A 576716-nucleotide genomic window follows, 5' to 3' on the forward strand; every position below is an offset into this window, starting at 1 on the left:
CCAATCTCCCTTTCACTCATTAAGCTCCAGAGATATCAGCCTTGTCTCCATTTTTCAAACATCAAGCATGTTCCCAATTTATCGTCATAGACCATGCTCTGTCTTTACTAAAATGCTACCTCTCCGTGCCCACCACATTTTCCTACTGGCACTCATTCATCTATCAGGTCTCAACACACAATTATTTCCCCAAGGACATATTGTGTTATATTCTGGGCTAGGTTAAGATTTACTTTTTCTTACAAATTTCTGTTTTGTTTTGTCCGTTGTATCCTCACAAACTAATTACTTAAACACAATTTTTACTAAATGGTTTTTGTATAATTAATTATCCAATGACTGGCTTCCTTTGCATTTGTTTCTTGTCAAGTTTCCATGAGAACAGGGGTTACATATCAGTTTTGATAACTATTTTATCAGCATTGTATAGCACACTCGTGGACACCAAGATCCATATTTGCAAACTAGACATGGTTATTAATTCTATCCTGTATTTGGCAATAATAGGAGATTGAGCTTCAAATGTGAATTCTATAAATTCTGTGCAACACTTGCCTCACTGTGCGAGAAAGCTATGTGTTCTATCTAAAAGTAAAAACAGTTTAAATGTCAGAATAAAACTACCAAGTTTTCACACATGAACTCTCTGCCCTACTTGTATTTGCAGTTAAATGTTGAAAACTGGTTACAAACTATGAAAATCATATTAGTATAGCTGGATGGACTGAATAGGAGAAAGTGCTTCAGACTATCAATTGCTATGTCTGCTATTAATGATTATTTTTTTTAAATCTTCCAAATGTAATTAAAATCATATTGTATAACAGAAGGCCCATGACCCAAAGGAAAATAAAGTGGTGACATGGACTATTTACAGATGATGTTACAATGCGGTAAGAAATATCATATAAATTAAGAACAATAAATATCTAGTTTTCCAAAAGTTAAAGTTTTAAAGAGCTAATGTTTTCTTAGGTCTGAAAAATATGTATGCATGAGAAACAGGAAGGTTTGCTCTTGAAATTATTATTCCTCCCCTCATTTATTGCCTGTTCTAAAATGGCACCAGGTCAAAACAATGAGACACTTTGCTGATAGTATCGCTATAAATACATAGATTTATTGATGGAATTATGACACTGCAGAAGCTTTTCAATTAGTATTAGAGTCATTAACTAGGCAGGAAATATATGGATAGTGGCACTTTTTTCAATTATACTTATAAACATGTATTACTGCACATAAGAAGAAGTAATAGAAACACTTGTATATAACAGTGTTTAAATGAAATACCAATAAAATGCTGTTTTTTTTTCTCTCAAACAATGTAGCTGATAGCACTTTGCTACTCCCACAACTTTAAATCTTGAGGATTGGATCTGTTCCCTGAGTGTTCTTGGCTTCCTGCAAGTCATTGAGTTTAGTGGTATTAACAAAGTCATGTAAAATTCTTTGTGCCAGCTTTTCATAGCTTGTTATTTCATATTATTCAAATATCTGCTCAAATATCAGTTCATCAAAGAAACTTCCTCTTACTAGCCTAGCCTACCAAAAATGTCCACAACTTTATGAATACTACTTACTCACTGTTCCGCTGTTTGAACTCTTAGGGGTAAACGTATCCAGGTTTGTGGAATTTAGCAACTCTTACCTTTGACACATTGTGAGGTAAGCGTTACACAGAATTCAAATTACTTGCTTTCATTATAGCATGCTAACTATAATGGGGTGACTCAATAGCCCACATATATTGCTTATTAACAACTGGTAATAAAAGAAATCTCAGTAAAATCAGCAGAGTGTTTTTTCATATACAAAGAATATAATAATAGTGGTAATAATAAAGATATATAAACAGACACAATAAAACGAAAAACTAAAACCAAATGTCCCCAGACCTTGGCAAATAAAACCGTAAATACAGGCAGAGTGTAAAGATCCAAAAGGTATTCCAATAAATTAGGCAATGCTGGGCTACCACAACTCATAGACTCAAGTACATAGTGGTTCAACATAATAGAAGAGTAGATCATCTAACAGTCCAGGGTAATTGGTGAGGGGATGAGAGCATATTTTCCACAGTCATTCAGGGACCCATGCTGAGGACCACTGTGCCATCTTCAATTGTAAGGCTAGTCCAGACCACCAGGTGATTATTCTGTTGCCAGAATCAACCAGAGGAGGAAAAGGACAGGCCTAGAAGAAGCATGCATTATTTTTGTTCTCCTTCCATTGACCTGAATTCAGTCATATTATCACAGCTAAATGTAAAGAATTCTAACAAATTTGGCTCAGTTGTCTTCCCAGGGAAAAGAAACAGAGATTTTTATGGTCAATGAGCAGACTCTGCCACAGTAGCACAGATTGTTGGTATGTTGGTGATAGTTTGTACAAAATCTTCCGTAACTCAGAATATGTTCTGCAAAACTCCATATTCTCTAAAATTAGTAGGATGAATACCTATTCCAGGTTGTTTGAGGTAGTACTAAACATGCTTTCCCCAGAAACTATCCAGTTATTATCCCCTTTCCCTTTAAAAAATGCTCAGGTTAATTTTGTGAATTACATGGGCAAACTTACTTATGAGAAAATAATAGAATTAGCACAGCCCACTCAAAATCTCGGCCCTGATAAACAAGAACAGTCATTAAAAAAAAAAAAATGCCAGCACAGTTACATTTCCACTAACATTAGTAGCCAGCATTATAATCAGTCTATCCATTGAAGCCTTAGTCCTTGGGTCTCATGTTTCTCTTTTAGTTAATATTTGGCTTCACGTAATCTGATATACACTCTTTCTGTGTGGTTATTTAATAATTCAAAACTAAAATTAAAAATTTACCCTCAAGCTATGATTATCAAAATACTTTAGCTATACTTACTGCCATCTATACCAAGGATTTATTAAATAGTATAACGGACATTTGTAAATATTTTTCACTTCTAGGATGAGTAATAAGTTAGATGTGAATCAGTAAAAGTATTGGGAAGTCACTTCCATGATTATGCAAAGTAGAGAAAACAAAGGATCCCAGGTAAATAGGTCCTCATGCCTGTAATTCCTATGGGTTATGCGCTGACACTGATTAGAAGGTTCATCAAATTTTGCTGCTAGAGTATTGTTACTTGTGACTCATATCAACCTTCAAGATTTGGGGAAGACACAACACTTGGAATTCATTGAGCCTCTATAATCGTTTTATAATTTTTTTTTTGCCTAAATGACAATAACATTTCCCAGGACAGCAGAATTTATTCTGAGAGTTGTTTTCATTATAACATATCATCTGACAGTAGGGAGACTGATAACGCTTGCACATGTCCTACAACTGAAGAATTACTACAAAAAGACATCTAATGATTGTGGATGACCATACTTACATCAGTTTCCAATAGAAAGTTCATCAGTATCGGGCCAGGCATGGTGGCTCACGCCTGTAATCCCAGCACTTTGGGAGGCAGAGGTGGGTGGATCACCTGAGGACAGAAGTTCAAGACCAGCCTGCTCAACATGGTGAAACCTCGTCTCTAATAAATGTATAAAAATTAGCCAGGCGTGGTGGCAGGCACCTGTAGTCCCAGCTACTCAGGAGGCTGAGGCAGGGGAATGGCGTGAACCCGGGAGGTGGAGCTTGCAGTGAGCCGAGATCAGGCCACTGCACTCCAGCCTGGGCAACAGAGGGAGACTCTGTCTCAAAAAAAAGAGAAAGTTTGTCAGTATCTTGTTTTGACAAAATTTATAGTGTAAGTTTGGCAGTAAGTGGCTGAGCCCATTTGAGAGAAAAAGCATTTTTTTTTAACCTTGATGTTGAACTTCTCAAGGATGCTGTCAGCAAATGGTCAGTCAACAAATAAAGTACGTCAGACACAAAAACCTTTAATGTATGAGTACATACTAGAAAGAGAAAGGTAATTGTGTAAGTGAAAATATAAATATTAAGGTGGTGGAGGTTTTGTTTGTTTTCTCCATGAAAGCTGCGCTTAATTGAAAGAAAAGTAGAAGAAATTTAAAAGATACAAATCCTATCACCTAACCCTATGAATGGTGGAGTATAAGAAAATTAAGAGGTATCATAAAAGAACACCTTTTGAGGCTAGGGCACAAAATGTGTATATTTCAAAGGGATTTTGCTGCAATAAGTGAATATGCTGAGCACAGTGTTGTATCTTGTGGCACACAGTGGTATTTAACGGTGAGTGTGTGGAAAAGAGATGAGATCTGGGTCACAGCCAAGGGAACATAAAGTAATAGTAAGTAAAGTGCAGCACAGCCATGATAGAAAGTAGTATGCATTCAATTGACTATATGCATGATTATAGGTGTTATCTAGGCACTGTGTTTAAAATGATAATTTAAAATGTTTGTTTTAAATTGCAGTACAAGAGGAATATGTAATACTTCAATATATCGTCAAGGTAATTATTGCGTAAAATAATGATAGTAAAATGGATTTATTTAACATATGAATTAAATAAGATAATAGTGAGGCAGTAAAATAGGTTCTGGGGGCAGGGGACATGAGGCCAATTCACACTTCAGCGGTAACAGGAAATATCCTCTCCATAGGGCATACACCGTAAATAACTTTGTAAATTTACTTCATCCTCTCCATTTGCATAGGGTGTACCAGAAGTAACCAATGGAATCCTCTAGGAGGTATTAAAACTCCCAAAAATTCTGTAACGGGACTTTGAACCCATATGTTCAGGCCCACTCGCACATTGTGGAGTGTACTTTCATTTTCAATAAAACTCTTCATTCCTTCCTCACTTTGTTTGTGCGTTTTGTCCAAGTCTTTGTTCAAGACGCCAAGAACCTGGACACCCTTCATTATTAACAATAGTACAAGATGAAAGCTATATTTAACTGATCTTAAAGGAGGTATTCCAATGAATCAAGTTAGGGCAACACTCGAGTCAGAACAAATATCCAGGGTATTCTTTTGGTGAATGATTAATAAGTGTAGTTTGGATGTATTTAAGCTGAAGGATCTTGTTGAGGATGGTGGGTAATGAATTTAGCAAAATAAGTGTGACTTATTTGCCTGACAGTGGTTTTCACAATAAGTTTTGGGCAGAATGTGGAAATGAATTTTTCCTTCAGCAATATCAAAATGGTATATTTCCAGGTATTTATAATCTTCTTTAGGGGCAGGAGTGGAACACTTTTACTCCTGTAGACTCCATGCTCTTCTTCTTTTTTAAATATTTATTTAATTTTAAAAATAATTGACACAATAATTGCACATATTTATCAGGTACAATGTGATATTTCAATGCATGTATATATTATATAATGGTTAAATTAGGGTGATCACCATATCCATCACTTTTAAAATGTATCTTTCTTTGTAATGACAACATTCAAAATCTTTACTAAACCAATTTTATTTTGCTTGTGTAGACACAACGTGAAAATGATACATTATCTCTTTTTATGTGTTTCTGTACTCAACTTGCTAGTATTTTTTTTAGATTTCTAGAATCTATATTTGTGAATGAGATTAACCTGTGATTTTCTTTCCTCATACTGTACCTGGCTTGTTTTGTTATCAAAACATAAAATGTGTTGGTAGTTTTTCCTATTGTTAATCTGCCGGCCAGTGTAATTATTCATATAAGATTAGTGTTTGGATTTATTTGAAACACTATCATAAGTGCCTTAGCCTATTTTTATTTTAGTAAAAACATTTTAATTTACATTTAAGGACATGTTCATGTCACGTTATTTCTTTTGCAGTTTGAGTAGGTAATAAATATTTTCTATGTATGTATAGAGAGACGACATAACAAGTTAAATATATATGTATGATTTACTCCAAAATATCAAGCTTATTAAAAGTTTTTACAAATATTATATCTTATTACTGTTTAGTATCTTCAGACTCTATGTCTATATTCTTTTACAATATCTAATATTGTTTATTAAGCCATATATACACACACACATATGTATGTCAATCATGGTGATTTATTTCCCTATGTGTTTCACAATATGTATGTGTGTGTGTGTATATATGCATATGTGTTTGTCTATATATGTATAAGATGTATAGCTCAGCCAAAACAGTACTTAAAAGGAGCATTTATATTTGAAATTATATTTTTAAATAAAAGCTAATAAAATATATCTACATAGCTATATTAATAAAATATATTAAATAATATATATAAATATATACACACAAATATATCTTTTTTTTAATATTGACAAATATTTGTATAGTTTATTCATCTTTTAGGAACCACTGTTTTAACTTGCTTGCTCTTCTAATATAAAATTATTCTGGCATGATTTTCAGCTCTTTATTTTTATTATTTTCGTTATTGTATTATTTTTGGTTTTATTATACTGTTCTTTCTAACTTCCTGTTAAATATTTGGCTCATTTAGTGTGAGCCACTCTAATTTTCTTTTATATCATTTCAAATATAAGTGCTCCTTTAAATGCTCCTTTAGTACTGTTTTGGCTGAGCTATGTATTTTATACTTATATAGATGAACACACATATATACGCACACACATATATACATACACATATACATATACATACACACATACACATATATACACATGTATATAAACACATATATACATGTGTGTATCCTTAACAGGCCAAGATATTTCTATTCTATACACTAAGATTTCTAAAGTAATCGGTTGCTTAAAATGTGTTTTCGATGTATGTTTATGTTCATATACTTTTCAAGCTATATGTAATTGATTCTAATTTAATTGTACTGTGATAAAAATGGCATATATAGCACTGTTCCTTTTATTTATTTTTTGAGGCTAGATCATGTTCACTTTTCGTAAGTCATCAAAATGTTTTTGAAAATGCCATCTATTTCCCAATGTCATGATGCAATGTACCATATATTTTTATTAAATCAAACTTACTCGCTTTTTATCATTCAGGTCATCTAGATACTTTTGAGAGGTGACAACGTGCTAGCAGCCCTTGCTCGCTCTCTGCTCCTCCTCGGCCTCGGCGTCCGCTCTGGCCGCGCTGGAGGAGCCCTTCAGCCCGCCGCTGCGCTGTGGGGGCCTCTCTCTGGGGCTGGCAGAGGCCGCAGCCACCGGCTATCTCTGCTGGCGGGGAGGTGTGGAGGAGGAGGCGCGGGCGGGAGCCGAGGCTGCGCCGGTGGCGCTCCCGCCGGCGCGGGTTCCTGGTGGGCGCAGGCTCAGCGGGCCCCCTACTCTGCGCGGCCAGCCAGCGCCTGCTCAGGGGAGGAGCTCACTCTGGGCTGCTGGAGTGCCCTGGGCTAGGTGCCGCGAAGTCCAGCAGGGAGTGCCATTGAGAGGTGAAGCCGGCTGGGTCCGGTGGTGACTTGCAGAACTTTTCTGTCTAGCTAAAGGATTGTAAACGCAGCACTCTGTGTCTAGCTAGAGGTTTGTAAACACACCAATCAGCACTCTGTCAAAACGCACCAATCAGCTCTCTGTAAAATGGACCAGTCAGCTCTCCGTAACATGGACAATCAGCAGGATGTGGGTGGGGCCAGATAAGGGAAGCAGGCCTCCGAAGCCAGCAGTGGCAACCCACTTGGGTCCCTTTCAATGCTGTGGAAGCGTTGTTCTTTCACTCTTCTCAATAAATCTTGCTGCTGCTCACTCTTTGGGTCTGCCCCGCTGTTATGAGCTGTAACACTCACAGCCAGTGTCTGCAGTTTCACTCCTGAAGCCAGCAAGACCACAAACCCACAGGGCGGGACAAACAACTCCGGACAGGAGGAATGAACAACTCTGGACGCGCCACTTCTATGAACTTTTATGAACTGTAACACTCACCGCAAAGGTCTGCAGCTTCACCCCTGAGGCCAGGGAGACCACGAACCCACCGGAAGGAATGAACAACTCCAGACGCACTGCCTTTAAGAGCTGTAACACTTACCACGGATGTCTGCAGCTTCACTCCTGAAGTCAGCGAGACCACAAACCCAACAGAAGGAAGAAACTCCCGACACATCTGAACATCTGAAGGAACAAACTCTGGACACACCATCTTTAAGAACTGTAACACTCACCGTGAGGGTCAACCGCTTCATTCTTGAAGTCAGCCAGACCAAGAACCCACCAATTCCGGTACGTAAAAAAAGCTTGTGCCAGACTGTAAATTAAACCACTGCCTCTTTCATGGAGAATGTCTTAAAATTAACCAAAAGAAAAAAATTGTAACAGATAAAAGTGTGCTTAGTGAGAGAGAGAGTTCGTTTACATTGTAGCCGAAGCTCCAGAACTTGTTGCAGATTTATAAAGGTTTGGAGAAAGCATTGGGCGTGGTCCACTCAGTACAGATCATACTTTGAGGATTACTTGGGCAAGTTAGATTTTGCTAACAAACATCCCCAACCTGATGTCTACAACAAGGACATGAAGTAATTTAGGGAATAGTAGCATCCATTTCGTGTCATCCTCACTCAGGGATCCAACTTTGGAAGATTTCACTATGGGAAACAATGAGATGGGAAAAATAGAAAGTAGTGAGTCATGCATTGGGCCATGAAGGCTTTTCTTCAGCAGGGACTCTGCTCTTTTCATGGACTTGCAGTAAATAACACCAACGTGTTTAACTTCAAGGAAGCAGGAGAGAGAAGTATAGATATTTAGTGACTAACATGAATTACCTTCATGAATGTCATGTTTTTGTAATAGCCAATGGCTATGTATTTTTTATCTTTCCATTATTGAAGAATATTAAAATCTCCCAATGTTAGTACAGTTCTCTATCCAAAACTGTGGGTTTTGAATGTATACATTTTTCGGACCCTGTATTTGGTGCATCCAAACATAGAATCTGGATAGTTATAAGTGCATACTATGTAGTAAACCTATTTAATTCAAGCATAAATTTTGCTTTAAAATAATGCGTATTGACATGACAACTCCAGAATTATTATGGTTATTATTTGTCTGCTACATATTTTATATTGTTCTCATATTGTTCCATAAGACTTTGAATTTTGCTGAGGTTTCACATTTTAAGTGTAAAAGTAAATTTAGATGGATTCATTTATTAATAAATAAATGGATTGGATTAATACATCCATTGGATTATTAATAAATCCATTGGATTAATAAATAAATAGATGGATTCAATTTAGATGGATTCATTTATTAATAAAATGTAATGTCACAAGACTTTCTTTTAGTTTGTGTAGTTAGTACTTTTTCATTTTTACTAATTTCCCGTTTTTAATTTATTTCTGATATCTTATTTTACAACTTGTATATTTTAAACATCTTTACATTTGCATTCCCCTTATCTTTTAAAATATTTTTCCGATTTTAATTCCTTCTCTTACTTGAAACATTAACAATTTCAATATTAATTAACCAACGTCTTACACTCCTCTTGGCCAGATATCAGAATAATTTAGATAACCTACTAAACATTACAAGTTTTCCTAGTCTAGTACTTTAGTTTAAACTTTGTCCTATTAGATATATTATTATGTTAGGCAGTTATTGTTTATTTAGATTTACCAATGTCATTACTCTTTGTTAAAGCACAGCTTTTCTATTTGAAATCTTTTCCCTCTTCACCCAGAAACTACTTCAGAAAATGTTCTCTTTTAAATGGGTCTTGCGTATGTATCTGTGTAGTAGGCTTTTACACTTTGTGTAAAAGATGTCTTTCATTCACATTATGTTTTTTTGTAGGTATTTTCATACTTTTTTTATTTTCTACGTGTTTACTATTTAAGACTATATTTAAACTTCTTAACTCATTTCTTTTCCTGAACCTGATAATTATTGTTTTCCAACAGTTGTAGAGAATTATCAGAGAATTATCATCAGTTGTCTCCTCAAACAATGCCTCTCATTTTCTAATAATTTCTAATAATTTTATTATATATATGTGTGTGTGTGTGTGTGTGTGTGTGTGTGCGCGCGCCTCATCTTTTTTTACCTGTGTCTCCTATGTCATGTTTTAAATATTTCATCTAGGTTTTTTTTTCCATAAACATTATGCGTGAATTTTTCAGTTCTAATTTCTAGTTTGCTTATTTTTTATTAAAATATGCTTAATTCCTTAATCAGATCTTCATTGTTATTTGTTTTTGTAATTTATAAATCATACTTTTCTATTTTGGAAGTTTTTTTTTAATATTCATTTTACAAGTCTGATACCTGAAATATCTATGTTATGCTTTTGCCATTTCTTGTTTCTGCTGCTTCTCAATCATGGTGACTTATTTCCCTATGTGTTTCACAATTTCTGTTTTCTATCTGCTTACATCATTTAACCTGAGTTTTTCCGTATAAGTTTTGCTTAATGTCTGCAAGTTTTTTGTGGTTGCTATCAAATTGGATAAATTTTTAACTGTGTTTCTCACTTAAGATTTTTGATAATACTCAGACACCAAGAAATTGGATTGAAAGTTTGCATTTGGGAAAGATTATGATAACCAGTTCTTAGAGACAACTCTTTTTTTCTACTCAGTTTCCTTGCAGAGTGATGTTTATTTCTTGTTCCAAGTTATGATGCAGTCCAGCTCTTTGTGGAACCATCTGTGTGCTGCTATATTGTTTTGGATTCCTTAATGCAAAGCCATCCTGGCCTTATTACTTTCTCTATATTTCATGAGTTCCTTGATAGGAAAACTCCAAGTGTCCAGCATTTTACAGCGACCCTTAGGATAAGGTTCATTGAAGGCGTTATTCATAACCTCTGAGTTTCTCATTTTATTTTAAAGCTCAGCATATTCATCATTTTCAAGGAAGCTTGTATTTGTGTTTTAAAATACGTTTTAGTCAGCACATTAATTATTTTTGCTGACGGAGTCATTCAGCTCATTTCATTTTTGTTTGCTATTAAATCCATGTCTGTGAATATCTACTGTTACACCAATGAGGTCATAAGATATTTGAAGGAATGGGTAGATCTTACATATCCTTTTACCTGTAAACAACATTAGATTTAGCTTTTCTCTCCAACCAATACCAATCCAATTCCTGTTACTCCCTCTCCCCAAATAACAATGTAACTACTTGTAGTTTTAAACAAGAGCCATGTTTTCCTTCATTATCTTGCATGTGTTTCTGTCAACATGTCCATTGTTTTATCTAGAATACTATTCTTCCTTTGTTAAATATAAAAATATACACATATATTTATATGTGTGTATATGTATATTTATATATTTACTGGATTCTTTGTGCCTAGTACTATCTAATTTATGAGATTACTATACAAATCTTAAACACATACAAAAAGACTTTGCCTTTCATTCTTCTAAGACTATGTTGAAAGAGATGGACATTTGGAAACAATCACACCGGTACCAAGAAGAGTATTAAAAAAGGAAAATGATTTTATATTGTGGGATGTAAGAAACTGTTGCAACAATCAATTTGTTGTTTCCCAGATCGAGATCAACCCTTCTATGTCCTGACTTTAATACAAGAGAAGGACCTTGTAAATATTTCTTCTTTGCCAACTGGTGCAACGTTAGGTCTTGGAAATGGAGAGCACCAGAAGAACACTGAACGAGGAAGGAACTTCTCTTTGTGGTTGTGATCATTTATTTTATGCTCCCATGGCAAAGTTGGCAGCAGCAGAGTATTCAAGTCAGGCTCCAGATTCCATGGAAGTTTTCTGTAGGAGACTTAAGGGCACCCAAATTGAAGAAAGTTTTAGCAGTGGCCTTGGAAGAGGATTCCCAGTGTGTTTCATCAGTGCGCAGCAGGCAGATTCTCTGAGAGATTTTCCATCACCCAGCAGGTGCCTTTCTAGGGAGGCTCATTGTCAACTTACTCAGTGGTTTCCTAGAGTTTTCCTTGTACCTGAGTGGGAAGTTTTCTACTTCTCTGTTTCAATCTATGACATCTCAGTAAACATCTTTGATATCTAGTAGGCCACACCATACCTTGTTTAATAAAGTTTGAATCTCATTTTTTTAAGTTTGTCTCTTTAGCATTTGTCCTTGATCCTAGAGGTTATAGATTATTCCTTACACTTGTTATGTCTGTATTCTTTAGCTTTGTCTATGCAGTTTTAGTAGTTAATTAGGTATAGCTAGTTAATAATTCTTCATATTAGATGCTTCTTATTCCATTTGCTGATACAATTTCTATCTCCTTGATGAAACTGCCCAATACAAAAAGGCACATGACAGCAGAGAGCTCTATTATGCTCTGGATATGAAGCATAAATTAGAAAGATTACTCAATTGATCTTGTAGGATTTTGATTTTGGAGTAACAACATCCTACTTATCCTTATACCTGAAATTAATAAAATATGAGGATATAGAAATATATATGTATATATATATGAAGTAATATATTTCAGCATATTAGGCATCGATCAATGGAAAACAGCAATCCTTGAAACACTGGGAACAAATCACACTCTACCTTAATCCCAGGTCACTTCAAAGCTATAGCACATGGAAGGGAAAACAAAGTGGAGCTTATTAGCTGCCCTGAGTTCACGTGATAACTCTGAGAACTCAGAGAAAGCCAAGTGGGTAGAATATGCAGGGCAAAGTATCAAAGAGAAGAGAGGTGCACAGAGAAAAAAACTGAAAAATAGTTCTCCCCCTCTTTTCTCCTCTTTCTCCTCCTTCTCATCCTCCTTCATCTTTTCGTCATCCTCATCTTCTTCTTTTACTTTGTCCTTTTCTTCTTCAAAAGAAGATACAATCGTCCCAGTATCATTTGCTGAAAAGATTATCCACACATTACTGAGTTGCCTTTGTACATTTGCAAAAAATGATATGTGAACACAAATGTGGATCTATTTCTGAACTCTGTATTCATCCTACTTGATCTATCTTATGGCCAGCACCACAAGCTCTCAGTCACTGCAGCTTTATAACAAGTCTGTCTAAAGCTTTCTTCTTTCTCAAAGTTACTTTGGCTAATGAATGTCCTTTCCATTCCATGTGAATTTTATAATCAGCCATTTGTCAGGGCATAAGGTGTTAATTGGTCAATTAGGGCAATGAGCCAAATGGAAAGTAACAAAACTTTATTCACTTACTACAATAGTACAGGAAAGAAAGAGACAAAGAGAAAAAAAGGATTGTTTCTTTTTTTTCTTTTTAATTTTTATTTTACATTTGGGGGTACATGTGAAGGTGTGTTGCATATATAAACATGTGTCATGGGAGTTTGTTGTGCTTATTATTACATCACACAGGTATTAAGCTCAGTACCCAATAGTTATCTTTTCAGCTTCTCTCCCGTCACCCGCTAGTGTCAAGTAGACCCCAGTGTCTGTTGAATCTTTCTTTGTATTCATAAGTTCCTATTATTTAGGTCTCATTTATAAATGAGAACATTCAATATTTGGATTTCTGTTTCTGTGTGAGTTTGCTAAGGATAATAATCTCCAGCTTCATCCATGTTTCTACAAAAGACAAGATCTTATTCTTTTTTATGGCTGCATAATATTCCATGGTGTGTATGTACCACATTTTCTTTATCCAGTGTGGGCAGTTAAGTCGATTCCATGTCTTTGCTATTGTGAATATTGCTGCAATTAACATGCGTGTGCGTGTGTCTTTATGGTAAAATGTTTTATATTCTTCTCGTTATATACCCAGTAATGGGATTGCTGAGTTAAATGGTAATTCTGCTTTTATCTCTTTGAGGATTTGCCATACTGCTTTCCACAATGGTTGAATTAATTTACACTCCCACCAACAGTATGTAAGGGTTCCCTTTTCTCTGCAACCTTGCCAGCATCTGTTGTTTCTTGGCTTTTTAATAATTGCCATGCTGACCGGTGTGAGATGATATATCTCATTGTGGTTTTGATTTGCATTTCTCTAATGATCAGTGATGCTGAGCTTTTTTTCATGTTTTTTTGCCACATACATGTCTTCTTTTAGGAAGTGTCTGTTCATGTGTTTTGTCCACTTTTTAATGGGGTTGTTTTTCTCTTGTAAATTTGTTTATGTTCCTTACAGATGCTGGGTATTAGACCTTTGTCAGATGCATAGTTTGCAAAAATTTTCTCCCATCCTGTAGGTTTTCTGCTTACTCTGTTGATAGTTTCTTTTGCTGTGCAAAAACTCTCAAGTTTAATTAGATCCCATTTGTCAAATTTGCTTTTGTTGATTGCTTTTTTTATCTTTGCCAAATCTTTGCCTGTTCCTAGGTCCTGGATGGGATTGCCTATGCTGTCTTCTGGGGTTTTTATAGTTTTGTGATTTATATTTAAGTCTTTAATCCATCTCGAGTTAATTTTTACTTATGGTGTAAGGAAGGAGTCTAGCTTCAATTTTCTGCATATGGCTAGCCAATTATCCCAGCACCATTTATTGAATATGGAGTCTTTTCCCCATTGTTGTTTTTGTCAGCTTTGTCAAAGATCAGATGGTAGTAGATGTATGGCCTTATTTCTGGGCTCTCTATTATGTTCCATTGGTCTATGTGCCTGTTTTTTTTTTATATATTTTTTTAACAGTACCATGCTGTTGATTGTTTCCCTAATGCTTCATTTTTCCCAATAGAATGACACTGGACAAGGTTCTGTCAGATGACATGAAGCCCAGGAGCGGGGAATAGAATCATCTCCCTGCTGAAAAGCCCTACATACAAGGCTCCTTCTGCATTATGAATCCAGGAATAGGACAGGTGAGGGAGAGGAAGAAGGGCTAGGAGTGGAAAAGTACTGACTAAGATTGGAGGAAAAAAGTATCTTAGTCAAGTCTACAATCACCCCTCAACAAGACCTTCTTTGAGGTTCTTGAAAAGCCTTCAGCCAAAGATTCACAACAAGGAGACCTCCAACAGGAATCTCCTAGGCTAAGAATGCAGAAATACATATGAGCATGGCTGTACTGGTGGATGCCTTAGTGCTTGACTGTAACTCTCTCCAGAAAAGTAAAATGCACTGGCTGTGCACCAAGTCTGATGAGGAGGGCAACTTTCCCTATGAGGCCTACCAGTAAAGTCTTTGAAATTGCCTAATTGCAAAGGTCAGGCCTAAAGTATCACACATAGGATTCTGCCCCAGAACCAGACTCTTCAACTCTGCCACTTGATTCTTCAGAGCCTGAGCCTGAAGCATAGGCTACCTCATAGGAATCAAAACAGTTCAATTTAAGGGACTATAATTACACTAGTTAATTTTTCTCAGACAACAGTTAATGACCAGAATGATGACTAAACTTTAAGTAGGGTAATCAGACATGCCATGGAAGAGTGAATATAGCCATAAGTTCCAGTCATTATTAAGTCAGAAAAAGATGTCCCAAAGCCCAATAGAATCTATTCTAGAGATCCAAGAGACCAATTGATATGCTTCGGTTCTGTGTCCCCACCCAAATCTCATCTTGAATTATATTCCTATAACTCTCGTGTTATGGGAGGGACCTGGTGGAAGATAATTGAATCATGGAGGCAGTTCCCCCATACTGTTGTCATCGTAGTGAATCTCACAAGGTCTGATGGTTTTATCAAGGGTTTCTGCTTTTGCATCATCCTATTCTCTTTTTGCCTGCTGCCATCCATGTAAAACAGGGCTTGCAGCAATTCCCTAAAAAAGGCACTTCTCATTTGCTACTTATATTTGACCATGCTGCCACCCCCTTTTCAATGTTGTACCTTTTTTTAATATAATTATTGATATGTAATTCTCCATGCGTGACCCTATCACGGCCTTTCATTCTCAGCCATGTGGAACTGTAAGTTCATGTGGAACTGTAAGTCCATGTGGAACTGTAAGTCCAATTAAACTTCTTTCTTTTGTAAATTGCCCAGTCTCAGGTATGTCTTTATCAGCAGCATGAAAATGGACCAATACACCAATCTTCTTATGTTTTTATATGATTATTTTTAAAATCTGGCCTGAGACATTAATCAGTCATAGCACAGCTCTGGCCAGTAAGTTAAAGCTGCCCTAAATGCTTTCTAGGATTGACGCTGTGTCATGATGGTCAGGGTATAAACATAAAGTACAATCCCAGCGGGCATACATGGTGCCACTGTAAATAAATAGTTTACACTGTTAGGGCATCCTGATCAGGATATACATTATTTAGTCAGTCAGGTTAACAGCACCCCCATGATGTTCTTTCACCATGGGGTTTTTTGTCCACTCAGAAGAATTTAATTTAGTCCTTGCTTTCAAAAGGACTAACTGAGACAGTCAGTTGTGAACAGTTTTATTTGTTCATGACATTAGTTTATCAACCTCAGGAGTGTGAATGACATCTGGAGGTGTTCTCCGTGGAAAATCCAAGAGCTGAGGTCACCCCCTGCTGTCTCATAATCAGCATTATCAGGTGTGATCCTAGTCGCAGCAGTCACTTTGAACTTGATGTGTTCACAGCAGTTTAGAAAGGTAGTGCAGGGAGGTGGTGATGGTGGTGTGTGTGTGTGTGTGTGTGTGTGTGTGTGTTTATGTGTGTCTTTCCCCAGAATGAACAGAAAACTGTCAGAAGCTGATCTGGAAAATAAAGATCATTAATGTCTTGGCCTGACCCTACCTTCACCCCACCACACACATCTCCCCAGGTGTCAGCTGGGGCTTTGTTTGTTTGTTTGCCCACTGCCACTTTGTTGCTTCATTCAATAATCAAAATTTCTTACTTTCTTAATTTTCTGCTATTCTCACCAGACTTTTTATTCAAAAGAGTTACAAGCAAGATGTAAAATAAAAGCAGTTTAACATAAGTAGTTTTTATACAATATATCCAGAAAGACACAATATGTTTAAGAATTGATTGGGACAAAATTCTGAAAAATTTAAAATGGGTTTGCATAACCTCTTTCAGTCCTTCCTGTTTAAAGCCATTCTGGTCTGCTATCAATTTGAGCCTTCATAAAAGGGTAGAAGAGAATGAAAGGCCATGATAGGGTCACGCATGGAGAATTACATATCAATAATTATAAAAGAAAGGTATAACATTGAAAAGGGGGTGGCAGCATGGTCAAATATAAGTAGCAAATGAGAAGTGCCTTTTTTAGGGAATTGCTGCAATGAGACCCTACATTGCTTCCCCATGATGTACAGTCTAGGCTGGTTTTCTTGTTTCCTCCCAGTCATCAATTAAGTCTATCATTTAATTATGAATTGAAAGGTTAACCACCCCTGCATGTTGGGATTGTTGTGGAACATGGAGATTCTATCATAGGATCCATGAGCTCAGTGATATGCAGCTTTGGCTGCAAATATGGGGCTATTAACAGATGCATTGTGCTGAGGGAACATAAACAGAAAACAAATGTGGACTTGCCAGGACTGGATAGTGTGGCTTGAGTTAATGGAAAACATCGGAATCCAAAAAAAGTGTTGATTCAGTGGAACCCTGTAGATGGGATGGGAAGCCTGGTGTGATCTATTTGCCAAGAAGTCCCTTCCTCACTGGCTCAAGAGATATATCCCTTTGACCAGGATGTGGCAGGTAGGGCAGTTTTGTTTTGGTGGTGTTGATATGGTTTGGATACTTGTCCCTTCCAAACTACATGTTAATATATGATTTCCAATGTTGGAGGTGAGGCCTGGTAGGAGGTGTTTGGGTCATGAAAGAGGATTTCTCCTGAATGCCTTGGTACACTCCCCACCATAATGAGTTCACATGAGATCTGATTTTGTAAAAAAAGCCTGGCATCTACACTCCTCTTGCTGTCTCTCACACCATGTGACACACCTGCTTCCCCTTCACCTTCTGCCATGATTGTAAGCTTTCTGTGGCCCTCACCAGAAACAGATGTTGGCACCATGCTTCCTGAATGCCCTGCAGAACCGTGAGCCATTAAAACATTTTGGTTTCTAAGAAACAGAAAACAAACAAAACACCCCACAATTTTTCTTTATAAATTGCCCAATCTCTGGCATTCTTTCTTAGTAGTGCAAATAGACTAAACAGATTGTCTTCTGATAGAGTAGCAGTTTGTGTCTCTAGGTTCAAGGTAGGATGGTGTCTGAATTTCCATGGGCTGTTCTCTTACAGATCCAGAAGGCTATCAATTCTACATGTGCTTGTTCTGGGAGAATAATTCAGTCTCATGTTCAGCTGATGAGGTTGGGTTTGCTACCATTTATCAGCATAGGTTTTGTTTGTTTGTTTGTTTGTTTGTTTTTGACAGTCTTGCTCTGTCTCCCAGGCTATAGTGCAGTGGTACTATCTCTGCTCACTGCAACTTCTGCCTCCTGAGTTCAAGCTATTCTCCTGCCTCAGCCTCCTGAGTAGTTGGGAGTACAGGCATCTGCCACCGCGCCTGGTTTATTTTTGTATTTTTAGTAGAGATGCGATTTCACCATCTTGGCCAGGCGGTTCTTAAACTCTTCACCTCGTGATTCACCTGACTCAGCCTCCCAAAGTGGTGGGATTACAGGCTTGAGCCACCGCGCCTGGCCTAGCATAGGGTTCTTTTTTTTTTTTTTTTTTTTTTGAGACAAAGTCTCGTTCTGTCGCCCAGGCTGGAGGGCAGTGCCGTGATCTCGGCTCACTGCAAGCTCCGCCTCCCAGGTTCATGCCATTCTCCTGCCTCAGTCTCCCGAGTAGCTGAGACTACAGGCGCCCTCCACCACGCCCGGCTAAGTGTTTTTTTTTTTTTTTTGTATTTTCAGTAGAGACGGGGTTTCACCATGTTAGCCAGGATGGTCTCAATCTCCTGACCTCGTGATCCGCCCTCCTTGGCCTCCCAAAGTGGTGGGATTACAGGCATGAGCCACCACGCCTGGCCTAGCATAGGGTTCTTTGTAGTGATCATCCACATAAGTAACAATGAGTTTATAAGTAGCAGATCTGATTTTTGCACAAATGTCTTGTTTCCACAGGGAACTTTATTTTATATCCTAGTCTAAGGCTTGCCAGTGGCCTGATCAAATACTCAGGCCATGGTGTGACAAAAACCAAGAGTCAAATGAAATATGCTATATTAGTATGTTTAAGAGTTGGTCATGACAAATGGGCCTGGACCATTGATGTGGCCTGAATAGCCATTCCTAACACATGATGCTCTGCCCATTGTTTATGGGAGACAACAACCCTAGACGCTGATAATCAGGTCTATGTTTTATTTTGAACAGCGTGTATTTATTTTAATGCTTCTTTGCATGTCTGCTAATTTCAATTGAATGCTATATATTGTGATTTTTGCCTTTCAGGATGCTGTATACATTTATATTTGTATTAATGTCTTTTAGCTTTGTTCTATCATACAGATAAGTTATTGGGAAATAATTTCATTTTTTAAGGACTTACTTTGAAGATTTGTAAGATGAGACAACAGCAGCATTTTGTCTACGGGTAATTATCACGTACTACTGAGGCAAAACTCTTTGACTATTATCACCAATCCCTTTGAATCATCAGGTTTTGTGTATTACCTGGAGAAAGCTGTCAGTCTCCTGGCCTGTGTAATCTCTTGGTACTGTTTTCACTAATTCTTATTGGGACTGTGTAATCCCTTGGTGCTGTTTTCACTAATTCTTATTGGTGATTTGTTGCCTAACTTCTGGTAGTTTCTTCACATACATTCTTGACAACTCCTGACTACCTTAGGAGGATCTAGGTCCATCTATTTAGGACAAATGGCTCATAAAACTAAATATAAATTGAAAATTTATACAACATCTAAGAGGAAACTCAAGAAAAAATCTTAAAGACATTTGCTTAAGTAAACATTGTTTTATTTCATTTAAGATGAAATGAAACCACCAAAAATATACATAAAAGAAAAATTTTGATAAGTTCTACTTCATTAACATGAGAATCTTCTTCTTTTTAAATATACAAGTAATAGAATTAAAAAAGCAAGCTACGGGCCGGGTGTGGTGGCTCACGCCTGTAATCTCAGCACTTTGGGAGGCTGAGGCAGGTGGATCACTTGAGGTCAGGAAATCGAGACCATCCTTGCCAACATGGTGAAACCCCATCCCTACTAAAAATACAAACATTAGCTGGGCATGGTGGTGTGCATCTGTAGTCCCAGCTACTTGGGAGGCTGAGACAGGAGAGAATTGCTTGAACGTGGGAGGCGGAGGCTGCAGTGAGCCAAGATCACACCACTGCACTCCATCCTGGCAACAGAGCGAGATTCCATTTAAAAAAAAAAGCTACAGCCTGGAGGAGAAAAGATTTACAAGTAATGTAAGTAACAAAGGTTTTGCATTAATAATTCATAAAGAACTTTCAAAACTCAATAGAAACCATAAAAAAATTTAAAAATCTATAGCTAAATGCGAAAAATTTGCAGCTATGTCACAAGATTATATATATTTGTGTGTGTAAATATGACCACAGAAACATTTTCAACATCATTTTAAACATTTTCCACATCATTTTAATTAATGTAATTAAAACCACAATGAGATACAACTATACAACTGCTACAATAGCTCAAAGTTAAAAATATATTTAACAGTGTTGCAAGTGTTGGCAAGGCTACTATGAAACTTGAGCTCATACACTCCTTGTAGCAATGTAACATGGCAGCCACTTTAGAAATCACTTTGGCAGATTGTTTAAAAATTATATGCATCTAGCTTATAGCCTAGCTATTTCATTCCTAGGTATGTGTACAAGACAAAAGCATGTATCCATGCAAGGACTTGTATATGACTGTTTATAACTGATTTCTTGTGATAATCAAAATATGAAAACAAACCAAATGTCCACACACATGAATGTATGAACAAATTGTGGCATCTCCATACAATGAAATTCATCTCAGCAATGTAAATGAAAAGTACTGTTAGTACCTGTACCCACATTTTTAAGATAACTCTTTAAATTATCATATTGAGTGAAATGCACCATGTAAAAGAGTACATATTGAAAGATTCCACTTCTGTAAAGTGGTAAAAAACAAACTAATTTATAATGACAGAAATTTGAGCATGTGCCTAGGTTCTCATAATTAGGACATGAACATCATTGGGGGAAGGAGAGGGAGACATCATATGATGTACACAAATGTTCAACAATCATGTGAAAGAAACAATTGTAAAAATTTCAAGACTATATTTAAACTATTTTTTAAATTTATTTTTATTTGTATAAATTTAAGGGACACAAGGACAGTTTTGTTACATCGATATATTAAATAGTGATGAAGACTGGGCTTTTAGTATATCCATCTAAATGGATATACTATAAAGATAATAATGATATGATGTATGTTTTACTCATTATTTTCTCATACCCCACCCCCTCCCACCATCCCACCTTTCTTGAGTCTCAAATGTCTATCATTACACACTCTATGTTCATGTGTACCCATTATTTGGCTCCCACTTAGAACTGAGAACATGTGATATTTGACTTTCTATTTCTGGGTTCTACTTAAGATAATGGCTGCCAGTTGCATCCATATTGTGGCAAAAAACATGATTTCATTATTTTTTATTGATGAACACTATTCCATCATGTATATATACCACATTTTCTTTATCCAATCATCCATTTATGGACATTTAGGTTGATTCCAAAGCTTATTGCTGCAATAAGCATAGGAGTGCAGATATCTCTGCTATATACTGATTTAAATTCCTTTGGATATACACTCACTAGTGGGATTGCTGGATCATATGGTAGTTCTTTTTTTTTTATTATTGTACTTTAAGTCCTAGGGTACATGTGCACAACGTGGAAGTTTGTTACATATGTATACATGTGCCATGTTGGTGTGCTGCACCCATTAACTTGTCATTTGCATTAGGTATATCTCCTAATGCTATCCCTCCCCTCTCCCCCCACCCCACAACAGGCCCCAGTGTGTGATGTTCCCCTTCCTGTGTCCAAGTGTTCCCATTGTTCAATTCCCACCTATGAGTGCGAACATGCGGTGTTTGGTTTTTTGTCCTTGCGATAGTTTGCTGAGAATGATGGTTTTTTGATCAAAATAAATTTCTTTGAGAAAGGCATAATTTCAGAAATAGTATCATTGCCATTAGATATTAACTAATAAAAGAAAAATGACTACTGTTTATTCTGTCATATTTTCTCTGAGTTCTGATTTTATGATTTATGACAGCATTTGGGTTTCTTTTGTTTTTCAGATTTTCACTTTATCTGGAGTGGGGTGAATAGGTAACTGAAATATTAAAAACAGTTCAAAACAATAGTAAATAATGACACTTATACATTCCAAAGAACATGGAATTATTACTATTCTTAAATGATACACTCTTATAATAGGTTTTCCAGTTTTCACAGACAAGCCAATATGAGCAATTTATTGTTATGAAATCATGTGTTTTTAACGTTTGAATGCTGAAATTTGTAAATGATATTTCTGTTCACTCCAATAACCTGCTATAGATCAAATTTATCTCCTTCAGAGTTTATTCAGAAGGACTAGAGAAAGCCTTCAAGACATAAAACCATAATAAATAAATTACTTGTACTTAGCAGGTTTAAATGTTTTTATGTTCCATTTGTAGTCATATATAAAAACATATAATATAGAAGATCTTTGACATTTTGTAGGTCTTTTGTATCAATACAAAAGTCAACTTAATTCCAATCTTTAAAGCACACTGAATTTGTATTTTAACTTTTTATTAGTTTTCTTTTGAAAAGAGTTAAAAGATTTTCTGAATCCTTTTTGGAATAGGCTAACATGATTTATGCTTTCTTTTCCTATTTTCCTTAAAGCTCTCCCCACCCTTTAACACAGGCTTCCAAACATTATCTTTCTAAAGGTAACTCTGGAGGAAGGGTTATGATTAAGTATCTGAAACATAGCAATGTTCACCTTATAATGTAATAATTTTTGTATGCATGATAAACCATATTTAATTTTAAAACTAAATAGAAAATTGAGAATTATTCAGAAATAAGAGTAATCATTATGCAATTGCTATCATTAAGCATGGTAGCAATTAGAATTAGAAAGGGGAAATAATTCAGTCTCTGTATGTTGCATAATTGAGGAGGTTAGTACTCCTGATTATGGTTGTCAAATCTAAGAGCAGGGTATATTTTTCACAAAGTGTCCTCTGAGGAGTTACACACCAGAAAAACTTTAGGCTGATAATTAGAAATGAATATACCAAGGCGTCAAGGACTCACTCATACCCACTAATCAGGTGTTACCTGAGCAGGACAATAAAACTGCATTTACATAGAAATTCATCAGTTGGTTGTTAATTATATCATTATTTAAAAATACAAAATTATTGCATATTTTCAAGTGGATTACCTTTAAAACTTTATTTATGTTCTTTGGTCTTGAAAGAGCAGTTGTATACTGTATTGGAATTTAATAATTCTTTCTCTGTTATAACACCATTTAGTTATCTATAGCCATTCTCAAGAGTAGAGGTAGTCCCAGCCCTGGCTTCAAATTGGGGCTTCTAAACCAAAAATGAAATTCTTAACCCCCTGAGTCCCTCAAGGTCTGATAAGAGACATTTACCATCTACTATCTCTGAAGCCTACTACTTAGAGGCTTCATCTATGTAACAAGAACCTTGGCTTTCACAACCCTATTTATCTTAACTGTAGCATTTCTTTATGCTGCCTTCAGCTCTTCAAGCAAAGTTTAAGTCTTTCAACCAATTGCCAATCAGAAAATCTTTGAATCCACCTATGACCTGCAAGACCCTACTCTCCATCCTTCAGTGTGTCTCATCTTTCCAGGCTGAACCAATGTTATTGCTTTATGTATTTGCCTGTAACTTCTGACTCCCTGAAATGTATAAAACCAAGCTGTAACCCAACCACCTTGGGCACATGTTCCCAGGACCTCCTGAGGCTGTTTCATGGGCCGCCCTCTTATTTACACTTGCAGAATAAACCTCTTCAAATATTGTACAGAGTTTGGCTTTTCTCATCAACAGGCTTAAAGCTAAACCTCCCATCTTTCATAGGAACCAATTTCTTAAACTCCACTACACAGTTTTATTGCCTGAATTTCTATAGGTCTTCAGTTTTATTTAGCTATGCTCAGTGTTTTGTTTTACTATTACATTTCTGGTTAACAAATATGACTATCTTGTATTTGAATCTTAATTCTATTTTCTTTTTTCTTGCTTATATCTATTATTCAGTGTATCTGTTGAAGTCAGTGTCATTCAGAGTTGACTCTCCACATTTCTTGATCTAGAAATTGCAAATACTTCTCAACTGAAATTGCAAAAATTTCAGTCCTCAGGAACACACATAGAGTATGTTTTTGTTGAGTGGAACAGGTTTAGAGCAGCAGAAAGCAATGTTGCTTAATTTTGAACTTGTGAGGAAAGATCTTAAAGCACACACAACAAACACAACAAAGTATAAATCATAAAGAAAACTACCGATATATTTTATTAAATATATTTTCCTTTGAAAAGAGTTAAAAAAATTTATATTTATATATCTGTAGATAGATATATATATATCTGTAGATATAGAGATATAAATATCTGTAGAGAAAATAATTATCTATAACATACACAAGTTAAAATCTGGAAGAAGGTGTCTTAAATGTATAAATATTTAAAAGGATAGATATTTAAAATATACAAAGAGTATTTGAAATAAATAAAAGAACCAATAGAAAATAGTGATCATAATGTTTGATTGTTGACTTTAAGAAGAATAAACTCAAATGGCCAGTAAACTATATAAAAATATTTTCAACTTTTTAATAAATTCATATTAAAAGAAGGTAGCATATCATACCTATCAGATGTCATATACATCGATGGTGATATTATTATACATGTTGGTCCAGATATGGAGCAAAAAGAACTCTATGCTATTCTAGTGAAGAGCAAATTTGTCAAACACTTTTCAGGCTTTGCAGTGTCTCACTTGAAGATTATTTTGAAATGCTATAGAAATCTAACTTTTGTTCATATTGTAAATGCCTCATAGAAATTCCTGTGTACAAAGGAACTTCCATAAAAATATTTATTGGACTATTGTGTGTTACATGAAAATGTTTAAACAATCTAAAATTTCATGAAGAGAGCAATTAAAGCTTATTTACAAGATGAGGTTTTTATAGAAAAAACTAAAACTACATATATCAACAAGTATAAATCTATAAAAAAATCAAAAAAGTATATTACAGAATATTCATACATGTTGATGCCACTTTATATATATTCATATATGTTGATACCATTTATAAACAATTAAAAACCTGTTCATGGGTGAATATATTCTAAAAACATGGAAAAGAATGATATATCCTGATTTAATGGTAGTGGTTATCTCTGAAACGGAGTGCGGAGAATGTTGTCAAGGAGATTATCACAGTGGTCTCAAGTACATATGTAGCATTTTATTTTTCATAAAAACAAGAACTGATATGACACAATATTAAGACTTTTTAAAGTTTGTATGTAAATGACTACTGATTGTATTGACTTGTATGCTTATTTATATACTTTAATGTTCACTATTATTTTAAATTTATAATACATGCAATAATTATAAATTCATATATTTAGTATTTAAAATACATTTGTCTTGCAGAATCTTGAGTAATCACTAAGTTTTTTTTTTTTATTTTACTTTAAGTTCTGGGATACATGTGCAGAACGTACAGGTTTATTTCATAAATATACATGTGCCATGGTGGTCTGCTGCACCCATCAACCCATAGTCTACCTTAAGTATTTCTCCTAATGCTATCCTTCCCCATCCCCCAACCCCTGATAAGCTCCAGTGTGCAATGTTCCCCTTCCTGTGCCCATATGTTCTCATTGTTGAACTCCCACTTATGAATGAGAACATGCGGTGTTTGATCTTCTGTTCCTGTGTTAGTTTGCTAAGAATGATGGTTTCCAGCTTCATCCATGTCCCTGCAAAGGACATGAACTCATTATTTTTTATGGCTGTATAGTATTCCACTGTGTATATGTGCCACATTTTCTTTATCTGATCTGTCATTGATGGGCATTTGGGTTGGTTCCAAGTCTTTGTTATTTTGAATAGTGCTGCAATAAACATACGTGTGCATGTGTCTTTATAGTAGACTGATTTATAATCCTGCTGGGACAAATTTCTACTTCGAGATCCTTGAGGAATAGCCATACTGTCTTCCACAATGATTGAACTAATTTACACTCCCACCAACAGTGTAAAAGCATTCCTATTTCTCCACATCCTCTCCAGCATCTGTTGTTTCCTGACTTTTTAGTGATCGCCATTCTAACTGGCATGAGATGGTATCTCATTGTGGTTTTGATTTGCATTTCTCTAATGACCAGTAATGACGAGTTTTTCTCATACCTTTCTTGGCCTCATAAATGTCATCTTTTGAAAATTGTCTATTCATATCCTTTGCACACTTTTTGATGGGGTTGTTTGTTTTTTTCTTGTAAATTTAAGTTCCTTGTAGATTCTGTCTATTAGCCCTTTGTCAGATAGATATATTGCAAAAATTTTCTCCCATTCTGTAGATTGCCTGTTCACTCTGATGATAGTTTCTTTTGCTCTGCAGAAGCTCTTTAGTTTAATTAGATCCCATTTGTCAATTTTGGCTTTTGTTGCAATTGTTTTTGGTATTTTAGCCATGAAGTCTTTGCCCATGCCTATATCCTGAATGGATTTGTTTCAGTTTTCTTCTCAGGTATCCATGGTTTTAGGTCTTATATTTAAGCCTTTCATCCATCTTGAGTTAATTTTTGTATAAGGTGTAAGGAACGGGTCCAGTTTCAGTTTTCTGCATATGGCTAAGCAGTTTTCTCAGTACCATTTATTAAATAGGGAATCCTTTCCCCATTGCTTGTTTTTGTCAGGTTTGTCAAAGATCAGATGGTTGTAGATGTGTGGTGTTATTTCTGAGGCCTCTGTTCTGTTCCATTGGTCTATATATCTGTTTTGGTAACAGTACCATGCTGTTTTGGTTACTGTAGCCTTGTAGTATAATTTGAAGTCAGGTAGCATGCTGCCTCCAGCTTTGTTCTTTTGGCTTAGAATTTTCTTGGCTATATGGGCTCCTTTTTGGTTCCACATCAAATTTAAAGTAGTTTTTTTCTAGTTCTGTGAAGAAAGTCAATGGTAGCTTAATGGGAATAGCATTGAATCTATCAGTTACTTTGGGCAGTATGGCCATTTTCATGATACTTATTCTTCCTATCCGTGAGCATGGAATGTTTTTCCATTTGTTTGTGTCCTCTCTTATTTCCTTGAGGAGTGATTTGTAGCTGTCCTTGAAGAGTTCCTTCACATCCCTTTTAAGTTGTATTCCTAGGTATTGTAGCAATTTTAGCAATTGTGAATGGGAGTTCATTCATGATTTGGCTCTCTGTTTGTCTATTATTGGTGTATGGGAATGCTTGTGATATTTGCACAATGATTTTGTATCCCGAGATTTTGCTGAAGTTGCTTATCAGCTTTAGATTTTGGGCTAAGACGATGGGATATTCTAAATATACAATCATCTTATCTGCAAACAGAGACAATTTGACTTCCTCTCTTTCTATTTGAATACCTTTATTTCTTTCTCTTGCTTGATTGCCCTGGTCAGAACTTCCAGTATTATTTTCAATAGGAGTGGTGAGAGAGGCCATCTTTGTCTTGTGCCAGTTTTGAAAGGGAATGCTTTCAGATTTTGCCATCCAGTGTGATATTGGCTGTGGATTTGTCATAAATATCTCTTATCATTTTGAGATACCCTCCATCAATACCTAGTTTATTGAGTGTTTTTAGCATGAATGGGTGTTGAATTTTATCGAAGGCTTTTTCTGCATCTATTGAGTTAATCATGTGGTTTTTGTCTTTGGTTCTGTTTATGTTATGGATTATGTTTATCCATTTGTGTATGTTGAAACAACCTTGCATCCCAGGGATGAAGCCGACTTGATTGTGATGGAAAAGCTTTATAATGTGCTGCTGGATTTGGTTTCCCAGTATTTTATTGAGAATTTTTGCATCAATGTTCATCAGGCATATTGGCCTGAAATTTTCTTTGTTTGTTGTGTCACTGACAGATTTTGGTATCAGGATGATGCTGGCCTCATAAAATGAGTTAGGGAGAAGTCCCTCTTTTTCTGTTGTTTGAAATAGTTTCAGATGGAATGGTACCAGCTCCTCTTTGTACCTTTGGTAGAATTCAGCTATGAATCCTTCTGGTCCTGGGCTTGTTTTTGGTTGGCAGGCTATTAATTACTGCCTCAATTTCAGAAATTGTTATTGATTTATTCACGGATTCTACTTCTTTCTGGTTTATTCTTGGGAGGGTGTATGTGTCCAGGAATCTATCCATTTCTTCTAGATTTTCTAGTTTATTTGCATAGAGGTGTTTATAATGTTCTTAGATGGAAGTTTGTATTTCTGTGGGATCAGTGATGATATTCCCTTTATCATTTTTTATTTGTCCATTTTATTATTCTCTCTTTTCTTCTTCATTTTTCTGGCTAGCGGTCTATCTATCTTGTTGATCTTTTCACAAAAACAAGCTCCTGGATTCATTGAATTTTTGGAAGGGTTTTTTGTGTCTCTATCTTCTTCAGTTCTGCTCTGATCTTAGTTATTTCTTGTCTTCTGCTAGCTTTTGAATTTGTTTGTTTTCCCTTCACTAGTTCTTCTAATTGTAATGTTAGGGCATCGATTTTAGATCTTTCCCACTTTCTCAGGTGGGCATTTAGTGCTATAAATTTTTCTGTAAACACTGCTTTAGCTGTGTCCCAGAGATTCTGGTACATTATGTTTTTGTTGTCATTGGTTTCAAAAAACTTATTTATTTCTACCTTAATTTTGTTATTTACCCAGTCAATCAGAAGCAGGTTGTTCAGTTTCCATGTAGTTTTGCTGTTTTCAGTGAGTTTCTTAATCCTGAGTTCTAGTTTGATTGCACTGTGGTCTGAGAGACTGTTTGTTATGATTTCTGTTCTTTTGCATTTGCTGTGGAGTGTTTTAATTCCAATTATGTGGTCAATTTTAGAATAAGTGCTAAGTGTTGCTGAGGAGAATGTATATTCTGTTGATTTAGGATGGAGAGTTCTGTGGATGCCTATTAGGTTTGCTTGGTCCAGAGCTTAGTTTAAGTCCTGAATATCCTTGTTAATTTTCTGTCTCATTGTTCTGTCTAATATTGACAGTGGGGTGTTAAAGTCTCTTACTATTATTGCGTGGGAGTCTAAATCTCTGTGTAGGTCTCTAAGAACTTGTTTTATCTATCTGGGTGCTCCTATATTGGGTGCATACATATTTAGGATGCTTAGCTCTTCCTGTTGCATTGATCCCTTTACTCTTGTGTAATGCCCTTCTTTGTCTTTTTTGATCTTCATTGGTTTAAAGTCTGTTTCATCAGAGACTAGGATGGCAACCTCAGCTTTATTTTTGCTTTTCATTTTCTTGGTAAATACTCCTTCATCCCTTTATTTTGAGGCTATGTTTGTCTTTACACGTGAGATGAGTCTCCTGAATACAGCACACCAATGGGTCTTGACTCTGTATCCAGTTTGCTAGTCTGTGTCTTTTAATTGGGGAGTTTAGCCCATTTACATTTAAGGCTAAGATTGTTATGTGTGAATCTGATTTTGTCATTATAATGCTAGCTGGTTATTTTGCCCATTAGTTGATGCAGTTTCTTCATAGTGTCAATGATCTTTACATTTTGGTATGTTTTTGCAGTGGCTGGTACCAGTTTTTCCTTTCCATATTTAGTGCTTCCTTCATGAGCTCTCGTAAGGCAGGCCTGGTGGTGACAAAATCTCTCAGCATTTGCTTGTCTGTAAAGGATTTTATTTCTCCTTCACTTACAAAGTTTAGTTTGGCTGGATATGAAATTCTGGGTTAAAAATTCTTTTCTGGCTTGTAGGGTTTCTGCAATGAGTTCTGTTGTTAGTGTGGTGGGCTTTCCTTTGTGGGTAACCCAACATTTTTCTGTGGCTGCCCTTAACATTTTTTCCTTCATTTCAACCTTGATGAATCTGATGATTATATGTCTTAGAGTTGCTCTTCTCAAGAACTATCTTTGTCATGTTCTCTGTATTTCCTGAATTCGGTTGTTGGCCTGCCTTGCTAGGTTGGGGAAGTTCCCCTAGATAATGTGCTGAAGAGTGTTTCCCAACTTGGTTCCATTCTCCCCATCACTTTCAGGTACACCAATCAAATGTAGATTTAGTCTTTTCACATAGCTCCATATTTCTTGGAGGCTTTGTTCATTACTTTTCATCCTTTTTTCTCTAATCTTGTCTTCACACTTTATTTCATTAAGTTGATCTTCAATCTCTGATATCCTTTATTCCACTTGACAGATTTGACTATTGATACTTGTGTATGCTTCATGAACTTCTCGTGCTGTGTTTTTCGGCTCAATCAGGTTACTTATCTTCTTCTCTAAACTGGTTATTCTAGTTAGCAGTTCCTGTAACCTTTTATCAAGGTTCTTAGCTTCCTTGCAATGGATTAGAGCATGCTCCTTTAGCTCAGAGGAGCTTGTTATTACTTAACTTCTGAAGCCTACTTCTGTCAATTAGTCAAACTCATTCTTCACCCAGTTTTGTGCCCTTGCTGGCGAGAAGTTGTGATCCTTTGGAGGAGAAGAGGCATTCTGGTTTTTGGAATTTTCAGCATTTTTGCTCTGTTTTTTTCTCATATTTGTGGATTTATCTACCTTTGATCTTTGATGCTGATGATCTTTGGATGGGGTTTTTGCTTGGGTGTCCTTTTTGTTGATGTTGATGTCATTGCTTTCTGTTTCTTAGTTTTCCGTCTAACAGTCAGGGCCCTCTTTTGCAGGTCTGCTGGCGTTTTCTGGAGGCCCACTCTAGATTCTGTTTGCCTGGGTATCACCATTGGAGGCTGCAGAAGAGCAAAGATTGCTGCCTGCTCCTTCCTCTGGAAGTTTCACCCCAGAGGGGCACCTGCCAGATGCCAGCCAGAGCTCTACTGTATGAGGTGTCTGTTGACCCCTGCTGGGAGGTGTCTCCCTGTCAGGAGTCATGGGGATCAGCAACCCCCTTGAGGAGGCAGTCTGTCCCTTAGCAGAGCTTGAGCACTGTGCTGGGAGATCCTCTGCTCTCTTCAGACCTGGCAGGCAAGAATGTTTAAGTCTGCTGAAGCTGTGCCCACAGCAACCCCTTCCCTCAGGTGCTCTGTCCCAGGGAAATAGGAGTTTTATCTGTAAGCCCCTGACTAGGACTGTACCTTTCTTTCAGAGATGCCCTGCCCAGAGGGCTGGAATCTAGAGAGGCAGTGTGGCTACAGCGGCTTTGCTGTGCTGTAGTGGGCTTCGTCTAGTCCAAACTTCCTGGAGACTTTGTTTACACTGTGAGGGGAAAACCACCTACTCAAGCCTCAGTAATGGTGGATGCCCCTCCCCCCACAAAGCTCCAGTGTCCCAGGTCAACTTTGGACTGCTGTGCTGTCAGTGCGAATTTCAAGCCAGTGGATCTTAGCTTGTTTGGTTTCATGGGGGTGGGATCCACTGAGCAAGACCACTTGGCTCCCTGGCTTCAGCCCCCTTTCCAGGGGAGTGAACTGTTCTGTCTTGCTGGCATTCCAGGCAACAATAGGAAAAAAAAAAAAATCCTGCAGCTAGCTCAATGTCTGCCCAAATGGCCGCCCAGCCCCAGTGACATGTAGGCACCCAAGAGAATCTCCTGGTCTGAGGTTGTGAAGACCATGGGAAAAGTGTAGTATTTTAACCTGATAGCACCACCCCTCATGGCTTCTGTTGGCTAGGGGAGGGAGTTCCCTGACTCCTTGAGCTTCCTGGGTGAGGCAATGCCCTACCCTACTTCTACTCGCCCTCTGTGGGCTGCACCCACTGTCTAACCAGTCCCAATGAGATGAATCAGATATCTCAGTTGGAAATGCAATAATCACCTGCCTTCTGCGTTGGTCTCACTGGGAGCTGCAGATCGGAGCTGTTCCTATTAGGTCATCTTGCCCAGGCCCCAAGTTTCTGTTTTTAAAGGGCTGAGAATGTTAGTCAGCAACACATAATAATTAATTAAAATTCCATGATAGAAAGGAAAAAGTTTGAAATCCGATTGCTCTGTCATCAAATACTAACTCTACATTTAACTTATTTATGACATTCATGACATGAGCATTCATAAGTATGCCCATTCATAAGTAAACCACTTTTTTTTATTTATTTGTATTTTTATTTTTTTGAGACAAGAGTTTAGCTCTCTCACCCAGGTTACAGTGTGGTTAGCATGATTATGACTCACTACAGCCTTAATCGCAGGGGCTCAAGTGATCCTCCCACTTCAGCCCCCCACCCCAAGTGGCTGGAAATGCAAGCAAGCACCACCATGCCCAGCTAATTTTTCAATTTTTGGTGGAGACAGGATCTCACTCTGTTGCCAAGGTTGGTCATGAACTCTTGGCTTCAAGCAATGCTCCCTCTTTGGCCTCTCACAGGGCTGCTATTACAGATGTAAGCTACCATGCCTGTCAGATTTTTAGACTAAGGTCTTTTTGTTTTGTTTTAGAGATAGATGGAGTCTTGCTGTGTCGCTCAGGTTGGAGTGCAGTGGCCCAATCATAGCTCACCACAGCCTCGAACTACCAGGCTCAAGTGATCCTCCTGACTTAGCCTCCTGAGTAGCTGGGACTACAGGCATGTGCCATTGTGCCTGAGTAAAGCCACATTAAAAAAATGTCTTCAGTAGAGCCCCCATAATGCTAATAAAACAGGGATAAGAAGATAACAGTATATTGTCAATGAAAAATCAGAGATTTCAGGATTAAGATGTTTGTCTATGCAAGATCTTTATATCAAGGATAGATTCATGTTTTGTATCATTTCTTAAGCATTTAATTCATTTAAAAATATGTACTAAGTGCTATTATACCTCTCTGGACTTTTGCAGGCAAGATATATTGAAGAAATATTATTCTTTATTTATAATGTAGGATTAATCTATCATATCTGATACAAGTAAAATTAACAAAGCAGCAATAAAGTGATAGAGAAAACACTTGTTTTAATAGTCAATGAGCTAGTTAAATCAGGAATCTTGATTCTCTGTGCCAGCCCTGATCACTTCACAGAACATAAGTGAGAAGGAATTAGCATTACAGTTTTTAAGACATTGTATTTTTGTGACTTTTCTTTATAGTGTGTTAACCTCAATTCTACCTAATAAAATATTTGGATTCAAGCAGTGAAATGCTATCATAAAATAGCCCAAGAAAGGCATTTTTTATCAGTTGAGAAAGAAACAGCAAATACACAGATGCTATAAATTAGAAAGCTGTAACTTTTAGTAGTCTATGATAATATTTGGTAGTATTATCACCTACTTTACTTTGGAAAACATACCACATGCAAACTGAGTTTAGCTTTGGGGCACTATTGAAGGTCAGAATTTTGGCATATAAGGCTACCTCCTGTTTCTTTTAATAAAGCCTGATTGAATTCCTCATTAACAAGCTGAAATGAATGTGAGTTTATTTCTGTCAAGAAAACATTTTTCTTTCTAGTTCCCCAAATCTAAATTATCTGATGATCTATTCATTTGAGTCTTCATAAGATTAAAAAAAGCTAATTATTTCTGCATTTCAAACTGAAGATCTTCTATGATGTGGCTTTAAAAATTAAGCCTCATCAAAAGATAAGCCAATGGATGCAAAACTTTCTCAAAAATGTCAGAATAAATGCTTTCTTTTAGGCACTATGAAACGCTTCAGAGAATAAGATCAGATTAACAATCTTTCATTTATAACTAAAGTTCTTTAAAGAAAAGTTCTCAATATAGCCTCCATTAAACTGACAGAAGAAAGATGAGATCACAGAATGCTATAAATACAAGATCAGAGTTTTTGAAACTAAGATGTATGTCTATACATGATCTTTGGCTATGTCAGAGGTGAATACAAGTTTTGTGAGGAGTCAAATGTATGCAGTATGTAGCTAATAGGCTGCTGAAAAGAATAATACAAAATTATGAACACAAAATTAGGTTCAGAGTCTTGTATGGAGTCTGTGGAAGCGAGGGGTCTTGACACTTAAACTTTATTAGCTTCATGGTAAATTCTTTCCTTGAAGCAGTTAATTTTGCATGGAGTTCATTATAAGTAAATAAGTAAACAGTGCATCTCAAATAACTATTAAACAGAGGTTACAACAACCTGTGATAGTATGAAAATAAGGCCAAAATCTGTACAGCTGCAGGACACTTTGAAGTACGTCAGAGGACAATGGATAAGGAGTACATTAAAATCTCCCACTATAACTGTAGGCTTGCTTCCTTTTTGCTACTAGTTACTCTAATTTTTTATTTATATATTGTAAGATTATCATATTAGGGTCATGCAAATTGATATTTTTACCTTTTAATTGCATTAGCTTTTTGCTTCATGATAATGTTATTTTTACCCATTTTCTCTTTTAAGTATTGCTCTGTCTTTGTCTCTTCTTATTCTGGGATTCTAATTACGCATTTCTTAAAACCCCTCACTGTATCCCCATGTCTTTTACAGTCTCTTTTATATATATATATTTTGTTTCTTTACATTTTATTTTACATAATCTCTTCTTTCTCTAGTGAACTAATTATTCAGATGTATTGGATTTTTTGGTAAGTTAATTTACTGAATTTTTGATTTTTTCAATATTTTGTTGTTTTGGAGATAATTTTTGTTTAGTTCTTTGCTTGCAGTTTCTACTTTTTTGCCAAATTTGCATGTTTTCTGAAACATACGAGTATACTTATTTTAACAACTGATTCTAATAACTTCATGTCTGAATTTCTTGTGGCACTGATTGTATTTTTTTCTTAAATTTCAATCATCTGATGTTGACTCCTTGTGATTGTATTTATTTTTACTTGTGTGCTGAAACTTATATAAAATTAATTGTAGAAATAATGTCAGACTTTTAATGAAAGTGTCTTCTTTATGTCATGAGGTATGTTTGTTGCTGTCTGCAGTCCCTGATTGGGCTGGTCTATATTCAACTTACCTTTCTTAAACAATGTAGCCCTCTGACGTCCAATCAAAAGTATTTTATCCTGATTCTGTCCCTTTCCTGCTGACAATGACTAAAAAGGCTGGAAAAGAACTAGAAAATGTCAAGACAGCTACTGAGGGAATGAATAATAATGAGATCAGTATTCAGAATTAAGAAAAAAAAATTTAAACGACAGTGAAGTGTTTTTATGGAGTTTGGGCCAGTTTTCTCTTAGGATTCAATTCTACATGGCACGGCAAAACTGAGGAGCGGAATAGCATTTTTACGATTTACACATAATTTAAAATATTTTAATTTGACTCCATATTACAGTGTGGGCAAGTAAAGAAACCTAATCCATTTTAAGAATAAGTCTGCAGGTGGCAATTTTATAGCCCTTTCGTAACACATAAAGACAGGAAACAACGGTAACCATATTGAGACCATATGTCAGCAGGAAGGACATGAGCTCATAGTTATGAGTCCACTTTAATATGAAATCTTAACATGCAAATTGTCTTTCTGTTATTTATCCTTGAAGTAGACAGATCACTGTCTAACATATACTCTTCTACAAATACAAGGACAAAGAAGTAGCACACATATTCTGATTTGCTGTTTTTTTATTCAAGTTGTCTCAGATAACATAGTGAGAATGATTTGCTACATTAAATTATTCTGCTTTTGCTATTTGGTATGTGTGTTTTAGCATTGAATCCTGGCAATAGTGATTACAAAGGAACTTTATTCTGTTTGAAAAAATGTTTATTAAACTGTTGATTTTTATTACAGTAAATCTGCTTTTTGATCCCAACCTATTAAGCTCTGATTTATCTTTCACCCTTTAAACAATAACACTTATTTGAAGCACCATTTTCCTCCTCAGAGCTCAAATTAACTTTTATTCCACAAATGATGGTGATTTTTAAAAATTTTAGTGAAATTTTATTTCTAAATGTATTTGATAGTAAAACACTCACAGTAAACACAATGTCAGACAACATGTCTGCATAAGCAAACAGGTTAATACATGTTACCTTCTTTAACTCAGCTATATAAAGATAAGGATGTGTCCTAATCATGGTACCAATATGTCACTGAAAAATCAAAACCCGTTAGTATGTAGTTGATTTTGGTATATACACAGGCATTTGCCTTCTAGTTCTGGACATGTGGTAATGAAATGGGAAATGTTCCCTTGTCCCTCTAGCAGGGCATGCGATGGGGCTGTGGCTGGCTTCTTCATTCAGTGCCCCGATGCTCACACCTCGAGGGGGAGCATTCAGATGGGCAGACTGTGGGGCTCTGACCCCATAGCAGCGGCTAGGGATGAATGTTTACAGCTGCAGTACCCGTGGTTGTGTGTTACAGTGTCTTATTTCAGTTTAGCTTCTTCAGTTTTAGTTTAGGTGGCTTGTGTTAGTTTAATTAGACCCCTTGCCTAATCGCAAGGACAGGAGACTTTCTGTATCCCACGGTTTCTTGCCTTGGTGTACCAAAAGAATCGGATCACACGTGGGCTTGGAGAATGAGTTCAAGGTTCTATTGAGTAGTGGTAGCTCTCAGCAGATGGATAGAGAACCAAACCAGAAAGGGGATGGAGTGGAAGGTGGTTTTCACCTGGAGTCGGGCTGACCAGCAGCTGGGCTCTCCTCCCACTACCCTGGCCAACAACTCTGTGTCATTCTGCCGGTCAGCCTGCCAGAATCTGCTGGTGTCTCAGTGTGTTCTGCCAGCATGCTCCTCTCGACATCCAGTTGCTTGTGTTTTCCTCTGCTGGTGTGTTCCTCTCGATGTCTAGCTGCTTGTGTCTCTGCCTGCTAGAGTCTCAGGGTTTTTATAGGCACAGAGTGGGAGTGTGGCAGGTCAGGGTGGTCTTAGAAAATGCAACATTTGAGCACAAAAACGGGAGTGCCTGTCCTCACCTAGGTATGTGGGCACAGGCCCAGGAGTGGAGATCTCTCCAGGGACCCCACTCTTCTCCTCCCAGCACTTCCCTACCCCTTTCTAGTATCAGTAATATTGTTCCTTCCCACCCCTGTGAAATTGGGTATTGCCCTGTGGTGTTTTAGATGCTGAAGAATTTGATGGAATGGTTATTGTCATTTCAGAGCAAAAGCTTTAAAGGATGTTATACTATGTGTTATAATGCTTTCCCCACCAAAATGATAGTGTTAGGATGCATGAGGATGGCCTGCATCAGCCTGGATCTTTAAAGGACAATCGCAAGCATTTTCCCCAAATCCATTGCAGACATATCACATGGATAAGAAATAAACATTACTTATTTTAAGACAGTTATTTTAGAATTGTCGTAACTGCAGCAAATCTAGTCTATTTTGAATTATGTATTACCAAAGGCTCCCCATCTTCCACATCTAAAAGCATGTAGCTATAGATCTAGTTTATTTGGGAACTATAATATTATTCTTCAACAGTTTTCTTTCATATGACCACAAATTTTTAAAGATGCATGAACACACAAAAGTCATATTTATGTATTTTAATCCAGCCTGAACAGTAATACTAATAGAATTTACTATAATGAAGACCAATGAAGAAGCAAAATAACGGTATGTGAACAAGAGTTAGTTCTGAATTGGAGAAAATGAAAGTTAGGTATGATTTTAGAATTATGTATTTATAATAGCTTAAAGCTCAGACATACCACAGATATCAGTTTTTTTCCTCTTCTTTATTTTGTAAATTGACACATTGGATCCATTGAGTTTACTAAAGATATATCAGGAGTGGGAGAGCTAGATCTAGAACTGTGTTTTCAGTATTCCCAATCCAGTGCCCTCTTCAGACAGAAAAGTGAAGTCAGTTTAACTGCTTTTAACATTTAACTGCTTGGTTTTTTAATGGGCCTTAATTTACTCAAAATATGTGAGTAGATGAAAGAATTGAAATCATTTTCTATAACTTTCTCTCATTAGTTCCAGGTCATTCTAAATGACAAATGTTTTATATGAGAAAAAAAGTAAGTCCTGTCTGAATTTTACACCCAATGGAGGCCGAACAAAACCATTACCGCCTAAAACATACATAAGTAATGGATAAATTATGAAAAGAGAAGTGTAGGTGAGCTCAAGAGCAAGAACATGATCTGCCATAAACAAAGAGGTATCCCAAAGGCAGAGTAAGAAATAGGGGCTATCAAGATTGCAAGTCTCAAGCCCCACAGATGGTTAAGTAGCAGGACGTTATTCTCTACATAAAGCAAAGAAAACTGTCAGGATAAAGCTATCTCTCATTCATGAATTAGGATTAGAAAAATTCTATTCATCATCCTAGAGATATATTCTAGAAATTGGTTGCCCATTCTGGATGTAAATGGAATAACACACAAGATTTATGAAGCCTTAGACGCTATTCTGCATGAGTGTGGTAACAAAATTTGCTGTGTGCATGTGTACTGAGACTCCAGGTTAAGGAACAAACCCCAAAATTGGTCTTGACCCAATAAATGACACACAGTACAGACTGAGATGAATGGGAAATTACCCCACAATATTTTATTTACAAACAAGATCACGTGAATGACTTTTATGTCTGTTACCAAAACACCAGGGGTTTGGTCTAGGTCCTGCTCCTCACCACACAGAAAGCCAATCACTGAGACAATGAATATTCCCAGGAAAGAAGGTTTTAATCCAGTGCTGTCGCCGACGAGATCAATCTCAAATCCATCTCCCTGACTGACTTAAGTTAAGGGTTTTTACAGCAAGGAAAGAATGCAGCTGTGTGAGGAAACAGGAACTAGGGAAGGGTGAGGAAGAATAGTTGGTTAACAACAAGCAGGTGGTCAGTTAGGAAAATATGAACTGAGAGGAGTAAGGAAGCAATCATGACAAATGAGAGTCCTGGTATCTCATTGTCTGGGTGCTGTGATATAGTGAGTTTTATTTCTGTGATACTTTTGAAGAGGCTGAGGGTCTTCTGATAAAGGAACTCAGATAAAACAAATGAAAGTTTCAAGCCTTAAGACCAGAAAGATCAATTTCTATGTTTATCAAAAAAAAATGTCAATGGGACTATTGGATTGGTTTCAGATCTTGCTAATGTTCTGTTAAACACACACATGGACATTCATACACATACATACATACAGATATGAGTAAATCCTCTAAGGTTCCATTTAGTCAGTGGATAAAAGAAGAAGCACAATTATACTAGAGTAAATGAAAATAATATTAAAAATACAGAGGGCATTATAAAACTAGGTTAAGTTTTTTTAAAGACTAGAGCAAATAGAATGCAAAAAATAAATCATTAAAAGATAATGACAATAACAGATGATTAATAGATAATATTAATAAATAATAATAAAACTACAAATCATCTAGACAGAAAATTAAATGTGTGAAAATTAAAATAATCATTAAAATAAGATAAACATTCAATAAATAGGTTAAAATAGACTAGTAATACATAAAAAGAAAAGTAAGAAATTGAAAATCATATCTAATTCTGAGGAATCTGTGTCCTGACCAAAAAAACCACGTGTGATTTTTCAGGCTGAATTATGGCTAATTACAAAGGCTTGATGCACAGTCAACACTGACAGTCTCAGAGGGGAGCTGCAGTCAAGGACTCAGGCTTCTCTTGCCAGCCATGCTGTTATACACATTTACATTCCTAGCCAGGCACCTTTATCTCTAGGTCTCTTTACCTGAGGCTTTGCCACCACTGATAAGACCTTTCTATGGAAGAGGAAGAGTAGAACCTTTAAGACACTGTTTCCCAATCTTACATAGTACTCAGAGCTTTCTACTCCTAGCCCTTCCCCCCATTTTTCTTGCCCTTATCCCCCCTCCCCACCCTATAACCCACAAAACTTCAGGAGCCTTTTGTTCAAGGTTCTCGTGGCAGTGGGATGAACCTCACATCTGTGTTGGAGGGTCAAGCTTCACTTGACCCTCACTTGACCCTCCACTGGTATGCTGTTCGGTGGGGGAAAAATAAAACAAGGAAGAGTCTAAATTTTCTCTGGTTTAGCCTCTTGCTTATACTATTATAATAAGTAATTAAAAACTTTACCATTACTTCCATTTTTAATCTGCTAATCTGACACCTGGCAGCTCAGCTATCCCTCTCCAGGTGGTTCAACTCCTGTCAAAGTCAATAGGACAAGGTGCTACATAATAATGTATTAAAATGACAAATACAAAAAAATTAAGAGATGTGAAGGGTGAGATAAAAAAAATCATACATCTAATGAGTCTTACGAGGTAGCACTAGAGTGATAAATAACAACAAATACTAGTTATTTGAAAAGGCAAATAAATATATCATTGGCAAAACTGAGCAGAATTTTAAAGAGTAAAAAATAAATGATGAAAATATAAGAAAGGACAGCAGTAGATTATTTATAGTATTAAAAAGTTTTCAAAACTAAGAATAATTTTATGCCAATAATTTTGACAATATAGATGAAAGAGATGCAGAATATCTAAGTTATTCATAATAACCCAAATGATAGAAATAGATAAATGGCCTAAGCAAAATTTTAAGATGGCCCCACACTCATTGGTGTGGAAGTCCTCAAGGGAGTCCTTTTAAAGAGTATTTAGAGTACAGAGGTGAAAGAAGTCACAGAGACTTAAAGCTGCAGCAGCTTCTCTTGTTAACCTTGAAGAAGCAAACAGCCTTGTAAAGAGGTGCAGAATCCTGTGGGCAGCTTCTGAAGGGTGAGGATAGTCCTCCATTGACAACCAGTCAAAAAATTGTAACCTCAGTCCTACAACCTCAAGAAACTAAATTTTACTAACAGCTTTAATGAGGTTGAAAGAAGACTTCAAGCCTCTGGAGATGCTACTGTTCTGGCCAACACTTGATTTTAGGCTGGTGTGGGACCCAGCTAACCCCTACCTGAATTCCTGACCCACAGAAATGAACATAAAAAATGGGGGATATTTTCCATTACTTAACTTCATGGTAATTTGTTATGGATTAAGAGAAAACCAATAAAATAAACAACTCACCAATTCATTCTATAAAGTTACAACCTTGTTAAAAATATGTAAATATTTTGAAGGAAAAAGAAATGAAAGATAAATATATGACAATAATTTAAAATATTAGCAAAGTAGCAATACAAGAGGGCCTCTCTCAAGAAACATATGTTTAATAGTATATATAAAAGAGTCATATATACAAAACATTTATACTAATAAATCTTTAAAAATATTTGCCTTCCATGTAATCATTTATATTTTTATTTTAGGGTAAATGAGTTCCCAAAGTGCAAATTATGTCAATTTAACATAAAGACAATTTTGCCAATTATTTTTAAAGTTAGTATTCTTTTGTTTCTTAGTCAAAACTTCCAATAATGTTGTGCAATATTTTTAATTCACAGTTCTACCCCATCTATAATTTAATACTGATTAAGTATTTACATATGTAATATGTTTTTTATCAATTGTTGGAAAAAAATAATAAAATATTTTCTCATTTTAAAATAATTTATTGATAAATTAAGTAACAACTAAGGTATGTGCCAATCATTGCCTTATACTCCTTTAAACAACAAATGTAATCTCTAAACAAAAAAAACTTAAGTAAAACATTGTAACAAATTTAATATTTACAACTGTTTTATGACATTGGAGTATTATCTTCACAAAGAGATGAGTATCTTTTCCAGTGTTGTGTAGCTGCTAAGTGGTAGAGCTGGGATTTGAACTAAAGCACTCAGATTTTAATACGACATCATTAATCATTATGTTACTGCTCTATGCTAAAAATAGTAGGGTAGAGAAAAAGGTAACTCTTATCTATATCTCCATATATTAGTATTGGAAAGATGAGTCACAATGATAAGTATTAACACATTTTTCAGTGCAGGAGTTTATTTAAAAATAATCTGTAGGGTAACAGTTTTCAAATGGAATCAACAAAATCAAAACATATGTGACAGACTTGAAGAAAATATTACCAAAATATGAATAGAGATGTGAATAATTCATAAGTTCTAGACAAGCAAAACAAGCACAATAAATCGATACACAAAAAGATGAACATTTCACGGAAAAGAAATGTTAGAGGAGAAATAAATGTATACAATTATTTTTATCCTAGCTGGGAGAGAAGTGACAGTTAATACAATAAGATAAATCTTACAACTATCATATTGTAAAAAATAAAACAAAATTTTCTAAGATCCAGGATTGTTGAAGGTATAGAAAAAATAATAATTTTATATTTTGTTTATCTGACAGTGAATTGAACCCGCCTTTTTCAAACAGAGTTTAGCATTCTTTAAAAATAATTTCTGGGAAGTGGCTAAGATAGCCGACTGAAAGCAGCTAGCGTGCATGGCTCTCACGGAGAGAGACGAAAGGGGCAAGGGAACACAGCACCTTCAACTGAAACATCCATATACTTGCGTTAGGACTAATCAAGAAAACAACTTGACCCATGGAGAATGGAGAAAAGCAAGGCAGGATGATCATCCACCAGGCAGCAATACGGAACCAAGGGGACCTCCCCTGCCCTAGGAAGTGGTGAGTGAATGTGCAACCCTGGGAACCCACACTAGTCCCACTGATCTTTGCAACTCTCGGGTCAGGAGCCCGCCGACATGAACCCACTCCACTAAGGCCTTCAATCTGAGTGGAGTCTTGGCAGAACAGCCACTCAGGCACACGTAGAGACCCAGGAGCTTTAGATACTCTGGCTGTCTGGCAAAAGTAGCTGCAACTCCAGCAAAGTGGGAGTTTAGACCCCGTGCATACCCCTAGAAAAGAGTTTGAATTTAGGGGGATGAGCAGTGATAGTTTGCAGGCCCCGCTTCCACGGTGCCTCACAGGATAAGACTTAAAATTCCAGCCAGGCACTGGTAGCAGCATTGCACCTCCCTGGGACATGGCTAGACTAACTTTTTAAGTGGGTCCTCAATCTTGTTCCTACTGACTGGGTGAGAATTCTGAACAGGGGTGTTTAGCCAGCATTCTGGCTGGCAACAGGCCTGTACTTTCCTGGGACAGAGCTGCCAGAGGGAGGTGCAGGCTGCCATCTTTGCTGTTTGGCAGCCTTCACTGGTGTTACTTCCAGGTACTGGAAAATCCGAGTTGACTAGGGACTGAAGTGGACCCCCAGCATACTGCAGCTGCCCTACAGAAAAGTGGACAGAATTTTAAATGGGTGCCCATTCCCATATTTCCCAACTGAATAGTTCCTCCAGGCCTGAGCCTCTAGCCACCCCCTACTAAAGCTACTGAGCCAGTAGCAGCTCAGCAACTCCCTGGACAGACCCTCCAGGGGCAACTGAAAGACACTCTAATGCTGCCTCTACAATTGAACTGCCCTTGCCACCTTTTGACTAATGAAGGAGCAAATACCCTGAGTGCCTTATCCACACTTCCAACAAGCTGCAGTCAACCCAAGGAGAGGAAGACAGTCTGTCTCCCATGGGTCCCACATATCCCCCACTGCTTATCACCAGACAGGGAACCCCTAGCTTGCTTTTACAGCACAGACCCTACATCCAGGGATAATTGCACTAAGCAGTTGCTAACTCACATCTCTCTGGTGTGGAGCAACCAATAGACAAGCAAAGTGGGTTAGCAGCAAGCCAGCTGATGTGGAGCCCACAGAGTTTGGTGCAGGAGCATCTGTAGCAGAGCATGTCCAGGGCCAGCCATCTTTCTAAGCCCGACTTGCTCCCATAAGAGACTTAGCCCTAGGAAATTGTCAGACCTGATCTCTGCAGGGCAGTCTTGCACATCAGATGGGACTGGTCAGACCTGAGCACTCCTTGGTGTGCTGGCCTCTCCTGGGAACCCAGCCTAGTCTCATGCGCTTACAGGGCAGTTGTGGGTTCCCTGAGGGCCCATACCATAGCTTCTGTGCTGGTGCATTGTGCCTGACTGGTGGAGATCTCCACTGAGGCGGCTCCTACACTCACACACCAGCCCACATATTTTCTCCCCATACTGCAGCTTCCCCCATGTGCAGCAACTCTGCACATCAATTTGCTGGTACATGTCTGCACAGAAAATTTTTGCTTCACTTGCCAGCACACAGGAGTGCAGCACATCCCCTACCCCCACTGACCACCATTGCAGACTGACCCTTGGTGGGTTCAGAGTCAGCAAGCCCCACATCTGCCAGCACCCCGCTCTTGCACTAACGCTGTGCAAAGAACAGGAGATCTTCCCACACCCTGAGTGATGGCTTCTGCCTGCAGGGCACAGAGAAGGCACCTAGACCTGAGCTGGCCAGCAGCCTGCTCCAAATAATGAAATTAAGGCAAAAATTCACGAAGTTATTTGACACTAATGAGAACAAAACTACAACATACTAGAATCTCTGGGACACAGCCGAGGCAGCATTAAGAGGGAAATTTATAGCACTAAATGCCCACAAAAAGTTAAAAAGATCTCAAGTTAACAACCTAACATCACATCTGAAAGAATGAGAGAACCAAGAGCAAACAAATTGCAAAGCCAGCAGAAGACAAAAGAATACCCAAAATCAGAGCTAAATTGAAGAAGACTGAGACACAACATATCATTCAAATTCAGGAGCTGTTTTTTGAAAAAATTAATAAAATGGGTAGTTTGCTAGGTAGACTAATAAGTAAGAAAATAGAGAAGATTCAAATAAACAGAATCAAAAATGACAAGGAAGATATTACCACTCACCTCAAAGAAATACAAACAACCATCAGAGAACATTATGAATAATATTATGAATATTATTTCCAGTTTATATTATGCACATAAACCAAAAAAAATCTAGAAGATGTGATAAATTCTTGGACACATACACCCTCCCAAGACTGAACCAGGAAGAATTTGAATCCCTAACCAGACCAATAAAGAGCTCTGAAATTTAGTCAGTCATAAATAGCCTACCAAGAAAGAAAAAGCACAGAACCAAATGGATTCATAGCTGAATTATAACAGATGCACAAAGAAGAGCTGGTTCCATTCCTACTGAAACTTTTCAAAAAAAAATTTAAGAGGAAGGACTCCTCCCTTACACATTTTATGAGGCCAGCGTCATTTTGATACCAAAACCTGGCAGAGATATAACAAGAAGAGAAAACTTCAGGCCAACATGTTTGATGAACATCAATACAAAAATCTTCTGTAAAATACTGGCAAAATGAATCCAGAAGCACATCAAAAAGCTTATCCACCACAATCAAGTAGGCTTCATCCCCAGGATGCAAGGTTGGTTCAACATATGCTAATCAATAAATGTGATTCATCACATAAATATAACTAAAAAGAAAATATTACATGATTATCTCAATAGGTGCAGAAAAAGCTTTAAATAAAATTCAACATATCTTCATGTGAAAAACTCTGAATAAACTAGGTAATGAAGAAACATACCTCAAATAATAAGAGCCATATGTGACAAACCCACAGCCAATATTATGCTGAATGGGCAAAAGCTGGAAGCATTCCCCTTGACAACTGGCACAAAAAAAAGAGTGTTCTTTCTCACCACTCCTATTCAACATAGTATTGGAAGTTCTGGCAATAGAAAGAAATAAAGAACATCCAAATAGGAAGAGAGGAAGTCAAACTATATTTGTTTGCAGATGGCATAATCCTACATCTAGAAAACCATCACATAGTCTCAGCCTAAAAGCTTCGTAAGCTGATAAACAACTTCAGGAAAGTTTCAGGATACAAAATCAATGTGCAAAAGTCACTAGTATTTCTATACACCAAATAAAGTCAAGCTGAGAGCCAAACCAGGAAGAAACTCATTCACTATTACCACAAAAAAATGAAATACCTAGGAATACAGCTAACTAGATAGGTAAAAGATCTCTACAAGAAGAACATCAAACCATGCTCAAAGAAAGCAGGGATGACAAAAACAAGTAAAAAACATCCATTCTCATGGATGGGAAGAATAAATTTCATGAAAATGGCCATATTGCAACAAGTAATTTATAGATTCAGTGCGATTTCTATTAGACTACCATTGACATTCTTCACAAAACTAGAGAAAACTATTTTAAAATCCATGTGGAACCAAAAGAGAGCCTGAATAGCCAAGACAATCCTAAGCAAAAAGAACAAAGCTGGAGGCATTATACTACCTGACTTCAAACTATACTACAAGGGTACAGTAACCAAAACAGCATGGTACTAGTACAAGAACAGATACATAGACCAATGCAACATAATAAAGAACCCAGAAATAAGAACACACACCTACAACCATTTGATCTTTGACAAACCTGCAAAAAACAAGCAATGGGGAAAGAATTCCCTATTTAATAAATGGTGCTGTGATAACTGGCTAGACATATGCAGAAGATTAAAACTGGACTCCTTCTTTACAATCTATGCAGAAATTAACTCAGGATGGATTAAAGATTTAAATGCAAAAGCCAAAATTATAAAAACCCTGAAAGACAACCTAGGCAATACCATTCAGAACATAGGCATGGTCAGAAGTTTCATGATGAAGATGCCAGAGCAATTGCAAAAAAAGAAAAAATTGACAGATGCGATATAACTAAACTTAAGAGCTTCTGCACAGCAAAAGAAACTATCAACAGAGTGCACAGACAACCTACAGAATAGGAGAAAATTTTTGCAAACTGTGCATCAGACAAAGGTCTAATATCCAGCATCTATAAGGAACTCAAACAAACTTACAAGAAAAAAAAAACCCTATTTAAAAGTGGGCAAAGGATATAAACAGACACTTCAAGAGTAGACATACATGTGGCCAATAATCACATGAAAACAAGTTCAACATCACTGGTCATTAGAGAAATGCAAATTAAAACCATAATGAGATACAATCTCACACCAGTCAGAATGGCTATTAATAAAAAGTAAAACAACAACAACAACAACAACAAAACAGAGCTGGCGAGGTTGTGGAGAAAAAGGAATGTTTATACACTGCTTTGGGAAATGTAAATTATTTCAATTATTGTGAAACACAGAGTGGCGATTCCTCAAACACATAAAGACAGAAAAACCTTTATGCCAGACAGAAATACTTCAAAGACATAAAGACAGAAATATTTATTTGACCCAGAACCCCCATTACTGGGTATAGACCCAAGGGAATATAAATCATTCTATTATAAAAATGCATGCATGTGTATGTTTGTGCAACACTATTCACAATAGCAAAGAAAATGGATCAACCTAAATGCCCATCAATGGTAGACTGCATTAAGAAAACGTTGTACATACATACCATGGAATCCTATGCAGCCAATAAAAAGAATCAGATCATTTACTTTGGAGGGACAGTTGGAGCTGGAGGCCATTATCTTTAGCAAACTAAGGAATAGAATACCAAATACCACATGTGCTCACTTATAAATGAGCGCTAAATGTGAGAGAACACGTGGGCACATAGATGGGAAAACACTCTGGGGCCTATGGGAGGGTAAAAGGTGGGAGGGGGAGAGGATCATGAAAAACAACTGATGAGTACTAGGCTTAATACCTGGGTGGTGAAATAATCTGCACAACAGACCCTCATGACACAAGTTTACCTGTGTAACAAACCTGCACATGTACCCCTCAACTTAAATAAATGTTAAAAAAAAAAAAAGTAAACTCAACTGTAAAAAAATTAAAATTAAAAAAAAGTGTAAATGTGATTGCCTTTTGACTTTTAAAATGATGCATGCCAATGAAAATAAACGTTATTTTCAAGGCTAGGATGTTAATGTCCTAAGATTATCAAGTTGCAACCTACTTCTAAGAGATCACTGAAGAAAGTATAAAATGATATACAGTTATTTTTAAAAGTTGTCAAATAAGTGGTATGGTTAGCTCCAAGAGTTCTAAAGCAAACATAAAAATACATTTTTACATCAAATATATTTATTTCTATCTGCACATACTTAAAATTTAATGTACTAGCAACCATTGTATATCAAATTTGAAAGTTTACTAATTTACATGTGGACTAACATGAGAAAAATTTTATTTTAAAAAAAGTCAGGAAAAGAAGAATTGAATGGGAGGAAGGGAAGATGAGAATTTAAAAAGACTACCAAGGTCCACTTGGTGCAGAGCTGAGTTCAATTCCTGGGTATCCTTGTTAACTTTCTGTCTCGTTGATCTGTCTAATGTTGACAGTGGGGTGTTAAAGTCTCCCATTATTGTTGTGTGGGAGTCTAAGTCTCTTTGTAGGTCACTCAGGACTTGTTTTATGAATCTGGGTGCTCCTGTATTAGGTGCATATATATTTAGGATAGTTAGCTCTTCTTGTTGAATTGATCCCTTTACCATTATGTAATGGCCTTCTTTGTCTCTTTTGATCTTTGTTGGTTTAAAGTCTGTTTTATCAGAGACTAGGATTGCAACCCCTGCCTTTTTTTGTTTTCTATTTGCTTGGTAGATCTTCCTCCATCCTTTTATTTTGAGCCTATATGTGTCTCTGCACGTGAGATGGGTTTCCTGAATACAGCACACTGATGGGTCTTGACTCTTTATCCAATTTGCCAGTCTGTGTCTTTTAATTGGAGCATTTAGTCCATTTACATTTAAAGTTAATATTGTTATGTGTGAATTTGATCCTGTTATTATGATGTTAGCTGGCTATTTTGCTCCTTAGTTGATGCAGTTTCTTCCTAGCCTCGATGGTCTTTACAATTTGGCATGATTTTGCAGTGGCTGGTACCAGTTGTTCCTTTCCGTGTTTAGGGCTTCCTTCAGGAGCTCTTTTAGGGCAGACCTGGTGGTGACAAAATCTCTCAGCATTTGCTTGTCTGTAAAGGATTTTATTTCTCCTTCACTTATGAAGCTTAATTTGGCTGGATATGAAATTCTGGGTTGAAAATTCTTTTCTGTAAGAATGTTGAATATTGGCCCCCACTCTCTTCTGGCTTGTAGAGTTTCTGCCGAGAGATCCGCTGGTAGTCTGTTTGGCTTCCCTTTGTTGGTAACCTGACCTTTCTCTCTGGCTGCCCTTAACATTTTTTCCTTCATATCAACTTTGGTGAATCTGATAATTATGTGTCTTGGAGTTTCTCTACTCCAGGAGTATCTTTGTGGCATTCTCTGTATTTCCTGAATCTGAATGTTGGCCTGCCTTGCTAGATTGGGGAAGTTCTCCTGGATAATATCCTTCAGAGTGTTTTCCAACTTGGTTCCATTCTCCCCATCACTTTCAGGTACACCAATCAGACGTCGATTTGGTCTTTTCACATAGTCCCATATTTCTTGGAGGCTTTGTTCCTTTCTTTTTATTCTTTTTTCTCTAAAGTTCCCTTCTCACTTCATTTCATTCATTTCATCTTTCATCACTGATACCCTTTCTTCTGGTTGATCGCATCAGCTCCTGAGTCTTCTGCATTCTTCACATAGTTCTCGAGCCTTGGCTTTCAGCTCCATCAGCTCCTTTAAGCACTTCTGTGTATTGGTTATTCTAGTTATACATTCATCTAAATTTTTTTCAAAGTTTTCAACTTCTTTGCCTTTGGTTTGAATTTCCTCCTGTAGCTCGGAGTAGTTTGATCGTCTGAAGCCTTCTTCTCTCATCTCGTCAAAGTCATTCTCCATCCAGCTTTGTTCCATTGCTGGTGAGGAGCTGCGTTCCTTTGGAGGAGGAGAGGCTACAGACATCTACAGAACTCTCCACCCCAAATCAACAGAATATACATTTTTTTCAGCACCACACCATACCTATTCCAAAATTGACCACATAGTTGGAAGTAAAGCTCTCCTCAGAAAATATAAAAGATCAGAAATTATAACAAACTGTCTCTCAGACCACAGTGCAATCAAACTAGAACTCAGGATTAAGAAACTCACTCAAAACCGCTCAACTACATGGAAACTGAACAACCAGCTCCTGAATGATTACTGGGTACATAATGAAATAAAGGCAGATATAGAGATGTTCTTTGAAACCAATGAGAACAAAGACACAACATACCAGAATCGTTGGGACACATTCAAAGCAGTGTGTAGAGGGAAATTTATAGCACTAAATGCCCACAAGAGAAAGCAGGAAAGATCCAAAATTGACACCCTAACATCACAATTAAAAGAACTAGAAAAGCAAGAGGAAACACATTCAAAAGCTAGCAGAAGGCAAGAAATAACTAAAATCAGAGCAGAAATGAAGGAAATAGAGACACACAAAACCCTTCAAAAAAGTAATGAATCCAGGAGCTGGTTTTTTGAAAGGATCAACAAAATTGATAGACCGCTAGCAAGACTAATAAAGAAGAAAAGAGAGAAGAATCAAATAGACTCAATAAAAAATGATAAAGGGGATATCACCACCGATCCCACAGAAATACAAACTACCATCAGAGAATACTACAAAGACCTCTATGCAAATAAACTAGAAAATCTAGAAGAAATGGATAAATTCCTCAACACATACACCCTCCCAAGACTAAACCAGGAAGAAGTTGACTCTCTGAATAGACCAATAACAGGAGCTGAAATTCTGGCAATAATCAATAGCTTACTTACCAACCAAAAAGAGTCCAGAACCAGATGGTTTCACAGCTGAATTCTACCAGAGGTACAAGGAGGAACTGGTACCATTCCTTCTGAAACTATTCCAATCAATAGAAAAAGAGGGAAACCTCCCTAACTCATTTTATGAGGCCAGCATCATCCTGATCCTGAAGCCGGGCAGAGACACAACCAAAAAAGAGAATTGTAGAGCAATATCCTGGATGAACATTGATGCAAAAATCCTCAATAAAATACTGGCAAACCGAATCCAGCAGCACATCAAAAAGCTTCTCCACCATGATCAAGTGGGCTTCATCCCTGGGATGCAAGGCTGGTTCAATATACACAAATCAATAAATGTAATCCAGCATATAAACAGAACCAAAGACAAAAACCACATGATTATCTCAATAGATGCAGAAAAGGCCTTTGACAAAATTCAACAACCCTTCATGCTAAAAACTCTCAATAAATTAAGTATTGATGGGACATATCTCAAAATAATAGGAGCTATCTATGACAACCCACAGCCAATATCATACTGAATGAGCAAAAACTGGAAGCATTCCCTTTGAAAACTGGCATAAGACAGGGATGCCCTCTCTCACCACTCCTATTCAACATAGTGTTGGAAGTTCTGGCCAGGGCAATTAGGCAGGAGAAGGAAATAAAGGGTATTCAATTAGGAAAAGAGGAAGTCAAATTGTCCCTGATTGCAGATGACATGATTGTATATCTAGAAAACCCCATTGTCTCAGCCCAAACTCTCCTTAAGCTGATAAGCAACTTCAGCAAAGTCTCAGGATACAAAATCAATGTACAAAAATCACAAGCATTCTTATACACCAATAACAGACAAACAGAGAGCCAAATCATGAGTGAACTCCCATTCACAATTGCTTCAAAGAGAATAAAATACCTAGGAATCCACCTTACAAGGGACGTGAAGGACCTCTTCAAGGAGAACTACAAACCACTGCTCAAGGAAATAAAAGAGGATACAAACAAATGGAAGAACATTCCATGCTCATGGGTAGGAAGAAACAATATCGTGAAAATGGCCATACTGCCCAAGGTAATTTATAGATTCAATGCCATCCCCATCAAGCTACCAATGACTTTCTTCACAGAATTGGAAAAAACTACTTTAAAGTTCATATGGAACCAAAAAAGAGCCCGCATCACCAAGTCAATCCTAAGCCAAAAGAACAAAGCTGGAGGCATCACGCTACCTGACTTCAAACTATACTACAAGGCTACAGTAACTAAAACAGCATGGTACTGGTACCAAAACAGAGATATAGATCAATGGAACAGAACAGAGCCCTCAGAAATAACGCCGCATATCTACAACTATCTGATCTTTGACAAACCTGAGAAAAACAAGAAATGGAGAAAGGATTCCCTATATAATAAATAGTGCTGGGAAAACTGGCTAGCCATATGTAGAAAGCTTAAACTGGATCCCTTCCTTACACCTTATACAAAAATTAATTCAAGATGGATTAAAGACTTAAACATTAGACCTAAAACCATAAAAACCCTAGAAGAAAACCTAGGCATTACCATTCAAGACATAGGCATGGGCAAGGACTTCATGTCTAAAACACCAAAAGCAATGGCAACCAAAGCCAAAATTGACAAATGGGATCTCTTTAAACTCAAGAGCTTCCGCACAGCAAAAGAAACTACCATCAGAGTGAACAAGCAACCCACAAAATGGGAGAAAATTTTCGCAACCTACTCATCTGACAAAGGGCTAATATCCAGAATCTACAATGAACTCAAACAAATTTACAAGAAAAAAACAAACAACCCCATCAAAAAATGGGCGAAGGACATGAACAGACACTTCTCAAAAGAAGCCATTTACGCAGCCAAAAAAAACATGAAAAAATGCTCACCATCACTGGCCATCAGAGAAATGCAAATCAAAACCACAATGAGATATCATCTCACACCAGTTAGAATGGCAATCATTAAAAAGTCAGGAAACAACAGGTGCTGGAGAGGATGTGGAGAAATAGGAACACTTTGACACTGTTGGTGGGACTGTAAACTAGTTCAACCATTGTGCAAGTCATTGTGGCAATTCCTCAGGGATCTAGAACTAGAAATACCATTTGACCCAGCCGTCCCATTACTGGGTATATGCCCAAAGGACTATAAATCATGCTGCTATAAAGACACATGCACACGTATGTTTATTGCGGCACTATTCACAATAGCAAAGACTTGGAACCAACCCAAATGTCCAACAATGAGGGACTGGATTAAGAAAATGTGGCACATATACACCATGGAATACTATGCAGCCATAAAAAATGATGAGTTCATGTCCTTTGTAGGGACATGGATGAAATTGGAAATCATCATTCTTGGTAAACTATCTCAAGAACAAAAAGCCAAACACCGCATATTCTCACTCATAGGTGGGAAATGAACAATGAGAACACATGGACACAGGAAGAGGAACATCACACTCTGGGGACTGTTGTGGGGTAGGGTGAGGGGAGAGGGATAGCTTTAGGAGATATACCTAATGCTAAATGACAAGTTAATGGGTGCAGCACACCAGCATGGCACATGTATACATATGTAACTAACCTGCACATTGTGCACATGTACCCTAAAACTTAAAGTATAATAATAATTTAAAAAAAAAAGACTACCAAGGAATTAGGGGAAGGAGGAAAATTGGAGAAAGGGTTAAAGAATAAAAACAATGAAAGCATTAAATGTGCAATTAAAATAGAATCTATGGTATGAATTAAGGAAGGAACAAATAAAGACAACTTAATAAACACTACAAGACCTTTACTTGTCAAATTTTAGAAAAAAACATACTTAGAAAAATTTTTATTAAAGTCTCATAATTAGTAAATAACTGTGTAGGAAAATGAAAATGGCTATACATACTTATAAATCAGGAAAAGCTTAGAGCACAGTATTGTTGTCAATTCTTATCTTTAGTTGGTATAAAAAATTTAAAAAGAAAATATGAAAATATAAAAGGTTTTACAGATGTTGTCATTTCCCTCACATATATATTAGGACTCATATATAATTATTCTCGAGACCATGAAGTGAATTAAGGAGTTGTGTTCTGGTAAAACAGATCCTGACAAATTCAAAGTTATAGGTATATGGGACCATAGAATGTATAGTATGGTTTCCTTTTCTGCATATATTCAAAATTTCCTTTATAGATTTTTCTTTTAATCCCCATGTCCCTGGTTTACAGATTTCAAGATATATTACACCAATGGGAAGGGATTAGCATACTGCCTGGCATTCAATGAGCATAGAAGTAATCATCCATATTATTGTGTCTGATTTAAAAATTGCCTTTGATAAGATGGACAAAATTACTTAAGATTAAGTTCATCTATGTTATTAAGAGGACCTTTTACCTCTCCATGAAAGAGAGAAAGAAAGAAGGAGAGTAAAAAGAAAGAAAGAACAAAAGAACGAAAGAAAGAAAGGAAGGAAGGAAAAAGAAAAAAGAGAAAGAAAGGAAGGATGGAGGGAAGGGAAGGGAAGGGAGAAGGAAGGAGAGAGAGAGAGAGAAAGAAAGGAAGGAAGGAAGGATGGAAGGAAAGAAGGAAAAAAAAAAGGAAGGATGGAGGGAAGGGAGAAGGAAGGAGAGAAAGAAAGAGAGAAGGAAAGAGAGAGAAAGAAGAGAGAGAAGGAAGGAGAGAAAGAGAAAGAGAGAAGGAAAGAGAAAGAAGAGAGAGAAGGAAGGAAGAAAAGGAAGGAGAAAGAAGGACGGAAGGAAGGAAGGAAAGGAAGGAGAAGAAAGGAAGGAATGAAGGAGAAAATAAGGAAGGAAAGAAAAAAGGAAGAAATGAAGGAAGGAAAGAGAGAAAAAAGGAAGGAAAGAAGGAAAGATGGAAGGAAGGAGCGAGAGAGAGAGAGGAAGGAAGGAAGGAAAAAAGAAAGGAGGACAAAAAAAGAAAGAAAAAATGAACAAACAGATTTGGGCAGAGGCTTAAATTAGGGTTTCCTTGAGCTCTCCAGAGCTCCAGTTATTTTGAGTAAATCTACTTCCCCTTTGCATACCCACACCACCCACTCACCAGATTATTGTCTCCATCATGACTAAAAACTGCCTATGCAACCAGTTCCCCAAAATAGATTGTGTTGTAATGGAGGTTTCCCTGACCCAATCAATCATTCAGGCACCACCAGTAGGTAAAGCCTCCAGGTTGTACATCATCACCAGGGCTTGCCTCCATCAGTCTGGTCTGATCCAAAAATCACCATCCCCAACCAAGCGATGTACTGTACCTTCTGGAATTTCCAGCCTGATCTAAGCAAGATTCTACAGTTTTCAATATTTTAAAGAATATTTTTGTTTCACTTGCAATTGATTGTTTCCATCTGTAACATATTCTTTGCTAACTGGGTTAACAAATATAGGCATATTTTTCTCACATAATCTGAAGTCCACATATAGGCAGTTCCTAGCTTTGGTTCGGTCTCTGTTCAGGCTCTGCAATTCTCAGAATGTTGGTTTGTTGTCTTCATAATTTTGCCTTGCCTCTTAGTCATAAGAAGGCTGATGTATCTCAAATCATCTGGCCATATTTGAATCTGATAAGATTTTAAAAAATGGAATTTGTCCTGTTGTGTCTGCTGCTTGAGCAAGAAAACAAAAGCTCTCCAATGACTCATTCTTACCACTTACTGGTTAAATACAGGTTGTGTGACCTCCTGTAGTTGTAAGAGATACTGTTTTAATTATGGAAAATGGGCTTCCTGAGAAAGAGAAAGGCAGCCTGTGTCATTCAAAGCTAGCCCGCTACTATCGGCTATGCTTTGGTGGTGACAGAAGCTGGCCTGCTGCTCACAGTGAGGCCTTGGTGTTTTCTGTTGAACATAAGGACTTTTTTGGAATATTAGTGGAATATTAACATCAGACAAGGCAAATCTGCAACTGTGATTAATCAATGAAAAACAAGTTAGTAACATAAACTTGTATGATCACAGTATAAAATATATTTTTCTAACCACAAAAATGTCTAAATGTCTGCTGATTTTTTGAAACAGAGTCTCACTTTGTTGCCTAAGCTAGAGTGCAGCGTCGTGATCAAGGCTCACTGCAGCCTCAACATCCTGATCCCCAGTGTTCCTCCCACCTCAACCTCCCAAGTAGCTGGGACCACAGGTATGTGCCACCACAATGAGCTAATTTTTATTTTTGTAGAGTCCTAGAGAAGTCTCCCTATGTTGGCTGGTCTCTAACTTCTGGGCTCAAATGAAACCCCCACTTCAGCCTCCCAAAGTGTTGGGATTAAAGGCATGAACGGCATCTGGCCCCCTTATCTTAACTAATAGGAACAACTGCCTCTTCTTTAACAGTTACTAGTTTATCCTTGGCCTAGTCTTTCCTTCTTATAGGTAAGATGAATTAAAATGATCATAGATTGCCCCCTGCCTCTTGATAGCATCCCATCTAGAGCAAAGCCTTGCTACCCAAAGTCCATTTCAATCTCAACCAAAGTCCAAAAATATAATAATTCCTTTGTAACATCTTACTAAAATGCCCCACATTTCCCCATGGTGTGTGTCTCACCTCCTCACAATGTGTTGGTCAAGTACAAGTGTGCTCCCAGGGGTCTTTACCTGGAAAGCAGTGGTGAATACCTCCACTCTTTGACTTCTCTAGTTCCAATAGCCTGTTGCTCCAAGTCACTCAGTCAGAAACTCCCATTGTTATATTCTAAGCTTCGTGATTGTCAGTAGCTGTAGAACTATAAAAAAATCTCAGTTTCAAGCATCCCACTTTAATCAACACTTACCTTTTTCCAACACTTTCTAATTTGTCTTTTTTTAGTGCCTACATTCCAAAAATATTTTTACTTCCTTAAAGTCTGTAATGAATTGACTTGACCCATTTTTTTCTATCTCATTAGCCATTTCTGTGCTGATCTTTTCTAGATATTATTCATGCTTGGTCCATTTTGTACTCTTCATTGCCCTTGGCCATTTATACATTTATACACAGTCCTTGCTCCAATTTTTCTATTAAACATATTTCATATAACTGCAACCTTGATAGAAACTAAATTCTCTATCTGTTCTGTTCCTTTCCTGGAAGAGCAGAATGTGCACATACATGAAAGATAACTGATCCATTCATCCATATAAAAAATAACTTTTCTGACTTAAATATGTATCTACAAAATTTGTGTTTCATACTTTCTTACTCTCCCCCAAAAATATTTCACATGTCTTTGTCTCTTTTGAACATCCCATACATATTCTATCTTCCTATCCTCAGCTGATAATTTCCTTCTATTCTGCAAGGGACTGAATATTTATGCCCGCCCCGCATCGTGGCTCCCACCAAATTTAGATGTTGAAATTGTAACCTCCCAATGTGATAGCATTACAAGATGGTGCCTTTAAAGGATAATTAGGTCATGAAGGTAGAGCCCTCATGAATGAGATTAGTGCCCTTATAAAAGGAACCCAACTTCTTTTTGCCAGGTGAGAATACAGTCCTGTTGTGCAACCCCAAAGAGGGCTCTCACTGGAATCAAACCAGGCTGGCACCCTGATCACCCTGATCATGGGACTTACGGCCTCCAGAACTGTGAGAAATACATTTTTGTTGTTTGAAAGTGACTCAGACTGTGGCAGTTACAGCAACCTGAATTAGTGAAGTACTATTCCAATGAGATAATTTGAAGCATTTGGAAGAGTCTAATTTTCCGGGCATCAAATTTAGCAATGAAACTGTACCTTTACCAATATATTCTATAGTCCATTCTGATGTCACAAGTTTTTATTTTTATTCAAAGCCCCCTCTTTAGAGCTGTATCCTGGGTCATTATTTTTTTCATCTTTTCTCAAATACTTTTTTCCGGAAATTACGTCTTCTCCCTCTGGTATAATTGTCTTTTTATTTAATCATCCCATCAGATTAAATACATGTTGTAATATCTTCCATCTTTAAAAAAAAATTTCTCTGATCACACATGCCACTATTTATCCAATGTCATTCCTTTTTATAGCAAGTATCCTTGCAAGTGTTGTTTTTATTTGCTGTTTCAATATTTTACTTCTGACTCTCCATTAAAACATTTTATTATGAAATACGTTATATAATCAAAATGACAATACATACACTATTTCAAGAAATTGAAGATGACCTTAATTGTAGGACGTATCACTGTTTTATCTATCAATAAGAGAGCATCAACAGTAGCAGATACAACTATAATAACAACATGGATTGGCAGATACATTGCAATGGTGATAATGTGAAAAATGAACATTTTAGAAATGCAGTACCATATTATTTTTATTAATATAGTAGAAGAATTTAGCAAATAATATTCTTGTGCACATATAATAATAAAAAGAAGGACTCTGGTTTGGGGTTATACTGCTGACTCCTTTCAAGTCCCTACCCCTTCTCTTTACTTTATGCTTCACATCTGGGCAATCTGTGGTGGAAGGTGGCACAGGCTCTTAATTCCAATCAAACTAGGCCAACCTCAGCTGTAGGGGGCAAGCTCCACTATGGTATTCTGGTCATTTTGCACATATCTAAATAGGCCACGTGGGCATAGGCTTGACCCGCACCTAGTCTGAGTTTTCACTGGAGCATGGTGTTATCTGATCTCCCTGGGACATGAGTGGGATCCTTGTAAGAAGCTGTTCTGAGATAATCTCCCACTCGCCTCTTTGTCTTACTTGGGAGGCTGGGGGAAGGCAGTATTTCTGAATCTATCAGTTTCTGAGGTATGGGAATATTGGCCTTGCTTTCCCCCTCAGAGTAGAGCTATAAAATTTAGACTCCTCAGTAATGAGATATTCTACTACTCATGTTGTAATTAAGCACTTGTTGTGATGCCAGCCTTCTTGGTATATGGGACCAGGATCACAGGGTTCCATCATTTTTTCCCTTGTTCTTTTTTTGCTATCTATGCACATAATAAACTATGCTAATGTAGATATTACTGAGGCGATGCATCAGTCCTTGGCTTTTCCTGTCTTCTGCATCTGTAAGCTTGACACCAGCCTCACCAGCTCCACCTTCTGACCAACATAAAAGCCCAATACCACCTGCATCCTCTTGCTTTTCTTTCACTTTAGACTTAATGTGGGCCCTTCTACTTCTGTCAAAGACAAAATTAAAACAAATTTAGTTTAAAGATCTCAGTCAGCATTATTGTAAATTGGGCAACGCTCCATTCTATGAAATAAAATAAGTGTTCCAATGAGCTGCGTGGAGGGGGGTGGTTTTATGAAAAAAGTAGCCAAAGAAAGCAGAAACAAAGATCAAAGTGCAGATTGGTCATTTCAAAACTTATTTTCCTTGGAAGGTGGGGTCAGGGACACAGAATAATAGAAAAATAACTGGTTACCATCAGGTCACTTCAGGTTTCATTTTGTTGTAAGGATTAAAATGAAGGAAATTTTGTTATGCCAATCGAAACTGGCCTGCTTAGGAAACTAGAAAGTTTTCTCTCTCTCCTGATCTCCTGGAAGGCCAGACTACAACTCAGTTTCAGTTTGGTGATGTGGAGCCACAGCATGAGTGACTTTATTTTGATTTTTAGTGTAGCCTATTGGGGCTTAGTGGAGGAGCTTAGTCTGCAACAATGACGTCTTACAATTTTTATTCAACACCTCAAATCTATTAATGCCCATGTATCATTCATCTTAAGATTCATAAATTTCCAGGCAGTAGGGGATGCCTGGAATTTCCTAGCAGGGAATGGTAGGACCTCAAATAGCACAGCAGGTATACTTCTGTAGAGCATGATTGTTATTTTTAAAAATATAGCTGGGAGCTGTGATCATGCCACTGCACTCCTGTGTAATAGAGTGAGGACCAGTCTCAAAAAAAAAAAAAAGACTAAAGAAAAGAAATAGAACTGGGAATGTTATTATTTTGTCATAGTGAATGCTTGTTAAAATATAACTAACCACTAGTAGGTAGTTTGTGTGAATTCCCATTATTCTATATCTTTTTTCAAGCTTTGGAAGAGTCTTCTTTCTTTTGATTTTAAAATGCTTAAACATATTCTTGATATTCTCTCCTGGACATTATAAAGTATTATTTTTCATATTTAAATTATTATTTATACTAGAATTGTATAATTAGTGAAAACAATATTTCGTGGTATATAAATGCATCCAATTTTTTTGACACTGATACCCAATTATTCCAATAAAATCTATTAATACTCTTCTTGCTTTGCTGATCCATAATGCCATCTTTGTAATGACATATGCCTTTTCTTTCGTATCTGATTGAGTTTCTTTCTGGGACCAAAATTCTGTTCCACTGGTTTATTTCATTATTCAATATACTAAGGGGGTATTAAATTACTTAGCAAAAGTTTATTTAAAACAAATTTATTTAAAACAAAATCACCACATTTGAATAAGTACTATCTCTAGTCTCATTATTGGTCATAAACATTTTTAATTTTGTTTTTGTTTTTCCCCCTGCCATAAACACAGCCTCCACATACCAGTATACCCATGTGTATGCATATATAAATATTTATATAATTGAGAAAATTGTATATATTGTACTGTGTTGAATAATTTACTTTTTATCAAAATAACATTTAAAAATATTGAATGTATTTGTTAACCATTTGTAAATTTAGAAGAAATATTTTTAAAAAATATTTCACCAGCAAAAATGAACTTATTATGAAAGAAAGGGATATAAACCTAGAGAGAGAATGACTGTGGTGTGGCAGATGGTGTAGATCCCCATCACCTATCTTCTTGGCCAACCTCTCCTTTCAGCTCCGCCTTCTTTTTATCTTCTTTTTAGCTGTGAGAGATCATACTGACTTTGATAGCTCCATGCCCCAAGTACCTGACCCTCTATTTCTCTCCCTGAGAGCTTTAACTATGTATCCCAAGCTTGCTCAATAAAAGACAACTGCAACCAAGAAATGTGAGAAAACTGACACTTCCCAAGAGCAAACTCTAAAGCCATGGGGGCTCAAAGCCAGCCAAATAATGTCCCAACCTCTCTATATTCTGGTGGACAATTCTGGGAGGTGTTCTATATCACATCTTAGAGGCAGTCAATGAGATTAACCCTCAGTTGCCCACAGTGAAAACTTACTTCTTCAGGCAATTTTCATTGTCTTTAAAATGTCTCGTTTTTACTCTCTTCATACTCTCAATTGTGAGTCCTGGCATCATGTACTAACACCCTTCTCTTAGTTCTTATTTTAGAATCTGCTTTTGTGGGAATTAAAATTAGGACACATGCCATCATAAAATGTACAATAGCTTCAAAGAAATAATATAGTCAGGTGTATATCAGATGTAATAAGACAGATTTATTAACAAATAGTTCATTAGAGAAGATAAATATGATAACATAACTAGTTCATTCATAAATAATACAGCTAAAATGGGAATTTTTACTAAAAGAGGGAGCAGAGATTCTGACTATATATACACATGCATATGTGTGTACACACACATCTTTCACTTAGTGTGTATACATATATACACAATATGCATGTGTATACACATACACACATAAAAATGAAGAGTATCTATATAAGTATTATATATCCTTAATGAGAAAAAGCTTGTTGATTTTGTATAAAGTTTTAGTTGTGCAAGATGAATAAGTTCTAGAGATCTACTGTACAACACAGTACTTATACTTAACAATACTGAATCATGCACTTAGAAAATTTGTTAACAGCCCTGTTAACACCAGCCCTGTTAACTCTCCCTTTTTGTGGTTAGTGTTTTTACCACTAATAGGAATAAAGGCCCAACAAACCTTTGGAGATGATGGATACATTTATTATCTTGGTTGTGGTGATGGTCTCATGGTTATATGCATATGTCCAAACTCATTAACATGTATACATTGAATATGTGCAGTGTTTTGTATCAATTATACTTCTGCTATAATAAAACTGTTGAAAAGAAACAAATTGAAAGGTTAAATTATTACAAACCTAAAAATACAAAATGCCATATAAATAAGAATAAAAAATTTAAAAGTTAATGTACTACAAAGAATTTTCTTCATTCATAGACTTTATTTTTAGAACTGTTTTAGGTTTACAGAAAAATAAGCAGAATACATTACATAGCATTTTCATACTGGTTTCTTTAACTTAACAATACATATTTAAGGTTCCTCTATGTCTTTTTATGTTTTTAGAGTTGATTGCTTTTTATCTTTGGGTAATATTCTACTGTATGGATATATCACAGATTGTTTAGCCATTCACCTATTGAAAGATGTCCTGGTTGCTCCCAGATTCTGGCAATTATGTATAAAGCTTCTACAAATGTTTGTATGCATGTTTTTATTTTGACATTAGTTTTCAACTTACCAAATTTTCAATTTGGGTAAACAGGAAGAAACATGATTGCTGGGTTCAATTAGTAAGAACAGGTTTAGATTTATAAGAAATAACCAACCTGTATTCCAAAGTGGCTGTATCATTTTGCATTCCCAGTGGTAGCAAATGAGAGTTCCTGTTACCGTACATCTTCGCCAGCATTTGCTGTTGATAGTATTTTGGATTTTAACATTTCTAAACATATGTAGTGGAATCTCATTTTTGTTTAAATTTGCAATTTCCTATAACATAAGAAGTTGAACATCTTTTTGTATGTTTATTTTTTATCCTTACATCTTCTTTAGCAAGATATATGTTCAGCTCATTTTTAATTAGTTTTTTTTGTACTTTTTAATTTTAAGTTCAGGAGTACATGTGCAGGACGTGCAGGTTTGTTACATAGGAAAATGTGTTCCATGGTGATTTGCTGCGCAAATCATCCTATCACCTAGGTATTAAACCCAGCATCTTTTAGCTATTCTTCCTGATGTTCTCCCTCCTCTCCCCGCTGACCCTCTGACAGGCTCCAGTGTGTGTTGTCCCCCACATTATGTGTCCATGTGCTTTCATCATTCAGCTCCCACTTATAAGTGAGAGCACGTAGCATTTGGTTTTCTGTTCCTGTGTTAGTTTGCTAAGGATAATGGCTTCCAGCTCCATCCATATTCCTGCAAAGGACATGATCTTGTTCCTTTTTATGACTGCATAGTATTCCATCGTGTATATGTACCCCATTTTCTTTATCCTGTCTATCATTGAAGGGCATTTAAGTTGGTTAAATGTCTTTGCTACTGTAAATAGTGCTTCAGTGAACATAAATGTGCATTTATCTTTATAATATTTTATGCTCCTTTGGGTATAGCAAGTAATGGGATTGCTGGGTCAAATGGTATTTCTGCCTCTAGGTCTTTGAGGAATCACCACACTGTCTTCCACAATAGTTGAAGTAATTTACAACTCCTACCAACAGTGTAAAAGCATTCCTTTTTCTCCACAACCTTGCCAGTATCTGTTCTTTTCTGACTTTTTAATATTATCCATTCTGACTGGTTTGAGATGGTATCTGTATGAGTCCATTCTCACATTGATATAAAGAACTACCTGAGACCAGGTAATTTATAAAGAAAAGGGGTTTAATTTATTTATAGTTTGACATGGCTGGGAGGCCTCAGCAAATTTACAGTCATGGTGGAAGGGAAAGCAGGCACATCTTACATGGCCGCAGGTGAGAGAGAAGTGAGTACACAGGAAAAAAACTGCTACTTTTAAATCCATCAGATCTCATGAGAATTCACCCACTATCGCAAGAATAGCATGGGGAAAACAGCTCCCATGATCCAATCACCCCCCTTCCTCTACAAGGGGAAATTACAGGTCCCTCCCTTGACATGTGGGAATTACAATTTGACATGAGATTTGAGTGGGGACACAGAGACAAACCATATTCCTATCTCATTGTGGTTTTAATTTGCATTGCTCTAATGACCAGTGATTTTGTTGGGCTTTTTTTCATATGTTTGTTGTCTGCATGTATGTCTTCTTTTGAGAAGTGTCTGTTCATGTCTTTTGTCTAATTTTTAATGGTTTTTTTTTTTGCAAATTTGTGTAACTTCCTTGTAGATGCTAGATATTAGACCTTTTTCAGATGGATAGATTGCAAAAATTTTCTCTCATTCTGTAGGTTGTCTATTCACTCTGCTGATAGTTTATTGTGCTGTGCAAAATTTTTTTAGTTTAATTAGATCCCATTCATCAATTTTTGCTTTTGTTGAAATTGCATATGGTGTCTTCAACCTGAAATCTTTGCGGGTGCCTATGTCCTAAATGGTATCGACTAGATAGTCTTCTAGGGTTTTATATTTAATTATTTAATCCATCTTGAGTTGATTTTTGTATACAGTGTAAGGAAGGGGTCCAGTTTCAATCTTCTGTTTATGGCTAGCCAGTTCTCCCAGCACCATTTATCGAATAGGGGATCATTTCCCCACTGCTTGTTTTTGTCAGGTTCGTGGAAGATCAGATGATTGTAGGTGTGCAGTCTTATGGCTTGGTTCTCTATTCTGTTCCGTTGGTCTACGTGTCTGTTCTTGTACCAGTACCATGTTGTTTTGGTTACTGCAGGTTTGTAGTATAATTTGAGGTTGGGTAGCATGATGCCTCCAGCTTTGTTCTTTTTCCTTAGGATTGTCTTGGCTATTTGGGCTCTTTTTTTGGTTCCATATAAATTTTAAAATAGTTTTATTCTAATTCTGTAAAGAATGTCAATGGTAGTTTAATGGGAATAGCATTGAATCTATAAATTGCTTTGGGCAATTTTTGCTCTTGTTGCAATTGCATATGGTGTCTTCAACATGGCCATTTTCACAATGTTGATTCTTCATGCTGCTATAAAGATACATGCACACGTATGTTTATTGTGGCACTATTCACAATAGCAAAGACTTGGAACCAACCCAAATGTCCATCAATGATAGACTGGATTAAGAAAATGTGGCACATATACACCATGGAATACTATGCAGCCACAAAAAAAGGATGAGTTCATGTCCTTTGTAGGGACATGGATGAAGCTGGAAACCATCATTCTCAGCAAACTATCGCAAGGACAAAAAACCAAACACCGCATGTTCTCACTCATAGGTGGGAATTGAACAATGAAAACACTTGGACACAGGAAGGGGAACATCACACACTGGGGCCTGTTGTGGGGTGAGGGGAGGGGGGAGGGATAGTATAAGAGATGTACCTAATGTAAATGATGAGTTAATGGGTGCAGCACACCAACATGGCACATGTATACCTATGTAACAAACCTGCACGTTGCGCACATGTACCCTAGAACTTAAAGTATAATTAAAAAAAGAAAAAAAAATTGATTCTTCCCATCCAAGAGCATAGAATGTGTTTTCATTTGTTTGTGTCATCTCTGATTTCTTTGAGCAGTGGTTTGTAGCTCTCCTTGAAGAGATACTTCATTTTCCTTGTTAGCTATATTCATAGGTATTTTATTATTTTTGTGGCAATTGTGAATGGGAGTTTTTTCATGATTTGACTCTTGGCTTGCCCATTGTTGGTGTATAGGAATAATAGCAATTTTTGCACATTGATTATGTATCCTGAGACTTTGTTGAAGTTGCTTATCAGCTTAAGAAGTTTTTGGGCTGAAACTATGTGGTATTCTAGATATGAGATCATGTTATCTGCAAACAAAGATTGTTTGCGTTTCTCTCTTCCTATTTGAATTCCAGTATTTCTTTCTCTTGCCTGATTGCCCTGGACTACATTGAATACGAGTGGTGAAAAACAGCATCCTTGTCTTGTGCTGGTTTCCAGGGGAATGCTTCCAGCTTTTGCCCATTCAGTAGGATATTGTCTGTGGGTTTGTCATAGATGTCTCTTATTATTTTGATGGATGTTCCTTCAATATTTAGTTTATTGAGACTTTTTAACATGAAGGGATGTTGAATTTCATCAAAGGCCTTTTCTGCATCTCTTGAGATAATCATGTGGTTTTTCTCTTTAGATCAGTTTATGTGATGAATCACATTTATTTATTTGCATATGTTGAATCAACCTTGCATCCTGGGGATGAAGCCTACTTGATTGTGGAGATAAGCTTTTTGATGTGCTGCTGAATTTGGTTTGCCAGCATTTTGTTCAGGAATTTTGCATTGATGTTCATCAGGGATATTGGCCTGAAGTTTTGTATGTGTGCATGTGTAGTATCTCTGCCAGGTTTTGGTATCAGGATGATGCTGGCCTCATAGAATGAGTTAGGGAGGAGTCCCTCCTTTTCAATTTTTTGCAATAGTTTCAATAGAAATGGTATCAACTCTTTCTTATAACAATAGTAGAATTCAGCTGTGAATCCTTCTCGTCCTGAGCTTTTTTTGGTTGGTAGGCTATATTACTGACTCAATTTCAGAATTCATTATTGGTCAATTCAGGGATTCAATTTCTTTCGGATTCAGTCTTAGAAAGATGAATGTGTCCAGAAAATTGTTCCTTTCTTCCAGATTTTCCAGTTTGTCTTCATAGAAGTGTTTGTGGTATTCTCTGATGACTGTTTGTATTTCTGTGGGATCAGTGGTGATATCTCCTTTTTCATTTCTGATTGTGTTTATTTGAATCTTCTCTTTTATTATTTTTATTCTAGCTAGAAGCCTATCTGTTTTCTTAATTTTTTCAAAAATCTAGCTCCTGGCTTTGTTGATTTTTTTGAATTGTTTTTCATGTTTCTATCTCCTTCAGTTCAGCAATAATCCTAATTATTTTTTGTCTCCTGCTAGCTTCAGGGTTTGTTTGCTCTTGGTTTTCTAGTTCTTTTAGTTGTAATGTTAGGTTGTTAACTTGAGATCTTTCTAGCCTTTCGATGTGAGAATTTAGTGCTATTAATTTTCCTCTTAATACTGCTTTAGTTGTGTCCCAGAGATTCTGGTATGTTATCTCTGTTCTCATTAGTTTGAAAGGACCACTTGATTTCTGCCTTAATTTTATTATTTACCCAGGAGTCTTTCAGGAGCAGATTGTTCAGTTTTTATGTAGTTGTGTGGTTTGGAGTGAATTTTTAAGTCCTGAATTCTAATTTGATTGTGCTGTGGTCTGAGAGACTGTTTGTTATGATTTCAGTTCTTTTGCATTTTCTGAGGAGTATTTTACTTCCAATTATGTGATCAATTTTAGAGTACGTGCCATGTGGTGATGAGGAGAATGCATATTCTGTTGTTTTGGGGTGGAGAGTTCTGTAGATATCTATCAGGTCCACTTGATCCAGAGCTGAGTTCAAGTCCTGAATGTCTTTGTTAATTTTCTGTCTTGATAATCTCACTTATATTGTCAGTGGGTGTTAAAGTCTCCCACAGTTATTGTGTGGGAGTCTAAGTCTCTTTGAACTTTTCTGGTAACTTGCTTTATAAATCTGGGTGCTTCTGTATTGGGTGCATATATATTTAGGATAGTTAGCTCTTCTTGTTGAATTGAAGTCTTTACCCTTATGTAATGTCCTTTTTTTGTCTTTTTTTATCCTTGTTGGTTTAAAGTCTGTTTTGCCAGAAAGTAGGATTGCAACCCCTGCTTTTTCTACTTGCCATTTGCTTGGTAAATTTTCCTCCATCCCTTTCTTTTGAGCCTATGTGTGTCACTGCATATGAGATGGGTTCTCTTAAAGACAGCATACCAATGAGTCTTGGTTCTTTATTCAGCTTGCCAGTCTGTGTCTTTTAATTGGGGCATTTAGCCCATTCCATTTAAAGTTAGTATTGTTATGTGTGAATTTGGTTCTGTCATCATGATGCTAGCTGATTATTTTTCAGACTTGTTTATGTGGTTGTTTCATAATGTCACTGGTCTGTATACTTAAATGTGTTTTTGTAGTGGCTGCCAATGGTTTTTCCTTTCCATATTTAGTGCTTCCTTCAGGAGCTCTTGCAAGACAGGTTTGGTGGTAATAAATTCCCTCAGCATTTATTTGTGTGAAAAGCATCTTATTTCTCTTTTGCTTATGAAGATTAGTTTGGCCCAATATGAAATTTGGGATGGAATTTCTTTTCTTTAAGAATGTTAAATATTGGCCCCCAATCTCTTCTAGCTTATAGGGTTTCTGCTGAAAAGTTCACTGTTAGTCTGATGGGTTTCCCTTTGTAGGTTACCTGGCCTTTCTCTGTGGCTGGCCTTGACATTTTTCTTTCATTTTGCCTTTGGAGAATCTAATATTGTGTGTCTTGGTGATGATTTTCTCGTGGAGCATCTTACTGGGGTTCTCTGCATTTCCTGAATTTGAATGTTGGCCTGTATTGCTAGGTTGGGGAAGTTTTTCTGGATGATATCCTAAAATATGTTTTCCAGCTTGGTTCTATTCTCCCCATCTCTTTCAGGTACCCCAAATCAGTCATAGATGCAGACTCTTTGCATAATACTGTATGTCTCAGAGGTTTTGTTCATTCTTTTTCATTCTTTTGTCTCTATTCTTGTCTGCTTGTCTTATTTCAGAAAGATGGCCTTCAAGTCCTCTGCTCAGTCCTTTCTGCTATTAATACTTGTGATTGTGAAGTTCTTATAGTGTGTTTTTTAGATCTAACAGGTCAATTATATTCCACTCTGAACTGGCTATTTTGGCTGTCAGCTCCTGTATTGTTTTATCATGATTCTTAGCTTATTTGCATTGGGTTACAACATGCTCCTTTAGCTTAGTGAAGTTTGTTATTATTCATCTTCTGAAGCCTACTTCTGTCATTTCAGCAACCTCAGCCTCATCTCAGGTCTGAGCTCTTGATGAAGAGGTGTTGCGGTCATTTGCAGGAAAAGGGGCACTCTGATTTTTTAAGTTTTCAGTGTTCTTTGCATTGATTCTTTCCCATCTTTGTTGGCTTATCTACCTTCCATCTTAAAGATTTCTGCTCTTTGAATGGGGTTTTTGTGGTTTGTTGTTGTTGTTTTCTGTTTGTTTTTCTTTTAACTGTCTGGCCATTCTTCTGTAGGGCTGCACAGTTTACTAGGGCTCCATTCCAGACTCTAGTTGCCTCAGTTTTTTTCTGTACCTGGTGATCTCACCAGTAAAGTCTGTGACACAGCAAAGATGACAGTCTGCAACTTCCTCTGGAAACTTTATCCCAGGGGGATACTGACCTATTGCCAGGCCAAACATGACTGTTGTAGGTGGCTGGAGACCCCTGTTCTGAGGTCTCACCTAGTCAGGAGGAATGGGATCAGGGACTCGCTTAAAGAAGCAGTCCAGCTGGTTTTTGGTAGAGCATCTGTGCTGTGTTGGGAATCCCTTGAGCCCCTTATCCATTTGGACTTTCCAAGGCCCACAGCCTGGACCAACTGAGAAGCCCGAAAGGCCAAAGTGGTGGCCTGCCCTACCCCTCAGTCACTCTGTCCCAGGAAGAACACAGTCATGAGTGGCCAGATGCCCTGGCTGGGAGGACCTACCCTGTGAGGAGGAGTGGAATGGTGTCCCACTAAAAGAAGCAATCTGGCCACTCCTTGACAAACCAGCTGTGTCATGGTGGGGATCACTTCTGCCCCTATCAGCTTGAACTCTCCAAAGCCCACAGGCTAAATGGCTGAGTTGTCCAACCAACCCGGTGGACAACTCCCCTTCCCTGGCAACTCCATCCCAGAGGAAGATCAGAGCTCTGTCACTAATACATGCTGGTGGGCATGGCCGGAGGGTCTGGTTGGGACATCCTCCCCAGTGACCAGAAATGGATCAGGTCCCACTTAAAGAAGCATTCTGGCCGCTATCTGCCAAAGCCACTGTGTTGTGTTGCTCAGGGGACCCCTCTTCATCCAGATGTTTGGACTCTCCAAAGCCCGCAGACTGGAACAGCTGAGTTGACCAAACAGCAGTGATGGCACCTGCCCCACCCCCTAGGGCTTTGCTGAGTCTCAGACAGGTTTCACCCTGTTGCCTGTGGCTGGCTGGAATTCCAAGCCAGTGCATCTTATCTTGTGAGGTGTCCTGGAAGTGGGGCCCACGGAATGACACTGCTCAGTTCCCTGGATTCTGCCCCATTCCTAAGGGTACGTGCGGACCTCCCGCCTTGCCTGAATTGCAGACACCTTTGTGGGGGATCCTAAGGAAGGAATTTGTAAAGCTCTTGAGTCTCTGTGCTTGGCTGAGCAGCTGCTCTGTCAAGATTTCACACTGTTCTGTGTGTCAGACCCATGGCTTTTGTAGCATGGGCTCAGAAGGGGATCTCCTGATCTGCAGGTTGCAAAGATCTCTGAGAGAAATGTGGTTACCAGGGGTTGCAGTCACTTATCGCTTCCCTTGGCTGGGAGTGGGGGTTCCTTTGGCTCTGTGTCACTCCTGCATGGGTCATTGTCCCACCCACCCTACTTTTCTTTGTTCTCCATGTGTCCAGTTTTTTCCTAATCAGTCCCAATCCAAGAACCTGGATATTTCAGTTGAAGGTGCTGTATTCACTTGCCCTTTCCGTTCGTCTCTGTGACGATTTTCAAAAAATAGAGCAATTTGCTCTATTTTTTGAAAATCCACAATTTGTATTAATATGTGTAGGTTATAAAGAAAAAAATAAAGAAAAGTTAAATGAGAATTGTAGCATATTATTTTCAAATTATGAATATTGATTTGAAATGAAAAAAAGTCTTATAACCATACTCTAAATGTATTATTAGTTAGATTAATAATTACTTAAAAAAGAATATGTAGGCAGATTTTTTTAAATACTTTAACTTTTCCAATGCATATATACTTTATCAAAAAACAGGTTTAACACAGTGAAAGGCACAATATGTATCCCTTCGTTTTTCCCACCAATATATCAATAAATAAGTGGCCTTAGAATTCTTAATATTAGAAATTTATTGTACTATATGAACTGAAATGACACCCATTTTTGTAAGTTAGATATATATGGGTAAATCCCCCATTTATCTGCCAGATATTTACATCTCTCTAAATATAGTGAATAGTGGATATGTTTCTCACATGACTTTAATTTTTCTAAAATTATGCATCAAATTAGTATAATTATTATAATGTCCTCAATTTGTATTCTATTACAGCTATAAGAAATATTTGTATTTTACTTTAGGGTTGTGATAATTATTAGCATTAAGATTTTTCATTAACTTTGAGGTTTTCTTGTGGTTGAAGGCAAACATGATTTATCTAGTAGTGATCTAGAAGGAATGGAGGCTGGTCTATTTCCAATAACTGTGTCTATGGAGATGGTGATAATCCCATCTGCACCATTACAAAGACTAAATGTTCACATTCAAAGTTCTAGAATTATGTTACAGATGTCTTTATCTCATTACGTGGTTACTAGGGGGTTGTTTCATCTGGTGTACTTTGATACTGTGTGTACCTTAACAAGCAATCTGGAATAAGCCTTCTGTTTATAGCACTAGAAAACAGAGCATTGTTATATATCATGGCTACTGTTAATTACACTGTGGTGCAAGACATCATTAAAGCTTGAAATGCTCAAGGCATGTCAGCAGAATTTGTTTTACTTAAGTTAAATTACTTTTAAGACTCAGATTTAAATAAACAATATATGTGACAATTAAGTATATCACTATATATCATTGCTTTTGCAGCTTTGGTTGAGACTAATCTGTTGGCAAGTTCAGGTTTTTGGTCAAATTTAACTCTTTGTAGTCAGAAAAAATTTCCATTATTTCAATTAATTTCTGACAATTCCATTTCACTTTAATTGAATACACACACATTTAATGTTCACTACATACACGATTTGAATTAAGTGCAATGCATAGTAGACACAACTTCTGCCACAAAATTCTTTACAATTTGTGTTACCTACACATATTAAAAACTATAGTGCAAAGAATACTAAAATAATTTGGAAAATAATTGCTGAATATTTGCATTGTATGTCTCTATTTAAATAGTGATAAAATGAAAGGTGATGAAGTTTGCACTGTGTATTGCTTATTTGATATATATGTATATATAAAATGACATTGAGCCAGGCATGGTGGCTCATGCCTTTAATCTCAGCACTTTGGGAGGCCGAGGCAGGCACATCACATGAGGTCAGGTGTTTGAGACCAGCCTGGCCAACATGGTGAAACCCTGTCTCTACTAAAAATACAAAAATTAGGCGGGGATGGTGGCAGGCACCGGTAATCCCAGCTACTCGGAAGGCTGAGGCAGGAGAATTGCTTGAACTTGGGAGAAGGAGGTTGCAGTAACCCGAGATGGAGCCACTGCACTCCAGCCTCGGTGACAGAGTGAGACTCCATCTCAAAATAATAATAATAATAAAATAAAATTTAAAGAAAAAAATTGCAAGAAATCATCAAACTTAAAACTTTTTATTCAAAGAGAATAATTAAAAGGAAAACATTAAGTTGGCATATTTGGCTATAAATGAGAAAAAAAATGTTACATATGATTTTTTTTTTTTTTTTTTGAGACGGAGTCTCGCTGTATCGCCCAGGCTGGAGTGCAGTGGCTAGCTCTCGGCTCACTGCAAGCTCCACCTCCCGGGTTCAAGCCACTCTCCTGCTTCAGCCTCCCAAGTAGCTGGGACTACAGGCACCTGCCACCACGCCCGGCTAATTTTTTGTATTTTTAGTAGAGACGGGGTTTCATCATGTTAGCCGGATGGTCTCAATCTCCTGACCTCATGATCCGCTCACCTTGGCCTCCCAAAGTGCTGGGATTACAGGCGTGAGCCACCGCGCCTGGCCTACATGTGATTATTAAGAGAATGATGTATCACTCTCATATAGAACAGTGTGTGTATGTATATATAGATGCATATCAGTTCTGTTACGTGTTAGCTGTTTAGTCTTAGACTAAATATGCAGTTTTGCAAAATCTTGTTTTCTTCATTTTAACACTTAGCTTCCTAGCTTCTTTCAACCCAGTATCATCACAGGTTAAAGAAAGCAGTCTTTTTGTCTACTTCCCTGAGTTGTTCTGAAACCTCAATAAAGCATTATGTTATATAAAATGTTTAATAAAGGCTCGGTTATAAGGAAGCACTCAACTGCTCATCATCATTATATTTTGACTTATAATAGTGGTCTAAACAAAATAGAATATGTACTCTAGGCAAAGCCCAAAAGCTTTTAGTGTAGAGATTTCTTCATAACCAAATATGGTAATTAAGTTTCATCAAATTCTCGTAAGTACATTTGCCTTTTAAAATTTGTAATAACCAAAAGTGTATTTTAACTTTAAAAATCTATCTGTAATTGTTATACATTTATATTTAAGAATGCAACTAAGTTTACATTTGATGAATTTGAAAGAATAGTAACACATTTATGAATATTCATTAACAATGCTATCTTGATTTTTTTGTCAGTGATACTGATTGTAATCAATATGAATTCCAAATGAGAATTTGAACACAAAAATAAAATAATTTTCCATTTTAATAGAAATTGAATGGAAGAGTTTAGGATAAAGCTCTGGAGCGAGACTTACTGCATTTGAATTCAGGTTCTGCCTCTTATTAACATGATAACCTTTGGCAATTTACACCCTTATGGTGTGTTAATGTCTCTTCTTTAGAACAGAGAAAATAGCATACCTACCTCAAGGGTTATTGTAAGGAATAGGTAAATTAATATATGTAAAGCACTGCTGTTGGCTGAATGTTAATGCCCCTGCCAAAAAATTTATATGTTGAAATCTTCCCCAGTGTGATGGTACTAGGAAGAAGGGGGGTCTTGAAAGTGGGCAAGTAGGGACACCTTGCAAGGTGATTAATGCCTTTATTTTATTATTATTATTGTTATTTTTTGGAGACAGAGTCTCGCTCTGTCAGCCAGGCTGGAGTGCAGTGGCACAATCTCGGCTCACTGCAACCTCTGCCTCCCAGGCTCAAGCAATTCTCCTGCCTCAGCCTTCTGAGTAGCTGGGATTACAGGCAGGTGCCACCATGCCCAGCTAATTTTTGTATTTTTCATAGAGACAGGGTTTGACAATGTTGGCCAGGCTGGTCTCGAACTCCCAACCTCAGGTAATTCACCCACCTCAGCCTCCCAAAGTGCTGGGATCACAGGCGTGAGCCAGCGCAACTGGCCAATTAGTGCTTTTATAAGGGAGACTTGAGAGAGACCCATAGCCAGTTCTGCCATGTGAATTTACAGTGAGAAGATTGTTGTCTATGAGGAAGTAGGTCTTTACCAGACACTAACTATGTCAGCACCTTGATCTTGGACTTCACAACCTCCAAAACTGTGAGAGACAAATTTCTGTTGTTTATGTCACCCAGTCTCTGGTACTTTGTTATAGCAATTAGTGATGGCTAAAGCTGATTCCTGTCAGTTCTCCATGTAGCCTGGTATATTTTCATGTGGTAGACCATTACAGCAAAAAACCCTGTCTGTATTAATTTAATCCAGTGTATCTCAAAAATATTCATTAACAAAGTATCATTTCTCAAAAAATTTTGCACAATTCATATTAATGCCTCAAACAACTGTGAAACTAATATTTTAGATAACAATTTAGTACAACATACTATTTTTTTGTTTTACATAAATTTTAAAAAATACCCCAAGACCAAAGATATATAGAGATTATTCTAAATTTTTTAGGTATTGTTTAAATATGACTTAGGAATTGTATTACTGACATGCAATCAGATACTGCTTGCCCACTCTCAATGTCATTCCTGGTGGGCAAATAATTATATCTATGTGAGTTCCATTCCCCTCTTTTAGTAAAGAATGATGGCACATGAATAATATTTTAAAGTAAATAAAAGTTAAGAGAATTATTCAGTCATTATAAAACCTATATTGAACATGTGTTATGTACCTGGTAACATACCAGGTGTAGGAGATTTACAAAGAAGGGACCTAAAGCTAAATGGAGATGGGGACAGCTAAGGAATTATGGTACTTTAGCTGTGTCTTAAGTGACACATAAGGTGTCAATGATACAGGAAGCATTTTGTGCAAATATACAGGGCCCAAATATTCTGAAAATATTTTTTCCCAACCATGTGACATCTGAGATCTATGTAATAACAGTTCAGAATACAAAACCCATAAATTTATAGTAAATTTTAAAAGCTGTACAACCTTCAAACAACTGTGAAACAAAATATTGTTATGACATTATAAAATAACAGCTTTATAAAATGAAATGGGTTATATTATGAGAACTCTACCATCAAAATCTGGAGCCATGAGTTGAATCTAATTTTACTTTAGTTAAATTTTTTATTTTCTCTTTACTTACACAAAAATAGAAACTTCTTAGAATTATAAAATTTAGGAGAAAATGGCAAGTGTTTTCTATCTGTGTCACACAGATTTGTAAATGTAGGTGCTATGGGTTCCAGAAATTAGGGAGAGTTCTAACTAGAAAAACAAAAGACAAAACAAAACAGAAAAATGACTTGTCTTCCATGAGAAGATGTCATATACCATTACTCAAAAAATGTATGTGGTTTCCATGTCTTATGGAATTTCAAGATTCATATATTTTGTTTACCTAATGCCTCTATCACAGGTTACTATGAGCCCAGAATTTCCAATCTCCTTCACATGACTCTGTTGCAGCAGTTGTTACTCAGTGCTTCGCTCTCAATCTGAAGCACATCTTACGTTCTGTATAGCAGATATCATCACATATAGTTTATGTAAAAATAATTTATTAACAAAAAGAAAATTGTAAGATGGATTAAATAACTATTTTTGTAATTAATAATACCAAAGAGAAATGGAAAAGCATAGAGAAAATCTTTAGGTTTGATGCATTCTAGAAGATAATGGAAATCTTGAAAAATTAATAAATATGAAAAACATTTTCCAGTTATAACTTCATTAACTGTAATGCAGCTTATAAATCAATTTTTCATTGATTAATTAATGCAACATATTTGATAAATATGCACTATGTGCAGGCATAGTACTAAATGAACAGATAACCATTCTTGCGATAAAATAATCAATAGTCTGCCAAGAATTCTAAGAGAATTTTTAAAATGAGGATGTAGAGTTAAATTATCAAATATTTTGGTAAAATTATAAAGAAGCTGAAAGAAGCACTTTTAAAATAAGTTTAGAATTGTTGCTGTATATAAGAGGTAATAGAAAATAATTGCCTCAAATGCTATTAAAGTGAAACATTTATTAATTTTAACGATTGGATAAATGATTAGAATATTCATAGAGTAAAAGACAGTTTTTTCTATTTTCAATTAGGAAACAAAAAACTGAGTTGATGCTGTCAAATTGATGATTTTCTTTAATTTTTAATATATCATTGAGGATAAAATTTAAATTATAATTATGTGTATGCTAAAATTCATTATTCTTGAAGTGAGATTACTAGAAATTCTATGTATCACTTTTGATAGACAAAAAAGTATAATTTTGCATTGCTGTGTATTTAACATTGGCAAAGTAATATATTCATAAAAACAAAAATATTGATGTTTAAAAAATTCACCATAATCATAATTATATAAAGCATTTTGTCACTTATAGTGCTCCATTGTTTTCAAAGAGACAATATTATTAGAAAATGTATGTCTCTACATTAGGAAATAGATTGAATTATATGCAAATGGTGTGGATAGGAATGATAAAGCAACTATTAAGATCTATATAAAAACATTCTGATTTTTAAACTTATGAATAACAAAAATTGTTTTTAAATCTACATTATCTTTACCTTAATATTGTATGAGATACATGTCTATTCAAAATAATCTTAGGCCTCTTATTCATTGTGCTTCAATCATTTATTTTTCTATTCCATTGAGATCAGCAAGAAGTATGCCTATACTGTGTGTGCACGTGTGAGTGTGTGCGTGCACGTGTGTGTGTATGTGTGTATATATTCCAAAGCTGATACATTTTTGAGGTAATAAATGCAAAATGTTTTGGAGCTGACATCGTATGTTAAGCTCACACATTAAACGAGCTCTTCTTTCTTCACTCTTTCTTTAGCTCAGCATAAATTAGGACTTGCTTAAAATACAGCTTATTTAACGTGGGAACATGGGTATGTAGACACAATACTACCTTGAAAATGTAGGTACAAAACAACTTTAGCATTGAGACAAACTGCATAAAACAGATTTTAACAAACATGAGTCATCTCTGCTCATCAGCAGAAAGTAAAAGAGGAATCTACTTCCAGAAGAGGCATCTTATGAAATTAGAAAACATTTACACTTAATCTGAAAAATAATGTGACACATTCATGACTTTGATGAAATATATGAGAATTCATAGTTAGGTAATTCACTTCCAGCAAATTGGAATGAAATAGAAGTATTTAACTGGAGACCTTTCAAATCCAGCTTTTTCATTTTTATAATTAATAGTAAATAATAAGTTGTTTTCTGTGCATTTTTCCCATTGTTTTAACTGTATTTAATCTTCAGTAAATTGTATATGTGAAGTTTCAGGATGAAATTGTTCTTTGATAAACTTTTGTTAGAATCTACTGCAGTAATATGCTAAAATCCCATATCGATTCTATTTTCAAGTATTTTCTAACTTAGCAGATTGTTAAATATTATTCATATTAATTTAATAACAATTTGAGAAATTGTACAAAAGGATGTGTAGTATTGAAGGTAAGTATAGAATACTAAATGACTATACTCTGTATATATATTTTTTTTCAATAGGCTTTATTTTTAGAAATAGTTTTAGTACACAGAATTTAGAAGATAGTAAATGGTACCCATTTATCTTGTACTCAATTTCCCTTATTATTAATACCTTTTATTAGTCAGATATATTTGTTACAATTAATGAACCAATATTGATACATGATATAATCAGATTATCTTAAATTCTATCTAATACAATTTGTTGTTTGTTGTTATTGTTGCAGGATCTCATTCAGACACAACATTTCATTTTGTTGTCATGTTTCTCTTTGGCTGTTCTTGGCTGAGACAGTTTCTAAGATTTTCCTGGTTTTTGATAACGTGAATACTTTTGAGGAGTATTGGTTAGGTATTCTATAGGATAAGCCTCCGTTGAAATTTGCCTGATGTTTTTCTTATGATTCGACTTGAGGTTATATATTTTTGAAAGGAAAATCACAGAGGTAATGGTTCATTTTCCTCCAGCATGTTAAGGATATATATTATCAACATGATGTATAATTGTTGATACTGACATCTGGCTCAGGTAGTGTTTGTCAGGTTTCTCTACATTTTCTCTTCATTTTCTTCCATCCTTTCTAGAAGGAAGTCACTATATGCATTCCACACTTAAATAGTGGGGAGTAATTTGCCCCTTCCTGAAGGTAATAGTCCCCCTTATCCATGGTTTCACTTTTCATAGTTTCAGTTACCTGTAGTCAACTATAGTCCAAAAACATTACATGGAAAGTTCCAGAAATAAACAACTCATACAGTTTAAATTGTGTCCTGTTTTGAGTAACAGTGATTAAATTTTGCACCACCCCACTCTATCCCATCTAGGACATGAATGATCCTTTTGTCCAGCATGTCCATGCTGTAATGCTGCCTGCTCAGCAGTCACTTAGTAGCCCCCTGGGTTATCAGATTGACTGTCATGGTATTGTAAAGCATGTGTTCTATTAACCATTATTTTATTTAACAGTGGTCACAAGTCCAAGAGTAGTGAGGTTGGCAATTTAGATATGCCATAGAGAAACTATAAAGTGCTTCCTTGAAGTAAAAAGGTGGATGTTTTTGACTTAATAAGGAGAGAAAAAGTATCCTATGCTGAGATTGTTAAGATCTAAGGTAAGAACAAATTACTACCTGTAAAATTGTGAAGGAGAAAAAGAAAATTTGTGCTAGTTTTGCTGTTGTGCCTCAAACTGCAAAAGTCGTGGTCACAGTGCATGATAAGTACTTAGTTAGGTGGAAAAGGCATTAATTTATGGGCAAAAGAGATGAACAGAAAAGTGTTCCAACTGGTAAAAACAAATTGGGTTTTGTAGTACCTGTGGTTTCAGGCATCCACTGGAGGTCTTGGAATGTATCCTCCGTAGATAAGGGAAGACTACTGTACATAGATTATTTGGAATTCTACTGCATGAGTGATTTATCTACTATTTCCTAATGGTTAATATATTCAACCATTTATTTATATGAGTATGGAATCACACATATTTATTTTATTTTACACTATGGACCTTATCAAATACTATTTTATTAATTTTATTGCTTAAATTATTCTAGCATTGACCAACAGGAACTCCTTCAGTGGGCTGGTTCCTGTGCCACTTTGATATATTTCTATCAATGTCCGTTTGTGGGTGTGAGTGTTCCAGGATTATCTTGTTTATTTTTTGCTTCAGTCCTACAACCAGACTTTCTTCAAGGAGTCCTGGCTCCTTTTATTGAAGAATAATATTAGAAACCAAAATCTGAGTGGTAGCTATGCTCTTTACTAGCAAAGTGTCCCTACATGTTTTGATTTATTTTAACCAGGGAAAAGATACCAAGCTCTGTGTTTATGGTTATGCTCTGAAAAAAAAAAAAAAAAACTGAAAGTGAAAATAACACCAGTTTACGGAGCACCCCTACAGCTTCCCAGTGCTCTGTTTAATAATTTAGGAAATAAATGATTTTGTAGTATAAGATAGTGTTATAGGCAAAGATGAATTAATCAAAAATTGAATTGATTTGAAAATTTTAAAGAACACTCAAGAGAAAGAAAGTTCTTACTAAACCTATAGAAACTATGACTAGCAGATGAAAAGAAGGTCTAGATCAATGAAAAACAACTGACAAAATGAAAGTGATGGTGACAGGAAGGTGACTGGAAATGTCTAAAGAATTACTGTTGTTTGAAGTATATGGTAGGCTTTAATTGTGTTAAGTCTCTATTATATGCCTCTGTAGCATACATCTTTGAATACTGTTATTATTATTCCTAATTTGTCCAAGTTGTTGGCTTGTACAAAATTGTTCAATTCTAAGAAGCAGAACCAGTAATCCTTGCGTTTTAGCTATTGGGGTCACAGCTATTTAATGAGCATTGCTTTAAAATATGTATCTCATGTAGAAAGGCAATGCTCCAACTATGAAGAATACTGCTCTTATTAATTTGTTTCTTTAGCGGCACCTTAAAAAATGTTTCAACATGTTTTTCAGCTTCTAGGTGACTAGCGTATGGCAGGATAAGTCCCCATTGTCCCACCTCCTTGAAATAGTATGCATACCTTGGGCCAAGAGATGTTACACAAACATCTGTGATGACAAATTAGACAACCTGTGAGCCAAAGGACAAAGGCATTGACCAAGGCATTGAAGCCAGAGAAAGAAAATCTCTATTTAGGATCCATATTGTTCTTAACACAACAATGAAAATAGAAAATTTATCACCCAAACTTTTTCTTTTTGCCACTTTGCAGTGAATCCCTATTCTACGTGCCCTGGACTTTGGCAAACACTAATCTAATTTTCATGACCATGGTTTTGCTTTTTCCTGTAATTTCAAATACCTGAAACTATATGTATAATAGATAACATATGTAGTCATATTTTTCTCATTGCATTAAGCATAACTCTTTGGAGATGCCTCTATATTGTTCCTCTATCAAGAGTTCACTTCTTCTCTTTGCTATGTAGTGTCCCATTATCTATATTTAGCACAAATGACTTTCCCATTTTTGCCTACCAGTGTTTTTCAGATTTTGTCAATTATGTATAAAGCTATGGTAAACATTCTAGTGCAGGTTTTTGCATGAATATGTTTTCATTTGTCTTGAACATGTGAGTGTGGGTGGGTGGATATGCGGATGTGGAATGCCCAGGTTAAATAGTATGTGTTTAACCATATAAGAGACTTCCAACTCATTTCCATTATGACTCTTCCCTCTCCCTAAAACAGCCTCCCAAACACTCAAGAAAATGAGCCTTTCCAACATAAGACATCAAATAGTAGGCCTATGTAGTGGTTTTCATGTAGCAGATATCCAAAGACTATAGCTTCAAAACGAATATGTTCTTTTGTAGTCTACAATAAAATTATTACTGTATACAATGTTTTCTTTTAAATCAGTGTGAGGCTTAAATGAGTTATTCTTTTAAAAATATTTTCTGTCCTTTCTCTATCTGCATATGTATATTTCATTGAGGTAATAAATCTACAAGATATGTTGTCTCTCTTACTTTAAATGATCATGATTTAGTAATAAATCAAGAGGAGTGCTGAGATTTGACCTTAGGGCATCTGCACATTTTAAGATGTTACTTAGGTGAACCTGAAAGATTCTAAGCACAGCACTATCAGAGAGAGAAGAATGACAGGTACAACTCTGTTTATCATTTTTCTAGTAACTATAAGATCATTCCTGAAGTTCCTAGCCCTCATTAGATAAATTCTGATGTTTTATACAGAACAAATTAGTGGCTTTAAACTCCTTGGTATTGGTAATATTTATGAACATAATTAATCCCAATGAAGCTGATGCTTCCAAAAGATGTTTGACAAACTATGACACTTTGATCATTTTCAGTAACTACTACCCTAAACTTTGTTATTTTGTTTTTGTGATGACAAGAAGTCATTTAGTAACAAAAATAGGCCTTTAAAGGCTATTTGTTATCATACCACCAGAAAAAAATAAGTCAATGTAGATCATCAAATAGTTTAGCCATTCACATTTATCTTGTTATTCTAAGTTTAAAAGGTATCTATCAACTAATATATTATTAAGCTGCTATATTAACATAGAAAATTTAGGGAAAGATTTAGAGAAAATTAAACTGGTAAGATTCTGTTTCTAAGACTGTGTAAGAAAGCTCACGAATACTTACCAAGGGGGTCTTAAAGTTCCCCTCACCTTGACTAAACTTTAGACAGGCTTCTTCCTAACTTGAAGCCCCTGAACTCCCTTTTCTTAGAATATTTATTTTAGAGAACTTACAAATTATTTATCTAAAAATTTGAGATGTAAATCTTTTTAATAGCCTCTTACAAGCTTGACAACCTGATGATGTTTTTTTTTCAAGGACCTTGGAGCCATCCTTTTGAAATGTAATCATGAAAAAAAGAATGCTCTTGTCTTCCAATTTCTGTGAGAAAGTGGGAGCCTAACTTTGGAGGGCACGTATCTCCAACTTTAAAACTACCTCTGGACTTGAAGATACAAGAAAGTTTACTTTTCCTTTTGGTAAAGCCAATTAGCAAACACAAATAACCTAAATTCTTTATTTAGCATGCCATGTCTTAAAAGTTGCTGTCTTTTGAGAATCTTTAAATAAATAATTAAAACAAAATAACATGAGATTCTAAAGAATGAAAGAGGTTTTGTTAAGTATACAGAATATATTTTATTGATGTCAGAAATTGTCTGTAAGGTGTTTTTCTTCTAATCTATTTCTAATGACTACTATCAGAAAGCTCTAGGGTATAATAAAAAATATGATACTAAATCCAAGGATACACTGCCTTATAGTCTATTAAACATCTTGAGTAGTATTGTTGACAGCACAAAATTGAGGCATTTCTCCTCAGCGGCATGCAAATTGCAATTGGTTTTGCAATCAATTGGTGCAGTTTCTTCCCTTCTAGTCTACCATAGTTCAAATTTTTATACACAGTCTTCTTCCAGCATGAATAAGAAAATATTACAGGCATAAACTATTGTGATACTTACATAAATAAATACATTTTAACTTTATACCGATTATGTAAAGACACCAAAATTTTTAGAAATGTACTGGGATTTGTAAACTATTTAATTCAATCCTGTTTTGTAATATATGAGGAAACTAAGTATAAATAATATAGCAAAGGTCAAAACTGTTGATTAATGGCAGATTTAGTATTCTCATCTAGAATCCAGCTTATAGTACAGTTCCGTTTTCATTTTTACATGCCGAATATAATACTTTATAAACCTTTATCAATCTCTTTTGAAATCAATATATTTCATTCAGTATTATGTACTATATATATGTAGGGTTAAATGGAAAGGAAACAAAAACAGTGGCCCACATTGCTAATGTTGGGGCTTTCTTCGTATCTCATTCACGAATAAAACAGTGATTATTATTATCATTATCATGGAAAGTTTTGGCACACATATTAATGACTCTACATTACTTATTTCATTTAATTTCAAATAACATAGCTCATTTTAAGCTTAGTAAGAATTCTTAGAAAGTGGAGCTGACTCAGATATGCTCATAAAATGGACATATATGTATATATGCCTATATTTGTATGCATGCGTGGATAATATTTCTAAATTTATGTAAGTATATATGTTTATGTATGTATGAGTATATAATATTTCCTAAATTATATTATATAAAATATATATGCATGCATATACAGTATTTCAGAATTTATTTGTTTGGCTCTAAGAGTATTTATTGCCTGTTTCACTTATAAGTTTTTTATGTACTACAAGAACTTTCGGCAGAATAATTATCTCTGTTTGTATATCTCCTTCATTTGTTTTGTTTCAATTTCTATCTGATAAAGGCAACTTTTTCCCCAGAAGCATAAGACAAAACAATCAATAAAGAATTTTCAGATGGGTAGATTGCAAAAATTTTATCACATTCTGTAGGTTGCCTGTTCACTCTGATGATAGTTTCTTCTGCTGTGCAGAAGGTCTTTAGTTTAATTAGATTCCATTTGTCTATTTTGGCTTTTGTTGCCATTGCTTTTGGTGTTTTAGTCATGAAGTCCTTGACCATGCCTCTGTCCTGAATTGTATTGCTTAGGTTTTCTTCTTGTGTTTTTATAGTTTTAGGTCTAATATTTAAGTCTTTAATCCATCTTGAATTAATTTGTGTATAAGATGTAAGGAAGGAATCCAGTTTCAGCTTTCTACATATGGCTAGCCAGTTTTCCCAGCACCAGTTATTAAATAGGAAATCCTTTCCCATTTATTGTTTTTGTCAGGTTTGTCAAATATCAGATGGTTATGGATGTGTGGCGTTATTTCTGAGGCCTCTGTTCTGCTCCATTGGTTTATATATCTGTTTTGGTACCAGTGCCATGCTGTTCTGGTTATTGTAACCTTGTAGTATATTTTGAAGTCAGGTAGCTTGATGCCTCCAGCTTTGCTCTTTTGCTTAGGATTGTCTTGGCAATGCAGGCTCTTTTTTGGTTCCATATGAACTTTAAAGTAGTTTTTTTTTCAATTCTGTGAAGAAAGTCATTGGTAGCTTGATGGGGATGACATTGAATCTATAAATTACCTTGGGCAGTATGGCCATTTTCACGATATTGATTCTTCCTATCCATGAGCATGGAATGATCTTCCATTTGTTTGAGTCCTCTTTTATTTCGTTGAGCAGTGGTTTGTAGTTCTCCTTGAAGAGGTCCTTCACATCCTTTGTGAGTTGGATTCCTAGGTATTTTATTCTCTTTGAAGCAATTGTGAATAGGAGTTCACTCATGATTTTTGTCTGTTTGTTATTGATGTATAGGAATGCTGGTGATTTTCGCACATTGATTTTGTACCCTGAGACTTTGCTGAAGTTGCTTATCAGCTTAAGGAGATTTGGGGCTCAGACGATGGGGTTTTCTAAATATACAATCATGTCATCTGCAAACAGGGACAATTTGAATTCCTCTTTTCCTAACTGAATACCCATAATTTCTTTCCTTTGCCTGATTGCCCTGGCCAGAACTTCCAACACTGTGTTGAATAGGAGTGGTGAGAGAGGGCATCCCTGTCTTGTGCCTGTTTTCAAAGGGAATGCTTCCAGTTTTTGCCCATTCAGTATGATATTGGCTGTGGGTTTGTCACAGATAGTACTTGTTATTTTGAGATACGTTCCATCAATACCTAGTTTATTGAGAGTTTTTAGCATGAAGGGCTGTTGAATTTTGTCAAAGGCCTTTTCTGCATCTATTGAGATAATCATATGGTTTTTGTCATTGGTTCTGTTTATGTGATAGATTACATATATTGATTTGTGTATGTTGAACCAGCCTTGCATTCCAGGGATGAAGCCAACTTGATCATGGTGGATAAGCTTTTTGATGTGCTGCTGGATTTGGTTTGCCAACATTTTATTGAGGATTTTTGCATCGATGTTCATCAGGGATGTTGGTATACAATTCTCCTTTTTTGTTGTGTCTCTGCCAGGCTTTGGTATCAGGATGATGCTGGCCTCATAAAATGAGTTAGGGAGGATTCCCTCTTTTTCTGTTGATTGGAATAGTTTCAAAAGGAATGGTAGCAGCTCCTCTTTGTACTTCTGGTAGAATTTGGCTGTGAATCCATCTGACAAAGAGCTAATATCCAGAATCTACAAAAAACTTAAACAAATTTACAAGAAAAAACCCACCAAAAGTGGGCAAAGGATATGAACAGACATTTCTCAAAAGAAGACATTTATTCAGCCGACAGACACATGAAAAAATGCTCATCATCACTGGTCATCAGAGAAATGCAAATCAAAACCACAATGAGATACCATCTCACACTAGTTAGAATGGCAATCATTAAAAAGTCAGGAAACAACAGATGCTGGAGAGGATGTGGAGAAATAGGAATGCTTTTACACTGTTGGTGGGAGTGTAAACTAGTTCCATCATTGTGGAAGACAGTGTGGCGATTTCTCAAGGATCTAGAACTAGAAATACCATTTGCAGTGATCCCATTACTGTGTATATACTCAAAGGATTATAAATCATGCTACTATAAAGACACATGCACACATATGTTTATTGCAGCACTATTCACAATAGCAATGACTTGGAACCAACCCACATATCCATCAATGATAGACTGGATTAAGAAAATGTAACACGTATACACCATGGAATACTATGCAGCCATAAAAACAGATGAGTTCATGTCCTTTGCAGGGACATGGATCAAGCTGGAGACTATCATTCTGAGCAAACTATCACAAGGACAGAAAACCAAACACCACATATTCTCACTCATAGGTGAGAGTTGAACAGTGAGAACACTTGGACACAGGGCAGGGAACGTCACACACAGGGGCCTGTCATGGAGTCGGGGGCAGGGGAAAGGTTAGCATTAGGAGAAATACCTAATGTAAATGACAAGTTAATGGATGCAGCAAACCAGCAAGGCACATGTATACCTATGTAACAAACTTGAACATTGTGCACATATACCCTAGAACTTAATAATAATAATAATAATAATAAAAGAATTTTCCTTCTCTCTCAAACTGCTCCCTTATTTCTTTCTTCCTACTTTTCTCCTTTCATGAAATAATTTTCATTCCTTCTTAAATGTTATCAGTTTTCTTTGCATTTTGTCTAAAATATGTTATGACTTTTATCCAGAATAAAGTGGAAGTCTCCTAAATATCTGTCAGTGATAGGGATGAACTACTGTCAGAATGTTTTGTCCAGTGGGCATGAAACAGGAAAAAAAAAACACATAACATATAGGGAAATAAAGAATTTGGGTAAGCAGCTTTTTTCTCCCATTTTTTGTCATCTCTAAAATCTCTCTAGCCAATCTTTTACAAAATATCCCATCAACTTTATGCACACCAAGACTAACGAACTTACTTTTCTTTAAGATTAATTTAACAGTATCTATGATCAATTGAAAGTTGTCATGGTTCTTGCAGCATGCCACGTAGAAAAGTAGACATTTTGTGGTGAAGACAACAAATGTTTATGAAAACTAACCCAGAACAAGTGGTCCTATTGCAAACCACAACAAAACACATGGGATATTCTATTTTCTTCCCCTTATGAAGAAAAGTGTATTTACTTCCTTAAACTTTGTTGTCTCTTTAATCCAGTAGACGTTTATTGACTGTTTCAGTTTTGCACTGTGTTATGTAGAGGAAACAATGTAAGCAGGATGGCATGTGCTCTGATAAGGAAAAGAGATACTATATATACAAAAGATAGTGAAAGGTAGCTAATGACAAGTAGTGGGGTAGAGGGGACAATACACAGAAAAAGAGAGAGAGGAAAATGCATGACTGAGGAACTTCAAAAGTTTCATGCTTTTAATGTGGGCATTGGGAACTAGAAGTTCTTCAAGGCATAAATAAGAGACAAGCATTTCAAAGAGTGTAAAACTGTGAATAAGAGCAAGGTTACACATACTATTTTTAATGATTATAAGAACCGTCATGTCTCAAAAAAAAAGAGCCATCTTTTTTACCTGGAGTCTTTTGAGATAATTGTGTTACTTATTTTTTAAAAAGATCTAAAATATAATTGAATTTAATGCTAGTTTAGGGTATAATCCTTTGTCCACATGTAACTTCCAATTAGGTTGTTAAGTGGCTCTTTTTATTTATCTATCTATCTATCTATCTATCTATCTATCTATCTATCTATCTCTCTCTCTAGTTACTATTATCTGTTTATCCTTAATAACTTATCTACCTATTCAGTCATCCATGCATCTGTCCATCTGTCATTTTGTCTTCTCTCGCTACCCATTATTTTTGCATAAGACATATAAACAATAATACTGTAATGTCTAAAGGAGTTATTGAATTATACAGTGGTACTATAATCTGATAATGCTTCAGAGTGGATCTGACATTTATGATTAGAAAAAGATTTCAGTGAGTGATGTGATTTAGCAAAGAGGAAGAAGATGATTACTTTTAATCATCTGAGAAAAAAGTATAGACCCAGAACAAAGGCTGACTACTTACCTCATTTGTTTGAAATTTGTGGTTTTTCTAAGATTATAGTAGTTAGATAGAAGTTCAAAGAGCAGGTAACAACTACATTTAGAAAACTAAAAAATATTTTCAAATTAACTGCTCAGTGACAACAAGCTTTTTTATCTGTTAAAATACATATTATGGGTGAAATTATAATTTCTCCACCTAAATAGTTGTAGGAAAATGAAGAGTTATATGTTAATACAATTTCTCACTTTCTACTTTTCAAAATAAATTTTAAATTAATCTTTTAAATTTTAAAATAATTTATTAGAATAAAATTAGTGTCACTCTGTTTTTTCATATATACATGTTGATCAGGTTAATTAGGCATTAATCCCACAAAGGAAGTATATATAATATAATATACAACTATTTGGATCTTATTATTAATTTTAAAATACAGTTCATAACTGTGCTTATTAAAATAGTGAAATATTTTTCTTTTGAAAAACGTGTAACTTGATATCTAAATACTGTCATTGTGATTCTGTTGAAAATTCTCTGTGTTTTAAAGTAGTGATAAAAATCCACTTTGAATACAATTTCATGAAAAGGTGAGCATCTATTACTGTGGCTTGCTGACTATCTCCTGTAAGTTCAAAGGCTATAGAATTTCTAAGATATCAACATACTATTGAGGTAGTAGATCAGCAGGGCTTGTTTTCCAAGCACTGGTGATGACCCCAGTCTCCACACTGCTGATCAGAGCAGGATGTGGTTGAAACAGTGTGCAGTGAAGAAGCCTGCTGAAACCAGCCCATGGTGACAGAGAAAAGCGATCTCTGGTTTTCCTCGCTGCTTTTTAGCACGAAGACACTCCTACTGGTGCCATGAAAATTTACAAATGACATAGCAACAGGTCATGATAATGGCCCAGAAGTTACCTTATATGGTTCTGGAAACTCCCTGCCCCTTTTCCAGAAATTTCTGAATAACCCAGCTCTTAATTAGCATATACTTAAAAGAGGGTATAAATACCACTGCCAACAGCCCATACACTGCTACTCTGGGCACACTGCCACTGGGGTAGCCCTGTTCCACAAGGGGCAGTACCTCTGCTACTGCTGCTGCTACTGATGATGATGTTCATTGCTGCTTCAGTAAAAGTTGCTGACACCACAGGCTTGCCCTTGAATTTCTTCCTGAGTGAAGCCAAGAGGTCTCTGGGGCTAAGCTTCAGTTTTGGGGCTTGTCTTCCCTGCATCTCTATGAACGTGTAAATGTAGCATCTTACTTTCAAGACAAATTCAATAATCATTTCATTTGCAAGGCTTTCCATGGCACACTTAGTACCAGAGTCAGCAAACTTTTTCTATAAGGAGCCAGATGGCAAATATTTTCTGCTTTGTGGGCAGTACATATGGTCTCTGTCACAACTACACAACCCTACTGTTGTAGTGTGAAATATAATCCTCAGGGACAAGATCGGTAATAGCAGAAGCCACAAATAGTAAGAAAACTCACAGAGAATACAGGACTCAAGAAACAGTATCGGTATCAGCTGCCCCTTGTTACTTTAAGATTTTCTTTCCCCATATCCTTACCTGTGAATTTTTTTTTAGCTTAATAAGGATGGTGTTCTACTTAAAAATCTCCTTTCATTTTCCCTTGCTTAGAGTATACTCGACCCCTTTTTACCACCTTAGTAAGCAGGTTAATTAAGTGAGCACTTTCTGGTAGTGGTCAAAAAACATCCCTGACTCACACCTTTAGTTTTCCTATTGATTGCACCTGCAATCTGTGTTACAACTAATACTAAGAAGATAAATCCCTTTTGTTCTGATAGTCTCAACTTCTTTCTCTAAGACAGGCAATACATTTACTAGTGAAAAAAATAAAATTTAAACCCCCTCATATAAATATTGCATTTGATTCCATTCTTTTTACATGTAATATGCTCTATCAAAATGTGAAGCAAAAAGATCCTCTTTATTTTCTAAAATTTTCAGAAGGATGTTTTCAGAAGGATGAGTCAAAATCGGCCCCCTCCAAAGAATTTAGACTGCCAACACTTAGACATTTATTTAATGCTTCCCCACTTCTTCATATACATATATGTATGTATATATATCAATGTTAAAAATTATATAGAGGGGTTATTATACAATATTCAACTAGTTAGATTATACATTTGATTCCATATTCTCTGGTGTGTATAAAATTTGGAGAGTGGAGGGACATTAAGACTCATCTGGCCAGTGGGAGAGTCGTAGATTTAAGTTTGGCAAATAAATCACCTTTTATTTAGAATTCCAAAGTGCAGTCTCAGTAAATAAAGCACACTGAGTTGAATGCAGAGTGAGGCATAATCATTATACTTATTATTATGTAGTCATTGTTTAGCTCTCGTATTGTCTTTATAGATATGCTGTGGCTTCCAAAGAGCAGTGAACTATTTTATTTTATCTTTATATCCCAGTATCTGGCACAAAGCTTGGTACACCTAATGCATTAAAAATGTTGAGTAAAAGTGTGAAAAATTCTGCAGGCCATTGAATGATCTGTCCCTAAGTCTACTTAGGTAGAATTGTGTGACAAAAACAAGAGTCTGCAAACATTTTCTGGATGTCTGCACATGTGAATAAGTGAATGATGCATTAAATATAATACACACTAACACATATCTAATTAATTTAGCTTTTTATGCCTGATAAAAGAATAATGAGAAACTCTAAAAGATATTGCTTTGAGATATTTCCCTCTGGACTCATTTACAAGCTAACAGAAGGATGTAAATCTGGTAATCGGTAAAATTTGCATATTTGTGAAAGAAAGATCTGTGAGATGATAGAGCACTAGGAACTTTGCTCTATTTGATATTTTATAAGTTCATGCCATCAGATGGTGAATCCATTTGGGGAAAAAAAAATTCCTCCTAGAAAATTTGACGCTAAACACTGAAATGTAATAATATCCAATGTGAGAATGTCTCCTTTGACTTTGTATTTGCATTTCCCTGTACATCACAAAGAGGCTTGCACATCACTCATGAGTAAATTAATATGGTAATAATGGTAATAAAATACAAAACTATTTGAAGATCCTTGAAAAATTAAAAAATCCATCCCTCAGATTATATGAATAGCCTTCTATTATCTGTGTTAATATCTTAAAATTAAATGTTCTCCCCCAAAATCAAATACAAACCTAAAACGTTTCTGTTTCCATTGAGTAAGTGTTTCTGACTTAGGGAATACAGCTAGCAGTCAGTGATCTGACAATATACCCTAGATACTGTAAGAGGAATAACACGTAAGTGAACACTCTACAGAGGAGAAGCCATAGATAAAATGGGAGTTTTAAGAGCCTGTAATCAAAGATGTGTAAGAAGCAGAGTGGCACATAAAAGGATCAAGAACCTTAATTTTTGACAAAATATGGGTAAAAAAACTTATAGATGCATACTATTTAATATTAATATTATTAATATTTTCTTTTAAACAGATTTTGTAATGTTTAAAAAAGAACCAGCCCTTTGTGCTTGTTATGCTCTCTATCGGTTAGATAGATCTTCACTTAATTTACTGTCTTATCACTATGTACTCATCAATTACTTTTGGGTCTTTTTTTAAACATCTTCTTTGACCACCTTATCTACAATAATTACTTTTGCCATTCTTTGCTACCTCTTTATTCTACTGTGGTAATAGTGTCATATACTATCATATATAGAAATTATAGCACTTTACAAAGGCACACATTGTGATGTTAGTGATACTGTGTCATTTTTGCTACTGTGTTCTCAGCTATTGGAATACATCACAGGTGCTCAATAAATAATTTTTGAATGCTGAATGTTGAATGAATGAATGGAGAAAATTCCCTGTTCAATCTAGTATTGATATTAAATCTCAACATATTCAACTTAACCAACACCTTTCATGTTGTACGTTCATAATTTTAATGAATAAATGCATTAACCATGTAATTTTTAAATTGAATATGTATCTTTGTTAAGATATTCCTACATATATAATTGCAGAATATATTCAACAAATATATTTGAATCTATTATGAATAATGCATGGTTTTCTGTTTTTAATTGTTAAACTACAAGTGTTTTAATGCCAATGGACTTACTTGCTGACAAATTTTATTTTAACTAACAAAAACGAGGTTAAAATAAAAATGACTTACAGTTAAAAATGGCAAAAAATGCAAACTACAAAAGTATAATTATGGTCAATAGTAAAGAGCATGAATGTTTTAAAATAAAAATACCAGGCTATTTTTCAAATTTTCTTGCATATTTTCATGTTGATTTGGTTCTCAAAATGAAATAAAATAAATATCTGAAGACTATTTTGGCAACTATAGAGATAAGTCAATAGATATATAACATAATCATGCTCAATAAGAAATTGCTATTTTGATCATTTCTTTCATTTCTGTTGTCAGTAACTGTGAAAATAACCTAAGAATATAGATGACACTCTACTCAGGAATGAAACCATTGCTTGCCCTCCAAAAGAAAAAAGATTATGAAAACAAAATAAAGAAAAAAGTCAGTTTTGACAGAAAACATAGCATGGAAAAATAAACTAAATTAAAACACAAATTATCTTATATATATGATATTGCTAAATGTGTTAAAATGATTATTTTCTGCACTATGATTTTTATTTTTGTTTAATATGTTATTAAGACAAAAACATTTCTTAGAAATTAGGTTGAAAGTTATTTACTTTGTAGTGAGCTAGATATTTGAAAGAAATTAGCTGCTATGATTTCTTTTTTATTTTTTTAAATTTTATTTTATAAGAGCACTAAGCATGAGATCTACACTCAACACGTTTTTTAAATTTTTTATTTATAATTATAATGGGTACATAATAAGTGTATATATTATTGGGGTGCATGCAATATTTGGATACAGGCATGCAATGTGTAATAATCAGATCAGGGTAAATAGGGTATTCCTTTATCATTTATTTTTGTTAGAAACATTCCAATTTTACTCTTGTAGTTATTTTGAAATAATAAATTATTGTTGACTATAGTCACTGTTGTGTTATCAAATACTAGATAATATTCATTCCAACTATATTTTTGCACTCGTTAACCACTCCTACTTTATGTCTCATCACCACTACCATTCCCAGCATTTAGTAACCATAAATCTAGTCTCCATGAGTTCAGTTGTTTTAACTTTCATTTTTCACATGTAAGTGAGAACACGCAAAGTTTACTCAACAAATTTTAAGTGTTAAATATAATATTGTTATCTATAGGTGCAAGGTTGTATATCAGAGCTCTAGAACTAATTTCTCTTGCATAATTGGAATTGCGTATGTGTTGACTAGTAACTCCCCATTCACCTCCCCCAGTCCCTGATAAACATTATTCTATTCTTTGCACCTATGTTTTTGTATATTTTAGATATTTTATATAAGTGGAATCATGCAATATATGTATTTCTGTGATTGGCTTATTTCACTTAACATAATGCCCTCTGGGTTCATTTATGTTGTTCACATGTTGTAGGATTTCCTTCTTTTAAGGCTGAATAATATTCCATTATATATATGTATACCACATTTTCTTCATTCATCTGTTGGTGGATATTTAGATTGTTTACACATGTTGGCTACTGTGAATAGAGCTGCAGTTAGTGTGGGAGTTGTTATATCTCTTAAGGATTTCAATTATATTGGAGTAATATTAAAAGTGGGTATGGTAGCTTTATTTTTTTAATTTTTATTACATTATTTTATTTCATTTTATTTTATTTTATTTTTGAGATGAAGCCTCGCTCTGTCACCCAGCTGGAGTGCAATGGCACAATCTCAGCTTACTGCAACCTCCGCCTCCCGGATTCCAGCAGTTCTCCCACCTCAGCCTCCTGAGTAGCTGGGACCAGAGGCACTCCCCACCATGCCCGGATTTTTTTTGTATGTTTAGTAGAGATGGGGTTTCACCATGTTGGCCAGGTTGGTCTTGAACTTCTAACCTCAAGTGATCCACCCCCTTGGCCTCCCAAAGTGCTGTGATTACAGGCATAAGCCACCACACTCTTCTGAGTAGCTTTATTTTATTTTTAATTTTTGATGAATCTTCATTCTGTTTTCCACAATGGAAAAAGCTAGATAGATATCCAATTTCCCCCACACCGTCTGTTGAAGAAACTATCCTTTCCTTATTGTGTAACGTGGCACCTTTATAGAATGTGATGGTTAATACTGAGTGTCAACTTGATTGGATTGAATGATACAAATTATTGATTCTTGTGTCTGTGAGGGTGTTGCCAAAGGAGATTAACATTTGAGTCAGTGGGCTTGGAAAGGCACAACCACCCTTAATCTGGGTGGGGCCAATCTAATTAGCTGTCAGCATGGCTGGAATACAAGTAGGCAGAAAAATGTGAAAAGAGACTGGCCTAGCCTCCCAGCCTACATCTTTCTCCCATGCCGGATGCTTCCTGCCCTCTAACATCAGACTCCAGATTTGTGAGTTTTGTAACTGGGACTGGTTCTCCTTGCTCCTCAGACTACAGACAGCATATTGTGGGACCTTGTGATGGTGTGAGTTAATACTTAATAAACTCCCCTTTATATATATATATATTTATATATATAATATGTTTTATTATATATGAAATACATATATATGAAATACATAAAATTATATCTAATTATATATTTATTAATATATTAATATCCAATTATATATAATTATATGTAAATATATATAATTATATAAAAATATATATAATTTTATATATATTTCATTAATTCTGTGTCTCTAGAGAACCCTGACTAATACATTGAAGATCAATTGAATATCTACGTGTGAATTTATTTCTGAGCTCTCTATTCTGTTCCATTGGTCTGTAGTTCTGTCTTTGTTCTAGTACCATACTGTTCTAACTACTGTACTTTTGTGATGCTTTTTATTGTCAATCAAGAAGTGCAATGTCTCCACCTTTAGTCTTTTTTTTCAAAATCGATTTGGCTATTGAGTTTTTTTGTGGTTCCTTATGAATTTTAGAATTGTTTTTTTCTGTTCTTATAAGAAAGGTTATTGAGATTTCAATAGGGATTCCATTAAAAGTTTAGGTCTCTTTGTTTAGTATGGACATCTTAACAATATTGAATCTTCCAATCCATAAATATTAAATGTCCTTCCATTGTTGTGTGCCTCACTTAATTTCCTTCATCAATATTTTGTAGTTTTCAAAGTACACATCTTTCACTTTGTTAGTTAAATTAAGGCTAAGTATCTGATCATTTATAAATGCCCCACTTTGTTGATATGTTTCAAGTAACATAATTTTCATAACAGCCCTTTTATTAATTATATGTATTTAAAAGTAATGGATATATCCTTCTATATATTCTTCAAAAATTAACTGATTTTCTTTAGGAGATGGTTTTAAAACAGTGTTTTGCTAGTCAAGTAATATGTATTAATTTATATTCTAAACTAGACATTCTGCTGAAGTTCAGATATTAAAGTATGAACAAGACAAATGTATTTATTATTTTTAAATCTGTGGTCTTTATGGGGAAGATAATTAAAAATATAACTAATTATTAAGAAGTAATATTTTTAAGTTAAAGGAAATAAAGATGCTGTGAGAGAGGCATTATATTTAATTGTATGTATATATAATCCAAACGATCTTATATCTAAGTGCTAAATTTTTGCTATGTTTTAAATTTTTTTTTGTGCTCAAATTTTGTGAAACTTGCCCAAAGTAAAAATTCTGAAAAAGCCATCTTTGAAATGCTTTATTTTCGTTCCTCATGTGGGCTAGTCATGCCCCCAAAAAAATTCTCCCAAAGGATACGCAGTTGATTTAAATTATTCATACTTTTAAATAATAAAAAGTAAATTACTTTTATATTTTAATTAAGTTCACTCTACTACATATCTTTAAATGTAACTAATGTAATGTAAGAAAACTAAGCTTACACTTTGTCTTTAAGTCTTCAACCATACCTTAAACCCTACACAACATATTTAAATTTAAGAAATTATAAGAAATAGTGGCTAGAGAATGTTAAGTCAGAAGAAAAACTAGACTTTGAAAACCTTGTTTTTCTTCAAAATGCAATGTCCTCTCTGTGCCTCTGGATGTCATAAGTATCAAAAGAAATAATTTATGACCAAGCTATTGTGTTTTGTATTTTTTACCTGCTACATACATACCTAATAAATAATCATTTCACAACTTCTCTTTAAACCATACTATGGTCAATGAATCATGTAACATTTGTGATTGTCATCAGGTGAAACTGGGTCTTACAGAGCTCAGATAAGCCTTCGGTGATGACAGAATGTGAACCCTTCAGTATCAACACCAACTGACTTCCATCTATAGATTATGTTAAAAAATAAAATAATCTTTAGCACATGATCTAAGCCTAGAAGGCACAGAAATTGGCATCTTTATAGTATCTTAATAGTTATGGTTTGAAATTGCATAGTCCTCTCTCAACACTATAATTATCTTCTTTGAAAAATTTTTTGAAGGTAAGTATTTTTCATCATTTTATTGCACAATAGTATAACAGATTATACTTGGTTTTGGTGAGATATTAAGTTATACTCGTTGAGAAGAAGAAATATTTTGACAAGTGCCAAAATAAGCAACATTCTCTCTTCAAGATACATGCTGTTTTATACTGTAAGAATAGGCTTTTTTAAATATGTTTTTGAAAGATAATATACATCTATTAAATTTCTAAAATATGTGGTTGTAATTTTTCACTATTATTATTTAATTTCATTGGATATACAATATAAATTTTTGAGGAATAAATTATTGTAACAATGTAGAGAATGATAAATAAACTCCTAAAATGGCCATTCTGTTAAATGTGGTGAGTTACATGTTTACTGTTCCTGTGACTATATTTAAACATTGAAATGTCATCTTTCCATCCATTTAACTTATAATCTGGTATGGTTTGGCTGTGTTCCGACCCAAATCTTAACTTGAATTGTATCTCCCAGAATTCCCATGTGTTGTGAGAGGGACCCAGGGGGAGGTAATTGAATTATGAGGGCTGGTCTTTTCCATGCTATTCTCGTGATAGTGAATAAGTTTCATGAGATCTGATGAGTTTCTCAGGGGTTTCCACTTTTGTTTCTTCCTCGTTTTCTTTTGCTGCCACCATGTAATAAGTGCCTTTTGCCTCCCTCCATGATTCTCCCCCGCCACATGGAACTGTTAAGTCCAATTAAACCTCTTTTTCTTCCCAGCCTCAGTTATATCTTTATCAGCAGCATGAAAACGGACTAATACAGTAAATTGGTACTGAGGGTGGGATGTTGCTGAAAAGATACTCAAAAATGTGGAAGCAACTTTGGAACTGGAAAACAGGCAGATGTTGGAAGAGTTTGGAGGGCTCAGAAGAAGACAGGAAAATGTGGGAAAGTTTGGAACTTCCTAGAGACTTCTTTAATGGCTTTGCCCAAAATGCTGATACCAATACGAACAATAAAATCCAAGCTGAGCTGGTCTCAAATGGAGATGAGAAACTTACTGGGAAGTGGAGCAAAGGTGATTCTTGTTATGGTTTAGCAAAGAGACTGGTAGCATTTTGCCCCCGCCCTAGAGATTTGTGAAACTTTAAACTTGAGAGAATTGATTTAGGGTATCTGGCAAAAGAAATTTCTAAGCAGCAAACATTCAAGAGGTACCTTGGGTACTGTTAAAGGCATTCAGTTTTATAAAGGAAGCAAAGCATAAAAGTTTGGAAAATTTGCAGGATGGTTATGTGATAGAAAAGAAAAACCCGTTTTTCTGGGGATAAATGTAAGCCAGATGCAGAAGTTTGCACAAGTAGCAAGAAGCCTAACGTTAATTCTCAAGACCAAAGAGAAAATGTCTCCAGGCCATGTCAGAGACCTTCACAGCAGCCCCTCCCATCACAGGCCCGGAGGCCCAGAAGGAAAATACGGTTTCATGGGCCAGGCCCAGGGCCCCTGTGCTGTGTGCAGCCTAGGGACTTAGTGCCCTGTGTCCAAGCTGCTTCAGCTGTGGCTGAAAGAAGCCAATGTACAGTTCGGACTGTGGCATCAGAGGGTGGAAGCCTCAAGCCTTGGCAGATTCCATGTAGTCTTGAGCCTGCAGGTGCACAAAAGTCAAGAATTGACATTTGGGAACCTCTACCTAGATTTCAGAAGATGCATGGAAATGCCTGGATGCCCAGGCGGAAGTTTCCTGCAGGGGCTGGGCCCTTATGGAGAATCTTTGTTAGAGCAGTGCAGAAGGGAAATGTGGAGTCAGAGCCCCCACACAGAGTCCCTACTGGGGCACTGCCTAGCAGAGGTGTGAGAAAAGGACCGCTGTCATCCAGACCCCAGAATGGGGTCCACCGACAGCTTGCACCGTGAGCCTGGAAAAGCCGCTGACACTCAACACCAGCCCATGAAATCAGCTGGGAGGGATGCTATACCCTGCAAAGCCAGAGGGGCTGAGCTGCCCAAGACCATGGGAACCCACCTCTTGCATTAGCGTGACCTGAATGTGAGACCTGGAGTCAAAGGACATTATTTTGGAGCTTTAATATTTGACTGCCTTGCTGGATTTTGGACTTGTATCGGCCCTATAACCCCTTCATTTTGGCCAATTTCTCCCATTTGGAATGGCTGTATTTATCCAATTATCTGTACCCTCATTTTATCTAGGAAGTAACTAGCTTGCTTTTGATTTTACAGGCTCATAGGCAGAAGGGACTTTCCTTGTCTCAGATGAGAATTTGGACTGTGGACTTCTGCTGAAAGTCATTTAATGCTGAAGTGAGTTAAGACTTTGGGGGACTGTTGGGAAGGCATGATTGGTTTTGAAATGTGAGAACATGAGATCTGGAGGGGCCAGGGGCTGTATGATATGATTTGGCTGTGTCCCCACCCAAATCTCAACTTAAATTATATCTCCCAGAATTCCCATGTGTTGTGGAAGGGACTCAGGGGGAGCTAATTGAATCATGGGGGGCATTATTTCCCATGCTTTTCTCGTGATAGTGAATAAGTCTCACAAGATCTGATAGGTTTATCAGGGGTTTCCACTTTTACTTTCTCATTTTCTCTTGCTACCACCATGTAAGTAGTGCCTTTTGCCTCCTTCCATGATTCTGAGGCCTCCCTAGTCTTGTGGAACTGTAAGTTCAATTAAACCTCTTTTCTTCCCAGCCTGGGGTATTTATTTATCAGCAGGATGAAAATGGACTGATCCATAATCATAGAATCTTGCTCCATTTAAGCAAGAGTGGCATTATACATTTTACATAAACGTGTGTGTGTATGTGCACCTGCTTGGAATATTTTAAGATCTTAAATAGTCAATTTCTTAAATTTCATCTTTTTCAAATCTTTTATTTTTTAAATACAGAAGGTTACAATCATATTTTCGTAAGGTAATTTTGGTACATTTCACATTTAATGGCTTATTTCTGATAATATTATTGATAGCAAAAAAACCTTTTTAGATAATGTTTTGTTATAAAAAATTATGCTTGTGTATTTGGTTGAGTATCTGGCCTTCATTGTATTTATACATGCAGATTTAAAAATTCTGGATTAACACCAATTCACCTCATAATTATTGCTTAAAAAATAGCAGGTATATAGGTCTTATGAGTAGGTAATAATTAAATACTGCTAAATCATTATAGGCACAATTATATCCAAGAAACAACATTGATGGACTATAATGGCTGAGATCTTAATTAAGCATGAGTCAGCAAATTCTAAACAAAGGTTCTATGACTACCACCTTTTCCTAAGTCTTTATACAGATCATTAGGCTGTATCTTTTTTTTTGAACATGAATTTCAACATAAAATTTAAGTGCATTATTTAAGAAGACAGAATATAAAAATCTCAGTTGAATATTAAAAGAATGGAACTGCTATAGTTTAAAATGTACTCCTTCCAAAATTCATGTAGATGCTTTATCTCCACTGTGGCAGTATTAAGAGATGAAGCATTTGGGGAAGTGATTAAGTCATGAGGGTTCAGTCATCATGAATGAGGTTATTGTCTTATAAAAGAGCTGAAGGGAACCATGTTAGGCCCTTTTTGCACTTCTACTTTCTGATATGTGAGAAAACAGTATTTGACTCCTCAGGAGGATGCAACGAGACATCACATTGGAAAGAGAAAACAAGGCCCTCATCAAACATCAAGCCTACCAGCACCTTGATCTTGAACTTCTCAGCCTCCACAGCTATGAGAAATAAATGTCTTCCTTTATAAACAACCCATTCTTAGGTATTTTATTCGAGCAGTAGAAAAAGACAAAGACAGGTATTAAATCACCTTTTGAAAAATCTGCCAGAATATTTTTAATGATCCAAACTCATCATCAATTGTACAAAATAAGAATTATCTCCCTGGAATGTGCAAATTAGGATATTGGTTTAGTTCTTTATTGAATTTATTTTAGTCCAGGTCATCTTGATCATTTTTTACAAACTCTAATTAAAATAACTTAATTTAATTTATTTATAATTTAATTTATAAAATGATATTATTATAAAATATGTAGCTCTCAGCTCTCAATTCAGAAATCTGCTCATTTTTCTGTGTGGCTGTCTAACCCAACACTGGTATAGTTCACTCTTCATAACTCAGAAGGCTACAGGTCTGTCTGGAAGTTTGCTGGGCCACTGAGTAGCATAATTATTTATGCTCATCTTGTAATTGCTTCCTCAATTTCACAATAATTGGGGAAAATGAGTTAAGGATAAAGGCAAAGTGCTTAGGTACTATACAAAGAAAATGATGAATTTTATTATATTCTGACTAACTTAGTTTTAAGCTACCTCAGAGAAAAAAAAAATGTCTAATTATTTAGTCGTCTCCAATATAGTACATTATCCAGTATCTATATAGTATGCTTCTAAATTTAATGCATGATTGAAAGGAATAATTTGGTGTTTTCTGATATGTAAACATGGCTTAAAATTACAATTTGACAGCAGTAGAAATTTCTACTCAATCTATCCAATACTTTATTTAAGTAATAAAAATTAATATATAGTAAAATCTCCTTATGTTATAGATTACTAACAGTTTTTTTTATTTTTAGTGAATCTTTTTGGTTTCTTTAAAAGTATATATTTTCAAATACTGGCCCTTTTCTTCCTCCTGTCTAACTGAAACACTGCACCCTTTGACCAGTCTCCCTATTCCTCCACTCTCTAGCCTCCTGTAGCCACAGTTCTGTTCTCTGCTTCTGTGTGTTCATTTTTTAAATAGCTTATTTTAAATAACTGTAAAGTATCACAGTAAAGGTAGAATATGACTTGAAATTTTGACATATAAAAGGCCAAATGCAGAAGGGTAGTGTCAAGTTTGATGTAGTTAAACTATGTACTGTATGGGATCTGCGTAAGTTCGCTAGAGGTGCTCTAGCAAAGAACAACTGGTGGCTAAAAACAAACAAAACAACAACAATAACGAACATATAATTTATTTTCTTCATGGTTCTTGAGACTAGAAGTCCAAACTCATGTTGTCATCAACTTTCGTTTCCTCTGAGACCTCTCTTCTTGGCTTATAGATGGCTTTCTTCTCTCCATGTCTTCATATCATCTTTCCTCTGCAGATGTTCATGTCCAAATGTTCTCTTACTATAACAACATTGGGGCCCACCTTAATGACCTCATTTCCACTAAATTACCTTTTTAAAGGCCCTATCTTTAAATATAGTCACACTCTGAAGTATCGGGGATTAGAACATCAACATATCAATTTTGGTGGGACACAATTCAACCCAAAATAGAATGACAAATATTAAGGCTGGCAAGGAGGAATGGTTATAAATATTTTTCCAATGTTACTACTTTTTCTGTGATAGTAAAGAAGAATGGTACATTATAATACCGTAACCAAATGTGGTCCTCACAATATAAATTATTATTTATCTATTATTTTCTTATAGAAAGCTTCAGAACACAATATCACAAAATTAGTAGCTTAAAAGCATACGTAGTTATGATCTCCCCATTCTCTGAGTTTGAATTCTGGGCACAAAATTAGCACGCATTGTGCTTAGGGTCTCACAAGCCTGAAATCTAACTCTTGGCCAGGGCTTGTTCCCATTTAAGGCTTGGGCCCTATCCCTAGAACATGTGGTTGTTGACAGAATTCAGTTTCTTACAATTGTAGGACTAAAATCTCTACTTTCCTACTAGCTTTTGGCCCAGGGATCAAAATTGGCTTCTAGTGCTAACCCTTGAGTCCTACCTACTTGGTGCTTTCACAGCATGGCAACTTAATTTCATCAAGACCGGCAGTATAATCTATCTCACACTCTAAATCTCTGATTTCAGAAAGAAGATAAACCCACCAAAAGTGATAATTTCAAGTTATAAGAAAAGAAAAATATAATCTTGTGACATAAGTTGCCTAGGATAGACAAAAATTACATTGTTCTCTCTAATTTTAGTAGCAAATATGACCAGACTTAGTGAAGTATATTTATGTTTTATATTATATTTTCAAGATTGCATTTCCAAGGATTGGAGCTTCCCAAGGAGGCAAATTTCCAACTTTTTTGTAAAAGCTGCTCTTAACAAATTATTCCAAAGCCCATTTTTTCTCAACTGAAGTTTAATCATTGTAAATAATTTGTCAACTATTAAATATATATTTATTGAGAATTAACACTTATCTTCCTGAGATCACATTAGGTGTTGTATTAACGTGCTTAGATAAAACATTCTTCTTTTTTATTATTATAATACTTTAAGTTCTGGGATACATGGCAGAACGTGCAGGTTTGTTACATAGGTAAACATGTGCCATGGTGGTTTGCTGTACCCATCAACCCATCATCTACATTAGATATTTCTCCTAATGCTGTCCCTCCTCCTGCCCCCAACTCCCTGATAGGCCCCAGTGTGTGATGTTCCCTTCTCTGTCCATGTATCCTCATTGTTCAACTCCACTTATGAGTGAGAACATGTGGTGTTTGGTTTTCTGTTCCTGTGTTAGTTTGCTGAGAATGATGGCTTCGAACTTCATCCAGGTCCCTGCAAAGGATAGAAACTCATGCTTTTTTATGGCTGCATAGTATTCCATGGTGTATATGTGCCACATTTTCTTTATCCAGTCTATCATTGATGGGCATTTGGGTTGGTTCCAAGTCTTTGCTATTATGAATAGTGCTGCAGTAAACATACGTGTGCATGTGTCTTTATAGTAGAATGATTTATAATCCCTTGGGTATATACCCAGTAATGGTATTGCTGGGTCAAATGGTATTTCTAGTTCTAGATGCTTGAGGAATTGCCACACTGTCTTCCACAGTGGTTGAACTAATTTATACTCCCACCAACAGTGTAAAAGTGTTCATATTTCTCCACATCCTCTCCAGCATCTGTTGTTTCCTGACTTTTTAATGATTGCAATTCTAACTGGCGTGAGATGGTATCTCATTGTGGTTTTGATTTGCATTTCTCTAATAACCAGTGATTATGAGCTTTTTATCCTTTGTAGGCCGCATAAATGTCTTCTTTTGAGAAGTGTCTGTTCATATCCTTCCCTCACTTTTTGATTGGGTTGTTTGTTTTTTCTTCTAAATTGCTTTAAGTTCCTTGTAGATTCCTCATATTAGCCCTTTTTCAGATGGGTAGATTGCAAAAATTTTCTCTCATTCTGTAGGTTGCCTGTTCACTCTGATGATAGTTTCTTTTGCTGTGCAGAAGCTACTTAGTTTAATTAGATCTCATTTGTCAATTTCGGCCTTTGTTGACATTGCTTTTGGTGTTTTAGTCATGAACTCTTTGCCCATGCCTGTGTCCTGCATGGTACTGCCTAGGTTTTCTTCTAGGGTTTTTGTGGTTTTAGGTTCACATTTAAGTCTTTAATCCATCATGAGTTAATTTTTGTATAAGATGTAAGGAAGGGGTCCAGTTTCAGTTCTCTGCATATGGCTAGCCAGTTTTTCCAGTACCATATTAAATAGGAAATCCTTTCTCCATTTCTTGTTTTTGTCAGGTTTGTTGAAAATCAGATGCTTGTAGATGTGTGGCGTTATTTCTCAGGCCTCTGTTCTGTTCCATTGGTCTGTATATCTGTTTTGGTACCAGTGCCATGCTGCTTTGGTTACTGTAGTCTTGTAGTATATTTTGAAGTCAGGTAGCGTGATGCCTCCAGGTTTGTTCTTTTTGCTTAGTATTGTCTTGGCTATATGTGCTCTTTTTTGGTTCCATATGAAATTAAAAGTAGTTTTTTCTTATTCTGTGAAGATATTCAATGGTACTAGCAAAACTAAGCTTCATAAGCAAAGGAGAAATGAAATCCTTTACAGACAAGCAAATGATGAGAGATTTTGTCACCAACAGGTCTTCCTTACAAGAACTCCTGAAGGAAGTATTAAATATGGAAAGGAAAAACTGGTACCAACCACTGCAAAAACATACCAACTTGTGAAGACCCACAACACTATGAAGAAACTGCATCAACTAATGGACAAAATAAAGAGCTAGCATCAAAAAGACAGGATCAAATTCACACATAACAATATTAATCTTAAATGTAAATGGGCTAATGCCCCAATTAAAAGACACAGACAGGCAAATTGGATAAAGAGTCAAGACCCATCAGTGTGCTATATTCAGGAGACCCATCTCCCATGCAAAGACACACAGAGGCTCAAAATTAAGGGATAGAGGAATATTTACCAAGCAAATAGAAAGCAAGAAAAGCAGGGGTTGCAATCCTAGTCTCTGATAAAACAGACTTTAAATAAACAAAGATCAAAAAAGACAAAGAAGGGCATTACATAATGGTAAAGGGACGAATGCAAGAAGAAGAGATAACTATCTTAAATATATCTTGGGCACTCAATACAAGAATACCCAGATTCATTAAGCAAGTTCTTAGAGATGTACAAAGAGACTTAGACTGCCACACAATAATAGTGGGAGACTTTAACACACCACTGTCAATATTAGACAGTTCAACAAGACAGAAAATTAACAAGGATATTCAGGACTTGAACTCAGCTCTGGACAAAGCAGATGTAATAGACACCCACAAAACTCTCCACCTCAAATCAACAGAATATACATTCTTCTCAGCACCACGTCACACTTATTCTAAAATTGACCACATAATTGGAAGTAAAACACTCCTCAGCCAATGTAAAAAATGGAAATCATAACAAACAGTCTCTCAGAACACAGGGACACTGAACAACCTGCTCCTGAATGACTACTGGGTAAATAACGAAATTAAAGCAGAAATGAATAAGTTCTTTGAAACCAATGAGAACAAAGACACAACGTACCAGAAACTCTGGGACGCAGCTAAAGGAATGTTGACAGGGAAATTTATAGCACTAAATGCCCACATGAAGAAGCGGGAGGATCTAAAATCAACACCCTAACATCACAGTTAAAGAACTAGAGAAACAAGAGCAAACAAATTCAAAAGCTAGCAGAAAACAAGAAATAATTAAGATGAGAGCAGAACTGAAGGAGATAGAGACACAAAAAATCCTTCAAAAAAATCAGTGAATCCAGGAGCTGGTTTTTTGAAAAGATTAACAAAATAGATAGACCGCTAGCTATAGTAATAAAGAAGAAAAGAGAGAAAAATCAAATAGATGTAATAAGAAATGATAAAGGGGATATCACCACTGATCCCACAGAAATACAAACTGCCATCAGAGAATACTATAAACACCTCTATGCAAATAAACTAGAAAATCTAGAAGAAATGGATAAATTCCTGGACACATACACCCTCCCATGACTAAACCAGGAAGAAGTCGAATCCCTAAATAGATCAATAACAAGTTCTGAAATTGAGGTAGTAATTAACAGCCTACCAACCAAGAAAAGCCCAGGACCAGACAGATTCACAGCCGATTTCTATCAGAGGTACAAAAAGGAGCTGGTACCATTTCTCCTGAAACTATTCCAAACAACAGGAAAAGAGAGACTCTTCCCTAACTCATTTTATGAGGCCAGCATCATCCTGATACAGAAACCTGGCAGAGATACAACAGTAAAGGAACATTTCAGGCAAATAATGCTGATAAACATCGATGCAAAAACCCTCAATATAATACTGGCAAACTGAATCCAAGAGCACATCAAAAGCTTATCCACCATGATCAAGTCAGCTTCATCCATGGGATGCAAGGCTGGCTCAACATATACAAATTAATGAACATAATCCATCATATAAACAGAACCAATGACAAAAGCCACATGATTATCGCAAGAGATGCAGAAAAGGCCTCCGATAAAATTCAACACATCTTCATGCTAAAAACTCTCAATAAACTAGATATTGATGGAACGTATCTCAAAATAATAAGAGCTATTTAAGACAAACCCACAGCCAATATCACACTGAATGGACAAAAGCTGGAAGCATTCTCTTTGAAAACCGGCACAAGACAAGGATGCCCTCTCTCACCACTCCTATTCAACATAGTGTTGGAAGTTCTGGCCAGGGCAATCAGGCAAGAGAAAGAAAGAAGGGTATTTAAATAGGAACAGAGGAAGTCAAATTGTCTCTGTTTGCAGATGACATGATTGTATATCTAGAAAACCCCATCGTCTCAGCCCAAAATCTCCTTTAGCTGATAAGCAAGTTCAGCAAAGTCTCAGGATACAAAATCAATGTACAAAAATCACAGGCATTCCTATACACCAATAATAGACAGATAGCCAAATTGTGAGTGAACTCCCATTCACAATTGCTACCAAGAGAATAAAATACCCAGGAATACAACTTACAAGGGATGTGAAGGACCTCTTCGTGGAGAATGACGAACTACTGCTCAAGGAAATAGGAGAGGACACAAACAAATGAAAAAATTTTCATGGTTATGGATAGGAAGAATCAATGTCGTGAAAATGGCCATACTGCTCAAAGTAATTTATATATTCAACAACAATATTCTTTAAGTGATTTTTGTATGATAGGGAGACTGCCTTCCATCAATTGATGCACTTATAATTTAATATTTAAAAGTTCCAGGAAATTTTTGGCAGTGAGAAACAAAACAAAATGAAAGTGCTTGAAACCTGGGGACCTGGAGCCATCACTTACAATATAGACAGGCGCCAACAGCCTTTTTTGCTTGTGGAAGTACCTCAGTCTTTTTATACTGATATGAGTATTGAAAATGCTCAGTAAATATTTGTTGAATAATAAGTGATCAGTCATTTATATCAGAAGTATACTTAAACTAGAAAGAGGAAACATAGAATCAGGCCTGAAACTGAAGCTGGAAGTCGATGCAGAGTGAACGGATATATCAGAATCCAAAGTCTCAGCAATGTGATAGGTGCAAAGATAACTATCCGTTCTGGAAGACACAACGCAAGCAAATTAAGCCTTGAAAGGCAAATGACTTGACATCACATGTTAGGCAACCTTTTCTATTGTTCTTCGCCTCAGAGAATAAATGTTTGAGTAAGACTTTCCAAACTGCTTGCATGTTTTGTCTGTAAGTAGAAAGCATTTGCTGTACTTTAAAGGTACATTTCTAGTGTTTAGGGAGAATGTAAATTCAACCTCTCTGGCACTCTATAGTTACCTTACTGTAATGTAATTTTCTACAACACCCTGAAAGCTTTTCCTTCGATACTTCTTGAAACTCCTACTGTTCAAGTATAGTTCTGTAGAAATTGCTTCATTTCTCATCCTTCATTGAAGGACGAAATTTGTAGTGCCCACAGTTGGCTGTTTATGTCTCCAAACACCAGACTGGCTTGATGGCCAAGACCAAACATCAATCCTCTTTGGCTTTCATATCTGGAAAAACATTCCTGATCGCTGGTTCCTCCACCTAGTGACCAGTTTCACCTTCCGTTCCCAAATATTTCAATTCACTAAAAACTCTTAGTCATAAATAAAAACTCCTAACTGATCACCTGAAAACTCCTTTTTTTGTAAGTCCACAGTCAATCTGTCAATGATTTCTATTAATTCTAAGTAAGATCAATCAGTTTTCTTTAAAAAAAAATTAATTCCTAATGCACAAGGGCAAAGTGTAATAATGCGGTTCTTGATAGAACACATTTGTTTCCTTATAGGTCTCTGTTCTTCTGTGTATGACCTCTTCCAGTATATATTTTTTGTTGGTCAGATAAACTCATCATTTTAAAATGCGAATCAGATAGCTCCACTCCATGCTTAAAAACAAGGGGTGCTTGCTTTTTAACATGTACCATAAAAGGCCCTGTTTGATCCTATCCCATCAAGTTTCTCTAGATTTTATACCAGCTATTCCTTTGCCTTTTATCATTTTTTTTCTTACATCTACCTGACTAACTTGATGGGTAGATCACTTCTAAGAAAGTATTTTCCTGATTATTCTCTCAAAATTATCATCCGCTGACCTCCTGCCTTCACTTTATAGTCTCTCTCACAGAAGCCATCTCTTTTGTGTCATGAAAATTATCACCATTTGAATTTGGTATTGATCAATATGCTTATTTTTAATGACTTTTTCTGGAGTAAACTACAAGCTTAATGAGGGCAAAAATTATTTCTTACTTGTTTATTCCTACTTACCCAGAGTCTGAAACAATAATTTGCACAGGGATAATGTCCACAAAATGTAAATTAGTGAAATAATGATTCCTTTTTGTTAACACTTTTAGGAAGAAAGGGACAGTTATTAAAGGTATACTACAAAGCATCGCCAAACATTATTATACATTATGGCTTAAGCTCTGTTGTGAGTATGTAGATGTTAGTTAATTTTTACCTGACATAAATGTTTGTATGCCCAAATATTATATTAAATGTAGGGAAAAATAATTTTATCTACCTGAATTTGCTAAACATACCCATCATTTTCTATGCATGCTCTCTCAGTGTGATGAACTGGGTCATGATGTAAAGAAGTCAAAGTAATGGTATTTCTTTAATAAATGCAAATATGTATATTTCTTCATTGTAATATACAGTGGGAATAATTATCAGTTCAGAATTACATAGAGAAACTGAGTTGTAAGCACAGTGAGGACAGTTATCATGTCTTATTTAATTTTCGTAATGTGTATTATCTATACAATATATCAACACTCAATAAGTGTTTGGTAAATCAATAGATGGATGGATGAATCAAAGAACAGATAGATGAATAGATGGAGAGATAATCACATTTCATATGTAGAAATTTAAGACAAGGGTTACAGATTATGCATTAAATGGTTTCACAATTTTATCCTCTGAAAGTATTGTGATGAATTAACTTTTAGAAACCTGCAACTCATGAATGTTTTTCATTATTTTCCTGTACACATCTTTTGAAAATGCAAATCTTTACATGTGACCAAAGTATCCTAAATTTAAAAGTATTCGTTATTGTATTTACTTCAATATACATTTTTATTTGTTCATTTTACATTACTGTTTTGTTTAAAATATTATCTAAGGTTACAAAGTATAAAATAAGCTCTTGGTGCTTCTGCACAGCAAAAGAAACTACTAACTTATTGAATAGTAAGTGATCATCAGAGTGAACAGGAAACCTACAGAGTGGGAGAAAATTTTTGCAATCTACCCATCTGACAAAGGGCTAATATCCAGAATCTACAAAGAACTTAAACAAATTTACAAGAAAAAAATCAAACAACCCCATCAAAAAGTGGACAAAGGGTATGAACAGACACTTCTCAAAAGAAGACATTTATGCAGCCAACAGACATGAAAAAATGCTCATCATCACTGGCCATCAGAGAAATGCAAATCAAAACTACAATGAGATACCATGTCACACCAGTTAGAATGGCAATCATTAAAAAGTCAGGAAACAACAGGTGCTGGAGAGGATGTGGAGAAATAGGAACACTTTTACACTGTTGATGGGACTGTAAACTAGTTCAACCATTGTGGAAGACAGCATGGTGATTTGTCAAGGATCTAGAACTAGAAATACCATTTGACCCAGCCATCCCATTATTGGGCATATACCCAAAGGATTATAAATCATGCTGCTATAAAGACAGATGCACATAGATGTTTATTGTGGCACTATTCACAATAGCAAAGACTTGGAACCAACCCAAATGTCAACAATGATAGACTGGATTAAGAAAATGTGGCATATATACACCATGGAATACTATGCAGCCATAAAAAAGGATGAGTTCATGTCCTTTGCAGGGACCTGGATGAAGCTCGAAGCCATCATTCTCAGCAAACTAACACAGGAACAGAAAACCAAACACCACGTGTTTTCACTTATAGGTGGGAATTGAACGGTGAGAATACTTGGACACAGGGTGGGGAATATCACACACTGGGCCCTGTCGTGGGGTCGGGGGAGGGAGGAGGGATAGCATTAGGAGATATACCTAATGTAAATGATGAGTTAACAGGTGCAACACACCAACATGACACATGTATGCATATGTAACAAACCTGCACATTGTGCACATGTAACCTAGAACTTAAAGTATAATTTAAAAAATATAATAATAAGCTCTTGGTGTTGACTTCTTTTTGTTTTCTTTTTTTTTTTTTTTTTTTTTTTGAGACAGAGTCTTGCTCTTATTGCCCAGGCTGCAGTGCAGTGGTGGGATCTTGGCTCACTCAAACTCCACCTTCCAGTTTCAAGCAATTCTCCTGCCTCAGCCTTCTGAGTAGCTGGATTACAGGCGCCTGCCACCCACCCTGCTAATTTTTGTATTTTTAGTAGAGACAAAATTTCATCATGTTGGCCAGGCTGGTCTCAAACTCCTCGTGATCTGCCTGCTTCGGCCTCTCAAAGTGCTGGGATTACAGGTGTGAGCCACAGCGCCTGGCCTTAGTGTTGACTTCTAATAAACAATGGTTTCAGTGACATTCTGTGGCATACCTCTCTATAGAGATCATATAAAACTCAGCTCAGTGGCTCATGCCTATAACCCCAGCACTTTAGGAGGCCAGGCAGGAAGATTGCTTGAAGCCAGGAGTTTGAGACCAGCCTGGGCAACATGATGAGACCTCAAAAAAAAAAAAAAAGTCGATGGGGTGGCACTTGCCTCCTGTAGTTCTAACTACTTGGAAGGCTGAAGCAGGAGGATCACTTGAGCACAGGAACTCAAGGCTGAAATGAGCTATGATCAGGCCACCACACACGAGCCTGGGCAACACAGTAAGACCCTGTCCCTAAAGAATATAATTTAAAATTATACATATATATAATTTAAAATTAATTTAAAATTATGTATATATAATTTTTATTTGTTTTTATTTATATATATATAAAATATTGACAAAGAAGAAGTTTCAAAATTCATCTCAAATTAGTGAATCACTCATTTCCTTGTCAAACTTAAATGACACTAGACAATATAAAATTTAAATAAGTTGGTTAGCCAGGGATAATGTTTGAAGATACTTACTTAATACATTTTCACTGATGACTATAAAATAGTACTTTAAACTCAAATGCTGGCTGCTGATGGAGGGCAAGTCAACTTCAATTGTTCTGCATGTGAAATATATGAAGAAATAATCACAATAAATATATTCACAGAAATAGTAACTGAAGATAGACTAATGAGGTCTGAAAATATAAGCACTGGGGAATAGCAGTACACAAAGAACAGATCAACACGATGTTACAGCGACAAAAGCAACTACAAGAAACAAATCAATACAATATTCAACTTTTAAAACAAGTACAAACCAAAATAGAGGCTTAAGAGACAGACAATCATCGTCAAGCATTCAAGTAGTAAATATTTATGCGTATAATTGAATATATGTGTGTATTTATATAATTATGGGAAATTAGAGAAAGAAATGGAAGCATCAAGTTTCTGAAATATTATTTCACGTTAAAAATTGTTATTTCTCTAGGTAAGATTATGAGTGAAAATTTAATCTTTCTTCGTTCTTATGCATTTTCTTCTTAAGTTTTCAAAAAATAATTATAACATTTGTAATTAGAATATAATTAAAATGTATTATTTAGAAATAGTTGACAAGACAAAAAAATCTTAAGTTTGTGATAATGAATGAAATAAAGCAAATTTAGATATCTAAAAGACTAATAAACCCCCAAAATATTGGTACAAAGCATTTGTTAGTTTGTCATTGGTTATTTCTAGTTAAAATATATAGAATTAATATGCCAATAAATATACATTAAATTTTAAATGGCTTTCATTAATATATTTTTAATTTAGTGATATCATTTATATCAATTCATAAATCAACTTAAATGTTTGTTGGTAGTATTTCCTAGATAGCCAGAGTTCAAAAACTAACAAAATGTTTCCTTTTTTACTTTTTCCCTGTTTTTATCATTTCTCCTTTTTTTACTTATGCACAACATATTATTTTGTTCTTCAAATCCTTCGTATCCTACATTTCCCAAAATCATAAATACATTCAGATAATTTTATAGTATTTATTCAATTTAGTCAGTTCAAAATGTATCTAAATTTTAACTATGTTTCTATACTTATCACTGAGGATACAATGTTTGTGTTTTTAAACAGCTGTAACAAACTTGTAAGGGAAATGAAAGTCTTTTCCAAATTATTCAGTTACTTGTTCAGTACTCTATCACTCATCTAACAATAAATTTACATATCTATCTATGGAGGATATAATCTATCAAAAATGCTTTACCTGTGTTTAGGTCCTGTATAGAAAGTTGAAGATACCATGTTATTTTCATATTTTTTATAAAAAAGACCACTCTGCGTATTTCTTTGTTTTTTTGGGAAATACAATGGAATAATAATAAAGTAGAGAGAAAAATTACCACATAATTTAAGTTTCTATGTGGATCAGAAATTTAAAAACCTCTTATATAATAACATTTTTATGTCTTTTATTCTGTCTACAATGAAATTGTAAGATGAATTATATTGAATTATCTATTTTCAATTTTTTACATCTAGTTTGAAGCCTTTTTATTTATTTATTTTTAGAGAGAGGGTCTTGCTCTGTCACCCAGGCTGGAGTGCAATTGCACAATCTTGGCTCACTGCAGCCTCAAACTCCTGGGCTTAAGGGATCCTCCTGCCTCAGCCTCTCGAGTAGGTAGGACTACAGTCATGTTCTACCATGCTCAGCTAATTTAATTTTTTTTTTCTGTTTGTTTGTTTGTTTTTTCATAGCGACAGGATCTTTCTTTGTTGCCTAGGCTAGTCTCAAATTCCTGGCCTCTAGTAATCCTCCCACCTTGTACTCTCAAACCTGAGGCCTTTTTAGTTCTTTTACGAAGTAATTCATCAATAATTTTAAAAATTGTATCATAAGATAAATTCTTACTCATAACAGAAAGGTATCTGCATATCAATAAGTTACAACTTACGCTTTGTTGCAATTGTAATTCAAAGCAGGTTAATCTTTACCTTGAATTATTATTCCTGGATAAACCATGTGGAATTCTTAATTAATTCTATAATTTGTCTTCTCATCATTTTAGCAGTGTCATTCATAAAGCAAAAGTTTTTACTTTTGGGATTTATTTTTTGTTGTTACTTTTTCTTTTTAGCGATTATACTTTTGGTATTAAGAATAAGAACTGTTCACCTAGTGTGGCTTCCTAAAGGTGATTTGGGTTTTTTTAACCCCTGAAATTTTGTTTTTACATTTTACATTGAAATCTGTGATCTATTTAGGGTTAATGCTAGTATAAGATGTGAGATATAGTTACTTTGTGTATTAGTTTGTTCTCACACTTCTAATAAAGACATAACCAAGACTGGGTAATTTATAAAGGAAAGAGGTTTAATTGACTCACAGTTCCACAGGGCTGAGGAGGCCTCAAGAAACTTAAAAAATTATGTCAGAAGAGGAAGCAAACACGTCCTTCTTCACATAGCAGCAGCAAAGGGAAGTGTAAAGTGAGGTGGGGCGAAAGCCCCTCATAAAACCACCAGGTCTCATGAGAACTCACTCACTGTCATGAACTCACTGTCATGAGAACTGCGTGGAGGTAACTGCCCCCATGATTCAATTACCTCCCACCGAGTCCCTCCCACGACATGTGGGGAATATGGAAACTACAGTTCAAGATGAGATTTGAGTGGAGACACAGGCCAACTATATCACTTTGTTTGTTTTTGCCTGTGGATATCCAAATATTTCCATATGATTTCCTCAAAAGGCTATCTTTCTTCCATTGCATAGAATTCCATTTGCCTCTTTGACAAAAATCAATTAAGAATATTTGTGTGGGTCTATTTCTCTGTTTTCGATTCTGTTCCATTTATCTAAATGTCTATCTGTTGTTTAAGACTTAAAATGAAGGTTAATTATAATGTTTATCTTGAAATCTGGGGAAAACCAGAGGCCCTCTTTTCCAGAGTACAACCCACTGTGGCATTGCACAATATGCATTGTCTTCCTTCTTTGGGCTGTGAATATATGTTACTAACAAACTACTATGAAGCTCATCTGTACAGTGTTGGGTGCTGTGTGTTTGACCTGTAGCATAACTTTATGATAGTAAGCTCAAAAACCTAACCATGGGATAAAGAGGTTGAGATCAAAACACTATATCTCTGACAATACAACACATTTTTTAATTTTGTAGCTATAAAAGTCTTGAAATTGAGTAGACCAATATATCCCACTTTATTATTCTGCTTCAAAATTATTTTAGCTATTCTAGTTCCTTTGTTTTTGCACCTACATTTTAGAATAATATTGTCAATAACTAAGAATTCTTGCTGGAACTTTGATAGACAAATTGTTAAACCCACATACCAGTAGGAGGATAATTGATAGTTTTGCTATATTGAGTCTTCCAATCCATGAACAGGCTATTTATCTCCATTTGGTTAGGTCTTATTTTATTTCTTTCATTACCAACTGCATAGTTTCTGCATATAAGTTCTGTTAATGTATTCTTAGTTTTATACCTAAGTATTTTGTTGCTTTGATCTTTTTTAAGCAGTTTTAAATGATACTGCATTTTTAATTTTAACATCAATGTGCTCATTGCTAGTTATAGAAATGCAATTCATTTTTGTAGGTTGGTCTTGTATTCTGTCACCTTTCCAAATAAACCTGCTAGTTCTAGGAACATTTTTTAAAAAGAGAATTATTGGAATTTTCTAGGTAGAAAATTGTGTCATCTGTAAATAGTTTTTCTTATTTGTTTTTGATTTGTATCCCTTCTATTGGTCTTTCTTGACAGATTTCACTGACTAGAATTACCAGTACTATGTCAAATAAGAGTGACTAGTTTGGACATATTTTTTCACAATCCTGGTAGAATAAAAGCATTCATTTTTTCATGGTTAAGTATATGACTGGTAGGTTTTATTGAGTTTATTTGTTTTGCTTTGTTTTTTGTAAATCCTCTTTATATAGGAAATTCTACTCTATTTCTATTTTTCTGACATTTCTTAACAAAAATTATGAATGAGTGTTGAATTTTGTCAAATGCTTTTTCTATACCAATTGATATAATCTTGAGATTTTTTTTTCTTTCTTATAGTGTTAATATAGTGGGTTACATTTATTGAATTTTGAATATTGATTTAGCCTTCCATGACTGGAATAAACCCCATTTGGTGATGGTATATAATTCATTTTTTTCTTTTTTTTTATAAATTTTAATTTCTTTATTAAAAAAATAGAGATCTCACTAAAATGAGGCCTCACTGTGTTGCCCAGGCTGGTCTCAAATGCCTGAGTTCAAGTGATTTGCCTGCATCGGCTTCTTAAAGTGCTGAGATTACAAGTGTGAGCCACTGCTCCCAGCCTATAACTCTTTGTGTATAATAATTTTGCATCTATATTAATGAAGAACATTGATCTATAGATTTTTTGTTTGTACTCTCTATCCCTTGCTTTAGAAGTAGGGTAATATTAACTTCATAAAATGAGTTTGAATTTGTCCCCCTACTTTTGTTTCTGCATGAAATTGTGTAGAATTAGTTATTCCTTCTTAAAATATTTATATAATGCTTTTCTGAAACTATCTGGGCCTTGGAATTTTTAGTGCAAGGAATTTTTAAATTACAAATTTAATATCTCAAGTAGTTACAGGACTATTAACTTTATCTATTTCATATTGAGTGAATTGTGATAGGGTATGCTTTTTGAAGAACTGGTCCAGTTCATCTTAATTGTCAAATTTATACATCGATTTGTTTGTAGTATTCCCTTATTATTCATCAATGATGGTATGATAGTCCCTGTTTCCTTCCTGATAGTGATAATTTGTTTTGACTTTTTGTCTTTGTCACTCTTGTTAGATATATGTCCGTTGTATTGATTTTCCTCAAGGACCAGCTACTTGTTCGATCATTTTTCTTACTTGCTTTTTTGTTTTTGTTTTTGTTGCATTATTTCTGGTCCTATTATTTTCTTCCTTCTGCTTGACTTGTTTTGATATTCTTCTTGGTTCTTGATGTGGAAATTAGATGATTGTTGAAGACAGTTCCTCCTTTTCTAATGTTAATTCTCTTATATTTCTTTTCAGCACTGATTTAGCTGCCTCCCACATATTTTGATGTATTACATTTTCACTTTTATTTAGTTCAATTAATTTTTAATTTATAGATGTTTCAAAGAAGTGTTTAGTTTCTAAGTGTTTGGAGACTTCTTATCTTTCCATTATTGATGTTTGGATTGATTCAGTTGCATTCATAGATTATATTCTCTATGATATGCTATATCCAGATATGCTTTGTGAGTGTTTGAAAAAAATGTGTCATCTGCTACTGTGGGATTAGGAGTTCTGTAAGTGTAAATTGAACCCTGTTGGTTGATAATTTTATTGATTTTTTTTCTATATTCTTGCTAATTTTCTAATTATTATATCAATTGCTGAGAGAGGGGTGTTGAAATTTCCAACAGTAATTGTGGATTTATCTATTCCTTTTATCAGTGTTTGCTTGATATACTTTACATGTCTGTTGTTTGGTGCATAAACATTAGGACTGAGGTCCTGTGTGTGGAATGACCCTTTTACGACCTTATCTAGTGTCCCTTTTAGACTGGTCATTTTCTATGCTCTGAAATCTACTTTACCTGACATTAATATAGCCTGTTTAGCTTTCTTTTGGTTAATGTAACACATTAATCAAATTAATACATACAAAGTGCAATCAGCCCTCTATCAGTGGTTCTGCATCCATGGATTCAACCAACCTCAGAAAATATTTTAGACAACAATAAAATGGGGCTGGGTGCAGTGGCTCATGCCTGTAATCCCAGCCCTTTGGGTGGCTGAGGCAGGTGAATCACCTGAGGTCAGGAGTTCGAGACCAGGCTGGCCAACATGGTGAAACCCCATCTTTACTAAAAATACAAAAATTAGCTTGGCGTAGTAGCAGGTGGCTGTAATCCCAGCTACTTGGGGGGCTGAGACAGGAGAATAGCTTGAGCCCAGGAGGCAGAGGTGGCAATGAGCAGAAATGGTGCCATTGCACTCCAGTGTGGGCGACAAAGCAAGACTCCATCTCAAAAAAAATAAATAAATAAAGGAAAACAATAAAATGACAATACAACAATAAAATAATACAAATAAAAAACACATTATAATACAAATATGAACTGTCTACCTAGCTTTTCATTGTATTTGGTATTATAAGCAATCTGGTGATGACTTAAAATACATGGAAGAAATTTATGTTGGTTATCTGCAAACACTCTACCACTTTATAAGGAATTTGTGCTTCCAACAGATTTTGGTATCCAGGAAGTCCCAGAACCAATCTCTCATAGGTACCACGAGATAACAGTATATCTCTATATAGGTATTTTAGTGTTTTCTCTAGGTATTAATTTATACATGTGTAACATTGCAGTCTACTCGTGTTGGCATTTTACCAATTTGAATGAAATATAGAGACCTTACACTTTATATCCTATTGTTTTTCTCTATTAAATAATTGTGAAAACTATATTCCACATACATTCAGAAGCACATCAGACAGTGTTATAATGTTTGCTGGAACTGTCAAACATAATTTAGAAGACTGAGAAAAGGAGGAAAATATGATGTCTTCATTTATATTTTTACTCTTTCTCTTTGTTCATTCTTCCTTGTATGTTCCAAGGTCCCTTATAACAGTTACTTTTTCTGTTTAGAGAACTTCCTTTAACCATTCTTTTAAGTAGTTGACTGTTCTTTTCTTTTAGCACTTGAGAAAAACTGTTACGTCACTTCCTTTGGCCTGTTGTTTTCTGATGAGAAATTCACCATAATCTGAACTGTTTTTCCCTATATGTAATTTGTTGCTTTTATCTTACTGTGGTCAAAAGCATTTTTTTTTTCGTCTTTCAAAAGCTTGACTATGTCTTAGCATAGATTTGTTTAGATTTATTGTGGTTTTGATTCACTCAGCTTCTTGACTGTAGTTTTCTTTTACCAAGTTTGGGGGGTTTTCAGCAATAATCTCTTGGAATTTATTTTCAGCTCCCCTGTTCTTTCTCCTTGTTTCTTTAACTCTGATGCCACAAATGTTCAAATTTTTGTTATAATTTCCCCTGTCCCTGAGGGTTTTCTTCAGTCTATTTTATCTCTGTTTTTGATTTGGGGTAATTTGTGGGGAATTTGCACTATTCTGTGTTCCAGGTAACTTTCTTTTGTCTTTTTCATTCTGCTGTTGAGCCATTCCATTGAGTTTTATTGTAGATTAGTTATTACATTTTTTAGAGCTAAAGTTTTTATGTGGTTCTATACCTCTTCCAATTCTTCATTTAAAATCTGTTTTTTTCATATATTTCATTTGTGTTTATAAATATGCTTATTGAAACATTATTGTGACTACTGCTATCTTTGATAACTCTGACATGTCTTTTATTTAGGTGTTGGCAAATAGTCAATGTCTTTTTTCATTCAAGCTGAGATTTTTCTGGATGTTTGTATAGCAAGTAATTTTCAACTGACGGCTGACGTTTTGTCTAATGTGGTATGAGGGTCTGTATCTTCGTTAAACCTACTGCTTTAGCTGACTTTCTCTGACACAGCAATAACAGGGGAAGGGAATACACAGGCTCCTTATTGCTAAGTGGGGGTAGATGTTTACATTCTGCCCTCAGCCTGTGTTGACATCTGAGAAGGATATTTATGACTACTGCTGAGCTACGGTGGGATTTAGGGCTCCCAGTTTGGCCTCCACTGATACACCTTGGTTGGGATGGTTAGAAGTGCCTCTTTACTACACCCCATGTGGCCACTGCAAAGGCTGTAAGAGTTAGGGAGGTTAGTGAAAGACCCGATTTCCCCAGTAGGCCTTTTTGATCTACTCCAGTATTTTGGGAGAGAGGTGCCTCATTATTGTGAAGTGGGATTGGAAATATGAGCCTTTTACCATGTTGTTTCCATTGACCCCATGCAGGACTGGGCCTTTGTTAGTGCCTGACAGGTATGAAAGTCTCAGCTATCTGTTCTGTATTCTAGGGCTTTATCCCAGCAGATGTGTCACTCATTACAAGATTTTTTTGTGTGTGTGGAATATACTTGTAGTAGAGTAGTTGTTTCAAAATATTTTGTCTTGCTAGGATGCTACTATCTTGCTCCATAAGATAGAGATAACTGGCTTTTTAGGGTGGCTTTTTGTTTGTTTTATGTGTGTCGGGGGGTGGAGGGGCTGTTAGGGCCTCTTGGCTTTTCTAGGTTGCCTGATATTTTAGCTCCAAGTCTATGATTAAAAGGCAAAAGCAAACCCAAATATTTCACCATTATTTCATTCCTTGATTTCCAAAGCACCTAGCCAGTTTGCTTTCTTCTCTCCACATTTTAGAGTCTGTTTTATATATAACGCCCAGGGTTTTCCAGTTGTACTTGAAGGAAATAAAAGGTAGAAGATTATTCACTTCGTATTCCCTGAAAAAAGTGAGGCTAAATGTTGCCTTGTTGTTAATCATAAAAAAAAGAAAAAACACTAAAATATATATCAATAAGAAATGAATGAATGAACATTGGTATATGTACACAATGACTTATATTTCTACAGTGATAATAAATGAGCTTCACACATAAAAACACAAATTAATTTATAAAATGTTAATTAGTAACAGGTTGTTTATGCTGTAATGTTTGAATGTTCAAAAATAAGCCAGAAAATCAAATATGTTTGTTTAAAGATACATGCATATTTGGTACCCGTGTATGCAATTACATATGTAGGTAATTCTTATTATGGAAGTAGAAAAATGAAGAGAAAGAAAGATAGTGGAAAAGAGAGAGAATGAGAAAAAGCCTATGAGAAAAATAATTCAGTATGGGCTTTGTCTCTGAGAGGATCAAAAAGACGGAATCCATGAAAAATACAAGGAACTTTAATAGTTCTAGTAATATTTCATTTCTTTAGTTGGGTACTATAATCATAATTTTGTTAATATTACTATTAATTATAACATGCATACGTGCATTATAAATTTATTTTTATATATTACCCATTAAATAATAAAAATAACAACTTCACGTATGACTGGAATTAATTTTATAAACATGGTGTAATGAATTTTGGATTTACAGAATACTTAGAGTATAAACCAATTATAAAATTTTAAAAATATGCAAGAAATATGTCATTAGGAGAAATTTATAGTATAAATATAAGCATGAAGTATAAATGTAATTTAATATGGATAGTTAACACTATATTAAAGATGATTACTAATTATAGACATAAGGAGAGAGGTTATAATTTGGAGATAATTCACAAGGGAATTTCAGTGTTTTGCTGGTGTTTGCAATTACTGAGGTCAATGTTTTTTTCTATTACCTTTGTATATTTCTGTACATCTAAAATATCTAAAAATGCAATCTTTGCTGCAAGTTAAAAAAATAAATTTCTGAATTCACTGCACTGGCAAAATATACTTGTTCTTAGTCACATGGTACCCTGAATATACTTACTTTATGGAAAATGTATCTTACAAAGCTATTCTTCATTTTTTACATGATAATTTATTATGTAACTTGATGTTGAAGAGTTCAGTATAAATTTAGATCCAGCTTAAATACAAGTACTCCAGAAAATACCTTCTAAGTGAATCTATAAAGATAACTTGGTGATGTGTTGGTTTGATTCGCTAGACTTTTCTAATTGTCAGCTCTCACTAAATGTCACTGAAGCAGCTAAGTCTTGAGTCTTGATTTGCAGAATCTTCATTTTGGGAAAAAGAATTATAACCAGCTTTTGGTTTAACAGGTGAAACCTCACAAAAATGTTATTTATATTGATCTCTACTGATTACAATATATTCAGGATCTGTCTTCTACCAAGTTTTATTTTCTCTTGAACGAGATGGAATTTATATTCCTTAAACATCTACCAAATGGTTCCTTTAATAAAAGAAGATTCACAAGGTCATGGACTTCAACTTGATCATTACTAGCTGTATTATTATATTAGCTGTATTATCATACTAACTGTATTATTTTGCAAAACATGCAATGTTTATAAATATCTCAACTTCTCCGATTATCCACATCTTCAAAAAAATTGTTACTATCACAAGATTGTTGTTAAATTTAATTTAGGAAAGGCATGTGAAGTCCTCCTTAATAAATTGTTCCTAAATAACTATTCCTATATATAACTGTTTCTATATATAAATATAAACAATATAAATTTTTCCTATATATAACTGCTATAGTTATATAAAATTGTAATTAAGTTATTCTGACAAATTCTGAAATAAATATATAGGCCTATAGAGTTAAACATTTAGAAAAGTTTTATAACATTAATGTAAAACTTTAAAAATACGTAATTACTTTCATTGTATTTGAATGAGGACTTTATTGATATGAACTTCTCTGTGTTTCTATTTCAAGGCAGAGTACGTGGTTGCCTGCATAACTGTTATGTACTGGTGTTATGTACTGGTGTTAAATAGATTTCTGCGAGGTGTAGTTCTAACTCTAAATATGTATAGCCTATTAAAATTTCTTTTATTTAGTTAGAAAGACATTATGTGTATGTTGATGAAAATTAGGAGAAGGAATCATAATGAGTCACAAATGTACTGAGAAAAGACAGAACAGCATTAAGTCTGCAGTGAAAAGGAGCACATATAGTTATAAGTAACAGAACTAATGTGAGCTTAGTGTCCAGAACAAGATAACTTTCAAATAAATTGTTTGAAAGACAAAAGTAGAATATTAGCTATTTCAGCAGTAAGGCAGAGAAGTACAGGATATCTCTGTGCAGCTCTGGGATTTTATGAAATTCTGGTTATCTGGATCAGCACATAGCGTAAGGTTTCACTTGCATTAAAATGCTGTTTTCTCTCCTCTATTCTATAAAACCATTGGCTTTGAAGACTCTATTTTCAAATCCATTTCTTTCTGTTAAGCTTTCTATTCCATCTGATTTGTTCTTTCAAAGGAATGACTTGCATGTGTCATAGTTATAGGCATTGGACACCAAACAAATGAGATGGGAGCCAAATAATAATTTTTACAGTTTATGGTATTAAGTATGATGTGGCTCATTCCCCAAAAAATAGATGGTTATTATTATTGCTGGTGAAATTATAGCTCCTGTTGGTTAAATTTGTTAATGTAAATTGCACAGAAATATGCAATATAACATAACTTTATTAACTAACCTAAATATACAATATAAACTGGAATATAAAGTCAATAGATGGCATACATTTATTATTAATTCATGTCCTGAACATTGTTTTTACTTTAAGTCTATTTTTCTATAGTTAATAGAGTATAGTAAACCAATTTTGTCTTTGTTATTTGTCAGTAAAATATTTCTACCCTAATACTTTATTTATAAAATAGGGACAATATATTTACCTAACTGAAAGTATTATTTTGAAATTAAATCTGTAAATATGTATAAAATGCTTCAAATATCTTCATTTTTCGATGTATAGGTATTTTTATATTTTAGGTGTGTTTCTTGCTAAATTAATTTAGATGTATTTAAATTTATCTGGCTGATTATTCTAATGCTTTATGGGTATTTCTGTCTTTATTAAATTATTTTGCATTTATTATTAATATTGGTATTTTGATTATTTTTACAATCTTATATTTGCTACTTACCATTTTTTTTTTTTTTACTATTTGAATTCCATGCACCTCGCTGCTCTTCTTTTTTTTTTTTTTTTTTTTTTTGAGATGGAGTTTCACTCTTGTTGCCCAGGCTGGAGTGCAACAACGCAATCTCAGCTCACCACAACTTCCACCTCCTGGGTTCAAGCAATTATCCTGCCTCAGCTTCCCGAGTAGCTGGGATTATAGGCATGTGCCACCATGTCTGGCTAATTTTGTATTTTTAGTAGATATGGGGTTTCTCTATGTTTGTCAAGCTGGTCTCAAACTCCCAATCTCAGGTGATTTGCCTGCCTCGGTCTCCCAAAGTGCTGGGATTTCAGGCGTGAGCCATTGTGCCTGACCGTTTTTGCCTTCTTTAAATGGTCATATTTCTTAATTTCTTTTTTTCTTCTAATGTGACTTTAAAATTGACATTCTATTGTTTAAATTATTTCATTTATTTTTCTCAACTATAGTTGACTTAAGATACGTATTAGTCTGTTCTCACATTTCTATAAAGAAATACCCAAGACTGGGTAATTTATAAAGGAAAAAAGCTTAATTGACTCACAAAAGCAATAAGGCCCTGGGCCTGGCCCAGGAAACCATTTTTTTCTCCTAGGCCTCTGGGCCTGTGTTGGGGGGTGCTGCTGTGAAGACCTCTGACATGCCCTGGAGACATTTTTTCCTATTGTCTTGTCAGTTAACATTTGGCTCTTTGTTACTTATGCAAATTTCTGTAGCTGGCCTGAATTTCTCCCCAGAAAATGGGTTTTTCTTTTCTATTAAATTCCCAGGCTGCAAATATTTCAAACTCTTATTCTCCTCTTCCCTTTGTTTCTTTTGTTTGTTTGTTTGAGATGGGGTCTTGCTCTGTCACCCAAGCTGGAGTGCCATGGCGCAATCTCGGCTTACTGCAACCTCCACCTCCTGCGTTCAAGCAATTCTCCTTCCTCGGCCTCCTGAGCAGCTGTGATTACAAATGTGTGCCACCATGCCCCGTTAATTTTTGTATTTTTAATAGGGACAGGGTTTCACCATGTCGGCCAGGCTGGTTTTGAACCCTGACCTCAGGTGATTCCCCTGCCTTGGCCTCCCAAAATGCCAGGATTACTGGCATGAGCCACCACACCCAGCCTTTGCTTTCCTTTTAAACATATGTTCTAATTTCAAACCATCTCTTTGTGAATGCATAAAATTGAAGACTTTCAAAATCAACCAGGCCACCTCTTTAATGATTTGCTGCTTAGAAATTTCTTCTGCCAGATACCTTAAATCATCTCTCTCAAGTTCAAATTTCCACAGATCTCTAGGGCAGGGGGAAAATGGCACCAGTCTCTTTGCTAAAGTATAGTGAGTCACCTTTATTCCAGTTTCCAACAAGTTTCTCATCCCTTTCTGAGACAACCTGAGCCTGGACTTTATTGTCCATATCACTATCACCATTTTGATCAATGCAATTCAACAAGTCTCTAGGAAGTTTTAAACTTTCCCACATCTTCCTGTCTTCTTCTGAGCCCTCCAAACTGTGTTTCAACCCTTGCCCGTCATACAGTTCCAAAGTCACTTCCACATTTTTGGGTATCTTTACAGCAGTACCCCACTCTCTGCAGTACCAAGCACTGTATTAGTCTGTCCTCAGAATGCAATAAAGAAATACCCAAGACTAGGTAATTTATAGAGGAAAAAATCTTAATGGACTCACAGTTCCACATGGCATGGGGTGAGCCTCAGGAAACTTACAATTGTGACAGAAGGTGAAGGGGAAGCAGGGATGTTCTTCACATGGTGGCAGGAGAGAGAAAAGTGAGGAGTAAAGGGGAAATAACCCCTTATATATCCAGCAGATCTCATGAGAAATCACTCACTATGACTAGAACAACATGGGGGAAAACTCCTCCATGATCCAATCGCCTCCCACCAGGTCTCTCCCTAGACACATGGGGATTATGAGGATTACAACCCAAGATGAGATTTGGGTGGGCATACACCAAACTATATCAAGGTGTTTAAGTATAATTGATTTTTCTATCCCCTTCCAGAGTAGGACAATGTGTTTAGAATGCTTAAACTCTAATATTCACACCTCCAGTGTTACATATTCTATACTACATTAGCTAACATTTAATTTCATCTAAATTTCAAAACAAATCATTTAATATTTATTTTTGTAGTTAATGATAATTTAAATTAAATAGTCAGTTTATATCGGGGGAACCAGCCCCCAATATTTCAACGTAGGTTGTTTTCTATTTTCCCTAAGTGTCAGCCAGTCTGAGAAATAAAGAAAAAGAGTACAAAGAGAGAAATTTTACAGCTGGGCCTCCGGGAGTGACATCACATATCGGCAGGTTCCATGATGCCCCTTGAGCTGCAAAACCAGCAAGTTTTTATTAGGGATTTCAAAAGGGGAGGGGGGTATGAACAGGGAGTAAGTCACAAAGGTCACATGCATCAAAGGGCAATAAAAGATCACAAGGGCAGAAGGGCAGAGAAAGATCACAAGGCCAGGGTGAAATTAGAATTACGGATGAGGTTCCATGTCCTGCTGGGCACGTATTGTCTTGATAAACATCTTAACAGGAAACAGAGTTCGAGAGCAGACAACGGGTTTGACTAGAATTCACCAGGCTGGAATTTCCCAATCCTGGTAAGCCTGAGGGCACTGCAGGAGACCAGGGCATATTTCATCCCTTATCTTCAACTGCATAAGGCAGACACTCCCAGAGTGGTCATCCATAGGCCTGGGAATGCATTCCTTCCCCAGGGTCATTCCTTGCTGGGAAAACAATTCAGCGATATTTCTCCTATTTACTTTCTGCAAGAAGAAAAATATGACTCTATTCTGCCCGACCCCACAGGAAGTCAGACCTTAAGGTTATCTTCCCTTGTTCCCTGAAGATTGCTGTTCTGTTCTTTTTTAGGGTGCCCTGATTTCATATTGTTCACACATTTTACAAACAATTTGTACAGTTAATGCAATCATCACAGGGTCCTGAGGCAACATACATCCTCATCTCATGAAGATGACGGGATTAAGAGATTAAAGTAAAGACAGGCATAGGAAATTATAAGAGTATTGATTGGGGAAGTGATAAATGTCCATGAAATCTTCACAACTTATGTTCAGAGATTTCAGTAAAGACAGATGTAAGAAATTATAAAAGTATTAATTTTGGAAACTGATAAATGTCCATGAAATTTTCACAATTTATGTTCTTCTGCCATAGCTTCAGCCAATCCCTACATTCAGAGTCCCTGACTTCCTGCAACAAGTTTATAAGTAACATGCCTTAACAACTGTGAATTCATTTTATTGTAATATACAGAGTACATTTTCTTTTCTGTTGTAATATATTTTCTCCATGTATTATTTGAAAGCCTCAGAATAATAAAATCCCAGATTTTGAATCTGTTGAAACTATCCTTAGACTCATTCTCAGCCATTCTTATAGATAAACTAGGTTTATTGGTAATTTAGATATATAATATTTTAATCATTAATTCATATTTTTCTCTCTGATATCTCCTAAAATGTTCTCTGTATTTGAGGTTCTGCAGTATCTCTATAAAACATCTAGGTGTAGATTTGTTTTATTGTTTAACTGGTGTGGGCCTCCATGTAATCCTATATTGAGAAGTCTCCTGCTTTTTTTTTTAAATTTCTGCATTGTTTTCTAGTGATTTTAAAAAATATTATTGATTCTTTTAAATTCTCCTTTTTAAAATCAGTCTGAAACATTTGTAAGATAGATATTGTAACAATTCATTCTGTCCCCAATGTTTACTTACCTTTCATTTCTAAACAAAGTACACCTTTTTTGCCTCACTTTTGAAACTCTAGATTTAAAAAAAAAGAACTATCAAGCAAAAATTTAACCCCGACTGAGTAGCTCCAGAGGCTTGAGGTTTAACCATTATGCTCTTGAGAGTAAAATATGAATCTCACATGAATTCTTGGTTAACTCTTGTATTAATTTGCAAAACAGCCTTGCCATTTTTCTAATTTACACAGTGAAAACAATATTCAGAGGGATTATTGAAATTGTTCTAGGTCATATGACTAGTAATTGACTTTTACTCAGGTCTACTTTGAACAATAGCCTGAATTCTTTTTACTACTCCACGTTTTGTGCACTTCATATTCTTTAGGGTCTTACTTTCAATTATAGATGAAAAAGGAAGCACCGTTCCATATTTATGAGAAAGACCTGTGGAGATACGTAAGACTATGAGAATGTGTTTGCATGTTTTAATGCTTTCCATTAGGTGAAAAGAACAGGAGTAAGACCTGTGTCACTCCCAAACCTCTAAAAAGCTGTGACATTTTCTGCCACTTGTAACATGATTATGAAAATTAGGAAAAGAAACATTATTACAATAATGATCTCTACGATTAGAAAAATGATTAATTAATAATAAATTTAATTTAAAAGTGATTATATATTAGAAATGCAGCTTCTAAGTAAGAAAAGTTTTAATTACTAAGTAGTCTGAGATTTAACTTAAGTATGTGATTAAACGCCTGAGTATAAATTCTATGGATGTGACAATCCACCTAAGAAGTTGTAAGAAATAGTGAAATTGAGAAAAACATGATAGAAAGGCAAGCATTCATTATTTTGAAGTTGTGTTAAAAAAGCAGAACAGTATAGATTTACCAGAAAGTTTGTATCCTTTACCATAAATGTATTTACTCAATTTATAATACAACTTTTAGAATACATGAAAATACTAGCTAGTAAGTGGGGCCACTTGTGAAAATATTTGTTGTTAAAAACATACTCCTGATTAAAAAGAAAATACAGAAAACAATAAATGATGTTTTCATTCCATTTAGGCTTTATTCATCATTATTCTATTCTCCTTTAATAACATATAAGATCAGAAATTCACACTAAATTTAACAAGATTTTTTTAATATTAAAAAATCTATAAATATAACTGAAAGGATCTGTATGCCTTTATCATTCTAGAACAAATAGAATACAGCTAGAATTTTATAGTGTCTGAATGTTCTTCTTTGAGTAAAAGTACAATTTAATTATTTATTAAATAAATATATATTAAGTTCTACCTTCATCTCAGTTTTCAAGGTATTGTCAATGTATTTGTTTACAAAATAGGGAAATATAACCGCTTTTAGGATTCTTACATTCAATTGTGTGGAGACAGACAATACAACAATAAACACATACAATTCAAGACTGTGACAGGTGCTGTGAGCAAAAATAAAGCTGAAGGGTCTGTGGTTTTACTTTTTTTATTTTTTATTTTTTTGAGACATAATGTCTCTCTGTTGCCCAGGCTGGAGTGCAGTGGCACAATCTTGACTCACTGCAACCTCCGTCCCCCGCCGGTTCAGGCGATTCTCCTGCCTTGGCCTCCCGAGTAGCTGGGATTACAGCTGCACACCACCATGCCTGGCTAATTGTTGTATTTTTAGTACAGATGGGGTTTCACAATGTTGGCCTGGCTTGTCTCCAACTCCTGACCTCAGATGATCCACCCACCTCGGATTTCCAAAGGGCTGTGGTTTTAAATATTTGGTCAAAGAATGTCTCAGGGAGACATTATTATTTATATACAGTGTAAGAGCCAAGAATACAAGCATCTGAGGCAATATAGGACATAGAGACAAATAAATAGAAAGGCCTCAAAGGAGTTGTGTGCATGAGTGTGTACTCCAAGAATAGCACAGATGACATATGGCTGGAATGGAGTGTCATGATTATATGACAGAAGTAGTGGGTAGCCCAGTATTATGTAAATATCTACCCACTACTTCTATCATACAATCATGACACTCCATTCCAACCATATGTCATCTGTGCTATTCTTGGAGTACACACCCTTATCGCCCTCCCAGGGCATGGGACAGGGTTGTGACTCACTGCTTCACTGCCCTGCTGCTCAAACTCCTAGGGGGAGCATGCAGATGGGCAGGTCATGGGAAGCGTTTTTGGGCTCCGACCCCTCGGCAGCATCTAGGGTTGAGTGTTTACAGCTCCTGAGGCCCCAGTGGGCATGTGTTACAGCGTGTTCTTTCAGCTTTGCTGTCTGCAGCCTACTTGTGTTGGCTCAATAAGACCCTCTGCCTTATCGCAAGGACAGAGGGCTTTCTGTATCCTGGGTTCTTGCCCTAGTATGCTGGAAAAGTCGATCACATGTGGCCCTGGAGTATGGGTGCAAGATTTCATTAGGTAGTGGAGGTGGCTCCCAATGAGATGGCTAGGGAGCCAGAAAGGGGTGGAGTGGGAAGGTGGTCTTTCCCTGGAGTCAGGCCACCTTGTGACCAGACTCTCTTCTGACCGCCTCCAGCTGAATTTCCCTCAGCGTCTGCATAGCTCCGCCGTCAATTGCCTGTTGATGTCTTTCGATGTGTTCTGCTCCTCTCAACGTCCAGCTGGTTTTGTGTGTGCTTGCTACATCTCAGGTTTTTATGGGCACTGGATGGGGGGGTGGGGGGTGGGGGGCCAGAGTGGCCTTGGAAAATGCAGCATTTGGGTGTGAAAACATAAATGCCTGTTCTCACTTAGGTCCGTGGGCACAAGCCCGAGGGTGGATCCCTCGCCAGGGACCCCACCCTTCTCTACCCAGCACTTCCCTGCCCCTTCCTGTATCAGAAGCAGATAGGCCCATTTGGAGGCTCTTTGCAATAATCCGTGTTGTCACGATGCATCCTTAGACTCGGTGGTGATGAAGGTAGTAAAGGAGGTAATAAAATCAACAAGGGTTTCTAATACCATGTATATGTGTTATGACAGAAAGATTTATGAAATGACTCCAAGATTTAATGTATGAGTATATATAAGGATGGAGTTGCCATTTATTTATGAGACTAAAAGCAGTAGAGAAAGAAAGATAGTGGGTAGAGATCAGTCTTTGTTTATATATATTCAATTTGAGAAGTCATGTAGAATTTAAATGGAGATGTTGAATAAATTTTTCATATACCACTTCTAGTTTTAGCTCCTCCTCAGCTTGGAGGCTGTCACTCTAGCCGTACAACAGGAAAAAGCCAAACAAACTGAAAATCAATAATCTTATTGGTTTTATCAGAGAATTGAGATCACAGGGCAAACTGTCACCCCAACATCTGGACAGACAGATGAATCCAGAAAGTTATAGCCAAGATGTGATTACATGGAATGGAAACCAACAAAGCCAAACATTGAAAGAAACATTTAAATGGTGATTTTGATGAATTAATGGAGGCTTGTGTGGCCTATGGTGAGAAAGAGAAATTCGGGGTTAAAATCTTACATGGGTCAACAGAATTTGATGAGTTTACCTCCAGGAACACACAGTTTCTCACTGAAAGAGACAAGAAATATCTCCCAGTGGTTTGGGCAGAGAGAGAAGAAAAGTACCATAATGGTACATGCCCAGAATGTTCTCCATAAAAAAGGCTTACTCTTTAGGGAAAAATGCTTTACCAGAGACTCATTCCACCTGAGGGAAGGGAATTTATTCCACACCAGCTCCCTGTGCCTTTCCTGTCTCACCTGAGGAGAAGGGGAATGCTAAGAAATGGTTATAAAGGTCACAGGCCAGGGACACAGGCCAACTAAAAGACCTAATTATTGAACTACAGAATGTGTCACCTCCCTGATACCTTACCATAATATTAACAGAACTCTAGTATTCAGTATAATGACAGTGGATTACAGCTAAAAGAATTGTAGTGCACAGATTCTATTTAAGGGGGAATGCTTCAGGAAGCCAAAAGAGAACAAAGTGGGGAGGGGACAAGAATACTAGCTCTAGCCCTTAGAGCTATAGCAAAAATTAAACACTTCCCAACTACTAGCCAGATTAACATGAACCTCATATTAAAGGGCCATATACCTCATTTTCTATCATCTGACACATTGTGTCTAGTTTCAACAACAACAAAAATTACGAGGCACAGTTAAATTCAGGAAAATAATTTGTCTGAAGATACAAAAAGCAACCATTAGAACCAGACTCGGATATGAGACAGATTTAGGAATTATCAGACAAGAAATTTACATGGTGGATATACAAGGAAAAATACTTCATTGGAAGTAATACTTTGTCAGTTTATAGGTGGTGTTTAAAAGTCATAAGACTGGTTTAGAACACACTTAGTTAGCAAATGATGGACAAGAGGTGTGAGGATTTAGTGCTGTGACTCTCCAATGCTTAGAAATACTGGAAGAGGTCGGGCACGGTGGCTCACACCTGTAATCCCAGCACTTTGGGAGGCCGAGGCAGGTGGATCACCTGAGGTCAGGAGTTCAAGACCAGCTGGCCAACATGGTGAAACTCTGTCTCTATTAAAAATACAAAAATTAGCTGGGCACGGTGGTGGGCGCCTGAAATCCCAGCTACTCAAGAGGCTGAGACAGGAGAATCGCTTGAACTAGGGAGGCAGAGGTTACAGTGAGCTGAGATCATGCCACTGAACTCCAGCCTGGGTGACAGAGTGAGACTCCATCGCAAAAAAAAAAAAAAAAAATGCTAGAACAACTAGTAAGAAAAGACTACTAGTGATGTAAAAGAAAAATCAGAAAAAAATAGGTTCTGAGATCTAAGTTAAAAAAAGTATTTCAAGTAGGTGAGCATATTCTGCTTTAGTAATTCATGCTGATATATCAGGAAAGAAAAGAAACATCGATAGGATCATTGATTAATTTACAAGAAGATTCAGTAAGTGAGGGTGGTGACAAGCAAACTGAAGTACATAGAAGAAAATAGACAAGAAGAATTAGAAACAGAGAATAAAATGTATTCTGGAATATTTTTTTCCTTGTAAAGAGAAAATTAAAAATAAAGTTTAATAGTTGAGAAAGGTGGACTGAGGAGACTTTATTTTTAATTCTAGAGACATAATAATTTTATGTTTTTGTAAATGAGAAAAGAGAAAGGATGATTAGTAATGCAAGAATGAAAGGAGATCAAGTGCACAGGAAGAAGATTTCACCTTAGAGAGACATAGTTATCACCACATCCATCCAGATATTGTGATAATTCAATATATACATTTTCACTTCTCTGTCTAATCCTTCCTTGAATTTTACATCAGAATATACTTCATCCTTGGTTTCTGTACTGAGTTCAGGTTATATTGTACCAGATTGCAGCTATATATTTTTAGAAGTTAAGATAAGAGAATCTATCTAATTGGGTTGCAGCATCTTCCTATAATAAATACAATACAATTAAACTTGATTACACATCCCAAACAAAAATATATAAACAAAAAATTAAGTGCAGCAAGAAATCACCACCATGAAAATCTTAAACAAAATGTTCAAATTTTAGCTCATATCATCATCTGCAAGTGTGTTTTTTTTTTTTTCTTTTCTCTTGCTCCAGCTCTTACTATTTGTATTAGACCTAGGCCAGGCCTACTGACTAACACCCTTAAATAAGTGTAACATTGCTGTGAAAAGTGAAGAGCAGAATTTACCACGTTCTGTAACAGGCAGAGCAGATAATCACTTACCAGTAATTCAGATATTCACTCCAGATTGCATGCCCTAAAAATTCTTCTCTCTTTTGATCCCACTGGTCTCTAAAGGGTTGTATACGGCAGAGAACCTAAGATTCTGAGTTGTATGGGCAGGTTTCACACTGCAAATAGAGCTCTTCAGGACACTGGATTAGGGTTTGCCTCTGTGGGAAATAAGAGAGGCACCTGGGTGCAGAAACCACTCACACCGTGGTGTAATGTTGTAAATCGACAAACTTGGTCAAGCTCCTTTTTTTTTTTTGAGACGAAGTCTTGCTCTGTCGCCCAGGCTGGAGTGCTGTGGCACGATCTCGGCTCACTGCAACCTTCGCCGTCTGGGTTCAAGCGATTCTCCTGCCGAAGCCTCCCGAGTAGCTGGGATTACAGGCACCCGCCACCATGCCCAACTAATTTTTGTATTTTTAGTAGAGATGGTGTATCACCACCTTGGCCAGGCTGGTCTCAAACTTCTGACCTCATGATCCACCCGCCTTGGCTTCCCAAAGTGCTTCTGTCTCTGGAATGAAGAAAATAGGAGAAAGGAATAGATATTTTTGTAGATATTCTTTAAATGGAAGTATTAAGCACAAAAATGATTTTTTTTGGTCTTTAGATATTCTCGCTCTCTACCATCTTTTCCAAAAAACTCTCTCCCCCTATTTCCATCTGCAGAACATATTTTTATAAAGATGCTTTATGAAAATAATTTTTGAAAATTGGAAATTCAAGCAAAATGAGGAACATCTGCGTTTTATACACTTCCAGAGATTCATGATGCACATAAGAAACACAGAGGCTCTGAGGATTCTTCCTCTGTTGAGCCTAATGTAGTTTTACGTATTTCCCAAATTTGTCTTTTCAAAAGATGTCTTTTTGATATGAAGTTTTAATAAACCATGAAACTATTTTCCAGCTAAAACATTTAGAAAAGTGCTGACTGCTTTTTTTCTAGAATGAGCTGGATAAATTTTGGTAATACTGTGTGTATCTAGAAACTAATAAGAAGAATTTTAGAGATAAGACTATAGAGGAGCTTGCTTTTTGAGCCGGTTAAGAACAGGTTTCTGACTGAAAAAAAAAATTGTGTTGGATATTACTGAAATACATTTTGGAGTTAAAATTAAATCTCTCTTTTAATAAGAAAAGAAAGAGTCAAAAAGGGCATAAATTTGTGACTAAACAAATTGTAAAAGAATCTTGACACTTTGTTAGTTTTTATTCTGTCTTCTGCATGATATATTGCTTGATTCAACTTTGTGGTTCAGAGAGCTATGTATGGCAAGTGATTGAAAGTATTTTCTAAATTTTAAAAATGATAAATGGTTAAGAAACACAACCGAGGGTACCATACTTACACAAACTAGTGATTAGACTATTATGGCTTTCAATCACAGAATGTTTCACATTATCTGCTTTGCCAACTCATTGTGATTTTATGATAACTTGAACGTAAGTAACAATAAAAGGAAACAGTTCTGATTGATGGTGATGGTACTATGAAATTCATTAGGGATTAAAAAGACTTCAAATTGAGAGTTCAATTCAAAATTCAGCCATCAGAGTCAATGCACTCTGTGAACTCATGAAATTACAATAAAATGCATGTGCACTTTTTAGATGAAACTGTTCCTAAAATACATATAAAGATCAATGGATTATATGATTTTTATTCATCAAATAGAGAAGCCATGGCTCTCAAATCCTGTTATGCTGATGCTAGTAAAATTAAGCTTATATTTATGGATTATATATATATATACTTCCTAAATATTAGTCTTCCAGAGAAATAGGATATTATCAAATAAAACTTTAAATTCTGTTTTAGAGCCATGTTCCACACTTAGTGAACAAGTCCTATGACTTTATTTAAAATTAACCAAATGGAAAAAGATACTAGGATATTCTGTCTTTAAAATAAAAATAGCTTGCCTATTTTTACTGACATTAACCAATATATTACTACATTTTTATTCTGAAAAATATTATAAACTCTGTAAAGATAAAAACATATTTAATATTTGTATTTACTATTATGGAACTGTGATAACAAATATAGTTTTATAGCACAAAAGTCATTGCCAGGAATTCATGTTAACAACTTGGAAGAGATTTTTTTTTTCACTCAAAATTCTGAAGTCTCTAAAGAATGACCTTCTGTAAGCCATTTAATTCGTAACAAAGTCCCTGAATAGCAACAAAATCACAAATCATAATAATAAATACAATAAAGCAGTTTTATGTAAGTGCACAAACCTGATAATCTATGCTGATAGGTTAGAAAATAATTACTTGCTTCCCTAAAGAAAGGCAGCTGTAAATTATTCAGGGTTACTCCAGCACTGATGGAAATATTTCCTTTGTTTTGTATTTGTAGCTTAAATAATTCCCTATCAAGAATTAGAAAGTCTTATTATTTCTGTACAGTTATGAATAGACTGGTTATCCTTTAGTTTTCACATCCATATTTATTTTCTTTTAAGGATCTTTTTTATTCTGAATGTTTCTTTTCTTGTTTCCTTAACTTATATTACTTATACACCCCGTTAAGCCTTTCCTTGAATAAAAAGACCAATTTTTGAATAGTGAAAGAATTGGTTGCTTGAGTGTTAGGGAGGCATAAGTATATACATATATGTATGTATATATGCATTATATATACACACACACACATATGTACCTATCTTCCACATCTATGTATCTATGTATCTATTATCTATCTATCTACCTATCTACCTATCTAGCTAGCATCTATCTGTCTAATCTATCATCTATCTGAATTGATGAATATATCCTGGGTTTAATTCAGCTTTATTTTTCATGTACCTGCTGTATCCCATCACTCTGATAGACCTTTTCATATTTCTGTTATCTTATTTATTGTTCCCAGTGTGCGAGTGATCAATTATTATCTCCATGAACTAGTGTGTGTGTGTTTGTGTGTATGTTTGTATGTGTAATGTTTGTGGATTTTTTTTCTATAATGCTACTTGGTTCTTTAGTCTCATGGATACTTATGATAATAAAAGCCAATATTTATTTAGCACTTATTCTATGCCCTCAAAGATTTAAATATTTTATACACATTTTCTCACTTATGCATTTCAACATTGCTCTGAAGTAGATAATATTTATTGTAATTTATAAATCAGAATGTTATTATAAAACTCAAAGTAATAATTAGCTTTTATATTCTTCCGGTTTATGTTCATCTTTATGTCCTGCTACATAAATCCTTTTGTATTGAAAAAAATATTTGACAAATGATAAGAAACAATGATGTCATAAAACCCTGAGTTTGAGTATTGATCTGTTAATTATTAATTCCATGAACATGAAGAAGTGATGATTCTGTCAGAAATTTACTCTACATATCCATGTAATAGGGATAACAACACATACCTTGCAGGTTTGGTTTGAGGACAAATAAAAATGCATGTAAAGCCTATAGCATTCTGTGTAGCAGACTTTAACCATGAATATTACTAGGTAGCAAGGTTATCACTGAGGTAAGCAGAGTTGAATTTTTTTTTTAATTTGTATAAGTTGGAGGCAGATGGAGTCTGGCCACATGAATTGTTTTCTCATTACTCTAAATGGCAGATTGCTTAACTGTCATATGAACATGATAATATCACCTACCCCATATTATTTTAAGAGTTATTTGAGAACACTTAGAGCATCAGGCACATAAGTATTCAATATCTATTAGTTATATGTTCATTAATTATTATTTTTTAATATTTTTTGTTAAGAAACATACTTATTTTGATATATTTAATGCTAGAACTTCTATCTGATAATGTATATACAGTGTTTATTTTTATATTTTCCTAAATGGCAAATGAACATTCAAATCTTTCTGTTTGATCTGTCAGAACATGGTTCTGTTAGTTGGCATTTTCTTTCAAATTTCGCTTGGACTACCTGAATTACATTACTTGTTTCATTCTTTATAATCTAATCAATTCTTTTATTTAATTCTTGTATTGTGACTTGTCAACCCAACTAAGACATAGATAATATGATTAGAGAATCAAAAGAAACCTGATTAACTCCCTCATTTTACCTATGTGTAAACTGAATACATATGTATAGAATAAATGTGTTGCAAAAACTTGTATTGTCAATGAATTATTGAGTTAGATCGAATTCTTGACAGCTCCGTTAGCCAAACAAGATCATTTGCACTGATATTTAAATTAATATAATAATATTACTGAACATCAGTAAAAAGTCCTATAAGTGATAAAATATATAAACTGTTTTGGGACCATTATTTTCTGGCAGTTATTTCTTATATTAACAGATTTACTAGTAAATTGCAACAAAAAATCACTACCTAAAGACAATACCTTTGAGGCTAACGAAGTAAAAAAATGTATTTTTTGTACATTTCAGAAATGTCATGATTTCAGTATCAGCACAGTAATATAATTTTACTGTGTTCTGTCACACCAAAGGGTTTCAAAGGAGATAATGCATGAAGAAACGACATTTTACTTCAGAGTGATAATTATCAGCTATATTCCAGAACAGACAGATCACTGCAAAGCAATAATAGTACCTATTATGATTCAAGAAAACTTTTATGTGAAGTTATTCATATTTGAAGAGTGATTGTATTGATGACAATGATAAAATAATAGCACTTAGTAATAATAGCATGTTCCATTTTTTATTTTCTCCTGAAAGATCCTAAGGTTACATATTAAAAAGTATCTATTTGTGCAATCATGGAAGGCAAGTAAAATATCAAATTATTTTCAGAAAAAGGAAACGGAATCCTTTTAACAGCAAGCCAGTGTGATTTGAAAAATGAAACACAAAATTTGATAGTAATATACAGGAATGACATAGTGAAATTATAAAATTGCATTAAAATGCATACCACAATTTAAATGTAATAACATAAAAACATGTCTAAGAATATGGTCATTAAGAATTCAGGTGATAAACATATACATTTTGACATGTTGAATGTATAAATGTCAATTCTTACGTAATTTTGTATGGTTTAGATTATGTGTGAATATAAAGAAAATAATGTTAAAGTGTATATACAAAACAAGTTCCCTGGAATAAAAAAAAAACATGATCATTAATGGGAATTTATCTTACAGTATATAAGAATGACTTATAAAGCTATTCTGATTACATCAGTAAAGTACTGACATAGGAATAGACAAAAACACAATTAAAACAAAATATCTGAGGCCAGTTAAAAATATAATTCAAACTGAAACTGTAATACATTTGCTTTACAGGATTTTTATTGTCTTCCCTCTATATCTCTACTTTCCTTTTTATGCAACCAATAGTCCACAGTCATTCACTGTGCTTAAATTTTGTATAAGTTTTTAATCCAGGAATTCTCATCCTTGGCAATTTGGGTCAAATAATTGTTGTGAGAGGGAATGTCTTGTTTTCGTTTAGCAGGATCTCTGGCTTCCATAACTAGATATCTATAGCACACCTCACTTACCAGTGTAATGAATAAACATGTTTCCAGACATTGCCAAATGTCACTAGACCTGGTGAGGGAATCATCCCTTATTGAAAACCACTGTCTTATTCCATTATTCAAAATAATGTATTTCATACTGGTTCAAAAAAGTGTCAAATAAATATTTGTTAAAGATGTATCTGATAAAGAGTTTATCTTCCTGGTGTTTAAATATATTCAAATGAATCAAGAAAAGACAAATAGCCAATTGAGTAAAAAAAACATGAACAGATAAATCACTAACAAGAAAAATCCCAAATATTAATACACATAGGAAAAATAACTTCAGTGATAGGTATAAAATGAAAATAAAAAACAATAATATATATTCTTGTTGATCACTTAAATCTAAAAATATTAGGACAATTAGATTCTATTAGGACCACTGCCAATGATAGGAGGTATAGACAAGCTATCATACGTCATTGTTGGTGTTTGCCAAAGATTTTTGGAAAATGATTTTAAGCAATACTACACATAGAAATCTGTCATACAGAAATATTCTCATACTATGTAAAGATATATTGAATGATTTCAAATGCAGGCAGAAAAATGTAAACCACTTGGATGTCCATATATATGGAAATGAATGTACCAAAGTTTTTTAGAGAACTCAAATCTATTTCTTGGTGATAAATTGCTCCAATCACCTTCATCTTTATGTAGGACATCATAGATATTTTCACCTACACTCAACTCTGCCAAGATCAGGGTTCTAAAGCCCTTGGCTCCCACGGTGCTTCTCATAAAGAGAATGTAGCAGAGACTTGTCATTTCCACGAATTCTTCATATAAGACTTTAATTATTCCCTTTTCTAAAGGCTAAATGTTGCCTTTCCTCTTCAGTGCTTTGCAATAGGGCTCTTGGTTACCATTCTTTTAGGATGAGGATGTTGAAGAAATTTAAAACTTGTTTGGCTCCTAGCAACCCAGAAAAATTACATTCCTTGTCAATGACGTCTAAGTTTCATAGTTTTCAGCAATGAATAGAGCCAAACTTACATATGGTACACAGTAAATCCAGCAATTAGGCAATATGGTCTTTTGTCAGCCAATTGGATAAGAAAATGGGATTGATGTCAAGATACATCTCTGTTCATTAAGTTCTGACGATTATAAGATGTTTGTGAAAATAAATATTCAGGCTGATAGGTTTTGTTAGTCTGGCTACCTTCCATAGTAATCAATATTTTGATAGTAGACAAAAAATTGAGATTAGTTCCTGAGGAGTATCTTGATAAATGTTTCTTAAGCATTATTTTTTTATCTATACTTTGTCAATGTATTTTCTTAGTGTTATTAATTCTGTTATTTCTCTATCAATGAGTTGTTATATTATTTTCCTTCTCCCTAGATAGTCATTAAATAGATATTATAAATGAGGGAGCAATTGAAGCAAATAGTCTTATTTAATTTTTTAATGGATGTAGTAGCGTTTCTTTCTATTTCCTGTCTATTGGATTATCCATAATGATACTAGAGCTATTTTGCTGCTGTAGAATCTGTCATTTTATGAAAAGAAGAAAAATAATATTCCTATAATTCTCTCTACCTTCTGCAACCTCCGTGTACACTTTATCATACAAAGGCTATTTCTATTATATTCCTCTTGTATTTACTTTACTTGTAACATCTTCCTTTAAGTTATCTTTTGTACTATGGTCAGCCCAATTTGCCTAAATCATTTGTGTGATTGGGATACATTCTTATTTGGAACACATAGAATACTTCATAGAAGAAAAGTTGATATTTTTAGTCCTGTCTTTAAATGACTCTGTAGATTGGCTCCAGTTTACGTTTTCAGATTAATTGATTTAGTCAATTCATTCAACACATATTTTCTGGTGCTCACAGACATTGATCTTAATTCTATCGAAGTAAGGAGCCGACATTCCTTGAATAGGAATTACAGTTTTGTATAACTATAGGTGGAATATGTCTAGAATACTACTCGTTGTTTTCCTTGCTTAATTTACTATAAAAACCACCTCAAAGATTACTGTCTCTTAATTATTTTCTGATTACCTTAATTTCAGAACATCTCTCCCACCTCCAGACTTTTATAGCAGTCCCCTAGTACCAATTTTATGGCTTGTACTACTTTGCATTTTAATAATTGATATTTATGTCTTAGCTTTCTAGTGTTAGCTACTGATAATCAAGAAGGGTGTTATACATCTGTTTCATATATATCAGATATTCATGAAGCATTTGTTCAAAGAATTAATGAAAAAACCCTTCCTCTTGGTTGATGAAAGCCTAGTCTTTATTACGACTGAGAAGGAAAAACATTGTTTCCTTGGTTTTATATTCCAGTTTTCTGTCATATCTACTTTATTCAGAGTAGCTTTAATAACTTTTATCTTGTTCCATATTTTCCCCTTATATCTTTGAAAAAAGATGTTTCATTATGTTATAATAAGAAACCATAATCATGATGTCTAATATTGTGATGGATTAAGAAGTTTGTATAAGTACTAATAAACAGTTTCTACCACTTTGGTATTCCCTTATGTATTGGGTAAATTTTATTGCATATTGTGTTGAATGCATTATGTATTGAGTGCCTTTGCTTAGAGGGTTTTTTTAATTAATGACTCTTTTTTTCTTCTGTGAAACAGTAGAAAAGTTTATTTTAAAATAAAAAAAAACTTTTTTTTAACTTTTTAACTCAGGTGAAAATTTCTTAAATATATGTGTATGTGGATGTTTATATTACAAATAATTAAGAAGCATGAACTGACATATCTTTATTAGTTTTGAAAAATGCTAAAATAAGATAGACTACTACCATGTAAGGACTAGAACTAAACTAAAGCAAAATTAAATTTTCATGTTACCAAAAACATAATCCCTTAACCTATATGTAAAATTAGATACACCCTTCCTATCAACTAGAAGCAAGGTGTGGAGAAACATTACGACCTGAAAGGAATTCGAGCTTCTTTTAGACATAGTATGTTAAAAATCATAAAGAAGATAAAGAATTATCTGACTTAGTGAAAGCTTGGAGTTTGTTATGTGATGCCTGATAGCATCACAAACAGAAAGGAAGTTTCTAGTTCAAATGAGCAGTTTCGATTTTAAAAATGCTTAAGGCTCAAAAACTCCATATATTCCTGAAATATTTTGCAATGTTATGCTACGTCCTTATAATGATCTTAATTTTAAAAATATCAAAAGAATCAGCATTGCCTACCCTCCCTGGTTAGACTTATTGGCAGTGGCATCAACTTGTCTTCTAATAAGCAAGTTGTTCTCATGATCCCATGTTTTGGCTACAATTACGTGAGTGAGCTTTTCTAAGTACTACAGCAGGCTAACTTTAACTCCTGGCCAATTTTATCAGAAACTCTGGAATAAGTCACAAACATCATCATCATCATTATTTACTTGAATGATTATAATATAGTTGTCAAGGTTGTAGAGCCAAATGACAAATATTCTGAAATAGTGAGACAAATTATTCTTAATCATAAATAGTAAAATATTGTCAGATGGATTTTTACATTTTGCTATTGTTAGTAACCAATAGATTCCCCCTAATGTCAAGTGTCAGTATATAAAACACTCTTCAAATCAAATAAATTCTACATATCAAGTAGAGAAAAATTTTACATATCAAGTAGTGATCAAGAAACATTATAAAATAGCAGAAACTATAGTTTTTCAACAGGTAGTTTTAATTCATGAGTGAGGAAATTCAGACTGATTTCTGGATGTTGCATATTTAATCATGACATCAGCATGGAAGGACATATTAACCCAAAACAAATTTTATTCAGTGCTTAAATAATACATACACACACACACACACACACACACACACACACACACCCTCAAACTCTCTTCTATCTGAGGCTAAGGCTGTGTGTATTAGAAAACCTCCTTTGTATCACAAGCTTAAGTGCATGTATAGAGACTGAAAAGTAAAAAATAAAAGGCAAACTAAGACCAAATAAGGACATAATAACAAAGCATGAAAACAAAACAAACAAAAAACTAGTCAATGTGACAGTGTTATTTTAGATAGAGTGATCAGGTAAGATATTTTTGAATAGTTGTAACCTAAATGATGAGCAGTAATAGTCACTTCAAGCTCTGGGAGAAGTGCTGCCCCAGAAAAAATTTGGCGAAGTCTCTAGCACAAAAATTTGATGTTTTTAAACAATGGAAATAAAGTAAATGTGAGAGGAGAAGAGTAAGACATGGTAAGATCAAACAGTGAAGCAGCAGCCAGTAGAGAAATGGTTTCTCAAACAACTCTATTTTCATACGTATTCTACTTGTAAGGCAGAAAAAATAAATTTGTTACATACTAGAAAGTGACCTCAGACCTCTGTCTTTTAAATGTATATCAATGAGGGTTTTCTTAATCCAATGAAAGTTGTACCAGGAGATAATTATTTTTTCTAGTATTAACTGTTTCCATATAATTCCATATACTTTTCATTATAAATCCATAAACTCATGATTATAAACTGCATTTGAAGACTGTATCTGGTTTTTTGTTTAGTTTACACACAGCTGAATTACATCTTACAAAAAGAATTAAGTACTTGGCAAAATTTAAAATTAGAAGATTCCATATAAATGTATATAGTTTTATTACTTAAATAAAAAGGGGACTATCTGGTGATATGATTAGGCTTTGTGTCCTCACCCAAATATCATCTTGAATTGTAATCCCCATAATCCCCACATGTCAAGAGAGAGACGAGGTGGAGCTAATTGAATCATGGGGTGCAGTGTCGTCCATGCTGTTCTCGTGGTAGTGAGTGAGCTCTCACGAGATTTGATGGTTTTATAAGGAGCTCTTTCCCCTTTGCTCAGCACTTCTCCTTCCTGCCACCTTATGAAGAAGGTGCCTTGCTTCTCCTTTGCATTCTGCAATGATTATAAGTTTCCTGAGGCCTCCCCAGCGATGCTAAACTGTGAATCAATTAAACCTCTTTCCTTTAGAAATTACCCAGTCTCAGGTAGTTCTTTATAGCAGCGTGAAAATGAACTAGTACATCTGGTGACACGGAATCCTTATTTCTTCATTTCTATAAAAACTAAACAAGAAACAGTTTTTGGAACTAAATAGCTGGAATCCCATTGAGCTGGCATTTCAATTTTCCAATTTACCACACTTTTTCATTATTCATGTATATGTATATCCTTCCTGGCTGTTATTGGCACTGATTTTCAGATGCTTTTTTGAAAAATGCCATGAGAAAGACCAGATAACAATATCCCTGAAAAAATATTTAAACTGAAATCATATATATCAAAGAAGCAATCTCAAATAGGCAGATAGATTACTATCATATTTTGCTTAAGCAGTGTACTTTCTTTTCAAGAAGAAGGTTTTGTTCACAGAATTCTATTTTGCATTGTTCCATTTTTGCTTTAGTGCTATTGTAGGTAATATTGCTAGGTACTAATGAGCTTGTCACTATAACTGAATTCAATCAGTCTTTTTATCCCTTGTTCTAAGATTCTATTGTGAAAATCTAGTAAGTTGTGTGATGTCATAGGTGTAACACTTTGTGCAAGTAATAGCCAGGATTTTTCAACACAGGCCATCCATTTCATTAACTATATGGGACAGATAATATAAATAAGGAAGGAAGAATCTTTCTACCATTTTCTCTCTGAACTGGCGTACAACACACTAGACCATGTGTACAGAGTTTCTAGCAGCTAAAATGATTGTGTAACTACGTATTAAAATGATTATCATTCTTGCTGGGAGTGAAATCATTTTTCTTCAGGATAACAGAGATATTTACTGTTGTAAACTTTACTCAGATATAAAACCTTAGGCCCACAGAATCAATTAATTTGCAAAAGAACAAATGTATTTAAAAAGTAGAGACAGGATTTGGATACAAGTGCTTTCTGCTATATCACCCTGTTTGCCAAAAAAGAGCCTCTCCCCCTGAGATCTTATCACTCTTCAAATAGTGATTTCTGTTTCTGTCAGAACAGGCCACATTAAGGAGCTATATCAAACACATCTAAATTTCAGTGGCTTATGATGAATATTTGTTCTCATTTACTGTATATGTCTATAGTGATTTGGCTATGGTTTTATTATTTATTGTGTTTTTCTGAAGGACCCAAGTCAATGCAACAATCTCTCTTTAGAACATTTCTTCTGTTATCAAGGCAGAGCAGAAAGAAAAGAATTCCACCATAAACTGGCTCTTCAGATTTATGTTCAGAAGTGATAAATGAATGTCACATGTCACTGGCCAAAGCAAGTCACTTGATGATGCCTGAGATGAATGATTGGTATGCATTATCATCTCACAGGGAGTGGTGCTGAATATTTTGGAAAACATATATTTTGCCAGACAACCATTAATTTAATTATAACCCCACAAATATTCACCTAAAGATTACATACATTAATGGAGAATAATTGAATCAATGGACATCACATAATGAAATCTGAGAAGACTTTTAGAGTTAGGTCAAAACTTCAGAGTGTAATCAGAACTTAAATATGTAAGTCTTACCAAGTTTGGGGAGAATTCTGACACTAGGAATCTTGATGACCCGGGCATAAAAAGAGAAGAAAAAAAAAAACGCTTGAACATTAAAATGCCTAAAACTTTTAAAATAAGCTTTAAAAATGTTGAGTAAATAACAAAATAGTTTAATGATATAAAATGTATGGGTGCCTCAGGGAAAAATTGGAAAGCAATGTAGTGGGCATATTGCAAAGTTCTTTGGATGCCAACATTTTAGAGAGAACACAAATAAAAAGCTGTTATTCATTAACAAAAGCATCAACACTATCAACATCTACTCTCAAGATGTGTGTTTTTAATATTTAAAAGTGAAAACTTCTTAGTCCTGCAGTTTAGACACAAAGGAAAGTCATTGAACTCAAGTCTCTATGAATGTTCTCTTTTCCAAATGAGATTTTCTATTGCTAATCATTTTGAATGCCTGCCAGAACACTTGGACTCTCGATCGGCAGGACAACACAGATGTCTATGTGCCATTTAACAGCTTTCAGGTGAAATAACTTACCAGGCAAAAAATAGAATTGACATCCAGCATACTGATGAAAAATAATGGACTTTTTATTCATCAAGCAAATAACATTAGAAGCAAGCAGCTTAAAAAAAATTTGCTTGAATATATTACCATGTATCTTGTTAGAAAATTGTAAACTTCCTTTTGAGAAAATTTAGCATTGTTTCTTTCCCTAATCAAAGATGAATTTTTCTAGATTTAGAATGTTTCATGGATTTTATGAGGGATTTCCTGTATTTTGTGCTTTAATCTTTTTTATGACACTTGGAAACCTTGTTTTCATTTTTTTCATTGTGTTTAATAAAACTTAACAGCAAGCAAAGAATCACATTTGAATATCACTGTTGATTGCATTAAAAAAGACAGCATATTCATTTCATCACTCTTTGCACATGTGTAGAGTTCCTCTGTACCAGGTGGGCATAATTAGGTTGGAATGTGGTTTGGCTGACAAATTATTTCCTATTGGCTGCATGATGTGTCTGCTGCATCCCCATGGAAAAGAAAATAAATGGCAATATTATTGAGAAGCTTTTGGAAAATATTTGATAGGCAACCATGGTTAGGTTTATGCAAATATAGCTTTAAAATTCCAACATTCTGAAGCCATATAATCAAGGAGAGCAAAGATTGTTTTAATGAGAAAACTTTCTAAAGTCAGCCAATAAAATTCCATTAAAATAAAAAGATTTGATAAATTTAATCTTGATAGTTGATTTACACAATTGATCTTTTTCATGGCAAGTTTGTATATCATTTACAAAGGAAAGCAGTTACATGTGACATAGTTGATATAAATATTCCATATTAACCCAGCAAATGACCCATTTATTTTATTTACAATGGAAGCAAGAAACATTTGTTTCAACAATGTCTCATGCTATCAAGAAGATGACAAGCCATTAAAAAATTTTATTCAAAAGAATATTAAAGAAAAGAAGCAATACAAAACAAGATATATATATACAAAAAAATATAAAACTCAATGGAAATAAATTTTGGAACTACAAGTGAATTGTTGCTGTGCACACAACCAGAGAATAAAATGAAATGTAAGGTCTATTTCCAAATACTAGCATACACTTAAGCTTATTGAGATGTATTTAGGAAAAGAGTTTTTTCTGCCAGTTTGGTTCCTAGTGAGCTCTTAATAATAATTGTGACTTAAATTTAAGTGGAATGTTGGACTGACTGTAAAGGTTCCCTTTGCTCAAAAATTTTGATGGGTTTTAGAAATGTAAAATATTATAATTCTATGAGTCATTATTAAAGTCAAATCAATATTTTCTTGGTTATATTTTTACTGAAAGTTTTGTATAATATTTTATGTAAGGTAACTTTATAAGCTATACTTATAGCAGGTTAAAAGAAATGAAAAGCAGTGCTAAAAATGTAAAGACATATTACTTAAGTGCCTATATAAGGAATATTCCACATAGCTGTGTTTTATAATATCTTAGTCATGAAATTAATAAATGTCTCTTTTGTTTCATAATATTACTTCTAATTTTTCAAAAGCATGGAGACTGTGGAAAGTGTGATTTTCTAGAAATGGTGAAAATTAATCTTAAATAGTTAATTATAATATATGATGGCAAGTTAGTGCACAAACTGGTTTCCAAACTTAAATCAAATATTTTTCTGGAGTTCTGTAAATTTCAATCCATTTTAGTCATAGATTTTACAACGATAATAACTTTTATATCTTGCCTTACTTTCATACCTATTAAGGGATCTCTTATTTATAGCAAGATCAATGCAATGCAATTGATACTGGTCTTCATTTTGAATTCCTTCCAAATAAGGCCTGAAACCAGGGCTTGGGTGCAGGTAATTCTTTTGGTTGATGATGCCAGGAAGCAGAAGTGAGAAATTAGACAAGAGAAACAGGGCTTAGGGAAAACCAGTAAAGAATATATTGATGAGTGAGTTATTGCTAGAGGTAAATAGACCTGAATCCTGCTAAGAAACTTCTAAAAAGAAACTTCAGTATCATCTCACATAAGGACCCCATGACATTTACTTCCTTCTCACAATGCTATACTCCATCTGCCCACCAGTCTACTGCATTGAGGTGGACCAAGCTTCAGTGGAGACAAAATCTTCAGGCAGAGGAATCAAAAAAGGAGCTTACAGAGTTAGTTAGACATAGACAGCATCTGCTGGAATACACATTGAAGGGACTCGTAAGAATAGTTTAAAGCACTGTTGTTATAAAAGAAAATTTGGTATCATTGTCAGAAAAAAAGAAAAAGAGTGGTTTTCTGCATCTCATGAAAACTATATACATACACATTTATATAATTAATACATTTTAAAATCTAACACCAAACATCTAATTTGTTTCAGAGACCTATAAAATTTACTTTCTCAATATTTCTTGAGTTATTTTCTCTCTCAGCCTTTGACAGCCGCTGAAATTTAGTTTTCTTCATTTTTCATTAGAAAAATTAGAATATCATGTTTACTGCTTGACATTTTCTCCTGCTACCAGTTTTACCTCTCATAACATCATTATGCATTATTCTCTCAAATATTTTTAAAAATATAACTATGAAGATGAAACTTTCCAGATTTAAAACTCTCTTTGGTTCTCCATTCTTCTGAAGATGGCATCACATACATAATTCTTTATTATGTGGCCCATACCTGCTTTTTCAACATATTTATTTTTTTACCACTATGTTTTCATATCTTATTTCAACAGCAAATGTTATTTACTGAATATTGACTTATTTTATATTCAGTTATCTATAAAATTAATATATTTATGCCTTTTCATATGAGATGACTTCTCATATAATATACATTTTTGTGGTAATTTTTTCTCTTTCTTCCTCTCCTTCCTTACCTCTCCTCTCTCTCTCTATTTGTTTTTTAATTTTTGTGGGTAGATATTAGGTGTATATATTTATGGGGTATATGAAATGTTTTGATATAGACATGCAATGTGAAATAAGCACATCTTGAAGAATGGGTATTCGTCCCCTCAAGCATTTATCCATTGAGTTGCAAACAATCCAATTACAACCTTTAAGTTATTTTAAAATGTACAGTTAAGTTGTTATTGACTATAGTCACCCTGTTGTGCTATCAAATAGTTGGTCTTATTCATTCTTCTATTTTTTGTACCCATTAATCATCTCTACCACCCCTCCAGACCCCACTACCCTTCCCAGCCTCTAGTAATCATCCTTCTACCCTCTATGTCCATGAGTTCAATTGTTTCAATTATTAGATCACACAAATAAATGAGAACATGTAATGTTTGTCTTTCTGACTTATTTCACTTAACATGATGACCTCCAGTTCCATCCATGTTGTTGTAAATGACAGGATCACATTATTTTTTAAAGCTGAATAATATACCCTTGTGTATAAATACTACATTGTCTATATCCATTCATTGATGGACACTTAGGTTGCTTCCAAATCTTAGCTATTGTAAACAGTGCTGCAACAAACATAGGAGTGCAGAAATGTCTTTGATATAATGATTTCCTTTATTTTGGGTATATACCCAGCAGTGAGATTGCTGGATCATATGGTAACTCAATTTTTAGTTTTTTGAGGAACCTCCAAAGGGTTCACCATAGTCGTTGTACTAATTTGCATTCCCACCAACAAGGTACTGGGGTTCCCTTTTCTCTACATCCTCATCAGCATTTGTTATTGCCTGTCTTTTGAATGTAAGCTATTTTAACTGGGGTGAGATCATATCTCATTGTAGTTTTGATTTTCATTTCTCTGATGATCAGCAATGCTGAGCACCTTTTTATATGCCTGTTTACCATTTGTATGTCTTCTTTTGAGAAATGTCTCATCAATTCTTGTGCCCATTTCTTTGATTGTTAGATCTTTACCCATAAAGTTGTTTGAGCCTTATATAATCTGGTTATTAATCACTTGTCAGATGAGTAGTTTGGAAATATTTTCTCCCATTCTGTGGGTTGTCTTCACTTTGTTGATTGTATCCTTTACTGTGCGAAAGCTTTTTAGCTTGATGTGATCCCATTTGTCCATGTTTGCTTTGCTCACTTGTACTTGTGCGGTATTGCTCTAGAAATCTTTGCCCAGACCAGTATCTTGGAGAGCTTCTCCAATGTTTTCCTGCAGTACTTTCATAGTTTGAAAGCTTAGACTTAAGTCTTTAATCCATTTTGTTTTAATTTTTGTATATGATGAGAGATAGGGTTCAGTTTAATTCTTCCACATATGGATATCCATTTTTCCCAGCACCATTTGAGGAAGAGACTCTCTTTTCTCCAGTGTATGTTCTTGGCAATTTTTGTCAAAAATGAGTTCACTATAGGTATGTGGATTTGTTTCTGCATTTTCTATTGTGTTATATTGATTTATGTGTCTGTGTTTATGCCAGTAGCATGCTGTTTTTGTTACTATAGTTCTGTAGTATAATTTGAAGTCAGGTAATGTGATTCCTTATTTTGTTCTTTTTAGTTAGGATAGCTTTGGCTATCATGGGTCTTTTGTGGTTGCATATACATTTGGGATTTTTTTTTCTACTTCTGTGAAAAATATCATTGGTATTTTGATAGGGATTGCATTGAATCTGTAGATTGCTTTCAGTAGTTTGGACAGTTTAACAATACTGATTCTTCCAATCAATGGACATGGAAGATTTTTTGTTGTCCTCTTCAATATTTTTCGTCAGTGTTTTATAGTTTTTATTGTAGAAATCTTTCATTTGTTTGGTTAATTTTTAGATATATAATATTATATATGGTTATTATAAAGGGGATTTTTTAATTTCTTTTTCACAATGTTCACTGTTAGAATATAGAAATGCTACTGGTTTTTGTATGTTGATTTTGTATTCTGCAACTTTACTGAATTTATCAGTTCTCAGTTTTCTTGTGAAGTCTTCAGTTTTTCCAAATTAAGATGATAATATCTGCAAACAAGGAAAATCTGACTTATTCCTTTCCAATTAGGATAGACTTTATATCTTTCGCTTGTCTGATTGCTCTAGGTAGGACTTCAGTACTATGTTGAATAACAGTGGCGACAGTGGGCATCCTTGTTGTGTTCCAGATCTTAGAGGAAAAACTTTCAGTTTTTCCCTATTCAGTATGAAACTAGCTGTGGGTCTGCCATATATGGCTTTTATTATGTTGAGGTATGTTCCTTCTATGCCAATTTTCTGAGGGCTTTTATCATGAAGGGATGTTAAATTTTATCAACTGCTTTTTTGACATCAGTTGAAATGATCATATGATTTTTATCCTTCATTCTGTTGATATATCACATTGATTGGATTTGCATATCTCAAACCATCCTTGTATCCCAGGGATAAATTCCACTTTGTCATGACAAATTATCTTTCCAATGTATTGTTGAATTTGGTTTGCTAGTATTTTCTTGAGGATTTTGGCATCAATATTCATCAGAGTTACTGGCCTGCAGTTTTATTTATTTATTTACTTTTTGGATGTGTCTTTGTCTGGTTTTAGTATCAGGATAGTAGTGGCCGTGTAGAGTGAGTTTGGAAATATTCCCTCCTCTTTTATTTTTAAGACTAGTTTGAGTTGTATTGGTATTAATTCTTCTTCAAAAGTTTGGTAGAGTTCAGTAGTAAAGCCATCAGGTCCCAGGCTCTTCTATACTGGCAGACTTTTTATTACAGCTTCAATCCTGTTATGTGTTATTGTTCTGTTCAGATTTTGGATTTCTACCTGGTTCAATGTTGATAGGTGGTGTGTATCTAGGAATTTGTCTATTCTTCCAGATTTTCCAATTTATTGGTATACAGTTGCTCATAGTAGCCACTAATGATATTTTGAATTTCTGCAGTTCAGTTGTAAAGTGTCATTTTTTCATTTCTGATTTTATTTATTTGGATTTTCTCTTTTTTTCTAAGTTAGTATGGCTAAAGATTTGTCAATTTTGTTTAACTTTAAAAACAAAACAACTTTTTCTTTCACTGATCTTTTGTATTGTTTTAATTTCAGTTTGTTTATTTCTGCTCCAATCTTTATTATTTCTTTTATTCTACTAAGTTTGGGCTTGGTTTACTCTTGCTTTTCTAGAACTTTAAGATGCATTATTAGATTGTTTTTTAAAGCTTTTTCTCTTTTTTGATGTAGGCACTTATAGATATAAACTTTCCTCTCAGTGTTGCTTTTGCTGTATACCATACATTTTGGTATATTGTGTTTCCATTTTCATTTGTTTCAAGAAAATTTTCAATTTCCTTCTTAATGTCTTCATTGACCCAATGGTCATTCAGGAGCATATTGTTTAATTTTCATGTATTAGTTAGTATAGTTTCCAAAATTCCTCTTGCTATTTTTTCTAGTTTTATTCCATTGTGTTCATAGAAGAGGTTTAAAACTATTTTAGTTTTTTTTATATGTTTTAAGACTTGTTTTGTGACTCAACATATGGTCTATCCTTGAGAATAATCTATGTGCTAAGGAAAAGAATGTGTATTCTGCAGCTCTTGGATGATATGTTCTGTAAATATCTGTTAGGTCCATGTAGTCTATAGTGCAGATTAAGTCCAATGTTTATTGATTTTCTGTCTGGAAGATCTGTCCAATGATGAAAGTGGGGTGTTGAGGTCTACAGCTACTATTGTATTGAGTCCTGTCTCTCTCTTGAGCTCTAATAATATTTCCTTATTATTGTTTGGGTGCTCCAGTGATGGTTGCACATATATCTAAAATTGTTATATTATTTTGTAAATTTACCCCCTTTATCATTATTTAGTAACCTTCTTTGTCTCTTCTTATGGAAAATCCCATCTTCAGATGTGGGGCATGTGGGACCCAGCATGAACTCCCTCTCTGAAACATTTCCATCATGTATACCCCAGGCAGTTCACTATCCTAGTTTCAGGGCCCACAAGTCTTAGGGGGTGTCTCTCTCTCATGACTAGAATTGCAGGAGTCTGCAGTGGGAATGTGGACTACCAGGCTCTCTCACATATCTTTTCTCTTTGCTAGGGAGCTTTGGGGCTAGCTACCTCACTTTCCCTCTTTAATGCCTGAGGTCTTTTCTGTCACTTCTCTGCTGAATTCTAGTGTTCCTTCCTGAAACTCTATTTGAAGTATAATTATCAACTCACTATTTTTGTTTTTTCTTTGTGGAGCAGATGAATGCCAGATGCCTCTAGTGAGCCACCTTGAATCACTATTCTGAATACATCTTGAGTAAAAAGAGAAAATTGCTCATGTTTCCATGGTATGAGCCTTGTTTGTTCATTGTATCAGATACAAATATATAATTTTCATGCAGTATAAAAAACCTTTATATATTATTATGATCTGTAAAATAATTAATTTCATCAGATTACTGATATTATTTGATCTTGTTTCTTTGTCTTCAGTTATCTGCCACTATTTTCATATTATATAACATTTAAAAGTGTGATAATTCTTGATAATTCAGGTGATAATTCAGGTGATAATTCTTGATAATTCTTGATAAGACTTGATAATTCAGGTTTCATGAGTTTGAATCCTGCCTTCTTGGTTTATTAGATATGTGATTATTAGAAATTTATAAACTTTATCAACATTAATATTATTATATCTAAAATGAAAATCAAAATAATACAAATTCTATTATGAGTTTTGGGGATAATTATTTGACCCAGAAAGTGATATGACTAGCATAATAAACAACTAATGTTACTATTATTGTTTATATTCCATATGTATTATAATCTGAAGGTCCTGCTCTTTGTTAATGCTTTTCTTTGAGCTCCTACCAAAAACAAAATTCAATCATCTCCCCGAAAATAAATTATTGAGCAATTTGCAAAGTCATAAAGACATCAGTGGTCTTATATCCAAAAATTGTGGCAGCAATTGAATACATTGAGTGGCAATTTTGTAGACAACTTAAAAAGGTTCAACAATATAAATGAACACAGTATTTCCCTGCTGACCCAAATTGTATTAGTACTCTATCCTTGTTGATAATCTCCTTAAGGATGTGTCTGATATTCAATGCTGCTAAATGGAATACCTTAAAGTAAAAATACAAGTGTAAAACCTCTATACTAAGATAGACAGTTGAAGATATTATAATGGGATTCTCCAGTCAACAATTTTGACAACCCTGAGGCTGGACCTTACTCTTAGGTTTACCTCCCAGAGATTATCAATGCATTCTTGACCAGAGACAACACATCCAAAGGCAGATTTAAACATATATACTTCTTAAACTTCACTATTTTCTCTACTATGCAGAATTTAATAAGGTTATACAGCTTTGTCTCTGAGTCTGAGCAGTGTAAGAGGGAAACAATCAATGGGGTCTAGGGAATATATACAGTTGGCCCTCTGTATTTGTGGGTCCCACATCCGCAGATTCAACCAACAACAGATGAGAAATATTTACAAATAAAAATAATTTTAAAATACAACAACAAAAAAACAAATTTTAAAAGAAAGTGTAACAACAAGTTCAATAGCATTTACATTGTATTAGGAATTCTAAGTAATCTAGAAATGATTTGAAGTACAGTTGGCCCCCTATATCTGTATTCCGTATCCATGTATTCAACCAACTACAGATTGAAAATATTGGGGGAAAACAATAAAACTAACAATAAAACAATAAAAATAATACAGATAAAAATACAGTATAACCACTATTTAAATAACATTTGCACTGTATTAAGTAATATAAGTAATCTAGAGATGATTTAAAGTATACTGGAGAGTGTGTGTTTGTTATATGTAAGTACTACTCCATTTTATAAAAGGTACTTGAGCATCCCTGAGTATCCTTGTGTGGGGGAAAGCCTGAAACCAATTTCCCATGGTTTTTGAAAGATAACAGTATTTTTAGATCTGCCGTTGTATGTGTTGTAATTGGGTCTTTTGTGCTTTTTAGCCTTACAGCTTCTGTTTTTAAGCCTAAATGTACATATAGTGATTAAAATAATTAATGCTATATAAGTTAGAGAGTTTAAAAATCTAAATATTTTATTTGTTTTTTAATCTGCAACATAAACCTCACCTGAGTTATTCAGAAACATAAATGAATACATTTGACAACATCTCTTCTAATTGTATCTCTTCAATACTTCAAATATTTCATCACAAATGTTTTTTATTCTATACAATTTGTCATATGCTAATTTTCTAAAACTATTAAGAATGCTATCATAACTATAAACAAAATGAATAAAATTATTGAAACGAGTAATTTTTTATGAATAATTAGAAAAAACTTTGAAATAAATACTGTCGATATCTTATGGAAAGCAAAAATCTATTTTAAAGACACAACACAGTCTCAGAAATTCTTTATTCTCTACACATTCATGTGCTGCAGGAAACATTCTCTTTATACTTTCTGTTCTATGAGAGGATCAGTAAGGCTCAAAGGTCATTGCCCTTGATTCCATAATTTATTTTTCATATTATCAGAAGTCAAAGATACATTAAAAAAGTGTTTTACTTACTTAATTGAGTGGTGCAAAACAGATTTATTTCACATTGGTAATTTTAATGTACCACTCTTAGAGAGTCACATTTTTCATATAGAGATACTTTCATGCAAATATTTTAAGCATAAGAGTAGCAAGTTTTATTTAAAAAAATACACTATCTCTATATGTAGATATTTCCAAAGTCTGATAACAAGTGGTACATATCAAGAGAAATTTCAACAAAATATATAAAATTATGCTAATAACCAGTAGAAGTTTATATTATGACATCAGTGAGCATAATACTTTTATACTGAGGGAGATAGTTAAAATTAACACATAAAAAGTATCATTTTCTGAATGTCAAAAAACAATTGCAATCAAATAAATATTATACAAAACAATTTTATAAAAATGTAACATGTAACCTTGCTTAAAAGTATAGCATTTACCTAATTAACCTAGTCTAAAAATACAGTATTTCTTACAAATAAATACATTTTCTTTATAAGTTTCCTTATGTGTGTCTTTATGTTGTTTTCTTGATAAGGTGCAATGGCTAAAAACATTAACTACATTATAAGTATTTTAAAAAGGCATTTTAATAGAAAACACTATTTTCAGTTTAGGAATATTCATGACATATAATCATTTTATATTTTTAAATACTACATATTTTATCTTTACAGGAATTTTTATATTATCTTCTTTATTAATACATAATGTTTGTGTATATTTATGAGGTACATATGGTATTTTGTTACATACATAGAGTGTGTAATGATCAACTCAGGATATCTAGGATATCTGTCACCTTGAACACTTAGCATTTCTACATATTGAGAACATTTCAGGTGCTCTCCTAGCTATTTTGAAATATACAATACCTTGTTGTCAACTATAGTCACCCTACTGTGTTATTGAACATTAGAACTTAATTCTGTTATCTAACTCTGTTTGTACCCATTACATCAATCTTTCTTCATTCACCTCCACTAACACACACATACCCACACCCTTCCCAGACCCTAGTAACTATCATTCTACTCTCTACTCCAGTGATATCCAATCTTTTGGCACCCCTGGGCCACAATGGAAGAAAAAGAATTGTCTTGGGCCAAACATAAAATACACTACTGATAGCAGATGAGCTAAGAAAAAAAAATCACAAGAAACCTTATAACGTTTTGAGAAAGTTTACAAATTTGTCTAGGGCCGCATTCAAAGCCATCCTGGGCTGCCTGAAGCCTGCGGGCCCCATGCAGCCTTCGGGACCCAGGTTAGAGAAGCTTGCTCTGCTCCAGGTATCAACATTGTTTAGCTTCCACATCTGAATAAGAACATGCAATATTTGCCTTTGTGTGCCTGGGTTATTTCACTTAACATAACAACCTCTAGTTTCATGCATGTTGCTGCAAATGACATGTTTTCATTATTTCTATATCCAAATAGTATTCAATTGTATATACATATATCATATTTCTTTATCATTTTGTCCATTGATAACTATTTCAAATAGTATTTAATTATATATACATATACCATATTTCCTTTATCATTTTGTCCATTGGTAACTACATCAATTCCACTAACCCTTTGCTATAATTTTGATGACTGCATAAGTCAAACATTAAAGAACTGGAGGAATGTGCGTGGGAGTACAAGGGCTGCAATGTAAAAACAAATCCATTAAGACCCCACCTGGGTTTTCTCAGACCTTAAAGTCTGACCAAATAATACAAGCTTTCTTAGACATGCACTTTGTACCAGGGCCCACTTAAAATTAAGAAACTTTCTAAGACTCTAGAGAAAGCTTTCCAGACCCCAGATCCCAGTTAAAGATTAGATATAGATTGAATGAAACACTCCTGCTTGTAGGTGCACTCCCACTTGTAGACTTCATGTCTAAAATGTATACAAGCACTAGAACAAAAACTTGTAAATTTTAATTGGTCTGATGAGTTACTCCAACCTTCTAGCTGTAATCAGTTGCTGAAATAAACTCCCTTCTTTTCCAGTCTATCTGAATCATGTTATTGGACCATGAGAGCAAGCAGCTGGATCTCATTCTGTCCAGGTACAAATATACTAAATTAACATAAGTAGCATATCATATGTGTCATATGTGTGCTGAATATGTTATATTTAATAACTAAAAAACCTTAAAACCTTACTTTTTTGGTACTTTTAAATACCAAGAATTAATTAATTAATTAATTAATTTAGCTTGTGTCCATTTCCTCTTACAAGTATATAGGAAACTTTTTACTCTCTGAATCTTTATAAAATTGCAAGTCTTGGTGAACAGTAATTGTCTTCTTGGATAATATTTATGCAAAGAGTGTTTGGAGACATCTATATTCTGGATAAAACTAATTATTTAATACAGTACTTTTTTTAAAGGACATGCTATTTTAACTTCACTTCAGCAAAGTTTATCTGTAGGCACTTATATATGCACTTAAAACAAAATTTAAATAAATGAGCATGATTTTTTTCCTTACTTTAAGTGGACTGGCATCTTTCCCATATGTTTTGCATGTAACAACATTCCCAAAAAGTTAAGTGCATCTAGGATACACCTTATTTAATAACCTTAGCACCAGCTGCTCATATTCACTGCCAGAAATCATGCTTTTTTGTACACAGCCTAAAGGCAAAAAAAAATAAAAAGTGATTTAGAAGCTGCTACTAGGCTGAAAGGTAAATCAGTGTTCCACATAATTCAAAACTTACTTTTTATAAAAAAGCAAATAAAAGCACAAAAGTAATTTTAGCTGAATATTTAAAAAGTAATTCTATATGGTATGACACTTACTACAACAGAAACTTTTGCTTACTTTCATAGGACTCCTGGAAACAGCAGCTCTAACAAAATTGTCTTCAATAAATAAGTTTTTTTGCATCACATTTGTGTATGTCCTGAATGTTCTGAGCCCTTCAGATTTGACTCATATTCATGCTAAAAGAAAAAATGCAAATGAAAATTGTATAGCTAATTATGAGAAAAATAAAGCATCATAAGAAAACCAGTAAACTATATTTTTAACAAACGAAAATGTAGAACATACTTACCTATACTTTTAGTTTAAGGGGAATATTCTTTCATTATATAGGTTTATGAAATACAATATTAAGAATGGTAAAGATTATTATTTTACTGACTTTAACTACAAAAATGCCTTTGAGAAAATGTTTTCTTCCCTGGATCTTGACCTAATTGGATAATTTTATGTGAGCTAATATTTCCGGTCTGATAAGACTTTCAAGGGAGCCAATTATGTGCTTTTATCCCATCAATATTGCAGTATTACAGGTTTTTCTGTGGCCTTTTGTACCATTTTTTTGTTGCTGTTGTAAATATTAAGTTTTGCTCTTTGGGAGAAAACATTTCTTCCTTGACTGTTATTGCTGCTGATAGCTAGAAAGGATTACCAGTAGAACCCCTGCTTTAAAGAAAAAGAAAAAGATTGGGCTATAAATGATTGTTTTTTATTTCAAAATCCATCAAACTGAGTTTAACTAACACTAGAGCATTGCAGATAGCTTACTACAGAAATAGTTTTTTTTAATTTCTTATCACAAATAAAAACGTCTTCAAATCATTACTATAAGTGTTAAATAGAGATGCTAGTTGATAAGGAAACCACTACTAAGCTTGCTCTGGTTTGTATGGTAGTGTGTCTGATGAAAACAGAACAAATAACTATCTGAGAAAATTCTGTCTTCAGGATAATTCTCAGGTACCTTGAGAATACTCAAAGTACCAGCAAAATTGTAAGACTACTGTCCAAAATAAGGTTCAGAATGAGCTTTCTGTGCTCACATTTCATTCTCAATGGGACCTGGCCTCCTGGGGTTGAAATGCAGATCTGGCTTCTATTAAGGATGAGATATGCAAAATCTTTGCATTCATTCAGATTTTTTGCAAATAAAATAATTGGAATTTTGACTAGGCAAAAATAAGAAGTCTCCATGTTTAGGTTATTGGGCATTGTTTCAAAATCTTTAAAAAAAAAATTAAACTTTTTTTTCTCCCATCAAAGGTTTTGGGTTGAGACTTTCATATGCACTTTAAAAATGTTATTTAATAGAGTTGATTTTTTAAAGATGTAAAAAGAAACAATTTTAAGACAAAAAGTGTTTTTTTAATATAAGATTGTAACTACTAGTTTTTGAAGAAAAAAATTATAGCAACAGTTGCAAATTAATTTTTTTATGTAGGAACTTGAACAATGTTTAGAGAAATACAGCAACAAATCTCACATAATTGTTAAGCGTTTCATGAAAGAATCTTGGCCTGACAAATAAATGCATAAAAAGTGATCTTACACTGCAACTGTTTGAATTGTTTTGAAATTGTCACTATATTAGATTTACCGTCTATCATGACTTATGGTGCCTTTCAAAAGAAACCAAAGGATATAATATTGACTAACATAAATCCAAAGTGGAGGTTGTTTTTATACTGTTAAATACAAGGGTTAAAGTGTCCTGGAGACTTTTAAGTACCTAGATTTAACATTTTCATATTCTTGGTAATTATCTAGTAAGATTATAGTTGAGTTTTTAATATTCTTCAAAATATTCATGTACTTTTTTGTTAAATAAATTTGACTTCTTTCTCTATGAATCTCCTTCTTTGGAATATGCACTGCCCAATCCCTGAGGGGAGAGTGACTTCATTCATTTACCAAATCCCTCTGAATTCAGCTTTTGCTCAAGAGCACACAAATGGAGCAATCCATATGCTTTGGGTTGAAATAAAACTGCTAACCTGGAGCATCTTATTAAAGGCTTCTAGGAATATAGAAAATGTATAACATAAAACAGTGTTTATTTCCTTGGTTAGAGACTAATCTTGTTTTTTATTTATTTATTTTTTGTACAGCCTAATGTTAAAAGAGTATGGAATTAGGCTGTCTGGGTACTATCTAAAAGAGACTAATGATTCTATAGTTATGAGAAGTAAATTAACTGTCCTCAATCTCAGTTTCAGTACTTGAAAATGTAAACACTAATCATATATATCTTAAAAGTTTCTATGAAAAATAAGTAAAATATTCAAAACATAGGAATATACACAATGCCTGGAACATTTTATCATTAATGTCATTATCACCACTCTCCTTACTATTATTACATTTTCTTCATACCAGTCATAACTTAAGAGTTTATAATATAGAATTGCCTTTATTAGAATGACTTCATTCAAAATTATATTATTTATATTTCAGTAAAAAATAACTCCATGATAGTGTTTGAAAACATACTCCTGTGTCTGAGATAATTAGGGCCAATAAATACTGGATTACACTAGTCTGATCTCTTGCCTTCAATCAAAAAACATAGGATGGCAGTGAAAATCCCTGAAATTGGTTAAAAATTGGCATGTCAACTACCTAACACTGATGGAAGTTTGTCAAATAGTTTGTATTTTAAAGGAATACATTTTTATATGTTATTTCTGGGTTGTTTGGAATATCTGGTAATAGATAAAGGCTCCCACCTTGAAAAACTAAAAATGCCAGATGGCATTTAGAAATCACCTGTCCGAAAGCAGCAAAGAGTTTCTTAACAAGATCTAGAGGAGGAACATTATGGAGAAGGAAGAAACTCTCAGAAGGAAGATTGCCTTTTGAAGTGACTTTTAATCCCAGGCATTTTTGCCAATTCTGAGCATGGGCAAGTAACAGATTCCTCTGCAGAGCCCAGAACATGGAAGAGGGCTGCTGTGGAGGGAGAAGGACATGTATAGAGCTTTCATGGAGATTTGAATAGCTCAAGTTCATGATTAATTTCCCCTCCAAATGTTCGACATATACTGGAGCTACTTGGGTAGCAGAAAAAAACTGTAGAGAAAGCTTCTGAAAAACAGAACAAAGATTCTGTGGAATAAAATGAAATAACAATGAAAAGTGGAGACTCACCAGATGAAAGGGCCCTTACCGAATACACAAGAATGTCTGTGAAAAACTCGAGAGATCCAGGGAGAACTGGAAGTAGAATTGTTATAGAAAAAAAACCAGGTCATGTCACGTGACCAGGAAAGATAAAGCTCACAGACACACAGAAGGGTGAGGAGTGGAAATTGACAACTCAGCAAAATGAGATGAAGTCCTGCTAACAAGCTCTCTGCCTCACCGATTGAACCTCAGGTTACCACACTGGAACGGGAGAGGCCAGGCTCCTCCCCACTGCAAATGACAGGAACTTCCCCAGTGAACTTCCCCAGGCCCCATCCCATCCTCCCAGTGCATAGGTCGACATTATTCAGAAACAATCAATTGGGAAAGGGTGAGTTTCATATGGGAAGCCAGTTCGGTTTTTCAGCCTTCAGGCTGTTTAGGCTTGAAGGCAGGGTTTTGCCAGGGTACGGTTGGCTGCCTCCCGTCTCTATCATGGTGTGCCTTAACATTGAAACCGCCACTGCAAAAGTATAACTGAAATGATTACTACAGTGAAAGAGATCTGACCTAACTGACTCCATCTTTCTTCTAACCTCCAAGCTGTCTAGTTCATTCCTGGGCATAGGCCAAACTAACTTTGGGAGGAACTTAGTTTATAGTCTACTGTTTGAAACAAAGACAATAACAGCCCTTTCCCAAAACAAACCCCCTTCTTTCCTGGGGACTAGGCTGCCTTTGTAGGACTAACAAATTAGCTACAAGATTAGAAATTATGGTTTAGGGGCCATGCAGCTTCCGAATGCAAGAGTCTGAGCCTCCCCAAATTGCTGTTGGGAATAACATCACTGTTGTAAAGCCTAAGATTAGTGCTTTAGACATTTTGCAAACCATGCATTCTGATGCACCAGCGGACACCACCCAGATTGGAAATCTGGCTCGATCGGTTCTGTGATCTCACTCCCAAACAGAAGTCAGCAAGAAAAACCTCACTTCAACTCCACTATGATTATATCTCCACTCGACCAATCAGCACTCTCCACTTCCCCAGCCCCTCCCTGCCAAATTATCCTTAAAAACTCTGATCAACAAATGCTCAGGGAGACTGATTTGAGTAATAACAAAACTCTGATCTCCCACACAGCCCCACTCCGGGTGAATTACACTTTATTGCAATCCCCCTGTCCTGATAAATCAGCTCTGTCTAGGCAGAGGGCAAAGTGAAACCATTGGGCAGTTACAATGGGGGCAATTATCTAGCTTGTTCTTCCAGCTGAGCTTGCCTGATAGGATGACCGTGATCAGCTATTACTGCGTCAGGTATAAAGCAGGATGAGTTCAGTGGAGCACTACATTTTTTAAAATATGTGATGCTGGGTGCGGTAGCTCGCGCCTGTAATCCCAGCACTTTGGGAGGCTAAGGCGGGTGGATCACCTGAGGTCAGGAGTTCAAGACCAGCCTGGCCAACATAGTGAAACCACATCTCTACTAAAAAATACAAAAATTTGTCAGGTGTGGTGGTGGGTAACTGTAATCCCAGCTACTGGGGGGCTGAGGCAGGAGAATCGCTTGAACCTGGGAGGTGGAGGTTGCAGTGACCCAAGATCATGCCATTGCACTCCAGCCTGGGCAACAGAGCAAGACTCTGTCAAAAAATAATAATAATAATAATAAAAAGAAAAAGAAAAAATATCTGATGGTTGGCAGAAGATAGAAAATTTATATAGATCATATCTCTAATAATTAAGAAAAAAGTAGACCCACAGGTGATCCAAATATTGGAGTTACCTGAAAAAAAATAAATCTCTTAATATTAAGTTTAAGGAAATGGAAACAAAAATAGGAAACTAGAGTAAAAAAGGAAGAATTTTAATGGAAGATTGGAACTTTAAAAAACCATTCAAATAGCATTACTGAGACTAAATGATTGTATAAAAATATAGTATATAAACTGTGGGGGCCATTGACTCTTGGCCCCCTAAAGGTTCACTGAAAATTACTGATGCAAAGCAGATTGACTAATAGGAGGAAGGGCATACCAATTTATTTATTGTGTATATATGGGAGCCTTCAGAGTGAAGACTCCAACCTCCCAACAAAATACAGAACTTATGTAACATCATGAGGTTATAGAAAGAATGTGGGCTCAGAGGATGGCCAAAAACAACTTTTAGTTTCAGGACAGGTTATTGGGAGGGAGAAAGGAAGAGGCCTGACTAGTAAAGTGTCCTTGTTTTGTAGATGAAGCTGCACAGGTACCAGTTTTCAGAGATAATGGAGGGTTCTTTTTTTTTTTCTTTTCAGACTTTTAAAGGTGTCAGATGCTCAGTCTCTCCTAAATCCTGGAAAGGTGCTGATAAGGCAGCACTGATGTCCATGCTTTTATTTTGACCCATATTGCCAGGGTGTTGTGGCTGCCTGCTCCAGGTCTATCTTGTCCCTAGGTAGGGCCCCTCTGGCTAAGGGAAATAGAGCAAAAAGACTTATAGCCAATTAAACATTTTAGGTCAGGCAGAAATGGAAGTGGGCAGGCATTCATAAATCCCTTAAACCTTTTAGACAACATGAGAGTCAAAAAGCAAGTTTACAAAATTGATATCCATAAGCACTACCTGTTGAGCCATCTGCTGTTTAAGTGTCTGTTGACCATCTTTGATATGGAGGGTCTGAACTAATTATACGGTTATGAGTATAGCAGAATACATGACTCTTAGTAGCTACATAAGAAGTTTTCTGATTACATTGAAAAATGTAGATAAAGCCAAGAGTACAGAATCAATTTATACTAAGGAAAATATTGCTTTTTCCATTTTTTTAGACCTTTAATATAAAATATTTCAGCATCAGGCCATAACAGTAGTTAGAATCAGAGGGAAAAAAATTACAGAAGCTGACTGATAAAAAAATTGAAGGACAAAGTTATTATCTTAGGCCTTCTCAAAGACAGAAAAAGCTGAAAGCAGCAAAATTTGAACGTCTGAGATATGAATCTGAGAAGTTGTCAAATAAATAAAACAGTTTATAGAATTAAACATAAAAACATCTTATAATTTTATTAGGAGAAACTCAATACCTTAAGAAAATCTTGTTTTAACATAGGGGAACTATCATTAAAAAGTTATATAAATATATGTGTTTAAAAATTATAGCCAACCTAATTATATACACAAATGTTTACCTTTCTTTCTTTTTTATAACTTTTAAAGTCCACAATTTGAATTAACCTTTAAATAATTTTTAGGCAATTTTTCAATAAAAACATAATTTTATGTCTTTTTATAATTAATTTTATATTAAAAATAATTTTTAACCACTTTTAATGCCTATGAACATAAGATATTCACCTAAGTAAGAACCTTAACATTAAGCAGATGGGCTTTTGCCGATAACTCAGAGGATTTAGCTGTTTTCATTAAACCAATGATCTTAAATTAGTTTTAGTCTTATTTTTGTCATGGGTTTGTAGCTATAATCTTCTTAATCAGCCAGGGTATGGCCCAATGGGCTCTTAGGTAGAATAAAAATTGAGCTGCACATTTTGAAGTTAGGGAACAAAGGAGCACAAATACACAGATCAAAGAAAACAGAGTACTCCCAAACAAATTCCCATAGAGGGAGACTGGAAAGTTAATAAATCTTATCTCAAACCAGTTGGTACTGCAAACAACATATGTTAGGTCCAAATGCCACAAAACCAAAATGCCAGAGACAGAGGATGTTCAGTGTACATACCAGTTTAGCTTAAGCAGTCCTGAAGCCCTTCAGCTTCCCAATCATAGTATTCCTTGCACCAGTGAAGTGTTGCAGGCACCTGATGCCACAATGGAGAAAGAAGGGAGGATACCTGAGATAAAGAATTCTTAGCAGCTCCTGGATGTCTTTAGAATCCCAGCTGTGAGGTCAGCTATCCATGAGCAGCTGGCACTCGTGAGCAGTTGTCACTCTGCCCATAGTGCGTACAGGTAAGTCCTGACGCTGCCTTGGCCAATTACTCCATCTGTTTGAAACCAGAGAGGCTGGATGCCTGAGGCCTATCACCCTGTGCTGAATGCCAGGTAATTGTAACCAAACTCAGGTTCAACTGCTCACTACTTGATGGAAAGAAAGCAGGTTTATTTATGTGCTAGCAACTTTGGAGATGGCCAGACTGAAATCTCAAAAAGCCATCTCAGAGTCTCAGGCTGGCTAAAGGGATTTTAAGGGGAAATGTGGCATGGAAACTATGTGCAGAAGTGGTGTGGATTGCAGGTCGGCTTGTTGTTTTCCGTTGACTACCCTGAGTAATGGACCATTTGCTGACCTAGTTGGCAGCATCTCAGTGGGGGTCTGGTTATGAATTAACTGTTCACCAGTTTCTTCTCAGAAGGGAGAAAATTGCAACTGTGATCTTCACTTAATGCTTGGACTGTTTCGAGATCAGTCTTTGGAACTCTCAAGCAAACAGGTAGTAAATACACGTTGTAGCAAGAAACAAAGTGAGGGAGGGGTTACTTTTAGACTAAGCAAGCAAATTGGCTATACCCTTTATAACTTAATCTAGAAAAACAAAAGAAAAAACAAAATTTTTTATGAAAATAGACACAATGACAGACCACACTAATATTAAACAGAAAGCAAATATTATAAAAAATGTTATACCAATAATTTGACATATTGCCAATATTGTCATACATAAAAACTGGATAAATTTGTGAGGAAAAATTACTAAAACAAACAAACCAAAAAACAGTTAAAAATATTACAGAAAACAAAAATCATCCGGGCGTGGTGGCTCAAGCCTGTAATCCTAGCACTTTGGGAGGCCGAGGCAGTCTGATTGTCTGAGCTCAGGAGTTTGAGATCAGCCTGGGCAACATGGTGAAACCCCGTCTCTACTAAAATCCAAAAAAAAAAAAAAAAAAAAAAGCTGGGCATGGCGACATGCGCCGGTAGTCATAGCTACACTCAGAGGCTGAGGCAGGAGAATTGCTTGAACCCAGGAGGCAGAGGTTGCAGTGAGCCAAGATCGTGCCACTGCACTCTAGTTTGGCGACAGAGTGAGACTCTGTCTCAAAAAAAAAAAAAAAAAAAAGAAAAGAAAAATCAATGTGTAATATAAAATGTTCTCACAAAGAAAACCAAAAGCCCATGTATATTCACTGTTGAATGCTTTCATATTTTAAAATATATATAATTAAGTATAAACTTATATAAACTGTTTAATAGAATAGAAAATAGAGAATGGTTTGCAACTTACTTTCGGAAGCCAGGATAACATTTCTATAAACAATAGACAGGGATATTATGAGAAAATCAATTATCACCCAACTCTTTGATAAACATAAATGACAATTTAAAAAACAGTGAATCAAATGCACTGATGTATAAAAAAGAATAATGCATTATGAACAAATAGAATATATTCCAGGAATGCTTATATAATTTATCACTATAAAAAAAAAAGAGAAAAAAGTAGCTCCTGGCAGAAACTATTCTGGCTTGGTCTATCAATGAGGCCTTGCTTGGTGTTGTTAGAAGCTGGCCTGGTAGACACAGTTACGCTTTTGTGATCTCTTCTTTAACATAAAAATTTCACAGAATACTAACATCAGACGAGACAACTCTGTGACCATGAAGGACCAAGAAAAATAAGACCGTTTACAATCACTTATGAATACAGACAAAATCATGAACATTTGCCCAAATCCCAAAAATGACCCCCCATTTCTGTATGTTGGTTAATATGAATGACAGCTGCCACTTTCTCAATCACAACTTTACCCTTAGTTCATTTTCTTAGATGTTCTGTTATCACAATTCTCAGGTTACTAAAAACCCTAAGTAAGTCATTGTCATATAAAGGTCGTTGTTATGTTTATCACAATCTACGATTATCTGTTATACAGGGGTAATGTGTCATGAAAACTATATTGTAGTATCTCATTATTAAAAAGTACATCTGCTCCTCCAAGGACACTTTACAGTGCATTTTAATATCTGTAAATAACCATTTTTTTCTTTATAAGGCAGAATAATTTAGTTCATCAAGCTAGTTGGTCTTTAAGATGTTTAACATACTGTCTGGTGTTTTATTTGTTCCTGTTAAAGATGTTGATAAACTTAATCGTTTTGGTGTGGATTCTCCAGCTTTAAGATAGCTGTATTAATACTTGTTATCTACCAAGTTACCAGGGATAATGTGAAGAATAATTAAATTAAAAATGTGGTGTTTCTTGCATAAAAATCACTAAATAGTGTAATATTTGGCATCATCGGTATGTTAATGCTAGGAAAAAGCATTCCTTGAAATATTGCTTTAAATGCTTTATCTCAATGTGCCCATTTGTGATTCTGATATGACTTGGACAGCAGGACAGGTAATATAACACACTAAAGTATCTGGAAGTAGACCAAACTGTAAGTGAAGGAAATTGTCTATTCTTATGGTTGAGATTTTATGTTTTTTATATATATACATAAGTGAAGCACTCAAGAGACATTGACACAGTCCTAGGATATTTTAAAAGTATAGATTAATCTATAAAATACCACTTCTGGATTAAAAATTCCAAGCCAAACAAAACTGCACTTTAGATTTCCATTTTAAACCTGCAATAGAAAAGAAGATAGACTTTTAAAATAATGGACACAAATAAAACTGCACTTTTAAGTACCTATCCTCTTAAGCTTACAACACATATCATCATTCACAGGAAGAGAAAAAAGCCATTTTTAACCAACGGTGAGTCACTTACTCAACACTCCCTTTGCTTATAAAAGCCTGTAGATTTAAAACAATAACCATTTTCTCGAAGATTTTGTGTTAACCACAGGATATTATACATCTTTTTTACAAAAAAAGAAGAAAAACAGATAAGATTATAAAAGACTAGATCAAAGAATGTTGAAATTCTAATTATTTTTAATGTAATATTTTTCTTATGTTACACAGATGAGTAAGTGTGAATATATATTTTTAAGCACTACATGCAGAAGAAAATAAAGCACTAAGAGTTTCATATTTTTGCTTTTTCCTCTAAGTTTAAAATGTTTGAGAATAGTCATCAAGACTGCAGGTTGTGTGCCTACGTGTGCATGCACGTGCAATGGTCCCATACACACAAATCTGAATGCATAACCAGAAGTTTAACATCTTGATTAAAGAAATCATTTTAAAATGCTGTAGCAAGATTTACTTGCTTCAGTTTTGCTATTATTTTTCTTTTTTCTTGACAGTTTCTCTCTCACATTTTTTGTTAGTTTTAATAAAGTGTTCTCCTTAGACCTGAAATAAAACAAAAAATTGCAGGCTCAGTAAATGGTCTCAGAGCACACAAAATTTGATCAGTTACTACCTAGTGTCTGTGCTAATAATAAATGCTTCAATGACACTGAAGCTATTCTGCCTGGTTAGTAATTAGTAGGCCCAAAATATGGATTAATTACTTGAATGCAATGATTCTCAAACTTCTTGTGATTATAAGAATTTTTTGAAACACTTTCCAAAATTGCAGGCTCAGTGCTCTCACAATAGACAATAAAATAGACATTGAGGAGCCAAAGTCTGGGAATGACCTAGGAGTGTGATAAAAATGTGACAATCCAGACCTACTAACTGAGATCCTGTGTGTTAATAAGATATCCAAGTAAACCATACACATATTAAAGTTTGAGAAACATTTATCGATCATACTCTTTCACTAATTTTAGATGAATGAAACTTTTTTGATTATTTTATGCCTAAAGTACCTTCATTACCTGTATACTTTATATGAAATAACATAATATAGAATATCTAGTTCGAACTCCTCATCAGGAGACTAAGACCCAGACATGGATTTTGATAAATGGGTCTTGATTTCATCTCCTCCTCTTATTATCTTCAAAGTTGTTTGTCCTTTAAAAAACTCTCTTTCCTAGTATAAATATTCAAGGAAATCCACAATTTTGTATCCATTGCTATTTTCAGCAAACTTCTACTATTTCCTCTATACTCATTCCTTCTGCTATATTTCCTATATAGTTGTTCCTATGATTCCTATTTTTTTCACTCATTGAGACACTGATATTCACTCTGGTAACATATTGAACTCTCTCATTGTTAGCCAATTTAGACCACTCACCATTTAAAATCAGTATCACACATATCAGTCTTTGATTACTAAGGTTATATCATAAGGACAGAAGAACATAATCCTATCAATAGTCATCAAATTAAATCCTGCAAACCTTTCAAAATTATTCAGTTATTATTTTCTCCCTAGTGCATTCTCTAATTATTCAGCCATGAAGGGACTCCTGTCTCCTTCCCAGAATCACCTTTGGCAACACTTGTAGTAGTTGTCTGTTGCTGCTGTAACAAATCAGCTCTACCTCTGCCACTTAAAACAACACAATATTTTTTTTCTCGAAGTACAAGAAGTCAAAAGCCTAAAATCAATGTGCCAGCAGAGCTGCATTTCTTCAAAAGGCTTTATTGGAGAATGTTTCCTTGCCTTCTCCAGCTTCTAGAGGCTGAGATCCCTTTCTCAAATCACTCTAACTTCTTTCTTTTATTGTCACACTGACTGATCTTTCTGTCTTCTCTGTTATAGACCCTTGGGATTATGTTGGCTTTCTCTGGATAATCCAGTATAAACTTCCCAACTCAAAATCCTGAATTTAATCACATTTGCAAAGGTCCTTTTGCCATATATGATAATATGTTTACAGGTCCTGGTGATGAGGATGGGACATCTTTGGGGGGGGCCATTATTCAGTCTACCACAATATTCTATACCTATCATATATCAGAACTAATTGGTGTCTATTAGAAAGGAAGGGAAAGAAAGACTGAAAAGAGAGACATACACAAAGAGAGACATAGTCAGAAAATTAAATCTAATATCAGTAAAGAAAATGTTATTTTAAGTGGGTTGCTTTTGATCCTTTGATAATTAAATGCAATTTAAAGATTTTAGTATTCTGAAGTGTGAATTTCCTGTTAGATTAACATGCTCTAGTTGGAATGAATTATTTTTCTATCTTTTCGTTCCAGAAAAAAAAAAAAAGTAGCAAACCCCCCCTCCTTTTTTTGTTGTTGTTGTTAAACTACACAACGCTGATCCAATATTTCATTGCAAAATGAAACTGTAGTTCTAACCATGGTAATTACTTAAATGTAGGTGATCAAACCTGGCTGATTGCAGTCCACTCCCTTCAATCCACATACGATTGACCACCTCTAGTTCAGTCTCCAGCAAGGCTGCTGGGATGAGGAGGAGCTGGGCAAACACCTGTGGGAGGCTGGCCAAGAAGCTGAAGTTGTGGGGCTCCTTCTGGCTGTAAGGGAGACTCCTTGGGCCTTGAGAATGTTCTGCACAGCCCACAGTGCAGAACAGCACTGGGTGTGAGCGGCCTGCGGGTGGCCCATACTTCTGGGTAGAAAAAAGCATCTGGGGCTCAAATTGTATGAACCCCAATCTATTGGTATCTTTCAATCTAGTTCTGTAGGAAAGCCAGGACAGGTGGCCTAATGTTATGCTGCCTTGTTCTTCCTCAGATTGAAGGATAATACTGATGTCTGTTTATCTACTTATCTATCATATTTACATTGAACATACCTAAGTAGCATTGCAAGAGGTCTGCTTCTAGCCATGCATCTTGAACTTTGTTTTGAAAATCTTTTTTTTTTTTGCTTATTCTCTCTCCATATATAAAGAATGGGCCTCAGTCTAATTTATGATTTTTTCTTATATTCTGAAATTATACACATAGCCTAAGCTCTTATGCTTTGAATATCTAATTATTCAAATGGGATTACTAATCCTTTTCATAGCCTGACTTAGAATATCAAACTGCTTATAGCAGTTAAATCAGGACTATATGCTACCTTGGATACCTTAATGCTGATTCATTGATTCCTTTTAAAAAATATATATCTTCTTCAATTTCTTCTAAACATATTTCTAGAGTGAAGCATTCTAGATCTTGGCAAAAAGAATGATAGAGCAGTATTCTGTTATTCTTCTGTCTATTTGAAATCACATTTTTTTTCATCTTAGGCTATTGCTAAGGCAGGCTGGCTGCCTTCATCTTCCCCAGTATTCTAGGATAACCTCAAAGAAATCACAACAGCTTGTTTTCTACAATTAAAACATTTGGGTTTTGATAGTGTGCATGGTCTACAAAGAAGTGAGAAGTGTAGCTGTTTGTATGGAATCTTATGGTGAACATTGCTGGCTCCAACATATAACTTGATTGGTGCGACATCAAGGTAAATGAATCCTCAAAGAGCTAGCAAATGGATCAAATAAAAGTATGAAGCATAATATAAAGTTTGCTTTCATCTATGTTTGTTTTATTTTGTGTAAAATATTGCTAGAGTATAAAAATGTATATCAGAACACAAGAATCACAAATATTTAGAAAACTGTCAGATAAAAATATAATCAACATTGTCTTTGTGTTTGTGAACTACTTAACAAAAATACAGATAAATTTAGTGTAGCAATTTAATTCTGAAGGATAATAATCTGTTTTATTAATAAATATATATGAATAAGTAAAGTGTATTACATTTTGGACAAAAATAATGTATTTGGCCCATCTCAGAGAAATGGCACTTTGGGTATGTAAATAGATGTGGTGTGGAGAAGAAAGGTGTGGCCCAGAACCTGGTTAAGGCAAAAAGAATATTCAGCTCTTTATGATGCAGTGAGTTAGAAAATGCCTGATTCACAGCTGCTGTGAAACTTCTTACTGCACACTAAAAAGTAATTTTCTAATACTATATTTTTCTGCCCACATCTTCCATCTCGTGGAACTCAAAATAGTTTATTTTGTGAGAGTTCACCTTAACTTCTCAAATTAAATGAAGAGTTTCAGATTTTAGAAATAACAGGAATGGACTTAAAAGTTTGCAAATGTGAAGTAGAAAGTTTTAGATTTCCAACTTTAATATGGTGCATTTAGATAGTACCTGCAGATATGATCAAAATGTCTCCATTAATTTTTAAGAAAGCACTCAGGCGGCCATAATTGTAGACAGATTAGTTAAACACTTTAGGGGTAAGATTCAGATTCTCAGAATACTGTTCTATCTTTGTCAAAAAGTCAAATTTTAAGACAATAGTTTGTAAGGCCTAGAACACCCACAAAAGACAAATAAAAATACGAGTATAAATATATAGTCTATATCACATTTGTTTAATTCACAATTCTGTTGAGAGCACTAAATGTTATTTTAAAAACTTGAATATCCAGAGTAAAGAGAAATTAGTTCTGACATATGAAAAATTTTTAGCAGCTTCTGATGATTACTTTGTACCTTCACTGACAATAAATGCTGCTATGTGCTTTTTGGTTATAATTATTTTGGCATAAACTTTCTTTCTTTGACTCTAATTTATACAGGTAGTGTTTCTGAAATTCTCTGTTTAAATGTCAATCTTGAATTACACGCTCACCGGCTATTACAAGATATGAATAAAGAAACTGAAAAAGTTTTAGATAAGAAACTTATGTATGAGATACTTGTTAGTCCAATGTTAAAAAAATGCACTAGGCCGGGCGCAGTGGCTCAAGCCTGTAATCCCAGCACTTTGGGAGGCCGAGGCAGGTGGATCACGAGGTCAGGAGATCGAGACCATCCTGGCTAACAAGGTGAAACCCCGTCTCTACTAAAAATACAAAAAATTAACCAGGTGTGGTGGTGGGCGCCTGTAGTCCCAGCTACTTGGGAGGCTGAGGCAGGAGAGTGGCATGAAGCCGGAAGGCAGAGCTTGCAGTGAGCCGAGATTTCACCACTGCACTCCAGCCTGGGCGACAGAGCAAGACTCCATCTCAAAGAGAAAAAAAAAAAAAAAAAGCACTAATTACTTTCAACTTTCCACTGACTCTCACAAGTTTAAGGTCACATTTTCATCACAGCAATAGTATTACTAAGTCATTCTTCAAATCATTATCTCACTCTAAGCCTAGATTGATTTATGCATTTTCTATCTGCATAGTCATGCAGTTGTAATCACAGTTGTTATAGTTCTATCTTTATAATTTACTTATATCATTTTTGCTTATAAATAGATTTAAATAATGTGTTTATACTGCATTATGTATGCTGTTTGGTTTCCCTATTCAATTGTGAGCATCTCGAAATCAGAGGCTATTCCATATACATTATTTTATTTTATTATATCTCCTCATCCATAGAACACAACAAAAGTACAACATAAGCAGGATAAATGTGTTAAATTTGATTCACAAATGTTGTAAGAGACATGCTGAACTTTAAAAAATGTATTCAAAGAGAAATACTGAAGATTACATGAGACAAGTATTTACATTTTATGTTTAAATATACCTATAAACTAGTTGAACTCAAATTAACTTTATTTGCTGGGTCCTTTGCTGCCAAGCTTTATAAAAAAGCTGAGCACTCCATTTCATATTTGAAATCTTTTAAAATTTCTATTTTACTTTACCAATTTAAGACTCGATCCATAAATGGTAGTCAAATGTTAATCTTCTTTTGATTTTCCAGAATTAGGATTTTCATGCCTGTTGTCAGTTAAAACTGCTAAAACCTGGAATATAACATGCATTTAGACACAAAATTTAGAAGTCAGGATTCAAACTTAAATGCATTCTTTATCCAAACCCTTCAGAAAAATGTGTGTGTGTGTGTGTGTGTGTGTTGCACAACTCTTACTCAAGTTACCTTACTTTGTTTCCTTATTTTTATACTGTATATTTCTTTTTGATTCACACTCATTTGTTTTCACATTTCATGTTATCCGGACCACATCCAAATTAAAGGATATCACTGTAAAATCTGAAATGAGATCTAAGAAAAACTGTGCTTTTAAATTTCACAAACGTTGTCATTGTTCATAATAGAATAAATTATATTAAAACTCAAACAACAAGCTGAGCACACTGCTTTGGCAGAGTAGTTAACTCAACAATGCACAAATGATGCAAACTTTTGATGACAAGGATCTTTGCTAAAAGATTAAATACAAATGCAGGCATTACTTTGGAGAGCCTTGAGTCTAGTTATTCCATGATAATTAGTTCTTCTCAACTTGCTGAAAGTTATTCCCAGGAAAAAAAAAATAGATTATATATTGAGTTCCCTGGGATGCGTAACTCTTAAGTTAAGCTCAAAAACATATTTTACATTTTTCTATGATGAAAACACTTTTCGTTTCCTTTCATAAGCAGACAAGTAGACACACAGAAATAAATTTACAGCCTTAATCTCTTTGTTCTGTGGATAATATGGTTTCATTTTATATATTATTTGATAGTATTCCTATGGAAAACATTGAAAAATGAGTTGAAGTATTACCTGTATGCTCAACTAACAAAACAGTTAATAAAATTTATAATTCAGACAGAATATATAAAAAAGAATGAATTACCCAATATGGGAATTCCATGTTTTACACTCATTTTTTTCCTCTTTCTCCTTTCCGTTGGGTTTATGTGCCATAAAGGCTAAAATTGACACTTGAGACCATGAGCTGCAGTATTTTGTTCTCTCTTTCCAACACAAAGGAAATCTTGAATAGAAACATTTATTTCTGGTTTGGTAATCTCTCTAATGAAGTTGAAAAATTTAAAAAAAAAAACCCAAAACAAACAAACAAACAAAAAAAACAAACCTTGTTGAGTTTTTACATCCAATGTAAAATCACTAGATTTAAATGGCACTTAAAAAATAATGACTTTTTTTCTGCAACCAAGTTTATAAAAAGGAAATTTTGGCTCATGGAAAAGAGATGAATGAATATAACTAGACTTCTGTTGGAGAGATTTATGGTATATATTTAGCATCTTAGACAATATAATAAATCACTGCCATAGTCAATGTGAAAAAATACATTAGTTGCCATTTGTTTTTCATCAGCCTATCTGGATTCTTTTCAGATGTCATTTTCAAGATTTATATATCAGTGTTATTTTATATAATAAAAAGTCTATTGCTGATTATACAAAAGAACTCTCAAATATAACATTGCCATCCTTTTAATTTTGAAGCTGCTCACATGGATACTACCAGCTTCATTGTGAATCACTGAAAAAGAGGACACAATGCCAAGGAATCCAAAGAGAAGGCAATAATGATAAATGCAAGTTATCACAAATCTCTATGTAGCTGAATATCATATATTGACATTTTCTTTTTAGGTAGCACTGGTGGATCAAGCTTAAATATTCCCTTTACTTCTATAAAGGTCCTTGTCTATCATATGTTGTGTATATTGTGAAATCCACTGATAGTTTTCTGTGTCCTGCAAAGTTGTATCTTCATTAGTCCTGCATCAGATATAAGCTCCTGATAATTTTATTCTGTCAACATAGTACTCTATGTGTAATGATACATAACAAATAATGTTAAAATTAATTTTAATGATGGTGATGATGAAATAGAAGAAGACCACAACTAAGGGCACAATTCTTATTTAAAATTATGTAGGCCGTGAAAATCTGCCAATATTTTAAGCATAAACCAAAATATCAAAAAGTGTTCTTGATTTATGGCTATATATAATTTGCTACAATTAATATAAGAGAAGAAGGCTTTACTATATCAGTCTAAATAAATAAATGGAGTTTGACCTTAAAAAGTCATATGTTTGGGCCAAAATTGACTAAAAATAATGTAGTTCAAAGAAAGCAATATGCATAATTGCTTTCATATATCTTTCTATATTAAACAATAAATACTAACTTTCTGCTTGCTTTATTTTCTCAGAGACAGAACACTTTTGCTAAATCAATTCAAGGATTAAAGATAATTTCTTAAACCCAAGTCTTTTATTCATCCCGATTACTATTGAATTGCCTTTAATACCCTACCTATTTAAGTATTTCAGAGAAGCTCTCTCAGGGTTAATCATGATAATCTTGCAATATTGCAAGGTTAATCATGTTAATCTTATTTAATAATTTACTAATATATACATTTCAAATAAGCTATTGTCAAATTTACTTAAAATTTGGAAAGTTTGATATACTGTATAGATTACTGCAATAATGAGAATAATTTAGAATGTTTTATTTTTAGCAGTGATTGTTTAAAATGTTTTAAGATGCGCATTTTCAAACCCATACTAAATAAGGTTTTTCCCATGGGTAATCAAAGAAGTATTTAGAATTTGAATCTTGCTTATTCCAATTAATTTAAAGTGTGGATCAACTCTTAGTCCTCTGGGTGCATTTACATCAACACAAAAATTACATTTAAAAATGTTGTGTCCTCTCCAACCAAGTTAAATCAATGTGCTTGCATTTTCCCTGAAGGCCAATATAAATGCAAGAATGCAATTTTAAGAGTGAAGGACCTCTATAAACAATATTCTGTTTCTAATTTCTGGAAGGCGAAACCAAAAGATTGAACATGGTAACCTTCACAGCATCTTAATTACTTTTATGTTAAAGCAGTTACCATTTCTATAATTAACATAATAAAATCCATAAAGCTTAACATGAGAAATCAAACAATAACCTCAAATCTGCGCATAAACATTAATGATAAATGCAAATATATTTGTATTTTACCAAATGTGTCAGCATATGATTCATTACATCCTCATATATTTTTCCAAAAATGTAAAAGTATACTGTAGTCCAGGAGGAAAGCTACATGTGAGAGATTAAATATGTATCTTGTCACACTGTCACTACACTATTTAACTGCAGCACTCAGATAATCTAGATCTATTTTGAAACTGAATAGGAACAGCCATTTAGTGTTTAAAAGGGACCTAGAAGTTACTATGGACCAATACACTGAGTTGTTCTACCTACATTTTACTTATTTTTGTCTTGGAATCTTGAGTTCACATGTTAATTTGTCAATTTAAAGAATAAGAAAGGCTGGGTGCAGTAACTCATGCCTGTAATCCCAGCACTTCCGGAGGGCAAGGTGGGAGGATTGCTTGAGGCCAGGAGATCCAGACCAGCCTAGGCAACATAGCACAACCCCATCTCTCTAAATAATTTGAAAAAGTAGCTGGGCATGGTGGTGAACGCCTTTAGTCCTAGCTACCTGGAAGGCTAAGGCAAGAGTATTGTTTGAGGCCAGGAGTTTGAAGCTGCAGTAAGCCAAGATCACACCATTGCACTCTAGCCCAGGTGACAGAGCCAGACCCTCTCTTAATAAATAAATAAATAAATAAATAAATAAATAACAAGAAAATGAGTTTCTGGAAGCTTATGTGACTTCCACATGATGCTGTGTGTATTGATAGGAGTATTTGTTTGTTTATTTATTTATTTTTGAGACAGAGTCTCACTCTGTCCCCCAGGAAGGGAGTGCAGTGGTGTGATTCCAGTCACTACAACCTCCACTTCCTGGGTTCGAGTGATTCTCATGCCTCAGCCTCCCAAGTAGCTGGTACTACAGGCACCCACCACCATGCTAAGGCCAATTTTTGTATTTTTAGTAGAGATGGGGTTTCACCATGCTGGAGAGGCTGGTCTCAAACTCCTGACCTCAAGTGATAGGACAGTTAATGTGAAGCCAGCTCTGCTCCAATTTGAAAGCTGATTCTGCTTTTTTAACTCCTTCACTATTTCTAGGTATACACAGATTACTGCCTGAATTATCTGTCACACTGAGGGAAGAGAGAGACCCTCTCATATTGTTTTATACTCAGTACCTGTTTTAAGAAAAAAACGAGGAAGTGAAACCAAAGACAGGCAGCCCGGCGCCAGGCCCAAAACTGGGCCTGGGCCTGCTTGGCCTAAACCTAGTAGTTAAAAATCAACTCATGACTTAGAACCCGATGTTACCCATAGATTTCAGGCGTTGTATGGGAGAACATTGTGATACTCCCTGCTCTGTTCTGTTTCTCTCTGACCACCGGTGCATGCAGCACTTGTCACGTACCCCTTGCTTGCTCAAATCAATCATGACCCTTTCATGTGAAATCTTTAGTGTTGTGTGCCCTTAAAAAGGACAGAAATTGTGCACTCAGGGAGCTCGGATTTTGAGACAGTAGCTTGCTGATGCTCCCAGCTGAATAAAGCCCTTCCTTCTACAACTTGGTGTCTGAGAGGTTTTTTCTGGGCTTGACCTGCTACAACACGTATTTCAATATCTTTGTTCTAATATTGAAATTAATTATAAAGTAGTTGATATAGAAGGAGCTTTTGGAATCATTTAACTGGTCCCCTTTCTTTTACAGATGTGAAAACTAAGCCCCAATAAAGTTACAGGATACTTCTAAGACAAAATAGCTTCTTAATAGCAGAGGCAGAACTAGAAGCCAAGTCAATCAATGAATACTCTATGTATACCAAACATATCTTTTAATGATCATTTACTCAGTGTATATAAGCAAATAATTTAGAATACATGAGTGACACAGATATGTTGTGCCTCATGGGGTAATTTTTGCTCAAAGACTATTTACATGCCTTATACAGACTTAATTTCCATCCTCTCTTATTAGGTCTGACATTTCTTCCATTGGTTCAGTAGGTTTCGTTTTACACACACACACACACACACATTACATATATATTTTTTGCTTCACAGCAAATGCAGAAAATATATACAAAAGATCACTACTGAATTTTCTTGGAAAGATAAAACATACTTTGTTTTAGGTATGTTAGATATGAGTTCTAACTTTCTCTTCAAAGAATCAATACGTCAATATGTTCAATTCTTTACCTTCTACTTTTAAACTTGACTTCCTTGTAAAGCAAGCTTTTCCAATTACCTGCTCCACCCTGACTCATTCTGATTACCTGTTCATTCTCCACCCTGACTCATTCCGATTTCCTGCTCTGCCATAACCATTTTTCCCGCCAAACCACTCACCCTGTCACTCTCTTTAAATTAGCCAGTCGGAATTAGTTTAGCCTGTGTGGTCTAACCCTAGCCAATAGGGGAATGACACAGCAGCAGGGGACACGTGCATCAGGAATAAGACCCCCTTTTCCTCCCTTGTCGAGATGTGCTCTCACCTTTGCTCCATCTGTGAGGGTGAACCACCCTATAGAAGTAAACAGCCTTGCCAAGAAGAAAAAAAAAAGAAAATTTTATATTGAGTGCTATTTCTTTTGTGGTACCGAAACTTTACTTATAACAGATATTTAACTTTATCGTGCTCTTTAAGTTACTCAGTGAATTATTTAAAACATACCAAAGAACCTGGCCTTAAGGGCATGAAGCAGGGTTGCAAGAGGGAGTGGAACTTAGTGGATAGTTAAGAATTAAGTTGTGTAATGGATCATGGAGAATCTTCCAAAGAAGGTTCAGTGAAGACAGGACTCTGACCACCTACATGGGAACAGGGAGGGATGTCAAGAAGCTGCAGGCAGTTCCTAAATCATAGCAAGGATGTTCATTTAGAAAGGCGTGGCTGGCAGTGGTATGAAGAGAGAAGAGGTTGTGGAATGAGGGGTTTAGCAGAGGAAATCAGGAAGTCATTGTGCTTTACAGTTCTACCAAGAGGAGATGGTTGGGATGAAATATTCTTGATATTTATACCCTTATTTTCTAATAGGGAACAGACGTGGTTATTTGAGGATGCTGCCGTTCCAAAATTGTTGGGCACACAGATAATACATGACTTTGCAATTGGAGGGCTTGAGTGTTTTCTCAGGTTGTAGGCAGTTGTAATCTCTTAAGGAAGCAAAGCAGCAGACAAGGTCCTTACATTTGTATGCAAAAATTATGCCTTGCCTATCCCCAAGGTGTACTGTCCCATAAAGGCCAGGAATTAGGCTACTTGATTTCCCTGGGAGTTAACCTACAAAGGGCAGCACAATGTTGATATGATTATAAACCATGTAAATTCTACATTATTCTGGACTCCCAGGAAAAAATAAACTTTTAAATATTCTACCATTATAAAAATATTAAAAATAATGTAATAATTACTTCACTTAATGATGTTGTTATGCTTGGGACACTTAAGTATTAGCAGAAGAAATATGTTCGTTTTAATATTAATAATATGACTTATATAAATTAAATTCCATACACAGTTGAAATTAAAGTATTAATGGAGTCTTTGGTACCTCTGAAAATGGAAAGACAAACAAATAAAAAACTGCAATGAAAGACTTGAGTGCTGGGCTATTAAGTGATGTAAACAGAATTTTCTGTGTCATTCTATGTTCCTGGGAATTAGTTTAGGTTCTAAATAACTGGAAGAAAATATTGCTAAAATTAAATTTATCATGTTTATTACATAATTTATAGAAATATCAAAGGCTTGTATTTCACTAAAACCCATATAGCTTTCTGATCATAGTCATATTTAATGTATTCTGGACAATAAATCTTTGTTTTGTTTTTTTTCTTTTTTCTTAAGCTGATTTTATCAATGCATTAAACAAATTTTTAATTTAGTCATTATTTTTAATTGACAAATTATAGTTGTATATATTTGTCACGTACAACATAATGTTTTGAAATATGTATATGTTGTGGAATGGCCAAATCAAGCTAATTAACATATATATTACCTTCCATACCTGTCCGTGTGTGTGTGTGTGTGTGTGTGGTGAGAACACTTTATTTATTCTCTTAGCAATTTTTAGGAATACAATACATTTTTATCAACTGTAGTCACCACAAAGACCTCTTGAACTTATTCCTCCTGCCTAACTGAAATTTTGTATCCTTTTGTATCTCAATATCCACCCTCCCAACTAGTCCCTGATAACCATCATTCAACTTTCTGCTTCTATGAGTTCTACTTTTTCAGAACTACATATAAGTGAGATCACGTTTTATTTGTCTTTCTGTGATCTTGCTTATTTCACTTAGCATAGTGTCCCCCAGGTGCATTCATGTTGTTGTGACTATAGGATTTCCTATTTTCTTAAGGCTGAATAGTATTCCATTGTGTACATATTATTATGTCATATTATTAATATTAAAATGTTCATATTGTGTACCATACTTGTTTTTGCTTAATCTTAATTATACTCTTTTAAATATTTTAACACAAATAGCTGTAATGATTCTACTTGCTCTGATTTCTGAAAACATTTCCCCACTTCAACATCACTTTTTCTGCATCTGAATGTCCTTTTTAAAAACTCAAAATAAAATGAATAAATGTCATTCACATGCTTTGGCAAAATTATTCAATTGTAAAAATATTTAGCCTGTGTGTTTATTTTGCTTTGAAATTTATATAACATCTAATAACACAGGATGCATTATTTTATATGTCAGATCAAATATATGTTTCATTAGAGGACTGTAGGTCAATTCTTATAAAACTTTAAGTTTCATACACGTCATCTGTGAATCTTGCTAAAATTGCAAATTCTGATTTAGTCAGTGTAGAGTGGTGCCTCAATTTTGCTGCTGAACTTTGGGCAATGATTTGTGTTGGAGGAATTTAGAGGACAGTGAGGTAGATACAGCTTCAGTTTTCTCTGTGAAACATATGTAAGAACAATACTACTACAGGTCAATGATGTGTGGTGGAAATTTCAGTTTCAATCAGTTCATTATGAATTGTGTTATCCAAGTCAGGAACTCAGAGGATGTCTTTTCCATGTATATGTTTTAAAGTTACCTCCTTCACACTGTGCCCATCACTTAAAGATTTATCAGACTCTGTAAAATACCAGTTCAATAAATTATACCATTATTAACACAATTTTATGTGAAGAATAAAATATAAAGATATCTCTAAGATCACTCCAAAATAACTTACATTTAGCTTTCTTTTTCTTAGTCTTCTTCTTTTTGTTTTGTTTTGTTTTTTATTTTGGTTTGTTTTTTGTTTTTTGTTTTTACACGAATTCTTGCTCTGATGTCCAGGCTGAAGTGGAGTGTCATGATCTTGGCTCATTGCAGCCTCCTCCTCCCAAGTTCAAGCAATTCTCCTGCCTCAGCCTCCCGAGTAGTTGGAATTACAGGTACGCACCACCATGCCCAGCTAATTTCTGTATTTTTTTTAGCAGAGACGGGGTTTCAGCATGCTGGCCAAGCTGGCCTTGAACTCCTGACCTCAAGTGATCCTCCTGCCTCAGCCTCCCAAAGTGCTGGGTTTACAAGCATGAGCCACTGTGCCTGGTCTTTAATCTTCTTAATAAGTTGTCAAAATCTAATATTAGCATATGTTATAAAAAGGTAGAACTCTTCTCTGTATGGTAAAAAATACAGTCATACGGTAAAAAAGGAGAACAAGTCATTATTGGCAATGAGAGAAAAAGTAAAGAAAATCTACTTATTAAAAATTTTTCTGTGGACTAGAAAAATGGCCAGCCATGAATGTCATTTAAAAGTTATTATATAATGAACATTCATGTAATGATTGCTTTTGTCAAGGAATAAAACATTGCCAGTCCTTCCAATACACCTTCCTGACTGACACCCTCCCGTCTTACAAAGATTAGCCTTAACATGATTTTTATGGGAATTGATTTCTCAGTTGTCTTTTCAGCTTTAACTTCCATGTATATGTCCTTTAACAATATAATTTGTTTTGTCTTGTTTTGTTTTGTTGTAAAGATTATATAAATGGTGCATTCAGTATATGCCTTTTGTTCTGACAGCTTCTCTTCAGTAATGTGGTTCTAAGATTCATTAACGTTTTTGTTAGTAGCTCTATTTTGTTAATGTTGACTGTCTATACTATTCTTTTATATGCATACCATCACAATTCATTTATTTTTTGATTGCTGAATATTTACGTTGTCATCAAATTGTCACCATTTTAAGTAATATTGCAGTTAATATTTTTCAGTATGTATCCCTATATAGGTATGAGTATATAACATACAAATACAGATGTAAAATCTCTGGGTTATAGGGTATAGATTTCCTCAACATAATGAAATAAATACAGTGTTTGTTAAAATAACAATTTCAGTTTACATTCTCACCAGTGGTATGTGAGAGTTGTTGTTGCTGTTGTCAGTTTTTAAAATTTTTATCAATTTTTGTTAAATTCTGTTGTGATTTAATTTGCATCTCCCTAAATACCGTTGAAGTTATAGGTTTGTCATATGTTCGTTGGCCATTTAGATTTCCTTTATTTATTTATTTTTTTTTTGGAAGTGAGAGTTCAAGCTTTAGCTCATATTATTTTCTTTTGGGCTGTTCTTTTTTAAAAATTTAATTACAAAGGGACTCTGTACATTTTGAGTATTAGTGCTTTTAGGTGATATTAATTGCAGATATTTTCTTCCAGTTTTGATTTGATTTTTCACTATCTCTCTGTTATGTTTTGATACAGAAGTTCTTTGATTTAAGTGTTTGTTGTCCAAATTTGCCATGTTTTTCTTAGTAAAATTCATTATTTCTTCTTTACATTTAATGTCTTTTTATTCAGAAACCATACACATTAATTCATGTATTAATTATTCTATATAATTCTCTAATGACCTATCATTTTTTATTAGATAGGCCTATAGTCAACTGGAATTCATATTTGTCCATAATATGGAGTTGGGGAAATATTCCTTCTACTATATAAACATACAAATACAACAGTGCCATTTATTGAAGCATTTTTTTCTCAAGTTCTCTACAGTGCATTTTTTCATGACTCAAGTTCCATATATACATAGGCTTTTTTTCAAACTTTGTATTCTATCATACTGGTCTTTTTGTTTTTCCTTACATCAATATATGTGTCTCTATTTATTATATATTTTTAATAAATATGGTTATAAATTCCATATATTTCTTCAAATTTGTATTTTTATCAAGTTTATTCTTGCTATTCTTATTTATATTTCTATATATATTTTAGAATTAGATTGACAATATCCACAAAAATTCTGTTGGGATTTTGATTGGGATCTCTTTGAAATCTATAGATAAATTTGAGATGAGATATCTCTGTTGCACTATTGAGTTATTGAGTTCTTATCCATGGATATGATTTTTATCATTTGTTCCCATATATTTAGATCTTATATCACACACACACACACACACACACACACACACACTCTATATATACCTTATATGTAGAATATGTTATAAACTTATTCTGTAATCTCAGCACTTTGGGAAGCTGAGGTGTGTGGATCACCTGAGGTCAGGAGTTCGTGACCAGCCTGGCCAATGTGGTGAAACCCCGTCTCTACTAAAAATAAAAAAATTAGCTGGGCGTCATGGCAGGCGGCTGTAATCCCAGCTACCCTGGAGGCTGAGACAGGAGAATCGCTTGAACCTGGCAGGTGGAGGTTGCATTGAGCCGAAATCACACCATTACACTCCAGCATGGGCAACAAGAGCAAAACTCTGTCTCAAAAACAAACAAAAACACATATTCTTCTGGATATATATAAAAGAGAAAAGCAAGAATAAATACTATGCCAACATGATAATATTTATTATTAAACCAGTCTCTAGTAAAAATACAAACAAAAAAAAATTAGCTGGGCGTGGTGGCGGGCTCCTGTAGTCCCAGCTACTCGGGAGGCTGAGGCAGGAGAATGGCGTGAACCCAGGAGGCGGAGCTTGCAGTGAGCCGAGATCGCACCACTGCACTCCAGCCTGGGCGACAGAGCCAGACTCTGTCTCAAAAAAAAAAAAAAAAGAGAGATAAATATATAGCTATGAGTATATTTTATCTCTTATTATATTAAGCCAGTTTATTTACTTCCTAATTACAGTACATGTTCATCAAATATGACTATAGAATTTTACCATTTTCTGTATCTGTTAATAATGATGCAATTTTTATCCTGGAATCTGTGTATGTATTGGTGAATTCACTAATTTTTGTAAAGCTGAACTTGCATTCATAATATAAATATAATTTGGTCAATTGTCTTTAGTTGATAATTTTTTCTGGATTATCTGTTGTCTATAAGCTTGGATTTAAGCTGTTAATAATTTCTTCAGAATTTTTTTTTATGAGAAACACTAAAATTATCCTTTCTTATGTCATGCTTATTGGGTATAACTGTGAAGAATAAGCAGGCCTCTCTAACCCAGGCTAGACAGAAAGCAGAAACTGGGCATATGTTTAGATGGAAGTATATTGTGGGGTAATGTGATGTGGGAGCAAGAATGAGGACCAGGGTGAGCCAAGCAGGAAAAAAAGTAATGTCTACTCTGTCTGCTGTCTGGCATTCACCCATATTTGCATGAGAACATTTATTTCAAGAAGTTAGAAGAAGAAGAGCAAGATAAATCCTAAGAAATTATATGGAAAATGTCAATGACAGGAGAAGAAATTAAAAGAATGTAAGTATACAACAGAAAGGATCAACAAAGACAAAATATTCTTTACAAATTATGTGCCTAGACTTGACACATTAAGGCATTTTCTACTCTAGGTAACTACTTGATATAATATTTATAATTAATTTTGTAAAGGCTTTAATAAAATATATGTATTAATAACTAGGAAAAGGTAAGTGAATCCTGGATTTTGTGAATAGAAATACTAGGTTCATTGAAAAAAGATGATACTCTTTTCCATAATATTTGGTTCAGTTTAATAAAGAATTCTCTATATTTTGTAATCAAGTTTTTACATATCTAGTTGGCAGTGTTTTCTTTGCTAAGTGTGAAGTAATAGCTCAGCTTTATTTTCTGAAGTAATACCTCATTTCTTTGGCTTTTAGCTATAATCATCATTTCTCAAGTCAAATGAGTACATTCTGTTCTGCAAGTTCTTAGGTCTCAAGTTGATTTAGAGGTGTTTCGAATATTGTTCACAATTCTGCATGCTTGATATATTGAGTCATAAAGAAGTATTAGAATGAAATGAAAATATTAATTAACCTAGGAAGAATAATAAAAGCTTGACTGAAATAAGTGTGTTATATAAAGCAAGTATTTTCTTCTCACTTATCTCAGTTAAATTTTTTCTGCTAATTCCCCTTGATATTTACATTTTGAAAAAGAAAGAAACAAGGCATCAGTGATCAATGACCTTCTTTTCTATTTAAATTATTTTCACCCAGCAATCCCATTACTGGATATATCTCCAAAGGAATATAAATCATTCTATTATAAAGACACATGCACACGTATGTTCATTGCAGCACTATTCACAATAGCAAAGACATGAAATCAACCCAAATGTCCATCAATGATACACTGGATAAAGAAATGTGGTACATATACACGATGGAATACCATGTAGTCATAAAAAAGAATGAGACCATATTCTTTGCAGGGATGTAGATGGAGCTGGAGGCCATTATTCTTAGCCAACTAATGCAGGAACAGAAAACCAAATATCACATGTTCTCACTTATAAGTGGGAGCTAAATGGTGAGAACACATGGACACATAGAGAGGAACAACACACACTGAGGGCTATCAGAACGTGTAGGGTGGGAAGAGGGAGAGGATCAGGAAAAGTAACTAATGGGTGCTAGTTTTAATACCTGGATGATGAAATAATCTACAAAACAAACCCCCATTACACGCATTTACCCATGTAACAAACCTGCACATGTACCCCTGAACTTAAAATAAAAGCTAAAAAAAAGCTGAAGCAAATACTAAAAAAAAATAAATAAATTGTTTTCTTTAAAGTGGTAAAATTACAATATTTATGTATATATTTCTTTTTTTATATCTATAAAGATTTTAGTTAGAATATTTTTAGTTATCTTAAAAAAGAAATGCTGTCATTTTATATGTAGGCATAGAACATTAAACTGTTTTATCTCTTACCTTAAAAAGAAAATTGTATGATGATTTGGTATTTTCATTGTTTCCTGCATATTTTTATTGAGTTATTCACAATAATATAAACTGTGAATTTTTTCCTGAAGTGACAGTAATTTAGAATCCATCAGCGTGTTAGTCATTTACTTTTTCTCCACAATGTGCATTATTTAGCACTTTTCTGTGTAAATTATTATCTATCATCATATTTTCCAATTACTACCATTAGCCTGACACTTGAGTATTCTCTATTCTGACTGCTGTGGAAATTAAAAAAAAAAAAAAAATCAACTCCCTGTATTTTCACATTGCAAAAAATCTTAATATTGGTAATTATGAATTCTAGTGTTTATTTCTACAAATCCTCTAGAAAAGTTAAGGATATATTATTTGAATTGAACATCTTTCTTTACTTTTAAGATTAGTTTAAATTTTTTAAAATTAAAACAGCAATATTTAATGTGACTTTCATTTTGTTAATAGAGTCATTTCAATTATATTAAAATTAATTCATTTGATTCTAACCCAAATTACTCACAATAGTTTCCATAGTGTAATTTGAATTTCTCTCAACAAAGGTTGGAAAACTATGAAAACTCTCACATTATAACAAAGTTACACATGAGTTAATTAAAAAAAGTTAATATTAAGATATCTCAATTTAAGATTCAGATAGCCAATTTAAAAGAGAAGAAAGAACTTATAATGATGACTTATATTCAGAACACATTAGATAGAATCTCAGGTTTATTTTTTTCAAAGAATTCAGCTAAATACAGAAATTTTACTTTCAGTGCAAGAGTAGTGATGCTTCTCCATTTTTTCTTTGAAAGATTCAATTTTCTATTTAAATAGAAAATTATTTTTATATTTTCGAAGCAATATTAAAGTTAACATCAAAACAGTAATTTTCACTTACTAGAAGGAAATTAAAATAAATGTAAGTTACACTGAAATGATTTTATAAATTTACATAAGCTAATTTTAATATGACATTTATGTATTTAATAAAAGTCACCTGTACTTTGGGAGGCCAAGGTGGGCTGATCATGAGGTCAAGCGTTTGAGACCAGCTTGACTAACATGGTGAAACCTTGTCTCTACTAAAAATATAAAAATTAGCTGGGCGTGGTGTCATGTGCCTGTAATCCCAGCTGCTCCAGAGGCTGAGGCCGGAGAATCACTTGAACCCAGGAGGCGGAATTTGCAACGAGCTGAGATCGCGCGACACTGCACTCCAGTGTGGGGGACAGAGCGAGACTCTGTTTCAAAAAAATAAATAAATAAAAGGCTACCAAATGACATTAGTTTTTAGAACTTTATTCTACCCTAAGGTAAAAAATAAGTGCCCTGATTACTTATTTAGAGATAAGCTTCATAGACCGGTATATTGAAAGTGGCATGCTCTATTGTTTTGAAGCATTTTTGGAGTAAAATGTAGGCATATATCTTCTCAATTTGATTGTGATTGACTGGGCATTATTATTATTATTTAATTTTCTGGGGTAAGGCATGGAAGTCTAGGTTTTAAAAAAGTCCATAAAATTTAGGAGCTAGTGTCTCATAAATCTGATAGATTGAGAAACATTTTTCTATGTTTTAAAATTTTACTTTTTTCAGATTCCATTGGCCAGACAGAAGGTTAGATATTAAAATGATCAGTGTACAAATTTTTAAAGTAATATTTAATGCTAAATAGCTTTTATTTTCATATTTAATAATAAAATATCTAGGCAGTTTTTCTAAAAAGTAGTCAATCCATAGCTGTGTTGTTTTCATTCTTGGCAGTGATATAGAAATTATAAAGGAAATCAAAGTCAAGAATATTATTGATAGACAAAATTATCAGTTTGTGTTAACATAGAGGCTGATGATGAGACTATTTTTATAATCTTTGTTCTCAAATTGAACTTCCGCTTGGGTTCATTTAGTTGTTTTATAGAACTCTTAAAATAAATAATTATATTATTTCAATAAATTGGAAAGCAACTTTTTGGCTTAGAAACATAGGAAACAAAGAGCAAATATCATCAATAAGACTCAAATTTCCCCAATTTACAAGTCCTAGCAATGAGATATAATTGAATGAAATAAGGAGAGCAACAATTTATCTATGTAGAAATAATTTTATTTTTAAATGCACATTACATTGTATATTTTGGTTAGATATAAATTTAGATATCTTTCAAAGATAGTTTTCATCTATGAATTACTTTTCATCATAATCAAACATAAAATTCATACACAATTTTAAACATGCAAGGAACTTTTAAATATATTAAGTATAAAAATTAAACAACTATTGAAAGATATGTTTATAGTACCTTAAAAGAAAATTTTCCTGAAAATAAATTTTGAAGAGTTTTGGTTAATGGAACATACTGAAAATAGCCTTACTGAAGAAAACCGGCTAATGTGTGCTGTGAAATACCAGTATGGAAATTTTAAGAATATCTGGTTGTAACAGCTGTAAGCCCATGGGGCTCCTATAAATAATTTATCTTATAACTGTATTCAGATACAATTATTAATCATTAACATTTATTAATAAATACTAGATAATGTCCCAGTTATTGTCATGTACATTGTTTTCATTATTTTCTTAATGTAGTGGAAATTATAACGTTGATCTAAGCAATGAGAAGACTTACGTTTCGATGAATGTTTGGGTGTGTCCAAGGTCACCCAATCCTTAAATGGGGAGACTGAAACTCAAGGAGAGATAATTCATATTTGACTTCAATGTTTTTATTATAGTATTTGTCAAGTTGTCCTTTTATTTTTACTGACTCTATCATGAAGGTCCAGAAACAACAGAAAATTTCAAATCAAAGGAAGACAAGACAAATAACGACTTCTTTGCTTCCCCCCCACACTCTTTCCATCTACAATTTCTATACAGATCTTACTTGTATTCATTACATGAGTATCCATATTGCCTTTATTCTCAAAGGTGTGTGCATCCTCTTTAAAATTATTCTCTGAGGAAAATATTTCTTTACCTTAAAAAAAGTCACATATCAGAATCTTCGCTTTGTCCATTTTCTTTTTATCTCTTCTGATAGTGAAGGTGTTTTGAAGGGCCTGTTATTTATATTTTATGACATATGAGAAGACTGGATATAATATATATGTTTGAAGAAAAATGGCTGCTTAATAATTTATTTTTATATAGCTAAGGTTTAATTGCTTCTGGAATACAGTGGTCAGTGATTTTAGTAAAAAAAAAAAAGGTAATTATAGATAACAGAGGCTGTAATTTTATTCATGTGCTATGATATTTAGAGGTAACCAAGAATATTTCAGTTTTTTTCAGTGATCACATTACTTCTAGCCACTCTTATAATTACAATTTAGCTCTTTTGCCATGTGTATAAATATGTAGGCCTTTCATGTATATTTTTATACATGTACCAATTCATACACTCTAATAAAAATACTATATGATGTAATCTGAATTCATTTTCCATAAAATAAGGTAAACAGTAACTAAACTAAAAATCAAAAATATTGTAGGCCTATACTATTTCCAAGACTATAATTTGTCAATTAAACCAAACACATTCATAGATATAATGTGGGGCAAAATAATAAATTAATAATCTTCTGGTTTCATTGTAAATTCTGCTACTACTATTAGTAGAAATGTGCAGATAAGAGCAAATTTCAGAGTAGGTACAAAAACATAATGCATTTTCAGCAAATATGAATATTCTCACTAATTAAATGAAAAATTAAAATAGCACATTTTACAGTAAGTATTAGTAGGATATGTGTTGTTTTTCCTTACACTTATAGTATAAACATATACACATTTGTACTAATCCAAAATGTGTTTTATAAACTTTCAAATAATATAAAAATAAAATATGTTATCAGAAGCCTGTCCAATGTGAGACTGTTTTGTAATGTTTACCATGATTCTTTTAGGTTAATTACCTCTTGAGGTTTGCTTTTCAGTGAGATAGATGCCTTCTTTTTACAAAAATAACTGTGTATATATGTGTGTGCTTTAATTATTTCTATGCAGTTTATATACATGTGGGTGGCTTATCTATATGTTCGATATTACTTCTCAATATAAAACAAAAGTGTATTTGAGCCTAGAGCAAGTCAAAATGAAGATTTTCTGATGCCATCGTGTAGAGCATAAGGCCTCAGTCATTGGGCTTTCTCTAAACCTTTGTAGGTTTTGAAGAATGCCAGTTTTATAGGCAGAAATAGTTTCATGGTTTGTATCCTGTGCAGTCACATAGGGTCCTGATATCAAAAAGGCTGCTATGCTTGATTTAATACTGTGCAGTTGCCTTCTTAAAATTCTTAACGATTTTTGAACAAGAGGCTCCATATTTTCTATTTTACCTGGACTCTACATATCGCATAGCTACTCCAGCTCACAGGGTGCAGAAAGGAGGGTGAAATTGTAACTTTTGCTTCAGAATAAACTACAACTCATGGACTACAGCTGTATGCCCCCGAGGAAGCAAGCTAAAAGTTTTTTGTTTGTTATTTTGAGACAGGATCTGCCTCTGTCACCCAGGATGGATGGCACCAACATGGCTCACAAAACCTTCGACCTCCTGGGCTCAGACAATCTTTTCACCTCAGCCTACCTAGCAGCGGGGACTACAGGCACATGCCACCCCACCTGCCTAATTTTTGTAAAGATGAGGTTTCGCCATGGTGCCCACCCTGGTCTGGAACTCCTGGACTCAAGCGATCTGCCCACCTGGGCCTCCCAAAGGTGCTGGGATTATAGGCATGAACCACTACGACTGGTTAAGCTGAAAGTTTTTAACCTCACTCCCAATCCCTGAACTATACTGTAAGACATCACATTATCGTTAGTATGAGGTAAAATAAGCAACACACACCAGCAAAGTTAAGGGTCAGTTATGGCAAAATTACTAATAGGTAAAAAGGGTTAAGGTGATAAATATTAAATGGGCAAAAGACAGACATAATATTATAATAATAATTGTTAATAGCTGTAAAAATTTTGAATTAATTTAGATGTAATTTTAAAAGTATGTATCTTATGATGTGGATGTTGAAAAATATACAAAGAAGAACTTAGTAACTCGTATTAGAATATTTTAATATGACTTAACTACAAACTGATAAGTTAAGGAAAAAATAATTGCAAATACTTGGAACCTTTGAGGAAAATAATTTAGTAAATGTAATCTGTGTTCAATAGAGAAAGTATATAAATTATTTTCAAGTTCATATGAGAAAATTAGCCCCCAAAATGCACATTTGGCCAAAAATAATTTGTTAAATAAAGGCCATGTAATTGATATCATATAAGTCCTATTCTCAGATCACAAAACAATGCAATTAAAACCCTACATTAATCACCATTAGAGCACCAGAGTAATAATTACTGCTGCAAAATCCACTGATGAATACTCAAATTAGTGGGCAAAACATTAAGGAGAAACAGAATATTTGCATAAACTTAAAGTATCTTCCTCCAAATTTATAAAATACAGCGATGGATTTAACATTTGAATATAAATTATTTCATACCCCTCCCCTCAGGAGGTGGAGTGCAATATCCTTCTCATTATTATGAATGTGGGCTGGACTTAGTTACTCCATTCGAACAGAGAATAGAAAGAAAATATTAACTTTAGAGAAAAAATTTAAACACCACTTTAATTAAGTGAACAAGGTTAACATTATCTATGATAAGTCATGTTGATATTATTCACCCTCTGATATGATGTGATGAGCAGGGGAGTGGAGAAAGTCCCATGTATGAATGGATAAACAAAATGAAAGAAAACATACATGCATATGTGCATACACACCACAATTATCTGTTATCAAATATATACTATTAGGGATCAATTTAATTGAATTCATGAATCAGCTTCTCAGCTTATCTTGGTTTTTTTAGTTAAAAAGAATGTTATCAACATTTTATTAAAATAAATGATCCAAATTCATAATTCTAAGAAAACCTTTTATTGAAGTTTAGTATATACAAAGCACACATGTCATAAGAGTATATGTAGAGTAAGCCCAGGGAAGAGTAAGCCCAGTGAAGTTTTGGAAAGTGAACGGACCCATGTAACCAACTTCCATATCAAGAGATATATTATTAATAAAGTCCAAGAACCAAGAAGCCACCATCCAAGAACCAATTCATTTTCCCCAAGAACTGAAATTTCTGTTATCCTAGTATATGCAAAAATTTAAATTATCTTAATCAATAGGTGATTTTTTGTGGTTGTTACCATGATTTTGTTTTGAAAGTTTAACTCTGCTTTATTCTTTATTTTATTATTGATAGATACAAAAATAATCTTGTTGATCTAAATGTGATGTAATCCAGACTTTCTGTGGCAGTCAGACTTACCATGGAGCTAAGACCCTGGTCATCTTAGGATCTTTACAAATAATAATGTTTTATTAGAATTTTTGTTTGTTTGTTTCAAAAATCTTAGGTTTTTAAGAATCATTTACAAGATTTACCCCAAATTGTGTAAATACTATAGAAATTTATAGCTTCAAATTCAATAAGCCATCATAAATTCACTTTTTGCCCTGAAAGAAAAATTCATATTTAGAAGTTTGAGACACTCCAAAAGTAAGAGTTAGGATGCTACAACTTTCTTTTTTATTAATTTTAATGTTAAGTTCTGAGGTACATGTGCAATATGTACGAGTTTGTTACATAGGTAAACGTGCGTCATGGTGGTTAGGTTCACCTGTCAACCCATCACCTAGGTGTTAAGCCCAGCAAGCATTAGCTATTTTTCCTAATGCTCTCCTTCCCCATAGTCCACCCGCTGACAGGCCCCAGTGTTTGCCATTTCCCTCCCTGTGTCTGTCCATGTCTTCTCATTGTTCAGCTCGCACTTATAAATGAGAACATGTGGTGTTTTGTTTTCTGTTCCTTCATTAGTTTGCTAAGGATAATGGCTTCCATCTCCATCCATGACCCTGCAAAGGACATGATCTCATTCCTTTTTATGGCTGCATACTATTCCATGGTATATATGTACTACATTTTCTTTATCCAGTCTATCATTGATGGGCATTTAGGTTGATTCCATGTCTTTCCTATTGTGAATAGTGCTGCAACTTTCAATGAAAGACAATGGACAACCATGATGTGTGTTAAACATAGTAGTGACAAGGTCAATATTACTTGTGATCAAAACATATTATCCTACAACGTTCTAAAGCTTAGAAAAGCTTGATTAAGTTTGGGATTAAACGTCAATAAACATGGGACTGTTCTGCAGCAAAATCCACTCAAGATCATTTTGCTCCTCATTTCAGACACTTTTAAAATTTTAATTAGGTAGTTTTTAGTATATACACAATGTTGTAAAATTATCATCACTGTCTTATAAGGGAATATTTTTATTACCTCAAAAGAAACCGCATGAGCTTTAGCATTAACTCACCATTTTAATTTTAATGGACTTTAATTGGACGGTTTAATCCATTTCTATTTAAAGTAACTACCAATAAGAAAGGACTTACATCTGTTGGCTAGTAATATATTTTTGTATTGCCCTGCCATTTCCAAAATGTTTTCTTCTAACTTATTCATGTGATACCTATAGTAATTCTGTAAAGAGGGTTTCATTATCCCCATTTAGAATGGTTTTCTATTTCTGCATAACAAATTACTGCTAACATAGTTACTCCAATAACGTGTTTGCTAACCCACATTCTGTTGGGCAGGAATTCAGAAATCATTCAGCTGGGTCCTTGGCAGAGTTGCAATCCAGGGGTTAGAAGAAGATAGATTATCTTCTTCATGATGCTCAATTAGAGAAGGTTCCAACTCTGTTCATTCAAGTTGTTGGAAGAATTCATTTTCCTTGAAGTTGTAGGACTGAAAGTAGCAATTTCTTGCCAGTTGTCATCCTGAGGCTGCCCTCATTTCCTAGAGGATACTCATAGTTCCTTGACGTGAAGTACCCTCAAATATATGCTTGCTTCCTCAAAGTCAGCAAGGCAGAAAGATAATTCAGAAGGATCGTTGCTACAAACTTACATGTAATCATGTACATCTTGTCATAGTTGCTATTACTTTATTGGTTATAGTCAAATCAAATTCCCACCTATCCTCCAGGAAAGGGAATCACACATGGGCATGAACACTAGCAGCAGAGATGATGGAGCTCACCTTAGGAGTTTATCACCCACACCATCTCTTTCTATAAAATGAATCATCTTATGCTGCTAGGTAAATAGCCTAAACAAAATTTGAATACATTTTTTACTCTATTATTTTGGATACATTAATTTTATCCTCTATGTAATCTCGCTTTATAACCACAAAGTCAATGGGTAAAATAATGCATGAAAGAATAAAAACATGATAGATTAACCATGACTTTAAATACTGGATATGTCAAGAAGAATTTTTTTAGGGCTACTACAAAAACAATTGTCAGAAATAGTATTGCCAGATCCATTTTAAAATGCCAGTAATTTAAAAAGTATTTTAAAAGTAAATTTATATTAAATGTAGTGTTCAACCTTAAAAACTATTTATTTAGAACAGTGTAAAACTTGTATTAAATTATTTTGGTTACTGTAGCCTTGTAGTATAGTTTGAAGTCAGGTAGCGTGATGCCGCCAGCTTTGTTCTTTTGCCTTAGGATTGTCTTGGCAATGCGGGCTCTTTTTTGGTTCCATATGAACTTTAAAGTAGTTTTTCCAGTTCTGTGAAGAAAGTCATTGGTAGCTTGATGGGGATGGCATTGAATCTATAAATTACCTTGGGCAGTATGGCCATTTTCACGATATCGATTCTTCCTATCCATGAGCATGGAATGTTCTTCCTTTGTTTGTGTCCTCTTTTATTTCATTGAGCAGTGGTTTGTAGCTCTCCTTGAAGAGGTCCTTCATGTCCCTTGTAAGTTGGATTCCTAGGTATTTTATTCTCTTTGAAGCAATTGTGAATGGGAGTTTACTCTGTATAATTAAAAAAAAAAAAGAACTTGGAGCATAAGCAATGGTACTAAGATGCCTTAAAGGAAATAATTTATCTCTTCTCTGATCGGAAGCTTCGTGTTTCTTCCTGGGATAAATAAACAAATACATATATAAAAACAATAATTTTGGTGATTAATATGAGATGTACTTGCATAAACATAACCTTCTGCAAAAAAAATAATAAATGAGAACCATTGGGCCAATGTAAAAAGGTGGTGGATATATTGATATCTTGTTTTGTCAGTTGGGAAGTACATCTTTCTCCATGTAGTTGCTCATTAAGGAGGATTTGGTAAAGTGTTTGAAGGACAAGTAACAGAAGGTAAGATTGGAAAAAGAAGACTGAATAGTGCTTTTGCTTTTTGCTCTTACCTCCCAAGCAGCAGAGAAAAATTCCAGAATTCCTGAGAGCTGGTGGGGTTTGGTAAACAAAACTCACTTTCAAAAGTGAAGAAGTGTTCTCTGTACCCCCTTATTTCTTGCTTCTCCTCTATTCCAGCCTCAGCAGCTTTAATGATTCAGAATTGAGTCACAGTCTACACCCTAGGAGAACAGAAGGCTTTATACAATCATCATCAAAAAAAAAAAAAAAAAAAAAGCCAGCACTTTAAGGATGAGAAAGATTCAGAAGTCTTTAGCACTGTTGGAAACAGTCACCCAAGACACTATCCTGCCCAACCATGGGCACAAGAGTGAATGAAGTTACCATGGAACGTAGGGTGAAGTCATGATAGTCTGTGAGGGCTAGGGAGAAAGAGCCCTTCATCCCAGGCAGACCTAAAGGCTGGAAAGTGAATAGGAAAGTAGACAAAGAAAGGGAAAGAAAGCCTCCGAGTCCAAAGCCATCCGCGATAATTTGCTTCCAAAGCTCTGGTGTTTTCTAGCCCCCATCAGGTGGAAAAGTGATCTCCCAGCAGCTCTGAACCTAACCCTTGAAATGCTGAACTTAAGCCATAGGATATAGCAAAACTTGCAGTGAAGAAACATGAAAGAGATTAAAATGACCTTTGCCTTGTTGCTTCTATATATGAATGTATGGTAGAAATCAATGCTGGATGTTACATGTCTATAAGTTTTTATCCCTGTAACAAAGTGATCATTCTGACAATAGGAAAGTTGGAGATAGATAAGTGAGTTAATAAGACAAACTCACCTGCCCTTTGCCACTAGTGAGTTTGTTAAAATTGAGCTTGAGTGCCAATCAATTTATTGGCTGCTTTGGGTACTGAGGATAGAACAACTCTCTAAAAGTGTTAATGATTTTTTGCTGATTAGAAACTTTTCAAGAGAAGGCTACATCCAAAGAGATGAAGTACTTACTGGCAGGTAATCTTGGGGTGATTTAGACTTAGGGTTATGAAGGAGCTACTAGATATATTCTTCTATGAAATGTAGGTTGTTAATGGGCTCTTGTTAAACTGAAGTTCTAAGCCATAGAAACCTGATACCTCTCTGGCTTAATGCTCTTTTTTTTAAGTAGGTCAAGTTCAAGTCTTTATTTAAGAAGGTGGAAAAGGCTGGAAAAGCTGTGCTTATTGATTAGATATGGTGTGGTGAATATTGTTGCTAACATGTTTCTAACAGCCTCTTGGCTTTACATGAGAATATGGCTGCTGTCCCTTTGGGAACATGAAATACCATCATTGGGGTGATACTGGCATCTTTGGGCTGGGAGGATTTATGTCCTGCTCCACTGCCTGAAGTAAAGCTGAACCTGTTGACTCTTTTGGAATTTGACTCACTAAAGTTCCCCTAAGTGACAGAAACTGGATGACTGATGTTAATTGAAACCCAGTGGTGTTTACTGTAGATTTTTCAGCCTCAGTGCCAGCTATTCCAAGCTGAAAGCAGGCATGACCATCTGCTCAGTGGACAGAACTTGGACTCTGAAACTGCTACAGATGAATATCACCCTTTTTGGGGGACATGGTTGTGGAAGTGGATCATAATTGTGGAATGAACTATCTGGATCAGCTAAGTAGATACACTTGGCAATGGTCTGTTCTCTGATGAGAACACCTGAAATCACACTACTGCCTGAGTATTGTATGTTTCCGAGGCAGAGGAAATCAACTGCAAGTCAGACTATGACTTGTTCCAGGGATGCCCCCTTCATCTCTAGGTTATGGAGGACTTACTACATAGACTGTGGCCCCAGTATCCTCTGGCAAATTTACAAATTCAGGATTTCTACCTGCTCTCCAGTCTTACTAATTAGCTGCCTCTGTCACATGGTCCTTGAGGATAATTTGTGTCATATATTTGGCTTTGTGGACCATTTGCTGTTTGATAAGGAAGTGCCTTTCATGGTAGAATTTATACAACAACAAGCTGATAGACTGACTTTACTTCCTTCATCTTCTGATCCACAGAACTTAGTTTGGCAGTTTGCTGTTGTCAGTTGATTGGTTGGTTTGTTAGTTTTGTAAATGCAGTCATACTAAGAAAGGGATTATCTCCTCTATTCTGTTGCCTAGAGGATAATCAGGATGAAAGGAGTGGGGAACTTTAGGGATTATATTTTGAAATTTCAGAATTCTGCCCTTTCTATTCCTGGGCATAATGCATCATTCTTTCTCTGGACTGCACCCCCACATCAGCCTGGGTAGCAGACTCTCTTGACTGTAACTTGCACAAAAGTAGACCTAGATGATTTACTCTTGATTCTGGCTGAATTAGATGAAAATGTGTTTGTCCTTCTTGCACCAGAAAGATCTACAAGTCAGACTTTGCACCAGAAAGATCTACTGCAAGAGGGACAATAGCATTTTCATATAATTTCTAGATGATGTCTGAGTGACGGCAGATGACTGGGGAAAATGGAAATTTGTGTTTACTGAAATAGGACAGACTAATTTTGTGAAAGTGAAGAAAGAAAAAAAAAAATCCCGACACATGAGGAGACAACTCTGTAAATACTAAAAGGTACAGACAAAAGGAGCATTAATATTCATTGTTTCAGAATTGCCCCGGGAGCTTTTCTCCAGAAGGAAAATACTCTAGTATTGCTCCCCGATACAGTTGCAAGTATCTTAAAGCCCGAGTCTGCCATCCCTCACCAGATAATTCTGACCATGAGTCAGTCGGTGATGGTCCCAGCTCCTACACCTTAGGTTAAAAGCACCTCTAGATGTTGCCTTCACCTCTATTCTCAGTCATTCTGAGGGGTTCGTGAATTGTGTCATGGACAAGCAGGGCAGATTGAACTGACTACCCTGAAGCAGTCCCTCTGAAACCCGTGACTGAATTCTATCATTTACACTGAATAAGAATATCTAAGGCTTACCATCTTGTGGAAGATGGACAGTCCTGCAGGAAGCTCCAGTGGGGTACTACAGATCACTGGGAACTTGCGCCATCTGACTGTTGTATGTTTCATTTGGGAGGCCCCAATAATTGTTTCCAGGGGAACTGTATTTGCTTCAGCATTGTACTTGTGTGAAATGCATGTATTGATTTTTCTCACTCAGAAAAACACTGTGATTTGCACATAGGAGTGGTTATAATATACATTTAACTATTTTTTTAAATACCACTAGTAAACCAGGTAGCCCTCAGTTGACTGTGAAGATCTCTTCAAAATGAGGATATACTCAGTTACCTGGGAGAATTTCCTAGAGGTAAAACTGGCTTATTATTCATACATATTATGGTAACAATTTTACCCACAAGGGAGTCATTCCATTTACAAAGTTTAGGCCAGACGCTGTGGCTCGCACCTGTAAACCCAGCACTTTGGGAGGCCAAGGCAGGTGGATCACTTGAGGCCAGAGGTTTGAGACCAGCCTGACCAACATAGTGAAAACCCGTCTCTACAAAAAATACAAAAATCAGCTGGGATGTGGTGGCATATGCCTGTAATCCCAGCTACTCAAAAGGATGAGGCACAAGAATCACTTGAACCTGGGAGGCAGAGGTTACGGTGAGCCAAAATGGTGCTGCTGCACTACAGCTTGGGTGACAGAGCAAGACTCTGTCTCAAAAAATAAATAAATGAAAATATAGTTCAAAATTTGTCAGTACCTTAGACTTTTTCTTGCAAGCCAAGGTTGCATCTGTGCAATCACTAGTGCATCTGGCTTAATGCCTTGGCTAGATGGAAAGATCTATACAGAAATTTAAAGAGAAAGCTACCTGGTTTCCTAAGATTCATTGATGGTTTACAAGATTTATTCAGCTGGCTGAATTTTGGAGCTGAAATAAATACTGCAGGTTGGTTTCACCCTGCTTCCCTGAGTCCTACTGATAATCGTGTTAAGTGCCATATAAGACAAACTGAATAGATGTGTTTCTAGCCCTGTCATTCTTTCATATTCATCAGAATGGCCAATTCAGTGGTACACTGATGGAAAATATGCCGGAATTTAGACCACACAGAATTGAGGAGTAGACCTGTTAGGAAATAATGCTCATGAAAATATCCTCATGTCTGCTTAGTCAGTTTTCTCTTAAATGAAAAAATGACAACCTGAGTTAAAGTATAATTGAATTGCCACCCTTGAAGACATAGAAACATCTTCCCCTAAGCAATTTGTTTAAATTTTAGAGGTGGCCAAAATAGAAACCTTCCCCTCCCCTCAGATAGGTTTCATCTATATTCCAGAGCAAAGTTTAATCTCCCTCCCTTCCTCTCTAAGGCAGGGAAGATGGACTGACTGCTTTGCCAACTGTCTTAGACAATTTCCAAGATTCAAAATTTTGTTGTCCTCCTGTTGTACAAGCCCCATTGTACGTTCTGGCCCTCAATATATAACCATGTCAGGAAGTGAGACATACAGAGGCATGAAAGCTGCTTTGTGAGTAAATAAATGGTTTGATCCTTGATCCTGAGGTCTTGTGTTTTTGTCAGTGTGTTTAGGTGCATGTGTGTGTCCATACATCATATGCACAGACACATAGATAGACACACTAATATCTGTTTGTTCATACAAGATGACATTTCAGAAACGTCACAGTTTAAAATTCAACTCTAATAAAATTCCAGTGGCATAATTAGAAAATCAGCAGTAAATGTTAAAAACCCAGCTCATGCTATGATTCTCTAGCCATGTCATGTTCATTTTTGAAAATTTAGAAAAATTTAGAAAATTTAGTTGGTAACATTATTTTAGCATAAATATTGGAAACTCTTGATGCAGCTACATCTTAAAATTATCAGAGTTAATCAACGTAGGGAAAAACACAAGGGGGCTAACACCTGCTAAATGACCCTTAAATGAAACTTCTCATTACAGTTATGTATTTTAATAACACTTTTATATACTCTTATTAAATGTTTGCCCTTTAAGGGCATACATAATTTCCATCTATGTAAATTCTCCTAATTAAAAATCTCTACAGCATCATCATAAACTTTATCTGGGTATTGTGATTAAAAAGACCTTTGATGTCACAGTGTTATATAGCTTAAAAAGACACATTTATTTATAACCCCTAAGGTAACAAAAAAATAGACGTGATGAACTCTTGAATTTTTTGCTTTTAAAATAACTTATCAGGTCGAATTCTGACTTCAGTATACTTATGTTGTCAATAAATATATTTTATTTATGGATAGTTTACAGTATGGTTTATCTTTATCTACCATCTGGAATAAAAAGAGAGATAATGATAGTAAGCTATTTAGTAGCTCATGGCAGCTGGTACATAAATTTACAGTTATCAATTGACAAACAGCAATTATCAATCAATACCAGTAAAATTATGTCTACTAGTTACTATACTTGAAACATTAGCAAAAATTGTACACTTACTAGTTCAAAATTAAAGAATGATTATATTATTGAAGTCTGTATATCATTTCATTGGATAATGAAAACTCTATAAAAACTAACAATAGCTACTTTATTCGTAATTGCTACCTTATTCTCTTTAATTTTATCACAATAAATATCTAACTATTACATATTAATAGAGTAATATTGATAAAAAATGCTGGTGACTAAAAATTTATATTAAGAGTTTTCTTTGATTCTGCCCTTTTGATCCTCCTATTCAGAAGATCCTCCTATTCAGAAGTTTATATCAATATGTAATTGACCTGCTATTGTTTGCATTACTGTCTCTCCCATTTGATATTGGAATTCATTTTTCATCCATGTTATAATCATCTTCTGCTGTCTTTCCCTATCCTCTGATACAGCTGTTCCAATTAATAGCAGTATCAGTTTCTAAGCCCGATGTGGTTGCTCACACCTGTAATCCCAGTACTTTGGGAGGCCAAGGCAGGTCTCGGCTGGACCCTGAGACCAACATGATCAATATGGTGAAACCTTGTCTCCACTAAAAATACAAAAATTAGCTAGGCATGGCGGAGAACGCCTATAATCCCAGCTACTCAGGAGGCTGAGGCAGGAGAGTCGCTTGAACCTGAGAGGCAGAGGTTTCAGTGAGCTGAGATCGTGCCATTGCACTCCAGCCTGGGCAACAGAAGGAACCTCAGTCTCCAAAAAAAAAGGGCAGTATCGGTTATCAGTTTCCAATACCAGGGCAGAGATTTTTAATGGGTAGTATTTATATCAGAGTCAGGACGCATTGTTTATATCATAACATTAATCACCCCAGCACAAAATTACCCCTTGATGATTATCTCCTGATATTTTTTGCATAATTATATGTATTTTTTACTATTCAGAAAATATTTGCTGTAGTACTCTAGCCTCATTTTTCAAAATGGCAATGTTCCAAGATCATAGTAGCTATGAACTTTTTGAAATACTGTGTAAAGTTTGTGTTTTACTCTGTAGGCTTGTTGTTAAAAACAAGGCAGCACTAAAATTAAAAAGAAAAACAATACTCTCTTGCTATAAAATACATTGCTTTTAGTTTATTTTGCTTAATTATTTTGGAGATGCTGAAATTATCCTTTGGCTATCTTTACATTAAGAAAATGGGTGGTCAGTTACTTGTGTCTGCATCCTTCACAGGACCATACATAGATTTCTGTACCCTAAATGTGTTCACTGAGTGATTGGATTGAATAAACTTAAGTTTGACAGATTGTGTTTCTCAAATTATTCTTATCTCTTCCTAGGATTAGTGCGAAGGAAAAACAAATTTGTTTGTTGATATTAAATCAATGTGTTTTATCAAAATAAACTGGGTTAGTATGTTTTGCTGTGATTATAATCATCTACCAGCCATAAACAAAAACTTAGGCTACTCTGTAGGGTAGCCCTGCTCTGTAAGGAGCAGTTTAAAAAAATGCTTATTAGTTACAGGTTCTAATTGAGAAGGGAACAAATAGCCATGAAACATTTTGACATATTATACTGCTAATTATCAAATAACCTACACTATGCATTTCAGTTTATCTTCAAGTTTTGAACATTTTTTTGTATTCTCATAACATCAATATTCTTTATTCTTATCCAGCAAATCTAAAATGACACATATCTTTATAATGTCTATAATAATTCATTTTAGAATCTATATATAACATCATTCTCTCTTCATTTATATTCAGAAATTTTTACAACTCGGGCTGGTATTAGTTTTGACACTCTTTGGCTTCAAAATGCCATTAAACTCTTTAATAATAGACAGGTGGGGTTTATGGATGCCAGTCAGTCATGTAATGCTGTGAATTTATTACATATGGAACATGCTTCTGTCTTATTTTAAAGGGTATGTAGGTTTAGTTCTGTGTGTTTGCATTCATTAACATGTTGTAGAGAAAAGCAAATCATCACCATAATCCATTTTTGACATTTTTATCACATTTAACCTCATAGATTTTGATTTATACACTTTTCAAGTATAGAATGCTTGAGGTTACTGAACCAAAACCATTTATGATGTTTGTATGCTATTTGGACTAGTTACTGTTTTATTGACACTTAGGAAATAATATTAGAACAGCTATAAATCTAACTCAGACCTTGTATGGTAATATTCTGCCTTGGAGATTTTGTCTTTCTGTTGATGTCAGAGACAAAAATAAATTGTAAATAAAAGTGAATTAAAATGTATTAATACATATCAGCTGACTCTACATAAATCAAAACCTTGTCGCCAACCTCACATCCCCAAATAAGAAGACCAAGAAGACATAGCCATTGAAGAAACATGAGGAGATAGATGTGAGAGTAATCCTTATTGGCTGAAAACTGTGGGTGAATGTGGCAAAACTGCATATGGATATAAGATCACCAGAAAGAAAGAGACTACATAGGCCTAACAAGAAATATTCAGCAAATGGTTCTTTCAGAGTTTCACCCTCAGGAATAAAACACTGCTTACAGAAACCAAATTGTACCCATAGAAATACGGAGGGTAATAGAGAAAAGAGCTTCAGGTAGCTAATATGGAGGGGCTTGAAAGACTTAGATTCCATCTTGAAATTTTCAAATGTTCTTAATCAGATTTGACTTTGAGGGAGAGTAGTTATATAGAGGGGTCATATTTAGAGTGCTTTCTGGGTAGCAGAGTAGCAACAGTTTTCAAACTATGAAACCAGAAACTGCGATAGCACATAAGAATGTTCACCAACAAGCCTAAAAAATCTTTCAGGTTAATCCATGGAAAGCAAAGAATACAATCTAACCCACTTAAAATTAATATTTTGAAAAGACAAAAATGAACTAAGTAACATTCCAATAGAAAATGAGGATACGCCAGAAAATGAGGACACACAAAATAAGGAAATGATAGGTTAATGTTTCCAGCAACCTCAGAAAAGAGCACTTAGAATTAAAAATGAAAATATTACAAGTGGTACAGCCAGTCAGAATTCACATGTCTCTCATATCTGGAGTGATAAATTGGACAAAACTTAGTAGGCTAACAGAAGATCTGAAAATGTTTACTTTATTAGTAAATCTATGCAAAATACTAAAACCACAATAAAAATATACCTACTTTTGAAGTGCTACTGTGCATTTAGAAAACCTAATCACATATTAAGTCACAAATGCAACTTTAATTTTTAAAGAAGATAGAACAACCTTTTCTTAATGCAGTAGAGTAAGAATAGATGTTAATGGCAACAACAATGGAAAAAAAACTCTTCAACAGAAAAAAATACTTCAATTCCTATTAAAAATCCCTTGGTCAAAGTGGAAATAAAAAATAAAATTGCATCATTTGTACAAAACCACATGAAAGATCAAACCTATCAGCATCTATGTGATACAGTTAAAGTGATGCTACTAACACTGAGTGGATCTATTTCAGCTTCCTGTTCATTACCCTTGTCTGTCTTAGCTATTGCCATATCTGCAGTGGGAAAGGAAAGCACCTAGCATGCAATAAGCCGCCAATGAACATCGCTGAGTTCTCAATTATTTATTTAATACAGAGCAGAAGCAGAGATACCATGAAAAAATACTGCAGAATAATAATAATGATGGGAGAACATACCTGTCAAACAGTAAAACCTCCTGTAAAGTCACTTTAATCTCAATACTGTATTTCTCTGATGAACAAATTTATATGAAAAATACATATACGATAATGTTGATATTTTGATGCATTTTAATATGATCTGGGAGAAAATACATGTGTTTCCCCACATTAATGCACATAGAAATAATAATTCCAGATGCAATAATAATAAAAATTAAATAAGAAAATAAAAAATGTAACATTAAAGAGTGTATTTTTATAAATTTGGAGTAACATTACCTAAAAAATAGTAAAAATTGTGAAAGTCAAAAATGAAAATTAGATGTATATTTGTTACATTAAAAAATTTAAAGTGAAAAAACCAAACACATACAAAGAACAATGAATAAACATATCTGATAAAAAACTGAAAACTCATAAGCACTGAGATTCCATAAATCAGTATAGAAAAAGACAACAGAATACAAATAGTGTTCAAATGTCAAAAGAAAGAAAGGGAAATCCTCAATAACCCATGCATTTGAGAAGTGATTCCCAAAGGCATAAGTCAAGAAATAAGAAAACAATAATAAACTCTTCATTTGAATTTTGTGGTAAGAGCAGTCTTTCATATCCATACTTGGTGAAAGAGAATATGTATTTTACTTATCAATAGAGTAGTCAGAAAGGAACAATTAAAATGAATTATTTGTCCTATCAGTTGCACTCTTTGCTATCTACTTTTTAGAAATAGAGCATAGGGAAATACTGGCGAGGGAATTTGTTGCAACAACGTTTGCTGTTGAAAAAAATTGTGTTTTCTTCATAAAAGGAAAAAATAATGAGTTATTAAACAGAATTGGATTTATAGCTAGAAAACAAAAAGTTCATTACTAAGTGAGAATACATTATATGATTTTTACAAAAGCAAAAATAATAAAACTTTTATATTTATATAGTAAGATTTTATTTTCTAGACTTGTTATTGTGTGTTATCTCAAAAATGTTTTCTCCTTGTTGAGAAGGAGAGTAGAAAACAGAATTTTATAACACATAAGAAACTGTTAGCATTGACACATTCCTATCAAAAACCATATTTCTTCTTCTCTGATTTTATAACAAAAAGACAGAAAAATTTGTCACAATGCATAAAAATGTCAAGTAGGAAAGAGAATAAGCTCATAGGCTATGATCTAAATATAGCTCTGCTCTCTCATCAATTTCTCATCTACAACTTCATAACATGAGGATTTGAGGAGAATGTTGTATTAAAGTTACAATTGGTTATTTAATGCCATGATTTAATAAAATATAATATATTTATTTTTATAGTTCTTCCTACTTTTTCCCGTATTTGAAATTCAGAAATGTGCAAAAAGTGCATAGTGATTTGAGAAATATTGGGTAAACATCACAACATTAAAATTATATAGAGTATTTGTAATAACAGTACTACCATTTATGCATGCTTTCAATGGGCCAAGTACTGTAACAGTACTTGATAGGTCTAATCTACTAAATATATACAACTATCCTACAAGATAGACGTTCATTTTATGTATAAACAAACTGAGGCTTAGGCAAGTAATTTGATCAGAGTTACACAGCAAGTAGTGTAAAATTACATTTGACTTCATGATGCCTCCATACCTTGGGTTCTTACATAACAAACTGCCACCTAACTTAATATGTAAACAAACTGAAAGACTAATTTTAGGAGTGTCATATTTTATAACAGATAGGTAAGTCTCAGCAAATCACAGCAGCCAAGCTTCAGCTAATCACAGGCTACATCTAACTGTAACTGATTATAGCAAACATCTAACTGTAACCAATCAAGCTGTTTCTGTACCTCACTTCTGTTTTCTGTCCATAAATGCTGCCTATATCGTGGAGCAGAGCTCTCTGAAACTCTTCAGGATCTGAGGGCTGCCCAATTCACAAATTCTTCTTTGCTCAATTGAACTCTGTTAAATTTAATTTGTCTAATGTTTTTCTTTTAACACTAGTAAATTCAGGATTTTATGACAAGTTTTTTTTTTTTTTTTTTTTTATACTTTAAGTTCTAGGGTACATGTGCACAACGTGCAGGTTTGTTACATACGTATACATGTGCCATGTTGGTGCGCTGCACCCGTTAAATCGTCATTTACATTAGGTATGTCTCCTAATGCTATCCCTCCCCCATCTCCCCATCACATGACAGGCCCCAGTGTGTGATATTCCCCTTCCTGTGTCCAAGTGTTCTCATTGTTCAGTTCCCACCTATGAGTGAGAACATGTGGTGTTTGGTTTTTATGTCCTTGTGATAGTTTGCTGAGAATGATGGTTTCCAGCTTCATCCATGTCCCTACAAAGGACATGAACTCATCTTTTTTTATGGCTGCATACTATTCCATGGTGTATATGAGCCACATTTTCTTAATCCAGTCTATGGTTCATGGACATTTGGGTTGGTTCCAAGTCTTTGCTGTTGTGAATAGTGCTGCAATAAACATACGTGTGCATGTGTCTTTAGAGCAGCATGATTTATAATCCTTTGGGTATATACCCAGTAATGGGATGGCTGGGTCAAATGGTATTTCTAGTTCTAGATCCTTGAGGGATCACCACACTGACTTCCACAATGATTGAACTAGTTTACAGTCCCACCAACGGTGTAAAAGTGTTTCTGTTTCTCCACATCCTCTCCAGCACCTGTTGTTTCCTGACTTTTTAATGATTGCCATTCTAACTGGTGTGAGATGGTATCTTATTGTGGTTTTGATTTGCATTTCTCTGATGGCCAGTGATGATGAGCATTTTTTCATGTGTCTGTTGGCCACATAAATGTCTTCTTTTGAGAAGTGTCTGTTCATATCCTTTGCCCACTTTTTGATGGGGTTGTTTGTTTTTTTCTTGTAAGTTTGTTTCAGTTCTTTGTAGATTCTGGATATTAGTCCTTTGTCAGATGAGTAAATTCCAACAATTTTCTCCCACTCTGTAGGTTGCCTGTTCACTCTAATGGTAGTTTCTTTTGCTGTGCAGAAGCTCTTTAGTTTAATTAGATGCCATTTGTCAATTTTGGCTTTTGTTGCCATTGTTTTTGGTGTTTTAGACATGAAATCCTTGCCCATGCCTATGTCGTAAATGGTATTGCCTAGGTGTTCTTCTGGGGTTTTCATGGTTTTAGGTCTAACATTTAAGTCTTTATTCCATCTTGAATTAATTTTTGTATAAGGTGTAAGGAAGGGATCCAGTTTCGGCTTTCTACTTGTGGCTAGCCAGTTTTCCCAGCACCATTTATTAAATAGGGAATAGTTTCCCCATTTCTTGTTTTTGTCAGGTTTGTCAAAGATCAGATGGTTGCAGATGTGTGGTATTATTTCTGAGGGCTCTGTTCTGTTCCTTTGGTCTATATCTCTGTTTTGGTACCAGTACCATGCTGTTTTGGTTACTTTAGCCTGGTAGTATAGTGTGAAGTCAGGTAGCGTGATGCCTCCAGTTTTGTTCTTTTGCCTTAGGATTGACTTGGCAATGCGGGTTCTTTTTTGGTTCCATATGAACTTTAAAGTAGTTTTTTCCAATTCTGTGAAGAAAGTCATTGGTAGCTTCATGGGGATGGCATTGAATCTATAAATTACCTTAGGCAGTATGGCCATTTTCACAATATTGAGTCTTCCTATCCATGAGCATGGAATGTTCTTCCTTTGTTTGTGTCCTCTTTTATTTTGTTGAGGAGTGGTTTGTAGTTCTTGAAGAGGTCCTTCACATCCCTTGTAAGTTGGATTCCTAGGTATTTTATTCTCTTTGAAGCAATTTTGGATGGGAGTTCACTCATGATTTGGCTCTCTGTTTGTCTGTTATTGGTGTATAAGAATGCTTGTGATTTTTGTACATTGATTTTGTATCCTGAGACTTGCTCCAGGTTCTTATAGGGTAATGTGATAAGGGTCTGATGTCAATGCACATGCAAAGTGATTTGCACTGCAAAAGAGGAAGCTTGAGTTTATGCATGCATAAGGTCATGGATGAAGGTATTACTTAGAATTTAAGGAGGATAAATTATTCTCAGTTCTATGTGACTGAGTAGTGGTGAGGAGATAAGAAAAGGCCTTCTGAATAAATCTGTTTCAATTTATTTCACAGTTGTTTTCAACATATACTCTTCCTTTCGTTGCCTTCCTAACATTATACAAGTGTAGAGAAATTAATCATTTTTCCTCTGAGGGGCCCATATGGCTCAGAGGCGAAAATCCCAGGAGTAGAGTAGATAAGACTATCATAGCCCTGGTGATCCCATTTTTCTAGTATTTGATTGAGGAACCATGGCTTAATTCAAACACAATACATGACTTAGCTTATAGGAATAGTCTTTGTTTCAAGAGTTTGAGTGTAAACTAAATTGACTCAATCAGACTCAAAGGAAAGGCTTCTATTGTATTAGTATGTGACAGCCTCAATCTCTTCTATGCAGTTTATGAAAAATGGAAAATATAGTCTATTTTATTGATAACCATATTATGATGACAAGATGAACTAGCTTTAGGACATCACTGTCACTGAGGATAGCAGGAAGGAGAGAAAGCAAGAATCAGAGTTCTTGATGACATATTGAGTCACTGTCTTTTGACTTGTTATAGGTCAAACTATTCTTATTATCTAATCCAAGGTAAATTCGATTTACTGGTACTTGCAGTTGGTATGACACTACAGATACAAAATTCGATACAAGAAATTGAGAAGTATAAAACATTATATTTGCCAAGTGGATAAAGTAGGATGATGAGTTTCTGCTAAGGACGTTGCATTAGCACCCTTCAAGAGGCATTGCTTTTACAGAGCAAAATGTAAATGGTGTCCCTGGAGTTGTGTGCTGAGGTGAATGGTTTAACTACTGCTTACTGAATCAGCAAAACCATTATTTTTAACACTATTTTGTATTAGTTAGTCATATGAATTTGTCAGTAATATTTCACTTATGTTGTGCCAGAGGTTTCCTTAAGGGCAAATTAAATTCGTTACAATTAACCAATTATCAAACAAATATAAAAGCATATCCTTTGCGGTATTAGTTTTCTATTGGTGCCGTAAGAAATACATCACAAACTTAGTGGCTTAAATTTATTATATTACCATTCTGGAGGTCAGAAGTCCAAAATGAGTTTTAAGAAGCTCATCTCAAACTGTTGGTAGGGCTGGTTCATTCTGGAGGAGAATCTGTCCTTTGACTCTTCCAGCTTCTAGAAGAGTGTATTGTTTGGCTTCTGGCCCCATTACTGTAATCTCTATTTCCACTGTCGCATTACCTTCTCCTTCATTTGACCAAGGTCGCTTGTGCTTACATTTAGGTCCCCCTGGTATAACCCAGGATAATCTGCTAATCTCAAAACCTGTAATTAGTCACATTTGCAAAATTCCTTTTGCCATGGTAAGGTAACATATTCACAGCTTACAATGATTAAGACAAGGACATATTTGGAGGGCCATTATTCAGTGACCATAACTGCATTATGATAAATATCAGTGATGTAACTACTTTATTTCTTAAAGACCTGTATTTTGAAGGAGGTAACATATTTGTCAAATAGAGCATTACTCTAGCCTACTTATGCTACCAGAATGATCACTGTTTGTTCTTAGAATAAACTCTAAGAATAAAATGACCTTTGTATCATAGAATCATGCCTTTCTAACTGTTAATAATAGGTATATTTTAAGATCTCATAATCAATCTAAATTTCAACCAAAAATATATAATTTACAGGGGTTTATTTATAAGATTTAGTCAGATAGAATATGTGCTGCATTTTCCTTATTTTTAATGTACCATAAAATTACTGTCCCAAACTTGAGTGTACAGATTTGCCCAAAAGGTTGATACCAATTTCCTGGTTTTTTAAAATCAACACTGTCTTCTAATTTCAATTTTCAACAATATTATTGTATTAACCTTATGAACTGATAATATAGTTAAATATAAAATATGTTCTAAGCAATACCATACTTTGTTTCTAATGTTTTTTTTCTCTTCATTGGTATGTATACTCTGAACACATGATTACTATATATGCTGCAATTCTCTCATCATCTGAATAATAAGATGTATATAATATTTACTTAATCATTATTGATTGGCTGTTAGAAAAATTATCATAGTTATAGGAAATAGCTTAATAATCTTTCCTCTGATTGACTGGAGCTCCTTATGTTGATTCAATTGTACAACAGATTTTACTTCAAGAAATGTGTTTCAATATATAATGGCTTTAATTCTCATTTATAACACCTTTGCCCATTAATTCAAATATCTTTCCTGCTTAAAAATATGGTACACAATTGGAATAGACTTTCTGAATCATTAATTGATAAATCTGTGCATTGTCTATATTGTGGCTTCCATTCATCTTAATTTACATAACTCTATTTTAAGTCCCCAAATCATAATGCTATTTCTTTCATTTCATTTCCAATAAGCAAGTTGTATTATACATTATTTTCTATTATATGTCATGATGGTTAATTGTAATATGTCAACCTGACTAAGCCACAGAGTGTCCAGATACTTTTTAAAACATTATCCTGGGTATGTCTGTGAATGTGTGTCCGGATGAGATTAACATTTAAGTTGGCAGACTGAACAAAGCACATTGCCTTCTCTAAATTGTTCAGTTCTCATACAGTCTCTTGAAGACCTCAATAGAACAGAAGGCTGAGCCAGAAAGTACTCACTCTCTCTGATGATCTTCAAGCTGGGACATTGATCTCCTGCTTTTGGACAGGAGATCTCACACTTGGCTCTCCTGGTTTTCAAGACTTTAGGCTGCAGATCTTGGAACTTGTCAGACTTTGTAACCATGTTTTTTATGTTGTTTACAAGTTACTAAATACAACTTAAAAAAGAAAGACATAGTTATTTCTAAGAGCTGTTCACTAGGAACAAAATGGTAGAAATACCTCAAAGCAGAGAACTGGTTGGAGTGAATGAAACAGCAGCATATGTTATAAATTATTCATCTTAATTATTTCTAATGAAACAAATGTAGATGTAATCTACCATTTATATTTTGTAAGAATGATCATTCTATCTGTGAAAGAAGTTTAACTTATTTGAAATTCTCAAGGAAGTAGTATTATATTTATATTATGTCTACACTTAAAATATTATAAGTGAGTAAATTATCTTGACTTGCTGATGCTTTAATGTACCATGAATCTCAATACAGAGTATAACTAAATCTTTACAGTAGTTGATTCTGGGAAAACCATTATTAGGGGACTTTTACTTTTTAGAATCTACTTTTAAAGTCTTGGGAGTATTGGTTTAGACTAAATGGTGTTTCCTCAAATTTATATTTTGAAACTTTAACCCCGAATGTAACTGTATTTGGATATATGGCCCTTAAAGTGGTAATTAAGGTTAAACTAGTTATGCCGATGGAGACCTAATTTAATAGGACTAGTTTCTTTATAAGAAGATAAAAGGATATCAGAGAGTTTTCTGTGCTTGCACACACGAAAATCCCGCATGAAGACACGATGAGAAAATGGTCATGTACAGGCAGGCCACGAAAAGACGCCTTACTGGAAATGAACTCTGAGGGCACCTTGACCTTGGACATCTAGCTTCCAGACTATGAGAAAACAAATTTCTGTTGTTTAAGCCACCCAGACTGTAGTATTTTGTTATTGTAGCCCAAACAAAGTAATAAAGATTACATTTCATTAAACATAATCTGAAAGTTGACTCCAAGATCTAGTAAGTAAAAGTGTTGCAGTCAAATCAACTCAGGTGTGAAAATCTCTGACATTAGTTTTTAACATAGCCCTAACAGGAAGCTTAATATTTTGTATTTCTATGTAATTCCCCCTTTATTTTAGCAAAAGCTCTCATTTTCATATTACGAAATATAAATTAGCCAAATTAAGTTAAATTCAGAGATTTCCAGTCCTTAATGTGTTCACTTAGCTTGTACTATGGAACTTATCCAGGTTCCCATAAACAAGGCTGCAATCTGCACCAGTATCCACTAGGGCCATCACCCACTGTACATTGGTGAGGGATCGGTGGATTGCTAATTCCACATCTGGCCTCTGGTCATCCAATGTCCCCCCAAGACAGGCACCTCTTCCAGTTCCCTACTCAAACAGAAAAAGCTCTACATTTCCACCTGGCTGCAGCAAGCAGTCTTTGAGCTGAAATGCCCAGGGGGTACTGGGTTGCGCAGCAATGTCGTTCTTTCCCTTGGGCATTTTCTGGAATTGCAGCTCTGGAAACAACTGTCTCCACAAAATTAAGAGTACTTCATTAGGCTGCTTATCAATTTTCTGTCAGTCAACCCTGGCCAAAATCAAATCTATCCACATCTGTAAGCATGTCACTTGTTGGGGCCCCTTTTTCTCCCATGGGGGCACACTTGTGGATGGGGTATCATCCCCTTCTTTATGGTGTGGACCCCTTGGTCCCATTCATGGCCTTCTGCTTCCCAGAGAGCCTCCACAGCAGTGGTTACTTCACATATGTGGCACCCTATGCATGAGTAGGACAGCATCTAGTGAGCCAAAGGCACTCGGGCACAGAACCCAACACAAGATTCCTCGTGTGGGAGGTGAAATGTTCATCATCTGGCCTCCTGGTGTTCAGATCAATCATAGCCTGCCTCATACCCATCTCCCGGATGGCTTGCACCAAATCTGCATAAAACTGCCATTTACTCATGGTTGCGGGTGTTTCACCAGCGTTGTTCCACACAATCCATATGGCTGCCCATAGCCACTCATTCAGGGTGTGGTCACCTTTCCTTTGTGTCAACCGCCTGCTCACCTGCAATTGCTGATGGAGAGAGGGGTGAGTTGTGATAGAGGCCAGCTTTTCCATTTCAGAGGCAGGACAAGAGATATTTATCCGCTCCCTCATCCCACAAAAGAAGCATCCAGGTGGGCAGAAGTTCCCCTGTATGCTGGCAGCACTGCTTGCCTAATTCCTGCAACTCAGTTGGGGCATAGGAAGTATATGAAGTATGTTGTATTACAGTGTGGGGGTCCCTGAGCCTGCCCTTGGGGCCACAACAGCTATTGATGATCTACCTTCTGATGGACCATTGGGTGAGCCCGCAATGGGGGTTCATCCTTTTCAGTATTAGACCAAACACAGGTCTCCAGCCAAGAGGACGGACCCAAACCTGCATTCACAGCAGCCTCTAATTCCTTTTCTGAACTATGTTGCCAGGCCTCCAGGCACCCTATCTGTGCCTGGAGAGCCCTTACCATAACTGCCTCCCTCAGGGACTGTGTGTGTACTTCTCATAGTGCAGTGAAAAATGCCCATCCAACTCTGCTGGCAAAAGCTCACTCCTTCTCAGTGTTCTGTGCTTCCAACTGCTTCAGTGCCTTCTCCATGCTCACAAGGGACCCATCTATCACCCCCAGGTTTCCATCGGAGCCCATCTGAGCAGCAGACCTGCCATGGGGTACCATAACCCATGTTGTGGCCACATGGCTGACCCGGAATCAGCAGGGACTGAAGGCTCACGCATCTCGGGATCTTGTTTGTAACGCCAATTGTCAGGTTCTAACTGAGGTCCGAGGGGAGTGGGTGGGTGAGTGGCAGGTAGCTGGAAAAACACTCAAGGAATCGTAGACAGTTTTCACATGGCTTTACTCTCTCTCTGGGTGCAAGCAAGCCTGTGCATGAGCTGTGGGCATGAGTGAGCCATATGTACAGCGTTGCCGGGGTAATTATACCTTTTCCAGATAATAGTGGCTCTGAGCCAAGCAGGAACTCATGTGGGTGATCACCTAATGGGCCTCATGTGGCGTGGTTACATAATCTGTGGAGTTGTGCACCTGCGCTCTAAACCCACTGAGTCATGCTGTGGTGGAAGGCTGCCTTGGCCTACTCCTGACTAAAGTGCAGTTGTTTCCCTTACACCCCTTTTCTTTGATTTCTGCTTCACCAACCTGCCCTTGGAAGCAGAAAATGTAAAACATCCTTGATTATGAATGAACATAAAAATAACATTAGGCTTCAGGTAATTATTTATAAGTTTTTATACATGGTGGAGGTATGGACTTTGGCTAGAATCTTACTCTGCCTGTATATTTAATTTGCTATTTTTCATCATGATTTTTGTGGAATTTTTTTTTGCAGTCATCATATACATATAATTTGAAAAATGTCTAAATCTTATAATGGTAGAAAATAGGATGAGTTTCTACCACAAAAGTCATAATTTGACACTAATATTTGAGACTTTATTATATATAAGGACAATTACATAAACACACGTGTAAAATTTATTCAATTTAAGCTTTGTAATCTTCATTTTACACAAAGGGTTACAGTAGTTTAAAAAAGTGAAACGAGTTGCCCATATTTACACAGCTATAAAGACAAAGCTCATCCTCTTTCTATTGTATAATATTTCCTTCAGTCTTTCCCACATCTTAAAATATACCTACTACACTTTATCATATGTATGCTGTCTTAATAATTCCCTATGACCATTTATTAAATAACAGAGCAGTTTGGTTAAAAATTCCACTCTTTCTACTACAACACAATTGGCCCTATCTGATATCAACCTCATATAGATTTTATCCCAATGAGTATTCTGTCTTCAGTCTAAGCTTCAACCTAAAGAAAATACTAACATTTATTTAATAATTTTGCACTGAAAAAATCAAAACCTGAAGAAAATGTGCTGTTATGAGGTAATTAAAAATATTAACCCTTGAATTTTTAAAATTATTATAAACATTTCCATACTCTTCAGAAGACTACTCAAAAGAAAAAATTGTGCTTGACTTTGTATGTGCAAAAAAGTTACATAATACTCTTGTTATGGACCCAATTGTGTCTACTTCCAAATTTATATGTTGAAGTCCTGATTGCCAGTAATTAGAATATGAATGCATTTAGAGACAGAGTTTTTAAAGAAGTAAATAAATTAAAAGAAGTTGTTAGGGTGGGTCCTAATCCAGTATGACTGATATCCTTATAAGAAGAGGAGTTTAGGACACAGACACATATACAGAAGACACAGAAAGAAGAAGCCTATCTATATAAGCCAAAGAGATAACCCTCAGAAAAACCAACTCGACTAAAACCTTGATCTTGGGATCTATCCTCCAGAATTGTGAGAACATAAGTATCTTTTGTTTCAGCTACCTAACATTTGCTCAACTCAACTTACCTCTCATCTTTTATGTACCAAAACAAAACACCTGAATTCAAAGAACACACTAGTATGGCTATTTAATTTTGATAAGTAACACCACCTGATTTTTTGGAACCCAAATTAATTACCTTGGAATAGACTAGGCCAGTATGTCATCTGTTTATGAGCTCATCTATATCAAGTAGACTCTTGCTAGAAATGCAGAATCTCAATTCTCATCCCAGGCATAATGAATCAGAATCTAGATTTTAAAAAATTCCAGAGTTATTTATATTTATACGAAAATTTAGGAATCCTTGCTCTAGGCTGGGTTAATGCTGACTTTGCAGACTCATGGATTACAAAACACTGTAACCCAGTTGAACTGTTATGGATATGCTTACTTGATGGAGGTAACTAATATTATTTTTGTTATTAGTACTAAGAGTTTTAGGAGATTCATTTGTGATTATATCTGCCTTATAGTTTAGTTACCTGGTACTGCAGTGGGAATCAAGAGAACAGAGAATCTCAAAACCACAGAGCCTATTCCCAAAGAACCTATGTGAGCACATGACTCTGTCCATGATTTATATCTGGGTGGCCATTAAAATTATTATTCTACCAGAGATACTTTTAAAAGTGAAAATAGGGCTGTATGCTACTTGAATAGGATGCTGGGTGAACAGATGCAAACTGTAACTCAATGACAAATCAGCTCCTATGGACACACTCGACACATTCAAATTATGGCCATTGAAAGACATGTGGATATCTCCAGATATAGGTGACCAGATGGATTATTGTTGGAGAGGAATATCAGAAGCCTGAAAGACTTAGGAATTTCATAAGAATGGGTCATTAATTTACCAGCTTATGTCTTCTCTTATAATACCTAACTTGATAACAATGAGACTCTACAACTTTTGTATATTCTTTATGCTATGTTATTGCTATTTTAAAGTACTTACATCCTATGCAAGGCTTATTATGGAGGTGTATTGAGAGTCATAACTAGTTGATATATTCATTTTGTATATATCAATAAAGAAGGCTGTAATTTTTCAAATAAATTTTCTGGAACATAAATGTCTTCATTTTCCTATTTGAAGATCAGTAGCTCTTTTTCTGCCATTACAAGTGAGTGGAAGGTTGTAATAATAATTAAACTGTATATTAGAAAGTCAGATAATGATTGACTGTTCTTGAATATAAAGTAGAAATTACTGCTCTGAGATATAATAAAGTACTGATGACATCAATAGCAATAAAGAAGAATACATCCAATTTTACAGGCTGTGGTTGTCTGTAGCACAATCAGTCCTGTGGATGTGGTTTTGGGCACAGCTCTTGGTTGTTTAATGAACATCCATCTTTTTTCCTTTTTCTGATTATGCAAAGTTCAGTTATATTTGGGTTGAAAATGTGCTCAGCCAAAAATAAAATAAAAAAGCAAACAACCAAAAAGACAAAAAATATTTTTCTCAGCCTCCTTAAAAATGGTGGTTTTAAAATCAACCACATTTGACCAAAGTATATGGAGCAGTTACTGAGAGGGCCTTCCAATGAATTGTATCAAGGCAGTCACTCAGCTGCCGTGTGCCTTTTGCCTTCCTTCCCAATCTCCTTCTTTCTAACTAGAATTAGGCATAGTTCTAACCAACAGAATGTGAGCCCAGATGAGGCATGCCACATCTGTGTCTAAAGCTGAAGATGACAAGTCTAAGAAGAAAGATCCCATCCTCTGGGTCACCCGTTGAGTGAGAGTCATCCAAAAATCTCATATTATTGTTCTGATAAATGATACTTTTACTTGTATCATATTTCAGCCATGATCTATTTTTTGCCATCCTGCTACAGCGGCTAACAGAACCTTTAGGAAACGCGCTAAGAATGGGACAGCAGAAAGAGAAACTTCGGTTTCTTATGATATTATAAAGCCATCACACCTTCGAGGAAAAATATATATATAGCCTAATTTGTTCAAATAATGTTTTTTCTGCTCTCTGCAACTCACAGCTAACAGAAATTTCTATCTAATAAAGTCTATACACTCATAATAAAGCAGTCAAATAAAAATTGTCCTATAACGATTGGCTTCTTTCTATGTATTTACTATGGTCTTCTTGAAAATAGAAAGCAACAATATTTCTATATAGGAAGTGACTAATCACTAAAAATTTGTTTGAAACTTCAGTTGTTTAGATGTATTTTTTGAAAGGAACAAATTTAATGCATATAGACCTGCCACAAGTATGTATTTTTTATTTTATTTATTTACTTAATCTATGCAACCTGTATTTCGGTTCTCTAAGAGATTAAAAAAGCAAAGCAGCCCCAAAGTATATTAAACAAATATACTTTGTTTAATATACAAAGCAGCCCCAAAGTATATAAAACAAAGCAGTAAAGTATATTAATATTTTTATATTTCTGGCTGTATTTCCCTTTAAATAAATAGATAATCCAAAATCAAAAGCAGTAAAAAGAGATGTATTTCTAAATGCATGGAAAAGCCCAATTTTAATGTATTATGCTTTATCCAGTCTCCCCACCTCCCACTCACAGTAAGAAACCTGATTTATTTGAACCACCAAGAGGTACAGTGTTTGGGTAACTATTTTTTGTTCTGTATATTAGATTTGAGGGTGAAAACTTTGGAACAACCCAAAACGCAAATTTTTCTTAGCTTTCCATCTCTCCATAACCTTTTACTTACGTGCAGAAGTGAGTTTTTGGAGTGTTAACACTGCTTCAGATGGATATCTCAATAAAATTAAAACTAACATAAAAGTAAACCAAGTGGTAAAAGGAATATTGACTTTCTCTTTATTGCAGATTTAACAATATGAAAGATAGTAAAATATAATTTTATGTTAGCTAATAATAAAAATACGTGTTCTACAACATTGTATATTTATGGCATACTTTCCATTTCTGTATTTAATTTCTGAATGTGAGAACCAATAACACGTTTTCTTCATTAGTTGTGTATTTCCTGGTGAAAGTAACATTTATACATCATTGAAATATTAGCAACTTCTTTTTGCAAATCATTACCTGTAACCAAGCACATACATATATATAAATACATTGTAATCACTAAATAAGAAACTGAGATAAAATCCAGTTCTAGAAATGGTCAGCTATGTTCATAAAGTCTATGTTTAGATATACAGTCAAAGCACAGGCTAATGATCTTATCTACATTTCTAAAGAAGGTAATAGTTTCTTATGTTTTTACTTAACTTGTATTAGATAATCCATTTTGTGTATGGTTTTCTCTTAGCTATTACTCTGAGGTTGTTTCTTTTTGGTTGAAGGGGAAGACATATTTTTCCACACTTTCTTGATTATTTGGTTTTTCCTCCAGTTAAACTACATCATATATATAAAAAACATTATTATTGAAGTGAACTACAATTTTAACATTTAATATGGAGAACTGCTCTCAGTTAAAGATCAGTTAGCTCTTCCTAGAAAGTATTGATCTTTCGTTTAACCTTATCAAAGCAATTTAGGCTTAAGAAGAGGAAACAGGCTTATAAAACAAAGATTTTGATAGTACCATAAACTCTGTGTACTGCATATTTTAAAATTTGAAGTGCAATTTAAGAACTGTTGCCCTAGGTTTATAATAAATACAATTAAAGATGTAATTATGAAGAAAAAAACTCATGTTTTTACTTCTATGTATGTAATTTGGCTCTATTACTCACACTGTTTGCTGTACATCATCTGTCATAATCCAAATAACTTTGGTTTTAAACAATAGTAAATATTAGATTTTTAAATATTATTTTCCTGTTTGTCAATTTTATTTTAATAAAAGGCTATATTTCTAAGAAGTAAGGGTCAGTCTTTAATCAAATGAACACATAAATATTTGTCATTCTTTTTTAAATTTATTTTTATTTATTTATTTATTTTTTATTATTATACTTTAAGTCCTGAGATACATGTGTAGAACGTGCAGGTTTGTTACATAGGTAGGTATACATGTGCCGTGGTGGTTTGCTGCACGCATCAACCCGTCATCTACCTTAGGTATTTCTCTTAATGCTATCCATGTTTGCTCAGTGGCTTTAATAGGAGACCATGGCTGGGTGCCAAGGCTCATGTCTACATGTCTGTAATCCGAGAATTGTGGGAGGCCTAACCAGGGGGATTGCTTAAGCCTGTGAGTTCAAGGCCAGCCTGAGAAACATAGCAAGACCCAATCTCTACAAAAATAAAAAATTAATTGGGCATGTTGATATGCACCTGTAGCTCCATCTACACAGGAGGGGGAGGTAGGATGATCACTTGAGCCCAGGATTTTGAAGTTGCAGTGAGCTATGATTGCACCACTGTGTCCCAGCCTGGGTGACAGAGTGAGATCCTATCTTAAAAAAAAAAAAAAAAAGAGAGAGAAAAAGAAAAAAATAAGAGACCATGCTTTAGAAATAGTTCATTAACCAGTGACTTTATTAGCAGCCTCCACAGTTGTTGCCAAAGAGAAGGTTCCACAGTCCCTATCAATTTATCAATATGTGGAGTTTCTTTGATGGGTAGTTGAGGAAACCCATCCATGTTATAATTAAACTACCTAGTACCTCCCTCTTCTCTATTAAACAAAATCAATATCTATTTTCAAGAAATGTCTTAAAATTAATTTGTGCCAAAATGTGATTATTGGTTTACATATTTGTTAAAGATCTAAAGAAGCTGGGTGTCATTTCATTTGACTTTGACTGAAATTAGAGGCCATATGAATTAAAAGTAGTGTCAGTTGCTAACCTGTACTCGAGTGATAAGTGAATTTATCAGCTAGAGTACTGTGTTCACATATATATATATATATTTCCAGCTAGAGTACAGTGTTCATATATATATATATATATATATATATATATATATATATATATATATTTTTTTTTTTTTTTTTTTTTTTTTTTTTTTTTTTTTTCTTGTTAGAAGGAGTCTTGCTCTGTCGCCCAGACTGGAGTGCAGTGGTGTGATTTCGGCTCATTGCAACCTCCACCTCCAGGTTCAAACAATTCTTGTGCCTCAGCCTCCGAATTAGCTGGGATTACAGAGGCACACCACCATGCCCAACTAATTTTTGTGTTTTTTGCATTTACAGGGTTTCATCATTTTTGGCCATGCTGGCCTTGAACGCCTAACCTCAAATGATCCACCTGCCTTGGCCTCCTGAAGTTCTGGGAGTTATAGGCATGAGTCACCATGCCTGGCACCACATAAAATTATTTTGTCATTAACATTACATTTTAAAATACAAACGCTGTTTTCCATATTACTCAGGTCAGATCTTTTACCCCACTTCTCTCAGTGAGATTGCATTATTTATTTCCATCTCTATAATCTACTGTTCATCCATCTATCTATCCATCCCTCAATTTAGTTTTTTCACTACATTCTGCATTTGATTCTTTTGAGGGTGTATGCTTGTGTTTGTGCGTGGAAGTGGGGGTGTGTGTGTGTGTGTGTGTTCAAAAAGGTCTACAGTTTCCTTTTTCTGTAATATCTGTGTCTGCTGTTGGTATTAGGGTAATGCTGAACTCATAGAGTATGTGAAAAGTTTTCTACATTCTTTGATTTTTCTGAAAGAAATTGTGCAGAATTCATATTATTTCTTTCTTAAATGCTCAAGTGTTTATTAAAATTTACCAGTAAAATATTATGACCCTAGGGTTTTCTTTTTTGGAAGGTGTTTAACTAAAATTTCAATGTATTTGATAAATGTAGGACTATTAAAATTATCTATTTTTCCTTGAGTTGGTTTGGTAGTTTCTGTCTGTCAAGGAATTGGTCTGTTTTATCTAAGTTGCCAAATGTATTGGCATAATTACCTTATTGATATTTGTCAGCTTCTTTCACTCCTTATATTGACATTTTATTCTCTACTCTTTTCTTTATCAGCATGACAAAAGGTTTACCAAATACATTGATATTTTCAGATAATTGCCTTTTTTCATTTCATTTATTGTTGCTATTTCTACTTTTATTTCTACTCTTATACTTAGTATTTCCTCATTCAATTTGTTTTGTATTTAATTTGCCACTTCTTATGGAGGACATTTAGATTGCTAGATTTTAGTTAGGTCATGCTTTTGTTCTCAGCAGGCCTTATGATAGAAATTTTTCTCTTTTCTGCTTTAGTCACATCCATACATTTTTATATATTGTATTTTCACTTACATTCATTTGAACATATTTTAAATATATCTGAGACTTATTTTTTAACACGTGAGTTATGTAAATGTATATTATTTTTCATATCTGGAGATTTTTCAGGTATCTTTTTTATTCTAGTATAACTGTTTTCTGGCTTACAAGCATACTTTGCATGATTTTTAATCTTTGAAATTTGTTAAGAGTTATTTTATGGTATAAAATATGATCTACCATGATTAGTCTTTCTTGTGGATTTGCAAATAATATGTATCTGCTATTGAGTGGCCTTTTCTATAAATATCAATTTGACCAAGTTGTATGATAGAGCTGATGGTTCAGATCATCTATAACCATCTATAATACCACTGACATGCTACCTACTTACTCTACCAGTTACTGAGAGAAGAGTGTTGAAGTCTCCAACTATAGTTTTAGATATCTCTATTTCTTTTACTTTTTTTTTCCAATGTGCCAATATTTTTTCTTGTGTATTTTGAAATTCATATTAGGTGGATACACACTTGAGATTATTACACTTTCTGTAGCATTGGCGCTTTGTCATTATTTAATTTCCCACTTAGCTATGTTCCGCATGGTTAGTGTCTGCATGTTATACAATCCATCACTTTACTTTTAATCTATCTATGTCAGTATCTAAAATGGGATGCTTGCAGTCACCATTATGTTGGGTCTTGCTTTGTTTCTTTAATCAAATCTGATAATCTATGTTTACTTTCAACTAGTAAGTTTAGACCATTTCCATTTAAAGTGATTATCCACCTGTTTATATTAAAATCTACCATCTTCCCTGCTGTCTTACACTTGTTTTATGTTTTCTCTTTCTCTTCTTTTTCTGAATTGAATTATGTCTTTTTATGATTCCTTTTCTCTTTTTTAAAAATTTTTTTTATTTTTTTTTTGAGATGGAGTCTCACTCTGTCACCCAGGCTGGAGTGCAGTGGCATGATCTTGGCTCACTGCAACCTCTGCCTCCCGGGAAGCCATTCTCCAGCCTCAGCCTTCCAAGTACCTGGAATTACAGGTGTCCACCACCATGCCTGGCTAACTTTTTTATTTTTAGTAGAGACGGAGTTTCACCATGTTGGCCAGGCTGGTCTCAAACTCCTGACCTCAGGTAATACATCCGCCTCAGCCTCCCAAAGTGCTGGGATTACGGGCATGATCCACTGCCCCCTGGCCTCTATTTTTTTTTATAGTAGTTTTCATAGACTCTAAAAAGTACGTTTTTAATATAATACAACTCTACCTTTAATTATTATCCCACTGCTGAAGCAGATAGCATATGCCCTATTACTCCATCCCATTCCTTGCTCTATTTTTTCATCCATTTCATTTTCATATGGGATATAAACTTAAATTTTAGAGCACTTACAATGATAATAAAATCTTTTTATAAATTATTCTATTTCTGATGTTCTTAATTTGTTTGTGGGTAGAACCATGTTTCTGAATATACTATATTCTTCCTACAGAAATAATTTTCTTTGACATTCCTTATAGGTTGGTCTTCTAACAATTAATTTTCTCAGTTTTTATGCATCTTAGAATGTCATTATTTCTTTAAGTTTTTTTTTTTTTTTTTTTGAGACAGAGTCTCTGTCGCCCAGGCTGGAGTGCGGTGGCATGATCTCAGCTCACCGCAAGCTCCGCCTCCCGGGTTCACACCATTCTCCTGCCCCAGCCTCCCGAATAGCTGGGACTACAGGTGCCCGCCACCAAGCCCGGCTAATTTTTTTTTTTTTGTATTTTTAGTAGAGACAGGGTTTCACCATGTTAGCCAGGATGGTCTCGATCTTCTGACCTTCCGATCTGCCCGCCTCGGCCTCCCAAAGTGCTGGGATTACAGTATTTCTTTAAGATTTTTAAGTCAGCTTTATTGAATTATAATTTAATACTTTACATTGAACCCTTTGAAGTATACAATGAAATAATTTTGTATTATACATATACAGTTATGCAATCATCACCTTAGATTATTTTTGGAACACTTTGTCACCCCAAAATGAAATGCCATGCCCTTTAGCAGTCATCTTCTATTCCCCAATTCCTAGGTAACCACTAAGCTCCTTTCCATCTCTGTAGATTTTTCTATTATGGATATTTCATATAAATAGAATCATACATTACATATTTTTTGTGACTGTACTGTATTGTATGTATTGGATACACATGACACACATACATACACATTTATAACACCACACACCTAGAGTTTAAAATGACCTAAATTTCAATCTCACAGCTTCTATTGGTCACAGCTTAATTAGGTTCTGTGCTCACGATCTTGCTGTGCTGTAATAGAGGTGTTGGCCAGGATGCATTCTCATCTTTAGACTTGCCTAAGGAAGATTCCACTTTCAAGATTCTTCAGGTTGTTCGTAAAATTCCTTTCCTTGTATAACTTTCTTATTTGATTTGAAGCCAGTAATGGAGAGAAGAGAAGGAGAGAGATAATGCATTGCTTCTGCTCTCTTGCTTCTGATCCTCTTTACAGGGCTCACTTGATTAGAATAGACTCACCTCAAATAATCTAATTTTAATTACCATGAAGTCAACTGAAGAGGGACCATAATCTCATCTCTGAAATTCCTTCAATCTGAGATATTCTATTGGCTAGATGCAAGTTGCAGGTCCTGCCCACAATCAAGAATAGTTATTGAACAAACATTTGTATACCAGGGGACAGCAATCATGGAGGCCAGGTTAGAATTGTGGTTACCATATGCATCTAAATTTACATATAGCTTATCTGAGAAATATTTTCTCTTTTATCTCATGCTTTGCTTAGCCACAATCAACAGACCAGGAGTGTGCACTCACAAGCTTTCCCACCATTACATCTTTCTTTGAGAACGCACTAGAGATTTCATTGCAAAACAGGTTTTAGGTATATGTGTCCTAGACAATAGTCAGCTGTTAAATGTTTAATAACTATTTCCTGAAACAAACAAACAAACATGTCTATGCATATTATAACTTCTACTGATATAAAGATTACGCAACACATAATTTACAAATATTAACAAAATATACAATACCCTTTATTACAGATTTTACATATCCAACTGAGGCTCACAAAATTCTTTTACATTTATGTACAGGTTAATGAGTAAGACAAAAGTAGAATAACAAAGACATATGCTCACATTTTACTCATTTATCAAGTACATCAGTGCTTCTTTGCTGAATTGAATCATACTTTTTGAATACTACAATCATATTATCTCTCTTGCTCTCCTCTTTTATTTATTCTTTTTGCTATTCACAATTCACGTGATAGAACCATTACTTTTGTAAATCTAAAGAATAAACAAAGCAATAACTCAAACTCTGATAGGTAGTACTTGCTCATTTCCACAGTGTAAATACTAGCATGGCTTATTTCAAGCAATCAAAATGTTATCACTGAATGTGAAGTTGAAAGACAAGTTCAGTAGTACATTACTATAAAGTAGTTTTTGCTATACAAATAAAATAGATATACATAATCTCAAAAATACAGATAATAAAATTTAATAAAATAATTAGGAAGTTTATGTCTTGAATAATTTGTACCTCCGTTTGTATATATAATTTAATTATTAAATTTATATAACTAAATTTTAGATAATCCTTATTAAAAAAAAACTGCTAGGTAGCCTTCTGAAATTTAAATGATTACCTTTGCTCCCTTATTCTTTTCCCACCAAACAAAAACAAGTCTTACAGAATTAATTGTCAGTGAAGATGCACATGCTTGTGCCTGATTCTCTCTCCTTCCTTCTTTTCTTTCCTTCCTTCCTTCCTTCGTCCCTCCGCCCTTCCCTCCCTCCCTTCCTCCCTTCCTTTCTTCCTCCCTTCCTTCCTTCCTTCCTTCCTTCATTCTTTCCCTTCCTTCTTTGCTTCCTTCCTTCCTTTTCTCCCTTCCTTCCTCCCTTCCTTCCTTATATCCTTCCTTTCTTCCTTTCCTCCCTCTCTCCCTTCCTTCTTTCCTTCCTTCTTTCCTTCCTTCCTTCCTTCTCTCCCTTCCTTCTTCGCTTCCTTCCTTCCTTATATTCTTCCTTCCTTTCTTCCTTCCCTCCCCCTCTCCCTTCCTTCTTCCCTTCTTCCCTTTCTTCCTTCCTTCCTCATATCCTTCCTTCCTTTCCTTTCCTCCCTCTCTTCCTTCCTTCTTTCCTTCCTTCCTTTATTCCTCCCTCCCTCCCTTCCTTCCTCCCTTTCTTTCTTCCTCCCTTCCTTTTTTCCTTCCTTCCCCTTCTCTGTTTCTTTCTTTTTTCTCTTTTTTTGTGTGCAATGAACTTCCCTATAGTATGCACATGATTCACCTCCCAATATTATGTATCAAGTAAATAAAATTTTTATTATGAGGCAGTTTGTTACTATAATGTTACAAACTTACAACTAGAACTTTTAAAAACTATACTGACTTCTGTTATTAACTACTTATCTCACTTTAGATTATACCAAATATTTCGTATGAATAATGAATTAATTCTGGCTGTGTAAAGGGCATCACTTCTTTTTAATATAAAGCTAACATTGCCTGATGATACATCAAAATAAATATTCACATGAATTAACTCAAATGAATTCTCAAGTCTCTCATTTAGTTAACCTGCTTTTAATTACCATGAAGTCAACTGAAGAGTGACCATAATCATATCTCTGAATAGAGCTTAGTTGAGCAATCCACTTTGGCTAAATGCATCCTGGAATTCTTGGTACCAATGTACAGGACATCAAATAACCTCAATTAGAGATCATTGTGAAGTGGAAGAGAAAAGAAAGGGAGATAAAAAGAAAAGGACATCTGCATTGACCAGCAACAGTGTTCCTAACAATGCAAGTTGCTTATTAATTTAAGGTTGGATAACAGAAAAGCCTAATATTAAAACGCATAACAGATCTTTGTATTAGAGGACATTATCTTCTAGAATTGTGTTAGATATAATGGTTTGTCAAAGTAGAAAGCCAAATGGGCAAAGTATAATATTATTTCACTTTCGTACTAGTATGTTGTATGAATTTATTTTTTTTTATTTTGGCATAAGGAAACTTATGAAACGCTAGACGCTTTGAATACTTCTGTATCAAACAAGTATGGTACTTACTTATTTTATCTCCAAAAGGAACACTGGGGTCTATCTCAGATTTAAATGTGCCAACTTGAGTTTTGCAAAAAAGATAAATTCATTTTAAGAGTATTGCAAACGTTCAGTCATACTGACTAAAGCATAATGGCCTCAATGAAGTGTTCAGAAGATTTGGAATTTTGTTTTGTGACTCCTTGCTTCAAATATAAGCAAACTGATAGACCAAACTCACAATATATCTGAAATAAATTATATGTCGAGCATATGTATTTGTGTATTTTCATATTAACACTTTTAAAGGAAAGCCTTGAGCATGGCTACATTTTGAATTATTTAAACTAATAATATGTTCTTTTCAATTTGTTACAACATGAGATAGCTTAAATAAGCTCAAAAAACATCTACATAGATTATCTGATTGTCTCAATACTTGTCCCTTTAAATCTTGTCTTCATTAAATATATGGCCTTTCTTCTGAGCATTGTCTTATCACTAGGAAGGTTTATTTGTCAAATATTCAAGATTATATGACCTTCTCCTGCAACCTTTTACATAAAGGGTCAACAAATTCTTTCCCTTTCATTTCATTTCAGTCAGTGCTGCTTTCTTTTTCAAAAAAATTTCCACTTTTGTAAGAGATAGAGCCAAATAAAAGATTATTTTTATACATTTATCTACTTAGGTAGAAAAGACACCTGAACATTAAGGATTAAGATACAACTTTTCTAGATATATTTCAGCTATCAAAAAAGTATCCAGAAACTAGTCAGCTAAATTTATTTAAATAGACATATTGATATTACATTCTTGGGCACTTGGCTTAAAAAAATCTATCAGGAATTTGAATTAAAAGAAATACTACTAATTTTACTTAAACTGCTATGCTTGTGAATATTACATGTCTGGATGATTTATTCTGTTTTGCATGAAGCCTTTAAAGACTATGGCTAATGTGTAGCAGAAAACAAAATGATATGGTATTTCTCATCTCAAAGCAAAGGAAAAGATGCACTTACAGAACGAATACCTCAGTTGGTTCTGTTAAGAAAATAGTATGTATTTTTTAAAGATAGACTGCTATTAGGGTCTGCTGTGTCAATAAAATACTCCTTGCTATATATTTACCCGGTGGCTTTTAGTGAATTCAGAGAGAATCTTAACATTATGCTCCATCAGGTCAATTACAGGGTTGGGGTAGGGTAAATGATACTACTATTTGCATCATAAACTGTCTTTCATCTTTTCTACTGCTTCAAACCTGCACCTGTGTGTAAAGCTGCAGAAAAAGAAGAGCAGTGAGAACCTATGTTTTAGAAATATTACAGTAAATTACAATGACAGGATGGGGTTAAAAACAGCAAGATTTTAGGTTATGAAATACATTACACTACCAGTTATCAATTTATGTTTGTTTCTGCTTAATTTCCCTTTACTAGGGATGTATGTAGAATATGTAATAAGAGATACAAAAACAGGTGCTCCAAACTGTGATAAAATTAAGTCATTGCAAAATAAACTGGGTCCAAAAAAGTTTCATCTCCAGGCAGATGAGCAGAATAAACCACTGAACCAACTGTAATGCATTTCTCAATCTGAGATGTGTTCTACAAGACAAAGCTTCTATTCCTGATAAGACACTGACAATCTGTTGCTCAAAATGTTTCAAACTCTAACAGCCTTTTTAAATACCAGATGTTTACTAAAACAGAGACTCCATATATACTCTGTGTAAAAAGGGTGCGTTCACACATAACAAATCTCATTCTTATTCATGGTTCATAATATTCTTAATTGTATCAACTTCAAAAAATATTACATTACTAAAAAAATCATTAATCCTTTTACAAAGTACTTCCATTACCTTTTGATATGTGTAAGTTAAATTTGTGTATTGTATATGTATATATGTATGCATATGTATGTATTTCAGATTACATATATATTTGTATATATTGTAAAAGTTAAGAATGTTGTAATTTTTCTAATGCATTAATTTTAAATGCATTAATAATAAAATTACTTCAAAAATAAAACTTTCTTTTATATATGTGTTAAAGTTTATATATATATAAACTGTACAGGAACTGTGTACAGTTTATATATATAAATATATATACAGTTTATATAAACATAAGTATAAACATATATACAGCATATATATATATATGTGTGTGTGTATATAGATATAAACTGTACACAGTTCTGGCCAAGATGAAAGAGTTTTTGGGATCTAACTTGTGATCTCATCATAAGTAACTAGAAAAGTGGATGAAAATCAATGGTTTTCATACATTGATAATAAGAGCACAGGTCTCTAATCCCTGACAAAAAGAAAATTTAAAAAGAGAGTGAGAGAGACAGAGAGAGAAATAAAGAGATAGAGAGAGAGCCGGGAGTTTCCCCTAGCTTCTGCTTGCAGGCATTTTCTGGAATGATGTAAAGCCCAACTAGAGATCCCATAACCAGTAGTAAAGAATGTTCAGACTAGCTAAAAGATGTACAATTGTAGACCATGAAAGAGATTTTTAAAAAGCATAACAAGTGAAAAGCAATGACCACACTAAGGCCTATTTTAATCTCATTGCAGAAAGTTAGTAATAAAGAAAAAAATTGAAATGTAGATAAAACATATAGATATAAATAAAACAGTTATAAAATGTACTACTGAATTATTTTCAAACATATGAAGATAATAGGCAATGAAACAGTAACTTTATATAAAGTTCTAAAAATAAAAATATGTAAACACACATCCACATCAAAATTTGTAGTTGAATATCCAGAGAAGATTTACTTTTAAGCTGTTAATCACAACAAACTGCAAATAACTCAAAATTCCATTCATCAGTAAATGAATAAATGAATTGTGGTATATCCATACAATGAGCTAATACTCTAATAAAAAGTAGTAAATTATTGCAACATGCCAACCCATAGATTTATCTCTAAAACAGTAAGATGTTCAAAAGGAAATGGGCACAAAAGTGTTCACACCATAATATTTCATTTCTATGAAAATCTAGAAAAGATGAAATTAGTTTACAGTGACAGATATAGCATCAGTGATAACCTTGGTCTGGGCATTAACAGCAAAGGGCAATAGAGAAACTTTCCGAGTGACGGAAACGGCCTGTATCTTCATGCCAGTTACATAGGAATGTGTATTTGTGGAAACTCATCAAACTCATGAATTTTACTTCAATAAATTCAAGTAAAAATCTGTAGTAAGAAAAGTGAACATTAAGAGCAAGTATTTTGGGGTCAAGTAACACAATGGAATGTTCCTAGTGCAAAAGTGGGGTCCTGGCTGGGAGCGGTGGCTTACTCCTGTAATCCCAGCACCTTGGGAGGCTGAGATGGGCAGATTGCTTGAGCTCAGGAGTTTGAGACCAGCCTGGGCAATATAATGAGATGCTGACTCTACACAAAATACAAAAGAAAAAAAAATCCAGGCATTGTGGCATGTGCCTATACTCCCAGCTACATGGGAGGCTGAGGCAGGAGGATGCCTGAGCCCAGGAGGCAGAGGTTGCAGTGAGCTGGGATGGTGCCACTGCATTCCAGCCTGGGCACAAGGTGAGACCTTGTCTCAAAAAAAAAATCCAAAAAACAAAAAAACAAGATAGCTACTGTAACTAATCTGTTGACTTTGCTGTTACTGATGAGAACTGGTGGCCTAGAAAATGCTATTTAATATTAATTTGATGTATTTTATTCCCATTTATTATTCATGCTATTAATCAAGAGTAAAGCTTGTTGAATTTGTAAGTAATTCTCATAACCTTACAAAAAACTAATTTATGATATTCTAATTTGAGTGATAAAGTCTTAACTATTGTCATTAATTATATGAGTATTCACATATTCTCTTGTTCTGAGTTTTTGTTGTTGTTGAACAAATCAATCCATTTCTGTTTAATTTTGTTTGGTCTGTTTGCTTCCTATGCTTTCCCAAGAAGTAGTACCTGCTAGCATTGCATCAGTTTCAATTCTTTTTCATCCACCCATTTAGCCTGCTTTAACTTGAGAACTTCAAAAACCTCCTGGCACTTAACAACTTTACCCAAATCCCTGCACTTACAGACCTGACCAAATTCTAGCATGGCTTCTAACAGCTTAAGGCCTTGACCCTAGGAGGCCAGCCTTCCTTAAAATGACTGTCTGAGAAAACTCAAGACTGTCAAAAGAATTTACTGTTTAATTCAGCCAACATTTCCCTTTCCTAGAGAATTTACTTAAAGGAAAGGTTAACATTGTAAATCTTTTTTTTTTTTTTTTTGAGAAGGAGTTTTGCTTGTCACCCAGGCTGAAGTGCATCGGTGCCATCTTGGCTCACTGCAACCTCTGCTTCCCGGGTTCAAGCGATTCTCCTGCCTCAGCCTCCCCAGTAGCTGTGACTACAGGCGGCTGCCACCATGCCTGGCTAGTATTTGTATTTTTAGTAGAGATGGGGTTTCACTATGTCGGCAAGCCTGGTATCGAACTCCCGACCTCATGTGATCCGCCCACCTTGGCCTCCCAAAGTGCTGGGATTATAGGCATGAGCCACCATGCCTGACCAAAATTATAAATCTTTTCTCTGTCCCTTGGAGTTATATAAGTATGTATCTCCTAATGCTCAGGAGTGTCTCTATCAATGGCCTGACCTGAAAGCCATTTTTTGAAATGTAATCATCATGAAGAATAAGGATTCTCTTTATTAGTATCAATGGAAAAACAGAATCCTAATTTTGAGGCTGGGTGTGGTGGCTCACACCTGTAATCCCCGAACTTTGGGAGGCTGAAGCGGGCAGATCACTTGAGGCTAGAAATTCGAGCCCAGTCTGAACAATGTGGTAAAATCCCGTCTGTACTAAAAAATGCAAAAATTAGCCAGGCATGGTGGCACACGCCTGTAGTCCCAGCTACTCGAGAGGCTGAGGCAGAAGAATTGCTTGAACCTGAGAAGTGGAGGTTGGAGTGAGCCAAGATCAGGCCACAGCACTCCAGCCTGGGTGACAGAGTGAGACTCCATCTCCCAGAAAAAAAAAATATATATATATATTTTGATAGTTGCCAGATGATCTACATAGCTGGCATAATCGCATTTACACTACCCAATTCTTTATAATTTTTCACTTCTCTGCCTCTGGCTCATTTCCTCTTGCTACTCCCTCATTATCTGCTTACAACGTCCCATAATCTCTGCACAAATCAGAATAGAGTTCTACTCTTTTTCCTACATTGTTATTCACTAGTAACTGAGTAAAATCTGGTGTCATCACTTTGGCTAATGTCCAGCTTTTTTTATCTTTGAAAAACTCAGATTGTTGATTCAACAATAAATTAAACATGCCAACAATTCATCAAAATGGACAAATAAGTCTAACATAAGTTCCAATTTTTTTCATTTCTAATCTTAAATTGTATCTAGCATGATGAATAATTTACTCAAATTAGTGAATAAAATCAAATAAATCATTTTTAATGAAGGTGATGACTTTCAAAATCCCCTTTTTTGACAATCCATTTTATTAAATAAATTGTTATTGAACATTAAAAAATTATGAGTTAACAGGAACAATATGTTTTTTTTCTAATTGTAAGCATTTAGAATATTTTTTGACATTAAACCATTCCTAATTCTCGAGCATCTAGTGAAGGCAAGCATGGCTGCAATTAATAGGGGAAAAGAAAATAAGTCAGGCACTTCTGATAATTACATAAATAGCAATGCATTGTCAATTATTTTGAAAGCACATTGTTTCAAATTACATTACTATTCTTTGAAATTGACTCATATATAAATAGTTTGCTTCATATTATTTAAGAAATATTAATTAAAAATAGAAATAGAATAAATGTAGCTGCATTTACAAATTTTGATAAATGATTACTCAGAAATTTTTAGATCTACTAAAAATTATCCAAATGTTTCAAAACAGAAATTACTAACTAGAATTTTCCTTTGTACTATTTTTATAATTCATTCTAAATCTCAGCACTGTCCTACATTTATTGGCTTTTAAATATCCTCATTTTTGCATATATGTTATTTAAAATAAGTTTAATAGAGTTAGTTTATTGATTTAGAGACTTTGCAGTAAATAGCAATCTAGATTTTTATTTTAAATCTAAGTGACAGCACCTTTCACATTCATGACTGAAGATGTGAATGGGTAGGTAGATAGATTGATATTGTGTATTATGGATACCAAGCAATTATTACCAGAGAAAAATAACGTGACTGTACTGATTAAAATAAAACATTTCTGCAAGATAGAAATTATAATTACTTTGCTGAACTTAAGCTGCACTTTATACTCTGAATAAATTAGGCCATTATTATTCTATGTTCAAATTCCTAAGGGTACCTTGCCTTTGGTTTGTACCTATTTAATTCAGATCAGTTATTAGTGAACACCTTTGGTTAATGTCATGATATTTCCATTATGCAATTCAAACTCTCCTGAAAGAAGGGTGTCAAGTTGCTACCCTTCAGCGAAGGTGCATTCCATTAAAGACTGAATTTAGAACTTCTTTAGAACATGTTTCAACAGCAGAAGGTATTAAGAAACACTGTATAAAGGTACAATTGATTCACAGAAACTCTTTCTTGCTAACATGTGCTATTTTTGTACATTTATCTCTTCCAATAAAGCCTTTCATAATTTTTCTTTTTTTCATTTCAATTGTCCTGTTCCAATCCATATTTTGCACTCTCTGATTCAGTATATTTACCTGCCACATTTTTATTATTTTTCCAATGTTAACCCCATAAAGAAAAGCTATTTCAGTTGACTGGAGCTCACAGTATTCATTATAGCCAATCAATTGTGTAAGTAGTGGTAATGAATAATCAGAATATTTGAAAAATTATCAAAATAGAAAAGAGTAATAAATATAAATGAGACAGGACTAATCATTTTATGAATATTACCAGTATAATATTGCTCTTGATTTCATAGGAAATGAAAATTACAAAACATTTATCAATTTGGTTTATCCAGAATACAAATGTCAGATAATTTGGAGTGTTCTTGTGGGTATAGAATATAGAAAATACGCAGCAAAAATAGTCTATATAAATTTTCAATAATAAATTTAAAGTGTTTGTAGGCGTAAGGATTTTTGGTCTCAAATGTTTCAGAAATCAGAGTTAGAAGCTTGCAAACATTGATGTGCTTGAGAGTTTATTTTTTCTTGGTTTACTAAACTTGTGTGCAAGAATCTCACTGAGAGCAAAAGTATTATTATTCATTAGTTCATTTTGTTGACCTTGAGATGTCATCATCATGTGTACAGAGAGCAATATTGTAGGCTAATAAAAAAAGGTAAAGTAAGTATAATGTATAAGTAAGAAGAAATGCTAGGAAAAATGTTCTTTTCTGGAGGGTGAGGGAAAAGATTAGATTATAGTTTGCAGAATCAAGGCACATAGGAATGACATGCAATGATCATGATTTATGAATGTATTTTGAAAGGTAGAAAATCAATAGATATTTTAAAAGTTCTGTTTTGTTCAGTTTAATTTGAACTGCTCTCTCTCCTCTTACATCACATTGGCTTAAATATGCTAGTGATTAAAAATACACATACACACATATACATAATATTAGCACCATTTTTCTAATTAAGTAGTTATGCATGCATTTAACATCCAGGATTAAATATTTTTTAAAAATTTCTAGATTCTTACATGTAGAGTTTTGAAATTTGGATACATTAATGGAATGTTTGGTTCAGGAAATTTATTTAAGAGTTTAAATGATGAATCATTGGTTTACCTAAGAAATTTACTAGATTGCTAGGCAGAATACCTCCTTAATTCCCACTTTTTATGTCTACTTAAGCCTGTAATTTTGTTTAGAATTTGGCAAAAAAAAAATTAGTGATATAATTAGTTGCTCATAAATTATCTATCAACCCCAAATGCATAACCAGGGGTGCTCAGAGTTTTTATGATAATTATACTCATTTTGATCATACATCAAAATATACATTCATTTTGATCAAGTAAAACTAAAAAGGAGTGAGGCAGGTGGTGAACACCATGCGCATTTATGCCCAGTCGTGTTTGCTGAGGACACAGGATAAGATACTACATGATCTTTTAAATTTTTTTTATTCTAAATTTTCAATTCCACTGTAAGAAATGAAATAAGGTTGTTTTGACTTTGGTAATTTTTGTGGTATAAAAAAGGAAGTCAGTTATTGGGAGTTAAATATATTGAAGCATATATTTTATGTAAGAAAAGAAAAATGCTGCTAAAAATCTCTAGTCTCAAATGTAAATGAATAAAGCAAATGATTGAATAATTGATCAATAGATAGAGTGGACAAGAAATGTGATAGGATGTTTTCAGTTTGAGCTTTAGGCAATAGTTTCCATTGTAATCCATTGAATTTTGCAGTTGTGATCCACATCATTTGAGTTGTTGACATTATTGAACTTATCCAAACAAAATATATGACATAAATTATAATGTTTTCCTAAATTGTATCAATATGGCAAAAAAGCTAAGCAGATTATATGACTGTGTTTGTATGTTGTGTGATAGTATGAGTACTAAAATTGTATCTTTTGTAAAATTTGTTTAGAACTTATGATTTATTTTTCATTATCTCTTTGAAGGTACTTTTATTATTAAATCAAGCATGTCATATATGTTAGTGAGCTGTAATTGTAATACTGCTTAGCCATCATAGTATAGGTTTCAAATTGAGTCTGCAAAGCTTATTGGCATGATGAGTTTAACATTATTTTAACTCTCAGAATCTATACATTTATAGGCTGAATGTAACTTTTTATATTTCCAAACTGACAAGAATATTTAGTTTTCTAAAGTAACTATTTTTCATATTTTCTCATAAATACAAAAGCATATTTTTATATTTATCAAAAATGCTTTTTATTTGACAATACAAAATCCATGTAAAAATGATTACTTAACAAGATAGAAATTATCTGTTAATAACCTATTTTTATAATTAAGAAACTTTTATTTCTTCTATTAAGCATGCAAAAAAGGCCAGGTGTGGTGGCTCATGCCTGTAATCCCAGTACTTTGAAAATTCAAGGCAGAAAAATCACTTGAGCCCAGGAGTTTGAAACCAGCCTGGTCAACATAGCCAGACCTTATTTAAAAAAATTAGCTGGGCGTAGTAACATGCACCTGTAGTCCTAGATACTTGAAAGGCTGAGGTGGGAGGATCCCTTGAGCCCAAGAGTTCAAGACTTCAGTGAGCTATGATTGTGCCACTGCACTATAATGACTAGGAGACAGAGTAAGACTCAGCCTCTAAAAAACTTGCTATGATTAATTTTCTCATTAGAAACATACTTTTATAGTCTATAATGTAGATAGAAAAATAGATGTAGATATGTAGATATAAATATAAATATATAGATAGCCAATGAGATACACATTAAAGAAATTACTAACATTGGCTCAAATATAAAGAAGGCTTAAAATTTAAATAAATGTGAAGTGCTGTTAAAGTGAATATACTTGTACGCATAAAAAGCAATAAACTAGGAAAAAAAGTCTTGTTATATTTTTCCTTCTCTCCCACAATGTATGAAGCCAATAATGTATTATTTAGTTGAACAGACATAAAAAATAATTGTTTCTGAAGTAATAGAATAAAAGTAGTGATGAAGTAAACCATGTCATTCATTTTGCAAGATAAAAATGGCATCATGTAGTTTATAAAATGCCATATGTCACATAATATATCAGTATTTTATGCTTCATAAATAAATTTAAATATCTTAGTTATATTTCCATTAGTAATGAATTTTCATGAAAGTATCTTGAAATCTCTTTTCTTGTGTATTTTATCCTCCATGCATCCATATCCAATCACGCCAATAAGTTATATCAGTTGGATCTGATCATTCAGATGTCTTTACTTCTGAAACAGAAAAAAAGCTTTAACTCAAACTTATAAAGTTATTTCTCTGTACATTTCCAAATGTCAGTCATCCCTTTAGCAAAAACGAACACTTGAAGTATTAGCAACTATGAAATTTAGTTCAATAGATGACGATCAGGATTGTCAAGCAGAACACTTTCTAAAATGGGAGAAGGAATTTAAAAAAAAAAAGAGGGTCACTAGAAAAGGGAAGGTTAAAAAGAAAAAATTGAGATAGAAATTGTTGCGTGTGCAGTCTGTAAATCCAATCTACTACAGAATCTATTAATGCCAATGTTATTCTTCATATGGGGCAGATGGTGAGTACAGGCTCTAAACTTATGCAAATCAGTAAACTCATGAAAATTTCTGGATGTGTCTTTTTTTTCTTTCTAATTCAGTATTCATTAGATTTTATTCTACTGTCTTCTGATGTGGAACATTCCAAATCATTTGTTAGCAATGAGAGTTATAACGTCCAATGAATTCTTTTTCTTTTGGTGTTAAATGTTTTTTCTTTCTGAACGTTTTTATGATTTCTTGCTTCTTTTTAGAGTTCAAGATTTTTTTACCAGTATTTCTGCTCAGTCATACTGAAATGGAATAAGCCTTTAAATCTGCTAACTAAAACTCTTTTGTTAAATAAAATTACTTCTACCATTTTAATAAATGTTCTATAAAATTATTTGCTTTCAACCAGATATTTTTATACTTCTGGATGTTCATTTGAATTTTAGGTTTTCCTGCATTGCTCTTCAATTCTCTCATCCTTTCCTTCATTATTTTTATTTACTTATATTTTGTAATATTTATTCTATTTGATTTTACAGAATACTAACATGGTCTTAACAGTAACTTCTATTGGTGCAATTACATACATATATATTACACTTTAAATATATGTTCTTTATTGCATAAATATTTTTCCTAAGGTTATAATTGAAATGTTCACCTCCTCCTCCACTTCTGTCTCTTTTTTCTCATTTCATTGTACAGATTGCTACCTGTCTCTTCCAAAGTTTGTTCCACTAGCAACAAGTTTTCTGCTGTTTGTTAGGTGACCTGTTAGTGTGCCTGTTAGGTGACCTTAGGCTTACTGCTATTTACTTTTTCAATATTCATGAGCCAATTTATGCTTGATGCTCAGGTACAGCTTCTGGTGTTCAAGTAGCAGAAATTTCTGTTCCATCAAGATAGCAATGAGTTCATTTGTGTATTGTTTATTACCAAGGAATATCTACTTTCCACTTTATCAACTGCCAGGTTTAGACCTCTGTTCCACCTCTCTCTATTGGGTTCCCAGAAAAACCCAAGGCCAAGCTCACACCAATCAGGTATCACTTGCCTGCAAACAGCTGCATCTGTTGGGCCAGGAGTGGTGGCTCACGCCTGTAATCCCAGCACTTTGGGAGGCTGAGGCAGGTGGATCACAAGGTCAGAAGATGGAGACCATCCAGGCTAACATGGCGAAACCCCATCTCTACTAAAAATACGAAAAAATTAGCCAGGTGTGGTGGCGGGCACCCGTAGTCCCAAGCTACTTGGGAGGCTGAGGCAGGAGAATGGTGTGAACCCAGGAGGCGGAGCTTGCAGTGAGCCCAAATCACACCACTGCACTCCAGCCTGGGCAACAGAGCAAGACTCCACCTCAGAAAAAAAAAAAAAAAAAAAAGAAAAAGAAAAAAACTGCATCTGTTGGAATTCAGATGTAACAAGAAGTATGTATTCAAATAGGTGAAAGCAGCTTTCTGACAGTACCATTTTAGAACCAAGGATCTTTAGAGCACACTTTGAAAAGCAGTGTCCTCAGAAATCTAGATACACAAGATGCTGGCACCAACTCAGGAAAGGAAATGATCTGTTAAAGGGAAGGGAAACAAAACCAAGCTAAAAAATTATAAGAGCAAAAATCAAAGTTGAAAGCTGCTGACACATTTCACCATCACTGTTGAATGCTTGGTACACAGTGGCTGATTAATGCTGGGTAATTTATAATAAATTGCAAATACAAATACTGATTGCAGGCATATTTTAGTCTTTTAGTCTCTATTTTAGTCATTTATTGTCCTTTAGTAGATTCCTCTATAAAATGTGTAATTCCTAGAGTTTACATTTTATTTAAATATATAAACTTTTCTTGACTTTACCAGTCATCTTAAAGAAAAATATTTTCACAATCATTTTATTCTGTAAGAACAACAAAGAAAATTTAATCCATAAAGAGACTTGGTTTTCAAAACTACGATGCAAAGCAAAGATAAAATGCACTATATTAGCTCTAAATTTGCCTTTTCACATACATCATTTTTCAATGTGATTTCATTATTGATTAGCTTACCAGAAAAACATGTCCATCATACACTCTAGAGCTTTTCAAAGAACAGTGTTGGTTCACTTTTCATTCACCTATTAGTGACCTAACAAGCAAAGAGTAAAACCTAAGGTATTTATGTATACAAATCAAACATCTCTTTAATTTAGTGCAAAGATATCTTTTCAAGGTCTGAAAAATCTACCTATCTGAACTAGTATATGCATTCAGCTTACTAATAACCTATTTGATGACAAAAATGGTGTGAAATATTTCATTTTCCTATTTAATGATATTGGAATAATAATGTTATATTTGTATGGATAAATTTCAGTCAGTGAATCAACATATTTTCACAAGAAATTTTTCTAAAAATATCTTTTGAACTAAATTTGCCCTATTTGATGAAAAATGTATTGAATGTCTACATTCCCTTAAATAGACCTTTTTTGAATAATTCAGTAACACTAAAAAGTCAAAGCAAATAAACTGATGAGGATTCAGAGCAACTGCTTTGTCAGGTTGTCTTGAGTGTTCAGATATAGTGTAGTCCTTTCTGTTCTTAGTACTAAATATATGTTCATTGTTTTTATTAGTTTAATAATATAACATTGAATGTATTCTTGACTGCATGCTGTTATAAACCATGTAATATGCATATCTTTCTAAACATGACAAATGTTAACAAATTACATCTTTTTTGTCCTTTTATTAAAAAGTCAGGTTTATTAAAATATAATTTATATACAATTAATCTTATTCTTTCAACATACTCAGTTCAGTAAGTTTTGACAAAGGTATATAATCATGTAATTGCCACCACAATCAAGAAACATTTTCACAAATTAAGAATGCTCTCAAGTCCACCAAAGTCCAAAGCGATTTAATCACCTTACAAAGTTTTTTCCTGCTCCTTTGCAACAAATTCCGTATCTCTATCTCTGGCCCTTGGCAACCTCTGATCTGTTTTCTGTCCCCATGATTTTGCATTTTCTGTCATTTTAAGTACAGGGGATAATGTAGTGTGTAATCTTATGTGTCTGGCTTCTCTCACTCAATGCTTTGGTGATCCTTGTTATGACATGTATTAGTGATTCATTTCCTTTAATTGCTGAGTAATACAATAGGTATTTGAATGTCCTTGTCTGCTAATTTCATCATCTCTGTGATTCCCAAATCTCTTTTTACTTACTGATTTTTTTTTCTTCCTGGAAATGGGTCACATATTCCTTCTTTTGTTGCCTGATTACCCCATATTTCTACTTCTAAGCAATTTTTAGACCAAGGAAGTGGGATGCAAAGAGAACCTGATGGTCTCTCAGTGAGTAGAGGAGACAAATGCTAAGATGGTGGGAACTTACAGGACAGAGTAATAAGAGGAAGGAACTACAAAGAGAAAAATCTCCATTCATTTGTGGACCTTTGGAGTCTTTGGCCAAATACTAAGTTGTTCACTCCGAGGGTAGAATAGGCAGGTGAAGAACAATTTTCAGGAAAAGAAAATATTCTGGAGAGCTATAAGCCAAAAAATTCCAAGGGCTCACACAAGGCTTGGACTCATCCAAGGCTTCACAAGCCAGAATGGAGAGACCTTGCCGAATACATGGAGCTTAAAGTAGAGACCCTAAACAACAGTAATGTAATGGGGGAGCTAAATTAGCCCTAGTGTAAAGACTACAACATACATGTCCTTAAAAAGGCTTTAAAACTGGCCTTGAAAGAATGAAACGGCTGTGCCAGAACTGTAATTCCCTTCAGAGCAAAAGGCCAATAGTGTCTATCTAAGTAAATACAATGCATTGTACATATGGACAACATTTACGATGTCTAAGATCCAATCGGAAACAAATTACATCTTATAGACTGTTAAATAGTTCATCATTAGGAAAAAATGCACCTTCTACATTTACCACGCATGAAAAAAAGCAAGCATGCAAAACGGCATCAAAATCAATTTCACATAATATTAAATCTTAAAATATGGGTCATAAATTCAATGATGTAAAAATAAGTTATCCACAACAGGCATTGTATTTTAACTTTTTTCTCAAAAAATTAAATAAAGGCTGGATATAGTGGCTCTCATCTTTAATTTAATCTCAGCAATTTGAGAGACAGAGGCGGGAGAATCACTTGAGCCCAGAAGTTTGGGAACAGCCTGGGCACAAAGTGAGACCCAATCTCTAAAGAAAATATAAAAATTAGCTGGGCAAGGTAATGTGTGCCTTTAGTTCCAGTTACTCTGGAGGCTGAGGTGGAAGAATCACTTGAACCCAGAAGTTCCAGGTGACAGTGAGCCGAGACTGTGCCACTGCACTCCAGCCTCGGTGACAGTGTGAGTCCCTGTCTCAAAAAAAAAAAAAAAAAGAAAAGAAAAGAAAAGAAAAACTAACTAAAATTGTTTTGTTTCCAAGTTAAAACCAATGAAACACATAATTTAATTGATGATGCTAAATATATTGTGCTTTTAGGACAGCATAATTGATATCTACTATAATTATAGTAAGTAAAATCAAAGTGCAGAATTTGGCATCATTTTGAGCTGATACCAGCTATCTTGTCAATATTGCCATTTTGATATATCCTGATGGTACATTTATCTTATTACTTATTTTTATTAGCAATATTAATAATTGACTGGTCAGTTACAATAATAATTTAGTGCTGATAAAGGTCATCATAAGAAACGATGCTATTTAAATAACTAAGGTAATATATTTTTTAAATGTTTTTCACATGCTTAAAGGACATGTAAGTTTAGTGAGTAAAACTTGACAAAAGAAAAATCTCACAAAATGAAATACAATTTCAACATATTTGAAACAAGGTAGTTTACAAGCAAAAAAGTTCTACCTTTGGATAAGGAGGATAAGTTAGGTACAATTCAGCTAGCGGATATGAGGCACCAAATAATAATAGAATTGTCATTGATTGGGGTATGAATGAATTGCAAGATAGTCTCAGCCACCATATAATTTAATCAAATGTGATCCATTATAGTACATATTTTACAGTGCAACTTAAAAACCATTGAGAGGAAATATGGTTTTCAATAATGTAGCAAGTGAAAATATGTTTTGAATTGAGGTATATAAGCAGAACAAAATATCACTTTTATGGATGAACTGATAAGTTCGAAATTAAGATTTTAAGTATGAATTTGTGGGGTGATCATATTAAAGAAATTGAGGGATTCTACATTCTTGACCTTCACTATTTATTGAGGTACTGCTACAAATAATGTAAGGAATGAAAGCACAGTATGGGCTCTAACAAAGCTGAGAGCCTGTGAATAGAAAAACAGATAATCAATAGGAAAGTGACCTATGCAAGTTATAGCTAGTTTTTAAATGAAACTGTAGAGTCAGAATATCCTCCCAAATTGAGTAACTTAATTTTAGTGATTAATTTTAATTTGTAATTAAATTAAGTAATTAATTACTTAATTTTGTATTAGAGATTGCCAAATGAAGAACGGAGTTTTGTTCCAGGCTGTGTGCAGAACACAACTATCTAGGAACTATTTAACTCATAACTTGCAATTCAAGAATTTGCAAAAAAAAAAAAGAAAATCTCGGTGAAGAAACTGTAGTGTATGTCTTTGTAGGTCAAGCTGATGAACACACACACGTAGCATTGATACTTGTTGGACTTAGCTGATTTGAAATGAGGACATGTCTAAATAAACTTTGGTTTCTGAGGTATTTGAGAAATGTATATCTAACAGAGAACTTATCCATGATATGTAACAAATACCTATAACTGTGTGTTGAGAACAGAAAATATATTTTTAAAAGGGCAAATGATTTAAAGAGAAACGTCATAGAAAAGTTATACATCTGACCACAAAACACATGAAAAAAGACTCAACATCAGTGAAATATCAGTTAAAATTAAAATAAGATACCACTAGACCTTACGTGAATAGCAAACACAAAACAAAAACAGACTCAAAACACCAAGTGTTGTAGTTGAGGTGCAGGAACCAGAACACTCATACATTGTTGATGGGAGTATTAAATGTTAGAACCACTTTGAAACTAATTCTGGCAGTTAAAAAACTAGTGTACTTTCTTACCCTTTCAGATACAAACTTTCTTTTTATTGCTGCCTTTCAGCAATTCAATCATGATGCATCTTGGCATGCTTTTATGTTGTTTTTTTCCTGCTGGAATAAATACACCCATCAAGTGCCTTTTATCTGTAGGTATGCCATTTTTATCAAATTTAGAAAATACCCAGGCATTTTTGCCCTCAAATATATATTTTTCTATTCTTACCTTTCTTTCCCTTCCTCTGTGCAGATTAGTTAGTATTTCCCATATGTTGCTGAGGTTGAGTTTACTTTTTCAGTTCTCTTTCTATTTTTATTTTCTATGATTCACCACAAGTGGTTTCAACTACTAGGTTTTCATATTTGCTCATATTTATTCTGCAGGGCCTAATACACTGTTAATCCTCTCTAGGAAATTGCTCTGGCTAGGAATTCAAGTACTGCGTTTAATAGAGGTGGCCAGGTGAGCATCCTTGCCTTGGTGAAAAAGCTTTCAGTTTTTCACCACTGAGTATGATGTTATACATGAACTTCATTATGTTGAGGTAACTTCCTTCTATACCTAAATTGTTGAAAGTCTTTTTTTTTTTATCATATATTGAATTTTGTCAAATGCTTTTTCTAAGTCTGTTAAGTTGATCATGTGGCTATATCCTTCATTTTGTTAATGTCATGTACCACATTAATTGCTTTTCCATGTTGAACGACTCTTTCATCCCAGGAATAAATCCGACTTAATCATAGTGTTTGATCCTTCCAATGCGCTGTTGAATTCAGTTTGCTAGCATTTTGCTGAAGATTTTTGCATCTATTTTCATCAGGGATTGTAGCCTATAGTTTTATTTTCTTGTGGTGTCTATATCTGGCTTTGCTATCTAAGTAATGTAATCTTCCCAACCTATGGTATTTTGTTATGGAAGTCCTAGAAAACGAATTAACTAAAAATACTGATAACTTGGTAATCCCTCCTGTTAATTTATATGATGCTGTCAGTTGATGATTATGAGTGCAGGTTTTGCACAGAAAAAAATAAATTGATCACATATCTATAAATTTCTATTTTTATTTAATAATTAAATTTATTTACTTTTGATGCTATTATAAATGGTCTTTGTAAGTTTTTTTAGGAATTTCTATATAAATATATTGTTTCTAAATAAGGAAAGTCTTACTCCTTTTTTTGAATCTATATGTCCTTTACTTTTTTTCTTACCTTCTTGAATTGGCTAGAAATTCCAATGCAATATTAAGTAAAAGTTGTCAGAGCAAATATCATTGCCTTGATCTTCTTAAATATAATGTATTCATTCTTTCACCATTTAGTACAATGCTAGCTTTATGTTCTTTCTGAATATCTTTTATCAATTTAAGGGATTTACCTTATAGCCCTTATTTGTTGAGAGTTATTAACCATGAACAGGTATGTTAATTTGTGATATTCTTTCATTCAATCTACAGAGATTATTATGTACATGCCTCCTTCCTTTTATTCCACTAACATGGTATATAGTACATTAATTGATTTTTGTATTATATTTTTGTATTCATGAGACAAACCTCTCTTAGACGTGGTTTGTTATGTTATATATTTATTAGTGGACTCACTTTGGCAATTCATTTTCAGGATTTTAATTCCTATGTCGAGGGTCAGTATTACTCTGTAATTGTCTTTCCTTGTTATGACTTTGGCTATGATATCAAAATAATGTTGACCTCATGAAATAAAGTGTTCCTTTCTCAATTTTCTGAAAGTGTTTGTGTGGAATTGGCATTATTATTTTTCTATATATTTAGTAGAATTCATCAGACATTAAGGCTAAAATTTTTCTTTGTGGAATTTTTTTTATTTACCAATTTAATTTCTTTGCTTAATATAGTTTTATTCAAAAATTCTAATTCTTCTTGTTTCAGTTTTGGTAAATTTTTTTTTTTTTTTTTTTTTTTTTTGAGACGGAGTCTTGCTTTGTCGCCCGGCTGGAGTGCAGTGGCGCGATCTTGGCTCACTGTAAACTCCACCTCCCACGTTCACGCCATTCTCCTGCCTTAGCCCCCGAGTAGCTGGGACTACAGGCGTCCACCACCACACCTGTCTAATTTTTTTTTTTTTTTTTTTTTTTTGCATTTTTAGTAGAGACAAGGTTTCGCTGTGTTAGCCGGGATGGTCTCGATTTCCTGACCTCGTGATCCTCCCGCCTCAACCTCCCAAAGTGCTGGGATTACAGGTGTGAGCCATCGCACCAGGCCGGTAAATTGTTTTTTTAAGAATGTATTCATACCTTCTAAGCAGACAAATGTGTTAACAAAAATTGTTCAATATAATTCTTAATTATGTTTAATATCTTATAAGGTTTGTAGCAATATTCCTATCTCCTTCCTGATATTGCTAATTTTTGCTTTCCTTTTTATTCTTTATCAGTCTATCTAAAATTCAGTTTTACTGATCTTAGCAAATATATAATTTTTGTTCAATTAATTTTTCTCTGTTGTTTTTCTATTTAATTGATTTTTGCTTTGATCTGAATTATTTTCTTCATTAGATACATTTTTGTTTTATTTATTTTTCTTTTTCTGGATTTCTAAGGTGAAAGTTGACATCATTAATTATAGACTTTTCCATTATTGACCATGAAGCTATAAATAGCGTTAAATCACTGTTCTATCTGTGTCCTACCTATTTTCATTATATTGTGTTTCTATTTTATTTCAGTTACATATATATTGCTAATTTTTATTCTTTTTTGCTCTTTATCAGACATTCAAAATTCTATTTCACTGATCTTAGCAAGTACTGATCTTAGCAAGTAAACATTATATACAGACACACACACACACACACACATATATATATGTATTTCTTTAAATTTCCCTTTGGATTTCTTATTTGACACATTGAGTATTTAGAAATCTGTTCTTTATCATCCTCATATTTTTCTCCTCTCTATTCTAGATATAGATTTTTTTTCTTCTCCCTATTCTGGACATAGAATTTCTAATTTAAATACATTAAGTAGGATAAAATGATGTAAATTATCTCAATTTTTAAAAATTTATTGAGTTTTGTTTTATGGACCAAAACATGGTTAGTGAGTGGTTGAAAGGAATGTGAATCCTATATTCATTCAGTGGAATTCTCTATTGATATTAATTAGATTACTTTTCTATATAGTGTTGCTCTGGCCTTATTTATCCTTGTTGATATTCTTTCTAATTGTTTCAATTACTGAGAAGTAAGTATTAAAATATCCAAATATATATGATAATTTGTCTAGTCTATAAATTGTTAATTTTTGCATTTTTATTTTGAAATTGTTTTTACTCATGCATAATTATTTCTAATTGTTATACCTACCTACCTAATATATTCATCTTTTCATTACTATAAAATATATTTTTATCTAAAACAGAACTATGTATCTTAGTCTAATTAGTTTATTATTATTACAGCCATTACATTAATTTTTCTTACTGTTTATGTCACATATTTTTCCAAATTCATGCATCCATTATATTTGTGTTTTTAAATTTAAAGTCTATTTTTTATAGAAAGAATATTTTCAGTTCTTGCATTTTTATCTACGCTGACAGTCTCTGCCTTTTATGGAAGTGTTTAGTCCATTCAATTTCAATATAATTATTGATATAGTTGAGTTTAGTCTGCTATTTTGCTATTTGATTATTCATTCACCTTTTTGATTTTTTGTTCCTCCCTTGACACCTTCATTTATTAAAACAAATCATTTTCCTATCCTGTAAGGTCATGTATTAAATTTTATGTATGTATATAGTGGCTCTTTAAAGGAATGCCATATGTATGTCTTTAACTCATAACAATCTATATTAATAGTGACTTAATTTTATAATATGTAATAATTTTGCACATATATATTTCTATCCTCCATTCATGTGTTTATGTTTATCACAGAGTATATCTATATAAGTTATAAACCATGAAATTTAGTGTTACAATTTTACCTTTAATGATCACATATATTTTTATTTTGCATTTAACCAATAATTATCGTTTCTGGTGCACTTGTTTTCTTCCTGTGCATCTGAGTGATGATGTAGTGTTATTTTAATTCAGTGTAAAGAAGTTCTTTTGGCATTTCCTGTAATAAAGTTCAACTACAAACATTTTCTTATTTTTTTAAATATGGAAATATATTATCTTCTTATGTGAAGAATATTTTCACTGGATACAGAATTCTTGATTGAAAGATGACCTCTTCACACCTCTCAGCAATTCAAATACATACATTTTAATACTTCTGACTTTTGTTGTTTTAGACAATAAATTAGCCACTAATTCTATTTTCCACAAACATAAACATTTACCCTTGTTGCTTCAAGGTTTCCTTTTATTTTCAGCTTTCAGAATTTATATAAGGATATATGTAAATGTGGTTTTCTAAATGATTAACCTATTAATGTTTATTGAGCTCCTTCAATCAGTAAGTTAATATTTTTCAACTAATTTGTGAAGTTTTTGTCATCATTTCTTCAAATATATTTGCAGTCCTTTTTATTCTACTTCTAGGACTCTCATGATGCATTTCTTTGAAATGTTTGTTATTTTCCAGCAGATGTCTGAGGCTCTGTTGTTATGATTAGTTTTTTTCTGTGTTATTTGAAATGAAATGATTAAACTCTTTTGAAGTTTATTGATTTTTTTTTTGTGTCCGCCCTTTCAAATCTACTACTGAACCATTTTGGTAAGCTTTTAATTTATGCAAAATTACTTTTTAGATACAAAATTGCCATTTATTTTTTATAGTTTGCATCTTTTTTGTATTGATTTTTTCTTTTTCTTTAGTCACTATTAATCCGTTTTCCTTTAACATATTTACAGTAGTTGCTCTGTAGTCTTTATCTGTGAAAACCAAATATCTAGACCTGCTTGAAGTCAGCTTACTTTACAGTCTTTTCATCTCTAAGCATAAATAAAACTTTGGGTTTTTTTTGGCCTACCAATATTTGTTTGAAAACTAGAGATTTTCAACAATACATTGTAGCAAAATTATTGTTGTTATAAGCAAAAGGAACAGTTTTTATTCCTAGACACTTCTCAAGTTATTGCTTTCGTTGATTATTTTCCATTGTCCTAAAGTAATTGTTTCTGATCATTTTCTAGTTGTATATTTGTTTCTACAAAGGGTAATTACCCAAACTCTTTATGGTATGATTACTGGAAATAAATCACCTTTATTTTGAGGCTGAGAATATTATATTAATAATTTTCTGATTCAAGTTTTGTGTTACATCCTAGAGACCTGCAACTAAGTTGTGATGTGTAGTGATCTCCATGTGTAATGAATAGCAAAATCATATTTCTAGGTCTATTGTTCTTAATCATGAGTGTATATATTAGCTGGAAAATATTTTTTAATGTCTACGATATTTGGGTCTTACACCAGGATATTATTATTTTACTTTTTGGTGTGCTTCCCAGGTGATTACAATGTGCTGTAATAATTGGTAATAAAAACAATTCATGCGTCTAATATTGATGATAATTACTTTTGAAGCTATTTACCAAAGCAATGGTTTTAGACCTGGCACTTTTGATACTTATTTTTTTACAACATAATGCTTCATTAAACAGTATAAATGCTTTTCTTAAATTCTGAATATCAATGTAACTTACGTTTGTCAAAGGAAATGTAGAACACTCTCAAAAATATAAAAATGTAAGTTTCTATAAGTCCATTATCTCCTAATTATTATCACTGCTCTGATTTTTTATTTTGTACATGCATTATTCTCCATATATATATGTAGAGAGAGAGAGAGAGAGAGAATCATAGCCTATCTATATAGATAAATGGGCTATGATTATAGAGTAGTACATATAGTAATTCATAAATCAGAAAATGCAATGGATCTGAGATTTCACCATGCTTACCTAGCACAGTATATCTATAAACAGCAACAACTCTGTATCAGAAAATAGACCTTTTATTATTCAAAACAGAGGCTAGACTAGCATCTTATGTTGCTTCCCCATATCCCAATTCTCCACAGAATTATGTGATGAGGCCAGATTTTCATCTGCACAAGAACCACAAAATTATGAGACTGGAGTTTATCTAGGGTGAATGACATATTTGCTTCTCCTTTCATCTGAGTAAAGAAAGCTTCTACAAGCTTAAAATTTCACTAAATGGTTTTGAGGTAGGAGATCATTGGCCAGACTTGTTTTCCAAGCACCAGTCATGACCCGTGTTGCCTCCCCACTGCTTGGAGCAGGATCTGGTCAATATATGGTCCATTGAAGAAGCCGGGCAAAACCAGTAGATGGCAAGGAAAGAATTCTCTAGTTGCCCTCCCTGGTCATTAACATAAAGACACTCCTACTGCCACCATTACAGTTTGGAAATGTCATGGCAGTACTCCATGTGAATGACCCAAAAGTTACTTTATATGTTTTTGAAAACTCACCAGCACTTTATAGAAAGTTATTATTTGCATGTAATTAAAAATGAGTGTAAATATAGCTGCTCAGCAGCCCATATGCTACTCGTGTGGCCACACAGCCTATGGGTTAACCCTGCTCAACAAGAAGCAGTACCTCTGCATACACTATCACTTCAATAAAGTTGATTTCTTTCACCACCAGTTTTCTCTTAAATTTTTTCCTAGACAAAGTCAAGAACCCTTCCGGGCTATGCCCCATTCTGGGGCTCACCTTCTCTGCATCAGTTTTGAAGGAGAGAGGAAAGAGGAAACGCACTTCTCTATTTTTAGTAGCACTTGTCAATACTTTTTGCTCATAAAGCCTGGACCATGCAGAAATATTAAGAAATCTAGGGAAAATTGTTTCACCAACAGTATTTATTTTTCAAAATTGCTTCAGTGTGGTACAAAACTATTCAAATAAAGACAACTTTTCATTTAAATACTTGCACTTTGAATATATATACCCTTTTATTTAAAAATCTTCATTTTTTGGTGTCTTAGATTTTAAAATTTGTTTTAGTTTCAGGAGAAAAGACTAGATGAAACATCTTTGTAAATAAAACTCAGTAAACTTTGACTGTTTAGGTTCAGTGCTAGAAGTAGAAGTACCTGACCAAAGTTAATTAACTCTTCATAGACTATTGACTTATAGAAAAGTTATAACTAGTTCAGGCTGGGCATGGTGGCTCATGGCTATACTCTCAGCACTCTGGGAGGTTGAGGTGGGTGGATTGCTTGAGCCCAGGAGTTCAAGATCACCCTGGGCAACATGGTGAAACCCCATCTCTACAAAAGAAAGAAAAAAAGAAACCCACAAAAATTAGCTAGATGTAGAAGCGAATGCCTGTAGTCTCAGCTACTCAAGAGTCTGAGGTGAGAAAATCACCTGAGCCTGAGACATTGAGGCTGCAGTAATCTGTGACTGCACCAGTACACTCCAGCCAGGGTAGCAGAGTGAGACTCTGTCTCAGAAAAAAAATATAAGGAAATACTCAGATATGCACATATTGTTTTTATTGCTAGATTAATTCTATGTGCTGACCTCAAAACTTTAGAGACTTTTTTGTAATAGCTCATTATATTAGTTTAACTAATCAAATCACTGTACATGTATAACACCATATATTTAAGACAGAAAAAAACACCACATTAGTTTAACATTTCTCACAGAATATTATGGTAGACAAACATTTAAGTATGCTATGGGTATTGAGATTTTTCTCCATTACCAAACATACAATCAAGTGGGAAAAACAGATAAGTAAAAGAGATGTATCATATCTAAACATTTAATAAGGGAGAGAAGTAAAGAGAGTGAATACGAAGGCCACGGAATAGAGGCATAAATAAGAGGAATTTTTTCCTGGAGGGCATACTGGGAAGCCCATACCTAAAAAAAATTGGTAAAACTTTGAAGGGGTTGGTGATATAAAAGAAGCAGCAAAGATCCTCAGACAAGAGAACATAGCATGCTAAGGAGTATAATTCCGTCTAGCTAGAGCACAAAAATTTTAGCTTGTATATGGAGAATTATGACACCATAAGTATCATATTATGAAGCAAAGGAGTAACATGAATAGCTCAGTTCCTTAGAAAGAGTACAGAGCTAAAATATGCAGAGTCAAATTTGGTTTCCGATGGGAGTAATCTTAGAGACTGCAAGCAGTGATAAAATTACTACATAAATACAGGTGACAGATTATGATCTGCCTAATAGTTATCTTACTGTATTTTATCTCTAGTGACAGGGTCTCACTCTGTCACCGATGCTGGAGTACAGTTGCAAAAGATCATCGCTCACTGTAGCCTTGACCTCCTGGGCACAAGCCATGCTCTACCGGAGCCACTGCCCCTAGTTATGGTTCCTGTGTAAGTAATGACTTATTGCTTTATTTCTTTTCATAGATATATTCATTAAATAATCAGTTCCTAACCTATTCCAATAACTCACTTCTCATTTTCTTTCTCATATCTGCCTATTACACCTAAGACTTTCATTGAAAGTCCAATGCTTACCATTCATTGATAGTCTTATTTGACCATTCAGTGGTATTTTCAAAAGCAACCACAATGTGTTTCTTAAATTTATTCCCTAATTTTCATTACCCTACAGTGGATGTTTCCTGGTTCCTCCCTTAACTGACCTATAAATAGTAGTATCCTTCATGTCTTTATCCTAAGACTTCATTTTATCTACCCTCTAGTCTATGCAGAGGTGGATTAAAAGAGAAATGAATGAAATCTAAACTTCAGGGACCTTCATTTAACTCCTTTAAAAGCACTGGGAGGAGCCATTGCAATATGTGACCATGTCTCTTGGCTTTAGTAAAATGTATTGAAGGTATTTATTATAAAACAATAAGAACCACATACATTTTCCTTTAAAGCTATGCCTTATTCACTTTCCACTTTGCGTCTGAAGAAGATGGAATACCTGTGGGTATTTTAGGGACCCAACTAGGGGAAGATACATTAGACATATATTAAATTTGAGTTTAAGTGGGTTTTTATGTAGTTCTCAGTCACTTCTGTATATAATTCAGTTAGTGTTTGTTGAGCAGACATAGGAGTGGCTTCCAGAAATATTTCTACCACTTTCTATGCTGATTTACTAATTCTGTGACACAAAAAGATAAGGACAAGTGTTATATTCCATTGTGAACTTGATTTTCTCAAATTCAACCCAATCAAAATATTTACAAAGCATTACTAATAAGTTATAAAACAAAAAAGAAACACTTCACAATTATCAATAAATCAAACATCAATCATTTATGTGGGAAAAAACACACATATGCTATTTTTTTCTTTTGAATATAACACCGAAATCATTCTTAATTGAGGTGATCCAAGAATAAGACCAAAAAATGTATGATAATGGGATTATGGAGGTTTGGTGTTAGGCTATATAAATGAATAAATACATTGTTCCTCAGGATTTTGCAAGATAGATATTTGTCATATTTTATTAACTTTTTAAACTTTATTGAGGTATAACTGATATACCCAAATTGCCCATATTTAACGTATACATTTTGGTGAGCTTGGTCATATGCATACACCCATTATTCTCCCATCACTATCAAGGTACAAAATATATCCATCACCTTCAAATATTTTCTTATGTTCTTTTGTGTTTTGTTTGTTTGTTGTACCAGGAATACTTAACATGAGATGGCTCCACAACATACGCTAAAGTACACAATACTATATTTTTAACTATAGATCTAGAGTTAAGATAGATCTGTAGTCTGAAATGTCTCTTCTGATTTGTTGCCTAATTTTTCATAAAACTATTTGGCTTTTGTTGTTGTTTGAGGCTTTTTGAATTCTAGTAATACTTTATAGACACTAAGTTTCAATTTTATGTAATTTTTATGTGTCACAAAATAATCTTTTTTGATACATAATATTTTTACATACTCACGGCACATGTAATATTTTGATACATGTGTAGAAGGAGTAATGATCAAGTCAGGATATTAGGATAAAATCACCTCAAGTATTTATTATTTCTTTGTGTTGGAAACATTTCAAATTCTCTCTCCTAGATATTTTGAAATATACAGCATATTGTTGTTAACTATAGTCATCCCAATGTACTACTGAAAAATAGAAATTATTTCTTCTATCTAATGGTATATTTTTACCCATTTGCCTCTTTTTTCTTTCCTTCTGCCCAATACACACCCTTCCAGGCCTCTGATAACTATCTTTTTACTCTCCAACTACGTGAGATCCAATTGTTAGTTCCTATGTGTTAGTGAGAATATGTGACATTTGTCTCTCTGGGCCAGGCTTATTTCCCTTAACATAATATCTTTCAGTTTCATCTATATCACTGCAAATGACAACATTTTCTTCTTGTTTATAGCTGAATACTATTCCCTTGTGTATATATACCACATTTTTCTTGTCCACTTATCTACTGATGGGCATTTAGACTGATTCCATATATGTGCTATTGTGAATAGTGCTGCAATAAACATGGAACTGTAAGGCCCATGTTTTGTTATACTGATCTACTTTCCTTTGATAAATACTAAGTAGTGGAATTGCTGGATTATGTGATAGTTCTATTTTTAGGTTTTTGAGAAAATTGTATGCTGATTTCATCTCTTGCAATTTTAATGAATTTGTTTATTAGTTTATTAGTCTTATATATAATGAGTATATATAAGATATATATATCTTATATATAAAAACTTATAGGAGTTTTTATATATAAGATCATGTCATCTGCAAAAGAGACAGTTTAACTCCCTCATTTCTAATTTGGATGTCCTTTATCCCTCGCATGCAAGAATGATTCAACATATGCAAATCAATAAATGTGATATATCACATTAATCACATAAGTAGAATGGTCATTTCAGTAGATATAGGAAAAGCATTTAACATGATTTAACAACCTTTTATAATAAAGATGCTCAACAAATTAGGTATAAAAGGAATGTACCACAACATAATAAAGGTCTTTCCCATACTTAAAAATATTATTGCAATTTCTAGTTCCATGTAAATATTTACTCTTATACTTTATTTTGTTTGTTCATTTTGTTTTAAATTCTCAACACAAATCAGGTAAGCTTCAGGCTTGAGAGGTAGAGGCAGTCATAAAAGACTTCTTCTCCATGACCTCCACCACTCTCATGGATTTAGAAACCATCTGCAAAATAATGCCACTCAAAAATGTTCGTGATTGCAAATCTATTTTCCTGAGTGATAGGCCACTATATTCAATCTTCTTTCTGACATTCTGAGTTGAATTGATATTATTTATCAAATATGTAATACGTCCTTTGCTAATATTTCTCATATTTTTAAATGGAAGAGATATTCATTCTCTTCACCAGTTTAAACAATCTTAACAATGACTAATTTCAAACATTGATGTTATTTGAAATAATATCATTTTTACAAAGGCACATTTTTAATTCCTTACTACAAATCCTTGTTAGTTGAATCCTAAGTTCCTATTAATTTTCAACATAGAGGAGAAGAATGTTCATAGAGATTAACCACTATGTTTTCACACATACATAATGCATTCTTACCAACTTTTATTGACATGCTAATATGATAACACCCAGTGCAAGGTGCCAATTTAAATTAATAAGTGGCTATAATATATTTTAATATTTCTCTATAATAATTTTAGTATAAGTGAGATTGACAGAAAAAATACATTTAATTAGAAGAATATGTCTCTATTGTAGGATTGTTTGGAGTTTTATCTGTGAAAAAAATCCTCTCTAGAAAGCAGCTGTCCTAAAAAATGTTCTATTGCAATAAAGTTAGTCATTTTCAGTGTCTCTTTTTCTGCAAGATAACCTCAGGAATTGAGATAATGTGAATAAGTTAAACTTTAATCAGTTGAGGAAACATCATTCTAAAGATGTTTAAATTTTCTCCCTTTCCTAAACTTATATAGTCTTATCTTACACTACTAAATATGTTTTTGTCCAAAGTTTATAAAAAGTCCAAAATTAAGAGATGACGGTTAAAAAAGATACAGCCAGAAGACTCTCTTGATATTTTAAACTTATCTTCTGAAGTAAGGAACATATATTAGTTTTCTACTGTGGCTGTAAGAAAGTAGCAAAATCTGGGTGGTTTCCAACAATGAAAAATTGATAACTATACACTTAAACATGTTTAAAATGGTAAATTTTATGTTAAGCATATTTAACCACAAAAAAATTATTAGCAGCAAATAGAATAAGATGAACTCTATGTACTCCCTTCCCCACACTAAAATAACTTTGTAGCTTTCTCAAAAAAGCTTTTTTAAGGAAAAATATATAGAGATATTTGTTCAAGGGAGATAAAGTTACAGACATGGTGCTAAAATAATTTTTAAATATTAGCAACAAATGAACAAAAAGTCATCTTTGTTTAAAATAGTAAAATGATAGTATGAAAATTCTTTTACTCAGGAACGACTGATGATATGTAATCATATTAAAATAAGAATTCATATATTATTTTAAATTCATCTATTCAACATCTGTTGTCTATAAAATTTTTACATTTTATTCACATGCACAATTTTGTCAAGTTTCTGTCAGATATTTCTCAATAAAATTATAATTGAGATTTTAATTACAACACAATTAATACTTATGATGAAATAAACGTACTTATAGAAATGCAGATCACACGGCTTAAAAAGTTAAAAAAAAAAAAGCCTGTGTTGGCAGTTTTGCTGTATTTCTATTTTTTATTTTGTTTTATTTTATAAGTTCTGGGGTACATGTTCAGGATGCACAAGTTTGTTACATAAACATGTGACATGGTGGTTTGCTGCACCTACAACCCATCACCTAGGTATTAAGCCCAGCATGCATTAACTATTTTTTGTAATGCTCTCCCACCCCTGCCTTCCCCTGACAGGCCCCAGTGTGCGTTGTTCCCTCTCTGTGTCCATGTGTTCTCATTGTTCACCTCCCACTTATAAGTGAGAACATGCAGTGTTTGGTTTTCTGTTCCTGCGTTAGTTTACTGAAGATAATAGCTTCCAGCTTCATCCGTGTCCCTGCAAAGAACATGATCTCATTTCTTGTTATGGCTGCATAGTATTCCATGGTGTATTTGCATCACATTTTCTTTATCCAGTTTATCACTGACGGGCATGTAGGTTAATTCCATGTCTTTGCTATTGTGAATAGTGCTACAATGAACATACATGTTCATGTATCTTTATAATGGAATAATTAATATTCCTTTGAGTATATACACAGTAATGGGATTGCTGGTTCAAATGATATTTCCAGCTCTAAATCTTTGAGGAATTACCACACTGTCTTCCACAATGGTTGAAATAATTTACATTCCCACCAACAGTGTAAGTGTTCCTAATTCTCCGCAATCTCTCCAGCATCTGTTGTTTTTTGACTTTTTAATAATCGCCATTCTGACTAGTGTGAGATGCTATCTCATTGTGGTTTTGATTTGCATTTCTCTAATGATCAATGATGTTGAGCTTTCCTTTATATGTTTGTTGGCTGCATGAAGGTCTTCTTTTGAGAAGTATCTGTTTATGTCCTTTGCCCACTTTTTAATGGGGTTGTTTTTTTCTTGTAAATTTGCTTAAGTTCCTTGTAGATTCTAGATATTAGACCTTTGTCAGCTGGATAGATTGTAAATATTGTTTCCAATTCTGTAGGCTGCCTGTTCTCTCTGATGATAGGTTTTTGTTTTTGTTTTTTTTGTGTGTGCAGAAGCTCTTTAGTTTAATTCGATCCCATTTGTCAATTTTTGCTTTTGTTGTCATTGCTTTTGGCGATTTTGTCATAGAATCTTTGCTCATGTCTATGTCCTAAATGGTATAGCCTGGATTTTCTTCCAAGGTTTTTATAGTTTTGGGTTTTACATTTGCAATCACAAATGATAAGGGGATACTACCACTGACTCCACAGAAATACAAATAACCATCAGAGAATACTATAAACACCTCTATGCAAATAAACTGGAAAATCTAGAAGAAATGGATAAGTTCCTGGACACATACCTCCTCCAAAAACTGAACCAGGAAGCAGTTGAATCTATGAATAGGCCAATAACAAGTTTTGAAATTGAAGCAGTAATAAATAGCTTACTGTGATGGTTAATACTGAGTGTCAACTTTATTGGATTGAAAGATGCAAAGTATTGATCCTGGGTGTGTCAGTGAGGGTGTTGCCAAAGGAGATTAAAATTTGAGTCAGTGGACTGAGAAAGGCAGACCCATCTTTAATCTGGGTAGGCATTATCTAATCAGCTGCCAGGGCAGCAAAGATAAAAGCAGGCAGAAGAATGTGAAAAGACTAGACTGTCTTAGCCTCCCAACCTACATCTTTCTCTTGTGCTGGATGCTTCCTGCCCTTGAACATCTGACTTCAAATTCTTCAGCTTTAGGACTCACACTGGCTTCCATGCTTCTCAGCTTGCAGCTGGCCTATTCTGTGACCTTGTGATTGTGTGAGTTTAAAACTCCTTAATAAACTCCTCTTTATATATATTCTATCTATCCTATTAGTTCTGTTCCTAAAGAGAATCCAGACAAATATACCTACCTACCAAAAAAAGCCCAGGACCAGATGGATTTACAGCTGAATTCTACCAGAAGTACAAAGAGTATCTGGTACCATTTCTTCTGAAACTATTCCAAACATTTGAAAAGGAGGGATTCATCCCTAACTCATTTCATGAGGCCTGCATCATTCTGATACCAAAATCTGGCAAAGATACAACAAAAAAAGAGGAAACTTCAGGCCAATATCCATGATGAACATCAATGCAAAAATCATCAATAAAATACTTGCAAACCAAATCCAACAACACATGAAAAACTTCTCCACCATGGTCAAGTTGGCTTCATCTCCAGGAGGCAAGGCTGGTTCAACATATGCGGATAAATAAACGTTATTCAAATTAATCACATAAACAGAACTAAAGAAAAAAAACACATGATTACGTCTAGATGCAGAAAAGACTTTCTATAAAATTCAACATCCCTTCATGTAACTAACTCTCAATAAACTAGGCATTGAAGGAATATACCTCAAAATAATAAGAGTCTTTTATGATGAACCCACAGCCAATATCATACTGAATGGGCAAAAGCTGAAAGCATTCTCCTTGTATCTCTATTTTCATTTGCTACTACCAGTATATTCCAAAACTGAACCTTCTAAGTGAAGATTACTCATTCAATTAAAAATCAATAAAATTTATAGAACACATTGACAAAGATTTTGGATAATACACCTTGTGGCTTACACCTCTAAAATATGCCATCTATTTTAAACTTAATTAAAATCAAAGAAGAGAAATTTGGGGCTTTCCCTGTAACTTCAGCATGCTGAATTTTCCTTCATGACAATAAAGACAGTACTGTTCATAGAGCATAAATTAATAAAGACTTAAATGTGGAAGTGAATTCTAATTTAAAATATGTTGGAACTGCCAAATTGATATTTTAAGAGAAGACAAAGTGATAGGTTTCTTAAAAGAAAACTTGCTTCACTGTCACATACATTCTAATGTAGCCAGATTTTTAAATGTCATATGCCTTCCTTTTTCAAACAGATCTCTATGCCTTTCTCTCTCACCCCAACTCTTCCTTTTTCTATGTGTATATGTATGTGTATGCTACTTTTAGGAAATTCTATGGAATAAGATAAACATAATTCCTCAAGGAAGAAACAATATAAACATTGTCACAAAAATCTATGTACAGATAGCACCATACACTTTATAAATGCATGCACCAATCCCCAGAATGCTGAGTTAGGGGGAAAGAATCAAATTGCAAATAATTAAGGTATCAAATTATATCTCAACTTGATTATCTTAATACTTATTGAATACTGTTGTGGACAGAGAAAAAGAATTCAAAATACAACTATGACACATAATAATAAAATAGATGTCTGCCTCAAGACACTTAGAGGAATATATAATATGGATAGATTTATTTTCCTTAATATGTTGGTAAATTTATGTAGTCAAGTTCATGCCTTGTGGTTTATCAGTAATTTTGTTTTAATAATTTTCACATCTGAAATTATAAAAGGTAATTAAAATAATTTTTTGGTGAAAATGAACTGAACTAACCAGTTTAGTTACAACCATGCCAAACTTCATCCTACACTTCCTTGAATATTATAAGCCACACAAAAATCTGTCACAGAACTTACATTCTTGATTCTTCTATGTGAACTAGTTCAGTAATTAATGTTTTTTAAAGAAAGATAAAAATACATATACATTCAGTGTAGTGTTCTCATCTATGAAGAGACTAGACCAGTGTTGGTCTAGAAAAGTTAACATAGCAAGCTATTTACTTAATTTAAAATACCTACTTAATGGAGTTCATAATTATCTTTAGCAGTCAGTTTTTTGTATTTCCAGACAAACAACTTTGGTTTGCACACTTGTGCATGATAAAACAGTATAATAAAAAAAAGCAAAGTAAAATTATTTTAAAAATACTTCCAAACTTCAGGTTTATGCCTCACATATTATGTCTGTAGGCCAAGAATATTTATTTAATAATTTCGTTTTATTCTCTGCTTATAAAAAATATTTTTCCCAAGCACTATAATTACTTGAGTAAAAACAAGAAAAAACGATTATTTTTAGCTTAAATGCCATCAGAAGGCTTGTTGTTTATTCTCTTGGCTGTCTTTCTTCTCTCTTTGACTTGCCTTTTTTTTCGCTATTCAAACATTAGTGAGAAGGTTACTTTACGTTGGCCAATGGAAGTAAATTATTTGGAATTTTTATTCAAAACAAAAGGCCACTAAGGATGATTATAATCTGTACCTAGTATTAATAATATGCCCATAGACACATTACTGTGGGCAGGGTTTAGGGTACTTAATTGACTCAGCTTTGATGGTGAAGCAATATCTATGTTTAACAGAGTTTGTTTTAGTTACTGCTCCCAAATCATGAGTATTAGAAAAGTGACAGCATCATAAAATGTCAGTGGGTAATGAAATTATCTACCTCAGTACTGAAAACAATGATTTAACAATAATCTTCTGAATGCTAAAATATTTAAATTTGCTCAATCATATTTTCAGAATGTTTAATATTTATGTTTTTTGATGATATTATAATCAAGTAAACTGGGTTTTGACACATATAAAATTTTAATTATTTCTATTAATCACATGCATATGATATATACATTTGCATTGATATTCTGTTCCATTGGTCTCTATGTCTGTCTTTAAGCCAATACCACACTGTTTTTATCATTGTAACATTGTAATAAGCTTCAAAATCAGTAAATGTGAGTCCTACATGTTTGCCTTATTTTTTAAGATCGTTTTGGGTACTAGTGGTTCCTTGATAATTTTATAAATTTTAAGATAAAGTTTTCTTTTTCCAGAAAAAATATCATTGGAGTTTTGATAAGGATTACATTCAATCTGTAGAACACTTCGAGTAGTATTATCTTAATAATATTAAGTCTTCTACTCCATGATCATGGGATTTATTATAATTTATTTATGTTTTCTTTAATGTCTTTCATCAGTGTTTTGTAGTTTTTATTGTACAATTCTTTCACCTCCCTGATTAAATTAAATCCGAAATATGTTATTCTTTTTCATGTTATTATAAATGAAATCGTTTTCTTAAATTTCTTTTTGAATTTTTACTATTAGCATGTATATAATTGCAAATAATTTTGGTGATGACTTGCCCTGCTACTTTGCTAAGTTTTTTATTAGCTCTAACAATTTTTGTAAAATACCTAGTGTTTTCAATGTATAAAATTATGTCATCTGTGAACAGAGATAATTTTACTACTTTATTTCCAAATGGGATGACTTTCTTCTTCTTGCCAAAGTGCTCTGGCTAGAACTTCTAGTACTATGTTTGATAGAAATGGTGAAATTCGGTATCCTTGCCTTATTTCTTTTTTTTTTTTTTTTTTTTTGAGACAGAGTCTCACTCTGTCGCCCACACTGGAGTCCAGTGGCACGATCTTGGCTCACTGCAAGCTCCACCTCCCAGGTTCATGCCATTCTCCTGCCTCGGCCTCCTGAGTACCTGGGACTACAGGCGCCCACCACTCCTTGCCTTATTTCTGATGTTAGAGAAAAAGTTTTTGGTTTTTCATTACTGATCATAATGTTCACTATGGGGTTTTTATACATGATTATTATTCTATTGAGGTAATTTCCTTCTATTTCTAGTTTTTTGAATGTTTTCATCATGAAAGACTGTTTAATTTTGACACATAATTATGTTCTTCATCAATTGAGATGATCAAGGTTTTACTGTTCCTTCAACCTGTTAATTTGGTGCATTACACTCATTGATTTTTACATGTGGGAATATTCCAGAAGAATTTTCATATGGTCACTGATATGCTTTGAATTTGTGTTCCCACCTGAATCACATCTCAAACTGTAATCTCAGGGTATTGAGGGAGGGACCTGGTTGGAGGTGATTGAATCATGGGGCCAGTTTCCCCCATGCTGTTCTTATGGTAGTGAGTGAGTTCTCACATGATCTGATGATTTCAGAAGGGCCTGTTCTCCCTTTGCTTCATCTCTCTCCTGTCACCATGTAAGACTTGCCTACTTCTCTGATTGTAAGTTTCCTGGGGCCTCCCTAGTCATGAAGAACTGTGAGTTAATTAAACCTCTTTCCTTTATAAACTACCCAGTTTTGGGTGGCTCTTTATAGCAATGTAAAAATAGATAAATACAGTAAATTGGTACCATTTTAGTAGGGTTCTACTATAAAGATAACCTGAAAATGTGGAAGCAACTTTAGAACTGGGTAACAGGCAGAAGTTGGAACACTGTGGAGGGCTCAGAAGAAGATAGGAAGATGTGAGAAAGTTTGGAACTTCCTAGTGACTTGTTGAATTGTTTTGACCAAAATGCTGATAGTGACATAGATAATGAAGTCCAGACTGAGGTGGTTTGAGATGGAGATGAAGAACTTATTGGGAACTGGAGCAAAAGTCATTCTTCCTACACTTTAGTAAAAAGACTGGCAACATTTTACCCCTGCCCTAAAGATCTGTGCAACTTTGAATTTGAGAGAGACAATTTAGGATTTCTGGCAAAAAAAAATTTCTAAGCAGCAAAACATTCAAAATGTGACCTGGGTGCTCTTAAAAGTGTTCAGTTATATGCACTGAGAAAGAGACAGTTTTAAGTAGAAATTTATATTTAAAAGGGAAGCAGAGCATAAAGTTTTGAAAAATTTGCAGCCTAACCATGTGGTTGAAAAGCAGAACCCATTTTTCTGAGAAGGAATTCAAGCAGGCTGCAGAAATTTGCATAAGTAAGAAGAAGCTGAATGTTAATCACCAAGACAATGGAGAAAATAAATCCAGAGCATGTCAGAGACTTTTATGGCAGCCCCTCCCATCACAGGCCTGGAGGCCTAGGAGGAAAAAGTGGTTTTTTGGGCCAGACCCAGGGCCCCACTGTTCTGTGCAGCCTTGGACTTGTTACCCTGCATAACAGCTGCTTGTGTTCCAGGTGAGGTAAAAGGGGCAAAGGTGCAGCTTGGCCATTGCTTCAGAGGGTGGAAGCCCTAAGCTTTGGTAGCTTCCATGTGGTGTTGTGCCTGTGGGTGTGCAGAAAACAAGAGTTGAGCTTTGGGAACCTCAGCCTAGATTTTGGTAAATATATGGAAACATCTGAATGTCTATGCAGAAGTCTGCTGCAGAGGCGGAACCCTCCTGGAGAACCTCTACCAGGACAATGCAGGGGAGAAATGGGGGATTGGATCCCTCATGCAGAGTCCCCACTGGGGCACTGCCTAGTGAAGCTGTGATAGGAGGGCCACCATCCTCCAAACCCCAGAATGGTAGATCCACCAACAGCTTGCACTGTGTGCCTGGAACCCAGCGCTTGCATCAGCATGCTCTGGATTGAGACATGGAGTCAATGGAGATAATTTAGAGGCTTCAAGATTTTTGTTTGTTTGTTTGTTGAGACAGAGTCTCACTCTGTCACTAAGGCTGGAGTGCAGTGGCACTGTGTCGGCTTACTGCAACCTCTGTCTCCTGGGTTCAAGCAATTCTCCTGCCTCAGCCGCCTGAGTAGCTGGGATTACAGGCGTCCACCACCATGCCTGGCTAGTTTTTATATTTTTAGTAGAGAGAGGGTTTCACCATGTTGTCCAGGCTGGTCTTGAACTCCTGACCTCAGGTGATCCACCCACCTCAGCCTCCCAAAGTGCTGGGATTGCAGGCATGAACGACCATGTCCGGCCAGGGCTTTAAGATTTAACAACAGCCTCGCTGGTCTTCGAACATGCATGGGGTCTGTTGCCTCTTTGTTTTTGCCAGTTTCTCTCAGTGGAGTAAAAGCAGTTACCCAATGTCTGTACCCCTTGCCTATCTTGGATGTAACTAACTTGTTTTTGATTTTACAGGCTCATAGGCAGAAGAAAGTTTGTCTCAGATGACACTTTGAACTTGAACTTTTGAGATAATGCTGGAATGAGTGAAGATTTTGGGAGACTGTTCAAAAGGCACGATTGTGTTTTGAAATGTGAGGAAGTGAGATTTGAGTGGGACCAGGGGCAGAATGATATGGTTTGACTTTGTCCCTGCCCAAATCTCATCTTGAATTGTTATCCCCAGGTGTTGGGGGAAGGATCTGGTTGTAGGTGATTGGATCATGGGAGCAGTTTCCCCAGTGCTCTTCTCATGATAGTGAGTGAGTTCTCATGAGATATGATTATTTTATAAGGGGCTGTTTCCCCTTTGCTTCCTCTCTCTCCTGCCACCATGTAAGAAGCACCTGTTTCCCCTTCCACCATGATTGTAAGTTTCCTGAGGCCTCCCAGCCATGGGGAACAGTAAGCCAATTAAATCTCTTTCTTTTATAAATTACTTAGTCTCAGGCAATTCTTTATAGCAGTGTGAAAATGGACTAAGACAGTCGTGATAAGTAATTCTTTTAATAAGCTGCTGAATTCAGCTTTAAATATTTTGTTGAGGATTTTTGCATTCATGGTTATTAGGAATATTTGTCTGTAGTTTTCTTGTAGTGTAGTTATCTGGCTTTGATATCAGGCTAGCGCTGATATAATGGGGCTGTGGCATCATGACCTAATTATCTCTGAATTCTTCATCTACTAATACCATCACCTTGGGAGTTAGGATTTCAACATATAAATTTTGGGGGGACATAAATATTCAGACCATAGTAGATATATGCATTTCCTTAGGAAACGTAGCTTAGGAAAAATATGTCACTTAAACCATTAAAAATATGTGGGAGGAGCAGAGCAAGATGGTTAAATAGAAACCTATACTGTTTATTTTTTCCACAGGAACACCATGTTTTAACAACTAACTAGACATAAAAGCAGTGCTACAGGAACCAAAAATTAGGCGAGCCATAAAGCACTTTGACAGGAAAACCAAATTTAACTAGCAAACTATGCACTGAAAGCATCATCAGAAAATGCAAAAATCAGGTGAGCACTCATAGCATCTAGTTTTAACTTTATATTGCCAAAAGAGCCAGTGAAAGTGGGTAAGAGAGACAGTCATGCATTGCTGACACCACCAGCCTCCCAGCTCCCAACAGCAACCCTTGGTGTGGAGAATTTGTGTGCTTAGGACAAGAGAAACTCAATTACTGGGGGACTTCCCATTGAACTCAGTGCTTCCTTGTCACAGCAGAATGCAAACAGTACCCAGATAATGCTTGCCCTTTGAGGGAGCTTCTGGATCAGTCTTAGCCAGAAGGGAGTTACCCATCCCAGAGTTATGACACTTTGAGTGTCATAAATCAAAGTGTGAGTTATGACAAGCCTACCACCATAGGCTAAAGTGCTCTGCAACCCTAAGTGAACTTGAAGAGCAGTCCAGGTCACAAGTACTGCAATTCCTTGGCAAGTCCTTGTCCTGAGCTGGGCTCAGAGCCAGTGAACTTGGAGGGCACATGACCTACTGAGACACCAGCTATGGCAGCTAAGGAAGGACTTGTGCCACTTTCCCCTCATCACCCAGTAGTGACCATGGGGCACAGAGAAATCTATGTGATTGGAAGAGGGAGAGTGCAGCAATTGTGAGACTTTACGTTGAACTCAGTGCTGGCCTGTTATAATGGAGAGCAAAGCTGTGCTAAGCTAAGTAGTACCTGAAAATGGAAGGAGCTCCTAGACTAGACCCAGGTGGAGGGGAATTGCCCATTCCAGCAGTCAGAACTTGAATTCCTTGGCAGGCCTTGCCAACATGAGCCAATGTGATCTAGGATCCTAGGTAAGCTTGAAAGGCAGTCTAAGATATAAGGACTGAAATGCCTAAGAAACTCCTAATGGTGGGCTTGGCTTTGAGACAATGGATTAGGCTGGCACATGACCTAGAGAGAGACCAGAAAGGGCAGCTAAGGGAGTGCTTGTGCCACACCCCTTTTCCAAACTCAGGCTGCACAGCTGACAGCAACAAAAGTGACTGCTTCCTTCTGCTTGAGGAGAAGAAACTAAAGACTAAAGAGGACTTCATCTTACATCTTGGATACCAGCACAGCCACAGTAGTATAGGACACTAGGCAGAGTTGTTAAGTCTGCATTATAGGCCTTAGCTCATGGATGGCATTTCTAGACACACCTTGGGCCAAAATAGAACCCACTGTCTTGAAGGAAAAAACCATTCCAGGCAGGATTCATCCCTTGCTGACTAAAAATCCCTTGGTCCCTAAATAACCAGCAATGATACCCAGGTAATAAGATGTGGGCCTTGGGCTTTGAGATGTGCTGGCTTCAGGATGACCCAGCATACTCCCAGCTGTGGTGGCTATGGTGAGACTCCTGTTTGAGAAAAGCAGGGAAAAGAATAAACAGGATTTTGTTTTGTGCCTTAGGTACCAACTCAGTCAGTGAGATAGAGCACCAAGCAGGTTCTTGGGGTTCCTGAATTCAGGTCTAGGCTCTTGATCGGCATTTCTGAACATTCTCTGAGCCAGAGAGTATCCCACTGCCCTGAAAGGTGAATCTCAGGCCTGGAAGCATTCACTAGAGGCTGACTGAAGAGCCCTTGAGATTTAAGTTAACATCAGTGGTGGCCTGATTAGAGCGCATTGTGGGCTGGTCACGCTGGTGGCTACAGAGAGAGACTCCTCTGCCTATGAAAAGGGGAGAGAAGAGGAAGAAGGACTTTCTATCGTGTTTTGAGTGCCAGCATAGCAACAGTAGAACAGAACATCAGATGAATTTCTAAGGTTTTTTACTCTAATTCCTGGCTCGAAGAGAGCATCTCTGGCCCCAGCCAGATTTCCCCAGGAATTGCCACATTGAAGGTAGGGACAGAATCCTGGCTGGCTTTGCTGCCAGCTGATTGTAGAGCCCTAGGGACTTGAGTGAATATATGTGTTAACCAGGTAGTGGTTACAGCGGGCCTTCAGCAAGACTCAGTGCTCTGCTCCCTTCACATCTGACTTAGCACTGTCACAGTGTTGGTGGTCACAGAGAAGCTTGTGTTTCTTCACCCCTAGTTCCAGGTTGTGTAGCTCACATAGAGAAACTTTTTTTCATTTGAGAAAGAGTAAGTTAAAAGAAAATAGTCTCTGCCTGGTAATTTGGAGAATTTTCCCAGACATTTACCAACACCTCCAAGGTGGAACCTCTACAAGTCTACAAGTACTACAGCGTTATTGGATCTGGGGCCCAAGTTCCTTTGAACACCTGGAAAACCTACCCAAGAAAGACAGGCACAAATAAGCCCAGACTGTGAAAAGTGCAGTAAATGCCCAACTCTTCAATGCCCATACACCAAAGAACATCTACAGGCATCAACACATTCGGGGAAACATGACTTCACCAAATAAACTGAATGAGGCATGAGGGACCAATTCTGGAGAAATGGACAAGTGACCTTTCATATGGAAAATTCAAAATAGCTGTGTTGAAGAAAGTCAAAAAGATTCAAGATAACAGAGAGAATGAATTCATAATTCTATCAGATAAGCTTAACAAAAAGACTACAATTATTAAAGAGAGTCAAGCAGATACTCCAGAGTTGAAAAGTGCAATTAATATGCAGAAGAATGCATCGTGGTCTCTTAATAGCAGAATTGATAGAGTGGAAGAAAGAATTAATGAGCTTGAAGACAGGCTATTTGAAAATACACAGGCAGAGGAGACAAAAGGAAGAAGAATTAAAAAGAATGACGCATGCCCACAAGATCTAGAAAATAGCTTCAAAAGGGTAAATCAAGCATGAAGGAAAAATAGAAACCTTCCCAAACAAAGAAAAGCTGTTCTGCAAGAAATACTAAAGGGAGTTCTTCAATATAAATGAGAAGAACGTTAATGAGTAATAATAGATCATCTGAAGATATAAAACTCACTGGTAATAGCACACAAAAAAACACAGAATATTCTAACCTGCAAATGTGATGTGTAAACTACTCTTATATTGAGTAGAAAGACAAAATGATTAACCAATCAAAAATAATAACTAAAATAACTCTTCAAGACATAGACAGTATAATACAACAAGAAAAACAACAGAAAGTTAAGAAAAGGAAGTGAAGTTAAGGTGTACAGTTTTTATTAGTTTTTTTGCTTGTTTGTTTATTTGATTGTTTATGCAGTGTTGTCATTAATTTAAAATAATGTGTTATAAGAGAGTATTTGCAAACCTCATGATAACATCAAATTGAAAAACATATAATGAATACACAAAAATTAAACAGCAAAAAATTAAATAATGGAGAAAATCAACTTCACTAAAAGGAAGACAGAAGAGAAAGGAAAGAAGAAAGATAACACCATAAAGCAATCATAAAATAAGTAACAATGAGTAAGTTCTTACTTATCAATAATAACATTGAATGTAAATGGACTAATCTCTTTAATCAAAAGACATAGAGTGACTGAATGGATAAAAAAGCAAGACCCAGTGATCTGTTACCTACAAAAAACACACTTCACCTATAAAGATGCATATAAATTGAAAATGAAAACATGGAAATATATATCCCATGCCAATGGAAACCAAAAGAGAGCAAGGGTAGCTATTCTTACATCAGACAAAATAGATTTCAAGACAAAAACTGTAAAAAAAAAACCAAAAATATCATTATATAATGATAAAGAGGTCAATTCAGCAAGATAATATAAAAATTGTAAATATATGTGCACCCAATACTGGAGCACCCACATAAAACAAATATTATTAGAGCTAAAGAGAGAGATAGACCTTGACACAACAATAGCTGAAGTCTTTAACATCCCACTTTCAGTTTTAGACAGATAATCCAGACAGAAAATCAACAAAGAAACTTTAGACTTAATCTGTACTGTAGATCAAGTAGACTTAATAGACATTTACAGAACATTTTATCTAAGGGCTGCAAAATAAACGTTCTTCTCCACAGCACATGACTCATCCTCAAGAAGAAACCATGTGTTAGGTCACAAAATAAGTATTAAAACATTCAAAAAATTGAAATAATATCAAGTATGTTCCCTGGCCACAATGGAATAAAACTAAAAGTCAATAACAAGAGGAATTTTGAAAACTATACAAGCACACGGAAATTAAACTGTATGCTTCTCAATGACCAGTGGGTCAATAAGAAATTAAGAAAGAAATCGAAAAATATCTGGAAAGAAATGGTAAGTGGAAAAAGAACATACCAAAACCTATGGAAGACAGCAAAAGCAGTACCAAGAGACAAATTTATAGCTGTAAATATCTACATCAAAAAAGAGAAAAAAGAAACTCTACAAATAAATAACCTAATAATGCATTTTAAAGAACTAGAAAAGCAAGAGCAAGCCAACCCAAATTAATAGAAGAAAATAAATAATATCAGAGCAGAAGTAAATGAACTTGAAACCAAGAAAGTATGAAAGATCAAGGAAACAAAAAATTTCTTTTTTTGAAAAGATAAACAAAATTGACAATCCTTTAGCCAGACTAATGAAGAAAAAGAAGAGAGAAGACCCAAATAAATAAAACCAGAAATGAAAAAGGAAACACTACCCCTGATACTACAAAAATTCAAAGGTTTATTAGTGGCTACTGTGAGCAACTGTATGCCAACAAATTAGAAAATTTAGTGAAAATGGATAAATTCTCAGACACATATGACCTACCAAGTCTGAGCCATGAAAAAAAATCCAAAACCTTCAGACCAATAACAAGCAACAAGAGCAAAGCCATAATAAAATGTCTTGGATGTGATGACTTCACTGCTGAACTCTACCAAATATTTAAATAAAATCTGATACTAGTCCTCCTGGAAGTATTCCAAAAAATAGAGGAAGACATAATACTTCCAAGCTCACTCTATAAGTCCAGTATTACCCTCACATCAAAACCAGACGAAGACACATCAAAAAAAGAAAACTACAGGCAAATATCTCTCTGATAAACTTGATACAAAAGTCTTCAGCAAGATACAAACTGAATTCAACAATACACTGAAAGATCATTCATCATAATCAATTAGATTTATCCCAGAAATACAAGGATGATTCAACATATGCAAATAAATCAATATGATACATCATATCAACAGAATGAAGGTTGTAAACCATATGAACATTTCAAATTATGCTGAAAAACCATTTGATAAAATTCAACATCTCCTTATGATAAAACCTTCCAAAAGCTAGGTGTAGAAAGAACATACCTTAATATGATAAAAGCAGTATACAACAGATCCAAAGCTAGTGTCATACCGAATGGGAAAAAAACTGAAAGCCTTTCCTCCAAGGTTTGGAACATGACAGATGCCCACTTTCACCACTGTTACTCAACATAATACTGGAAGTCCGAGCTAATGCAATAGGAAAAGAGAAAGAAATAAAGCCCATCCAAATTTAAATGGAAAAAGTCAAACTTTTCTTGTTTTTGCAGATGAAATGATCTTATATTTGGAAAAACCTAAAGACACCAAAACACACACACACACACACACACACACACACACACACACACACACAAACTGTTAGAACAGATAAACTAATTCAATACAGTTGCAGCATACAAAATCAACATACAAAAATTTGTAGCATTTCTATATGCCAACAGGGAACAATCCAAAAAAGAAATTTTAAAAAATCCCATTTACAATAGCCACACATAAAATTAAACATCTAGGAATTGACTTAACCAAAGAAGTAAAATATCTCTACAATAAAAATTATTAACCACTGATGAAAGAATTTGAAGGGGACACACACACACGCACACACACACAAATGGAAAGATATTTCATGTTCATGAATTAGAAGAGTCAATAATGTTAAAATGTCCATACTACCCAAAGCAATCTACAGATGCAATGCAATCCCTATCAAAATACCAATGACTTTCTTGACAGAAATAGAAAAAAAAAACTTAAAATTTATATGGAACCATAAAAAATCCAAAAGAGCCAAAACTATCATGAGCAAAAAGAACAAAACTAGAGGAATCACTTTCTCTGACTTCTGATTATACGACAGAGGTATAGTAATCAAAACAGCATGATACTAACATAAAATAAACACATTGAACAATGGAATTGAAAAAAGAACCCAGAAACAAATCCACACACCTGCAGTGAACTCATTTTAAACAAAGTTGCCAAGAACATGCACTTGGAAAATGACAGTCTCTACAATAAATGGTGCTAGGAAAACTGGATGACCATATACAGAAGAATGAAACTAGACCCTTATCTGTCACATATACAAAAGTCAAATAAAAATAGACTGAAGACTTAAATTTGAAACCTTAAGCTGTGAAATTACTACAAGAAAATATTGGAGAAACTCCCTGGAACACTGGTTTGAGCAAAAAGTTTCTTGAGTAATACCTTACAAGCACACTCAGGCAAAGCAAAAATGGTTAAATGGTTCACATCAAGTTAAAAATCTTCTGCACAGCAAAGAAAACAATTCAAAAAGTGAAGAAATGACCCACAGAATGGGAGAAAATATTTGCAAACTACCAATCTGACATGGACTTTATAACCATATTATAAAAGGAGCTCAAATGACCCTACAGGAACAAAAACTAATAATCCATTTTAAAAATTTGCAAAAGATTTTAATACACATTTCTCAAAAGAAGACATACAAATGGCAAATAGGCATATAAAAAGGTGCTCAGCATCATTGATCATCAGAGAAATGCAAATCAAAACTACAATGAGATATCATCTCACTCAGTTAAAATGGCTTATATCCAAAAGACGGGCAATAACAAATGCTGACAAGAATGTGGAGAAAAAAGGAATCCTTATACATTGTTGGTAGGAATGTAAATTAGTACAACCTCCATGGAGAACAGTTTGGAGCTTCCTCAAGGAAAACTAAAAATAGAGCTAGTATATAATTCAGCAATCCCACTGCTTGGTATCCACCCCCAAAGTATATTGAAGAGATATCTGCACTCTCATGTTTGTTGCAACACTGTTCACAACAGCCAAGATTTGAAAGCAACCCAAATGTCCATCAACAGATAAGTAAATAAACAAAATATTGTATATATACACAATGGAGTACCATGTAGCCATAAAAAATGATGAGATCCTGTTGTTTGCAACAACATAGATGGAAATGAAGGTCATTATATTAAGTGAAATAAGTCAGACACAGAAAGACAAACTTTACATCTCCTCACTTATTTGTGGCAGTGAAAAATCAAAATAATTAAACCCAGGGAGATAGAAAGTAGAAAGATGGTTATCAGAGGTTGGGAAGTTTTGAGGTGAATGTAGGGGGCAGGGAAGAGTTGATGGTTAATGAATACAAAATAAAAATAGTTAAATAGTTAAATACTATGAATAAGACATACTATTTGCTAGCACAACAGGGTGACCATAGTCAATAATAATTTAATTGTATCTTTTAAAATAGCCAAAAGAGTATAATTTGTTGGAACACAATGGATCAATGCTTGAGGGGATGGATACCCTATTTTCCATGCTGTAATTATTACACATTGCATGCCTGTATCAGGGTTTATTGTGTACCCCATTAATATATACACCTATGAACCTGCAAAAATAAAACTATGTGGCATTTTCTTGCACCAAAAAGAATGAAATACTTAAGAATAAACTTAACTAAAGATGTGAATGACTTGTACACTGAAAATTATAAAACACTGATGAAAAGCATTGAACAAGAAATAAACGAATTTAAATATATCCTGTGTTCATGTAATGGAAGAATTATTATTGTTATAATAATTACACTATGTAAAGCTATTTACACATTCAGTGCAATCTCTACCAATTTCCCAGTAGCATTTTTACAGAACTAGAAAAAAAAAATCTAAAATTCATATCTAACCACACAAGATTATAAAGTGCCAAACTGACTTAGAGAGAAGAGGAACAAAACTGGAGGCCCTATACTTCTTGATTTCAAAGCTACAGTAGTAAAAAAAAAATAGTTGGTACTGGCATGAAGACAAACATATCAACCAATGAAACAGAATAGAGATTTCAAAAAACTGAATCCTAACATATATAGTCAACTGATCTTCAAAATGGGTGCCAAAATACACAATGAGGGGAAGGACAGTCTCTTCAACAAGTGGTGTTGGGAAAACTAAATATTCACATGCAAAAGAATGATATTGAATGCTTATCTTACACCACACACAAAAATCAACTGAAAAGTGATTAGACATAAAAATATAATACCTGAGACTAAAATTTCTAGAAGAAAATGTAGGAAAATGCTTCATGACATTGACCTTGGCAATGATTTCATGGATATATATGTGATTGTTGACAAAAGCACAGACAACACAACAAAAATAAACAAGTGGGAATCCATCAAGCTAAAAAAAAAGTCTTTACCGAAAAGGAAAAAATCAACAGAGTTTCAAAAAAGCAACCTGTAAAATGGGAGAAAATATTTTCAAACCATGTATCTGACAAGGTGTTAATCTTCAAAATAATTAAGGAAGTACTACAAATGAATAGCTTAAAAAATTCATAACCTGATTAAAAGATGGTCAAAGAAACTGAATAGATACTTCTCCAAAGAAGATACACAAATGGATAACAGGTGTATGAAAAGGTGTTTAAACAATTACTAATCATCAGGAAAATGCAAGTCAAAACCATAATGAAATATCACCTCTGTGGCAGAATTCTTACAATTTTGTTGCCTCAGAGTCCGTTGTGAATCTTTTTTAACTGTCTCATAAAGAAGCAGGGCTTAGTCACCCTTGACACAGTTTCCAGTTTTCTGTAGTCTTCCAGTTCCTCAGTGTGTTCAGTCCAGATACCTTTTTCACAACTGCCTCCTCATGGGACATATAGGTACAATCAACTCCACCTACTCCACAGACCCTCACACCTCTAAGGTGAGTCCATTGAGGTTTCTGAGAAAGCAGTCAAAATAGGACATAGTAGAGAAGCTAACATTTTACTGCCTTTGGATAAAGTCATATAAGAGTATAATGCTTAGAGCTTCGGGAACCATTGTGAAAACATCAGAATGAAGCCAAAATAATCACTTAGAATCCAAAGCAAAAATTATTAAAGCACTAAATCAATTAATATTTCTTATATAATAACATGTTTATTTCCACATTCTGTTATTTGAGGCCAAAATCATCTTAACTGATTTACTTGATATTACTTAACTATTAAAAATCAGTAAAAAGAAAAGTAACTGAGTTATGTCAACCATTTAGTGTAATTAAGACTGATTAAATGACTCTTGCACAAAATTTCTGCGCTTCAGAAATCCTCTTCATTGCTTAAGATGAAAGTGTCAAATAAATCTATCCAGCATGCCCATTAATTTATTTACTGAAAAGCAATGTTTTTAGCTCTATTGCAGTAGCAATCAAATGTTCTTCAGGAGCAATATTGAGGTGCTCTTTTGCTTAATGCAGTTAAATGAGTTTAGTCTAAAATTTCAAGCATTATAACACATTGATTAGATCTGAACCAACTGCATTTTGTTTATTTGAAAAGGTGAAAACTTGGTTTTTGGAAGACATTTTTCGATTATCCTTGAAAATTCCATGATCTGAAATTTTTAAGAGGAGATTTATGAAGAAATTTCCTTTCATGAAACTAGCTGTTATTTAAATGTGTATATTGTAAGTGACAGTGTTTGCTTTATTTATCCAGGCAGAGGTTTGAGCCATTCCCTAGGAGAGACGGGAGAGAGGTAACAAGGCCTCCCTACCTAAGGAATGGCTCATACCATCTCCCTTGCCTGCACTGCCCCCTGAAGGTTTCCACAGCTTCCTGTTTGTTCCCAGTCTTTCTCATGATCACATAAAGTTGTTTGTAGAGAGGAGTTGTAAGTCTGTGCAAATGCATCTTTTGTGTGTAGCCTTAAGATATTTTGTAGTACTCAGGTCATACTTGGCTTCTAGCAATTCATTAAAAATTGTAACTGGATCTTATCTGCTTCTGTGTTGGTTCCATATTTTTCCTGTACTCCACTCCGAGGAAGGGAGTGCTTGTGTTCATGTCTCTCCTTGGAGGTCCATTTTTTTTTTCTTAGATATCAGGTTATTTGGTTGGCTTCCAGCCTTAACTCTGTAATATGTTCAAGGTTTCATAGATTATCTGGCTTTGTCTTGTTGTTAACAGGCGAGTGACACCTTTTCTAGTTTTACATTCTAAGCAGAAGCTGGAGTGCCTCTCCCTTTCATTAAAGCAGCAAAAACTTGACACCAAAAGAACACTAAACAGGAAATAAAATCAGTTTCAATTCTGTTATGAACACAGATGCAGAATTACTATGCCAATTCTTGTAAAGGGAATACAGCAACAAATTTAAAAATACCATTCTAAATAATATTTTTTAAAGATTTAGCACATGGGATACAAAGGTCAACTATTTTCATTCCCAGTGGGAAGCTAAGAGCTGGAATTTTTCCTCAGCTTCTTATGTGCTAAGCAGGTATGTCATTCAATGGCATCGACCAGCCCAAACCTCCAGCTCCTTCTTCCCTAGGCAGCTCATCTGTGGTCCTGTTAGAGAACTGCTGTATAACAGAGAATATATATAAAAAAATATATAATGAGGGCAGGCATTGTACACTTAAAATGTTGCTAAAATCTCTGCTGTACAACAGAGAATATATAAAAATATATATTAATTATAATACATATTATAATGTATATATGATAAATTATATATTATATATAATAATATATTAATGTGGGCAGGCATTGTATACTTAAAATATTGTATTAAATATTAAAATATTGCTAAAGTGATGATCTTATATTAAGAGTTCTTACCATAAAAAAAGAAAAACAAAAACAAATCAAAAAATATTTGACAAAATGTAGATCTGCAATATTGAACATAGGATAATTAAATGTGATAGAAATAATAGCAACCAAAGACCATTCAGAAGGCAGAAGCTATAATTAATGAAGCATGGCATTGTTAAAATGATTTAAATGAAACATTAATTTTGTTATAAATTTCAACAGGAACAAAATGAAAATTGAGAAATAGGGGACAATTTAGTTGTGTCATAATAATGATTGAGGAATTTAAAAAAGGAAATTATGAAAAATGTTTAGATAAGTAAAAACATTCTAAATAGATTGAGGACATGTCTTGTTCACTGATTAGAAGATTTGATATTTATTACTATATTAGGTAGGTAGGTGTGTATGTGAATATTGACAGACATTTCTGAAGTTTTTATGGAAATATAAATGGTCAGTAATAAACAAAACAATCCTGAAAAAGAAGAAAAAGCTGGATATTTTAAACTAAGTGCTATCAAAATATGTTGTAAAGCTACAGTAATTACAACAGTATGGCCCCAGTGTCAAATCAGAACATTTCTGGCTTTTAATAGAGAATAGACCAATGAAGCAGAGTCCAGTAAGAGCTCAAATAGATGTGGTCACCTAATTTATGATAAATGTGACACCACAGTCCAACCTGGTAGGAAGGATATTTTAATAAACGAAGCTTGTCAATTAACTCTTCATTTGAAAATTGTATATTAATCCTCTACCTATAACATGCACAAAAGTAAATTTCAGATTGAATGCAGATCCTCATAAGAAATGAAAAAATGTAAAACTTTGATTAAAAATCTGATAAATATAGCCTTAGATTAAACAGAAACATTTTAAACACAAAAATTACCAGAAGATTACAAAAAATTTAATTTGGCTATGTTAAAGTGAATGTTTGTGATCAAAAGACAACACTGAAGCAATAAAGTGGAGTCTATAAGGAAGGAAAACATAATGGCAACACATACCTTTCATAATAAACTAATAACCAAATACATTAAAAAATATTTGCCAAGTTAAAAAAGCCAATTCAAATTGATAATTGATCAAGACATAAAGCAACCCTAATAGGATATATCCAGGTAACTAATAGGTATCAGAGAATGAGTTCAATATTATTATTAAATGAATGTATACTAAAATCTCAAAGTGTTACCACTATTCCTAAAGCAAAATGACTAAAATGAAAAAACAAGACACTATAAATTATTAACAACGATGTGGAAAAACCAGAAATATCATTCCCTTGTTATAGGAATGAAATTGTTGCTAACATTTTGGAAAATTAATTGCTAGTACCCATTAATTGATTGGTAGTACTTATTACTACTAATTAATAAGTTGGGCATATACATACCTGTGACCAAAAAAGTCTATTTCTAGGTATACAAACATTGTAGTTTGGGTCATCCAGAAGCCAACAATGAGATGAAGTTTACAGTAGAAGTGGAATTTGGTGTGTAAGAAGTTTATGAAAATCAATACTTAGCAAGTAGAAGGAGACAGAGTTGGACAAAAGCAGGAATTGAACTGCAAAGCAAATTTGATAAAGCCTCAGTCAAGCCTATGGAAAGCTCTGCAGGAAGAAGTGCCTGCCAAAACTGTCTCCTGACAGCCTGAAATAGCCCAAGCCTCTGTATCCTTACCTATCCTCACTCAGTAACCAGATGCAGGGTCTCCAGCAAGGTTGTGACCACAGACAAAGCCACTGTCTGTACCTGGGGCTGATTCTGAAGGGGCTGCTAGTTGGTGGTTGTTTGCTGACCAAAAACTTTAAAACTAGCAGCACTTTCTATCTGAATCTGGATGGGTGCATCTCAGTGTCTATCAATATTCAACATATATGCACGCACATATTCACAGGCACACACACTTGTGAAACAGTATTTGTGACAGCTCTCTATATAATAGCTAAAAACTAGATAGAATCCAAACTTTGATCAACAGATGAGTGAATAAATAAGTCCTACTGTATTCAGCCACAAACTATAAATTTCCTGTTACAATATGGATGAACTTCACAGACATAATAATGAGATAAAGAATCCAGACACAAAGAGTAAATGACGTGTGTGATCCCATTTATATAAAGTGTAGAAACAATAACAATTAATTTTGTCATTAGGAAGTTGACATTGAGGAATTTGGTTACTGGAAGTGAGTAGAATGGACTTTTGTCATTCTGGTAAAGTTTTCTGCTTTCATTTGGGAGCTGGTTATATTAATATATTGACTTTGTAAAAATACATTGAGCTATACACTTGTTTTTATTGCACATCTTTCCCAACATTTTATTACCTTTTCAAGCACCCAAAGTAGCTAAAATATTTTTACAATGAGTACCTATATATCCATCACCTCTATTATACCCTCAACAGTTTAATTATATACAGCTTTCTCACAATAAGATATTTTCAGCCACAATGTGCAAGTTATTCTTATTGTATTTTATAAATTAAATATACAATATTTTCTTATTTAAAATTTAATAGCAGTTGTTATTGCATATTCTTGGGAATCTTCAATGGCTAGAGTGGTTTGGTTTAAGGAAAATGTAGTATTTTTCATTTTCTTTCTCTCTTCCCACACACACATGCGTGCACTCACACCCAGTGGGTCTGTGTGTATATATACACATAAGCCTTTACACTAGAGGATATACATTATAAAATATATAGTGTGTGTATATATAAAGAATATATATGAGAAGATATATAATGCATGTATATATTGATGTGTATGCTTATGTTGGAGAATACATAAATAATATGTAATGAGGGCAATTATTCATATATAAATAAGAATATATATTGGATAATATTCACACACCCACACATGTGCACACACATGTGAATATGAACACAAAATATGCCCACAGCATACAAGTTTACAAATGTATTTTGCAAGGTATTTATCTCATCCAAAGATACACAGATTTCTGAGTCTCAGAATTGTTCTTCATATGGCATCCTATATTGGAAGTGAAATAGTATTATATGATCTAATTTATCATAACGATACAGATTTTTAGATAAATAATTCAATCTTTACAGGCACATTACAAATTCATTTATCATATGATTTTTGTAGGTGAAAGAAAAAGAATATTTGAAATAATAGAATATGACTATTCAAAACCATTCTCCCTCAATGATGCCACATTAAGGTTATTGCAGGGTGAGGATTACGATATTGTGATATGACTGAAGGACAAATGATTTAAATTCCTGTTTCTATTTCCTGGTTTTATAGAGGAAAGAAGATGTTCAAAGAAAGAGGGTTTGAAAGCTTAATACTCAATAACAGTCAAAGGTTATTAAAATGATGCATATGACAGTGTTATTTGTCTTCTAGGCCTGTCTTGAATTTTTCTAAATTGTTTGCAATAGAATCAAAAGGCACTTACCAATAATCCATATAAATAATATAAATATAAATTCCAGTTTACTGAATCATGTATCACCGACAAGTACTCATGATAATATATGTATTATCTTATTCTGTTCTCTTCATTACGCTGTCAACTTATGTGAACAAGATGCTTTAGTTCTTCAAAGCTTCACAGTGTGACTTCTTTTGCTTCAATTGCTACAGACACCCAGCTGTCCAAAACTCAATTATTTGTTTATACTTTATCTACATCTCAACAGAACAACAGTTTTCTATCACACATCTTTCAAAAGATCACAAAGCTTATAATATAACTTCTGGAGAGATATGGCTAGTCTAGTTCAAAGGAGTGAAATTTTGCAATCCAATGAGAACACACTACTGCTTCTTAAGAGTTTTTCAAAAATATTTTAAATTGAAGCTATCATGAATAATTCTGATTGTTTACTGAGAGGAAAAATATTGCAAATTAGCCCAATGTTTTATTTCTTTTCTGTTTATAGAATTATATATATAATATATGAATTGTTCTTCATATATATGAAGAACCATAGATATAGATATATAGATATAGATATATCTCAGTCTAATGACAGTAATGATTGAAAAGGTACCTTTAAAATATGTACTAATATGTTTCTTTGCTGCTCCAAGAGATAACAGCATCTGTATAAAAACACCAATTAATATATTCATGACAAAAATAAAGCTATAACAAAACCTGTAATATACTACATTCTTTGTGATTTTAATATTATATTTATGATTTCTATAGTTAGTAGTTCTTATAGATAAATTATTGAAAATGTTTAAATTTGGGGGGTGTTATAGTCTCTAAGAAATGAAAACATGAATTTATAGAGCTTCATTATAGATGTTGCCGTGGACTATATATTATTTGTTATATTTCCAAAGGTAAAAATTTTGGAAAACATATCATATCCTAAGGACAGCCATAGCACTCCTTTTAATATTAATCAAACTGTAATAAACTCTACCATTCTTGAAGTCAGCAGAATAAGTCATCATTTGCAGCTACTATGGTTGGGACCATGGTTATAAATAAATAATCAAATATAAATAGTTGCTATGATATACTTTTTCAGAAAAGCATGGATATCGGAATTTCACTTCCTTAATTACAATACATATATGAGTCTCAGCTTTTTTTAATCATTCAACCAGTTTTATTATAACTATGAAGATACCGAAGACCAGTAACTTTGTACATAAAATGAAAACTTTGTAGTTTATTGCTGAAATTGCTTCAGCCTCTCACGTTGATAGTTTTCTTTCAATAGCCCAATAAGTTGTCCTGTTGTTTAATAACATATAAGGCACTTGTGTTCATGTAGTTATGTTTTCTGAGTTTTGAGAAAATAGTAAATTTACCTTAAGAACACAGCTAAAGGTTTTCATTTTAGCATCAATTTTCTTGCCCTGGCTATTTTATAGCAAACAATATGGAGAATTGTTCAAACTGCTCATTTAGAGAACCTAAATTAAATTCTAAATTCATCTGCTTATGAACAAATGATAAGCTAGTTAATGTATCATTAAAGTTGATTATCACTAAGACTATAATATGCAATCTCAGAACAATTTTATTATAAAATCAATTAAATACATTCTCATAAAGTTTATTTAATTGATAGCTTTATTACTTGTGTAAGCTTGTCCAGTCACTAATAGACTTCTGTTGTTTAACCTAATTCTCCTTACACCCAGTCTCTGAAGCACTTTTCTCTGACTTGAACAAATTCCTTAAATAAATTGACACAATTCAGCATACAGTATTTTTTTTCTTTTCTTTTTTTTTTTTTTTTTTTGAGACAGAGTATCACTCTGTCGCTCAGGCTGGAGTGTAGCAGTGTGATCTTGGCACACTGCCACCTCTCCCTCCTGGATTCAAGTGATTCTTGTGTCTCAACCACCCTAGTAGCTGGGATTACAAACTTGCACCACCACACCCAGCTAATTTTTGTATTTTTACCAGAGACCGGGTTTCACCATGTTGGCCAGGTTTCTTCAACTCCTGGTCTTAAGTAATCCATCTGCCTTGGCCTTCCAAAGTGCTGGGATTACAGGTTACAAGTGTGAGCCACCATGCTTGGCCAGCGTACAGTATATTTCAACCCAATCAGAGCAGAGTAGAAAAATGCATGTTTTTAATTAGGAAGAGTCATTGTAACACCATATTAAGACATAAACATTGGATACTTTTTGTTAATTCAATAATAGTCTATTAATTTTAAAATAAAATATTTAGCATTTCTTTGAAATTTCATTAAGTATATAGTATTTGTTGTTTTGGTGAAAGATGGAAGAATGTGCCATCCCAAAACATGCCAGATTGATACATTGATTATTTGGAGTTGAAAATGTTGGAAAAGATGTAATTTCAGAAAAAGCTAGCTGACCTCTCTCCCTGAATGCAGCAAGCCATAAATATTCCTCTGGGAGGGGTACCTTTGTATTACCAGGGCATGAAAATAGTCTTTATCAACAGGGACTTGGAATTAGAGGCTCCAGTGGACCTGAATAAAAATTCTTAATGAGGCAAACCTTATCTTCCATTAGTTTTATAACCCCAACCATGTATCTCCTAGTGACTTCCCTGGAAAATATACTGCCCTTAGCCAGATTTTCTTTGTCTTGTCATGTCTTCTCTATTGTTCTTTGCCTAGAAAATACAAAAGCATCTTGCTTCGGCCACTTCTTTGAACTTTGCACTTCTGTGAAGTTCCCCATAAACATGTAAAACTAGTAAAATTTGTATACTTTTCTCTTGTTAATCTTATTGGCGTTAATTTCATTTCTAAATATAGCTAAAAATCCACTAAGGACTAAGAAGGAGTGGGGGTGGGGTGGAGGTGATCTTGAACTCTCCTACAAGAGCCAACATTTAGATTTATTACAATGAACAAGGTATATATGCTTTTTTTCTCTATATGGTTAGTCCTACCAACTTTGTTCCAGTATTATCCTATTCAAACTCCTGAGAGCCCTAAATCCATCAATCATTCCATTGATTAAACTGTCTTTAAACTATCCCTTTTAGAAGTCCCTTCTTCTATCATCATTTAAAGTATAACAAACTCTGTAGTCTTATATCACCCCCCGCCCCACACACACACACACACACACACACCCCTTTCCTCATTCTCACTTCATAAGCTGATACCTGAACTCCTATTGATTGCCCTTTCTTAGGTCACCAATGACACCATTATTGATGATTCCAATGGTGACATTTCATTTCCTGTCCTATCATCTCTGCAACAGTAGACACATCTTTTTCTTTCCTTCATCTCTGAAGACTCTCTTTCCTTGCCTTCAGTGACAACACACTCTGCTTTAAGCATTTTCTTCTAACAGGGAAGAATGTTATCTCTGGAGACTGATGAACAGGACGTAAATGCAGATTTTATCAATTCCTCACTGTTATGATATTAGAAATGTCTTAACCTCTCTTCTCTACAGTTTTCTCATTTAGAAATTAAAGAAAATACAATAGCATACATCCTGGGCTTCTCTGTGGAGTAAATAAGTTAATTTAAGGATAGCATAGGAAAAAAGTTTTTTTTTTGAAAAATTAAATCACTTAAACCTGTATCTGACATATAATTTAACCAGAGTTTCATTGTTACTACTATTAATAGTTGTAGTATTATTACTGTTGTTTCTTTCAATCACTTTGGGATTATTATTATTTTGATTTAAAGTTACTGTTCTCTTCTTACCCCTTGCAGGGCAGTTCTCTGAGTGGCCTTGGGCAACCCAGTTTTCTCACTTTTCTCACTTACAGTTCTCAAAAATAACTAGAATGTGCTGGGAATGCAACATCTTAAGATAAGAAAGAGTTGGATGAAATAGCTCAAGCTCTGTTATAGTCCCTATGTAGAAACAGGATGCCATTGAACACTTTAGCTCAGGGATGTCCATAGCCTTGTGGTATCAAATTCACGGATGCCTACTTTTCAGGATTCTTTAGCTGTGGTGTAAGTGGGGCACACACAGATGAGACATCATCCACCCCAGATAGCTTCCTGAGCCTTGGGGGCCCAGTTTGCAGTGAATCATAAGCTTCTGTTGTCCCTTTCTGCATTTCTGTAAATAATAAGCCTCCTTCATGTAACTTGTGGTGTGGGGCTATTCTGTCTCGCGAGACTCAGATGTTGGTAACCAGTGCACAGTGACCCGGTTTCACAAGCTAAAATATTCCAGTTCCTCAGGATTTTGTACTTGAGCATTTTCTGTTTTCAAGTTCCGTATACCTCAGAGGTCACATCCTCCATTCTTTTCCATTCTTCCTGATGTAACTAAAATGTCTTCAAATTTTGCCCTTAAATTTTATGTGTATTTATCCAATTAAACACAAGACATTTTTTTCTTCTCTTGAACATCACACAGGAATATCTAACTCAAAGAACTAAAAGGCAATTCATTAGATTATTACTAAATTTGGATCATATTGTGTGTTCTTTGGTTCAGTGAATAACATGATTACCCATTCCCTTGGTCAAAAACTTCTGGGCTAATTTAGTCCCACTGAGGTATTATATATCTAATATATTATAATTATAAAGTGTAATATATAATATTAATATACAGTATATAATATATATAATAAATATATATCATATATAATTTCTCGATTTTCCATTTTTCAATTACCAATATTTAAGTTCTTCCATAAGTAGTATTTTAACCTAGATTATTATAATAATTTATGGCATGGTCTTACGCCTTCCCAAACTCTCCTCCCAGAAAAGTCAGTGTTTGATACAAAAACAAAATTTTATCATTACACTACTTTCTTAAGTCCTTAAAAATCGTCTGAGACAAAATATGCATTCTTTATTATGAAAGAGGAAATGGTTTAGAATTTGTCCTTGCTAAAACATGCAGCCAACATTCCTTGTCCTACTCCTAATTCTATACTCTAGTTCTACTTTTTGCTGCCACACGGGGACATTCTTCAGGTCTTTGCAGTTGATATTTATTTTTTCCTAAATTGTCCTCCAAAAATATCACCCCAAATTTAGACTTTAGTTATGTACCTATACTGAGTAGCCCTTAACTTTCTCTAAGTAATGATGTATTATCCCATTATTTTGGACATATATTTATTTTATATTTTGCTTTAATCTTTGAATACTGTAATTTGTGCATGTTGAAAGTACCTGCCATTTAGTAAACATTGAATATAGGTGAGATGTGATACCTAGGCTAAGAGCTCTGGATTGGGGCCTAGGCTTACACACATGCCGTGTCAATTAACCTTTCTATAATTAAATTAGCCAAACTATAAATTGGAGGCACTAAAAAGTAATCATTGTTGATCATCGTTGTTTGTCAGAAGTTAATGAAAAGATGCATTAAAGTAAACTGGAACAGAATCAAGTAGTTTGTAAAACTATGATTTCAAAATTATTAAATGAATATATATTTAGATACAGCTTATTCATTTAAGTATTATAAATATTATATTTATATAAATATTTAATAATATATAAAATAATATTGTAATATATCATATATAGTATTATATAATAATTATAAATATTATACATAAATATACATATATAATTTCACAACTTACATATATAAAGCATAAAGCTAAAATAAGAACAAAACCAATTTTTCATGGAAATTATGCTCAGAACTTATTTTATGACTTTGACATCTAGATATAACAGATGAGTGGTAGAAAATGTGGTAAATTGGAGAAGACATTTACGTGGCAAAGAGTCTGTTTTCTGTTTCAAGATTCTGCTTTTAATTGTGACTTTTTCCTGAGAAAATTATTTAACCTCTGTGAAAGTAAGCCTGATTAATTTTCTGTATATATCAATGGTGATACAAAGACAGTAAGTAGCAACTGTTTGAAAGTTATGAGGGGAAAATAATAGGGCTTTTGTTGCCCAGATGTAACACTGAAATGTTAGGGTGCTTCATTTCTCATATTAAAGTTCAATGCATGCAAAAAATTGATGCTAAGTATGTATTAGGTCAGTGATCAAACAGCATTCTAATATTTAAATTTAGAAATACTTTAATACTTGAATAATTTCAAAAATGGAATTATTCTTATGAAATTACATAGTGATTACCAATTTTAGGTCTAAAATTGTCTGTTTGGTTCATATTGGCTTGGGAAATAACAACATAATTAGATTTACACAAATTTAAGTCACGAATCTTCAAGAATGCTCAGGAGAAGGCATGCAGGCTGAATTCATAAAGTTCGGGATCACCTCTAAGTTTGTTTGAAGAACAAACTGCAATTATTTTAAAATGCATCTTTTGTTATTTTCCTACAAAAGCTCATGCTTATTATATATTTTCAATCTCATAGGACACACTAACGTTGTTTCCAATATTCCCACTACAAACAAACCTTCAGAAGTTCCCACTAGTTGACCTCTATCAATTTCTTATTTATTCCCTAGGGGATGAAATCAACTTCTCAGTTTTTCACAACCTTTACAGATGAAGTTTATATTTACCATATACATTATTTTCATTTATTAAATATTATTGTGATGTTTTTTCTTCTATATTCCAAGATCATTGCCCAGATTTTTTGTTATTTGTGCTACTTTCTATTAAAAACACTTTCTCTTAAACTAGGACACAGACTTCTTCATACTAGTAGTTTAGAATTTGTCAAGCTATATTTTTATTCTATTTTGAGTATTTGTTCTGACGAAACAGTTGTCAACACATTTTTGTTCTTCTGAGTTCTCATGACTACTTCTATTTTGTTTAGATATATGTTTTTTAAAATAATGAAAAACAAGTAGCCAGATACTAAGCAAATCCTGTGAATGGATGAGTGATACATTAATTATTGTGTAGTTCCCTGATTTTTGACCTGTTTATTTCTCTATTAAATGTACTTTCCCTTAAACTTGCTGTTTTCTTTCCTTACTTTTGGTTCTGTGAAATCTAAATATTGTATACTCTACAATATAGTAGAAAGTTTTAACAGGTATAATAAATTTTATTATATTAAAATCTTAACAGGTATAATATATTTTATTATATTAAAGTCTTAATAGGTATAATATATTTGCATATTGCATATTTTAAACTGAAGTTGTATATTCATGTCAATTTATAAGAAATAATACAGAGAAAGAGTTCTCTTGTACACTTGGTCCAGATTCTCCAAATTGTAACACTTTGAAAGCTATAATATAATATCTATAATATCATATCCAAGATATTGATATTGATAATCTATCAATCTTACTCATATTTGCCTACTTTTACTTGTACTGTTGTACATAATGTATATAATTGACTTTTATTCACTCGACAAAATTTCCTAAAAATACATCCAAATGATTGCATTAATTAATATTTTGTTCCTTTGATGACTGAGTAGTATTTCATGGTTTCTGGTATAAATTCACCACAAATTAAACATTCACCTGGGTTTATTGACCTTTTCAACTGTAACAAATTAAGCTGTTATAGACATTCATGAACAAGTTTTTGTGGGAACACAAGTTTCATTACTCCAAATTAAACACCCACAACTGCAATTGCTGGGGTCTATGGTCTATGCATATCTGGTTTTTATTTTACTTTAAACATTTTTTAAATTATTTTCTTAAAATTTTATGGGTACACTAAGTGCCCACAGAAGCTAGTAAGGATACTGGGGCATTGGAGAGGAGGTAGAGAAGGTTAATCAGCACAAAAAAAAATGTGGAAAGAATGAATAACATGTCTGTCTTTTTAAAAAACTGTCAACTATTTTTCAGAGTGGCTCTATTATTTTACTTTTCCACTAGCAACGTATGAGTGATCCTATATTTTTACATCCTGAATAGGTTTTGCTATTGTCACAATTTTTAAAAGACATTTTGATAGGTGTATAGAAATGTCTCACTATGGTTTTATTTGACATGTCCATGATGATTAATAATATTGAATATGTTTCATGGATTATTTGACATCTGAATATTTTTCTTGTTAAAACGTCCATTGATGTCTTTTGTCCATTACCTAATTGGATCATTTGCGTTTTTTTTAAAAAGTTGCTGTTGAGTTTTGTGTCATCTCTATTTATTTTTGTCAGTTTTGATAGATGTTTATCAATTGATTGATTTTTTTCAATAAACCAGCTTTTTGCTTCATTTTTTTCTGTTTTCAATTTCATGAATTTTTGTTACTGTCATGATTATTTTTCTTCTTCTGTCTGCTTTCAGTTTACTCTGTTCTTTTTCTAGTTTCTTGAGATACAAGTGTTAAGTTATTGATTTGAGATCTTTTCTCATTTTTAATGAAGCATTTAGTACTATAAATTTCTTTCCCACCACAGCCTTAGCTGTATTTCCTATATTTTGATATGTTGTATTTTTCTTTCATTTGTTTAAATATATTTTTAGATTTTTATTTAAGACTTTATGTTTAATCCATAGATCATTTGGAACTGTGTTGTATAATTGAAATGCATTTAAACATTTTCCTGCTGTCTTTCTGTTACTGACTTTTATTTTAATTCCACTATGGTCAGAGAACATACTCTACATGACATAAATTCTTTTAAATGTATCAGGGTTTGTTTTATGGTGCAAGAAATCATCTAGTATTTTAGTTAATATTTCATGAGCTCCTGAAAAACTGTATATTCTGCTGTTTTGTGTGGACTGATTCTATATTTAGATATATATATATATAATTGACATATATATTTATCTATATGTGTGTGTGTGTGTGTGTGTGTGTGTGAATAAAATCTTGTTGGTTGATTGTGCTGTACAGATCTTCTACATGCTTGCTGATTGTTAAATTTTTGTCCAATAATTCTATCAATTGCTGAGATAAGGCTGTTAAAACCCACAACTATCATTTATTTTTTTTTTAGTTCTATAATTTTTCTCTTCATGTTGTTTAAGACTTTGTTATTTGGTGCATATATATTTAGAATTGTTATGTTTACTGGTGAATTGATCCATTTATAATTAGTGTTGCAGTCTCCTCACTCCTTAATTTAGTGAGGTCCAAGATCTTGTCCCACAACCAAGAGAATAAGGCACACAAATACCGGAGAGTGAGTAAGGCAAATTAGCATTTATTAAGCAACAGAAAAGCTCTCAGCAGCAAGAGGGGACCCAAACAAGGGTTGCCAGAAATGGGGCTGAGTTCTGAGTCTTTTATGTGACAGAAACAAGGAAGTCCTTTGTGGGTCCTGCCTTAATGGAAGGGGTAAAATTCCCTGCTGGGAGTGTTCTGTCTGTGCATACCTGGGGTTGGCAGTAGTGACTCCATCTTGGTTATTAGGCATAAGTGCCTAAGCAAAATTCATGGGAGCACCAAAACTGCAATGCTAATGATATTACAATTAGCTCTGGGTCAAGTTAAGGACATTTAGTTGATTTATTGAAACATAATTGGGACAGTGCCTTCTGAGAGACATCTTGGTATAAGAGGAAGTTGTTAACCACATTTCCACATTCTAGCTACACCACAAAGGTAGTGCAGGTGCACTCCCATGGGCGCTGTCTTTCTCCCAAGACCCTTCCTCTCTATCTGCCTAGCCAGGCTCTAACTGCCTCCTCTGTTGTTAGTAATGTTCTTTGTAAGATTTTTTGAATCTAACTTCTAGATTATCAGATATTAATATAGCCACCTTTGCCCTTTTATTGATAAATATTTCCATGGTATATATTTTTATATTATTTTACTTTCAACCTACTGATACTATTGAATTAAAGTGTATTTCTTACTATAGCAATAGTTAGGTTGCATTTTTTTATTTATTCAGCTAATTTCTCTTTCAATTGGTGTATTTATGTCACTTTAATGTAATTATTAATGTACTAAAACCTAAGCATTTCATTTTATTATTTACTACATATTCATTTGTTTTGTTCTCATTTTTCAGTTTTCCTTTTTTTTTGGACTTACTGTGTGCTACTCAAGCTTTCATGTTGCTTTACTTACAATGTTTGAATACATCTACAATATACACTCTTTGCTTTGGAAATTTGTATATACTTTTTATGCTACTCTTCATATTTTAATACCTGATTTAATATCCGATTTATAAAACAACATATAAATACCAATGGTTTTACCCTTTTGATTAAAGCAAGGAAGCTCAGCTTATATTTATTTTCCTTTATCTTCTATACTTTTAAGTATCACTTCCTTTAGTATCAAATGGAGTTATAATTTTTGTTTCTATCATCAACTATGATTTATAAAACTCACTAGGAAAACACATCTATTGGATGTATTCATATTTCTGCTAATTCTATTAATATATCTTCTTTCTTGATGTTCAAAATTCCTTTTTTTCTTTATTTTGTTTGAATAACAGTTTTTAGTAAACATTTAATGGTAAGCTTGCTAACAACAAATTTTTAAACAGTTCAAAAAATATAATTTCCCTTTATTCCAGAAGCATAGTTACAACATCCGTAGCATTCAGAGTTGGCAGCTCTTTTCTTTCGCTACCTGAAAAATATTGTGTAACTTGTTTCTGACCTCCATTGTTTCAGATGAAAAAACGTATTTTCGTTTACATTGGTTTTCCTCTATAGGTAATGTTTCACCTGTAGGTGACTGTTTCTATCTGGCTGCTTTTAAGACTTTGTCTTTAGTTTTGTCAACAACCTACATTGGGGAAAGGACACAATCTCCAATACATGCTTCTGGAAAAATTGGATATCCATATGCAGAAGAATGAAACTAGACTCCTATCACTCACCTTATACAAAAATAAACTCAAAATGGATTAAAAATTTAAATGTAAGACATGAAAAATTAGACTACCATACACTGTTGGTGGTAAGTTAAATTATTTCACTTATTATGAAAAACTGTATGGTGGTTTCTCAAAACAAAAATAGAGACACCATATGATCTAGTGATCCCACTACTAGGTGTTTATCCAAAGAAAAGGAAATCATTACACTTAAGAGGCATCTGCACCTCCATATTTATTGCAGCTGTCTTCACAATAACCAAGATATAGAATTAAGCTAAATATCCATCAATGGATGGATAGATAAAAAATGTGGTATATACATATACCAAATTTGTATATACATTCATATATATATATATATATATATGAATACTATTCTGCCATAAAAAGAATGAAATTCTGTCATTTGCAGAATCATGGATAAGACTAGCAAACATTATGTTAAGCGGAATAAGTCAGACACAGAAAAATTAATACTGTCTGTCCTTACCCATATGCAGGAGCTAAACAAATTTGAGCTCATTAAAGTAAATGGTAGAATTGTGGTTATTAGATGTTGGGAAGGATGTGGGAGGGGAGGTTGGTTAATGGATACAAAATTATAGCTATATAGGAGGAATAAGTTCTGTTGTAGTGCTCTATAGCATGGTCGCATGGAAATAACTATAATTTATCGTATATTTTCAAAAAGCTAGAAGAGAGGATTTTGAATGTTGTCAACACAAAAGTATGATAAATGTTTGAGGTGTTTGAAATGCTAATTACCCTGATTTGATCATTACGCATTGTACACCTGTATCAAAATATCACTGTTTCCATAAATATGTACAATTATTGCATGCCAACTAACAATAAAAGGACAAGATAAAGATTCAAAAAATAGGAAGAAATATCATTTTTCTGATACAATTTCTTCTCGGTGTGCCCATGTTGTTTCATGATTGCAAAGCATTCTTTTAAGTGCTTGTAAAGTATTTTTTTCATGCTTCTTAAAATTACTTCCAGAAGTAATGTCAAACTCATTCATCTATAGTTTATGAGATCTATCTTCCTTTAAAAAACTAGTACACTGCCCATTTCTTGTCTTCTAAAACTTTTACTATTCTCCATAATCCTCAAAGAGATCTAGAGCAACTTAAAAATCTCTTTCCTAAACTTTCTCATTGTTTTGGAGTGAGTTCTACTCCAATACTAGGGCCCAGAGCTCATAGTGCCTCTTCGTTCATCTTGAGATTTAATTAAAAGCAATGTTGAGTCTTCTCTTTTGGATCTAAAGATCTATTTGATGAGAAAGACTGAAGAAAAATAAGGATAAGGCTATTTCCTCCATGTTTTCATGGCACAAAATCTTTGTTTGCTAACTGTGATAAGCAGAATAATGCCCTCCCGACCCCCCACAAGACTGTCCCTGTCCTATTCTCCATGTCAGGAAGGATATGCTATGTTATATAAGAATATATGATGTTACAATGCAAGAAAGTATTAAGGTTGCACATGACATTAAGCTTACTAAACAGCAGAACTTAAAATAAGAGATCATACTTGGTTATCTAGGGGGGCCCAATGTAATCACAAGGATCCTTTAAATATGGAAGAGTGTGGTAGAAAATATTTAAAGATACTACATTGCTAATTGTACTGGAGGAAAGAACCAAGAGACAAGGAATGGGGAAAGCGGACAAGAGACAAGAGATGAAGACAGCCCCTAGAAGCTGGAAAAGGCAAGAACATGTATTCTCCTTTAGAGTCCCCAGAAGGAAAGCAGTGCTGCTGACACCTTGATTTTAGCCTAATGAAAACGATTTAAGACTTCTGACCTTTATAATTTAAAAATGATAGATTTATGTTTCTAAACTACCAAATAAAAATATTGTGTCTTTAGTTTTTAAAAGTTTAATCAAAATGTTTCTTGAAATGTGTTTATTCTGTGTAGGGTATCTTAGGCTTCTTGAATCTATATATTTGTGTCTTCTGCAAATTTGAGGGTTTTTTGAAGCACTATTTCTTCAAGTATTCTTTCAGCCTCATTTTACTTCTTTTCTGGTACACGTAATAAAAATGTTGGATCTTTTGTTGTTGCCTCACACATACCTACATCTCCGTTCATTTTATGTATCAGTCTATTTTATTTATGTTGTTCAAATTGGTTAAATTCTACTATTCTGCCCTCACATTCACTGATTCTACCTTCTCACATCTCAATGGTACTATTGACTCCATCCAACACATTTTTCATTTCTGTTACCGTGTTTGTTTGCTTTTATAACTTACATTTGGTTCTTTTTTTTGTTTGTTTTTTTACAAATCAAGTTTGGTTAATATTTTGCTATTTTGTTATATATTTTAAGATAATTTCTATTTGATGTTGAAACATTTTTGCTAGATATCTTAAAATCATATTCAGATGATTCCAACATCTGATGCGTTTTGGTGTCGGTGTCAGTTAACTGTCTTTTTTCACTCAAATTGTTATTTTTCTCGGTTCTTTGTATGATCGGTGATTTGTAATTATATTCTGGACACTTTGTCTATCATGGCAGACAATTCTGAGCTCTATTTAAACTGTTCCTTTTGGCAGGCAGTCACACTGTTTAGCTTTAGCATGTACATCCTGGGTGTGGGGCAGGTACACTGTGTACTATTTACTAGCTTGTCTGAGTTCAGTTAAACGGAACACACATATGCAACAAATTACGTAAAGCAGATGTATCATTTACGGACAAACAGCAAGAGACAACAGATACCTATGTGAGCCGGTCCATTATGAGCCAGTAGCCCAAAGCTCAACAAAGTTGCCTGAAGTGGATGGAGTGCATGTGAAGTGCCTGAAGTGGATGGAGTGATTGTGCATGCCCCACTTGTACCACAATTGAGGGACCCCACAAGACAGCTTGCCCTAGGTTACAAACCTCAGGACCAATGGGAAACTATGGCCTAAGGTTTTGAAGAACATCTCTCTGTCAAGGGAGAGAGTAACAAGGCCTAGGCTGTTCCAGGCAGTTCTTCCCTGTCTCAGGATATTGCATTCTCAGCATATACTACAGTTGCTCTTGACAACTACAAGCAAGAAAGAGGGGATAATTGGGTCAGTCCAAGGACACCTGGAAAGTTGACCTGCAGTCTCCTGCTCCAACCAAGATATTTCCCTTAGAAAAGCTAGTGTATTTCACATGCCCATTGACCTCTCCAGATCTGGAGGTGGAGGTTTGTCTTGTCAGATCAATGTAACACCTTGGCTGACTCTGTCTCAGTGAAACATCATTGAGTCATAGCCAGAATACATTTTACTAGTCCCAGGAGGACTACTACCACTAGCAGCACAGCCAGACCTCTCTGCAGTAGTAATCTAGCCCTGGGTCTCAAAGATCTAGATAAGAGGTTGCCATAGAGGTTAAAGAAGGATTCTTCAGGTGGCCCCACTGTCTACAACCAATGGGTCAGCTTCTGGATCTCCTCTACCTATGTTTCTACAATACCTAAGATGTTTATCCCAATACAGTAAGAGGTGTTGGCAATTGTATACGCTTCTCCCAGTTGAGCTAAAAGAAAGTCTGGAGGGCCGAGTGCAGTGGCTCATGCCTGTAATCTCAGCACTTTGGGAGGCCAAGATAGGTGGACCACCTGAGGTCAGGAGTTCGAGACCAGCCAGACAAACATGCAGAAACCCTGTCTCTACAAAAAAAAAAAAAAAAAATACAAAATTAGCCAGGAGTGGTAATGCACGCCTATAATCCCAGCTACTCTGGAGTCTGAGGCAAGAGAATCACTTAGACCCGGGAGGCAGAGGTTGCAGTGAGCTGAGATCATACCACTGCACTCCAGCATGGGCAACAAGAGCGAAACTCCATCTCAAACAAAAAAAGTCTGGAACAATTCTGTTGTTTAAAATAACTTTCTGGGTGGATCTGGGAGATGTTTCCTTGGCTTCTAAGACAGTGGCAATGGAGGAGGCAATATTTGCCATGGTTTGGGACAGGTTTCTTTTCATTTTTTTATGAGCAATAACTCCTATGAATGGTACCAAAGATCTCATAAAAGACATAAACCCAAAGTCAGTTACACATCCAGTCAGGTCTTTGGTAAGTCTGGTATACAGCATTAGGCTCCTGAGTCAATGGAGCACTTCATTTTGGGGGTGAATTCTAGGAGCATCCCTAGCACACTCAATGGGGCAGGATCTGTAAGTTTTCCAGGCATGACTTTGCCCACCCCGCATTTGAGTCACCCCAGATTGCCCACAGATAAAGATGTAGCCCTCTGGCACACACAGACCCCCTGTGCTAGTATTATTTATGAGGATGAAGGTATTGGCACTCACTAGCTAAGTCTCATTGATGGCAGTAGTTGCCTGAGTTTTCCTCATACAGTTTACCCCATACAATCCTAAAGCCCCTACGCAGAGGGCTAGCACTCTTCGGATACTTGTTCTCTTCATCATCATGAACACACATCCTTGTAATTAAAGGAGACTGGTGCATCAAAGCACCTGCCCACCAAAGATTCGTTAGTTGTGGTCATGACATTTTTCCACAAAGTTATTTAAGTTAAAAGATAGCACCTTTGAATTCTTCCTATGTGGCATGTGCTAGGTCCTCACTCAGTAAGCTAGGACTTAGGGTCCATTACTGTACTCTGTGGCATTAGGAGTGCTGGAATAGTTAACCACTGGCAAGACGAAAGGATCATTCTAGTCAATGAGAGAACGAGGTCGTGGATGGAGCATCCAGCACTTTGTCAGGTTACCCATGGTGGTCACACTTTGGAAGAGCCCACTAAGGCATTATGCTCACAGGCCTATAATGCCCCATCCTTGTGGAAAAGCAGACTGACAGTTTAATGCCCACCTCTCACCCTTTCCAGGGTCTCAGATGTTCTCTACCTATTGGATAAGAATTAGGCTGAGTTGGTATAGCAACCCGGTCTGTCTGTTTTAGTCCCAAGTTACTTCTGCAGACACCCATTGCCCTTGTTGCTTGACTCCGACCTTTCTGCCTCAATCATCCACTCCAGTACAAATTTGGCATATCTCATAAATCATCCACCCAAATGGAAGGATCAGAGGTATCCAGCATCATTAGAAGGATTCTAGCAGTCTGTCATTCCTTAGTCCTGTCCTCCACCCCTGTGGAATCCCCTTATAGGGGAGGTACCCAAGGGAAGTATAAACTCCAGATTAGAGACAGGGTGGCCTCTCTGGGGTACTATGGCACCCTGAACTGCAATTCATCCCCAGGACATGTACTCTATAGGGAAAAAGGAAAAAGAATGGTTGAGAACACAGACTGAGACTTTACAGGCACAGACAGCCTAGTCAGGTAGGTTTCTCATCCACCTCCACCCCAACCAAGCTCAGTGTCCCTCAATATGAACTGCAGTGCTGTTTCCTTTGCATTGGTGCATAGTGTTTAGTGTCCCTATTGCCCTAGTCAGATGGGCTACCCCCTCACCAGCAGGACATCTTGATGTTCTTTCTTCAGTTGCTTTGTGAGTTCCATTATTCAATAACTCTGTTGGCCTGAGGATGACAATGTACTTAAAAAGCGCATCTTTTTTCACTAATGTGTACCCATTATCTAGTTGCTTGAATAGCAAAAAATATCCCTTGGTCCAAGTAAAATCCCATGGGCTATGTAAAAGGATTGCATAAATTCCTCTCAAGTGTGGCTATAGTTGCCTCAGCACCCATATGATTGACATATATTTGTCTTTTTCAGACAACAAGCTGTTTTTCTTAGTCCTTGTCCTCACATGGAGATCCTCTAACAGTCCAATCCTTCCATTGCCATTGTCCTGATCAGATGACTAGGCTTTTGGCAATGGCCCATAAGTCACTGAAAATATGGCAGGATATGCGATAGAGGTAGCCTGCATGGCCATCACCACTGCATTTAGTTTGGCCCATTGGGTAGAATGCCCATGTCCAGTCTCAGTCAAAAGATAGCCATCCACTGGCTGAATGGTGGCCCAGTGCACGTTGTCTGGCAGAGCTATCAGTAAACCATGCCTGTCAGGCCTCTGAGCCCAAGCTAAGCCATCATATCCCCTGTGACCTGCAGGTATACATCCAGATGGCCTGAAGCAAGTGAAGAATCACAAAAGAAGTGAAAATGGCTGGTTCCTGCCTTAACTGATGACATTACTTTGTGAAATTCCTTCTCCTGGCTCAGAAGCTCCCCCACTGAGCACCTTGTGACCCCCACCCCTGCCCGCCAGAGAACAACCCTCTTTGACTGTAATTTTCCACTACCTACCCAAATCCTATAAAATGGCCCCACCCCTATCTCCCTTCACTGACTCTCTTTTTGGACTCAGCCTGCCTGCACCCAAGTGAAATAAACAGCCTTATTGCTCAGGCGCTGTCTGTTTGGTGGTCTCTTCACATGGACGTGTGTGACATTTGGTGCCTGTTATCACTCCCCTGCTACAGCATGGGCTTGTAAAACCTATAAACTCTCCTTACAATTCTCCCATTTTACCTATTCAAAAACCAGACAAGTCTTACAGGTTAGTTCAGCATCTGCACTGGCCGTCATGTCTCCATGTAGCAGCTGCCATCACCCTAATACTTTTAGAAGCCCTAAAAATCACAAACTATGCTCAACTCACTCTCTACAGTTCTCATAACTTCCAAAATCTATTTTCTTCCTAACACCTGATGCGTATACTTTCTGCTCCCCAGCTCCTTCAGCTATACTCACTCTTTGTTGCGTCTCCCACAATTACCATTTTTCCTGGCCCGGACTTCAATCTGGCCTCCCACATTAGTCCGGATACCACACCTGACCCCCACGACTGTATCTCTCTGATCCACCTGACATTCACTCCATTTCCCCATATTTCCTTCTTTCCTGTTCCTCACCCTAAGCACACTTGGTTTATTGATGGCAGTTCCACCAGGCCTAATTGCCACTCACCAGCAAAGGCAGGCTATGCTGTAGTATCTTCCACATCTATCATTGAGGCTACCGCTCTGCCCCACTCCCCTACCTCTCAGCAAGCCAAACTCATTGCCTTAACTCGAGCGTCACTCTTGCAAAGGGACTACACGTCAATATTTAAACTGACTCTAAATATGCCTTCCATATCCTACGCCACCATACCATTATTTGGGCAGAAAGAGGTTTCCTCACTGCGCAAGGGTCCTCCATCATTAATGCCTCTTTAATAAAAGCTCTTCTCAAGGCCACTTTACTTCCAAAGGAAGCTGGAGTCATTCACTGCAAAGGCCATCAAAAGGCATCAGATCCCATTGCTCAGGGCATTGCTTATGCTGATAACATAGCTAAAGAAGCAGCTAGCATTCCAACTTCTGTCCCTCATGGCCAGTTTTTCTCCTTCTCATCGGTCACTCCCACCTACTCACTGACTGAAACTTCTATCAGTCTCTTCCCACACAAGGCAAATGGTTCTTTGACCAAGGAAAATATCTCCTTCCAGCCTCACAGGCCCATTCTATTCTGTCGTCATTGCATAACCTCTTCCATGTAGGTTACAAGCTGCTAGCCCACCTCTTAGAACATCTCATTTCCTTTCCATTGTGGAAATCTATCCTCAAAAAATCACTTCTCAGTGTTCCATCTGCTATTCTACTACTCCTCAGGGATTATTCAGGCCCCCTCCCTTCCCTATACATCAAGCTCAGGGATTTGCCCCCACCCAGGACTGGCAAATTGACTTTACTCACATGCTCTGAGTCAGGAAACTAAAATACCTCTTGGTCTGGGTAGACACTTTCACTGGATGGGTAGAGGCCTTTCCCACAGGGTCTGAGAAGGCCACCATGATGATTTCTTCCCTTCTGTCAGACATAATTCTTTGGTTTGGCCTTCCCTCCTCTATACAGTCTGATAACGGACCAGCCTTTATTAGTCAAATCACCCAAGCAGTTTCTTAGGCTCTTGGTATTCAGTAAAACCTTTATACCCCTTAACATCCTGAATCTTCAGGAATGGTAGAACAGACTAATTGTCTTTTAAAAACACACCTCACCAAGCTCAGCCTCCAACTTAAAACTTAAAAAAGAGGACTCTGTCAAGGATAGAGCCCCAAAACTCACCAACCAAACAAGTAATTATGCTGAACTCCCTTGAGCACTCTCTAATTGGATGTCCTGGGTCCTCCCAATTCTTAGTCATTTAATACCTGTTTTTCTCCTTCACTTATTCACACCTTGTGTCTTCCGTTTAGTTTCTCAATTCATACAAAACCGCATCCAGGCCATCACCAATCATTCTATATGACAAACGCTCCTCTTAACAAGCCCACAATTTCACCCCTTACCACAAAATCTTCCTTCAGCTTAATCTCTCCCACTCTAGGTTCCCATGCCTCCCCTAACCCCACTCGAAGCAGCCCTGAGAAACATCGCCCATTATCTCTCCATAGCACCCCCAAAAATTTTCACCACCCCAACACTTCAACACTATTTTGTTTTATTTTTCTTATTAATATAAGAAGACAGGAATGTCAGGCCTCTGAGCCCAAGCTAAGCCATCATATCTCCTGTGACCTGCATGTATACATCCAGATGGCCTGAAACAAGTGAAGAAGCAAAAGAAGTGAAAATGGCTGGCTCCTGCCTTAACTGATGACATTACTTTGTGAAATTCCTTCTCCTGGCTCAGAAGCTCCCCCACTGAGCACCTTGTGACCCCCACCCCTGCCTGCCAGAGAATAACCCCCTTTGACTGTAATTTTCCACTACCTACCCAAATCCTATAAAATGCCCACCCCCGCCCATCTTCCTTCACTGACTCTCTTTTCGGACTCAGCCTGCCTGCACCCAGGTGAAATAAACAGTCTTGTTGCTCACAAAAAGCCTGTTTGGTGGTCTCTTCACACTGATGCACGTGACAATGCCATGCTGTCAGTAAGCATGTCTGTGAGTCCTGGGCCCCAGGTCACCACAGGAGAATCCAATGGATCCTTACAGGTTGCTTAAAAGGGATAGTTTGTTGTAGTCCTGAATTAATAAAGTAATATCCTATTCTCCACTTTACCATGTAGTACTGCTTTTGTTAAATAATCCATTGGGGCTTGGGTAGTTTAGGTGGCAGGCAGGATATGCCCCACTGTTATGGCTTGAATTCTGAGTTGTCAAAGAGTATGTCTCCTCAGGCAATGGTGATTTTTGTGCTACAAGAAGTCAGGGGGTCAATGCCAATAATGTGCTCATAAGTGAGAACCATGGTCACTGACATCCAATATGGACCAAAGCCATATCACAGGTAGATAAGCACTACTGGTCAATGCATTCATTCTAAAACCTTCCAATGTCACCAGTTTTTCTCCCTAAGAAGACCTGGAAATATTATGTGGACTCCAGTATCAAAAAAAAAAAAGTCTGAATTTCTTTCTTTTCTCCTCTTACCTTGACAGAAATATAAGGCCTTTGGCCTCCATTTGGGGACCCTGAGACCTTGGTCCCATTTCTGACACTGCCATTCAGCCCAAGACATTGGATTTGCAATGTCCTTTCATCAAAGAAACATACCTGGCCTTTCTCTATATCTGTCCTTTAGATAATGAGTCTCCCTTTCTGTGAAGGCCTTTATCACATGTATTGAATCCTTCTCAGATGCCTCAAGGAAGATCTGAGGAACCCTTTCTTCTTTCCCTCTCAGGTGCCTTAGTGTCTGGTTGAGTACTCACTTCCCTCACTCTCTGCCCCCATGAATGACAGGGTAATTAAATAAATATCCCCAACCAAGGGATCTATGCCCCTCTATTTCCTCATTGCCTTTTGTTTGCCTTGATCCATGCAGCCATCTCATTCACATCTGAGGGAAGTGGCAGACCTACATCCCACTTATCACCCTTCCTTCCTCTGAAAATATTCAATCCCCATGCCCCCAGGCTGCCATCTTTCCCCTGGGCTGGGTACTAGGAAGTATCACCCCTTCTGCTTCCCAAATAAGCTATGATTACATTAGATGGGGCACTGCTTGCTGGACGCATTTTGTGGATTAGGTTTACTGTGTGCTGCTTACCAACTTGTCTGAGTGCAGGAGACAGAATACACTCATATGCAACAAGTTACACAAAGCAGATTTGTGACTTACAGGTAGACAGCAAGGGACAAAAGAATGCTAGGATCTATGATGAGCTGATTCCTGAAGACTCAGGAAAGCTGTCTAGGGCACATCGAGTCTCAGCTGTGCATTCCCCACTTGCACCACAGCTGAGGGGCTCTTTTTTTTTTTTTGAGATGGAGCTTGGTTCTTGTTGCCCAGGCTGGAATGCAATGGCACGGTCTCGGCTCACTGCAACCTCTGCCTCCTGGGTTCAAGCGATTCTCGTGCCTCAGCCTCCCAAGTAGCTGGGATTACAGGCGCCTGCCACCACGCTAATTTTTTTGTATTTTTAGTAGAGACGGGGTTTCACTATGTTGGCCAGGCTGGTCTCGAACTGCTGACCTCAGGTGATCCACCCACCTTGGCCTCCTAAAGTGCTGGGATTACAAGGCGTGAGCCACCACGCCTAGCCAGGACTCTAAAAGACAGCCTGTTCAGGGTTATATACCTCAGAGGCAATGTGAAACATTGACTTAAAGCTTTGAGGGACATCCTGCTTCCAGAGGAAAGAGCAACAGGCCCAGGCTAGTCCAATCAGCCCCTCCTTATCTCACCATAATGTATTCCCAGCATAATCTACTGTAATTATTAAGACCTACAAGGAAGAAAGGGAAGAGAACTGGGTCAATCCAAGGCCACATGGAGAACTGTCCTGCACTGGCCAATTGTTTTGGCTGTAGTTTGAATACCAACTTAATGTTTAGAGCTTTTGCATTGTGATTTCAGACTCTTTGATTAATGTGGTGCTGCTGGGAATTCCACTGCTCCCTGTTGGTGCTGCCTATGGCAGTGGAAGCAGTTTCTCCAGGTTAGGTTACCAGGTGTCTGAGGTATTTGGTGAGGGGTGTGGTAGAATCCCCCAACCAATGTCCCCTGGCTACTCTGGGGTCATTGGGAAGAGAGTCTTAGGCCTGCAGGGACAAAGCAGCTTCTTAGACCAGGCCACTTTCTCTACTAGGTCCCTCTTCCTGGTTCTATTTTCCCACCTTTGTGCTTCCTGATAGAAAAAGAAGCCTCAAGCTGTACTGGGAAGGAGAGTACCTCTCTTAGCGTTTCTCCTAGCTGCTTCTCCTGGATGGTGGTGGGTGTCTCAAGCTAGCGGCTCCTGATTGATCCAAGAGAGGAAGGAGCTTACTTGAGGTATCTTCTGTTGCTAGATTGGGGGATTAGGAAAAATAAGTCTGAAGGCCTTCTTCTGTCCAGTGAGGATACACAAGATGCCTTGCTGTTGTGCTGTTTCACCATTCCTTGCATATCAAACTAACTCTTCTTCTGTTTACCTCCATCTCTTAGAGCTTTTTCATGTTAGTCACATGCGTCATTTTCAAAATATATAGTTGTGCATAACAAAAAGAGGCGGGAAAAACATGGATCTGTGCCATATTGTCTGAATCCGAAGTTCCTTGCATACTTTATACTAAATAAGCTTTATCTGTGAGCTATATTACTAGTATTTTCTTTGTCTATAATTGTTTCAGGTGTCACATTTAAGACTTTGCTTGATTATGATATTTAAATATTACAGAATATATTTGCAGAATAACAATATTCTGCAAATAATGCCCGGATATTCAAATTGAAATTCTCTTTTCATAATAGATCAAGGAAATTAGAACCTAATGATTTAATGGTGTACACAATTGCAGCATTAGTTTTGTATTCAAAGCAACATAAAATAAATGACAAATTGAAAGAAAAATAGGACTTTATTTACTTTATTCAAATATTAAAATAAATAATATGTCTATTGAAATGTCATAATCAGGATATTATTTATTCCAATTAAATGGTTAAATATGTAATCAGTTAAATGTCATAGATTTTATTTTATTTTTATTTTTGTAGAGAGAAGATGTCACTCTGTCACCAGGCTGGAGTACAGTAGCTGGATCATAACTCACTATAATCTCAAAAAAGCCTCCCAAGTATCTGGGATTACAGGTGTGAGCCACCATGATAGGCTAATTAAGTTTTTAAATTTTCTATAGAGATGAGGATCTCCCTGTTACCCAGGCTGGTCCTGAACTCCTGGGCTCAAGGGATCCTCCCACCTCAGCCTCCCAAAGTGATAGGATTACAGGTATAAGCCATCATGCCTGGCCCTAGAATTTTTAAATTAATGGTGGTTGATACACATATTTACATTGTATTTTAGCCAGATTTACTGAGGTATAATTTACTTATGCAAAATTTACTAATTTATTTATTTATTTTTTGAGACGGAATCTCGCTCTGTTGCTCAGGCTGGAGTGCAGCAGCGCAATCTCGGCTCACTGCAAGCTGCGCCTCCTGGGTTCACGCCATTCTCCTGCCTCAGCCTCCTGAGTAGCTGGGACTACAGGCGCCTGCCACCACGCCCCGCTAATTTTTTTTGTATTTTGAGTAGAGACGGGTTTCACCATGTTAACCAGGATGGTCTCAACCTCCTGACCTCGTGATCCGCCCGCCTCGGCCTCCCAAAGTGCTGGAATTACAGGCGTGAGCCACTGTGCCAGGCCGAATATTTCCATTATAGCATATACTCGAATGTGTCTTAAAGTGTTTATAAAGGTAATACTCATTGTATTTACTTATATGACTTTTTAATTAGATTATAAAATCCAGTTACCTTTTAGTATGCTCAAAATTGTGTCAAATAATATTAATTCTTGAATTAATTATGCATTATAAATTCTTGTCTCTCAATAAAATTTCATGTACACTTTCACTCTGTAAAGCTGGAATGCATGTGGAGCTGCTTCAATTTTTCAATTGTATTTTCACTTTTCTCTTTTTATGCCTACCTAAATTGGTTCCTATAATTGAATTTATCATTTAAGAGTGAACGTTTGTTTAAGAAAATTTAATGTTTTTCATCAGCATACTCAATATTTCAATTTTCCATTATAGATTATAAGAATAAATCTTTAGGTAATATAGGCAAACAAAATTTAATATATAGAATTAGTTTCTTACACAATTGGAGAGTTGGTGGAGCAGGTCTTGGGCTGATCTTCTAAATGATTGCTAGAACTCCACCACAAAAACGACAGAGCTGGGACTGTTGCTCCTTTTGCCATGACTGAGAAGCTGGAGAATCAGGATCTCCTGTGCAACCACTGGCACTAAAATTATGCTAACTTTGCTATTTGTTTTTTTCCCAGTTTCAAAGTTTATCTTATTAACTTAAAATTTAAACAAAATTGTTAGTCTAAACATCATTAAATGTACTCATGGGAAACATATTTACATAGAGAATAAGAAAATAATTTTTTGTAACTTGAGGCACATTGTCCATTTTACAAATGTACTTTTAGAAAAACTGCTTTGAGAAACAATAATTTTTTCTGTCATACTTCATAAAAGCTAGACACACATTTCTAATGCAAATTTCTTTTTTTTTTTCTACTTTGATGTGGAATCTGGGAAGCTCGAATGTTTGCATTTTAATTTAACAATACAAAGAAAAATTTCATCTGTTTCTCTCTACATTGTTGGCCTTAGACTTACTCTAGCAGCCTCCATTCATATCTCTTACAGGGGTACCTTATAGTTTCATATCAGGTCATTCCTGTTCCTCTTTCCTTTTGTGATGCACCTCTTCTTGCTAAAGATTTTGGTCACTATCTTTTGTTTTGTGTTTACTTATTTTAGCTTGTATATATGTTCTGTTCTACACAATATTTCTGATTTACATGGCAGGAAATGTGAGACAGTTTGCCACCTTCCTGATTGATCTGGGCTTTAACGGTGCCCCTATATTGTGAATAAACAGTTGCATTCTCTAACACATATTTTATTTGATCCAAACAATACATTAGTCCAACTACCAAACATACCTCTTGGATCCTCTGTAGCTATAACATTTTCAACAGTCATATTTACGGAATCCGTCTCCCTCTGTTATGTTTTTATTATTATCCAAATAGAGGAGATAGATATAAATGAACTCACTCTGGTCAGCCAGGGACCACACAGTGGCTTAAAATATCTTAATCCAGGTATCTGCAGACTAACCCTAACCTAACAGTGAGTTGCTACCTTTGTTTCTTTTTCTCTAAGCATTAAAATACTTCTGTCATAGCTGCTTGCTTCTTGATCATAGGATCTCAGCCATGGTTCATATTTGAATAACACAGAATGTCGGCCACAGAACTAAGGACTGGACATTTGGTCCTTTGTGACTGTTGTTACAGGAAAGTAAATGGTTTTGTTACATTGCTTGTCAGGAAAAAGAATAGGAAGGCGCCTTCTATCTCAGGCTCTTTTCCTTAAAGAAGGTAGGTTTAATGTAAAACCTGAATTGTGAGTAAGCCTGGGGATATCGTTTTTAGCTGTTCCAAATTGAGCAAGTACTTAGTCAAACTACCAGAGTTTTGGAATATGCCTGAGTAAGCCAGTCTGAAATAGCTGATGATCCAGCTTAAGACTATTCAATATCCATGCACCTGCCTTTTCTAAAGCTTAAACTTCAAAAGAGCAACAGTAACAAGTACATGATCCTGTCAAATATAATTCAAATATATGTTGTACAAATTAAAATGCAGTGGTCCTATCCAAAATAGGTATCCATGATATTCACTCCTCTTCGGATTCAGTCTCAACTATGTCTTAATATCCTGAAATAAGATAATAAATTATGAAGTTATTCAAACCAGCCTACCCTAAAAAATAATGGGAAAAATGGAAGATAAAATAAGACAAACAATTATATACATGACAATGCAGAAGAGAAGAAAACACAAGAATGTATTACATACTTAATTTTATAACTGATCATGGAACTGTGGATGGTATTTGTACCATTCTTTTTATATTATTCATTCCACACTTCTCTATAGTATCCTAAATTATCCAAGTTTCCACAGCAAGAGCCCACTCTTCATGAACAATGCCCTTAGTTGTCTTGTCAAATTGGAGTTGTTTTAATCTTCCATTAATGTTTACCACTTGACAGAAAATCCAAAAGGCATTTGAGGAGTCCAACTCCAGGCAGAAACCCTATTTGTAATCTTTCAGGCCTAACCATAGGCCATTACAATGGCTTTACCTGGCAGGCCTCATGAGAGAAAGATACTCTCCCTATACCAGAATTGGCAAACAGCCAGTGCATTAAAATGTCTAATGGGAGCTGCAGTCTAGGACTCATTCCCCACTAGCCAACCATCCTCCTGTGCATGTCTGCCATTCAAGTCTCAGGCACCCTCATCTGAGCTATCCTTATTAGGGACCCTCAATAGAAAACCTTTGCAGAGAACTCCTTATGATGGGGAGAGAGGGATAAGGGAGAGGAGAAAGGGGAAACCTTGAAAACATTATTCTCTATTCTGAATCAGAACTCAGTATTTTCCCATTCTTAGCCCTTCCTCCTCTTTCTGTCCCAAGGACCCAGGTCCATAAGATGAAAGGAGCTTTTTGTTCATGGCTCCTTGGTCAAAAGATTCTTGCTGAGAAAATTCCCACATCTGCATTTGTGCTGATCTACATGACCTTGGCCTGGAGCTGTTTCATGGGAGAAAATGGAACATTGGAGGAGCTAGCGATCTTTCCTGTTTAGTTTCTAGCTTAAACTATCTCAGTTAGTAAAGATTTGACTGTTACTGTCATTTTGGCTTATTGTTTTAATTAGCTATTTCAACTCCATGGCAGCTTAGCTCTTGACAGCATTCTGGAAAGTACATAGGATTCTAGACATTTTTACTGCTTTTGTTACATGAATTACATGTCTTCATAATAAGGAATTAAGGCTGGGAGTGGTCACTTGCAATCCCAACACTTTGGGAGGCCAAGGCGGGTGGATCAACTGAGGTCAGGAGTTTGAGACCAGCCTGGCCAACATGGTGAGTGAAATCCCATCTCTACTAAAAATGCAAAAATTAGCCAGGCATGCTGGCGTGTGCCTGTAGTCCCAGCTACTCGGGAGGCTGAGGCGGGAGAATCACTTGAACCTGGGAGGCGAAGGTTGCAGTGAGCCGAGATAGTGCCATTTCACTCCAGCCTGGACGACAACAGCAAGACTCTGTCTCAATAACAATAATAATAATAATAATAATGATTTAATATGCAAACCATTCTTGTAACATATTTAATATTGCCATTCAGTGGTAAATAAAAATAATATACAGTCATGCCCTGCCTAATAACAACATTTTGGTCAATGATGAACTACCTACAGAACAGTGGTCCCATAAGATTATAATGAGCCAAAGAATTCATATATATATGGAGAGAGGAGAGAGAGAAAGAGTTAACGATTAACAGCCTCAGACAGGTCCTTGAGGAGGTATTCTATAAGGAAGCGTTGTTATCATAGAAGATGAAAGTTCCACGCATGTTATTGCCCTGGAAGACCTTCCAGTGGGACAAGATATAAAGGCAGAAGACAATAATATTGATAATCCTGACCCTGTGTAGGCCTCGGCTACTGTATGTGTTTGTGTCTTATTAATAAAATGTTTTAAAAGTAAATAATATAAATTTTAAAACTTTTTTTTATTTTATTATTATTATACTTTAAGTTTTAGGGTACATGTGCACAATGTGCAGGTTAGTTACATATGTATACGTGTGCCATGCTGGTGCGCTGCACCCATTAACTCGTCATTTAGCATTAGGTGTATCTCCTAAAGCTATCCCCCCGCTCCCTCCACCCCACAACAGTCCTCAGAGTGTGATGTTCCCCTTCCTGTGTCCATGTGTTCTCATTGTTCAATTCCCACCTATAAGTGAGAATATGTGGTGTTTGGTTTTTTGTTCTTGCGATAGTTTACTGAGAATGATGATTTCCAATTTCATCCATGTCCCTACAAAGGACATGAACTCATCATTTTTTATGGCTGCATAGTATTCCATGGTGTATATGTGCCACATTTTCTTAATCCAGTCTATCATTGTTGGACATTTGGGTTGGTTCCAAGTCTTTGCTATGGTGAAGAGTGCCGCAATAAACATACGTGTGCATGTGTCTTTATAGCAGCATGATTTAGAGTCCTTTGGGTACATACCCAGTAATGGGATGGCTGGGTCAAATGGTATTTCTAGTTCTAGATCTCTGAGGAATCACCACACTGACTTCCACAATGGTTGAACTAGTTTACAGTCCCACCAACAGTGTAAAAGTGTTCCTATTTCTCCACATCCTCTCCAGCATCTGTTGTTTCCTGACTTTTTAATGATTGCCATTCTAACTGGTATGAGATGGTATCTCATTGTGGTTTTGATTTGCATTTCTCTGATAGCCAGTGATGGTGAGCATTTTTTCATGTGTGTTTTGGCTGCATAAATGGCTTCTTTTGAGAAGTGTCTGTTCATGTCCTTCGCCCACTTTTTGATGGGGTTGTTTGTTTTTGTCTTGTAAATTTGTTTGAGTTCATTGTAGATTCTGGATATTAGCCCTTTGTCAGATGAGTAGGTTGGGAAAATTTTCTCTCATTTTGTAGGTTGCCCATTCATTCTGATGGTAGTTTCTTTTGCCGTGCAGATGCTCTTTAGTTTAATTAGATCCCATTTGTCAATTTTGGCTTTTGTTGCCATTGCTTTTGGTGTTTTAGACATGAAGTCCTTGCCCATGCCTATGTCCTGAATGGTAATGCCTAGGTTTTCTTCTAGAGTTTTTATGGTTTTAGGTCTAACGTTTAAGTCTTTAATCCATCTTGAATTAATTTTTGTATAAGGTGTAAGGAAGGGATCCAGTTTCAGCTTTCTACATATGGCTAGCCAGTTTTCCCAGCACCATTTATTAAATAGGAAATCCTTTCCGCATTACTTGTTTTTCTCAGGTTTATCAAAGATCAGATAGTTGTAAATATGTGGCATTATTTCTGAGGGCTCTGTTCTGTTCCATTGTAGAAAAAAGCTTATATAATAAGGGTATAAAGAAAGAAAATATTTTTTGTACAGATGTTCAATGTGTTTGTGTTTTAAACTAAGCGTTATTGCAAGAGTCAAAAAAATTATAAAGTCAAAAAGATACAGTAAACTAAGGTTATTTTATTATTAGAGAAAAAATAGTTTTTAGAAATGTAATGTAGCCTAAGTGTACAGTGTTTATTAAGTCTACAGTAGTGTTCAGTAATGTCTAAGGACTTTGCTTTCTCTCACCACTCACTCACTGACTCATCCCTAGCAACTTCTAGGCCTGCAAGTGCCATTTATAGTAACCATCCTATACAGGTGTACAACTTTTTTTTATACCATATCTTTTTACTGTATGTTTTCTATGTTTAGATATAAAGATGTTTATCATTGTGTTTCAGTTGGCTACATTATTTAATATAGTAACCTGGCGTAAGGGCTTGTAGCCTAAAAGCAATAACTTCTACCTTATTGCCAAAGTGTGTAGTAGGCTACACTACATCTAGGTTTGTAAAAGGACACTATGATGTTCACCTAGGGAACATATTTCTCAGAATGAATTCTCATCATTAATCAACTCAAGACTGTACTTATAAGTGAATCCACTGTCATTACTATAGTTCAGGTCACCTTAAGTTTCTTCTTGGACTTGCCAGTGAACTGTGGAATTAAGAAGCTCTCTGCCTACAGTCTTGTTTATCTATTGTAATCTGTTTCTTGTAGTCCCTATTTTAGATCTCATTAATGTCTTGTCACTTCCATTAGAATAAATTATAAACACTTTGGATGGCCTGAAGACATTTGTAATTTATCCTAAACTCATCTCTACTCTCATCGCTTGACATCTCCCTCTTCCACCCACACATATATATTTAAGCCCACATAATTACTGCAATTACCCCAAATTCTGTACTTCTCACCAGTGTCTTGCAAAACCCACTCCATGTAACTAATAAGACTTTTCATTTAACTCTCCAGCTGTACTTGATATTCTAGTTTCAAACTCTATTTTCTGTGTGAAGGCTGTACTGATATCACAATTTTGTTTCTTCAGTGTCAGCACTGGCAGCCTGTGGCCTATGGTTTTGGTACAGCCTGCAAGGTAATAATGGTTTTTAGAGATTTAAATGATTGAAACAATTTTTTAAAATAACATTTTGTAGCATATAACAATTGCATAAAGTAAAAACTGTAGTGTTTTCACAAATAAAAAGGTTTTTTTTTGGACACAAGATCATTCACTTACATGTGGTCTATAGATGCTTTCAGGCTATTATGTCAGAGTTGAGTGGTTGCAACAGAAACTGTATGATTGTCAAAGCCTAACATACTTAAAATCTGACCCTTTGTAGAAAAAGCTAACATTTGATCTAAAGTTTTCTGTAAAGATACATCTACATTATGTTTATTGTAATTTATATTTATTTATCTGCCTACTGGTTGCAGTTTTGAAAAACCATAATCTTCCAGAAGACAGAAACTATGATATTTTTAATTAGACCTCAAGCAAAATTATTTTAAAATGTGGTCTCAATTTTTAAGAAAGTGGGGAAGAATGCTTTTTTTTCTTTTGTTAAACTTCTTTGCTTCCAGTCCAAGAAGTGACTGTCATTTATTTTTATCTTGTTGCTTCCTTTCTCATATTAGCTTGATAAAAAGTAATGAAATAATGTTCAGGTTTCTTAGTAGAGTCATGTTGTAAACCTAAGCTTTTTTTTCCTAGCCACTCTCAAAAAATGGAAAGCCTCTGCTTTATGAGTCACCTAATTAATGACATTGAATTATCCAGTAAGTGGACTCTTCAGGTTAATTAAATATCTTCATTAACTTTTTCACTGCTTTTAAAAACAACATTTACACATTTATGCAAATAGGTTCATCATGTGTCCTTAATCAGTTATTTAGCTTTGGTGCAGAGTTAATAATTCCAGTATTTGTTCAAACTGAAGAAAATCCAGGACTCAAAAAAGAAAGGATATTTTTATTCAGGTTTTGAGAAAATCACAAGTAAAACCCCCAACTTATTTATCAATAATTGTATGTTACATACATTTCCATATTTACAATTTTGATAAAATAGTTATAATTAATATTTATCTTTAATAATTTAAATATTAATTAGTTATGTATTTATTGGCTCATATTATTTAAATTATATATATATTTATATAATTTGCAGTCTGACAATGCAATAGAAAAAAAAAAACAAAACATTTTCTGAAAAGAAATTCAAGACAGCTGCAGAAATGTGCATAAGTAACAAGAAGCCAAATCCTAATCATGAAGACAATGGGAAAAATGTCTCTAGGCCATGTCCTAGGTCTTCACAGCAGCCCCTCCCATCACAGGCCCAGAGGCCTAAGAGGAAAAAATGTTTTCTGGGGACAGGCCCAGGGCCCCTCTCTGTGTGCAGTCAGTCTAGGGACTTGGTGCCCTACATCCCAGCCACTCCAGCTGTGACTAAAAGGGACCAAGGTACAGCTTGGGCCATGGCGTCAGAGGTCGCAAGCCCCACGCCTTGGCAGCATCCATGTGGAGTTGAGCCTGCATGTGCACAGAAGTCAAGAAGCAAGGCTTGGGAGCCTCAGCCTAGATTTCAGAGGATGTATGGAAACACCTGGATGTACAGGAAGAAGTTTGCTGTGGGGGAGTGGTGGGGGTGATCATGGAGAGCCTCTGCTAGGGAAGTGCAGAAGGGAAATGTGGGGTTGGAGCCCCACACAGTCCCCACTGAGGCACTGCCTGTGTGAGAAGAGGACCACCATCTTCCAGACCCCAGAATGGTAAATCCACTTACAGCTTGCATATGCACCTAAAAAACCTCAGATGCTCAACACCAGCCTGTGAAAGCAGCTAGTTGGGAACTGTACCTTTCAAAGCCACAGGGGCAGAGCTGCACAAGACCATGGGAGCCCACCTCTTGCATAAGCATGACCTGGATGTTAGACATGGAGTCAAAGGAGATCATTTTGAAGCGTTAAGATTCAACTGCCTTGCTGGGGTTTGGACTTGCATGTGGCCTGTAACCCCTTTGTTTTGGCCAATTTGCCCTGTTTGGAATGGGTATAGTTACCCAATGCCTGTACCCCCATGGTATCAAGAAAGTAACTAACTTTCTTTTGATTTTACAGGCTCATAGGTGGAAGGGGCTTGTCTTGTCTCAGATGAGACTTTGGACTGTGGACTTCTGAGTTAATGCTGAAATGAGTTAAGACTTGAGGAACTGTTGGGAAGGTATGATTGGTTTTGAAATTCGAGGACACAACATTTAGAGGGGACACAGGCAAAATAATATGGTTTGGCTCTGTGTCCCCACCCAAATCTCATCTTGAATTGTAGCTCCCATAATTGCCATGTGTTGTGGAGGGACCCAGTGGGAGATAATTGAATCATGGAGGCAGTTTACCCTATACTGTCCTTGTGGTAGTGAATAAGTCTCACACGACCTGATGGTTTTATAAGGGGTTTCTGCTTTTGCTTGGTTCCCATTCTCTCTCTTGCCTGTTGCCATGTAAGACATGACTTTTGCCTTCCACCATGATTGTGAGGTCTCCCCAGTCATGTGGAACTGAGAGTTCATTAAACCTCTTTTTGCTTATAATTTACCCAATCTCAGGTATGTCTTTATCAGCAGTGTGAAAACAGACTAATACACTGTCTTTAACATTTTTTCTATTGCTTTGACCTTGGAGACTGATGATTATTTGTCTTCAAGATGATCTTTTTGTGGAGTATCTTACTGAAGTTCTCGGTATTTCTTGAATTTGAATGTTGACCTCTCTATCTATGTTAGGGAAGTTCTCATGGATGATATTTTGATCCATGAGATCAAAAATATCAAAAGTCAACTTTTGCTAAGTTGACTCCATTTTCTCTATCCTTTTTAGGTACACCAGTTGTAGATTCAGTCTCTACATAATCCCATATTTCTCAGAGGTTTTGTTCATTCTTTTTCATTCTTTTTTTCTATTCTTACCTGCCTGTCTTATTTCAGAAAGCCATTCTTTAAGCTCTTAGATTGTTTCCTCCACGTGGTCTATTCTGCTGTTAATATTTGTGATTGCATTGTGAAATTCTTGTAGTGTTTTTCAGCTCTATCAGGTTGGTTATGTTCTCTATACTGGCATTTTGTCTGCCAGGTCATGCAATGTTGTATTGTGATTTTTAGCTCTGTTGTATTGGCTTACAACATACTCCTATAGCTCAATGAATTTCATTACTGTTTATATTCTGAATGCTATTTCTGCCATTGCAGCCTCAGCCCTGTTCTGAACCCTGGCTGGAGAGGTGATGCAGTTATGTGGAAGTAGGAAGTTACTCTGGCTTTTTGAGTTTTCAGTATTCTTGCACTGATTCTTTCTCATCTTTGTGCACTTATCTAACTTCAGTCTTTGAGATTGCTTACCTTTGGACAGTATTTTGTTTTCTTTCATCCTATTTGATGATGTTGAAGATTTGTTTGTGTTATAAGGTAGATTCAGCTGACTGGCTTCATTTCTGGGAGATTTTATGGCACCAACACTCAGCTCCCAACTTCTGGACTGTGTGCTCTAACTCTGGGGGACTTGTATTAGGCCCTAGCTTTGTTCTCTTGTGTCGGGTCCATCCTGCAGACTCTGGCTGAGTGACAAATGAAAAAAGTATTCAGACACAGTTATTTTGCCTGAGAATGCAGCTAGGGGACTGCACTGCTTAGCATTGCCAATGAGAGTACAATCCCACTAAGCCAGAGACCTTTGTATTAATTTAGTACAGATTTAAAGACAAAGACCTGGAGCAAACATAATTTGTGGGAAATTAACATTGTTGACCCCTGAGTAGAGAGCAGTCCTGCACATGAATGATCAAAAGTTGGTTTCCTGAGACACAAGTAAACCAATTTATCTAGATATGTTTCTTTACATTCCCTTGTTATCTAACCTTTGCCCTTAAGAAAATTTAGCTGCCTTCAGCTAAATTCTTCTCCAAAGTTTTTGGCCTTCCAAGAAGGTTTGCATCTTTCCCTATAATTTTTCTTACATCTTCTCCCATCACCCTTGAGGCCGGAAATTAAAGAAAGAAAAGTAAAATTAAAAAGAGAAAGAAACAATCTTTCTGTATTAGGCTGACTCATCCCAAAGGCAGTAACAGGCAAAGCCCAGGCCCAGGCAAAGTCTCAACAGCATTATCTAAGAAGCCGGGGCTCAAAGAATGTGCTCTGGAGAGTCTCCCAGGGCTCCCTCAACATAGGGAGAAGAAAAACAAATTTTCCTTTCTCTTTTGATTCTGTTATTCATCTAAGCAGCACAGTGAAGAACATGAGACACCTGAGCAGGCCTGGATTGCAGTCCCCTAGATGCCATAGCAAAGGTTATGAGATAAGCCCATGTAAAGCACTGGAGCAAGCCTAGATAACAGCTATCTGGGCTGCATAGCAAGAGTCATATGTAAACCTGAGTTGTGAACTTGTCATAGTATGATTGACTGCCTTTGTTCTTCTTCTGTATCCTTGCTTTTGTGTCATTATACTTTCCACCATTGTAAGCTTGTTTCAAGTTAGACCACCCCCTTTTAGAAGTGTGTATAAAAGGCAAGTGCTGTCTTTGTTCAGGGTCCAGTCTTTGGATATTAATCTGCTGGTTCTGAGTCCACTCAATAAAAATCCTTCTGTTTCACCTACCAATCTCTCCAGTCTCCTGATTCCCACAACAACCTGATCGATCTCTTACACTGTGGCTCCTCGAGATTTGTAGTCCACTGTGCTGGGGATAGCAAACTGCGGTACCTGCAGCAAAGTACTAGTGGATATAGGGGTGTCTGCCTCTCTGCAGGTGTTCACCACAGTATTGGAGGCAAGGCAGCTGTTGGGGGAGCAAGGGCCTTCTGCTGGAGACAGCGTGCACTGCTGCACTGTAGGTGGTGATGGCTTGGGGTGGGGTGCTGGCCAGTGGAGGTCTTGGAGCCTTATCTGTGGTCTGCAAGCAGGAGCAATTGCTCAGGTTGTGGGGGGATCCCCTGCTCTGTGTGCAGCACAGCACAAGGGCAGGGCACTTGTAGATGGGGCTTGATGACTCTGTGCCCAACAAGGATCCATCTGCAGTGGTGGTTGGTGGGGCTTATGGGGGGCACACTGCATTCCCATGTGCTGTTGAAGCAAGTAAAGCCCACCCATGCAGATATATGGCAGCAAAGTGATGTGGGGAGTTGCAGTCTCATATCATTTTTAATAAATCTTCTGATATTGTCTCAAATCTTGGAAACCTGTGTCAGCTCAAAAAGACATCCTTGTATAAAACTGAAATGCTTCTACCTTTGAAATGTATATGTGATAGATTATTTATTCATAGTAGCTGAATTTAATGCAATTAATGTTTTAATGAATACAGGACATAATAATATGCTAAGAGTAGACTACTTAAATGTTTGTAATTTCAATAACTCAAATATATGCATGTCTATACATGAACTAAAACAGAATTTTGCCCAAATCACTCAAAAAATTAGTTAAATTAAATATGTTTTAAATATACTTAAATACTTTGTATATAATAGATTAAAAATGTAATTAAAATAATTTACATGTTTTATTTAGGTGTCCTCAACTTTAAAATATATATCTACATATAATTTACATTATATTACTGACCACATGGCTAAATATGATCGTTTGGCAGAAATCAATTCATATTAATTATGAAAGACCTACTTTTGGCAAAAATATTCCTCAAGTTTGATATCAATTCTGACGCTATTATTGACATTGATGTTAAATGTAAACCTCTGTTTTTGTCTAAAATTTGATGCTACAAAATATTTCTGTTGTCCATATTCTTCCAGGGAAAGAATATCTCATGAATTAGCATTTTTTTTTACTTATATATCACAATATCACATACTCAGAAAGCTGTTTTGATAAAATACAACTTTATCAGTCATTACCCAATACTGCAATTATATGTCACAAATGAATCTGTATAACCAAATGTAACATATGCAAATTTTTTTTGCTGATTATAATTATTAATGAATCAACCAAATGAGAAAAAAACTCTCAATTCGATATTAACTTAAACTTTCCAATTTACCAAAAGTGTTGGTAATATTTGTTTTAAATATTTAAACGTTTGAATCATATGTTAAATGAATAAATATTAATGGTATCTTTGACAAGTGGACACTTCAACGTTTTGGAGAGGTAAGCACATACATATTTTTTGTGTGTTCATTCACACATAAACAATCTGTGATTAACTTTGATCATACTCCTAAAAAGACTAGGATTTTTTTCTGTTTTGTTTATTTTTATATAAAATTTACATAAAATAGGGTGAACGAATTTAAGTAATATTTATAAGTTTTGACAAATGCATATACATATGTAATTAAAATATAGTAATGTTTACTATTATGTTGTAGTAACCATCATACCACAAAGTCCACTCATGTTCTTTCTCATTTAACTGCATCTCCATTCCCAAGGCAACAACTATTCTATTTACAATTGATTAGTTTTTGTCTTCCAGAAATTCATATGAATGGAACCATACAACATGTACTTTTGTGTACATATTAGTTAAAATAATGTTTTTGATATTCATAAATGCTGTTGCATATATAAATAGTTGGTCTCTTTCAATAGGTAGGTGGTATTTTCTTGTATGAATATACCAGATTTTTTTCTATTTGTTGTTGAACACATCAGCTTTATTATTTTGGGGTAATTAAAAGTTAATTCATTATTACAATTCTTATTCAAGTCTTTCTGTGGAGAAGAGTTTTTACTCCTTTTGAATAAGTGCCTAGGAGTGACTTGATTATAGGGAAGTTGGGTAGATGAATAATTAATTTTATAGAAAACAGCCAAATTGGTTTTCAAATAGTTGCAAATTTATTTAATTTAAATAGTCATTTTGTAAAAGTATTTTTAAACATTTTTCTTGGTAGGTTACATGTGACAGTACATGTATAGTAGTTGAATATCTGCTGACATCTTTATTTTTACAAAAATAAATTCTGCTTTCATTCAAGTGCACAAATATGACCCAATAAATTTTCCTAATGTCTCTTTCTAGTTAATACCTCTCACTAATGAAGCAATCACTTTTCTTATATCTGCACAGTAGTTGTATCTGTTTTTGGAATTAAAACTGTGCACTAATTTCTGCCTGGCATCTTTTGGTTCAACATGTGTTTGAGATTAATTGTGTCATTGTGCATATCAAAAGCTCATTAATTGTTAATTGGTGAAAGATAATCTCTCTTGTGTGATTATGTCACATAATGTTTATCCACTTTTCTTTGATAGACATTTAGAATTTTTCAAATTTTTGACTGTCTTAAAGTTTCCATATACATGCTTATACAACTTATGTTTTGGTTATGTTTTTTCTGATCGAGGGTTTGTAAACACCTTATAATGGAGTTCTTTGTCATAGTATAGGTGTATGCTTAACATTATGAGAAAATAAGACATTTCCAAAGAGTTTTCAGAAGTTTTTAAAACATTTTACATTTCTACCATCAAGGTATGAGAGTTCCAGTAGCTCTAAATCCTTACAAAACTTTGTGCTGCCAGTCTCTGTGAATCTGTTAAAGAAATTTTAACCTATCTACAGTTTAATATAATGGAAGTTTTTGTTAATGTTATCTTTGTGAGTGCTGGATATTTTGTATTTCTGTACAAAATATGAGCTTTTTCTCTAGGACACAGTTAATTTGTTCAAAACCGCTTGATCCTTTTAGATACTTCTTTTATGATTTTTTGATGGGTTCAACTCAGTACTCAGTTTAAATGTAATTAATTTCTACCCCTGAGGCAAGACCTTTTAAATTGCTTTACCAAATGCTCTGTGAATTGAGCTTTTTTTCTTTCATTTGGCTGGCAAATACAGGTATAATCCAGGTCATATGTGAATGTCAGGCACTGGTTTTTGTTGTCGTTATTGTTTGTTTGTTTTTAATCTTTGAAGATGCTTGTTTCCCTGGCAGTGAGCAGATTACTCACATGTATACACTAATCAGTATTCTGCTAAGCACTGAAAGGAGAACATCTTTAGATATCAGAGATTTCTCTCTTTGAATGTCTAGCTTCTCAGACCTAGAAACTCTAGTTACCTTAGTCTCCTGGAACTCTTGGCTTTGTACAATGCTAGGAGCCCACTTTCTCTGCCCCACTGCTGGAAACTCTAGCCACTAAATTAGGGCAGTAGCAGGGTTTAACTCCTTTGTTTTCTGTCTTCCGGGAATTACTTAATTCCCTCATATCCAGAGTCTTGTATTTCTGTGGGGGTGTCCCTGATTTTGTTTTTCAAGCAAGAAGATAAATCTAGTTTTCGGGTAGTCTTTCTTTAATAATTAGTGAGGGGTACTATTATACCTCATTACATATTTGTGTTTCTTCATTCAAAATATTTCTGTTCAGAGTAAATACTGACATCAGAAGCAAGATATTCTGAACTATTTTGGGGTATTTTGAATTCAGGAACATTTCAAAATGGAGCAGCAGGCATGTTGATGGTATTTAACAATGTCATGTCTCTTATTCTCTGAATACTGTTGAAGTGTGAAATTCTCTTAAGAGTCACTTGAGAGCATAACAAAGCTAAGAGGTGGGCAATAAATATTAAATGTTCAAACTTGCCCTCTTCACATATTTAAACATAGCCTTTCTTTTCAGCTACTTCTAATACTCTTTTTAGAGTAAGTCATTAACTAGGAGGAATAACATCTTTGAAAAAGTGGAACAGTGTAGGATAATGTTTCTCTTATGTTAAGTGTATCCGTTAGGTTTTCTGGTGTATTTTCAGTAGACTTCAACTAAAATATGTAAATAAAATGTTGTATAGTATCTTTCAAATATATAATTCTGTTTTAATAAACATGTTTATCCAAACATATCATGAAGTAATTACTATAATTAGGGCTGATATATCTTTGCTTTATTTAATAAAATGATTAATAACATTAACTTTCTGTTTTCAAAATTTAAAATATTATATGTTAGCAGAGAGAACAATTTATAGCGATATGTACATTTTTTTCCATTAAGTACACTGGTATACTTTAATAATAATGCCTAATAAGATCAATGGAATTATTTCTTGTTCATTTATATGTCATTTACCTAATTATTCTCAAACTCAGAATGCAAAGGGAAATCAATTATGTTACTATGCCTTTGTCATAACTATTGCCTCATAAATAGCATGCATTTAGCTACACACTTCATACTATTGCAATTCAAATATTGTGAAATACCAACTCAATTTACTGTTGTTTTGTAATTTTTTGGAAATGAAAAATTTCTTACCCACCTAAACGTAATCTTAACTAGAATGCTTTGGTAAACTTTCTTAACAAATTTTTCTTCATTATACTTACATGTATTTTGTGATATAATACAATGTACGTACAGTTTCAGTTATATCAGTTTTTAAGAAGATTTGTATTTTCCCCCCGATATAATGAAAATTGATTTGGCAGTGACTACTAGCATTACAAAGGTGGTTGGCATTTTAATAACTTGAATGAGAAAATCTGCAGCTCCATGTCTGTGTGTAGCAACACAAATACATTTTATCAAAAAAGAAAATAATTTGCCTGAACAGTTAACTGAAGTTAACATTATTTTTATTTTTAATCTTCAAGATTAAATCAGGATAAACAATACCACTATACTAAAAATATAATCAACATACTTGATAGTTTTATATGTTAGGTAATAGATTTTTGATGTGAATACCTAAAATGGAAAAAAGTGAGTATTTTTAATTCTTGGATTATAAAGCCTTTATAAGATAAATGATTTCAAATTACTTCCTTCAAATGTAGTGCAAATTTTGAACTTTATCAATTTATTTCCTTTATCTGCAGAGGTGATCAAACTCTTGATTTTTTGGTTTAATCTTTACTACAGGCTTATAGATTATATTATTTTTCTCAATTATTAAGTCTCCACCTGCATCAAAAAATGATGCATATCTACTTCTGTCAGGTAAAGGCAAATAATATTAATAGAGATATAAATATTTTATAAAATCTTCTTAAAGGAAGAAAATGGTAAGTATGTAAGGAATTACTTGATCAAAAATCACTTTGGGAGGCTGAGGTGGGTGGATCACGAGGTCAGAAGTTTGAGACCAGCCTGGTCAACATAGTGAAACCCCATGTCTACTAAAAATACAAAAATTTGCTGGGCATGGTGGTGCATGCCTATAGTCCCAGCTACTTGGGAGGCTGAGGCAGGAGAATAACTTCAACCCAGGAAGTAGAGGTTGTGGTGAGCCAAGATCACGCCAATGCACTCCAGCCTGGGCAACAGAGCAAGACTCTGTCTCAAAAAAAAAAAAAAAAAGTATGAGAATTAATTAGGGCTCAAGTATCTGGATATTTTTCAAGAAGGTTGTTTGATCCAGAAGAAACTCAATGGTGGATAAGTGAGAAGGCAGTAGTAGAAATGTCAGGCAAAAATGGGAAGTTTTCTTGGAAATCCACTTCCTAAAACCTGTGCTATTGTTTTAAAGGCCTGAAATATCAGAGTATGTTTAAAGCAAACAATTACTGACCCTTGTCCCTCCACTTCCGGGAAAATGTGTGGATTGCTTTCCTGAAAATGAATAAACCAGGTTAAATAGTAGAAATGGGAAAAGTTGTGATTTTGAAGGATAGTCCACAGTCTGGCTGTCACAGCAGGAAGCTACTAATTTAATTTATATTGTTCTTAAAGTAATCTACAGAGATACCTAGTAAAGATAAAGAAAATGATTCTATATAGGAAGTCATCATTCCAGGATTTGAGGAATCCTTCCAAGTAATTTTGGCAGAAGCAGTAAGCATCATACTTTCAAAGCTAATAAAGAATGCAAGGAAACAGGACACATTTTGCAATAAGTAGCAGGAAAAATAACAGAAAAAAGTCACAAAAATTGCAGATCCGGTATTATTACAGACACATTGAAAAACATGTATTTGTATTATGTTCTAAGAAGTAAATTTGAAAATATCTGCCAAATGAAAACAATACAATGTAATCTTTCAGTTTTAACATGAAACTAATAACAAATTTTAAAGATAAATGATATTATCACTAAAATTAAACATTAGGAGCATGAGTATGATAATATTTTGGACACAGCAAAAGAACTAGATCACTGGAAGCTAAATCAGAAAAGCAAATGAGCACAGTTCAATACAGTGAGATGAAAAAATGGAAATGTAGAAGAGTGGTTATCACAAATAATGAGTTGTGTGAGGTGATATATTTAAATAGAGAGCTAGAATAAAATAAATGGAGCAGATAAATATGTGAATACTTAATGGCTTAAACTTTCCAAAATGATGAAAGATACATGTGTCCATTCAAGAAACACAGTAAATTTCGAGGAAAAAATAACCACTGAATTAACACTTAACAATAAATCTGATGTGAGAGAAAGAGAGAAAACGAGAGCCAGAAAGACAGAGACAGACAGAGAAAAAGAAATCCTTAAAACAACCATAGGGAAAAAAAAAAGACACTTTAAAATGTGGCAGCCAGACTACTTATTAAGAGCAACATAGTAACCTAAATACGTTTTATAATTTACTTCCTTTCATCACACTAAAGGTATCTTGATTTACAATCTTGATTTTTAAACCCAACATATAAATCCTTAATTTATGAACACCTGATACTCACCAAGGAAACCCTAAAAGACAGAAGAGCCAAAATGGCCATCAAGACAGAGCCGGGAAGATCCTCCACTGAAAGAGCTGACTATCAAGAAAACCAGCACACTCTGAGCAGATCTTCAAAAGGAAAGCATTGAGAGTGGAAGGAGAGAGGATGGAGACACTGGGCTAAAGGATCAGAAAGCTGGGAACCCAGCATGGGGTTGTGGAGCACCAGGACTCATTCCTGGCCCTGAGAGGTGAGGGAAGGGGTGAGTTAAATATGATGGAGTGGCTTACTCTTTCCAAAGAGCTCCAGAATCCTAGCTTTAGGAGACTTCACAATCCCCATGGACATTCGAGCTAGCAAGGAGAGTTGCTTGGAGAAGTAGCAAAGACAGGATTCCAGTATGTGTAGAGCCCAGATAGTTTGACATAAGAATGGTTCCAGTGAAGCACAGCCAGGGACACCCATTTCCTAAGGCTTACCGCATGCCTCTGAGTGACTTTGGTCATTATTGATTGTCAGACCTGCACAGAGAAGGGCTGTCTTGCCCGTGGGACATGCCAGTGTGATTAGATGCTCTCCTGTTGACTGGCCTCTCCTGGGGTCCCCGCCAGTCCATACCCTGTTGGAGGGCAGCTTTGGATGCCCAACGAGGGTGCTTCTCAGTGGCCATCACCATAGCAGCAAACACTACTCTGCTCTCATTGCAGAGCTTCTGCAAATATACCTCCAATAGTGCACACCTACTTACAGTCCCCCCTCACTGCATTGCCGGCATGCACTGTGCACAGTCTTTACTCACTGTTTTGTCAGTGTGCACATATGCAGAGGCCTCACTGCAACTGCATGGGCCCCACTGGTGTGTGTGTGTAAACCCTGACAACCTGCCACTGCCAGGGTGAGTATGAGTATAACATGCCACACTGCACCCCTGCTGCAGCTGGTGCACATGTGCGTAAACATGGACCCCTCAGCAAATGCTCCAATTAAGCACTTTTGTTGGCATCCCCCATTGGACTATTGTTGCCAGTGGACTGAGAATGCTGTGGCCCTGTCAGTGCAGCAGGTACTTCATCTTGAGGGGGCATATAACAAAGCTGTGGGCCAGGTCCCAATCCCCCCAGTGTTAGAGCACACATCCCAGGAGAGCTGAGCTGAGCCTTGGCCACCTGAAATCATCCAGAAATGAAGCCAGTCAATTAAATGCAACTTATAGCATAGTAAACCCTCAACGGCATCAAAGTATACAAGTAAAAAGCCCCATCCAAACAAACAAACAAACAAACTTCAACGATTAAAGGAACATTAGCTCACAGAGATGAGAAAGAACCAGAACCAGCATAACTACACTGGCAATTCAATAACCCAGAGTGTCTTCTTAACTTTAGATGACCACAGTAACTCCCCAGCAACAGCTGTTAACCAGACTGAAAAGACTGAAATAATAGAGAATTCACAAGCTTGATGGCAATGAAAATTACTGAGATTCAGGAGACAGTTAAAAGCCCATCCAAAGAATCTAAGGAATCAATTAGAAAGAAACAAGAGCTAAGAGACAAAATAGTCATTTTTTTTTAAAAGACCCAAACTCTTGCCAGGCACAGTGGTTCACACCTGTAATCCCAGCAATTTGGGAGGCTGAGCAGCCAGGTTACCTGAGTTCAGGAGTTCGAGACCAGGCTGGCCAACATGGTGAAACCCCATCTCCACTAAAAATACAAAACTTAGCCAGGCATGGTGGCACACACCTGTAGTTCCAGCTACTCCGGTGACTGAGGAAGGAGACTGGCTTGAATTCAGAGGTTTCAGTGAGCCGAGATCACACCACTGCATTCCAGCCTTGGTGCCTTGTGACAGAGCAAGACTCCATCTCACACACACACACAAAAAAAAAAAAAGAAGGAAAGAAAGACAATGACCCAAACTCGTCTAAGAGCTGAGAAACTCACTATGAGCCTTTCATTGTTTAACTGGAAGTATTAACAGCAGAAGGGACTAAGCTGAGGAAAAAATCTTAGAGCTGGGAGATGGGTTCATTGAATCAACTCAGTTAGACAAATATAAAGGGGTGGGTCACTGTATTAGTCTGTTCTCATGCTGCTATAAAGAACTGACTGAGACTGGGTAATTTAGAATCAAAATAGTTTTAATTGACTCACAGTTCTGCATGGCTGGGGAGGCTCCAGGAAACATACACTTATGGTGGAAGGGGCAGCAAACATGTCCTTCTTGATATGGCTGCAGGAGAGAGAAGTGCAAAGCAAAGTGGGGGAAAGCCCCTATAAAACCTTCAGCTGTCATAAGAACTCACTCATTATCATGAGAACAGTATGATCCCCATGTCTAATCACCTCCCACGATGTCCTTCCCCCAGCATGTGGGGATTACAATTTGCATTACAATTCAAGATGAGATTTTGGGTAGGGACACAAAGCCAAACTATATTATTCTTCCCATGGCCCCTCGCAAATCTCACGTCCTCACATTTCAAAGCACAATTATGCCCTTCCAAGAATCCCCCACAGTCTTAACTCATTTCAGCATTAACCTGAAAGTTCAAGTTCAAAATCTCATCTGAGAAAAGGCAAGTCCCTTCCACCTATGAGCCTGTAATATCAAAAGCAAGTTAGTTATTTCCTAGATACAATGGGAGTGCAGGTACTGGGTAAATACACCCATTGGAGATGGGAGAAATTGACCAAAACAAAGGAGCTATAGGCCCCATGCATGTCTGAAATCCAATAGAGCAGTCATTAAACCTTAAAGTTTCAAAATGATGTCCTTTGACTCCATGTCTCACATCCAGGTCACACTGATGCAAGAGATGGGATACCATGGCTTTGGGAAGCTCCACTCCTATGGCTTGGCAGCGTACAGCCTCCCTTCTGGCTGCTTTCACAGGTTGGTGTTGAGTGCAGCTTTTCCAGGTGAGTGATGTGAGCTGTTGGTGGATCTATCATTCTGGGATCTGGAGAATGACGGCCCTCTCCTCACAGCTCCACTAGTCAGTGCCCCAGTGGAGACCCTGCATGGGTGCTCTGACCCCACATCTTCCTTCTGCACTGCCCTAGCAGAGGTCTCCATGAGGGCCCTTCCCCTGCAGCATACTTCTGCCTAGACATTCAGGTGTTTCCATACCTCCTTTGAAATTCAGGCTGAGGTTCCTAAAGCTCAACTCTTGTCTTCTGCACACCCACAGGCCCAATATCACATAGACTCTACCAAAGCTTGGGGTTTGCAGTACTATTAAAATGCTCATTCTGCCCAACCCAAGTTACAGATTCAATGCTATTCCTATCATACTACCAACAACGTTTTTCACTGAACTAGAAAAAAAATTCTAGAATTAATTTGGAACCAAAAAAGTGCCTGAATAGCCAAAGTAATTCTAAGCAAAAAGAACAAAGCTGGGGACATCACACTCCCTGGCTTCAAACCATACTACAAGGCTACAGTAACTGAAACAGACACATAGTGTAATGGAACAGTTTTGAGAGCACAGAAATAAAGCCATGCATGAACAATCATCTGATTTTTAACAAAGCTGACAAAGACAAACAATGGGGAAAGGACATCTTATTCAACAAATAGTGCCAGGATAACCTGCTGACCATACACAGAAGATTTAAACTGGACCCCTACCTTTCACCATACACAAAAATCAACCCAGGATGGGTTAAAGACATAAATGTAAAACCTCAAACTCTAAAATCTCTAGAAGAAAACCTTGGAAATACCATTCTGGAAATATTATGCAAGAAATAAAACCTACTTGATTGTGGTGGATTAGCTTTTTGATGTACCGCTAGATTTGGTTTGCTAGTATTTTGTTGAATATTTCTGTATCTATGTTCATTAGAAATATTGGTCTGAAGTTTTTTGTTTCATTGCATCTCTGCCAGGATTTGGTATCAGAATGATGTTGTCCTCATAGAATGAGTTAGGTATGAGTCCCTCCTCCTCAATTATTTTAGATAGTTTCAGTAGGTGTGGTATCAGCTCTTCTTTATACATCTGGTAGAATTTGGCAGTGAATCCTTTGGGGCCAACACTTTTTCTGATTGATAGGCATTGTATTGCCAATTCATTTTGGAACTTCCTATTAGTCTGTTCAAAGTTTCACTTTCTTCCTGGTTCAATCTTTGAAGATTGCTTCCAGGAATTTATGCAGCTTCTCTGGGTTTTTCAGTTTGTGTACATAGAGGTGTTCATAATCATCCCTGAGGATTGTTGTATTTCTGTGGGGTCAGTGGTAATGTCCCCTTTGTCTCTTTTGTGATTGTGTTTATTTGAATATTGTCTCTTTTTTTTCTTTATAAGTTTAGATAATGGCCTATCAACATTATTTTTTCTTTCAAATACCCAACATTCAGTTTTGTTGATTTTTTAACATTTTTTTCTCATCTCCATTTTGTTAATTTCAGTTATGATTGTGGCCATTTCTTTTCTTCTACTACCTTCGAGGTTGGTTCTTTTTTGTTTTTTAGGTTCCTCTATCTGTGATGTTAGGTTGCAAATTTGAGATCTTTCTAGCTGTTGACATAAGTGTTTAGCACAAGAAACTTTCCTTTTAACCATGCTTTAGCTGTGTTCTAGAGTTTCTGGTGTGTTGTATTTTTGTTTTCATCAGAGTCTAAGAATTTCTTGATTTCTGCCTTGATTTTATTGTTTACCCAAAAGTCATTCAGGTTCAGGTTGTTTAATTTTCACTTAATCCTACAGTTTTGGCGGATCTTCTTAGTATTGATTTGTATTTTTATTGTGCTGTAGTCTGATAGTGTGGCTGGTAAAATTTTTTTTTTATTTGTTGAGAATTGACTTATAGCTGAGCATGTGGTTGATTTTAGAATATGTGTCATGTGCAGATGATAAGAATATATATTCTGTTGTTGATGTGTGGAGTGTTCTGTAGATGTCTGTTAGGTGTATTTGGCCAAGTGTCAAGTTTAGGTCCCGAATATCTTTGTTAGTTTTCTGCCTCAGTGATCTGTCTTACACTGTCAGTGAGGTGTTGAGGTCTGCCACTGTCATCGTGTAGTTATGTAAGTTTCTTTGTATATCTCTAAGAGCTTGTTTTGTGAATCTGAGTGCTCCAGTGTTAGGTGCATATATATTTAGGATAGTTAAGTCTTCTTGTTTAATTGAATCCTTCATCATTATGTAATGTCCTTTATTGTCTGTTTTGATCATTGTTAGTTTAATGTCAGTTTTATCTAAAATAAGAACAGCAACACCTGTTCTTCTTTGTTTTTCATTTGTTTGGTACTTCTTTCTCCATCCCTTTACTTTGAACCTATGGGTGTTCTCACATGTGAGATGGGTCTCTTGAAGACAGCATACAGTTGGGTCTTGATTCTTTATCCACTTTGCCACTCCGTGCCTTTTAAGTGGGTGTTTAGCTTGTTTATCTTCAATACTGACATATGCACATTCGATTCTCCCAGCATGTTGTTAGCTGGTTGTTATGTAAACTTGATTGTGTAATTACTTTATAGTGTTGATGGTCTATATACTTGAGTGTGTTTTTCTGGTGCTAGGTAACAGTCCTTCATTTTCACGTTTAGCACTTTCTTAAGGATCTCTTGTGGTCTCTAAAGGCCTGGTGGTAATAAATTCCCCTAGCTTTTGCTTATCTGAAATGGATTTTATTTCTCCCTTGTTTATGAAGCTTAGTTTGGTGGGACATAAAATTCTTGGTACAAAATTTTATTTTTTCAAAAATGCTGAATATGGATTCTTAATGTCTTTTGACTGTGGGGTATTGCTGAGAGTTCCCCTGTGAGTTTGATGTAGTTTCCACTTTATGTGACCTGCCCCTTGTCGTTAACTGCCTTTAATATTTTTTTCTTTTGCATTCACCTTCAAGAATCTGATTACTTTGTGTCTCTGCAATGGTTGTCTTACATAGCATCTTACATGGGTTATCTGAATTTTCTAAATGTATATGTCAATCTCTCTAGTGAAATTGGGGAAATTTTTTATAGAATCCCTTATTTCTCCAAGGCTTTTTCTTTTCTTTCCTTTTTCTTTTTTTTTTTTTTTTTTTTTTTTTTTTTGAGATGGAGTCTTGCTCTGTAGCCCAAGCTGGAGTGCAGTGGCATGATCTCAGCTCAATGCAAGCTCCACCTCCCAGGTTCCTACCAATCTCCTGCCTCAGCTTCTGAGTAGCTGGGGCTACAGGCACCTGCCACCATGCCCAGTGATTTTTTTTTTTTTTTTTGGTATTTTTAGTAGAGACAGGGTTTCACCATGTTAGCCAGGATGGTCTCAATATCCTCCCAAAGTGCTGGGATTACAGGCGTGAGCCACTATGCCTGACCTTTCATTTTTTAAAATTCTTCTTTTCTTTATTTATTTTCTGGCTGTGTTAACTTAAATAATCAGTCTTCAGTCTCTGAGATTCTTTTCTTGGCTTAGTCCATTCTGCTGTGAATATTTCCAATCATTTTATGAAATTCTTGTACTGTGTTTTGTAACTCTATCTGCTAGGCTTGGTTTTTGTTTGTTTGTTTGTTTTGTTTTGTTTTTTCAAATGGCTAATTTTTTTCTCTTTAATCATTTTACTGGATTCCTCAGATTCTTGGAAATAGTGTTCAACTTTCTACTGAATTTCAATGATCTTCATTTCCTTCTACCTCTCAGTTCTATATCTGTCATTTCAGCCATTTCCTTCTATTTAACAACCATTGCTGTAGAACCAGTGCAGTCATTTGGAGGTAAAGTGACACTCTGACTTTTTGAGTTGCTAGAGTTCTTATGTTGGCTTTTTTCTAATCTGTGTGGGCTGGTGTTTCTTTAACTGTGGTATAATTTGAGCATAGTCAGTTGACTTTGTTTCTGGATGTTTTCAAAGCACCTTTTCGCATGATCTTTATTAGTAGCTGAATTATTGTCCTGGGTTTCACAGAGGCTTATATTAGCAAAGTAATTTTAGTGTTGAAGTTTCTGCTGCAATCTGGCTGATGACACTTAGGTATAATGGCTGATAGGTAGGCTCTTGTTCAGCCTACCTACCTATAATGGCTGATAGGTAGGCTCTTGTTCATACACAAATGTGTATTTTCTCACATTTGCAGTCACGCTCAATGTCAGTATTCTGTGTGTGTAGGCTTCCCTCCTACTGAAATGCTGGCTGCATAGCTTGGCTTGTCACTGCAGTGCTGCACATCACAGCCCTGGGTTGAGCTCAAGGTTTTTGTTTCCTCGTAAGCTTGGGGACAAAAGAGGTGAGGACCTTGACAGTGGTAATGGCTGGAGGTCTATCACTTGTCTTTTGCAGCTCCACTATACAGAATTGCAGAGATGCTGCCAAATGGAGTGGTCAACCTTTGATGGGGCCTGTGCATTTTGGAACCAAGCTGGGGGACACTACTGGTGATGAGCAGAGGGTGTCAGGGCTTGTGAGAAGACAGATTCACCTCTTCTCTGTAGGGTAGCTGCAGTGTGCTGGAGGTGTGAGTAAAGCACTTGGGGTCTTGTTCCCTCCCCAGCTGGAGGGCAGCCAGGGCAGTACTGCTGAATAGTGGTTGCAGAGAAACTTTCAGCTGCTTCTGGGATCTCCACCCCAGAGAAATGCAGAACCACTGCCACTGGGCATTTTCAGCCTGGAGTGGGGCTGCTGCACTATGAGCCTTTGCTGGGGCCCCTGCCTGGTGAAGAGCACGGGATCAAGTGCTCACAGAGAATAGAGATTGGGCTCCATGCCATATGGTGATCATATGGTAATCATAGTGTGCTGGAAGCATGAGTAAAGCATTCAGGCTCTTTTATTTCTTTCCCAGTCTAAGACAGCAAGGGCAGGTACCACTGCATGGGCAGTGGCAGTTGGCTGTCATTTGCCTCTGGGAGCTCCATCACAGGATAACACAGAGCCACTGGCAATAGAAATGTTCAGCTTGGGTGAGGTAGCTACTCTGCAGGCCCAAGCAAGGAGTTCTGCTTAGTGAAGGATAGGAGTTGGGAGCTCACAAGGAAGAGAGACTGGGTTCTATGCTATATGGCAGCTGTGTCATGATGAAGGTGCTAGTGAAGCAACCAGGATTTTGTTCTTTCCCCAGCCCAAGGGCAGTTTCTTAGTCCTTTTTTACACTGCTGACAAAGACATACCTGACACTGGACAATTTAAAAAAGAAAGAGGTTTAATCAATTTGTAGTTCTACATGGCTGGGGAGGCCTCAAACTCATGGCAGAAGTCAAGAAGAGGAGCAAGTCACATCTTACATGGATGACTGCAGCCAAAGAGAGACCTCGTTTGGGGAAACTCCCATTTTTAAAGCCATCGAATTTCATGAGACCCATTCACTATCATGAGAACAGCATGGGGAAGACTCACTCTCATGATTCAATCATTTCCCACTGGGTCCCTCCCACAACATGTAGAAATTATGGGAACTACAAGATGATACTTGGGTGGGGACACAGAGTCAAACCATATTATTATACCCCTGGCCCCTCCCAAATCTCATATCTTCACATTTCAAAACCAATCATGCCTTCCCAACAGTCCCACAAAGCCTTAACTAATTTCAGCATTAACTCAAAAGTCCACAGTCCAAAGTCTCATCTGAGACAAGTCAAGTCCCTTCCACTTATGAGCCTGTAAAATCAAAAGTAAGTTAGTTACTTCCTAGATACAATGGGGGTACAGGCATTGGGTAAATACAGCCATTCCAAATGGGAGAAATTGGCCAAACAACAGGGCTACACGCCCCATGCAAGTGTGAAATCCAGAGGGACAGTCAAATTTTAAAGATCCAAAATGATCTCCCAGTAACTCTATGTCTCACATCCAGGTCATGCTAATGCAAGAGGTGGGTTCCCAAGGTCTTGAGTAGCTCCCCACCCGTGGCTGTGTAGGGTACAGCCTCCCTCATGGCTACTTTCACAGGGTGACATTCAGTGTCTTAGTCTTCTCTAGGTGCACGGTGCAAGCTGTCAGTGGATTTACCATTCTGGGGTCTGGAGGACGGTGGCCCTCTTCTCACAGCCTCATTAGGCAGTGCCCCAGTAGGGACTCTGTGTGGGGACTCCAACCCCACATTTCCCTTCCACACTGCCCTAAACAGTGGTTCTTTATGAGGGCCTCACCCTTGCAGTGAACTTATTCCTGGACATCCAGGCATTTCCATACATCTGAAATCTAGGCAGAGATTCCCAAACCCCCATTTTTGACTTCTGTGCACTCACAGGCTCAACATCAAGTGGAAGCTGCCAAGGCTTGGGGCTTGTACCCTCTGAAGCCACAGCCTAAAGTCTACATTGGCCCCTTTCAGCCATGGCTGGAGCAGCTGGGACGCAGGGTGCCAAGTCCCTAGGCTGCTCACAGCATGATGACCTTGGGCCTGGCCCACAAAACCACTTTTTTTCTCCTAGGTCACCAGGCCTGTGATGGAAGGGGCTGCCATGAAGACCTCTGGCATGCCTTAGAGACATTTTCCCTATTGTCTTGGGGATTAACATTCATCTCCTCATTACTTATGCAAATTTCTGCAGCTGACTTAAATTTCTCCTCAGAAAATGGGATTTTCTTTTCTATCACATTTTCAAGCCGCAAACTTTTTGAACTTTTATGCTCTACTTCCTTTATAAAACTGAGTGACTTTAACAGCACCCACATCACATCTTGAATGCTTTGCTGCTTAGAAATTTCTTCCATGAGATACCCTATATCATCTTTCTCAAGTTCAAAGTCCCACAAATCTCTAGGCCTGGAGCAAAATGCCACCAGTCTCTTTGCTAAAACATAACAAAAGTCACCTTTGTTCTAGTCCCCAAGATCCTCATCTCCATTGGAGACCACCTCATCCTGGATTTCATTGTCTGTATCATTATCATCATTTTAGGCAAAGCCATTCAACAAGTCTCTAGGTGGTTCTAAACTTTGCCACATTTTCCTGTCTTCTTCTGAGTGCTCCAAGCTGTTTCAACCTCTGCCTGTTACCCAGTTCTAAAGTTGCTTCCACATTTTCAGGCACTTTTCAGTAGAGCCCACTCTACTCGTACCAATTTACTATATTATTCCATATTCATGCTGCTGATAAAGACAGACCTGAGACTGGGCAATTTACAAAAGAAGGAGGTTTAATCAACTTACAGTTCCACGTGGCTGGGGAGGCCTCAAAATCATGGTGAAAGGTAAGTAGGAGCAAGTCACATCTTACATGGATGGCAGCAGGCTAAGAGAGAGCTTGTGTCAGGAAACTCCTGTTTTTAAAATCATTAGATCTGGTGAGACCCATCCACTATTACGAGAACAGCATGGGAAATACCCATCCCCATTATTCAGTCATTTCCCACCAGGTACCTCCCACAAAACATGGGAATTGTGGGATCTACAGGATGAGATTTGAATGGGGACATAGAGCCAAACCATATCAGGCAGCAAGGGTGGTACCACTGTATGTAATGGCAGAGGGGCTGTGGGTTGTCGCTGGGAATTCTATCCCAGAGAAATGCACAGATGCCACTGTCTGAAATGTTCAAGTGGGAGCAGGGTAGCTGTGCTGGGGCCCAGGTCGGGAGACCCTGCCCAGTGAGAAGTAGCAGGAGCAAAGACAGGCATGGAAAAAAGTCTGACACCTCCATAAGGCAGCTGTGCTGAGCTGAAGACCTGCTATAATCCTTAAGCCTCTTTGCTCTCTCTTGATCTGAGGGCAGTATGGGCAGGGGTATAGCAGGCAAAAACGGCAGGCCTGTCTTATACCTATGAGAGCTCTGTCCCAGGGAAATGCAATGCTGCTTCTGGCCCAAGTTGTCAGGCTGAGGTAGGTGGCTGTGCTGGAGGCTCAGGCCAGGAGGCCCTGACCAGTGAGGAGTAGAAGGGGCCATGACCAACATTAAAAACTATATGACTGCTTTTCCAGAAGGCAGCTTGCCCTGTGCTGGAGGCCCACAATAGTCATAACGATCTTCACTCCCTCCTGACCCTGAAGGCAGTTGGGTAGTGGCTGGAGCTGCAATAGCAGCAAAAACAGCAGATATGTCTATTGCCTCTGGGAGCTTCATCCCAGAGAAATGCAGAGCTGCTGCCAGTCAAAGAGGTCAAGTGGGTGTTTCATGGCTGTTCTGGAGTTCCAGGTCAGTGTGCTTTGCCCAGAGAGGTTTACCAGAGGCAAGGCATGAGTCCCTCTGCTCCTCAGAACCATGAATGTAGCCACTAACCTTTGGCGTGCAGAGAACTTGGCCTTCCTTGTTGGTGAAGCTATGGCAACTAGCACTGGGGTGCTTAGGGGTCTAAGACCTCCGGGACTTCTCATGTGCCTGATCTGGAGCTCTGCCCAGATTCTATGCAGCTCTCCTTGTTAGTCTGAAGGCCCCAGGGGGAGGGACTCAGGGTGGATCACCTGTGCCTATGATTACAAAGGTCCATGACAGAAGTATGGGGCCATGGGGCTCTCTCTCAGTCACTATTTCTTTGTGGTAAGGATCCTCCCCTGACTCCACCCAATCCTGGGTGGGTGGCTGTTGTGTCTTGCTGTTTTTGTTCTCCATGGCTTCTGTTGCTTCCTTGCTGAATCCCAACATGTCCTCTTGGAAGATCCAGTTGAAGTGCTAGTGTTTACTGGCCAGTCTATTTCCTTTTCACGAGAGTGGAGCATACTAGCTGCTTCTAGTAAGTCATCTTGGCACTTGATCACAAAAGACATTTGTTTTTCACAGTTCTGCAGGCTGGCAAGTCCAAGTTAAAGGTGCCAGCAGATTCAATTCTTGGTAAGGGTTCTTCCTGGCTTGCAGACAGCTGCCTTCTCATTGTATTTTCACTAGGAAGAAAACAGAAGGTCTAGTGTCTCTTAATTGGATAAATTTTTAAAACCAAAATTATTGAAGGTGATTCTAATACACCTTTCTCAGTAACTGATATAAATATACTGGATGCATTATTAAGATTATTAGTGTATTTAAAAATATACAATTTCTGGCTGGGCACAGTGACTCATGCCTATAATCCTAGCACTTTGGGAGGCCAAGGCGGGCGGATCATGAGGTCAGGAGATCAAGACCATCCTGGCTAACACACTGAAATCCCGTCTCTACTAAAAATACAAAAAAAAAAAAAAAAATTAGCTGGGTGTGGTGGCGGGCGCCTATAGTCCCAGCAACTAGGGAGGCTGAGGCAGGAGAATGGTGTGAACCCAGGAGGTGGAGTTTGCAGTGAGCTGAAATCGTGCCACTGCACTCCAGCCTGGGCGACAGAGTGAGATTCTCTCTCAAAAAAAAAAAAAAAAAAAAAAAAAAAAAAAATATATATATATATATATATATACAATTTCTGCCCTTATTTATCTATATAATTTTGTATAATTATTTTATGATTGCTTATTATTCATTTTAGTAGCCACTTTAAGTGAAAATAAATAATGTTTGTATAAAAATAAACATTAATTTAATAAACTAACAGAATAGCATATAAATTTCCACTAACATCCTATCAAAATTTATATAATTATAGTATTTTATTAGTTATTTTAGTGCTATACAATCAAGTTAAGAAAAATGGCCAAAAGTCTAAAAAAATTTAAAAAAAATAAAATAGGAACAGAAAAAGGAAGAAAATTTATTTTTTAAGTTAAAAAATAGTTTTTTTAAATGTAGAAAAATACATGTTTTTTAGAGAAAACATACCTTTAATCACAAGAAAAAAGTGCCTTTAAAAATAAAAATATTATATAACATAATAATATAAAAGTTTCTTTTTGAATTTTGAAGTTGTTATAGTTTTAAAATTGTTATGTATTTGGCATTTCCTTTATTTTGCTTTATGTTAACATTCAAATTTCATCTTTGAATTTTAATTATCCTTAAAAATTTCTAGCTGCCTGTTAGTTGAATTCTAGACAAAATTTATCTTTACAACTTTTTTTTTATTATACTTTAAGTTCTAGGGCACATGTGCACAACGTGCAGGTTTGTTACATAGGTATACATGTGTCATGTTGGTTTGCTGCACCCATTAACTCGTCATTTACATTAGGTATTTCTTTTAATGCTATCCCTCCCCCATCTTTTTATCTGCTATACAAATATATTTTTATGCAATATCAGTGTCATTAATATAGTTAATGATATAGTTAACATAGTTAATTACAAAACATAGTAATTTTATTGTTAAATATTATAATTTTAAATTATTATTGATGGTTTTTACAATATGTATCATATTAGTAATACACCTTAACACACCAAAAGTATGTCAGCCCATAATGATGTTATTTTACTGGTTTATTTTAGTTTCATGTTTGAAATTTTTATATTCCACTAATAGAAAAAAAACAACAAGACAGAGAAATACAAATATAGCAAATATTGTCCAAGCAATAATCCCCGACTGAACAATGCCAAGATATACATTGTCTGATTTCTTCTTTCATTTAGATATTTGCATGAATTTTAAAGCTTTTGTATATTTTTTATTTTATTAAAAATAATTTTCTGTCCTGCTTAACATGTTACTTATTTAAAAACATAAAATATTTAATCTACTTCATATCATCCAAATATACGAATTAGCTCATTTTCTCTTCTCTATATATGATCTTGTGTCTTTATTCAGACAAAATAGTTCTGTCATTTAAATGCTTCCTTATCTTTAGCATAGTGTGATTTTTCTTTTTAAAATTATTATAGTTCAATAATATATCAAGCTAATGGGAGAAAAGCAAAGGTAAATTAAACTATGTTTCAGTAAAATGTAAAAAAAAAATCTGATTTTAAGTAATTACTAACTATGTACAGTCACGAACTCATGAACCAACAGTATAGAAGAAATAATTGGTGCGATTTGGGCAAACTAGAAAAAGCCAAGAAAAATGAAAAGATCTTTTTATATGATCATTCTTAATTAGAGCCACTGACAGTGAATGTAAAATGTTTAATGAATGTGATCTATAAAGCTTTGCTAGATTCTGACTGACTCAGAGGTTATATATTACTTCTCACACTTCTTTATTAAAATTATTTTGTTTTTAACTTAAGCATCATTTTTATAACTAAGGTGACAGTTATACATGAACAAGTATAATAGTTTGTCTAAAATATTTTGTACCAAAACAGGAAGACTGAAGTGTGAATAATCTCAGTAAAAAAGTATAAAATATAATTTAGACATGCAGTCATTCATTGAAATGTACACATGAAGTAAATCAAGTGACCTCATTATTGAATAAATTGATTGAATAAATTGACTGAGAAATATATGAGGTTGAATTAATTTCTTCTTCCACAGAATTTTTTTTATTTATTTCATTTTTGTTCAATGTTTCTTGATATAAAATAGATTATTTTCTATTATTTTCAGATGTCTCAGAAATCTTTCCAGTTCTTTCCTATGGTCTTCAATACGTTTTTAAAAATTAATGCAAAAATGTGGACCATTTAAAAACTAGATTTTCTCAAAGATTCAGTGTTGAAGGTAGTGTCCCTGGAGATTATTTGTTAAAGAATGTTTAAAACTAACTAGCACATGACTAGTCTTTGACATGATTTGTTTTGTAAGATCCTCGTCACCATGATATGTATTCAGGAAAAGGAGTATTCTCAGATTACAGATAAAGAAGCTAAGTCAGACATGTATTGAGTATGTAACTTGATGTGAACCATAAATAAAAATGTGCCAAATATATTAGTTAATTGTATAAATCTAAAGCATTCCATAATAGTATATTATCTCTGGCTGGTGAATCTAGCAAACACAACATATAGTTATCTCTCCATATAGGTGGGGATCAATTCCAGGGGCACCTTCATGTACCAAAATCCACATATACTCAAGTTTCCCAGTTGGCCCTGTGGAACCTGTTTATAGGAAAAGGCAACCCTACAGAAAACACCGCATTTCTTATTGAGTTTGGTTGAAAAAAAATATGCATATAAGTGGACCTGCGTAGTCCACACATGTGTTCAAGGGTCAACTGTAGCTGAAAGCAAACCACATTTAGTTCGTACATATATTTGAGAGAGAATATTTGTAAAGTGTTTTATTTTTTAAAAAAAGCTAACTAAAGAACTAAAAGAACCAAAAGCAAACCAAAATATAAAAAATAAACATTTTTCTAGCTCTGCAATGTAAGACATTTACTTTAAATTATTCAAATGTACCTAAATAGGAATCTAATTTAATTTCAAGTTTATGCTATTTTTGAAGTAAGAAACATGCTGTGTCAATTATGAAACTAGAAATATATGATTGAAAAAGAGTCTACATAGTGAGAGAACTTGACCATAATCTTTGAAAGTAAAATCAAACGAAAGCTATGTAAAAAGTGTGATCATTCGGCTTTAATTTTCAAAATATGATAACAATAAAATAAGAGATATTGAATGTTGCTAAAATTTTTAAATATGTTATGATAACAGCATACATGGAATATTATACATTTATTCAAATTATGTTTTAAAAATAATGACATAAACATACTTCTTATACATTATGATTGAAATGCTGAGGTTTTAATACATAATCAATAAAGCTAAGAAACCCTTAAAAATCAAGATGTACTCCTTAAATAAAATATTGAGTGAGTACTTATAAGGCAATAAGTTTTGTAAAATATGCTAAAAATTTTTAAAAATTCTTTACATATTCGAGACATACTTGAAGATACTGTGGGTTTTGTTCCAGACCATCACAATAAAGCAAAAATCACAATAAAACAAGTCAACAAAAATTTTTGGTTTCTCAATGCATATAAAGGTTACGTTTACATTGTACTGTAGTGTGTAATAGTATTATGTTTAAAAATATAATGTACTTACCTTAATTTTAAAAAGCTTTATTACTAAGTAATGTTAATCATCTGAGCCTTCAGTGAGTCATAATGTTTTGGTTGCTGGAGGGTCTTGCCTCAGTACTGGTGGTTGCTGAGTGATCAGGATTGTGATTGCTAAAGGTTGGGGTGGCTGTGGGAATTTCTTTTTCTTTCTTTTTTTTTTTTTTTTTTTTGAGTCAGAGTCTCACTCCGTCGCCCAGTCTGGAGTGCAATGGCGCCATCTCGGCTCACTGTAACCTCCACCCCCCAGGTTCAAGCAATTCCCCTCCCTCAGCCTACCAAGTAGGCAGGATTGCAGGTTCCTGCCACCACACCCAGCTAATTTTTGCATTTTTAGTAGATATGGGGTTTCATTTTGGCCAGGCTGGTCTCCAACTCCTGACCTCAGGTGATCTGCTCTCCTTGGCCTCCCAAAGTGCTGGGATTACAGGTGTCAGCCGCCGTGCGCAGTTTCATAAGACAACAATGAAGTATGCTGCACTGAATGACTCTTTCATGAAAGACTTCTCTGTAGCATAGGATATCATTTGATAGTACTTATCCACAGTAGAACTTCATTCAAAATTAGAGGCAATCCTTTCAAACCCTGCCATTGCTCTATCAATTACATTTAGGGACTATTCTAAATCCTCATTGTTATTTCAATAATGTTCACAGTATCTTCACCAGGAGTAGATTCCATCTCAAGAAACCACTTTCTTTGTTCATCTATAAGAAGCAGTTCCTCATCTGTTAGTTATATTACAAGATTGCAGCAATTCAGTGACAACTTTAGGCTCCACTTTTAATCCTAGTTCTCTTGCTGTTTCCACTACATTTGCAATTACTTTCTCCTCTGAAGTCTTGAACCCCTCAAAGTCATCCATGAGGGTTGGAAGCAACTTGTTCTAAACTCCTACTAATGTTGATACTTTGGCCTTCTTCCATGAATCACAAATGTTCCTAATAGTGTCTAGAATGGTGGATCCTTTCCAGAAGATTTTTCAGATCCATCAGAGGAATCACTATCTATGACAGCTACAACCTTACAAAATGTATATATTAAGTTATAAGACCTGAAAGTCAAAATTGCTTCTTGATCCATGAGCTACAGAATTGGTGTTGTGTTAGGTTGCATGAAACAACATTAATGTCCTTGTATATGTTCATCAGAGCTCTTGGGTGACCAGGTACATGGTCCACAAGCAGTAATATTTGAAAGAGAATCTTATATTTGGATTAGTATGTCTCAACAGTGGGCTTAAAGTATTCAGTAAACCATGCTATAAACAGGTGTTCTGTCATAAAGGCTTTGTTGCTTCATTTATAGAGACAAGCAGAGTAGATTTGGCATAATTCTTATTAGCCTTAGGATTTTCAAATGGTAAATAAGCATTGGCTTCAACTGAAAGTCAGTAGCTGCACTAACCCCTAACAAGAGTGTCAGTCTGTCATTTGAAGCTTTGAAGCCAGGTGTTGACTTCTCCCCTCTAGCTATGAAAGGCTTAGATGAAATCTTCTTTCAATATAAAACTGTTCTGTCTACATTGAAAATCTGTTGTTTAGGGTAGTCACATTCATCAATTATTTCAGCTAAATTTTCTGAATAATTTGCTGAAGCTTTTTCATCAGCAGTTACTTTTTCACTTTCCACTTTTATGTTGTTAAGACGGCTCCTTTCCTTCCACCTTAAGAACCAACCTTTGTCAGCTTCCAACTTTTCTTCTGCAGTTTTCTCTTACCTCTCTCAGCCTTCATAGAATTGAAGAGCATTAGAGCTTTGGTCTAGATTACGTTTTGGCTGAAGATAATGTTGTGGCTGATTTGACTTTCTGGCAAAACCACTAAAACGTTCCAAGTCTCAGCAATAAGGCTGTTTCTCTTTCTTACTGTTCCTGTGTTCACTGGAGTAGCAGTTTTGATTTCCTTCAAGAATTTTTTCTTTGCATTCACAACTTGGCTAACTGTTAAAAACAAGAGTTCTAGCTTTAGGTCTAAGTTGGCTTTTGACATGTTTTCCTTGCTAGGCTTAAGTATTTCCAGCTTTTGATTTAAAGTAACACACGTGAAACTCTTTCTTACACTTGAACACTTAGAGCCCATTATAAGGTTATTAACTGGCCTAGTTTCACTATTGTTCTGTCTCACAAGTTGGAGTCACTAAGAGAGGGAGAGAGACAGGGAAGTTCTGTTCAGTGGAGTAGTCAGAAGACACACAATATGTATTGATTAAGTTGCTATCTCTTAAAGGTATGGTTTGTGGTTTCTCCCCATATTACAGTAGCAACATCAAAGATCACTGAATACAGATCACCATAACAGATATAATAATAGTGAAAAAGCTTGCAATATTGTGAGAATCACCAAAATGTGACATGGAGACATGGAGTGAGCACATGCTGTAAACAAAGTGGCTCTAGTAGACTTCCTCAGTGCAGGCTTGCCACAAACCTTCAATTTGTGAAAAAGGCAGTATGTGAAGTGCAATATAGCAAAGGTATATGTAAGGTACACCAGTACATCACCATGATAGACCCAAACTTTATACCAGGCACTACTGAAAGAGTAAAATTAGCACAACAGTTAGCATAGACAACATGACAACTTTTGTATGGCCATAGTATAGTTTCAAATATTGTTCACATTCTCTGCAACAAAAGAAGTTAAGATACATTACAGAAAGGAGAATATGAAAGCAGTATTAGTAAAAGGGAATATCCCAACAATAGGAAAGCACCCCATTTGGATATTTATAAAAATTCTAAAAATTATTTTGTGAAAATGTGAAATCCATATTTTAAAGGTCTTCAAAACAGAGAAAAATAGACTAAAATTTTATTAATTAAAGTAAATGTTAACTCCAATAAATGAGGAGAATTAGAATGCATTAAGGTGTTTTAAAATTATAAAACTTACTAAAGTAATTTGGAAAAAAATGTGTATTGATAATACTCATTTAAGAAAACATGGTCATGATTTAGTCAAATCTCATCTTTTGTCCCTTGTTTTTGTTTTCAAAAGTTGTAATAATAATTGACATTTACTCAATATTTTCATATATTGAGTAAAACCATATACCATATAAAAACCTGGTACAGTTTTACAAGCTTTACAGTTGTTATTTGAATTATGAATCACAGCAAGGGTATAATAAAACAAAAATTGCATCCTTTATATAAGTAGAGAAATTAAGCTTAAAATAAATAACAAGTGAGAGGCCATGGTGCCAACCTAGTTTGTCATTTTTCTTTTGAAAATCCTAAGTTATTTGTTGTCAAAATTATCAATATTTTATATTTTGTTGCTCTTGCAAATAAAGCGTTTCTAATTAAAGATCTTAGGGCTTCACATATCCTTCAGATAGCTGGTAAAATGCTGCTTTTTGCTGGAAGCCTTCTCTGCCCTCTGTATATAACAGCAACCTCTCTTCTCGTTTCTTGTCATCTCCAGTACACCTTCTAGCTGCTTTTCTAATTTTATTTTTCCCAAGCACAACTTAGCACTTTACTGGAAGTCATCTGTTTTCTGCTTCACAAAGCAAGGACTTGTCTCAGTTGTGCCCAGCTCTAGCCTCAGGGCCTAGAAAAGTACTCAGCGTGTAATGTGCACCAAATACATGTATATTGGATTAATATTTAAATGCGTATATACTTAGCTCTGAATAAATAGCATCAATATTTGTCTTTTAAATGTTAAAAATATAAAGTGTATAGCCTTCAAAAGTACACTGTACATAAACAATTTGAAGGTGATGAAGAGGACCCTGAAACAGGAATGGATTCCTAATTCCTAGCAGGGATTTAATGGCCATCTCGGAGCAGCCAGATGTTATAAGATAAGGATATAAGATCTGAAAGGCATGGCAGGTAGAAATAGGGCTAACATATATTTTACTTAAAATTTTTGAATTGGCTATATTGAAAAAAGGTTAACACGTGTTACCACAGCAAACACTCTAAAAACTCTCTACTAAGAATTTTGGCTTAGACCAAGGCCAACATTGCTCTGGACATAAAATGGCCTTCTATACATGATGATGATCTTTTCAAAACTAAGTAAGTTAAGTACATTATTTAAAAGATTTTAGTCCTGTTTTACCTGTTATTTCACTACTAAAGGATTTTTCTACTCTGAGTTCACTTTATCATTCTTTTTTCAGAATTTTATCTGTGCTTATTTTAAATAAACATGAAAATCACTACCATTTAAGATAAACGTCCTTTTATCTTTCAATTATTTTTCCAGAGCAGTGCTTTAAGTATTCATATAATTATGAGAGTTTCTAAAATTTTACATATTTTATAACAGTTCATTCTGTGTGAGTTTTCTTTTAATTTTTATAAGAAATATCTTGAGAGCAGTGATACATAATATATTATGCAAAACCTGAAAAAAATAGTGATTTCCAGCATCAAATGTCATTTATTCTTCTGAGAGCCTAGTGGCCTTTAAGTTAATTTCCTATTTTATGGATTTTTATAAATTACTTAGTATGTGGGTTATGTGTACAGAAAACACACCACGTAACTTTAAATTGTTCTCAAATCATTTTGTAAGTCATCAGATAAGTATCTACTTAAGTAATCTATATATTTGTAATAAATATTTGTGTAGAAATAATAGAATGAGCAAGTCCTTTTTCATAACTTTGAATAAAACACTATTTCTCCAGTTAACCTGGAGGGCAAATAAACCTTTTAAAAATATAACAGAAAAGTTCAATAAGAACACAAAGTGTGTATTAAGTAAATGTTACAAAGGATAAATGGAAGTGAAGTACCTGGATTATCCTTACTGAGAATTCAACACCTATAAGTGAATTATAAGTGCAATCACAACTATCACAAACTTTGCTCGATCTCATTTTGGAATTGTAACAGCCTCAAGGGCATAATAACTTTCAAAAGACAGTCACTGAGTGCCAACTATATGCCAGCCCATATGCTAGGTATGGACTACTATGTTTTTTTCTTACTAATTAGAATCACTTAACTGCTTGAAAATGTGCATTGGTGGTAAACCTATTATCAGCCCTTACTCTATCTTTAAAAATTTAAGTTAAATTTTTGATTTAATGTAGAGTCATTGTATACACACACACACACGCCACACACCAAAACATATAACTATTTTTCTTGAAATATCAAAATACCACAAAAGCATTATGATTTTGTTTTCCTAAAATGTTTTAGTGTAAATGACAGTTAGATCTGTAGTCTGATTGCCTTAAAAAGTTGCTTCATCTCTCTCAACTTGAATTATTATTATTATTATTTTTTTGAGATGGAGTCTCGCTCTGTAGCCCAGGCTGGAGTGCAGTGGCATGATCACGGCTCACTGCCAGCTCCACTTCCCAGGTTCACGCCATTCTCCTGCCTCAGCCTCCCGAGTAGCTGGGACTACAGGTGCCCACCACCACGCCCGGCTAATTTTTTGTATTTTTAGTAGAGACAGGGTTTCACCATGTTAGCCAGGATGGTCTCCATCTCCTGACCCTGTGATCTAACCCCCTCGGCCTCCCAAAGTGCTGGGATTACAGGTGTGAGCCCAAACCCTGAACTTGAATTTTTTAATCTGTAAAATGACATGATAATATTAATATGCTGATGAAAGTTGGTTTGCTCTCAGATCGATTTCCTCAGCAGTTTTATTTTTTCACTGTAACAGAAATCTGCATTTCTCATGCTTCCTTGTCATCTAGTCTTTGGGTAGATTCAGGCAAGGGAAGGCAAAAGCCAAAGATTGAAGGGCAGGAAAAGGCAAGGAGAAAGGCCACTTCTGTTTTTGTTTGTTTGTTTTCTCTGCTTCTAATGACACCTACATCAGAGATCATATTTCTCCCTGGTCCCATTTCTCACCAGCAGTATTTCTACTGTGAAATGGCTCATTACTGGATCTCTGGAACTTTAGTTTCTCCCATTGACCTTACTATCATGAGGAAAGGATTAGTTCTCTGCTAGTGCTAATACTTTCATCACTATTCCTTGCTTTGTTTCTTAGTTATTTTCACCCTGATGTTACCTGCTCCACATAATAAAATCAGATTGTTTGTTAAGTCCTAGACTAGTTTCTGCCTTGCTGGCTATATCCTCAATGAAGAGTAAATATTTACCTCATGGGAGAAATAGACCTAATGGATTTAGGAGTTTAGCAGTTTACAGGGCACAAATTAAATCTCAATAAATATTTACTCTGAGTAAAAAAGTACAAAATAGAAGTACAATTCTTTTTTATTGTCATTGATTTCAGAGCAAAATGAATCAACAGTTGACAAATTAAGGATTAACTTAGGCAAGATTATTCAACAAATATTTATTATTCATTTGCTCTATGCCAGAAATGTGTCTTCATGCCAGGTTAAGAAAAAGAGAAAACAGAAAAAAAAATAGCTGTCCCTGACTAAAAGAGCTTATGTTCTTTCTTTTTGGGCGAGAAAGGTAGTGAAAAATTAAAAAAAGAAACGCAGTATTAACATGCGGATAAGTTGTAGGGTGAAATTTGAATGCAGATCCAGAGTGACTTCTGCCTCTCAAAAGAATTCTGCTGAGATGTCCAGAAGTAAGTAGAGTAGCAAGCAAATATCTACAGCGCATGTCTCTTTTAAAGACAGAAAAACAAAGTGGTTTCTAAGGTGGGTGAATCTTGGCATTTCCAAGAAATATCAGGAGGCTCTTAAGGATAGAATGACCAAAACAATGAGGGCTGTGATAAAATAAATTGGGGGAGGTATGGAGAAGGATCCCATATTGTTGCTTTCACAAGCAATGACAAGGTTTTGGGTTTTACTTTGAGAAGGGGAACAATTAGAAAGCTATGAGCAAGACCGTGAAATTATTTGATTTATGTTTTATAATCATTCTGACTCCTGGCTGAAAAACAGCCTCTAGGAATGAAAGTAAGAGAAATAGGGTCATCATTTATTAAGCTATTCCAATGATCCAGTGCTTTGGCAGTTGCCTGGACATGGCTAGTAAGAGGTAAAAGTAATCTGATACATCTTAAAGGCAGGTGTTCATGGATTTGATACGGCAAATGAAAGAAAGAAGCCACTATGCGTTATACTCCTTGAGCCAAAATTGAGGTGTAAAATAAACATGCCCACATAAATGGTTGATTATGTTCTTAAATGAAGGAGAAAATAGTTGCAGTGATGTTAAGTCATCAACCATTTAAAATGTTGCTTTTGAAAGAGATGAATCAAGGAAGCGATGGACATGAATTTTCCTTACCTAAAAAGCTAGTGAAAATTAAGAGTGACATGAACAGGATTAAAACTTTATTTTATAGTGGTACTGAGATGAAACATCACACTATCCGACTTCATAGCTTAAAAATATAATCACCCCACCAACTTCTCACTCTTTTCAAGGATTTTGTGAGTAACCAGCTTTAATTTGGAAAACCTAGACTTCTACATACAGATTGTTATGTTTGTGAGTATGATTATTTCTATTATCATTTTGTTTTACATTGTGCTTTATCATTCAATAATTAATATCTACCATTTTCCATTAACTAATTTATTTTATGACCATTTATTATTATTATTACCCTATGGTAGTCAATAATTACTGATACATATTCCATTGTTTTTGGGGATTTGATATAGAATCAGAGAAGTTTGTTGCCAACTCCTTTTTAGTTGAATATATATTGTTTTTGTCTTATATTTAGTTTTTGTGAAACTTCAGATTTTCCATCTTGCCCCACTATTTATTGTTAAAAATCATATCCAAATAAGACAAGGTTTAGGAACACACACAGTTAATGAACACATGTTAAATTATAATAACACAGAATACATTTTTGAAAGTAAGTTTATTAAAATTAGCAATATATTTCTAGTTATATGCATAAGGATATACCAACATGGATTTTGCCTGCCCAATATTAATTTTCTCTTAATTTCTTACAGAACTTCAATTTGGTCATGAGTCTAATCCCCAAATTATGTTTGCTGTCATGTACTCATGACAGCTCTTTTTCTTGATTTTTCTAGCCTTTATCCATTTGGAAATGTGAACCACCTTTTATAGGTGAGATACAATACAGCTGAACACTTCTCTAAAGGTTTCTGTAAAAAAGCATAAATGTACAAGTCTATCATCCTGATTCTATTTAGTTTGCCTTGAATATGAATGTGTTAAATGAAGTAAGATCTCACATCTTGCAACATGAAGTGGCAGAAGGGTCAACATAGAACAAACGTCAGAAGAAATTAACCAATAGAAAATTCCTCATTTGCTAAATTTTGTTAAAAGAAAAAATAGATTTTAATATTAATCTGTTCTACACAGGCAAATGTTAACTGCAATGAAAATGTCTTTTAGATAATTCAGAACACTTTCCATCCTTGGTAAAAGTATTCGTTTTACTGACTCACTATTATATATTTTGTTAAGTCAGAAACTCATATTCAATCAAAGGAAATAAAAGTTCCCCCTAATTTCTAGGAATATAAAAAAATAGGTACACATAGCTTAGATAATATTTTCTATATTTGTTCAAGTAAATCAGTTTAGTAATTGTTTGACATACTTCCAATTGATGAGTCCAATTTTAGAAGGAATTTTAGTTGGAAATGTTATTCTCTTTATGAAGATGTAAATGGCTGTGTTTACTGGCCAATATTTACATACACATACAGTCAATGAATGTTAATTTGCACACAGTGGCATATATAATTCAAAGTTCATTTTATTAGTTAATTTAGATATGGTTCAATAAGAGTTTCAAACTGAGGGCATAGAGTCATATAACATTCTCTAGAAGAACAACTTCTCACAAAAACTAAAATAAATTGCTTTACCATGTTTGCCTTTGTATTTCACTTTTTCCATTCTGAAGAATGAGCATGGTAAAATTTACATATATCTAATGCATATAATGGGCAATGTATGAATTATTTTACAAATTACTCATAACCAGAAGAGTTCTGTTGGATTTTACCATATGGCCAGATTCATCTTGCCTTTCAAACTTATGTAAGTAATTTTTCCGAATCTCTTTTTTTCCCATAACATACATGCTGCTGAGTCCACTCCTCCAAACCAAGTAAAGACAGGAATGCTCATGGCCAAATCATAAGTATAGAAAGTGACTTTTGAACTGACGAAGACTTTCTTCTTGTCTACGCTTTAGTCAGGCTTCTAGGAGCACTCTTTCTGACTCTACTTTGTCCTTGGGCACTGTCTTTACACTGCCTAGTCCACTAGTCCAGCTGTTACAAGAATGCTGCTAAGTCAGTTTAGAGAGAATCTCCCACTCTTGATATCTGATCACTCTGGCTTGCCTTCAGCAAGAATCCTCTTAAGTTAGCTAACAAGAAATGCCCTACCCTTGATGTCTCCTCTTAGTAATTTGTATTCATCGACAACCCTTCACTTTGCTCATTAGCTACACTTCCCAGATATCTTTGCTGTGTTCAGAGTTGAACCTTATCTCTCTTCCCTGTTAGAATAATCTTGACTCCTATCATTTTAATCTTAAATAAAGTGATCCTTAGCCATTTTAACAAGTGTTGGAAATTTTTTTATTTAGCAGAACTAACAAATCGTTTGCAAACTATTGAAATAGAACTATTCTATTATGGCCTGCAGATATTTTTCTCAATTATAATTCACTTTCATATTGTAAAAGTATCTTTGCTTTGTGTATATCTTTTTCATATAAAAACTTTTAATTTGGCAGGGAACAGTGGCTCATGCCTGTAATCCCAGAACTTTGGGAGGCCCAGACGAGCGGATCACCTAGGTCAGGAGTTGAGGCCAGCCTGGTCAACATGGCAAAACCTCATCTCTACTAAAAGTACAAAAATTATCCGGGCGTGGTTGTGGGCACCTGTATTCTCAGGTACTTGGGAGACTGAGGCAGCAGAATCGCTTGAACCCAGGAAGCAGAGGTTGCAGTGAGCCGAGATCAGGCTGCTGCACTCTAGCCTGTGTGATAGAGTGAGTGAGACTGTGTCTCAAAAAACAAAAAACAAAACAAAAAAACTTTCAATTTATTTTCCAGAGGTCTATTTTTAATTTAGTAACAAGATTTTAAAAAATATATATAAAATTAAATAACAGTAGAAAGTTAGAACTAGGCCCTATAAAATATAAAATTGTCAAAATTGGTTAGCATGATTGTAGCTTCAAGGATCATATTGTTAATGTGACAACTTCTGAAACCAAACATCATCATGCTTGGCATCAAGAGCTAAAGTAGTCATGAGTTAATGGAGAAGAACAACTAAGGAATTGGCTGGTGAAGTAAAGTTTATGCTAAATTTAATTGAAATGAAATAACAAAGCAGTTTGAAACGAACATTCCATTGATTATTTTTAAAATTTTATTTATTAACAAAATAGCTTATACTAACTGCCCACTCTCTATCCCAATAGTCACAGCAATAACATATAGTTAACATTTGTAATTAAATATTTCATTTCATACAAATAGTATTTTAAAATTCAAGTGTTGATTTTTAAGCCTTTGAATGTTTGGCTGTTTAAAATTTAAGTGCATATAAAAAATTGTAGAAAAGGGTCATTATTAATAAAATATTCAAAATATGGTAAATTATGCATGATGATTTAATATATGCAAATTGACAAGTGATGTGAATAGTACATTTGAATAGAGAAAATATGTACATAAATGAATGGTATTTCAGAATCTAAGCAAATTGATGACTCCATTATGTACTTGTCCCCAATGTAAATGAAATATTAATTAGAAAACTTTTTTTTCACTAAAGGGCTGAACATAAAGTGTGATGGCAAATTGGTGTGTTCTTGTATTTCTTGTCTTTAAGAATTCTTTTCAATATATTTTCACTTAATGTTTTAGCAACACTTTTCATCATCCTTTTACACTTATAGCTGGACTATGCTTAGTGATAGAAAATAGTTATATAATGGGATTATACTTGGCCATATGAATTTGACGGTATGAGTTAATCTATGTTTCATCTTACTTGTGTCTACTTGTAAGTCATTGATGCTAATGTTATTAGTAATTTTTATTGGGTAGAAATATTTTCTATATGACATTTTTGAGAAAAAGAAGTCAATAAATCCCATTTGATATGCAACAGAAATAAAGATCTCTTATTTCAATTTTAAAATGCTTTATAACTTACATTGCTTTGTTTTATGCAGTATTTGTTTTGATCAGATGCAAAATGAGCCAGTAATGGCATCTAACCACAAGTTTGATATATTTTTTTAAAGAAAAATTTCCAAAATACTATAACTGAGCAATAGGCTAATACTTCATAAATTAAAATATTTAAATATTCAATCTTTCTGAGTGGATATTTGTTGCATATCTGATAACTTGGCCTAATTCTGTAATTGGGATGAGAACTACCCAATTTTATTGGTAACCTCTTTTCTGCTCTGCAACTTTGGAAATAATATGGAGGACTTCAAATTCATTTGAGACAAAAATATTAAAAATGTAACCCCTGATTAGGATTTCAGTTCCAAAGCTCTCCTTGGAGGGATATAGAGCTGGAGACAATCAATCACATTTATTTTTCATCTCCTTAATATTGATATATAAAAGTCAGGTTAAAATTAGTATCAAAATGGGAAGCCTGCATTGTAAACTGGCTGGAATAATACACTCTGCAATATGAAGGAAAAAGGAAAAATTTAGTTGATTCATTTACTTAACTATAATTTTTTAAAGAATTTTAAGTTTCTAATAAATTTAACTATAAATTTTTAATTTTCTATCTTTCATTTAGTACCATCTATATAAACTTTTCCAGGCTACTTCTCTGAATCACCTGGCAAAATCTTATAATTTACCACCTAACTGAATAAAACACACACACACAAAATAATCTATTTTTAATAATAAACATCATTTATAATTACGTTGTTGAGATTGAGAGTAATCATCAGGTGTGGAAAAACTGAGGAAATTTTAACAATTTAAAATGTAATAATCTTTTTTGTATTATGTGTGTTTTATACTCAGAAGTGCATATGTTTTATAAAATTATGTGAATTTATAAGTGTGGTCAATATTAATATTAAATTGTATCTTTTAATAGTATCTTCAATTGTCTTTTTTTTTGCTACTGGATTCCATTTAGAAAAAAAAATGTTCTATATAGCAGTGTTGCTTTATTTTTCTTTTCTTTTTGCTTTTCTTTCTTTTTTCTATTGATAAAGTATTTACTTGATCTTGGGGAAGAGGTATATAATCAAATGACCACATTTTTCTTTGTTACATATTATTCACAATTTATAATCAATCTTTCCAAATTGTAATCTGTCTGAAGCCCATTTGCTTTACTCAAATTATTTAGTGACTGTGAAAGTTTCAGAAACATATGAAAGTTACAAATTAGCTTTAAATGTGTCATGTTTAAAGCAGTTGTTTTAAAAGCTAAGTTATTATCCATTATTATGTAACTAGTATTCTAAATATCACATCTTTGCATGGTTTGACTTTTAAAGCATATGAAATGTTTTGGATCAGAGAAATCATTTGCTTCACATCCCTAAGAGACAGACACTATGGGTACTGAGTCATGCTAATAGTGGCAAAACCTGACAAACAATAAGCATCATTTTCAAATATTTTAAACATTTCACATAAAAATTTACTTTTAGCATACATTGCAGCCATCAAGGAAGCCTAAAGTAAGGAAAACCTCAGTGAAATATGATGAAGTTAATAAAAAGAAATAGCCATCATTTTATTTGTTTAAATTGCCATTACCTCTCATGTAATTATTTACAATATATAACATAGGATAATTAAGTCAAACTGTGTACCTACAGATATGGAAAGCCTTTTATTATAGGAAAAAGTAAAAAGTAAATTAACTGGTAAAGATGAGCTTTTCAATCTATAAGGCATAGACACTTCTCCTTAGTGGATTTGAAAAGGTTGTTATAAATCTGAAAATAAGATAGGTTTTCTACAATAAATGGTAAAAAACACTTTCACATCTTAACCTTATCATAGTATCACAATGCTGGAATGTTTTTACTAGGAAATAAGTAAGCTAATTCAATTATAAATTGCAGTAGAGGAAAAGATGAAGGTTAAAAAACACTATCTATTCAAATCCTTAGTCATGAGGTTGAATTCATTGAATCAGAGTGTGAATATATATCTATATTTGAGACAGAATGTGTATGTATGTGTGTGAGTGTGAGTGTGTGTGTGCAGTCATTAGATATTTGCCTCATGGACAGTGGAGGAAAACATTTGCTGAGCTGCTTTCCTACCTTAAAGATTTAGAACTGCACTGTTTTCAAGATATACTTTTTATATCTCAAATAATTTAATATATTATGTTTACTTGTTGATATAACAAGATATCTGAATACCCCATAATTGAAATTATACCTGGAAATAAATACTTGAAATACTTGCTTCAGTGACATTTGTGGAAGTATACATATTTAAGTTCAAATTATAGGTAGATTGAACAAAATGATATTGGATTCTTCACTGGCTGCATACTTCTGAAACTTGTAAATAATTTGAAATTAGTTTCCAAGAACAGAAAGACAAATATTAGATAGGAAATACCAAATTCTTAAGATTCATACATATAAAAGTGAAATAAAAATCAAACTTAATCTTATGAATTTTCAACTGTGGCTTAATTTTAGAACTTGTTATAAAAATAGAAACGCTATTTAATTATATTTATTAAAATCTAAAAATACGTGATTATAGCTAGGACATTGACAAGTGTAAGTATACATGAGTAAATATAACTGAGGATAGCAACACATGAAATATATCATAAAATTGAATTATTCTATAAATAGTATTGTCTGTATTACTTGGAACTTGATTCCACTTAGAATGTCCCTGCTTTTATTTATTTATTTATTTATTTATTTTTGTAAACAAAATGAGCAAGAGGTTATTACACTTCATTCACTGCAAAAAGGTAACACTACACCAAAGATAACTCACATACTTGCAGAAATATGGAAAGTATTTCTTTCTTTTTTTTTGTTAAGAAATAGGGTCTCACTATGTTGCCCAGGTTGTAGTGCAGTGACTATTCAAAGGACTCATCCCACTACTGATAAGCAGAGGAGTTTTTTTATGCTCAGTTTTTGAGTTGACCACTCCTTAGGCAACCTGGTAGTCCTCTGCTCCCTGGAAGCTAACATATTGATGCCAAACTTAGTGCAGACACTTCATCAGCATAGTGCATACAACCCAGAACTCCTGGGCTCAAGTGTTCCTCCTGCCTCAGCATCCTGAGTAGCTGGGACAACAGGTGTGTGTCACCTGGCTGAAAGGTATTTTTAAATACAAATGTTGTCCAGGAGTGACAGAAGCTGGAGAATTGGACTACTTGATGGAGGCTTTGTACAAGCTTTGAACAATAGTAACAACAAAATTGAAACACCAAAAATATTGTTTAATTAGCAGTTAACCACCAATAAAAGGAAACCAGCCATTTCGCACAGAGGATTTTGGTAATTGATTACATGATTCAAGGAAATAATATTATTAGGTGTGTATTAGTCCATTATTGCATTGCTATAAAGAAATACCTGAGATTGGGTAATTTATAAAGAAAAGAGGTTTAATTGACTCACAGTTCTGCATGCTGTACAGAAAGAATGTTGCATCTGCTGGGCATCTGGGGAGGCCTCATGAAATGTATAACCATGGTGGGAAAATGAAGAGGGAGCCGATGCTTCATATAGCTGGGAGCAAGAAGAAAAGTGAGAGGTGGGGAGGTGCTACACCATTTTAACAACCAGATTTCATAATAACTCACTCACTCACTATCATAAGAATAGCACCAAGGAAATGGTATTAAACCATTAAAGAGAAACCACTCCACAATCCAATAACCTCCCATCAGGCCCCACCTCCAACACTGGGGATTACAATTTGACATGAGATTTGGTTGGGGACATAGATCCAAACCATATTATTTTGCCCTAGTCCCTCCCAAATTTTATGTCTTTCTCAGTTTGCGAAATACAGTCATGCCTTCCCATCAGTCCCCCAAAGTCTTAACTCACTTCAGCATTAACTCAAACATCCAAAGTCTAAAGTCTTATCTGAGATCAGGCAAGCCCCTTCTGCCTAAGACCCTGTAAGATTTAAAAAAAAAAAAACAAAAACCTCCCAAGATATAATGTATAATGGGGGTACAGGGATTGGGTAAATACTCCCATTTCAAAAGGGAGAAATTGGCCAAAAGTAAGGGGCTACGGGCCCGATGCAAGTCTGAAAGCCAGTAGGGAAGTTATTAAGTCTTAAAGCTTAACAATCTCCTTTGACACCATCCAGGGCATACCACTGCAAGGGGCGAGCTCCCAAAGTCTTCTGCTGCTCCACTCCTGTGACTTTGCAGGGTTCAGCTCCTACAGCTGCTCTCAAGGGCTGGTGTTGAGTGCTTACACCATTTCCAGGCACACAGTACAAGTGCTGGTGGATCTACCATTCTGGGGTCTGGAAGATAGTGTCCCTCTTCTCATAGCTCCACTAGATAGTGGTCCAGTAGGGACACTGTGTGGTGGCTTCAATCCCACCTTTCCCCTCTTCAGTGCCCTCGTAGAGATTCTCCATCAGGGCTCTGACCCTGCAGCAGATTTCTGACTGTACATCTAGGTTTGTTCATACATTCTCTGAAATCTAGCCTCAACTCTTGTACTCTGGGCACCCTCAGGCTTAATGCCACATGGAAGCCATCAAGACTTATGGCTTGAACCCTCTGGAGCAGCAGCCTGAGCTGTACCTGGGCCACTTGGAGCCATGGCTAGAGCTGGAACAGATGAGATGCATATAGTAGTGTCTCAAGGCTGCACAGGGCAGTGGGGCCCTAGGCCTGGGCCACGAAACCATTCTTCCTTCGTTGTCCTCTGAGCCTGTGATGGGAGGAGCTTCCACAAAGGTCTCTGAAATGCCCTGGAAGGTATTCATCATTTTCCTGGCTATCAGCATTTGCCTTCCTTTTAGTTAACCAAGTTTCTGCAGCTTGCTTGAATTTCTCTCCTGAAAATGGACTTTTTGTTCTACCACATGGCCAGGCTGCAAATTTTTCAAGTTTCTACACTCTGCTTACCTTCTAAATATAAGTTTCAGTTTGAGGTCATTTCTTTGCTCACACACACCAAAATAGTTTGTTAGAAGTAGCGAGATTACTTCCTGAATGCTTTGCTGCTTAGAAATTTTTTCCACCAGATACCCACCAGAACTTGAGATACTCTCAAGCTCAAAATTCGACAGATCCCTAGGGCAGGTGCACAGTGCATCCAACCTTTTTGCTAATGCCTAACTAAAGTGACCTTTGCTCCAGTTCCCATTAAGTTCCTTATCTCCAACTGAGACCTCCTCAGCCTGGACTTCATTGTGTGTCTCTATCAGTAGCTTGGTCACAACAATGTAACAAGACTCTAGTAAGTTCAAAACGTGCCCTCATCTTCCTGTCTTCTTCTGATCTCTCCGAACCCTGCCAACCTCTCTCCACTATCCAGTTTCAAAGCCACTTTCACATTTTCCGGTATGTTTACAACAATATCATATTCCTCTACCAATTCTCGATATTAGTCCTTTCTTACATTGCTCTAAAGAAATAACTGAGACTGGGTAATTTACAAAGGAAAACAGTTTAATTGGCTCATGGATCTGCACGTTATACAGAAAGCATGATGCATCTGCTCGGCTTCTGTGTATGTCTTCTGTGTATTACCTACTGTATGTCTGTGCGCGTTATGGGTGTGTATGTGTGTGTGTATATGTGTATGTGTGTGTCTGTCTGTGTGCCTGCGCGAGTGCCTGTCTGTGTGACCACTTCTGACTCCCTCTTACGACTCTATTTATCTCTCTCTCCTTTCGCGCTCTTTCCATTGCCCGCTCTTTCTATCTCTGCCCATCAGTATGTGCCCATCTGTGTCTGTGCCTTGGGACACATGTGCCCTGTGCGCCGGAGGGTGGGTTTCTTGCAGGTCGGCCTTTCTTCTGGTCAGCCTCTCCCCGCGTCTCTGCCTGGGTCATGTGGCCGGTTGGCAGTCGGTTTCCCGGCGGTTCCGGTTTGGGGGTCTGTGAGGGCCTGGGCAATGCCGGCATCTGCTTCGGAGCCGCAGGGGTTTTCGTCCCCTCCCCATCCGGAGCAGCCTCTTTGCTAGGCTAGATCCAGACGACCGCTCCCCAAGCAAGGACAACGGCCTCCCAGGCGCTCATTGTCCACCCGCAGGAGGGTGCCCGCAGACCTTCAAGAAGATGGTTCTCACGCCTCTCGCCCTCTCCCTCATGGAGAAATGGAGCCACAGCTCGACGCAGGGACGGAGAAGGAAGCCGGCAAGGGGATGGGGCAAGCATCTCTGTCACTCAAAGGCTGGCCTTCCTGGCCGAGTCACCCGTCTGACACTCCTCCCCGGATGCCCGGGGTGGTGGCATGGCCCCGTATCCTGCCTGGGCTCTGGCCTCTGCTCTGTCCTCCCTCTTGCTGTGTCTGCCCCGTCTCTGAGAAGCCTGGCGGCTTCTTAGTCTGGCTCAACGTCTTCAACAAAGAAGACTTCGCAGTCCATCAGGGAGAAACCCCGTGGGCGTCCGTGTCATGATCGTTTCCCTCTCCACACCTCTTTCTGGATGATTGGGCAGGTGTGGTGAACCTGGAGCTCTGGGCTTCCATACCTGTGTGGGACAGGGAAGCTCTCTTGGTCTCCATGGCCCAAGTGATGGCTGCGCGCTCGGTCCAGGAAGAGGGGGAGGCAAGCCCACCGTTCCCCACATTGGCCTTCCAGGAAAGGCGGTGTTGCATCCCACCTGCACTTCCTGTCTGATCCTTGAGGGCCAACCGGTCCCTCCGCTCCTGGGGAAAGCGCCTTCTGGCACTGAATCTTTTGGCTGCCACGGATGTCAGGGAGCCAACGGGACTGGGTTTTGGCTGGGTGCAGCGGAGGTTGCGTCAGGGGTACCTAAGCGGTAGCGGCGTGGGGGTGGGGTGTACTTGGTCCAAAGCTCTGGGCTCCTCTGGCGGGCCTCCCTGAATGTGGCCTGGACTCGCGCACAGGCCCTGTCTCGCAGGTTTGCAGGTGCGCTTGGCTTTTCCTCCGCTTTGTGGGGCAGGTCTCCAGTGGCCCCCGGGCGCACGCCTGGACATCACTGTCCGTCTCGTCGTCGCCCCCTACGGCCTCAAAGACACACGCTCACTGCATGTGCTCTTGGGGGACGTCAGTGCCACGTTTGGTCACACGGGCTCCAGCTCGGACTCGCCTCTGTCTGCCTTTGCAGGTGTCGCCGGAAGCTGCGTCGGGATGCCGGAGCCCCCGGGCGTCGGAGATGAAGGCAGGCCCCTGCTCCACCCAGGAAGGAGGGAGGCAGTGGACTCATGGGTCAGTGCCGTTGCAGACGACAGCACGCCTTGCGGCCTTGGGGATCTTTCCGTGCCCCGGCGAGACCCTTTCCGCCTCACTGCATTGTAACCCCATTCCCGATCAGCGGGTGGGAGCCATCATCGAATCCCAAGAGGCGTCCGCGCAGCCAAGCCAGCACCCCGAAGGTCCTCCTTCACCGGGAACAGAAGCAGGAGACCGATCAAGGAGGTCCTGACGACAGGACCCCTATGGGTCCGACCCTGGGTCTCCCGCAGGCCCCTCTGGTAGTCCTCTTCCCACCCGCCGCCTCGGGCTGCGCCGCAGCCGCCGCCGCCGCAACCTCCAGGACCGCCGCCCCAGTCCCCGCAGCCGCCGCGTCTCCGCCATTTTTTAAAGGGTCCGCAGCCTGACTCTGCTGAGTAAGGAGGGGTGGGGCGGGTGAGTCGGCCTCGCCAGTGCGCATGCGCGAGGCCCCAGCCGCCGCTTTGGTCACAGTGACCGCCACCGTTGCCGGGGGATGGGTCCCTGAGACTTGGCGAAGTAGGAGCCCTGTGTGATTGTGCGTCAGAGTCGGGGCTGACACCAGTCCTGGCCAGGGCACTTACCAGGACGGTCTCCGGAGGCCGGGATTCGCGGAGGGTCCACCAGCAGTAAGAAACGCCAGGAGGAAGAAACCTCAGACAGATCGCCGGGGACGCAGCGCGGGATCCCAGCCTCAGGCGTGCACGGACGGTGTGCGGGTGAGTCTCCCCAAAAGTGGCGCCCTTGTGATGTGGAGGACAGGTCTGCCAGGGTGTCCGTGGGCTGCTGTCTCACCGGTGGCCTCTTAGTCGCGGAGAGCAGAACCCGGCAGCTTCAGGGGCAGCCTGGGGGTGGGTGTTACCTGCTGTATGTCTGTGTGCGTCTTGGTTGTGTGTGTGTGTGTGTGTGTGTGTGTGTGTGTGTGTGTGTGTTTGTGTCTGTGTGCGTGCGTGTGCGCGTCTGTGTGCCCACTTCTGTCTATCTCTTACGTCTCTCTCTCTCTCTCCCCCCTCTCGCTCTTTCCGTCGCCCTCTCTTTCTATCTCTGTCTGTCTGTGTGTGCGTGTGCCTTGGGACACATGTGCCCCGTGCGCCGGAGGGTGGGTTTCTTGAAGGTCGGTCTTTCTTCTGGTCAGCCTCTCCCCGCGTCTCTGCCTCGGTCGTGTGGCCGGTTAGCAGTCGGTTTCCCGGCGGTTCCGGTTTGGGGGTCTGTGAGGGCCTGGGCAACGCCGGCATCTGCTTCGGAACCTCAGGGGTTTTCGTCCACTCCCCATCCGGAGCAGCCTCTTTGCTAGGCTAGATCCAGACGACCGCTCCCCAAGCAAGGACAACGGCCTCCCAGGCGCTCATTGTCCACCCGCAGGAGGGTGCCCGCAGACATTCAAGAAGATGGTTCTCACGCCTCTCGCCCTCTCCCTCATGGAGAAATGGAGCCACAGCTCGACGCAGGGACGGAGAAGGAAGCCGGCAAGGGGATGGGGCAAGCATCTCTGTCACTCAAAGGCTGGCCTTCCTGGCCGAGTCACCCGTCTGACACTCCTCCCCGGATGCCCGTGGTGGTGGCATGGCCCCGTATCCTGCCTGGGCTCTGGCCTCTGCTCTGTCCTCCCTCTTGCTGTGTCTGCCCCGTCTCTGAGAAGCCTGGCGGCTTCTTAGTCTGGCTCAACGTCTTCAACAAAGAAGACTTCGCAGTCCATCAGGGAGAAACCCCGTGGGCGTCCGTGTCATGATCGTTTCCCTCTCCACACCTCTTTCTGGATGATTGGGCAGGTGTGGTGATCCTGGAGCTCTGGGCTTCCATACCTGTGTGGGACAGGGAAGCTCTCTTGGTCTCCATGGCCCAAGTGATGGCTGCGCGCTCGGTCCAGGAAGAGGGGGAGGCAAGCCCACCGTTCCCCACATTGGCCTTCCAGGAAAGGCGGTGTTGCATCCCACCTGCACTTCCTGTCTGATCCTTGAGGGCCAACCGGTTCCTCCGCTCCTGGGGAAAGCGCCTTCTGGCACTGAATGTTTTGGCTGCCACGGATGTCAGGGAGCCAACGGGACTGGGTTTTGGCTGGGTGCAGGGGAGGTTGCGTCACGGGTACCTAAGCGGTAGCGGTGTGGAGGTGAGGTGTACTTGGTCCAAAGCTCTGGGCTCCTCTGGCGGGCCTCCCTGAATGTGGCCTGGACTCGCGCACTGGCCCTGTCTCGCAGGTTTGCAGGTGCGCTTGGCTTTTCCTCCGCTTTGTGGGGCAGGTCTCCAGTGGCCCCCGGGCGCACGCCTGGACATCACTGTCCGTCTCGTCGTCGCCCCCTACGGCCTCAAAGACACACGCTCACTGCATGTGCTCTTGGGGGACGTCAGTGCCACGTTTGGTCACACGGGCTCCAGCTCGGACTCGCCTCTGTCTGCCTTTGCAGGTGTCGCCGGAAGCTGCGTCGGGATGCCGGAGCCCCCGGGCCTTGGAGATGAAGGCAGGCCCCTGCTCCACCCAGGAAGGAGGGAGGCAGTGGGCTCATGGGTCAGTGCCGTTGCAGACGACAGCACGCCTTGCGGCCTTGCGGATCTTTCCGTGCCCCGGCGAGACCCTTTCCGCCTCACTGCATTGTAACCCCATTCCCGATCAGCAGGTGGGAGCCATCATCGGATCCCAAGAGGAGTCCGCGCAGCCCAGCCAGCACCCCGAAGGTCCTCCTTCACCGGGAACAGAAGCAGGAGACCGATCAAGGAGGTCCTGACGACAGGACTCCTATGGGTCCGACCCTGGGTCTCCCGCAGGCCCCTCTGGTAGTCCTCTTCCCACCCGCCGCCTCGGGCTGCGCCGCAGCCGCCACCGCCGCAACCTCCAGCACCGCCGCCCCAGTCCCCGCAGCCGCCGCGTCGCCGCCATTTTTTAAAGGGTCCGCAGCCTGATGCTGCCGAGTAAGGGGGGGTGGGGCGGCTGAGTCGGCCTCGCCAGTGCGCATGCGCGAGGCCCGAGTCGCCGCTTGGATCACAGTGACCGCCACCGTTGCCCGGGGATGGGTCCCTGAGACTTTGCGAAGTAGGAGCCCTGTGTGATCGTGCGTCAGAGTCGGGGCTGAGACCAGTCCTGGCCAGGGCAGTTACCAGGACGGTCTCCGGAGGCCGGGATTCGCGGAGGGTCCACCAGCAGGAAGAAACGCCAGAAGGAAGAAACCTCAGACAGATCGCCGGGGAGGCAGCGCGGGATCCCAGCCTCAGGCGTGCGCGGACGGTGTGCGGGTGAGTCTCCCCAAAAGTGGCGCCCTTGTGATGTGGAGGACAGGTCTGCCAGGGTGTCCGTGGGCTGCTGTCTCACCGGTGGCTTCGTAGTCGCGGAGAGCAGAACCCGGCAGCTTCAGGGGCAGCCTGGGGGTGGGTGTTACCTGCTGTATGTCTGTGTGCGTCTTGGTTGTGTGTGTGTGTGTGTGTGTGTGTGTTTGTGTGTGTGCGTGCGCGCGTCTGTGTGCCTTCTATCTCTTACGTCTCTCTCTCTCTCTCCCCCCTCTCGCTCTTTCCGCCGCCCTCTCTTTCTATCTCTGTCCGTCTGTGTGTGCTTGTGCCTCGGGACACATGTGCCCCGTGCGCCGGAGGGTGGGTTTCTTGCAGGTCGGCCTTTCTTCTGGTCAGCCTCTCCCCGCGTCACTGCCTGGGTCGTGTGGCCGGTTGGCAGTCGGTTTCCCGGCAGTTCCGGTTTGGGGGTCTGTGAAGGCCTCCGCAACGCGGGCATCTGCGTCGGAACCGCAGGGGTTTTCGTCCCCTCCCCATCCGGAGCAGCCTCTTTGCTAGGCTAGACCCAGACGACCGCTCCCCATGCAAGGACAACGGCCTCCCAGGCGCTCATTGTCCACCCGCAGGAGGGTGCCCGCAGACCTTCAAGAAGATGGTTCTCACGCCTCTCGCCCTCTCCCTCATGGAGAAATGGAGCCACAGCTCGACGCAGGGATGGAGAAGGAAGCCGGCAAGGGGATGGGGCAAGCATCTCTGTCACTCAAAGGCTGGCCTTCCTGGCCGAGTCACCCGTCTGACACTCCTCCCCGGATGCCCGTGGTGGTGGCATGGCCCCGTATCCTGCCTGGGCTCTGGCCTCTGCTCTGTCCTCCCTCTTGCTGTGTCTGCCCCGTCTCTGAGAAGCCTGGCGGCTTCTTAGTCTGGCTCAACGTCTTCAACAAAGAAGACTTCCCAGTCCATCAGGGAGAAACCCCGTGGGCGTCCGTGTCATGATCGTTTCCCTCTCCACACCTCTTTCTGGATGGTTGGGCAGGTGTGGTGATCCCGGAGCTGTGGGCTTCCATACCTGTGTGGGACAGGGAAGCTCTCTTGGTCTCCATGGCCCAAGTGATGGCTGCGCGCTCGGTCCAGGAAGAGGGGGAGGCAAGCCCACCGTTCCCCACATTGGCCTTCCAGGAAAGGCGGTGTTGCATCCCACCTGCACTTCCTGTCTGATCCTTGAGGGCCAACCGGTTCCTCCGCTCCTGGGGAAAGCGCCTTCTGGCACGGAATCTTTTGGCTGCCACGGATGTCAGGGAGCCAACGGGACTGGGTTTTGGCTGGGTGCAGGGGAGGTTGCGTCAGGGGTACCTAAGCGGTAGCGGCGTGGGGGTGGGGTGTACTTGGTCCAAAGCTCTGGGCTCCTCTGGCGGGCCTCCCTGAATGTGGCCTGGACTCGCGCGCAGGCCCTGTCTCGCAGGTTTGCAGGTGCGCTTGGCTTTTCCTCCGCTTTGTGGGGCAGGTCTGCAGTGGCCCCCCGGGCGCACGCCTGGACATCACTGTCCGTCTCGTCGTCGTCCCTTACGGCCTGAAAGACACACGCTCACTGCATGGGCTCTTGGGGGACTTTAGTGCCACGTTTGGTCACACGGGCTCCAGCTCGGACTCGCCTCTGTCTGTCTTTGCCGGTGTCGCCGGTGTCGCCGGAAGGCGCGTCGGGATGCCGGAGCCCCCGGGCCTTGGAGATGAAGGCAGGCCCCTGCTCTATCCAGGAAGGAGGGAGGCAGTGGGCTCATGGGTCAGTGCTGTTGCAGACGACAGCACGCCTTGCGGCCCTGGGGATCTTTCTGTGCCCCGGCGAGACCCTTTTCGCCTCACTGTATTGTAACCCCATTCCCGATCAGCCGGTGGGAGCCATCATCGGATCCCAAGAGGAGTCCGCGCAGCCCAGCCAGCACCCCGAAGGTCCTCCTTCACCGGGAACCAAAGCAGGAGACCGATCAAGGAGGTCCTGACGACAGGACTCCTATGGGTCCGACCCTGGGTCTCCCGCAGGCCCCTCTGGTAGTCCTCTTCCCACCCGCCGCCTCGGGCTGCGCCGAAGCCGCCGCCGCCGCAACCTCCAGCACCGCCGCCCCAGTCCCGGCAGCCGCGTCACCGCCATTTTTTAAAGGGTCCGCAGCCTGACTCTGCTGAGTAAGGGGGGGTGGGGCGGGTGAGTCGGCCTCGCCAGTGCGCATGCGCGAGCCCCGAGCCGCCGCTTTGGTCACAGTGACCGCCACCGTTGCCCGGGGATGGGTCCCTGAGACTTGGCGAAGTAGGAGCCCTGTGTGATCGTGCGTCAGAATCGGGGCTAAGACCAGTCCTGGCCAGGGCAGTTACCAGGTTGGTCTCCGGAGGCCGGGATTCGCGGAGGGTCCACCAGCAGGAAGAAACGCCAGGAGGAAGAAACCTCAGACAGATCGCCGGGGACGCAGCGCGGGATCCTAGCCTCAGGCGTGCGCGGACGGTGTGCGGGTGAGTCTCCCCAAAAGTAGCGCCCTTGTGATGTGGAGGACAGGTCTGCCAGGGTGTCCGTGGGCTGCTGTCTCACCGGTGGCTTCGTAGTCGCGGAGAGCAGAACCCAGCAGCTTCAGGGGCAGCCTGGGGGTGGGTGTTACCTGCTGTATGTCTGTGTGCGTCTTGGTTGTGTGTGTGTGTGTGTGTGTCTGTGTGTCTGTGTGTGTCTGTGTGCGTGCGTGCGTGAGTCTGTGTGCCCAGTTCTATCTCTTACGTCTCTCTCTCTCTCTCTCCCCCCCCTCGCTCTTTCCATCGCCCTCTCTTTCTATCTCTGTCCGTCTGTGTGTGCTTGTGCCTCGGGACACATGTGCCCCGTGCGCCGGAGGGTGGGTTTCTTGCAGGTCGGCCTTTCTTCTGGTCAGCCTCTCCCCGTGTCTCTGCCTGGGTCGTGTGGCCGGTTGGCAGTCGGTTTCCCGGCGGTTCCGGTTTGGGGGTCTGTGAAGGCCTGCGCAACGCGGGCATCTGCCTCGGAACCGCAGGGGTTTTCGTCCCCTCCCCATCCGGAGCAGCCTCTTTGCTAGGCTAGATCCAGACGACCGCTCCCCAAGCAAGGACAACGGCCTCCCAGGCGCTCATTGTCCAATCGCAGGAGGGTGCCCGCAGACCTTCAAGAAGATGGTTCTCACGCCTCTCCCCCTCTCCCTCAGGGAGAAATGGAGCCACAGCTCGACGCAGGGACGGAGAAGGAAGCCGGCAAGGGGATGGGGCAAGCATCTCTGTCACTCAAAGGCTGGCCTTCCTGGCCGAGTCACCCGTCTGACACTCCTCCCCGGATGCCCGTGGTGGTGGCATGGCCCCGTATCCTGCCTGGGCTCTGGCCTCTGCTCTGTCCTCCCTCTTGCTGTGTCTGCCCCGTCTCTGCGAAGCCTGGCGGCTTCTTAGTCTGGCTCAACGTCTTCAACAAAGAAGACTTCCCAGTCCATCAGGGAGAAACCCCGTGGGCGTCCGTGTCATGATCGTTTCCCTCTCCACACCTCTTTCTGGATGATTGGGCAGGTGTGGTCATCCTGGAGCTCTGGGCTTCCATACCTGTGTGGGACAGGGAAGCTCTCTTGGTCTCCATGGCCCAAGTGATGGCTGCGCGCTCGGTCCAGGAAGAGGGGGAGGCAAGCCCACCGTTCCCCACATTGGCCTTCCAGGAAAGGCGGTGTTGCATCCCACCTGCACTTCCTGTCTGATCCTTGAGGGCCAACCGGTTCCTCCGCTCCTGGGGAAAGCGCCTTCTGGCACTGAATCTTTTGGCTGCCACGGATGACAGGGAGCCAACGGGACTGGGTTTTGGCTGGGTGCAGGGGAGGTTGCGTCAGGGGTACCTAAGCGGTAGCGGCGTGGGGGTGGGGTGTACTTGGTCCAAAGCTCTAGGCTCCTCTGGCGGGCCTCCCTGAATGTGGCCTGGACTCGCGCACAGGCCCTGTCTCGCAGGTTTGCAGGTGCGCTTGGCTTTTCCTCCGCTTTGTGGGGCAGGTCTCCAGTGGCCCCCGGGCGCACGCCTGGACATCACTGTCCGTCTCGTCGTCGCCCCCTACGGCCTCAAAGACACACGCTCACTGCATGTGCTCTTGGGGGACGTCAGTGCCACGTTTGGTCACACGGGCTGCAGCTAGGACTCGCCTCTGTCTGTCTTTGCCGGTGTCGCCGGAAGCTGCGTCGGGATGCCGGAGCCCCCGGGCGTCGGAGATGAAGGCAGGCCCCTGCTCCACCCAGGAAGGAGGGAGGCAGTGGGCTCATGGGTCAGTGCCATTGCAGACGACAGCACGCCTTGCGGCCCTGGGGATCTTTCCGTGCCCCGGCGAGACCCTTTCCGCCTCACTGCATTGTAACCCCATTCCCGATCAGCCGGTGGGAGCCATCAACGGATCCCAAGAGGAGTCCGCGCAGCCCAGCCAGCACCCCGAAGGTCCTCCTTCACCGGCAACAGAAGCAGGAGACCGATCAAGGAGGTCCTGACGACAGGACTCCTATGGGTCCGACCCTGGGTCTCCCGCAGGCCCTTCTGGTAGTCCTCTTCCCACCCGCCGCCTCGGGCTGCGTCGCAGCCTTCGCCGCCGCAACCTCCAGCACCGCCGCCCCAGTCCCCGCAGTCGCCGCGTCGCCGCCATTTTTTAAAGGGTCCGCAGCCTGACTCTGCTGAGTAAGGAGGGGTGGGGCGGGTGAGTCGGCCTCGCCAGTGCGCATGCGCGAGGCCCCAGCCGCCGCTTTGGTCACAGTGACCGCCACCGTTGCCCGGGGATGGGTCCCTGAGTCTTGGCGAAGTAGGAGCCCTGTGTGATCGTGCGTCAGAGTCGGGGCTGAGACCAGTCCTAGCCAGGGCAGTTACCAGGACGGTGTCCGGAGGCCGGGATTCGCGGAGGGTCCACCACCAGGAAGAAACGCCAGAAGGAAGAAACCTCAGACAGATCGCCGGGGACGCAGCGCGGGATCCCAGCCTCAGGCGTGTGCGGACGGTGTGCGGGTGAGTCTCCCCAAAAGTGGCGCCCTTGTGATGTGGAGGACAGGTCTGCCAGGGTGTCCGTGGGCTGCTGTCTCACCGGTGGCTTCGTAGTCGCGGAGAGCAGAACCCGGCAGCTTCAGGGGCAGCCTGGGGGTGGGTGTTACCTGCTGTATGTCTGTGTGCGTCTTGGTTGTATGTGTGTGTGTGTGTGTGTGTTTCTGTGTGTGTCTGTGTGCGTTCGTGCGCGCGTCTGTGTGCCCACTTCTATCTCTTACGTCTCTCTCTCTCTCTCCGCCCCCCTCGCTCTTTCCGTCGCCCTCTCTTTCTATCTCTGTCCGTCTGTGTGTGCTTGTGCCTCGGGACACATGTGCCCCGTGCGCCGGAGGGTGGGTTTCTTGCAGGTCGGCCTTTCTTCTGGTCAGCCTCTCCCCGCGTCACTGCCTGGGTCGTGTGGCCGGTTGGCAGTCGGTTTCCCGGCGGTTCCGGTTTGGGGGTCTGTGAAGACCTGAGCAACGTGGGCATCTGCGTAGGAACCGCAGGGGTTTTCGTCCCCTCCCCATCCGGAGCAGCCTCTTTGCTAGGCTAGATCCAGACGACCGCTCCCCAAGCAAGGACAACGGCCTCCCAGGCGCTCATTGTCCAACCGCAGGAGGGTGCCCGCAGACCTTCAAGAAGATGGTTCTCACGCCTGTCGCCCTCTCCCTCATGGAGAAATGGAGCCACAGCTCGACGCAGGGACGGAAAAAGAAGCCGGCAAGGGGATGGGGCAAGCATCTCTGTCACTCAAAGGCTGGCCTTCCTGGCCGAGTCACCCGTCTGACACTCCTCCCCGGATGCCCGTGGTGGTGGCATGGCCCCGTATCCTGCCTGGGCTCTGGCCTCTGCTCTGTCCTCCCTCTTGCTGTGTCTGCCGCGTCTCTGCGAAGCCTGGCGGCTTAGTCTGGCTCAACGTCTTCAACAAAGAAGACTTCCCAGTCCATCAGGGAGAAACCCCGTGGGCGTCCGTGTCATGATCGTTTCCCTCTCCACACCTCTTTCTGGATGATTGGGCAGGTGTGGTGATCCTGGAGCTCTGAGCTTCCATACCTGTGTGGGACAGGGAAGCTCTCTTGGTCTCCATGGCCCAAGTGATGGCTCCGCGCTTGGTCCAGGAAGAGGGGGAGGCAAGCCCACCGTTCCCCACATTGGCCTTCCAGGAAAGGCGGTGTTGCATCCCACCTGCACTTCCTGTCTGATCCTTGAGGGCCAACCGGTTCCTCCGCTCCTGGGGAAAGCGCCTTCTGGCACTGAATCTTTTGGCTGCCACGGATGTCAGGGAGCCAACGGGACTGGGTTTTGGCTGGGTGCAGGGGAGGTTGCGTCAGGGGTACCTAAGCGGTAGCGGCGTGGGGGTGGGGTGTACTTGGTCCAAAGCTCTGGGCTCCTCTGGCGGGCCTCCCTGAATGTGGCCTGGACTCGCGCACAGGCCCTGTCTCGCAGGTTTGCAGGCGCGCTTGGCTTTTCCTCCGCTTTGTGGGGCAGGTCTCCAGTGGCCCCCGGGCGCACGCCTGGACATCACTGTCCGTCTCGTCGTCGCCCCCTACGGCCACAAAGACACACGCTCACTGCATGTGCTCTTGGGGGACGTCAGTGCCACGTTTGGTCACACGGGCTCCAGCTCGGACTCGCCTCTGTCTGACTTTGCAGGTGTCGCCGGAAGGTGCGTTGGGATGCCGGAGCCCCCGGGCCTTGGAGATGAAGGCAGGCCCCTGCTCCACCCAGGAAGGAGGGAGGCAGTGGACTCATGGGTCAGTGCCGTTGCAGACGACAGCACGCCTTGCGGCCCTGGGGATCTTTCCGTGCCCCGGCGAGACCCTTTCCGCCTCACTGCATAGTGACCTCATTCCCGATCAGCCGGTGGGAGCCATCATCGGATCCCAAGAGGAGTCCGCGCAGCCCAGCCAGCACCCCGAAGGTCCTCCTTCACCGGGAACAGAAGCAGGAGACCGATCAAGGAGGTCCTGACGACAGGACTCCTATGGGTCCGACCCTGGGTCTCCCGCAGGCCCCTCTGGTAGTCCTCTTCCCACCCGCCGCCTCGGGCTGCGCCGCAGCCGCCGCCGCCGCAACGTCCAGCACCGCCGCCCCAGTCCCCGCAGCCGCCGCGTCGCCGCCATTTTTTAAAGGGTCCGCAGTCTGACTCTGCTGAGTAAGGAGGGGTGGGGCGGGTGAGTCGGCCTCGCCAGTGCGCAAGCGCGAGGCCCCAGCCGCCGCTTTGGTCACAGTGACCGCCACCGTTGCCCGGGGATGGGTCCCTGAGACTTGGCGAAGTAGGAGCCCTGTGTGATCGTGCGTCAGAGTCGGGGCTCAGACCAGTCCTGGCCAGGGCAGTTACCAGGACGGTCTCCGGAGGCCGGGATTCGCGGAGGGTCAACCAGGAGGAAGAAACGCCAGAAGGAAGAAACCTCAGACAGATCGCCGGGGACGCAGCACGGGATCCCAGCCTCAGGCGTGCACGGACGGTGTGCGGGTGAGTCTCCCCAAAAGTAGCGCCCTTGTGATGTGGAGGACAGGTCTGCCAGGGTGTCCGTGGGCTGCTGTCTCACCGGTGGCCTCGTAGTCGCGGAGAGCAGAACCCGGCAGCTTCAGGGGCAGCCTGGGGGTGGGTGTTACCTGCTGTATGTCTGTGTGCGTCTTGGTTGTGTGTGTGTGTGTGTGTGTGTGTGTGTGTGTCTGTGTGCGTGCGTGCGTGGCGTCCGTGTGCCCACTTCTGTCTATCTCTTACGTCTCTCTCTCTCTCTCCCCGCCCTCGCTCTTTCCGTCGCCCTCTCTTTCTATCTCTGTCCGTCTGTGTGTGCTTGTGCCTCGGGACACATGTGCCCCGTGTGCCGGAGGGTGGGTTTCTTGCAGGTCGGCCTTTCTTCTGGTCAGCCTCTCCCCGCGTCTCTGCCTCGGTCGTGTAGCCGGTTAGCAGTCGGTTTCCCGGCGGTTCCGGTTTGGGGGTCTGTGAGGGCCTGGGCAATGCCGGCATCTGCTTCGGAACCGCAGGGGTTTTCGTCCCCTCCCCATCCGGAGCAGCCTCTTTGCTAGGCTAGATCCAGACGACCGCTCCCCAAGCAAGGACAACGGCCTCCCAGGCGCTCATTGTCCACCCGCAGGAGGGTGCCCGCAGACCTTCAAGAGGATGGTTCTCACGCCTCTCGCCCTCTCCCTCATGGAGAAATGGAGCCACAGCTCGACGCAGGGACGGAGAAGGAAGCCGGCAAGGGGATGGGGCAAGCATCTCTGTCACTCAAAGGCTGGCCTTCCTGGCCGAGTCACCCGTCTGACACTCCTCCCCGGATGCCCGTGGTGTTGCCATGGCCCCGTATCCTGCCTGGGCTCTGGCCTCTGCTCTGTCCTCCCTTTTGCTGTGTCTGCCCCGTCTCTGAGAAGCCTGGCGGCTTCTTAGTCTGGCTCAACGTCTTCAACAAAGAAGACTTCCCAGTCCAGGGAGAAACCCCGTGGGCGTCCGTGTCATGATCGTTTCCCTCTCGACACCTCTTTCTGCATGATTGGGCAGGTGTGGTGATCCTGGAGCTCTGGGCTTCCATACCTGTGTGGGACAGGGAAGCTCTCTTGGTCTCCATGGCCCAAGTGATGGCTGCGCGCTCGGTCCAGGAAGAGGGGGAGGCAAGCCCACCGTTCCCCACATTGGCCTTCCAGGAAAGGCGGTGTTGCAGCCCACCTGCACTTCCTGTCTGATCCTTGAGGGCCAACCGGTTCCTCCGCTCCTGGGGAAAGCGCCTTCTGGCACTGAATCTTTTGGCTGCCACGGATGTCAGGGAGCCAACGGGACTGGGTTTTGGCTGGGTGCAGCGGAGGTTGCGTCAGGGGTACCTAAGCGGTAGCGGCGTGGGGGTGGGGTGTACTTGGTCCAAAGCTCTGGGCTCCTCTGGCGGGCCTCCCTGAATGTGGCCTGGACTCGCGCACAGGCCCTGTCTCGCAGGTTTGCAGGTGCGCTTGGCTTTTCCTCCGCTTTGTGGGGCAGGTCTCCAGTGGCCCCCGGGCGCACGCCTGGACATCACTGTCCGTCTCGTCGTCGCCCCCTACGGCCTCAAAGACACACGCTCACTGCATGTGCTCTTGGGGGACGTCAGTGCCACGTTTGGTCACACGGGCTCCAGCTCGGACTCGCCTCTGTCTGCCTTTGCCGGTGTCGCCGGAAGCTGCGTCGGGATGCCGGAGCGCCCGGGCCTTGAAGATGAAGGCAGGCCCCTGCTCCACCCAGGAAGGAGGGAGGCAGTGGACTCATGGGTCCGTGCCGTTGCAGACGACAGCACGCCTTGCGGCCCTGGGGATCTTTCCTTGCCCCGGCGAGACCCTTTCCGCCTCACTGCATTGTAACCCCATTCCCGATCAGCCGGTGGGAGCCATCATCGGATCCCAAGAGGAGTCCGCGCAGCCCAGCCAGCACCCCGAAGATCCTCCTTCACCGGGAACAGAAGCAGGAGACCGATCAAGGAGGTCCTGACGACAGGACTCCTATGGGTCCGACCCTGGGTCTCCCGCAGGCCCCTCTGGTAGTCCTCTTCCCACCCGCCGCCTCGGGCTGCGCCGCAGCCGCCGCCGCCGCAACCTCCAGCACCGCCGCCCCAGTCCCCGCAGCCGCCGCGTCGCCGCCATTTTTTAAAGGGTCCGCAGCCTGACTCTGCTGAGTAAGGAGGGGTGGGGCGGGTGAGTCGGCCTCGCCAGTGCGCATGCGCGAGGCCCCAGCCGCCGCTTTGGTCACAGTGACCGCCACCGTTGCCCGGGGATGGGTCCCTGAGACTTGGCGAAGTAGGAGCCCTGTGTGATCGTGCGTCAGAGTCGGGGCTCAGACCAGTCGTGGCCAGGGCAGTTACCAGGACGGTCTCCGGAGGCCGGGATTCGCGGAGGGTCAACCAGGAGGAAGAAACGCCAGAAGGAAGAAACCTCAGACAGATCGCCGGGGACGCAGCGCGGGATTCCAGCCTCAGGCGTGCATGGACGGTGTGCGGGTGAGTCTCCCCAAAAGTGGCGCCCTTGTGATGTGGAGGACAGGTCTGCCAGGGTGTCCGTGGGCTGCTGTCTCACCGGTGGCCTCGTAGTCGCGGAGAGCAGAACCCGACAGCTTCAGGGGCAGCCTGGGGGTGGGTGTTACCTGCTGTATGTCTGTGTGCGTCTTGGTTGTGTGTGTGTGTGTGTGTTTGTGTGTGTGTGTGTGTCTGTGTGCGTGCGTGCGTGGCGTCCGTGTGCCCACTTCTGTCTATCTCTTACGTCTCTCTCTCTCTCTCCCCGCCCCCGCTCTTTCCGTCGCCCTCTCTTTCTATCTCTGTCCGTCTGTGTGTGCTTGTGCCTCGGGACACATGTGCCCCGTGTGCCGGACGGTGGGTTTCTTGCAGGTCGGCCTTTCTTCTGGTCAGCCTCTCCCCGCGTCTCTGCCTCGGTCGTGTAGCCGGTTAGCAGTCGGTTTCCCGGCGGTTCCGGTTTGGGGGTCTGTGAGGGCCTGGGCAATGCCGGCATCTGCTTCGGAACCGCAGGGGTTTTCGTCCCCTCCCCATCCGGAGCAGCCTCTTTCCTAGGCTAGATCCAGACGACCGCTCCCCAAGCAAGGACAACGGCCTCCCAGGCGCTCATTGTCCACCCGCAGGAGGGTGCCCGCAGACCTTCAAGAGGATGGTTCTCACGCCTCTCGCCCTCTCCCTCATGGAGAAATGGAGCCACAGCTCGACGCAGGGACGGAGAAGGAAGCCGGCAAGGGGATGGGGCAAGCATCTCTGTCACTCAAAGGCTGGCCTTCCTGGCCGAGTCACCCGTCTGACACTCCTCCCCGGATGCCCGTTGTGGTGGCATGGCCCCGTATCCTGCCTGGGCTCTGGCCTCTGCTCTGTCCTCCCTCTTGCTGTGTCTGCCCCGTCTCTGAGAAGCCTGGCGGCTTCTTAGTCTGGCTCAACGTCTTCAACAAAGAAGACTTCCCAGTCCATCAGGGAGAAACCCCGTGGGCGTCCGTGTCGTGATCGTTTCCCTCTCCACACCACTTTCTGGATGATTGGGCAGGTGTGGTGATCCTGGAGCTCTGGGCTTCCATACCTGTGTGGGACAGGGAAGCTCTCTTGGTCTCCATGGCCCAAGTGATGGCTGCGCGCTCGGTCCAGGAAGAGGGGGAGGCAAGCCCACCGTTCCCCACATTGGCCTTCCAGGAAAGGCGGTGTTGCAGCCCACCTGCACTTCCTGTCTGATCCTTGAGGGCCAACCGGTTCCTCCGCTCCTGGGGAAAGCGCCTTCTGGCACTGAATCTTTTGGCTGCCACGGATGTCAGGGAGCCAACGGGACTGGGTTTTGCCTGGGTGCAGCGGAGGTTGCGTCAGGGGTACCTAAGCGGTAGCGGCGTGGGGGTGGGGTGTACTTGGTCCAAAGCTCTCGGCTCCTCTGGCGGGCCTCCCTGAATGTGGCCTGGACTCGCGCACAGGCCCTGTCTCGCAGGTTTGCAGGTGCGCTTGGCTTTTCCTCCGCTTTGTGGGGCAGGTCTCCAGTGGCCCCCGGGCGCACGCCTGGACATCACTGTCCGTCCCGTCGTCGCCCCCTACGGCCTCAAAGACACACGCTCACTGCATGTGCTCTTGGGGGACGTCAGTGCCACGTTTGGTCACACGGGCTCCAGCTCGGACTCGCCTCTGTCTGCCTTTGCCGGTGTCGCCGGAAGCTGCGTCGGGATGCCGGAACGCCCGGTCCTTGAAGATGAAGGCAGGCCCCTGCTCCACCCAGGAAGGAGGGAGGCAGTGGACTCATGGGTCCGTGCCGTTGCAGACGACAGCACGCCTTGCGGCCCTGGGGATCTTTCCTTGCCCCGGCGAGACCCTTTCCGCCTCACTGCATTGTAACCCCATTCCCGATCAGCCGGTGGGAGCCATCATCGGATCCCAAGAGGAGTCCGCGCAGCCCAGCCAGCACCCCGAAGGTCCTCCTTCACCGGGAACAGAAGCAGGAGACCGATCAAGGAGGTCCTGACGACAGGACTCCTATGGGTCCGACCCTGGGTCTCCCGCAGGCCCCTCTGGTAGACCTCTTCCCACCCGCCGCCTCGGGCTGCGCCGCAGCCGCCGCCGCCGCAACCTCCAGCACCGCCGCCCCAGTCCCCGCAGCCGCCGCGTCGCCGCCATTTTTTAAAGGGTCCGCAGCCTGACTCTGCTGAGTAAGGAGGGGTGGGGCGGGTGAGTCGGCCTCGCCAGTGCGCATGCGCGAGGCCCCAGCCGCCGCTTTGGTCACAGTGACCGCCACCGTTGCCCGGGGATGGGTCCCTGAGACTTGGCGAAGTAGGAGCCCTGTGTGATTGTGCGTCAGAGTCGGGGCTCAGACCAGTCCTGGCCAGGGCAGTTACCAGGACGGTCTCCGGAGGCTGGGATTCGCGGAGGGTCCGCCAGGAGGAAGAAACCTCAGACAGATCGCCGGGGACGCAGCGCGGGATCCCAGCCTCAGGCGTGCACGGACGGTGTGCAGGTGAGTCTCCCCAAAAGTAGCGCCCTTGTGATGTGGAGGACAGGTCTGCCAGGGTGTCCGTGGGCTGCTGTCTCACCGGTGGCCTCGTAGTCGCGGAGAGCAGAACCCGGCAGCTTCAGGGGCAGCCTGGGGGTGGGTGTTACCTGCTGTATGTCTGTGTGCGTCTTGGTTGTGTGTGTGTGTGTGTGTGTGTGTGTGTGTGTGTGTGTGTGTGTGTCTGTGTGCGTGCGTGCGTGGCGTCCGTGTGCCCACTTCTGTCTATCTCTTACGTCTCTCTCTCTCTCTCCCCGCCCTCGCTCTTTCCGTCGCCCTCTCTTTCTATCTCTGTCCGTCTGTGTGTGCTTGTGCCTCGGGACACATGTGCCCCGTGTGCCGGAGGGTGGGTTTCTTGCAGGTCGGCCTTTCTTCTGGTCAGCCTCTCCCCGCGTCTCTGCCTCGGTCGTGTAGCCGGTTAGCAGTCGGTTTCCCGGCGGTTCCGGTTTGGCGGTCTGTGAGGGCCTGGGCAATGCCGGCATCTCCTTCGGAACCGCAGGGGTTTTCGTCCCCTCCCCATCCGGAGCAGCCTCTTTGCTAGGCTAGATCCAGACGACCGCTCCCCAAGCAAGGACAACGGCCTCCCAGGCGCTCATTGTCCACCCGCAGGAGGGTGCCCGCAGACCTTCAAGAGGATGGTTCTCACGCCTCTCGCCCTCTCCCTCATGGAGAAATGGAGCCACAGCTCGACGCAGGGACGGAGAAGGAAGCCGGCAAGGGGATGGGGCAAGCATCTCTGTCACTCAAAGGCTGGCCTTCCTGGCCGAGTCACCCGTCTGACACTCCTCCCCGGATGCCCGTGGTGGTGGCATGGCCCCGTATCCTTCCTGGGCTCTGGCCTCTGCTCTGTCCTCCCTTTTGCTGTGTCTGCCCCGTCTCTGAGAAGCATGGCGGCTTCTTAGTCTGGCTCAACGTCTTCAACAAAGAAGACTTCCCAGTCCAGGGAGAAACCCCGTGGGCGTCCGTGTCATGATCGTTTCCCTCTCGACACCTCTTTCTGCATGATTGGGCAGGTGTGGTGATCCTGGAGCTCTGGGCTTCCATACCTGTGTGGGACAGGGAAGCTCTCTTGGTCTCCATGGCCCAAGTGATGGCTGCGCGCTCAGTCCAGGAAGAGGGGGAGGCAAGCCCACCGTTCCCCACATTGGCCTTCCAGGAAAGGCGGTGTTGCATCCCACCTGCACTTCCTGTCTGATCCTTGAGGGCCAACCGGTCCCTCCGCTCCTGGGGAAAGCGCCTTCTGGCACTGAATCTTTTGGCTGCCACGGATGTCAGGGAGCCAACGGGACTGGGTTTTGGCTGGGTGCAGGGGAGGTTGCGTCAGGGGTACCTAAGCGGTAGCGGCGTGGGGGTGGGGTGTACTTGGTCCAAAGCTCTGGGCTCCTCTGGCGGGCCTCCCTGAATGTGGCCTGGACTCGCGCACAGGCCCTGTCTCGCAGGTTTGCAGGTGCGCTTGGCTTTTCCTCCGCTTTGTGGGGCAGGTCTCCAGTGGCCCCCGGGCGCACGCCTGGACATCACTGTCCATCTCGTCGTCGCCCCCTACGGCCTCAAAGACACACGCTCACTGCATGTGCTCTTGGGGGACGTCAGTGCCACGTTTGGTCACACGGGCTCCAGCTCGGACTCGCCTCTGTCTGTCTTTGCCGGTGTCGCCGGAAGCTGCGTTGGGATGCCTGAGCCACCGGGCCTTGGAGATGAAGGCAGGCCCCTGCTCCACCCAGGAAGGAGGGAGGCAGTGGGCTCATGGGTCAGTGCCGTTGCAGACGACAGCACGCCTTGCGGCCCTGGGGATCTTTCCGTGCCCCGGCGAGACCCTTTCCGCCTCACTGCATAGTGACCTCATTCCCGATCAGCCGGTGGGAGCCATCATCGGATCCCAAGAGGTGTCCGCGCAGCCCAGCCAGCACCCCGAAGGTCCTCCTTCACCGGGAACAGAAGCAGGAGACCGATCAAGGAGGTCCTGATGACAGGACTCCTATGGGTCCGACCCTGGGTCTCCCGCAGGCCCCTCTGGTAGTCCTCTTCCCACCCGCCGCCTCGGGCTGCGCCGCAACCGCCGCCGCAACCTCCAGCACCGCCGCCTCAGTCCCCGCAGCCGCCGCGTCGCCGCCATTTTTTAAAGGGTCCGCAGCCTGACTCTGCTGAGTAAGGAGGGGTGGGGCGGGTGAGTCGGCCTCGCCAGTGCGCATGCGCGAGGCCCCAGCCGCTGCTTTGGTCACAGTGACCGCCACCGTTGCCCGGGGATGGGTCCCTGAGACTTGGCGAAGTAGGAGCCCTGTGTGATCGTGCGTCAGAGTCGGGGCTCAGACCAGTCGTGGCCAGGGCAGTTACCAGGACGGTCTCCGGAGGCCGGGATTCGCGGAGGGTCAACCTGGAGGAAGAAACGCCAGAAGGAAGAAACTTCAGACAGATCGCCGGGGACGCAGCACGGGATCCCAGCCTCAGGCCTGCGGGGACGGTGTGCGGGTGAGTCTCCCCAATAGTGGCGCCCTTGTGATTTGGAGGACAGGTCTACCAGGGTGTCCGTGGGCTGCTGTCTCACCGGTGGCTTCGTAGTCTCGGAGAGCAGAACCCGGCAGCTTCAGGGGCAGCCTGGGGGTGGGTGTTACCTGCTGTATGTCTGTGTGCGTCTTGGTTGTGTGTGTTTGTGTGTGTGTGTGTGTGTGTGTGTGTGTGTGTGTCTGTGTGCGTGCGTGCGCGCGTCTGTGTGCCCACTTCTATCTCTTACGTCTCTCTCTCTCTCTCCCCGCCCCCGCTCTTTCCGTCGCCCTCTCTTTCTATCTCTGTCCGTCTGTGTGTGCTTGTGCCTCGGGACACATGTGCCCCGTGCGCCGGAGGGTGGGTTTCTTGCAGGTCGGCCTTTCTTCTGGTCAGCCCTCCCCGCGTCACTGCCTGGGTCGTGTGGCCGGATGGCAGTCGGTTTCCCGGCGGTTCCGGTTTGGGGGTCTGTGAAGGCCTGCGCAACGCAGGCATCTGCGTCGGAACCGCAGGGGTTTTCGTCCCCTCCCCATCCGGAGCAGCCTCTTTGCTAGGCTAGATCCAGACGACCGCTCCACAAGCAAGGACAACGGCCTCCCAGGCGCTCATTGTTCAACCGCAGGAGGGTGCCCGCAGACCTTCAAGAAGATGGTTCTCACGCCTCTCGCCCTCTCCCTCATGGAGAAATGGAGCCACAGCTCGACGCAGGGACGGAGAAGGAAGCCGGCAAGGGGATGGGGCAAGCATCTCTGTCACTCAAAAGCTGGCCTTCCTGGCCGAGTCACCCGTCTGACACTCCTCCCCGGATGCCCGTGGTGGTGGCATGGCCCCGTATCCTGCCTGGACTCTGGCCTCTGCTCTGTCCTCCCTCTTGCTGTGTCTGCCCCGTCTCTGCGAAGCCTGGCGGCTTCTTAGTCTGGCTCAACGTCTTCAACAAAGAAGACTTCCCAGTCCATCAGGGAGAAACCCCGTGGGCGTCCGTGTCGTGATCGTTTCCCTCTCCACACCTCTTTCTGGATGATTGGGCAGGTGTGGTGATCCTGGAGCTCTGGGCTTCCATACCTGTGTGGGACAGGGAAGCTCTCTTGGTCTCCATGGCCCAAGTGATGGCTGCGCGCTCGGTCCAGGAAGAGGGGGAGGCAAGCCCACCGTTCCCCACATTGGCCTTCCAGGAAAGGCGGTGTTGCAGCCCACCTGCACTTCCTGTCTGATCCTTGAGGGCCAACCGGTTCCTCCGCTCCTGGGGAAAGCGCCTTCTGGCACTGAATCTTTTGGCTGCCACGGATGTCAGGGAGCCAACGGGACTGGGTTTTTGCTGGGTGCAGCGGAGGTTGCGTCAGGGGTACCTAAGCGGTAGCGGCGTGGGGGTGGGGTGTACTTGGTCCAAACCTCTGGGCTCCTCTGGCGGGCCTCCCTGAATGTGGCCTGGACTCGCGCACAGGCCCTGTCTCGCAGGTTTGCAGGTGCGCTTGGCTTTTCCTCCGCTTTGTGGGGCAGGTCTCCAGTGGCCCCCGGGCGCACGCCTGGACATCACTGTCCGTCTCGTCGTCGCCCCCTACGGCCTCAAAGACACACGCTCACTGCATGTGCTCTTGGGGGACGTCAGTGCCACGTTTGGTCACACGGGCTCCAGCTCGGACTCGCCTCTGTCTGCCTTTGCCGGTGTCGCCGGAAGCTGCGTCGGGATGCCGGAGCGCCCGGGCCTTGAAGATGAAGGCAGGCCCCTGCTCCACCCAGGAAGGAGGGAGGCAGTGGACTCATGGGTCCGTGCCGTTGCAGACGACAGCACGCCTTGCGGCCCTGGGGATCTTTCCTTGCCCCGGCGAGACCCTTTCCGCCTCACTGCATTGTAACCCCATTCCCGATCAGCCGGTGGGAGCCATCATCGGATCCCAAGAGGAGTCCGCGCAGCCCAGCCAGCACCCCGAAGGTCCTCCTTCACCGGGAACAGAAGCAGGAGACCGATCAAGGAGGTCCTGACGACAGGACTCCTATGGGTCCGACCCTGGGTCTCCCGCAGGCCCCTCTGGTAGACCTCTTCCCACCCGCCGCCTCGGGCTGCGCCGCAGCCGCCGCCGCCGCAACCTCCAGCACCGCCTCCCCAGTCCCCGCAGCCGCCGCGTCGCCGCCATTTTTTAAAGGGTCCGCAGCCTGACTCTGCTGAGTAAGGAGGGGTGGGGCGGGTGAGTCGGCCTCGCCAGTGCGCATGCGCGAGGCCCCAGCCGCCGCTTTGGTCACAGTGACCGCCACCGTTGCCCGGGGATGGGTCCCTGAGACTTGGCGAAGTAGGAGCCCTGTGTGATTGTGCGTCAGAGTCGGGGCTCAGACCAGTCCTGGCCAGGGCAGTTACCAGGACGGTCTCCGGAGGCTGGGATTCGCGGAGGGTCCGCCAGGAGGAAGAAACCTCAGACAGATCGCCGGGGACGCAGCACGGGATCCCAGCCTCAGGCGTGCACGGACGGTGTGCGGGTGAGTCTCCCCAAAAGTAGCGCCCTTTTGATGTGGAGGACAGGTCTGCCAGGGTGTCCGTGGGCTGCTGTCTCACCGGTGGCTTCGTAGTCGCGGAGAGCAGAACCCGGCAGCTTCAGGGGCAGCCTGGGGGTGGGTGTTACCTGCTGTATGTCTGTGTGCGTCTTGGTTGTGTGTGTGTGTGTGTGTGTGTGTGTGTGTCTGTGTGCGTGCGTGCGTGGCGTCCGTGTGCCCACTTCTGTCTATCTCTTACGTCTCTCTCTCTCTCTCCCCGCCCCCGCTCTTTCCGTCGCCCTCTCTTTCTATCTCTGTCCGTCTGTGTGTGCTTGTGCCTCGGGACACATGTGCCCCGTGTGCCGGAGGGTGGGTTTCTTGCAGGTCGGCCTTTCTTCTGGTCAGCCTCTCCCCGCGTCTCTGCCTCGGTCGTGTAGCCGGTTAGCAGTCGGTTTCCCGGCGGTTCCGGTTTGGGGGTCTGGGAGGGCCTGGGCAATGCCGGCATCTGCTTCGGAACCGCAGGGGTTTTCGTCCCCTCCCCATCCGGAGCAGCCTCTTTGCTAGGCTAGATCCAGACGACCGCTCCCCAAGCAAGGACAACGGCCTCCCAGGCGCTCATTGTCCACCCGCAGGAGGGTGCCCGCAGACCTTCAAGAAGATGGTTCTCACGCCTCTCGCCCTCTCCCTCATGGAGAAATGGAGCCACAGCTCGACGCAGGGACGGAGAAGGAAGCCGGCAAGGGGATGGGGCAAGCATCTCTGTCACTCAAAGGCTGGCCTTCCTGGCCGAGTCACCCGTCTGACACTCCTCCCCGGATGCCCGTTGTGGTGGCATGGCCCCGTATCCTGCCTGGGCTCTGGCCTCTGCTCTGTCCTCCCTCTTGCTGTGTCTGCCCCGTCTCTGAGAAGCCTGGCGGCTTCTTAGTCTGGCTCAACGTCTTCAACAAAGAAGACTTCCCAGTCCATCAGGGAGAAACCCCGTGGGCGTCCGTGTCGTGATCGTTTCCCTCTCGACACCTCTTTCTGGATGATTGGGCAGGTGTGGTGATCCTGGAGCTCTGGGCTTCCATACCTGTGTGGGACAGGGAAGCTCTCTTGGTCTCCATGGCCCAAGTGATGGCTGCGCGCTCGGTCCAGGAAGAGGGGGAGGCAAGCCCACCGTTCCCCACATTGGCCTTCCAGGAAAGGCGGTATTGCAGCCCACCTGCACTTCCTGTCTGATACTTGAGGGCCAACCGGTTCCTCCGCTCCTGGGGAAAGCGCCTTCTGGCACTGAATCTTTTGGCTGCCACGGATGTCAGGGAGCCAACGGGACTGGGTTTTGGCTGGGTGCAGCGGAGGTTGCGTCAGGGGTACCTAAGCGGTAGCGGCGTGGGGGTGGGGTGTACTTGGTCCAAAGCTCTGGGCTCCTCTGGCGGGCCTCCCTGAATGTGGCCTGGACTCGCGCACAGGCCCTGTCTCGCAGGTTTGCAGGTGCGCTTGGCTTTTCCTCCGCTTTGTGGGGCAGGTCTCCAGTGGCCCCCGGGCGCACGCCTGGACATCACTGTCCGTCTCGTCGTCGCCCCCTATGGCCTCAAAGACACACGCTCACTGCATGTGCTCTTGGGGGACGTCAGTGCCACGTTTGGTCACACGGGCTCCAGCTCGGACTCGCCTCTGTCTGCCTTTGCCGGTGTCGCCAGAAGCTGCGTCGGGATGCCGGAGCGCCCGGGCCTTGAAGATGAAGGCAGGCCCCTGCTCCACCCAGGAAGGAGGGAGGCAGTGGACTCATGGGTCCGTGCCGTTGCAGACGACAGCACGCCTTGCGGCCCTGGGGATCTTTCCTTGCCCCGGCGAGACCCTTTCCGCCTCACTGCATTGTAACCCCATTCCCGATCAGCCGGTGGGAGCCATCATCGGATCCCAAGAGGAGTCCGCGCAGCCCAGCCAGCACCCCGAAGGTCCTCCTTCACCGGGAACAGAATCAGGAGACCGATCAAGGAGGTCCTGACGACAGGACTCCTATGGGTCCGACCCTGGGTCTCCCGCAGGCCCCTCTGGTAGACCTCTTCCCACCCGCCGCCTCGGGCTGCGCCGCAGCCGCCGCCGCCGCAACCTCCAGCACCGCCGCCCCAGTCCCCGCAGCCGCCGCGTCACCGCCATTTTTTAAAGGGTCCGCAGCCTGACTCTGCTGAGTAAGGAGGGGTGGGGCGGGTGAGTCGGCCTCGCCAGTGCGCATGCGCGAGGCCCCAGCCGCCGCTTTGGTCACAGTGACCGCCACCGTTGCCCGGGGATGGGTCCCTGAGACTTGGCGAAGTAGGAGCCCTGTGTGATTGTGCGTCAGAGTTGGGGCTGAGACCAGTCCTGGCCAGGGCAGTTACCAGGACGGTCTCCGGAGGCTGGGATTCGCGGAGGGTCCGCCAGGAGGAAGAAACCTCAGACAGATCGCCGGGGACGCAGCGCGGGATCCCAGCCTCAGGCGTGCACGGACGGTGTGCGGGTGAGTCTCCCCAAAAGTAGCGCCCTTGTGATGTGGAGGACAGGTCTGCCAGGGTGTCCGTGGGCTGCTGTCTCACCGGTGGCCTCGTAGTCGCGGAGAGCAGAACCCGGCAGCTTCAGGGGCAGCCTGGGGGTGGGTGTTACCTGCTGTATGTCTGTGTGCGTCTTGGTTGTGTGTGTGTGTGTGTGTGTGTGTGTGTCTGTGTGCGTGCGTGCGTGGCGTCCGTGTGCCCACTTCTGTCTATCTCTTACGTCTCTCTCTCTCTCTCCCCGCCCTCGCTCTTTCCGTCGCCCTCTCTTTCTATCTCTGTCCGTCTGTGTGTGCTTGTGCCTCGGGACACATGTGCCCCGTGTGCCGGAGGGTGGGTTTCTTGCAGGTCGGCCTTTCTTCTGGTCAGCCTCTCCCCGCGTCTCTGCCTCGGTCGTGTAGCCGGTTAGCAGTCGGTTTCCCGGCGGTTCCGGTTTGGGGGTCTGTGAGGGCCTGGGCAATGCCGGCATCTGCTTCGGAACCGCAGGGGTTTTCGTCCCCTCCCCATCCGGAGCAGCCTCTTTGCTAGGCTAGATCCAGAGGACCGCTCCCCAAGCAAGGACAACGGCCTCCCAGGCGCTCATTGTCCACCCGCAGGAGGGTGCCCGCTGACCTTCAAGAGGATGGTTCTCACGCCTCTCGCCCTCTCCCTCATGGAGAAATGGAGCCACAGCTCGACGCAGGGACGGAGAAGGAAGCCGGCAAGGGGATGGGGCAAGCATCTCTGTCACTCAAAGGCTGGCCTTCCTGGCCGAGTCACCCGTCTGACACTCCTCCCCGGATGCCCGTGGTGGTGGCATGGCCCCATATCCTGCCTGGGCTCTGGCCTCTGCTCTGTCCTCCCTTTTCCTGTGTCTCCCCCGTCTCTGAGAAGCATGGAGGCTTCTTAGTCTGGCTCAACGTCTTCAACAAAGAAGACTTCCCAGTCCAGGGACAAACCCCGTGGGCGTCCGTGTCATGATCGTTTCCCTCTCGACACCTCTTTCTGCATGATTGGGCAGGTGTGGTGATCCTGGAGCTCTGGGCTTCCATACCTGTGTGGGACAGGGAAGCTCTCTTGGTCTCCATGGCCCAAGTGATGGCTGCGCGCTCAGTCCAGGAAGAGGGGGAGGCAAGCCCACCGTTCCCCACATTGGCCTTCCAGGAAAGGCGGTGTTGCATCCCACCTGCACTTCCTGTCTGATCCTTGAGGGCCAACCGGTCCCTCCGCTCCTGGGGAAAGCGCCTTCTAGCACTGAATCTTTTGGCTGCCACGGATGTCAGGGAGCCAACGGGACTGGGTTTTGGCTGGGTGCAGGGGAGGTTGCGTCAGGGGTACCTAAGCGGTAGCGGCGTGGGGGTGGGGTGTACTTGGTCCAAAGCTCTGGGCTCCTCTGGCGGGCCTCCCTGAATGTGGCCTGGACTCGCGCACTGGCCCTGTCTCGCAGGTTTGCAGGTGCGCTTGGCTTTTCCTCCGCTTTGTGGGGCAGGTCTCCAGTGGCCCCCGGGCGCACGCCTGGACATCACTGTCCATCTCGTCGTCGCCCCCTACGGCCTCAAAGACACACGCTCACTGCATGTGCTCTTGGGGGACGTCAGTGCCACGTTTGGTCACACGGGCTCCAGCTCGGACTCGCCTCTGTCTGTCTTTGCCGGTGTCGCCGGAAGCTGCGTTGGGATGCCGGAGCCCCCGGGCCTTGGAGATGAAGGCAGGTCCCTGCTCCCCCCAGGAAGGACGGAGGCAGTGGGCTCATGGGTCAGTGCGGTTGCAGACGACAGCACGCCTTGCGGCCCTGGGGATCTTTCCGTGCCCCGGCGAGACCCTTTCCGCCTCACTGCATAGTGACCTCATTCCCGATCAGCCGGTGGGAGCCATCATCGGATCCCAAGAGGTGTCCGCGCAGCCCAGCCAGCACCCCGAAGGTCCTCCTTCACCGGGAACAGAAGCAGGAGACCGATCAAGGAGGTCCTGACGACAGGACTCCTATGGGTCCGACCCTGGGTCTCCCGCAGGCCCCTCTGGTAGTCCTCTTCCCACCCGCCGCCTCGGGCTGCGCCGCAGCCGCCGCCGCCGCAACCTCCAGCACCGCCGCCCCAGTCCCCGCAGCCGCCGCGTCGCCGCCATTTTTTAAAGGGTCCGCAGCCTGACTCTGCTGAGTAAGGAGGGGTGGGGCGGGTGAGTCGGCCTCGCCAGTGCGCATGCGCGAGGCCCCAGCCGCCGCTTTGGTCACAGTGACCGCCACCGTTGCTCGGGGATGGGTCCCTGAGACTTGGCGAAGTAGGAGCCCTGTGTGATCGTGCGTCAGAGTCGGGGCTCAGACCAGTCGTGGCCAGGGCAGTTACCAGGACGGTCTCCGGAGGCCGGGATTCGCGGAGGGTCAACCAGGAGGAAGAAACGCCAGAAGGAAGAAACCTGAGACAGATCGCCGGGGACGCAGCACGGGATCCCAGCCTGAGGCGTGCGGGGACGGTGTGCGGGTGAGTCTCCCCAATAGTGGCGCCCTTGTGATGTGGAGGACAGGTCTACCAGGGTGTCCGTGGGCTGCTGTCTCACCGGTGGCTTCGTAGTCTCGGAGAGCAGAACCCGGCAGCTTCAGGGGCAGCCTGGGGGTGGGTGTTACCTGCTGTATGTCTGTGTGCGTCTTGGTTGTGTGTGTTTGTGTGTGTGTGTGTGTGTGTGTGTGTGTGTCTGTGTGCGTGCGTGCGCGCGTCTGTGTGCCCACTTCTATCTCTTACGTCTCTCTCTCTCTCTCCCCCCCCCCCGCTCTTTCCGTCGCCCTCTCTTTGTATCTCTGTCCGTCTGTGTGTGCTTGTGCCTCGGGACACATGTGCCCCGTGCGCCGGAGGGTGGGTTTCTTGCAGGTCGGCCTTTCTTCTGGTCAGCCTCTCCCCGCGTCACTGCCTGGGTCGTGTGGCCGGATGGCAGTCGGTTTCCCGGCGGTTCCGGTTTGGGGGTCTGTGAAGGCCTGCGCAACGCGGGCATCTGCGTCGGAACCGCAGGGGTTTTCGTCCCCTCCCCATCCGGAGCAGCCTCTTTGCTAGGCTAGATCCAGACGACCGCTCCACAAGCAAGGACAACGGCCTCCCAGGCGCTCATTGTTCAACCGCAGGAGGGTGCCCGCAGACCTTCAAGAAGATGGTTCTCACGCCTCTCGCCCTCTCCCTCATGGAGAAATGGAGCCACAGCTCGACGCAGGGACGGAGAAGGAAGCCGGCAAGGGGATGGGGCAAGCATCTCTGTCACTCAAAAGCTGGCCTTCCTGACCGAGTCACCCGTCTGACACTCCTCCCCGGATGCCCGTGGTGGTGGCATGGCCCCGTATCCTGCCTGGACTCTGGCCTCTGCTCTGTCCTCCCTCTTGCTGTGTCTGCCCCGTCTCTGCGAAGCCTGGCGGCTTCTTAGTCTGGCTCAACGTCTTCAACAAAGAAGACTTCCCAGTCCATCAGGGAGAAACCCCGTGGGCGTCCGTGTCGTGATCGTTTCCCTCTCCACACCTCTTTCTGGATGATTGGGCAGGTGTGGTGATCCTGGAGCTCTGGGCTTCCATACCTGTGTGGGACAGGGAAGCTCTCTTGGTCTCCATGGCCCAAGTGATGGCTGCGCGCTCGGTCCAGGAAGAGGGGGAGGCAAGCCCACCGTTCCCCACATTGGCCTTCCAGGAAAGGCGGTGTTGCATCCCACCTGCACTTCCTGTCTGATCCTTGAGGGCCAACCGGTTCCTCCGCTCCTGGGGAAAGCGCCTTCTGGCACTGAATCTTTTGGCTGCCACGGATGTCAGGGAGCCAACGGGACTGGGTTTTGGCTGGGTGCAGGGGAGGTTGCGTCAGGGGTACCTAAGCGGTAGCGGCGTGGGGGTGGGGTGTACTTGGTCCAAAGCTCTGGGCTCCTCTGGCGGGCCTCCCTGAATGTGGCCTGGACTCGCGCACAGGCCCTGTCTCGCAGGTTTGCAGGTGCGCTTGGCTTTTCCTCCGCTTTGTGGGGCAGGTCTCCAGTGGCCCCCGGGCACACGCCTGGACATCACTGTCCGTCTCGTCGTCGCCCCCTACGGCCTCAAAGACACACGCTCTCTGCATGTGCTCTTGGGGGACGTCAGTGCCACGTTTGGTCACACGGGCTCCAGCTCGGACTCGCCTCTGTCTGCCTTTGCCGGTGTCGCCGGAAGCTGCGTCGGGATGCCGGAGCGCCCGGGCCTTGAAGATGAAGGCAGGCCCCTGCTCCACCCAGGAAGGAGGGAGGCAGTGGACTCATGGGTCCGTGCCGTTGCAGACGACAGCACGCCTTGCGGCCCTGGGGATCTTTCCTTGCCCCGGCGAGACCCTTTCCGCCTCACTGCATTGTAACCCCATTCCCGATCAGCCGGTGGGAGCCATCATCGGATCCCAAGAGGAGTCCGCGCAGCCCAGCCAGCACCCCGAAGGTCCTCCTTCACCGGGAACAGAAGCAGGAGACCGATCAAGGAGGTCCTGACGACAGGACTCCTATGGGTCCGACCCTGGGTCTCCCGCAGGCCCCTCTGGTAGACCTCTTCCCACCCGCCGCCTTGGGCTGCGACGCAGCCGCCGCCGCCGCAACCTCCAGCACCGCCGCCCCAGTCCCCGCAGCCGCCGCGTCGCCGCCATTTTTTAAAGGGTCCGCAGCCTGACTCTGCTGAGTAAGGAGGGGTGGGGTGGGTGAGTCGGCCTCGCCAGTGCGCATGCGCGAGGCCCCAGCCGCCGCTTTGGTCACAGTGACCGCCACCGTTGCCCGGGGATGGGTCCCTGAGAATTGGCGAAGTAGGAGCCCTTTGTGATTGTGCGTCAGAGTCGGGGCTGAGACCAGTCCTGGCCAGGGCAGTTACCAGGACGGTCTCCGGAGGCCGGGATTCGCGGAGGGTCCGCCAGGAGGAAGAAACCTCAGACAGATCGCCGGGGACGCAGCGCGGGATCCCAGCCTCAGGCGTGCACGGACGGTGTGCGGGTGAGTCTCCCCAAAAGTAGCGCCCTTGTGATGTGGAGGACAGGTCTGCCAGGGTGTCCGTGGGCTGCTGTCTCACCGGTGGCCTCGTAGTCGCGGAGAGCAGAACCCGGCAGCTTCAGGGGCAGCCTGGGGGTGGGTGTTACCTGCTGTATGTCTGTGTGCGTCTTGGTTGTGTGTGTGTGTGTGTGTGTGTGTGTGTGTGTCTGTGTGCGTGCGTGCGTGGCGTCCGTGTGCCCACTTCTGTCTATCTCTTACGTCTCTCTCTCTCTCTCCCCGCCCTCGCTCTTTCCGTCGCCCTCTCTTTCTATCTCTGTCCGTCTGTGTGTGCTTGTGCCTCGGGACACATGTGCCCCGTGTGCCGGAGGGTGGGTTTCTTGCAGGTCGGCCTTTCTTCTGGTCAGCCTCTCCCCGCGTCTCTGCCTCGGTCGTGTAGCCGGTTAGCAGTCGGTTTCCCGGCGGTTCCGGTTTGGGGGTCTGTGAGGGCCTGGGCAATGCCGGCATCTGCTTCGGAACCGCAGGGGTTTTCGTCCCCTCCCCATCCGGAGCAGCCTCTTTGCTAGGCTAGATCCAGACGACCGCTCCCCAAGCAAGGACAACGGCCTCCCAGGCGCTCATTGTCCACCCGCAGGAGGGTGCCCGCAGACCTTCAAGAGGATGGTTCTCACGCCTCTCGCCCTCTCCCTCATGGAGAAATGGAGCCACAGCTCGACGCAGGGACGGAGAAGGAAGCCGGCAAGGGGATGGGGCAAGCATCTCTGTCACTCAAAGGCTGGCCTTCCTGGCCGAGTCACCCGTCTGACACTCCTCCCCGGATGCCCGTGGTGGTGGCATGGCCCCGTATCCTGCCTGGGCTCTGGCCTCTGCTCTGTCCTCCCTTTTGCTGTGTCTGCCCCGTCTCTGAGAAGCATGGCGGCTTCTTAGTCTGGCTCAACGTCTTCAACAAAGAAGACTTCCCAGTCCAGGGACAAACCCCGTGGGCGTCCGTGTCATGATCGTTTCCCTCTCGACACCTCTTTCTGCATGATTGGGCAGGTGTGGTGATCCTGGAGCTCTGGGCTTCCATACCTGTGTGGGACAGGGAAGCTCTCTTGGTCTCCATGGCCCAAGTGATGGCTGCGCGCTCAGTCCAGGAAGAGGGGGAGGCAAGCCCACCGTTCCCCACATTGGCCTTCCAGGAAAGGCGGTGTTGCATCCCACCTGCACTTCCTGTCTGATCCTTGAGGGCCAACCGGTTCCTCCGCTCCTGGGGAAAGCGCCTTCTGGCACTGAATCTTTTGGCTGCCACGGATGTCAGGGAGCCAACGGGACTGGGTTTTGGCTGGGTGCAGGGGAGGTTGCGTAAGGGGTACCTAAGCGGTAGCGGCGTGGGGGTGGGGTGTACTTGGTCCAAAGCTCTGGGCTCCTCTGGCGGGCCTCCCTGAATGTGGCCTGGACTCGCGCACAGGCCCTGTCTCGCAGGTTTGCAGGTGCGCTTGGCTTTTCCTCCGCTTTGTGGGGCAGGTCTCCAGTGGCCCCCGGGCGCACGCCTGGACATCACTGTCCGTCTCGTCGTCGCCCCCTACGGCCTCAAAGACACACGCTCTCTGCATGTGCTCTTGGGGGACGTCAGTGCCACGTTTGGTCACACGGGCTCCAGCTCGGACTCGCCTCTGTCTGTCTTTGCCGGTGTCGCCGGAAGCTGCGTCGGGATGCCGGAGCCCCCGGGCTTTGGAGATGAAGGCAGGCCCCTGCTCCACCCAGGATGGAGGGAGGCAGTGGGCTCATGGGTCAGTGCCGTTGCAGACGACAGCAAGCCTTGCGGCCCTGGGGATCTTTCCGTGCCCCGGCGAGACCCTTTCCGCCTCACTGCATTGTAACCCCATTCCCGATCAGCCGGTGGGAGCCATCATCGGATCCCAAGAGGAGTCCGCGCAGCCCAGCCAGCACCCCGAAGGTCCTCCTTCACCGGGAACAGAAGCAGGAGACCGATCAAGGAGGTCCTGACGACAGGACTCCTATGGGTCCGACCCTGGGTCTCCCGCAGGCCCCTCTGGTAGACCTCTTCCCACCCGCCGCCTCGGGCTGCGCCGCAGCCGCCGCCGCCGCAACCTCCAGCACCACCACCCTAGTCCCCGCAGCCGCCGCGTCACCGCCATTTTTTAAAGGGTCCGCAGCCTGACTCTGCTGAGTAAGGAGGGGTGGGGCGGGTGAGTCGGCCTCGCCAGTGCGCATGCGCGAGGCCCCAGCCGCCGCTTTGGTCACAGTGACCGCCACCGTTGCCCGGGGATGGGTCCCTGAGAATTGGCGAAGTAGGAGCCCTTTGTGATTCTGCGTCAGAGTCGGGGCTGAGACCAGTCCTGGCCAGGGCAGTTACCAGGACGGTCTCCGGAGGCCGGGATTCGCGGAGGGTCCGCCAGGAGGAAGAAACCTCAGATAGATCGCCGGGGACGCAGCGCGGGATCCCAGCCTCAGGCGTGCACGGACGGTGTGCGGGTGAGTCTCCCCAAAAGTAGCGCCCTTGTGATGTGGAGGACAGGTCTGCCAGGGTGTCCGTGGGCTGCTGTCTCACCGGTGGCCTCGTAGTCGCGGAGAGCAGAACCCGGCAGCTTCAGGGGCAGCCTGGGGGTGGGTGTTACCTGCTGTATGTCTGTGTGCGTCTTGGTTGTGTGTGTGTGTGTGTGTGTGTGTGTGTGTGTGTGTGTGTCTGTGTGCGTGCGTGCGTGGCGTCCGTGTGCCCACTTCTGTCTATCTCTTACGTCTCTCTCTCTCTCTCCCCCCCCTCGCTCTTTCCGTCGCCCTCTCTTTCTATCTCTGTCCGTCTGTGTGTGCTTGTGCCTCGGGACACATGTGCCCCGTGTGCCGGAGGGTGGGTTTCTTGCAGGTCGGCCTTTCTTCTGGTCAGCCTCTCCCCGCGTCTCTGCCTCGGTCGTGTAGCCGGTTAGTAGTCGGTTTCCCGGCGGTTCCGGTTTGGGGGTCTGTGAGGGCCTGGGCAATGCCGGCATCTGCTTCGGAACCGCAGGGGTTTTCGTCCCCTCCCCATCCGGAGCAGCCTCTTTGCTAGGCTAGATCCAGACGACCGCTCCCCAAGCAAGGACAACGGCCTCCCAGGCGCTCATTGTCCACCCGCAGGAGGGTGCCCGCAGACCTTCAAGAGGATGGTTCTCACGCCTCTCGCCCTCTCCCTCATGGAGAAATGGAGCCACAGCTCGACGCAGGGACGGAGAAGGAAGCCGGCAAGGGGATGGGGCAAGCATCTCTGTCACTCAAAGGCTGGCCTTCCTGGCCGAGTCACCCGTCTGACACTCCTCCCCGGATGCCCGTGGTGGTGGCATGGCCCCGTATCCTGCCTGGACTCTGGCCTCTGCTCTGTCCTCCCTCTTGCTGTGTCTGCCCCGTCTCTGAGAAGCCTGGCGGCTTCTTAGTCTGGCTCAACGTCTTCAACAAAGAAGACTTCCCTGTCCATCAGGGAGAAACCCCGTGGGCGTCCGTGTCGTGATCGTTTCCCTCTCCACACCACTTTCTGGATGATTGGGCAGGTGTGGTGATCCTGGAGCTCTGGGCTTCCATACCTGTGTGGGACAGGGAAGCTCTCTTGGTCTCCATGGCCCAAGTGATGGCTGCGCGCTCGGTCCAGGAAGAGGGGGAGACAAGCCCACCGTTCCCCACATTGGCCTTCCAGGAAAGGCGGTGTTGCAGCCCACCTGCACTTCCTGTCTGATCCTTGAGGGCCAACCGGTTCCTCCGCTCCTGGGGAAAGCGCCTTCTGGCACTGAATCTTTTGGCTGCCACGGATGTCAGGGAGCCAACGGGACTGGGTTTTGGTTGGGTGCAGCGGAGGTTGCGTCAGGGGTACCTAAGCGGTAGCGGCGTGGGGGTGGGGTGTACTTGGTCCAAAGCTCTGGGCTCCTCTGGCGGGCCTCCCTGAATGTGGCCTGGACTCGCGCACAGGCCCTGTCTCGCAGGTTTGCAGGTGCGCTTGGCTTTTCCTCCGCTTTGTGGGGCAGGTCTCCAGTGGCCCCCGGGCGCACGCCTGGACATCACTGTCCGTCTCGTAGTCGCCCCCTACGGCCTCAAAGACACACGCTCACTGCATGTGCTCTTGGGGGACGTCAGTGCCACGTTTGGTCACACGGGCTCCAGCTCGGACTCGCCTCTGTCTGCCTTTGCCGGTGTCGCCGGAAGCTGCGTCGGGATGCCGGAGCGCCCGGGCCTTGAAGATGAAGGCAGGCCCCTGCTCCACCCAGGAAGGAGGGAGGCAGTGGACTCATGGGTCCGTGCCGTTGCAGACGACAGCACGCCTTGCGGCCCTGGGGATCTTTCCTTGCCCCGGCGAGACCCTTTCCGCCTCACTGCATTGTAACCCCATTCCCGATCAGCCGGTGGGAGCCATCATCGGATCCCAAGAGGAGTCCGCGCAGCCCAGCCAGCACCCCGAAGGTCCTCCTTCACCGGGAACAGAAGCAGGAGACCGATCAAGGAGGTCCTGACGACAGGACTCCTATGGGTCCGACCCTGGGTCTCCCGCAGGCCCCTCTGGTAGACCTCTTCCCACCCGCCGCCTTGGGCTGCGACGCAGCCGCCGCCGCCGCAACCTCCAGCACCGCCGCCCCAGTCCCCGCAGCCGCCGCGTCGCCGCCATTTTTTAAAGGGTCCGCAGCCTGACTCTGCTGAGTAAGGAGGGGTGGGGTGGGTGAGTCGGCCTCGCCAGTGCGCATGCGCGAGGCCCCAGCCGCCGCTTTGGTCACAGTGACCGCCACCGTTGCCCGGGGATGGGTCCCTGAGAATTGGCGAAGTAGGAGCCCTTTGTGATTGTGCGTCAGAGTCGGGGCTGAGACCAGTCCTGGCCAGGGCAGTTACCAGGACGGTCTCCGGAGGCCGGGATTCGCGGAGGGTCCGCCAGGAGGAAGAAACCTCAGACAGATCGCCGGGGACGCAGCGCGGGATCCCAGCCTCAGGCGTGCACGGACGGTGTGCGGGTGAGTCTCCCCAAAAGTAGCGCCCTTGTGATGTGGAGGACAGGTCTGCCAGGGTGTCCGTGGGCTGCTGTCTCACCGGTGGCCTCGTAGTCGCGGAGAGCAGAACCCGGCAGCTTCAGGGGCAGCCTGGGGGTGGGTGTTACCTGCTGTATGTCTGTGTGCGTCTTGGTTGTGTGTGTGTGTGTGTGTGTGTGTGTGTGTGTCTGTGTGCGTGCGTGCGTGGCGTCCGTGTGCCCACTTCTGTCTATCTCTTACGTCTCTCTCTCTCTCTCCCCGCCCTCGCTCTTTCCGTCGCCCTCTCTTTCTATCTCTGTCCGTCTGTGTGTGCTTGTGCCTCGGGACACATGTGCCCCGTGTGCCGGAGGGTGGGTTTCTTGCAGGTCGGCCTTTCTTCTGGTCAGCCTCTCCCCGCGTCTCTGCCTCGGTCGTGTAGCCGGTTAGCAGTCGGTTTCCCGGCGGTTCCGGTTTGGGGGTCTGTGAGGGCCTGGGCAATGCCGGCATCTGCTTCGGAACCGCAGGGGTTTTCGTCCCCTCCCCATCCGGAGCAGCCTCTTTGCTAGGCTAGATCCAGACGACCGCTCCCCAAGCAAGGACAACGGCCTCCCAGGCGCTCATTGTCCACCCGCAGGAGGGTGCCCGCAGACCTTCAAGAGGATGGTTCTCACGCCTCTCGCCCTCTCCCTCATGGAGAAATGGAGCCACAGCTCGACGCAGGGACGGAGAAGGAAGCCGGCAAGGGGATGGGGCAAGCATCTCTGTCACTCAAAGGCTGGCCTTCCTGGCCGAGTCACCCGTCTGACACTCCTCCCCGGATGCCCGTGGTGGTGGCATGGCCCCGTATCCTGCCTGGGCTCTGGCCTCTGCTCTGTCCTCCCTTTTGCTGTGTCTGCCCCGTCTCTGAGAAGCATGGCGGCTTCTTAGTCTGGCTCAACGTCTTCAACAAAGAAGACTTCCCAGTCCAGGGACAAACCCCGTGGGCGTCCGTGTCATGATCGTTTCCCTCTCGACACCTCTTTCTGCATGATTGGGCAGGTGTGGTGATCCTGGAGCTCTGGGCTTCCATACCTGTGTGGGACAGGGAAGCTCTCTTGGTCTCCATGGCCCAAGTGATGGCTGCGCGCTCAGTCCAGGAAGAGGGGGAGGCAAGCCCACCGTTCCCCACATTGGCCTTCCAGGAAAGGCGGTGTTGCATCCCACCTGCACTTCCTGTCTGATCCTTGAGGGCCAACCGGTTCCTCCGCTCCTGGGGAAAGCGCCTTCTGGCACTGAATCTTTTGGCTGCCACGGATGTCAGGGAGCCAACGGGACTGGGTTTTGGCTGGGTGCAGGGGAGGTTGCGTAAGGGGTACCTAAGCGGTAGCGGCGTGGGGGTGGGGTGTACTTGGTCCAAAGCTCTGGGCTCCTCTGGCGGGCCTCCCTGAATGTGGCCTGGACTCGCGCACAGGCCCTGTCTCGCAGGTTTGCAGGTGCGCTTGGCTTTTCCTCCGCTTTGTGGGGCAGGTCTCCAGTGGCCCCCGGGCGCACGCCTGGACATCACTGTCCGTCTCGTCGTCGCCCCCTACGGCCTCAAAGACACACGCTCTCTGCATGTGCTCTTGGGGGACGTCAGTGCCACGTTTGGTCACACGGGCTCCAGCTCGGACTCGCCTCTGTCTGTCTTTGCCGGTGTCGCCGGAAGCTGCGTCGGGATGCCGGAGCCCCCGGGCTTTGGAGATGAAGGCAGGCCCCTGCTCCACCCAGGATGGAGGGAGGCAGTGGGCTCATGGGTCAGTGCCGTTGCAGACGACAGCAAGCCTTGCGGCCCTGGGGATCTTTCCGTGCCCCGGCGAGACCCTTTCCGCCTCACTGCATTGTAACCCCATTCCCGATCAGCCGGTGGGAGCCATCATCGGATCCCAAGAGGAGTCCGCGCAGCCCAGCCAGCACCCCGAAGGTCCTCCTTCACCGGGAACAGAAGCAGGAGACCGATCAAGGAGGTCCTGACGACAGGACTCCTATGGGTCCGACCCTGGGTCTCCCGCAGGCCCCTCTGGTAGACCTCTTCCCACCCGCCGCCTCGGGCTGCGCCGCAGCCGCCGCCGCCGCAACCTCCAGCACCACCACCCTAGTCCCCGCAGCCGCCGCGTCACCGCCATTTTTTAAAGGGTCCGCAGCCTGACTCTGCTGAGTAAGGAGGGGTGGGGCGGGTGAGTCGGCCTCGCCAGTGCGCATGCGCGAGGCCCCAGCCGCCGCTTTGGTCACAGTGACCGCCACCGTTGCCCGGGGATGGGTCCCTGAGAATTGGCGAAGTAGGAGCCCTTTGTGATTCTGCGTCAGAGTCGGGGCTGAGACCAGTCCTGGCCAGGGCAGTTACCAGGACGGTCTCCGGAGGCCGGGATTCGCGGAGGGTCCGCCAGGAGGAAGAAACCTCAGATAGATCGCCGGGGACGCAGCGCGGGATCCCAGCCTCAGGCGTGCACGGACGGTGTGCGGGTGAGTCTCCCCAAAAGTAGCGCCCTTGTGATGTGGAGGACAGGTCTGCCAGGGTGTCCGTGGGCTGCTGTCTCACCGGTGGCCTCGTAGTCGCGGAGAGCAGAACCCGGCAGCTTCAGGGGCAGCCTGGGGGTGGGTGTTACCTGCTGTATGTCTGTGTGCGTCTTGGTTGTGTGTGTGTGTGTGTGTGTGTGTGTGTGTGTGTGTGTGTCTGTGTGCGTGCGTGCGTGGCGTCCGTGTGCCCACTTCTGTCTATCTCTTACGTCTCTCTCTCTCTCTCCCCCCCCTCGCTCTTTCCGTCGCCCTCTCTTTCTATCTCTGTCCGTCTGTGTGTGCTTGTGCCTCGGGACACATGTGCCCCGTGTGCCGGAGGGTGGGTTTCTTGCAGGTCGGCCTTTCTTCTGGTCAGCCTCTCCCCGCGTCTCTGCCTCGGTCGTGTAGCCGGTTAGTAGTCGGTTTCCCGGCGGTTCCGGTTTGGGGGTCTGTGAGGGCCTGGGCAATGCCGGCATCTGCTTCGGAACCGCAGGGGTTTTCGTCCCCTCCCCATCCGGAGCAGCCTCTTTGCTAGGCTAGATCCAGACGACCGCTCCCCAAGCAAGGACAACGGCCTCCCAGGCGCTCATTGTCCACCCGCAGGAGGGTGCCCGCAGACCTTCAAGAGGATGGTTCTCACGCCTCTCGCCCTCTCCCTCATGGAGAAATGGAGCCACAGCTCGACGCAGGGACGGAGAAGGAAGCCGGCAAGGGGATGGGGCAAGCATCTCTGTCACTCAAAGGCTGGCCTTCCTGGCCGAGTCACCCGTCTGACACTCCTCCCCGGATGCCCGTGGTGGTGGCATGGCCCCGTATCCTGCCTGGACTCTGGCCTCTGCTCTGTCCTCCCTCTTGCTGTGTCTGCCCCGTCTCTGAGAAGCCTGGCGGCTTCTTAGTCTGGCTCAACGTCTTCAACAAAGAAGACTTCCCTGTCCATCAGGGAGAAACCCCGTGGGCGTCCGTGTCGTGATCGTTTCCCTCTCCACACCACTTTCTGGATGATTGGGCAGGTGTGGTGATCCTGGAGCTCTGGGCTTCCATACCTGTGTGGGACAGGGAAGCTCTCTTGGTCTCCATGGCCCAAGTGATGGCTGCGCGCTCGGTCCAGGAAGAGGGGGAGACAAGCCCACCGTTCCCCACATTGGCCTTCCAGGAAAGGCGGTGTTGCAGCCCACCTGCACTTCCTGTCTGATCCTTGAGGGCCAACCGGTTCCTCCGCTCCTGGGGAAAGCGCCTTCTGGCACTGAATCTTTTGGCTGCCACGGATGTCAGGGAGCCAACGGGACTGGGTTTTGGCTGGGTGCAGCGGAGGTTGCGTCAGGGGTACCTAAGCGGTAGCGGCGTGGGGGTGGGGTGTACTTGGTCCAAAGCTCTGGGCTCCTCTGGCGGGCCTCCCTGAATGTGGCCTGGACTCGCGCACAGGCCCTGTCTCGCAGGTTTGCAGGTGCGCTTGGCTTTTCCTCCGCTTTGTGGGGCAGGTCTCCAGTGGCCCCCGGGCGCACGCCTGGACATCACTGTCCGTCTCGTAGTCGCCCCCTACGGCCTCAAAGACACACGCTCACTGCATGTGCTCTTGGGGGACGTCAGTGCCACGTTTGGTCACACGGGCTCCAGCTCGGACTCGCCTCTGTCTGCCTTTGCCGGTGTCGCCGGAAGCTGCGTCGGGATGCCGGAGCGCCCGGGCCTTGAAGATGAAGGCAGGCCCCTGCTCCACCCAGGAAGGAGGGAGGCAGTGGACTCATGGGTCCGTGCCGTTGCAGACGACAGCACGCCTTGCGGCCCTGGGGATCTTTCCTTGCCCCGGCGAGACCCTTTCCGCCTCACTGCATTGTAACCCCATTCCCGATCAGCCGGTGGGAGCCATCATCGGATCCCAAGAGGAGTCCGCGCAGCCCAGCCAGCACCCCGAAGGTCCTCCTTCACCGGGAACAGAATCAGGAGACCGATCAAGGAGGTCCTGACGACAGGACTCCTATGGGTCCGACCCTGGGTCTCCCGCAGGCCCCTCTGGTAGACCTCTTCCCACCCGCCGCCTCGGGCTGCGCCGCAGCCGCCGCCGCCGCAACCTCCAGCACCGCCGCCCCAGTCCCCGCAGCCGCCGCGTCACCGCCGTTTTTTAAAGGGTCCGCAGCCTGACTCTGCTGAGTAAGGAGGGGTGGGGCGGGTGAGTCGGCCTCGCCAGTGCGCATGCGCGAGGCCCCAGCCGCCGCTTTGGTCACAGTGACTGCCACCGTTGCCCGGGGATGGGTCCCTGAGAATTGGCGAAGTAGGAGCCCTGTGTGATTGTGCGTCAGAGTCGGGGCTGAGACCAGTCCTGGCCAGGGCAGTTACCAGGACGGTCTCCGGAGGCCGGGATTCGCGGAGGGTCCGCCAGGAGGAAGAAACCTCAGACAGATCGCCGGGGCCGCAGCGCGGGATTCCAGCCTCAGGCGTGCACGGACGGTGTGCGGGTGAGTCTCCCCAAAAGTGGCGCCCTTGTGATGTGGAGGACAGGTCTGCCAGGGTGTCCGTGGGCTGCTGTCTCACCGGTGGCCTCGTAGTCGCGGAGAGCAGAACCCGACAGCTTCAGGGGCAGCCTGGGGGTGGGTGTTACCTGCTGTATGTCTGTTTGCGTCTTGGTTGTGTGTGTGTGTGTGTGTGTGTTTGTGTGTGTGTGTGTGTCTGTGTGCGTGCGTGCGTGGCGTCCGTGTGCCCACTTCTGTCTATCTCTTGTCTCTCTCTCTCTCTCCCCCCCCCCTCGCTCTTTCCGTCGCCCTCTCTTTCTATCTCTGTCCGTCTGTGTGTGCTTGTGCCTCGGGACACATGTGCCTCGTGTGCCGGAGGGTGGGTTTCTTGCAGGTCGGCCTTTCTTCTGGTCAGCCTCTCCCCGCGTCTCTGCCTCGGTCGTGTGGCCGGTTAGCAGTCGGTTTCCCGGCGGTTCCGGTTTGGGGGTCTGTGAGGGCCTGGGCAACGCCGGCATCTGCTTCGGAACCGCAGGGGTTTTCGTCCCCTCCCCATCCGGAGCAGCCTCTTTGCTAGGCTAGATCCAGACGACCGCTCCCCAAGCAAGGACAACGGCCTCCCAGGCGCTCATTGTCCACCCGCAGGAGGGTGCCCGCAGACCTTCAAGAAGATGGTTCTCACGCCTCTCGCCCTCTCCCTCATGGAGAAATGGAGCCACAGATCGACGCAGGGACGGAGAAGGAAGCCGGCAAGGGGATGGGGCAAGCATCTCTGTCACTCAAAGGCTGGCCTTCCTGGCCGAGTCACCCGTCTGACACTCCTCTCCGGATGCCCGTGGTGGTGGCATGGCCCCGTATCCTGCCTGGACTCTGGCCTCTGCTCTGTCCTCCCTCTTGCTGTGTCTGCCCCGTCTCTGAGAAGCCTGGCGGCTTCTTATTCTGGCTCAACGTCTTCAACAAAGAAGACTTCCCAGTCCATCAGGGAGAAACCCCGTGGGCGTCCGTGTCATGATCGTTTCCCTCTCCACACCTCTTTCTGGATGATTGGGCAGGTGTGGTGATCCTGGAGCTCTGGGCTTCCATACCTGTGTGGGACAGGGAAGCTCTCTTGGTCTCCATGGCCCAAGTGATGGCTGCGCGCTCGGTCCAGGAAGAGGGGGAGGCAAGCCCACCGTTCCCCACATTGGCCTTCCAGGAAAGGCGGTGTTGCATCCCACCTGCACTTCCTGTCTGATCCTTGAGGGCCAACCGGTCCCTCCGCTCCTGGGGAAAGCGCCTTCTGGCACTGAATCTTTTGGCTGCCACGGATGTCAGGGAGCCAACGGGACTGGGTTTTGGCTGGGTGCAGGGGAGGTTGCGTCAGGGGTACCTAAGCGGTAGCGGCGTGGGGGTGGGGTGTACTTGGTCCAAAGCTCTGGGCTCCTCTGGCGGGCCTCCCTGAATGTGGCCTGGACTCGCGCACAGGCCCTGTCTCGCAGGTTTGCAGGTGCGCTTGGCTTTTCCTCTGCTTTGTGGGGCAGGTCTCCAGTGGCCCCCGGGCGCACGCCTGGACATCACTGTCCGTCTCGTCGTCGCCCCCTACGGCCTCAAAGACACACGCTCTCTGCATGTGCTCTTGGGGGACGTCAGTGCCACGTTTGGTCACACGGGCTCCAGCTCGGACTCGCCTCTGTCTTTGCCGATGTCGCCGGAAGCTGCGTCGGGATGCCGGAGCCCCCGGGCCTTGGAGATGAAGGCAGGCCCCTGCTCCACCCAGGAAGGAGGGAGGCAGTGGGCTCATGGGTCAGTGCCGTTGCAGACGACAGCACGCCTTGCGGCCTTGGGGATCTTTCCGTGCCCCGGCGAGACCCTTTCCGCCTCACTGCATTGTAACCCCATTCCCGATCAGCCGGTGGGAGCCATCATCGGATCCCAAGAGGTGTCCGCGCAGCCCAGCCAGCACCCCGAAGGTCCTCCTTCACCGGGAACAGAAGCAGGAGACCGATCAAGGAGGTCCTGACGACAGGACTCCTATGGGTCCGACCCTGAGTCTCCCGCAGGCCCCTCTGGTAGTCCTCTTCCCACCCTCTGCCTCGGGCTGCGCCGCAGTCCCCGCCGCAACCTCCAGCACCGCCACCCCAGTCCCCGCAGCCGCCATGTCGCCGCCATTTTTTAAAGGGTCTGCAGCCTGACTCTGCGGAGTAAGGGGGCGTGGGGCGGGTGAGTCGGCCTCGCCAGTGAGCATGCGCGAGGCCCGAGCCGCCGCTGTGGTCACAGTGACCGCCACCGTTGCCCGGGGATGGGTCCTTGAGACTTGGCTAAGCAGGCACCCTGTGTGAGCTTGGTCAGAGTCGGGGCTGAGACCAGTCCTGGCCAGGGCAGTTAACAGGAAGGTCTCCGGAGGCCGGGATTCGCGGAGGGTCCATCAGGAGGAAGAAACCTCAGACAGATCTCCGGGGAGACAGCGCGGGATCCCAGCCTCAGGCGTGCGCGGACAGTGTGCGGGTGAGTCTCCCCAAAAGTGGCGCTCTTGGGATGTCGAGGACAGGTCTGCCTGTGTGTCCGTGGGCTGCTCTCTTCACCGGTGGCTTGGTAGTCGCAGAGAGCAGAACCCAGCAGGTTCTGGGGCTGCCTGGGTGTGGGCCTCAGTAAGCTTACAATCATGGCAGAAGGTGACGGGGGAGCCAGCACTTCACATGGCTGGAAGCAGGAAGAAGAGTGAGAAGTGGGGAGGTGCTATACACTTTTAACAACCAGACTCACAATAACTCACTCACTATCGCAAGAACAGCACCAAGGAGATGGTGCTAAACCATTTAAGAGAAACCGCTAGATGATCCAATTGCCTCCCAACACGCCCCACCTCCAACAGTGGGACTTATAGTTTGACTTGAGATTTGGGTGGGGACACAGATCCAAATGATATCAGTGTGTTAAAAGGAAAAGGAGATAACAGTGGGAAATGGATATTTAACTTCAATTTGTGAGTTTTTATTTTAGAGTTCTAAAATTATGTCTTATACTACCTATACAAGTGCTGGAATATTTTCTGTATTAAGTGGTAGATATATAATATCCGAATATCATACTTACCTTCTTTGACCTTGCAGTTTAAGAGGGCATTTTAAGAAAGTAAACAAACACATTGATTTTTTTTTAAAGGAGAAATTTTTCAGTAAACGATATAGGTACGTTAACATGGGCGATATAGGAAAGTTACTGATGGAGAGACAATCCTACATAGAAACCTAAGGAAGCAATTAACTCAGACACAGAGATTGAGAAGAGTAAAATGGAAAATGGGTGAAATCTGGGAAATCTGTTGCTTCCAGTAGAAGAAACATAATATTGAAGGAACAGAGATTGATGTCAAGAGTTCAGGGAAACAAACCAGAATAAGAATGTTTAGACAAAAGGCTGATGGTAGAAGGAAATTGAGACTGAAAGTTATAGAGAGCACAGGCTTACTCGAAGATTAGCAGACAAAAGAACATCTGTAAGTTCAATCATGAAGGAGTGCCAGAATTAAAGAGAAAATAAGGAAATAATAAAGGGAATCTTTTGATGTGAGGAACCAATTGGGCTATGAACTCAGCCTGCTAGCCTGCCATTCCAATGACAGTAGGAAATAAATGTTCTGTAAGTTATTTGAAAATTAGAGGACAAAGTAATTGTTTGTTCTATAGGTAGAGAAACATTTTTGTAAATGATAATACAGCTGTTCTACCAATTTCTCTTAATTTTCAAACTTTTTGAAGGGGTACACTATATTTTCACGATTTGTTCATTCTGATTTCCAACTCATATTTGTTCATCATTTTCTCTTTACTTTTTAAAAAGTTGAAAGACATTCATATCACAAAATTTTCACTGGATAATTTTTCTTGTTGCAACTGTAGATTTTTGTGGATATATACAAATCTCTCTAGTGACACATCTAGAGATTAATGTTATGTTCTATTCCATAGGGAGCAAATATACCACATGAAACATTGCAACTATGAATCTAACTAGACTGTACGGGCAACATATATTGAAAGATAAATTAAAATTGTAAGTTCTATGAGAAAACACAAACATTTGAGTAAAAAAAATGAGAAAGATGTAGTGGTGCCTTCTTCCTACGTTAGAAAAAAGGATCCATAATGAACAACTTTTTTTCCATGTATTTCCTACAATTGAGTAAAATAATGGGACTAGGCAAGTTTACTGGTTTGCATTTTTTCATCTGGGTCTGGTTTTTCATTTCAATTGTCAGCCGTTGTATTAACTACTTTCACCATTCAAAGGAATGAATGATCTGCCATAGTATTTTCTGCAGTTCCATCTCTTGTTTTCAGTATCATTCCAATTCTGCATCTATCTAATTTTGATCTCTGTTCTATTTATTTTCCTGATTCATAACATTTTGCTTTGTGCTGAGCTCCTAATTGTCTCTCTGTCATTCTCAACATTTTAGCCCTATGGTCTAAAAGATGCCCCAAAGAATGTAGCATATTCTAGTATATCAGTGGGACAACATAAACAACATGCTTAATTGTTAATCTATTTAAAGATGAAAGTGTTTTTCATTTTTTTAATCAATTTAATGCTGACTAGATCCTATAACTACATTCTGCTTTTTATAACTAAAGAGCTCCAGAAAAATAAATGTAATAGCTTTGCTGGAAAAGATTAACTTTACAATGCCTTCCTAATGACCTTACTTTTTTTTTTTTTGAAAAGTATTTTCTGGTATACAAAAATAATATTCTGAAATATCTCTGTGATATTTGATTGCCGGATTTAACCTACATACCTCTGAACCTTGGTTTTTCAGACATACAAACTGCTTAACAAGTTCCAATGCATTAATCAATACACCATTGCATAACTTAGAGTAAGAAAAGTTGGTAGATATTTCAGCAATGCCCTAAAATATGCTTCTATTTAACACTTTGAGACAACCAATACACTATTTATAGTGTTGAGACAAAACAAACCTAAGATCACAGAAAAATATTTATTTTAATAAAATGGTATTTAAGTAGATAGTTTTTTGTTGTGGTTTTTTTTTTTTTTTTTTGAGATGGAGTCTCCCTCTGTCGCCCAGTTCAGTGGCCCAGTCTTGGCTCACCGTAACCTCCCCTTCCCGAGTTCAAGCAGTTCTCCCTGCCTCAGCTTCCTGAGTAGCTGAAATTACAGGCATGCACCACCACGCCTGTTTAATTTTTGTGTTTTTAGTAAAGATGGGATGTCATTATGTTGTCCAGGCTGGTCTTGAACTCCTGACCTCAGGTGATCTGCCCACCTTGGCCTCCCAAAGTGTAAGTAGATAGTTTAAATGATTATGGGTTTCATAGGTTTTATTAATTTGTTTTAGTTAACATACAAGAGCACTACAAAACCACATGATTTTATTTTAATTTTTGTCAATAAACTTTATTATATTAAAGGCCATATTGCCCACTGAGTATGATTTTGATATGCACAACTTCTATAATTTACAACTTACTGTATATGGTCTAATATAAATTACATTTAGCTATCTTGAATAAAAGATACTACTCCCCAAAAACTTAATATATAAAATAATTTCTACAATCAATTAAGCCACACAGCTCTTTTTCTCATGGGGCCTGGTGTGCAAGGGCTGCAAACAGCAGCATCCTAGGTAGTGTACAGCAGCCTGTTCCTTGTGTACAACAGCCATTGGACATTTATGTCTCGGATCTAGTGCTTTCCCTAGTCTAGGTTTAAGACCGGATGTAGTATGCCTTTGGAAAGCCTCAGGACCCAGAGGTCAGAGTTCACATTGGCCATGTTCATCCATACCAAGGATGAACTTATTTAGGGCCAAGTTCAAGTTCAGTGAATGCCCAAAAAGCCACATCTCAAAGAAGTGCAATTTTACTAAGTTTAATGCATATACATTTTAAGACTTGGTGGCTGAGAAACAACTCATCCTGGATGGCTGTGGGGCTAGATATAGCCCTGGAATCATGGGCCCCTGGACAAGCAGCTAGCCCTGCATTAGAAAAGAGCTGCCCCCTCTTTACTCAGCCCACCAGTGAATTCTATTTCCTGTACATCTAATAAATCAATCCTATCTATCTATCTATCTATCTAAATAATTCAACAATATGAAGTAGATTAAAAAACACAACTTTATCTTGATGTCTAACTACTGTGGAAATATTTTGTCAGTTATTAACATTCCCCTTTCAGGTTAATATCAAGTCAACAAAAATTTGGAGTTCTCTTGACCCTTTCCCCAATGTGTAAATTAGTAATATAATGTCAATATTCAGACAGGCAAATAAACTAAGCTCCCTTTGATGAAAACGACATGCAGTAACGCTTCCCTACTGAGAATCATCTTAGTTTGTGAAATCATAATCTGGAATGGCTATATCTGCAAAATATATTAAAAGAAAGAAAATATCAAAAACATAATCTACAATACTTTTATGTATATCTAATCATTTTATATTTCTTTTTTATTATACTACTTGAAATACATACATAAAGGATAAAGAGTTTCAACAAATCTCAAAAAGGAAACCTAATTATGTATAATATTCTGACCGATTTTGCTTGCTCACCAAATTGAAATTGAAAAGAAAAAATGCAGCACTCTGTAAAAAAATAAAATGATTTCAAAATATAATTATTGTCTCCCTTTGAAAATATAAATGTTTAAATAATGGTGAAATAGAGAACATAAACATTCACAAATATTACATATCCATTCAACATTTTCAGGTATTATTTTGTTTTGTTCAAACCTCCCCTTCTGTCATTTTTCTCTCCTTTCTTTATCTTTAGCATAACTGAGCTGCTTTCCAAACATCTATAGTTATACCGGACATAGCATTTTCCAACATCAAACATGGTTTTTCTTAAACACCAGCTCCAAATATTAATTCCCAGGGAAAATGACATTTTCCATATATGAGAAATATTGGAACCAATATAACAAAACTGATTAACATTTATAACATTTGAAAATAATTTCACAAAAGTTTTATTTAAAAAAATTATATTGTAAATTTACGTAAGAAATTCTCTATCCATTATATGACTTGTATAATAACATCCACAGTATACTAAGAAAATGTTTTTAAAATATAGGATAAGGTGTCTAAATAATAAATTTTTAAGACCACTTAGTGCCACTATTAAAAATCTGAGAATAAGGCATGAATATTTTTTGATCTATAGAGATTATATATCAGCATGCCAGCATTGGCTTTTATTACAGAATAAGCATTTTAATCTTCATTAACTCTCATCAATTCACTATAGAAAGTAGCTTAAAAAAAAAAAGACCATCACTTGTAGAAAACAGTTAATATTTCGATGGTTTACCTGGAAGTTTACCAGGCATAAATTTATAAAATACATTTATGGATTGAAATAAACTGTTTTACTAAACAATATTACAGAATTCTGAATAGATGCTGATTAAGCAGCAAATCAACAAAACTGTTTATTTACCAGTTTGGTGGCTACCATGCTAATTAGATCATCTGTTTAAAATGTGTCCATATGGACAATTTTTCTGTAAATGTTTTCTTTATGTCCATATTGTGTGGTAGTATTTTCATAGAACCAAGTAGAAATTAACTTAAAAATTAGTTATTTAAAGATGACAATAGAAGATTTTGAACTTTGATTCCCAAAAGGCAAGCAAATATTTCTGAAATAAAATATTTTATATATTTAATTTCTAATTTAATTTACATATAAAATATTTTAAAAATTCATATGAATTTGAGATATTTTCACATTAATTGGACTGTTTTTGTACCTCATTTTGCTTGGTCACACTAAAGTGAGGTTCATCATCTTGTGGAACCAAAGGAAAACTAGTGTGATTATAAGGAAATTATTATAGTTAGACAACTGTGCATTAATTTCATCATTAAGGACCAAATGTATACAGATATAAATACTTTTCTTAATACATTACTTGCAACATATGCACAATTATGTAACAATTATGGTGAACTAAGTCTCCTAGAAATTTCCAAAATAATTTTTTTGCCTTTTTTTAACCTCTAAATCCATATAAATCAAGGGAAAATATTCTTGCACATATGTATATTTAAACATGAACCTAGCCAAAAGTAAGAGAAATTTAAAAAAGTGTAACATATCAAAATGTGGAAATTTCTGTGTTTAGGGAAAAATCTATCCCATTAAGAGCTTGCATTAGAAAAGAAAAATTACCTTGAAATTATGATGAAAGCTTCCAGCTTGTTATTATAAAAATGAGAACAAATTAATTCTGAAGCAATCAGAAGGAAGAAAATAATAAAGGTTAATGAAGAAATAAACAACATTAAATGGAGAAAAATTATATAGCTAAGTAAATTAAACTAAACTTAGATCTTTGAAGGGATCAATAAAATTGTTAAATCTCTGGCCAGACTAAGGAGAAAATAATAGGAAATAAATAATTTACAAATTTTAAGAATGATAGAAGTGGCTGGGGGTGGTGGCTCATGCCTGTAATCCCAGCACTTTGGGAGGCCAAGGCAGGCAGATCGTTTGAGGTCAGGAGTTCCAGACCAGCCTGGCCAACATAGTGAATCTCTGTCTCTACTAAAAATACAAAAATTAGCCGAACGTGATGGCTCATGCCTATATTCCCAGCTACTCGAGAGGCTGAGGCACAAGAATTGCTTGAAGCTGGGAGGTGGAATTTGCAGTGAGTGGAGATCAGGCCACTGCACTCAAGCCCGGGCGACAGAACGGGACTCTGTCTCAAAACAAATAAACAAAAAAAAAAGAATGATAGAAGTAACATTTCCATTGTCCTACAACAGTTTAAGGATAACTAAATGAATACCATGATGAAATTTATAAATGTAAATTAGTTAATTTAGATTAAATGTACAAATCCCTCAAAAGAGACTAACTACTAAGGCAAACTCAAAAAGAAAGCAATAACATGAACATCCCTATATATATGTTTTAAATTTATTAATACCCACCTAGATAAACTAACTGACAAATTTTACTAATATTTAAGGAGATATAATTTATACTTTACACAAAACTTTAAGAAATAAAAAAGAGGAAACACTTTTCAACATGTTTTATTAGTCTACCATTATCCCCATACCAAAACCTTAAAAAAGACATTACAAGAAAATGTCCTGTAGACAAATATGTATTTAGATGAGGAATTTAGATTTCAAAAACTTCAGCAAACTATTATCCAATTAAATCCTCTCATGTCTGTGTGTGTATGTGTGTGCATGCATGTGTGTTTGTAAAATATATCATTACTAATTGGCGTTTATCTTGGGAGTTCAAGATGGTTTCCATATTCAATCAACCCATCAATGTGGACTATGGTCATTTGAAAAGACCAGCAAATCCTCTACACAAAAGGCCACTATAAATTCATTAAAACAGCCTTCCATCACTCTCGAAATTGACCAAAGCATTCAACTACCTGAAAAATATTTATGTTTGGAAAGCTATTGAAATGCAGTTAAAAATATCAGGAAACCTGTTTTTACGTTTTGTCCTGATCTTGCTAAATCCTTCTTAATTTTGTGAGACACTGCTTCTCCTTCCACTGTTCCTTTACTTTCTCCTTCCCCTTTGTTTTTGCCTCCCCCTTCCTCTCCCTTTTCTACATTCCTTCTCTCTCCTAAATGCTGTATAAATTTCTACATATATAATCATATTATTTACAAATAGGAACAGTTTTACTTATTTCTTTCCAATCTGCATTTATTTTATTCTCCCTTTTTTTCCTTACACACTGGATAGAACTCTAAGTATTATGTTGAAAAAGAGTGATAAAAGCAAACATTTTTGCTTTATTCCTGAGCATACATGTGGAAAACATTCAGTGTTTCACAGCTAAATATGATGGATTTTTTTGTATGCTCTTTATCAAGATGAAGGAATTTTCTGCTATTTCTGGTTTGCTGAATTTTTATCACAAGTAACTGTTGAATATTGTCTTTTTCCCCTGCATTTATTGAAATGATCATGTGTTTTCCTATTTTAGAATATTAATATGGTGAACTATATTATTAGATTTTTTTAAATATTGAAACTGTCTTGCATTTCTGGAATAAACACGGCTTGGTCATGTGTGTCACTTTTTTACATAGTGTCGTATTCAAGTTATTGAGGATTTTGCATCTAGGGTATACTTGTAGATTTGCAGATTTGCATCTAGGTTATGTTGGTCTAAAGTTTTGTTTGTTTTTTTTCCTTTTCTTTTTTTATCATCTTTGTCTTATTCTGTTTAAGTGTCATGCTTGCTTCATAAAATGAATTGAGAAACATTTCTTCCTCTTCTGTTTCTCGAAAATTGTAGAGAACTCTTGTTTTTTGTTGTTGTTTGTTTGTTGTTTTGTTTTTTTCTTATTTTTATCCTCATACTGAGAACCAAATAGTCTGGAGTGTAAAATATGGTTCCTCATTCCAGTTAAGTCTAGTACACAATGACAACAACCATCTTGGGTTAAGCATTGGCCTACAAACAGAAAAAAACCTTCAGGGAGATAGATGCTGATCTAGGCATTGTGAGAAAAGCTGAATTCATTTTTAATCATGAATGGCTTTTAAGGAAAGAAGATTTATTAACTAAAATAAATAGATTAGAGGGAATTCTCATCTATGAGAGAGGAAGGGATGGGATTCAACCTGGAAAAAATGATGAAGTTTTAGTGAACTGGGTAAGGTAGACTCAACAATTAATGATGGATAATGCTAGGACCCAGCACCGGTAATGAGCTTGTATTATGACTCAATAGCATCACTTTATCACTTTAACGCAGATGGAGGCCTAAATAACCATAGGGCAATGGTTCTTCTTAGATGCAGAAGGACACATTTATATAATCTTAGGGACCCCATCTCTGAGGTCACTCATAATTTATATTAATTCATTATTATTGCCATTGCCCCAAGAATAGATAAGGATAAGACATCCTGTAGCACAGGTAGCAGAGATATAAACTATTCTTATTCTTGTGTCTTGTCTATAGGAAGGGAGTGTATCCTGGTGTATGACAGCATATAGTAGAGACCAGTGTCAATTAGGGCCTGTGAACTGAGACAGGGTGACTGGCTAAGTCCACAACCCATTAGAAACCCAGAAATAATCAAATCATGGTGAGTAGTAATAATACTTATTTATAGTACTGTACGGTATAAAGACAAGAACCAATTATGTTGAGTAGCTGTAACAAATAGCTCTATCGTTCTTAATAACTTTTTCTGTAATAAAACTGAATTGTAACATGACCATACTGCAATATGACATTACACTGGTATTGTTGGTAAGATTCAACTATCTTATGTAGAGAAGTTATATAATGCTTATATTGATAATCAAATGTATTAAGATATTGAGTTAAAGCCTCTTCAGAATGTAATCTGGGTGAATAATAAATGGCCTGAGAAAACAGAATTTAGCTAACCATTATCTAATTTCAATGCTAAATAGTTCTGCACAGATTTATCAAAAGGTAAAAATAAAAGCAAATTGAGAGGAGGAATGAGTAATTTGGTTTGTACAAAATATTAAAGTGTATGTAATGGCCTTGTAGGATGCATTAGTAATTTTTAAAAATCAATCTTTACCCTACACTGTGTCCATAAAATGCTAGGCATATTCATGTTAATATTACTGTTGTTACTGTCATATAAATGCTGTACTCAATGTAGATGCTCAGAAAAATATGCTTGTTTTGCTACAGGAGAGATTAGTCCAGGGACAATAAATATGGATTAGGGAAGAATGTGTTAACTCAGCAGGCCAGGGTTTCTTCAACCCTGCACATTCAAAGGTAAGGTTTGTTTTTAGGACTAGCTAGCTTCTGAGTTCTGGAAACAGTCTTACCGTGAAGAGTGTTTTTGTATATCTGAGGCCTTGGGTTTATGGTGAATGACTGACTTTATATGCCTGAGGCCCTGAGTCATGCTGTATTTATCTGAACCATGTGGTATCAATTTAACCAGATACGTTTATTCTAAGATATGATTTATGCTGAAAGCCTGCTTTTGTTCTAGAGGGATCATGGAAAGGAAGCTGAATTTGCTGAGTTTTGCCACGTGGGCATTGCATGCCTATGTGATTAACCACCAATAAAAACCTGGGACATCAAAAAATAAATAAGCTGCTTTAATTGCCAAGAATTCACATGTGGTTGTATGCAGCATTACTGGGAGATTGAAGTGTATCTGCATGTGATTCTACTGTGATGGACACTTGTAAATTTGTGCCTGGAGTCTCCTGGAATTTGCCCTGAGAATCTTTTTCCTTTGTTGATAAGAATCTGCATCCTTTTGTTTTAATAAACGATAAACATGAGTATAATTGCTTCTCTGAGTTCTGAGAGTTTTTTAAATAAATAATCAAAGCTGAAAAGCAATGGAGACCCCCACCAAAACATCTTTACACATTTCAATTTTGTATTGAAGTAAATTTTATTTTCTTTTTTATACCTCCCGTATATATTCTATTTTTCTCATTATTATTTATTTATCCCAAATCTTTTATCTGTGATCATTTTCCTTTGTTTGAAATTTGTCTTTTGAGATTTCTTTAGAAGGTGCTTTTGGATGATAAATTTTCTGTTATTCTTTGTCTAAAATGTCATTATTTTGACTCATTTATAAAAGGAGTTTTTGTGTTTTATAAACCTCTAATGTATAGAAGTGTGTCTAAACTCATTGAGGATATTTTCCAAATTTTTTCCTGCTTTTTATTGCTGTTGATAAGAAATCAGTGTTGGTATTTTGACATTTAAGTTATGTGTCATTTTGTTGTGGTAGTTCTGAAGATCTTCCCTCTGTTTTATATTCTCCTTCACCTTTCATAAATGTACTTTATATTTATTTGGTAATAAATTTTGAACATATACTATGCTATAAAGATAATCTAGGCCCTTTGGTTACATCTCGTAAATAAAATCAACAAAATCTGTTTTGAGATTATATTGTAATATAAGATACCCAAAGTAAATAGGATATGTACCATATGTTTGAAGGTGGTAAATACGATGAGAAAAATAGATCAGGTCAGGAAGAATGAAGATGATTGAAGGTACAGGTTATGATAAAAACTTAGGTGTGCCGAGGAATGAATTCATCTTATGTATCTTGAGTGTAATGTCTTATTTCTCCTGAATCTGAGAATTTGATGTCTTTCATTAGGTATGTCAGTGAATTTCACTAATGAATATCTTAGATTCCAGTTTAATATATGATAGTCATTTTCATTCTGTCTTTCATATCACTTAATCCTTTCTCTTTATTGTTCATTTTTATACATCTCTTAATAGTCACAGTGAATTTAACTATGTTTTACATTATGTGGTTATTATCACTTTAGCTATCTCTAATATATTATGAATGTGTCAGTTGTGTGTTTACTATTGTTTGAATTAAACTTTTAAATCATTCATTTTAATTCTTACTTAATTCAAACTTGTTTGTTATACATTCTTATAATTCCAGTATCTGGAGTCTTTCTTCATGTGATTCTTTTATCTCCCTGTTTTCCTCCTATATTCTTTTCATGCACCATCTTTCTCTGTGTGTTTTGTTTTGTTTTACTGTCAATTCCTAACTAATGGAAGTATATTTATGCAAATAATTTTAGGATAGAATTGAAATAGGGTTCCCAAAAGGATTATATAAATTTGTTTGTACCAAGGACCCAGGGTTATAAACAGAATGAGATAACTTTAAATTTCTGTCTTGAGGATTTTCAAGTTACACAGGTCATATTAGTGAGAACCCCAGAAAAGGGCATTCTTTTTTTTTTTATATTTCACTTTACGTCCTGGAATACATGTGCAGAACATACAGATTTGTTACATAGGTATACATGTGCCATGGTTGTTTGCTGCACCTATCAACCCGTCATCTAGGTTTTAAGCCCCACATGCAGGTATTTGTCTTAATGCTCTCCCTCCCCTTGCCCTCCACCCCCAACAGGCCCTGGTGTGTAATGTTCCTCTCCCTGTGTCCATGTGCAGAACCTGCAGTTTTGTTACATAGGTATACATGTGCCATGGTGGTTTGCTTCACCCTTCAACTCGTCACCTACATTAGGTATTTCTCCTAATGTTATCCTTCCCCTAGGCCCCCACCCCCTACAGCCCCTCCGTGATGATCCCCTCCCTGTGACCATGTGTTCTCATTGTTCAACTCCCACTTATGAAAACATGTGGTGTTTGGTTTTCTGTTCCTGTGTTAGTCTGCCGAGAATGATGGCTTCCAGCTTCATCCATGTCCCTGCAAAGGACACAAACCCATCCTTTTTTATGGCTGCATAGTACTCCATGGTGTGTATGTGCCACATTTTCTTTATCCAGTCTATCATTGATGGACATTTGGGTTGGTTCCAAGTCTTTGCTATTGTAAATAGTGCTGCAATAAACATACGTGTGCCTGTGTCTTTATAGTAGAATAATTTATAATCCTTTGAGTATATACCCAGTAATAAGATTGCTAGCTCAAATGGTATTTCTAGTTCTAGATCCTTGAGGAATCACCATACTGTCTTCCACAATGGTTGAACTAATTTACACTCCCACCAATAGTGTAAGAGTGTTCTCTTACTACACTTCCAATTTGGCTGGACTTTGAGCTTTGTCTGTGGTCCCCCGCTTTTTACAATCCCAAGAAACATGGCCTCATCCTTATCAGGACCAGAGAATGCTCTCAAGGTAAAATCTTAATTTTCGTAAAATTGTTGTCTTCTTGACTGATCGTTGTGACACTAAAGCAAGATTTTTTTAATGTTTCATCCAACTTTTAAGAATTATTTTAGTGGTAGGACTGAGCCAGGTTTCTAATCCACACTACTGCAGATAAAAAAATGACAAAAGGTAACTTTCAAAAATAGAGGCCAGGCGTGGTGGCTCATGCCTGTAATCCCAGCACTTTGGGAGGCCAAGGCGGGCAGATCACGCCTTGATAGTCTCAGGAAATTGAGACTACCCTGGCTAACACGGTGAAACCCCGCCTCTACTAAAAATACAAAAAAAATTAGCCAGGCGTGGTGTCGGGTGCCTGTAGTCCCAGCTACTCAGGAGGCTGAGGCAGGAGAATGGTGTGAACCCACGAGGTGGAGCTTGCGGTGAGCCGAGATCACGCCACAGGACTCCAGCCTGGGCAACAGAGAGAGACTCCATCTCAAAAAAAAAAAAAAAAAAAGAAATCCATCTTTTTTCATGAAAGATTTATTATACATTCTAAATAAAATGGAGATAGAAAGTTAGCATTTGAACTTTAAAGTTATTAGCATAAGGAGCAATGAAAACTAAATTTCTCCTGGGAGTTACTCATTTTTCTGGGTTATAAATGAATGCCATATTATTTTTTGATGTTTAATGTAAAATATTATTGACTGTAATAATCCAATATGATCTAGGATATTCAGTCTTACACAACATAGGGATGCAGTATAGGTTGACGTACATCCAAAATTATAACACACTTTGTTCAAACACAATGCATATTACATTTTCCTGTAGCTCAAATCTGTGTTATCTGTATTATTAAGAGATATAAAGAGAGGATTCAAAATAATACTGAAGAATTCTCACTAATTTTATGAATCTAGTAGATCAAAATGTTACTCCAACATTAATATTGATTTCATAATACAGACGGTGAGGCTTATGTAAATCTGTTTCAAAAAATGTATAGCATTCTTTAGCTCTTATGTTGTAAGACATTCAGAATATAATCCAAAATAAAGTTGTAATAAATTATCGCATTTTAATGAGTATTTTAACATAAAATGTGAGTTTGGGATTATTATAAATCCAAAGACACATAAACTCAGTTTCTAAAAGATATGATTGAGGGGAAATCATGATTTATTATATCTTCATTTTATCAAGAAAAGACACAGTTATTATTTATAATAAAAATGATTACAATGCACACATACTCTTTTGTGAGTTGCCACAGAATTTTCTATTACCAAAACCTGTCAAGTTCAATACATGTCTAGAATATGTATAAATAAAGGTTGATCTGTGATATTAGATATTATCAAATAAAAAATATTCTTATTGAAAAAAATGTGATTCCTTATGACAACTTCAGGGCATCTTCTATTTGCCCCCTGTTATCAACAGGGGAAATTTTCTTTCCAACATTTCTCACTAATCATTTCTGACAAGTAGTTGGCAAGCTTAACTATAAAGGGTCGTCCATAGGGCTCTAGGTCAACCTTACCCTTTGGGAAGAAAGTGCACATGATGTCTATGAATAAATGCCCTCCAACAGAGGAAAAGGACAATGCTTTACATAGTGTGTGCATAATCATTTTTCAACATAATTAGCTTATCTATTTGTGACATGATTTTACTGTCATTGCAGGTGTTTGACATGACCCACATTTTTTCCCTGTGCCAAGAAATACAATGGTTTTGTATTACATTAATACTTCAGATCATCTATAATATGAGTGAGGTTTGGTTAAAAAATATATAAAAATAAAAATCTCAGTTCTATTCGAAATACTAATGAAAGTATCTTACCAAAGTAAGACATTAGCAATGCATTGTCTGTCACTTGATATTTTGTGTGTTTGTTCATTTCAACAAGGGAAAGAGAATTAGAAAATTGGAAGAAAACTATTTAAGTAATTCTTGTAAAATTAATATACATATTAAATATCATGAAGGGTAGAAACAGAGTTAACATTTAAAATGTTTATAACTAATGTGTAAATTTAATTGAAAGCCAACTGATTGCTCTGAATTTTTATGAGGAATAATGGCAATTGTACAGAAAATAACTGACACCGAAAGTATCTACCTTTTCACATTTAAATGCAAGTGACTTTTTGTTCATTCATTCTAAAATTATGAATTATTATACTTTAGCTTGAATGTTTGTCTCCCCTCTAAAAGCTATTTTGAAACTTAATCCTCAATGCAATAGTATTAAGAAGTCAGGCTTTTAGGAGTAATTAGGTCATGAGGACTCTGTACTCATAGATGGGATTAGTGCATTACAAAAGGGCTGAAGGGAACTAGCTAATGTAAGGCCACAGCATTCAAGTTACCATTTTAGAAGCAGAAACTGGGACCTCACTTGGTGCCAAACCTGCCAGAACCATGGTCTTGAACTTTTCAGCCTCCTGGACTGTGAGAAACAAGTTTCTGTTCTTATCAGTCTCAGCTATTTTGTTACAGAAGCACAAGTGAACTGAGACCTGAGATGGGAGTGTTTATGTGCTAGGTATGGAGCTAATTTCTGAATAAATAAAGATAAATACATTCTATGACCTCATCGTCTAGTGCCTGTTACAGTGACACAGTTAATATTTTTTCTTGCCTTCCTATTACTCATTTTTGCTCTCCTCACTAAATATTGAGGAAAACATGAATGCATCATCAGTTTTTCCACTGATACAACTGTTTAAGAAGTACATATGACATTATATTTTTTCTTTCTGTATTCTGTAGACTTACCTGTAAAGTCTAAGGCTAACATTGACTTTATGCTAATTAGTACTGTGTTCATTTCGGATGTTTAATATGCCTTGTACAAATTTAAATAGATAAAACATTAAAGATGCTACTACTCAAAACACACAGGGAATAAAATATTCTATTTGACACATCAACATAGAGTTTACACTGAGGGAAATTTTTATTCATTAGTTTAAATGGGGCAAAATACAATAAATATTATTTGGTTATAATAGAGAAAGTTAAGTGGAAAGATGAAATGATAAAGAGCCCAGAGAAAATTGTTCAGTTTGCATATAAATTGGGAAATTAACCCCTAACCTGCCTAGGTAGAATTTCATAGCCTTAACTAAAATAATTATTTAAACTTACAAGATTTATTAGAAAAATATGAATAGAAAAATAAATGCATTGTTGCATTTTATGTAATTTTACTTGAACTTAGTTTATAACATGTACATAGATTAAGTTGATTTAAATATTTTATGTACAAAAACTATATTGTTGAAGATTCTAAGAGCTTAAAACTAAAATACAAGATAAACATTTACTTTATAAAAAGAGTAAATAAGATGAAGAATTTGAAAGAATTTAAGAATTAATTTCAGTCTCTTTTCCAAAATGTATGTGGTTAGCCTGCAATGCTTTTACAATCTGTTATTTTATGAGTATGAATATTGATTTTATTACCTAAACATGTATTATTTTTAAAATATGGCAAAAGAATTAAAGTTCTATAGTTTGACAAAGCCGTAAAGCAGATCAATCCTTTGACAGCTTAATGAATAAAGCATGCATGTAGTTGACACTAATTCATTTAATAAACATTTGTAGAACATATATGTGTAAGAAATTGTGCTAAGGAGATGAATGGTACATTAAAATAAGAAGACAAGTTTCCAGATACTAAGGAGTTTATGTAACTGTAAGATACATAAAACCACACAAATGAAAAGGCTAAAATAAATCAGAAAATGAAGGGAAGAAAACAAATATCCATATTAAGTATATATAATATCTCAAATATTCTTTAAGATGTCTTAAACAGATTTTAATATTTAATCCTAATGACAGGATAACCTGATTTATTACAGATGATATAATTAAGGCTAATACAAATCTGCTGACTTTAAATTTTCAAAGTCTTCCTGAATTATTTGACTGTATAATATTTTGGTAAACATAAATAAGTGGATACTAATGCATTGAAACAGAAACAGAGTACTGTTCAAGAAACAGAAAAAAATGAAACAATAGAAAAGATCGAATTTGTAGTATTACTACAATTTAAGATTTAATAAAGACAAAAATGGAAACCAATATGTAGTTAGGAGGACAGAAAAAAGTACAGTGGAACCTCCATATCCATAGGTTCTGCATGTGTGGATTCAACCACCCATGGATCAAAAATATTTGGAAAAACATTTATGACAATATGAACACATATGGAATTTTGCCTTGTCATTATCCCCTAAAGAACACAGTATAACTATCTACATTGCATTTACATCGTACTTGGTATCATAAGAAATCTAGAGATGATTTAAAGTATGTGACAGTGTGGATGTAGGTGTATAAAATACTATTATACATCATTTTATAGAAGGGTCTTGAGCATCTGTAGATTTTTGTGTCTGAGGGTTCCTAGAACCAGTACCCCACAAATACAGAGGAACAACTATAATGAGTTCCTAGTAAACTAGGCTGAAGTATTATAACTGTACACAAAAGAATTTAAGGCAGAATGATTAAATAATATATAGCAGTATGTATAAGAAGTGAAGATAATTGAAAATTAAATTGATAGGAAAGACATGAAAAATATAATGAAATTAATGGAAAAATTAAAACTTTAGCAAGATGTACAAGCAAGGACTGGGTAGATTTCACCTGAAAGATATAATTTGTAATGACAAAGTACTTTGATAGTCTAGCCTAATATTTTATTGTATCTTAAAACTTCCCTCTGGCTCATTCTGGTCTGATCACACCAGCTTTCTTATGGCTTCTTTTATCTGCCAAGAATTATGCTCTGGTCTAATTGACCTCCCCAAATTTGTATATTAAAATTCTCACCACCAAGGTGATAATATTAAAAAATGGGCCATTTGATAGGTGACTGGATCATGGAAGTGGAGCCCTTATGAAAGGTGCCACAGGGAGACCCCTCCCTCTTCCACCATGTGAGGTTAGACTGAGAAATACATCTCTGTGGTTTATAAGCTGCTCAGTCTATGGCATTTTGTTATAGCAGCCCATGCTAATGAATACAGATGACTGTGTGTCTGCAGACCTTCCCAGGAAATTATTGAGTCCTTCATTGAATACTAAACTGTGAATACATGAGAGAAAATAACTGAAGCCTGGGGTAAAATGCCAACACAAAGGGTCTGAAGAACAATTCTCAAAGCTCAGAAAGCTCTGCAAATATTATTGTTGCCACAAACCACAGTAGAAGACAGGGTAATATATGAGCTATTAGGGAGAATCTTTGGAAGAATCCTGCTTTTGTGATGGAACTCACTCATTCCTAAACCTAAAGCAACTCTATATCTTCTCTAAGAAAATTTTATAGCAATCTCTAAAAGCATCAAACTGATTCCAAATAATTTAACTATGTTTGAGAACAAAATACAAATATACAAAAGGAATTCAACAAAATCCATCACAACACAATATAGAATTCACAATATCTGGTTTCGATGAACATAATAATTAGTGTTGAAACATGTTAATTCAGGTGTTAAAAATATGCTTTATTTTTTCAAATAAGATGGGAAAATATGTATATTATGAGAAAATAAAAATGGAAGAAATAAAAACAAACAAGCAGACTCCTAAAACAGAAAAAATAAGTATACTAGATTAAAAATGTATGAATAAATTTAACAGCACTTTAACCATTGTAGAAAAAATACCAGTGATTTTGATAACATAACAATATAAGCTATCCAAAACAGAAAACATAGACACATTTGAAAATACAACCACACTGTGTTGGACAATATCAAGCAGCATAATACAAGAAGAGATGGAGTCCCAGAAGAAGACTGAGTGGATGTACGTGTGTATGTGGCAGGGAAGAACAAAACCAAAAATTCGAAGAAATGATTGCCAAAATGTTATTAGAATCACAAATAAAGACAAAACGGCAAGGTAAACTATTGTCTAATTTCTGAAAGTCAGTGATAAAGAGAAAAATCTTAAAAGGCATCAGAGATGAAAAAATAATCCACATCAAAAGAAACACACACACACACAAATACGGGCAATTTTCTTCAGAAACTATGAAAGCTTGGAGACAATGGAGCAATCATAAATAACTAAATAAGAAAAAACAGCTTAATCTACATTTTTATAACAAGTAGAAAATTTTAAGCACTAAAGTAAAATAGGGCTCGTTTATTTTTAGAAAATTAAAAATAGGTTTGGAACTAGGGTAAAGTAAATGACACAACTAGGTCCCAAAACCTAAAGAGCTACTCACTTTCAGGGTTATATATTTGAGATTGAGAGTGCAAGACTTGGGCCTTGTGTGACCCGAGAGAGTGCCTCATTAAGTTTTTCACCAGAGGTAATTTGCTCATCTCAACGTTGTCTCAGCACTGAACAAAATCTGAAGAATTTCATTGTTAGCCATCCTCCATTGTCATTTATAAGAAAGATTCCTAAGGCAGAAGTAAAATTTTATGAGATGTATATGTGTGTCTGCAGAAAAAAACTGGCAATGTATTATACTGCATATCAAGTGATGTACTATTATTTGAAAGTAGGCTGTGATGAGCTAAGTATTTATATTTTAAAACTTAAAGTAGAAGTATTTATATTTTAAACCTTAAAACAGAAGTATTTATATTTTAAACCTTAAAGCAGAAGTATTTATATTTTAAACCTTAAAGCAGAACCTAAAAAAGAAGTACATTAGTAAACCAATAGTAGAAATAACAAAAATAATGAAGTACATATTTAATCTACAAAATGTAAAAAAAGGATAAATAATTGAGCAAGGAGCATATAAGATAAATAGAAAACATAGCAGGAAGGTATATTTAAACCTAAGCTTATTCATAATCACATTACATTACATGTAAATCATTCATACACATCAATGAAAAATCAGAAATCTAATTCTGTCTACTAAAATTCTACTATAAATGTAAATACATAGATATCTGTGTGTGTAGTATGAAAAAATATTTATAGAAAACTAGAGTTACTATATTAATGTCAAACTAAATGTATTTCAGAACAAAATATATTACCAGTGATCGAAAATATACTCACTGATTATGAAGGGGTCAATTTATTAAGATAACAATATTAACACAAAGAAACTATACATGTTAAGGTGATGAATATCAGAATCCTGATCTGATAATTGTACATCGTATGCTTGTATGCTTATGTACCCCATACATATGTGCAAGTATTATGTATCCATAATAATTAAAAATTTTTTAGAAATAAAAAATTAGATAAATGTAATAGTGCCATGTGTTTACGTTAGAAAAGAAAAAAGAATCTAATCAGTTCCTAAAGCAAATTAAACCCAAACAAAACAGAATGCTGTTGTCTGAATGTTTGTGTCTCCTAGAATTTCCTATGTAGAAATCCTAACTCCCAAATTTATGGTATTAGGAGATGGGGTCTTTTGGGAGGTGCTTAGATCCTGAAAGTAGAGATCTGGGGCTCTTTTATAAGGGTACTAAATTAATACTACTTTAAGGATAGTAAATGAGTAGTTTTCTTACAAAAGAGACCCCAGAGAGCTACCTTGCACTTTCCATTACGTGAGGATGCAGAGAGAAGGAAACATCTATGGACCAGGAAATGGGCCCTCACCAGACATCAAATCTTTGAGTGCCTTGATTTCTGACCTCTCAGCCTCCAGAACTGTGAGAAGTAAATTTATAAGTTATAAGTTTATATTATTATAAATTATAAAATTTTGTTGTTTATAAGCCACAACAAAAAGGTATTTTTCTATTGCAGACGAAATGTACTAAGGTACAAAGAAATAATAAAATACATATAAGAACAAAAATCAATAAAAATTGAAAGAACACCAAAATGGAATATCAATAAAATAAAAAGCTAATTTATTAAAAAATGAAAAAATTCTAGCTATACTCAACAAAAAAGAGAAAAAATACTAAACACTAAAGCCAGTAATGAAAGAAAGACTGTCACTAATTATACTATAGGTTATAAAATGATAGTAAGCACACAGTGTTTAAACTTTATGCAAATACATTTTAAAAGTTTGGTAAACAGACACATTACTTGAGAGAAAAGAGTTTACAAAATTCACTTAAAAATAAAGAGACACCATGAATAATCCTGCAACTATTAAATACATTAAATCTATAATTTGAAACTCACACACAAAATAATTCCAGGTCAGGAAGGTTTCACTCTTGTATTCTCACAATCTTTAAAGAATAAATAGTAACAATTCTATGCAAATAAATAAAATCAAAATAAAACAGAAATAAAAGAGGAAGCAACCCTAACAGCATATTATATGAGGTACATATTACCCTTAAAGGAAAAAAATAGGTAGAGATTAACAGAAAACTACAGACCTACATTTTGATTTTAAAAATTTGTATAGGATTATTTTATTAAAAGTAGAAAAGCATTTGATGACATTTTACATGTATTCATAATAAAGATTTACAGAAAAGTAGGCAAGAGAAACAAATTATTTCAAAAGTAATAAACATATCTAAAAATATAGTTAATATAGTGAAATACCAAATGGTTCCTCCTACTATAAGAAAGAATGCAGAAATATCCACTATGAACCATTCTGTTTGATACTTAGAAAACTGCAATACAGTGCTGAGAGACATTAAGGCAGACCTAAATAAATGGAGAGATAAACCAAGTTCAACAATTTGAATGCTTTATAGTGTTAAGAAGGTAGTTCTACTAAATTTATTTCTAGATTAATTGCAATATCAGTCAAAATCTCAGTAGGCTTTTTATATAAATAACAAATATTTTTTCAAAATTACTATGTAATGTTATAAAATATTATAAATTAATATTGAAAATATTTTACATGAAAGTTCAAATTTCTGGAGCCTTTTAAGATAAGAGGATGGCAGTATTTCTATGGTATAAACACTAAGTATATAAAAACTGAAGACTTCTATTAATATCAGACAAAATGGGCCACAAATCAAGAAATATTTTTAGCAGGATAAAGATCAATGTAATTGGTCCAATTCATCAAGAGAACCTGATAATGCAAAATGTTTTTTCACACATTAACAAACAATTCTGCATTTAAAATACTCAAGCCAAAAACTTACAGAATTGAAAGGAAAAATATACAAATCCACAATATATTTAAAGATTTGAAAACTATTTTCTGATATTATTAAACAAGTAAATAAAAAATTTTAAAGAAAATATCTACAAATTTAATGACATTATAACCTAACAAGTTCTAGGATGCATAGAATATTATACTCATCACCAGCAAAAACTCATTTTATTTTCCAAGTGCACTGACATTCATCACATGTTAGGCAACAAATAATAAAGTTTCAACAAATTTAACAGGATTAGATCATGGAGAGTATGTTCTCTGACCCAACGGAATTAAATTTAAAATAAAAAACAAAACCAAAGCTACAATGGAATCCCCAAATATTTAGATATAATAAACTTCTAATGATGCCTTGTAGCAAATAGTAAATCAAAAGATAAATTAGAAAGTATTTTGGTCTGGATAAAAATAAAAACACTACAACTTCAGGATTCCTTTGGAGAAATACGAAGTTTTTAATGTATGTATTAGAAAAAGGAGAAATGTCTAAAATTAATGACACAAATGTCTACCTGAAAAAGTGAAAAGAAAACCAAATTAAACAAGAAGAAGTAGAAAGTAAATATAGAGAAAAACTAAAATTTTATAAAGACATAACAGAAATACAAAAGGAAAAGATGAAATTTAAAACTGATTCTTTGATAAAAGGAATAAAACGAATTAAATTCTAGATAGTCTGAGAAAGATACAAAGACAGAAATCTGTCAGCTACCACTTTCAGGAAATAAAGTGGGCAAGGTTGGGAAGATGGTGGGTGTTGTAAAGATACTACAAATATCAAAATGATAATGACTTAAATTACAAAAACTTTATGCCAATAAATTTGATAATGGTTGAATAAATTCTATGGTTAGCAAAATAATCTTTACAATTACTCAAGAATAAATAAAATTTCTTCATATCTTTAGATTTATTAAAGATACTGAATTTTAATTTAATACCTTCTTAGGGGAAACAAATTCCAGACTCAGGTGCCTTCACTGTTAAATTTTATTCTTTTTAAATAGGTAAATGTTACAGTGATTATTACTCAAGTGTATATACTGAGAATTTTTACATTAATTTGTTACATAGATTAATTTTTTTCTTCAAAATACAACTAATTTACTGATTATACTTTTTGGGTCTTCTGTTAACATTATTAGCAAAATTTAGAAAATTTATTCATTTATATACAAAATTAATAGATACATTAAATACTTACTCTGTGCCACCCAATGCCCAATTCACTGAGAGCATTTTACTGAATAAACAAAAAATTTTGACCCTTGATTACCTTATTGTTGCAGGTAACAAACCATAGAAGATAGACAATAGTCAATGTAAAAATCAATAAGTTGTTTTGACAATGGACAATAAGCAAAAATACCTGTTCACTTGTTGTATTAGTCTGTTCTCACACTGCTATAAAGAGCTGCTAGATGCTCCTTAATATATAAATGAAAGAGGCTTAATTGACTCAAAATTCTACAGGTCTGGGGAGGCCTCAGAAAACTTACAATCATGCCAGAAGGGGAAGCAAACCATGTCCTTCTGCACATTGTGGCAGGAAGGAAAACTGCAGAGTGCAGGGGGTAAAAGCTTTTTATAAAACCACCAAATCTCATGAGAACTCACTCACTATCACGAGAACAACATGGGAGAACCACCCCATGATCTAATCACCTCCCAGAGTTGCCTCCCCCAAAACATGGGGATTATAAATCTGATTATAATTTAAGATGAGATTTTGTGTGGGAACAGAGCCAAATCATATCACTAGAATAGATAATATATACAATACATAAGTAAATTTTATAGTATGCTAGCAGATGGTTAATTCTACTGACAAATACAGAAAGGTAAAGGATGAAAGGGATCACTTGCTTAAGAAAGGGATACACATTTATATGTGTTGATTTTAAGGAATCAACAAGGAATGATTAGCAAGACTTGAAGAGAAAGGAGAAGCCATGTGAGCCTCTGGGGTGGTGTTACAGGCAAAGGTAAAAGCCAGGACAAAGCAGACACTTCCTATATTCCTGTATTCATCCATTTTTATGCTACTGATAAAGACATACCCCAGCCTGGGAAATTTATGAAAGAAAGAGGTTTAATGGACTTATGGTTCCACATGGCTGGGGAAACCTCACAATCATGGCAGATGGCCAGGAAGAGCAAGTCACATCTTACATGGATGGCGGCAGGCAAAGAGAGAGCTTGTTCAGAAAAACTCCCTCTTATTTAACCATAAGATCTTGTGGGACTTACTCACTATCATGAGAATGGGATGGCATGCCACCATGATTCAATTATCTCCCACCTGGTCCCTCCCACAACACATGGGAATTCAAGATGAGATGTGGGTGGGGACAAAGCCATACCATATCACCATCTCTGTGCAAATGCTCTCTCTCTTCTATTTAGCTCTGCAATTGTAGCTAAATTTTCCTTTCTAAGCCCCAATCTCCAATTTCTCAATATACAGGGAGAGTTATACTTTCTTTGGATTATCCTTTCACTGTGTCTTCTGGAAACTGAGAGAAAGCTTGGGATAAGTCAGATTTTATTTTTTCTTTTATCAAGGATCAGCATCCTCAGCTTCTTGTCAATGGTTAAAAAATCACTGTTGATTATATTTTGTCTGCACTTAGTTTTTATTTGTATGTGTGTGTTTTTGTTTTTTGTTTGTTTGTTTTGTAAAGAATTTAGTTTAGTTCCTCTTACTGTATCATGGCGAAGTACAGCTATCTTCAACCTATTTTTTCTGACCAATCTTTGTCTTTATATTGATTTAACATTACTTTTTAAATTTAGTCTTAAAATTCTTACTTTAAATAGTAGTTTTAGACTACTTATATTTAATATTGTTATCTATATTTTGGCCTTAAATCTACTATCATAAAATTTATTTTCCATAAAATTTAATCTGTTCTTTATTACTATTTTCCACTTTTGATGCTTTGTCTTGGATTAAGTGTTTAATTTTGAATTTTATTTTATTTCAACTAATAGATTATTAGTCATATGTTTTTGCTTATTTTGTCCTGTTGGGTGCTCTAAGGTTTATACTATGTACCTTAACTTTCCAATAACTTTAAGGTGACTGAATATTTTTGCCCTGATACCTAGAAAAAGACAAGCATGCTTGGTCTGATAAATTATTTTGAAGCTTATACTACACGTCTTAGCAATGCAATGAGAGAAGTAAGAATACATACAGTTTAGAAAGAAAGATGTCTTTCTTCACAGATATTATTCTGTGCAGAAAATAAAAAAGATATTTGCAAAAAAGTTAGTAAAATTGTGTGTTTATCTAGATCACAGGATATAATATACAGAAATCCAGTATATTTTGATAGATTTGCAATGACCATTCATAATCTGAGATAAAAAAAACAAGGAAAATAAGGGAGTGCTCAAATGCTAAGAAAGACATGTTAAAAGAGCTGAGAAACTTGAATAGTTCCTACTAGCAAAATTAGCAAAACTGAATCAATAAAATAAGTAAAGGAACAGATCATGGCCCACTGAAAGAAAGAGGAATCCATGGGTCCACGTGAGATAAATCCATGAATTAACGAATGAATAAAAGAAGGAAACACTATTATTTTCCCACAGAGTGCCAACCAATAAAAGGAAAAGGGTTGACATTGTATGTTAAAAAATTATCATTTGAAAATCTTCACATTGTATTTGATTGAGTCTTGAGGCATCAATGGATGCTAAACCTAGTGGGTAAATGTTGGAGAAGAAATGGGATATTTTCACAGTCTCAAAGTATCTCTCCACAAAACACTTAATTTTAGATTAATTACATGTATATATACATGTATACAATAGATAGTCTATATATACAAAATATGATTTTTTGTCATGTTATATCAATATAAAGCAAATGAGGAGTACCTTTGCAATAGAGAAACCTGGAAGACATTACCTTTCAAATGATCAAAATTAAAATCACCACTGATGGGAAAAATTAATTTCATATATAACCTGAAGAAATATGATAAGAAGAGCATAGCATCATGTTGGTGATTTTATTGCCAATAATGTATGTCTTGACATCTCATTATGAGAAAACACCAGACAAATCGAAATTGGGAGACATTCTAAAAATAGAATCCATTGGAATATTACCTTCAAAAAATGTTTAGGATGCTATGAAGGTTAAAGAAGGACTATGGAATGCTTCTGATTTAAAGAAGTTAAAGAGACATAGAAACCAGGAACAACACATTATCCTGAAGTGGATTGTTTTTTACAAAAAGCATCAGGGCAGTTTGTGAACTAGAATGGGTCCTCTCTTGGTGCTTGTTACATGACAGCTGTTTGCATCACTTTAGCAACTTAAAGATAAACTGCTTAAAGATAAATTGGCGTCATTTCATACAAACATTAAAGAAAATGGTAATGTCTAACAGGCACAGAGTGCCAGCCTAATTACTGTTCCAGGGGTCCTCAGGGAGCTGTTTTCCTACTATCTTCTTGATTTTTAAAATATATTTTAGTTGATTAGTTTTATTCATGCCATAATTGGTGGAAATTAATCCTTGATTCTATAAATTGTTACCTAGTCAGTTTCCAATGTTTTTTCTTGTTTGTTTCTCTTTCCTTATTTATTTATTTATGCTTTTCTTTTACTTTTTTTGTAAAGTGGAATAAGTTAGGAATGAGTATATTATGACCAACTAAACTGAGTAGTTTTATGACAAGTTCCAAATTACATTAAGTATCAAATATTTGACTTTTCTTAGATTTCAAAATAGTCACTTTTCAGAAAAAATCATTAGTAGTTTTCTAAAAATAAAATCCTCTTGATTCAACAAAACATACTTCATGTTGTTTTTCCTCCCAAAACAGGCTCCTCCTTGAGTTATTGGGAATAAGTAATGCTTCTCAATAAAGCTTCGTGTCAACAAATCTGAACATATAACATCTCAGCTAGAGCAAGTTACTAAAAATAGGCTCAATTTGTACCTTGCAGTCATGCCTTCATAACCACTTTTCAATTAATCCTGCTTAATTCAGAGAATGTATAAATATGTAATTTTGCATCACTTTTAAGGCAGCCATTTTATTTTGAAATGCAACTAACATTATATGCATAAATTCAATAAATATAAAGCTGTTTTCAAAAATTGAATGTTTTTACTTGTAAGTTATTCTTTCAATAATAATAAAGAGATGATCACTAGTCATTTTATTTTTCATAGTTGAATTGATTCAGTTGAGCTTCATTGGGTGTTCTTATGTTTTAGTCATGAGTTCATTCTCTTTAACAAGCTAAAGGAAACCATATTATATGCTAAAAGATGTCAGTTTGTGAACAATTTAATGAATATACAGAGTTAAAACATTTTTCCCGATTGGATGTTGGGGTTTGCTATAATTCTTTGTTACTTTATATGTGAATATACTCACTACTGACTATGTTTATGTATGTAGGAAACATGCTAGTGATGAAAATTCAAGCAGTTATTACCCTGGTTTTCTTTCATTAACAAAATACAGAAGAGAAATTATCTACTTATTCTTGGAGGTCTTAAAATATCTTTTCAGTTGACTGATGATTCTGCTATCAAGAGCTACAAGTAGGTGCTCTGGCCGTCTATATCTGTATTTCCATATATTCAATTCCTTATTATATATTTCTCATTTGATATTCTATACCCAATTCAAACAAAACCATTTCATGTATACAATGTACTTTTATTTACGCTTTTCTCTATCATTAAGTAGAAAGCCATTTGCACCTTAGTCTAAATCTGAAATGTGCCTCTACCTAACCTTTCTAATACATTTTCACTATTTCTTAGTTATTAGAATAAATTTGCATAATTTCTGAAACAACTTTCTCTATGGAGTATTCCCTTTAGTTTCTTTTCCCTTCCAAACAATTTAATGAATTACAAATATGGGGGAGATATTTTTTCAATGGGTAAGACTTGACTTCTACAAATACATGTTTAATTCCTTCTCAAAATTATTTCTACTTCCTCTTATTCAACACTGTGCTAGATTTTAGGGATATATAATAAGACAATATATGAGGTCCTTGCTGTCGTGAAAGGTACATTCTTATCTTTGGCAAATTGTAGAATCTTTAGTTTTGGTGTGCAAGGGCATTGGTGTTTGGTACATGCTTGGCTCTTTGCCTTAAGAATTGCCTCTTTCCACCATGCATATTTCACCTGTGTGGGAATCCTTGCAGATCTCTATATTATTGATAGTCATTTTGCTCCGACATTTTGTACAAAGCTGAATCAGCAACAGTATGACTAAACACAACCAAAAAAGAAAGCTAGAAAGATTATATTAGACACTTACGTGTATGGATCATTATGGTGAGGACTGCTAAAAAAAAAAAAAAAAAAACACCTTCAGCCAAAATAAATTTACAGTTTAATTGAGTAATGAATGATTCATAAATTGGAAAGCCCCCACAATCACAGCAGATTCAGAGAGACTCCAGCGGTGTCTCATGGTCAGAATGAATTTATAGACAATACAAAGTAAAGTGACGTATAGAAATCAGAAGTGAGGTACAGAAACAGCTGGATTGATTACGGCTTGGCACTTGCCTTATTTGAACACTCAGCTGTATGCGACTAGTTGAAGTATGGCTGCTGGACTTGGCCAAGACTCAGCGATTGTTACAGGCGCATACTCCTAAGTTAGGTTTTAGTCTTGTGTACCTATTGAGTTAGGTTGCAGTTCATTCACAAGGACTGAAATACAGAAGTATGGCGTTTTTCTCAGGCCATATTTAATTTGATTTAACAGGACTTTGGGTATGTCATTGTATTTTACTAATATATTTTACAAACACCCCATGTTATCTTAATCTATTTAAGTTCACACTTTTTAATGAAATTTTACTTTAAATGTATCTAACCTCCTAAATTTCTGCCTTTATGAACCAATAATACTTTTTCCAAATTCTTATTATAGCACATATCAGACTATATAGCTATAGACACTTTGGCATCATTGTTTTCCCATACAAAACACAATACATTTAATGAATTAATGAATGATGCATCAGCAAAGAAGCTTTTACTGAAAGTAAGAAAAATTATAAGCCAGTTTGGGTTTCCCAAGAATCAGACACCAAGATGGAATTACACATATAATACAGTAACCAGAGAAAACGCCTTTGAAGAATAAAGAGAAGATAGAGCAAAAGGAGGCTGCAAGAGCCTCCAGATCATGATGCAAGCCTGGCACCTCAAAAGAAGAGAGAGCATGAAAGATAATTGGAAAGGAGGAGCCTCAGAGAAGAGTGCAGATCTGAGAAATTGTCAGTGAAAGAGCACCAAAGTGAATTTTGACCTTTAGATGAGTCCACGTGGGACAAGAATGAAAAGCCCTGTAATATCTTCCTTGCTCAGCATTGGCAGGGAGCAACCTAAGGAGAGCATGGCACCTGCATGTAAACCAAAAATAAAATTCAATGTCCGTTAACCAACTAAATGGGCCCTTTATCTTGGCCAAGGGCATTTTAAACTAAACCTGAAACAGTAATGGAGGCCATGATGGAAATGGGTGGTTGAACATGCCTCGTTATTTACTTTCATCCTTTCGGAATTCATGCATAGCTGAACAGTGTTAACATTAAAGTAGAGACTTAAGAATGACAAAACAGACTCTTCGTAGCAATAAGATATCAACATGACAGATAGCAGGCCTTGAAAGAAAAAGTATTTCACCAAAAAAATACATTTCTTTGACATATTTTGAAATGGCCCTACAAAGCTGTTTCTGTGGGGAAAATCTCCATTTTGTAGAGAATCCCGTTGTCTTTCCAAGTCTTTTTCCTGATTTTTCCTGATTCCAAGTCCTTTTTCCTTTTTATGTCTGATAAAAATCATTTACAATCTATTCTCAGTGAAGCCTGCTACCTGCAAGCTTCATCTGCATAAGAACCTCGGTCTCTAAAACACCTTATCTTAACCCGTACACTCCTGTCTATTGATTCCGGTCTTTAGATAAATTATTTTAGCCAGTTCTCAAATGCCAATCAGAAAATCTTCGAATTCACCTTTAACCTGGAAGCCTTCACCCACCCCACCCCCACCTGCTTTGAGTTGTCTCACCTTTCCCGATTTTACCAATGTATATCTTAGGCGTACTGATTGATGTCTTATGTCTCCCTCACATGTATAAATCCAAGCTGTAGCCCAACAACCTTGACACATGTTCTCAGGATCTCCTGGGCTGTGTGACAGGCCGAGGTCACTCATATTTGCCTCAGAATAAATCTCTTCAAATATTTCACGGTTTGACTCTTTTCTTCAACATGCATTATCACTGTAGTAGCTCTGAAGTGGTTGAGTTGGAGGTAACCCACCAACAACCCTCCTCATGGAAATTTCTCTTGAATGAAAATATGGGAGGAGTAAATTCTTCACTGCCAAATACTATTTCAAATTCTTTCAAGCATAAGGTACATTCATTATTTAACCTAAAAGTCAATCAAGAGGTAAAAAGAGGTCACAGTTTGCTTACGTATTTTCTGGCACTTCTTTGCTATTGGCTGTGTCACTTTTACCCTTGACATTGCTGCAAAAATGTCTGCAGACATTTAGGGTCATCATATTCAGATACAACCCTACCCAGAAGACCAAGAAAGAGACACCAAGAGAAACATTTATTTTAAAAACTCTTAAGGTAATTTGCCCTGATTTGCCTTTGTGCTGAATTGGGTCATATGTTTATTTTTGTTCTTATTTTTGGCAAAGAATCAGGCTATACTTAGAGTAATCACATCATACCTGAATCTGAAGACGAGACAGTAAACTTAGAGAAGTACTGAAGCCTTGGAAGCCTTGGATATATTGAATATGTTCTATCTTAGAAAGAAAAGGTGAGATAATGTATGCTGGCAGTCAACCAACAGCATATTCTCCTAATGAACAACTGGAGAGTCATTTAAGTTCAATGTTGGGGATTTTATTAGAAACTGTAAGATGAAGACACAATTCATTTTCTCTTTCCCTGTAAATTTGGACAATATTTGCTATATTCGCCTATATTTTGGCATAGAAATTTAGGTTCTAAGTATATAGTAGTGATATAGCCTTCTTACAGGGTCACATAGACCCACAAGTAATAATTTTTAATACTCTTTTTATTCTCTCTGGTTGGCTAACATTAAAACAATCCACAGAAAACCCCCAAGAGCTATGTATTGAGGATGGCAAAACCACAGATGGGAAAATAATGAATCTTTGAATGACCCTGCGGGAAATCACAAATAGCATTCCTATTATTTAAGCAAGCAATAACTTTTATTGTTTTAAGAGTTGGAGGTTTAATTGTTTCAGTATTACTGTTACCACAATTATTACAGGAAATGAAATGAGTAAAAAAAAATAGAGGGAACAAGGTTTATTGACATCTATGAGGCATTTTCTTTCCCCTAATATTACATACTCTAGATTTTATTTCTGTACAAAAAATATTCTCTATGTCTAGCATAAAGAACTATGTCTTATTCATATTTATACTCTTCATAGATCAAAAGTGTGCTTAAAATACTGTACATTTAATGAGTTATTTTTGAATGTAAGCAACTTTGAATTCATCTTTGCATTTTTAATCTTATGTTTCTATTAAATGTATTATTAAATTCTACTAACACTTTCCTCAAAATAATTCTCAATATTTTGGTTTTTAATTTTTTACTGCCTTTGCATTCTCCTGGCAGAGACCCATTTCACCTCTCCTATAGATTATTTCATAAAGATTTTATCATCCGTATCATATATATTTACAATATTAAAAGTTATCTGTAGCATGCTCTCATTGTTGCTTATAGATTAGGTTTGCTTCTCTATGTACTACTCTGGTAGGCAGTGGTTAAATATACTGCTTTAAGCCTTTTCACAGTACCTTCTATAATATCATCATGCACAGTTTTAGGCACACAGCAGAAAATCAATGAAACATATTTAATTGACTAAAAATTGAAAGACATTGGTATATATGTAGGACAGATACTGATATTTTTATAAGCCCAACTCTGAAATGGTGATACACAAAAAGTTGATAATTTTTTTCAGCAAAAACTATTAATAGTCATTTTTCAACATAATGTAAAATATATTTGAGATTGATAAATATTTTAGAACTCAAGTGTAAGAAAGCCATTAAGGGAATCCCACAATTTTCATTGTTTCTAAAACCTAATATAATTTAAGATTATGAACAGCCTTCTTTCTCAGCAGAAAAACATATCACCAACCCACTACATTAAAAAAATGCATTATTCCAATCAATCTTGTTAATATACCATAGAATATTGAATTTTTTAAGAAAATTCAGAACTTTAAAAATAAATACTAACCATAATAGCTCAATTAAAATTATCTCTATATTCTTGGAGGTTTTCAAATGCCATATCTAAAAATAGGATATAGTAAGGTATATCCAGGGATAAACTAGCTGTTAAAAAATAATTTATTGAGACCTGTTATTATTGGCTGAGTAAACTTCTCTTATCTTCCAAAACATGTTCCATTATTTCATAAGATCTAGAAATGATACCATGTTTGAAATTGGTTGAAAGGTTTCCCTATTGACCTACTTATAAATGGGTTATTTACATATTCAGGGTAATTACTTGTGCTTAAAACTGTTTTCAAGATAAATATGAACTGTGTCATTGTTCATATAAAAGAAAGATGCTTCTTTTCAATTAATTTCTATTAGTTAATAATTCTACAAATTATGTTTATTTCAATGGAGATTAAAGAACATAAAAAGAATAATGTTTCTGTTTTAGACTATATTAGTAAACCAGTTGGGGGGTGGGGCAATGAGGATAAACTCCATCAAAGGAACATAAGTTAGAAAAGTTGTAACATAAACTTAGGTTATAAGTCTGAATTACCCTAGACAGTTAGTCTATGGAATATGAGACTCTATGCAGCCTCAGCTGGCAGCACTGCCCTTAAGCAAAGATCATGAAAGAGATGCTGAAATAATTAATCAGGCAGAAATTTAGTATAATATTTCTTTGGGAATGTTCTCCGATACTTGGAAGTCAAAATAACAAGTAATTCTCACTTCCATTCTTTGTCTTCTCAATATACATCCCTATATCTTGCAAGGCATTTAGCAAATTAGAGTACATTTACCAGCCTCCTTGCACTTTGATGAGGCAATGTAACTAATTTTTGGACCATAACATGTGAACAGAAGCAATATTTGCAGCATCTAAAAGAAATGTGTGTGACCTTTTACCCCTGTTACCATGCTTTAGAATTCATAGCTGTTTTCAGCTATTTTATATATAAAATAAGCATATAAAAGCAACAAAATAAATCAACATTGTAGAGCTATCGTGACATCACTGGACTTCTCCTAAAAGTTTTACGTGAAAAATATGTGAATTATTTCAAGCTGCTCTACTTGTTTTTCATAGACTGTCATTAATTAATTTTTTATGTACCACTAAAAAGCATTTTAAAATGCCTCTAAACTATGGCACACTGCTAAATATTTTCTAGATGTCTCAAAGAAGTTTTTATATGCAGTAATTTTGTTTTACATACACATGCATACTTACTGATTTCAAGTTTTTTCAACTTTCATATGAAATTGAAAGTTGAAAAGGCATATGAAATGTCTTTTTGAAACTCCTAACTCAATTTAATTTTTTTTTTTTACATTTAGGTTTACCATATTGTTTTAACAAAATGCTGTGTATTTATTCTAATATTTTAAAAACTTTAGGAATAAATTAATAATTTGGATTGTTCTACAGTATTGTATCCTGAACTGGAACTTTTTTTACTGATTTATTAATTGGAATATGAAATATGATATGCACATGTGAAAGACACAGATCTTAAGCATATAGCTTTAAACATTTTTAGAATGTCATCACAACCTACATGAATATGAATTGAGTATTACTAGAATCCAGGAGTCTCTATTGTGAACCTCCAATCATTACTATAGGCAACCACTGTTCTTACTTTTATCTTTATAAATTACATTTGCTTGACATTGAACTTCATAGCAATTGAACCATACAATAGATATTAATTTCAATCTGGTTCAAAAAACACAACCAACAGCGTGGGTGTCAGTGTGAAATTCTGGGCTGCTTCTCAGCTGAATCAATGGTGCTGACAGCTGCAATAGCAACAGCAGTGTCTTCAGAAGTTTTACTGAGAGTTTGGAGTCCAGAGTTTCTGCCTAACAGCAGCTGCACTCAAATAGGGCCAATGGTCAGTCTGGAATCATGGGACCCAGAATGCACCACCTTCCCCTATTCATTTTTCACAGTTAAGGATGGAAGTGGCTTCCTTCATTTGCTCATCATCTGGAGTAGCAGGCCTCTTTTGCTCTTTCAGCGTTTCTAACATTGTTGTAACCATGCCCCCAACCCCTGTATTATATTGTCTATCCTTTAAAAACTATTTTGTGGACTTGTATAAAATTTATTTTCCCATTCCCAGTATAAAATAATTGGGTCATTCTTTACTCATGTATCAATTCAAATTTCTAAGACTCTATTTATCTCTTCTCCTCAATAATGTTTCTTTTTTCTTTTTCTTCTTTTTAGACAGGGTCTTGTGCTCTCACCCAGGCTGGAGTGCAGGGGCTGGAACACAGCTCCCTACAGCCTCGACCTCTTGAATTCAAGTGATCCTCACACTTCAGCCTCCAGAGTAGCTTTGATGACAGGTGTGTGCCACCAGGCCCAGCTACTTTTCTTTACTTTTTGTAGAGACATGGTCTTGCCATATTACCCAGGCTAGTCTCAGACCCCTGGGCTCAAGTATCCTCCTGCCTCCACCTCCCAAAGTGCTGGGATTATAGGCATAAGCCACCATGCCCAGCTAATGTTTTCTATTTACCATAGCTTTTTGCATATATATGTTATTATATATATGTAATATATATATAATATAGTATGTATGTGTATATACTATATTATTAACAATTAGATCTAAAATATAGAAATAATTTTAACACCTTTATTTTCTGTACCTTCATAGTTAATCTCATATTTTCCAAATCTGTTAATGTGGCACTGGTCAGAGTTATAGCTCCAAAGAATGAGCATCCGCTCAGTCTCATAACCAGGACCCAACCTGCAACATTAATGTTACAGATTAATTCCTAATTCCAGTCTCACTCTTTCATCACCAGTTCTATCTTTGCACACTTACTAATCCCAATTATTTTAAAGCAAGTTGCTTAACCTGCTGTGGCAGTTTTCCCCTCTCCTTCAACTTTCTCTCTCTCTTTTTTTTTTCTTCTAATAATACCTGCCAAGTAAGAATCCCTTTCATTACGTACATCAAATATCCACTTCCTCCAACAATTTTATTCAACCTAAGTATTCAACCTAAGGGCTTAGATTCATGGTCTGTCCTTACAATGCTGTTCCATCTTTTTAAAGCTAATTGCAATGCATCTAGTCATTTTTATTGCAGCACTATGTATAATAGCCAAGATACAGAATAAGCCTAAGTGTCTGGCAACAGATGAATGCATAAAGAAAATGCGCGATCTGTATACAATGAAGTACTCTTTAGCCATAAAAAATAAAATCTTGCCATTTATGACAATATGGATGAATCCAGAAGACATCGTGGTAAGTGAAATAAGCCAGACACAGAAAGACAAGTACAGCATGATCTCACTCATAAGTGGAGTCTAAAAAAAAAAAAGAAAATACAAACATTTAAAAAAGTTAATATCATAGAAGCAGAGAGTAGAAAAATGTTACTGGAGACTAAAGACGGGAGGACGAAAAGAAGGATGAGGAAACTTTGATTGATGGTATAAAATTACAACTAGATAAGAGCAATAAATTCTGGTGTTCTGTTGCATGTAGAGCAAGTATGGTTAACAGTGAAATATCGTATATTACAAAATAGCTTGAAGAGTTGTCTTCGAATGTTCTCACCACAAAGAAATGATAAATATGTAAGATAATAGATTCACTCTGAATGGATCATTGTACAACATGGATAGGTATCCAGGTATCAAATTATACCCCATGAGTATGTACAATTATTATATGTCAATTCATAAATAAATAAGATCACTAGATTTAATCAAGAGAATCTTATTGACTTGTTCTCATTTTAGAGTTTTAAAACTAGTCTGCCCTATTGCAAACTACCTATTTTTAAAACTACTCTTCTCCTGCACAAAAATCTCTCAAAGTCTCCTTTCTCCTGAAAGAAAAATGACCTATTTAATTTACAAATATTTCAAAAATTAGTGCACATTTTATATATGAAAAGAATGCTGTAGACTGATTTGCAAATAACATTCTAAGATTCCCATTACCTTTAAGAGGAGTCAGCTGTCATTTTGGAAAAATTAAGATTTCAACAATTTTACACATATGAAAATATTTTTGATAATGAAAAATGTTCAATCTTAAATCATGTAAATAAGTAAATAGAGAGGTAAAATAAAGAGCTTAATGTTTATGTGATATTGAGAAAAAATCTTTTTTAAAAATAAAATACAGATTAAAAAACAACTTTGTGCTTTAACTGAAGGGTGTCCCTACTCCCTGATGTGTTTGAGACTGTCACAAACCTGAACCCATTTGGACAATACATCAAATAATCATTTTGCATCGTTTCACTATTGGGGAAATGAGAACTTCTTACATTAAATGAAAAAAAAAAAACTGAAAAAGTAGTATTACTTTGTCTTTTAAGTGGCAAGATAGGGTTGATATGATGCCGAAGTATAAACAGTAAGGACTAAGTGAGGATGGAGGATATATGAATAAATGTATCAAAAGTCAAGAGAAATGATAAAACAGTCAATTCTGGGGAACAGTAGTAGAAGCTACGCATGGAATATGGTTAGACAGACAGTGATATTTACTTTTGAGTTTTGCTTATATATTTCTAACATTTCCTGATAGGACTGGCATTCTAACAGTTATTCTTATTGTTATAAATTCTTTTAAAAATATTTTTTCTCCAAACATCTCAGTTCAAATTATAGAGTTAAAGGAAACTATGGTAATAAAATAAAATATTAATTATTTCAAAAGAAAAAGAGAAAAATTTGTACACTTAATTTAAAATTGTTTTCAGTCTTATTTTTGCAAGCAATTTACCAATAGATTTGTAATGCACAGTAATGTTGAATGGGTATTGAAGCTATTGAAATACAGAAGTAAGTTAGTTTTTCATTATGCTGTGAGTGATGTCCTGAAACACATTAACTTGATATTTTATCTATTGTTTAATATAATTCCCCATGAATTACATATAATGGTAATAGATTAATATCTTTGGAAGTACTGTAAATAATTATATAATTCAGCCAGGAATTACCTTGCTCATTTGCTAACATTATTATATTCTTTCAAAAGCAAATAGCAAAAATAATTTTCAACTGACATACATATGGAATACTTACTCTTCAATTATCTCAAAATGCCCAGATTTTCTCAATAACTTTCCTATTGATTTAATTATAGGCATTAAAAATGAGTATTCTAGTACAAGAATAAATAGTGTTGTCTCTCCTTCGTCCCCCAGTACTCCTAAATATTTACTAAAAATCTCAATGCTAATCAATAGTGGAAGTATTTGGTGCCTAATGATGGCATTCCATTCCTTCCTTGAAGTCCAATACACAGAGTAATAGAAATCTCATGAATGTGATTGTGTGAGGTGGCTCATAATACTTGGATCTATAGAGAGAATCACTTAACAGACATTAGTTGAATCAGAAACTACTTCTCATTTCATTGAGTTCTATGCAGTCCCCAACCTTTGTGGCACCAGGGACTGGTTTTGTGGAAGACAATATTTCCATGGACAGGGGAGCAGGGGATGGTTTTAGGATTATAATGGTTAATAATAGATGTCAACTTAATTGGATTGAAGGATGCCTAGATAATTGGTAAAGAATAGTTTCTGGGTGTGTCAGTGAGGGTGTTGCTGGAGGAGATTAACATTTGAGTCGGACTGGGAGAGGAAGACCCATCCTCAACGTGGGTGGACACCATCCAATTGACTGTCAGCTTGGCTAGAACAAAGCTGGTGGAAGAAGGTGGGATAAGCTGACTTAACAAGTCTTCTGGCTTTCATCATTCTGCTGTGCTGGATGCTTCCTGCCCTTCGACATCAGACTCCAGGTTCTTTAGGCTTTGGACACTTGAACTTACAGCAGTGGTTTTCCAGGGGCTTTCAGGCCCTTGGCCACAGACTAAATGTTGCACTGCCAACTTTCCTACTTTTGAGGCTTTTGTAGTTGAACTAAGTCTTTGTTGGCTTCCTTGCCCCTTAGCTTGCAGACAGCCTATCATGGGACTTCACCTTGTGACTGTATAAGTCAATTCTCGTTAATAAACTCCTTTTCATATATACATATATCTTATAAGTTCTGTCCCTCTGGAGAACCCTGACTAATACAGGGATGAAACTGTTCTACCTCAGATCATCGAGCATTAGATTCTCATGAGGTATGCACAACCTAGATCCCTTGCATGCTCAGTTCATAATAGGGTTCACATTACTATAAGAATCTAATTCTGTAGCTGATTCGACAGAAGGCAGAGCTCAGGTGGTAATGCTCACTCACCTGCCGCTCACCTCCTGCTGTATGATCTGATTCCTAACTAGCCATAGCTCATTACCAAGGGTTGAGGACCACTGTGTTAAAAGATAAACTAAGGCACAATAGAATTTTAAATATGTTATTTACACAATGATTTATGACTCAGGCAGCTCCAAACCATAAAAGTGGCTTAAGAGCTCCACTGAGGGAGCACAGGGGGAGGCTTTTAGAGGACAGGCACAGAAGAAAACTAAAGGTAATGTTTGACTATTTATAGTTGTACAGTTATTTGTACCTTATTTGGTACCAAAGTTGTACCTTACTAGGTCTATCCCATTGGAAAGTCTTCAGTTATATGATTATGTGTGTTGGCTACTTCTGATTGGTTGAACTTAAGTTCTGTTTTTCTTTAACATAGAAATTGATAAGAATAGCTCAAGTTTCCCTTATATCTGTAGATCAATCAAGGTTTAGATCACTTATGATGCCTAACTGCTTTTGTCTGCTCAGAAATTCTTCAGGCCTGGACTCCATTTTAATTTACTTTAATGATTGTTACTTTAAATTTGGATTAAACAGTGGATTCATATGTACTGAGTGGAAAAAAATGGAAATAGATGTTATAAAATTTATTTGAAATCATTCAGCCAGGATGTTTTAAACAGCATAAATTAGCAGAATTACCAAAAACACATTTTGAAAAAACCTTGAAGCAATTTTAATGTATTGCAAAATGTTAAGGAGACTAGTGGGACAAAAACTTAAAGGTTGAGTTTGAGATATGATGCAGGGTTTTTTGCTCCTTAGCCCAGCTAGGCCTAAGTTCTGAAGAAGTAGGCACATGGACACTCAAAGAGTAAGTGTAGTAGAATTTATTTAGTGAAAGGAAAGCTCTCAGCAAAGAGAGGGGTCCTGATGCCAAGTTCTTGGTTGCCCCCTTAATGGTTGAATACAAGGGCATTTTTTTTTTTTCTTGAGACAGAAACTCACTCTGTTGCCGAGGCTGGAGCGCAATGACGTGATCTCGGCTCACTATAACCTCTGCCCTCCAGGTTCAAGCAATTCTCCTGCATCAGCCTCCTGAGTAGCTGGGATTACTGGCACACGTCACCAGGCCCGGATAATTTTTGTATTTTTAGTAGATATGGGATTTACCATGTTGGTCAGGCTGGTGGTCTCCAACTCCTGATCTAGTGATCTGCCCGCCTCCGCCTCCCGAAGTGTTTGGATTACAGGTGTGAGCTACCGCACCCGGCAACAAGGACATTTTTATACAAGCTGATAGGGCTGTGAATTCCTGGTTGTATGAGACGTGAATTCCTGGTTGCTCCACTCCATCTTTCCGGTGAGTTATGTGGGCCCTTAGTCTGTGCCGCTCCATATTGATTTATTTCCCTTAATGCACATATGTTAAGGAACGAAATTTTCCACTATGGGCATGTTTAGGCAAGCTCCCTTAGCAAGTACCCTTATCTGCACAAAATATTTGGTATAAGCACCTAGGGGGTGGGTAGGAGGTTCTCCAGGGGATCCTTTCCTGACTGTCTCCCTAAAGCAAGTTGGCTGACTCCTTTCATTCCTCCCTTCAGGAGTGGAGACCCCAAATTCTGTTGGGGAAAGTGTACAACTACTGCTCTTAACTGCTTCCTGCCGACAAGGGGTGCTGTTTTGGGAAAGTGGCAGTTAAGGCTCCTCCTGAGGTCAGTTTAAGGGTCCCCAAAGAGAACGGTGTGTTCATGAGTGGTTCTGTTTGCATCACCATTTGAAATTGAATGGCCTTTAAGTGAGAAGAAACAATTTGGGTTATTAGAGGACACATTCAAAATGAAACAAAGGGATAAGGACAGCTCAAAACAAAACAAAACAAAAATCTCAAGGCTGCCAATACAGCCAGATAACTCGTGGCTATAGTTATGCCTGCTAAGGTTTGTATTCATGGGGCTTGGCTTTGATTAGCTCCCTTGGTCTTATTTTCCCAAACAAAGAAACCTCTGGGTTATGGGCACGTATTTACTCCTATCACCTGGAAGGATTTGCAGGATAATTGTTCAGAATTAAAATATTGATCCAGATTTTTTATATTACTCATCTCTTTGGTTCTTTTGAGCTGCAGCCATACATTGCTGGTTGGTCCAACAGGAATAAGCAGGGTAGTCTAAAAAGTAGGCAAAAACTTAAAAACAACTAATGGGATTATAATGTAATGACAAATGTAGAATAAGTTTTGAAACATAATTTCTCTCTCTCCAGTCCTCATTTTTGTCAAAAACAAATCATGATAGGACTCAGTTGTTTGAAAAATAAACTTTAGCCTTATACTTGTCTTATTTGCATAAAGTGCAACAAGAATAATTATTTTTCCCATAGGATTTTAAATTGGCTTTGATGGAACTCTGTTCCATAAGGAATCTCAGTTAAGACCTTTTAAGGCCAAGCCCAGCCATGGGTTTCCATCCTCAAATATCTACGAGTTTGGTAAATCATTCTCTTCTTGATGTCCCAAGAACAAGCTTTTTAACAGGCCCAGGAGCTTTTTAACAGGCTCCTAGCCCTGTTAAAAAGTGACATGCTTTACTCCCCACGGGTTAGGAACCTTGTACAAGGACTGTGTTGACAAGGTATGTAGCCAGTTTTCCCAAGGGACTTTTATTGGCAAGTCCAGCTTAATTACTTAAAGGAACATATACCCTTCCAGTAAAAGCCTCGGTAAAACCACCAGTTTCTTCAATCGTGTCCTGTTGCAAAAGAAAATGTATTCTTATTGCACTGATGAAAATAACTGTATTGCCATAAATTAAATATTCTCACAAATAGTTTCCAAATTCTGGCAAAGCCAGGCAGAGAGAAACAAACGTCCTTCAAATTTTGTTCACAGGCATATAGTTTACTCAATTATTAAAGGCTTTAAATAGTTCAAAATAAGTATCCTTGACTCAGAAAAACAAAGCAAGGATCACCAAAGTTTTAAGCAAAAAGGTTAAAAATAATACTTGTTTTCTATTAGTTCAATCCATTCTGTTCTCTTGTTCTGCTTGATATTCATGAACATTTCAGTTCTTCATGAGTACTGTATTTTTTTCAATGTCATAATCTCCAGAGTTAATGGAATCTTGCATTGAGAACACTTGTCAAAATCCTATAGCTGATTATAAATCATCTTTTGAGTAGGATCAAAACAAGTCATTTGTCTGTGAAAGATGAAATGTCCAGGGTAGTTACTGTCAAGAATACAATTGACAAAGAAATTTAGTTATTTCTAGGGTTTACAATAACGAAACATAATAACCTTAATCATGATTGATAGCATATACTCAGACATTAGAATTTTAGAAATCTCATATAATTTTGAAACATATTAATATTATTCACTAAAATATAACCTAAAGAAGATTAAATATAACTTTGGAAATACCATATAACTAAACATTTCAAAAAATCCAGTTTTCTTCTCTTTTGGATGTTCCAGGGACCAGGAAAGACAATTTTGAAACTGAAGTTTGATTTTGGGAAGCCTGTTAAATACGTTAGAGGTTCAAAGCACTTGATATTATAAAATAGAATTCCAAGTTACCATATGTCATTTATTTTAGCCAAAATGATGACTCAAACATTTTAAAACAACGCAAAAGCATATTCACAGTAAGAGGGAAAACTTAGCTTTCCAAACAATCTGTCGTTAATTTTACAGGGAAATCCTGTTCAAGTGAAAGCCTAATTTCATCCTTGCATTAGTCTACTGCTGATGTCAACCCCAATTTTTTTAATGAAAACTTATAGACAATTATATCTAATCTTATCTAGGTTGACCATGAGGTGAGATTTTTTTAAACTTTTATAACCCTTTACAAATTGTTGTTAAAGAGCGTATCAGTGCCTTTAGAAAACCTTGTTGTGCTTTTATTTCAATGCTCAATTTACAAAAACAAAATACTTTTTTGAAATTAGTCAATATGTTCACACAATTTCTTTTGCAAGATTAATTTTTACAAACCTTTCACCAATTGTTTAAACCTTCAGCTTTATCTTATCTAATTCAAAACAATCCTTTAACCCAAGGCAAAAATTTACATTTTCATGCATTCTTATAATCTTTTACTAAAAATATATTTTACTTTCCTTACTTATGTTATATGTAAATCTATTTTCATTGTCTCTATTACAGGTTATTATGGTAACTGTTAGCAATTTTTAACTTTAATGTAAAACCTGGCAAGTTGCTTTAATTATGTAGTAGGCATAAATAAATTCTGATTCCTTCCTGCATAATTAAGGGTGTGGTTAATTCCATATGTCCCTGGACTTATTAATTGTGAAGCAGGCAAATTGAATAGTGTATTAGTCAATTTTCATGCTGCTGATAAAGACAATCTTGAGACTGGGCAATTTACAAAAGAAAGAGATTTAATTGGACTTACAGTTCCACATGGCTGAGGAGGCCTCACAATCATGGCAGAAGGTAAGGGGGAGCAAGTGACATCTTATGTGGATGGTAGCAAACCAAAAAAGAGAGCTTGTGCAGAGAAACTCTCATTTTTAAACCATCAGATCATGAAACCCATTACTGTCACGAGAACAGCATAAAAAGACCCACCCTCATGATTCAGTCATCTCCCACTGGGTCCCTGCCACAATACATGGAAATTACGGGAGCTACAAGATGAGATTTGGGTGGGGACACAGAGCCAAACTTTATCAAATAGTTCTTAAAAGCCAAAGAAGCAGTTAATAACTTTGAATCATTTAGCTAACCTAGTGTCTGACCTACATGATTCAGCCCACATATTTACGTTTTAAAGACATTTGTATTTTACCAATTATTTTTAAAACTGCCTTTATTTCTTAAAGATTATAATCATGTGAACTCGAAAGGTATTACAGCTTTTATTTTTCTTCAAAAAATATTTGATCTAAGTGCTTATTTTCCTAGAGCTTTTTTATATAAACATCATGCCCATAAGAAATATAAAATTACACAGATGAACAAAAGCAAATTCAGTACTTGTAAGATTTTTCATTTGCCAATCTCCTGAATAGATTATTGGCCTCTGGGTGAAGCCCTTCAAGAGCAGGGCCTAGGACAGCCTACAGTTTCTAGGGCCTAATAAACAGGCATAGCTGGAAGACAGAGATAGATTTTGAGAAGGATCTATCCACTTTTAATTCCTGGGGTTTCATGAGGAAAACAGAGGGTGTTTTTTTCCCCAAAATGGGGTCTGCGGCACCTTCTTTGTTTTTTCCCAGGAGCCCCAGGCTATCAGAAGTTATCTTAGAGCCTCTCATGTATGCACTGAATGACAAGACAAAATGGGAAAAAAAAAAATCATTCAACAGAGAAAGAACCTTTTTCCAGAAAAACAAGATCCATGCAGAGAAAAATTTAAAGGCCTTTAAATATACCTATAACTTGGATATCCATTTTAATTCAGCTGTGCTCTAAGAAAATCATTTCAAATCTATTACCCAACTTTAGCCATGCCGAGCAGCCAATATTTCTGGCTTTTGAACTTTATTAAAAATAACCTCACAGGTGAAACCAACAAGCCTCAACTAAGGTTATGACTTAACTGTAAGTGTAAAAGTTATTTTCAAAGAGGTGCTAAGCAGTTTTTACAGAAACTAAGATCTTTAAAGTTGGTTCAGACAAAGGAAGATTTAAGAAAGGAAGCTAGAAGTTGTTTGTAGAGGGGAAGAGAATCAGCAAATGGTAAAAGTCACACAGATATTAACCAAAATATACTCATTCCCTATGTTATCAAGTGGTTACAAGGTCAAGCTCCTAAGGACATAAAACAAGATGAAGAACTGCAGCAAGGTTTGTTACTGACCAGTTTGCCAGGCTGGCTTGATCAGCAAACTTTTGGGGTCCTAGGCCTACATTCTATCCTAAGGTACCCCTCTTTATGACAGAACTATACAGAAAGACACACAAAGCACACTACATTGGCTACAGCTTAAGACTAGCCTCATAAATCCTTTTTTTCTATTTATCAGAACTTCAGAGAGGATATAAACAGTGATTTAAACAGAGATTTTATCATTTATTCAACTGGTTTGCACAGGGAGAGGGAGGCCAGAAGTCTGACTGGTAAGAACTTTTTTTTTTTTTTTTTTTTTTTGAGACAGACTCTCCCTCTGTCCCCAGGCTGGAGTGCAGTGGTGTGATCTCTGCTCACTGCAAGCTCCATCTCCCAGGTTCACGCCATTCTCCTGCGTCAGCCTCCGGAGTAGCTGGGACTACAGGTGCCCGCTACCACGCCCGGCTAATTTTTTTTTGTTGTTGTTGTCGTTGTTATTTTTATTAGAGACGGGGTTTCACCATGTCAGCCAGGATGGTCTCCATCTCCTGACCTCGTGATCCGCCTGCCTTGGCCTCCCAAAGTGCTGGGATTACAGGCGTGAGCCACTGCACCCGGCCCTGGTAAGAACTTTTACCCCTTTGCTGGTGTACCAGGCTTCTGAGTTGCCCTTTTTCATGCTCAGTTTTGAGCCAAGCAGTTTAAGGTTTGGGGAAATTAACTTTTCCCAGTTTAAGGGATGCATCCGAAGGGAGTGTCCTGTGGTACAGAGACACAATGACCCACCCACAAAGAGAGGACAGAGGAGGAAAAAGGAGAAAGAAGGTGTTTTTTCAGAGGAGTCCTAGTGATTCAGGAGGCAATCAAGAGAAATATGGGCTGCAGATGATTGGTTACCCACCTAAGAAGAGGGGAGCAAGGCATCCCTCGTTTCTTCTTTTTCCTAGTAAATACCTGAGGTACATGAGGGAGAGGAGAAAAGTGTCCTCTTTCTTTCTTCTGTTCTTATATCCCTGAGTCCTGGTGATCTTGGCAGGTTACCACCCATGGGTGCCAATGCAGCTTTCACCTATGTTAACAGGGGCCTTACAGGGTGCGAGTTATCCACCATTACCCATGCGCTGCTAGTCCCACTGTTGTCGATAACCTTTGAGTTCCCTAGATTTCATGCATGCCATGGATACTAGAATGACCTCTATCCACGAGATGGAAGGGGGCCTAATCGGCAGAAATTAGTCATGCTAACCTAAAGCTTTGGAGCTGGGTCTTCCTTAACCAAGGGAGAGAAAAGGCTATCTTGGGAATTGGGGTCCTGGCCTAATAAGAAAAAAAAAAAAAAAAAAAAAAACCTCTCATAAAAGTTAACTCCTTACAAAGTGGAGAAAAGAAAAAAAAATAAAATAAAACAGCTTAAGTGCAGGGTGGGGAAGATGCCTGGAGGAGAAACCTTTTATTTTTATGCAAATGAGTTCCTCCAATAGGGAGAGAACATTTTAATTGCTGTCTCCTCCTTTCTGGCTCAGCCAGGGGAGGAAAGACACTGTGGGTGCATGGGGAGAGGGAAGAGTGAGCAGGAAATGCTGGCCACCTAGGCAAGTGGGGCCCTTGGGTTATGTGCCCCAGCCGGGAGGGGAGGGAGGTTGGGAGATGCCGCTCTCCCATTTGTCTCACATGTGTACCTGTGGCCATTGGAGGTTGGGGTAAGGGACATGTCTCTAAAAACGGAGGGAGAGCACATTGTTCTGAATTGTATAGAATTTATTAAGTTAAAGGAAAGCTCTCAGCAAAGAGAGGAGTCCTGAAAGTAGGTTCCTGGTTGCCCTCTTCACAGGTGAATACAAAGGCATTTTTATATAAGCTGATCGGGCTGAGTTCCCTATTTGTATAAGGCATGAATTCCTGTAGGCTCCACTGCATCCTTCCAGAGTGCATGCAGACCCTTAGTCTGAGACATTCCATATTGATTTATTTTTCTTACTGCCCATGTGTTAAGAAACAAAATTTTCCACTGCGGGCATGTTTAGGCAAGCCCCCGGAGCAAGCACCCTTATCTGCACAAAACATCTGGTATAAATACTTGTGGAGCAGGTAGCAGGTTCTCTGGGGGGAACTTTCCCTTACTGTCTGCCTAAAGCAAGCTGGCTAACTTTTCAGAAAGAGACAGAGAAAATGAAGTAGCTACCAAAGTATTCTAGGTCTACAAGTGATATTATTTTCCACAAGTATTCAAATGCCATTCTAGTCTAAACTAATTCATTATAAATCAGCTAATATTAAGTAAATATTTTACAAATTAAAAACTAGTTACAAAAGGTAGAGACCTCAAAGAAAGGCAGAAATTAGGCAAATGGGAAAAAGTTATGGTGACTTAAAGCCTATATATTGTGATCTGGAGAATTAGAATTTAATTTGTCTATACAAAGTAGGTCATGATCCTGATAAGTTTAGCAATTAGAGTATTTATAAAAAGTAAGAGCTAAATAATTTGTTTCAGGGATGCACTTTTATTTCAATTATCTAGACCTGAAATTATATTTTTTGAGATCGTTCAGGAAGAAGAAATTACATGAGGAGAGCTTTCTAATCAGTATGCTTAGTGTAAATATATCTGGTGAGTTCATAAGTCTGTTTCATTTATTATTCTTCAGTATAGGTCTGTAGCATGACACAAACAATTCCTGATGACTTCAGCTACCTTTTTAAGGAAGGTAGACTTGCTCCATCCCCTATCTTGTATTTTGCATCTGAAAGAGGATCATACTCCTGTTTAAGTAAACTTTATTAATGTTTTTCAAAGTATTTCTTCTCTTGCCAATATAAAATAATGAAATTGTAGTAAAATGAGGATTGTCTTCCTCAAAAGGAGTAATTTTTCATGAACAATTTATTTAATTATTTCAATAAGTATTCAAAAATGATTTCAAATTATTTCAACAATTTATCTTATGAACATTTATTTCATTATTTATTCACACCATCAAATAATATTTTACATTGACTCCAAATTTTTTGCATTGCTGTTCATGTTTATATTGGAATTAATTCTCTATGACCTCCTTTTTAAGCACTGCTAAATAGATAGTAATCTTTCTTTCTATAACAGTTGAGTTTAAATTGATTTTCTTAATTTTCTCTGAGAGAGAACATTATTTTTTATTGTTGTAAACAAGCTATATTCTACATATTTAATTATTTGGAATTTGATTTGTGTATATTTTTCAGTGAAAGCTAACCTCTTCCTAATGTCTCCGTCTACATTTCATATTTATTCATCCATTCACATATTCAACAAAATTTGAGAATCTGTTTTTGGGCTTTTAATACTCATCTTATTCATTTTACTATTTATGTATTTATTTCTTTATTTATTTAGAAACTAGTTCTCACTTAGTTGCCCACATTAGAGTGTAGTGATGCCATCATAGCTCATGGCAGCCTCAAACTCCTGGGCTCAAGTTTGTTAATTTTATTTTAAATGTCCACACTGTGTTCTCAGTCAGAAACAGATTTCTTAATAATGTGTGTTGGCTGCTCCTTTTCCCAGTTCTTATCTTTGGACAGTATAAAGAGATCCAGATCATCCTAGTGAGAGGCCAGACTCTCTGAAAGCAAGAAATTAAGAACAATGTTTTTTTTCCTTGTCTTTGTTTTTCTACTTATAATAGGATGGAAACGGCTGTTTTTCTGTCCTTCTAAGAGGATATCTTCTTTATTCCAAACTTTTGGAATGTTGTAAAATCTCTCCTGGAGCCAAATAACCCTGTGTCTCCAAGTTTTTATGACCTATAGCTGTCTCCAAATTCTGGAACCTCATATCTTTTGACATATGAATACCAAAACCTAGTCTTCCTTTTACCCTAGGACTTAACCTAGGAACCTAGTAATCTAAGGATTTTAAAAATTTGACCCTCTTAGGGGAGTAAAAGAAGTTTTTCTATTGTTTCAAATCAGAGAAATTAACTGGACAAAGGGCTACAGATCTAATTCTCTCAGTGTGTGAAGAGTCTCAAGAAGCTAGTGCTTTGAGAGAATCCATGAGAAACCCAGGGACCTTTAATATCTCCTCATTATTATTTGCATAGCATACTACCAGGGGAGATGGATAATTAAAATAATAATATATTTTTAATAACTTTAAGTTCTCTTAAATCATATGGTTTTTTAAGGATTAAAAAAAATATCCTGGATATCTATGGCTATACTTAGACATATGTAATATACATATATAACACAATAGCTTTTGGGGAACAAGTGGTTTTTGGTTACAGAGTGGTAAAGTCTGAGATTTTGGTGCCCTTGTCACCCAAGTAGTGTACATTGTACCCAATATGTAGTGTTTTATCCCTCGCCCACCTCCTACTCTCCCCCTTAGTGGTCTCCAATGTCCATTATACCACTCTATATGCATACCCATGGCTTAGCTACCACTTAAAAGTGAGAATATATGATATTTGGTTTTCCATTCCTGAGTTACTTCACTTAGAATAATGGCCTCCAGCTCCAGTTGGAGTTGCTGCAAATGACATTATTTCATTCTTTTTAGGGCTGAGTAGTATGTCATGATGTATGTTTACCACATTTCTTTATCCACTCATTGGTTGAGGAGCACTTAGGTTGGTTCTGTATCTTTGTAATTGTGAATTGTACTGCAATAAACATATACATGCAGGTGTATTTTTGATACAATGACTTTTTTTAATTTGAGTAGATAACCAGTAGTGGGATTCATGGACTGAATGCTAGATCTACTCTTAGTTATTTCAAAAATCTGCGTAATGCTTTACATAAAGGATGTACTAATTTACATTCCCACCAGCAATGTATAAGCATGCCCTTTTCACCACATTCATGCCAAAATCTGTTTGTTTGTTTTTTTTGACTTTTTAATAATGCCTATTATGCTGGGAAAAGATGGTATCTCACTGTGGTTTTAATTTGCATTTCTTTGATGATTAGTGATGTCGAGAATTTTTTATATGTTTGTTGGTCATTTGTATATCTTCTTTTGAGAAATGTCTATTCATGTCATTTTTTTTTACTTTCTGATGGGATTATTTTTTCTTGCTGATTTGTTTTCCTTGTTAATTCTAGATATTAATTATTTGGTAGATGCATATTTTGTAAATATTTTCTTCTATTCTCTGAGTTATCTGTTTACTGTGATGATTATTTCTTTTGCTGTGAAGGTTTTTAGTTTACTTATGTCCTTTTTATTTATTTTTGTTTTTGTTGCATTTACTTTTGGAGTCTTAGTCATAAAGTTTTGGCTTAGGTAAATGTCCAGATGTGTTTTTCTTAGTTTTTTTTCTAGAATTTTTATGATTTTGGGTTTTATATTTAAGTCTGATCCATCTTATAATTTTTGTGGATGGTGAGAAAGAGTGATCCAGTTTCATTCTTCTACATGTGGCTATCCTGTTTTCCCTGCATCATTTATTGAATAGGGTGTCCTTTCCTATTTATGTTTTTGAATGCTTTGTGGAAGATCAGTTCATTGTATACATTTGGCTTTATTTCTGGTTTCTCTATTCCTTTCCTTTGGTTTATTTATCTACCTTTATACCAGTACCATGCATGCTGTTTTGATTACTAAAACCTTGTATTATAACTTGAAGTCTCTTAACACTATGCCTCCAGATTTGTTCTTTTTGCTTAGAGTTGCTTTTTTAATTCAAGCTCATTTCTGGTTTCATAAGAATTTAGAATTGCTTTCTCTAATTCTATGAAAAATGATGTCAGTATTTTGATAGGAATTGCATTGAATCTGTAGATTGCTTTTAGCAGTAAGATCATTTTCACAAATATGATTCTTTCTATCCATGAGCATGGGATGTATTTCCATTTGTTTATATCATCTCTAATTTATTTCAGCAGTTTTTGTAGCTCTCCTTATGGAGATCTTTCACTTATTTGGTTAAGTGTATTTCAATTTTTTTTCTGCTGTGATTGTAAAAGAAATTGAGTTCTTGATTTGATTCTCAGCCTGATCATTGTTGGTGCTATGCAGTAGTACTAATTCGTGTACATTCATTTTGTAACCTAAGATTTTATGAATTCATTCATCAAATGGAAGAGTCTTTTGGTGGAATTCTTAGGCTTAACTAAGTATATGCTTACATCATCAGCAAACAGAGATAATTTGACTTCCTCTTTTCCAGTTTGGATGCCCTTTATTTCTTCCTCTTGCTTGATTGCTCTGGGTAGGACTTCCAGTACTATGTTAAGTAGAAGTGGTGAAAATGGGCATCCTTAACTTGTTCTAGCCCTCAGTGGGAATACTTTCAACTTTTCCCCATTCAATATGATGTTGGCCATGGGTTTGTCATATATAGCTTTTATTATTTTGAGATATGTTTATTCTATGTCTAGTTTGTTTAGGGTTTTTATCATAAAGCAAAGCTGGATTTTACTGAATGATTTTATGCATCTATTGAGATGATCATATGTATTTGGTTTTTAATTCTGTTTATGAAATACATCACATTTATTACGTTGTGTATGTTGAGTCATCCTTGCATCCCTGGGATGAGACTCACTTGATTATAGTGAATTGTCTTTTTGATATGCTTTTGGATTTGATTTGCCAGTATCTGTTAAGAATTTTTGCATATGTCTTTATCAGAGATATTCATTTGTAGTTTTCTTTTTTTATGATATGCCTTTTTCTGGTTTTGGTATCAGGGTGATACTGGCTTCATAGAATGAGTTAAGGAGGATTCCCTTTTTCTCAATCTTTTAGAGTAGTTTCAGTAGGCTTGGTGCCAGTTCTTCTTTGAATGTCTGATAGAATTTGGCTGTGATCTGTCTGGGTTTTTTAGTTGGCAATTTTTTTTTCTTACTTATACAGTCTCACTGCTTGTTATTGGTCTGTAAGGATGCCTATTTCTTCCTGGTTTAAGCTTGTAGGGTTGTATGTTTCCCGGAATCTGTCTGTTTTCTTTACTTTTATTTTTATGTGCATAGAGGTTACATAGTAGTCTCAAATGATCTTTTATATTTCTGTGATATTGGTTAAAATGTTTCCATTTTCACTTCTAATTGAGCTAATTTAAACTTCTATCTTCTTAATTGTTCTAACTAATGTTCTAACTAATTGTTAGAACAATTGTTAATTGTTCTAACAATCTTAATTGTTCTAACAATCTTAATTGTTCTAACTAATGATCTATTTTATTTCTATTTTCAAATAACCAACTTTTTGTTTCATTAAACTTTGTATTTTTATTTCAATTTCATTTAGTTCTGCTTTAATCTTTCTTTTCTTCTCCTGGCTTCAAGTTTGATTTGTTGTTTCTATAGTTTCTTGAGGTATGACATTATGTTGTCAATTTGTAATCTTTCAGACTTTTTTATGTAGGTGTTCAGTGCTAGAAACTTTCCTTTTAGCATTGTTTTTGCTATGTCCCAGAGGTTTTGATAACTTGTGTCACTGTAATCATCCATTTAAAGAATTTTTTAATTTCTTTCTTCATTTCATTGCTAACCCAATAATCATTAAGAAGCAGATTGTTCAATTTCCAGGTAATTATATAGTTTTAAGGGTTCCTTTTGGAGCTCATTTCTAGTTTTATTTCACTGTGACCTGAGAAGATACTTTATATAATTTTGACTTTTTAAAATTTATTGAGATTTGTTTTTGTGGCCTATCCTATGGTGTATCTTGGAGGCTGTTCTATGTGTTGATGAGAAGAATGTGAATTCTGCAGTTTTTGGGTACAATGTTCTGTAAACATCTGTTAGGTCCATTTCTTCTGGACTGCAACTTAAGTCCAGTGTTTTTTTGTTGTTATTGTTGACTTCCTGCTTCAGTGATCTGTCTAGTGCTGTCAGTGGAGTGTTAAAGTTCCTCACTATTATTGTGTTGCTGTCTATTCCTTTTCTTAGGTGTAGTAGTAATTGTTTTATAAATGTAGGAGCTCCAGTGTTATGTGCATACTTATGTAGAATTATTATATTTTGTTGAATTAATTATTTAATTATTATGTAATGACTTTCTTTGTTTTTTTTTTTTTTTACTATTGTTGCTTTAAAGTCTACTTTATCTGATGTAACTACACCTGCTTGCTCTTGGTTTCCATTTGCATTGAATATCTTTCTCCACCCCCTTACCTTGAGTCTATGAGAATCTTTGAATGTTAGGTGAGTTTCTTGAAGACAGCAGATATTTGGTTTGTGATTTTTTTTAAATCAACTCTGCCATTCTGTGTCTTTTAAGTGGTGTATATAGACCATTTACAGTCAATTTCAATTATGAGACGTGAAGTGGCATTCCAGTCAGTATGTTGTTACCTAGAAATTTTAGGGTTTTTTTTTTCACTTTGTTATTGCTTTATAGACCCTATAAGTTTTATACTTTCAAGACGTCTATTCTGATGCAGCTCAACCTTTTGTTTCAAGATTTAGCATTTCTTGTAGGACTGGTCTGATAGGGACAGATTCCCTCAGCATTTGCTTGTCTGAGGAAGACATTATTTCTCTTTCATTTATGAGACTCAGTTTTGCTGGATACAAAATTTTTGACTAATAGTTATTTTGTCTAAGGATATTAAAGATAAGCCTAAAGATAGAGTGAACTTCTGGCCTGTAAGATTTCTGCTGAGAAGTCTGCTGTTAGTCTAATAGGTTTTCCTTTATAGGTTACTTGATGCTTTTGTCTCACTGTCCTTAGAATTCATTTCTTCATGTTGACTTTAGATAGCCTGATTACTATATGGCTTTGTAATGTCAGTTTTGCAGTGAACCTCCCCAGAGCTCATTGAGTTTCTTGTATTTGGACATCTAAATATCTAGCAAGGCTAGCAAAGTTTTCTTCAATTATGCCCTCAAATAAGTATTCAAAAGGCTTTGCTGTTTCTTCTCTCTCAGGAACAGCAATTGCTATATTTGGCCATTTTACATAATCACCTATTTCTAAGAGACTTTGCTTATTTCTTTGAATTCTTTTTCTGGCATTTCAAAGATTTCATCTTGGTTGGGATCCATTGCTGGGGACTTACTGTGTTCTTTTTGAGGTGTTATAGAACCCTATTTTGTCCTACTGCCAGAATTATTTTTCTGGTTTCTTCTCATTTGGGTAGAGTATATCTCCTAATTACTTTTGAGACTATATCTTCTAATTATTTTTGAATTTATTTTTTTATTTGAGTGTGATTTTTCACTTTTTTTTTCACCTTGAGGATGTGACTTTAATGTTTATAGTTTATTGTAACCTAATTCAGCTCTGGGTGCTTTCAGGGGTGAAGACTGTATAAGTTCCCTGGTTATTTAAAATCTTTGTGTTTTGGCTTTCTCAGATGCTAGTTGTGGTAACATTATGCTCAGCGTGTGTGTGGAGGTTCACTGTTTCCTGTGGGGTAGCAATGGCAGAGGTCTTATGAAGCTTATCTAGTTCCCAAGTGGTGTACACTTTTTTGCCTTTTTATTTCTCCCAGTGTTTTCTTTACCTGGTTGAATAATTCAGATTTCAGGCCAGTAGGGTAGGTGTCCCTGAATGAAAACCAGCAGATTGGTAAATGCAATACCCAATGGTGGGAAGAAGTCCAAGCCTTGACTGAGGCATCTGTGGGAGCTCTTAGTGAAATGCACTGAGGTCTTTTCACGGGGAAGGGAGGGAGCCACTTCAGCTCCCTTGCCAGGCCCCCAGGAAAGCAGGTCACACCCCTAAATACAGTTCTAGCTATTCAGATTAGCAGGCCCTTTTTATTTGCAGGAATTCTGACGTTCCAAGTAGAGAGAGATTGTGATTCTATGCCTTACGCAAATCTGAATCTGGAGGGGACTCCTCCTCTGGGGACGCAGTTAACTTGAAGTGTTCCAGAAAGGCTATCTACAGGTCCACTCATGCTAAATTCCCATAAGAGAAACACCAGCTGTGTCTGCAGTGGTGAATGAGGGGGGAAAGTCTTTTTCTTCAAGACCCTTCTGCAGATTTTCCCAAGTCCAGCACTGTACCTGTGCCTCTACTGAAAGAAACTTTCCACAGGTGGGAAGTTCTGGACTCAAGTCCTGCCATCTAGATTCTTTTTTCCATGGGGTGTGCCACTGATGTGCACTCACCCTTATCCTAAGTGTAGGAGTCCCTGAGGGCCAGACTAGTATGAATGCTGCTACTTATCTGTCTCTAGCCACCTAGTGGGACTGCCACACTCCAGGTTGGTGCTGGGGAATGTCTGCAAGGGACCCAGTGATGTGATCTGTTCTCAAGACTCAGTAGTGAGTAGCAACAACAGCTCTCATGGGGCTGACAGGAGAATGACATAGACTTTGTGAGATTTCTTGATTATAAGTAGTCTTGGTGCATTGGTTTTTCTGTAATGCCACCTGTAGTAGTAATGAACTGGTCACATGGACAGACTCAGGACCTCCTAGTTAGCCAAGGTTATATAGGCAAAGGTGATAGCTTAGGTCACACACAAGTTTTCTCTTTCCTGTGCACTGTTATCGTGCCTGCAGATGCTGAAATGGATTGTGTCAGTAGGCCTCCAGCCACAAGGTGGCACTTGAAAAAGAGCACCAGCTGGTAGCAGTGGGATTTGTGCTTGCCTTATGTTACCCAGGGGAGGTAATCTGATGACTCAGGCAATGGGCAGGGCCATTGAGCTCTCAAAATTTTCTATTCTTTGTGTTAAGCTACCAGGGCAGATGGAGGGGCAAAGCCAGTTGGGGGCTGGATCAGGCAAGTTCACATTCTGGCTCTCTTTTTCTGCCATGTGTGGGCAAAAGCAGTGTCCCCAGTGGGGATCAGATAGTGGTCCTCTGGCTGTAGCAGTAATGTTGCAGGGAGTACCATAGCTGCCTCTGCTGCAGAGAAGCATCTGTATGAGGAATAGGGAGCAGCAGGCAGCAGTTAGCCCCGCTCAGCTCCCACACACTTGGCAAAGCAGGTCTTGCACCTGCAACGTCCCACTCGCAGCAGCTTGGTTCCAAGCAGTCAACACTCAGAACTCAACACTGCCCAAGGCCATAAGACTTCCCAGAAGAGACTGCAACCATGGCTTCCAGGTCACGCCTCTCCTAGTCGGCCCATGAAGCAGGGGCACCCAGTTCTTGCACCTATGGCTGCAGCACATTTCCCATCTGCCCCATGGTTGTGGCCAAGGGGGTTCGTCTCCACTCGAGATTATATCACGAATCTCAGTTGAGAGCTTCTCGCAACCTGTGACCACTGCCTGAGTTACCTGGCTGACTTCTGTGAGGTCCCCTGTGAGGTAGGATCAGGGATGGATTTCCTCTGTCCTGCTGGGCATGCACACTAAGCCCATCCCCATGCTGCTACTTCTCATATATGCCCCACTCCTCACTAAATCAGCTCCAGCACTGGGTGGGATTAAGGCCTTTCCCTGTGGCCTGGATTGCTTGGTTCCCCAGTAGGAGTATATGTCCTAGAGGCAGTTTATCCCTATCTGACATTCTAGGGACTTATAGTTTTCCTCCTGGCTCATGATGTAGACAGCAACCTGACACTTCTTTCAAAGAGTCTGTGCTTTCTTTCGGTTTTCCTGTTAATTTTCTGTGTTGCTTCTTGGAAAAAATTTACAGTGTCAATCTCTACACACAATTCTGTCTTTCCAAATAGGAGATGCATGCTAACCATGACTCTAATCTGCCATTTTGAGAAAAAAAAATACTGGAGGTCTTTATTTTTTTTTTAATACTATAGCCCATTCTGAGTTTTCATTACAACCTCCACTCTAATATTGTATCTACTTTTCACAAACCCTTATCTTTGGTAGCTGGATTTAATTCATTAATTTTAAAATTTTGATAAAAATTATGACATAATTATATTATTATGTATTTTCATTTGATTATCTAGGCTTATGAAACTGACTAAACTAATAATTATTTGATAATATGATTATATTCTGCCAATTCACTCTATGTGTTCCTTGGATATGTTAATAAACAATAGAAACAAGTCCAACTAAAAGACATCACTTATTCTGACTCTTGTTTTGAAAAATAAAACCTGACAAATCAAATAAAAGTAAATGAATTATTACTCAGACATCCACTTATGGTTTGGGTATATATTTTGACAGTCCATGAGAAAAATTCCTCCAAGGGTCTTCACTTCCAGACATAAAATCACTTTGTTGTTTTTCTAAAAGCTATTTTTAAAAACATCAACATCTTTTTAAATTCTCCCATCTATAAGCTGGCAAAAATATCTCTTGAGGTTTGTAAGCAACATTTTAAATAATAAATGTAATATTTAGGGACAATTTAATTTAGTGATTCAAGGCATCTAATATTTGGTATCAGTATATGAATATTAACAAACATTTAGCCGTTTTATTTATAGTATTTTTTATATCAAAACAATTTCTACTTTCTATTATGCTTCTTGTTCTGTGATAGTTTACTATTTCTGAAACTTTATTTTTTACAAAATTTCAAGTTGAGTCTAAAAAAATTATATTTTGTTGTTTTGAAAAATATATAGCCTAAAACTGTACATGCTAACAGTTGAGTTTTATCAGTGTTATTTTTACTAAACCTAATCACTATAAAATAGCTATATCTTGTGTATGTTAAAAATGTGAAATAAGATGAGAATGTATTTGCTATTCTATTAATTAAATTATGTGAATTAGTAGCAACTATTAAGATGCTTTGAATATTCCCTTAGGTGGACGAGAACATGTGAGCAAGTACTAGCACAGTGGTAGATGCTTTGTAAATTGCTCTTACTTTCCTAATGATTGACAGGCTAATGGCTAAATAACTAAGATAATATAAGCACTTTCTTAGAATTTAGAGATCCACTTAAAAGACAGGTTTTCATTAGGAATTTCTGTACTTTATTTCACATTTCCATAAAAAAATTCCTCATTGCAAGAACCACTGCACCTATTAAATGAAAAAACTCAAGAGAAAACAATCAGGTGACCATTACCTCTAAAACATCTGATTTGATTTAGTTATCCTATAGGAATCAAGTATCAGGCTTTACAAGATCCTCTTTTTTCAATGTTGTTTTACTGCCTAAAACAATGTTTAAGATGACTAATTCACGTTTCTTTTTGTGATTTATTTTTACTTGATCTAATTTCTAAAGTGATCTTTATAAGGTGTCTTGCCTAAAAATTTGCCTATACTTACAAATGCATTTTCACTTACTACAATCTCATTTTTTACTGTACTGTAGATGTACAGTTAGTTGAATGCATACATTATAATTTTGAGAATATATGAGGTTTTACATAAGAAGAATCATATTGAAGTGGTTATCTAGCATATCTAAAGAGGAAACAACAGAGAAGCAAGCTGGAAACAATATGTAGACATCAGTAATTATTTTAATTTCACAAGACAAACATTTATCAATCTTGTATTCAAAACCTACATATATGCTACTTAGGACGCAGAAATAGCTATGTATATTCATTGCCACCAAGGCATTTATGATCAAATTGAAGGGCAAATACAAACACAATGAAGTTTCTTTGTGTAGCAGTTACACAAATAAAACTTCATAAGCTTGCCAAGAAAAGCAAGAACGAAGAAAGGAAAGAAAGAAGGAAAAAAACAAATAGCAAAACAGAGCAATATTTAAATGTGGTTATGATTCAGCCAACCATTACATTTAATTATAACGTGCCTGTTTGGGAAAGAAAATAGAAGAATTAACTGAATGCCAAGGGGAGGGGGGAGGAACAAAAGAAAAAATCAAAACAAAATAAAACTGTGAATGATAATTAATGGGAACAGAAAAATTATGTACAAAAAACATTTTATTTGGAGAGTAATTTAGGAGATCTTTAGGAATATATTGGCTATATTCAAGTTCCTATACTTAAGTGCTATACAATAATAATTAAAGGTACCAGATTTAGTAAAGGGATTTTGCACCATGAATTTTTTTTTCCTGTAAAGATACAAATATATCTCCTTAGTAGAAGAGATAACCTCACAGATTTATGACCCTGTTATATATCAATCTATATTTATTTATTTAACCAAGCAATCTTAACGTTATTTTGCTAAATTGCTTCTAAATGTCCCAGTTTCTCAGATTCCCTTTGTGTCATTTAAAACATCTATTTGTTATTTATTAATTCAAATTAATATCTTTAAAACCTATTCATTTTATATTTGTCTGAGAGCTATGATTTTAAGCTTCTAAAAATTATATTTTAATAGAAATCAGGGACTAGTTACCTTTAATCCGGGGGAGATACTACGTATTTTAAAGCCCGAAGTCAATGTCTAGACAAAAGTTTCTGCTTAACATCAAAGGGTATGCAACATTTGCTATGGCTCTCAAATACTAAGAAAGGAAAACACAACTGGGAATTTGTCACTAGCACTTTATTCTTTACTCAGGATTGAAGTAGAATTTTATAATGCCAATATTTTTCAGAAACTTTAAACATTAGAAATAAAATAAAAACTAGCCCAATTCCAATATTTCCCACGGATTTCCTAGCAGAAGAAATGAGAAACTCTTATGGAGAAATAATCCAATATTGCAAACACAAGGATTTGCCACTACAGAAACTAACAAGTTAAATCGAAAACTATATTAAAAATAAATTCACAAACAAAAATTACAAAGTACACAATGAAAAATAATATACATGCCAGGCGCGGTGGCTCACACCCGTAATCCCAACAATTTCGGAGGCTGAGGCGGGTGGATCACCTGAGTTCAGGAGTTCGAGACCAGCCAGGCCAACATGGCAAAACTCCGTCTCTACTAAAAATACAAAAAATTACCCAGGCATGGTGGCAGGCACCTATAATCCCAGATATTTGGAGGCTGAAACAGCAGAATTGCTTGAACCTGGGAGGTGGAAGTTGCAGTGAGCTGATATTGCACCATTGCAACCCAGCTTGGGCAACAGAGTGAGACTCTGTCTCAAAAAAAGAAAAAATACCAGCAATAAGAGTCAGCAGATGTAAAACAGCAGAATTAAAAGTATGTGTAAAAATAGATGAATAATTTGAAAAAATTATAAAATTAATAATATGTAATGAACATATATAAACACTAAAGACATTTAAAAAGAAATGAAGGGCAGATTTGGCAAAGGATATCCAAAAATAAAAATAAAGTAATTGAATTTAAAAACCTATGAGATATGGATGATTAAAATTAATACAATAAATATATATCACAGAGAAATAAAGTTATCAATATAGAGCAAGATGGACAAAAAATATTATTATATTAGATAATTTGGGTGCATTTAAGGTAATATTGAGGCAATATCTAGAGGTAATAACTGGAAATTTTCTATAAGTCATTAAAGAAAAAAATTTTCACATTCAGGAATTGGACAATTTCTGAACAGAATTGATAAAAATAAATCCAAACTAGAAAGAACACTGATTTGGTGAATATTTTAAAAAGAAATTTGTTCACTGAAAAACTAATACAATAATGCAATGGGCATACCAAGTTCCAAATCCAAAATATACAGTGCAAGATAGAATACTATACACAGCACTGAGACTTTTTGGGTCTACAAAATTTTAAGAAAGCACACTCATGGATTCATTGAACAACTGTTTTTAAAGTAACAAAGAAAGAAAAAAGAAAACACTAAAAAAGACAAGTGTGAGAAGCAAGTGGCAACTGTAAACCTGTTAAATGTAAGGGTAAATCTAAATAAGCATTAATTATTTAAAAATGTGAGGCCAGGAGTCCAGTCCAACCTGGGTAACAAAGTGAGGCATGAGTTACAATTAAAATACTAGAAAAGTATTGACCATTTCAATTAAATGTTCCTTTCAAATCGCTAATTATTTTCATGTTCCAAAATATAAAGGTTAATTTTTTATTCTCATTTTATTGATCTATCAGTAGTCTCTTTTTCTTTAATTAAAAAACAAACAAACAAAAACACATAAACAAACAAACAAACAAAACCAGCTTTTTTTCTTTGGCTTCCAGAACACATGTCCTCTTGGCTTTCTTCTTATGTCTTTGTATGCTATTTCTTAGTCTTTGGAACACTTCTGTGTCCACCCCCACTCCCTTGATGAGTTCTCACAGAGCCATGGTTTACAATATTGTTTATGCTAAGAACTTGCAAATTTGTACCTCTGCCTCTTACTTCTCTTCTAAATGCCAGGCTCTTACATCCAACTTCTTATACTGTCTTCTTTTGAGAAGCTAATAAACATCTCAACTTTGAAATGCACATTCTCACATACGACAATTTGTCTCAGAGCAAAAATCTTAGAGTCAATCCTACTTATTTTCTTTTTCAAGAATTGTACATCTAACCTTTCAGCGAGTCTTGCTGCTTGCTTTACCTTCAGAATCTATCCAAAGTTAGTCACTCTCTTAGTCTCTCCCAGAAACAGATCCCAGTAAAAACATTCAATCAGAAGTAATTTGGGATGTAGAGAAAAACTGTATTCTTTTTCTTCCCTCAGCCTTTTGATGTGTTTATTTCAATGCTATTTTTACAATGTTACTTACTGAATACATTAATTAAAATTGTAATCTGCCGCTATTACTGTGTATCCTTCCTTACTTTATTTTCTTCACAAAATATATAACTTTTCAACACCTGTCTATATTTTATTTCTTTTGTGTCATCCTATATCTGACTGTAATCTTTACGGAGGCAAGGATTTTTTTCTTTAATATCCTAAATGTAGATGTTTGTCTCTAGTAGATTCAATGGTGCCTCCCAAAATATGATAAATATGCACATATCTTTCCATATGCTAGCCCACAGAAATTGTAGAGGTGACCTAATTTTTTTGTATATATTAATAAGGATCTTGAGATGACATCATACTGGATGATCCTAGTGCACCCTAAATCCAATAAGTGTTCTTATGAAAGACAGAAGAGGAGAAGATACAGAAAAGAGAAGACGGCTATTTGAGGATGAAAGCAGAGCTTGGAGTTATGCAGCTACAAACAAAAGAACGCCTTGAGCCACCAGCAGCTGAAAGAAGTAAAGTAGGATCCACCCATAAAAACTTGAGAAGGAAAGTGGGCCTACCTATACCTTGATTTCAGATTTCTGCCCTACAGAACTCTAAGAGAATATATTTCTGTTGCTTTAAACGTTTACGTTTGTGGTAATTTGTTATAACAGATCCAGCAAACTCATATACTGGCACTGAGCAGATATTCAATAAGAATTGATTATGAATTATAGTCATTATGTTAGTGTGGCATTGACTCAGAGATGAACAATTTGTTCACTGGACTATAGCAGGAAATTCAAAAATTCATGGAAGACTTTCGATATTTTACATATGAATTGTCATATCACCCAGAAAAATGAATAACTATTCATAAAATAGCAGTGACACATTTGATTAACATATAGAAAAATTGTAAATTGTATTCTAACATCACATTAACTTCAAATGTGAAAGACATCTTGTATCACTTTTAAAGAAAATATAAAATATATTTTATTTAGTAAAATTGAATTTGTAGAATGATGACTTTTTTTTTTACTTTACTGCTTAATACTTGAGAAATTTTCCTCTTTGATGAGGCTATTAGAAAACAGGAACTCTAACAATTGTATAGTGGGAAGATAAATTCATACAACGACTTTGGAAAACTGCTTGACAATGTAAGGATGAAAGTGCCCAAAATTGTAAAATTTCCCTGCTCTATGTCTATCCTATGAAAATTCTAATATATATAAACAACAAAACCATAAATATTTATTGTAGCTTTGTTTTTAACATTTACAATGGTAAATATAAAAATGCCAGTATTTCCTGATATGAAAATTGATAGCTTTATATTATATATATAATGAAATCCCATATAGAAATTAAACAAAAACAGATACCCAAGTATCAGCTGGAATGGATCTCAAAAATATCATAGTGAGATTATAAAGCATGTGTTGAAATAATACAGAGAAAACAATAACATCTTATTTAAATTTGAAGATACAAACACTACCATATGCTGTATAAAATATTCTATACACAGACCTGTACTTAAAAATAGAGAAATATACAAGGGGATGCTAAACAATTTTAGCCTGTAGTTATCCCTTGTAGAATTTCTTATAATCTTGTTTCTGGTTATGTTGCTGTATCAATTATTTTTCAGTTTTGGGCATGTGTGAAATATTTCATAAAAGGAAGTTGGACGTTTTAATAATACATTGACTTTAAGAGGAGGAAGAATAGGTGATGGGGGTATTTTGTTATATACCAACACATGACTGAAATAATCATCTATTCTAATTCTGTTCAGTTCAGTGGAAAGTCTGAAGGTTTTTTAAGAGTTGCAGTTTGTCATATCTTTGAGAACATTGTGTTAGATTAAGTGGAACAGGAATGCTTAGAGGGAAGGAGATTAAAATAATGTGTTGTATGGATATTTGAGGTGACATACAACAGAACTGGAAAATAAAGAAACTTCATGAAAAATAATATAAAAAGAAACATCAATGACTTACCAATTGACTCTGCTGTGTTTGACAGATGGGAATTGTAGTCGTAACATTGGATGAAATAGGAAAGACAGAGTAGTAGAGCTCTTTGGAGGCAAGTTCTTTTTACATTTTGAGTTGAAGTTTTCACTTTTAAATGAAATGCATATGGATAAAAATAAAGGTAAATATAGTTATTATGAAATTGTCAACATAAAATGAGAGTTGATGCATAAAAATGAATAGACTGGAAAATGGGAACTTTTTAAATATAAAAAAAATTGCCTCTTTTCTGATAGTATTCTTTCTTCTTAAACTTCATGATTGTTCCTGGAAATTAAAGTGAAAAAAACTATCATAAAACTATGACTCTATCATACCGTAACATTTCAGGGCCCGCATTATTATACCTCCTCTCTCCATCTTGCATGACTGTTTAAAATGGTTCTGTTTGATACACTGACATTCAATTTCTTTTTATGTAGAATGTAATTTGGGAGATTCTCTAAACAATCTGTATAATGGCAGACATGGAATACAACTGAAATTAGAAATATTCTGTTGTAGTTTCCATTCTTTCTTAAAGGTTTTAGCATTTTGTTATGAACATGACAAGCCTTATTTTTTTTTCCACACATAGAAGGAACACGAATTATAAATAAAACAAAACACTGTGAAATACTGCAAATGTAGAATAATTTTTGATCTCATGCACACACCTCGGTAATTTAAATTAAATTCTATAAGTAAATGACTAAATATTTTAAAATTAACTACTTTAAATTAAGATGTATTTAGAAATACTTTTAATGTTATTGAAATTTTTTAAAAAATCTATTGTAATATAAGAAATCATGGTATAATGGAAATACTACATATTTTCAGAAAATTTGGTAATGAATATCATCTCCCAAAAAACCATCTTAGTCGTTGCATAAAATTCTACAAATGATATCTGATTTTAATTTAGAGGAAAGTACATGAACTGAAAGTCCCGACTGAATAAATGCTTAAAAAAGGATGATTAAAAAAAATTTAAAGGTAACATTTATTAATTAAAATAATTCTGATAGAAAATCCTAACAATGTTCATTATTGTCTAGATTTATAATTCTGTAAATTAAATATACATCCCCCTGCAAGTGGCAATACTTCAAAAATTAATTCTAGTTTACAATTTAGTATAAAATAATGTATTAGAAGTGTCCCTGAAAGATGGAGTTTAATGGAGAAAATTGATGAAGATTATGAGTATCAGGACATGGAGAAGAGTAAAAAGTCAATATTGTGGGACAAATTAAATGACATAAAAAATCACCTTTTTTCATTTGATATAATGTAATGGTTATAAAATATCTCCTCAGAGTTCTTCAACTGTCATTTCATCGAGATGTGGGGACTGGGGTCTCTGACCTTGAATCTGGGAGGACTTTTAACTTCTTTGACTAAGAGAATACCAAAAAAAGCAATGCTGTGTAACTTTTGAGACGTGGCCTAGATTGACAATCTGACTTCTGCTCACTGTTTTTCAGAATCCTCCATCTCAGGAAGGCCCCAGTATTGCCAGGCTGGGAGAAACCCAAGCCATGAGGATAGACCATGAATAGGAGTTCTGGTTGACAATCCCAGTTCACTCCCAGCTTCAAATACACAAGGCCAAGTGCCAGATACGGGCATAAAAAGCAATTTTGGAAGTGGACACTCCAGTCCCAGCTGTCCTAGCCCTCAGCTATTTGAGTTGCATCCAGACATGTAAATCTTCCCAGCTGAGGCCTCATCATTGAGGTGCAGAAAAGGGGCATGCCCATTGTGCCTGTTTCTAAATTCCTGACCCACAGAACCTGTGAGCATAATACAAGTTTACTATTTTATACCAGTAAGTTTGGGGTATAGTATTACGCAGCAATACAACTTGATGCACAAAAAATCTCTTCTTTGTTACATAAACTCTATATAAACTGGCATATGCTTAGTTCGTCAACCTCTCTCCAATCTCCTTCTCTTTCCCCAATCTCCTTCTCTTTCCCCATACTCAAACTAATCTGCTTTTTTTTCCTGCTCCTTCAACAAACCAGCACTTGTATTTACACAGTAGATAAATTGCACCATTAACTTAAAAAACACAGTTTCCAAGATTTTTACAAAACTGTCTTATAGTTTAAAGTATCTCAGCCTTTAAGTATCACTTGTTAGATAACATTTAGTTGCCAATCTTTTTATAATTGCTTTCTCTTACTCTACTCCTTAGCTTACAGTCCTTTCTGCTATATTTATCGTATTTGTATAACAGATCAAAATCTGTGGTTATCTATTTATTTACCTAATTTTCAGCTCTCTCCACTTATTATCATATAAGTTACAAACATTTCAAGTCATATCTTCAGTTCACCACATTATACCAGTAGCTAAAATATCATATTACCCATACTAGCCACTCAAAAATATTTATTATGGAATTAATGGAACTCTAAATTTAATCTGATCTCCAAACTAAATATATGGCATAAGTATCAATATAGGTTTCAGGTAGATAGGGTTTAGCTATAAGGAATACACGGTGCAATTAAAAGCAGTTTTCACAGGCAAGTTGTTTACTTACTTCTACAAAAGAAAGAGTACAAACCAGGACAGGATAAGAAGAGCAGCCACACAGGGACGCTGAAGATTTGTTATACACATGCAGGGACATTAATAGCATTTCCTTAGAAAGAGGTATGATATAAGATAGCATGATGCCTGTAGCACCCTGAGACATGATTGCTCATATTGCAGCCAAGAAAAATAGGAAAGACTGAAGCAGCAAAGGGCAAAGGGGCAAAAGACCAAAGCCATGCAGGCCAAGTTTGTGCGTTTTTAAACGCTTTCCTAGGAGCCTATCTTATGATATCCATTTCAATGTCACAAAATTCACATGGCCACACCAAGAAACATGGATATTTTACTTTCCAAATAAAAAACTAGGCAAGAGAAGTTCACATTTGCATAGCCTATCAATAGTGTCTGCCAAGATATTTCCATTTTTTAGTGTATCAGAAAATTGGGCACACATGACTAACGTACTTTTTTCATTTTAAATAGAAACGTGTGTGCATATATATATATAAAATATACATATTTATGTGTGTAAATATGTGTGCGTGTATATGTGTGTGTGTAAAACCAATCAACTTCTGCTGAAAAACTTCTGTAAAACTCATTTTTTTTTCTCTAGTATGTTTCCTCTGAAGGCAATCTTCACATCTAGGGAATATTAATGGTAATAATAACAGCATTGATTTATTGAGAGTTTTCCTATGTAACAATTACTATATAAGCTTATTTTCATTCAGTATGCCATTTAATCTATTTCTCCAGTTTCAATATTAATATTGGTACTTAATAAATGAGTAAACTGAAAATAATAAGTTTAAAATCTTTTTTCACAGCTAATCAGCAATACAACTGGGATTTGATATCAGATTCATGCGATTCCGAAGACCCTGACCACCAAATGCAAAAGGTACATGGCAATAGCTGATTGCAATGAGAGAAAAACAACTAATAAGGCAACAAGCAGGATACCAAGATATTTTCCAAAGTGAATAGCACTGATTCTATGAGGAATGAACATTGCCAAACAAGTGTTTTGTTTTGCTTTTCAACTCCTCTAAAAAAATTCACATATATGCATGCCACTTTCCTGAAAAATATCTGCCTCATAATTGCCATAAGAAACTGTATGGACAACTCTTAAACATTCTGAAAGTAGTCAGGGATGGGGGAAAGCATTTGCTATTTTAGTCTGTTCCTGGTCTTATAACAAATACCACAGACTGGGTAATTTATGATTACAGAGATGCATTTCTGAAAGTTCCAGGAGTTGGGAAGCTCAAGATTATGGCACCAACATATTCATTGTCTGATGAGGGCCTGTTTCATAGATGTCATTTTGCATGACTTAATCACAGGGTAGGAAAAGCAAAGGGACAAAATGGACAAATGCCATGTTGTCACATGGCAGAAGAAATGGAAGAGCCAGGAAGCTCTCAGAGAAGCTTCCTCTATTAGGATATTAATCTCATTCATGAGTGCACAGCCATCATAACTTAATTGCCTCCAGAGGCCCCACTTCCTCATCACTTAGAGGATTAAACTTAAACATGAATTTGGAGGAAATATATTCAAACTCTAGCACTAGTTTAAATGTAGCTAAAAAGGTTTCTTCATTCTGTAACTGTCAATATGCTAATATTTTTGTAAATATCCAAGAGGAAGCTAAAGCATATAATATTCCAAAATTTATTTCTGTTTGTGGATATTATGTTTTCCTCTCATTCTATCTCAAGAAATTAGTGTCCTCAAGAAACACTATATAGAATAATTGTCTTTCAAGTTCATCAACTACTGGTTCTTGATTCTTCAGTAGCTAATCCTGGGTAGTAATACTTAACAGATTATAAAAACTTGGGTGCTGCTATATAAATGTGCTGAAACTCCCAGGGAATCAAACATAAGGACTTAAAGAGAGATGTAACTAGGGATCATAATCATGAATTTCAGCTGCTTCTCTATCTTTGTCAGTGAGCAAATGACCATACAAAATAAGGTATTCAGTTATTAATTCTGTGCCCATATCCCGGAATTTTGCCCAATACATTTGTAAGTTTAGATAAATAAGGCACTAATGCCAGGGATATGTAGCATTAGTTCTGGGTTTATAAAGGGATATTCACAACCTCTTGCCATCCACAGAATTTATCAGCCCAAAGTAAACTATACTCGTTTGTTAAGGGCAACCTGAGACATGTTTAAAACTGAGGTAGACTGAAGAGTCAACTAATTGCAGGAATCTTTTGTTATTTGGTTGAAATGTTCAAACAAGTCCCACTCTGAATTCTATTAGAAATCCATCATTGGCTTATCTCTGTTTCTCACTGTCTTAAATCATGTATTTTATAACACTATGAAGAACGATGTTCAAAAGAATAAGCTAAATTTAATTAATTAAATTATTTATTTATTTATTTTGAGACAGAGTCTCACTCTGTCACCCAGGCCAGAGTTCAGTTGCACGATCTTGGCTCACTGCATCCTTCACCTCCTGGGCTCAAGAGATCCTCCTGAAGCAGGGCATTTCCCTGACCCCTTCATGGGACTCGTGACAGGGGTGCCCCATTTACTCAGCCCACTGCTCTCAACTCCTCGAGGGAGGGAATGCACAACTGAACAAGGCAGGAACTGGAGTACATGAGTGCTGGAACCAGTGGCCTCTTTGGTGCCAGAAGGAGTGAACTCACCCACTCTGACCTGCTGTGTTCCACACCTTGCAGGAGAGAGCATGCAGGTGAGCAGGTACAGGAGCCAGGAAGAGAGCTTTGGGGTGTTGGCAGGAGCAAACTCCATGTGGGCCCCATAGCAGCACCTGGGTTTGAGGGGGTGCCTGTGATTCCTGAAACCCCAGTGGGCATATTACAGTGCTCCTTTAGCTCTGCCATCTTCAGACAGCTGAAGTGTTAGCAGCTCAGCATGCCTTTTTGTATCCACACTCACTCCCAAGCTCTTGTTTGGCATCCAGGAAAAATCAGCTTACAGGAACGAATTGAAGGATGATAAATGCAGAGGATTTTATTGCCAAGGAAAGTGGCTCTCAGCAGGAAGGGCAGCTGGGAAGGAGATGTAGCAGGAAGGTTTCTGGCTGGACTCTTTTCCAAAGTTGCACTGTCAAGCTGTCTCTCTGAAATCAAGCTGCTTCTCTCCAACGTCCAACCGTAGTCTCTGATGCCCAGCTGCTGCTTCTCTTTTGATGTTCAGCTGCTTCTCTTTTTTGCTAGCTGAGTCTGGGGTTTTTATGGGCACAGGATGGGGGACAGGGGAGGTCATGAGTAACTTTGTAAAAGGCAACATTTGAGTGGGAAAACAGGAATGTATGTTCTCACTTTGGGCTGTGGTTCCAGGCTTGAGGGTGGAGCCCTTGCCAGGGACCTGCCCTCTTTTGCCCAGAATTTCCCCACCCCCCATCCCTGTCACTCCCACCTCAACATCCTGAGTAGCTGGGATTATAGGCGCACACCACCACATCTGATTAATATTTAAAATTTTTGTAGAGACAGGGTTTTGTCATGTTGCCCAGGCTGGTCTCAAACCCTGGGCTCCAGTGATTTGCCCACCTCAGCCTCCCAAAGTTCTGGGATTACAGGTGTGAGCCAGTGTGCCTGGCCCTAAATAATATTTATATGGGCATTTTGTAATTATTTTTTTTAATAATATAAATGTTTCTTTTTTAATATGAATTTTTCAGGAGTTTTAAAATTGACTGATTATTCATTAAAATTTAATGAAGGACAGGAATTGGCTATTTTTCTGAATGACAAAAATTAGGAAAGTTTTTAGAGAGATGATGAATTTATCCTAGAATATATGGAAAGAGTAAATCTTGTTATATAGAACAAGAAACTTTCCAATCTGAAGTATCTTAGAATAGTAAAATTTTTTTTTCTAGTTTCCTTATAATTGTTTCAAAGTAATACTTTAGACCAAAAATTGTATATCTCAGTAGGTGGCCTACATGATAATTAAAAAATTAAAAGCTAAGTTAATTAAATTTTTAATTATTTTAATTTTTATTAATTTTAATTATCTATCTTCATTGAAGAATTTTGTCCAAAAAATGTGGATAATATGTGTCATAAGGATTAATCAGCATAAAATAGTCCCCAAAGGAAATTAAAGGACTGATTAGATAGTACTAAAATAACAATTATACAAAGTAGAAAGTGGTGTTATAAGAGAGATATAGATAAAATATTGTAAGAAACTAAAGTAGGAAGATAATGTTTTCAGTTGTGGGAGATCAGGGAAGATTTTTTGGAAAAAGTAATGTTTAAGCTAGATCTTAGAGAGACATGACTTAATAGAAAAGTAGGCAAAAAATATGAATAACCCTTTCAGATTAGAGGCAATACAAATTATGATAAATATAAAAAAATTCTTACTTCACTAGTAATCAAGTAATTGAATTAAACAATTGGATACCATTTTTTCTTCAGCAGATTGGCAAAACATAAGATGTTAACAAGGGTTTTGAGGGTACAGGGAAGAGGGTAGGCTCAAACTATGCTGGTATAAATGTATAACCAAGATCTCCTTTGGAGTACAATTGTTATATAGTCTACATCCTGTAAAAACTAAACACATATGTCTGCCTTTCCACTTTTGGAAATATATGGTAGATAATCATGCGAGAATGTCAATTGCAGTATTGTGTTGTAATTTTAAAAAAAAACTCTAAATATTCATCAGTATATAACTACAAATAAAAATAGTTGGACTATCATGCAGACTACAATGCCTCTATTGTGGCATAATAGTTAATAATACAATCTCTGAGAGCAGAATATCTGGATTTGAATAATTTGCTCTCCCTGTAAATGACCTTGAGCAAAGTACTTACAATCTTTTTTCTCTTCTGTAAAGTGGAGATAATAGCATTGCCAATTTATTAGCTTGTCATGATGATTAAATGAGATAATCCATGTATCACACCAAGTACCCACTACGTAATAAGCAACTAATTAAATTTGACTAATATTAATAATTTCATTATTATTCATCTTAATATCATGGCATGACTTCTAAGGTATATTATTAAATAGAAAAAGAGAAGTTTTAAACTGAGCCATAGCTTAGAACTTGACTTAAAGCAGACTCACAAAGCAAATGCTCATATCTAGGACAGGTAAATCTACACGTGTTTATACACGCATTCACTGTATTTGGGAAAAATACACACCAAACTGGAAACACTGGTTGTCTCTGAAGAAGAGACAGGGCTTTGGCAATATTCAAATTAGGCTTTAACTGTTTCTGAAAGTCTCAGTTCTCTATAAGAAGAAGGTATTACTTATGTAATTTTTAAAAATTACATATAAAGTACTAAATGACTGAAGCTTCTTAGAATTGATGGGGGCAGGCATCACATGGGCAGCAAGGCATTCACATAATGGAGAATCATGGTCTCCTGTAGATGTCTAGGAGTGATAAAATTAACTACCTTTTAGGTGGTGTAGTTTCCTGGCTGAGCTGATAATTATTAAGTTAATGATTAGTAGGTTATTTCTCAACACAGAAGAGATTATTAGTGTTTCAAAGTTTTCACTGTAATTCATCTGTAAAACCATTCAACCTATCTCCAGTACACCTCAGTAATCTGGTGACAAGAGAGTATTCTTGCTCACTTTATTTACTCTTCAGTGATCTAATGCCAATAATGCCAGCCTATAGAAACAACAGCCGATTATAACAAAAAGCACATTAAAAAGTCAAATATAGCTGGGTAATAGACATAAAAATACCTTATTAACATTTTTATAACACTCTCAACTGAAATAAACAGACCACTCTCAATTTTAGCATCTGGTTCCAAACAATTCTTGTTTGGGTGATAACTTTTTAAAAACAAATGCTGGGCATCTTTCATCGACTTTTCATCAAGTAACAGCTGTTCCTTTAGAACAAAATGTATGCATGTTGGAAGTGTGACTGATGCTCACTTCTGTTTTGTTCTGTGTGAGAAAGCTTTATGTTGGGTGCAATTCAGAAAACAAATGGTTTCCAATCTTTTGAATAGATGCCATAGCACAGTTTAAATGCAGCTTCTTGTGATTTTTAGAATAATTTCAGCCACAATTTTTACATTCAATTTATAACTATACTAAGACATTCTCCTTCAGAACAAAGGCATTTCTGTTTTCATGTGCTCTTGGGCATCTTCGGGTCATTCATTATATCAATCATTTATCTTCGTAAAGTGTTTGGCTATGAACAATTACTTACTACACCAAAGCATGAAAGAAATAGATATAGCTCGTCTGCTCTTGAATGCATTTCTACAGATTCCCTTAGGATAATTCCTGTTTCAACTTAAGCTATTAAATTTTTTGCTGAATTCAAATCACCTCATCTGCTGAAACATGTGGAGACAAATAACCACAGACGTTTGCATGAAGGTTCAGGCGTATTTAAGGGCAGCTTAATTATAAGACACTATGAAATTCTCCTAATTAATTTGGAGCAAAATATTCTACATCAAATATTTTACAAAACTTAAAGAAATATTTACTTTTCACATGATTACGATTTTGATACTAGGTTAAAAATGACTTATATTGGCATTTTTTAAACAGTTTAAGACAAATAATGTTTTTGATACTGTTTATTATAACATATGAAAAGTCTTTATATTTATGCAAATATACTCTATTTTATCATCTGTTCATTTAATGTTGCATTTGCATGCACTCCTGAATTACTTGTTACTAAAACATACAGAACAGACAGAAAGTTAAAATTGGTTAATTTCTATCTAATCTGGATAAGATAAACACAATGAGTGAAATAAATCATTATGTCAAATAACCAAAAACCTCATGCATAGAAACTTCAACATTTCTGAATAACAAAAAGTATAACATTATGTAGGGCAAGATGCCACTTTTGTATCAACTAGAAATAAGCCCTGAATCTGAATGATGAAATTTTAATAGTAACTTTTGACTGCAGGGCACAGAGTTTACTCTCTTGGTCAGATGCTTTTGTGAATGACACAAACTGTGTGTCCAGATCACTTTTCCCTATAATCACTTCAAATTATTTGACTTTTTGATCTGTTTATTTTCTCTCTCTCTTTTTTGTCCACAACAGATATTCCAAATATCCACCGAGTTTTCAAATACTCCAGTCCGTATTTGGTCTTCCCATTCCTAGCAGAAGTACTTTGTCTTCTACTTCCCAGAATAATGTTAATTCTCTTATTTTAGACTTGCTTGCTTTAATTTGTATTTGTTCTTGGCTTTTTTTCTTTCCATCTCACAGGATAAGAGGGCATCTCTTCTTCCATATTCATAAATACGTTGCCAACAGGAATTTGTTGTTATTTACACTTTCTTCTCCTAGACATTTTAATTTTACTTACCTTCCTTGAGCACACGGCAAAGTCAAAACACAAGCAGAATCTTACTTATGAATAGAGGCAGATTTATTAAGCCAGGGGTAGGCAAACTATAGCCAATGAGCCAAAGCCAGGCTGCCATGGGTTTTTATAAATAAAATTTTATAGGAACTCAGCCACAGACATTCCTTTACATATTGCCTACAGCTGCTTAAGCACTACAAAGGCAAAGTTGCATATTTACAACACAAACAATATGGCCTGCAAGCCTAAAGTATCTACTATTGTGCCCTTTATAGAAAATGTTTATCAGCTTTTGTTCTGTTATCCTAAGTTATGAGGCTTACATTTCTGGCCACCTCATTTGCATTTGAGTTTCCAGTTTTGAGTTTGTAGTTTTGTATTCTTGCTTGACGAGCCCCAAACCCTGACCTCCAAATTGAATGTGCTGTAGATCCCACAAAATATGGATCCAATCAAGCTGATGCCATGTCATTATCTGTAGCTTTTATTCTTTGCCATCACACACCTTCCTTGAACAGTTAGGCTTCTCCAAAAAATCTTAAATAATCACTGATATGGGTTGGTTCTGTGTCTTCACCCAAATCTCATTTTGTAGCTCCCATAATTTCCACGTGTTGTGGGAGGGACCCAGTGGGAGATGACTGAATCATGAGGGCAGGTCTGTCCCATGCTGTTGCCGTGATAGTGAATGGGTCTCACGAGATCTGACGGTGTTAAAAATGGGAGTTTCTCTGAACAATGTCTTTTTTTGCCTGCTGCCGTCTATGTAAGATGTAGCTTGCTCTTTCTTGCCTTCCACCATGATTATGATGCCTCTCCAGCCATGTGGAACTGTAAGTCCAACAAACCACTTTCTTTTGTAAATTGCCCAGTTGCAGGTATGTTTTTATCAGCAGCATGAAAATGAACTAATACAGTAAATTGTTACAGTAGAGTGGGGTGCTGGTGAAAACATATCCAAAAATGTGGAAGCGACGTTGGAACTGGGTAACAGGCAGAGGTTGGAACAGTTTGGAGGACTCAGAAGAAGACAGGAAAATGTGGCCAAGTTTGGAACTTCCTAGAGACTTGCTGAATGGCTTTGAACAAAATGCTGACAGTGATATGGACGATGAAATCCAGGCTAGGTGGTCTCAGCTGGTGATAAGGAACTTGTTGGGAACCGGAGTAAAGGTGAGTCTTGCAAACACACTGGTGGCATTTTGCCCGGCCCTATAGATTTGTAGAACTTTGAACTTGAGAGACATGATTTAGGGTATCTGGCAGAAGAAATTTCTAAGCAGGAAAGCACTTACGATGTGACTTCGGTGCTGTTGAAAGCATTCAGTTTTATAAGGCAAGCAGAGCATAAAAATTTGGAAAATTTGCAGCCTGACAATGCAATAGAAAAGAAAATCCCATTTTCTGAGGAGAAATCCAAGCCAGCTACAGACATTTGCATAAGATAATGGGGAAAATGTCTCCAGGACATGTCAAAGGTCTTTACCTCAGCCTCTCCCATCACAGGCACAGAGACCTAGGAGGAAGAAGCGGTTTTGTGGGCTGGGCCCAGGGTTCCTTTGCTGTGTGCAGCCTAGGGACTTCATCCCCTGCATCACAGCAACTCTAGCTATGGCTGAAAGGGGACAACATAGAGCTCAGGCTATGGCTTCAGAGGGTGCAAGCCCCAAGCCTTGGCATCTTCCATGTGGTGTTGAGCCTATGAGTGCACAGAAGTCAAGAATTGAGGTTTGGGAACCTCTGCCTAGATTTCAGAAGATGTATGGAAACGCCTGAATGCCGAGGCAGGAGTTTGCCATATGGGTGGGGTCCTCATAGAGAACCTCTGCTAGGGCAGTGCAGAAGGATAATGTGGGGAGGGAGCCCACACACAGAATCCCTACTGGGGCACCACCTAGTGGGGCTGTGAGAAGAGGGCCACCGTCTTCCAGACCCCAGAAGTGTAGATCCACTGACAGCTTGCACTGTGTGCATGGAAAAGCTGCAGACACTTAACACCAGCCCGTGAAGGCAGCCAGGAGGGAGACTGTACCCTGCAGAGCCAGAGGGGTGGAACTGCCCAAGACCATGGGTATCCACCTCCTGCATCAGCATGACCTAGATGTGAGACATGGAGTCAAAGGAGCTTTAGATTTGACTGCCCTTCTGGATTTCAGACTTGCATGGGGCTTGTAGCCTCTTTGTTTTGGCCAATTTCTCCCATTTGCAATGGCTGTGTTTACCCAATCCCTTTACCCCTGTAACCGCATTGTATCTAGGAAGTAACTAACTTGATTTTGATTTTACAGGCTCATAGGTGGAAGGGACTTGCCTTGTCTCAGATGAAACTTTGGACTGTGGACTTTTGAGTTAATGCTAAAAAGAGTTGACACTTTGGGGGACTGTTGGGAAGGCATGACTGGTTTTGAAACATGAAGATATGAGATTCGGGAGGGGCTGGAGTGAAATGATATGGTTTGGCTCTGTGTCCCCATCCAAATCTCATCTTGTAGCTCCCATAATTTCTATATGTAGTGGGAGGGACCTGATTGGAGAAGACTGAATCATGGGGGCAGGTCTTTCCCATGCTGTTCTCATAATAGTGAATGGGTCTCACAAGATCTAATGGTGTTAAAAACAGGATTGTCTCTGCACAAGCTCTTTTTTTGCCTGCTGCCACCCACATAAGATGTGTCTTGCTCCTTTTTGCCATGATTGTGAGTCCTCCCCAGCCATGCGGAACTGTATGTCCAATAAACCTTTTTCTTTTGTAAGTTGTCTGGTCGTGGGTATGTCTTTATCAGCAGTGTTAAAATGGACTAATACAATCACTCTATCAAATGAGATAATATTTATTCCTTTACCACTGACAACTCTCTCTCGGCTCTTCTATTCAATCATGTTACTGATAGATGCTTTGCTTTTTGTTTTTGTTGTTTAACCTGATTGTTATAGCTTATTTTATGAATTTCTGTTCTTCTTTTAATTTTACAACAATTTTACTATTTCTCCTTACATGTTTATAAGTCATACGGAGACTCCTTCTCATCTACCCTGACCCCAGAATATTAAAACTTTTCAGAGTTTCTGGATTAATTCCATTATATGGACATGATTTCTTGAGATAGGAAAAACTGATTTGATTGTGACATTAGACTTATCGGAATCTAAGATCTCACAAAATAAAGCTTTACTAGTAATTTCACGAACTCAGGTAATCATTAGGCATGGGCAAATCAGAGAATTATTTAGATCTCTTAATCTGATTCTTTAGATCCTGGGTTCTATCATTAGATACTCCCTTGCCCAGGCAGAAAGATGAGACTTCTAGAGAGGTATGCCGACAATTTATTTACATGGAGATAACTGTCTCAATTATCAAATATCTTAATTTTTATGCAGATAGTTACATATGTGGTATATGTGACATTTTCCAGGGAGCCCCATAAATCCACAACCTTCTACTTTGTTAACCATAAGCAATTCTAAACGACCAAGTACATTCTGCTAAAAGCATTTCTGTGATAGATGATCACTCTCCTGCTAGCAAAAAAACAAATTGTTTGTCAGGAGCTGTCATTAGTATGTTTATATAAGCAAAATGGGCTTCCTTCCTTCTGTGGATCCTGGCAGGGCATCTCAGTAATCAGAAAGAATCAAAGACCCTTTCCTTCCCAGTCTGCTCTGGCCTTGGTCAACATCTTAGTGCCAAATATTGCTGGTGTATTATCATTATTGGCTTACACCATTTTCTGCAGTGTTTCACTTAAGCCAACTGATACTCTGACCTTGATTTGAACCATCCAACAGAGAGTAGGAATTCCCTCCACAAAGCACGTTACTCATTAACATCTTCCTTTACAAGTCTCTTGATGTTCATTCACAAACTCAATTACCTTTTTCCTCCCTCAACCTCAATTATTTGCATCATTTTCCATGGGCCTATGGGAGTATTTAATTGAATACATATTTTTTCTTCTCAAATCAAATTTTCTGAAAAAAATTTGTTTCTATGAACTGTATTTTAGGTATATTCCAGGTTGGTACAAACACTAATTTTCAGGGGTCATTATGTCAAAGAGCCCATCCACACCCCATGGCCTACATATGTCAAAGGATTGTTCTTTATTCATCCACTTTCTACGAATTCCACACATGGGAGATAAACTTCTTTTTCATCCATATTACCAGGGCTGTCAGGGAGCAACATTAAAGGTCACAGTGTTCAGTGAAACCTTGCCATAACTTAGGCTAAACACGTTTTTCCCATAATTTTACTTCTTCAGCTTCTTTCTTTCCTTTCTTTCTTTCTTTCTTTCTTTCTTTCTTTCTTTCTTTCTTTCTTTCTTTCTTTCTTTCTTCCTTCTTTCTTTCTTTCTCCTTTCTTTCTTTCTTTCTCCTTTTCTTTTTCTCTCTTTCTTTTTCTCTCTCTCTTTCTCTATCTTTCTTTCTTTTTCTTTCTTTCTTTTTTTTTTTTTGGCAGGGTTTCACTCTTGTCACCTAGCTGGACTGCAGTGGCACAATCTCGGCTCACTGCAACTTTCACCTCCCAGGTTCAAGCAATTCTCCTGCCTTAGCCTCCCGAGTAGCTGGGATTACAAGCACCCACCACCATGCCTGGCTAATTTTTGTATTTTTAGTAGAGATGGGGTTTTGCCATGTTGGCCAGTCTTGTCTTGAACTCCTGACCTCAGGTGATCCACACTCCTCAGCCTCCCTAAGTGCTGGTATTACAGGTGTGAGCCACTGTGCCCGACCTTGAGCTTGTTTTTTTATGAATTCCTGCAACTCAACATTAAAGACATAATATCCCATAGTGATTAATATATCCAATAGTCCTTCCTGACTAAAGGTACAAAGTTAATCCTAGTGTTGTTAATAAGAATGGAAGTCATTATTTATTCAGTGTCTTCAGTTCAAGCATTGTCTTAAACCAAACTGATTTCCTACTACAACTGAGTCCTCTAAAAACAGCTTCCTCTAGTGTCCCTATTTGAAGTAGCAAGTCATTTTTATCATAATGATGGGCCTCCTAGAACACTACTTCAATTAGATTCAATATCACATGACCAAATCCTGTAATTCTTTCAAAATGCCTGGCAAAGGGGCCAGTGCTGCTTAACTTGCCACTTACGTAGTTCATGTTATGTGCTAATTAAATGTGTCTAGTTTGAAAGCATTGTCTACACCTACAAATAATGTGCTTCATGAAATTCTCAATTAGGTATATCCTAGCACCAGATACCGTTTTATCTGGCTGTGCCATAGGCTTCCCTTAAATGTCCTCTACGTACCTCTTGAGGGAGTTATTTATAATTTTAAAGCATTAAAGCAAACATAAAATCACATTCTCTGAGGCTTTCTAGGTTCTAGTTTTATATTATTTAAATTAATTCCATTTACATTCACACTGATATGTTCAAAGCAACAGATCAGATCAAGCTGTGACATACCAGACAGGCAGCCACTATCTGCTTTCTATCATAACCAGGGAGCTGTCTTAGCAATGTATCATTTTGATTTATGGCCATATAGAGTGCAGAAATTCTATTGTACAGCATCCTCTGCTCTGTACAATTCACTGGTAGTTTCTCTGGAAAAAAATAATCTAGAATGGTAAACAAAGCCTAGAAACTGAGTGATAACTGTAGTCAACTACACATAAGCTGAGTTGTCAGGGGGCACTTTGTCATTTGTTTTATTCAAATTATACAGGTAGAACATCCAAATCAGTAGGAGTCCAATTTTCCTTTTCTGCAGTAAGCAGGCCAAGAGATTTTCACCAAGAAAGCCCATTTATTTGGATGAAAATAGCAAAAGATAGTTAAGTATGATATCCTCACTCTGAGCTGTTTGCATGAAAATATTGTAGTGGCTTCCCTCCACGGTAATGTAATCTACTTATAAACACCTTTCCCATCTGCTATGATTTTACCCTATTTCCAAATGCTTCCTCCCAATATCAGGCTGTATAACTCATCATGCATAATGTTTGCCCACACAATCAATAACAAGAACCTTACTAGCACACCCAAACAAATGTTTGGGTTTTATTTGTTTGTTTGCTTAACTTTTATTTTAAGTTCAGGGGTACATGTGCAGATTTGTTACACAAGTAAACTTGTGTCATGGGGTTTGTTGTCAAACAAATGTTATAAGTGATAGACAGAGGACCTCAGAAGTCTCTCCTCTGCTTGATAATGGAGCTACCTTCACCTTTAGCCCTAATTTGATTACATAGGAAGGAACTTTTGATCCACCACAAATTACCTTTCAGAAAAGGCACAGTCAAATTAAATGACAAGAATATCACGTCTTGGGTAATGTATAATCTTCCTCTGGTGCAAGTAAACTTAAAACTGGGTTTGAGACCACCATTAGAGGCCAAATAAAAGTATTAGATGTGGGAAAGATATAAAGTTATATATTATTGCATTCCCCTTCACTCCCTCATTACTACCTGTTGATTTTAGTAAGGCACAGTGGATTTTGTGATTTATTTCTCATAGTAGTCTCAGGAAGCAATGGTTTCACTAAATGAACCCTTAAAAATTTTTGAGCAAGGGGTCTTGCTTTTCATTTTTCACTGGGTTACAGAAGTTATGTAGCTGGTCCTTCCTGTTGACATTGGCTGTGTCATTCAGTGCAACAGCATGTGTCTTTCAAATGGATTATAGCAAACAGCTGCCACAGGCATATTTTGAGTCAAAATCGTGAGGAGTCTAAATTGGTGGTCCCATTTAACTTTTCCTAAAGGGCTCTAGTTTGGGTATGCCCTAATATCATCTGACCAGTTGGATGGGATCATAAGGGCCTAATGTTATTGCCTGTGCTACCACCTACCACAATACTTTTCATGCTTATTTCTATTCCGTACCTGCAGTGAGTTAAATAGTGCTCTTCTAAAATTATTACTCATTCAGAATCTCAGAAGGTGACCTTCTTTAGAAATTTGCACATATAATTAGTTAAGATGAGCTCCTACTAGATTAAGGAGGGTCCTAATTCCAATGACTGGAGGTGTTTTTATAAGAAGAGAGGACCCATGGAGAAGAGATTGAAAATGAAAGCAGAAATTGGAGTAATAAATCTATAAGTAATAAAGCTCCAAAAATTTGTAAGAGAGAGTAGAACCTAGGCAGGGGCAAGAAAAGATTTTTTTCTGTGGCTTTTCAAGGAAGCGTGACCCTATTGACTCCTTGGCTTCAGACTTCTAGCCTCCAGAACTGTGAAATAATAAATTTCAGTTGTTTTAAGCTACCCAGTTTGTGGTAATTTGTTCCAGCAGCCCTAGGAAAGTACTACAATGCTGTATTCACGTTCTGAACTCTTTCCAGTTATTTTGTGAGTATGGGTAGACAAGATTCTTAGAACAGTCTTGACAGTCTCTGAGTTTATTGCTTATTGATGGGTCCTATGAAAGATAAATTACTTCTCACAGTTTAAGGAATGTCCTAAGTTGATCTGCACTAATTTACAGGATTTAGTTGCAGTTTAAGGAATGTCCTAAGTTGATCTGTACTAATTTCCAGGAATTAATTTGCACCTTGGGCTGTGCCTTAAATTATAGCTGGATTTATCAGCCAGCTTCTATTTGTAATATGGGTGACTATGGTCCTTAACTCCTCTCCTAATTTTTGCTCTGAGAAGAAAATTATCATCATACCATGAAAGTAGTATATGAACTCTATCTTTTAGGTTATTCTTTACCAGATTATGGAAATGTGATAATGAATTTTTTTAAAAATCCATGATAAGACAGTAAACATATACTTGTTTCTATTCTGCAAAGCTTAAAATATTCCTACTTGAAATTAAAAAAAAAAAAAAATCTTAGGAGGCCCCTGAGATTGGTTTAATGCTCTGTTGTAGCTATCTTGAAATTCTTCATAATTTTTGAGTAAGTATCCATGCATTTTCATTTTATACTCAGCTCTACGAATTATGTAGTTAATCTTGATAACATATCAGAGCCTCTTGTCTACTTTATTTTCTGTACATTCTTAATCATATCAGGTACAGATGAAGCATGCAAATGAACCACCTTGATACTCTACTGTAACTGTCCAGGGGCTACCTACTTATTGACCAGTTAGAACTACAAAAAGGAAGTTAATGTGGGGAGGGGAACTTCCTTCTGAACCATTTTCTTAATTACAACAGTAGTCTCTTATTGCGCCCTTGGAATTCTGCATTGCTTAATGTTTACTATTGTGGAGAGCTTGAGCAATTCCAAAGGATCCCATTTGGCATGGCTGATTAAAATTTGGTGAAGAGTGAGCTTAGTCTTCATCCTCTGTGGAAACACAAAGACAACAATGTCCCATTCATATTGAATGACAATTGCAATTTTGTATTTATGTAAAGGTAGCACAAGCAGGTAATATTCTCTCCAACCACACATTCCAACCTGTAACTTCATCTTTACCTTGGTTTCCTCCCTGATGTTCTCTTCATGCACTCCAGATTTCACTTAGAGCATGTATGAGGCTCTTTCCTACCTTCCATAAGGCCTACTGTAAATTCTGCTCTACATCCTACCAATGATAAGAAACTTTGAATACCACTCCAGGTAACTTTGTTCAAATTATTATATATATGGCCTCAGATCCATGACTGGGACTGGAATGAACAGACCTCAGTTCTTTATTTAATTGTTTTCAGATTCTATGGCTTTAATTAAGTCAGTAAACTCAGCCCCCTGTTCAAGTATATTCTCTTCTATATCACTATCCTCATAATTGGATTTGAACTCTTTCAGCCATAATAAATAAAGCAAATTTTCTATGATTCTTTAAGGAATTGGTGGGTGCTACAGTACTCCCCTCCTCTGATTCAAAAGTTTATAATGTGCTTTTACTTTCTTATTAAAAATTCTATCAAGGCTTACTTTTTAAATCCTATTTATATTTTCTTCAAAAGTAAATTAATTCAAGTGAGCTGCCTTTCTATTTTCTCTTCTGATTTTTAATTTCTCCCTGTTGTGCACATGATATAAATGCTTTTTCTTCATGTAATCCCATGTATAGTAACTAAACCTGTATGTTTGTTACTGCTCTCTGAATATATATATTTGGCTCTCAAGGTTATATAAGTCTTGTAAGACAGAGCATCATTAGCTTATCCCATTCACTCTATCTCTTATTATTTGTATCAATAACATTAACTAAGGTGTTTTCTCTCTGGAAAATATAAAGCCTGTCAACATTTACACTTGTATCATTCCTATCATGTGAAAAGGAGAATCCAATTGGCAATTTGGAGAGGAATAGTAGCAGTTACCCTTCTCAGTATAGGACTGACAAATCTCACCTTAACAACTGCAGCCGATATGCTATCACAGTATTTGGAAGTGTTTTCTCAAAAGTTTACAGCCATTTAATGATTAGTCATGACCATGAATAGTCCTTTGCATCAAATAATAATAGAATTGCAACAAGTCCTCCATCATTAATTTGAAGAATCCATGCCAATGTTAATTCACCAGTCTTCTGTTAGTGAATATTCTGTTCTTTAATAAAATATAGTTTTCATTCATCACCTGACCTTGGACTCCAATTGCATAAATAGTTTGTCCAATAATCAATATTTTGAGTCATTTCTAAGGATACATGAAATTTCTCCAAGAAACCAGGGAGGGATAAGAAGGTTTTCCAGCGAATAAAATGTAATCTCGCAGCTTTTACTCCCACTATCATCTCCTCCTATTAAAAACTAACCTATTAAAAGGTTAGCTTTTACAGGTATGCTAGCAGGAGTCAGCCAATGGGATTTTCACCCAATTTCCCTTTGTCCATGTACTCCCTAGACCTGTACTCCCAGACTATAGTCTATGGCCCCCAGATTTCAATGGTAAGACTTATTTCCCTTAGCCTGCCTCAAAGATTCCACTACCTCATACCAAAAATGTACAGCCAACTATCCTGAGAACAAATTCTCATATTTTTCCATTATCTCCTTTTGAAAAGGAGCACAGGTAGAAAAAGAAAACATTCACTGTTTTGATGTGTGGGTCTAAAAGACAATCCTGCTCACAGTGCCAATCTGAACCCACAAAAAGCATTGAATTGTCAAATCAGACTCAGATTGAAGATTTTGCTCAGTATCATGCTTTCTGAATAATTTCAAAGATAAAATAATCATATATGGGTTAAGTGGGGAGAGACCTGGGTCCTTTCATCTTCATTGAATGTGGTCTGGTCCAAGTTTCTAGATTTGGTTTCTAAGTAAAATGTACAGTTGCTTTACTTACTCAGGTGTATTCTCAGTTACAAACCATCTCCTTTTATACTTAGATAGCAACACAGCTAACATGACATTTTCTTGGGAATCATCACCCTACATTTATTGATTCCTGGCTTATTTTTCATAAGCAATTTTAGACAACTCCGCATGGTCTGCTAAAAACATTTTATGAAGAATGATTCTTTTGCTACCAAAAACTATTTAGTTTATTTTCTAAGAGACTTGCATTAATATGTTTGCAGAAAAATTAAACTAGAACACCTGACTTCTTTATTTCCCAGGAGTTTTCCTCCACACCTGACCCCATCAGGGGAGAAAATTGATCAGGAGGTACTACCTCTTTCCACACCATTCTTGAATCTATTCTACAGAACTCTCTCACATGGTCTAGCAATATGTTTAAGGTAGAATGCTTTTTCTATCAATATTTCTTATGTGTTAAATTTGCATTATTATATATTGACTAGAAATTATATATTCCTTCTTAAACATTAATCATAATGCATCTAAAAACCTAATTTATTTCAACCAATAAATTTCTCTTTAATTCCTGTCCTCAACATTCTTGTCCTCAATATTCCTATTGTTACTGTTACAGTTATGAAATCATCTTAATGAAATCACAGCTAGACCTGTGCATTTATTTAAAACAATAGTATCCTTTTTCTATAACTTAACTTCTTCAAACTTTTCTTCACTGTCGTATAATGATAATTACTCTAAAATGACAATCTGATCATTAAAACTTTAATCTTTTACTCTCTGCCAATTTCATAAATAAATATTTGATTCACAGTTGTTATTTCTTCTTCAAGATACATCAAATAATCCACCTTTACAAAAAGCAATTTACTGTTTCATAAATGTGCTTTATTATGTCACATATTCAGTCTTTTAAACATTTTGTGCCACCCTTGGTCATCAAATAAGTTTCTATCTACTAAACATGACTGACTTAGCAAAACTATAGCCTTAGTTTCATGCATGTCTCCATCAATTTTGCAATTGCTTTTATACCCAAACTGCAGTGGGAGAAAAACACACAACCAAATTGTGCTGATTGTTATCTCTTTAAAACCACAACCTTGAAAAGCAAATGTGCCTTTAATGCGGCCAAACAAGCCCATTTTTCTTTTGTTAGCCATTGCCTTCTTCCTCTTATGTAAGATTAACTTATGGATTCTTTCCTCATTTCACAGCCCTCACATACTTTTCTTCAATCTCAATGCCAGGTGATGACCTTGTTTCCTGTGTCAATAAATAAATAAATAGATAGATAAATAACAATCAAGAGGAAATGCATGCAGACTCCCAGTACTACATATACTTAACGCCAGTATCTAAAATTACACATTACTCATCCTGCATATTAATAGAGCAGGGTCTTTTCTCTGGTACTATGGACAAACTGAGCCAGATAATTCTATGTTTGGGATGGGGTGTTGGAAAGATTGCCTTGTATGTTGCAGGATGTTTAGCAACATCCCTGGCCTCTCCAATTCGATGCTAGTAGTAACTCCATTCACAAGTTGTGACAACAGAAAACATCTCCAAACATTGCCAATTGGCTCCTTGCAGAGTGAAATCTCTCCTTAAAGAAAACCACTGCCAGAAATGGAATGTTTATACACCTACCTCAAGCTTACACCTTTACTTGTTTATCAACTCTTTCTGACTACACAGGTTATAGACAGATACTTTTCAATACTTACCCCTCTTATACATAATCAAATTTTCCTCATTATTGGGTCATTTCATGATCATACAAATATGCTATTACTTCTGTCATATTAGAAAATAAAAGCAAATAAGCAACCAGTATTCTTCATTTTCCCCATTTTCATTGTCAGATACCACCAGGGAATTTGATCCCTTTTTCACCAAAACTCTTTAAAAGGATAATTTATACTCACCGTGTCATTTGCTCGTTGCATTTTCTCTTTAATCATTTCACTTCCATATAGATTTTTGCCCCCCAGTACTCTAATTAAACCTGTCCTCCACTTTGTTAATCTTATAGTTATTTTTCTCACCTTACTTGATTTATCAGCAGCATTTGAAGTATATTATTCTCATAATACTATCTTCATTTGACTCCCTGGTTTTATATTATTTGTATACTTCTCTCTCTCTCTCTCTCTCTCTCTCTGTCTCCCTCTCTCTCTCTCTTTCAGTGTTTTCTTCTATTCCTCAGATTCAATGTTGGAATGCCCCAGGCCTCAGTATTTTATTTCCCCCCACCCTCATCTTTCTCTGCACTTCTTTCCTTGGTTATCTCATCCAATCTCATGGTTTTACATGCACTGTAAATGCTAATGACTCCCAAATTTATATTTCCATGCCATATCTCTATCCCAAATTCCACACTTATAAATCCAATTGCATTTTTTACACTTCCACCTGAATGTTGTGATGATAATGGGTCTATTTTTCCTGAGACCCATTCCTCACTCTGCCCAGCTCAGTTCATAAGACAGAGGGGATGAACACTGTGGATTACGTATCTCAGATTTTCTGAAAGCTGGCTTCCAGGTAGGCTCAAACAATAGGAAACTCATGTAGAAAGATGAAAGGCAGGAACAAGGAGAAATCTAGATATTGTCTCAATTTCTCCCTGTCATCCCTAATAACAGTTGCATTTTTTACAGGCTCCTGCTCCTTTACATAGGCCCACTGTGGTTCCAACTTCCCCCAGATATCCCTCCCTGCAGCTCCAGTAGTACAGCCTCCTATCCCTGTTCTCCAAGGGAAGGTGATAGTAGCCTCCCATTGTTGCTAAATTGTAGGTTGCCTCACTGTCCCCTGGCTGGGTTTAATTTTTTTAAAGTTATTTTTACCATCAATTACCTGTATCAATTCCCTTTGTTTTAAATTCTCAATGATTTCAATTTTCCTGGCTAGTTTCTGATTGCTTCAGATACCTAATGGAAATCTCAAAGTAAGTATGACTCAAGAGAAATTGCTGATTTCCATCTCCCAGCCACTACCAAACCTGTTTATGCTTATCCATTTCATTTGATGGCAAGTCCTTCCTCTGGTTGCTTAAACTCAAAGACTTTATAATATCTAGAATCTACTACTTCTCACCATGTCTACTGACGTGTGAATTACTACTGCTTTCCTCTTGGATAAAGTCAATATCTAAAGAGGGGACTTTTTCTAAAAGTGTCCCCTTACAGTCAGTTACCAACACAATATCCACAGTCATCATTTTTACATAAAAGAGCATGTCACTTCTCTTCTTAGGACCTATAGTGACCCTCTCTTTCATTGATGGTAAAATTCTAAGGCAGTGTGAGTTTTAAAATACCCTGTCAATATGTACAATTATTATGTCATTTAAATATAATATATATTTTTTAAAATTAAAAACGTATATCAAGGCCCAAGTTACTTCTGTGTGCTCATCATTAACTTCCCTTCCTCACTCATCTCCAGCCACACTGGTTTCCTTGAACCCCTTCAAACAAGCCAGATATGGGCCTGTCCTGGGCTTTTGCACTGTCTTTTCCCTCTGCCTGGGTTCCCTTCTTTCAGATATCTACATGTTTAATCCCTCACCACCTTTAAATTTTTGCATAAATGCTATCTTTTCAATGATGTTTTCTACGGCCTCCCTACTTAACATCTCAACCTGTTTCTTGGACCAGCATTAGAAAATGAATATAGAGAGATGAATACAATATATATGGCCCTGCCTTCGTAGTACTAGCAATCTACAGGGACACAAAATAATATGCAAAAAAGTATTTGAATTATCTTCAGCACCTTTCTAAAGAAAAAAAGCTACTTAAAACTTACACTTAGAAGTGCTCAATATGAGTCAGTACATTATGTCACCACCTAAAGTAACAAGATGTTAGGCTGCAACTGCTGTATATTTTGAATGAGACTCATTACACTATGAAGTCACATACTTGTTTAATATTATAATAAGACAGAACTAAATTTAAATCAGAGTTATACCAAACACTGGCTACTCTGAATCTCTACATCTCAATGTTCTCACGAGCAAAATCGAGCTAATAATAATACTAGCTTCTTAAAGTTATTTAAAAGATAAATGAGCTAAGATATGTAATGCTCATAGCCCATTTAGAAAGGCAAAATATAAGGTATAGTACATAGAAACCACTGACCATTGGTAATTCTGAAACACTACAGGTCAGACAGTTTGAATGAACCATATACTAAAGGTTGGAAAAGTTATTTGATTAAACTCTGCCTTTTTTTTTTCTGGGAAGAACACATCGATTAATCATTTTGTATAATCTCAACCTCTCCCTTCTTGGGAGTGGGGATAGGGGAAACAGTTTTCATCATCTATGATCTGAAGTTTCCGCATGCTCTTTCTCATTGTTAAGACAATACCACTTATTTTAGCTTATTGTTACAATAGTATTTCATTTTTTTCTAACAACTTGGTATTAGTCAAGATGGGATATAATAACAAATGACTCTTGAAATCTTCATGGGTGCCATGGGAAGTTTTAAGAACACAACTTGAAAGTGAATTGCATGACTTTGTTCTGTATTTCATTGACCACTACTCATTCAGTAAGCGTGAAAGTAACTGTGTATATCATTGTTAGTATACTATGCATGCCAGATACCCAAGACTCAGTCTTAAACTTTTCCTTTCCTTTACACACCATGTATTTAGTCATCAATTTTGGTTCAACCTACTCCACTAAATAGCTTTGACTTCCATTCACTTACCACTTTAGATTAGTGCTATAGACTCCTATTGTACCTCCTTCATATAAATCCCCTTAAAACTCCCAATAGCTTCCATTGTTTCACCCAAAAGCTCAAATTCCTTTAATATAAAGTGTTATATGAACTGGCACCCCATATACTTTATATCCTAATCTCTCATCTTTCATTTATTTTTTTAACTCCTGACTCATGTAACAAAAATGTATTTATCTCAGCACGTATTCACTCCCTTACTTGTTATGCTCTCCCAAATGTCCCTGTATTTTTAATTGAATAGTAATTGCCACATTTTATTTTATATGCTTATGTTACATTTATATATATATTTACTACAGTCTCTGCGTTTAGAAGGCATACACTGGCCAGGCGCAGTGGCTCACACCTGTAATCCCAGCACTTTGGGAGGCTGAGGCGGGCGGATCATGAGGTCAGGAGATCGAGACCATCCTGGCTGACACGGTGAAACTCCATCTCTACTAAAAATACAAAAAATAAGCCGGGCGTGGCGGCAGGCGCCTGTAGTCCCAGCTACTCAGGAGACTGAAGCAGGAGAATGGTGTGAACCCAGGAGGTGGAGTTTGCAGTGAGCCGAGATCGCGCCACTGCACTCTAGCCTGGGCGACAGAGTGAGACTCTGTCTCAAAAAAAAGAAGAAGGCATACACTGTGATATTTGCAACATCAAACAAACAAACAAACAAAAACTAAAACTGGAAGAATACCCAAAAATAACTCAAAGGAATAATTTTAATTTCAATTAATTGATTATGGCCTTTATCATTTCAAGATTTTTATATGTCTACTTTTATGAACTCTAGGCTAGTTTTTTCCACTTTTATTTCTACAATCATAGGGCCTATTTTATATTTTCTCTTGCACTTGATTATAGAAGAGATTGAAATGAGTTAGGAAACATGTACTTGAAACCAATAATGAGCACACTTTACAGGATTTCAAAATCTAAAAATATCATAAGATAACTTCAGGGAAGAGTAATAAGTATTGGTGTCATTTTTTTCCTTTTAGTAGATTAGTTGAAGAGGTAAATTGAACATGGACTATGTGTCAGACTTTTTTTTTCCAAATTATATTCTTAAATATATAGTAAAACATATGCTAGAGGCGGTTTTTTAATAACAAACAATATTTGAATTGAGACCCTGAAGAAAAATAAACTGTGCAACAATGTATTATTAAATATCTGCATTTTCTAGAGATGTATCCTTAAGTATGTAGGTATAAAATTACATTCTGAGATATATTTTTAAAATAATTTGGCAAGAAGAGAACAGGGATACCTTAAGCAGAAACAATAAAATTATGATAATTGTTGAATATGTGTGATGGTTGTATGTTAATGTATTGATTATTTTGTGTGGGTATGAAAACATGATAATAAAATCAAATTACAAAAAAATAAAAAATACCTCTTGCTTTTTTAGCAGCTTATTACATTGTTTATAACAGTGTCTATAGCGCTATGATTGGTCAGAGCCAGAGACTATAACATTTAATAAAACGAGTCTCTCTAGAAGCTCATGGGAGTTCATTTACAGCAGCAAAGACCTATATTAAATGGACTGAATATTTAAGGAGTAATTATGTTGAGTAATGTGTTTATTTATAGTTTTAATTATACATTATCTTTTTTGGTTATCTTTAAAATATATTAAGCTTATGCAAATACGATATGCATCATAACCCAGGATCTATTATCTGAATTGCTTATATACTTATAATAACATAACTTTAAAAGAAAGAATCAAACCATATTGCTAGCTTACAGGTTGGATCTTTCTAGAAAATAGTTATTTACCTGAATGTTTATTTTTGTTTTGCATCTTCATCAGTTAAAACCAACAGTTACAATACAAATGAAAGTTAAAAAATAATAATATTATTAATGTGAAATTTCAATGTGCTTAGCAACAAACAATGGGAATAAGAATTATCCAGGATGTACTAAACGCTACAAGAATTATATAAGTCTAATGAACATGATGCTTTTGAACTTAAGTAAATTCTATGTGCTTAACTATTTTTATTGTTTATAGATTTAGGACTTCTGAATGCATTCTTTTTTGCTGTTATGGGATATTATGAATTCACCTTAGTAGACTTTTGCTTACAGGACATAAAATTAATTTATTCTATGAATTTTTTCTTCTTTTTCTAAAAATGTGTAAGTTCTGCGATTTCTTGGACTAAAAGATATCTATTTACATAGTGAAAGGCCAGGCCTTATAAAGATCATGACAGTATTCAATCCTATTCTTGTTTTTTGTTTCAATGTGTTGCTAGTTATCTTATCTCAGTGTATTGTATTTATATAACTGCATATTTGATTAAGATACCTAACCTATGAGACATATTAACATAATGAACACATGTAAACACACAACCCAATTTAAGCATAAGAACAGTATCAATAATTTTGCAGTTATCTTTCACTCTTTTTCAGCCACACAGAGAGAACTATACTCTTAATTTTGTGTTTAGAGTCCTCTATTTTCTTAATGGACAGATTGCACATGGTTAAAGGTCTATCTTTACATCAAGAGAGCCTGTGTTTGGATCTTGTTCACGCTGCTTATGTCTCTTTTGAAGTTATGCTTAAGCTTTATCCCTTGTTCCTTTATGGAAATTTGAGTATTTTAGGAAAAGTAAAAAAAAAAAAAAAAGAAAGAAACTTTAAAGTAGAATGATAAAATCTAGTGTTTTTAGATACAGAAGTGAGAAGTTGAATACGGGTAAAGCATGATGGACTATGGGAAGAACGGAATTTCTTGTGTGTGACTGCTCATTCAATAAGCTATATTTTTTAAAGACCTGAACAGGTTATAGCTATTGGTTATCTACAAGTGGAATTCTCAAACACGAAAATGAAAGCCTGACAAATAAGATGCTAATGCCATTTTCACTTAAAAAATAGAACAAGCGAAAGAGAGAAATAAAAGCACTAGCCCAGTAAGAACATCCTCTATTTGCCTTACTCATAAGCCAGTTCAGGGCCATATCTGCAAAACTAGGAAGAAACTGCTAAGTGCTAAAACGTTTTAACCAATCACTTTAAGAAAGGCAGAGAAAGCAAATCACTCAAGTAGATAAAACAGGAGAGACTGAAGTTGCTATAGTTGTAATCTTTTTAAAAATAATCTATTTGTTTTGAAGAAAACCCCAATAGGAAGGTGTTTTCATTTTTAAAGGTATCTCTTCAGATACTATTTAATACTCAATGTGCTAATAATGTCAAAAATTGTTAAATGCGTATATATCTGTATTTCAAATAGGATAGTTTATCAAGTCAGGTTTTCCAAGAAGCTGATACTATGCAATTATTAGTCACTCAAAAGGTTATAAGAGGAACATTAGTTAAAGATTAAGAAGAAAAAGCAGACCTAAGTGCAGGGAGTCTTCAGTGATGCAAGCCTGGCTTCTGTCAAAAGAGGGGGAGAAGGAAGAAAGATGAGAATGAAAGAGTCACAGCCTGAAACACAGTTTAGGAAATTTTGGCCCGGACAATAGGAGTCTCCAGTCCAAAGTCTTCTGTTGGAAGGTTACCACAAATCTTAAAAATGGCCTTCATCAATACTCCCAGCATGCTCAGTCATTGGCCAGGAACAGCCAGAGAAAATATGGCCTGAGTGCAAAGATAGTCATACAACCAGAAAAACAGTAGCTGGGGCTGCCTGTCATCCATGCTCACTGAAGCAAGAGTTGTGAGTGGTGACCACATATATCAAATATTTCTATGAAAAAAACAAAACAAAAAAAACCCAATCAAGTGAAACTCCAAAATGATAACCTTTAATGCTTATTAGATGACATAAGTGTTAGGTTGGATATTTTATTAAATATTTAATCATTATATATGCACATATTTATGGGCATGTGATCTTAATTTCTGTTTTTAAATTCAGAATGCTTCAATAATAACATTGCATTTTATATAATCCTGATTTTCTTTTTTAAAATCAGCTCAAAAGGAGAAGCTAAAATATTCAGCTTTAATTTCACCAGTAGATTTTTAATGTTTTGTAATCATAATGTTTAATTTGTGCTGTTCTTAGAAGTTTAATTATGAAGCTAAATTGTACTAATACCCATTAGGTACTTCTTAATTGAAGGCGCATCATATTTCTGATGTGGCAGTACTAATTGGTGTAATTAAATTCTAATATGCTTCAGTAGCCTGATTTTTTAAAGTGAATAAAAAGCTGATAGAAATAAGTCAGCTCTTGAAGCTGCATAGTTGTATAATACATACACGTGTTTGCATTTGTAACATGCACATTTATTCAGAACAAACAACTCATTAATTTATTCCAAAATAATTTCACTTGATAACTTGAAATACAGAGTAAAACAAATTGGTCAGGTAAATATACATGTAACTTAAAAAGAAACAGTCATGTACTTTAGGCATAAGGACAATGCTTTTCTCTTTTACAAATTCTTAGTTAGGTCAAATTCTCTGGAAGTCACTACATTTCTTTACTGTGATGTGTTTTGGGTGAAGTTACAACCTATTTGCAAATCACATCACTGGTTTGTCCAAGCAGAGGTAGATGAGAGGTAAGCTCCTCTCCTGCTAAAAGTCTCCTAAAAACAGCAAGAAAATATTTTTATGTGTTCAAAAATGCTCATTTATTTATATTCCTAAATTTTCTTTTACTCAGTATAATATAGATAATTTAAAAGTAAGTAGAATATTTTTATTATATATGTTTTATTTTTATACTTCTAGTTAAATTAATAGTGGAACATTATATATCTATTAAATGTTTTAAATTACATGGAATTAAAATATCAAAGTTAATTATGTTATTATAATTTTTAAATTTCAGAAACCTTCTTTAAAATTCTTACTGTTTTATCTTAATAAATTCATATGGAAATTGTGGTCAGATGTAAACTGTGACTCTGAGCACAAATCCCAATGCTATTGCCAATTTAATTCCAATTTTTGTGTTTATACATGAAATGTAGTTTTTCTTTTATTGAGTTTTAAAAATCTGTAAGATTTACCTATCTGAATATACACTCAGGTCTAGCTTCATGTTCCTGTGACCTGTGTGGTCACACGAGGACCCATGTACATAATGACCTCATACTTGGCCTAATGCTCTGCTGTTGCCATCTTGAAACGCTTAACACTTTGAACGAGGTACAACATCCATTTCATTTTGCACTGGGCCCTGCAAATCAAGTAGACAGTCATATATGAGTCCAGTATTTTCCTACCACCAGACATTTTAATGTACTGAAGAGATTTAAAAAAAAACTAATAATTAGAAGTTTTAAAAGAATATTTTAAAGAGTTGTTGTTTGTTTGTTCGTTTGTTTGTTTTTTAATCCTAGATGTCTCAAGCTTGCCTTCCATTAGACAATGCAGTAAGGAACGCTCAGTTTACAATACAGGGCAGGCAGGAAGACAACCAACTCAATGGGATCTATGTCCTGTGCAGTCACCACCAGCTGAGCCTTCTTTTTCTTCACTAAGGTGGTGACAGAGTTAACCCCCGTTAAAAGGACAGGTGATCTCTTAGTGGGGATGTCTCCTTTGCTTTCTTCTCAGCCCAGGCCAACAGTCTCTGCTGCTTCTCTTGCTTTGTCTGTGGTCTGTACTTGCCAGCCAGCTTACCCCACTGAGCAGCTGTTTGGTGGTCCAAGGCCCTGGTGAACTGATTAATCACAGAAGGCACTTCTAGCTGCTTATAGAGGATGGCTCTCTGCTGTTGCAACCTAGTATAATGGGGCCATTTGACAAAGCAAGTGAGGTGCCTTTTGGGCTGGATGTTCTGTCCAATGCCAAAATGTCCTGTCCAGTGCCAAATTTCTCAAACGGAAGATTCACCACTTTCACGGTCTCCTGCTTTTTCAAGACAGCAAGGGTCGGCACCACCTTCTTCCCTTTGGCCTTCTTTCCTTTTCGCACCTTGGGTAGCTGGAGAAGAGAATAATAAGATCTTGAGAGAAAAATAAGTTGAAGCCAGAGGTAAAACTGAATATTGGTAATATCTTTTTGTTTTAGGGTTGCTTTCCATTTTAGAAAGTAATTCAGAGTGTTATTTTTTAAAAATCATATATCAGAGTTCTCTAATAAATTTCAAACTTAAAAGAACATTTAACTTCATAAGAGAAGAGAAATGTTTCATGAACATATTTTAAAGATAGGAAAACTAGAATACAATTTGGAATAAAACTAATATTTTAAGTAACCTGGAGATAGGACTCATATCTTTTAATAGAACATGCATTCTAACAAGCCAGTGATTTTTCAAAGTTTTCTAAAACACTTTTCTCAAACCATATTTAACCTAGAAGTAGAAACAAATAAAAGACACAAAATTAGAGTTAATTTTGTTGTAACTGGGTTGGCTCCAGAGATTATAGTTAGGAAGTGATTACATTAAGCTCTACATATGCAGCATTCTAGCAAATTTCAATGCTGTAGACAAAATCTATAAATAATGTGAAACACATATTAACATGTTAAGCATAATATGCATTCATTGTCTTCAACAGAATAGTTCTCTATTAATTTTTTAAATGTAATACAATTTTACTATAAAAACACTGAAAAATCAACATATTTCATTAAGAAAAAATTATAAATGTTGCAAAATGATGAGGAAAATACCTATAGTAATAATTCCCAACTATAACAATTTTGTTTTATCTAATACTGGTCAGCTTTCCATGTGTCCAAGCATTACAGGACTTTTCATTAAGCCTAATCCTCACAAGAACATTGCTTTGAGTGATATTCCAGAGTGGTAGTCCTTTAAGGCATTAGAACGATTTGTGAAATCACTAAAAATACTAGGGGAAATATTCAAAAAATGACAATAGTGCCATTATTCCTCCTCCTCAAAGAGACTATCAGAACTAAAACTCTTTGCTTCATGTTCCTGTTTACTTCTGTCACTTTCAAGTCACAGAGGTATTATCAGACTTTCATCATTATATGACTCTGCTTTTCCAACAGAATCAATTACCTATCCCTTATCTCACATCTTGATAGTGATAGATATTGAATGCTTATGTTCTGATTAGCAAACTGTTTTTGCATTTTTAATAAAAATTTGAACTCCTGATATGTCTGGAAAATATAACCCCTTCAACAGCCCTTTCAATGGGTTGCTACTATTTTGCTCACCCCATCTTCACCTGCCTAATGATGAGGATGCGGGGTATATACAATTTCAGTTAATTTGTAGTTATCAGTCTATTATAGTTCTTTCCTTCTGAAAACCAACAAGTAAATAAACCAACAAGCATCACCAATAAACTTTGACAGTTTATGGTTCATAACGTAAGTCTACACCAAACTTTCCATTCAAATGCTTTTTCAAACCTTTGTTTGGTTTCTTTCTCTATTAAGACAACTTTTGCTTTTGGCTTTCAAAGACATTCTCTCCATTATAAACTCTGTCGTTATTCTCTATTGTGCTTACCTCAAACTGGTAACACTTTCAAATCTTACCTGTCAGTTTCTTGACCACCATGCATGTTAATAACATTTCTTCTCTATTTTAGACAGCAAATGTTTCTCAATATTTTAAAAAAATTAAAATATCCTACTCTTTGGTCCTCTCTACCTCCCATTTCATCCAATATCACTTGTTCAAGACCTGAACTCGTACAGGTTTTAACCTCTTGAAGACTGTCACTCTATGGACTCTACTCTCTTCTCTCTCCTCCATAGCCTTCTCATTGCTTATCTTCCCTACTTGTCCAGGAAATGATGACATGTTTCGTCACTATAATTAATCCCTTTCAAATGGCCTTTATGCCAAATTATTTTATTATATGCTCTTTCTGTGCCATGCCTTGTTTTCCAAATTTACCACAGTACAAATTTTACAATTAGTTTTCCATTACTGAATTAGTACCAATCTCTGTCTTAAAAAATAAATACAGTAAAAAATGATAATGAATTTATTTTTTCTTATAATACTATCACTGGTGCATGATTAGAATAAATTAATCTTAAGATGATATAAGCATTTCTCCAAATGGTCTTCAAATTCATTGATTTTTTTGTGATTTCAATTTCCATATTTATTGTTCCTGTTGCAATTTTTTCAGATTTTATAAGTATATGTATTAACTCAGAACACATACCTCTTATCACACATATTTTTTCATGTAATTTATCTAAATCTCATAGAAAAGGGTCCATTTGCATTTTCTCTTATTAGACTCCTGATTTCAAATAATATATTACTTATGAGTATTTTTCTGTGCTGTAGTTATTCATTCTTATAGATATGTAACATAATTCCTTTTTCAAAGGTAAAATTTGAGCTATCTTTTGTGAGGATTTGTTGATCTCTGTCTAAAGTTTCAAAACTTTAAAAGCAAAATGTAAATTCCTTTCAAGTTTTAGTAAAATTACTTCAAACTTAGTAGCTTAAACAATACAGATTTATTATGTTACAGTTCTGTAAGACAGAAATCTGACTTGATCACACCATGGTAAAACCAAGATACTGCCAGGGTTGGGTTTTTCTTTGGGGGGTCTGTGGGAAGAGTTTGTTTCCTTTGGTTTTCCACAGCCCAGAGGCTATTTGCATTCCTTTAATCACTGTCCCTTCCTCCATTTCTAAAATGAGGAATGGAGTCAGGGTGACTATGGTTAGCAATATTGTATTGTATATTTCAAAATAGCTAGAAGAGAGGATTTTTGAATTCTCTCACCGTAAAGATATCAAAAATGTATGAAGTGAAGAATATGTTGAATATCCTGATTCAATATTTAAACTATACATACACGTGTTGAAACATCACACTGTATGCCATAAATATGTACAATAATTATGTGTCATAAAACAAGATTTAAATTGTTTTAAAGGGCCAGCAATGGCAGTTTGTGAGTTCCCATCTCATCACTCTAACTTCTTCTGCCTCCTTCTTCCACTTGTAAATGTCCTTCTGATTATTTTGGTCACATCAGGATAATCCAGAATAACTTTCCTATCTTAATATCAACTGATGAACAACCTTAGTTTAGTCTACAATTTCAGTTTTCCTTTGCCATGCAACTAACATATTCACAAATTCTGAGGACTAGAATGTGGACACCCGTTGTATTAGTTTGTCCTCACACTGCTAATAAAGACACAGCTGAGACTGGGTAATTTATAAAAGAAAGAGGTTTAACTGACTTATAGTTCCACATGGATGGGGAGCCCTCAAAATCATGGTGGAAAGCGAATGAGAAGCAATGTCGCATCCCACGTGGTGGCAGGCAAGAGAGCTTGTGCAGGGGAACTCCCGTTTATAAACCCAGCAGATCTCATGAAACTTATTCACTACCACAAGAACAGCATGGGATAAACCGTCCCCATGATTAAATCATCTCTACCTGACCCCATTCTTCACATGGAATTATTACAATTCAAGGTGAGATTTGGGTGGGGATACAGCCAAATCACATCATTCGTGGAGAGCCGTGATTCTGCCTACCACAAGTAGGATGTACAAAGCATGGAAGGAGCTACAGCCAGAAACAATTGTACCATTGGGAATTTCTAGCAGAATAAATAGCAGTTATTAACTGATAAGTTAATAGATTAAGTAAACCTAAATAATTGCCTTCATTAGCAGCGAGGCTTTTGATGGTCCATGTATCACAGATAAACACAAATACATCTTTCTCATTTATTCCAATAACAAAAGTGTTTTTTGGTTTGTTTTGTTTTGTTTTTGAAAGTTTGGTATGAGAGAGAAAGAGATGAGCCGATTTGACCACTCCAGGCTAGAGTATATGTAGCTGAGAGTCTATGGCTGAGTGGAGGAAAAAAAAAAAAAATCACAAGCCCTGTCCAGGTTAACAGAGAGAGAAAGCTGTTTCTGTTGAGATTTGATGGCCCCCATCATACCAAATTTGGGCTTCTAGCTAGCCTCAGTTATTCAGATAACTGACCTTCCTTCCTTCCTCCCTCTTGTAATAGTCTTTGTGTATTAGAAGTACCTTGAAATACTGGGTCAGAAAATGTGGCACAAAAGAGAAAAGCTTGCTCACTCCACATCTTGACCTGATCATTTCCTGAACATGATTGAGGTAGATGACTCTTTGCTCCTCTTTGGCTGACCTGCAGGAATAACACTGGGAATAAGCAAATCTCCTTTGGACTCCAGAGGGTGGTGGTCAGGAAGTGGGCCATTGAGAACCTAGGTGGAAACGCAGGCCAGATTATTGGAGTAGTTTGCTTTATAATGTTAAAATATTTATACATATGTTATGTGGGCCCTATTTCCACTCTTATCTTAGAGCCCACACATATTATGGAGGGTCTAGCAGTGTTTCTGGAGTTTTTGGTACTATACCTTTTTCAAGATAAAGTAAAAAAATTTATGGATAATTTAGTTGTTCCCTGTGTAGATTCCAGTGCCAAATTCCTTTCTTAGACACTGTTTCTAGTACAACATGTTAATATGTGACCCCTGCTTCACTTACGGATTTTTAGAGATCTATCCCAGGTTACTTAATTCAACTCCAATACATACTTTTCTTTTAAATGCAGTGAATAAAGGGTGAGTTACTTAGTCACTCCGGTTTTATTTAATCCTACTGTCATCTGACAATATGGTACTGATACGATTTCCTATTTCTAGATGGTTGCTAGAAATATACTGTAATATTTATTCTTGATATATGTTTGTTACTTTAACGGGAATACATAGGCTATAAATAGTCCCCTTGGCTCTCACAAGTTAGACAGTCCTACCCAGAATGCCCTGCTGAAGAGTTGTAGCAGATCACCCTGTTCCTCCTTAACCTCTCTGTGTCTCATATGCTCACCTGTAAAATAGTAATCATAGTAACACCTAACTTGTGATGATGTAGAGAGGATTAAAGAAGCGAATTAGGGGAGGCCAGGCATGGTGACTTATGCCTGTAATTCCAGCACTTTGGGAGGCGAATCACTTGAAGTCAGGAGTTCGAGACCAGCCAGGCCAACATGGTGAAACCCACTTCTACTAAAACAAACAAACAAACAAACAAAAAACACAAAAATTAACGGGGCATTGTGGCAGTTGCTTCTAATCCCAGCTACTTGGTTGGCTGAGGCAGGAGAATCCGTTGGACCCAGGAGGCAGAGGTTGCAGTGAGCCAAGATCACACCACTGCACTGCAGCCTGGGTAACAGAGCAAGGTTTTGTCTCAAAAAAAAAAAAAAAAAAAAAAAAAAAAGCCAATTAGGGTGGAAACACTTAGAAAAGGGTGTTCATAGGTTGTCACCATCTTGAAGCAATTGTTGGACACTATTTTAAAAATGTTTTACTTCTAAGTGAAATGTTGCATTTTATTTTACTAGAAGATTCTTATGTAGTTTAAGTACATTTTACAGTATTGTCAAAGAGCATGAGCAAAATATTTAGGAAAGATGAGACCATATTTCTATTATTAGTGACATTGCCACAAAAAAATCAGGTAGATGAATTTGTATTAAGTTTTTGTACCAATTTCATATCTAAAATTTCAAAGAATTTTATTGCAACAAACTCTTTCTTATCATTAACTCAAAAAAATTCTGTTTTAAATTGACTTCATTCCATAAGTCTCTACACTACTAATTTGGCCAGAAGTTATTTTCAATTCTAATTGGGAACAACAAAGATCCACATGATATCCTTTCAATTTATGATGTTGAAGAAAGTTGAACTGTAATAATTTGAGTGTACAGTCAAAGCAATTTTCAATACTATGTATCACTGTAGAAACAAGGGAGAATGTCTTGGTTAACTATTTAAGTGGCTTGAGTATGGCAATTAAAATTTCATCTAAGCTCATTTTGATGAATCTTGTAAGGTGACATTTATTTCTTATGCTCTGAACATCATAAGTTCTGTTGATTTTTATGGGAAGTTTTCAAGGTCATTTTCAGAGATCTATGACAAAATGACATTATTTGAGAAAAAAAAGAAGAAATAACTCGAAGTTTAAAGCATTATGGTATTCCCTAAGTCCAAAATTTTCTCCCTTTACAAAAACAAATGAAATGCAAAATAGACAAACAAACAAACCATCAAAAATACCTTGAATGGTGGGAATGAAAATTAGTTCGACCATTGTGGAAGACAGTGTGGAGATTCCTTATGGATCTAGAATCAGAAATCCCATGACCCAGTAGTCACATTACTTGGTATATACCCAAAGGAATATAAATCATTCTATTATGAAGACACATGCACACATATGTTTATTGCAGCACTATTTATTATAGCAAAGACGTGGAACCAACCCAAATGCCCATCAGTGATAGACTAGATAAAGAAAATGTGGTATATATACACCATGGAATACTATGCAGCCATATAAAGAACTAGATCATATCCTTTGTAGGAACATGGAAACCACCATCCTCATCAAACTAACACAGGAACAGAAAACCTAACACCGCATGTTCTCACTCATAAGTGAGAGTTGAACAACGAGAACACATTGACACAGGGAGGGGAACAACACACAGTGGGGCCTCTTGGGGCATGGAGGGAAAGGGGAGGGAGAGCATTAGGACTGATACCTAATGCATGCGGCTTAAAACCTGGATGATGGTTTGATAGGTGGCACATGTATACCTATGTAACAAACCTGCAAATTCTGCATATGTATCCCAGAAATTAAAGTAAAATAAAATAATAAAAACAACAACAAAATGTACCTTGAATCTCCAAAATAAGTTAAGACAAATGGTTAAAATTGAGCATGCTTTTATTAGAAGAAAATGTCATTGAAAATATAATAGATAATTTATAGATGGGAACATACGTAAAAACGTATAAGTACTTAGATCTGCTAGATCAAGTGAGTCCCAAATGATAAGGTTACAAAAATAATTTTTTTTGTAGAATATGTGTTTTCAATGAGAAAATGTTGCAAAAGTCAATCATACAGATTGGTAACTTTTATGTTTATTTTTCAAAAGCAGCTCAAAATAGTTCTTTAGATTCTGTAACACCGCAGTGTCCTAATTTAGCTCCTAAAATTTTGTAACAAAATTTTAAATTCACTTGCAAATTGATCTTCATTTAATCTTCCTCTAGGTGTGTAAGCTAAATCAGAGATCTGCATGAACTGCCTATTACTCTTTCATGCTATACATTCTCCCTAGGTAATTTTGATCACTGCCATCTTTTCCATCATCATTTCTACTTGAAGACTAACTAATATAGGTAAAACAAATTTCAACTTCTAGACCTATATGCTTTCCAGATATCTCAAATAAAAGATAAAATTTGGGGAGATATACCATGTTCATGATTTTGAAATAGTCAAGACTGTGTGATATTGTCCTCAAGAAAGACTAAATAGATCAACAGAACAGAATAGAAAATACAAAAACAGATTTACACATATAGTTAATTTTTTTTTAAGTAGCAAGTCAATTCATTAGGGAAAGTATGAGCTTTGAAGAAATGGAATAGTTTTCAAAGCAAGAAATGTAAAACAGTTGGGTATTTATAAGCAATAGAAAAACAAATTTGATTCATAGCTTGCAAAATATATAAACATTAATAAAAAGCCAACCTGAATGTATTGAAATCCTAGATATAAACATAAGATAAATCTTTGTGACCTTAGTTGAAACAAATAAGTGCTGTATATGACATTAAACATTTAATTTGTAAAATAAAATGTTAACTTGAACTTCTTCAAAAGTGAAAATTTTTACTCTTTTTTAAAAATTATTATATTTTAAGTTCTGGGAAACATGTGCAGAATGTGTAGGTTTGTTACATAGGTATACACATGCCATGGTGGTTTGCTGCACCCTTCAACCCATCATCTACTTTAGGTATTTCTCCTAATGCTATCCCTCCCCAAGCCCCCCACCCCCTGACAGGCCCCAGTGTGTGATGTTCCCCTCCCTGTGTCCATGTGTTCTCATTGTTCAGCTCCCAATTATGAGTGAGAACATGTGGTGTTTGGTTTTCTGTTCCTGTGTTAGTTTGCTGAGAATGATGGTTTCCAGCTTTATCCATGTCCCTGCAAAGGACATGAACTCATCCTTTTTTATGGCTGCATAGTGTTCCATGGTGTATATGTGCCACATTTTCTTTATCCAGTCTATGACTGATGGGCATTTGTGTTGGTTCCAAGTCTTTGCTATTGTGAACAGTGCTGCAATAAGCCTACGCGTGCATGTGTCTTTATAGTAGAATAATTCATAATCCTTTTTCTATTTAGTAATGGGATTGCTGGGTCAAACGGTATTTCTAGTTCTAGATCCTTGAAGAATCACCACACTGTCTTCCACAATGGTTGAACTAATTTACACTTTCATCAACAGTGTAAAAGTGTTCCTATTTCTCCATATCCTCTCCAGCATCTGTTGTTTTCTGACTTTTTAATGATCACCATTCTAACTGGAGTGAGATGGTATCTCATTGTGGTTTTGATTTGAATTTCCCTAATGACGAATGATGATCTTTTTTTCACATGTTTTTTGGCCGCATAAATGTCTTCTTCTGAGGAGTGTCTGTTCATATCCTTTGACCACTTTTCGATGGGGTCGTTTGTATTTTTTCTTGCAAATTTGTTTAAGTTATTTGTAGATTCTGGATATTAGCCCTTTTGTCAGATGGATAGATTGCAAAAATTTTCTCCCATTCTGTAGGTTGCCTGTTCACTCTGATGATAGTTTATTTTGCTGTGCAGAAGCTCTTTAGTTTAATTAGATCCCATTCATCAATTTTGGCTTTTGTTGCCAATGCATTTGGTGTTGTAGTCATGAAGTTTTTGTCCATGCCTATGTCCTGAATGGTATTGCCTAGGTTTTCTGCTAAGGTTTTTATAGTTTTAGGTCTTATGTTTAAGTCTTTAATCCATCTTGAGTGAATTTTTGTGTAAGATGTAAGGAAGGGGTCCAGTTTCAGTTTTCCACTGGCCAGTTCTCCCAATACCATTTATTAAATAGGGAATCCTTTCCCCATTGCTTGTTTTTGTCAAGTTTGTCAAAGATCAGATGGCTGTAGATGTGTGGCATTATTTCTTAGGCCTCTGTTCTGTTCTGTTGGTCTACATATCTGTTTTGGTACCAGTACCATGCTGTTTTGGTTACTGTAGCCTTGCAGTATATTTTGAAGTCAGGTCGCATGATACCTCCAGCTTTGTTCTTTTTGCTTAGGATTGTCTTGGCTATACAACCTCTTTTTTGGTTTCATATGAAATTTAAAGTAGGTTTTTCTAATTCTGTGAAGAAAGTCAATGGTAGCTTGATGGGGATAGCATTGAATTTATAAATTACTTCAGCAGTATGGACATTTTCATATTGATTCTTCCTATCCATGAGCATGGAATAGTTTGCCATTTGTTTGTGTCCTCTCCTATTTCCTTGATCAGTGGTTTGTAGTTCTCCTTGAGGAGATCCTTCACATCCCTTGTAAGTTGTTTTCCTAGGTATTTTATTCTCTTTGTAGCAATTGTGAATGGGAGTTCACTTATGATTTGGCTCTCTGTTTGTCTGTTATTGTTGTATAGGAATGCTTGTTATTTTTGCATATTGATTTTGAATCCTGAGATTTTGCTGAAGTTGCTTATCAGCTTAAGGAGATTTTGGGCTGAGACGATGGGGTTTTCTAAATATACAATCTTGTCATCTGCAAACAGAGACAATTTGACTTCCTCTCTTCCTGTTTGAATACCCTTTATTGCTTTCTCTTGCCTGATTGCCTTGGCCAGAACTTTCAATACTATGCTTAATAGGAATGGAAAATGGCATTTAAAAATATTTTTTTAAAAAGCTATGAACTGAGAAAACATTTGAATAGCATATATCTTATTGGCCAAGAAAGGTTTATCTCATCAGGACTAATGTTTATCTTTAGAACTGGCACTTGGCTGGCTTTTGGAAGATAACCTGTGGGCCCTTAATATATTCTACCTGATGACAGTGTTTCCATACATCTTTGGCTTTAGAGTACAGTGCACAAGTGGTTTTCAGCGTCTGAGGCCTTGGACCATGCTGTGCTCATTTGAACAGATAAGTTTATCCTAACAATATAATTTAGAGTGAATGGCTATATTTGCTCTGACAGATGCTGTAGTCTGAGTAGCTGAAATCACTCATATAGGCACCACCTTACATGACTGATGCCCAGTAAAAGCCCTGGAGACCAAAACTTAAATGAGCTTCTCTGATTGACAACACTTCAATATGCTGTCAAATATTGTTGCTGGGAGAATTACGTGTGTTCTTGTGGGATTCCGCTGGGAGAGGACACCTGAAAGCTTGTACCTGATATCTACATTTCTCCCCATGGGCTTTTTTTCTTTGTTGATTTTAATCTGTATCTTTTCATTGTAGTAAACTGTAACTATGAATGTAACATGTTTTCTAAGACCTGTGAATCATTGTAGTTAATCTTTGAGCCTAAGGGTGGTCATAAGGAGCCCCAACACACTAATAAATTACTTTCATAAAGAATATATAAAAGCTGTCAAAAATCAAAAATAAAACAAATCACCCAATTTTTAAAAGGCAAAAGATTGAAAAAGACACCATGAAAGAAGACATGGATGACAAATAAGTATATCAAAAGATTTTAACATCTGTAGTCATTAAAGAATTGAAAACCACAAAGAAATACTATTGATAGTTATTACAATGTCCAAAGTGAAAAAAAAGTATTGACCCTACCAGGTATAGGCAACAAAATGGAGGAACTGAAACTTTAATATACTTTTGATTGACAACCACTTTGTAAAATAGATTGACAGCTTCTTAAAAAAGTAAACCTACACTTACCACTTAATCTAGTCATTTATCTTCTAGATATTTCCCCCTCGAAAAATGAAAAAGAAATTGTTGTATATAAATGTTCATAGGCATTTTCTCTTTAATAGCTAAAACGTGGTCATGACCCAAATATTCATTAACAAGTAATTGGTGATATATACATACAGCAAAATTCTGCTCAGCAATAAAAATGTTCGACTACTGACACATGCAACAACATGAATGAATTTCAAAAGAATTTTGCTGTAAAGCAAAAATGCCAGCCAAAAAATAGTGCACCTTATATGATTCCATTTATATAAAACTTCTGAATGCACCAATATACAATATACAGTAACATACAATACTGAAAGATGGTCAGCAGTTGTCTAGCTAATATGCTTATTAGGAGAGACAATAATTGCAAGAGGGGATTATTAAAAGTAGTCATGAGGAAACATTCTGTGGATTTATATGTTCACTATCTTGACAATAATGGTGATCTCATGTATGTATAACTATGTCAGAGCATATCTAATAATTTATCTTATATATTTTTGGCTTTTAATATATTAATTATAGCTCAATAAATTTCTTAAAAACTCATTGGACTCTATCTGTAATGTGTGTATGTTTAGTTTTAAGTAAAGTGCAGCTAAATTTTTCTCCACCATTACAATTTTCAAACATACTTTCACTTACAGAACAGCATACTGAAAATTAACACATGCTTTTATAATTATAAATAAAATAGTAATATATCATTTCTGCTGAAATAAATGCAAACCAATTACAAGGAATTTATTTGTTTTGATTTTAGTTACTTCATATGTATTAGCATCTAAGCCTCAAAGATTCACTATGTAATTGTGTAAATTAGTAGTAGGGTTACCTGAATCTGGCTTAATAATCAATTAATCAGTATTTATCTTTAAACATTTTTTCCTTTATGAATTGCGTCACACTTTTAAAGAGCCCTTCCTACAAGCATATATAAAATATATTCTTATACTATTTTAGAATAATTTCAGAAGTTAGATTGTTTTCTAGTTTTTAGTGTTTTCATTGATACCAAATTTATTTTTATGTACATAAATGTATGATTTTAAGTCAGATTATTTCAAACTGGTATCCCTGCAATTATCTGAACAGAATTTTTAAGTAGTCACATTGACTTTTTTTTTTTTAAAGTTAGTTTTAAGCTATTTGATAACATATGGATCTACTTCACTAAAGTTATATTTTTGTGTGTAATTCTTTAATCCATCTGGAGATATTTTGGTTGTTTTTCAATCAGATAGCCAGTTAAACCAGAAAGAAAAATCTTACCAAAAAGTTTCCACTTAGAAAATTTAATAGCCAAAAAAACTAATATATGCAAGAATGAGCAAAAACATATTGATAAAAGATACATCATATTTTTATTGAAATATTTCATAATGAAATGTTTCACATGGTTAAAGAACTACAAATTCATTCAATGTAAATAAAAACTTCATGGGAAATGTATAATATATGAGGGATTATTTGATATCTGAAAAAATTAGATAGAAAATAAAGCTTAAAAACTTCTAGAAGGTAATCCAGTAGAATATTTATCAGCTTAGGCTAACAAATGATATAAACATGATTAAAGAACAGCTAAACTTAAATAAAAATATTAAGTTGGTGACAAAGTGTAAAACACCATTCTTGAAAATATGCAATTACAAATAGGAAAGTGCTAATAGGAGAAAAAATAAGATGTTTATAATGCAAAAAGTATTAACATTCAAAACTGTTGATAATATAAAGAAAGATACTAAAAGGAAAAGTATTCCAGTAGTAGAGTAGCCTAAATATAAGGCAATTTGAAGAAAGAAAAGAGGAATCATGAATAGGTTTATCAATCCTGATTCCATCTCACCAGTGATTAGACTGGCAAATAAGAAAATGTGTGATAATACCAAGGGTAATAAAGATATATTTCATTTACATTTACAGTGCTGGTAAACATACACTGTACAACCACTTTGGAGAAAACTTGGAAGTACCTAAAATGTGAAAACGTACAGTTGCTCTTGATCCAGCAAGGGTACCTCTGAGTATATATTGTGGAAAAATTCTCACACATGCATACACAGTGAAACATGTAAGAGTGCTTATAGCAGCATTGTTGGGATTTTTTTTAAACCCTAGATTTGACCTATATATCTATCAGTAGAGAATCAAAATATAATTCAAGCTATTGTTATACAGTGGGATATAGTACATCACTGATAATTAATGCAAATTAATATTATGAACCACTCAAGTTTGAATCAAATATTAGGTAATGGTATAATGAAATTATAAAACTATTTAGAGTTAAAAACAGGCAAAAATATCACATTTATTTTAGAATTCATAATTGAACAGTAGAAGAAAGTAAAAATGCATAGGAATCATAAACATGAAACACAGGAAAAATAAATGAAACATAGGCAGGTGATTGCCTGCAGAGCAAGAAGGCAGAGTTTATTAAGGAGGGCAGTATGAGAACTATTTAAGATATTTTAGGATAAGAAGCGGTTTTGTGAACTTGAATTCATTAAATAACACTTTCTATTTTGTTTTGTTAGTTATCATTTAACATTTTTTAAAAAATATAAAGAATTCTCATAAGTATTTTTAAACTAGAAGACAAGTGGAATGAAACATCTAAATGTCAAATTCTGGTGTGTACTTCCTATTAATTTCTAAACAGGGACACCTGGCAAGCAGAAATAACTCTGAGGACATGTGGGATTTTGAATTTTTGGACACCTCTGTAAAGTTATTTGGCAAGCAATAATAATAGCTACCACTTATTTATCAAGTGTTTACTAATGTACTAAGCATTGCCATATATGGTTTATTACTTCTATCCCATTTAGTATTCAAATCAACATGATGTCTATTTTTGCTCTGTTTTAAAAATAAAGAAGCTAACATGTCCAAGCCACATATTTAGTAAGTATTGGAACTACATCAAAACAAGATAGAAACATTTCAATGGTTTATCCTACTGTCTACTTCCTAGAGGAAAATTATAAATTTACAATAACTGATCCAAATACATTTCCAGAGTTATTTTAGCTTTCACAGTGTTGGCCAGCACAATGTGTTTTTTGTTTGTTTGTTTGTTTGTTTGCTTGCTTCCTTGGTTTTTAATTGAGAACATTCCCATAGTTGACTATTTCAATATTTAATTCTCCAATCTTGTATTTTTGGTTTATCTTGATAAACATCAAATAAGGTGGAGGCAGTTTACACTGAATAGACTTAAGAAGCGGACCTTTACAAGCAAAGTTCAGATGCTTCATTTTACCACAATTTCTCCACTGCTCAGTTTTATTAGACCTAGTCCATATCACGCATTTGGGTTACTTGCCTGGCTCATCTACGACAGAAAATAAGGAAAGGAGAAAGGAAGCAAAAGAGAATAAAGAACCTAAATAAGTGCTATTCATCTACTCAGAGCTGTTTCAAAAAATTAAGTAAATGTTTTCTTCAGTATTCTCAGTCAAATCTTGCTTCATAATTATAAATACCCTGAAGGAGTCATACCAATGTGTTCTCTGTAAATGCCATGAACAATACTTTCTTTTTGTATAAGGTCTTTCATGACTATTGTATTAATAGCACATTTAATAATATTTCAATAGGTCAAAATTATGTCATATATTTTCTTACAAATTTTTGTCATTTTTTAGAATTAATACTACAGCCCAGAAAATAAATATTATTATGAAAGCTTGTTTGTAAAAAATTTCGGTAATTTTATATCTTTTTGGTAAGATTAGTGGCTTCTATTGTATATATTTACAATGGATATCAATATTGATATTGAGTTATCCAATCTAATATTCTTAATAGCTCTGGCTTGAACTATGAATGGTAGATGACTATGTTCTGTATGTATACCAATATGAGTATTTTTTTATGTTAAAGATTTTACTAGAATCCTTAAATAAACCATAATCATCTAATATGATTTTCTGCTGGAATTTATATAATTTATTATCATAAAATATATTGAATTGCTCAGATAAAAATTTTAACTTCTATAAATCTTAATATATAAAAATATAGTCTTCTTCAACAAATTGACATTCCAAATTGGTTTAGAATATCCTTAAATAATTATAGTTTTATTTTCACATAAGCTAATTTTGCAAATTGTTATCTTTTTTTAACTTAACTTTTGTGTTTTGTTTTTTATTTGTTTTTATGTCTTCCCCAAATGTCCTCTTTTTTATGCAAATGTAGAGAAGGCAGACACCTAGAATTCCATCCTAGAATTAAGACGTGACAATAAACTTTGATTTTGTAAATGCATTGTATGCTGACCTAATAGAAGATGAAAAGTGGAAAAATTTGCACAGTGAGTTCAAGAACTCTGAGGAAAAGTATTCAAACAGTCTAGTTAAGAAAACCCTATTTTAAGTGGAAATTTCATACCAAACAAGGCTGCACAGCTTGGAAAAGCTCTGCACTTAAATTAACTTCAGCCGGTGATGTGCTGAGGCTCTTGACTCAAGTACAGGCACACGGGCTGGCTATGATTTGGAGAAACATGGTAAGTCATATGAATGTTAGTTGATAACTAATTTTATTGTTCATGTGCGGAGGACATAGGGTCAAATCTGCCCCAAGAAGACCTCGAGAAAATGTATGTGGGTCTGGATACAGACCTGATGTGACAAAAGAAGCAATAACGGGGAAAGACTGATTCTCTCTGCTTATCATTTAGAACAATCAAAATAACTTTGAAATGAAAAAAACTCTAGGGGTTTTGAAATTATTAAACTGGCATGTACATATTAAAAGGGAGCCAATAAGGAATTTACTACTAATAGGGCATGGGGGAAAGCAGACCCAAAGTTCTAATTAATGTTTTAAAATGATAGTATCCATTTGCCGGTTTTAAGATGAGTCCATACTGCTAAAAATTGCTCTATGTTTCTTATCAAATTTATCTATATCAGCATTTATTTTACTTCTAAATTTAATTACAATTTTTAAATTCCATTATACAAGTTATCTCACATTTAACTATTTGTTACCTTTTTTTCTCATCTTACAATATTACTTCTCTACCTGTCAAACTATATACAGTCCAGTTCTTATTCCAATTATGGCTATAATTGTTGTACAATTAATCAATTAACAAAGTATAGCAAAAAATCAAAAGAACTTTAAAAAATTATGTATAATTGTGATCAATATGATGTTTTTAAGTATGTTCAACTATTTATACTATTTTCCTTCTCAAAGAATCATCAGAATGCTGAACACATAAAATAAACATTGAATAAATTAAAAATAATTTTTCATTTTAAACAATCTAAAGTAATTTAAGTATAGTTCCTATTTAGACTTAACCATAACACTTTGAAAAACTTGAAAGAATTCACTGATTTTTTATAAAATTTAAAATTAATACATATTACACAATTTGTAATATGTATTTTTACTTTGAACATGAGGGCATTTTAAATTGAGCTTCTTTGAAATATAATTCACATATAAAAATTTCAGAAAATTTTAAGGACCTTTTTCATTTCTTTTTACTTACGCTTTGATTAGGATTTCAGTCTGCATACGAATTTGTCATGATTTTAGCTGATACTCATTCAGAAAACGATTTTAATAGATCATTACCTTTCCTTATCTCTCAATGTCATTAGATATATATGTTTTAATCTTAATTTCTAGGACAAATATACATATCTTTTTCTGATTATGTGCCTCTAAGTTTGATAAAAAGTTCTTGATGCAACCAGTGGACTCAACACTTCTCCTTACTTTGCATTTATAATACTAGGCTTACAGCAGTTTTTTTCTCCAAATTAAAGTATAAATATTTAATTTTTACTTTTAATTTTTAAACGTTACTCAATATTATGTTTATAAAATGACTTCTGGAAAAACATGTATATTTTCTATCATTTATTATGTCATAATTGAGAGAAGCAAGAACCCAAATTCATTTAATTATAACACATAAAACTGAATAAATATAGATGACAGATATGTGTTCTTTGTTTTTACATATCTGTTGTAAACCATATTACTCAGATTATCTCACTTCTTTCAAGTTTTCTAATAAAAGCAATTACCATACCTATGTGGAATATATTTTAATAGTAGTTCATTTTAATAAAAGTTATATATTTTTAGGAGGTCAAAATAGCAATTTCAATTTATGAAATGTTGACTTTTTAATCTTATTGACATATTTTCTGGAGGCACATTGTAGAACTATTTGAATAGCAACAGAAATTTCCAGTGGAGAGAAAGTCAGATACGAAACTTCCGTGAGAAAACTGTATTTATCAGTGACTGAAAATCCTTGGATTAGGACCAAACTCCCACCTACTTGTTCTTGTAGATACTCTGTCTAAATACAGATATAGATAGATACAGATACAGATATAGACATAGACATAGATACAAGTACAGTTACATAGAAAAATGAAATAATATTGTAAGATATCCTGAAATATATATAATATGTTAGTTTCTAACATTGTTTTAAAAGTTAGTTGTTTAACCAATCAAAGCAGAAACAACTTAAACAGACTTTACAAAAATTCATCAGATTTAATAAAGTTGTCTATTCGAAGATAGGGCTTTTTTCTTTTTTAAAAATTAAATGAGAAAGCAACTATTGGCAAATTCAAATTCCTTTCTTATCAAAATACGTATTTTGAATTTTTATTGTTTAAAACAATACAGAATTTGAATTAATAGCTATCTTAGTAAGGAAATGTCTTTCCTCAAGACTACAATGTGCTATCTTGCATACAAAATTACCAAATAAACACAGTGGCTGCTGATAAATTTTTACCTAATTATTCAATATGTTTCCCTTGAAAGAGGAATGATTAAATGAATTAAACAACAGTTAAACAATTAGATTCAGTATGAATATTATGTGCATACTGTACAACTTTTGTATTTTCAAGGTCAATCATTGCATAGAAAGAAATTTATTTTTTTAAGAAGTTAAAAATATAGTACTTAATCTTGAATAAATTTGTTAATAACTAGGGCACATTAAAATATGACTCAAAGGTAGTAAAATTACATTTTAACATTTATACAAGAGGTTGTCTAGAATATCACAAAAGAAAAATAACCTAAAAATAAAAACTTTCCAAAAACAAAGACTCAAAAGCAGCCCAAAACTGTTACAATAAAAATAATGCCACAATATTTGTTTCTATTTTAATTGAAAAAAGCAAAAGCAGATTTAGTTATTACTCTAAATAGATACTTTATTGTTGATTTCTCTAGATTTAACAGATTCAATAGTTTGAACTTAAAACCGTATTTCTCAATTTTACTCTAATTTTTTAACCTCAAACTTAAAACACATCATTTCCCTCTTTATTTTCCCACCAACCACACACACTAGCCATGTCATTCTATTTGTATTTACCTCATTCTTTTTCACATACTCTTTGTGTGTGATTCTGGTTTACCATTTTTTAGAATATCTTTTCTCAATTTTTCACCTATATTAAATATTGTTTTAATATATAGTGTATTAATAGAAAAGCTAAGGTATAGTAAGGTAAGATCAGAAGACAATTGCCATTGAAAAGATACTCACAGTTTCCAAGAGAAGGGAGCATGTCACGCCAGGGGAGACTACAGGGAAGAACTCAGGTCCATCAGGAAACAGAGAGAGGGAGGAATTCAGGAGCAAGACCCTAGACTGTGGTGTTTGCAGGAAGAAACCAAGCAGGGTAAACAAGCTTAGGACTGGCTCGTTTGAATAATTTCAGTGGGCTCTGGGGCATAAGAGTTGTCCCTGGTTGTCTGGTTTTTGGCCCTAGCGTGATTAGGACAGAAGCACAGTGGCCTGGAGTGTGAGAGCCCTATAGAGTATGTGTTTGGGAATTGGTTAGTTTGTATTTGTAAAGCCCATTTTCATGAGGAGTTCAGGGGAGACTTCGTAGCCAGAAGTTGAGGCAAGGTGACTCCAGCATACTATCCATCTTCAAGAACAAGATGTGTCTGAATTGTTGTATGTTATAAAGTTTCGATGTCTAATAGGGCAAATCTTTCATCCTGTTGGTCCTCTTTGATTTAATTTGCTGTTTTTCTCTCTCTCTCTAAGTACTGTTCTCGGAATAATCCAATCTGATATGTGTGTCACTATTCCAAGGAATGAGTAGATCACACTTTATTTTTCTGCTTCTTATGAACATTAATTTGTTCAGTTTTCTGAAATTTTCAATGCTATTGTGATTTTTTTAAATTAACATTGCTACTATGCTTATTGTGTACTTGTTGCCAGAAATGCAAGAGCTAAGATGTCTCTGGAAATGGAATTCCTGGGTCACAGGCTTGGCACATGATCAACATTATTAGATAATGTTAAATTGTTGTACAATGTAATCACATTAATTTGTATGCCAATAGTAGTATATAAAAGTTTGAATTGCCCTACATCCAAACTCACACAAAAATAAATGCAGTCTAAAAATTTATAATGTGATGTATACGAAATTATATTTTGGGCTGGGTGCAGTGGTTCGTGCCTGTAATCCCAGCACTTTGGGAGGCCAAGGTGGGCAGATCAACGGAGGCCAGGAGTTCAAGACCAGCCTGGCCAACATGGGGAAACCCCATCTCTACTAAAAATACAAAAATTAGCTGAGTGTGGTGGTGCATGCCTGTAATCCCAGCTACTTGAGAGGCTGAGGCAGGAGAATAGCTTGAATCCAGGAGGTGGATGTTGCAATGAGCTGAGATTGTGCCACTGCACGCCAGCCTGAGTGACAGAGTGAGACTCCCTCTCAAAAAAAAAAAAAAAAGAAATTATATTTTGTTGTTTTATAGTTTTAATTTGAATTAATAATAAGCTTTGGTACCATTTCATGTATTTTAACTTTTTTATTATTTAAAAAGTCTGCTTATGTATTTTCGTATTTTAATTTTTATGTCTTTTTCTAAATCCTTAACAGAAATTAATTGTATCATGAATTTTAATAGATTGTTATGTACTTGCAAATGTTGCCATGCTGTTTATGATGATTTTTCATTTTACCAGTGGTGATTTAGAAGGAACAGATACTCTTGATATCTGTGGGATCAAATTTACAAATTGTCTTGCTCCAGTCAGTTTTTGTGCTGGTTTGAAAATTTTTTTCATACTCTGAGATTCAGGCTAAATTGCTTTTAAAATTTTAAAGCTTTGTGTTTCATATTTATATTCTTGATGAGATGTATAGAGTGAGAATGAGATACATTGTCTTTTTATTATAAACAACCTTGCTTTAGTAGCTACTAAAGTTTACTTTTGAAATTGTATTTCTTAAATATTTCTGTTATTATAGAAAATTGATTTTGTATTCTATCTTATATCCATTAACTTTTCTCATTTAGTAATTCTAATAATCCTAGGCATTCTTCACAGTGCATTGTAATAATGTATACATTTCATAGGATGACAATTTTTAGGTACACTTAATGGTAGGAGACTATAGATTATTCGGATTTTCTTTGGTTTAAAACTGGTAAACTTTTTTTAAGGGGAAAGTAACAATCACTTTCTACAATATGTGACTCTTCAAAGAGTAAATCAGAGACAAATCTTTTTTTTCAAATTTATTTTTTTGAAAATCAATAATAATGACCCTATTTTTTAGTTTGAATGGATTCTCATTAATTTAAAATGCAAATATTTTGGACTAAATGTTTGTGTCTCTCCCACCCCAAATTTAAATTTTGAAGCCCTAATCCCCAGTATTATGGTTTTGGAGATGTGGGCTTTTGGAGGTCAAAAGGTTGAGATGAAACCATGAGGATGGAGTCCTCACGATGGAATTAGTGAATTTATTATAAAAGACACAAAAGAGCACTTTCTTGTACACTTCCTTTGTCTCTGTCTCTCTGTGTGTTTCTCTATTTCTCTTCCCTGTGGGAACACAACAAAAGGTATCTGTGTGACAAGAATGAAGAATACCCTCAGCAGAAACTGACCATGTGTATGCTGATCGTGTACTTCTTAGCCTCCAAACTATGAGGAAAAAAATTTGTTGTATAAGACACCAAGTTTATTGCATTTTGTTATGGCAGCCTGAGCAGTCTAACAAGAAAGCAATAAAAAGTATAAGTAATTAAGATAAAACTAAATTTATCATCGAAATTCTCACCATCAAGAAATAACCATTTTCAAAATATGTAGAACAAGATTTCACATATTTTCCTAAGGTTTATTGACAAAGAGATAGTTGATAAAGATTTTATACAAATTGACTATTAAGAAACGATTGTATTTAATTATAATGAGATTAAAATAATTTTGAATAGAGAAACTGATTAACGTTTATGCATATTTGTTCCTAAAGTACATTCAAAGTTAAGAGAACAGATTATAAAATTGTAAGTTAGAGTTCTTATAGTATAGGTTTCTTACAAGAAGGGAAGAAAGCAAAATAAATTTAACACAACTAAAGCAGATCTTGCAGAATGTGATTTATATATGGACATGAGTCAGCTTCCTAAACTTGAATCTCAGTGTTATATAGATGAACCCACTCAGACAGAAACAACATTGAACTAGAACAGAACTCCTTTGACAGGCAATGCACATGTTTTTAGGAGAGCAGAGTGTAAGCTTTCTCTGAGCCTCAGAGAGGCAGAAGGTAAGAATGATTCTGGGTTATGCGTCCTCAAGTTTTTGTTTAAACTCTCTGAATAAGTACCTCATTCCATTTTTCTGGGGCAAAGTGAGTGGATGGGGAAAGCAGACCAAGGGCATTATGTGAATGGGTCACTTCAAAGGGAAAAACATATCTGAAACATGGTAGAAGCACCCCATAACTAACTACTTTTTCATGCCTTTGGCCTACTGGACTTAACCATTATAGCAATGATGACTCAAAAACTACACTAAAGCAGTGTTAAAAGGAAAATTGATGGTGCTAAATGCATTCATCAGGGGGACAAAAAGGTCTCAAGTTAATGACCTAACATAGCAACTAGGGGAATTAGAAAAAAAGCAACAGAAAAGACCCAACCCCAAAGCTAGTAGAAGAAAAAAAAAAACTGAAGTCAGAGAACTGAAAAAAAATTGATATCTCAAAGTCCACACAAAAGATGAAGCCAAGAGTTTTTTTTAATAAACAATACTGATAGATCATTAGCTAGATTAACAAAGAAAAAGAGATCCAAATAAGTATAATCAGAAATTATAAAGATTATATTAAAATTGATCCCATGAAAATACAAAATATATGCAGAGACTATTATGAGCACCTCTCTGCACACAAATCTAGAGGAAATGAATAAATTCCTGGAAACACACAATCTCCCAAGATTGAATCAGGAAGAAAGTGAAAACCTGAACGGACCAATAGGAAGTTTGGAAATGAAATTAGTAATAAAAACCTACGAAATAAAATAAAATAAAAGCCCTGTAACAGATGGATTCACAGCTGAGTTCTATCAGATGTGCAAAGGAGAAATGATACCAATCCTACTGAAATGTCTCCAAACAATCAAGGAGGAGGGGCTTCTACCTAACTCATACTACAAAGCCAGCATTACCCTGTTACCAAATCTGGCACAGACCACGGAAAAAGAAAAGAGAAAACTACAGATCAATATCTCTGATGAAAATACAAGCAAAAATTGTCAAACCAAATCCAGCAGCACATCAAAAAGTTCATTCACTATGACCAAGTAGGGTTTATTCCTGGGATATAAAGTTGATTCAACATATGCAAATTGATAAATGTGATTCACCACATAAACAGAATCAAAAACAAAAAACATAGGATCATCTCAATAGATACAGAACAAGCCAGCAATAAAATTCGACATTCCAGCCAGGCGCGGTGGCTCACGCCTGTAATCCCAGCACTTCAGGAGGCCGAGACAGGCGGATCATGAGGTCAGGAGATCGAGACCACGGTGAAACCCCGTCTCTACTAAAAATACAAAAAATTAGCCAGGCATGGTGGCGGGCGCCTGTAGTCCCAGCTACTCGGGAGGCTGAGGCAGGAGAATGGTGTGAACCCGGGAGGTGGAGCTTGCAGTGAGCCGAGATCTCGCCACTGCACTCCAGCCTGGGCAACAGAGTGAGACTCCGTCTCAAAAATAAATAAATAAATAAATAAAATTCAACATTCCTTTTATGATAAAAACCCTCAACAGATTAGGCGTTGAAGGAACATACCTCAAAATAATAAAACTATCTATGACAAACCCACAGTCGCCATCAAACTGAACAGCAAAAGCTGGAACCACACCTCTGGAGAACTGAGACAAGACACGGATGCCCACTTTTACCACTTCTATTCAGCATAGCACTGAAAGTCCTAGTGAGAGCAAACAGGCAAGAGAAAGAAACAAAAGGCATCCAAATAGGAAAAGAAATTAAACAATCTCTCTTTGCCAATGCTGTGATTCTACACATAGAAAATCCTAAAGTCTCCATCAGAAGGCCCTTTGAACTGATAAGTGAATTCAGTAAAGTTTCAAGAAATAAAAACATTGTAGGAAAATAAGTAGCATTTTTATGAACCGAAATCATTGCAGCTAATAACCAAACCAAGAACACAATCCAATTTACAGTACCCACAAAGAAAATGAAATACCTAGGAATTCATCCAACCAAGGAGGTCAAAGACCACTGCAAGGAGAAGTACAAGACACTGTTGAAAGAAATCAGAGATGACACATAAATGGAAAAATATCCATGCTCATGGATTGGAAGAATCAATATTGTTAAAAATGGATATACTGCCTAAAGCAATTTACAGATTCAATGCTATTCCTATCAAAATACCAATGCCATTTTTTAAATAATTAGAATGAAACCTATTATAAAATTCATCTGGAACCACAAAAGAGATTGAATAGCCAAAGCAATCCTAAGCAAAAAGAAAAGCCAGAGGTATCACATTGCCAGACTTCAAACTGTACTATAAGGCTACAGTGATCAAAACAGCGTGGTACTGATACAAAAACAGACACACAGACCAGTCAGTGGAATAGAATAGAAGACCCAGAACTAAATTTGCACACCTACAACTAGATGACCTTTGAAGAAGCTGACAAAAACAAGCAATGGGAAAAAAAATTCCCTATTCAATAAATTGTGCTGTGGTAACTGGCTAGCCATATACAGAAGATTGAAATTGGACCCCTACCTCTCAACATATATGAAAATTAACTCAAGATTAAAAATTTATGAGTAAGACCTAAAACTATAATAATACTAGAAGAAAATCTAATTCTTCTATAGATTAGACACTATTGTAGGTGTCCATCAATAGTGAATTGGGTAAAGAAAATATGGTATGTATACATCACAAAATGCAGTGCAGCCATAGAAAAGAACAAAGTCATATTCTTTGTGGCAACATGAATGGAGCAGGAGACCATTATCCTAAGTGACCTAATAGAAGAACAGAAAGCCACATACCACATCTTCTTACTTATAGATGGGAGCTAAACATTGAATATACATGTTAAGATGGGAACAATAGACATTGGGGACCACTAGACTGGGGAGGAAAGGTAGGGGTGGGCTGAAGAACTACCTGTTGGGTACTGTGTTTACTGCCCGGGTAGTAGGATCACTGGGACTCCAAGCCTCAGCATCACACAATTACTCATGTAACAGTCTTTCATTAACCTATAATAAAAGTTGAAATTAATTAAAAAAACCAAACAGCTACACTGTTTCATTGCTCTAGATTTCTTTTTGTCTCCATTTAATTATGGAGAGACGTGCAGAGACAGAAATGACTGTCACGTGTTCTTATACACATAAAGCCCTGGAAACAGGAGCCACAGCACATCATGCACTGGGGCCATATGGGGAAGTACCAGAGTCAGTGAAGGCAAAAGGAGCAAGACTAAAGCATGAGCCAGAGCCTTTAATATGGTTTTCCTTGGAAGGAATGAGTGAGACAGTGTAAGCAGCTGAGCAGGTTTAAGACTGGGTAGTGTGAGTGCTTTTTGTGTAATTTAGTCCCTAGTGTTCCAGCACCTGATTCTGAGGTGATGAAAGCAGAGGGATAATGTCCCAGACCACAGGAGCCATATAATAAGAGTCAAGTGAGGGTGTGGATTCTGGATTGGTTGGTTTGCATATAAATAACATGCTCATAGGCAAGTTGTTTAGTATTTCTAGAAATTAGCTAACCCTAGGAGGAGCACTCTGTCTTGAAACCCATATGGTCTCAAGATGTCAAAGCAAAACAAAAACAATAACCATGATTAATACAGCAAGATGGAATAAGCTATATATTGCCTTAAGGAAGAAGTTACTTGGCTCTCTATGGCTGATCCTCATAACCTGTAAGATTTGTTCTCTTGACTTGAGTTGGACAACTGGGGTTTTATTTCTGAAGCATTTTATAGGAACTACTCATTGTTCTTGTTTTTGTCATAGTAGTCATGATGCTGGCCAATTGCATTTAACTCAGTCTTAACTTCCTTTTTATAGCAGCCCTCTCACCAGAAGATTGCCCTTACTACAAAACTGCAAAAAGTTCAAGAACATCTCATAATATGGTTGACAATAGAGACAACTAAACAGTCTCTAAGTCGTGAAGATTTGAATCTCTAAACTTCCCTGAATTGGCTTAGTCAATGCCTCACAAGCTAGTTAATGACAAAATGGGAGGAGGGGTAGCCAGACCATGTATAAGAATAGAGCTCTGACCCACATCTTTGTAGCAACCAGCCTGGGAAGCCAAACCACAGCCTCTGCATCAACCAGCCCCAGATGAATAGGATTTAGTTAATGATTGCCAGGTTCCCTATTTTTGCCCCCGCTGCCAACTCAGGACCCATCAGAGAAAGTCAAGTATGCTTTCTGACTGATCACATAAGATGCTCCATTTCCCCTTATTTATTTAGTCCATCTTCAGCTTCCCCATACAACCTTAAAGCAGAGCACATCCAAAAGCTTTCCTTTTCCAAGTACAAAACTTTCCTATTCCTCAGCCTTTCTTTGAGTCTCTGCAAAACATATATGATGACAGCTGACTTTCTTGTTATAAAACGTCTGAATAAATATAGATTCTCTCTGTTATTATTAGGTGTTATTTATTTCCACAACCTACAAAAAATCTTCAGGCAGGGTACTATTTAAAGGTGCAATATTGAAAAATTCCACATAAAATCAGGAAAAAAGAAAGAATGTTCATCTCACTACTATTCTTCTACACATTACTGTAAGCACTAACCATTATAAAAGGAAAATAAAGGGCATAATGATTGAATAGGAAAAACAAAATTGTCTTTACTTGAAAATGAGATGATTATGGAAAAAAACTAAGGAATACATTTCAAAAGCTACTAGAACTAAATAATATATATATATATGAAATTTATAGCAAATAAGGTTAATATAGAAAAGTGCATGTTGAGTGTTCCTTATCCAGATATCTGAAATCTGAAATGCTCTAAAAGCTGAAACTTTTTGAGAGCTGACGTGATGCTCAAGGAAATGTTCACTTAAGCATTACAGATTTTGGATTTCTGGATTAGCACTACTGAATTTGTAAGTATAATGTAAATATTCTGAAATCTGAAAATAATTTGAAATCTGAAATACCTCTGGTCCCAAGCATTTTTTAACTCATTATATGTGCTCATTTATTTTTTTTAACAAATACCTATTAAGCAGACACTATGAACAAAAACTGTGCAAACATTGGAAATACATAAGTAGACAAGGCAGAAAGGCCTCTTGTATTAAAAATAAACGAAGGAGGACACTAGTTAAAGTGGTAAGGACAGATTTTAATCAGTAATAATGATTGCAACAGGGAAAAGAGTGCAGCATTAGTTGAATTCAACTTCAATTTGTATATTGGCAACTGATTGTTTTATTTTATTTTAGATTCTAGGGGTACATCTGAATGTTTGTCACATGGGTATACTGTGTGATGCTGAATATTGGACTTCTAATAATCTCATCACCCATGTAGTGAACATAAGACCCAATAGATAGTTTTTCAACAGTTGGCCAGCTCCCTCTCTCTTCCCTTTTGGAATCTCCAGTGTTTATGGTTCTCATCTTTGTGTTTTTGGGTACCAAATGTTTACCTCCTACTTATAAGTGAAAACATGTGGTATTTAGTTTGCTGTTTTTGCATTAATTCGACAAGCATTTTGGATAAGCAGTTCTTAACCGGTAAAATGTGTTGTTGCATACTAATAATGAATCATTAAAACATAATAATAAATTCTATTCACAATAGAATAATCACAAGCATATAATTCTTAGGAATAAAGGCAACAAAATATGCATAGGTCTTTTATCTAAAAGCTAAAAAATATTATTGATAAATGTTAAGAAAAAATAGAAAACGTAGATCTATACATGTTCTTATTGATATGTTATTTATATTAAGATATCCATCCACCTTACATTGATCTACAAATGTATTTCAACTCTGATGAAAATCACATCAGATTTTACTGCAAAATAAAAATAAACAATGTGATGTCAAGATGTATATAAATATGCAGAAATACAAAGGAACATAGGTAACTTAACCAATCTTGGAAAATAATATAATCAAAGAAGTAACATTAAATTATTTTAAGATTTTTAAAGCTGCATGTTAAAAAATGGAGCATCCATAAATATGTTCGTGTTTAATATAGATGATGAACTGATTTTCTATGAAGACAAAGGACAATAGAAAATACATATTTTTACAACAAATCTGAAACAACTAGATAAATTTATGAAAATCAAATGATTTTTTTATTTCTAACTTTTCCTGTTGCCCAGGCTGGAGTGGTGCAATCATAGCTCACTGCAGCCTCAAACTCCTGGGCTCAAGAAATCCTCCTTCTTCAGTCTCCTAATGCACTGGGGTTGCAAGTGTGAGTCATCATGCTTAGCCTAACGTCAATGTTTATCCCATATCATTTACAAATTTGTGATGAATCCAATTTGAGATGCTCATAAACATAAATATGAAACATAAATATAAAAACTAATACTATAAAGCATATAAGAGAACAATCCTGCATCTTAGGGAGGCAAAATATTGCATCTTTAGGGAGTCAAAAATATTTCAGACAAAACAAACAGAAAATGTAGCCGTAAAGGAAAAAATTATATAAATAGGGCTTCCTCAAAATAAGATTTTCTACTCATCAAGAGAAAGCATTTAAAAAAATTAAAAGGCAGGACACAGAATCAGAGGAATTATTTTTAATACATACAAATGACTTAGAAGATCTTAATAAGTGGTACCATTCAGTAATAAAACATCTAACAGCCTCTCCCCAAATAGGCATGAGTCTTGAATATCTTACAAAGGAAGATATGCAATGTCACATGAACAGGCACTGGACATCATTATTCATTAGGAATATGCAAATATACATGACAATGACAGCCATTGCACATTCACTAGAAATTATTTAAAGAAATTTTAAAATACTGACAATACCAAAAATTATAGATATGTAGCAACTGGAAGTCTTTTGTTTCTTAAGAGTGTAAAATGGGGCAAACACTCCAGAGAACAGTTAATTATTTTCTTATAAAGATTAAAATATATTTTTCTTTGACCTAGTAAGTTTTTTTCTCTGTTATGTATACAAAAGAAATAATAACCGATGCCACGATAAAGATTTATTCAAAACTTATTAGAACAGTTTTATTCTTAAAACTAAACCTTGAAACAACCCAAACATCCTTCAATAAAGGAATGGATACACGAATTGTATATATTCATACAGTGGATACTACAGTGCTCAGAATTAACAACAACAATGACAAATCAGATATTGACATGTGTAACAAAATGTCTGGGCCTCTATAAAATATTATATTGAATAAAATAAAAAGTTGAATATCTATTCTTATTATGTTGAACAAATTTAAAAAAAAATTACACGGTATAAAGTTCCATTTATATGACATTCCAGAAGAGGCAAAACTATTCCACGGTTATGAAAATAAGAATGGATTAAAGATTTGATGTGTGAATGAGATTTAAGTGGAAAGGCATGAAGGAATTTTTGAGGTGAGGAAAATGCCTGTAGCTTGAATCGGTATTGATTATATGGGTCTTTGTATTTGTCCAAAGTTATTGAATTGTAAACTTTAGATCTGTGCATTTCACAGTTTAAAAAAATTTACCTCACCAGTGAAACTCTGTCTACCTAAAGTCTGCAGAAAGCATAACTCAAGAATTTAACATAAGGTCCCCTAATCACATGAAGGTAAGAAACAGCCATCTTTTAAACATTTAAAAAGTCAGGGGAATAAAAAATCCAGGAGTTTTTTTTTTTTTCAAATAACTATTAAAATAAACTTATGCCAGTGAAAGAAAATAAAATTAATTTTCACAAAAGTTGATATACATGACTGAGGATTAAATCTATATTGATATTGTTGAGATTAAAATACAATGCAATTTTAATGAACATTTAAAACACGGACATGGTGTCCCTAACAATTTGTTGATGGGGAGAGGATAATATAAAAATTAATTTTATGAATCCCACATAAGTACTTGTTAAAAACATATGTCTCTGTTCTTTTTATTTAGGAATCACTCACAGAAAGCACACATTCTTTGCTTCTGCACTAACTCTGGAATTCAATATTAGAAGGCTCAACTGCCATGAATATGCATCCCCTATATCAGACTAAATGTGTTTGTTTCTCACTATTCTGCTACATTCCTTGTATTAATTTTAATGGAATCAAAACTGAGATATGGAAGAGGATGTTATATATTGAACACCTTTTCTTCCATCTAGCATACCCAATATTTGCTGCATGGGCCAGAAATATGAGAATTAGAAATGCGTCTTTATTTGGGGTCCTTACTTCATTCACAATTCTAGATAGTCTTCTAGTTATGACAAAGTCTAAGAATTTTATTTTTAAATAAATTATTATCATATTTTTCTGTTACCATTTTTTGGTTGGTTTTCCATGCAGTTTGTGCCTACTTCCAGGAGGAAGACACCTACACACATTTACTCTTCTCTACTTTCTTTACAAATTTGAATATGAAAAAGAGAGCCAGGAATTGCCAAAAGCTGGTTACTCCAAGACCCTAGGCATTCTGTCAAAATCTAACTTGGATGATCATCTAAAATACTTATCATTTTATTAATATCAGTATGTTCATTCAAATGGTAACAAGATTTTCACTTAATTTCTAAATCACTGATCTTAAGTGAAAAATATCAAAATAGAGGACTTCACAAATATTATCATTTAGAACATCCTCACTTTAAACAATCTAAAGTTATTTTTAATGTTGAATCAATCATACTCTGACCTTCTCCATAGGAAAAGAAAATGTAAATATCCCAGACAGCAGAGAGCAAACTGTCATAAAAATAAAACTGTACTTTCAAATAGCTGTAGTCCACAGCACAGCTCTAACCCAAATTGTCATTTCAGCTGCTTCACATTATTAGAAAATACTTACCTTCTAGCTTTGAACATGAAAGAAAAGTACTCTTAGTCTATCAGTTTCCCTAACTAGGAGATTCATGTATTTGTTGGGGTCATATAAAGAAACTGATAGTGCAATTTAATAAGGATAATGCAGAGAGGGTTTGGAGACTCTTTGCAAAGCTGTTGAAGGGATGAGAAAGAACACAAGAGACTGCAGTAACCTTTGGTTAGAGTGATTTTTATCACCCCTAGTTTGAAAGGGCCAGTGGCAGAGCAAGTTTACTAACTTTAGGATAAAGTAGACTCATCAGGAAAAGAGCAACCACCTAAGCTTAAGGGACAAAGCCAATCACCCGTGGGAAGCCAGTGTTAAAATTACTTGATCTTGCTCTCTGCTTTCCTGAGAATACAAATCATTCACTTTAACTCATTGAATTCACTCAGCAGTCAGAAGAAAAGGAAGCCTCTTGTTGGAATTCATACTAAGAAGATCAGAAAGTGTAGTGGAAAAGAGAGGACCAGAACTGCAGGTGCAAGTAGAAGTCAGTGTCCAAAAAGAAGTGTATTTGTATTGTTCATTTGACCTCATTTATTTTACTATGCAAGAGTATGCTTAAAAATATTTCAGCCTTCTTTTTACTATATATGCAATTAGTCATTATTTATTGAGATATTATATATCCATCATTACTTCAATGATCTCATTTTTAGCTTTCCTCTTTATTAATGGATGCAGTAACTTCTGGCATTCCCCTGAGAATATTAATTCTACTTATTTGGAAGTACTCTTTTTATTGCTCTCTGCTGTCTTTCTTTTGTATTTTATGCATCTTTCATTTGCTTTATGTTATTTTAAATCTTACCCTATGCACTTACAATGATGGCACTTCTCTGAATGACTGTTGATTTTCTTCCTTTCTTTCTTTTTTTCATGTTGTCTACATTTTTTTTTTCAAGGTGAGTTTCTGCTAGACTGTTATTACTGAGCAATCCTTTGGTGGAGAAGGAGGTTCATGCTGCTACCGGCCACAATTTGCCTCATTTGCAGTCAGATCAGGCTTTTTGTCAGAGAGAGGACATGCCCATTAGGCAATATGTATTCAGATATTTCCAACTGATCACTGCCCTTTCTTTCTGATTCAAATTCCCCTTCTCAATATATTTATCTAATGTATGACTCCCTTTTGCCTTTTTAAGCAAGACTCAAAAATCAATACCCTTGAAAAAAATTGATTAATTTGGCTAGATTAAAGTCTTCACTTCCAGCAAAATAGTTTTACTACATATTTTTTACTAAGAGACAATATGCAAACTATGTATACCAAAGCAAATCTATAAATAATTTAGAAAAATAAAAATATATCAATAGAAAAGTGGGAAAATGTAAAAATAGGTACTTACTGGAAGAATCAAGAGAGTAGTTCTAAAGACCTTAATTATTTATTTAAACTAATTTAATTAAATTTTTAAAAATAATTAAATTTTTCAATAATCAAGTAAAACAAATTAAACAATAGAACCTTTTATTTTGAGATGCAAAAGCATGAATCAAAGACATCTGTAAAGCTTAAATGTATTCAGGTTGTAAAGCTAACCCATGTAAACCAAACTAGGCCACGAATTAGACTATATCAGCGCCCCAGACTCCCCAAAGTGTCCCTTCCTAAAAGAAGCTCCTCTCACCCTAAGTTTTATGTATAATTTTTTTGCTGTGCTTCAAAAAGGTATACCATGTATGCATCTCTGGACAACATACCTTATTTTTTTTGGCCTGCTTTGATAATTAATATGAAATCCTCTTTCTGTATTATTTTGTGCCACACTCCTTTTGTTCAACATATGTTTATGAGTGACAGCCCTGTTGATGCAAGCAGTTGTAATTTATTTATTTTCACTGCTCTATAATATTTGATTGTTTATATAGATGAGAATTTTCTATTTTATTCCTTATATACATTTGTGTTATTTTAAAGTTTGGGTGCTTAGGAGCAAAGTCAATATGAAAATACTTGGACATATGCTCTCAGAATTATATGCATAAGTTTATCTACAACATATAACTATCCAAGGAATTTTAGGAGCAAACATATGTGGATACTTATTTAATCACAGACTAACTTTTTTTCAAATCAGTTGTATCAATTTATACTTCTTCCTGTGGTACCTAAGATTTCATAAAATTATACTTTCAATCCATGGGTTTAGCAAAATAATTCAAAGTTTAATAATATCAAATTGACATCTATAATTTAAGACCACTTTAGATGAAAATTTTTGATATCTATTAAATTTTACAATGTGAATAACTTATAAGCACAATTTTCCTTAACTCATCCTCTGTCTTACGAAATACTAACATATGTGCAATAAAATGCAATAGGATGTCAATTACAGCTTTTTAAAAATAGCCAAAAGCCCATTAAATAGATTAAATGTCCACCAATAGAGAAATGACTAAGTAAATATGACATATCTAAGAGTTAAAGAAATGATAAAGATTAACATGTGTTGAATCACTAAGATTTCCAATACATATTAAATTGAAAAATAAAAACACATTATTGTGGTTAAAAATACACAAAGTATTAGATTATCAAATCAGACTTACATGCATCGGAGATCTTATGCAAACTTAACTAATAATTTTATGGATAAAAATTATTGTGAGGTACAGGTGGAGCAAGGTAAGGTCAGATAGCACTGTGAGAATCCCTGGGTCCTTTCCTCCCACATCAGATATGCTTTGAACAAGGATAATAGATGATGATTCTGAGTAAGATGTGCGGTCATCTCACTTACACAGAGGAGATATTTAGATCACAAAATATCTCATTTTGTCTTTAGATGGTCCAGGAAACTATGCCCCATGAGTCAAAGAGATTTAGGTTATCATAAACAACCCTAGAAAGGAAATCACAGCACATACATTCTTCTAAAAGCATTCTGTAGGTAAGATATTCCTTCCTGGAAACTTCTTAGTTCGTTTGCCAAGAGGTTAGCTGGTTGTATGGTTACCAAAAAACCTGCCTTCTTTGTCTCCAGCATGTTTCTTATTAAAGAGAATGAATGAATTGCAGAACTATTGTTTGCACATTTACTTTTAAATGGTTTATCAGTAAAATATGTGAGAATACATTTTTAAAATAAACTTATGTGATTGCTTTGGAAAATGTCTGGAAATACGCAAACCACACTGATAATAATGGCCTTCTGGGGATGAACCAACACACAATAGATTTACTGGTAATCGTTTGATTTTTTCAAAAGTAATACATTCCTGCATAACTTGCATGATTAAAATGTATTTAATATAATTTCCACCCGTGATAACTTTCTTGTGTATAAATAGGACATTGCTCTTGCTATTAGCAGCTATATACTGTAATATTTATAGTTGAACCACAGGGTTTAGCAGACTTCAGCCCATACACTGAACCTGTCCTATTGCCTGTTTTTGTACAACCTGCAGCTAAGAATACTTTTATATTTTTTGAATAATACAAAAATATCAACAGAAGAATAATAGTTCGTAACACAAAATTAACAAAATTTAACATTTGTGTCTATGAATAACATTGATAATATTGTAGCCACATCCATTTGTTTGCATATTGTCTACTTTCTTGTTACAACAGGGTTCAGCAGTTGTGACAGAGACTTCTACAATGTTCCCAAAGCCTAAAATATTTACTGTCTTGCCCTTTATAGAAATAAATACTTTGCTGACACTGTGACTCATAATAATGTTTGCAACTACTTTTTGAATAAGCTCAAAAGTTTACGCACACACAGACACACACTCCTAAAATATTTGTTATATTGCTCTTTATAGAAATAATTTGCTTATCCCTGTGAATTATAGTGATATATACAACTGATTTTTGAATAAGTTAAAAAATTTAGCTGGGGCGGTGGCTCACACCTGTAATACCAGCACTTTGGGAGGCTGAGGCGGGCAGATCACCTGAGGTCGGGAGTTCAAGACCAGCCTGACCAATGTGGAGAAACCCAGTCGCTACTAAAGATACAAAATTAGCTGGGTGTGGTGGCGCATGCCTGTAATCTCAGCTACTCGGGAGGCTGAGGCAGGAGAATCGTTTGAACCTGGGAGGCGGAGGTTACAGTGAACCGAGATTGCACCATTGCACTCCAGCCTGGGCAACGAGAGTGAAACTCAGTCTCAAAAAAAAAAAAAAAATTTACACACACACACAAACATGGATTATGGATTGAGTTGCATGTATTTGAATATTAGTTTTGTTATTCTTGCAACTTATTAAGGGGTTTGACACTTTTTCTAAATTACAATTGGGTGAAATTTTTGCAATTGATAAATTGCTAGATAACATAATCTAGCTCATATTATATGATAACTTTAGATGTTAAATCAGTAATAAACCTTATGAAGATCTATGTTTCTAGGAAATAATTACTTCAACAAGAAGGGAAAGTAAAGACAGAAAGTAAAACAAAATATAAGATGAAATAAAATAAAGATGCGAATTGAATGCCATAGAAGTGTGCAAGTTGGAGGGAAAGTTTCTAAAATTATTTGGATAAAAAGGAAGCCATATATTTTACTGAATCTTCTAGATGGGTTTTAATTCTGTATCCTTTCATACTCACGTACTATGCCATTTTTTTCAACTTTTCATTCCACTTGTACTTCCTAACTTATGATGAATTTACCATGATGAATTTACCTATATAGAGTCCTTTTATCATTTAGACTAAAATTGTATTTATTTGAAGGTAAGAACGGTCATATACTTCTTAAGTTGTTTTCAGAATTGAAAACATAGTTGAGGCCAGGCACGGTGTCTCTCGTCTGTAATCGTAGCACTTTAAGAGGCCGAGGTGGGTGGACCACGAGATCAGGAGTTCAATACAGCCTGACCAACATGGAGAAACGCGGTCTCTACTAAAAATACAAAATTAGCTGGGCATGGTAGTGCACACCTGTAATCCTAGCTATTTGGGAGGCTGAGTAAGGAGAATCGCTTGAACTCTGGAGGCAGAGGTTGCAGTGAGCCGAGATCACCCCATTGCACTCCAGCCTGGGCATCAAGAGCAAAACTCATCTCAAAAGAAAAAAAAAAAGAAAACATGGTTGAAAGTCAATATCCATGTGATAAATTGAGTTAGAAAGCCAATGAGAGCTTAGCTAATATAAAAGGGATGGAATTCACTATCAAAACTTTTCAGAGACTTAGAAAAAATATGGAAAATTAGTGAAAATGTAAGAGAATGAGCCTTGAAATATCAAGATAATTAAACTGCAAACTTTAAGAAGGCAAGAAAGATATCCTTTACTTAGTTTGTCTTGTCCAACTAATGGTTAGTTGAATGCCATGCACATAACACATCCCTTTGAGTACTTATTGAATAAATGTAGAATGTCATTCTGGAATAAATTGAGGCAAGAAACTAGAGGGATAGCAGTGTGAAAAATGAGATTAATTTATTTGGTATAGAGTCAGTAAATTTAAGTGGGCCATTTGAAACAACAAGCTTAAAAGAAAACCAAATAAGCATTTTCAATGCATAGAAATGCAACCATTTTTCTCCTTCTGTACTTTATCCATTCAAACATTGCTTGAAAAAAATATAACTTTCAGTCTTGCTTTTTTATCTCCACCAAACTCAGATAATTTTGGTCGTTGATGACCTTTCTAAGCTAATTCCTATTTTAGAATGCTATGGATGAATGAATCTCAAAACTTCATTAACAAATTTATTTTATTCCATTTCCTAAGGAATAGAAACTTTTTACCTCCAACCCAGGGGAGCTATGAAACAAACTCCCCATTTATTTCCAATCTAAACACATTTGATAAAACAGGCAGAGGAATTTTTTATCAGATCTGTATTTTAAATTTTCATGACTGTTGTTCAAGAGTTTCCATTCTTCTTTATAAATATGTAGAGGCTTAAAATTCTTTTCTGAAAAATAAACTGCTACTTTAAATGATTTTAACTCATTTTTATAATACCTTTTTTTATTCTCTGATGATCTCTTGCTGTTTTTCTTTCTCTAGAAATGTTCTAAGAATAAATTAGCTGATATACTAAGAAAGGTTCACAAAATGAGTCCTTCACCTATACAGCACCTCTTCTAAATAACAGAGAGATTACAAATCCAATGTATTCAAACTCTGAGTTGTCTATATGTGTAGTGTTAAAAAATGTAGCTGTCAGTTTTAACAGCTTTTCTCCTGAGATTTCAGTGGCTAGCTAATGATCTCTTTTAAGGATTAGGACAATTTCTAGATAGTGAAATGGCAGGAAAACATATCAAATACATATTTTTCCATTATTAGTATTCTGAGGACTGTAAAGTCTTACTCAATGTATATCACTTTTAATTTTTAGGATACATAGAAATATTTGCTAGTAGAAATAAATGGCAAGTGTTTACTTGAAGATGGTTTAGAAAGACACTTTTCTCTTTTAATTTGAATTGCTACTGTAAATGTCATCACATGTATTTCAGTATTGTCTATGCCAAATTTGTACCTGAAAAACAGTATTATGAATTGGGCATTATATTCCATCTTCATAAATTAAAAAAGAAACATAATAACTAGCGAAGTGGAATGAGGAAGGTGTGGGGAGACACAGAATTTTTCAAAAGTAGTAACTAATTCAAGCATGTATTAGTCAGCTTAACATATCATAACTTAAATGATTTAAATTAGGTATACGTTTATACCAATAAGTTTTAAATTCTTAATTCTAACCTCATCAAATACCAACAAAGAATGCCCTTCCATATTAATACACTTTGGGAATTAAGATAAAGTATATGTAATTAAATCATCAAACTCCTTTTGTTGTTTAGCAGGTAGTTTGATATAATAAGAGAAATTGTGTTCTCATTATATATCTGTCACTTAATGAATGAATGTAAAACCTTAATCAGGCTATCTGACTTCTTTTAGTGACATTACCCTTTTTGCAACCAACACATCAAATTAGTAATATTTATCCTACAAAAATAATGTGAAGATAAATGAGATAAGATATATAATAGTCACAAATACTTATTGAATAAAGCTGTTTTTATTTATATATTTCTATGTACTTACTAGATATGTTCTTATTAAATATTTTATTATGGTATATGTCAAGTCTTTTACTTATTTTTTTATACTTAGTATATTATAGAACTCACCATCCAATAAAATTGTAATACAATTTTCTTGATTTACTAATCCTAGGTGAAAAATATATATATATATATATATATGTTGTCTTCTGTTTGAATTATGCTTAGTTGATGGCATTTTCAATAATCTCTCTGATTCTTCCTTTTCCTGTGTAAACTACTCTCATTCTCATTGTGGCCTAGATTTCTTTTTCCCTAATATTGCCTTCAGAGGCTAAGTTTCTAATATAATAACAATTTGAGTCTTTACCACTTCTCTCTAGAATCGTGATTTAGACTAGGTTATTAGAGTAAACAATATGATTCCAATTTTTTTCTTTTTTTAATGGGCTAGCATCCAAAAAGCTTAAGAATTCTGGGGGGAAAATGACATAATTAAGCTAGATTATTTTAATTTAAATTCAGAATTAAAAATCATTTTCAATAGCTTCTTTGTCTTTATTCAATTTAACAAGCTTTTGTTGAACATTGATTATATTTTGAATTCTATTTTTTCTTTTATTTTTAGTTGGCACATAATTATACGTATTTATGGGCTACAGAGTGATATTTTGATACATGTATACAATATGAAATAATCTAATCAGAGTAATTAGCATATCTATCACCTTGTACATTTGTCATTTCCTTGTGATGTGAATATTCAGAATTCTGTCTGGTAGGTTTTTAAAAAAATTCACTAAATTATTGTTAACTTAATTCACCCTACAGTGCTACAGAACACTAAGAGCTATTCCTCCCTTCTAACTACAACTTTGTTACAAAGTTAACTTTGCTTACCAACCTCTTTCCATCCTCTTCTTATTCCCATCCTTTCCAGCCTCTGATAACTACAATTCTACTTGTTACTTTTATAAGCTCATTTTTAGCTCCCACATATAAGTGAGAACATGTGGTTTTTCTCTCTCTGTGCCTGTCTTATTTCACTTAACATAATGTCCTCCAGGCTCATCCACGTTGTAACTAATAACATGATTTCAATTAATTACAAAACTTAAAAGGATACTCAACAGTGCCAAACATTCTATTTTAGTTTCCCAGTGCATTCACTCCCACAACATTCATAACAATAACCTTCTACAAAGTTACCACATGTCTTATGCTAAATTGATGGGATCTCCCAATATTAAGTAAATAGAATTAATCAGACAAGAACAGTTTCAACACAAGTTTTACAATTTGTCTCCATTTACTACTATTTTTCCCTCCATTCCATATCTGAACTATTTTCTTCTATCAAAATTCTGTCCCTTAGCTCTCCCTCTCATTTTAGTATTATCATTCTCATTAATGAATAATTCCCTTTTTGTTAAAAGTTTACATTGACTTACCGTTGTTCTTCAGTTATCAACTTACTTTGTATTCTTTCTTTGAAAGAAATCAAGCAATAGACAGTCTCCTTCAATATTTCCTGTACTGTCTTCAACCCACTTAGCTGAGTACTTTCTTTTTTCTCTACTTACTCACTTTTTCCCCTGAGTGTTCTCAAGCATTTTCATGGGTTTAAAGGCCAGTTACATGATAGCATCTCAGAATATTACCAATCTTGGTATCTTCTCTGAGTTAGAGCTTTGCATAGTCATCTACTTACTTAATATCAAATGTGGATTGTTTTATAGACAACTGAGATTCATAATGTTTTAAGTAGAGTTTTGTTATTTTCTCTGCTTCCCAGTTTGTGTGTGTATGTTTGTTTGTTTACTTCAGCTGGTGTTCCCATTGATTTTATCTTATCTAATACACCAAAACCCTATCTATCAGTAGCTCTTTTCTTCAAACTTGCACATATCTTAAATCTGTATTTCATTATTTTGAACAAGGTCTCCACCTTCTTGTCCTTTCACTTTAATAGTTTTCTAATTCATTTCCTTGTGTTTATTCTTGTCCCTGTAAAAATTATTCTTGGTTTAAGAGGCAGAGATATATATGTATTATAAACACAGGGAAACAAATTAGATATAAACCAATTATTATAAACCAATGTAATAATAACAACATATATTACATTTTTTTCTATTTTTTATTTCTTCTTTTTCTTTCTTATTTTTTGTAATGTAAGTAAGATTCTTTCCCTCCTCTGCTTTAAATCCTTTAGTTACTTGTGGAGTACAAAATTCAAATCTCCAGGATGCTAAAGCTCTGCTCTGCTGTCTACAACCACAGGCACCATTCAAGCCCCTCACTCCTAATGAGACAGGGCTCTTTCCACTCTTGAAACACAGTTTTTCCCCATGTCAGGGTTTTGCACAAAGTAACATCTTGTCTTTGAAGCTTCATAGTTTGGCTTGTTAATCAAATGGTTCCTTTTCCATATTTAAGTCATCACTTTACATTTCATTTTCTTGGAGAGGTCTTCGCATGACTCCAAGCTATCACCAGTTATGTGCTATCATAGAACATGGTTTATCCAGAAATAGTGATAACTTTCATCACTATCTATCATTCTTTGGTTTTCTTTACATTTATTTTATATCTTAAACACTGTAATATAAAAGACCTCAGGGATGGACCATGAATTTCATATTTAGCACAATACTTCAGAAGATCCATACTATCCTTTTTCTTTTTTATTCATTTTATTTTAAAATTTTCATTTTGAACTACTTTAAAGCTTACAAAAATATATTTTAAAAAATCAAGAATTCCTATATATTCTTCACCCAGCTTCTTGACTGCTAACACCGTATCTAAGAGTACAGTTACTCATATTAGGAAATTGATATGGAATTAGTTACTTACCTACAGACCTTATTTACATATTTTGTTCATGGTTCCACTAACGTTTTTTAACTATGATCAAAATCAGGGTCACATATTGCATTTAGCTGCTATATTTCTTTAGTTTTCTTTATTCGGGCGCGGTGGCTCACACCTGTAATCCCAGCACTTTGGGAGGCCGAGGCAGGCGGATCACGATGACAGAAGATGGAGACCATCCTGGCTAAAACGGTGAAACCCCGTCTCTACTAAAAGTACAAAAAAATTAGCCTGGCGTGGTGGTGGGCACCTGTAGTCCCAGCTACTTGGGAGGCTGAGGCAGGAAAATGGCGTGAACCCAGGAGGCGGAGCTTGCAGAAAGCAGAGATCGCGCCTCTGCACTCCAGCCTGGGCAACAGTGCAAGACTCCATCTCAAAAAAAAAAATGTTAAAAAAGAAAATTCAGCTTTTCTTTTTGTCTTTCATGCCCTTGATACTTGCTTTTTGTAGATTATTCTGAAGTTTGATTTTTTTTCTAATATTTCTTCATGGTTAAATTCACATAATATATTTTGGCAAGAATGCCACAATGCCGAAGTTGTCCTTCTCAGTGCATCATATCAGGAGGCACATGATATCATCGTGTCCTAATATTGTTGACGTTAACTCTGATCACTTGCATAAGATATTGTCTGCCACATTTCTCCACTTCAAAGTTACCATTTTTAAAATCAGTATTTTGTTGAGAGATACTTGGAGATTATGTAAATATCTTGTTTCTCATAATTGTATCCACTAATTTTAGTAGACTTGTCTGCAACAATTATATGGTATTTGCCAAGAAATGAGAATCTATTTCCAGTATTCTTTCTATATTTATTGATTAGAATTCTACTGTATGGAAAAGCTTTCCTTTGTCCCCCTTTTCTTATTTATCCCATTATTTATTTATATTAGTGTGGATTCATGTGTATTTGGTTTAATTAATCTGAATAATCTATTGCCATCATTATTTATTCCCTTGCTCAATTTATCTCAGTTTGGGTCACTGAGAGCCACTTCTAGTTAGCTCCTATGTTCTTTGGCATGTCTCCATCATTAGTTGAGACTTCCTTATTTTCTTAACAACAACAGATGTCTCAGACCCATTTTGTTCTTTCTGCCCCATGCACCTAGAATCAGGCATTGTTCCAAGGAGCTCTGTATCCTTTTAAAGAAGAAAAGAGTGAATCCAAGATTTGAATGCTAGATGTACTGATTGCTATTAAAATGTTATTGCTTCTAGTCTTAGTGGTTAAAATTAAGAAATATACACACATTCGGCCGGGCGCTGTGGCTCACACCTGTAATCCCAGCACTGTGGGAGGCCGAGATGGGCAGATTATGAGATCAGAAGATCGAGACCATCCTGGCTAACACAGTGAAACCCCGTTTCTACTAAAAATACAAAAAAATTAGCTGGGCGTGGTGGCAGGTGCCTGTAGTTCCAGCTACTTGGGAGACTGAGGCAGGAGAATGGCATGAATCCAGGAGGCAGAGCTTGCAGTGAGCCGAGATCGGGCCACTGCACTCCAAGCTGAGCGACAGAGAAAGACTCCATCTCAAAGAAAAAAAAAAAAAGAAATATACACATTCACACACAAACATGTGCATCTAGGTCTATTTATATATCTACACATTCTTCTCAATTCCTATCTAACGTAGAAAAAAAGTAAAGTGAAGTATATGTTGATAGTTTTGATTCTGATTGAACACCGTGTTATTCTAGTCTCCACTCCCCCTTATTTCTAAATTCTTTTTCTAAAACGGAATCACTTAGTTTTGTTTTAGTTAATATACTTAATATAATTATTTGCTTTTTATTTTTATTTTCTTAAATTTCAACTTTTAGATTTGAGGATATATGTGAGGGTTTGTTACAGAGTATACTGCATGATGCTGAGGTTTGGGGTATGACTAAACCCATCATCCAGGTAGTCAGCATAGAACCCAAGAGGTATTTTCTATGGCACTTTACACATTCTAGAAAACTGGTTGTTAATTAGCACAAGCACCTATAATAGTGCCTGATATATTTAGTACTCAAAATATATGTTAAATTAAAAACAAATGTATAAATTAATGGTTGAATATCATAATAATTACTCAAAATGTAACATAATTCCAAAGGAGAAAACTTTTTTCTAAAAAGGCTCTCTCAATTGCTCTTTCTGATTTACTATTTTCCCCAAATCTGTAGTTGCTTCATTATTGTTTGGAATTTTGCATTAGTTGTCAATAAACAAAAAATATGGATCATATCACAGCTCTTTCATTGCTTGAGATATATGAATGTATGTGATATCTTTGATGTCCTGTATTTTATCTTTATTGCTTTTTGTTACTTAAGAACATCTAGAAAAGAAGATAAATATTAATCATGTCAGAAATTATCAAAGGTTGATTACAATAAAAATTTCTCTAATGTGATAACCACTCAAAAACTTCCTTCTTCATCAAAACACAGTATTTTTTAAAAAATAGAGTGCTTCATTTTTATTTCACAGAAAATAATCAAATGATAGCCAGAATATTATGAACTAGAGTCACATAGGATATTCTAATAATACTACTTGTGAAAGAAGTATTGAGGAGGTCTTAGGACAAAAGAATATTTGTTTAATAGTGTCAGAATTCATTTTAACACCATAAAAAGGATATGTATTTGTTCAATTTTCACTCACTGCACAAAGAATTAAAGAAGATTTTCAGTAATAGCATTCATTTTGAGTCTTACCAATCCTTTCAGTTTTGGTATAACAAAAAGGCTATTAGCTTTTACTCTGTTGTGTTGAATTTTGATGATTTCTGACAGTCTTCACTGAAATGCTCAGAGATGAGACTTGCCAGTCGAATAATTTAAGATCTCATTAAATTTACCAGCAACATAAAAGCTATTTCTGCCTCTTAACTTTTTGATGTGTTGCCTTTTTCTAATCCTCTTCTCAGGACCTATTTAAAAGACAATAAAAATTTTGTTTTTGTGTGTTGAAAGATTTCTCCATTATCAAGAGAGTAGTCAGTTCTTAACTTTAGAATGATTGCATATATAGATATGAAAAATAAGGAAACAATTATTAGGAAAACTAATCAAATTTTTTACTAACATTTAGTAATTATAACAAAATTATTGTGCATTGTATTTTGTAGCATTTATGCAGAGGATATACTAACCTGTTTAAATTTTTAGACAGAAATAGTAGAAAATAGAACATTGTCATTTTCAGGAGCAAGGAAGTAACCTGTGAAAAAGTGAACGCGTTTCTTCAAATAATATGCTAATGAAAGGCTGAGATATTAATGTCTAAATATTATAAAACTTTCATTTTAATATAATGTTTTACTTTATATTTATATTGTATTGTATAACAAAGAAATGTGAGTCTTGTTACACCTGAGAACTTGAACTGGCAATCTACATATTGTTGTTGAAACAATTTTAGATTAAACATACAATGAGAGGGAAAAATGATTCTGTTGCCTCAATTTTAAAAGGAATATTTTGAAGAAATAATTTTCCATATAATAGCTTGTTATGATCTTGCCTTTTAGCCTCCCTGGATAAAGAAATGCATACTTATAATCATTGAAGGAAGACAATTTTCCTTGTTTTCTGCAAATTAGAAATATATTAGGCTATTAAATACATAATTCAAAATATACAGAATAAAGGTATTATAGAACCTAAGAATTATATAAAGAATTATATACATAAAGTAATGAATACATATACAAATAGTATAAAAATACTAAAAATAGTATTTGCATATTGATTAATTACTATGGGTATTATATAACTCTTAGTTTCTACATTGCCTTTCTATTCTTAGTTATTATAATAGGTATATTATAATTACTAATACATATAAACTACTTATAGTTTATATGAATGTGTTATATGTACATGTATATTATAATAACTAATACCTATTTACAGTTATACATATTATAATAACTAATAAATATAAGCTACTTATTGTCAAAACTGTTTTTAACTATTAAAAGATAAAGCACACAGATATGTTTTCTTTACTAGGTATTCCCAGAAGCACTCAAAAAACTCGGGGTTTTCATATAGCAGTGATTACAGACTTGCTATTTTTATTATTCCCATTTTATAGATTAAGAGCACAAGGCTCATATTAGTGTTATTTAGCCATGTCATAGAGCCAATTCCCAGATATTTTTTTCCGCTTGTTTTGTCATGAAGAATGAGAAGTAGAATCAGCATCAAGTTTGTGCTAAACAAGTACAATAATAAGAAAGCACAGCAAATGGTGACTAGACTGTAAGAATATTTTTGCTTTTAGGCTACCCAAAAAAGATAAGATATATGAGGTGATCAAAGTGAATAATTATATAAACAAGAGGAATTAGAATATGAATAAGCCAGGAAAAATAGGAATAGGCCAAAAAAACACACACACCCATTTCTTATTTAAACCTAAAGGGAGACAAATTCATTCAATCTATACATATTTATTTTGCTACCTCAATAGAGACAAATATCTTCTCTAAGAAAAATCCCACTTTACTTAATATGTATCACATTACCTAATAAATAACATATTACTAAAACAGAGAGCAACCAAAAGTGTTTTACTCTTTTCTTTTTCAGAGATTTTTTGCTCTTGTTGCCCAAGTTGGAGTGCAATGGCATGATCCCGGCTCACTGCAACCTCCACTTCCCAGGTTCAAGCAATTCTCCTGCCTCAGCCTCCCAAGTAGCTGGGCTTACAGGCATGCACCAACATGCCTGGCTAATTTTTGTATTTTTTTTAGTAGACACGGGATTTCACCATGTTGGTCAGGCTAGTCTCAAACACCTGACCTCAAGTGATCCACCCGCCTCGGCCTCCCAAAGTGCTGGGATTATAGGCATGAGCCTTTGCGCCCAGCCTCATTTATTTTCATATAAAATATAGGGTCAAGTATGTTGAGATATTAGTTATGCTATATTTTGCTCAGTATTGCCTGAGAGTTGGATTATTTTATCATTGTAGAGAACAGCTTCTAGATTATGAGAATATTAAATAAAATAAACTGGAGAGACTCTCAGCAGCAAACTATGGTATGTAAGTACATATGTAAATATGTATCTATCTATCTATTTATCTATCTAATCTATCCTATCTATCTATCTATCTATCTATCTATCTATCTATCCATCTATCTATCCATCTATCTATCTCCTTTTCTTTCATTTATGTCTGGATCTGTACCAAACGCCAGGCAGAGGAGTTAGGAGAAGTAATTGAAAAACCCATGGGTGACATCACCAACTAAAACAGGTGACAAATAATCAGCATAAAACCCAGAATACAAGAGTAATTGTCCTAACCATTGGCAGCATAGGGCCAGTACCAGCTGGAGTTAATGGCAAAGATAAAATGAAGATAAAAGGAAGTATTGTAAGATCTTAATATCAATAAACTACAACAAGAAATCATCAATAATGCTCACTCCCAAAAGAAAAATACTTACCCTGAAGAAAAACAATTGGAACAAAATCAAAATTAATCAGAGAATCAGATAATCTGAGACAAGTAAGATAATTTTTGGAAAACAATTTTTAGAAAAAATAATTTGAAGGTACATAAAATCAAATAGAAGTGGTACAAACTATAGTCAGAGATACAGAGTATAAAAATAAGAGTAAAAAACAGAAATTGAGAGATTAAAAACATCTAAAAATTTTCTAAACATAGAACTTAGGCAAAGAATAGTAATACCCATGTAATGGTTATTTCTAAGAACAAAAATTAAAATAATAATATTAATTATTTGAGCATGAAGGTAAAAGGATAAGAAGTTTATATTGATAATAGACTTCTTGATAGCAACATTTTATACAGGATGATAATCAAGAAATGGTTTAATGATTATGAAACAGATAACACAGTAGTGAGATGAGATTTTATTCATCCAAACTATGAATCATGTCTAAGGAATGTAGAACATCATGAATATTTATGATTTTAAAAAACATTGTTCCTGCGATGGCTTTTTTAGAAATGTCCTACTTACTGACAGTAAGACAAACATCATGTGAGGCTTCTGGATAAGGACTAAATATGTTTAATTTTATAATTAAGAACAAGTAATGGGGATTAAAGTGACAAAACATGATGCTATTAAGTGTGTTAACCATGAAGAAATAATGCAACTCAACAACAAACAGAAAAAAGGAGAAGAAAAAGAAAGTAGACGAATCTTAATGACTATCTCAGGAGTATCTAACTGCCATTAAAAAAATATGGAACTAAAGTAAATGTTAAGCAAAAAGAGAGAAGAAAGGAAAGAGAGTTTACTAGAGAACAGTATTACTACTCATTGAAGAAATCAATGAAATCAATAGGCAGTATTAAAACACACTAGAGGACTAGTATATTTTATTATAATATTATTATAAGATAATAATAAGAATAAACATAGAAACATTTATAAATACCAAATGAGTATATCCTGCCCCTTAAATTAAAGTGTCAATACAGGGCAAGATTTTATATAAATTATTTATATAGCAAAAGCTTATATAACAGAACTTAACACCAGCATAACAGGTATATCAAAGACACAAATGGGCTTAACTCACCATTAAATGGCGTACTTTTAGATTGGCTAATGGAGCAGAATCCAATCTATTCTGTGTGCAATAAACATATTGAACAAGGCAATTCAGAATGGTTTAATGTAAAAAGAAGAGCAAAGATAGATCTTGTATGATAGCAAGATCCTGAAATAGTTGTCAGAATTTTGCTATGAGACAAGATAGAATTTAAGACAAAATAAATTTAACAGGATAAGGAAGGGAAATTTATTCTACAGAAGGCTTCATGCTTCATTCTACATTAAAAATAAAATATATATTAATAACATGCACAAAATTACAATTTTCATAAAGCAGAAATAACAGAAGTTGAAAGAAGAAATAGACATTAAAACTGGAGATTTTAACATAGCTTATTAATTGGTAAGTCCTTGAAGAATGCAAACAAGCCCCACTTTTAGTAATTAAAAAAAATTAACACAAATACTGACAAAGACTCTCTCCTTCATCAAACTTTAGTCAGATTTTTGAGCTCTCCTCTCAGCTAGATCTTCACCTAGGCCCCTTGCCTAGTCTCCATAGCTCACTTTTAACAAGAATCCTTAAGTCCATATGGAGAGAATCTTGATATCTGATCACCCTGAGCTGCCTTCAGCAAGAATCCTGTTAATTTGGTTTAGCAAGAGTTCCCCTACTTTTGATGTCTCCTCTTAGTAATTTTCCATCCACTGACCCCCTCACACTGCTCTTTTGCTATAAATTTCCATGTGTGCCTGTATTTGGAATTGAGCTCATTTCTCTACTAAAGTCTCTTTTTCTGTGTTGCAATAATTTCTGAATAAAATCTTTCTTTACTGCTTTAATTACCCTCTGGCTCTGGTTCTCTTTGACATTACTCTTTGAAGAATCACTTTAGGGAAAAAGAATAAATGCAAGAAGACAAAGTCAGAGACTATTATCCAAATATAGAATGGAGATAATGATGATGGTGATGTCTTGGATAGTGATTGCAATGGACTGCATGGCTGTTGCCACCCTGTCCCTGAAACTTATAGGTGGAAATCCTAACCCTTAATATGATGGTATTAGGAGGTGGCACTTTCAGGAGGTGGTTACATCATGAGGTTGGAGCCCTTCTAAATGGAACTAGTTCCCTTATATAAGGGACCCAAGAGAGTTCTCTCACTCTCTGACATGTGAGGATACAAGAAGAAAATGGTAGTCTGCAACTTAGAAGAGAGATATCACTGAAACCTGGTCACTCTGGTACCATGGTCTCAGACTTCTAGCCTTTAGAACTGTGAAAAAATTGATTTTTGTTGTTTCTAAGCCACCTAGTCTATAGGTCTTTGTGATAGCAGCCAGAATTGACTAAAACAGTAATAGTAGCAATGGCGATAGAAAGAGTGAATGCATCTGATATATACTTTGACGAAAGAAGTAACAGGACTATCAGTCATGTGGACGTTTGGCATGAGAGAAATGCAAGATGGTAATTAAATAACTTTGTGTCTAAGTCTGAAGGTTGAAGAATAGTCAAAGGTAAAAGTAAAGCTATGGGAGTTACCGGCACTTACGAGCCTTTTAAAGGAATTATTTATTTTTATTGTTAAATCACCAAGGAAGAGTTGAAACAGACAATAGAAATTAATGCCAAATGAGCTGAAAAAATAAATGTGTTGAAATTGAGTTGGGAATAAAAAGCTGAGGTGGCAAGAAGAAAAGCAAGGTTGGCATATTTTTAAAGAACTCTATAATGAATAATGTTTTGAAGAGGGAGAAATTTTCAATAATTTGAAATGCTGCTGAGACTTTGGGAAATGCGAATGGTGCCCACGTAGAAGTTATTGATGGCCATTAAAACAACACTCCCTTTAGCATTATGTATAAGAAACTAGATTAGAATGAAACAAATGGATTCTTAATTCCAGAATTGTGGAGAAATAGAAAATCTAAAAACTTATTGGAAACACAAGAAATGCAACATGAGCTATAATAACCATCCATTTCAATATATGTTAGAGGATTTCAGGTTCAGGCCATGATAAAGTAGCACAAACTCACACCCTGAAGTTGTCTATAAAAGCTGGGCAAAATATGTTAGACAACTGTTGGAAGACACTGAAGAAGAATCAATGTATACAGAGCTTGAGTGGGATTATTATTAAAAAGAAATAATTATAGACTACAAATTACATTCACTCAGATGTTTTTCCTCTAATAACATTTCCCAAATACTGATGTGAAGAAAGAAAGCATACACAGAAAGTGAAATTTTACTGTGTTGAGGGGACAGAGATTAGAGTTAAGGGTATCCAGTGTGTATGGGGCTCACAAGACCAATTTCCAAGAAGGAGGTAACCACAGAGAGAGAGCCTGAATATCTGCATACAAATGCCCCTTAAGTGTGGCCAGTATCAAAGATATGTATGCACAAGGTGAGACGTCAAGAAGCCTAGCAGAAATCAATAAGTGGGAGGTTGGAGTGCTGAGTTTAGATTTCAGCTAGTGGTTTAGAGAAGAAAGAGGTTGTGTTTCAAACACTGGTAATTATAGAGGATGAGATGGGAGTGAGAAACTGTATGGCTAAATGTGGTCATTCTTCAGGTTTTAGCTTTTATGCAGGGTGCTATATGCTGGTTGCTTCCAACACTGTAAAAGTTATTATTTAATTACCTACATATAAAAGATGACCATGAATAGGCATAAGATGAAAGTATGTCATTAATCAAAATGATGATTAATTCAATTCTCTATAATTGAGATTCAATTAAAAAGAATATTATTCATCACATTCACAGAGTAAATGAGAAAAATCACATCATTTCAGTAGATGCAGATACATAAGATCTGTATCCTAACAGATATTGATACAAAGAAGTATTTGATAAAATTCATCATTAATTTACTATACATATATATGCTCTTATTAAACTAGGATTTAAAAGGCACTTCATTAAGTTGATAAAGTGTATCTTTTGAAATCCTATAAACAATATCTTATGACATAATAATGTGGGAATGTTAGAAGACTTGCTTTTCAACCTGGGAACAAGAAGAGATTCTCTGTTATTTTCCTATGCTGCTGTAACAAATTGCCACAAAATGGGTAGCTTAAAGCAACACAGACTTTTTCTCTTATAGTTCTGAAGGCCAGAAATTCATAATCAGTATCCGTGGTCTAAAACCAAGGTGTGATCAGCATTCTATTTTTTCCAGAGAACTCAGGGGAGAGTAATTCTAGAAATTATTCCAGAAATGCAGCTTCTAGAACTACATTTCTTGTCTCAAAGTCCCCTTCTTCTATCTTCAAAGATAGCAGTGTATAATTTTCAAATATTTCTCCACTTCCATGATCACATAACCTAGATTCTATGTCAAATCTCCCTCTCCATCACTCTTATAAGGACACTTAAGATTGCATTTAGAGCCCACCAAGATAATTCATGATAATCTTCCATCACAAAATTCTTCACTTATTCACATCTGTAAGTCTCTTTGCCACAAAAGCTTACATTTACAGGTACTAAGGATTAAGACCTGACATCTCTTGAGGCCATTATTCAGCCTAACACAGATGTCCTCTCTTGCTGCTTGTTTTACACATTGTACTTTTCTGAATACTTTTGAGAAAGTTTGCTCTAAAGAAGAAAAAAAAGTAGTTCTATATTTGTGAGACATGTAGACTGAGGAGAATTACTATTCTTCTAATGTGATATATAAAAGCACATTTATGTGACAATAGCAATAATAGAGAAGATAAATGAAAGTTATGCAGAAGGGAGAAGATTTGACAATAGCAAGCATGAAAGTCCTGCAGGGGAAAAGTTTGGATGGGATACTGAATAAAATTGTAATATTACTTTTTGATACATACGTTCACACCATTTTTCACAATGCTTCCTAGATTGCTCTGTATTTCTTTCCCATCTATATATATATATATATACGTGTATATATATATATACACACACATATATATATACACGTATATATATATATACACACACATATATATATACACACATATATATATATATATATACATTTTGACTGAAAATGATTGACTGGGATGAAAGAAAATGAAAAAGAAAAACGGAACAAGGAATTCTCAATTATATAAATAGAATATTATAATTAGTAAACCATGAATAAAAGAAGGCATATGGGCTGGGCGCGGTGGCTCACGCCTCTAATTCCAGCACTTTGGGAGGCCGAGGTGGGTGGTTATGAAGTCAGGAGATCGAGACCATTCTGGCTAACACGGTGAAACCCCGTCTCTACTAAAAATAGAAAAAATTAGTCAGACGTGGTGATGGGCACCTGTAGTGCCAGCTAGTCGGGAGGAGGCTGAGGCAGGAGAATGGCGTGAACCCGGGAGGCAGAGCTTGCAGTGAGCCGAGATCGCGCCACTGCACTCCAGCCTGGGTGACAGAGCGAGATTCCATCTCAGAAAAAGGAAAAAAAAAAAAAAAAGGAATACTTGATAAAAAAGGTATCCATATATCAGATAAGATGTAAAATTTATGTGCTATCTACTTCTGGAATTTCCACCATAAGGGAATAATAATGATGTAAGGGTTCACTTAAAGGACAGAACTTGTACTTGGTTACTTATGTACACAATCTCTGCCTTACTTGCTTTTGGTGGATCGTATTGTGTCATTTCAATGTGGCCATTATTGTCTTTTATGAACATATACAACAAAGTAATATACCTTTACATAATGTCTACATCTCTACTGTAATTTAAACTTTAATGGCTCAAAAATGCTAAATTACAAAATAGAGAAAGATGTGTGTTAAATGCAGATTAATATAATTTAAATAATATTATATATAATAAGGATTTGTAAAACTTAACCATTAAGATGGATAGATGAGAAAGATAGAAACCTAGAATACAACACTAGAAAATCTAGAAACATAGTAGAGATGAGTTCAATAATTCGATTCTATATAAGAGGTCATCAAACTACAAAGCACAGAGCTAATCAGGCCACTGATGCATTTTGGTAAACAAAGTTTTATTAGAATAAAGTGACATCCTTTTATTTTACATATTGTTTACGGCTACTTATGCACTACGATGGCAAATATTGGTACTTGTGACAGAGATCACATGGCACATACATTCTAAAATAATAGTTGGCCCTTAACGAAAGGTTTTGAGAGCTACTGCTCTAGGAAATCTCAGGTTCAATGTCAGTTATAAATCAGCTTTGCTTAGCATAGCCATGTTTGAAATCCTTTCCAATGACAATAATTGTTACTGCCTCTAGACAGAAGAGTCCAATTATTTTAAGGTTTCATTATTAGGAATGGTTCATTTAATTAAGCCATAGTTGTTACTTCGAGTATAATTAATTAGTGAAGGTATATTGCTTTTATGGGATATAATTAATAGGAAAATAGGTTACTGCTCTGTAGCATAGTTATAATTTAAATGCTGTGGCTTTATAGAATTTAAAGGTAGGGTCTGTTTATTATTAATTATGCCTCCCATCATCTAGCTCATGTGAGGTAGCTCTGGAACAGCACATTATTTATGTTTGCTAATAATTTATTTTAGATATAATGGTTGGTTAGGAAGGAGTTCACGGTGAAGAAGGTAGATGTCACAAAAACATGCCTGAAATGGTGATGGAGAAGACGAATCCATGTATTTATTCATTTAATAAATTATGTTGTCATTCAAGCAAATAAAAATAGTCTTTACCCTGAACATTCATATAAAAATATCTGTTGTATAATTAATCGTGTGCTTCTGAATAAAATGGATGAAAGCATAGTTTACATTATAAGCATTAATTCATTAAAATTTACCCTGAACATTGTTATTTGGTTTTATTAGCAAGAAATATAGCACTTGGAATGGTTTATTAAATACATGTGAAGAACTCTAGATCATAAAGAACCTAAAATACAGAATTTTCAGCATTATTATAATCTATTTAATTACACATTCAGGTTTATTTGTCACTGAAACTTAGTAACTTGATTTTGGGAGTTTTATATCGCTTCTGTGTCTTGTTTGTTTGCACAAGTTTGTTTATGGTGAAGTGCAAAGTATTTTAGTAAAAGGGATTTGAGCCACAGATGACAAATAATTACAGGAACATATAACATAAACTACACTTGGACTTTAAAGCAGGTTTAGATTATATTACTTTGGTTATTATTCTTTGTTTTCAAAAGGGAATGATGGGTTATAGCTATATGCCCAAATATTTAGGCGAAACACTACAAAAGAAGGGTGAAGAGACCTTTTATCTAATGGCCAAAGTAAAAGGTAGCACTCATAAAATATACTGTTTTGTGTAATAAGTGAATGGAATCTTTACACAATTTTTTTGCTAGGGTTGTCTAGGAAACTTTTCTAATTGGCCACTACTTCATAGAAAAACTTGATCCAGACCTATATGTGGAACTTCCCTTTATATTACCTTGCTGAAATTATTAAAGTTAAAAGCTTGTTTTTCCAGGCTGATACTCTCAAGACCTACAAAGACCAGTCACATCGAAGCAATCAGTTGATTACCATCATGATGCCTGTGTATGTTTATTTCATGTCAGACAAACCTGAGGTCTGTAATTGCATGCATAAAGAGTGCAACCATGGAAGAAACGAGGTTGGCTTGTGGTGTTCCGATGGCAGCAACAACACAGCTTCAAGTGCACCATGAGCATGAGCACTGCCAAGAAAATATATTGGCTCTCAACTCTCAGAATACTGCCATGTCTAGAACTTTTGGCCTTGCCAACCACTGGGCAGTAAGAGACAGTAACAAATCACAGCAGATACTGCTTCCTTAGAGCAATTAAATTACATCAGAAAAACTAAGCTGAGTGATAACAAAACAATTTCTAAACGTCAGGAGCCTAAATCAATTCATTCATAAGTTGCTCATTTCACATGTCCATGGTGTTGCTTATGACTCTACTCATGGGTCATTTTCACCTTTATACCAGGATCTAGGGGACAAAACAGCCACTCCAGAACATTGAAAGTTACTGTAGTCAAGGAAAAACAGAACGTTGTGAGGCACACTCTGAATTTTCGCCTCTAGAAGGCAACAGACACTTTAGTCTACTAACATTTCAATAAGCAAAAGGAAATCACATTCTATAACTGAATTCAACAGGGCAGTGGGCTATATCCTACCATGTGTATGAAGAAGCCAAAAAATATGTAAGCAATCCTAATGTTTATCACCTTAAATTTATCCATGCATGCTACTGTGTTCTCTTTCACTGTAAAAGCAGTGATTGCAGAATCATCACTAGTATCTCAGTATATTAGTCAGGGTAATTAATATTAGTTTCTGAACCAAACTGCAAATATCTGTGACTTAACACAATTTTTTTCTTCTCATTCATATAATAATTCAGTAGAGGATTAACTTTCTGAAATTCCTTAAAGGTTTTCACTGAATCCTCTGCATTTAATATAAAGAGGAGTATGAGAAGCATTGTGTGAGGTATCTTATAGCTCAGTCTAAAAGTGGGAAATATAACTTTAACCTACATTTCATTCACCAGTGAAATGGTCTCATCCTACCTGCAACTGAGGCTGAAAAATACAGCATTTCCGTATGGTCCAAAGGAGGAAATAATGTTATCATCTCACCAGTCTCTGTCAAGGTCAGTCCTTCTGATGCCAAAGTATCTGCTTTAATCTTCCTCCCATTATAAAACACACCGACTTCTCCTCTCAAAATGAAAAATGCAGAGTTCTTTCAAGGTCTGGCATCCAGCTCAAAATTTAGTATCTCCGGCCACTCATAATTCTCCCAATGAAGTCCAGATAAGGTCCTCATTTCTCAGTAAAATCTAAACTTAAAAGACTAAATATGTGTCCTGTGTACAAATATGCAACGGTGAAGTGGGAACAAGGTGGCAGCAATAAATATATCTCTATCACCACAGTCATTTGTTCTTGACTATTTGCAAATCATTTCAGGAAGACATGGTGAAACATCCTACACTGTGAGTGGCAGAACCCCATGTGCACTGCAGTCTTATTTCCTACCCTCCAGAGGAGTATATAAACTTTTCCTACATAAATAATGGCCACATTTTTATATCGATACATTGTAAGTTCTAAGATGTGTTTTTTTAAGAGGAATTAAAATAGAAAAGCATATACCTAAAAGATGTTCCTCGGGATATATCTGCATATATTCTCTACTCTTGTCATTTTAAATAAAAATACAGTGGTTCCTTGATATCCTCAAGAGATTGATTCCAGGCCCCCAGAGGATACCAAAATCAGCACATATTCAAGTAATCCTGTGGAACCAGAGTATACAAAAAGTCAGTCCTCCATATCTGCGGGTTTTTCATCCCGTGGATACTGTATTTTGATCCACATTTCAATGCAGATGCTGATTTTTTTAATTAAAAAATATATAAGGGGATGCACACAGCTCAAGCTCATTATGTTCAAGTGTCAACCATACTAATTTTTTTATTTCTGTCCAATATAATTTAAATAACATAATTCTGTGAACTGCATGTCATTAATTACATATACTAAGAGGTGGCATAACAATGTGTTTAAATTCCAAGAAATGGTGGCTAGGTAATTTAATTCTCATCTCTGCTCTGCCACAGACAAGTTCTGAAGTCTTCAGCCAATCATGAGTATCTGTCCCTAGCTTACTCATCTTAAGAAGGAGCCAGTAAGTAGCAATTATCTTTCAGTGTTCTTATGAGGAGTAAATAACCTGTACACATCAATGCTTAGAACAGAGATTGCCATGTGGTATTATGTCCGTAGTTGGTTCCTGCCGGTGGGTTTGTGGTCTTGCTGACTTCAAGAATGGAGTCAGGGACCTTTGCCGTGTTACAGATCTTAAAGATCACATGGACCCAACAAGTGAGCGGTAGCAAGGTTTATCGTGAAGAGCAAAAGGACAAAGCTTCCACAGCATGTAAGGGGACACCAGCAGGTTGCCGCTGCTGGCTGGGGCGGCCAACTTTTATTCCCGCATTGGCCCCTCCCATGTTCTGTTTTTGTCCTATCAGAGTGCCCTTTTTTTCAATCCTCCCTGCAATTGGCTACTTTTAGGATCCTGCTGATTGGTGTGTTTTACAGAGCGCTGATTGGTGCATTTTACAGAGCACTGATTGGTGCATTTTACAATCCTCTTGCTAGCTACAGAGCACTGATTGGTGCATTTTACAATCCTCTTGCTAGACAAAAAAGTTCTCCAAGTCCCCACTCCACCTAGGAAGTCCAGCTGGCTTCACCTCTCAGTATGTTCTGAATAAATTTGGCTATTAAATACGTGATATGAATTAACCAAGCAGAGAAAAAGTTACTAGTGACAGGGAAAAGGAGAAAATATGTATTCGATATTATTTTGTAAACAATTTATAAATATGCTTCATCTATGAGTTTCTTCTTAGTACCTTAGAAACTATAACACCACGGAAAATTTTGGATAGTTTAGGGAAGTGCATTAATTGGTAATGTGAAAAATAAGATGATTGTGATAAAGCAACTTGGGAAAAAAGAAATGGCATGAATCTTGGGAACATGTACTTTCTGAGAATTTTCATGTTTAGAAAAGAGCAAGCTAAAAAACTGGAAGCGTATTTGTTGAGAGGCAATTTTCAATTGGTCTCATGCATTTCTGTGCATCTTGCAAATAGAAAGGCACTAGCTTCACATATATTACAGGTTTTCCTTTTTAAAGATCTTTATATAGTGGATAGCCCTGGAAGATCAAGATATTGTTTATTTATGGATGAGAGAACAGATTTGTTTATTTTCAAGTAAAATGAAGATAGTGTTTTCCTCTACAGAAAACATCAGACAGGTGTGCTTACTGCTCATTTATTAAAGATTTAAGTTTCCTTTACTTGGAGTTCTTCATCTGTGACACAAACTGTGTGTAGCATCAACTTGAACTCCTTGTCATCATCTCCAGTAAACTTGAGGGAAAACAGGAACCAGAGCAAACATGAAGCTCGTGCAACTCTGTGCTGTGCTGCAAATAATGGAAGTCTTTCTGTCTCTGACCAAACAGTTATGTGTCTTCTGCCAGCATCCATAAAACTGAAGCAGGCTAACTTGTAAGCTCAGATCCTTCACAGTTCTTGACAATAGTCCCTTAAAACTGTCTGCAGATGCACATCTCTTGGAAAAATTTTGCATCCTTTTAAGAATAATTAATATCCTAGTTAATGACAACTATATAACAGGATAGATCACTTTAAGCTTCTACCCAGATTAGTATAACTTTTAGGTAAATAATGTATATGCCATTTTTTCTAAGGTTATCTAGCCATTTTTGATGTGGAAAACAATATTGTGTAAGATAAGCTGAGCATATTTTTCACTTCGTTTTTGTTTTGCAAAACAATTTTATTGCTTTTGTTAATGCCCCAATCATCAATACTGCTTGGCATAAGAGCCAAGTTTGAAGAATTATCATGTTGCAAATGTATTTTGCTCATTTATTTCAAATTAGTAGACAGAATTGAGAGGTGGAAAATTTTAGAAAAATCTTGGTTAATCATACTTGGAATTTGGTTATGTAATATCTCTTTCCCTTTTGGGGAATACAAAGGTTCATAAACTAGTGATAATCTTCACTCTTGGAACCTTTAGATGCTATCATGATGTTAGCACAGAAGATAAATTTATAATGTTGCAGTGAGGTAAGGAAATAAAACATGTAAGTCTTTGAAAACAACACTATGAGAGCCCTTGCAGGCTAAAAATTAGACACCAAAGCATTTTTTGTTACTTTTGGAGAATAAAAGAAGTGTGCCCCTCAATGTCTTGTGGGAGAAAATATATAGTTTGATACACTTGTCAATATCTCTAACTCAAAAATGATGAGTATAAGGAGTGACCCTTATTGTAGTCTTATATTTCTCTCCAACAATTAAGAGAGTTGGTGGGGATGTTTTTTCCATGAGTTCATCCCGGGCCCCAGGAGATTTTCATCTTGTATTCTCTTTATAATCCTATCTTAGTGTTTCATCCTCATGGCTAAGTTCAGCAATACTTCTGCATTCCAGCCAGTAAAATGTGTAAGAAGAGATGTAAAAACAACCGGCTTTGTCTTTATGGAGATTAACTTAAATTTATGCTCATAATATAATTCATGTTATACTTGATCAAAATTAATCACTGATAAGAGACTATAGAAGGTAATCTCCTGCTTGTGGTCATATGTACTTAGGATTCTATTACTAAACAAAATGAAAGAATGCATTATATGGACAATTAGTGGTCTCTAGTACAAAGAAATTACCAGGTCATTTCCAATTCTCAATATTAAAAAAAAAGTTTATTTCTTACTGCACTATCAAATTGGAAAGGTCAGTACAGGGGCATTCAATAATAGTAAAAATATGAATAGCAATCATATGTATCACAACAGAATCATTTAAAAAGATGTATATTTAAAATATGATTATTGCATTTTATTTCCTGTGGCAGAAAATTATAAATTGGAGAAAAATCACATTTGATTGATGTCTGTTACATGGATTTTTAAAATTTGTATCAATGAATGCTTTTTAAAGGTAAACTAATTGAGGCCTACCAAAGATAAATAAATCTTTAGTTATTTTGGTAAATATATTTTACAGTTTCATTCTTTTCAACTTAAGTTAGATAATAGGTACTACATTCTCTCCTAATGTAAATGTTTATGAGCATTGAAACTCCATCTGGAGAAAATAGAGACACTTTTAATTTAAATGACATTTGAAGAAGGAAATATATAAATGTATTCAAAACTGTAAGTGAAAATGGGAAGGTCCTATTAAAAAAAAAGAAAGGACAAACACTTTCCAATGACCTTTCTATAATATTAGCAAATTTATTATGATCTGTTATGAAAGACTGTTTTGCCTTCCTTGTTTCTACTGTCTCAACTCCCTAAGTACTAATTCAATTGAAAAGTAACTTCAGGTATGGGTCCATTTTAATGTCCCTCTACAAGATCTGCAGTGCCATTAATTACAATCATATAATCTTAGAGCCAAAAGGACCCTTAGAGATTATCTAATCCTATTCTATTAATGCATGATGAAATGGGCTTAGCAATCTGTCTAAGGTTACACAAATTCAAAAACACATAGAAAGTTTTCATAATCAAATTAAATTAAAAGTATAAAACAATTAATGTCACTAATTTATTTATGTATAAGAAAATATTAAATATCATTTTATATGAAGTGATTCTGATAATTTTAATGAGTTCATAACAATGCTTCTAAATATTTCAAAATTTTAGTTTATCATCCAAATATAATAATAATATACACTTTTATAAGTGAGTCTTCTACAGTGAAAATTACTAAGTATAGGAAAGAGAAAATCATAGATAAATAGGGTTGTATCAAACTCTTAAAATGTACATGTGGAAATTTAAAAATATCCTCTTGCCAAGGGGATGTTGATGTCATTCCATAACAGGATTGACATGTGTAATTAAAACAAACAACAAAAATTAAGAATATATAAATAATATTTTAAATGCTTGAATTTGTTATTTATAATGAATATTGAAATTTATTTAGTGAGATAAAAGGTTAACAAATTCTTGAATATAATTATACTACTTTTATAATAAAATGCATCCAAGCTGAAATCTCACTTCTGTTGTCAACTGCTTTGATGGTTCTAGACTCATTTCCCTATTTTTGGTGAGTCATAAGACGGATGACGCACATGCTCAATATCAGGTTATTTTCATGGCTAAGGTTTATCACAGCAAAAACTACAGGGCAAAACCAGTTCTATTCACATTTTTAATGAATAGTAAACTAATGATATCTTGTTATTCCTATGCTTTGTCTATCATACCTACACATAAATATAAGCACTGGTAAGTTCTGGTTCCAAACATAGCTTATATATGAATGCCATAATCATTCAACATGCATACATTAGCCTTGAAGTTTGAAGATTAAAAATTGTTTGTAAAACTATCTAGAAAAAATTTATTATGATTACAGCCACTATTAGATTTCAAAAGGGTTCATCAGAAATCTCTGAGGTATATAATGGGGAAAGAATATTTTGACTACCACTTTAACAGGTCTGCTGTTTAATAATATTAGTTTATTTTTAATTGATGTTTCATGGACATCCAGAATACTAGCTATAAAATCATATATGCTGCATAATGCAAGCAAAACAAAAGCACCTATAAATATTACAGAAGACTATACATGTATGTATATCACTGCCATAAAATACCTATATACATATTATGTATATACACACATAATTGTTTTCACAACCATGATATTATTACTTACAAAAGCATGCAAATTTAGGGAGATGGCTAAATAAGTTATGGCTTTTTCATAAATTGTAAGCCTATTCATTATAAAATATTACTGAGGTCAACTTTCATTTGTTCCCCAACAAATTATTGAGCATCTACTATGTATATTCTAGGCCCATTTCTAGGGACTGGGGAAAAAATAGTGAAAATAACATTCAGAATGTCTTGGCTTCATAAAGCTGTTGTTCCAGTGTTGGGAGAAAAACAGTAATTAATACCACAAAGTATCATGTGTTGTATGCCAGATGGTTTAAGTTCTATTCTAAAAAATGTGGCAAAGGAGGGGAATAGAGAGTTCTGGGCACAAGAGGTGCTGGATACTGAACAAGATGGTTGCTGCAAGTCTCACTGGGTGGTATCATCTGAATACAATGAATGGTTATGAGAGAATGAGCCAAGAGCATAATTGAGAGAACATATTTTCAGGGAGCAGAAATAGCAAATGAGGCCTTGGTGTATGAATGCTCCCATGAGGTTCCACTAAGGATGCCAGTGTGATACAGCAGAGGAGATGAGGTCACACTCCATGGGGAGATGGTCACATAAAGCTTCTTAGAAAATGGTAAGAACTTTTGTTTATTTAATTGGCAGAAAATGAAGGGTTTTAAATGGAAAAGCAATCGCCTCTTTAAAGAATTAGCAGTAACAGTTTGACTGATTTGTGAAAATAGACCATAGCATAGCAAAAGAGAAAACAGGGAAATTAGTGAGGAAACTATTGTGTAAACTATTCGGAAAGCTGTTCTAAACTATAAACTATGTAAATTATAAATTGAAATTGTTCTATGCAAACAAGATATATTTGAACCCTGTATATTAGAGGCAAAAGTCCATGATATTGGCAATGTTTTGGCCTGAACTATGGGAAGAACAGAGTTGGAATTACTCACCTAGGTTTAAATTTGGGAGGAGCAAATTTGGGATTAGAGGATAGGAAAGATCAATAGTTTTATTTTTAACAGGCTTAATTTTAAATAGACACTTAATCATATAATATATTTTAAATAAACTATTAATCATAAAATAATGTCAGGCTATATTTTAATACTCACCTAAGATATCAATGATAAATAAATAAAATGATAAGAAAATACATCAAGACCGCAATAGTTGTTGTAATTAGACAGTGGAGTTACTTGTGATTTTAATGATGTAGGAATTATTCCGTTTTTTAAATAATAAATATTTATTAATTTTATAATTATCAAAGATGCTATAAAAAGAAATACTTTTTTATTACTATGCTACTGATGTATTTCCATTGCATTGACTAACAAAATTAACACTAGAATTTTCAAAAATATCCACAGTGGTTACTTTATTTGCACTGTTAATTCAGCTCTTTTTAAGTATGCCTTCTTGTTCCCTAATTGATATAATTCAGAGACTACACTTGGACACAATTTAATGAGTAAGCAAATTAGTTCCAGTTATTCCAATATGAAATTCCTTTTAATTATGGGCTACTTTTGGAGATGTAGAATAATTTGAATGTTTAATTTGGTGACTCAATATGACCTACTTCACATTGTTTTATGAGTGGGTGAAAAATATAAGTGCTAGGAAATGTGTACCAGAAATAATTTGTCATCTAATTACATTTCAGAACATTATACCTACTCAAAGCCTTGTTTCAGCATATATCTCATTTTAAAAATCTATGTTGTATATATGTTTACTTCTTTAAAATTTTAAAAATGTTTATGGTATTCACATAAAATACAGAAGAGACTAGCAATAAGTGACATACATATACTTCAGGACCTGATCATTTATATGACTACATTTTTTTCTTTCCTTAAAAAGAATATATTCAAATACATCATGAGAAAAAGGTATAGCTTTATAGTTAGGATAAACCTTTAATTCAAGTGCTGTTACTTGAATTAAGAATGCACAAGCCCCAGACTCTACTCCACAAACCCCACCCGCTCTTCTCACCACAAAAATACCTGGGGAGAGGGATCTGTCTGAAGGAACCTTTCCCACAATGGCCTTTATTCAAAATGACACACCTGCCACTTTCCTGATGCCTACTCTTGTACTCCAACTACAGTGTGATTCATTATACACAGTTTGCTTGTATGTTATATGACAGTGATTACATCAAGGATTTGGGTACTAGCTAACTGAATTGATATATTTGAAAGTACTTTATAAAACAGAAAGTGCTGAACAACCATTAAGCATACGGAATGATTTGGCAACAATCATATGTAGTACCACATTTTCTGAAATATCTATTTCTTAAAAAACAAGTTTCATTAAGTGTATTATTTGCTGAATAATCTCTCAAAGGTCATGTTTTCATATAGCTACTATTATTGCATTTTGAAATCAAACATTATTTTCTTTGCCATTTCAGAGAAGCCCTTGGTAATCCAGCCCGTAAATGCAATTCATGGGCGTGGCTCTAAAGAGAAATAGGCAAACAAAAAGAAGATTAACTACACATTCAATAATCATTTATTTATTTTCTTAGAGATATCTATAGTAGCTCTCTCTTATCCTTATTTTAATAAATGCTGATGTACAGAATTAGTGAGGTTTTTGGTAATAATTTTTTTTTTTGAGGCAGAGTCTTGCTCTGCCATCCAGGTTGAAGTGCAGTGATGCAATCTCCACTCCCTGCAACCTCCACCTCCTGGGTTCAAGCGATTCTCCTGCCTCAGCCTCCTGAGTAGCTGACAGGTGCTCACCACCACGCCCCGGCTAATTTTTGCATTTTTAGTAGAGATGGAGTTTCACCATGTTGGCCAGGCTGGTCTCACTCCTGACCTCAAGTGATCTGCTCGTCTCGTCCTCCCAGAGTGCTGGGATTACAGGCATGAGCCACCGCGCCCACCCAGGTTATAAATTTCTTATTCCTCTTGTTGTTGTTTGGGATGTGTATTTGTGTGTGTGTGCACATATACATATTATTGAATTTACTACATTACTCCAAAGGCTTTTCTTTAACTATTTTGCTTGATGTATATTTAACAGTGATAGTCTCAAACAAACAAACAAAAAACAGGAACACATCTGCTTTTTCACCAATACTGTTCATAGAATGAATCTGTATAGCAGTCTGAGGCTATTCTGATGATAAATTAATTATAGGACTAGAAAAAACTATTTTGCCATTTTACAAACTCTCATTATGCACCTTATATAATAGTGCCAAGTTAATAAATTTGCGTCTATGTTTATAGTCTGCAATTGAAAAAACTTACCAGGTACTATTTTCCAGATGAAAGTGAAAGTGATGACAGATTTTATTTCTTCACTTAAATTATTAAGATATACTTTTAACATGTGAGCATAATCGATTTTATTGCAGGGAAGGCCCTTAATTCAGTAAAAAAGACAGGATTACTTCTTGAATATTAAAACATTTTCATCTTTTCAGTTTTGCTTTCCTTGATACTAATCTATTTTTCTTTTTACTGAGTAATGTATATCATTTTTTAATTAAATATAATTTAAATAATATTTTACAATATTCTAAAATGCTTCTGAATACTTCGTCAATAACTTTTGGAAGTTCAATAACAATAACGATTACATTTTTCAAATATTATTTTTGCATTATTTATATGTTTGCATTTTTACAAGTGTTCTAATCGCATATTGCAAGGCCAAATCAGAATTTTTAAAGACTTTATTTTATTAACATTTAATTATAGTAAAAATTAAGAAATAAAATAAAATGACATAAAATTTTAAATCATATGAATAAATTAAACCTATATATTTAAATTACTTTATAATTTTAGCATTTTTCATAAATATACAGAAATTTCATTTTGTGTCTGTTGTTATAATTATTACAATATTAAAATTATGTAATGGGAAAATAAATTAAGCATCAATTAAGACAGCATACATCTGTTGACAAAAGAAAGAGAAGGTATATTTGATTTCCTTGATTTTTTCCTCTCAAAATTGAGAAATACAGTTTAATTTTATAAATCTATATCCATTTAAATTACTTAAGTCACCATTTTAGCCTAATTTTTTCATTTTCTAAATAGATTACTCTTCTTTTTTTTTTTTTTTTTAAAAAAAAGAGGTATCATTTATTCTGGTTACAGGTAAAAGACAATTTTAGATGTGCAAATATTTAGATATATAATCACAATTAGTATTTTTACTTCATGAAATCTTTAGGAGCAAACTTTGCTGTTCTAAACTAAAATTTGGATTCCAATTCAAAAGCTAAAGACTATCATAGTGTGATTATCCCAAATGAACTCTTTTACCTAACACTTACTGAAATTTCAAGATAAGTAGTATTGAGATTCTACAAGTCAGTAAGAGGTCTTCTCCCTGTGAACTTTTAGGTTTTAAGGGCACGAGGAATTTAATGGCGACTGGGCTAAAGAATGTAATAACCACTATTGTGCATATGATTTTAGCCATATAGGCAAAAAGCCTAGGAGTTACATTGTTTGGTCAGATGGCATAAGTACAATTAATTGCAATATAAATTGTCAGATTGTTTCAAAAAGCTCTACAATAAATTATTCTTCACCAGAAACATATGAGAGAACACTAGACACAGTAAGTCCTATAGTTATCTTTAAATGCTACCTATTTGATGGTTTTTCTGGTGACATTCCTGTGTTATTTTAATTTGTATTTTCTTTACCACCCATGAATCTTAACAGATTTTTCTATGAAAGTTCAGCACTTTGATTCATTCTTCTGTGGACTGCCTGTGCCTATCCACTTCCCTGGCTCTCTTGCTTGGTGTGTGCATGTGGCTTAGTTTTAGCAAATAGAATATTTGCTGTCCCTGAGCCTTAGTCTTAAATCCTTATACAAGCACTTTTTCTTGTTATCTTACCTGTTTGTCTGACTTGGGTGATGATTCTTAGAGTAATTTTGGTTGCCAAATGTTAAAGTTAGTAGAACTACTATAAGCCTCTGAGTGGCTAAATGGCAGTTATTTCTGTGGCCTGAATACTCTTATGAGATATTCAGAGAGAATGAGAGGGAAGAATTATTTTTTAAGACATGGAATTTTTATTTTCTATTCCTTAGAACAGTTTAGTTTACCCTAAATAGTAACTACCTATTATTTTCCCCTGCTAATTTTTCTTGAGGCTCCTAACTTTATCAGGTGAATTTTAAGACATCTACGAGGCTGGGCACGGTGGCTCACACCTGTAATCCCACCACTTTGGGAGGCTGAGGCAGGCGGATCATGAGGCCAGGAGTTCAAGACCAGCCTGGCCAACATGGTGAAACCTCGTCCCTACTAAAAAGAAAAAAATTAGCTAGGTGTGGTGGCGGTCGCCTGCAGTTCCAACTACTCGGGAGGTTGAGGCAGGAGAATTGTCTGAACCCGGGAGGCGGAGGTTGCAGTGAGCCGAGATCGTGCCACTGCATACCAGCCTGGGTGACAGGCAAGACTATATCTCAAAATAAATAAATACATACATACATACAAACACATATATGTAATGTATAAATATTACCTTTTTGTCATCTATTTAACAAAATATTTGCTCAAATATATCCTTCCATCTGACAACTATTTAACATTACTTTTCTAATATTTTTACTTTATTGCTGCTGACTTGATACATTTTTTATTCATTCCACTACATCCTTGTTATTTTGGAAGATCTATCCTTTATTTCTTTATTAAGGGGTATCTTCAATTTTTTGACCTCACAATTAGATGCATAATTTTCAAGTACTATTTGAAATAAAAATACCTTCTATTGTCTTAGCAAATTAGTCCATTTCTCTACTTACCCCTCCTCAATAAGTTGACAAATTCAAAAAACATAAATTTCCCCATTTCTTTTTCACCACTCCCCTCCAAGAAAACTTGGAACCAGTTTGTTCCAAGGTTTGTTCCCACCAAAATCTAGATTATACAAAAACATTTTAGAATGTTAATGATATATTGTTAGTAAAATTCTTCTATTGAATAGTTTATGATAATTTGTCAACATGAAATGTTAGGCAGACATTGAATACCAACTACAGCTATTCATATTCTCTTAACAGGATTTCCATTGAGTTATTGATGAAAGATAAAGTGATATAAAGAAAATGTGTATACACCGAGTGCAAAATATTTTATACCCTTTATGTGGCCATGAATATTAAATCATAGTTATGGGAGGAAATTGCCAAATACACATATTAGACTGTTAAAAACTGTCTGAGCTCTGGAAACCGATGGATAGGCATAGCAGAAGAGAGCAGAAGCAAGCCAAGAAATCAAGGAAAGGATACTGCTATATAACAAGAAATAAAATAAAAGTACGTAATGTAATTCCCTTAGAAAATGAAGTAGGGTGACTGAGAAGATGTGGAGAACCTTTATACCAATTTCCTTTTTCTAATCAGATTTGATTATAAAACATCGACATAAAATCAATATATGTGTATTATATTCATTTCAATTTTAATTTCAAGACCTAATTTTGCTGTCTTAAAGATCATGGATAACTCCATCTTATCTCAATGTTCAATCTATAATTTATTAAAACAGAGTTTTCAAAAGAATTTTCAAAATACTTTATTATGATTACAACCATAGTTAATCTTAAATTAGGACATACTATGTGATAAATACTATGGTGAAGTACTTCTCAATAATCCATATTCTTAAACATAACAAGTTCTAGGATCAAACTGCTTAAATTTATATATTTGCTCAATCATTTGCCACATAAATATTTTACAGATGAAGAAACTAAAACACTTTTTTTTTCTCCAAAACCGTTTCAGGGCTAACTAACTTACTCATGAGCTTGGTAAAAATAAAAATTATTAGATACCTTGTGGATCCTTTGCATATATTTCAAATTTAAGTTTTTGAAGCACTTTTTGAAAAGACTTCTTTATGTGACATTTGTTCATTAAAAACACAGTGTTTCTTTTTTTGAAATACAATCTAATTGTAAAATATCCTGTGTCTAGAAATGAATTTATTTTCCTAACAAAAATGAATTAAATTAATTAATTAATTACATTCTCAGAACCATTATGTAAACCAAGTGTGTTGATCCTACAACCAGTGAAAATAATCCCTACAATGCTAAAAATGTGTGTGCTATTATCCATCTATTTCCTAGTTCATTAAAGCCAAGTTATCATAATCTGGACTTTTTACCAAAGATTTTCAGGGATGTCAAAGGTTTTTACTACTAAATTTAATATGCTGAAATATTACTTTATGTTCTATTTATTTTTATTCATTTAGAATAACATTTTTCTCTATGTTGCGATTGTAAAAATTAACTTATTTACATATATACATGATGTCATGATACAATCTAGGCACAATTTTGGATATTTCCTTTTCCCAATGTGTTTAACTTACACAGGTAATCAATATATGTAATCACCAAGAAAAAGACCTTCATTGGTTTCTATTTTGTTATTTTTTCCTCTGGAAAAGAGTTTAAGATAGTTTTATCATGAAGAATAGCAATCATATTTTTTGCATACTGTTATTTATTCAAAGACGCTTAATCTATATAAACAAATTTTAAAAACCCTGGTATCAGTTGGGTAAAATCTCTGAGATTTAAAATATTTACTAAGCTACTAAATGTTAAGCAACATGGGATTTTGAGAAATTGGCCAATGGCAAGGATTGTAAGGGAACAAAAACTTGGAAACAATGCTGTTTGTCGACATCTTGAATAATTTGCTGTGCCTCTATTTTATGTCACAGCATTTCCACTTCCAGGCCTATACAGATAAATAAAATCAGTGTTATACACAGAGTAGGTACACACACACACACACACACACACACACACACACACACGTGTTCAGATATAAAGATTTCAACTGTAGCATCATTTGTAATAAACAATATTGGAAACAATGTTGGTATATATTGCTAAGAAAATGTGTTGAGATCAATTTAGTATAATTATATATGATTATTTCATTTATTTATCATTTATTAATCATTTATTTATCATTATTATTTATCATTTTTATTTGTATATTTATCATTATTATTATTTATTATTTCATTTATTTATCATTTATTAATCAATTATATATGATTATTTCATTTCTTTATGGAATGAGTGTAATGGGAAAATCCAGTGGAAAGTTTAAGGTAAAGCTAAGAAAGTTAAATCTTTAAGACCTCTTATGTGTATGGGTCTTTCTCGGGGTCATATGAGTTTTGCAAAATTTGCTATGTAAGATGTTTAATTAAAAATAAGAAAGGCCATACCTGTTTTGACTCCCATTTGCCTTTAGTCATTTATCTCCCTGTCAGGTAGTGCAGGTCCAGCCTACAGCACTTTTAGTATTCAGCTAAGGGGAAGTTGAATAGAGACATATTTAATTTCAGTTCATTGAGGTTAATGTGTTTGATTTAAAGCCACTTCCATGTAAAATGAAGTTGTTTCTGGCAGTTCAGAGACTTTCTATTGCTCACTCCATAGATTCATCCAGTGTCGTAGCACAGAGGTGCAGAGGCAGAGAATGTTGTGAGACACATGTCATGCAGTACTTGGTACCAGAGGCTGCAGAGAAGGAAAGAAACAGCTGCCCTTAACTTAGCTCTCCTTTCCACTAATTCTTACCGTGGTGGTGATGTGGTGAGAATCAGATGTCCTACATGTAAGGGGATCTGCTGTAGGCAAAGAACTCTGGAAAAAAGAACCTGAGCATTTTCGTGGAAGAGTGACCCAGTTGCTCTGACCCCCTTCTGAGTGTGTCTCCATAGTCACAAAACGGAAAAAAATCTGAGTTCTTACTCTAACCATTTGGATAAAAATAAATCTCTCCAGGGGAAAGATAACGCTAGAGTCTCCAGCTTTGTAACTTCTGGGATGCATCTACTGGGTCTCATCTTCTCTTGAAATGTAAATATATATCCCTAGTGAGGTAAATCCCTCAGGATGGCCCCTAACCATGTTCTTTCCGTGAATTAATTTCAAGAGCTAGTTCTTAGTGTAGAGCCGAAGTCTGAGTAAAATTTGTTGAGAAAGTTCTTACTATGCATAAATAACTTTATTTACAGCCTAACACTATCCATTAAAATCAGTAAGAGAAAGACAAACTAATCCAAAATGACCCTGCAATCGGGGCTCTAAAACAATGCAGATTGACTGTAATTGTTAAAATGAATTTGGAAAGTATTTGACCTTATCTGTTAAAATTAAGTATATGCATACTCTGTGACCAATAATTCTGCTACTATCATCCAACAGGAACACATAAACATATTCAGCAAATGTACAAAATGGTTTATTAAAGAATTATTCATAACAGCTTAAATTGGAAGTTTTGCAGTTATCCATCAAGAGTAAAATAAACACATCATAGCATATATATACATACATGGAGTATTATCATGCAAGAAGGATAAATGGTATACCCAAGAGAGCTTTGATGACTCTCCCAAATACATTTCTGAGTAAGAGAAGCCATCCAGAAAAGAATATATATTGTTTAATTCTATTATAAAAGTTCAAAAATAGGTTAAAAAAAGTCTGTTATTAGCAATCAGAATAATAATTACTTGCAGATGGAGCAGATGGTAATTTAAGGGAATTTTATTGTGAAATATGTACAATCACTTTGTTAAAATTAATTAACTATATACTATTTGTGTATTTCAATAAAAACGTTTAATAAACTATCTCATCGTTGTTATTTACATTTCTTAAATAGCATTTAGGCATGGGTGAAAAGGTTTAACTTGACTGGCCTGAATTGCTCAAATACTGTACATTCCAAAGAGGGGTCCCTCTGCAGGACTAGACCTTAGTCTAGGAGTTCATCTCTGAGCCCTTGGAGTATTTTGCTTGATAAAAGTGTTGTTGTTTTCCTGAAGTCTTGGGCCATACTCTCCCAGTTCGACCAGAAAAGGTTATGTTATCAACGTGACTTATGTGAACATCTGTTTTTACTCTGGGTGTAGGAAGAAAGTTGTGCTGAAATGTCATGGAGCTGAGGTCAATCATATGGGCATTACATGACTATGTGACTGATCCCAGTAAACACCTTCGACAACTAGGCTCCAGCGAGTGTTCCTGGTTGGCAATGCTTTGCACTTTACATATTGTTGCTGGGATAATTAAACATGTCCCCCTGCAACTGCTCTGGGAGGGGAGACACCTGAGAGCTTGGACTTGGTTTCTCCTGGAGTTCACTTCATTTGTCTTTTCTCTTAGCTGACTTCTATCTGTACTGTTTTTACTGTAATATACTGTAACAATGAGTACAACAGCTTCTGATTCCCTTAGAGACCTCCAATAAATTACCAGGTCTCAAGTGGTCTTGAGAACCCCTGGCATATTACTGAACTTAAAGTTTTCAGAATATCTGTATTTGATATATTCCATGGCAAGCACTATATCCATCATACTTTTTCATTTATTGACATAACTCCAAATATTTCCACATATCTAAAATTCAGGAAAGTAACCCTATCCTTACCTCTGAGGATAAAGCTTGTTAAGTATAGGTAAACCATGACAATTTAAATTCACCTGTTTGTGATTGACTTTTTTTAATGACTGTTTTTAGTCAAGAAAATGTGAGGGTAGGTCTGCCAAGAGTTACTGAAAAGAGTTACATTTTCTAAAAAAAAAAAATCCTCTTCTTTTCTCTTTGAGAATAATGTGTGGTATTTCTGAAATCATTGTCTGCCCATAAAGAGAGATTACTTACACAAAAAGTCTGTATAAAATATGACTACAAAGAAAGATGAGGAAAAAATTATATTCTTGATTAATTTATTGATCTATTAAATTAATAGTCTTGGAAGTAGATCCCTCTTTGGACTTCCACTTAGAGACAGGGCCTTACTCTATGGCCCAGGCTGGAGTGTAGTAGTAGTGCCACCATAGCTCATTGTGTAGCTCACCGCAACCTCAAACTCCTGGACTCAAGCAAACCTCCTGCCTCAGCCTCCCAAGTGGCTGGAATACAGACAGGTGCCACCATGACCACACCTGGCTATTTTTTTTTCAGTTGTAGAGCTAAGGTCTCCCTATGTTGCCCAGGCTGGTTTTGAACTCCTGGCCTCCAGTGAGCCTCCCACCTCAGCCTCCCAAAGTGCTGGGATTCCGGGCATAAGCCACCAGACCTGGCCTATTTATAGTTTAAATTTTCTCATCGTCTAAAATAAAAGATCTAAAACTAATTGTCTAAGTTGGCAGAGCAGTCAGAACACACACATTTATTGATTAAATTCATTGTCTTATATAGATGTGGTTCATGGTGCCCAAAACAATTACAATAGTAACATCAAAGGTCACTGGTTACAGATTATCATATCAAATATAATTATAATTAAAAAGTTTGAAATATTGTGAGATTTACCTAGATATGGCACAGAGATACAAATGAACACATGCTATTAAAAAGTGGTGCCAATAAAGTTGCTTGATGCAGGGTTGATATAAACCTTCAATTTGTGAAAAACACATTATCTGTGAGGCCAAGTGAAGCAAAGCACAATCAATTGAAGTATGTCTATATTCCACTGCCTTTGTAGAGTGTATATAGTTGTATTATATAACATATATAATATATATACAAATATATATAATATATATATATTTGGGTATATGTAATATATATTATATATATTTGTATATATATTACACGTATATATTGTATATGTATATATTATACATACATATAGTGTGTGTATATATATATATATATATATATATATATATATATATATATATTTGTTATGGACTGTGTCTTGTTTCCCCAAAATTAATATATTGAAGCCTTAACTCTCAACGTGTTAGCATTTGGAGGTGGGACCTTTGGAAGTAATTAGGTTTAGATGAGCCCATAAGGATGGGGTCTTCATGATGGGATTAGTGCTCTTATAGGAAGAGACCAGAGAGCTAACGCTTTCTATTCGCTATGTAAGTACATAGGAAAAAGGCAGCCCTTTGAAAGCCCAGAAGATGACCCTCCTCAGACTTGCCAGGTTCAAGAACTATAAGAAATAAATGTCTATTGTTCAGACCAGCGCCTATCTTATTTTTATATAGCAGGCTGAGCTTACTAAAACAATTATTAAGAAAAAACAGCAAAGCAAACAAAAGCAACTATGTTTAAAACTCCTGGAAAAATAATTTATCTTCTGTGCAGCTGTTTTTTAAGATTTTCCTTTAATGTATTTCCTCTCATTTTTCTTGCATCTTATTTGGAGTCTGTAGTAGCATAGTTCTTAATTTGCTTATCAAGTAATTTACATCATGTTAAACATGAATTTCAACCAGCAAAGAATATTATTAAAACTTCTGGACTAATGTTATTCCCTTGTATTCTTTCCTACTACCCGGAAATGCTTTTGCTGGCAATGATTTCTCCTTTGATATTGTGAAGTTTTGGGCCATTGTTAGAGAAACAGGTCCACTTGCCGATTAGCAGGCAGTAGGCTTTGTGACCTAAGTTCAGTAACAGAAAATCATTAGTTTCTCTGGCAATTTGATACAACATGCTTCATATATTCCAAAATTCATCAATTTTCTGGTCTGTTGATGTCCTCCTTTATTATGTTAAAGAGTTGCTACAGTATAGTTTATTCATAATGCTATTTTCAGTTGAATTACTAGAGCTCCACTTTAGCATTTTAAAATCATATTATCACATGTTTATTTCCAAATTAACAGGGCAATAAAAATCCTCTCTTAAAAATCGGGGATATAAGTATTCATCTCTGTTTATGTAAAAATATTAAAAAATTAGAAGTGAAATATCACAGAAGATATTTTAAATATGAAGACAAATAATGAAATAAGGAGAATTTTAAAAGCCAAATATTTTGGATCAGAGTAAGAAGTTAGGGGTAAAAGATAAAGGTTATCCAACAACCTTTCGCAAATGAAGCCAAAAAAGTAGGTTTGTGCAACAGTGAATAACTAAAATTACAACTCTTTTATATTTCATTAAAAAACATGCCCTTTTTCAAAATGTCAGATCGGTTTCATCACACCATAAAATTATTTACCCAAAGTTAAGGAAAAATAGCATGCTGTCATATAAGTAGAAAATTTAAATATACAATTGATATTTAACTTTCTCTAAGCAATGTAAAGATTGCTTTTAAGCCATCTAACAGAGTTGTATTTATTATTAGGGATCAAAAAGTGTGTAAATTAGCACAATATATTTTATATAAAATGAATCTGATTGTGTTTTCTCTTATGAATATACAATTATAATTCTGAATTTTGAATTTATTCTTAAACAAATAAAAACAACTGCTATACCTGAATTCTTGTTTTATGTCACTCTCGTGCATATTTTTTACTATCTATATTTTAGGCATTTTATAGGTTAAGCATGCGCAGTTGGTGCTTACTAAATATAGCCTAGCAATGCTCCCTGTTTCTTTTTTTTAATCTTTAATTTCAGGGGTACATGTGCAGGTTTGTTATATAAATACATTTGCATCATGGGGGCTTGTTTTACAGATTAATTCATTACCCAGGCATTAAGCCTATGATTCATTAGTTATTTTTCCAGATCGTCTCCCTCCCCCGACCTTCTGCCCTCTTGTAGGCCCCGGTGTCTGTTGTTCCCTTCTTTGTGTGCATGTGTTCTCATCATTTAGATCCCACTTACAAGTGAGAGAATGTGGCATTTGTTTTTTCGTTCCTACATTCATTTGCTAAGGATAATGGCCTTCAATTCCATCCATATTCCTTCAGAACACATGATCTCGTTCCTTTTTATGGCTACATCTTATTCCCGGGTGTATATGTTCAACATTTTATTTATCCAGTCTTTACCATTGATGGCCATTTAGGTCTATTCCATGTCTTTGTTAATGTGAATAGTGCTGCAGTGAACATATGTGTGCGTGTGTCTTTATAATAGAACAATTTATATTCCTTTGGGTATATACCCAGTAATGGGATTGCTGGGTCTAATGGTAGTTCTGTTTTTAGGTCTTTGAGGAATCACCACACTGTTTTCCACAATGGCTGAATTAATTTACATTCTCTTTAACAGTGTATAGTGTTCCTTTTTCTCTGCAACCTTGCCAGCACCTGCTATTTTTTGACTTCTTAATAATAGCCATTCTGACTGGTGTGCTTACTGGTTCTTAATCTCACCCACATCTTAGAATAATGTGGAACATTTCAAACTACCCACATCTCCTTCTAAAAACTGAAGTTCTGTTTTAACTGGACTTTAGTAGAGCCAAGAAATGAGTATTACTTAAAATCTTGCCATGTGATTCTACCAGGAAGCCAGGGTTCAGAGCCATGGATTACATTTTTAATATAAATACACATTATTAGTTGAAGTGGTTTTAAGTTAGGATAGCTGTAACGTTGATTGAAAGGGGAATACTTAAAACAGAACCCTGCCTTGGGTCGTCAAGACTTAAAAAATTCTTCTGTTTTTATTCTATTAAATATAATCATGCATTCATTTACTTTAGCATTTATAATTCTAAAACACATTGCAAATTTCACAAAACTACCATTTTCTAAATGTCAGCACTCTAAATACAACATTTATTTTTTAAAGTAGTATATTCACTTCAAATTCCATTGCTGTGTCAAGAGTTAGTTGAACTTAAAATATAATTGTTACTCAGCAAAAATAGAAAGATGTTAGCTGACTGTGTCAAAAGAAATATTTTAACACTGATTTCATTTTTACTAAATGAATTTTTCTTTATGTTTTATGCATAAGCTTCCCTGCTTTCTATTTTTTGTGGTTTAAATAAAGAACCATGATTATCTGTATAACTGATTGCTCAAAGTAATTAATCATTTTTCTTATGAAATTACCAGGGTAAATTAAGAATCTTATAATTACAGAGTTTTCTCTTGTCTAGAGGAAACATACTGAGAAACTGTGTTAGGAAATTATTATTTCAAAACCCAGTCTAAGTTCTTAGCCACTGGACTTTAAAAAAAATACATATTACATATACTTTTTCTAACATGATTGAGAATATAGTTTGTTTCAGATTTCCACATTTCTTAAATGAAAACAATAAAGAATTCAAAAGGCAAAAGGTACTGTAAAAAAAAGGTATTTGATCTCATGTAAATGAGAATCCTACACTCTCACTGAATTTTACTAGAGGGGAACTTATTGTCACATCAGGTTGTTTGTTCAAGATACTATTTCTGATGTATTTTATTAAAGAATTCAAAAGGCAAAGGTATTGTAAAAAAAGTTATTTGATCACATGTAAATGAAAATTTTACCTTCTTATTGAATTTTACTAATTAGAGGGGTAATTATTCTCGCATCAGATTATTTGCACAAGATACTATTTCTGATCTATTTTATTAAAAGTCACCATTTATTATTGGTTTTCATCTCATGTTATATATGCAAATGAAACTCCTTTGAGTATGCAATGGTTATTTACTGCAGTGAATATTGTATAATCATATTTATCAAAATGTTCTTCTTTGAAATATTTTTCTAATGCTTATTAGCAAACAGTTTTTATATTTGAGAAAGTAAAACTTGGACTTTAGAATCAGATTTAGGCCATATGGTAAGCCAGTTGCCTGAAAAATCTTCATAACAAATGCTAATATTGATGAATTTTGGAGATGTCATTATATATGTATACCTAAAACTACAGGAAAACAAAGAAAATTACCAATGCCAGAAACACAGGCAACACTTAAAACCAGCAAGACCAGTTGCTCTGACTTTTCTGGATGGCAAGAGAGATGGACCCAGCAATTTATAAATTTGGATTTTCTTAAGGCTCATCAGCGAAGGGGTGATGCATAGCTGGACCTAGATTGAAAGAGTAAAGAAAAATACTTTTTAACCAACCCAGTATAATTAAGAAGTTTGTCTGTAAATACTAGAACAATTGGTAGAAAAAACAAATATATATTCTCCCCTGAGAATCTGTAACATCAGGATTATCCATCATGTGTTGTTTGACTTCAAACTTATAAATTGCACAGCCTTGAACCATGAACCATCAAATTAACAAATTAACATATAGATTATTTTCTGGCCATTGTTACACTGGAAGTTTGGTGGAAGAGATGCAAAATCATTCCAGAGCAAAAGCTGAAAATTTTTTTCTGCAAAGGGCAAAATAATAAACATCTTAGGCATTATTGACCATTTTAAAGAGCAGCTTATAGTCACCAAAAGGAATATCAACAAACTAGAAAATGAAGATGAAGAATTATCCAGAATGCAGAATATGAACCAAAAGATAGAACATAAGATAAGCTGAAAGACATGGAGGATTGAATAAAACTATCCAAGGAATATCTAAAAGAAATTCTGAAAAGAGAATAGTAAGAATAAAAATAATGGGATTATAATAGTTTGCTTCTACTTCTGGGATGAATGTAGTAGTTGTATAAGACTACTGTTATTAAAATGACAAGAAAAAGCTGGATAAATTATAAAAGCCACATATTTTTTAAAGCATGAGGGAACTGTAGAAGCAATGATGAATAGATGAACTAAGAGTACAGACATACCTGAGTGTTCCAAATGGGCGAAAGAGCATGATGTATTCATAGCATCTACTAGTCAATTCTGGCACAAATTAGGAAGTAGAAGGCATGTTCAATGGAGGCAAAACAGTAATATATATAAACATGTGGGTAAGTCTAAAGAAGCATTTGCTATATTGAATCAAACAAATACAACAAAGTAAAACAAATACTAGAGAACATTGTTAAGCTGAGTTAAGTTTGGCTCAAAGTGCCCATTGTACTTGCCTAATTAAATTTGGCCCAAAGCGGCATCCATACATAGTGACTGTACTCTAACTTAATGTGTAAATAAGTTGTAAGCTAATGTAGATGTATAGACTTGTAACCAAGCAACTGAGCCTCAACCAATCATAGGAGCCAAACCCTTAGTCAATCCCAGGCTGAATGCTGCCAAATTATGCCCAAATAAGGCAAATATTGAACTGCACCAATCAGGGAAACTCTGAATATAATTTTCTATGTTCTGGTTATAAATACATCTCACCACTCTGGATGTGGAGTCACTCTGAACAATCTTTGTTCTGGGATGGTGCCTAGTTCTCAAACCTTTTTCTTGGTCAAATAAACTTAGTGAAATTTAACATGTCTTAGTTGTATTTTTTTAAACAACATTCAAAGACCTACAAAATAGGACAGGGAACTTGTATTTAGACTATACTGTCTAAATGCAAGTTATTTATGCTAGTTATTTGTGTGTTATAGAGAATATAGTGATATTGATATACTTTAAGTCATTTATATACATCGGGAAGAGGAAAAAAAAAGTTACCCAATTCAATGCAAGTCAAACGAAGAAGCAGAACAGAGCTAACAGAAAAACATGATAAGAGTTAAAGAAGATGGGAGCTCAAAGAGGAAAACTATCACTGAATTTGGGGAACTTTTCCTTGCAAGCCAAGTTAACTTTTGTTCAGATAGAATTCTCAGATGAAAAAGACAGAAATTATAGTCTATGGCTGACGAAATATAGAGAGTCTGCCCAGAGACTTTTGCTATTCTAAGCTAGAATCATAAGGTTAATATACTCCAATGAAGGAGAAAACAAGAACCAGCTCTTGAGCATACTTGAAGTCTGGGACCAAATCTGAGTTGTTCAGATACTCATATTTTCACCCTGATTTAAGATGATCTGATATGGGTAATGCTTGCATAAGTAAAACTTCTGGAGGAACTTATCTCCATAGTAGACAACAAGGTAATCTTAAACTATCCTGACACTAATTGGGTGTATAAACTTGGCCAAGTCATTTTTCCCTTTGAGTCTCAGTTTCCTCAACTGTAACGTGAAAATGAAAGTAACTAACTTGTAGGTCTGTATTAAAAATAAAGTCAATTATTTTGGTAAATCATTTGTATGCAATATAGTGTACATGAGAGAGAGAGAGAGAGAGTTTGTGTGCATGTGTTTAGAGAGATATGGAGAGAGAGACACACATACACAGAGAATCAGTATATTGTTAAGGATAACAGAACATCCAGAAACAAATCAACAGACAAGAAAAACAATTTAAATAATATAATTATCAGACAGAAGTTAAAGAACAAAACATACGCTTAAAGATGCACACAGGAAAATACAAATATGATCATGGTAGATTTAGAAAGGAAATACCTGCTAGAAGTAACAGAGAATTACTAGAAAATTAATGAAGTACAGTAGGAAGAAAGAAAATAAATTATTGAAGAAAAGTTTCAAGATATGAAGGATAGAGTTAAACGTTAATATATGTCTAAACTTTACCAGGAAAAGGGAGACAAAGGCAATAACTAAGGAAATAATAGAGAATGTTTTTAGTACTGATTGAAGACAGATATAAGCAGATTTAAGCAGGTCAACAAATTCTGAGTGGAGTAAGAAAAGTACAATGAAGAAAACAAAAGACAAAGCCAAAATTCTGTAAAGCAGCCTGAAAATAAGGCTTATTACCATTAAATAACAACATTTCAGTCTATAGAAACTTACATCCTAGGAGAGGGAATACTTTAAATAAAAAAGTAATGGATGAAAAGAGAAAAACCCCATCAAGTGGGATAACTGTTATCCATAAAGAAGTAGCAGGTGAGATGGGGAGTGAAAAAACAAACATATATCAATCCTCTTATTTTATGTATTATAGCTCAATTTTATTCCCATCTTTGATAATCCAAAAATTATACACTGATCAATATATCTGTTCTAAATGTTAAGATTCCAACAGGTAGATCATGTCTCTCAAAATGTGTTGCACATTGCCTCAACTGGAGGTTCATGATGCATATTAAAATAAGAAAGGCTTAGAGAATTCTTACAGCAAGGAAAACAATGTAAGTTTATTTAATTTAGTGTTTTAGCTATATATTTAATAATTATTTTAGGTAGGCAGTTGGTTAAAGACAATAGAAATTACTTGGAATTTAAAGCAAGCAAAAATGAATGCGTTGGAAAAGCACAACACAGCTTTTAGAATTGACAAAAAAGTAGGTGAACCAGGCTCAGGCAGGATTCAGAGAGCAAGTCAGAACCAATATCAGAAAAAGGAAGTTCTGCTTTTCATGTGGCTATTGTCCTGTCAGTCATGACCGCTGGCCACTGCCAGCAAAGCATGCACAGGCATTTTCCGGAATGCTGCTGGGCTCTGCTTTAGCTTGTCACTTCCCACTTTACCATTGGATTCCAAAAACCTATCCATCTGACAGGAGTAATTTCAGACTCTCTGCCTACTTCTTACCTTGCAAGGTTAAAAATGCAAGGAATGAGTGGCTATTCTTGGGTCTCTGGTTTACATTTTAGCCTCCAGGTGGTGGGAAGAGAAAAATCTACTCACAAACAGCTTCAAAACGGAAAGGCCCTATATTGGCATTCCTACATAAAAGAAAGTACTGGGGAGCTTGACAAATGGACATTTGTCTTCAAAGAACACATATTCTCCTTTAGACAAAGTTTGCACTTATATAGCACAATTAACCTACTTCTTATCAATCAATAAAACGAAGAGACAATTACAGAACAGGATAAGATGTTTGCAAACTATGTATTCAACAAGGTTTAATATCCAGAATATATAAGGAACTCAAAAAACTCAATAGCAAAAGAAAAAGTTGATTAAAAAATGGACAAAAGAAGACATACAAATGGCCAAAAATATATAAAGAAATGCTCAACATCATTAAGCCTCAGAAAAATGCAAAACAAAACCACAATGAGCTATTACCTTACCCCAGTTTAAATGATGGATATTATCAAGAAGACAAAATATAACAAATGGAAACAATAATGTGGAGAAAGAGGAATGTTATACACTGTTGGTGGGAATATAAAATAGTATAGCTGTTATGAAAAGCAGTATGGAGGTTCCACAAAAAATAAAAAAGAGAACTATTGTATTACCCAGCAATCCCACTACTGGGTACGTAATCAAAAAAAATGAAATTAGTATGTCAAAGAGACATCTGCACCCAGGGATATTGAAGCATCATTCAATATGGAATCTGCCTAAATGCTCATCTAACAATAAATGGATAAAGAAAATGTGGTGTATAAATATCTATCTATCTATCTATTTGTCTATCTATCTATCTGTCATCTATCATCTATCTATTTATCATCTATCTATCCACCCCCCCACACACCAGAACAATATTCAGCCATAAAATGCTGTTATTTTTAGCAATGTGGATGAAGTTGGAGGACATTTTGTTAAGTGAAATAAGCCAGGCACAGAAAGACAAACACTGCATGATCAAATTCATATCTGGAGTTTTAAGGATATGGAGAAAGATGTTAGGTTTTTTCCTTGTGTGGACAATATTTAAAATTATTATATTTGGAGAGATAACTAGAATACTCCTGCCAACTTAACTATGACCCATTGAATTGCTCTGAATTATAAATCAGATACTCTGAATTAGCACTTCACTGCCATTTTTAAATCTATAGCATTTATATAAGTTAATAACTGCTGTAGAGCATACTACTCATGGCTGAAAAAAGTGACCTGATGATTCGAGCTATCTAAGACCCACGTGATGTCTAACAGCACTAAGGATCAAGCTATCACCTCTCCCTTTACACATTTTTCACACCAGTGTGCTAGAGCAGATACCTGAAAAGTTTTCCCTAAGCCAGAGATCATTCTGACAAGGCATATGGAACAATGGAAATGTCAACATGCTTTCAAGACAAGTAACAGTAATCCTGGCTCTTAACTTGCTTTAATAATAATGAATTCTTTTATCAAGTCCTGAGGAATGAGGGCTTCCTCAGGGTGCTGTATTTCCAGGTGCTTATCAGAATTTTTCTTTGCTGATAAGAACAATTGTTGCAGCATGCTTTGCTATTCATATACAGAAAGACAAGAAATTTATATTCTAATAATAGAACACAAGTCCATCTCTTGCATCTGATTTAGCCAGATTAAGTCACCTTTCCACCAATATCAATCTGGAAGTGATATCATGAATTAAATGGTGTCAACCTGGGGTTTCTATTATATCTCGACAAAGGAAAAGAAGTTGCCATCATTGGCAAGGTACATGCAGGGTACATCTCTGTTTCGGGAGGTGGGATGAGATTTCCTTGATTCTCCTACACTGCAGAGGGTAGAGGGAGGTATTTATATAATACACGGAATTTTAATTGAAGAAGCAAAGAGGAATGGATTAATGGGATTAATAGTGTTTATCCAATACAAGATGAAAAACAACATATTATTGTTTGTATTGTGATGGTTCTAGAATAAAACACATCATTTCTCTAATTTTGGTTAGATCTTTGCTGAAAGAAAAAGATAAATAAAATATCCTACAGTTTATCCATATCCATGTTCCTCTACACTAAATATTCATCTTTGATTAGTTATTTTTAACTAGATTTGATTTCTTTATAAATTACCTTTTGAAACTTTAAACACATAAAGATGTTGTTTCCCCTTAAAGGATTTTTGTTTTCCTTTCTTTTGTTTTTTTTTAATCTAAAACTTTCTTTCAAAAACAATGACTTTCATAAACTTGCAACTTGTTAAATATAGTATTTTTATTAACATTCTAGTTTGTAACACAAGGCAAAACCTAAACATTTACCATTTATAAATAATGGGTAATACTGTTTCAACTTAACCTTGAAAATGTAGAAAAAAAAATTGAGTCCAGTCTGATAGCAGCCAAAGGATCTCAGAAACAGTAATCTTAGTGCTAGCCTGGCAGACACAATCTGCACAGAACTTAATCAAAATAAGATTAAAAGTCCATAGCAATTTCCTTGTGTGGCCAGTCAGATATCCCCCATTACAGTCACCAACCAGCCTGCCCCTGGGGCCTATTTCAGAAATAAATTGGTTTGTAGATGAGCTGATGCAGAAGAAGGAAAAAAAAAATGTTTTCTTGAGACTGTACCTAAATCTTATCGAGTAATACAGGGAAGCTTCAAAGTCTTTTTATTCTGAAATGTTATTTTATTCTGCTTTATATCATCTTAAATTTATTAGTATTATATTAAATATTAGTTTATGTAAGCTTATTATTTGACTCTGTATAGGATATAATAGATGGCATTGAATATTTAATAAGATAGCAACAGCAATAACACCTGGGAAATTGTTCAGGGAAGGATTCTATTCAGTTATTAAAAGATTTGCATACTTATTTCGCTAATATTACTCAGCAATCACAAACACTGGGTAATGCTAGACAAATCTGCAAGAGGTACCGTTATTCCAGCACCTTAAAAACATTTTTCAATCTGAAAGATACTTCTAGATGTTTTTTTCCATAACAGAGCAGACGATTTCTAAGTGTTTATATCACTGAAACTTCACAGTATTAGTGGAATATGTTATCCTTTATACCAAAAGTAATGAGATTATTTTATAAAGCAATTATCAATTAAAAATAGATTACTAAGAACATACTGTATAAAATGCCTTATGGGCTATTAATTCTGCATGCATTGCCACATTTGATTGTCTCAAAAAACCTCCTGAAATATGTATTCTTAACACACTTTTATTGAGAAGAACATTATGAGTAATAAAAGTTAAAAGATTTTCCCAAAGATGTACAAGTAAAACAGGTCCTCAGATAAAGTTGTTCTGTTCAATGTTGTTTTGCTATAATGTAGATGAGAATAAATATCGATTCCTGGACAGGGCTACCGTCTGTGTAGGGTCCGCATGTTCTCCCCATGCCTGCATGGGTTTTCTCCAGGAACTCCTGCTTCCTCTCACATCCCCAAGATGTGCATGTCTGGTTAATTGGCATGTCCCCACTGTGTGTCCCAATGTGAGTGAATGTGGTCATGCCCTGCCATGGAATAGTATCCTGTGCAGAGTTTGTTCCTGCATTGCATGCTGAGTAAGAATAGGCTCTTGCCACCCGGGACTCTGAACTGGATTAATTGGGTAAATAATCATCTTACTTGTTTTTATTACTCTTTTAAAAAATGTATATATACCTCACACTTATTTCAATGTTGAATGTTATAAGTGTTTTAGTCTTCATTTAGAAGTACAGTGATAATATTGTGACCAGAAATACGCAGTAGGAACTTAACTCTTGTTGTATCAATTGGCCTATGGTAAAATTTGTTTCATTGTTCACCGTTTTGCTTATAGTTGCAGTTTCCAATAATCTACTGACATTAAATGTGGACTTACTATGTAAACAATAGCAAGGATCCTAAATCCTAGGTTATATCTAAGTTTAAATGGCTTGACACCATGTCAGAATTGCCTCATGAGCATGCTCTTATAAGTGTTTCATTTTTTAAAACTGTGCAAACTGAATTTTGCATGAGAATTACCATTAAAAAAATTTTTGTTACAGATAGGATCTTGCTATGTTGCCCAGGTTGACCTTGAAGTTCTGGGTTCAAATGATCCTTTTGCCTCAGCGTCCAGTGTACCTGGGACTACAACTGTGTGCCACCACACCCAGGGCTGCAGGAAAAGTTGTTACGTAAAGCAGTGATTTATGAAAATAAGACTTAATTTGGGCCACATAGAAAATGTAAACAAAAAGAGTTGCTCAACATAAAACTTACTCAAGTCACAATTTACCTCTGACATGACATATTTCCATCCACTTCAGAAAAAAAAAATGTGTATACCTTTTTATTTCTTTTTTTCTTTTCTTCCCTTTTTTTTTTTTTTTTTTGAGACGGGCCAGAGTGCAGTCACAGCTCACTGCACCTTTGAACTCCTGGGCTAAAGTAATCTTCCTTTCTCAGCCTCCTGAGTAGTTCGACCTAAGTCATGCACCACCGTGTCTGGATGATTTTTAACATTTTTTTGTGGAGATGGAGTCTCACTATGTTGCCCAGGCTGGTCTTGAACTTCTGGCCACATGCTATCCTCCCACCTCGGCCCCCCAAAGTACTTGGATTATTGGCTCAAGTACTTAGATATATTAACCAGGATCTCAGAGAGCTTGATTTTGTAAGTTTGAGTTAGCATGTAATAACTGCAGTTGATTTTGATGCATGTATTTAATGAGAATCATTGCTTTAGACTATATGATATTTGAAACAAAAGAGCAATAGGACTGCATGGCACAATATAAAGTCTGTTATGATATAGTGACTTTCATATATTCTAATTAAAATTATAATATTAAAAGCTAAAAATGACAAGACAATTGTTAGAAATCATATCACGACAGCATAATCATGTATCCACAAGTGATTGATACAATAACATGAACTGACATTTTGCTACAATATTAATCAGTTGATACATGTTTTTAGGTTTCAGTTAACTGGTTAATCATAAAATATTATATAAAATATTATCAAATTGTTGTGTAAGTCATCTCACTGTATTCTAAAATTTATGTTATTTTATATTTCTAATCTGTGTTTTGCAGAGATCATGAAAATTTTAACTGGGTAACTGAAGAAGAATTGTCCCAAGGACTTGAATAAATGTTAATGTTCATAACAGTATGTTCTAAAAAGAAATTTAAGTAAAAAAGGAAAAAACATATTTCATTTTAAAAATATCTACCCATGCACATCATTCATCTAAAAAACCCATTTAACATAATCATCTAGTTATGTAAAGATATACCCAATAGCTACTTAAAATAGAAATATTCTATTTCATTATTAGAAATTATTATTTTAAAAGGTTGTTAAAACATCAAAAATTTGCTTATTTCTAGTAACCAGAGGACACAGCAGGGTTATGAAACCTTGGATTCCTGTTTGGTTTGGCAGGTAACTAGATTAACAAAAATACGAGGTTTTGAGTTTCAAAACACAACAGCTTATTTAAAAAATACTTGGTGGGGATCTGGCAATTGAGAGACCTTAGTAGCATAATCACTGGTCTTCACAATCACTGCCAGGTACTCTTTCAAACTAGCTGGAATAACTGCAAAACACATCATCAACCCAGCTTTTTTTGCTGGACCTGGGCATATATAAACTGATTAGATTTAAAAATAAAAAAATTAGAATTTTTTCAGTTGTGTTTGAAGAGGTGAACCCTTGGACTCAAAATCTCTCAAAAGTCCTGTCTTTCACTTCAGAATCTGAGTTAATTTGCACAGGAATATACTTCTGTGTTTCAATAAACACATGTAATTTTTCTGTTTACATCTTGCAAGTAATGACAGCTTTGTTCTCAAACCAATTTTGTTTTTTATAGATTTTACCCTGATACAATATGAAGAGACAATTACATGATCTGTGTAGAAATTCTTCCTCTAAACTAAATTATACTACCTTAGCAATCTGACATGAAAGTACCAAAACTATGTAAATTGACCCCACCAAGAAAATTATTACATAAAACAGTGATTCATGGAAATAAGACTTGATTTGGGCAACATAGAAAGTATTAAAACTAAAAAGGAGTTGCTTGAGATAAAATTTACCCAAGTGACAATTTTACCTGTGACAAACATATTTCCATCCACTGCAGAAACAAATATGTTTAGTTTATTAAAGTATATGTTTAACAGCAAAAAATAAATAGAATAAATTTATTATCCCTATCCAGTGATAAACACAATTTTAAAATAAAAATAAAAACATCCTGCTTATATTTGCTATACTATTTCATGCATTAGGCTAAGATATATGGTTATTTCCATGCTTTCAGGATGTGTTTAACAAATCTCTTATACATTTTCCTATTGTTGTCATTTTAATATCTTGAGTATAATATTAAATAAACATTTCTACAAATAATTTGAACCTCAAAGTTTCATAAACATCTATCCTTCAATATTTAGGCCTAAAAAGTAATCTCCATTATCTATCAAATTCTAAATTTGAACTTATTATTGTTTACTCCTACTTTTTAATTATTACTTTGGTTAAAGATACTTCATGATATTATTAAGTTCCTTAACTAATAATGTATATGGCTGTATTACATTCATTTATCCATCAAAACTAACTTTGAGCTACTACGAAATATAATTCAAATCATTCATATAATATCTAATGAATCATTATTGTAATGCAAAGCACTATACTAGGTTTCATAAGTGATACAAAAACAAGTGCAACTGCCTCAGTAACCAACACATTTGCAGTCTAATAGAGGAAAACAAGCCCTGTTATAAGAATAATTATAGTAAAAGGCTATATAAAATACAATCCATTTTGACACACACCTTCAACTCTATTTGCTAACTCTCATTTTCACTCTTTAGTTTATTTTTAGATTAAATAGTTATTTTCACAAATCAGTCTGAGGACAGAGTTTTTTGTTTTGTTTTTTTGTGAGTCATCAGCACTATGCAATTGCATATACCTGTTGTGTTTGGTCTACAGAGGCTAAACATTATGTAATAGTTTTTATGCATTTTGTTCATAGGTTACTGGGTGCTTTAAGGCAAAACTGAATGAGTTTCCAATAGTCAGTACAAAACTACGAGAAATACAGACACAAAGTGCCTGGGGTTATCCTCAAATGAAGTTAGATTTGAATTGCATTCAATAACCTTTTTTACAATGTGTAGATGCTCAAAGCAAATACAATAGTTTCTCTTTGCCTCTGTGACTTGAGTTCATAGTGCTGTGTTTAAATATAACTTTTGTAATGTCTACTTCACTGAAGTAACTTTTAAAAAATTTGACTCATAATGATTTTCTGTAATAACCTATGGTGCTTGGTTTGTAAAGTAAAACAGGAACTCAATTTAGTACCTACTGAATAATAACATTTTTCAACTGAGATTCCACTCATAAAGCACCTAAATTTTTAAAGTTAAAACACATTATATTGACATTAAATTTAAAAAGAATAAACAAGTTAGAGAAGAAATAAAAAAAAAAAACTTCGGAGAATAAACTGCTTCCAAGTATACAAGTACTAAAGAGGCTACACACTGGTATGCTCATTATAAATAAAAACATTCATTCATGTCATTTTATCTCATTACTACATATTTAAAATAATCTCTTATCATTATAGTAGGCCATCATTTTCCAAATAGCATCAAGAATCCTTATTTTGAAACAGTAATCAGATCATGCAGTTCTCCTGATCAGATCTCTTCACACTTTAGAATAAGATGCATATCTTCATTTTAGCTTTTAGACTTTTTTCTGATCTAGCTCTAGATTATTGTTTGACCTCATTTTTACTATTCTTCTCATTGCTCATTCAATTCAATTTCATGCATAATGATTTTTTGCTCTTTTTGGAATACACTTGCTTTTTGATTTCATTAGAGCCTGTAAACTTCCCTCTTCCTGAAATGTTCTTCCCCAAATTTATGTATAGCTTATTTTCTCTCTTTGTTCAGGGCTCAGTGTAATTGTAGATTGTTCTCTACCTTGAATATGTCTTACCCCTCATTTGACTGGTTTTCCTTCATACCAATTATTTGTATTCTAAAATATTTTATATTTTTCTGTTGACTTATTCACTGAGTTCCTTCCTCTAAAATGTAGCTTCATGAGGGCAGATATTTTGTTAAAACTGTATACTACTGTATCACTAGAACTGAGAACAATGCCTGAACAGAGTAGCTACTCATGACTCATTGGCTAAAATAAGTTAATGAATGAGAACAGGCAGGTAGAAAGCCAGGAAGGAAAGGAGGGTATTATATTAAGTTGAATGAGGGATTAAATGAATATAAATCAGCTGAAAGTAGTATAGGTTATGCAATATGCTTAATAAAGTATGTTTGTCTATTTTCGTTATGTAATCCAAAACCTGGCCAACCACAAAACTTGTTTTTTACTCACTTTCTCTTTCTTCCCTGTTTAGTGCAGCGTAAAATTAGTTATTGATTTTATCTCTTAACGCTCTGCCTCTATTAGTGAAAGGATCTTCTCTTATCATATTTCCAGTCCAAAGTTCAGTGGAAACTTTTTACCCTCTTACAGTCTATTTGAAATCCTTATATCATAAACATACCAGCACTTATCACAGCACTATTCACAGTAGCAAAGATACTGAATCAACCTGAGTGTCCACCAATAGATGATTTGATAAAGAAAATGTGAGATGGTACCATCTCACTCCAGTTAGAATGGCGATCATTAAAAAGTCAGAAAACAACAGATACTGGAGAGAATGTGGAGAAATAGGAATGCTTTTACACTGTTGGTGGGAGTGTAAATTAGTTTAACCATTGTGGAAGACAGTGTGGCGATTCTTCAGGGATCTAGAACTAGAAATACCTTTTGACCCAGCAATCCCATTACTGGGTATATACCCAAAGGATTATAAATCATCCTATTCTGAAGACACATGCACACGTATGTTTATTGCAGCACTGTTCACAATAGCAAAGACTTGGAACCAACTCAAATGCCCACCAATGATAGACTGGATAAAGAAAATGTGGCACATATACATCATGGAATACTATGCAGCCATAAAAAATGATGAGTTCATGTCCTTTGCAGGGACATGAATGAAATTGGCAAACATCATTCTCAGCAAGCTAACACAAGAACGGAAAACCAAACACTGCATGCTCTCACTCATAAGTGGGAGTTGAACAATGAGAATACATGGACACAAGGAGGGGAACATCACACTCCACAGCCTGTCAGAGGGTGAGGGGCTAGGGGAGGGATAGCATTTAGAGAAAGACCTAATGTAGATGACAGGTTGATGAGTGCAGCAAACCACTATGGCACGTGTATACCTACATAACAAACCTGCAAGTTCTGCACATGTACCCCAGAACTTAAAGTATAATAAAAAACATTTCCGCCTAAAAATAAGAAAATATGATGATATACACAATGGAATACAATTCAGCCTTTAAAAATAATATACTCATGAAACATGTATTTTGGAGCAGTTTGGATGGAACTGGAGGACATTATCTTAGATGAAAGTCAGACACAGAAAGACAGATACTGCGTGTTCTCATTTATAAATGGGAGGTAATTAATGCGTTCACATGGACATAGAGTGTGCAATGATAGAGACTTGGACATGAAGACTTGGAACGGTTGCGGGAGAGTGAGAGGCGAGTAAATGATAAGAAATTACTTAATGAGTACAAGGTATGCTTTTCAGGTGATGAATATGCTGAACGTCCTGACTTCACTATGCAACCTATGGATGTAACAAAATTACAATTGCACTCCATAAATTTATAGAAATAAAATAAAATAAATTACATTTTAATAGAGACACTATCAGAGAAATACACCAAAATGACTGGACTGAATTGGAAATGGAAAAGGTAGAAATCTCATTTTCTCTTCAGAGACTATTGCAAATTTGTGTGTATGTAATACACTAATCACATCAGATGCCACTTTTAAGTACATATTTTCCTCCACTGTGTAGATTTGTTTCAATACGGAAAAATTTCAGAACATATGTAATCAATACAAAGCTATTCTCAGTAATTTATTTTCATTCCATGCCATGTTACTTCGGTTTACATTTACTACCTTAGAAAACATTATGTACAAAAACTTTTCTTTCTTATAGTGAATTAAATCTCCAACTGCTTTGTTTTTATTTTAAGAAAGTAAATATTATGACATAAATGTTTGCAATGTTTTTGTTTAAATAAAGTATTTCTAGATTTCTCTTAATTCATAGTTACGTTGGTTTCTTTATTGATGTTCAAACACAGACTTTTAAAAATTCATATTTTTTTCAAAATGTGTGACTATTTACTTTCTAGTTCAATTGAAAAAGCATTTACCATAAAAATGGCAGTATCTTTTTGTACAGATGCTACCTCTGAATCAAAGCCTCTCAGCAACTGGCAACAGGAAGCTCTAATGCACTTTATCCCTAATAGTTATAAAATACGCAATCATCTGAAATCACATACTGATTTCCACTTCTTTTCTAACTACGGTTATATGTAAATATTTCACTTTCAAAAATAGATCTTGCCTTTTTATTTAGTTTTTTTTTCTCCTTGGCTTAGAAATAGTTTTTATGAAGTATTCAAATACAAACATAGTCTCTAAAAGCAAAGTATGGTTCTTTGTCAGCCAAAACACTTTCCCCTAAGCATTTCATTAGTTACATAAGTGATAAATGTTTTTCTGAATGGCAATTTACCTAAAGTGTTTCAAAATTAGGTGACCATTTGTGCTTTCCAAACCATACAGAACTTTATATTTATTCCTGGGTAAATCACCCATTTCCTTGTTCATCAAGATCAGGTGAAATGATATCCATATGAGATAATTAATTCCTCTGCTCTCTATTTTATTATACTTAGTTATTCATCTAAAATAAATATCTACTATAACAAGTAAAATATATAATAGTGTAGAAGACAACAAGTGTATGTGTTTGCAGTATGTGTAATAGAGTTAAATATATCTAAATATAGTATGTCTGTATTAAGGCAATGAACATCAATTTTAGCTAATCACCCTCATTAAAGCAAAGGGCACTACCATATGTGACATAGTTATCATTGACAGTCTGATAAATCTTGTAGCTGAGGTAATGGACAGGGAAGAGTTTGTGATAGTGAAATTTGTAGAACTAAGATCAAATTACCAAATACATAGGCACTATTAAACAAATTCTCATCAATTACTTCAAAAATATTGTAACTTCTATTTAATATTTCTTGTTTTTAATCTTAAAAACTCTACATTGAGTAGAATTTGAAATAGCAGTAAATTTCAGGTTAATGGAAATAAAATCACACTTGTTATTATTGTTCAATTTTTTTATTAAGTCTGAAGAAATATTTAATTGAATATGACATCTAAGAATGATGGACAAAAGCTTTTTAAATTTTCTTTCCACTCCTTTTTCTGAAAGCTTTGATACAAAAAATCATTTGACACAAATGATTTTTTTTTTTTCTGACAGGATCTTACTATGTTGCCCAGGCTGAAGTGCAGTGTGCTCATGCAATCTTCCCATCTCAGCCTCCTGAGTAGCTGGGACTACAGGCACATGCCACCATGCCCAGCTAATTTTTGTATCTTTAGTAGAAACAAGGTTTTGCCACATTGCCCAGGCTGGTCTCCAACTCGTGGGCTGAAGTGATCTGCCCACCTTGGCCTCCCAGTGTTCTGGGATTACAGGAGCGAGCCACTGTACCCGGCTGATGCAAATGATTTCTATTATTAATATCTTGCAGTTATTCTTCCATCAGATAACCATCAAAGTCAAAATAAAGATTATTAGTTACTGAAGGACTGAAAAA

The 576716-nt window shown here is 36.6% G+C and overlaps 5 long non-coding RNA genes and 3 pseudogenes across 38 annotated transcripts, besides 7 other annotated features; 6 read left to right on the forward strand and 2 right to left on the reverse strand.

Annotated features, from left to right (window-relative positions):
* The first annotated feature begins 7501 nt into the window (after window positions 1-7501).
* On the forward strand, window positions 7502-346069 carry LINC02377 (long intergenic non-protein coding RNA 2377). 33 transcript variants are annotated; one of them, NR_183918.1, is made up of 8 exons: window positions 7502-8086; window positions 55245-55362; window positions 150665-150753; window positions 154975-155033; window positions 249620-249746; window positions 321079-321199; window positions 341385-341448; window positions 343706-346069. It is a non-coding gene; the product is annotated as a long intergenic non-protein coding RNA 2377 (long non-coding RNA). The 33 variants fall into 33 exon arrangements; NR_183919.1 differs by lacking the exon at window positions 150665-150753; NR_183952.1 differs by lacking the exons at window positions 249620-249746; window positions 321079-321199; window positions 341385-341448; window positions 343706-346069 and adding exons at window positions 97288-97368; window positions 102924-106048; window positions 155805-155988.
* Window positions 87461-87520: an enhancer, noted in NCBI's record as "active region_21903". NCBI's record gives its function as "activates an Ori minimal core promoter by ATAC-STARR-seq in GM12878 lymphoblastoid cells {active_cell/tissue: GM12878}" and the evidence as "EXISTENCE:reporter gene assay evidence [ECO:0000049][PMID:35858748]".
* Window positions 175418-175667: an enhancer, noted in NCBI's record as "active region_21904". NCBI's record gives its function as "activates an Ori minimal core promoter by ATAC-STARR-seq in GM12878 lymphoblastoid cells {active_cell/tissue: GM12878}" and the evidence as "EXISTENCE:reporter gene assay evidence [ECO:0000049][PMID:35858748]".
* Window positions 193403-194602: an enhancer, noted in NCBI's record as "CDK7 strongly-dependent group 2 enhancer chr4:132486813-132488012 (GRCh37/hg19 assembly coordinates)". NCBI's record gives its function as "activates an origin of replication core promoter dependent on BRD2, BRD4, P300/CBP, MED14 and CDK7 cofactors, with strong dependence on CDK7, by STARR-seq in HCT116 cells {active_cell/tissue: HCT116}" and the evidence as "EXISTENCE:reporter gene assay evidence [ECO:0000049][PMID:35650434]".
* Window positions 241770-241819: an enhancer, noted in NCBI's record as "active region_21905". NCBI's record gives its function as "activates an Ori minimal core promoter by ATAC-STARR-seq in GM12878 lymphoblastoid cells {active_cell/tissue: GM12878}" and the evidence as "EXISTENCE:reporter gene assay evidence [ECO:0000049][PMID:35858748]".
* Window positions 348005-348288, reverse strand: RN7SL205P (RNA, 7SL, cytoplasmic 205, pseudogene; annotated as a pseudogene).
* Window positions 357986-358486: an enhancer, noted in NCBI's record as "H3K4me1 hESC enhancer chr4:132651396-132651896 (GRCh37/hg19 assembly coordinates)". NCBI's record gives its function as "activates a minimal SCP1, AML or CMV promoter by ChIP-STARR-seq in naive H9 embryonic stem cells {active_cell/tissue: H9 hESC(naive)}" and the evidence as "EXISTENCE:reporter gene assay evidence [ECO:0000049][PMID:30033119]".
* Window positions 358487-358987: an enhancer, noted in NCBI's record as "H3K4me1 hESC enhancer chr4:132651897-132652397 (GRCh37/hg19 assembly coordinates)". NCBI's record gives its function as "activates a minimal SCP1, AML or CMV promoter by ChIP-STARR-seq in naive H9 embryonic stem cells {active_cell/tissue: H9 hESC(naive)}" and the evidence as "EXISTENCE:reporter gene assay evidence [ECO:0000049][PMID:30033119]".
* Window positions 360026-360177: a silencer, noted in NCBI's record as "fragment chr4:132653436-132653587 (GRCh37/hg19 assembly coordinates)". NCBI's record gives its function as "represses an EF-1alpha promoter that drives an FKBP-Casp9 reporter gene in an ReSE screen in K562 erythroleukemia cells {active_cell/tissue: K562}" and the evidence as "EXISTENCE:reporter gene assay evidence [ECO:0000049][PMID:32094911]".
* On the forward strand, window positions 372637-373964 carry LOC124900860 (uncharacterized). Its single transcript, XR_007058478.1, has 2 exons — window positions 372637-372991; window positions 373370-373964. It is a non-coding gene; the product is annotated as an uncharacterized LOC124900860 (long non-coding RNA).
* A 2518-nt stretch (window positions 373965-376482) lies between these two features.
* LOC124900859 (uncharacterized) lies at window positions 376483-378928 on the forward strand. The gene is made up of 2 exons (XR_007058476.1): window positions 376483-377948; window positions 378333-378928. It is a non-coding gene; the product is annotated as an uncharacterized LOC124900859 (long non-coding RNA).
* A 13654-nt stretch (window positions 378929-392582) lies between these two features.
* SNHG27 (small nucleolar RNA host gene 27) lies at window positions 392583-419227 on the forward strand. 2 transcript variants are annotated; one of them, NR_125884.1, is made up of 3 exons: window positions 392583-392812; window positions 401311-401437; window positions 418955-419227. It is a non-coding gene; the product is annotated as a small nucleolar RNA host gene 27 (long non-coding RNA). The 2 variants fall into 2 exon arrangements; NR_125883.1 differs by lacking the exon at window positions 418955-419227 and adding an exon at window positions 402338-402644.
* LOC124900177 (uncharacterized) lies at window positions 395885-395994 on the forward strand (annotated as a pseudogene).
* Window positions 419228-431921: 12694 nt separating the features above from the next.
* Window positions 431922-496515, forward strand: LOC105377425 (uncharacterized). Its single transcript, XR_007058477.1, has 5 exons — window positions 431922-432002; window positions 432247-432357; window positions 456362-456672; window positions 458255-458328; window positions 495774-496515. It is a non-coding gene; the product is annotated as an uncharacterized LOC105377425 (long non-coding RNA).
* On the reverse strand, window positions 485085-485652 carry RPL7AP28 (ribosomal protein L7a pseudogene 28; annotated as a pseudogene).
* Window positions 496516-576716: the final 80201 nt, after the last annotated feature.

Source organism: Homo sapiens, chromosome 4, assembly GCF_000001405.40.
Source record: "Homo sapiens chromosome 4, GRCh38.p14 Primary Assembly".
Lineage (NCBI taxonomy): Eukaryota > Metazoa > Chordata > Mammalia > Primates > Hominidae > Homo > Homo sapiens.